Source organism: Chelmon rostratus, chromosome 19 (assembly GCF_017976325.1).
Source record: "Chelmon rostratus isolate fCheRos1 chromosome 19, fCheRos1.pri, whole genome shotgun sequence".
NCBI classification, from domain to species: domain Eukaryota; kingdom Metazoa; phylum Chordata; class Actinopteri; order Chaetodontiformes; family Chaetodontidae; genus Chelmon; species Chelmon rostratus.
Genome location: NC_055676.1, coordinates 14,435,667 through 15,012,382, shown reverse-complemented (window position 1 = coordinate 15,012,382; position 576,716 = coordinate 14,435,667). Strand labels below are relative to the sequence as shown.

The 576,716-nt window shown below is 41.8% G+C and overlaps 6 protein-coding genes across 11 annotated transcripts; 2 read left to right on the top strand and 4 right to left on the bottom strand.

The window, feature by feature from the left end:
- Positions 1 to 60,754: 60,754 nt before the first annotated feature.
- On the top strand, positions 60,755 to 61,703 carry LOC121622739 (myosin light chain 4-like). Its single transcript, XM_041959690.1, has one exon. It carries the CDS (start codon positions 60,825 to 60,827, stop codon positions 61,431 to 61,433), a length of 609 nt encoding a protein of 202 aa, XP_041815624.1. The 5' UTR covers positions 60,755 to 60,824; the 3' UTR covers positions 61,434 to 61,703.
- A 73,171-nt stretch (positions 61,704 to 134,874) lies between these two features.
- On the top strand, positions 134,875 to 398,654 carry LOC121623033 (astrotactin-2-like). The gene is made up of 23 exons (XM_041960153.1): positions 134,875 to 135,295; positions 177,256 to 177,443; positions 205,961 to 206,381; positions 228,474 to 228,626; positions 254,810 to 254,917; positions 257,791 to 257,937; positions 264,407 to 264,574; positions 277,876 to 277,960; positions 278,834 to 278,908; positions 281,972 to 282,109; positions 296,886 to 297,036; positions 309,578 to 309,744; positions 311,805 to 311,993; positions 336,392 to 336,516; positions 337,619 to 337,723; positions 337,951 to 338,130; positions 352,285 to 352,607; positions 360,388 to 360,521; positions 362,844 to 362,992; positions 383,727 to 383,868; positions 394,318 to 394,418; positions 395,115 to 395,298; positions 398,417 to 398,654. The coding sequence occupies exons 1-23, from the start codon at positions 134,875 to 134,877 to the stop codon at positions 398,652 to 398,654; spliced, it is 4,092 nt and encodes a 1,363-aa protein (XP_041816087.1).
- Positions 339,857 to 347,302, bottom strand: trim32 (tripartite motif containing 32). The gene is made up of 2 exons (XM_041960154.1): positions 347,257 to 347,302; positions 339,857 to 346,323 (listed from the first exon to the last, which is right to left on the bottom strand). Exon 2 carries the CDS (start codon positions 346,309 to 346,311, stop codon positions 344,254 to 344,256), a length of 2,058 nt encoding a protein of 685 aa, XP_041816088.1. The 5' UTR covers positions 346,312 to 346,323; positions 347,257 to 347,302; the 3' UTR covers positions 339,857 to 344,253.
- A 6,356-nt stretch (positions 398,655 to 405,010) lies between the features above and the next one.
- Positions 405,011 to 497,288, bottom strand: pappaa (pregnancy-associated plasma protein A, pappalysin 1a). 2 transcript variants are annotated; one of them, XM_041960053.1, is made up of 22 exons: positions 496,124 to 497,288; positions 489,254 to 490,358; positions 480,652 to 480,797; positions 480,065 to 480,358; positions 479,542 to 479,734; positions 479,174 to 479,295; positions 471,123 to 471,624; positions 461,849 to 461,977; positions 461,564 to 461,655; positions 458,649 to 458,845; positions 443,375 to 443,485; positions 442,741 to 442,876; positions 442,266 to 442,479; positions 438,821 to 438,995; positions 431,057 to 431,240; positions 430,468 to 430,669; positions 430,084 to 430,318; positions 429,239 to 429,386; positions 428,796 to 428,911; positions 424,569 to 424,640; positions 423,395 to 423,493; positions 405,011 to 410,407 (listed from the first exon to the last, which is right to left on the bottom strand). In XM_041960053.1, the coding sequence occupies exons 1-22, from the start codon at positions 496,512 to 496,514 to the stop codon at positions 410,303 to 410,305; spliced, it is 4,968 nt and encodes a 1,655-aa protein (XP_041815987.1). In that variant the 5' UTR covers positions 496,515 to 497,288; the 3' UTR covers positions 405,011 to 410,302. The 2 variants fall into 2 exon arrangements, with proteins under 2 accessions (XP_041815987.1, XP_041815988.1); XM_041960054.1 differs by having other exon boundaries at positions 430,114 to 430,318.
- A 14,170-nt stretch (positions 497,289 to 511,458) lies between these two features.
- znf618 (zinc finger protein 618) lies at positions 511,459 to 550,480 on the bottom strand. Of its 5 annotated transcripts, XM_041959792.1 has the most exons (14): positions 550,142 to 550,480; positions 540,020 to 540,359; positions 538,806 to 538,883; positions 538,476 to 538,520; positions 532,245 to 532,334; positions 531,063 to 531,143; positions 530,068 to 530,157; positions 529,813 to 529,902; positions 528,413 to 528,490; positions 521,410 to 521,454; positions 520,566 to 520,643; positions 519,503 to 519,679; positions 518,036 to 519,135; positions 511,459 to 517,609 (listed from the first exon to the last, which is right to left on the bottom strand). In XM_041959792.1, exons 2-14 carry the CDS (start codon positions 540,330 to 540,332, stop codon positions 517,061 to 517,063), a joined length of 2,814 nt encoding a protein of 937 aa, XP_041815726.1. In that variant the 5' UTR covers positions 540,333 to 540,359; positions 550,142 to 550,480; the 3' UTR covers positions 511,459 to 517,060. The 5 variants fall into 5 exon arrangements, with proteins under 5 accessions (XP_041815726.1, XP_041815723.1, XP_041815724.1 ...); XM_041959789.1 differs by lacking the exon at positions 550,142 to 550,480 and having other exon boundaries at positions 540,020 to 540,647; XM_041959790.1 differs by lacking the exon at positions 550,142 to 550,480 and having other exon boundaries at positions 540,074 to 540,647.
- On the bottom strand, positions 525,656 to 527,187 carry LOC121622798. Its single transcript, XM_041959794.1, has 2 exons — positions 526,701 to 527,187; positions 525,656 to 525,916 (listed from the first exon to the last, which is right to left on the bottom strand). Exons 1-2 carry the CDS (start codon positions 527,159 to 527,161, stop codon positions 525,733 to 525,735), a joined length of 645 nt encoding a protein of 214 aa, XP_041815728.1. The 5' UTR covers positions 527,162 to 527,187; the 3' UTR covers positions 525,656 to 525,732.
- Positions 550,481 to 576,716: the final 26,236 nt, after the last annotated feature.

The window sequence follows — 576,716 nt, the reverse complement described above, 5'->3', positions numbered from 1 at the left end:
AAGAGAAGAACATACTGGGATTGATTTAAAATGTGCATGTAATGCGTGTAATGCACGTTTTCTCTCAAGATTTATTCAAGGAATCCAACTTCCACGAACATTTGTTGAACCTCTAAGAGAAACATAATTCAACATGGATGAATCTGTGCCATTAGTAATGTATAATTTAGCCCCAAATGATTAAAAAGGCCAAGAACCAGTGAAATAGGTTCCTACAATCTTGGACTGATAAAAAATCCGATAAAGAACCATTGCAAACCTCCTTTCTCAGTCCCACTCTGAAGAAGACGGGCAATTACATGTAAGGATCGCCCTTTGAAGGTTGCCCTTTGAGGATCGTATCTTTTAGTTTGGCATCAATCTTTGGAATTAGTACGGACCTTCCACAGGATGTTAACGCAATAGGCTGTAGATATCACCCACACAGCTTCAAAGAGACTTAAGATTTCTTGATAATTTTTTCATCTTCTCTTGATAGCTGCTTAGCTCAGGTACTCTGAAATTATGTGAATGCATTGTGCACAAAGATAATACACTGACTGACATAAGTGATAACTGATAAGATATAGTCTAAAGCATTTACCACTTTGTGTTTTCCTGAAAGAAAAAAAAAAACACAGCTGCTGCTTTCCTGAGCACGCTCTATCCCTTCAGATTTACTGTATCTAGATTTTAAAGCATGGGCCCCGCAGCAGCCAAGGCTTCAGCTGAAGCCCATCCTCCATGTAATTTTGTTTCGGCCTGCCACAGGCCACAACATAATTTGACATAACAGAGTCTTACCTCTTCCCCGGTCTGAGAAATATTGTGACCTTTCATTTTAAAGCCCAGATGAATCCAGTTCATCACCATAGCTTAGGGATTTGGTAGGGGGTGGAGTGGATTGGTTTGAGATAAGTCTGCAGGAAGCACTCTTCTTAATGCTGGCACTGGAGCGATGTTTGAAAGTGCTCGAAAGAGAAGACCCTTTCCCTCAATTAGATTAATTCAGAAACCTGTGGCTTTAACCTCTGCTGGAACACAATTTGTGTAATTTCTCTCTGATTTTAGATGTCTAAAGCAATCTCACGAGTGCCTACAGAGTCCTGGCTCTTTATGATCTTCGCCTTGTGCAGCGTTTCCACTTTCATCCATCCTTCATGCATATACGGGACATACCTGTTTGTCTGTTTGTGTAAAGCGATATATATGTAGAAAGCATGCTGTCTAACATGCTCTTAATTGTTGTGAAAAGGTCAACATGGGTTTAAATTATTTTATCTTTACGGAAAGACTACTGCACAGCCTAACTATTTTACATGGCATACAATATTTGTAATAATTAAGACATAGATTCCAACTGTGATTTTTGTAGGAAATGCTACAAAAGTCAGAAAGCACACAGGGAACCACCTTCCATAATGACCCAATCCAAAGCTTCATTGATACTCAACAAAGTAGACTGTCTGTTTTGATAAATATATGCTGCAATGTAATGATTTTGAGCCGAAGTAAAGAACAAAAAAAGCTTAGTTTAACTTTGTAATAATTGTGTAGCACTCACAGGCTTTGTGCAGAAATAATTACATTTAGATCGATTTGACATTAAGAGCAGGTGAAAATGGTTCAAGACATTGTCTAATTATCGCAGTGTCTCACTTATGTTGGCAAGCGTGATGAACAAGGCTGACACGGACCTGTGTCCCAACAATGATCCAGATGACACCGGGAAAATCTGCTTTATTCATTAATGCTGTTGTTGGCTTGCAAGCTACATACATCTGACAGAAATAAAATCAATTACAGCCCTGAAACAGCTTCATTTAATTGCCTAAAAGCTTTACTTCAGTGAATGAGAATTGCAAACACGTGGTGAGGTAAAGATCGGCCAGGAACATTGTTCCTGCCTGATCTGCAGCACTCTACTAAGTCCCTGCTATTCAGCATTTGGTGAACTTCTCTCTCTCTGCAAACGAAACTCCCAAGATGTATTCCCTCTGCAGCTCTTCACCTCCGCACTGAAGGTGCTTTGTGAATAGCATTTCTAAGAATTTAGCTGAAATATCCAATGCAAAGAAAATGTCACCATTTTAAGAATGTCCTTAAAATTCACACAGGGCAAACCCTGCATAGACTGAGTGGCCAGACACAAACTCAAAGTATTTTAAGTTGGCCAAGTGAAACCTAGAGCTTGTGTGCAAGTGAAAATGGTGCAAGTGTGTAGCATACTTGCTGTATTGTTGTCTGGTTTTACAAGGCCAGTGTTTATAAAAGGAACTTAAGATTTCAGGTGTGGAATAAAGACTACCAAAAAAAAAAAAAAGAAAAGAAAAGAAATGTGTAGAACAGGCAGAATCAAGATCTATTCATGCCCTGTTACTGTATACCATGACCATGAAGAAACCAGCAGGTGGATAATGAGTAATACTGGGGCGTGACATGCATAAGTAACGGCAGCAGGAAATGAGCAGTGAGTTTGACGTCTTAAATTAGCCACCCTATTGGTGATGACAGCATGCACGCTCAGCAGATCCTGGATGCATCATCATGAGGTTGACAAGGGATATGTTTTTAGTCAGATCCTCTCATGGTTTTAGCGTACCTGAGACCAGATGTGGCCCCAGGGAGGAACAGGCCTGCTGGGCATTTTTATTAGCCTGGTATGGAAGATGACAGCGTTGTAAATATTCATAGGTGCATATCCGGGTCCTGTGTTGAGAAGGCACTGCCTTCCAAAAAAAAAATCACAAATCATGGTTTTAAGCCTTGTCAGTAGCAACGTAGGAAGCATGAGGAGCGACATGGCTCATTTGCCTGAGAAAATGGATTGGAATAATTACTGAGATATGTGGCAGATAAACTCATTGGTGCCTAACTTTAATCTCTCCTCACTAATGGCCTTGGCCATGGCATCAATATATGGATAATGATTTCTTATGCTTTTTTTGTCGCTACAGTATTTTACTGTTAAATAAACATTCACTTTTTAAACTGACCTTATTTGACTTTGATGACACTGTGACTCTCCCCATTGTCTCAGCTACTGCATTCTATAAACAGATAGTGGCTTAAATAGGATTTTCTCCCCGGGTGCAGGAGCAATAATCCACTTTGTAACGTTACCTAACATGACAGGCAAATTTCCCAATTTCCCTTAAGTGGTGGGGAGTCAACACTTTGCTTAGGTTTCAAATCTGAGCACACACACATATTTGTAAAGTCCAAAAATGACAGTAGGAGCGGCTCAGTGGTGGCAGCTGGTTTTTATCTTCAAATGTTTCCCATTTTTCCGCTCTTTGTCCCAAATTTGGTATGTCCATTAGGTCAGAAATATTTTTTTTTTCTTCTTCTTCTCTTAACAACTGCCCAGCAATCTGTAGTATCCCGGAGTGGTCCCCAGATGCAACCCTACAGTGGATGGACAGACATGGCACACAAGAAAGGCAGAGGAAAAACATGTAATCAGTCATAAAAGCTTAAGGCCGGGAAGGCAACAGCACTATCACGCCATTCATCTCTTGCTCTTTCATTCCTTCTATCTTTCATGCCTCTTTCTGTCCCTGATTCCACCCCTCCCTCCATCCATTTCTGTCTCACACCAATCTTTCCTTCCTCGCTGTTTCCCTCCATCCATCAGTCTTTCGCTCCATCTTTTCACTCTAGCTTTAATCCCATTTTTCCATCCATCCACTCCTCCGTTTCCCCATTTCTTCCCTCCGACTTCACAAGAAAAATTATTATTTAAAAAGATGCAAAGTATATTGACTTAATTTATGTGTGTAGGCTAGTTGACTAGCATGCAGGTGTTTCTCTAATGTCCTTTCCCAAAGCAGTGGCTATAAATTTATGTAGCTGCTGACAACTATAGTCTAGGAAATTGCATCACTGTAAAAATTTCAATTTTAGAACAATGTGATATTAATCAAAAAGATACATTTTTCAGCATCATACAGTACAAATAGGAAAAAAAAAACCTTGTGTTGTTACATAATTTATGAATTCTATAATTTGTGTAGTCAGACTCTAGACACTGTTTTTTTTCCATAACAAAGCCTTGCGTTGTCAGGCACAAATAAGATTCAAGATTCAAGATTCAAGATTCAAGAGTCTTTATTGTCATTGCACATGTCAATGAAATTTTCATTGCAACCCCCATGTTAGATGGTAAGAAAGATAAGGCTAGAAAGAGTGAATAAAATTAAGATAACTACAATAAAATAAAATAAACCAACATGCAATAAAAAAAAATATTCGTGAAGCAATTAAAAATATAACAGAATGAAAATATACTTAGGCAATAAAATATACTAAACAATAAACAATAAAATATGGAAGTGAAATGTGCAAACAGAATAAAATATACAAGCAGAATAAAATATAAAATATACACAGTGAAATGTTCCGACAGAATAAAATATGCCAATGAAACTGAAATGTGCTGATATACTAAAATGTATATAATTATAGTATATGTGTGTACATAAAAGTCAAGTACACAGAAGGTGCAGGTGGAGGTAGAGGTGTAGGTGTAGGTGTAAAGTGCGGTGTGCAGTGTTCACAGTTCACACAGTCTCTCACTGCAGTGAGGGGCTGCTGGGGGTGACAGCTCTAACAGCTCTGGGGAAGAAGCTGTCCCTCAGTCTGTTAGTGGTGGTGCGGATGTTCCTGTACCGCTTTCCTGATGGAAGCGGTACAAACAGTCTGTGGCCCGGGTGGCTGGGGTCCGTGGCGATGGATCTCGCCCTCTTTCTGACCCGACCTTCATATATAGAGTCTAGGTCAGGGAGGGGGCAGCCCACGATGCCCTGTGCAGTTTTAACCACCCGTGCCAGTTGTTTCCTCTCCTGTGCCGTGCAGCTGCCATACCACACTGTCACACTGAGGCAGAGGATGCTTTCAATTGTGGCCCTGTAGAAGTTAACGAGCAACCGAGAGGAGAGTCCAGCCCGTTTCAGCTTCCTGAGGAAGAAGAGCCTTTGTTGTGCCTTCTTCACCAGGCGGGAGGTGTTCATGGACCAGGAGAGGTCAGATGCGATGTGGAGGCCCAGGAACCTGATGTTGTCCACACGCTCCACCACTTCTCCGTCCATGAGGAGGGGGGCGTGATCCGTCTTCCTGGACCTCCTGAAGTCCACAATGACCTCCTTGGTTTTTCCTGTGTTCAGCACCAGGTTGTTGGCTGAACACCACTGGGTGAGCTGGTGTATCTCCTCTCTGTAGTGGGTCTCGTTGTTATCTGAGATGAGACCCACTACTGTAGTGTCGTCCGCAAACTTCACGACTGTGTTGGTGGGGTGGATGGCAGCACAGTCGTGAGTAAACAGGGTGAAGAGGGCTGGGCTGAGCACACAACCCTGTGGCGTGCCCGTGCTGAGGACCAGAGGGGATGATGTGATGTTCCCTATTCTCACCACCTGAGGCCTGTTGGTGAGAAAGTCTCTGATCCAGTGGCACAGAGACGCAGGCAGACCCACCGTGTGTAGCTTCAGCGCCAGCTTGTCTGGGATGACGGTGTTAAAAGCTGAGCTAAAGTCTACAAATAGCATCCTGACGTAGGTGTTGGGCTGCTGCAGGTGGGTCAGGGCTGTGTGCAGGGTGATGGAGACAGCATCCTCTGTGGACCGATTCCCTCTGTAAGCAAACTGAAGGCTGTCTAGGTCCGAGGGGATGAAGTCTCTGATGTACCTGAGAATAATCCGCTCAAAGCACTTCATGATTACCGGGGTCAGTGCAACAGGCCGGTAGTCATTCAGGCAGGTGATGGATGTCTTCTTCGGTACCGGAATGATGGTGGAGGACTTGAGGCACTCAGGAACCGTGGACAGCTGCAGGGACAGGTTGAAAATGTCCAGGAACACTCCTGCTAGCTGGTCAGCGCATGTCCTCAAAGTCTTGCCTGACACCTTATCCGGTCCTGCAGCTCTGCGGGTGTTGATCCTCCTCAGGGTGGATGACACCTGGTGCTGCTGCAGGACGAGGGGCTGGTGCTGCTCCTCCAGCCGGGGTAGGTGTGTGACTTCTCTGCTGCCTGATGTGTCGAAGCGGGCAAAGAAGCTGTTCAAGGTGTCAGGCAGGGCGGGGTCGTGGCTGGTGAGCTGTGTGTTCGGCTTGTAGTCCGTTATGGTTCTGATGCCTCTCCACATGCTCTGTGGGTTGTTGTTCTTGAAGTGATCTTCAATTTTGTTTTTGTACTGGAGCTTGGCCTGCTTGATTCCTTTCTTCAGCTCTGCTCGAGCCCTAAGAATGAGAAGCGCAGGTAATGGTGAGTGTGATGACTGAACCGACCAGAAGAAAGCTATAATTCTTTATCAATTTTAAATATTAAATTCAGTTTATGAACTGGCGTGCAAAACAATACTTCTCCTGACACACTGCAATACCTTTATGGTCAGTGAAATTGAAGAGTAGTAATATCTCCACAAATGTGAGATATTATGTGAGAGCCTCTGTCTTTCTTTCTGTTTGACATGCTCTGAACACTGCCGGCTATAAAGCTTGTTATGAGTGTTTTGTTCGTCTTGCTTTTCCAAGCTTTCTGTCTGAATTTAATTTAATTTTGATTCAACTTCCATTTATATTGTATTATATTCGATAATGAAGCGTTGGCATTTCAGATGTTTAGAAGTCTTAAACATTACAAGTGCTTTTCCCCAGGTTCCTGAAAATTTGGTCAAAACGAGGAACAAAAACCATAAAATACTGAGGGAGGAAGGTGTAATCCATGTGTAGATAGCAAGGCAGCTACATCTGCAGCTTCAAAAAATAATGGCCCTGGGAAAATCACTGTAGTTTCACCTGCGGAACAGTTTAATCACATTTTTCATATGATAGGGTAAGTATTAGAGGGAGAGTGGAGAGAGGAAAATGTCTCAAGGACAAAAGCATGATGCATGCTTTGCAGTGTGATCAGTGCAGATAGGACCTATCTCCTGGATATCTTTTATTGCTTTTATATTTGCTCCTGTCCTTGGGTTCTTCATGAATTGGAATTTGTTTCCTTGAAGTGCATTTCTCCCTGCACACCGAAAAATAAGCACATTCAAATGCCAGGCAGGATACTTATCTTTACAGGCTTTTGAGGTAGACCAAGGCTGCAGTGGGTTACCAGGAAAATCTTTTGTTAAAGAAAGGGGTTTTAAATTATGACTATTCACATTTACATGCCAACTATGACGTAAAATGTAATCTTATTTTCATAAGAAGGTGTATCTTTTATTTAAATGTAAAACAGGCACCTGCCACGTATCCTGATTATACTATAAGGTTATTTGCATTGTTTGGACCTACTGTAGATGGAATTAAAAAACAGAAATCCAAAAAAAAAAAGCAAATCAAACTGAAGGGACAGTGAGAAAGACTAGGCTTCTCTGCTGTCACAGGTGTTTAAGATCCCTTAAATCTTTAGGTGATACATTTGTGATCAAATTGCAGCTCTTTACCGCCGCCAGGGGAAAGTTAGGAAGGTTACACCCGTTTTGACATACAAAAGGAAAATGGTCAACAAGGTTTGGTACAGTACTATGTATTCCTATATGTGGCATCAAGTGTTATCCTCTACCCAAACAATTACTTGGATAAGTGCACCCAGTTACTGTTTTGATGATCACACCTACAGTTTTAAAAATTGTCATAGTTCCAAATTTCTTGGCAAACTGATCCCAGCTTGGGACTAAACTGCCAGTGTGAAACCTCCCTTGATCAAACGTCACTTTTTCTTCTTATTCAAGAAAAGCAGTCTGATTTGAATTGTTCAGATCTCTATAGAAATAGAAACAATCTAACGTCTTTATGAGTCAACTGATCAACAGGACCGGTCAAAAAACATCTGAAATATATTTTTAACAATTCAGTTGTTGCTCTATGAGCCACCTGTCCATATTAAATGCAATCAGCCACATTTTGAATGGTTAGTCATCCAGCCACCAACCTATGATTTCACATAATTGATAGACTGGAAATAAGGCACGTGCAACTACATGTGTATGGTCCAAAATTAACTCAGACTTAAGTTTTTGCAAAAGAACAAATGCAGCAGAAAAAACAAAACAAAACGGTGTTTGGTTTTCGCGGGCCATCAAGCGATAACGGACAGGCAATGTGCTTATTCGGATATTTGAGCAGCCGAATGAATTACCAAGGTGAAGGTGCTCTGGCTCACACCAGCTGCCTCACTCAGGTTGTATGAGAGTGAGCTGATAGCAAGGAAGCCATGGGGTGCCGTCGCTTTTACCGTGACAGGGAGCGTGCAGGGACCTAATGGTTTGCCCCCTCTGTCAGCTGCAACCACCCAGCAGACCTCACTGAGGAGTGCTCAGGAGGTGTGCAGCTTTGTCGTTTATTCCTTCTGCGACAGCTTGATGAATGGATATCTGTGTGAGTGGATAAATTCTTTGCCCCTATAGATTTGTGGCCTCGGCCTGTTGTGGCCAGTTTCCATGTTCCCTGCAAATTGTTTCAATAAATAATCATTCAAATATGTCAGGAGACAATGAATAAAACATGCCTTCCCATGCTCACGGTCGCATTTTCTCCATTATAGGCAGTGGTTGTATGAGATCAGAATGTGCCCATGTCTCATGTTTTTTCAATTAACACCGGTGGGTAGGTGTGAACTTACTTGGCAACAAATCAGTGTATCTGTGAAAAGAAATGTTTATAGAGGTGTTAGAGTGTCCTTCAATGCTGTTCTCTCTTTCATGATGTAGCAGCAGTGCAGACATACAGATATTATTATGTACAGATATTTTACCACTGACACATGTGCGGAATTAATGAAAAATGTTCAAATCCTTTTCTGTGCGTGCTTTAGAGATTTTAATTAGCTACCAGATTATACCCTTAAGGGCTGGGCTTTAATGTACAGTTGCTGGTCAAAGCAGTTGAAGACACAGATACAGTATATACTGTATATATATTTTTACAATAAAGTTGTTAAGTGCTTTCTTTTTTCAGCTGATTTAAAGAAAGAAGTTGTGCAGAATGCATTCATTAATCCTTACATGAGTCATTTCTGACATGAGAAGAGACCAGGCTTTCACAACAGCATCACAGGTACACTCAATGCATCCAGTGTTGAGTGTACATCCAAATATCTATTCAAATGGACACATTTACAAAATAGCATTCACCAGAGTCACATAATTACAAATGTCCCTCCAAAATAAGAAATTAATTCAGCAGGAATTTGAACGATTTCCGTGATTGTTCTGAAATCAGATGCATTTACAGTGTCAGCAACATCTACCACTGCACTGGCTGATCAAGGTCAGTATGGTGCTTCTTTCACTGCTGGATACATCACATCCATCTCCTCTGCTTCATACCAGAAATGAGCTCTTGCTGCATACATTCCATTACAATATTACACCACATTTAGTAGAGAGCTTTGGTTATTTCCTCTCATGGTGACAAAAACAATTTCCCTCTCAGGTCTTAATGAGGATTGCTGAGCCTTTCATATTATGGTTCCACGTAGGTTATCGCATCTTGGCCTGTGTGATGTTGATGAGAGGCAAGCATCTGCATTCATGAAATTAAGGTCTTAAAGTCACTTCAACAGAATGCACGACAGTTAGCAATTCTTCTGATGATTTACAGGGTCTATTTCCTGGCAAGTGCATGGTTTATAGCTTAATTCATGCTCGTAACTCAACAGCCACATCATTATATGCTTTGTAACATAGTCCTTACACAATGTGAAGTAGAGTAAAAGAGAATAAGCGCAAATGATCAGGACAAAGAGGGAAGTGAAAAGAGAGTAGGAGTGTTAACGGGGATGAACAGGAAGGTGAGAAACAATAGAACAATGGAGAAACCCTTTACCAGTGGGATGCAAATAGCGGCCCATGGGCCAAATGTAGCTCCTGAAAAAATACTCTCAACCAACGAAAACTGCAGTATGTAACTCCCAATAAACAGGACATTGAAACTACAAAAATGATTAATGATTTTTGTTTCAAACACATATTTAAAGAGGGAAAAAAAGGACAAACAATAACAAGAGTATTTTCATACAACCATAAATTGAACACAGCACTCTTTATAGAGTGAAAGTGTGAAGAGTGATAATCCATCAATTGCATTTCGTGTCTCATTGCAATACAAAGCATACACTTAGGTCTGTGAGTTACAGCTGGCACTATTAGTCAATTAATCATTTAGTCAATCGACAGAAAAAAAATCTGTAAATGTTATGATGATCAAAAAGTCATCTCCTCAAATGTGATGACTCATATTAAACTGAATGTCTTTGTGATCTGGACTGTTGTCCAGAGAAAACAAGACATCTGAAGTCTGTTGGACTGTTGGGAAATTATAGATAAAGCTTATCTTAGCTAATGGGAAAATGATATCTGAAGTTTTATGTCTCTGCTTTATTAGTAAACAAATACAATTCTCAAAGAGACAGCATATACGCCTCCATCTCCACCACACCTGCAAAAAATATGGTGATACCCTATTGAACAGTGCTTAAAAAAAACTGCCCTACAGTTCATCCTAGTTGCTGACTCCTGTCCCTTACTTTCCAAATTTATTTCCCCATGTGATAAATAGTGTATCACAAAAAAAAAAAGAAAATCTTTCTCCATTAATAAATGCAGGCTTAACCAGAGGACAGTAACCCTCCATTATACCTTTGATATAATGCCAGTGGAGTGAAATGAAGCATGCAACAACACCAGCATGCTGTAACTTTGTTAACTTCTTACTGTTCCTGTACAGCTAGAAGAAATGTTTATCCAAGGTACAACCAAAGTAAATTCAAACCTGTTCATGAACCAGTTGGAGCACATGTATGGTTTTGATCTCTAATAGTCACTGCAAGTGCCTCTGGCATTGAGTAAGTTTGAACACACTGAATAAAAAATGGATAACAGTATGTCTAGGCATTCTCCAAAACAAGACCACTTATTATATTTTCTAGATAAATATCTATATTTCTATACAGACAATCTATATTCAGGCCCTCTGTATATATATTTTGGGTATCTATTCTTATATTTAGGCTTTATATATCTTTATATGGAGACCATATACTATATTTATCATTTCAAACCCTATATAACATCCATATTTGCACTGAATTCCTTGACTTAGCTGTACCCCCCCTGTAATTACCCCCTGGAGCAGCAAATCCTCATTTTCAAAATTTCATAGGCTATAGGAAGCACCAGTCATCTGCCCCATCAGTTGCAATTGGTTCGATCTTTACACAAAAGAACAGAATGAGGCACTTTATCTCAATGCGGACTCTCGTTGGCTCTTGTCAGCTGTATCGATGAAATGGAAGCTCCTAATCGGTCAAGTGAGGTGTCGATCGAAAGGTCAAAGGTCGGCGGCCCTCTTGACACCAGCATTTCAGATATGGCTGCATGCTTACTGAAGTTCTTATGGAGAAACTGTGAAAGATTAGCATGTTACCTGATAATTTGAACTGATTGTTGAAGTGTTTTGAACTAAATATGTTACTGGATTGTAACAAGACCTTTTTTGTCAAAATGTCATCGATTCTTGGATTACTATCAGATGTAGTCTGCGAGGTGCCTCAATTTTAGTTTGTTTGTTCATGTAGTTGATTGTGCCTGCTGTTGGGATTGTTTCTTGAAATGGTTTGCATCAATTGATTCACGAGAGTCTTGGCTTTCCAATGACATATGGCGTGAGCAGAAACTTGAAAGCAGAGTTTGTGTCAATAGACGGGCAGACCATTTGTTGCATGAGTGAAGAAGAAACTGTGAATTTAATAAGTTCATACAATAAGAACCTGGCAACACTGAGCCTTACAGGAAGTATGATTTTTATGGGGAACTTACTTACACTTACAGCAGGGCTATAATTTCGTGACGCAGGTCACAGTTAAGTAGGTTATTTTACCTAAGTAATTAAGGTTCTCTTCAGTTACATTTGGAAGCGCCTAAATGTAACAATGTCAAAAAAAAAAAAAGATGATTGAAGCCACACGGTCATGAACAGCCATGATTTTTCTTGAACACATCATGTTGTTGGTTGCAACTAGCTTGCATATTATGCTCCACTAAAATTAGAGGCCGCGGATGGAGAATACCTGCTGGCTGTAAAGAGAGTTAATCAACTGAAAGGGAAGGCCTTCATACATACATACATACAAGCTGCTGTGGATGACATATGCTGCAAGATTCACATAATCTATTCTCTGCCTTCCAGCATTGTTGCTGTAATCAGATTAAACCTGTATTTGTTATGGGCATTTAAATGTGTCTGCTGGTTGAAGAATGTGTATTGAAAGTAAGACAGACAAGCAAGACCAACATAAAAGGGTCTCTATGATTGTTGACAGGTTTATGTTGGTGTGCTTTCATCAATTATATAGAGGAAAATATCACAGAACAAGGATGTGGCAAAAAGAGGTGACTCTTGGCCTAAAAATCAGTCACTTCATTTTTCAGACATCTCACAGACCAACAGAAACCATGTGGTTTCTTAATTTCTTTATTTCCACTCTAATGAGACCTCATTTCCCCATGAGACATTGTTACGATGCATTGTCGCTATCCATTCCACTCTTTTTTCGCCATTCCAGACACTGCTATAAAACTGTTTTCAGGAACATCACCATCAGATGTCATAGCTGTCCTCGGGAGAAAGTGCAACAGTGCGAGCTATTCAAAGACAGGTCAAGAAAATGGTCAAGATTCCCAGAAGGCAGTTGCTGATGACAACAACCAGTTGACAGATGGAGAGGGACCCAGTAACTTAAACCCAGATTGATGTGACAGGGGCCGCCATTAAGGCACTGACCAGCTGACAGACTGTGTCATACAGACAGACGGACATGGGCAGACGAGCGCGAGGGGCACCAGCCAGAAAGACAAACGGTCTGATGGATAGGGAGGATGGCAGACAGACAGACAGATGCAGCAGCTATAGGCAAATTATGCATGAAACCTTGATTCATCGTGATATGGACTGTGTAAAAATGATGCACCAGACGTGAAGAAAAATTCCACTTCTTTCTAATGATGCAGCCATAAAACTGCGTGTTAATATTTCAGCCAGTATATGCATAATAGCTATAAGATGTATTGGGACAAGCAGATACAGAATATTTGTAACATATAAATATAAAATGTTTCGTCTTGAAGGTTTTTGATATTTCCCAAATGTTCCTGCATGTATTGATTTCGTCAAGCAAAATTTAGTAGCCTGCATACATCAATAAGAGATGGCCAACCAGCACATGCAGAGGTTTTCACTCCTCTTTTTCCTTTAGAGTCCAGCTGAAATTAAAGAGCATATTTTTCTCAGCTACTGCAGACAATCTGCTCTGTGAATGACTTGTCCTGTGTTCTTCTTTGAGACAAAATCAAAAACCTAAAAAGGGGGAAATTATGTTTTATGTATTATGGATTCATGATGATGACCATGGATACCATTAGTTCCACATCTGGATAGATGTAGACCTTGTTTGGATACGGCCAGGGAAGTCTTGCATAAAGCAGGAAAGTCGGTGTTCTATCATGGGCAGAGCATAAGGTCACACTGAGCCAGACAGCAGCCTGCTACACAACATAAGAGCCACAGATTTTCAACAGCCACATTAACTGCTAGTCGTCTTCGTATCTAACTTCCAAACATGAACAGGCATCTTGACCTGCACCTTAGCTTGTTGAACGAGCAACCAAACAAACATTCACCGGGCTCAGTGTGTCAGTTTGCAGGCTAGATAGCCAATTAGCTGCTCAGCTGCAGCACATTAAACAGCATGTAAACATACCTGCAAACGTCACTTAGGCCCAGTTAGATGCTGGTGTTGTCCTTACTTGTGCATACCACTAACAACCCGCTGTCTGCCCATGACATCTAGGCAAAAAAAGTTTGTTTGCTCTGTGCATCGTTCACTATGACTAGCTATTTAAAACAGACACAGGCACGCCACCCCCAGCCAGCTAAGACGAAAAGAAGCATTTCTGATATTTCCCCAAAGACCTTTATTCTATCCTTTAATAACAATAATAGGAAAAGCATTAACAATGCATTTAAAGAACATCTTAACATTATTTGTGACTACAAAAAGGGATTTGTGTGATTTCAGTGGGACTTTAATGTGGCACAGTACACAAAATAAGCAACAAGAAAAGAAAGTGTTTTTATCAGTCGCACTAACTGAAGTAAATTTCCCTGTAGGCCAAAACCTCAGAGTATGGCTGGAGCCATCAGTTAAAAGTGTGTCTTCAACATTTTTTATCTCTGACATCTGTATTTAGTGCCGTCTGCATGTGTTCAATCACCCATGTCACCCAGTACTGAGTATGAACTGGGTGTTTGCCCAATTGTTTTTTTAATAAAAATCCTGCAGCATTTTATGATTTTTTTAAAGAAAGAAAAATGAGTAAAAGGCTCTTTGGAGTTCTTTCTTGGCTTCACAGAGAGCTTGGACTGGGTTGGGAACTATTGTTGTGGATGTTTCATGCGATATTGACAAAAACGTATAACCTTGACTTAACATTGTGTTTTACTGTGATTTGCGACTCATAAAGCCGACTGAAGGTATACGTATTTCAACACTCAAAGCAGCTGTGATCAATATTTTTTGATTCACAATGGATTGCATGACCACCTGTATGTGAAATGGGTCACTTGTGGTGACAAGCCCACAGAGAATTATCCTGCAACTCTGCAGTTCTGGAGCTGATTGTGTTGGTTTATGGGCAGCATCAAAGCGTCACTCTTTTGGTTCGCTGCTCTCATTAGTGATGTTTTCAGCTGCAGCATGCAGCTGTTTTCAGTGAAAAAGCTCTGTGCAAAAACATTGTAGGCTACAACAAAGGGAAACTACAAAGCCAGATATCTGGTGATATCTCCACTAGGAGTTGGTGGAGACCAAAAGCAGAGCTAAAATGGGAGTGGTAATTACATTACCAGGTGGCCAAAAACTCTCTGCTCCAAATGAATGCAAATTTTGTGACGCATTGACAGGCTTTTTGGTAACCCGTTAGCCATATGGACTTGACATGGTACTGGCTGTATGCAAATTGTTAAAGGGGAGCTGAATGGAGCCATGTATGAGGACATTCTTGATAAGAATCTGCAGCCATCCATCCAGAAGATGAGGATGAGAGACTGGTGAACCTTCCAGCAGGACAGTGATCCAAAAGATACAGCAAAGTTGGTGCAAGAGGAAGGAGAGTTGCTGGATTTACCAGTGGGCCCCACAGAATCTTCAAGTCTTCAAATCTTTAAAGGCTGAATGTGAAGAAGGGGCCAAAATCCCACCTGAACACTGTGAGAGATAAGTTTCTTTGTACAAGAGTAATTGCAAACAAAGGCTTCTCCACCAATAGTTTGCTGTGTCATTCCATTTTATTGCACATAGCTTTTTTTATTGGTTTGAATTTTAGGATTTCTATATTTGTGTTATCTCGGTTGTTGATTACTTATTTCCCCCACTGCACTGTGTATGCGTGCGTGCGTGCGTACGAGCACGTCTGGTGTGTGTACATGCCAGTAAAGGTTGTTCAAAAAACACTGAAAATGACACACTGTATTTCTGCACGCTGAAATCAAGCAGTCCATCCAGTAGTATCACACTTTCGTATGTGGTACATTTTACAAATTTCACAGTGGCTGATTCAAAGAAAATGCAGTCCTCCACACAACCTCCCACAACGGTTCCGCCATGTTATTTCCGTAACAACTTTCCAACTACACCCTCTGTTCGAATGGGGATGGTGTGGACTGTATCACAAGGGCTGAAACTGGAAAGTGAACAATGTGAACAGTTTCAAATATACTTCTATACTCAATTCCTGCTGTGTGTTTTGTACTCAATATAAATATCTATGTGTGAACTGAAAGTATAGTTCATATGCGTGTGACCTATACCTAAAACCCCTTTTTTCATAGCTGCAGGTCAGTATGCTATAATGGTGAATCTAGGCATCTGATTGGGTAAAAGTTGTGACACTATGAAGTCGTCAGTTTATGCCCTCCCCATTGTTATGGAAACAAAATGGCAAGCTGTCAGTTGTGTGAATGAATAATGACAGTGAGTGTATGACATGATGATAAGGGTTTGCTTTGATACTGCAGTGAGAGGCAAACAGATATCGTTGGCATAGACTGAAAACTTCATCAGACGAATTTAACAAAAATCAAGTAAACAGCCCTCAACCAATCCGCATTTTTTCCCACATTATTTATAGAATCGTCTTTGTGCTGTTTGGGTTTCTGGAAATATCAAAATGTGAAATAACAATGAAACTGACAGGCGTGTTTTGCTTTGTGAATTGGACATGTGCCTGTTGTGCTGCTGTTTTGATTTTTCTGCTTTGTCAAGCATTTTAACACTCTTGGCGTCATTGAACACTGCAATAAAAAGCAAATACTTAAGAGATGACCAACCAATCTCAAAAATGACATAACTTCTGTACTTCAGTTAGTTTGGACAATTCCAGAGCTGCACAATAACTCCTTGCATGGTGGTACATCTAAGGGCCTCAACTTTTAAGAAGCTTTTTTTTAACCGGCTGGAGTTATAATCACCAATTCCTTTGTGTGACCTTGAATGTCACCTTCTGGTACCCTGAGTAGAGCACATCAAAGAAACTTCAAGCACCATATCTGGCCCTCTAGAAAAAGCTGAAAAAATGGTGCAACCTCAGGCATTACTCTTCGAAGTAGTAATCTCCTGTGGTTAAAGGTAGCTTAAAATATAAAAGGACAGTATTCAGAGACTAAATGAGAAGGAGAAGCAGTCATCCCTCTATCTCTCTATTCACCAAATCAGTTATCACCTACTATTTTCTCGACTTTCTCCTCCACAACCCCAGCCTGTCCTCACCAGAAAAACATGCATATAGGTCGTGTGTGCAAGTAGGTTATTACGACCCATATTTACTTTATTGTTAGACCGCGACCTCTCGTGGGCGTAGTAATTATGACGGGTGCAAAGGAGGAAGTCAGGTGATTTAGTAGGTAAAGCAAGAAAGTCCACATGGAGGAGGCGGGGTGGGTGAGTGGGTCAGTCAAACACAGGAGTTTCACCCAGGAGACCGCCAGTCAGTGTCCTGTGTGACACTGAAAGTCAGCATTTATTTTCACTTACGGAAGAACTTAGGTTGCGTAAAAAAATATGTAACAATAATGTTTTTAACCCAAAGCACGATCTTTTACTTAACCTAGTTTGGGTGTCTAAACCTAAGCAAACTGATTCAATTCAATTCAACTGATTCATGTTATCCATGTGAGCAATTGACCAGTCGGTCGTTTAAGGCTGAGGATGTGGTGACATAGCAGTTAATGTTTTCATTGTACGTAGATTAAGACCTTAGCTTAATCCACAGATGTTGTTCTCCCTGCCTGTGCAGAGCCTATACTTGTCTACTCTGCTTTAGAAATGAGCACTGGTTTGACTTGTCACAATCTGTGATGCCGTGTCAGATGGAGCGAGAGGATCGACTTTGACCTGGGTCCATGGGAACATGGCAGTTATTTATGGCACCGAAATAAAAAAAAAAAAATTCTTTCAAACATAAAAGCGAATATTCTGAAAGACCTCATCTTGGTTCCATCTAACTATGAAAACATGAATAAATTATTCACATTACAAAGTAGTTTGGCTCTAACATCTTAATCACAGTATGTGGCTCTTTCCCATTTCCTTCACTGTTGCAGATAACTGTGCATGTTCAGGGCCTGGGATCATTATAATTAAATGATCTTGATTTAAGGCAACACATTACGTGCTGGGGACTGGTTAATGTTTGAGGTTGTATCATCATGTAAGGGTCATCCCATCCTCCCTGGGGATGCTGTGAATGGTGTTGGAGTTAATGATTTCCCAGGGGACCATATCAATCCATGCCTTTTTCAAGCATCACTTGAATTTAGTCATCCAATTAAAGAGCTTCTGATTACAAAGTGTATTATGCTCTCAGAAATATGTTTCCCACACCGACAACGCAAATTTTGGATAAAATGTTCATTGCTTGTTTGTCATTGCCTTGGGAAACTTGGGAACTAAAGGTTGTCTTGAGAGACTGACTTTTTGAAGTCTCTAAAGTTTGAACCAATGAGAATTAGAGCAGCACTCGAGTGAAAGGCTAACAGGTGACCTCAGATTTGCTGCCTGCGGAACACTACTGTGAGGCAGCTGCATTTCTAAAAGGCAGCAAACTGCCTTACCTTTACCCAAAATGTGTCCGTCTGTGGTGTCAAACACATTCAGACAGTTCGGTGACATGATTATCAGTCAAAGATGGCTTGTGTCATCACCATGTTTTGTTAATAAAAAAGGACAATGGCTTAGTCTATTGACAAGGCAACAGGACACACAGTTGATGACAGAATGACACTTCACATAAGGCCCTTGCATTGCATATTTAATTTTTTGTTCATGTTCAAATGGTCGTTTAGAATTCAAGCTAAAAGTCACAGCTGTTGTAGTTAGCGTGCTTTAGTGATTATTCAATATACACGACCGTTTGCAGATTGCACTCGAGTCATTTTCCCCCCACACAGATGTTTTCAATTATTTTTCAGATTTGATCTCTCCTCTGGGTTGCCAGCTCAAACCTTTTTTTGAGCTGACATCTCCCTCGCAAAGTTTTGTCACACCTGTGGGGGCAGAACAATTTGACCCCTTTCTTTTGTGGAAGGGTGTGCTCCATTTGACCCTTCCAGTACTCTGCTTTTTAAAGCAGCAGTGACAGGGCCAAACTGTAAAACAGGGCGCCAGCAGCGGGTGTTACTTGGAAAGTTTATCAGCTGATGATCAAACAGTGGCAGAGTGTCGAAATGCTCCTTAGAGAGAATATAAAGCTATGTTTTCATCAGAAGCTCTATATGACTTTGATGAGTGCCCCGCCTATTTCCACACCCCTAACCCCACCTCCAACTTCTTTTCCCTCCCCTCCGCCTGTCTGTTTGAACAATGAAAACGCTTACGATGAATACAGATGGGAGGCATTAAATAGAGATCTGTTTGAGTGTCTTACAAAATTACTCTGAGACATACAGTAGTCGCACGCCACAGCCGATACCCCGATTACACAGAGGAAGGAGAGGGAGTTGTGATCAACTACATGAAGGTGCAGACGAGAAAAAAGAGAATGAAATGGGTTTAAATGAAGGAGCTGAACTGAGAGAGCAAGCACATCAGATAGGGCACACAGAGGGATAGAGTTCCAGAGAAAGACTGAAACAAGATTAAATTAAGGAGAGGAAAATTGGCAGCAAGGCAAAAGAAAAAAAAAAAGCAGGGAGTGTGAACGAGAAGATAGAAGAAGAGGAAGAGGCGAATATGAGTGTGATAAGAAGACATGTGTTTAATAATAGCAAAATCAGACCGTTTCGAAACCCCTGATGAGAATCCAGATTCAACTTCCTTTTGAGGTAACAGGACGTGAGAATTTGAAAATGTGATAGACCAAATATGATAGGACTTATGTGAGCAGAGGATATATTGTCAGTTGACTTAAGAGGTAAAAACTTGAGAGACAGCATCTTTATAGAGCTGTGTGACAGCTCAGGTGATTTGCTGGAGCTTCAGCAGCTTTTTCAACCGATGCGGTCCAATTTACAGATACGCAGATGAGTATTGATAGAGCCACGGCATTAAAACAATTAATGGCTGCACAGAAAAAGCCATCTCATCTTACCTCAGAACTGAACCAGCAACAAGAAGCACAGAAAGCACTGAAATCACCAGACCAACAAGTATTTGATGATAGAATGAGAAATTCTGGAATTGAAAGGTTTACTGCTTGGCGAGAAAACGGCAAACATGCTCCTACAATGCCAGTCAGAAATAAAGGAAGGAGAAGGCAAAATTTTATAAGACGTTTAAAGGAATATTAAACAGCAGTTTACAAAAACGGCACAAGACACAAGGTTAAGCATAAAATATTAGACTCCAAAAGCTTGAGTCAGTGGATCGGGGAGGATCAGTTTCTACCTCGTCACATTAAAGACATACATGCTGGATGTGATGAAACACCTCATCAAGTTTCATGTAATTTCTCACAGCAGCAGACTATCACAGCAGAAACATTTAAAGGTCAAAGAAAAGAAGAAAAAGATTTTTAACCACCTAGAAACTATGGGAGAAGACGTAAACAAAACATTTGTTTTATAGCAGTAAGGAAATAAGTGACAGAAGAGGCAGACAAGGCATGTGTTTAAGAACATGGATGCATGCTGCGCAAAGCACACAAGTAATAAGTGGACAGAAAGGGGGTTTTAAGATGTCCTGTGAAAATTATTTAGCTCCTTTGAGACACTGAGAAACGGCAGCAAAAGCTTAGTCGCCTAACTAGTTTTCAGCCTTGACCTTGGGACTGCCAGAAGTCCCTGTTGTAAGGACACGCAAAGAATTTGAAAATAGATAATGGGAAAGCCGGGAAGTAGGCAGGTCATTTTTCCAGAAACACGGTGATATTTCTGGCATGCAGGGCGATTCTTTCTGGTCTGGTAGGTATAGGTCATTTCGAAAAAGCGGTATTGCAATTCTGTGCCGCGAAGCTGCAAGTTCAGGCACAATGGCACATTGCGACATGAGGTGACACCACACCACAACATACTGATTGAGTTCAACATCTGTCTCTCGTCCCTGAAACAGGTAAATAAGACGAAGTCACACAGAGAAATATTGAACTACTTCCTGCAAGGTGGAATTTCCTGAGGTGGAGCAACCTCTGAGTTCAAAGTGTCTCTGACAATATATTTTGGTCACATAGTGGTCCTTGTTTTATTCTCTCAGAATGTTCTTCCCATCCAGTGTTCTATTGGATTGCATCCCAGTGGGTCCACTGTGTCCACTCTGGATACATTTGACAAAAAGTACAGCTTTATGACCATTTAATCTGTATTTATAGTCTTGAACTCCATTTGCGTCCGTGATTAAAAGGATGAACTTCTGTTTCTTCAGGAAAACTCTGTTGGATAACATATTGTGTGAGTGATGGTTGTAGTTATAATTGTAGATGATTGACACTTTAAAGGGAGATTTTGCTTTTCCTTCCACTGCCTCAATTTGATCTATGTCTTCGCCCGCTGCATGCCAGATTACCAACACTCCACAAAGAACACAATCAGTCACATTTTATGACTCAAAAGTCACGAGTGGGGCAGAAAGCAATGCCCCAGATGTGCGTGGTCAGTGCCCAATTACTGAAGTCAAAACAGAAAGATCTTCATTTGAAATGCGACCTGACCAGTGGCGATACAGAAATCACAGGGATGAGGGATGAGGAGATAATAGGGCAATTGCCAGGCTTACAAGCGCTTGAGTCCGTCGTCCAAGCTGCCGTTGAATCATTCCACTGCAGGTCAGATCCTGGGGGCATCCACTTAATCAGTAATCAAGATACAAAGCGCAGGTTGGGTCACATAGAGTTGAAAGCACTTGTCAAATTATCCAGAGAGTATTGATCCAGTATTGATCCACCCACACTCACCCCAGATGGGTGTGTGGGCGCTGTCCCTGGTGCTGAACGGCATTAGAACATCTTGTCTAGGCTGCAGCTCCCCGACATGTTGTCTCATCTTTTCCCAGGCAGTGTGAAACTGCCGGAGAAGGGAAGAGACAGATGACAGGTGATGATGAGACAGATAGTTTGAAAGAGGAGTGAAGAAGAGAATCTGTGTCAAACACGAACAGCCATCCCTGAACGGAGGAGAGGGCCTGCAGCAGCACTTATCACCTACTTACTATGGCATCCTGAAATCTCTTCCTGAGCAGCTTCACACCAGTTCACACTTAAGTTCATGTGATGATGACTTCCATGCCTGCCATGTGACCTTGATAAGTCCCATGTGAGAGCAGCAGCCTGGATTTCACCTGAATGAGTGAACAGGTCTAAATGCCTGTGAACTCCCAGCAGGTTTTAGAACTCTTTGACTTAGCACTTATAAATGATGAGCTGTGTGCTCCATAATTAAAATGATCGCAAGTTTAAAAAAAAATTGAATGCGAACTATCTCCCTAGGTTGACTTCTTTGAGTCCATTTGAGTAAATGTGCTTACAGACAGCGAGTGCTTGCCGTCTGTCGACATTGATGTTCTGTGTTTTGAATCAGCAGGGTGCACCTCTGCTGCCGCAGCTCCCGGCTACCAGCCTGTGCACCACAGTCTGCTGCTATCCACCCAGTATAATCTCATCATGCAGCTAAACAGAGTAGAGCGGACGGTAGCTTAACATAGAGGAAATGATTAGCATAATGACACGAGTAATATTACTATCAACGGTGTTTATGGTCCCGGACCTGATAATCGCACTTTGAAGCTGATGCTGCGCCAATACGGTTTCTTTTCATTGATCTGTCTGTTCTCTGATAGTGAAGATGTGTTTCATGTAGGGAACGCAGATACCAGTAAATTCAGTCCCTTGGCAGCACGGTACCCGCAGTGTTTCCACTGAAAACAATGGAAGCGGCGACAGCCCCAGCCACCACCCCCTCACCCCCCACCCCCAGCTTCTGAAAGCATTGTACGTGCATTGGAAACTCAATTATACGGAAAGGCTGCCATGGAGTAGAAAGGGCGCCACTGAAAGTAACAGTCCAGTCACTGTGAACCGAAGACCCCCTCCTTATCATTCCTTATCAGTCTGTAGCACTGTAGCATCTCACATCTCACCGCCATGTGAAACAACAATGGAATGGATTAACAAGCAGTGTCATCTGTCTCAGTAGACAGCTGAAACAACAGAAAGAAACCACTGCATTTCCGTAAAGATACACTTGAAATGGTAAAATCAAACATGTAGTGAAGCAGAATATGAATAAAGTGAATAAACTTGAGAGAAAGAAATGCATTGGTCCCTGATCACGGATTGTGCTAACATTAGCAATATACTGACCTCTCTGGAAGTATTGCAGGAGTCTTAAGAAGTTGGAGGGTGTTGCTAGTGTGTTTTTTTATTTATTTATTTTTCATTTTGCCTTAATTTGACAGCAGGGAGCAATAGGAAACATGTGGGGAGAAAGTGGGACGAATGTCCCTTCCTGGACCTGAACCACACTGAAGGATAGTGACGCGCCTAGATGCTGGGACTCCAGGACGCAACTATGTTTACCCACAGATGGCACGAGACACACTTTTTCTGTTTCGCTTAAGGGCTGTTAAGTTCCTTAATCCAAATGCAGAAGGGTGGGGAACATGTGACCGACACAGCTTGCTGTCTCTGTTGATTCTTTTGTGTCACACACTCGTGGCTGGCAGGCGCACAATGCGATGTGTCAAAGGATAAAGGAAGGGCTTTGAAAATCAAATGTTCGGAGTGAATGTTCACACTGCCATATCAATATTAAAAATGTATCATTGTGTCTGAGACAACTCTTAAGTCTACGAGAGACAAGCTGCAAATCAAGTCTGACATGAAAAGTTGCCATCTCTGGCAGTCGACGGTACAGCTGTATTGGGCTTGATGAAAATGCATGGATCAAGGTCTTACCCTTAAGTAACACTGACATGCAGTAGTTCCTGTTGCTACTGCAGCATATTGAGTGAAGCCTTATGCACACATACTAAGGCATCCAGTATTGTGCAGACAGACAGTAGTGGTAGTAAATTAGGTGTACCAGGCAGTAGCAGTTGTGGGCGGACGGTCCATAGATTTCCATAGCATAGCAAACAGCACCAGATGGTGATGATGTGACGGGCTACCGAGTCACATGCAGCTTTTCCTTATGCCCTCTTGTTCACCTTGCTATCACGCAGCTTTTCCATAGAAGGCAGCTGACAAGAACAAGCATTCACCCATTCAGCAGTGAAGAGCGGTTTTAGTGAAAGGAAAGTCAGGCAGTAATGTAATGTATAGGGCCCTGATCGCAGCAGCTGCATTTTTAAGAAGGAGAGGGCAACTTTATCTAGTTCAGTCAGAGACATTTATGTCAAGGAATTGGCCATTTATAGCAAATGGTTATACGGTTAGATTTGTTAGAAGAGGCTCTGCTCGTAAGGGAACTCTCAGAAACCAAGCAGCAAACATGGTTCTGCAAGTAGAGCCCATCCCCCTTATAAACACATACATGTGATCTTAGCTGAATTATCAGTACCAAACATTTAGCACATATATCCGGGGTTGGGATGTTGGAGGGAGCACATGGCGTTACCAGAGTGCATCATGTTTCAGGCTCACGTGTTTGCCTTGTACAACTACAAAAATAAGATGGGGCATTACTAGTTAGCTGGTCGTCAAGCAGCTGAAGAATGAGCCAGTGATTGTGAAGCATGAATGCAACAGCTAATGCATTCATTCATGTCCTTCGCTAGTCTTCCTTGTCTTGTGTATTTAGTCAGTGGTTGTCTACAAAACCACCTACTGTACAAGCTGTACGTACTGATATGGCCAAAATGTTGCATGTAGAATGCAGTATGCAAACAAAAGCACAATCTGCAGTATGCCAAAAGCATCTCGATGCTGTACTGATCTACTGATCATCTATCCTACTGTTTCCCACAATGGGAAGTGCTGCAGCGGCCGTAACAACCAGCCACAATTTTCATATTCTGTTTCATTAAATTTAATTCTGAGAATTTTTGAGGCAAGATATCAGTTTTAGAATTTGAAGATTTAGACTATTGTCAGTTTTATGAAAACTGATGACAAATTAAACAAGTCCTCCAATGTTTTTCAGACTTGAGAAGCTCCAAGCTCCATTAGCGCCTGCTGGGGTAGCTACCCAGCCAGTCAGCCAGTCACACTCGCAGACCCCACTTGCCCCACAGTCACACAGCAGACTTCAGCAACAATGGCTGAGGAAAGCCAGACCCACAACTACAAGACGCTTTTAATATTTGTACTGTTCTTATTCTGTTATTTGTCATGTCAAATTTTTCATGTACCTTATTGAACTTATGCAGCTATTGCCAAGGGTGAACTGTTCACAGCATGACCAAACCAACATGGCCATTAATGCAAACAAAAAGACCATCAATTATCAAGTTTTATGGAAAGGCACCTGATTTCATTGAAACAAAGACAAAAAGGGTAATTTTATGCTTCCAAAGCGACAGAAATCCCAGAAGGACCAGCTCTACTTTTTACACTTTTTTTACATTTGCAGTGAGGTAATGCAGCAAAATGCAGGTGGAGCTGGTTCCTTCCAATGGTCAGATAGGTGTAGCACATACTGTAGTAGGCAGTTCTGAATACAGCCAGTGTGTTTTCCCCTTTTCAGTTGTCTGGGCATCTGCATTCATGGCCAGAGTTTGCTGTGTGTGAGTGTTCTGCTTTTGGGTCCAGCTGAACTACCGAAACTTAAGAACAACTTTGTTTCGAACAATGCTCTATAAGTAAAGTTTATCATTGTTACTATTATTAATCAGCTAATGCACATGCGTCTTCAGAGCCCTGCTTAAACTAAGGCTATGCTCCATTTATTTTCACTTTCAAGAATAAATGCTAACTGCTAAAGTAATGTGTCACTTAGGGAAGTGGCTCGTAGGTTTGATCATGACTTATGCTGATAAATGGCAACATTTACAGAAAACTGCTTAGAAAATAGTATGAGTAAAACTTTTCACTTCAAGAGATCTACGTCTTCCACAATCCAGCACAAATTTATTCAATGGTGAGGGATGGTGACTGTGGGTTCTCCTGTTCTAAATGCATGGATGCTTTCTTGAATCTGACATAGCTTTGTCTTTCCTTCACCTAATTTAGCTCTGAGCCACAGATTGGTCCCCAGAAGACAAGGCACATTCAACCGACAGTTTTCAACTTATGTTCAACTGTATCTGCATACGTCTACTCTTTGCTGTGTTTCTTGATATGAGGAGACACTTTTTAGCATTTTTCTCAGACAATATGGTCCTCTTGCAGTGGGAACAACTCAGAATACTTTGGCGATTAAGGAAGTAAACAGAGAAATGATGCTGCTAATCAAGGGAGTTTCACATTTGTATTTCTAGTGTGGTGTACTGCAAGTGTCTGTTCACTAACAAAGACCACACCATTTAGAAATGGATTTAGAATAGTTTAATCCATGTTATGGATGGAGGAGAGCCGAGATGATGGAGGAATGTATAAGTGTTCGGAGGGAGAAAGATGGGATGAGGGGATGAAGGGTGAGGGACGGAGAGATGTGCGGAGGAAGGTTGAGGGATGGTGGGAGGAGGGTAGAGGCATGAGGGAGTAAGGAAAAGAAGGGTGAGGGGATTGGGGGAGAAATCCAGGTTATGGATGGATGGATAGATGGATGGAGGATTGAAATGAAACTGAGACAAAGGGTGAGGGAAACAATCAGGTGACATTGAATACCTTTGTGGGGAAATGGGATGCATTCAAGGCGTGCTCTTTGTTCCTGAACCTAGTCATAAAACCTCATTAAATGTGAAAATATTTTCATTACCTGATATTCACCTGGGTGTTTCTTACTATTATGGATCTTTTAAACTCTCATTTGCACTTTTTGTCACAATAAACCCGTATAAATTCATGGGTTATTATTATTTATTTCCATTTTTAATATAAACCAAAGATAATTAGTCCTACTTACTGGTTAGCATCTGGCCTAGTAAAGACCAATAAAATGAGATGTCCATAAAAGTCATTTCCAGTCTGATTTACCGCTCTTTTGGATAGTTGCCTTGGCAATAGGTAGTGACATGGTCTGTGCTAAAAGTCCCCGTTGGGGCAGTATAAAGGGTGTGTCTAAAATGCGCACATGCACTCTGAGGCAAGACTATCACCACACCATCTGTAGTCACTCCACAGGAACATAACCAGCACCATTTATTGCACATATGATTACTGGTTGGCATACTTTTTTTTTCTTTTACAAGCCATCTGCTCAGTAGAGGTGAGAAGGGATTTGTGAAATGGAATATGGTAGCATATTGAATCTTTGCTTTAACACATAAATGCCCATTCTTAGCACTTGGCTGTATTTTCATTGTGTGAGGTAAACCCGTTAATTCTAGGGCTGTTGTTAGTTTATATGATGAACAATGGTATATCTGTTGTCTGAGAGAAATAATAGCTGGCTGAATCAAAACAGGAGTTCTCTGTGACAAGCTGCGACATCCTGTGCAACACAGCCCTCAACCTCGCAATATTTAGATCACATATTGCACATGTTTGTTCACAAACAAGCTGGCTCTTTGAGGTAAATGATTGGAGCTGGCTCATGAATCTGATGGGCCTTGTTTTCGTGTGTGTGTTTGTTTTTGAGCCCATGCGCCCACAACGTGTGACTCATTTGGTAACAAAGCTTTGGAGTCAATTCGAATAAGACCGGAAGAGTGTCTGTCTCCCTCTGGTGTGTCTTTGTGTGTGTTTATAAAGCTGAGAATGAGTGTCTGACCAGTGTGCTACTTTATAGAGGAGAGGTCTATGTGGCCTTAACACTTAATGAAGAGTGGTTATAGTTTTGTGTTTTTTATCGTCAACATTTTCATCCTAACAATAAACAAATCACACACTTTTTGGAAAAAAAAGATGTATGACTTAAACATTAGCTGTTCTGAGCACATTTTCTGTGAATACTTTAATATCTTGCTGCAGTGGGCTTTATTAAAATTAAACTGCAATACATTTCTCTCAAAAAATTTGTGACTTAATTAAACACCCGTTTTATTTAGCCCAAATAACTTTGTTGTGTACCGTTGTAGTCTCAGTATTAAAATGCTTTTTATGATAATCATTTGATGTGAACTTTTCAGTGTTTGACTTTAATGGTTGCTGTGCAATTGCATTGGGTTATAAAAGGCCATACTGCTATTCCATGCATCTAATGCCTGAATGTTGCGGAGTCCCATTAACAGTTATGTTTATTTGAAATATGCAAAACATATGACAAAATTGCTGTTTTAGTAGAAAAAGGTGCAGTAGTAGTGTAGTGCAAATATAATCAGTCCAGTCTCCCTATAATTTTCTGCAAATATACTGCATGAGTCTGCAGTACATGATTTATATCCAGTGCATTTAGTGTTTTGTTTACACATTGATCTCGAGTAATTTACATTAGCACAACAGGTTAATCCTCCTTAGTCAATGACAATGACTTTGCCTTTAACATTGCTCTACTGATGAGGATTCAATATACTAATGATGTCAGCATAAATATAATATATATGAATTTATAATGGCCATATTCCGTTATCAACTTGTTCTTAATTGTCTCCTAGTGTGACACAGGTTTTAATTTACTATGTTTGAAAATGAGCCTGCAAAATTGTCTTACTCCAATCAGGTAGCATCGTTATGGATGAATTGTAGGGCCACAAGAACTCAGGTGCTGTAAGAGTTACAGTAATCCAAACGCAGGATTACTTGAATTCAGAGTACAGCAAGCAGGATTATATTGTGTCTGCAATGTGAGCCCAGCAGAACTGTTTGTGCTCACTTCGACTGCCGCCACAGAAACTGTTCTTTGCACTTATGATTAAAAGAAGTCTGAGAAGGCAAAAATGCAGGCAAAAATGTGCACCAGAATTCACTGTGCTGCTGATCTGCATAAACATAAAATCAGCTGTGCCACTCTGCCCAACTCTCAAACAGGTTCATTTGGCAGAAGCAGAGCACTTTGGGCCAAAGATCAATGACTGACTTTGTAGCTGTCTCATTAGGCTTGAGGTGTTATGTCCTGGGTGAAGTGAGGGGCTATGCTGTCAACTGATCACCACCTGGTAATGATTTGCATCAGATGGTGGAGAAGGTAGTGTGTGTTACCGTATGTGCAGTGCGGAAAACGTTTCTGTCCAAAATTATTTCAACTTTCACCTCTGAGCAAACTTTCTCCGTTTGTCGGCAGAGGTTGGGGACATTTGAACAATGTTCAAAGCCTGCGGCATGGACCCCAGCAGTGAGGGATGCTGTCAAGCTGCAGAAGGAGGCCATCCAAGCCTGGTTGGCAATGTTTAGCTCCAGACTGAGAGGATGGGTTTCCATAGGCCCAAAAGCCTGCGTAGGCCAAAAGGCTGCTGTGGTTGAAGAAGTAAATGGGTGTGTTTGAAGAGGCTATGGAGGATGACTTTTAAATGGTTTGAATCTGAAATGCAATTAGAAACTCACTTGCAGAAATGCTAGGTTCTTATATCATTGTATCAACATTAAACTGTACCATACCACAGAAATGCAACATATATCATCATTGTATTATTAGGATAATAGTTGAATCTCTTGTTTTAGGCTGTTTTGTCTGCTAACTCAAGGCTTAAAAGGGAATCAATATCGTGATTCGGAGGGGGGGCTTAATTTGCTCCCATCGTAATCTCACATGCTGCTTGGCTGCATTCAGGGAGTACACACAAGCACAAAGCCCCTAATGCCAAGTGCAATCGTGTGTCGTTTGGCGCAAATAAATGGTTCTAAATCCTTTGACGTGTCTGACTGGAACTGTGTGTGTTCAGGCGGTACACTGAAGTCATGCACACCATTAGCTGATAAGTACTTGCCGACTCTTACAATCACCGGCCACATTCAAACAAGTCAGTAAGACAGCCTTAATAATCTAACAAGCTTACACTCTCACTCTCACTCTTCTGATCATTGATCCTGCCTCTATGTCTACCAGTTTTATTGCTTACTCCTGCTGTAGTGTATGTGCTGATTTCTCCCTCCTCTACGTCCTGTTCAACTGTCTTATTACCATACTTGTGATGGCATCTCCTGCCTTGTGCATTATGTATATCCCACATCTCTGTGATATATACCCTCTGGGTTCTCTTCTGTATATTCCTTGTTGTTTTAATGTGCTCCCTGAGAAGCTCATACGCGGCTTGGATTCATTTATGGGGCGCCGAGAAAGGCAGAACCTTTAGTGTTTGAATATGGGCGTCACACTGGCTCAATGGTTAGAACTCCAGCCCCGCAGCAAGGGGGTCCTGGATTGGTGTCTGAAGGCTGGCTGGGACATTTGTATGTGAAGTTGGAAGTTGGTTTGTTGTTCCTGTGTCTGTTGGTTTCCTCAGGATAATCAGGTTTTTCTCTACAGCCCAAATAAAACATGCATTTGGAAGGTGAATTTGAAACTTTGAATATACTGTATAGTTGGCGTAAATCAATAAATATAGAGGTGTGTGTGCATGCGTGCATGCATGCGTGCATATTATTATTTCAGCACGTGGTTTAACTTCTGGCTTAATAAATTAAAAAAATAACGACAGACTGTGAAAAAAAAAAAACATTAGCTAAAAAACATTAGCTACAGAGGTGATATCTGACCGTGTTACCCTATCTTTCAATCTGCCACATCTGCTCCACCAACTGATGGGTTAATGAGGGGCATGCATGTCCTGTCCTATTTCCTGCAATCAGCTCACTCAGACATTTTGACAGGAGGCAATTATGGACGAAAAATACTGAGGAGGCTGCAAAATTGCTTAGACACACACACACAGATATATCTATTCAGAGGGTCAAAGCTGCATTGGGGATAAGGCTCGGTGCACCTGATTGGCATACACTTTGGAATTAAGCTTGACATGCGAGCGCTCTGCATCATTTAAACCCCAACCTCAATCACTTTTACACACACTGCACCCGCTATAGTTTGCAGATGATTTGAGGTCATGAACAGAGAGGCAATTCATATATTTCTTTAAGGAATTTTGCGGTGAGCATTCAGTCGAGTACAAGCAGAATGATTGCAACTATCAAAAAGTGAAAACCCTCTTTAGATACAGTCGACCTTGCACATGGTCCCCTATTTTAGATCATTTGGGTCCTTATCTGTGTTTCTTTTTATCCTGGAAAATCACTTAACCGGATGCACAGTAAACAGTTTGAAACAGGAGCAGGCTTGCGTACAGCACTGTAGCTGTGATGCTGTGTGAGAGAAAATAGAACGCGGCTGAGATTACCTGCTTCTGACTTGGGTGGAGGTTGGGGTCATTAAAACAGCCTGCCTGTGCATCTCCATCTTGTTGAGTGATTGAGTGATAAGGCAGTCACAAATGATGCAGGCCAGTCATATATCAACCAAATACTTCATATAACCCCTCCACACCCCTGCATCACCCCAAGGTGATATTGAGTAGAGCCTGATAGAGAAGGGCAAGAGAAATATGTCTACATGCAGCATGCTAAAATCATACTTTAATCAATCTAATACATATCAGAAGCTATAGCTGGACACTTGTGGGGCTTGTTGGTGAGAAGAATGAGACTAGAGCATTATTGGATTAGCGGTTGCCAGAAATTGCGTAAACTGTGGCATTTTCCTCGCCTTAGTATGCTTCACTCAGTGCCCATTACATGCACAAGAAATTTCTTTTGGTATTTTTAGTAACAATCAGATACTGCTTATAATTACAACCATCCTCCCTGTGGAAAGTTTGCTAATCAAGGTATAAGACACTTTTAAATAAAGGGCTTAAGAAACACATTAAAAAGTCCCAGACTAATTCACAGATGCCTGGTTTCTGACAAGAAGCTGATTTAAACCCGTGAAGTGTCTCCTAATCTGCCCTTCCACCTTGGGCAATCTGTCATGATTGACAGTGTGTGTTCAGTGGTAACAACACAAACATTCAATCTGACTGCTGAGGCCCCACAAGGCATTTAATTTCTCTCCAATGAGACAGCTAGGGAGTAAACCCGGTGATTACAGGTATAGCACTGGTTAAAGTTCAGCTTGGCAGGATACTGCTCTCTGGTGATTCAGGCGCATTAACATCCCAGACACTCAAGATGATTTGCATGCATTGTCAGCCCTTTTAAAACATCACACAAAGCACTTGAACAGCTTGGTGCAACGGGGGCCAGGAGGCCTCAGACCTCCCTGCTGTCAAAGATTTGTACACTCACAACCTTAATCGTGGTGTTGGTGGTGGTGAGGTTACATCTTATCTGAGGAGAATGACTAGAGGTAATTTGTTTTGTTTTATCTCATTGAATAGCCTTAGTGGGCATTAGTTAAAGGAATTGTGTAATGTCCTAACTTAAAGGCTCCAAATGTGTCATCTTTGCATGTAATTACCCTGAAATAAATCACTGTTTTCTTCTTTATATATTTTGCAATTTGAGTATATGAAAGTAATCTAGTAATAACTAAAATGTAAATAGTTTTGATTTAATCATAGATCATTTAACTTTTATTGTCAAAATACAATAGGTAGCATCCCTCCAAACCTGGCTCATTTGTTGAGATTACCTGGCAAACGAAACAGTACATTGCCAAGTAATTTTGAAAGAGCATTGAGGACAAGCAGGGCTGGAGCTCGCACCTTTGTTACACTGTCAGCCATTCACAGGAATGAATGTAGCTGCAGCACTTTAAAAACCAATGTCTCAAGGCGCTTCACAATTGCACATAACAATAAAAAAACAGCCATGTCCAACTGCAAAAAAAAAAAAATGTTGTTACGAGAGGGAAAGGAAGATCATGCCATAATCCATTCCAATTGCCTTGTTAGCCCTTTGTTAATGCTGGAACAGCTATGAATCTTCAACCCTTTCAGCAAAATAACCAGGCGCCCTGTCCGTTATGAATTTCATCAAAGAGGGTCAAAATCTTTGTAAGTTGGGAGGCATTTAATCACCACTTTTGCTTTGAGATTTTTGAATGTTAGCTGCCCTCCTGTTCCCTGTTCCTGTTGGCATTGGTTGCCTCGTTTTGTTAAGTTTAGAAGAGAGTTTCAAGTCCCTTGTTTGACACACACACACAATAGCTCACTCTGCACTGCAATCCAGAACAGAATCCAATGAAAATAAACAGTCCAGCGAAACTCACTGCAGCATGGTGTCCTTCTATTGGCAACAACTTCTGCCTCCCATCAGTAAAGTCTTCTAACCCCTGCTAGTGCTGTGGTAGTATATATAACCATCTGCCAGAGAGGTTTCAACCGTTTGTCTGTAAATATCTAAAAAAAACAACAACAAAAAACATGTTAACGGATTTTGATGAGATTTGGCGGAATTGAGCCATGAACCAAGGAACAAGTGATTCATTAAATTAGTTGTGTTTTGATAACACAAAATGTTTATGGAATTTTAATCATCCTCATAATATGAATCTGTATCAAACACACTGATAGGCAGTCATGCTAATATCTGATGGCCACCATGATTCTTTGGCAATGCTTAAATTCTTTTAATTATTAATCATCTTGTTCTAGTGCCAGCTAAAATGTCAACAACAATTAAGGTAAACAACATGTCATAGAAATAAATAACTTTTGCTCATGTACGCTTACCCTCAATACTATTTGGAAAAGAGTGATTTGTAGGAACTATTAAGTTGTGAAAACGATTTAGCAGTATTTTCAAAAATGGGGGAAAAGAAATGTTTTGCAGTTGGAAATTGATGTGGCCTCTAAGTTTCCACACCTCAAGGCTCTGGAGTTACGAGCCAAAACATAGTGTTGACCATATGGTAGCGGTATATGATGCAGATCCCCATTAAAAACAAATAATGTGTTTCTTTGCCTCACTTAACATCCTATTCTGTTGGAATGGAGATATCCTGCTAACAAACAAATAAACCTGACTAAGAAGCTACTTTGCAGAGGTGAACACATGCTCCCTATCCCACCTGTTGTGTCCAGCCACATTTGTCACATCTGAACAGGCCAGTTTTGCCCGCTGTCGTCAGGATGCTTTTTTTCTCGGTTATTGTTTTTACAAGTTTGGTTTTTTTTGCATCCTGCAGGATCTCCTTATTCCTGATAGAAGTGGCAAATGCACTGCGCTGTACTTCTGCTCAGATCATGCACCCAGCATAGTTGCTGGTGGGGCTACTGGCCCTTGCTGAGCTTTTCAATATGTATCTGTACGTGATGTCTTGGTTTTCTCTGTGTGACACAACCTTTCCAATTCTATGCCACTCCCTTGACTGGTCTTTCAGCAGTATCCTGTCTATATTCCTTTTCAGAAGGGAGTTACATGGTAGACGTGTCCATTAATTGTTTCATTCTGATGGCTGTATTAACTTTGACCTTGTCAAGGTTAACTTCATAGAAACCATGCTACTATGTACAGTCTTCCCCTCTTTGTCTTTCTATAAGCACCTACTGTTCTGAGAAGTGCTACATAAACGTTGTTTGTTGAAGAAGTAGCCCGTCATTTTTCCCAGTGCACGCCAACTGACCAATAGGAGTTACTGCTATAGTTAAAGCATGATGCACATGCTGGAGTGCTCAACAGAGAAGACTGTTTTTGTGTTTTTTCTTGTGTCTTCGTTAGGAACAGGCTATACATATTAGCTTGACCTGGCTTTACCCAGTTATCCTAGATGAGGCACAAGTTTAATTCATGCTGTCTGTGCGTCCGTCCTGCATTGTTCTGCTCATCTTGTTTGCTTCACTGAATATGTCTGCAAGATAGCCAAATTAAGCAAGCCACTCCTAATCCATCAAGACATCTGCTTGATCAGGCTTCTTGTCACACAGAATGAAAACTCCTTCCTCGGACAAAATGAACATGTCAGCGTTAGATGAAGGGACAACTTCACCTCTCCGCGCAGGGCCGGTGAGCGATGGTCAGTGCCCACTCGACAAAGACTGAGAGCAAAGTAGAGCTTGAGATTCTGGTGCTGATAAAATTAACTGCATTCAGACCAAAACTTGACAATGGCTATGTCCTTGAATCAGGAGAATCTTTTTTACAGAAAGCAATGAATAAGATGCCATGTTCATGTGTACAGTTGTACAATATGTGATATGCTCAAGGCTCCATCTTTGACATTCAGTGCTAATGTGGCTTTTGTGGCACCTCTTTGTGGCTCTTGGATATTTGACAAGATGTCACGATGTTCACTCATTTGAAGACAGCATTTCAGTGATGAAATTTTTTGTTATAATTGCACAAGATGAAAACTGTGCTGGTTAAATAGCCCTAAATCCACTATGGTCATCTTTATATCACTTGCTATCAGATTGTTGTTGACGAGCAGTTGTTGTATCATTTTATCTTACATGCTTACCTCCTAGTTGCATCAGTTTCAGCCAGCCCGGCACACCCTCCTGTGGGTGAAGCTTATCTTTCAGAGCATGAGTCACAGCAGTCTGGCTAGCACAAGTCAAGTTTCTGGAAGATTCTGTGGTGATTGCATTCACATACAGTGATGATGTGTGTTGTCCCTCCCACGTCATTACTTTTAGCACCGTATGTTTCTGTGTTGGAATCATTGGATATATTTCTTTTTGGACCAAAAAGTAAATCAGACGTTTGAATGTAGCTCTACTCAAGTATATAATAATTTTAGATCATAAGGAGAAATGATGTTAATGTGGTCAGTCACAGTTGTGACATAATCCTGCAGTTGCATGCATTTACAATGTTTCATCGCTCTGTAGTTTCATGATACATAATTTTTCTGTTGTGTACAGATTATTCTAATTCCAAAGCAACACTATTTTACCTGCATTTCACAGTAGACAGAAAAATCTATCATTGTCACAAACTGAAAATGATTAAATTTGAGACCAACCCCGACCCTTGCTTCTGCTTGTGTGTGGAGAGAGACTGAGGGTGTGGGCAGGGCTGGATATCCAAGCTCAGTCTGTCCATCTGCAGCCCTCTTTTGGCATGGATGCACAGCTCAGCTCTCAGGCTCAGACAGCGCAACCCTGTGTCCCAGAAATTCTCTTTGTATATCACTAAATTGTCTTCATAATCGCTTCGTGGTGACAGCGTAATTGCATCATGGATTATGTTCGGACGAGATGTTTCTTCGATTGAATGAGACACTACATTTACGTACCCCGCTGGTGTCAGAGGAAGGTGGTTGAGGTGGATAGTGGACGTCCAAGTGCAGGACTGGGATGCCAGAATCCAGGGTTCACATCCAGACTCCTGCCTGTGGTTAGGCAACAAGATTGACTTCAGTTAAATGTTAATAAAAAAAATCTTATGTGTCACGTCACTGCTGACTCTTTCTGTATTGAAACAGACCATGATCTTTCTCTAACCTTTACCAAGTGCTGCCAGTGCTGAAAGTTGAAGCTTTAGTCACTATAAGTAGATAGTGTAAGATTGCCCTTTTTGGGAGAAAACAAATGAAATACATTGTCATTGAACATTTCACTGATATGGTCAGCATCAATGACTGACTCGCAGGGTATTTTATAATTAACAACATTTCTTCATTATGTTGGTAGAAAATGTAACTCGGTTCGCATTATGTTTCTCTCAAATTGCATTTGCTGTTGCAAATTAATTGAACATAAACATAATTACTAGGAGGCAGGCAGTTTGAACACTGCGACAAAAACTGGTGCATTCGGACATTTTTGCCTGATAGAGTGGCTGAGCGATGAACAATGTTTCAGGTAATGCATGATTTTGTCATGTAGATATGGATGGCATGAGTTAAAGGATAAAGTATACTACCAGAAAATCCCGAATAAGACAGGATAAGTAGCAATTAAACTGTGGTGCCGTAGGTTTGAGAATTCTCAACTGCCCCGCAGATATCCATTTTGTCCAGAGCAATCATCTTAACTTGACTAATTAAAGTTCGATTTTCAGTCACACAATCCAAAACCACCACCCAGTAAAAAGTTGAGGTCAGCCCTAGGAATGCTCTGCCCAGGAGACAAGGGTCGTGCCCCATGTGAAGCCAGAAGTGAACATTTACTTATTCGCGAAGTTTACTTAATATATCTAACTAACCTACTTATTTTAGCCCAGACCATGATCTAGGAAAAGATGGCGAAGGTATTACACCTGGTATATAGTATGATTAGGGATGTGTTTTGTTTAGATATTAAATGCTTTGCTTCTTACATCTTATATTTCTCTTATGAAGCAGCAGTGAAATCGAATTAACTTGTAGTATACCATCAGTAAGATAAACAGTAAATGGTGGCAGCACCAAATCTTGATTGTATAAAAGGAAGAATTTGGGCAGAAAGATATTTGTTTTCAACATGTACATACACAGCTTAACAGACAAAACGATCTGGGAACGTTTGCAGACACCTTTATAAAACTGGATAGGATCAAAATTGTCTAGCTGAAGTGTTATGATGACAGTATTATGCAAATTTGCCACCAGTTGGAACAACAGTAAACCACAGTGAAAGCAGAGCAGCAGGGGAAGGTGGCAACAGTCGAACTTGTTCCGGACACAAATAAACAACCCCAGTATAAATTGACCTGTACGTTGGACAGTCTCTGCAAGTTTGAAGTGCTTTACGGGTAGCTGTTTTCAGGGTCTGGTGGCTCCCAGAGCGAGGAGCCGGGGTCAGTCTGCCTTTCATAACAGGCTCCTCTCATCCTCTTTAAAAGCAGTGCTCTCCCACCATGACGTACTGACAGTTTGGTAATGGAACAGAGAGTTCAGAGCAGCTTCTCTTGAGAAGAATCTAATATTTTCACTTTTTTGGACGTGCAGAGTCGCAAGCTGGAAGATACAGCAGTCCAAATGTGATTCACGCCGCCCGCAGATTTTAATTCAGACTTCACATGTGAAAGTTTAGAGAGATCAAAATGTGTTCAGTGCATGATGTTGTGAAATTTTACTTAGAATTAGAATGAAAAATGCACAATAACCACATGTTACTACGGTTAGAGACCACTGATGGAACACTTACTGTACCTATACCTTCAGACGGTGTTCACATAATGTTAATCAACTGAAAAGGAAGGGTGAGAGAGCATGCAAGACATTATGTTGTCAACATTTACCTTTTTTCTGCTCTCTCACCATAATTTAAATAAAAATATGAAGTAGTATAAAGTAGAATATGTAAGAATTTAATTTTCGTAGCTAAATGGCAAAATGATAAATTTACGTTATGTATTCCATTGTTTTCCAATCTGCCGCCTATGCTGTTAAGGTTTGGTCAGGTTTAGCAACAACAACTATTAGGTTAAGTAGACAGGACTTATCAGCCAGACAGTGTCATTTGGTTAAAGTGCTGCAGAACTTGTTCACATAACAAGGTCCTCATTTCCATCATTATTCATTTATCTAGAAAATCATTTTATGCATTTAAATAAAAGCCGCATGCTGTGTTTTTTTCTGGCGGTGACTGGCTCAATTTAAGCGCAGAAAATAGCACAAAAGGCTAATGAGCTTTTAGACTGGCTCCAAGATGGTGGGTGGTGGTCAGTGCAAAACACGGTCAGCCGTGACACGAAAGACACTGGATTGCCAGTGACGGAAAAAGTGTGCTTTGAACAGTGCACTGTTAGATAGAGCCTTTTTATATCTGTGCTCTTTGATATTCAGTCTTTACTACCATTCAGATATGACTATAGTCTGATTCCATTATGATAATAAAAATCAACAGCATGTATACAGCAAAACATAATGCGCACTGTGTGTTGCGTTTGTGAATAAGGTGTAATGTGATAATTATATTCCTCTGTTTCCAAAGGGTTTTGGGACAATACACCAAATTGGCATCCAGTGTATCACAATAGCATGAATTAGGCATGCTGCTTTCACTTGATTATTTCATCATTCTAAGGGCAGTCAGATAAAGTAGTAGAACATGGTTTTTGTCACAGTTACAGAAAATAAAGTTCAGCTTCATACACAGTGAAACACTTGTAAAGAGTGGAGACTGGAGCACGGGTCCCGATGGCAGGGGACAAATATACCACCCACCTCTCCAACCACTTCATTTGCAAACTACTGCCTGTTCCCTTTTTAACATTATCATGTCATGTCACTTTTTGTGCGTACAGTAAAGAGCATTTTCGCAGTCTTAGAATTACAGGAGACCAGGCTTTGTCAAACGAAAATAGATGTGGGAGCTCTGAAAATGCCAGATCTGTTCTAGGCTTAAGGGAAGAGAGTAATCAATTCAGTTGTGCCGGTTGCTTGGTAACTGAGGTCACGCTTGGACATTTTCATAGGTTATATATCTGTTCACAATGATGTCCCTGAGCAGTACACTAGCTAAGCTACTTCACCAGTTAAATCTGTCTATCCTTGTGCACACATCAACAAAAAGCATTTCAGTATTACTATCTCCCTACAGAGAATCAGAAGCTGCAAGTGGAACAGCTACGTGAGCTGCATGGCAGGCTCGTATTTTACCTTCAGGCACTGGCTGTCAACATCTCGACCACAGAATTACAAATGACAGAGCCGTTCCTAGAATCTCGACCGTTTCTGCACACCAGAAGATGGTGGCCAAACGATGCTGGGGAGCGCTGTGTGCTGGAAGTCATGAGTTGAAATGGATTTGGGATGTAATGTTTGATATTTCTATTTTCTTTCTGTCTGTCTTTCCTCCAATGTGCAATAGAAATCACTCATTCTTCCCACTATCAAATTAATATTTCCTCTGTGGCAGCTGTTGTGAATGATAGAGTTGTATTTGGTTCGTCTTTGCAAACCAGTGACATCGATTTTGCACTGAGACATTGTGAGATACACTGTGAGATATTGATACATGATGACAGTATATGCCAACAGCTACCTCTTGGAAGGCAGAATTATCCTCAAACACTCCTTCCAGCCTTTGTTGTTTTTTGTAAACACTTAACATACACTTTACACGTGAGCATTGTGCCTTTAAATAGAGTGTTAATATCGATTTCCTTTGGGAATGGCGCTCTAAATTTTACCTTGTGTCTCACGTAAACAGGTGACGGCCCGTTAGAGTGTATGAAACTCAGTGTTCTCCACATTGGGATGTAATTGGGTCGGTGAGGGGGAGAATGATAAGCCCAATTATATGTTTTCAGTTGTTATCCAAAGTTTTTCTTGAAGGGAAAAGGAACAAAAAAGTCACCACCACATGATAGGATGCTTAGCTGCATACAACCTGTCTTTGTATGTGTGTGTGTGTGTGTGTGTGTGTGTGTGTGTGTGTGTGTGTGTGTGTGTGTGTCTGCATCTGCAGTATAAAGTGTATAACGAACCAGCTATAAAATCCTTTGTCAGCTTGTCTCAGCTTATCCTGTTCACACTGTTTTCATGTAGTTTGCACTGCCAGAGTCTGGCCTCAGACTGTAGGTCGTAAAGAATCTTAATATATCATGGGGAGCTAACAGCTTCATAAGAGTTCCTGCACATTTTCAGCTGTGAGGCAATGGTTATCAGTCATAATACTGACTAGATTAACTTGCACTGTTGTAAATCTGCTCAAATTAACGTGAATTATCTTCTGATCATCAGCAGAGACTCTTAAAGGGAAATTGCACTGATTTTATACACCAATGTTTTGTTTACAGGTCTTTGAGAGTACTACTACATATGTGAAAAAAGTTGTGTAAACCTCCCCCTGGAGCTGCATGAGGTCAGATAAGCTTTTAATGAAAGGTGAATTCAAGAGGCAGTACAACGGCACGCAAAGTCAATTGAGAGATGTGATAACTGATTAGATGCAATAATGCATCCGAATAAGTTCGAAATGTTTCAGCTTGAAACAAAAACATGGGCTTTATTGCTCCAGGGCTTTATGAATCAACTTCATGAACCTACAGAGATCAGAGAATGAAGGATAGAGACGGAAGGAATCAGAGAGAACTGAAGTTCCTGGTGAGTTCTGAGGTCAGTCGGGGGCTGAGCTGAAACACAGGGACACTCCTTTTGACCTCATGTGGCCTTTCCTGTTTTTTTTTCCCTTTGTTCCATTTCCAGTTTGTCTCTGTCTCTGCTTGCTGTTGCCTGCTACAATAAATCCAAGTAAAACATGGCCCTGATTGCTTCACACAGCCTGCTGTACATTTCTCACAGCTGGAAACACCCATCCACATCTCCGAGGAGGTGGTATGACCTGACACAACCACATCCACCGCAGGTATCCAATTTAAAAGACCATCTTTGGTTTCATTGGGTGTTTGCTAGCCTACAGATAGCTTGCTCAGGAGCTGTTTTTTTTTTCCTCTCTGATACAAACCTGTCAGTCAGTACGATGATGCAGTTTATTAACTAAATTACTAAACCAGATGATTTCTGCTTTGTTGATCTGCAATCTGAATAATCGACATGAATTCAAGCAGTTTTCCCCAACTATGTAATATCCATTTTATTTAAATAGAAATTGATATAATTAGCTTGTTACATGACAATAAGCCCATGTCATGCAAACCTGGGCTGTGTGGTGTAATAGTGTAGTTACCCAAATGAGTCTCCACTGTGCACTTTGTGTTTTTTGCAAACAAATATATTATTAACACACTGGAAAAACAAACATGGACTGCACAAATGGGTTCTGTGGTCAAATCAGCATGAATGTCACAAAACCAAAATTTACTTCTCTTTCTGTCTGAACACACCTTTCAAAAGAAGTGGACACACAGCTGCTGTTCTGCAGTCCGTTCCTTGTCTCTGCTTTCACATCAGCCACGTATGTACACACGCCGTAGGAGTTGTAACTCTCAGAAATTTGTGCGGTCTGAATTCTCATTTCCAGAGACAGACTCTGGAGCGAGACCTGCAGCAAACTGTTGCTGTAGCTGCGCAATTATAACCAGTGAGAAATAAAGGTGAAATGTCGAGTGAATGAAAAAAAAAATGGTGGACAGGCGTAGGCAGCTGAGACGTGCACTTCTGCAGCAAGGTGAAGGTGAAAAGGCTGGCTATACAAAGAAGAGATGTCTGTGTTGTAAAAAATTCAACAAATACCATATTGCATTTATTAACACAATGGTACATAAACATTACCCAAAGACTGCACTGAGCTTCGCAGCCAGGCTTGATTGAGAAGAATGCAGCATACACAGTAACTGCTGACAGGACCTATGAGCCAATAACCACAAACAGCTCAAGGTCGTGTGGGTGAAGTCGCAAACCTTTGGGACACGCCACTTGATTAAATAAGGAGAAAGCCGTCCTTCTGGGCTGTCACAGCATCTGATAAGCTCCACTAATCAAATGCTTTAGATTACAGATGGTTGAGGTCGGGGTTAAGGCCGGGGTACACTTGAAACAACATAGCTCGCGCGCCGTGTCATCTGACCAAGGCAAAAGTGTCACGACGCGAGGTGAAAAATCTGCCATCACGCCTGCTTTCTCACCTCCTCGCACTGCGCCAGTGGCTGCATGAGGTGCTTGACGGATTGGTGGTTTTGGAAAGTTACAAAAATGCAGAAAGGTGTCAGGGGAGGAGGTTTCAGATGCTGTGCAACTACTGGACAAGCACTTTCTGTAAAGCACACTGGTCCTGTAGGCGCCTGCTCATCCTCATGGAGGCAGGATTTCTGTGTAGCCTCAGAAGAACCTCTGTCTGAGAAATTCACCTCAGGGTGTGAAAATCCCATGCCAGGCTCATCCCATATTAATTTCTTTTTTTAATGTTAATGTATTCCAGGGCATAGAAGCTTTGTACCTTTGCTTTTTGTGCTTGTAAGTATTGGTTTCACTTAATATTTCGTTATGAAAAAAACAACTCGCAGAAAAAATAAAAGCACAACCATTCGCTACAAAATTCTGTGTACTACCAGCTGTCATGTTGCACAGCTTCAGCATGATGGCACCATATGTAGAGAAAAATGGCAGCAGAGTGCAAAATGTATGTGCTTCATCATCTGTTCACAGTATCACTACATTATTAAAACATGAACAGGAAAATTGCCATATGTGCACAGCGTTTGGACTGAATTAATTTTTGTGGAGTTTTCTGGAAGTTTAAAGAAAATAAATGTGAGAATAAAACTTGTCAACAAGTGAAGTTGTTATCATTTCCAATAGGGTAACGTTACCCAGGCAAACTCCCTTGGAATACACTGGTTGAAAGGTGCTATAATTAAATTGGGTTCATTTACAAGGTGAATCACAGGTTTTGTGCTGCTGTAGTAAAGTAACACCTCTAACACTGCCTATGTTTTTCAAAGGATATTACCACAAGATTGCATTGTGACAGATTAAATATGTCTCACTCCTGCAGGGGGTAAAACATAATTTTTTTTTAATCGGATGCTAGTCACTGGGCCAACGTCATTCACGGCTATGGGCCTGAGGATCAAAATATTTTTCCTCGATTAATCATGCCTCAAAGCAAACTTTTACTAAAATGCATTCCATATTCTCTAGAATACATTTAAAACAAAGCTGTCACAATATGAATTATTGCATCATATCTGCCTGATTTCATATCAGTAGAAATATTCAACTACTATGCATGGAAGTTGGGAACCTCATGCTCAACCCAGCTCATTAACACAAAGCACCACAGGCAGCAGTGAGTCAGAGGATAAATCGGTTCTGAAAGAAGACACACACACTGAATAACTATTGTGAAAAAGTTAGTTTTACTGGGGTAAATGTTCAGTTTTTAGGCAATGGCATTTGACATAGAGAAATATGGATTTAGCTGTCATATGTTTTTGAGGGGATGCTTTGAAGCTGAATTTGGGATTACTGTTTGTGGTCATCTAAAGCAAACATTGCAAAATGTGTTCTCTTAAAACTAATATAGCTTGTTCATTATTGTGTCCATCTCTAAGGTAAAGTGAGGAGAAATAACATCACACAGGTGACACTAGATTTTCTTGTTAATTTTGCTTTGCTTTGATTATGAACATTTAGATTAACAGTTTGATTTATTTGCCATAGTGTTGTTTTGCTAGAGTTCGCGTTTCCTTGAATCTCTGCAACGGAGGTGGTGAGTGCAACGATGGCACAACCCACAGATTTGCCATGGTCACATTTATGGGAAACACGCCACTTTGAAATATAACAGAATTTTCCCTTAATGCCTTGTTAATGAAACAATAGTTTTCCAAATCACCCCAAGACACACATTAAATTAAGTGAAATTAAATATTCAAAGTCTAACTTTGTGTTGCAAAAATGTGTTGACTGCAGCTGAAGGCGCCTCCGCATTGCCATCACTCAGCTAAGGCATTAGATTAATGCTGATTGGAATAAAAATAGTAAGAAGTAGGTCCACTTTCCAGCTTCTTTGCTTGATCTAGCTTGCTCGGACTTAAAGCCATGTGCTAAAGGCTGGAGCATTGTTATGTCACATTACTTGGGACCCATTTCAAAAATCAGTATACGCATCAGCAGCAGGAAAGCCTGCCAATCAGCCATTCTCTAAGCTCAAAATTATGTATTAATTGTCATGATTTACCCCCAAGGAGCAAATCAGCCTATAATCATGTGCAGCCAGTTGTTGCAACGTGAGATGGTGCCCCCTGCTTATTCATTTTTCTCGTAATCGTTTCCTGTAATTTTTGTGTTTGCGTCAGAGACACTGGTGATGACACACTGAGCACTTCACAACAACATGAATGGAAGCTGCCTGAAAGCCGCAGATGGACAGCGCATGTGCCTCGTGCAGCTGCAGAAGCAATGTGTTGCACATGGCCGTGCCAAAGCAGTGTGGATTTCTTCTCCTCCACCAAAGTCATGCTGCAATCTGTGAACGATAGACTAGAGCTGTGAAAACCATGTTACTGTGAGCTCAGTGATAGAAGTCAACCTCTTCCGTCGTGCATCTCACTGGTCCACCACCTACATTTTGTTCCTGCAATTTGCTCTTTCGCTCTCTTCTTCCTCGCCGTCTTCACGCATGGAGATATTGTGACAAATGTCTGGATCACATTGCCAGGAGCTAATTGCATCATGCCGTCGCAGGCATGGAGGCTGCTAAATTGTGATTTTTAAAAAAACCCAAATGTTCTCAGCCCTGCGACTGCACCAGTAAGTCTGAAAACACAAACAGTTGTTAACAGTGAAAGTTCTGCCATCTCTGCTGTCTCCACATCGTGGCCTAGTTGTGAACAGGAAAGTGCGGGTCTCATGAACAGAGCCCCAGTATTATTCCAGGCTGCTGATTTGAAGCTGTCACAGGTTGTCAGTTAGAGACAACCTAAATGTTGTCCCTGTCGTATGAATGACAGGAAAAGAATTATTATGTGAAACTATCATGCGTGACTAACTGTGCTATGTCTTTCTGTCATACCGTCCAGCATCTTAGAAACATCTGTGGAACACTCGTCAACCTTCTCCGCCTTCTGCGCCACAGCAAGAGACCTTCAAAGCCTTCCACAGTGCTCGTAAGGAGCGGAAACTGCCTTGGGAAGTTGAAAACAAGGATCAGGGTGAGTTCTTCTCAATCAGAGTGACTTCCACTTCACCTTTTCGCTGTGTGTTCCAGTCGCTTGCTGTGCTCTGCACAATCTGTGAGAAAAGTCACTCGACCCTGAGCAAAAACAAAAGCAGCAGAAACTTTAGAGACATTACAGCACGCAGGAAGTACATCCTCGATAGAATTCATGGCCAACAACTTATCCAGCACAAAGAAGAAGTGTAAACATTGTCCTGAGTGCATTGCACAAATCAAATGTCAAAGTTTAACAAATATGTAATGCATGTCTATAAAAAAGTACTTTCTGGCAAGGCTTTTTGCACAATGCTGGGGATGTCTACTTTCTTCTCCATGTGAGAAGGAAGATCAGCTGCAATGTGCAAAACAGTTGCTGATATGAAAAAAAAAGGATATTAAACTGGTGATGTTTTGATGTTTTTTTTAGCTGCTTACTGTTATGTTAGTTATAAGATAAGATAAGATAAAACTTTATTTATCCCCAGTAGGGGAAATGTGGGCATTGCAGCAGCATGTGAAAGTAGTGGGAAGAAAAAAATAGCAGCAGAGGTAGAGAACATTCGAAAAAAAAACAAAATACAAAATAAAAAGACTTTATATATATATATATATATATATATATGTACACATTACACAAGCAAATTGAATTTGACTATATAAAACATAAATAAAATATGTAGAAAAAAATATAAAAAAATATGTAATGTAATGTAAGTGTGTATTGCCCCAGTAGCTGTGGAAAAAAAAGAAAAAAAATGTAAGATGCCTTCAGATTAAAATTAACAATAAATAGTGTTACTACATTTGCTATTATCTAGCTAAGCATCACACACCACATCAGCTGTCCTGATAAAGGACAGGACATAACATTACAAATAAAAAAACAGTCTTTTTCAATTTATATATATATATATATATATATATATATATATATATATATATATATATATATATATATATATATATATATATATATATATATATGAACAAGCTCACACAATGTTGTTTACAAGACCACTTAAAAAATCAGACAAGTGCCTGGTCAGATGCAATCATTTTATTAGTGTTCATGTAAACACTTCAGTTACATTGTGTAAAACAAAAAAGAATCCAGGAAAAAGAAAACAACGTATGCATCACGCATTATGTAACTATTGCAGCCTGTCCTCTGAGCTGGATGGTGCTAGCCTATCAGTCTATCAATAGCCTTTGTGAAATTCATATTTTGTGTGAGTGTGCAACATCTGCACTCTTTATAATGTCTGCGTTCTAGAGTCTATTATCGCTTTTAAAAATCTCAGCACACTCCAATTCATATTCTTTTTATGTAATATGGCAAATATATTTGAACTTGAACTCGATAATAAAGGCTGCTGTCACAGTTCTCCTGCCAAACTATTTCATCCAGGCATATTATTAAAAATATTTACAGTGGGTGCTTGGCCCTGGTGCTTATTTACGGAAATAAATTCCAGAGTGCTCTAAATGCTGTCAGCGCTGCTGAGCTGTGCAGGTATTTCACGCTAACCATGTGGGCCACAAAGCCTATGGGAGGGAATGTTTGGTGTGTGCGCTGTTATGTATCCATAAAACTGTAGGTGGCGGAGGGGGGCGTTTGTGTGTTTTGCAGCAGGGCACAGCATGGCCATATTCTGTTAATGGCACTGACTGTTACTGTGGGAGTCCGCAGCAGAATCTTAAAATTACCAGAGCTGCTGAAGGTGCCATAGGAGCCAAACCCACCAGTTTTATAGTTTTCTCTGGAGACACTAAACTTTTTATCCCCAGGGATCATAAAGTAAGCTCCCAAACCAAATACTGTGGAGTGTCCTCGCCCCACATTAAACAAACTGCATTATTTTACACAGAAGGTGTGGATTCCAGACCTTGCCAAAGACTGGGACGAATCTCCTGTCGGGAAACACCTGTTCACATTTTCCTGGGTTTCTCTGAAGAATTTATTAAATTATGTGCTGCCTTCCAGTCAGTGTGAGACCAGGGTTGAGTACAACTTATACTTTCCCGCGGTCCTCCCTGTCAATCTTAATGGTTATTGTACAAATTTGACACCCCGGGGGCCGTAGCCGGGTTCTGCCGTACAAGATTTCCCCACAGCTAGGCAAGACTGCCAAACAAACCTCATCAGGTATCCTCAGAAGCATATAAAAACATCTCCCAGGGGTTCTAAAGGAAGGTGTCATGACACTTTTATCACATGTATTTTGTGCTTTATATATGGAGGAAAGGAAACTCTGGAGGAAATAACAGTCTTTTTGATGTTTCAAGTACCTTGTATCATGGCAGAGTGGAGAAAAAGGGGAAAAGAATGGAAAGTATTGGAAAACAGCGTGTGACCTGTAAATACAGTGACCGGGTAGTTAGACTATTCTGTATATTAAAGACCCTGTTTGTGAGCATCCTCCTTTTGAGGAAAGAGTCATTATTTGCCCCTTCATACAAGATGCCTTTTCCACACATATATCCACTATTGCTGCGTTTCAGTATTTCAGTAGCAGTCGTTCCACTTCCCCACAGCTCTTGGTATTACGGAACATCACATGTCACACGGATGCCACTTAGACACGGGGGGAGGGCTGGGGGATTTAAATGGGATGCTCTTGCCCTTGTTGTCACGATTGATCGTCAGCCAGTTGTGTGTGCAGAGCTTTTTTGTTCCTTGCAGGTACTTCACAATAACTACCAGTGGTGTTCAATGAGGAGCTCAGTCTCTTCCCCTGACCCTTAAATACCACAATAACATGAGCAATCACTATTGCGTGACCCACTAGCAGAACTATATTCATAATTCAGTAACATGGGTAGTTCTAAATGCAAATAATTGGAAATTGTAATGTTGTAGTCTTAAATACTGTAACTCAGCCACTCGATGCCACAGTGGAAATGACAAGAAACTGCAATGCAGTGTGGGTGATATGCACCTCTGGAGTGACCGTCGTTGATGACTCGCTCCTTCAGCCCTCCGAGAGTCGATCGCACCAAGTTCACTTTAGTTTTTCAGACAAATGGAATGACACTTATGATGGAGGCGGAGATTCCCTCGAGGGCAAGTGCCGAGGGGAAGTCAACGAGGGCATGTTGAACGACTAATGAAACGCAGCCTGTGTCTTTCATGGAGCAGGATCACATCTCCTGTTACACCCACTTTAATTTATCACCGAATGATATGAATGAGAGGGATTCTAGGTCGATCCATGTGTGAGTTTTTACATGTATTCATTATTCTTCCATGGTGATTTCTACACTCACGTCTTGTCCTCACCTGCTAATTAGGTTGAACTGATTTCAATTAGGTAAGAGGGCAGAGAACCTGTCCACTAACAATGCAAAGCACTGTGATTAAAGACACTGAAGTGAGCCAAGACACATTTTTTAACAAGTGGACTGAAAAAAAGCGTTCTAACCTCAGCAAGGGTTGCACCAACTGTACATTCACAGAAGAATTGTTAACTATATGATGTAAGGACATGATCGCGATTCTTTCTCCTACGTAATCACAGCACACATCCATGGCAGACATTAGTTGGTATCCAGCCATGCTACCTAGGCAAGTGTAATATCCCAGCGGGCCTCTGTATTTCTCATCATCACCTCTGTCCTTACTGAAGCACTCATTACAATTTGATGCAGTGCCCCCAGCTGTTACTTGTGCATACCATTTAGATCAATAAAAATCTCACGCTTTAAGCGAATGATGTAGCATGAGCACCTGCCAAAAATGAAAGGCCCTGTCAGCACCGTGCATATCTGTTTATCTGATTTGTTTTCTTTCGCCTTGCCCTTTTTTCTGTCTTATATATCTTCTCATGTACTAAATTCTAAAGTGTCTTCGAGGCCGTGGCATGAAAACAGAGTGGGCATCCAAGAAGCCATTTGTTTAACCTCTGCCACATTTGATCTCTGTAGTATATATAAAATGGATCCAATGGTAAGCAAACAACTAAAAGCTCTACCTTTAATCCATTCATGTTTCTTGAGTGGATGAGACTCTAAAAGGTTTTGTAAGGTACCTCATAATTCTTCATGTATAACTGAAAATATGTGCCTAACACCACCTGAAAAGAGTGCACTCACCATCACTTAGTGAAGGGAAAATGTGGTGATTGCCTGTGATATGTAGCAAATTGTCTCCAGGTCTGGTGGTGCTTGTTTTACTGGGACATGCAAACATCCGCGTCCTGCAACCATAGTGACTTTATTCCACTTAGTTTTAGCAATCCCCAGCTCCTACTACCCACATGTCAAAGTGTCCTTGGGCAAGACGCTGAACCCCAAATTGCTCCCGACTGGTCAGGCCAGCACCTTGTGCGGCATGTGTGTGAATGGGCGAACAAGAGGCGAATGTGAATGTAAAGCGCTATGGATGAAAGCAAAATATAAATGCAGCCATTACACCATTCACAGGAGAAGCAATCGCAAAACTGCAACATATCACAAAGAGCTCAAAAACTTTGCACTTTATGCACTTTAAGCAGTTTAGAAATTTAAACCCAAGCCATTTGGTTTGAGTTTTCGAGCTTTTGTAATAGATTTCTTGGTTTGCCTTTAATGTTTATCGCACAAATGTTTCAGGGGTTGTCGTTCCAAGCGGCTTTGCTGCATCACAAGTGTCAGTCTGAAAGTGACGTGTGTTATGAGAGAGCTACACGCATTCACAGTACCACCACCTAAATCAGGCATGTCAAACTGATTCCACAAAGGGCCGTGTGGCTGCAGGTTTTCTTTCCAACCAAGGATGAGCACACCAGGCCAACCAATCAAAATCAAGGGATCACTTTGTTATCAGCTGAAGACTGAGATCAGCTGATTAATTGATTCCAGCCTGGTGTGCTCCTCCTTAGTTGGAACGAAAACCTGCAGCCACACGGCCCTTTATGGAATCAGTTTGACATGCCTGACCTAAATGTTGAAACAAAAAACGATTTCCCCCTGTGATCATCTCTAAATTGAGGGCAGGTGACTTTCTGGCAAGTTAATTAAGCAAATACTGGGAGCTGGTTAGCTAATGTAAATAAGTGACATAAAAATATCCATCCCACAGTAGCTGTGTCTAGAGGCTTGCTGTTTACATGGATGAAGATGACCCATCAACATAACCTTTACTACCTGCAGCGGTAACTAGCTGTTAGCAAACAACACAGTGACGCTAACACACTGACCGCAGGACTCGGATAAATTCATTTAAAACCCAGTGCTGCTGTAAATTGAATTGTGTAGCAATGCTTTTGTTTCTGCAAGGCAGGCCTTAGTGGAGGCAGTGCTTTTTGTAGCTGAATGTGAGTTGCCTTTCATTTACCTTTTTTTTATTATAAACAAGACAACTTGCTTCAAAATGCATCCACTCCATTTCCTTAAGAATGACATTTGTCCTCCACAGTTCATGATCCTACTCTAACCTGAGTGTGCATAGAATGCATGCACGTATTTTCGGTTGTGAAGTCTGATTTCGTGTATTTGTTTTCAGCATGAATTCTATAAGTCTCTATTAAAGTATGCCATGCAGCACAAGCATGTACCCTGGGCAAAACAGGTCACTTCTGTAAGAGGCTGGAGCACAAATGACTCTTGAATGCATGTGTCTTTCAAAAAGCATGCACTGTTGCCAATGCGATCTTGGAGCACAGGAAATGTAGACAAGGAAGCACGTTAATTTTTAATTATTGGGATTCTGGCCTGATGTGACACTGGCAGATTAACCAGCTATCCAAATTTGATGCTACATCCCAACAGAAGACATTGCAATTCTTTGGCACAGATGAAGCAATTCATTTAAGTCTTAGATAATTAAAGTGTTTTATCTTTGTGACATTTATAATGTCCATCTCCTTCTTGGGAAAGGGCAGGAGGACTGATTAGTTTCCATTAAATTTATAGCTTGAAATCCTCAAAGATAGAGTAGGCATGAAAGATTGAATTAAAAAAATATATCATCAGCAAAAAGGAAAACGCTCTTCCTATATTTCCTGAGTAAAGTCTGACTTGGTAAATCATCTGCGCATTTGCATCTGCAAAGATGGAAAGTATGAATGTATCAACTGTCTACGTTCCAAAGCTTATGGCAAAAAATGTAAGCGGTTGTGCAGAGGCACAGGGCATTAGTATAGAATCTAATTATTGTAAAAAAAAAAAAAAAAAAAAAAAAAAGCCCCACTATTTTCTCTATGGTAAAGAGAATGCACTACTACAAGATACCTGAGTGTGTTCATACTCTGACTTCCAAGACTTTACTTTAGTCAGCTGAAGAACAGAGCCTTTTTAATGAAATACCAAATCCATGTTGTCCTTTTAAGATTTGTTTTACAGATATGACAACGTGTTAGTAAATGCAGTGGTGTTGGACACTTGGACGGCTGGGGCCGCCAGCACTTAAACACACAATCCCGCAGAGACACATAACAGCCAGTTGTGCCTCTTCTTCCAGTCTGAACAATTTAACAAGTACATGGGGAATACAGATGTAGGTTTTTGTATGACATCCTCTGCTGAGAGCTAATGGCAGTGTTCTTCTGCTAGTGCAGCAGCAGCAGTGTAACTCCACAACACACACAACACCCCATGGGTCGCAGCCGCAGTCACACGAGTGCTGCCTCGGCATGCCTCTTGCACAGTAAACATTTGAAGAATGTCAGTGAGTATGATCTGGTGACCACTATTTGGAAGAAATCTCACATTTTGCACTCATAAATTGCATGTGTCATAAATGTTAGATTTTGCGTTCTCTTTGTGTCTTCGGGTCTGTCCTCTGGGTGCTCTGGTTTCCTCCCACGGTAAAAATGCATCTTACGTTATTTGGAAACGCTAAATTGCAAACAGGAGTGGAGGTCAGTGTTTGTTTGTCTCTGGGTGTTAGCCCTGTAATAGAGAGGAAACATTTCCAGACGGGCTGCACGGTGGCTCGGTGGTTAGCAGCGTCGCCTCACAGCTAGAAGATCCCCGGTTCAATCCTGCCTGGGGTCTTTTTGTGTGGAGTTTGCATGTTCTCCCTGTGCAGCGTGGGTTCTCACCGGGTTCTCCGGCTTCCTCCCACAGTCCAAAAAACATGCTTAGGTTAATTGATAACTCTAAATTGTCCATAGGTGTGAATGAGCGTGTGGTTGTTTGTCTGTATATGTAGCCCTGTGGTAGGCTGGCGACCTGCCCAGGGTGTCCCCTGCCTTCGCCCGAGAGACGGCTGGGATAGCTGGGATAGGCTCCAGCCCCCCCCCCCGTGACCCTGCAAAGGATTCAGCGGTGTATAGATAATGGATGGATGGACATTTCCAGACTACCTTTTTGTCTTGTACATGCTGTATAGGCCCAGTCCCCCACGATGCTGCATAGTGTAGGATAAGCCATTTGGAAAATGAAGCAGTATTAGAAAATTGCTGAATGTTGATGCAGTATGATCAGATACACAAGCCTTTGTTCAACAAACCAAAGATAAAAAAAACAAAAACAAAAACTATTATCTCACTTTCCAAAGAGTGATAGAGGCAGAGACAGATAAATGCAATATTTCCTCTGAATACAACAAAGCTGTTTTTTTCTTCACTGTTTTGTCATTTATTGCATTTATTTATCAGCCCATGTCTTGGTCTTAACGGGCAATTACTTACACATACTTTAAGATCCCATGTGTAGTGTTTCTACATCTGCTGCAGAAAGGGAGGATCTTGTTGTAATAGCTAATTGAACAGCATCAAGTTTCAGAAGCTTTACTTGTTTCCTCACTAGAATCAGCCACAGTCTGCTAAGTATTCTTGCCAGTACAAAAGCATGAATATCCTCCATCCTGCTCTATTGTCACATCTGCAGCTGGGGAGAGTCACCGGCCTTGTTGGACGAAGCCCCAGATTTGTCAAAGACCAGCCTACGTATGTGATCGCTTCTTCTGTTGCCCAGAAACTGACCTTGTCTCGTTGAGCGTGCCGCACCAGACGCTGTGGTTTGAGGTAGAACCAGCCCTTCCGACAGTCAATGAAGAGTGTAGACTTTGACTTTCCATATGTTTTGGCTAAGAGAGAGTTGATGAAAAAAAAGTTGGTGCATCCTATTTATCCATTTATATTTTACCTATTTAGCTCTCTTGTTGCAGCTGTTTATAACCCGTGTTTAATATTCTTTGTCCCATTTCAGATTTCATATTTATCCTATTCATTATTAATTTAATCTTTATTTAATCAGGCAGTCTCATTGTACCGTGGTCGACAAGGGTAAACATGCTGCAGCGGCCCAAAACATTTCCATTATGAGAAACGTGCTGCAGCTTCAGACACAATGCCAATTCAAAAACACATACAAAAATCCAACACTAATACATCAGCGGCAATGCGCTGCGAATGAAAAACATGCTGCAGAGAGCCAAAACAAATACATTAACAGCAAACATGCTGCAAGTACAGAAAGAAAAACAAGTCTAAAACACACAAACTCTGAAAGCATGCAACAGAAAAACGCTTCATATCCAGTCTATGAGATTGTGGTGTGTTTGCTGGTGTTGTGTTTGTTTTGGATTTTTGTACGTGTTTTTTTAATTGGGCATCACTTCTGAAGCTGCTCTGAAGCTCGCAGCACATTTCATTAGCACATTATTGAGATTAAGATCTATTTTCCAAGAGAGGCCTGAGAACAAGAAGCACAAGAACACAATCTGCAAACAGAAACAACACAGTTACACAATAAACAAGGAAGTAATAAATACAGTTACAAGAATCATAAAAAAACATCTTTGTCCCCGAGGTGGATGTAGGACTCAAGGGGATGCAGGTTTCTACCTCAAACCAGTTCTGCCCACATTAGGGTATACAAAAGGGTTAGGGTTAGGGTCAGCACTATTTAAAATTGTAATGGCAGGAATGGCAGGAGAGGTGGAGAATATCTTGTACTTGGTCTTTTCTACATTTAAAACCAGTCTGTGATTAAGAACGGATCACTGAAAAGCCTCAAAGGCAGACTGAGAAGGAGTCAGGGGCTCCATTGTGGTGGAGTCTGGGATGTATAGAATAGCATCATCAGCAAAAAAATGGACACTGAAGTATTGATTAGGAAAAATTAGATTTATGTATAATGGAAACTGTAATGGACCAAGGATAGGGCCCTGTGGAAACCCATATCTGATGGTAAGAGGGCTTAGCTGTTCCATTCATATCTAGACCTATAGGCTGTAGTTTGTGGAGTATTGTATGATTGACGGTATCACATGCTTTTGGGAGGTCAATAAAGAGGGCAGCACAAAATTGTTTTTTTATCCAGGGATTGAAACTGCAGCTGTTGTTGTGCTGTGACCCCAGCGAAAACCGGATTACTGTGGCTGTAGCATGTTTAGTGAGTCAATAAAGGTTTGTAGTGTAAATTGACACATGCTTCTAGGACTTAGTTGTTGTGTATTTAATGTACACAATCAGACTCCTGTTTTCCATTTATCATGGCAGCCAGTATCATTATTTTAATTATAAATAATCGGTGACTGAAAAAAGACTCTGATCTGATTTTCTGCATTGGAGTTTACAAGGCATTACTTCATTACAAGGCGTGGTTGCTTGAATGAAATTAAAATTAGCATCATAGCAGCATATTGTATCTCAATACGTTCACTTACTGTACCCCCACCCCACCCCACCCCACCCCTTTTTTTTTTTTTAATATTTCCACATAGTAGTTCCAAATTAAATAAACAAAGAACCAGTTTGAGCTACTACTTATTTAATTTGATGCTCATAAGATGGCAGTGAGGGAACGTGTCCTAGTGTCCACAAGACAACATCAAAACTTCATTTGCAAATCAAGAGCAACATATTAGCTTCAATGAAATTAGAATAACAAATTGAGCAATCTGACACTGACAAGTGCTGAATTCAGCAACACAGACCACTGAAATGTGGCGTTCGTTATTAAATAACAGCTCTCTGCAGAAAATGTACTGCCATGAAGGTTATCTCAATGCTGATCCACCTTAACAGGGGAGTGGAATATAGACTGAACAAATCCAGATATAATTGCCACAGCATCTATGCATCATGTCAATATTTCACTAACTAGTTGCTGGAAATGCTTTTTTGAGCAGTGTTTTTATTTGCATAGCATGTGTATTATGGATAAGGCTGGCTCTTGCAAATATCTTATGGCTCAATGCAAATGTGTATTCTGCATGAAAATACATTCTGGTTTGTATAATGGCTACGAAGTCTTTTCTGTTTTGCCAGAATGCATTACTTGTGAATACAGACACAGTTTACTTTGTGGAGAGGGATAGATGGACTACAGGAGATGCAAAAAAGTTAAAGTTTAGAGTCCATGTTTCTGTGACAGATAGTGAAAGCAATCCAAAGACATGTTTGGTCCACTTTTGCCAGGATTAAGGGTCTGAATTAAACATACAAGCATTCCAGCTGAGAAAAGCACCTGGTAAGCTTCGAGGAAAACATCTCATAAGCCTGTGTGCTGCTGGGATAAACAGGTACAAGCCATTCAGAGACACGCTCCAAACACGGCATCAGAGGCACATCGGAAATAGACCAGTCCAGCTGAGCAGGAGAGGATTCTGCCACGAAGCCAAGTACTCTGGAGAGAATATGGGGGGTTATGAATAGCCTGGAAACTTCCCTAATCTCCCCGTCAGAATTCCAAGCCAAGCTTGTGAGAAGGAGGCATAGTGCTCATTCCTGAGGGGGATGTGCACTGTGATCCCCCAGCTATTGTTTGGAGCAGACATCGGTTCCTTATCTGACAAGAAACAAATATAGACTATAAAGCTGATAGAGTGTGTTGGAGCACATTGAAATTTTGCAAGTTCATTTTAGCATTATGTCATCACACACTGTCATGGTGTGTTGGCATAAGAGGCTGTTAAATTGTTAACACAGCTACAAAGAAATGCAGTAAGACGCTAGTACAATTTTTAAAAGCAAAACATCATCAAACTACAACATTTTTAAGTTACTTTGTTATTACATTTAAATTCTGGGGGTCTAATTTAGGTCACTTCTCTAATTCCAACAAAGGGCATTTTCAGATTTCTGTGCTGTTCTTTAGCCTGTCTAATGGCCCTGAATATAACTCCACCTGATTTTTTAACTGAGCTGGTGGATCTGATGGGCCTCTCAAAGGAAACAAGATCCGCTGATTGTCTGAATCACATATGATAATCCGACCCTGAGCGTGAAATGTGCTCTTCTCTGATTCAAGGTTCACTAGGTTAAGTCAGTGCTATTGTTATGAGTGCTGACATTCAATGCTTGGCTTCACTGATGGCTTACCTTTTTTTTTTAATGACAAAGGTCGCCTCTATATATAACTGTCTGCATGAAAGGCACAAAATTCAGTGTGCTTGAGGGCTTTATTGAGAGACATACATGCGTTGTCTGTTTTTCATCTATAAAAAGAGCATTTGCAAATTCCATTTAGTCAAAAGTACATTTTTTTTAATCATGTAAATATTTTAAATTTCTCACCTACAATGTAATTTAGTCCAAATGCAATTCTTGGCCAATACTATTTTGAATGTAATATAAAACATAGGGCTGAGTATCACAAATTGACTCCCCTCATTTCATACACAGCACCTCTTTATCATGTTGTAAACTTATTGTGTTTTGATTAATTTCAAATTGCTTGCTTTGCTTCAGTAGAGTGTGAAATGCACTTTCCCTTTTGTAGTTTTTCAATTTCTATCATTGTGAGCAGGGGGGAAGAGTATGGGGCAGGCAAGGCGAATGAACACATGGATGTCTGGTGTAATTAAGAAACTGAAGTATTAGAACAGGCAGTGCCTTCACCAGCTATAATTCATCAAACATGGTCTTAATTAAATTGTTTACACAGATGTCTGCAAGCTGGTTCCTGCAACAGTCATTCCATTATAACAACGCAATATTATTACTGGACACACATAAGAAAAGTTTTGCGTGGCTGTTCACTGCGCTCTATAGGGCGGCGTAAAATAGAGGAATTGATTCCTTTTTGAGATTAGCCAATTCAAACAAGTGCTGTATCTCTCGGAAGTTGCTTATTTGGAGTGGCAGCAGTGGGGCTGGACATTAATGTTCAGGCATTAAATACCTCACTGTCAACACATAATTGAATCCTGATGAGTAACTGTTATACTGTGTATTTATAGCTGTTTTCAACATTTTAATTCCATGAATTCACAGTATTTTTAGCAAGACTTAAATGTTTTAGCACAGTAGCTGGCTTTTGGTATGGAGCCACAGATTTATTTGATTTGATTTTTCAAGGATGAATAAAGTTTAGTTTTTTTTCTCACACACAGACAAGAATCAATAATGAGAATCAATCATTTTAGTGTTCTGTTCATTATATGAGTTGAGTGAAATAATTCCATATAAAACAAGTCAGTGGGGCTCCAGAGGGAAGAAAGGACTCAGGTCTGTTTCCCCTTTTAGCCAGTTAACAAAACACTGAATCTTTAACGTCTGAGTCACACCCTGTCAGGGCCATAGGAGGAATGTAACCGCTGTCTCAAACGCTCTCTTTTATTAGCCCACAGCAGACCAGTGGTCTGCCTGCCCTCATTCCCAGTGTTATCTCAGGGATTAAGGGCTTGCTGTCTTTGACCACCCTCTCTCCGCCTGGTTACACAGATATAAACAAACACTCTGAAGACCTCCACAAAAACACAGGCATGCAAGCAGACACTCACCCACACATAAATTACCCGAAGGAGTTAGAGGGAAATGACTGACTATATGGAAGGATTTAGTGGATATGGTTTTCTGCCCTCCAAATCGTATAGATTTGTTTTTCTCTCGCGCTCAAAGATATCTCAGAACAGCTATTGTGAGTTAGACTATTGGCGATATTGTGGGAGAAAAAAAGAAGAAGCTGACCAACTCAACTCAACTTCATTGCTTTAGTTTACAAGCTGTAAACTGGGTCGATGAAAGTGTCTTTCATAGGCTAGAAACCCAAATCAATGGGCTAAAAGAGGCTAAAAAACTCCATCAAGCTTGTAGGTTAATAATTTTCTGTGGGTTCATCACCATGGGTAGTCTCTTTTATATTAAACATAGTTATTTGAGTCATTGTAAATGTAGAAATATATTGATTCTTTTTTATTCTTTAAAAATAAGCATAAGCCAGAATAGAGAACACCTACAAACCTATTCAGGTTACCATAGCATCAATTGATCTGTATTCAGTAAAGAAATACAACATATGCCACATCATAGAGAGACCACGCAGTGAATATGTTTACATGTACTCTAATAATGGGCATGTGAGTCATATCCTGGGTTTTAATCATATCTCCCTAGACTTGATTGTAGTGTCATCCAGTGCCTGCTTTCTGTGCAACTGTGTTATCAGCTCCTTGACATACCCATGAGTTTCTGTTCTATCTGCAGTGACTGCATCTTCAATATAATTTGAAAGAACGCGATTGGGTTTATGCCTGCCTGGACACCTGGACGTAACAATGTAATACTGCCATGCACTGTCACTCCTGGATTTTTGCTTTTTCATGTTGCTGCCAGCTGTGGAACACAGGAATGACGGTCTGAGATTAAACAGCTCCGTTCAACATGTGCAGACAGCTGACGGCTCTTTAAAGATCGTACGGACCAATGAAATTATGACTTGTTTGACTTCACATGCTGAAAAGCAGCAATTGACTGGCTCAGTCGCTGCAAGAGCAGAGTGCCGATTGAAGCCTTGTTTGAAGGAAGTTTGACGGAAAGCAGGAACAATAGCAAGTCTGTCCCTCCGCGACCTATCTCGCCAGCGTCACATCTGTGTGCACCTGAGTGACAGCCTGACAAAGCTTCTTCTCCAGAGTTTTGCTCAGATGCTCAAGCCACAAAACTGACTGCAATGGTTTGTTTCTCTGTGACACCATCGTTTGATGTCATGTTACTCACTGGTCCATTCAACATGGGGTTTACCTTTGCTGAAATTCAAAGACGTCGGCCAACAGCCACCGTAACTCTGAATGTGAGAGGATTAAATTGCTCTTAGCAGAAGGTACTATCATGAACGCAGGTGTGATTGATATATATGGGTTCATTTGAGCGTTTTGGTGGGCGAAATGACGGTAATCATTACCAGTAAGTAACCCATCCAAGTGAAGAGGATAGCAAATGAGGTAAGAGATTGAACCATTTTGCCATTTATTTTTATTCCGTAATGGCCACGAGGGAAATACCTTGAATCTTACATATGTGGCATTTCAGTATAGATATTCCATTTGGCCTCTCTTGCAGGTCTCAGTCTTTGTTTCTGTCAGGCACAAATGTGCACATTCCCACATGCACACCAAAAGACGACAAATTAGCTGTCAGTTTTTACTAGCCATGTGACCTCAAAAGCAAAGAGAAAGGAGATAATGATCTCAGGGTAAGGACAACTATACAGACATACACCCACACACACACTCACACATGCACACACACACACACACGTCTGCACACTTAAACTACACTGTCCAAGGACTCTTGATTGACGTATCAAGAGGGGCTGGCACGAAGACAGAGAAGGGTAAATGCGATTATCGCATGGCGGGCTTTAGCTGTCTTAAAGTGAGTTGATAAACTGTGATGCATGCATAAAATTAAAGTTGCCGTGTGATTAAAATTGTGGCACCGAACTGCACATCCCATATATACCCTCCCATAAATGAAATGAATGTTTTGTTGGTTCATTTATCATTCACTGAAGGGTATTACAGAGCAGTCATCTACATAAAGCCAAGTGACATATTACGTATTTATAAACTAGACACATAATGGAATTGCCTCGCTTGCTTTCACCTTGCAACCGTGCAAGATATACTATACTGTATACAGAGTTGAGCATGGGAATATGCAGACAATGGACACATTCAAACCACATAAGATGCTGCCAGTCAAACAGTTGAATACCCAGTATTTTTGTTAAAGCACTAAATAATCAAGTAAGCATATTAAAATGGCATTTTTAAAAATCTCTCTCTATATATATGGATATATATCTATCTGCATATTTGGAAAATGTCTTGATCGCTCTAATCAGGCACCTGCAGCAGACAACAGGCTGTATTACAATTGATACTGGCACTGAATGTATTTTTAACATTTATGGGCTTAACTGGTTGACCTTTCCAGTACATCAGCCTTTAATAAAGCATTAATTAAGAGTCCCTTTCGGATCTGTGAGAGCTTGCCAGGTTCCTAAATATGGCGGAGCTTAGCCACTCAGTGACAGGCTGGAAAATGCAAGCGATCATTTATCTGGGAAATGAGAAATTGCCAAAATCCCCAAACGTATCATTGAGTGCTGATACCATCCAGACACATCTCTCATTGAAAAAAGGTTTGGCAGACCTTCTGTCTCTTAAAAAACTATAAAGCTGTTGCATAAATTCTAAGGCAGGTTTAATATATTTCCCTCAAGCCCTATCACCTTATTTTCTCAAAAGGGATGCCCTCCTCTTATTATAAGAATAATACATCACAGCAAGTCCCAAAGCGTACCGATCCATCCAGAGACCTCTTACATAAAATAATTAACTATTTGTGAAATTGCCTCAACAATGTTGTGAAAAAAAAGCATTGTTCCAGAAAGCAGTGATTCCCAGACTTTCAGCAGTTACCGAGCAAAGCTATTTTGGTCCCTCTCCCTCATGGGCTCATATACCGGCTGTACTCTGATCCCTTTGTCCATCAGAGAGACAGAGCATTTTCAGCCTAATGCAACTGGACCCTCGCTAATGACAGCAAATAGCCCTGTCGGCCAGATGACAGCAGCTGAGAACAATACTTAATGTTGACATCACTTGCTATGGGAATCTATTTCAGGTTTCTTCCTTTTATAGGTGTGCTGTTGGAAATTGCTATCTTGCTCCCCAGACACAGCATATATAAAAGCTTTGGAAGAAGAGGTGACCCTCTGTGCTTGGGAATCACTTCGAATCCCCTCAGACTTCTGCTTGTTTCTCGACAAGTACCGGCTCACCTTTGAATCCCTTAACAACATGGCACCGAAGAAGATTGAACCAAAGAAACCTGAGCCCAAAAAGCCAGAGCCAAAGAAAGATGCGGCTCCAGCTGCTAAGCCAGCTCCTCCTCCAGAGCCACTGCCTGAGCCACCCAAGGAGCCCGCGTTTGATCCCAAAAGCATCACTCTTGAGTACAGCGCTGACCAGATCGAGGAGTTCAAGGAGGCCTTCACCTTGTTCGACCGCACACCGACTGGAGAAATGAAGATCACGTACGCCCAGTGCGGAGACGTGATGCGAGCTCTGGGCCAGAACCCCACCAACGCAGATGTGCTCAAAGTGCTCGGGAAACCCCGGCCAGAGGACATGAGCACTAAGATGGTGGACTTTGAGACCTTCTTGCCAATGCTGCAACACATCTCCCGTGCAAAAGATCAAGGCAACTTTGAGGATTTTGTGGAGGGGCTCAGGGTTTTTGACAAGGAAGGCAATGGCACCATCATGGGAGCGGAGCTGCGTCATGTGCTGGCAACGCTGGGAGAGAGGATGACAGAAGACGAGGTGGACAGACTGATGGCTGGACAGGAGGATGCCAATGGCTGTATCAACTATGCCTCCTTTGTAAAGCATATTCTGTCTGGGTGAAAGGGACTTTTAACCATAAAGACTTCATTTTACCTCTGTTTCCTCCACTCTCTGGATTCATGCTTTGTCAATTTAGAGGTGAGCATGTCACTTAGCGTGTGACATTATTTCGCTGACAAAAGCAGTTAACGTTCAGTGAAAGAACGAGGGCTCCGAGACCTGTGATTAGTTCTTTTTTAATAAGCACGCAAACAAGCAATATAATGGAATGCCAGTTAGATAAGGATATGGACATCATAAAGAAAATTCCATTAATAAAGGAAACATGATTACAAACTGCCTCACAAATGTCATTTCAGTATACCAAAGTTTAAATTTGAAGAGAAAATGATTCATGCAGGATTGCTCATAAAAGTGCTCTTTTTATGTCCATTCAACTTTTCGCATCAACAGTGTTAATGTGATTAGGGAGCAGTATTGTTGGGACGAGAAAAAAAAAAAAAAAATAGGATTTGGCTCCGCCTGAAAATAGAACAGATCGGATTCTATTCTACTTTACACAAAGAGCGTGTGAATGAGCGTGCTTGTCATTGTGCTTGAGGGGCAGCTGCTGTGGATCAAGATATACTCCCACATTGTGGCCGCACACACGTGCACACACATGCATGCACACAGACATCCACTTCCTTTTGACAATTACAAGACAGGTGCTCCAAGGACGGGCCCTCATCTCTGCTGCAGCCGCTGACAGAACAATTTGTGCTGCCTTTTAAAAGCAAACATTTTATGCTATTTTGTATAGCTTCTGGTGAGCGGTGTTAAAAATTTTTATCAGGTCTCCAAAGTTTTTTTTTTCATTATTTAGCTGCTCTTCCACAAGTCCTCAATTATAAGAATGTGATCACCTCAAATTGCTTTTTATCACTGCAGCAGATCAGTACATCAACTTATCCATGTCTCATTAACTTTATTAGCGGTGGTTAAGAACACTCCCAAACATCGGCATCCTCCACATGACAGGAGAAGCTTTTACAGGTACAGTAAACAAATTTTGGACCACTAGGGGGCGAGGGGGGATTAGATTGCTACTTGTTCAGTTTCATAAGTCAAGTGGGCTGTTTGGCTTGCCATCATTTTGCAGTGAGTGTCACATTTGGCCCGTGCGAGTTCATTGAATGAATATGGTTGACCATGGTTTGTGGAAGGGTTTGGTAAGAGCTGCTGGAACTCAACCACACGGACCAGCGAGCTGAAAGCGGTTGAAAGATGGAGAGAGAAAAAAAGATGTGGGCGAGGTTTTCATTCACAGCGGCGTTGACAGTACTGGAAAGCCACATCATGAGAAATTACTTTTTCAATGTCAACATTAGACACACAGCTGTAAGAAAAAAAAGTACAAGGTTATTTGAAGTAGTTTGGAATTTGAAATATAAAAGCAGCTCTGGTACAGCGTGTTCCTTTCTGCAAGTCGTATTTCACAGTTCAGACAATTCTTAACAATATTCAGACCTTTCTGTGGTGTAATGCTGTACCATTCGATACAACTCTATCATGCAATAGTTCCATTTTATGCTTATAATGGAGGGATGAACAGTGAACACAGGCTTGGTAGTCTAATTTGGATGACTCATGTCAGCTGTTCTAGCTCCCCTTTTGGAATCACATTTGTTGATTGTCGAAACTGGCATTTTGACAACTAAACATTTAGCTTAAAACTGTTATTTTTTAAATAGTGTATGGATGCAAAGTGGGAGGGAAAATTAGTTTCTTTTTTAGCAGTGTACAGGGACGCCATGATACGAACCCTTACTGGTCTTATAATTGCAGGAGAAAATTGCATATGCACTCAGATGTTGAGAAACACAAGAAGGAAATGAAATTATTAGATGCTAAAAACAAACAAACAACAAAAATATCCAAGACATCTGGTACATCAATTTGGAACAGTGCATCATCCCATTAGTTGTATAAGCAGTAAAATGGCCTCTGTGCTCTTCTGTGCTTTGAAAAGGTTTTGCCTTGTTAAAAGTTTACCTCGGACACCGAGGACCTGAAGTTAATGAAAAATAAGGCCAACCAAAAACAAATGACAGGCAAATGTAAAATCAACTAATATGCTCTAGGTTCTGGGATAAATATAATTTATAATCCTCCATGAATTCTTAAATCAGACCATCTGTAACCTAGCCAACACAGACAAACGTAACAAAAACATATACAATACAAAACTACAGCCCTGTGGCTGAAAAAAAAAAAAAAACACTGAAAAGATGTACAACCTGAAATTTTGCCAAGTTCACAGTGGACTGTAGAAGCACACAGTTCATAAAACCAACTGGAATTCCATCAATAGCAGATTTATTCTCTGATAACTGCCACAACAATAAACCATGAGTCCATGTTTCATGGCTCAGTCTCCCAAACACTGCATCACTATTTGCTCCTGTGTAATCATAATTAACCTTGCTGCCTAATTTTGTCTTAGCCACGGAGAGAGCAGAACTGAATTATGTCAATTATTTTAGCATTTTGAGTAGTTAATACTTGATACTGGCCACTTGCATGGATTTTATCTAATATTTTAATGCACTTGGCATTGCCAGCGTGCTGCTCCAGTATGTTCCACTTTTCAGTGCTTGGCAACCTATTAATTTCGCTTTTTGCAGTCCGGTTTGAGGACGGGACTGTCAAAATTCAGCACTTTCGACAAGTCCAGTCGTTGTAGGGTTGTACCAATTTGAGGGAGGAATCAGTCATTTATTCCCCTCCTGTAGGTTACCGTTGGTTGACATGTTACTTGCGTGCGTTTGAATGTGAAGACAGCTTGTGACTGTGAGTGCGATCGCCTGTCAGCTCAGCCTGCAGCAAGGCTCAACATTGTCAGCACACACACCAACCACAAACAGTACAGGCCCACCAGTGCCTGGTACCTGGCGATTCCCACTCTTCAACACACAGAAGTGTCAAACTGTCATTTGGATGTACACAAAACATATAAAGTGCACTCAGTGGAGTGCAAATCTCCGCCAGACGTGCAAATCAGGACAGGAACAATTTCGAAACCATGGTGATGTAAATGCACTGGCTGCGTGCAGGCTTGCGTCTCAGATTGCTTCTCACAGCCATAACCACATCCTAAACCATTCATTTACACTAAGTCTAGTTTTTTTTTGACAATACTTGCATAAATGGAAAGTTGATGCCCACTACAAAGTCACTGACTCAATATATTTATCTCCATTTTGCAAACTAGAGAGCAGCACACTCTGATGCATATTGTAATCCCACAGATTCTCAGCATCCCCGTTTGATTATCACCAATAATAGACTTAATCTGCACTCATCATTTTTTGGTCATCGACCAAAGCCTATTTGTTGGTCCTCTTGATTTTTATAATTCCTCCCGCCTGCTCTCTCAAACTTTATCGGAGCTTATAGGATAATGAGGGGGAAACAGTGTTCAGTGTGAGATCATCGTCTAGCGGTCAAAATAATTAAGGCCAACTTGCTCGGCTCAGAGGAAGCTGCTGCCCAACACACACACACACCACTTTTGCACCAAGTTTGCGGAAAGCTCAAACCATGTAACGTTTGTTAAAATATTGAAATAATGTGCATGTGCAGTGTAAATTTATGAACGACTGACTGTCAATCATACAGTATGCATCGGTGTAGATGGGAAAAAACAGATCAGGATATATACTCACACACATTAAAGGAGAACTGCGGCCCTAATGTGTGCGAGAGATATTTGGCTAGTTTCTCGGGAACATATGACTTATGAGTTTTTTTTACTATGACCATTAATACACAAGAAAATATTTTGTTTAACGAAATATTTTTTAGAAAGTGAGGTATGTAGTTGGTGACATTACTTTTTACTATTCATTGTAAAATAGTATCATCAATACCTTACACATGCACTGTATATATTATGTATATGCATAACATATGCAACCTATGTATATGTGGTTTTACATTTACATGAAACTGCTAAAGTAATTTGTCTCCCTCTGCGCACCAGAGGAAATTGGTTTTGCACTGGTGACGGTTAATGAGGACCAAATGAAAAGCAGCTATTTTATGCATCCTATGTATACAATGTATGTAATGTAATGCGTGCAATAAAAGCCTTACTGTTAAGTACTGATTATGCATTCTGCAACTGCAGGACTGAATTGCAGTCACTGTGGGAAGCTTAGCTTAGGTTAGTTTATCATTTAGGTTAAGAATGGTTAATTTATGCAACTTTTGAGGGCTCAGGTTTAGATAGTGATACGTAGACTAAATGCCAGCCATTAAGATTGTCATGACACCATGACGCTAAAGTCAACTATCAACCATTTTCCCAATGGATTAACAACTGAATTAGAAATTGATATAGCACTTTAAATGCACTGTGCTTACAGGCTATTTTTGGCATACTGTAGAAGGAGTAGAAAGATGCAGCTAAATAGGCAGAAGTGGCACTTAGTCTATGCAGCTGTCAAGCACATGCAAAGGAGGTGCTTAGTGCACTGGGCATCCAGCTCCATACCCGGTTGAGAGGCAGCCAGTAATTTAGACCCATCGTGATTAATCAGCAGCTGTTAGCTTCAAAGTCCTTTGTCAACTATGTGGGGCCCTAGGCTGCGAGAATCCACCAGCTTGTGTACATAAGTTTTCATTTTAGTTGTGCCGAGCATTTTCCATACAAAGGGTGGACTAAATGTTTATTGAGTGTGTCAAAGACGCGACGCTTCTACTTTTCATAGCCATGATTTCTCCCGTTGCTGGTGTTTTAGAGGACATTGTATTAAAATGTCAGATATACAAACTGCTCACCACATGGCTCTAGCAGCCCAGGTGGCAGCATAAAACACCACAGTGCACACACACTCGCACAGAAGTATCAAGTGGCATTTCTCATTTAAAGTGGCAATTTGTGAGATCCTCATATTTCGCCAAGGGTAACATGCAGGGTTCGGTGCCAGCCAGTTATTGCTGTGGCAATCTTTCACTGTACCTTATTTTAGGTGTCAAACTGTGTAATGAGTATTGAGTTGTCTCTTGCCATGAATTTTAATTTTCTGTACTGGTCTTGTCATTGTTGTTGAAATGCATCGCATTCCTTTGTGAGAAAGGATTTCTCAAGAGCTGTAGGTTGTCACTTGGACAATCATTAATAATAGCAAATGATAAAAAGAGATATTTTTCTGTTTGTCTCCTGCAGTATTCGTGGAATGTGCACAGTTCCAGTGAAGATTTCTAATGTCCAGTTTAACACTGTTTAGCTCAGCAGTTACAAATTACCATGAGAGTAATGACAAAGACAAATGGCAACATTGATTATAAAACAACCGTGAGTCAAAGAAGGTGTGCCAAGGTCAAGATCAGCCAGAATCATTTGTTAGCAGCCTGTCATTTTTCACAGGGGAGCAACAAATTCACCACTCTCTATTAAGAATAGATGAACTCATTTAATTTACCAGGGAGTCTGACTGGATTTTGAATCACAAGAGCAGGTCTAATTTATGGATCAGGCATATTGTGTTAGCAAAAATCCTTTCTATATGATGAAAAGGAGTCATCTCCATCCTAAGCTACAAATCCCATCAACTCTTTACCATTGTCCTATGCATGATGAGATTGCTAACTTTGCTCAGCAGGTGAGGATCACTTCAACAGACATTCATACCAGCCACAGCTTGATTACATGAGACATAATATCTACCTTTGAGATCTACTTGAACCGACTGTCTCAGCTCTTCATTTTCAGGTCACACCGATGATTTGCAGTCTTCTCTTAGCTGGCACTGAATGGATAAAAGCATTACTCATATCTATGTCTTCACATGCAAAGAAATAATCAATAAACAGTTTTTGGATGGGAGCACCATCAACAAATTCCCTTGAGATAGCTTTCAAAAATAGCGACAAATAGAAAAAAATAGTGCGACAAAGGCAAATTTATGAAACTTTGTTCGCCATTACCACGAAAATCATCTGCTCCTGAATTACTGATACTGTCATTGTGATGCACAACACCACCAAGCTTGTTAGCGCTAATGATATTAACGTGCATGTGTCCTGTTGACTGATGACAGTTCAGTAATCCCACTGATGCTGTGCTTAAAAGAAATTACAGCTAAGATATGTCATGCACCATTTCTTTGTTTTAGCCTAATTTTTACACGAGTGTTCTCTCCTGGAGCTTTTGAGCTTTTAAAACGAAACAATTAGGTGGATTAATCAAACATCTGGTATTCTCCTGGGGCAAGTGCATGCACAATCGAGGTGTTAAGCACATCAGTTAGAACATTTTATAAGTATTTGTTGCAATTTTTCATTTTTAAATCACGTTATGCACCCAAAATGTCAGGATCACAACTTGAAAAACAATGCAAAAGTAAGCACAAACTGGAAGGAACTTTTATGCGGGCGTCTAGTTTTCTTTTGATTTGTTTTAGATTCATACAAAGCACATTGTTTGAATGATTCCAGAATGAGAATGGGTAACACAGATGATTCACAATGTCAATACAGTCTGTGGCTCGTTGATAAGCCTTTTGTGCAGTGTCCTTTATAGCATATTGCAGGCAAAGCAAAGCCTCTATAATAAACTGTCTCTATCCTCACAGCTGCTTTCATTACTGTTCATTCAACACATACTGTGTCCAGGGATCAATACTCCTTCACCTTGTGCAGCGCAGAAGCCAGATTAGATGCAGCTCCAAGGGCAATAATGAGGAGTGCTTGATCTCGCCTCTCACAAACATGTGTCTATAGTATTTAAACTGATCTGTCTGAGAGAAATCAAGGCCAGGTGCTTTCGAGTTCTAACATTGTTTGTGATATTTGCATACAGAGACAATTTCTCACAAAGCAATCACTTTAAGCAATTACTCCTAAATGTGATATGATATATGATAGGTTTCTAGATGATTGGATAAACCCATTAGAATTCTATCTGGCAATTGAGTGAAAACTAGGTATCCTCTGAGAGTGCTGTAGGATTCCTTTTTATGCAGTTTAAATGAAAATTAACGGTGAAGATAAAAAATATAAGATTGTTGAAAAGCAGAATGTAGCATCTCAGGATGCAACAATCGTGGTCAGGTGACATAGTATGAAGAGCAACGAAGTCAGCAGAGGATGGACAGGTCAAGCACAGGACCATCACCCAGGAAACCACACTCCGAGTCCAGAATGAAACCAAGACTCAACGCTGACTTGGTTTAACTTACGTAACTACACTTATTTTAACTCAAACCCTGATCTTTCTATAAACCTAACCAACTAGTTTTGTTGCCTAAACTTAAACAAGCTGCAACCAGATCTCACGTTAACCTCATTTAGTATTGTTAATGTGATCTAACAGGAGGACAAGACTTTGTCCCAAAAGACAGCTGTTCGGGTCCCGTGTGAAACCAAAAGTCAACGCTGACTCAGTTTATGTATGAAACTGAACTCAGATAACTACACTGACACGACACTTACTTAACTTAGGCCTTTATTGGTTCATTCTCACCAACCTGTAGGTAGCAGCCCACCACCATTTATTACTTACTATTCACATAATATATCTTAAAACTGAAAACACAACATCCAAGTGGTGTAATATAGTTAATATGGAGATTCTTGTTAGTTTCAAAGAACGCTACAGGCTACACAAGGACATGGCAAGACTACAATGTCTCTCTAATGCCTCATAGGTAAACCAAGGCCCAGAACAGAGCTACCACTAAGCTGTGTCTCACCTTTATAAAAAAAAAAAAAAAAAAAAAAAAATCCTTCATTTGACATTTATTATTCTGGCTGGCCTATAGATAAAAATAATTTCTTAGTGAGGACAATGTTTTTCTGCCAGTTTCACGCCTGCCCATGGGGAAGGTGAGCCCTTGCCTAAACCTCCAGAGATGTCTCCTTTGCCACCCTCAGCAGCACGGGGCTATTATTTTTCTGTTGTCTGTGCTCCTGGACAAGGAGTCAACCTGGCAGTCACGCTGGAACTTAATACCTCAGCAACTCCTATCAATAGAAAACAAGTAAAACACAAGTCTGACTTGCAGGTCCGAAGTTCTCTTTTCAAAATAATTTTGTTTTACTGTTTAATCCTTTTCACTCTTTTGTTTGTTTTTTGAATGCGTAATTTATACTGTTATTCGCTGGAATCCTGCAGAGAGACAGAGCAGACTGACAGAGGGTTGGACCACCTGTTATAAAAATCCCTGGTTGGATTCTCTTGTTATCAGCATCTTAACAATTGGATGCAGCGTGGAAAGACAGTGAAATAACAGCCAACTCTTTTCTTTCTTTTTTTGTTGAAAATGCTGTAGAATAATTGGTCTAACACATACAGAAGAAAGTTTTAACATTCACACCAAACTAACTTCAGATATCACATCATACAGCACCAATACTGAGGTCAATTGAAGTAGCCTGCAAAAGTCTCAACTGTACATGCCTGAGAACAATTTCTTCAGTTTATTGGTATAAAATGTTAATGTTGTCACCTATCACCTTGAAGTTAATTATGAAGCTCATGCACTTTCAGAAAGTATTATGTATTGTGAACAAGTACAAAAAGCTGAATTTTGCCTCTCCAGAGATGCATAAATGTGGATTTGATAGAGTATGAAGATTTTGTGCATAAAAAAACAAAACAGGCTTTAGGCTTAAGCTATGTTTGCCAAACTAAAGGCTGTGGATAGAAATGTTATCAAGGTGAGTTGAGTCATTCTGGAGACAGCCTGCTAGCCGCCTGTTCTGTGTGTGCACAGGACAAGGGGAAGGGGAGGGGAGGTGGAGGGGGACGGTAAATCTGGCATGCTAAAGTCATGCAGCCGCATGGCGAATAAGATGGCAATATCAACAATCGCTCTCTAGAATGTCTTAGCCCACCTTTAATCCGCTGCCTGTTGGCAAGTCACGGTGATTGTACATAACCATGTTGGATTTCATTTAATTGTAAGGGTTCTACCAAAACAGTTTTTCTCCCTTTGCATGTGGGTGTGCATAAATCAACGAAGATATCAGTCAAATCCCTTTGAAAAGATGTTCATGTCTCTGTGTTGCGGCTGCGTCGAAAGACAGTCCCCTGCTAAAATAACAACTTCGTCTACAAAGTAGCACTTCTCAGCATGTACACACAGAAAAGTGCACATTGCAGCCATGTGCCCTTAACATCCATGTCAATCACAGGGAATTAAGTCATTTGGCTGTGCGTTGTATTGATGTTTTGCAGTTCGAGAGGGGAACACTTAATGTAAATCTATGGCCTCAGGTCTAATCCTAATTGAGTGTTCTCGACAGTGTTTTCCTTATTTTTTGCCGTAACTGAGAAACCATTGTAGGGATTACAGACACAGCCCCTGGCCAAAACATCTAAGTAGCACTAAGAGGAAACACTTTCTTACATTTCTCATTAAATATTGCAAATTTACTTTGCTTCGAACCTGCTGCTTTAAATTCCATAGTGAAACTGATCACTTTCTTGTTTTTTTTTTTTTTTTTCCCTCTCTGGCTTTCCTTTTTGCCCCTTACAGGTGTAAATTATCAGTCTACAATTGACACTCCTGACCCCAACAGCCACTCACTGAACCTGTGTCAGACAGTTTAAGAAAATGTTTTAAAGCAAGGGAAGACATAACAAAGTCATTATTTCAGGGAAGAAAATTAATTAATCCACTGAAGTTGTTAGGCTTCATTACAGCAAAGGGGACGCTGATATTTCCCCCCTCCCTTTCCACGTGGAATTAATTTCTTTTAATCAGTAAGCTTTCTGCAAAATGCATTAAATATCAGCATCAGCCATAGCCACAAGGGATTCAAAAAAACTTCCAACTGTTAAGTTCCTTTACCCAAACACTGACGACGTATGTGATGAAGTGATTTAGCTGAGAAATCGCCCCTGAACATATTTGCTGTGGGTTGATACACTCGGTGGATTAAGTGAGAAGTGAATGACAGCAGCTGTTGCAGAGACAGAGTGGACAGATGACAGATGTCCCCCAAGCTAAAAACCACCTCACTCACACCTTAATGCATTTGCTCGGCTTAACCACCTCGCATTTCTTCAAAGTTTGAGAAAATCGGTTTGCACAATCATGGCCCATGACAACGCTGGTGCTTGCTAAGGTCGCTGCTGCACTCAATCTGTATGGAAGCCCACTTTCCACTCAGAGGTGCACAGAGCCACATAACAGAGCTCTTTTATTGTTGATGGTTGATGGTGGTATCATGTGTAATGTTACATGAGACTAGCAAACCACACAGCACAGCAAAAAATCGACAAAAATGCATTAAATTTGAATGTATCCCAAAGCAGTTTACGTGAACTGTAGGTCTGTTAAGTCGGCTTCACATACGAACAGGTGTACTGCAAATTGCTGTGGCAACTCTTTTAATGTTGTGAAAGACTCGAACAAATCAAGCGCACAGCAATGCATCATCAACTGCTAGTGAGCAGATTTCTGTACACGAGTTCAAAAGTTGTCAGAACATTTCAAAGAGTGCAATGGCAAAATTTACAGCTCCTCCTCATCAGGTTTTCAGTGGATATTTGAAATGAGAGTGCAAGAACTGTGTGGAGAAATAAATTAACGCTGTCAAAAAACCTTAAATATAAGCAGGCTATAGAATCTTGATCGTTATGAGGAGTGGCGATGTCAGTCCGATGTCCGATGAGGAAACAATAACGGTACTAGGTCAGATTGGTCTCAACTCTGTTTCCACTACAATCAAAATATCTCACAAAGGAGCTGCATCAGTACTCATCTAAAGTATCTAAGATTTGAAAGAGAAAGTATTCACCAGTTGGCAATTTGCAATTTTACTGAAATTGTCTGTCTTTGCTCTGTCATTACTGCACAGGAAGTGTTCCAATGACAAAAAATAAATTATACCAATTCTGAAATAACACAAGCAAAGCTTTGTGATTCTACTGTAGGTCAGCCGTGTATATTTCATTTTCTGAGACGGATAAAGTCTCCTGAATGTCAAAGCATTGTTATTCAGATTCAGTCATTTCAAGTGCGAAGATAAGTGAAGCTGGCGTGGTGACCTGCTCACAGTGCTGCTGAAACTATCGATAATAGTAGAGTCTCATGTCCTTCCATTTAGTGTGAAGAGCTCTAATGCACAGCCCACATAATGGGAACCATACTTTGTCTTTAATGGTTTAGCGGTGTGACAGCATGTTATTTTCTGATAACTGAGGATGTCTGTGTCTGTCAGTGTAGTTCTGTGTGAGCTTTCAGCAGATCAGAGTAGAAAATGGGAGGCTACAAGTACATTGTTTGCTGTGCTATGTCTGATTGGATATGGATAGACTAGGGCAGTGAGGAGACAAAAGGCATACAGGGGCCAGTGAAGCCATGGTTGGTTCGTGATATAGAGCTTACTGTGCAAAAATCAACCACGGATTTTATGTGCGGGGCAGAGTAAAGGGCTAATAGTACTGCCAGCTAACCAGAGGATGGGGTTACTGTAGCTTGCAGAACTGACTAGCACCACCAACTATTGTTCCTTCAGTAAAGGCTAGATGTTGTGCAATTCTTCAAAGGCTGCAAACAATGGGCCCACCCCATTCTTTACCTGTCCCCCACAAGTGATGAGGAGTGCCTTATTTATCTTCATGACAATGACAAAGACCTCTTTTAAGTAGCAGCCAGCGTTATTAATGTTGACACTCACAGATCGTATTATTTCATTTATATTAATGCATCGAGTCAGAAGCATCGTAGCGAATTTCAAAAAGATCCTTTGACTAAAAACTTTGTCCTAGTTAGCTGCCACATGGCAGACAACTTTTGCGGTTTGCTGTTATGTAGATAGAATCAAAATTTAGACTTACAATGGCCCATCACATGATTTAGGTCCCACCTTTTAAATGATTCCTACAGCCATTCAGAGGTGGACAGCATGCGGATGCACCTCCAAGCAGCTGGAATACAGTCAGCTGTTGTGCACATGAAATTTGCTGGCTGACTCAGGCTTCTGCGCGGTGTTCAGTTTATGTGGTGTGTCGTCAGGGGTTTTTGGAGATTGCAACATTCTAGGGAGACATTGGATATACACATTTCACTTTCAGTGTGTACTGCCTGGGTCCACTATGTCCATGAAAAATCATTTTTTTTCTTGCTGGATCAACCATTTCCCAGCAATTGTCTCTCCAGATTCCGAAACAATGGGCTATAGAACTGCCACAGTTTGATTATCTAATCTAATCTAATATATATACTGTATATTCATACAGTGTGATAAAAGGCAGAGCTAGAAATGAAACATTCAGGAGTTTTTTTTAATAATGTGTAATAATTTCACAACCATGTTGAGACTGAAAGAAACTATTGTTTTGTTGCATTAACTAATTTATTAGCAATTGCATGCAGCAGATAAATGTATTGGTGTAAAGTATATTTTCCTCTGAAATGCTGTGCAGGAGAAGTACTGTATAAAGCTGCACACAATGAAAAGACTCGTGTGTAATAGTGCATGATTAAATGTGCTTAGTTACCTTCCATTGACACACACTCGCATATGACATTTGCATGTATCACACAAATATCACAGAGGAATAATTTGACATTTGCTTTTATGCCGAGACGTTGATGAGAAGATCACTCTCGCAAAGAGTTCCTTGTCGTCACTGCTCCAAGGAATATTCCAGCCCCATTCTTGCACAGTTTTTGTGCAGTTGAAAAAACTAAGGAGTTAATAAGTGAGTTTTCGATTGTAGGTAGGTGGACTTTATTTCCTTTGGACAGAGCCACACTGGCTGTTTCTCCTTACCTCCAGTCTGTATGCTAAGTACAGCTAACTGCCTTCTGGTTGTAGCTTCATGTTTAACAGACAGGCATCAGAGTGATCTGAAACTGAGCAAGAAAGCAAATAAGTACTTGTACTTCCCAAAGTACCAAACATTTACTTTAACACAAATAACATGAATGTCTGCATGATATTAGTTTCCTCTCAGGAAAAGTTGTGCCCTTAATGTAAAACTGTCAGTATTTTTAGGCTAATATTTTTCTCAGGCTTGTTTTCAAGGTATAACTTCAGCTACAGTCAGAGCCTGTTGGTCATATTTCAAGCAACACTAAATGCAGCAAGGAGAAATATGCATAAACCTATTGGTTCCTGACCTAACCCCCTTAGTGTATTATTTGGTGGTGTTAATAATTATTCATGCAAAACAAGGCGATTTATGTTAATCATCATTAGAATGAACATAATATAAACCTTGCATGAAGCTTGAACTTTGCTGTAGCCTCAAGGAATAATGCTAAATCTTGCTAAGTTGTGATCTGTCTCCTGAGAACAGCCTCATGGAAGTGATATTTGACAATTGTAAACAAATGAAATTTGTGAAAAAGTAATTTGGCACTTTCAGAGTCATTCTATCAAGATGAGATGGATTCTATATTCTGTTAGCATTCAGAGGCTGCTGGAGCGAGCCTTCCGTAATAGACCAGCAAAGTTAGATATGGTAATAAAGTCAATGATCACTCAAAGTTTAAAAGCAAAGCTCACAAATAGCTGTCACTCACTTGGTGTGACATTTCGGAAGGATTTGTCAGGAGATTACGGCCATCTTTCTTCCGTTCTGCTCTGAGATAGGCCAGTTTCTCCATGCTGTTGACTGTGGTTGTTAATTCAATGTGTTCTAGATGAAAAAAAAAGAAGTTTTTATATATTTTTCTGTCATGTGTCGTGTGAAAATGGAAATTGTTCAGATGGGTATTCCAGGGAATAACATATCTTGGTATTAAAACCCAGTCACTCCATCAAAGTTGGGAGAGAGCTGCTTTTTTTAAAAAGGGATAAGAGGAGCAGGCACCGGTCTCACACACCCACTGATATGCACTTCCTGTATTCTAATTCCAAGCCATTACCACGTGCACCTGTGAGTTCGCTGCATGCCCCCAGCCGAGACCAGACCAAAAATCTGCCCTTCCATACAGGCTACGCCCTCTAATGAATTCATTAGGCTCCAACATTGTTGAACACTGTAAGAGCAGTACACTAAAAAGCAGCAGGTGATCCTCTCCCTGCTTGCTGCATCTACGTGGGGCCTCAGCATGCCGCAAACAATCTCCAGGAGCTCCCCGGGCTCCTGGAGTGCAGAACGCTCCCCCATAGGATATAAATAAATGCTGTATATTATGCATATAGTAATATGCAGTGATGTGCTGGTTATGCACAATTTAGGTTTTTACTAAAAAAGTGACTAGATAGCCTACACCTGTTCTAGTCATGGGAGACTCAGAAAAATCATTCAACAGAATGAAAGAAATTAATTGGTAAAATGCATTATATATGAATTGTATGAATGTTTAAAACTGAGGGTTTAATAATTTATGATAACGTGAAACAGTAATTCATTCTCAACGAATCAGTTCATCTCCCTTGCCTGCAGGTACACAGAGTTTGACAACTGTCCATCACCTGGATCCTATTAGTCCCAGTACTGGCAAAATATGTACCCACCTGTGCAAGGCGGAAAGAAATGACAGCCAATTCTGTCTGACCTTGTATTAAACTAAGGCCTTCCAATTTAACTGAGGATAACCTTAGTTTTTGACATTGCCTGTCAATTGCATACCCTAAATATGCCCCAATTAGCTGCACAATGGTTGTCACTGTCCTTGGCAAGATGGTTAGGGCAAAGAAAAGCCTTAAAGGGTAAATACTTTTACTTTACTTCGTAGCTTACTTCAGGCTATGTTGACTCTGCTAACCAGCTTGAAAGGCATGATCAGGGGACAGCATTGCGATAACAAAGAAACATAAAGGGAGGTAACGCGAATGGTCAGACAGTCAATTTGTATTTCCTTTCTTGTCGTAATGCCCGTAGAAGCAGACACAACACACACACACACACACACACAAATACTGCCTTGACAGTTCTGACAACCATCATGGTATCTATTAGAAAAAAAAATGCTGCAATGCATGTTTGAGAATGCATAAAAGAGAGATTGGCTCTAGATTCCCACTGGCTTTACCTTTCCACATCTCAGATCAATATTGTCTATCTGGTGAAAGCTTTTGATAAATGGGGAGCCAGTGCAGTCCCCCCCCCCCCCCCCCCCCCCCCCCCCACTAACTGTGGCTCTTGCTCTTTTATCAAAACAAAACGTGATTTTTTTTTTTTTTTTTTCAAGTATAGCCAACCTTTTCAAAAGAACGTCTTCAGTAATTGCAGTGAAAATTAGGAGAGCCAATGGTAATGGTGTCTTATGAAATTCAGCAAAGAAATCCAAAGTGAGTCAAATTTGACACTAACAGCAGTGTTTACTGTGATCTCTTAATTACCACATCAAGGCGGATGACTCTGCGTTCAGGCCTGGTGATGGTGTTCTCAACGCAGACTCCAGACAAAATGCCTCCAACATTTACGGGGCGCGGTGCAGGCCTCTCAAAATAGAGCACGGAGCTGTGCTAATTGCATTGAATAAATAAGTAACATCTTATTGATTTTAAATATTTTGTGTGTGCAGGAGTATTGAATGTAGAGTCTCGCAGGCTCTAAAGCAATAAAACACACAGAATATTGAATGATGGAAGAGGGGCTTCACTAAGTGTTGTATCTTCAGAGTCAATGAACAATGTTAATCAAATAGATTGTAAAATACAGGTAGAGACAAATGGAATAAATATGAAAGAATGTTATCGTACATTATTTATTGCAATAATATTCCGGGCGGTTAATCAAACAGAATATATAAGCATGTAGTATATGTTATGTGGTACATACAGTTGTTAGCTGTGAGTAGGGACAACTCACTTGACTGCAGGCCAGCATATCACGCGGCAGCATGCCTAATGCAAGAGGCAAGTGATGACCAAAGATGCAAATGATACAACGGGATTTTTGCAAAGTAGCCTAATGCAACTAAACTATGAAGAAGAACTTTGCTCTTGACGCCCCCGCGTGCAGCACAGGTGTGGAGGTGGACAGCAGCGCTGAAAAACACAATGTAGGCCTCGGTCCACAGGCGCAAGCCTTGCATGCTGCAGGGAATTTGACTCAACACTGAAACAGGCGGGGAAGAGAATATTGGCTCCGACGGTGTGCGTTTCTTTTACACAGCAACAGAAATATCAGTTGCAAGATGTTTCTTTGGTTTTAAAAAGTAGAAATTGATTATACAATCACGGAACAGATTTATTAGAGGATGGGCCCCACCAGCTTCCTCCTCGTCTAGAGAGAATATTTGATTGTTTGCTGGTATTAGCTTGGGACGTACCGCTTCAGGCTGCTCACTCGTCTGTACCTTGTACCATGCATTAAAATTGTATAACATTCATCAGAAATCTGTCAGAACGTATAGTTTTTAGCCCTGCTCAATATTCTGAGCACGCTGTAAATTGAGCAGCTTCACATATTGTGAGACACCAGCAGAATTCCATTTTTCTCTCTGCCCTCCTTCTTTAAATTAAACAGAATAACAGATAGGAGCATGCAGGCATAGAATCGCACTTAACATGGTCTCATCCAACACAAAAAGAGAGTGCTGGAAATAACTGAAATGTTTCTTTGCAGGTTAGCGTTTGGAAAACACAGCCAACAGGCTACCGAACAGTGCTGCACTGTATTGTGACTACAGACGCAACCCGGTTGGAACGTAACCATATGTTGCTCTTTCTGCCACTGAATCTGCAGCCACGCAATCTGACAGTGTCAGAAGAAAATCTGACGCAGGTATCAACATGTTTACCGCACCGGCTGTACTGGTTTGCCGATGCCAGTCACACAGTGCTTCAACTCCCTCAGCACTGTTGGCTGTTGAGAGAGCAGAAGTGTTAATCCTGTTGATTGAACAAACTGTAGCTTTCGAGCCAGACGAAGAGTCGGGGAAAGCTGCGAGTCCTCACACTTATTAGACTCTTGTGATGAGAGGGTGCTTCGCTGAACAGTTTCAAACTGCTCCAAATGCAGTGAAGCCATAAGATTGTCTAATGTTTCTCTTGAATTCAAATGTCATGAAAAAAGAGAAGACAAATCTGAGAATCTTGGTGAGTGGGGCCTTCTGTTTCAGAAAGAGCCAATTCCAAAAACTGGATCAATTTCATTTCAAAACCAATTTGTAGCGCAAGAGAGTTTAGGGGGGGATGAGTGTGCAGACACAGCGCTGAACAAAGTAAAGAAAAAAGTGAGAGGAATGCATTATGGTCCAGTTGACAGATACAATGCATGCCTATATGGACACAAACACACACACACACACACACACACACACACACACACAGATCTAGGGGAAATCATGAATGGAGCTAAAAACCCTTTAATCCATTGACTTGTTCTCTGAGCAGGATCTCTTTCAATGTGCACCTTATCTGTCTTTCGGAGACATATCTAACTACCTCCCTATTACTCTCCCATTATACACTGCCACTCTGTGGCATTTTCACAAAACCTTTGCTTCAGTGAGAGAACACGATGGACCTCAATTGAAAGCATGTTAAAAAGGTCACACATCCAAATAAATGCCAACAATGCCAAAGAATTTCCCCTTATATAAACACTCAAGCAAAACAGAGGCTTGCTGCACACACAGGGAGAGCCCAGTCTAGTTGAAAGGACTTGATGTAATGTGAGCTTGGCCTTTAATTAAATAGCACAGGATTGATTTTTTTTTGGCCACAGCTGAGTGGAAGTTTAGAAGAAACTCAGCTTCATTATGACATGGCATCGTGTCCCATGTGATTATATGGCTTTTAGAGGGTAATTAAAAGTACTACAGTATCTTCAAAGTTCAAAGGTTTTGTTAGAAAAGGCTGATTACTGCTTGCTTTTCTTAGAATGTGTCAACCACTGCCAGTTTCCAAACACATATTTTCTAGAATTTACTCGATTGTCAGTGAGGAATATAGAGCACAGCCTGCAATAGTGATAAACAGCAGTTATGCTGTTGAGAGTAAAGGCTGTGCATTTGACTTCAACCCCTAGCTGACAGCCGAACTTGCTGGGAATGTATTCAGTGTGACTTTTGCCAAGGTTATAGAGACATTTATCAGTGCTGAGTTCCTGCTAAACACAGGAGAAGAGGAAGAAGAATGAGGGCACTTTCCTAAAGCACAGGGCACTGGCTGAGCTTTGCATCTTATAAGCCGAGTACTGTGTTAGTGGGGAGACAATCATAGGCAGCAATGTTTGATTCATCTGGTTTTCCAAATTCATTCACTTACTTGAACTCATTGCAGTGCATCTCTGTTAAAAAATCAACCAGGGACATGTATCTCCCTCCAGGATTATTGGCTGGTTTGAATGATTTGTGTAAGAAAATCAATAAGACAAGTAATTCTGTTCATTTAATTCATTTTTTTTTCCCACTTATTATTTTTCAGGGTCACAGATAACTGAAGCCGATTGGAGAGAGGTCACAAAATAACATGTGAACTATTGAGTATTTACCGCCATGCATGTCTTTGGGGAGGTAGTGGGAGTTCTTGATGTAAACTAAAGCAAACACTGCATGGCTGTGGCTTGAACCGCTGTACCTCATGTTATCAGGCAATTCTAATTATGAGCCACTGAGATTGCACACTGAGATGAGACTATTTTAATGAATGCATTTCATACCACTACATTCAACATTAATCCAGAGCACACATGTAAATATTGTCAGGCATTGTCATGCACTTGAAATTGCCAAACATGTACTGCAGCCGCCTCTTTTTACCACCCATACCCAGTATGAGGTGCAGACCAAGTAAATGAAGCATGCAATGCAGCATTTTTGGAATCAAAACTATGTGGCTGGTTGAAACCAGGAATTAATTTGGATAAAGTCCTGTTGGTTCCCCCGAAATTTTAACATCCATAATGGTGCATTTTGTCAAGATAATGAAAAAGTAAATGGTGTGGGGTAATAAATGAATTTGTTAAATGAAATGGAAAATGAAAGGTTGATGTAGTACGAGCCTTTTTGCATTTTTATTGTATTCTGCGCCACCATGCTCAACCCCCAAATCAGTGTCACACAGGCGGACCAGGCAGTAGAGAACAAGGTAAACCTCAATCAGTGGCCTCAGCCTAAATACAAAACATCTCATGACAGGAACAGCAGATGCAGTTTCTCTTCTTGGTGAGAATAACAGAGCATTTTTGGATAGAGCATGTCAGTCATAGCAGTCAGCAATGCTGGAAATGTGTCTAATGTCTTCCTGCAAGATCATGGCAGTGTTAATTTAACTATTATGTCACTGTAATATCATGTATTTTATGCATAAATTCAGGTGTTAAGCATTCAAATTATTTTTAGAATTATTTCTAAAATTCTGCAAGAACTTGTAAAATATTTCTTATTGAATCAAATGTAATTCCTTTCTTCTCTCTTCCTTTCTTTGAGGTAGGTCACAATGGATATATAACAGTTACATTAAAAGTTGACAGACACTATACATTATACATACTAGCTTTTATGAATACAAGTATTTGGTATTTTGAATATCTGAGGTTAAAAAAGCAAAGGCTGCTCAGATTAAGATTCAGTCTTTTGTATTAAATGAAGTGTGTGTACTTTCAAATGGAGAAAGATGCTTTTTCACAAGGAACTGTGAGCACAGCTCCAAAGTTAATCAAATATTTTCTTTTAAAAGCACACAGGGATGCAAATCTTATTTGATTCTTTTTTTTTTTATTTTTTAATTGATGTTAATTTCTTCCCAGGGTGCCAAACAATAAAAGCACCTTCTATTTAAATGCAGCTCCCCAGCAACCCAAGCTTCTGTATCATGAGACGAAAAGCTCTCTGGAGCCTCTGTGGAAAAAAAAAAAAAAAAAAACCCTCAAGCTCCAGAGGTACAGCACAACACAGACAGATCTTCATCCCACACTCTGGGCAACAGCTTGGCTTGAGTGATTAACTGCATTGCTGATCTCCTTGGTCTGCCTCATATTAGAGGAAAGTAATAAATGCTCATGCCTCTAGGTATTTCAGAGAACTGTACAAGGCAAGACAGGACCAAATTGCTTACAAAGGGAAACAGAAGCTTCGTAATTCTGTGAAGGACTGTGTGGTCACTTACAATGACGGGTTTATCGATGACCATCAGCAGGTTCAAATTCCAGACTTTCAAAATTTTCTCCTTTTAACACAGTGTGTGTCTTTTGTTGAACCCTAATGCGGTGATGACAATGACATCACACTCTTTCCCATGAGTATAGAAGGTTAGACACTGCAGGGGACACCAGCAATGCTGGACAATATGTGCCCAGTTGAAAAGTCTTCATGTCATCATTATTAGCCTTGGCTTGGTGACAATATAAGTGGCAATATAAGTGACTTCCGTTTTACTTATGTTTTTCTAAACCAATGTCTGGGATGCTAGCTCTGCAATCTTTTGGTGAGCAATGCACTCATCAAAGGTGCTTTGGTCCACAACACAGACTCATTGCTTTGGCCAACTGAGTTTAGTATAAAAGCCTGGGCATAGCCTACCACAACTTCCTCAAGTATACTGCATGTCTTCTTACATTGATAAGTTACTGCTGCATGGTATTTGATGTCCTTCACCAGAGGAAGAAGCTGAGGGCAGTGGATACTGCAGCACATAGACTGTCACTTCACTGACTGGTGGAAACTTACTAATCTAGCCACAGCATAGTTATGAACTATCTCTAAGGAACTATTGTTGCATGTCAGGCCTATCTTGTACTGTACGTATAGAATGGCTGGTCAATCAGCATGGTACAACACTCTCATGATAAACAGTTTGACCAAGATGACACAAAATATCTGATGTGTCCTCTCTGACACTTGGAGCTTGGAGACAAATATTCACGGCCATGGAGCCCTGCACAACCACCTAAATTGATTCATGTTGTTCTTCAACTTACTGCAAAGCAGAAATATGATCCAGAAATGTGACACAAGCATTCCTATAAAAGGTGTGCATGTCAAAAATCTGCTCGTAATATCTTGGCATTTAGATTCGGTACCCAAATACACAACCTTCACACAGTAAAAAATATATACCTGGATATACCTGGTCTGACCACTGAGTGGATAATCTCAAGGTGATAATTGGTATACCCTGAGCTGTCTTGCTGTCCTGTGTGACCAATATGCACACAAACACTTGACTGGCCATACTGAGGTGCCAAATAACTAAATTAGATATTTGTTATTTGCATGAGAAAAACCTTCCCTGCGGGTCATTTTTGTTGGTTTTGACAGTGATTTGTTCTGGGTTGGTACATTGTAACATTGTTTTTATGCAGATAACACACACTTGTACCTCTCTTACATTAGATTGTTTTAACAGACCATCTTACTACACTGAATGGAGTGTATACATTAGAAGAGCATTTTTTGTGCTGTATTACAGTCACATTTTACATTTACATGTTTATGTGTAAATGAAGAAATATGTGAGTATAGTTTATTTAGTTCGATAGCTCATATCAACGCAAGAAAACTTTATTGTATTGTAGTTTTCTTTTCAGCTAGGGGTTGAAGTATAGAGTCAGATGTCAGAGTTTTTGGAGTATGTTGCCTTGAAGGCACAATGTTGAATGAACGTTTATTTGAATAGGCTTTTATTTTGTTAATTGTTTGTTATGCTTAAAGAGTTCACAAAGATCACTTCCTGTTAGTCATGTGAGGAAGTCAGGTCAATCTGTCCCCATGCCTTTCTACATCCACTCTGGAAATGTATTTGACCGTTTGGATTTTAAAAATCTTTTATTTACGCTTATTTACACTGGGAAAAACAGTTTCCCAACATAATGGTGATTGCATGTGTTCTGTTTTACAGCTTTCACTTTGTCTGTGTAAGATGGTGTAAAGAGACAGAGAAACGAGACAGTAAATGGCAAGTAAAGCTGACTATGAATCAAGACAAGAGTTTAGCTAGTTGGATAGCTGCAGCTCCTATAAGTATGTACAATGTAGGGTACAAATAAAAAATAGCTAAATAAAATTAGAACATAATACAATAAGATCACTAAACCCCACATGTTACAAACCCCCCACTCCACCCTGTGTGTGAGCTTGAAGGGTCTATAAAATGGCAATCTGTCTGTCTTGTCTGGCTGCTCTCTGTCTGAGTGCTCTCTATCCCTTTATTCATTCTCCAGCGGCCCTGTTGCAAGTTTGTCCTCACTCCCTGCTCCCCAACCTCTCGGCTCTCTCTCTAATGTTCCTCTCTTGCTCTTCTCGCTCCGATGGTCTCCTCTCCCTCTTCTGCTCTCTCCACTCCATTTCCTGGAGCTACACCAGCCAGTCTGGCTCTTCATGCTTCATAACTAGTGTGTCCTCCTCTTCACAATCTGCCTGTCTCTTGCCCTGTGCTTGTGGTGGAGGAGAAACCGCTGCTGCGTCCTTGGGGGAGTCACACTGGGCCAGAGGATTAATGTGATGTTTAGGTCTAAGCGTATCGTCCATCATCCTGTACCACTTCCAGGATGCAGCAGTAGTTTCTCTTCCCTCTGTTGCCCATCCCTGTGGGTGGGTCCTTAAGCTTCTATAAAGAAATAAAAAGACATTCTATTATTTTAAGGTACTGTAAAATGTCTTGAGCTGTCAGAAAACGGCATTGCTTTTATTTTTCTTGGAGATGTCTCTGCTCTCCTTTTAACATTTGGTTTGAGTTTTCCCTCCAGGTTTTGATTTAGTTCATGCTGTATAAATATATGGTCAATTAAAATCAGAGGTGATGTGCTTGCGACCCCTTTAAAGTGATTCAAACCTACAAATCCTTTGTGATACATTTTAATATCTAGCCTGTTCTATGAGCAGTCTAGTTACCGTTAGCTGTTACAGCTGTGTAGAAGCAGAGGCCTGTTTCACAAAAGAGATGTCGCAAATCATCGTCTTATCTCGCAACCTGCAGATAAATGTGAGTCCCACACGTTCAAAATTAACAGGGAGTAAATTATCTCATGCTGATAATCACAGTTCGCATGACACTGTTTAGATGCTTTACATGCAGTCATTTGCTAAAAGAAAAACTGCTTGTGCCAAGGTGATCATTTGTGCTTCCATTTTTTCCTACAGCACAATTACGCTATGTGTACGTTATGGACTTATGTTGTTTAAAGCCACATCACAGACTAAAGACTAAACACTTTTTTTGGTCAGCATGTGTGGTTCTTCTTTCGTGTCCTTGCAGCCTACAATCAGACTCGCTAAGGGGGCCACACCAAAGCTATTATCTTCAGTTTATCAGAAAATAATGTGACAGGAAATCCCCGTCTGTTTGTGAGAAAGAAAAGGAATGAAAAATGACCAAAAATATTTTAGAATATCCTCATTTTATGGCGTCACTAGGGATTGCACTTTCAACAATGAATTTGTTTTGTCAAGAAAACGTATATTCTCTCTGTGTTTCTCTATTTTGTCGAGAAAGCTGACCTTTTGTTTTTCAACTCTGAAGTTCAGCCAAGTCAATTCCTCAGCATCTTGGCATAATTCTGGGGCCCTGTGATTTCCATGATGCAGAAAACATGGACAAATCTGAGAATTTGATAATAAATTCAGCATTTACAGCAACAGTAACATTTCATTTCTGAATGCGTTCTAGGTCCTCGTTAAGCATTGTAAATGAGAAGCCTTGCTCGAACATCAGAGATTTCATAGGGCCCTATAGTTCTTCCTAGGTGTGTAAATGCGGATAGGTGGTTAGGTGAGGACGTGTAGCAACACAGCCCCAGTTCAGGCGAAAAACGTTGCATCATCATAATCTGAAAGTTACTAGCTGTCAAATAAATTGTAATAAAAAGCATGTTTTCTTCAGAGTGTTTGTGGAGTTCAAGTAACAGAAAAGGGAAAGATTTGAGTAAGGTAAAATTACCTCAAAAGTATATTTTAGTACAGTACTTGAGTAAATTGCTAAGTTACTTTTCAATTATCCACTGTGACATTCATGTCAGGGAGGAAGACGTTAAAAAAAAAGGGAGATGATAAGCATCATAGCTGGACCACAACTTCAAAACCTGTTCCCCTTCACGTCAAAAACAGGAGCGCTGCAGATTCCAAGCCACACTAGTCCATGGGCTGTATTAATTATTGGGCAAATTCTCATAAATGTAGCTGCTGGAGAATCAGTGAGTTGACAGGGAGTGCATGACACATCGCAGACAGCGGAACAGTGTCATCTGACTCCAAGGGCACTGTCCCTTTACCCTCTCACAGTGTGCGCGCTGGCTGCTGCGATGAAAGGTGAAGTGACAGCTCTGTGATGTACAGTCATCTGTTAACATAATTCACCGGCCCTTTGTCACCAATGTGACTTCTTTGTCTTGTCTTTAAGATTGTGTATTGCTAAAGCGAGTGAGTGATGAAAGAGGTGAGTCAACAAACATGTGGGTAGATATGTGAGGACGGCACAAAAAGATTCATGCAAATAAAGCTTGGCATTGGTAGATTGGTAGAAGATTGATGTTGGTAGTTTGTCGATACATCAGAGTGCTAAAATGTTTGTATGATGCTCACATGGTGCAACATAGTCGACAGGGTATTCCACAGAAAACACTTCATTATAGGATGACGCTTCTGTTGAGGTTCTTCATATACCGCTGTGCTAATTTGCATTTAATAGGTTTTGGCGGTAGTGACTATACATTTGGCGCTCTACATTCATGCTAGCAGAGAGCCAGTGGTATCACAAACATATGCAGTTTCATTTAATTTCATTTATCTGCTTGTGTGATTTCATTGAACCCAATGAACCAGCTAGCCTTGGGATAGCTGGCGTATATGACGTTGTATTTACGCAGATGACGTTGCATTGTGTGATCACAGAAACCCATTTTAGCATGAAATTGTACCTTCAGCTCTGCCCTCTGAGACCAGCTCTGACCTCCGTGACCCCCTCCTACCAGATACGCACATGCGAAAGACTGTTTTTGTGGCAGACGCCAAACAGGTGTCCAAAGGTGTTTCCTTATATTAACCGAGCACACTGTAACATCAATCCTCAAATCATTGACTAGATATTACAGTTAAAAAAGAGAGAGAACTAATGCTGACATGAACAACATGAACATTTAAATACAGCAATCAAAGACAACAACTTATTTTTATTTACCTGTGTGAATTGATCTCTCTGCTACATGAAGCTATGGGAGAAGGAAATCACTATGCTACATCGTTGCATCCAGGGTGTCTTTATGGGCTGCTTCACACAACATCAAGCTTGTAATTGATGCATACAGGCTTTTGAATAATAATTGCACATTCGAATGAAATTAAAGTAGATGGTATTTTATAGGGGACTGCTCCATGCTTTGCAGTCAAGGCGTTTTTGGACAGTGACACATTCGTAATTGTATTGTCTTGCGGCCACACAAACGCACACATCCATCCATTCTCTAAACTGTTTATCCTGCTCAGGCTCACAGGGGGCTGGAGCCTTTCCCAACACACATCGGGTGAGAGACAGGGTACACCCTTGACAGGTCGCCGGTCTGTCACAGGGCTGACACGTGTAAACAGACAAACACAAGAACACTTGTGGCCAAATTAGTCACCAAATTGCTCCACTTGCGTGCCCTTGGACTCTGGGAGGAAACCAGGGCATCCAGAAGAAACCCATGCACAACAGAAAGGGCTCCGCTTAGAAAGGACTCAATTTTCCAACCGAGGATTTTCTTCTCTGCCCAAATGCAGTCATCATAAATAAGATATCTGAGCTCTGCCTTGAGCTCTGCCAAAACCACTTGGTTCGGTTGAGGTTTAATAAGTATGATACTGGTACGTTTGTACATGTTGAAACTTAGGTACGTTATGCAAGTTAAAATGAGCCAACGCAGACTCTCAGTTTCACACCGGACCAAACAGTGGTCTCCTGAATTAAAGTCCTATGTTTGTGTGCCCCCTTCCATCCACCCCACCTACCTCCACAAGACTTTCTTGCCCTGTACACGACTTCACCTGACTAAAGGTCGCCGTCTAACAAAAGCATAAATATGGGCTGTAATAACCTACCAGATGACCTACACAGCCATTTTTCTGGTGAGCTGCATGAAAAATTAGCAGCAGCGTCATTAGTTGTATTCCCTTTCTGGATTTTTTTTTTTTTTTAACATACATCTGCGTTACCACTACTGCATGTTATATTCAGCAGACCTAGGTTACAGTTACATTGGAAGATAAAAACTAATATAGAATAGAACAGAATAGATAGAATTTGTCTGAGAATCACTGCATGAAAATACTTTTGACCCAAATCTGCAGTATGTACGGTAAGTGTCCAGTATGACATTTTGGTGTGGCACCATATTTAAGATGTGTTCAAATGTGTGCTATGTATGTATGTCTGTCTGGCATAAGAGTGTGTACACACAGACACACACAAACACACAATTTTTCAACACCTTAACTTTTGCATGAATAACACCTAGCTCTTCTCGCAGGAGCCCATCTGGTAGCTTGGAAGCTAAGTGACCCTCTCAATATGGAACAGGTCAGCACTTTTGTGATCACTGTCATTAATTCTTCCATCACTAATTTGAAGTCTTTTTATCATCTGAAGCAAAACATAAAGATTGGGAGGATGACAGGAGCAAACGAGAGTAAAGGGGAATAGGGAATAAAAGTAGAATATTACAAAAAGGTTAAATAAGAGAGGAAAGGGCTGTGAGGAAACACAAATAAAAAAAAGACTGACAAAGAGCTTGAAAACAACTACTTTAGTGGTTGGGTGTGGTGTGTGAACTATGAAGAAATGAATGGCACTATGCGCCATGTTCATAAGTGCAGAGTGACAGAGCTAATTATAGCCAACAGGATGTTCTTCTGTTCAAAGGAAGAAGACAAAGCCAAGCAAAGGAAGAAAATACTCAGCAGGTGGAAACAGCTGTTCAGAATCCCTGGGGGACAGCAGTATATTCGTTAGCACGCGTGACTCTTCTCATTAGCTGGTATTTTTTTTTCCAAAAGAAATGTAACACTGTGTCCTTGTCGCTTGTAAGGTTTTACAACTTCAATGATTTTAGCTTTCCCTGCAACTGCACCTCTGCTCACATAAACTTTATTTTCCTCAAAGCAGTTCCACCCACCTCGAATACCCTCCCATACCGCATCACTACTTCAGTGTAGCTGTTATTTTTTTCACCATGTGGCATGCACTCCTGTCACTGAGCACATGCCAGCAGTTAAAAAGGGTCAAGCATCTGCCAAAAAATTCAAGGTGATGACATCCAAATGATTCCAACTTTTTTTTTTTTTAAAGAATTACATGTCCACATGTCCCATAAAAAATATGATTTAATGGGGAGAGCAGTTACTGAAAGGTGCTCAAAGGTATTGTTTGACAATTCATGCAGCATTATTAGACAATAACTGCATTGACTTTCGTGCTGAGTGTATGGACCTATTTAAGTGTTGGATGAATTTATTCAAAAACGGGTTCAGTAAGTCCACTCATGTCTTGGCGGGGAGCATTTTAATGAGTAAATGACATATACGTGTGTTGGCAGATGTTTTGTGTTCAAAGTTCAATTTAAGGCCAGCAAAAGTGTGAGCAGAGAGAGAAAGACCTCAATGCACCCTCCAGTGATGGATCCATGAAGAGCAGGAGGGGGGATGCTGGAGGGATCACAGCAAAGCAACAAAGAAAGTTGGAGCGGAGAGTGAGCAGAGCATGTGACAGATTAAATAGGTCGCTCAATTGTTTGTGGAAAAAGCGCAAGCTCAGCTGATGTATCACCTCGTCTGGGACTAGGACCCAGCAGTAGTTATCCAAACAAAAGACTTTGCTTCATTTGTGCCTGTCAGACCCTTTATTGAGTAGGCACAGTTGTATCCGAAGAAGTGTAAATTTAGATTTCATTTTACCGTCAATGCTCCGTCTCTTATTGCATACTAAAAAGGTCAGCAAAAGAATGTCACGAGGTGAGATCAGTGCAATTTATCAAAACCAGATCATCAAGTCCAACCTTTCTCCTACAAACAATCAGAGATGGTTTCATTAGGATGGGAGAAATGTAATTTCCATCATTTTATAAATGAATAAATTGAATCTTGAACATTGACCTGTGAACATATGCAACTATCTAAAACAAAATATTTAAAATACAGTGAAACAACAGCGGCTGAATTCCAGTTAGTTCTGAATTGTGAGCTAAGGAAAGCTTGGCAGCGTGCTGATTGTTTTATGTTCGCTAAACCATGCTAGTCATGTTGGCAAGCTAAACTGGTGTGGCAACCCTGTTTAAACCCACATTAAAATCCTATGACTGGACGTAAAATAGAAATATAAGAAAATTAAAGTATAATAAACTTCTAAAAATCTGACGTGTTACTATAGTTTATGTTACCTGGCAGTATATTGGTGATGCTCAACAAATTAATGCATCAGTAATTATAATCCAATAAATACGGACATCTGGTCAGGACCCCTTGGTTTCACTTTTTAAGGCCCTTGCATAATTTTATAACATGCAGGGCTCCGCAGTCAAGTTAGCAATGATAAATATACAACGTTTGGTGGTGTCTGTTCCAATCTAGCCTGATTTTGCCACAATTTTATTGTGGCTAACTAATTACCAGTGTTATGGCTGGCAGTCTGTCCTGTGTAGATTGACATGCTAAACGACCTGTCATGCTGGGATGCCCCACGGCACCCCGATGAAAAGTCCGGGAAACATCTAGTGTTACATCTCCCACGACATGTTCCTGAGCAGTCAGGTGCTCTCTCTATAGCACAGTCAGGTAACCATGGTGAAAAGTCAGGTGTGACAGCGAAAGAGAGGAAAAGTTTGTTGAGCTGTGGCAACAGTATCTCTTCCTATTTGACTTTTCCTCCAAGAAGTACCATGACCGAGTCAAAAAAGACAAATGTCGACGAGAAATAGTGGAAGCACTTCATCAGCCGGGTGCGTAGCTGGCTATGGTGTCATAACATTATCACGTACTAATTGCCAGAGTATGCTTATCATTACTAATTCCAGATCTAATGTTAAAGTAGTAAAGTAAAGCCTGCTCCTTGTAGAATAAAAAACTATGGAAGTTAAATTACTATATGTAAATCTCATTGTACGTGTTCTAATTGTTATCTAGATGCTACATAATGACCAAATTGGCTGAGATACACCCCCTCTTGCAGTAGCTTTCAATGTTATAGCACATCCACAGCCATTTTTCTTTTCTTTTTTTGGTACACAAGACCGCCAGCATCACACACAACGCTTCTGTTAGCTTCATTGACAGTTGCTTCGCCCGCCTCCCCGATGACATCTGAACTTGTGTATGATCATGAAATAAGACATCCTGTGATTGGTCTGGGTTATACAACAATAATAAACGTGCAAAATGTTTGACCTCTTTAGGTTTATGTACCAAAACTACTTGGTTAGGTTTAGAAAAAGACAACAGTTTGGCTTAGAATATGTGTTGAACGTACATGCATGCATTAGAGGCCTACTGTAACATAATGAAAGTGCAGAATTGCAGAAATGTTCAAACATATTACCATAGAGAGTGATTCCAAAGAAGATGTAATAGACTATTCCCTGGTAGGATTGTGTGCCAGTTAATTACACTGTATGGGAAAAAAATTTCTAACTCCAGGTCTCCACCCCCCATCAATTGATTTTTCTTTCGTTCTATTGCACCGAGCAGAAATGCCCACTCCATCTCAATTGTCAGAGGCAGCAGGATCCACTTACAGGTTCTTCTCAGGTAATTGCAATGCAAATGAGGTTCTCCAAAGACAAATTAGCCACCCTGAAATAGAGGCCAAGTCCTCAGTTGGCTGTCTGTCTAGAGGCTAGTCCAATGGAAGGTAAAAAAGCCCCCACTTTGATTAACAAAACATTACTGAGAAATCCTGATGATCTGCATGCGAGACAGCTTTGATTTGTATCTGGCTGTTGAGAAACACCAGTGGTCTGTGCTCGCCGGGCGAAATGACTTCCTGCAAAGTATGGTCAAGGCAATGCTCGGTTTCACGTGTGAGGAGAATAATAATAACCATCAAGATTAACCCTCTGGAACCCTCAGAGGTCTGTCAGCAACCTTTAAGGTAATTTGCCAAGATTTGATGAGTAGAAAGTGTACTCACATTAATTACTGGAATAATACAACATTTGTGCAACACATGGTACAAAAATTTCCTTCAGAAAAAGTTCTGTTTTATCTTATCTTGTAATTGACTGTTCTGATCAGGATGCCAAGCTTCAAAACAAGTAGACACCACATGCTTTGCACTTCCAAGAGGTTTCTGTTGGCTTTCCCCTGTGCATTCTGCAATGTACACTGGTCTTGCATCCAGCTGCAGTCAGTGACAAGCTCAGCCCCAAGAACTGAAATCTCCCAGTGAGTTTCATATATTGAAGGTGACACAAATACTCAAAGAATCACATTTAATCTCTTTTGAGATTTCTTCCACCCCACCCGGATAAAAACATTTTTTTTGTGCATTATTTTGTTGCACGGCTAAATATTTCAAAGAGCAGGTTAAGTGTTGATGTGAAAATATATTCCTCTTTGAGAGCAGCATCAGTAACAATGTGCGTCCACTCAGCCCGGGAAACAAGTAGTCTGATTCAGTCTGTTAACATTAGAGTCATGTAGGGTCTCCAACTGGGATAACACAGAGTGAAATCATTCATGTTAATTTGTGCATACACAAGGTGCAACTGTGTGAGTAGCCATGCATTTTAATGAAGCTGACACTGAACTCTTGGGTGGCAGTGTGTTCAAGTGTGGAAAATATGTCGGTTTGAGCGTCTTTGGCACTAAAGCCTTACTTGGCCCTGTGAAGGGGACACAATTTGTAGAGCACGTCCGTAGAGAATTAATGCGTTCCTTATTGCATCTCAATTTAATACTGCAGTGATTAATGAAGTCCTAATTAGCCATAACTTACTCCTACATTTTGCCTTTGTGTTATGCATATCTTTCAAAAATTAATCAATACTGATTATTCATATAATCCTGTCCCTCTAGGAAACTGTACAATAGCATATGATACACCAGATTGCTTATAGTTTCCTTTTGGAATTTTCAAAGTAGCATCTCATTTTGTTCCACAGATGTTCACTGAAACAAGATTTCATGAACAGGGACTCTGCTTGGAGGGGCCTCGATGGAAATACCATGGGAGTTTTAAACCTTTGACTTCTGACTACCTCATGAAAGGCTGATGTTGCTTTATCTGACGTTTTGCAGCAGTGGTCCACAGAGTCGTCCCGATTTCTTTAGCTCATTAACACTAAACAGCCAAAGTATGAGGCAATTAATGAAAGGTCACGCCTGTCAGCTCCGAGAACCTCCCACAGTACGTATGGCGCCACGCCAGAAACTTCAGGAAAAAATCGATGAGACAGGGTCCCCCAGGATACGCCGGTGACAAAAAGGATTACATACTGTATTCAAAAGACGATCAAAAATTCACAGTTGGGGTCACAGGCCCAAAAAGGTTGAGAAACCATGGCTGAGAAGGACAGGACTCAGATAAAGCTGTAGCTTTAGTTTTAACATTCATACACAGTAGACATACCTGTATAATTGTAATAATTCTATCATTGAATGAATAAACGCTGTTATAGCTTAAAAATTTGACATTTTTGTGAGCTGGATTCACATTTTGCAAGTTGTTTTATGTGCCACCATCGGTGGCATAACATACTGTAACCTACGAAACAGCAACAATATGTAACTAAATGACAAAACATGCACTTTGCAACTGCCACTCAGACAATACATGGAAGCATTTTATGATCTGATGCCCCATCGGCAGGACGACTTCATTTTTCTTTGCCTTCCAGAATCAGTACACATCACTGTTGCAGAAAAAAAATGTTTTCTGATCTTACACAAACACAACTTAGTTGGAGTTAGAAAAAAATTACTACTTTGTAAATGTTAGGGGGCCTTTGTCCTACATTGTTGAAATAATAACCACTTGGTTAGAGTTAGGGGTTGCACTAATGATTAAATGATTAAATGACACTGATTGTTAGGTGGAAATTAGAAGCAAACAGTACTACAAGTTATAGTTCTATATTTTGTTGACCTATTCAGCTGCATCGACCTCCTTCTCCCTCTGTGGATTCTGTGGCTCTATAGCCAAGTTTACATCTAAATGGAGTGTGACTTTCAACCAACTTCCCAGCAAATCGGGAAAAGAAACAAAGCAAATCAGTGCATGTTTTCATCAACTACCATTATGCGCATATTAGGAGTTGGTTCATCAAGATAAACAGTTGGTGGCAGTAATTCTCCAGACGGGTGCCATGAGACGACATTAAAAGAGCACCAGGCAAACTTTAAATGGTGGAGAACGGTGTAGAAAACACCAGGAAAATGTGGCATTTATGTTTGTTTCATGTATTAATCAGGCTTTTTATGTGCACATTGAAAATGTGCATGTAAGCAGGTGGCTGGGAACGCAATTAACAACAACGTCATATTCATTCCTCCTCTGCTCCCGGCGGACGAGCGTCGTAATTCCTGCAGCATAAACATATGTCGTTATTCGGCAATCGTTGAAAAAGACAAGTGAATTCTCTATTTAAGTCAGTAACACAGGGAGGACAAATTGTAAGTCAAACAAAAATCTTGAGTGGGGATAACATCACCAAGTTTGAAGTAGCAAAGGCGGAAGTTGTGGTTTAAGTCGACAACAGCATTTGCATCTTGATCAGAAGATTCCAGCATATTCCGAGATGCCCATCTATGACCTGTTCAAAGTGACCCGAGATGCGTGAACAGGATCATTAATCAGACTCGGCATCAGCCCACACGTTTCCCATGGAATCCTCCACGAATGCGATTTCTGTCTGAGCTGGTCAGGAGGTCTTTTTTTGTTTGTGATGATAATGCCCCCCACTTGGCCGGTGAAAATGCTGAAACACACTTGTTAGTTGCATCATGCCTTCAAGTTTTATCCAAACTCCAGCAGTTTTTCGTGAGGCCGATATATTCTCCCCCTCCCCAAATCATTGAAGAGAACAATTATGTTGCTGTGTTGTTGTTTTTCTTTACAGCCATTCTGATGCAATAAAAGCAGCGCTGGTTCTATAATGTTGTGGTAACATTCATGAAAGCATGTTCAGCGTCATTAATTATTTGCCTTTTAGACTCACGGTGGATTGATTTCGCTGGAACACAATTGGATTATGCTGCACAAGCTGTTGAAAGTAATTTTCCAGCCCTCCATTACAGTCCCTATATGGTCTAAGCAACTTTAGTTGTTTTGGACAAGGCTGACACAGAGCTGCACACACTTACCTTCTTTTTTATTATGCGGAGACACAGACTTTGCTATTGTTTCAGCCTCCAATACACGGCTTTCCTTTAACAGTCACAATATTTCTATTCACATCACCTCAAAATTCAGATTTTTGGAAATAAGCAACAGCCCTGCCCATAATAACAGTATTATTCTGCAGATTATTCTCTGTCCTTTAATTCACCCTGTAGGAATGTGGATATTGCACATGCACATCTGAACAGCGAGAAGGTGCTTGTAACTAAAAAGATTTTCAATTTGAAAGACTTATGCATTTCAGAGGAAAGTTATGTGCTGCAGCCTGCAAACACAGAATGATTCATTCGGTTCACAAGGTTCATTGTGGAGTACTTGCAGATGGCCGTAGAAAATAAATGAGATTTTCAAAGTGTGTGTAGGTGGAATATTTCTGTGTAGATGCGCTGTGCCATAGACACAATTATATGTCTAACCCCTGACAGCAGGTTGAGAGACAGAGATAGCAATAGTGTTTGCATATATCATATTCTACTCTGACATGTAGTGTGTGTGTCACTGAATAAGCGTGTATGTGGTTACAGTAGAGCAACCCAGAACCGTTATGTTTTTTATAAGCATGGCCAGAACGGCAGCAAGACAAAATGTAAAGTTTGACATGCTTCAATAATCTAGCACATAGTGGTGCAACAGCAACACACACGGAAAGACACACTGTTTGTGTTGGCATTGATTGTTGCCCATTAGGCCCGAGGATGCACCGGCTCTGTTGAGCAGCTAATTACGGTGGATGCCATCCAAGACGAACCCGAGTGCATCCCTGGGCTCAAATGCAGTGTTTGTGCAGTAATATCCCTTGATAGAACAAAAAAAACTACAGGCAAATAATAGTGATAATAAATTACAGTACTGATAAAAGTGATGACGCTTTAATGCCAAGCTCTATTAGATGTTTTCGCCTCTAACAATCACGAGATTGACAACACTGTGCTGATTAATTAGTCATGTCAAATATTATATTTACCAAATGCAGAAGGTACATTTATTTCTGCTCGTGATTTTGAGGCTTCTTCTTCAATTAGTCAAGATTTCTCAGGAAAAAAGTGAAGCGATGGTCTTCCTCTGTGAATCTGTCAGCCAGCAACTTCCTTCTGGAGTGGTTTGTATGAAAGTTTTCAAATTATTAAAGACATGATTATATATATATATATAAACACACTTGATCCCTCATGTAATAGCAAGTCAGTAATATCAGCTTTGCCTCATTCAGCGTTAGCTTCCACAGCTAATGGCTTTCATGCTTCACTGTCAAAGAAGCTGGGAAAATTTGACCATTGCCGGTGACCATCGGAGGTCCACAGGGATTAACCACCTGTGAGGGTGTGACTTTACAGAAAGAGGATAACAGCCAGTCACGGACAAGTGGCTCTTGCTGTAGGCAGTTTTAGCAGGGCAGAAATAAGTGATTTTATCAGCCGGGCTGTCGGGAGGAGGGGTTTTGTATCGCAGGCATTCTGGGACAGTTTTTTTGACGGATGTGCCACAGTAGCACAACATTGAGCATCTGCTCTATTGATTTATCACTGCCCTGTTAACTATGGATATGTTGTGTAATCACTGTTTTATTTTATCACAAATGGAATAAAATAGACGTATTCTTACATAAAGATGCATAATGTTTAATGAAAGTGAGCAGATCTCTTCGGTAAATTAAAGGTAGCTGCGAGAGTTGCTGAATGCTGAATGCATTTGCTAGCTTGTATGTTTGGACAGCCATGTTTTCTGTTTGGTTGGTTTTTTTTTTTAGCCTGCAGTAAATGCATCATTTGAAGCTATTTTTTCCTCTCTAATCAGCACATTGCTACCTTTAGTGGCGCATTGCGGAAATGCCGTTGTCCTGTTTATTTTGACAGCGAGAACTCAGGGGGGTGACATTAACATTTCACTCATTTACCTCTGTATGAATTGTTTTTCGCTGTATTGTGCATGCCACAGTGTCGCGGTTGTTGTAACATAAATTAAATCAGCCAGTATCCATTAAATTGCATTTTTCAATATACTATTCAGATGTGAGCTCAAATTCATGTATGTGTCTTGTTTTTTTCCATGCATGTGTGTGTTAGGTTAATGAGAAAAATAACCTGCAAAGAGAGTTATCTCCAACTCTCATCTGAATATATTTAATTGCCTCTCTGGTTATTAAAAATGTGTTTTCAGACTGTATGATTTATAGTCAGATGGTGGGGTAGGAAATGGTAAATTCATTGCCGTGTGTTGCACCAGCTAAGGCACCACCTGCTCAACAGCATGTCCAAGGGGAATCACTGCAATCTATTACAAGCTCTCTCTAGAGCACAGCTTGTTTTGTCGCTCCATGCCCAGTGGGTAATTTGGAACCCAGCCCACTGTTTTCTAAAACATCCAGGACACTTATACAACAAAATATTTCAAATGCAGAATCAGACTCATTTTATTCATTAAGTAGAGTATAGGGGAAGAATGTGCTTTGCGAGACATAAAGCGTGCATCTCGGCAACACTGGATTATGGTGGAGAAACACATAAATCAGTACCTAATGTGCAGTAAGTAATTATGGTGATAGTTTGCTGTAGGAAGGCTAAACTCAGAACAGTTCAGAAAAACTGCCAAATCAAGGGAGACTGCTTTCTCAGCATCAAAACAATACATAACAGCAGAGGTAGGCAATACTGGCACCATGGTGGCCCACCTCGTGTCGGCCTACAGCAACATATGCAAGGGCTACTGGTCTAATCCCCTCCACTCACAGTCCTTTTCAACATAGTCGCCCCATATGTGTGTGTTTAATGCTGAATAGTGAACTTTACGTGCAAACTTAATTTTATCAACACAGCGGTCAATGCTCAATTAACTTTGAACTCTTAAGGCAAGGATTGGAACCGTGGAATTTATTTACGTATAAGAGCTCTGCTCTTGCTTTGAGTTGCATTGCCCAACTTTCAGTAAATAAGCATATCGCCGAGAGTGCTCGAGTCAGCAGAAAGCCAGAGAGAACCAAGTGCTAATACACAAGTGGAGGCTCAGAATTCAAAAGCTGGCTGGTGAGATAAATGCAATTTTTTGGTGTTATTTTTGTGATTTTAATGCTGTATGTTGTAGTAATCATTTATTAATTTATTTTACTGTGGAATTTTATTTTTGGCGATGCTGTGTGTGATTTGCCGTCTCTACAACCAAGGACACCGGTGGTAGTGTGATATCTGTTTATCTGTTTACTGCGTTCGGTTCTCAGAAGGCACTTTTTCCCACTCATCCGACATTTCCTACCCCGGTTATGTTTATGAGAATGTATTTCATACACAATACAAGTCCATACAAACCTTCGCTGTGCCGGCAAGGACAAACTATTGACTATTCACTTCCAGAAGTGTCTTACTGTACTTCAGCTAGTCTCAGTATTCTTCTTCCACACATATTTTGTGACCCTGCTGCCACCTACACTACAATTAACATACTAAGAATGCAGCTCATTACAAGCAAATTGTCATCACTTATTGTTTTTTTAAAAAATGCGACTTTGTGCTGGTGCTCACTGAGTGGAGGAATGTAGTGAACGCAGCAGACCAGCAGGTGTTGATGTTACTTCAGAAATGTCTGCCGGAGACATCCAAGTGTGCAAATAGACAAAAAAAAAAAAGAAGAAGTAAAATAGAAAACAGAGCTCTCCCCCCTCTCTCTCCATCTGTATTCTTTGCCCGCTTGTCAGACGCTGATGCTTCTTTCCTGGACTGATGGATCTCTGTGTGTCAGAACAGCAGTAGAGAGTTGCCACTGTCAGTTTGACCAGTTGCTTTCCTCATGTGGAATGACTGAGCACCCCTGTTGTTGTGCCACTTTATTGGATGAGTATACCAAAAGCCAAACTATCCCATTTTGTGCCGACAAATTAATTGAAACATATAAGGAAACAGGTGAGACTAGATTGAGTCTTGCTGTACATTTGTTTCTCCTCATCAAGCTCATTTGTCCTCGTGTAAGTGTTACACCTTTATCTCAGTTACAAAGGCCATCATTATTCATCCTCCGCAGTGCTCATCATCTTTATCCAGCTGTTGTTCTGGCTTTGATATTTGTTTGCACATGACATCCATTATTCAATCGCATCATTAGGCAGTAAGGTGAAACTGACAACTATCATCACATGCAGCATCTCGGGAGAGGGGGAAAGTTGCATTGCCGCAGTGTTTATAGGACAAGTATATGCGCACATTAGAGCCGAGTGGCGTTGGGGCATCGGCGCAGTTCTTAGCCTCATAAATGAAAGTGCCCTTTAAGCATAAATAGGCAATGCGTTTTGTCACGCCACATTGCCTCACTCTGCCTGCTCTCCTCTAACGCAGACAACTTTCTACTGTTGTTATCATCATGCACCAGCATGCTGAGTGTGCGTCTTGCATGTATGCGTGAGTAGCATCTGTGATTTTAGTCATGGGTACCTGAAGAGGTATTTCCAAGGCCGGAGTTTAGGTTTGCAGCTGCTGTCGTGACATATGTTTGTGGAGCACGAGACTCCAAATGTGGGCAACAGGTTGGTGCAGGGTTGGAGCTCTGATGTGCTGAGCCGCTGGCAGCCTGCACAGCTGCGAGTGATCCAGTGAGACGCTCGCAAGACGGCAAAAGTGGTCCCAAATAAACCCTAAGCTACGATTAGTGTTCAGCGCCCTTTCCGCCCAATCGTCACATCGTGGTTGAAACCACGCGGCCCGCGTTCCTTCAGCAGCTGAGCAGGCCTTTACTTAAACAGACACTCCAGCGCTAAAGGCACGCTGTGGGTCAGCGCTGAAGCTTTCACCATAGCTGCAGGTTGTGCCCGAGCAGCCAGATTAATTATTTTGATTCGGTTGTGATGTTGAAAATATTATGTCCACTCTGTGAGTTAACTTTGGACGGACTGCAGAGTGCTTTCACCTGGAAAGCAAAATGGGAAAAAAAAAAAATCTTGTGATGCATCACTTTTGTGTCTGTCTCGGAGAAATAAAGACAGCTGAATACCTTTCCTTGAGAGGTTTTTCATGGTATGCAGCTCAGGCTGGTTTTTTTTTGTTTTTTTTTTTGTCTGTTTGCTTGTTTTGTTTTGTTCGAAAAGGAACAGAGTTATATCCAACAGTTGCCAGCAGCTGGCCAGATTCCACCAAAAAGTGATTGTGCATCTCTTGGTTAGAATCCAGCAAAAGCGCCTGTACCCGTGTTGATGAGAAGTTGTCGAAAAGTAGGATTTGTTGGTAAAGTTACTACTGTACTCACAGCGGGAGACTTTATTGTTTCTTCTAGGATTTCTACTTTTTACTGAAGAGCTATGTGTCTCGCTACAGCAGATGCACTCTGTTCCCCTCAGCCAGCTGGACAGCTCTTACAGCAAAATGAACAACATGATAGCAGTCAGGTAGAAATCTTGTTTTCAGACATGTCTTGTTGACATAAGTGATTCCAGAGATCTTCGGATATTGCAGGGAGATCTTCACAACAGACACAGTAAGCTTACTGAAGCATGCCATTGTAATTTTAAGAAAATGACTTGAATACTACTGTTATCTCTGCTTAAGACCAGTAATATCGATTAACCCAGTCTAATCTTAATGCAGTTTTAATCTAGATAATCTAAAATGTTGCCACTTCCATGCTATAAGAATGATTTAGTCTAGAGTTTGATTTTGTAACATAAAACATCTGTTGGGTAATATTTCCCTCGATGCCTGTTAACTTAAGTCCTCTTCACAGAAATGGAATATTGTCACAGCAGAAAGTCTAAAACATTCATTTTTAGGCTTAAGTAAGCATAAATAGTTTACCTTACGCCTTATCTTCTGCAGAAAAAAAAGAAAGAAAGAACCTGTGTTGTCATAAAAGTGTGTGAAATAGAGAAAAAACAATCAGAGAGCCAAATACTGACAAATTAAATATTAAAACCTGGATTATGAGTGAAGAAATACTTTATAATGAATGCAGGTGCTTCCATACAGGCCATGATTTTTGCAGTCAAGAGATTTTAACTCTAATTTAGACCAAAGTGTTAGACAGCAACCCATCCTCATCAAACCACCAAATAAAGGAATCTCATGGAGTTTTTTAGATTTTCTATGCCAAAGAGCATCATAGCTGTTCTGATTCTTGACTACACCCACGATCTGATCACCAGCGGCAACAGTGGAAGAGCAAAAAAATGGATGTAGTTTATTGTGGCAAAGTGTTGGTCTGTCAGTGCACTTCAGTGGGAACGCCTCCATTGGCTTTTCCTCCAGCGCCACCATGCCTCTGACATTCGTGTATTTTGGAGGAATACCTCAAATAACGATCAGGACAATTGCTGTGGAATTTTGTGCAGACAATCATAGTTTGTATGTGTTTATGTATCCTCGTGACTTAAGTGAACCAGATTTTTTCCTCCACCGTCGCTATGAGGTTGGTGATTGCGGTTTGGTGGGAAATATCTCGATGAAATTTGGCACACTAATTAACGTGGCCCTCAGGATGAATTTTAACTACTTCAGTGATGTCTGAGCTTTTATATCATAAGGTCAAAATTTTAATTGGTGCAGTACTTTTTTCAAATTGTGCTCAACCCATTCTCACTCCAAACTCGGTTTGGTCAGGACCTTTGGTCAGGACCCCTTGGAGTCACTTTTTAAGCCACTCCTTCAATGTGCACGGCAGTCCAATAGACTTCTATAGACTGCACAGTTGGTTGTTGGTGCCTAAACCTCATCAAGCAGTTTTAGTGCGTAAACCTTGCCAAGTAGATGTGGTGCATAAACTTAATTAAAGTGCAGCCATTTCAAAATATTAACCACACGCATATTGAAAATGCCACTAAAGTGACACCCCGTGCCTTAAAAAGTGATGTTTGGCAACTTGGAAATCGGCATGCTTTGTTCATACCCTCCACATCTTTGCTACGGGAGTCAGGGTTTTGTTTGAGAGCGTGCCAAACTAGCCAGTAGGTCACCGTTATGCAAATGTGCAAATAATAAATCAAAAAGTGATGGAAGAAAAGGTTGGATTACAAACAAGCTTTTTCAGGCAGTTTAGGAGAGGTGTTTCCTGCAGGAGCCAGTGAACTCCCTTTTGGTTTTGTAACTTTGCAGAACATGCACCAGAAAGCTATGAAACACACTAAGGGAAAGAGGAAAGGAAGCCAAAGAGCAGATATAACTTCTTTAATAATGGGAATCTGCATTGCAGTTCAACATTTGTCTCCAAAATGTAGTGGAGCAGAAATAGAAAGTTGCATAAAATGGAAATTGTCAAGTACGAGTACCTCAAAATTGCTCAAGTACTGTGCTTGAGCAAACGTATTAGTTGCATTATACCACTGTCAGTCTTGTTTTTATCATATTTTCAAAATGTGCTTATATTGACACGACTGAACTTTGTTTATAATACCTCATTGCCTCGTTGCTTGTTACCCTCTCAAATCTGCCACGTCTCAAATCCTATTCTACTCTTACCATGCATACAATGTACCAAATTAAGTATATTAGTATAAATGGAATGATGTTTTAGCATGAGTAGAACATAAGGACTCTTGTGGCTTTGAACTCCACGGTCTTCTCTTATTTGCGTTATGCTGAGAGCCTGCAGCTCCACGCTTCAGCTTGTCGTGCATGTACATGAACAGCTACAACTAAACTGAGCCTAGATTACCAAGAAGTGTGGTCTGGTACCAGCAACCTCCCTCGCTATCATGTTGCATGTCTACGAAACAAGACATGGTAACCACAAGGGACTTATTCAACAGGGTCTGTCCAACACCTTTTCCCGCTGCTGTATGTAACACTTAATTAACTTGCCTCCAATTCCTATTACCTTATGACTACTGTACCAACATATCTCCTCTTAGAAAGATTAACTGTGAAGAAAGAGTGAGAAGTAAATTACGAATGTCCTCGAGCTTGTCTTCGAAGAATGCGAGCTGTCATCCGACACATGACTTCTTTTTATCAAGGTAGCTTACTCCCTTCATTCTTTTGATGTGTGTCATACACGCTGTAATTGATTCCACTCACTCCTGTCATGCTTTTGCCTACAATTTGCACTGCAATATGCCACCCTGAACTTTTTGAACCCATAGCATAATGGAAAAGCTGTAGGGCCTGTGAAGCGTGAATTATCACCTGGTCTTGCACAAAACGCTGCTGGCACAAGAACACAGGCGCTCAGTGTGTCTTCCGCAGTAAGAGAATTACATTTCTGATGAAGTTACAGAGAGGTGTTATTGTTAGTCGACTGTGTGAGCTCCAGACGCGTTGACTCATTAGATAATTTTTCCTGAAGTCTTAAGGGTGTCTCTCTAATTCTCCCCGTTTCCCACCATAAAAATGTAAGACCGAAATGGAAGCAAGACTCATTCGCTTCTCAGAGGGAAAATAATTATAATAATAAATGGGTTTGTACATAAGTTCAGCTCCAAGCTTTGGACTCAATAAAAATATAGTAATGGAAATTGGAACTTACTTCATCTGTTTAAAACTTAGAGAATATCAAATGTTCTCATGTGCGGAGCTGTTACTAATTAATCCATCTCATTTCCCTCCTTTAAACGGAGGCATATGAGCCCCGATGGAAGCAATAGGGTGTGTTTTCTGTCTACCAGTTACATCTAGTGCCATTTATTATCCATTAAAGCGCCAGCGTTTTGTTTGTGCTGATGCTGCCTTTCACGAACACAAAACTTCTTGACGGGAAAAAAAAAAAAAAAAAAAAAAAATTGCTGCCATGAAAAGTCTTTGAAATACACGGCGCTTATATAAATAAATTTGGTTGTGTTTATTCTGTCAGTCTCCTGATTACTTGGATTCAGTGATATTTTCGAGATGAAACAAGTCACAAATTTGGCTTGACAAGCAGGGAGGCATTATGTATGAGAAGAAAATGTGTTCATATTATGTTTTCTCTTCCGCTTTACATAAGTGAGGGCTCCCACCCAAACAAGTATTTGGAGGACGGTGGTGAAAAACATCTTTCTTGTAACTTACGTTTCGACGTGTCAAATATGACAGTGGACTTTTTAGTTTTCATTACTTTTAACATTTTAATTTAGCAAGCTGCAGCGTTCAATATGAATATGCAACAATGCCTTTGATGCAGATGGCTATATCAAACCGCAGTGCCTTCTGTCACACTGGTGTCATTCTGACTGTTGATCAAGAATGTAAAAACCCACACTGGCGTCTATTTCAATTTCTAAAAGACTTCGGTAGATTCAACATCACCATGCGAAATGTTTGGAATTGTATATATGTGTGACCCCTTCAGACCTCCCCCCAGGAAGCACTCACAGAAAGAAAGAAACAAAAAAACTCGACATGAGCACAACAGGCACGTGCGCGCGTACACGCACAGCTTAAACAACCTAATGCAAATATTAACCCAGAAACAAGTACAGCCTAGAGGAGGGTAGAGACGAAAGATAAAACAAAGTGACTGTGTTCTTTGCACTAATAGTATACACTGTAACCCAAAATGTTTTTCAAAGTCAGCTTGGGGCTAAAAAGTCATTTGTTTAATGGTTTCTGCCCAGCAGGACGCCAACAGTCTATTTTTAAAAAGTGATACTGATAGGAGGGCCACACCTTCAGAACACCCGGTGCCCTGCGCCGTCGTGTATCCCCGAACGGCCTCGGCAAAAGTGCATCTGCTCACTTTCAACGCGTGGCTCTTCGATAAGGTCGTTAAAACGGGATGACTTTCTGGAGCGTTGCACGGTGACTAGGTGAGAACAATGCAAGAGGCCGAGGGGGAGGAGGGTGAAAGAGAATGCAGAACAGGAGGTGAGGAGGACGAAGAAAGAGGCTGAGAGAAAGAGACACCTTAGCCCACTGTATATCACTTAAATCGAAGGCCACTGCGCCTTTCCTCGCCCCTTTCATCCCTTTGTCCGTGCACTGCCGCTGCTGCTTCTCTGTGGTCACGGAACCTTTTCACTCTGACTCTCTCAGCGAGGTGCAGGAGCGCTTCCGTCAGAGGAGATGTGACTGCGGGGATCTGAGTAGACCTCTGCTACCACCTAGAGGTCCCAGCAATGGTGGCTTCCCATCCCATCACTCCCCGCTGTCAGAAAACCCCAATCACTGTCAAGCAATTGTATAGATTGAGACTTGAGGGTCACCGATTTGAAAGATGTCGCAGGCCACCGTGTTGGACAAAAATAACCCGTTAACATCATGCTTTTTTCTTTTTTTTTAGTATAAACACAGTCTGTTACATTTAGGAAATGCAACATTTGACCACATATCTTTAAAATCTCTACTTTTCTAGCATCATTTGAAAAACAAACTTGTCCTAAGATGTGGCTCTGCTTTTTTCTGCCTCGTCCATCAAAGCCACCCGGGTGAGACAGAAAGTGAGGAGGCTTCAGACAGATAAGGTTTCAAAGCAGCCAGCCAGGAGAGCTTTTTTTGCGCCACCTCCACTAGCTTCACATTAGGAAAAAATAAATAAATCATTGACAACGTTGGCCCCCTTAAATTTGCATAACAGTCCCAGACAGCCAAGTATATAATGTAACTACTTCACAATGCTCATTCTGCATGCTGAGAATCGCTTTCTTTGATTGGCCCGCGCTTTAAAAGTACCAGGCTTCTGCTGCTCGGGGAGAAGCTCACAGCGACGCAGGGGGGACACCAGCTTGGTTGGAGTTTGTCTGATAGCGAGGAAACGTTTTCAGCATGGTGCAGAATAACAGGAGGACAAGCCGAGCACCATCACCTTACACACCTCAGACTCAGCTCCGGGTTTTCTGACGACTGCTCTACTGTAGAACACATTGTAGATGTAATGGAGAGTGGACAAGATTGCAAAGTGTTAAAAAAAAAAAGAAAAGAAAAGAAAAGAAAAGGTTGGGTCTGTTCCGGGGCTGAATGTAGACACCCTGGAGGCAGTAGCAGAGGATAGCGCAGGGACTACACTCAATTCCATCTTGGATATCACCTCTCTCTCCCTCTATAATGATCTGATGCTGCTTTGAGCAACTTGGGCCCCACCTCACCTCTTGGAAAGGTGCAAAATGGAGTGTTTTAGTCACTCTTTTGTGCTGACAGCCGTCACAGCGTACAGCACTTCCTTCCCCCAAAATTGGCCCAGCCTCAGCAAGTCAGGATGCTGGCGAAGCAGGACTCCCGGATTGTCACACTCCTTTCACATATATCAGCTACTCACTAATCCATGGCAGATTTATGTACATTGTTCAGACATGTAGCTTTTTTACGTCAACACATCCATTTTAAAGCAGATATTAATGCACAGGCACGCTGTCATTTTGCACACACAATGCATATAATATGACAACCCAAGGGCACAAATAGCAATGTGTCTGGACAGGCAGGGCCAAGTTCTATTTTCATATGAATGTACATTTTCATTATTCATGTCTTCACAAACCTGCAACCTGTTTTTATTTGCACCTCTTACAGGGAAAATGACAAAGTGTGTAACAAGAAACACAAACACAATTCATCCCTAAGATGTGTATGAATTCTGGGAGACCAGAATTCATTTCGGCGCGTATTGTGTTTCCTCTTTGCAGTGTCTAAATTGTTTTGCAGGAGAGCCGAGGCTTTTCTGACAAGAACCCTGCAAGCGATGTCAGGCAATCCTGCGTGACGTTCAAATAGCGGGTACATGTGCTGCACGACAGCTGAATGTACACCGTTTGCATTGGATGACATTCCCAAAACTACCTTTTTGCAAGAGTTTAACAAGGTCAAACGTTCATTCGTCTCATAGCTGAGGCAACAGCACATTTTAGTGGAAGTTTACAATGTAAACAAATGTGTGCTCTCTCCTTAGAGTCCGCCAAGGCTTACGTCTAATTGAAGATGTCAACACAAATCATGCTAGATAAACCTTTAAAATAATTACAGAGAGCTTCAGAGCCTCTAAGCCCTTTAGATTCAGAGACAGGAATCAGAGCTGACCACTGGCATCGGGGATTTAGAGACCCTCAATTCACAGGGCTGGAAACAAACGTAGCGTAAGAACAAAGCCCTGTACACACAGCGTAGTCTGTCCTTTGAAATATGTGTATTGGGTCATACATTTAAATCCCATACTTTATTATTCTGACTTTATTGAAATGCACGGTCACACACATGCTCACATGCAAAAAGCTTATAGGCTGATTTACCAGTCTACACACACACACACACACACACACACACGCAGTGGTAGCTGTTTTTCTGGCATCTGGGAGATGTGGCTCCCATGGCTCAAATAATGTCACAGAATAGTGTGTAATCTTTAGAACAGCTGTGGCTGGAGATAAAACCTTAATCAGGTGAAGGGAGCCCGGTAATATAATAACCCGAAGCTAGAGAGTCGCCAAAGATGCACCGATAGACACAAAAGAGCACCGCTTGATAATCTTAGTTCAGGAGCTTACTTAACCTCCGTCACCATCCAGAACTGGATAGACATGACTGGAGGACTTAATGAAAAAACCGCTCATGTTGGTAAGTGTTCAAAGATGCTATGAAAAGATAGAAAGACGGGGCAGGAAAGAACAGTCAGGATGAATCCGCTTTAATGGCACACATTTGAATTCTTTACAATCACAAACATGATTGCGGCGGTGCTGGAGGTGCGCTGTCTTCACCGGGTGTAGTTAGTCAGTTAGATAGCAGGAGGCTTGAACTGACGCATGTAGCATGTTCCACTGACTTTAATGAGAATGGGAATTACATGGCTCTATAAAAACAAAAGAAATATTAAGTACAACTCCAATTCCAAAAAAACATTGCAAAGCATAAACCACTTGGAAAATCGGTTAACGAGAGAGAAAGCAAGTCTGAATTAACTGGAAGGGGAGAAGGGTGACATAATGGTTCGTTTATGTATTCAATTGGACTCATGCAGCATCGAGTGGGGGGGGGGAGTTTACTGTTTTTCAGTGACAGTTTTCAAGGAGGTTAAATTCACCTTGCCCTGGGTTTTTTTTAAAGCTAAACCAAAAGGTCTGCAAGCTGAATGCAAAGGCAAGTTTATCTTGCTTAACCGAGCAAGTAAGTAGGTTGGATGACCTTCCACATAGCCCGGATAAAATTAGAACCTGGCAGCATTGTTTTTATAGGCTTTCCAAAGCCTGGAAGAGAAGCTGGAGACAGGCTAGATTCAAAACTGTTGTGGTGTCATGAGGACATGTTCTCTGACCCTCTTTTCAGCCTCGGCACATATCACTTCCCTTTCTCATGGAGCTCAGCTCTAGTCTCCACGTATATGAGTATTTATTATACTTTTCCTCCTTCATTCTCAAAATAAAATCACGTCCTCACAAGCACTATTTCAAAAAAAACAACAGCCGGTGATAAAGCCCAAACCTTTAGCCATGCTGGCCAATCAGAAGCCAGAAAAAAAAAAGAAACGTTGGCAGCGGGCTACCTGTAATTAGAGGTCTGACCAGATCTCATCCGAAACCGGTGAAGTTGGCGGCAGGGTCTGTGTTGTGGGAGTGTTGGGTTATGTAACAGTAACAGAGCATTCTGACGCCTCTGCTCCTCAATATATATATATATATATATATATATATATATATATATATATATATGTAAAGATGTAAAAAGCCCTGTGAGCACTAGCACATTGCACAAAACATCGTGCACACCCTGTCGTCACAAGCCAAAAACACCATTTTCCCTGTCAACGCTGCAAACAGAGTTTCTGAATGTTTTCATCCCGGAAAACTGAAAGGTCAGTTTCTAGTGACCGAAAACTGCAAAGGCCAAAACGCACAGAAAAAGCTGCCTTCTAAAAATAATAATAATAATAATGTGTACCAGCCGAGGCATCAGGCATCCTTATTTTGTTCCAACTACCTGACTTCCACACCCAGGATCACACCTGCTCCTAATTCTCTCATCAGCTCCCTGTATATAATCCTACCTGTAGCCATTGTTCCTTGTCAGATCCCCAGCGTCACATTTCTGCATGTTCTCGCCATTCTGCCTACCTAAAAATTCTTGCTTCCCTGTTCCTGACCCAGTTTTCTTGTTACTCATGTTTAGACCTGCTGAATGTCCCTAACCTGTCCTCCCCCAGCGCACTTGTTTGCTATGACGATGGCTTTCGCGTTGGTGTATCTGAGTGTCTGTGCCTTCATCCTTGCCTTTTATGAACTATTGTAACTAGTTTTGACTTTAGTCAAAAACTGGCTCATTCAAAAGGGTTCTTTACATAAATATACAAACTCGATCATACATAACATATGAAGCCTTAGGCCTTCATGGACATCATCATAACTTCACATCAAATAGCACAGCCAGACTGAAAAACAAAAGAGGCTCATCCATCCCGACTCAAGCCTCAATGCTGAGAGTACAGACATAATTGCTAGTCAGATCTCGCTTTTGTAAGAGCTGGGTTTGATTCATTTTAGATATATGTGTTTTAGATTTCCTTTCGATGATGCAGTCCTCCGGACTCATCTACAATGAACAAGATGAATGAGCAGTTAGAAGTTCATTTTATTGCTCGTCTTAGTTCAGCTTCACATTTCAAAAAGACACATGGCTGCTGATGAAAAGGCTCGCTGATTGAACCTGTCGTGTCTGTGTCACAAGAGACTCTCTATCCATTTGGCCACTTTGACATACTGTTTTCAGTCTTCGCTTCATGTTTTGCTGACTTAAAAAGGACTTTGTGTGCTGTATGGCCACAGTCTTCACTTCACTTTCAGAAGTGTAGCCTAAGTGCTTAAGAATAGGGAGGCTTGCAGGTGTGTGGTGTGTGTGCATGCAGTAAACTGTAAAATAGCTTAAGAACAATATGAATGCTTCAGAGGTTTTCTGTAGACATAAAATACACTAACACGATCACCAATGAAAGGACCAAAGCTAACAATAATAATAATTTATTAATAGTTGATAGATTTTAGCTAACCAGTTATTACCTCATCTTTTTAATCAACACCATTTTAATGTGGGTTGTTAATTTTTAACCCCAAAAGTGTCATTCACATGTGCCTGATAAATCATGTAGCTTTTTGATTCCTTTTGATTCATACCTTTAATACCTGTAGTCCTCATACAGAGTAGGGATATGATGTGCATTACATCTGAAGCTTCTGATTTGATGCATGTGCTGCGTGTAAGTCTGCACAAACAGGACGTGTACATTGAATAATAAGTTAACTCAGTTGATTAGTTTAAGCATGCAGGCATTTCCACCTGTCTAACCCATCTACTCCACCGGCCACAGCTCTACGATGTCGCACCTGCAACGCAGTTTGGTTTCGTCCTCCACACAGCGTCATGCCACACCAGAGGTGCTCAACTAGAGATGTCCAAGGGCCAGAATTTTCTAACTAGACACAGTGGGGGCGGGACATTCAAGAAAATAAACTAAAAAATTGGCCTAATTGGCCTATTATTGATCAATATTGTCTCTTTCTCACAAAATTATTTTTGTCAGCCTATATCAGTGTGAACAGACTCCAAAAGAATCATGGAAAATCCATGACAATAAATAAATACTGAGCTAGAACATTCTCTCAGACCCCACAGTTCAACTACCACAGACCGAGTCCTGATCTCAACAAAAAGCACCTCCTCAGGATCTCAGGAAGCAAGCAAATAGAGGCTCAATACGACACCTGGCCAACAAAAATAAGCCCAAGTAACGCCTCTTGCGTCTAATGGACGAACTTAGCGATTCTCCAACAACTCCGGAGTTCCGTCTCATACCGGCCCTGCACTGCTGTCAGCTTCAGGGAACGGCCAGCCTGGGAGCCGAGCGGTTTGATGCCGGGTTCATGGAGCAGAGATGATGGAGTTGTAGAATAATATGATTCTGTAGAACCAGTGAACTGTGAATTATAAATGAAACAGACTTTCTGGTTTGTTGCCAGGGGTTGGCAAGCTAACATTAATTGATGATCACTCTCAGGACGGACTGGGCCTCTTCCACTGGTGAGTCAAGTTAGATGCACTCATTTTCTGAATTCATTAACAATCCGGGGGCCCGGATGGGAGGCTTTGGTGAGCCGTATGTGGACTGCGGGCCGGTAGTTGACGGTCACTGTGATGAGCGATTGGGAGTCTGCACAGGGTGTTTTATTTTGCAGTAAATGCTGTGGCTGTGTCCTGTGCAGCTTGAGGCGGCCTCCATCAAAAATAGACTTGGTGCGTATTTTAAGAACAGAGAGGCGCTTCTGGGAAGCTTCCAAAACGTGCTGCGGCACAACTGGCAATGCACAAGCATTGTCAAGACTGGCCCCAATCAGTTCTGCCATGCCCTGGAACCAGTCCCTCAGCAGGGGTTCTCCTCAAATATGCAAAGCTGACCTGAGGGCACGGACACAGAGAGATAGACACTTGCATTACTGTCGATAGATATCCAAGATATGTTGGTTTTTTTATCTCTATGACCTCCCTCTGTGTAGGTCAAGGACAATTTTGCTTTAGTAGCTTCCATGACAAAATCATAGAGGAGTTGACGAGTTCAGACTCATTCATTCAGGGTTTTATGTTGTTGAGCAGTAAGACCAAAACAGAAACTCATATCGTGATGCTGGCCTGTGATGAGGCCGATCAGTATTGGACCACACTCCTCAAGTAATGTCAGGCTTTAACAGTCTTTCCTACTCTATATACATAATCCCACCCAGCACTTTCCAATAAGTTCCCCACTTGGAAACTTATTCTGAAAGCTAAATATCGATAATCATGATTTTTAATCAACATTCAATAAACCTTTAAACAGTAGGAAGAATATAGAGCCTGATGTACTAACAGAAAGACTGTAAATAAGTAAAGCCTTCACAGCAGCCAGATTATCTTTTAATCCCCGTCCAGGGAAAAAAAAAAAAATAAAAATCTCTCAGAAGAAATCAGCTGTTGCGCATCTCTATCTGCATAGAAACAAATTTGAAATTGAGCACTTTGGTCATGCATTATACAGCCAGGCAGGAACTAAAAAAACAGCGTGATAAGAGATTGCACGATCATTTAGATGAAAAATACAGAAAAAGACACAAGCGGTAAACCTCTGATAGCAATCCATCTCTAAAATTGATCACTTTACAGATGAGAAGCCTCCCAGTTAAACTTCAGTAGACAGGCTGAATACTTTGTCCACAATCCAGCTCACTCTACACTGACAACAATCTTGCCTCATATTTGGATGAGGGGGGATCCAGCAGACAGAGTTCAGAGGGGCAAACCACAAATGCAGCACAGACACCATGCTCGAATGGATCAAGAAGAAGTCAAAATAATAGATACATATTTCTTTCGTCTGAGTGGGTTCTCACCCTGTACACAGCCAAAAATATCCTTTGTTCCTTCACTGCCTCTAAGATGTGAGACAGTTGACTTCTCGAACAAATACTGTAACGCTGAACATCTCTCTATAGTACAATGGTTGGGTATTTCGCTCTGTTATTGTGAATACCAATACCCAAAGGATGTTTGTCCTTGAAAAAGTTTTTCAGCAATAAATACGCAAAAAAACAGAGTTTGAGGTAAATAAAGCGAGATAAATATTTGCGTCTGACATTCATTTGAATGCCGCTGTTTCTAATCGGGCCATTGTCACCCCTGTCTTTTGATTTCCGTGGAGAGAGCTGCAGATGTAGGCTCAGCGAAAATGGGACCCCGTGTCTGCAGGTTGGGTGAAATCAGTGCTTTCATTTATTTGCCAATAATGACCAGAATGAGTGTCTATAAACTGCGACAGATACGGTTCCTTCAGGGCTTTGCCAACATGCTCTGATGATATTAGGTCCAGCCTTTGCCAAGGATCAAACAGTGACCCACCAGTTCATCAAATACTCCGAGCTGGACATTCATAAAACATGCTTTCCCCAGCTAGCTCTTGGCACAGGCTCAGATGTAATAAATCACATACTGTATATTTTATAACCTAACTGGTCCAGGGTTGTATCGAGGGCTGTATTAAGACAGTTGCCTTAGATACTGAAGATAAGATCTGCTGCATGTTTAATCATGAATTTTAATTCTGTATTACTGACCATCACCGCACCACCCCTTTCATATGAATTTAACATCCAGCTAACATCCAACCTTCAAGCTTAAAGCAAAAATAATCTAATTCCAAGAAAACGAGTGAGATCAAAAGATACGTTGACGTGCATTGATTTGAAGTCTATGTCTTCAAATTTTGTACATTTTCTCATAATATTCCCATAGATTATAAAAGTTTACTCCCCTACCATAGTAACGACCCCCTTATCTTTCAAACGGTGCATACATGCACACACACCCACACACGCACAACTTCCACAAATGAACCATTTTCCCTTTTACAGCCTTCTTGTTATCGCCAGTAAACTGCCCCCTTGTTATTGCCTTCATGTATTTCCAATTATTTTATATGTGAAAGAGGGCAAAGGGACAAATGGAGTGGAGACGGGAGAGAGAGAGCAAGAGTGTAGCAAGCCAAGACGCTTTGTAATGCCATGGGCAGGTTATAAGGAAGATAAATAGCGTGACACCTTAATGGAGCCATACAGTTATCCTTTATGAATAAAGTGAGATTGCTTCATAAAAGGTACTGTCCATGATTAATGATAGAACTGAACCACTTGCATCGATCCTGGACATAAAAGGACTCTCCAGTATTTACAGCTGTTAATGTTATAACAAATGGCATTATAAAAGTTGGACGTACAGTGAGTCCAATAAAATGCTCTGGACTTGGCAATTACACGGAGCCTCTGGTGGCCGTCGCTGTGTTCTTCGAGTCTTTTGGTGGGGAGATGAGGATGATAGCACAGAAACACTGGAAGAGAGGCTGCAACAGAGTTCTGTCAGTATATTTAAATTTACCAGCAAAATGTATGATTTCGTTGTAATGTAGTTTAGTGTTTTGTGGCATCTGCGCTAGAAGGCTGCAACATGAATAAAACCAGCAAGAAGAGGCAGTTAGTGGAAATAATGACACACAGATGCACGAGTTCTGACCACACTTGTGCGAATGTTTTCTCTCTGCCACAGATCGTCTGATTGAACTGAATTCAGAGGTGCTGCGTGGACGTGCACTGTGGCAATAATGACTTAAACAGATGCAACTGTCTCTCTGCCTGCATTCCTACTGAGGAAGCTGGCAATTTCCAAGGTTTGAAAGCCAGAACCTCAAAAGTCATGCCATGTTGGCAGCTGCACCAAGATATGCATTACAAAAAAATATGCCCTCTTTGAGGCAATTACTCACAGACATATTAGTAATCATAAGGAAAAAGCTCTCACTCAATTAGATACATTTGGACAATGGTGTCTCTAGAAATTGTGTACATCTGCTGTTAGAAATCAACAATCGCAGCTAAAACCATGCAGCTGGAAGAATGAATAAACAGCAGCTATGACATAACGTTAGGAGAGCGAGAGTTGATCAAATTAAACACTGAGTAATTGTTTTGTTTGGGTTCGTGTGGACGCATTGTGAGAGTCGTCTGATACTAATCAGCTGACGTCGCGCGCAACTCCACAAGGGCTAATCCGAGCCTCAGTGCTGATGAGGCGCGCATTAAGGGAAGCCCGAGGCAGCGATGAAGAATGAAGCGTGCTCGCTCGCACCGGCTTCCATCCTGAAGAAGCTCCAAACGGGCGGACTTCACCTGCATGCATTTTGCAGGGATATCGATGAGGTTCAAGCTAGCATCTGCACCCACAAGGGTCCTGTTCCTCGGGTCTTACGATGCCTTTGGTGTTACTTTTGCTGTTTGGTATTTTCTCACATGCATGTTGAGACAAATTATGATCTCGCTGCTCATGGTGTTTGGGCTGCTAGCTATTAGATGTCTTATCCTGGCTAGCAGAGATCCTATGTCACTCATTTTTTCAGGCATTATATTGAATCACTAAACCACTACATCAGTTTACTTTACATTTGTTGTTAACCTCTGAGGACAAACCACAAGTTAGAATATGTTTTTTTTCTGGCGGTCCAGTATGTGAGAGTGATGATGGACTCTGTTTGTTCCAAGATCTGAGGGACACGTGTTCTCTGCTTGGTGCCTTTATCTTCAGTTACATACAGTGCTGAACAAATACAGAGTTCCTTTGAACTATCAGCTATGTTCTCACCCGCTGGCCCTTACACTCAATGGCACCCCAAGAAATTTTTCATAGGGGTGAACAGATGGGGCCACTGAAAATCCCAAAAAACCAAATGCATGAACTGCATCCAGCAATTCTATTATACTGTTATAGTAGATATACTACTAAAGTTATGTCAGTATGAGAGTTAAGAGGTCGCATTCTGATATATTTTGGTTTCTTATTTCACAGTTAGTGTTACTAATTATCTGATGTGCACAGACTCTCTCAGTACTGGCATAGTTAACGTTTTGAGTTCAACAACAATCCTGCAGGGGGTTGGGGGGCAGTGATTGTATAAGGTTGGCTGTAGCCCCCTGTGGCCACCCCTTGGTGGTGCCATTGCTTATGCCCCTTCAAACCAAATGAAATGGGTTCATTCCATCAACTCCACCAAGCCGCCTTCTCAGATTACTAGGGCTCTGACTAGAATAAGAAAAAAGAGTGTGATTATCAGAGGTGTGAGTCTGATTGGAATTGGTGTTAAGTCTGGGACGATGTACAGTGTTCTCCTCATTCAGGTTCTTTCACACCATCCATGTGGGCTATTTTATATGGATGACTTGGCACTCACGCGTGGTTAACCGCCTTCACAGCAGCCCCATAAACTGTAAAGAGCATGAATGTCTGAGAGGATGATTAAGCTTAGGCTTGGGTTTTAAATTTATAACCTGCTGGTGTCTTTGTAAGTTACTAGAGCCAGAAAATCCTAATTTAGGCAGCAATGCGGGGCCTTTGCGTAACCAAAGTGGGACATGCAAGTGGAGAAACTGCTATCTGAATAGTTTCCACAGTGGCTACAACATACAGCCATGGTGGTGGCAACTTGATAGACCACCTTCAAAGCCCTCGACTGTCACTGGTTTGAGTAAAAAAAAAAAACAACATCTTATAGGGTGAATATGAGAATAAATGTGTCGTTGAGACATACTTTTTTGCAATGTGTCTGCCTCTTGTGATAATGACCAGTGAGGGGAGATGTGGATCAGATCAATGCTCTTTTGGATGGCCTGTTGAACCTGGATCAATAGCTGCTAGTTGAGTGAGGACTTGTCCTCTGATTGGGTGTTTCTCACTGTCAGACACTTGCTCATAAGCTACAGTCACTCTTTCAGCTATCCACCCCCGCACTAAACACACACACACACACATAAATACACTTCCCTCTCTGTCTGAGGCTCTCTCTTCAGGCTAAATAGTTTGCTGGCAGTCCCTGGTGCAGAAAGGTTAAGTCATCATGCCATTTGACAGAGATGGAAAGGGTTATTATCTGACGCTGCTCTGAATTCATGCTGTGTGAGACAAAGGTGCGTTTGGATCAATACACATATAAGTGCCGTGGCTGAGACACTGAGCCTGGTCTAGTACATCATACGTACTGATATAAATCTGACTCACTATGAAGAGGTCATAGAAGAAGACACACTTATGGTCATTTGTTTTTTGGACTCACAATCTTGCGTCGCTTTCAAAATGCAGTTGGACCTGTTTGAATTGATTGAAAGGGAAACGTTTAAAAATGTAATTGAGCAAAATAGCTTTAGGGTTTTACATGAGGTTTATAAAAAGGAAGTGAAACCCTACTTGTGCTGTAGATTATTTTTCAAGGGTTTCAAGTTTCCAATTTTTACGCCGCGCCCTGAACGGCACTCAGTAACAACACACTCATGCTTGTGTCCAATTATGTTTTCAAAATGAAATTATCTATCATTGCAAAACCACTGACATTTTGTCCCTCACTTGCAAGCAATTCCAATAAAAAGATACTGCAAATTTAATTGGCTAATGGAGTTGCCAGTGAGAGCGAGAGGAAAGGCAATAATTGCATCTGAATTGCAGATTCTTTCTACTAAATCCTAAGCTTCTGAGGCATAGGAAGGAACAAACATCAGCATTTCACCCTGTGAAGAAGAAAAAAAAACAGCAAGGACAGCAAGATGGCTGACTGCTGCTAGACAATAAACAGCTGACACTATAGGTTGCCATGCACTGATGTACTCTCCCACTGCTGTGTCTTGTGAGGTAAATCTCTAACAGAAATGACTGTTCTCTCTAAAAAAAAGGAAGGAGAAGAAGAAGAAAATCATGCATCATGCCAGCATCCAAAAAAGTGAGGGAGGTTAAACTAAATGATATCAGGCCAGTGGCTTCTAACAGCTTGCGAAGACCTTTGCATACCCTGTAATTTGCATTTCTGCCACGGAGATGATGCCTCACCTTTGCATGGGGTCTGTGAACACCTGGAGAGAGCCAGTGGTGTCATCAGGATTCTGTTTTTTTTACTATCGCAGGGATTTTAACGCGGTGCAACCTCATAAATCTGAACGTCAACCCTCTGTTTGTTTTTTTACTTACAGGGAACGTGGCTTTAGATCAGCTCTCCAGCAGCTCAGAGACGCGCTCATGCTGTTGTCAGCTCGCTTGTTTGCCCTGCATACATGAGGTGCAAAACACAATCAGGAAATGAGCCACATCCTCCAGTGAAATGGCACTTGTCAGTTGCACTTTCAGGCTGTGATGAAAGGAGAGAAATCAGATCATTTTCAGACCTTGCCTTCAGTCGAAGAAAGCTGGTGGTTAATTTCTGAGGAGGGATGAAGAATGCATCGCAGATTACACCAACAGAACAAAACAATGGGTCCGCAACCATGCTAGCAGCTCTGCGAGGCTGGACTTAGGCTCAGCGATGCTTTAAGCTAAATGCTATCAGCTTGCTAACATGCTAACAGTGACAGTGCTTACCTACATACTGATGTTTGCCAAATATACTGCTGACCAGGTCTGTCGTCTTACTTTAGCATGTTAGCATGCTAACGTCCGCTAAACAAAGTAGCTAAGGCTCATGGGAATATCACTGACTGCAGGTATTTGCAGTTTAACCCTGTGAGGCCCACTGTTGCAAAATCAGTTTTAGCTTTAGTAGCAAAAGCATCGACAATGTAAAATGGAAAGGAATCAAGATTACATGTCCTGTAGAAAGTAAGGACTCTCTATGTCTACAACGAGATACTTTTAATAGTTTATCATAGTCTCCTTGTTGTTGTTTGGCTTTTTTCAATATGTCTGGATAGTCAGATCTCCAGCTCACAGTTAATATTTCAACACAGTGGCAGTTTAGGCTGTTCAGTAAAAAGCTTATACTTTCCAAAATGTCCAGAGAGGGCCAAGCAGTCTGTGGTAAAATTCTGAAATAATCAAGTCATCACTCCTTGACTTGACTATTGCAGTGATGCTGAATTTACCAACTAAAGTGCTTGGTTTACTCTGGTCTGGAACACAGCACTGGCACTGGATGTAAATCATGCATGCCAGTGGTGGCCAATATGAACTTAATTACAGGTATACTGGACTGGATATGAAGGCAGTCCTTGAAACATTTGGACAGCATAAAAATATGGAGCGCTGATTTTTCAACCACATTTTTCTTTCCTAATTTATCTATAATTGAGACCCACAATAATGAAAACACAATACATTTGGTGGCCTCATTTCAGACTCTTTATTGAACCTCACAAATCCCTTCTGCAAAATCCTCTTCACCATGACCTATTGTGAGTGTCTCTGTGTGCTCTGAGCTCTTGCTCGTTGCCTCTCCCTGCCCTCAACCCCATGCACACACTCTCTGCAACCTGAACCTCATATTCAACCTTTTTGGTATTCCAAGGACAACACTCTTTGGACACAATCTCCTACCAAGACAGCGCTTGATTCGAGCTGGACTGTATTGATCTTTCACTTCTGCCGGCATGAAAAACTACTTCTGTGTCCAGCACCTTTGGTTACGTGGCGCCATTTATAGAATTCCATTCCCTATTGAGACCTTGTCTTTCACCCTGTTGGAGTCCTGTGTTGATTCATCTGTGAGTTTAATATGGGATTTCTGTCACCTGTTGAGCTTCCGCCAAGCCAGTAAAAAGCCCAGTCAATGTTCTGTTATGTCCTGTTACACTCTGCTTGTGAATCGTGTATGAAAACCATGAAATAGCATCATATGGGTCGCTGATAGACTTTTGTGACCTTCACTCAAGAGGCCTGACCAATGTGCTCTATCATCAAGCACAAGACCTTTGATACAGAAAAGACTGGAGTGAGGAAGAGTTCTGCACAAATCTAACGCTGAGTTTATCACAAAAAGCCTGTGGAACATAGGATGTGTCTCAACCACCTTGAAGCGCCACGTTGACTTCTGAAACAGGTTCATACCACAGGGAACACACTAATCCTCAAACTACAACCGAAAGCTGTATTACTGACATCATTGCAACATCAATCACCACACTTAGGAATAAAAAGTTATTTCAGTCACGCACATCAGCGGGCTTTTAACAAGGAAAAGCGTATTGTTCTGTAGCCACTCAGACAGAGCATTGATGTGCAAATCATCGTGCACAAACTCTCTTGGCTGAATACAGAAGAAGTCCACTTTGCATTAAGTAAATACATAAATACAGTGGAAACAGGGACGTTCCACTGAGGGACGAACATGCTATGGTCCAGTATTCCCTTATTCTTTTCAAAGAAATTCAGTACTGGCCAGGGAGACACAACTTCAAAAGAGAGTCACTCCCCACTGAACCTATCTCTTGACTCTTTGATTGTTAGCTATTCCAGCCGTGTATGAGGTATTGTAGAGGCTATATAAAAAAAAAAAGTATGACCTCATGTTTTATTCATGGCTTCCTCACTTTCATAAGATAAGGGGTGTCATTGTTGCACCAGCACAAAGTTAGCAGAGCTTTTGTGTGAATGTTTCACCTTGAGCTTTTGTGAGCTATTGCACTGTTCTAATTTCAAATTCATGTTGATCTTGGTGGAGTCGTTGGTGTGCTGCTGTGGTGAAAGCAGGCAAAAAAGGCAGTTTGTGATTGCAGTGCCTCTGTTCTCTTAGGATGCGGTTTTGTACACCTGCAGCAGCATACGTGTATCTTGCATTGAATACATGCACACACACACCTATGCATGTACACATGCGTACATGCACAAATAGCGAAAAGAAACATGTTGCCGCGCTCAAGCCTCCAATAGATTTGTTATAGATGGAATTTCTAGTGAGGTCAGGTGAAACACAGGAAAGGGCTCCCTGGAACGCGTCGCGTGGTATTTTGTGGTGCTGTACCTGAGCCCGATAGCTTGTGCTGATATATTTGGTCTGACATTTACGATAGCCTCACTGTATTCCCTAATTATTGAACAATTTCAGCATAAAATCCGGTTTAGCGGTTTAAATGAAGCTGCCTGAAGTCATTTGGCTCTGGCCAAGACTTATCTCCTCTGGTGGTTTTATTCATTTGTTTTGCTATATTTTCTTCTTTTGCCATCCTTCATACTGTATATGCTCCATAGATTTTCCAGCACTGGAGTCTCAGAGTGATCAGTTTAATCACGGAACAACATTGCCCCCTGTTGGTTGCACATGAGAAAACCTTTAAAATCCTCACTGATGGAGCCATAATATGTATGCTGAGACCACACTTACCCACTTTGTAGTCACACACTTTTCCTTTTTTTTTTTTTTTTTTTTGTTACAGCTGATTACTGACCTTGTCTACATACTTATTATAATACTGGCATCACATTAATACCCTTGCATCTTTAGCAAGTACAAAACAGGCACAATTACACAGTCACCAAGTAGTAACTCCAGCGCCCAGGTGGGTGAGTGTAGGTAAATAATCGGGGTTAACAAGTGGGCAGGCACCTCCTTTCACTGATATTTCAGTGAATTACACACAATACACCTCAAGAAGGCTTAACAGGAGGCTACAATTTCACGGCCATGGACATGTATAGTATATACAATTACTGCAGGAGGCTGGCTCTCCCTTACTGTTGATTGCCATCATTGTATGTGATCTTTTACAATCATCGAAAATCGTGACAAACGATGAACATTTTGATAAAGGATTTGATCCTCTCTGGGAGTAATTTACTGTCTCTCTCTGTGTGAGCAGAGTGTGAGGGGTCGAGCAGCATTTCAGCAGGATTTTGGCTGAACCGTGTTCTTTTGTTATGATTTTTGTGATTCTGTCTTCTGGTTTTTGAAATTTGTTCTTGTCAGATTTTTTTTCCTGTTTTGGTTTTGTTTGTGTTTGTTTTCGTTCATTAGTTTTTGCTCTTTGTTCAGTCCCTTTCTCTCCCAAATTTGATTGGCAAGGCATGTGCTAGCAGTTGTTGCTGCATTGCTCTGAGGAGTGTGTAAACGATCAGGTGCCTCCTCTACCGCACACATGAATTCAGCAGCTGCTACCTCACCCAACAACAGGGACATAGAGTGTGAAGGTTCACACTTTCCTATTGATCACACCCACACACACACACACTGCCTTGATCATTGATTGGTAGGAGTTGCTATTGCAGCAACAAGGGCATGATCCCTTTCCTTCCCCTTTCCACAGAAAACATATGATTTCAGATGCACCTCTGACAGGTGAATGCGCATCAGGGCTGAGAGACGAGCATGTGACACATGAGATGTGTGCTTGGTTTTTATTGTGTAGAGATGTGACAATCCCCCCTCACATGCTGCACTGCCCGAAGGCAGCGGTAGACACAATTTAACCAGCGTGTTGATGTTGCAGTAACAATCTGGAATGATTGTATTTCCTATATGGACCACGTCAGACAAGAGGAAGCTGCCAAGCGTTTTCCTGCTTGCTTTAAGCCTGTCCATTCTCTTAGTTTGTGAGGTGGTTTTGTGATGTCCTCCAGCCCCCATAATTCAGTGGACTGCAGCTTTACTTAACTCCCCACAGATAGTTTGTAGTTTTCACTTGAATATGCACCTCCAACATTCACTCCAGGGTTAGGGCTTCAATAAAGCAAAATCCTCAGCATAGGACATGTGTTTTTAGCCTGGAGAAGAACACTACACAGAGCTTGGCATTGTTCTTAATTCAACTTGTTTCTCCGTTTAGCAAGTGGACGACTCGACTTCTCATCGCCATAGCTCGCCACGTCAGTGTGCTCCTTACTCTTAAAATAATGGATGATCGGAATTCTTTGAGGCTGTATGAAACACCCCTGTTTTTTTCTGCTTGACGTGGATGCCAAGGAAGTATCTCGCTCCATATTTCAGTGCGCTCATCGTTAGCTTCCATCCTGGAGCCACATGTCAGAGAGAAGCCTTTTCTTCGACTCGGGTTTGGTTTCTATGTAAGTGGCGGAACATCGAAGTAGCCGCTTAACATCTGTTGGTTTTTTGACGTCTCTCACCACATGTTGTTCATCCGGTCAAATGTGTTGACAAGAAGGGCCTGTAGATGAGACCAGTGGCTCTATAACACCGAACTAACTAAGCCGCTGCCTGATACACAAAGAGGTGTTTTAAAGCAACTTCACATCATGCATTTCCGATTTTTGTCATGAATCTGCATGCTAGTGTGTAGGAGAGTAAACTAGCGTACTATGTTCTTTATATAATTTAACTCCTTTATTTAGTGCTTCTGTATTTTAGGTCACCTTTAAAATCAGTGTGGCAAAAGGGTGCCTAGAATACAACACTTTTCTAAGATATTGCTGAAGGGGTTAAGCAAAAGATGCTGCTGCTGTGTAGTGTAACACACCCTCGTTGATGACATTTGGCATTTCCACAGAAGATAAAATGGAAGGCAAAATTAAATTTGCAAATGCACAGTGCTCAGAATAAATATTGACTGTCTATGCCAGGGTTCTTTCCCACTGCCTCTTTCCATGCAATATTAAAACAAACACCGGTGTATATGCAGCGGGAAAGCCTGTGCATGTCTTTGCCCATATTACAAACACTCCGTGTATCTTTTAACCCTGTGCATGCTGTCAATTTGTGATGTCAAGTGTGATGCACAATATATTATTATTATAACAGTGGCCCAAACTAAAGTGTAGTTTTTCTCCTATTCTGTATTGTAGTTCTAGCCTATTTGCAGACTCAACCTTTGTTCAGAAACAGGGAGACATGCACTGCTCTGCCAGACCACTACCAACATCTTCATTAAATGTGATTTATTGGGGTTTGGATGCAAATTGTGCTCAAGAAAACATTAAAGTCATGCAGATTTAGCTTGAACTCACAGTGTTGCTCTTATTTGGAAAATCAATCAGACTTTTTATTATAGTTATTTTTCAAACACTTGCTTTTAATAAGCACACGGTATGAGGAAGTGTAAGTTATAATGACGCTGGACAAAGGCTTCACTGTTCTATTTCGTGGTATTTTTATTCATGTATACAAAACAGTTTTTGTACTGTTTATTAATCAAATCTGATATCCTAGTCGGAGTTTGTTCTTGACTGTTAAACGGGTTTGTAGCAACCTTGTATGTTTTGCATCTCAAGTGTCTTTCTCTGTATGACTGCCGCCGTGTCTGAGAGCGCACATTTGTAATGCAGATGTTGCCTTGTTTATTCTGTGTGTAAAATAAGCTCATGAAAAGAGGATGAACATCCAGCCTCTGGCCAAACTATTACTTATTGCTCAATCATCGGCTCAAAGTCCAACAGAAAGAAAGGGAAAATAAACTCGCAATTATGCACAAATTAAACTGGCAATATTATCATGTGAAAACAAGCGAAACGTGGCGCAGTGGGAGTGAGAGAGCAGCGTCTTGACATCTTAAAAATCACAATTATGCTTCTGAGTGTGCCTGCGAATAGATTGGTCTAAGTCATCCTTAACCATAATAAATAATCCTTACCAGTCTGTATAAGCTAAGGCTTAACGTTGAAATGTATTACTGAAATAGGGATATTCTCCTCTACTTCCACCTTCTACAACAGCTACTATATCTGATCCTGTTCCACTGAGGCTGTGATCCAAAAAAAAAAAAAAACTTCCAGGAACATATTTAGTCACAGCATTAATTATCAGTTGCTCTAATTGCGTTCTGTGTCCATCTAATTAGTTCGAAGGCATGGATTTTTCAGCAGGCAGTGTGTGGGAGGGTCATGTCAGGAACTGCAAATTAGGTCTAGGGTCTCGCTGATGAGCCGGGGGCATTGGAGTAGATACCAGAGAGTACACCATGACCAGATGAAAGAGATACGATGCTCTAATAATCTCCTCTGCAACATTAGCAACCCAGGTCCTTCCCCTCTTCCTCTTTTTGAAATCCTGTACCGTGCGTCGTCTCTGTGTCAGGTCAAGAGTACCAGTTACATAAGATGATCTGGACACTGAAGATAAGCGCTGCGACGACGTATTGTTAATCGCTGAACTCAGAGGATGTGCTTCTGCGGCTGGATAACAGTTTTAACCGGTGACACTTTCCCTCTTTTTGGAACATTTGGAGTAGAAAAGCTAACTGATATGAAAGGCTGGCGATTGAACGTGAAGCTGCATTCTGTTTATATAACCAGCAGTGGTTTGCTGTTTGCACACGCTGTTGAAATGGAAAATTTTCCTGACATTGACTGTAAAGTTAATAAACCCAAACTTTCTTTGAATACTAAAGATGTACTCATTGTGCAATTACAAGATTTAAAAAAAAGGTTCATGCTATTTTTTCCTCCTTTTGCTGTGGACACTTATATAAAATCCACCCCTGATTGGGATTCAGTCATACTAACACAAGTGGATTTTAGCTTTTGAGGATAAAAGATGTTGAACAATGGCGATAACACAGCAACAGACTGTGCAGTAGAATACAAATTAATTACATAAAAGCGAGACTTAAAGCGATGATTTAAACTGAATCTTAATAAAAGGAAGTTCTTCGGCGTGGTTGTTCCACACTTGGAGAGACCTGATAACAAATTACGTTTGGCCTTTGTCAAGACCGAGGGACTGACGGTATGGCTGTGTTAAAGGATTTTAAATTAAGCCCACAAATGTGTGCTGGGGACACATTTACTGCTCTGTGGCCCAGTTTGTCATATGCAAATAAAATTGGGATCGGATTAGATTTAAATTTCAGTTTCTCCATACATCGCCGACGCTGGCCCACCTTTCATCCAGAAAACCAGCCCTATAATGAGAGTCTTAAAATCTGCTGGAGGCCAGTGCAGGGGAGCAGGAATTGATCTTTTATAGTCTCTGTTCTAGTTTGGAGTCTTTTTTCATCTTTGTGCAGAAACATACTGTTACACAGGGCTGCAGTTTTCAGCTGGGGAAACAAGAGAGATGTTTGTGAGAGAAGCTTAATGCAAGCATACGTTCAGAAGCAGTTATCAGCTAACTTAAACACTCATTTGGCTTGATTTCTTTTAAAATGAGGATGTGGTCAAACTACTGTGCATTCCTGTATTTGAGATAAAATATATCAAGTCATCGAAGAGGCTCAGCAAACATAATGGCAAAATATGGAATAAATTGATGTCCAACACGTCAGCCAGACACTTTTTATTAGTCTGATTGTTAATGCTTCACATTTTCACAAGCACAGTGAATTTCATCAGCACTGTAATGCACAGAAATGATGTGACTAAAGGAAATGGAAGCACATGGATACAGAGGCAGCTAAGCTCAGTTGATAACAATGTAGAAATTACCCAGAGCAACATTCAAAATTCGTTCTAACGATTCATTTTTTAAACTGGAACTTTAACAGCAATATTAAATTGCCAGTACTTCAAACAACAGACTTTAATTTCCTCCGCACTGTGCCCGTTCTTTGCTTTGCAGAGTTACTCCGTGCATGAGCACCGATGCAACCAGGCTTTGTTTTGACTTAAAACTAATTTATTGGTTGAGGATGTACAAAAAGAGATTTAAGTTCTCTCTAAACTCTCAGGACAACTTTCTGCAGTCAAGTCCAAGTGCAACAGCTTAAATGCTGTAATAAAACATGCCTGGGGGTGGGAGGAATATATCGCACTGCTCTTAATGCTGGTGACAGATGGATTGGGGGGGGACGGAGGAGGGAGCGCTAAAAGTAATGGCAGGGAGCAAGGCCAGAGTAATGAGAGTAAGACCGTACTTCTGACCTTGCCTGACTGTCCCGCCTACACCGTCCGTCAGCAGCGGGACTAACGGATGGGTGAGTCAGTGGGCCAGCATCGTGGACGGTAAGCCGGGGTGACAGCTGACCTGGCAGCTCTCAATGGGAATGATGGAGGAGGGTGTTAGCAAGGGGTGGGGTCATCCAGAGGTAGATTTCGGAATACTCGGAGTCTGTCAGAGAGCCACAGACCTGTCAGCGAGGTGGGACGTGGCCCTGAATGACAACGGTCCGCGGCTCCAGTGTAGCAGAGAAGTCAGATAGCTCCACTGCAGCAGGCATGAAGTACCAGTGGGCTCGGGCTGGGACTGGTCTCTCGCTGCCGTCACAGGAAAAAAAAAAAAAGAAAAAATGTTGGCAGTTTAAGCAAAAGGTTAAGACAGAAAGTTAGGAAGTGCCAACAACCCACCTATTTGCATAACACATGTCTATGTAAATGCATGGTTCCAGAAATATAGCATGCAAGTACTGTTTGCTGCCCACGACTGCAACAGCACCCACACCAGATAGATAGATAGATAGATAGATAGATACCAAAGAGATCTGAACGTATCACTCAATTTTTATCTAATTAAAATTAAAACTTTCCTTTTTATGTGACAAAACGTTCAAACTTAAACTTCTAAAGAGCTGATTGGGCCACATCGTCACTTAAGCCAGTGTCATGTCACTGTTTGTATGGTCTTTTTTGCTCTTTTACCTCAGTTAGAGAGCTGCCTGCTATGCTACTGTGAAATAAATAGCAACTTCTTACGTCCTCTGTGGAGGACGAGAACAAAAACACGGACGTGTTGGTGAGCAAAATGCTGATGCTGCTGGAAAAAAAAAAACTCACTAACCTAATTTTCCCTGAGATGTTCACTCAGTGAAGGGAAGCCGCGGTTTAAACTGAAACACTTATAATTACATCCCAACATGCTTATCTTTGTTGGTTTCATAAAATGTGCCGGTGCTGATGGAAGCCATTTTGAAGACCCATGAAATTTATCAAGGTCCAGCCCCCACATGCGTTACATCACTCTGCAAATTAGGGGAACAGATTTGAAGTTTCTGTACTTTGAACTAAAAGGACTTATCAGTAGCCTGCTTGTACACATTTGCTGGAATGTGTGCTCAGCACCCACTAAACCGATTTGTTAGGTGGCGTTGGCTGTCTGCGTTGTGTGTTTAGCGGGAGTGTGCGGTTGTGTGTTTGTCCTCCAGGTGTAACCCAGTTTCTAATTGAGGAGCTCTTTGTTTACACCTGCAGAACTGGGGCAGTCTCCAGATAACTTAAACTAATCAATTAACAAAGATAGCTCAGGAAAGCGCTGGCAGTACAGCACAGCTCTCAGGACTGTTTCTTTCCAAGCCAACTCACGGTGAACGAGCTGCGAGAACCTGTTGTACGAAGAGCTGCCTGATTTCATGACACATTATTTTTTTAGGCTTAGCAGCATGGCTAAAAAAAAATACCGGTCTCCTTGTCAGTCGGTCCGCCGCTTTGGTCCAGACTGAAATATCCTCGCTAATATCAAATGGATTGCCGTGACATTTATGGTTCCCAGTGGATGAATCCCGCTGATGTTTGTAATCCCCTGACTTTGCGATTCGCACCACCGTGAGGTTCATGTCTGCATATTTTGTGAAAATAAATTTGGTACAAATTTCTATGATGCAAAGATGAATCATAATGACTTTGCTCATCTCCGGACTTTTCCTCTAATACCACTTGCCCCGAGATGTGGTGCACACATGTCCTCTTAATCACTGATCCCTAAGGAGTTCTTCTAGCGTGATCATCAGCTCGAAATTTCAATTGGTCCAGTACTCCGGTTTATGACCAAAGATGAGAAAAACTAATGATATTTTATCATTCTGAGCTGTACTTTGTGCATAGTGCTGCCTAGCAACTGCATTAATTGTAAATAAAGGAAACCTGCTCAGAATCAGGATGTCATCAGAGTATTATGAGTGCATGAGTAGTAAGATTGCACTCAATGCACTTGCATCGGAAAAAAGGCATGAGCAGTACCGAGGCGCCATCTGCGGCCCAATCTTGGACCAACCATTGTGAGCACATGTGCATTCAGCTCAGTGTAGAGCAGCTAGCGTGGCTGTAGACTTGTAGTCTCATTTGTATTTGGATTTTAAAAGAACCTGCTTCAAAACCTTTGAGGTGGTGTGTTTAAACTGCATTAACTTATCACTTTTTCAACTGTGTCTCAGAAGTGAAATATAAAGTTCAGTCACACCAGCTTCTCATATTCATATATGAAATTTTGTCCCTCCCACATTAGAATAAATATATCCCAGACTCACAATATTTGAGTTATTCCCTCGGCACCCAGGGCATCTCAAACCCACTGCAGCCTTTTAACCTGTATCTGTTAAAGCTGTAGCTGTTCTACAAAAAAAAAAATTAAAAATTAAGCTGATTGTGCCTCACACCCACTCACGCATCTCCATGTACTGACTGCTCTGCCCATCCGAAGTCTTCCACAGCTGGCCTTTGCACAGGCCCACTTTATAAAGATTTGGAGCTCACCGCATGATATTTTTTTAGCAATGGATGAGGGAGCAGAAAGCAATATTTGTTTTATTTTCAAACCTAAATTTGCTCCACTTGTCTAGGGATTTAGGCTATTACCTTTGGATAGGACGTGTTTAAAAAAAAAAAAAAAATACCGCCAAGTCTGGTGTTCAAAGACATCTAACTCCAAGGATAGAGCAGAAGACAGGCTTTTCAATCATGTGCCGACATCAAACAACACTCTTCCAGTCTTGCTGATGGAAGCAGGGAGGGAATAGGTCAGGTCCTTCGCTCATTATGCCTCAGAAACCCGTTTAACCAGCTCTGTCTAGGTACAGTGGATGTTAGCTTGTTGTCTATCAAATTCAATTTCGAGGGAGGCAGAGGCTACCACGGCGCTCAGGTCGAAGCAATTTCCTGAGTGATAAATCTCAAATAACCACCCGCAGCTCTCCGTCAGCTAACAACAATGCAGTTTTCCCTTCCATACCCTTGTTTAAGTTGCAACTTGCAGCTCTCCACCACCTCACCTGAACATCAATCAATCCTATCTGATGTCTTGTTACCATTGGCCCATTTGAAGACAGACAGTGTTCAATGAAATCCATCAGCAAAAGAGGTTATGTCTGCAAAACTATGGCGTGCGCTCTGCGGGCCCACACCGGATCCCCCCACAGTGTCAGCACTTTCACCAGAAGCTTGTCAGATCTGCCCTTTAGGCTAATCTTTGTAGCCAACTATTCTATCAAGAAATCATTATGACAGACTGGCTAAAATGTCAAATTAACGCAGGAGGGGAAAGGGGGAAAGCTGTCCAAATGCAAATTCCTGCAGGGGAGGTGGATGTGGCAGTGACTTGGACTGGCCCGCTTTGATGTCGGCTCTTCAAAGTGTGGATGAAACACTGGAGCCACGGCGTTTAAGCGGGGAGTCCGTAGGGGTCACCTGCGGGATAAATATGATGGCTTTGGGTGTTACCTATTAAAAAAGCAAAGACTGTAAACACACACACACACACACACACAAAACTTTAGATTTGACAGTTTAAAGAATAGGAAGTGGTCTACATGGTGAAAACATAATTTCTGCTAAAAAGTGGTCCATCTGTCATAAAATACTTGGAACATGCTCAACTGCTGTAACAAAAATTCTCCATGCCTTTTATATGAGGAAGCGATAAAGTTACTAAAGGTTGAAAATGGAGATCAATGGATCATTGAATTTGGATGCATCGTCTGAAAGGAACCTCATAATGGTGATTCTGGGGAGAGTGCTCTGCATCCATAGCGCACACAAAGAAATGGTAGCCGTTTGTGTGTTGCACAAACAATTTGGCCTTGGCTGTGTGATGTCTGGAATGAAAGACAAAAATACAGTATTTGAATTGCATTGAATTTGTACTGTGTGTCTTTTCAGTTGAGTTCGGTTTCGGCAGATGAACCGACAGAGGCTGGGTTCGAATGTTTCAGAGTCTGCGGGCGAACACAGGCGGGGCTCGTCTCATTTGTCTTCATTCATTGTGTCTTTGTTTATCCTGGTCTCCAACTTTCATCTTTTCCTCGCGTCTCGTTTCCTCCAGCTTAAAAATGCATACAAGAGATGCGAAGGAAGGCCGGGAAGAAAGCGGAACAGGGGAAGCATGTCTGCCCCCAGAGCGTCGTGAGCAAAGTTGGTGACTTATAAGGGTTGCGTAGCTGGGTCAGCTGGGGAAAAGTGCTCTGTGGCATCTTATAAATACTGTTGTACAGTTATTTTTAGATTTACCTCAGTATGACTTAGTACAATAAGAAAAAGCCACCTCATGTTGTCACTTAGAAGATTCATGATAGCGCACTGTGTAGGAAACCAGGACTGATTTTAGACATATTTGGTTTGCAGACACACACACACACACACACACACACACACACACATAAACACACTGAGAGAAAGAGAGAGAGAGACAGAGGGTGTTTCAATACCCACACCTGCGGTACCGCATTTGCAAGTTAAATGGTGACTCGTGGGCCATGTTTTCACTGATGGCAATTGTGTTGTGGGTTTAAAAGACACACTGGGACTCACTTAGTTAATGAGGTATCCCCGTCGCTCCGGCAAACTTTGGCTCAGTTGTTCGAGCTCAGGCGCTTTTATTTTTCATTTGATCTCATTTTCTTTTCACAAAAACAGTAAAGTAAATGGGAGCAGCAAATGCAGCAACAACTCGACGATGAAGAGAAAATGAAAAACAAAAAAAAACAAGAAACAGAAACACCTATTCAGGGCAGCTGAAGGAGTAATGCGGTAATAGGAGTAATAAAGTAAGCTATAACCCCATTTGAGGTTCTGCCAAGACTTCATAGTGTTTATACAGTACATGAAAAAAATGGCTGTGTAATTGCTCCTGGCTTCCCAGAGCAGTGAACACAGGGATCAATATCAAAATTAAAAATTCTGAGGCGGGATAAATATGCCTTTTTAGTTGTGCATTGCATCTGTGAGCAGTTCATACATTCAGAAGAGGAGTCATTTGTCATTCATTATTGCTTTTTTAAAAATGACTCCGAAAAAGTCATGTATTTCCTGCCAATATTGTTTAATATTTTTGTGCATATTTGGAAGACCTGACATCAGAGCGGCGATTACATTCACACAAATGCAACGTGTCAAGGAACCCGATGACTTTATTTGCGACTGCCTCAGCTAATATGTCCATTACCACTACCGGGAGACCACAAGGAATTATGGGATACACTTCTGAATCAAATAGGTCTGACAAGTGTGCATCAAGTGGGAGGGTGGGTGTATCGGCTTCTGGCCTTTTTTTCCATCTCACGCTCAGGAGAATGCATTTGCTTTTGACTGATTGCTAAAAACATAACAACACATGCTGAAATGAGCACGCACAACATTTTTAAGGAACAAAAGCTGTGCTGCACACTTGGAACTACTCCAGAAGTACTCAGTGAGTATGTTGTGAGATTTGGCAATTTGTAAAACCCTTATAGCAACTTTATTTCTAAAAAAAATATGGCAGAGATGGGCAGGCATTAGCTACTGTCTTCGAAAAAGGGTTAGTAAATATGCAGTCTGCTCCCTGTGGCTGAGGCTAAGCTGTCTTCACTTACTTGGAGAGAGAAGGCGTGTTTATACATTAAAACTATGGTTTTCAAGTCACTCTGTTGCATATTACCAATGGGCTGCTCTCATGACCCAGGAAAAGCAGGCTTGCTGAGTCTTTTTCAGAAGTAACACGTGTGTGCCTGCTTACCAGGTAACATGTGAGTGCGCATTTAAGTGCTCCAGACTGCAGGCGTGGGTTCTGGGACAGACCCTGTGACTGAACGCTTCAGCACTGTGGAGGAAACGGTGAGACAGAGTGTGTTTGAATATTTCAGCACCACGGAGAGAGACAGAGAGAACGGCTGGCGCTGTGTCCCTTTTCCATATTAATTCAAGTGTGAGTGAGCAGTATGTTCACACCGGAAAAGTGACAGATAATAAGTACACAGTACAGACAGTGACAGTGACAGTACAACCCTCGACTATGGACTGCGCAAAGATAATGCAGCAGATTTGCTGTATTATTCCTAACTTGTCAAACAGAAATATACAGCATAACACAGTTTAAATTATTATTCTCAACTGGGTTTAATTCTTGTATTGTACTTTTGAACTTAGCATTTTAATGTCTAACACTCTCGCTTCACTGCACTCTATCACCGTTCCTGTGGACATTGTATGTTTGGCGACTAAAGCGATTCTGATTCTGATAATAAGTCTACTGAGCGATGTCAGCGTGCATACAAACTTTGTATGATATATGTGTGCTCTGTGTAAATGATGGCGTTGGGAAAACAAGTTGCTCATAGGGGTGAGACAGCTTCAGGAGGATCTTGGTAAGCTGTCAACAAAGTACTGAATCTTTGGTAAAACAGTGACCATGATTGATGTCTTTTGGTGCACGTCTTTTATCCTTTCGTGTTTGCAGAATACTAAAGAAGGCTACATTCATTTCTGTGGTACCAATTGCAAAAGCATAATATGAAAATCAGTAGATAGCTACTTCATACTGTGCAGCACTTGTATGTCGTGTGGAACCAGGACACAGTTTAAGTGTAAATGTTTCAGCATCTTGGACAGAGCGCAGGCACACAGGTCATCTCTCACGCCCTCAGAGGCCAAACGCAGTAACGGCAGGAAGAACGATTGAGGCAAACAAATATCAGATTTATTCTAAAGTTTCAGTGATCCAGAAAATAAAGTAACATTAAGTAGGTTGGTGGATGTAGGTGGATGCAACACTGAGGCTTCGGAACAGCTTGCCTACTTACATAGGTTTATCAAATACTGAGGTATTGATTGAAGAATAACTTTAGTTAACTCTTTATTTTTTGAACATGTGCTGTTCTTTATTAAAACTGTACACGTACAGCTTATTTATGTCAATAAATTCAGTTTTTCTGTAGTTTGTACAGTGCAACTGCTGCATTTCTTTGTAGAGAAGCTTGTGATTTTGCTGTGGAAATCTCCTCTCTTTAATTTCTGGTGCACTCATCAGAGGTGATATATTTCAGGGAGGGATGACTGCACTTTACTTTGAACTTGCTCCTTTGTGGTGAAACTGCACATTCAGTTGAAGCAGTAGACTTAACATGGCTTTCATATTTGAAAAGATTGTTGGAATAGTGAATAAGTTGACAGTAGGTGTATGGATGAATGAATATCCTGCACTGAGCACTTGCTGCTGAGTCTTTTAGGACATGATAAGTTGAAGACACGGCCTCATTTACTGACTGCTCATGCATCTGTGTTTTTGTAGTTTGTTATTAGTCACTGTAAAAAGTGCGCTAAACATTAATCCTTGTGTTTTACTGATGAATTATGGACAGCGCCTCAGGCTGTCCACTGAACCTATTGACTCAAACTGGTATAAAGAAAACAAACATACAACCCCGATACCAAGGGTGTGTAAAACCTAAATAAAACACAATGTGTGATCTTTTTAATCCTTTTTGAAATATACTCAATTGAAAACAGCACAAAGACAATACATTCAATGATTTACCTCATCGGCTTCATTGATTTTTGTAAAAATATGCTTATTCTGAACTGGATGCCAGCAAGTTTCAAACAAGTTGGCACAGGAGCAACTAAAGACTGGGAAATCTGAGGAAAGAACCAAAAACACCTGTTTGGATCATTCCACAGGTAAACAGGTTGATTGGTAACAGGTGATAGTATCATGATTGGGTATGAAAGGAGCATCCTGGAAAGGCTCAGTCGTTCACAAGCAAGGGTGGAGCGAGGTTCACCACTTTGTGAACACATGATTGGATAAAGGATGTTCATACAAGGCCTTTTGTTTTCATTTACATTTTACACGTCTCAACTTCTGTGGAATCTGCGTTTGTTGTAGGTCACTTAAGTATTTCATGTGCTTTTCAAATATTTAATAAATACTGAGGTAGACTTTGGAGTCAACATGGGCGAGGAGTCCTTGAAGTGCTTGGAGAAAAAAAAAAGAAATATAAACATCTCCAGTCATCTGGAAAACCATCTGTATGAAATTTAATCAAAAGCACCACAACTGGTACCAAATGGACCTTGAGGCTGGAATGTTTTGTTTACTGTTGTTTCCAAGGTCATGAAAGAACTTCAAACCTCACACACATATATGTCTGGAAAACCTGGCTACCAGCAGTGGAAGAAGTACTAATACCATCCTGTGTATACTCCACTACAAGTTAAAAGTGCAAAAGTGTGTGTTTTCAGCCAAATTTACTTACAGTATCATTAGTAAAAGTACTCATTCTGCAGTAAAATGCTCTCTGTCAGTGCTTTACTATCATATCTGATGTTTCTGAATTCATGTAACTGCTGCATTAATGTGCATGTTGCATTTTACTGCTCTAGATGTTTAAGGTTGTGCAAATTTGAAGTACTTTATAGGCTGTTGGGTAGTTTTATCTACATCAATGCATCATATTCTATAAGATCATCATTTGTTTGTAGCATCACTGTCCTGTGAGGTCCAAGTGTCTCAGAGATGTTAACTTCTCATGAGCTCAGAAAAAACAGCCTGTTTTCAGCTTTGTGAAAATGCATTTTCCTGCTCATCAAAGAGGGTTCTTAAGTAGTTTATTTAGTTTCAGAAGTAAGAAAATGTTCTCAACCCAAAAAGCAATACTCAATATAATAAATTCTAATTTAAAATCACCGATTCCCAAAATGTGGTTTTCATTGGACAGGAAGGGCTCTGAAAATGTGTAATCTAGCAAAGCTGTCAGATAAATGTAGTGTAAAGCTGCATAAAGTGGAAATATTCAAGTTCAAGCACTTATAAATTGTACTTTAGATTATGTACAGAACATTTTTATACATACTACATTCTATCACTGGTGGACTGCATTCCCCCCTCCCCCATACACAAATCAGTTTATTAATTTCATTATTTGTTTGTTTTTGACACTCTAAGTTCTACCTGAGTCACAATTTCATTTTAAAAAAAGTAGCAAAAAGCCCAAAGTGTGACTGAAGACATCTGAACTCTTACATATTTTTTTATTTTTTATTTTGTTCTTGGACAAACAAACAACGCCACGCGACAGAAAAGCCTCCACGGTGACTCACTGCCGCCTGTCTTTGAGAGCGCACGTGCTTGTCCGTGTTTAAGTGATCTGTTATCCCACGGCGGGAGCACAGATGGGCGCGCGCGAGGAGCCGAGAGATGTCATTCTCACTACACCTGTGCTGCCGCCTCCTGGACGGACGCGACTCCTTTGCAGCGACTGAAGCCCGCTATAAGTGAACGGACGGCTTATGAGCCCCACTCAAAGCGGAGAGAACCACACACGAGGAGCGGGATGGCGAGAATGCTGCCGCTGCACCTCCGCGTCCTTCTCGTGGGGCTCCTGCTGACCGAAACCCGGCCAGTCCGCGCGAACCGAGCGGCGACATCGGCCGACGAGGAGAGGGACAAAGAGGGCGACGCGGAGACGCCATGTGAGGTGAAAACCGTCACCGTCTCGACCCTGCCCGTACTCCGGGAGAACGAGTTCAGCTTCACCGGCGGAGCCTCGGGGAACGTGGCCGTTGGAGGAGGAGGAGGAGGAGGAGGGGGTGCTGCTGCTGGAGCAGGTGGCGTTGGTGGAGGAGGAACTGGAGGAGGAGGAGCAGGAGGAGGGGGGGAATCCCGACTCCTGTTATTCGTTAGAACCGACCTACCTGGACGAATTTCCGTAATGGATGATCTTGACAACACAGCTCTCCCCTACTTCACTCTCGGTAAGAACTGCTTTGGTCGTGTGCTCCCCCTCCGCGGTGGTAACCAGTCAGCTGCACATTTGCGCGCATGCATAGGAGCCATACGTACCGGTGTCTTCACCCCGGGCTACATGCCCAAATCATGCGTGCACCCTGGCGCTTGAGCACCTGTCCTGTTTCCATCACCTTGTTTGGATTCCTAACGTGTTCAGGCCAGCATCATAATCCAGGTGTATTCAGAATCTCTGATTTCCCCATGCCTTGTTTTTACTGAGACGCTGCTGCGCCTGTATGGAATACAAACTACCATAAAGTACCACTCATGTTGTAGGCGACTCTGTTTCCTCCTCCCAACCTCTCCCTCTTGCTCTGTTTCTGTCTGGCTTCCCTATTTTGTGCTTAAATATGATTATGACTTGAAATTTCATGCATCCTCTGAGCATGGTGCCCCAATCAAGGAATGCAATTTGGCCCTGCGAATGTGCATGAAATTGCTTATTTTATTCTCACTTGAGCACCTAATTCGCGGCGCGCATGCATTGCTGGTGGTGGGGGCTGAACTGAACGCCGGGCTGTCAACATGCGGCCACGGTAGGTTTTCAGGGGACCCACAGTGCACGTCCGCCTTTTTTTTCCCCCCTGCGTGTTTCGTCACAGATGAGGGCGTGAGTCGAAACGGCGCAGCCCTCGTCCTGAGCAGGTCATCTGAAGTTCTCGGTGAAAGGCGCCGGGGTTAGGCTGGTCTTGGGAGTCGCATCACTGATCGGGTGATCATAGTGGACTTGATGGCGGGGAAGTATTTGCTTCTTAAGAGGAGCAGACTATGCATGAAGGGAACTCGCTTACCTTGTGGTCCCCACTTTTGTCACTCGTGTCACATGAAAGAAACATGTTTTAATACTTGCCCGCTGTTCATTGCAAGACGTGCAGAGCGTGTGTGGCGCACGGTTTGTGAAATGCAATAAGCCAGGCAAGATGGGCAGTAATTGCAGTGTGTTGTATGTTTTCCAGCTCCAATCTGTTCAGGGCAGCTGGATTGGCTCAGTATGATAGAAAACCTGTGATATGGCAAATACAAAGATGCAAGTCTCAGTGGTGGTCAGTGATATGGGTACTGAGAGAATCCATGTCTCATTACTACAGTTTTTCACACTGTGGCTTGCTATTTTCTTTCTCCCCCCCCCCCCTCTCTCTTCCTCTGGCCTCAGTTTCAGTCTCTGTAGGAGGAGTGCCGACTAAACTGGCTGCGCGAAGCAAAGGCGGCCAGGCAGGCTGAGGGCTGGAGCATTAAGCTAGTAAATCACTTTCTATTCTCATTAAGGACAGCCGTTGACTGGTGAGAAAGGCCTCTCTGTCCTCCCAGTCAGCCAGCTAGCAAATTTGCTGCTTCACCCTTCCAGTGCATGGCTGCACGCCGTGGAGGGAGGAAGAGAAAAAGGGGGCTTTAATAGTTTTAATGCGAGCACGCTCGCCAACGCCACCGGGCGCATTGTGATGCGAAATAACCACTCGCAAGTTGTTGCGTCCACAGTAAATCGCGATGTTTTCACTATGAATGAGTAGGGGTGAATGCCATTAAGAAAAAACACCAGTGGTGTGTGTTTCTTTTGGAAATAATAGTCTGCTGATGTTTTCATTTCATTAAAAAAAAGTGTGAGAGTCTAAAACGAACAAAATGCTAGTTTTTCGTGGAAAGCTGGCCGTGTTGGGCATGTCATGACAGGACCACACCACAGGGTGACAGCTAGTGGGAATGTGAAAACCCTATATTATTATTCTTAAGATCCTGGCGCCGCTCCAAAACAACATTTTGGTGTCATCTGTGTTTTCTTTGCATTCGGTTTTCGACACAGTCGGTCATCTTGACAGTTTCTCCCTTGAAGGAGGCATCAGCGGGGTCCTGCTTGTGAAATGAAACGCACCTGACGCCATAACAATACACAGCGTTGTTGATTTAGAGCAAAGTGAAAGAAATTGAATTTCATAGACAGTGAATTTTTATGACCGGAACGGCGTTTGTAGCATCCATTCTGCCTCATCTTTTGCTCGCTCCTATTAAAGTTCGGAATTCCGACTCTCCAGGATGCTTCAAAAGCCTCACCGAGGCCTTTTTTTTGTGTTCCTTTTTCCATTTAATACCCACTAAACATCACGTAGGACGCTATAGTGTGCAGACCACATTGGGCTGAGGCAACCACCCACCAACACTCTACGCTGTTCTTTTAATGTCTGCTGTTTCGGAAGCTCACAGAAAGCTGTTAACATCAGCGCCTGTGACAGAACAGACTAACAGCAAGAACAACACAGTGAGTGCTGCCCCCAATAATGTAATCTGAGCTAAAGACGAGAAAATTGTTGCTAATAACGTAAACTCGTGGTGAAATAATTCAAGTCTGGAGCGAGCTGAAAATTGTGTTTTCTCACTGGTTCAGAGAAGAAACATTGGACTTGGTGTCTCATTACACTGGAAGCACCTGCTTGCTCTTTTTTTTCCCTTCGCTCGGTGAAGGACATTTTGACCTCCCGTGCTTAAAATACCATAATTGGCTTTTTTTTTTTTTATTTTAGAAACACATTAACAGGCTTCTTCTTCTCACACATGCTCGCTGTTTTGCTTTAGCGTGTGCTGCCAACGCCTCGTCGGCCTTCGTTCCCCGTCGGCTGCACCTGACTGACGTGCAAACGGGCAAACCATGTGTTACATCGCACTTTCTCGCAGCAGCTCACTTTCGCTTGCCTTTTTTTGTTTTCTTTCAAAAAACCACAGATATCGCCTTGTTAGCCAAATGCCAGCCAAACGCATAACGAGCACGGCCTTGTGTCTGTTTTTCCGATACTGTCAGATGTCCGATTGGTTTGTCGAACCGGCGTCAGAGGTTAGGGAAGGGGGAGAGAGGAGAGCGAGTCCCCTTCCCACTGTGGCCTGCCTGCACAGCTTTGATTTATTACCTCAAGTGTCATGGAGAATGGATGAGCAGAAAGGCCAGTGCAGAAGAATTGCACAGGGCTTTTTCCCCTCCCCCCTCTCTTTCTTGTTTTGTGCTATTAACCCTTTCTCGATGTGTTCAAAACATAATAAAGCAAACAGCCAGAGAAATCAGTGTATTCATTCAGCACTCAGCCTTTTTAGGTGCCTATCCTTGACAAAATAAAGTGGATTTGCTCATATTCTAGTTAACATGTTGTAAAAAAAAAAGGTTTTGCATTTTAAGCCTCACTCAGTTTAGGTGTTTAACTTTCCAGCTTCGTGGCTTCTCTTTCACGGCATCATACTCTGCTGTTGCACCATCATTTCAGTGCTGGTGACGATTTCTTTTTAATGCAGTTTTGGTGTGATGGGGGCGCAACTTTATAGCACCGAACTTCAGAATTCTGGCTAGAGAATGTCTGTGCCGCTACACTTTGTCACACAGGAGAATGTTCTTTGCTCGTTTTAACTGATGCTGTGGGACTGGGTGGAAATCGATACGTTTAGCAACATGGCTGACTCGGTAAACACCTCGTTAGGAGTTCACCTTTCAGAGAACCTTCAGGCACCGAACACAGGATCGCAAACATGCAAGTGTCTCGCTGTCCTTTATCGCGTATGTCCATCGTGGACTAAATCTTTACACTTTTCATTTTCCACCGCACCTTTTTGCGCGCATCTTATCGACCTTGGGCGCGTCAACCAGCCTCTCCCTCTCTCTCCGCCTCCCCTTTCTGCCTCGCTGTATCTCTCTGAGCAGGAGTTACAGCAAACCCTGCTCGCTTGGAGATGGGAGATTAAAAGCAACAGTGGTAAAGTGAAAAAAGGCATGCCTGCACCGGAGCGCTCTGTTCCCTGTGGCACAGAACATGTGCACACCGCACCACATCTTTTGTCTGGGGTTGAGCTTAGCACTGCAGGACAAGCAATGGAGAAGGGGAAAAGGTCAAGAGGACAGATGGGAGTTGTTACATGTGTGGAGCTCGGATGGAGGTGTGAGCTTTCAAAAGGACTTTTAGCACAGTGCTTAATTTAGCGCCATTTTGAATGGAGTGTGGAATAAGATAAACAAGCTCATCCAACTGATATACTGAGGGTGTTAAGAGATCATGGGGAATAGGCTCCATGGTGGAGCTTGTTTTATACCTTTTGTACACACAGTTTTCTAGCACAAGCACAAGAAAGAGAATCTAATGTGCAACATTATTCTTGTTAGTTGTGTATACAGTATATACATGCCAACCCAGCATAACCTTTTTCAAAATCAGATGCTGCTGAGGTTTGATGATTATTGAGATACGACTACTGATGATGGGTTACACTTGCATGTGTGAAGGATTGATGACTGTGAGTGTTAAACACAGCCACAGCTTTGTGTAGCAGTTGTGTGCGAGGGTGGCACCTCTGACGTTGTTGAATGGAGCAAAGCAACACGAGATATGTGAGAAGTTAGAGGGAGACAAAAACAACATAAAGTGTCTCAGTAGGTGTGGGACCATAATGAGCCACTAAGTCTGTGGAAGTCTACTTGAGCGATGTTCACCATTCTTCCAAAGGACGTCTCCTCGTTCAGTGTTTTGATGGCGGTTACAGAGGCCGCTGTCAAACACGTTGGTCCAAGATCTCCCGTACTTGTTAAAATTGAGTTGTCATGCTAATGGCATACGATTCTCATTATTTTCATGCTCATCAGTTACACCAATAAAGAAGCATCTGCACTCATTTATTCAGGGTTTCCTTTCAGTTTTTTGGCAGGCACTGAAATTGCTGTTTTAGAAGGTTTTAGAAGCACTTCCACAACCACTTGCAGCTAACTCTAGAAGTGGCTTGTGCACACAGTTTTATAGCGACTAAGATCTATAAAACAAAACCATAGATTCGCCCATCTTCAAAAGTTGGGGCAAGGAGCTCAGGTACACTTTTGGCTTTTCTACATCTACAATTTAAGTCTGCATAGATTTGTATCCATTTGGCCCTTGTTGTCATCAGTATCATACTGGCGTTTGCTTGCAGCATCATGTTTGATTGTAATCTGAAAACTAAATCTGGTTTTGTTTGTTAGTGAGTGCAGCACAGTCGCCAGAGTGCAATCATGGCATTGTACGTTTCTGCAAACAAAGAAATGCGGTAAATTTGTACAAATCCATGGTTTGCAGAAATACAAGACGACTACCAAAACATGATCTTTCCCCAACCCAAAGGAAGCATTTTTTGTACCTAAACCCAACGAGACCTTAATGAAAGTGTTGTCAGAATGTAAGAATGGAAATTCAAAAGTAAAGAAATGCAAAGTTTGAATGTAAAAAGCGTAACGTGTCACGCTTGGCAGAAACATAATGTGCCTGCATGTGTTCTGGCCATTAGGTTGGTGTGTGCATGTATAGAGAAACACACGTTTTTCTTATGTAAGACACTGCTTTTCCGTAAGCAAACAACAGATTGCGAGAATGTATCACCTCACTTTACGGGAAGCTCATCTGACAGGCCGAGAGTGACGAATCACGCTCATTTGGCTTAATGGTTACAGTCTAAGTGATGGCTTGGATTGAATGATGAATGACTCGTGGTCAGTGACCTGTGCTTGTCACTCTCCTTTGCAGGAGCTGTATTTTGTAATGCTTTGTTTTTTTGCCAGTGCCTCCAGTGTTGCTCTGCGAGTGGTGGACAGCTTTTATCTCAACATAATCATTTGATCATTACCGTTGCTGAGAGGCACATTGCAGTCATCTCTGACGGACCGAAGAAAGCAGTTTATGTAAATACCCCTAATGAATGCACAAGATCAGTTTTTCTCGCCTTTGTTCTCTGATTTATGCAAAGCAACAACATGCACAATTGTTCCTACATTTTTTCCTTTTTTTTTTAATTAATTGGCAACGAAGATCAAAGATAATGTTTGGCAAGTGAGGGAGAGGCAAAATTCAATAGCTCTCTGCTTGGGTTTGTTTTTGTTTGTCATATATTGTATGTTTAAAATGAGTCAGCTTAGATGCAATCGTCTGGGGGGATTTACTGTAGCATAAAGAAACGGGTGGATACTGATAAAGTGTCGACGCTTCCTTATACATAAATATGAGGTGTGGGCTCTGTTTACTTATGTATCGGACAAATTAGATTGTCTGCTTATACGTGTCATTTCTGAAGCTCTATGAAATATAATGGCTGAATCTGATATTTAGAAAAATCTGAGTCGAGGATGCTGCTCGGAGAACACATCTGTACACAACTACTGTTACCAACCTGACGGCCATTTCAGCCATTAGCATTTCAACGCTGGGCCTCCGCCATGGCTTTGAAAGCTTTCATAGGCTCAATAACAAGCCCGGGGACTCTCACCGCGACTTTCCGTCTCTTCTCGTGTAAACGCAAGCCGGCAGCTCGCATTTATTGAGAGGTGAGACTAAAGAATTCAAGGCGGCCGAAGCGTTTTCATGACTCTGTCTGGCTGTAAGAGTTTGATTGTGGCATTCTGCCTCTTTGATGAGTTCTTTCACAGCGCCGCCATATAATGCCGCCCATCCACCTCGTTATCTTTAACTTCCATCCTGAGTTTCTTTGAGCATTGTTCTAAGTGGGTGTACCTCCGTAAGTAATGCTTCGGCTAGTATCGAAGAGCAGCCTGGATGGTGTATCTAACAAGAGAGCATCTTGAAAAACGGATCCCCAAAAGATCCCCAAACTTCCTGCTTGTATACTGTACAGGGGCTTTCTAGCCCTGTGCACTGAATACATAATGTGACACTGATTTATAAAAGCAATTCCATTTAGTTGCTCTTTTTGCTCTTTGGGCTCCTCTGGTGTATCCCCACCACACAAGCGAAGGCCCCATCTGACAAAAACTGTGTAATGTATTTGCTCTCTTAGTAAAATACTTTATATAACGCGAGCTAGACATTTGGGGTGCAGGGAGTTTTGGGTGAAACCATCAACTTGCGCAAAGTGTCCTGAAAACCGAGCGTGATATGCAGACATGTTGAATGTGTTGAAACGTGCGTACAGCCCACTGAGGTCATCACCTTGGGAGAGTAAAGGCTTTGGTTAACTGCAGGAGGAGCACATGTAACCTTTCAAACAACATTTGATTGAGTAAATGACAGAACACAGAAGGATAGATTTCCATGAAATGTTAATTGGATGAAGACACAGCTCTGAATCCAGCCTTGAAAAAGGTGAAATCAAGGTTGTTCATGTAAACAGATTAACAATGAGGCATCAATATGTGCCACGAGAACAACTCGTAATTTGGACTTAACAGATAATTACTGAGCTTGCTTCAAAAGGATGAATAAACTACATTCTTAGTGTTCTGTTACGTGATTTAATTGGTTTTATTAAGTCCAGGGTGAGTCCACCAATCTGAGTTGAATATTTTTTTCCTCTGTGTCTGTCAGAATGTGATATTTTTCTCTTCTGGTATTTTCCACTGCAAATTATTGGGCAGATCGATGCAGATTCGTACTGGCCTGATGTTTAATTCTTAGAATCGACCCTCACGTAAAATTATTGATACAAAATGTTTTGTGTTGCAAAAAATTGTTTCATGTTTAATTAAAATAAGTTTGCATTTGGGGCTAAAATTGAAAACACGCAGGCGGAGAGAACAGCCTCACAGTGATTGTAGCTGCCGTCCTGAATGAACATGAGGCATTTACTGGGGTTAATTAGTTTAACTCAGATTTTCAGACATAATGTTAGTTCCTTACTTCCTTGGCGTCTGCTTTTTCAAATTTTCAGTTAAAACATTTCCCCTTCCTGTGCACGCAGGTGGACTTAAAAAGAGAACGGCGCCACTAACTGCTTTGATAAATAACTTTAGCTCGGTCTGGCTGAAGCCGAGAAAAAGGCTCAGATACCAGACAGAGTAATTTTGTGCTCGGAATGGACGCTGTTTGCTCCCCGAGGCGGTGTGTGCTCGCATTTTTGGATTTCGGCTTGGAAGCTGCAGCGTGCCTCCAAAGTGTGAAGTCCGTCCTCGTGTGAGAGCTATCAGGGTGCTCAAGAGCATGCGGCATTTCCTTTACCTGGCCAGTGCTCTTACTGGTGTGCAAGTTGGAGCTTATCTTGCGAGAGTCGTAATGGAAATGCAGCATACCTACCTACTGATACTCAGCCAGTCGGCGGCAGGCTGCTCTGAGCCAACACTGTGTTGACACGCAAGAAAAGCAGCTTGTGATGAATGTGGTGCTGCTCACATCTTATGGAATCCTCGATGAAGCTGCTGTAATTTTTTTTTCTGTCCGTTTATGGATGCGCTAACTTTTTAGCGATTTTTGTGCCATTTTCATGCATAATTAATTAGTGCAAATCAAAGGATCAGTCAGTCATCAGTACAAGCAATTTATTTTCAAAGTCCCTTTTCTCTGTGGTATTCACTTCTTGCCAATAACAGAAATGGCAACAAAGACCAGTTCAGTCTGTCTGGATTAAAAAGGAATAATGTGAAATCGAAAACAGCGCATTGCCAAAAATAGGCTGTAAAGTGCTTTACTCCATTTAGCAGCCTCATTTGTCCATTTTTTACCCCCCTCTCCAGTTTTAGCAGTGCTTTATATTGAATTATCATAGTTTTTCCAATTACAAATCATTCTTTTGGGTGGGTGATTTTGATGTCACAAACTTTCCTGTTCGCTAAAGGAAATTGAATTGCTTCAAATTATATTTATGCTTTGAGCAAGTGCATGGGTGGGTCCATCAAATTGCAATCTGCAAAACGCTGCCGCGCTGCTCTGCCATAATTAAGGCCGGTGAGGAATAAAGACGAAGTGAGAGTCAGCGTCAAACTGTCAGTGAAATGTACGGTTTGCCCAGAACCTGGCTCACTGGAATTCACTTGCAGCCCCCTCTCTGTCTTCAAACAGACCAAACAGCCTGTAAATGTCCTCCTACTGGCTGGCAGGTTAGGATTTCAGATCATAGGCAGGATGAAAGGACGGTTTCACTCTGTTTGGGCTCCAGTTGCTCTCGCTCCCTCTTGTCCTTGCTTCTTTCATGCGCGCTCTATATTGTTCACCAACCCCTGCTTTTATTCCAAACTTGTCATACTTTTTTTCTGCTAACGGGAGACTGTGCTCTTATGTTCCAAGAGTTTTAGGATTCAATGTCATTTTTTTTGTGCAAAACAATTTCTTCTCTATTTGTCTTTTTTATTTACCTGCAGTCATAGCGTATATGCAGGAGCGTGGCTTGTGATTATCATACCTGTATTGCGTGTATCAGTTCATCATCACCAAGGCAATGCAGTTAAATAGTCTCGACTAACCTAGTTAATGGAATTATTGAAATCACATAAGGGTCTTATTTTGCAAACATGACAAGCAGTGTGTGTGCTTGAAAGAGGAAAAAGGAGAGTCATTGTTCATATAAGCTGGTCACAATGATGTTTAAGACCCATAAAATTTGATTCTCACCAGAATTTGCTCTGCACCTTGGAAACGTGCCAGCTCTGTACAGCTCACTGCCGTCATATCCCCGTGGTTCCTACAAAAGATTTTAAACCTTTTATCTATGCTGGTGTGTTTGTACCTATTTGCATTCCCTCCAAGCAGTACAATCTCTGAGATTTCCTTTCAGATAAAGAATGTTCACCATTAATCTCCCCTCGACTGATGGTTTCCATCCCATTTTTTTTTTTTTTATGCTCCATCATGCACATCTGTCCAAGTTCATGGTGGAGTTTGCTTTTATCTGCACAGGGACACGTGTTCTAAGTCTTCTTTTTCCAGTTGTCGGTCTGGATAATATCAGCCCATTGATTTCCCACAAAACATAGACATTTTCTCTACTCTGAGGAGTCAATAAAATGTGCCCATACACTGTGTATGACCTCAGGTAGTGTAGATTAAGCTATGATGAACCGTTGTTGGTTTGTTAGATGGTGGCGGCTTTGGGCAGGTTTTTGCAAAGTTGTTTGAGAGCCACAAAGAGGATACAGCATACAGCAATTAATAATTGTTTTGTTAGCAAAGCTGTCTGTAATTACATCTGTTTGAAATTCGTTTTTCGTCATCAGTGTTTTCAATTCTTAAGTGTTGCTATTATGCATCTGCAGGGCCGATGAAGGCATTTTGTGCAGTCATTATAGATATTGAAGGATGGGTGCCTGGAAGGTTTTTCAGCTGATAAAGTGCAAAATGTTTTCACGTCATTATTATTAGTATTATTGTCAAACTCTGCGCTGTCTATTTTATTTTTTGAGTAAGTCAGATTTAATCATTGCTTTCATACAGCATCAGTGAAACTGAATAGAGGTGTTCTCAGCACAACTAGGCACAGCTGATAAGCCTCAGGGGAAAGTGGGCATTTGGCTTTGCACATTGTATGCTTATCCAGAGGAAGCTCATTGGCATGTCACGGCCGTATCCACCTCGCCTCCATTCACAGGCGCAGCACACAGTGTGCATTTTTTTTTTTCAGGTATTTTGTCTGGCTCTGGATTAGCTCTGATCTAACAGCAATTACCCTTGGAAGTGTAACACGGCATAGCATGCTCTCCCGAGGTCACTGCTATGTGATGTGTCTTCAGACTGGTTAAGAGCATTGTCAAGGTGAGCAATGGGCACTCGTGGATTTGCAGCCCTTTATTTTGTGGCGGGCTTTTGGTTGTTTTTGTGTAGGATCTTAATACGCATTTAAGGGATTGTCCATCATTGTCATTTAAGTGCTAGAAGTGGACTGTTTGTAGAGCTGTACAAATCAGAGCTGATTTGATTAAGAGTCTACACTAATACCATTTAAGTAATGCAGCCATGCATAGACCCAATGGTGATAAAACAAGTGTTGGTTGCTCCCACAAATAGACATATCCTCCACCCATCTGTTTCGCGGGATTACACCTTCAGAGGGAGAATGAAAAACACATGTAGCATGTCTTTTTTAATGTTAACGTCACCTCTCCTAAATAAATCACACATCAAGCAAACAGGGAGAAAAACAGTGAGGACTGTAGCGGAGGCAGCATGGTAGCTGCAGTACAAAGGAAGGAAGATGAATGTGTGGGTCTTCCTCTGGAGGAAGGGGGGTTTTTTTAATGCCACTATGTTCTGGTGCTGAGAAAACAGTGTCTAGCAAACAGATAACATTGGTGTATATGTGACAGATGCACATTTTCCTTTCAGAGCTGTATTTTATAGTCTTAACAATTCAACAAAAAAGATAAACTCCACATTGAACGATAATGAAAATTATCAGGAGTTGCAGTCCCGGTCCCTTGGTTGGCATTAAGAAACCAACATCTTCCATTTTCCTTTTTTTTTTTTTTTTTTTTATTATTATTGAAAAAGTGCTGTAGGGTGATGCTGTGTGACTACCGGCTCTTAGCGGAATATGTCCTCACATCTCTGCTTGTACAAGATCCCCAAAGGCAGCAACATATCTGTGTGTGATGGTCAGGACTCTGATTCGCCTCTGATATCCGCTGCCAGAGGGTGACGGCGACACTACTAATGTGACACTGCTTTGCTGTCGCTGTGTTCTCTGTCTCCATTCCTGCTTCAAGCTTTGAAATCACAACTTTGAAGACTACCTCTGCTGGCAGCGGGGGTTAAATGGTGCATTTATTTTTCCGGTACGAACTTATGTACAAGGTTATTGTTCACAAGACAATTTCCCAGTTCCAGTTCAATACAGGAAACAATACAGGAAAATTGACAATTTACAGTATCATCAAGCAACATGATTTAATTTACATAAAAATAGCAAAAATAATGAAAATTAAATGAAGGAAAATGGGAGAAAGGCTTGATTAAAGTAAGCTGTGCATGCGATGTGCTTATTGCGCTTGGCAGGAAAGACCTCAACAGCACCTCTCAGTTGTTTTAGATATTATAAATGAAAGAAGTGTTTTGTCACTATCATCATAAAATGCATCCTCAGGACTTTTAGCTGCTTCTTAGGCTACTATGCACAACTTCCTGGAAGGACATACAAGTATAACCGAGGGATCTTGTAACTTAATGGGAATCTGTAATTATTGTAATTCATGCCCTGGCCTATGATCACTGACTCGAACCAGTTACTGTAATTTGTAGCAGACGGCGGAGCACGTCATTGTGGCGTGGCCCATCTCAATCATCCAGCACGCAGTAACATGTAATTACTGATTGGATGAAACCTATAATTTATTTACACGATCTGCGTAGTTCACATGAGGCATGTTGTTTATAGTGGAAATTCCATAGAAATGTGCAATTTTATATAAACACACTGTTCTTGGGCTTCGCAAATGTGTTTGCAGTGTGGACCATTCATACCTGTTCATTCATTCCATTAAATGTGTGGGTTCCTCTACTGCCAACACAAATATACTGAATTCAAAACAAACCACATTTCGTCTCATTTCCAAAATCATTCTCAAGATTGCCTCTAACTGTAGTTCCGGATTATTTAATGAAGATATATGGACATTTTGGTATAAGGAAACTAGACAGATCATCCTATATTTCTGTGTGCGCGGTGTGCCTTCCACCCATTAGACCAACGCTGTGATCACTGTTCCGTAACATGACCGCAATCAGGACAAATGCACTATTAACTCTGTAATGAGACAGCTCAACAAACAGAATTAATGGGTCCAATCAAAATGGCACTCTCCAGCAATCAGCACTTAGTTAGGCTGTAACTATGGCAGTCAGAATCGGGGAGAATACTCTGCCTGAGTGGAACCGAAGAGACAAATATGTAGATTGATTTTTTTTTTTTTCAGTTGTTTTAACCTCCAGGCCACTTTACAACACATATAGTAAAACTAAGACTTGTATAGTTTTAAATTCTTCAGCAAATTCTGTCAAGGAGTCAAAAGAAAATTGTTTTCAGTCATGAAAAGTTGGCCTAAAACCTGCAAGAATATGTCAAAGATTTGGAAAACAGTGGTAATCTGCTGCGTGGTTTGATGAATCTCAGTCATGCACAGTTTTATCAGGAGAACTTAATTATAAAAGAGCCCTTTTTGCAGGTTTTCAGCCTGAACCCTTTAGTTCTAATGTTGGGCGGCCTTAAATAATAAAATAATGGCATTGTATTCAGTGTTATCAAGAGCTCGCCCCTGCTCTGCTCTTTAGAAAATATTTTTCAGTGTGTGATCCCACGCTTTAGCAACGTTCTCACCTCGCTTGTGTTTGTAGTGACGTACTGTAATGCATGTTTTAGTGTTCTGTCTCTATTTGCCCTGGTGTTGGCTTGGAAATCTCTTGAATTTGAAATTAAAAGTAGCACATCTCATCGTGAAACGTGCTGATGCTGATGTACACGCGTGTAATCTCCAGGTTGAAATTAGTCATCAGGATCCACACTGTCCCACGAGGGCTGAATCAAGGGCAACTGGAGATACCTGAAAATGTTTCGCCTCCCATCCTCCCATCCAATCGGCTTCTTCAGCTCAAACTGACTGGTGGTTAGTCCCAGGTATTTAACCTCTGTGTGGTAGTTAGGACGGTCATTGATATCACACGGGTCGTTAGTGCTGGCTGTGTAATAGCAGTCGTTAGACTCACCGGAGTCACCTGAGGCCAGGTGTCGACGACAGTCGTTGACTGCGATCAGTTGTTAAATCAAGGCAAGGGATGATCCACGCTAAACTTCTGTCTGTCAGCATTTCTGTAATAAAGATATAAAATTTATGTCACAGCTCAAGGATTGAGCCAACAATTTTTATGAATATGAAAAAGTTTGATTAGTATTAACATTTATCATATTTAATTTATTTAACCTTTAACATGAACGTTAGGTCAATCATAGTGAATTACTATAAATCTACAGTTAAGGTGAAAATAGTTGGTAATAAAACATTTTCATCACTTTCAACCCTTCATATTATTTATGTCATATTACGCTGTGTGTTATTTGGTATTTGTATCTGCACTTGCCTTGTTGCATTGTGTCAAAGCCAGACAATTCAACATTAATAAAGTCTTCGACAACCCAATGATGGATTTATTCCTTAGCTCTTTCACCATTACATCCACTGATCTAATGGGATTTTCCAGACTGACTATTATGATGAAGTAGGCAAATGATTGTCAGGATGTTGCCACTCATCAGTCATATTAATTGCATTTATATGTCATTATTGCAGCCTCCTAATGGATGATAGCTGCTTGCAGGCTGGCTCTCTTCTTCTTAACCTAATTGAGTTTGAGCCAATGTTTTTCTCTCCCAGTGCAAACTGCAACTTGAGCGCCGTCTTTTCTGGCGCCTCCATAAAAACCGTTGCTCCCTTTGACTACTTAATGATATTTGTCAGTAGATTTGAACAGGCTTCTTAGTTTCCAACCTATTGATCCAGTGACTGTTAAAGGTTACATGGCTTAAGAAAGTCAACATCTAATATACAGGGATAAAAACAAACATATTTTTAGCGTATTGATTGTTTTTTTTTTTTTTCACTGCAGTGATGCCTCGCAGACTAAACAAGGAAGCAGCGGGCTTGGTCTTTGCTTGATTTAAGTCATTTTCAGTTATAGTGAGCTACCACACACATCCAGGGGTGTAATGATGAATTGATGAGAACGTCACAGTGAAGAATTTGAAGCATTCTTTAGAGATCAACAGAAATTACTGCAAGACAGACTGAGAGACGATGTGAATGCGAAAATGAATTAAATCTAAGAAGTTATGCAGTAAATTGTGAAACGATACAACATAGTATTAGTGTCTTCTCATCAAGCCTTTGCAGTAAATTCTATTATCTGAGTCTTGAACTCTATTTCAAGGTTATTAATCGTCATATAGTGCTCACCGTAGTCTAATTTTAATCACTCAGTGTGCCATTGAGCCTTTCAAAATGGCTGGTTCATGGTTAGGTTGCCGGTGTGGCACTCAGCCTGCGTGACTGGCAGAGGCCGTTTGATTAGTCGTGAGGCCATATCCCAGCTAAGGTCAGACGGGTTCCTAATGATGTGTTGTGTGGTTTTATGGACTCTTCCCATGAGTACTGGATAGGCTACTGTAATAAGCTGTCACTGAGGCAGAATCACCCATTAGAAGGCGCTTGTGAATTTCCATATATTCCCCAGGCTTAGAGGTGAAAGTGCCGAAAATCACGCCACGATCCTGACATTTCACGGCAGCTTGTTTGGCTGGCAAACAATTAACCCCTTCAAGTCAAATGAGCCCGTGAAAATGGACTGGAAATATCTTCGATGCATGGTCAGGGGTGCTGTATTGTTGTTAAACCACAAATTACAAGTTAATTTAAACACAAGATACTTGTGGATACATGGCTGGTTGACAGTCTATCAACAAATCTGTTTATTAATGTCTTTGATCTGTTTAGCTATTTCTCATCCGTGTTGACTCGCTCAACACAAACAATGAATTTAGCGACAATCATGTGTTGCTCAATAGCGCAATGCCTGCTTCCTGTGCTATTTTAGTAGGCAAAATAGAGCGATGGCAGTTTACTGTAGAAAGACATTTCAATATTCACAGCCATCACTAGATATTGTATATACTTGCTCTGAGTTGACATGATCGTAAATCAAATTTAACATTTGTATAATCCACAATAAAATCCACCAAAATGAGGGAAGCATTTATCAGGGGGCTGGAATGAAGTTATGCTCCTGCCATTTCCAAGGCTTACAAGGCTTTGAGGACAATAAAACCTAGATTACAATATGTTGACACTGAATGAACGCGCGTGCCAGTTTTAAAACAGAAGTCGTAATATTGAAGAGGTACCTGATTGCGAGGATTTAGTTACCTGAGACTTCATGTTGCTGTCATTTCTGATCCACATTTTCCGGTGAAAACAAAAGGCTGCGGTCCCTGTTTGTTTGTGGTGGTATGCGTGTAATTACTCTTTATCTGCCTCATGGTGTTTATCTCCATATGACAAAACAGATCTTGTTGTCATTTTCTCAGTCCCGGTACACCGGTCTGCTACTTTTAAGTGAGTCTTTGTTGTCATGACTACATTGCTATCAGCCTGAGGCACATGGCATTGAGAGCTGATTTTGGGGGTTACAGAATTTCCATAGATAGATGTGATACCTTCAAAGAGGGATTTCGAATTCATCTCCAGATAAAATGGTGGGACTGCATGCAGGTGATACAAATGAGTTAACAAGAGGATGATTTCTGCATGGCTGTAGTTATATATAATGAATAAACCTGGCCTTTGATGACTTCTGGGTTTGTTTTTTCAGTGATTTTAGTATTGCTGTAGAATCCAAATCCAATGTGTTGCATTGTTCATTGGCTGTTATGTCTATCTCAGGCATTGCTAATTGCATGTACTTTTATGTATTCTCCCTCTTATGTTCACATGTATGCAAATAGGAAAAAAGTATCTATTGTTAGTCTGTGTTATTTCTAAATATGAGCCTGCTTTTGGTTCCAAGTAACTAACAGGGACTGCCAAGCTCCTACATCTACATTTGTAATGCCAGGTTTTGTGTATGAAACAGCTTTTCCTTTACACTCTACACGGCTCAGGGGCTGCTGCATAATTTAGTGGTCTGGAGTGGTGACCTCATCCAAGCTGTGACAAGGAGCATTTATTATACTCTTAGTTTTTTTCATATTTGTGTAGCCTTTGGGAGCCTAAGACTTTGTTCCTGAACAATCTGCATTTTCAAAAAGATGATTGATGACATCCAACAAAGACTTAGAAAAAAATGTGTCTGCATGGGTCCTTTTGCCCCCCCCCCCCCAGAGATTTAAATGCCTCCCGGAGGAGCATTTTCTGCATATAGTGTGTTAATTCAACTCAAGGTTTTTAAAAGATCCTTCGAGGACTTTGGTGGAACAATTGAAGGTTGAAAACAATTTCTGGCTTCTTTTCAAATGGCCAAACAAAAGGAAGAAGCCATGGCTACATAATGTTAGAAAGCCCATTTAGCACTTCTAATCGGCACTGGCGACACGAGACCCACATTTTTTCAGCAGTGGACTGTTCTGCCAACACATTTCATTTCAGCTCTGCTAAGCCGTCCTGTCTCAACCCATTTAAGCACAGGACTTGTTTCAGCACTGGAGAGCTCCTTCACTGTGCGGCTCTACTCTCAGGCTATGTCTTGCAGGCCCTGAAAACGGCAGTTGCAAAGCCACTCTTAAAAAAGAATAATCTGGACAACTGAACAATTACAGACCTACATCAAACCTCCTGTTTTTAAGAAAAAACTGAAAAGGCTGTTTTTGAACAGCTTAACACACTCTTGGCTCTACAACAATAGCTCTGACAGTTTTCAGTCGGGACTTCGACTGTGACACCGAGACGACTCTTATTAAGGCCTTTAATGACATTCATTAACACACGTACAGTGGAAGAGTGTCAGTCTTGGTATGTTTAGATCTCAGTGCTGCAACTGGGTTGGACTCTCTAACACAGTCTAAACTGGTTTGAATCCTATTTGAAGGAGAGGGACTACTTTGTTTTGATTGATAATCATGCATCCAATGATACAAAAATGGCACATGGAGTTCCCCAAGCCTCCATTCTCGGGCCTCTTCTGTTCAACAGGTGCATGCTGCCAGTAGCACAGATCAAGGAAAACAACTTTATATTTGGCTATAATTATATAGAAGACACACAGATTTACAGTATGTGTAATGATAAGAGCACTGAGTAAGTGCATTCAACAAATCAGTGACTGGATGTGCCAAAATTGCCTCCACTCCAACACAAATAAAGCAGAAATAAGTGCCTTTGTACCAAAGGAAGAATGATTAAAAGTCTGTGCTTACATCCAAAGACCACAAACCAGGCCAGAAGTCTTGGTAATCATGGACTAAGACCTAAATGTTAACATCCACATGAAGATAATTACAAAATCAGCCTACTATCACCTTAAGAATTTATCAAGAATTAAAGGAGCTGCAGTGCGCTGCTGCCAGAGCTCTGCTCCAACCCTCAGCTATTTTTAATCATGGCTTAAAACTTTTCTGTTTCCTGCTGCGGGACTGTTTATTCATAGCTTGCCTTGTAATTTTGATTCTACTGTTTGCTTTATCTTAACGTGTTTTAGCTTATTTTTGTCTTCTGTTTCATTGTGTTTCTTGTATACATTTTCTTGAAGCCTTTATGCCTTTATGTAAAGCACTTTGAATTCCCCTGTTTTTGAAAGGTGCTATACAAATAAACTTGCCTTGCATTGCCTTGCCTTGATAAGTAGGGAACAGAAATGCTCAAAGTCAGCACTTCTGACTTAACAGCTCATGTTTCACTTTGCAATAACGCCACAATATGATTAGCAGGAGAAACGGACAAAACCCAAGAAGAATTGACTGAGAATGGAATTTTTCCTCTCAGATTATACGAGGCCATGCAGCTGATTTTATGAGTTTCACATTGATATCTAGAAAGAGAGTGCTTTAAAAGACTGTAATATGGGTTATGTTGTATGGATCTTTTACAGATTGAGTTAACCATGCATAGGCTGGTTCCCCTAAACCATAAAAACATGGCTCTCACTTACTCTTAGGGGTATTTAGTGTTTTGTTTTTTGTTTTTTTTTTGTTCTTTGTTGTCCAGATCTTTCCTGTCCTCACAACAAAGGAAAGAAAATGGTTTCTTTGGAGCTAGCAAAGAAATTGTTGTAATGAAAACCATTGACATTGGAGTCTGTGAATTATCCTGTGTTATTCCTCAAATGTTCTTTCTCAATGCTTTGAGCAGAACAAATTAATTACTTCACCTCATTTGTTTTTTTTTGGTGGCAGCACAAGTTTCAGTGGCAGTTTCTCTGCTTAGAAGCAAAACTATTGTCATGGCTCAATAACACGGAGCGAGTAAATATGTTTTTGTGATTAGGTGAAGTGACCCTTTAAGCCATTACAGCTCAGAGGATTTTTTGCCTGTGCTCAGGTTTATTTAAAACCTTGGCTTCTTTGTCCTTCCCATCATGAAATTAGGCCATGGACTATTTACTATGTCATGTTTTTAGTATATGTATCTCTTTCTCACACACATGGCTTTTTTGAGTTTAGGGAGACATGGCTGGGAGCGGCAGGGTAGACATTGATTATCTGTTTGTCTGACAGTGTGTTGCAAATACATTTGATCATTGATTTTGTTGAATTAGTCCTGTGTAATTCCTGTTTGTTTTTTTTGTTTTTTTTTTTGCTACTGCTTTTCACACTTTCCAATATATGTGACACAGCTAATGCAGTGGATGTAGCCCCTGTCCCAAAGGTGGAGTGGTCTCATGTTATCGACGGTGTCATTGCTCAAAAGACAGATTATCTAATGACTGAGACCTTCATCATGTGGAGCATCTGAAAACACTGAGCATCTATTAACGCTAATGCATATTTAATCTTTCTTTTTTTTTTTTTTAATCTCTCAGCCCACTCTGTGCAGCCTAGCAGTGCCTGTGATGATTCTGCAATAACTTGGCACATTAACAGCAGGAAATATTATGATTCCTTAATTGTAGATATGTTTTTTTAGAGATTTGTTTGGGGATTTGTGTGTGAAAACCATTGCAGCTTGAGGATCCTATACTGTATATCTGATGTTTTTGGTGTTCAGTAGATTGCACACAGTTCTACATCATGAAATCTTTTGCAACTCCCAGCGTATCTTAGGGCTTTGGAAACTGTATGTCCTAGAAGGAGTATGCATAATACATTGAACTAGATCACAGACTGTTTGTGGACCTGACTTGACATTCATTACCTAGAGTCTTATCAAGAAGGCAGTTTACTATGTGTGCATTCCTGTATGTATCTCCGTCTTAGATTAAAGACTGTTTAATTCTAAGGGCTAGATCTGATTTTTAACCTTGTTTGGTTTTAAAAACAAGGCCTGTTTGATAATCCAGGAACTGATCACTGTTGATGCAGGTGGCATCGAATCCATCACAGTATCAAAGGTTCAGTTTTTTATCAGGCAAAAATGCTGCAGGGGAAAACATGGTGTTGGGGAACTTATATGCAGTCCTTTTAAGATATCAACCGAGTGAAAATGTTTACTTTTCGATGTGGAGGGATCTTGTAGGCGGGAACATGGAGTGCAGAGCAGAAGGAGAGGGACGCAGCCAAAAAATCACTGGAGCCAAAGTGAGGATAATCCAAGTGGTCAACATCCGCTTAAGTCGACTGCTTGGAGCTTGAAAAAAAAAATGAAGCAACACGCTGTTTTTCCATGCATTTTCAAATCAGCATTACTCGTACACTATAAATGCTCTAACTAATTAAAAAGGTTGTTAACTATGTCTAAACATATTTTTCACCACTGCAAATACTAAAAGCACATTTATCTCACCCTGAGCTACATTTCCAAAGGCGTGCCTCGGGGGCATTTGTCATAGAGATGGAGTAATAAATCTATGTTATTGACATGCTTAAGACTGCGTGTGTTTTATGTCCGCGGACACCTGGGGCTCGTCACATAAAGCAGTTACCTGGGTTACTTTGCTGAGTTAAAGCACGAACCCCCTCAAATCCGGACGCTGGATTGATGTTTCGGATTTCACACTCTGCACTTACTCTAACTCAGTGATCCTGCTGCGTGAGGCCTCCGTTTGTTGGCATGAAAACAGCTGCATGTGCGAGTATTTATACATGGATTTATTCTGTGTGCTTGTGGCTTCTGATCTCTGTGCCTCTTCCCTCTCAGTGAGTGCATCTTAACGCTGTCTGCTGTCTAAAGGAAACAGAGCTGATGGCTAATGACATCTGACAGAGGCTGTCTGTTATGGTCATGTGATACCGTCTCAAAGCAGCGGAGGCCCGCTTAAGAGATGTGGTCTGGCCATGAATCCATGTGTGAAAACAGAAGACTGGCCTCTATACAAAGAGGCTGATTCTTAATTCATCAGGTTGAGTGATAGGGATGGGTGCTATGACAGTGATTAGTTAATTAATCAATAAGCCGATTGAAAGAATAAATTATTATAGCCATTTTTCTCACAAATATGTTCAAACATTAGCAGGTTTTGGCTTGTGGATTGTTGTAAGGATTTGCTGATTTTCTTTCTTATATATGACAGTAAATAAAGAGTCTTTGGGTTTTGGACTGTTGGTTGGACAAAAGAAGCAATCTAAAGATGTCAATTTGAAGTTTTGGGAAATTGTGGCGAGCATTTTCCACATTTTTTTGACATTCTACAGACTAAATGATCGATTAGTCGTGACAATAATCAGCTAGGGTATCTATCTCTTTAACATTAACACAACATTGGTTTTGTTGCACCATCGTGGGCAATAACCCTGCAGTATGAAATGATATATACAGAGATATGACATCACCTCTAACATTAAATACAGTAGAAGTTTGCTTGTGAGAAGGTAACACTTGTGCATTTCTGTGGGCTCTCGAGAGGAAGAAGCGAGCGGTGCTGTGTTTGCTGTTTCTACTTCAAATAATTACCTTGTCTCAAATGCTGGACATAACAACCACTGTATGTCTGTATCAGTCGTCAGCTATTCAACAGCTCCTCTCATATGAAAGTTGCAGGAAATGGAACAGATTTTTAATCTTAGCATGTGAGATACCAGTGTGTTTGTATATGAGGAAAGAGAGGCAGAATGCTTACATCTTAAAGAGACGATGTATGACACAATCTCAGGTCCCGTGATTATACGTCTTGGACCATGCAAGCAAAATCTATCAATCAAGCCATGTCATCACATTGAATCACTGTGCTTCATCGGATACATACGGCTATACAAAAACACTTGCATGGGCACATGCGGCATTTCATCCACCCATCAATCACATACGCCTACATCTCTTCATCTGAAACTGCTTTGGCTCAGATACGAATCAATGTACCAGTCAAGTGAATCCAGGTGAGATAGAAATCCTCTTACAGACCTCTGATCACAATCAAACCGCACAGAGGCGGGTTTACCTTGGCTTCAAAAACACAGGGCCGAGGCACAATGGGGGACAACCGTTGAAGGGAAAGCAGAGGAGATTACATCTCAGACACTGCAGGCTGCTCCGTGGGAGGTGCTGGTGGTGCTCAGGAAAGAACACATGGGGTTGAATTCAGAGAACTAACACAGACTGACAGAGGCTAGTATGTGGTCTAGGTTAGATGAGTGGTGCTAGTGATCCGCCATGAGTGTGATTGCCTGAGTGATGCGACATGTGGTGCATAAGGCTTGTTTGTGTGGGTGTAAGAAAACTGATTTTCAAGCACAGAAAGCCAAATTGATTATATATATATATACATATATATATCGCTCCCTGGGAGACTTATTTGGACACATTCTGGCAAATTTGAATGGATACTGTTGCATACAAGATTTCACCCAAGATATTAAGCCATCAGATGTGATTTTGTGCAATGAGGAACTCAGCAAGAGAGCACACCGGGGTAACATTTTTGATGTGATCGCTACATGAAGGGTTATTAATGTCTCCTTTCCCATCTTTTGGTTGTGTTTGAATTTACTTGTACATAAACGCACTGGAGTCTTACATCCTGCGGTGTTCTGTGCTACAGAGTAAGGGCACAGTACATGTTGTTTTGATTAGTATGTTGCTGCAAGAAAGAATTACAATACGTCATAACAAAACACAAAACTAGGTAGGTATCTGAAAAATGCAAGTCATCATGCTTAATCCCAAGTATGGCTCGTTTTCATAGCCTAGATCTAGGCCTGTCTAAGATGCAGCCTATACCTTATAAAGAGACTGCATGTTGTATCTCTGTACTGCTTTTACGTCCGTGCCAGACCACTTATCTACCTTGGCTGGTGGGGCCTGCTGTCTGCTGGAGGCCTCTCCAGGAGACTGTTGGCCATAGAAAATAATTGATATCATGCTGCAATAGCAGGCCAAAGTAGGATGATAAAGACATTGGAGCCCAGACAAAGAATTGGCACCTTTATGAGATTTCCGATTGCGGCTGAGTGACTCGCTGCTGTCGGACAGTTATTCTTAGCCACTCCTTTCCTCACCTTTTCTCCTCAGGAAACAGGCGCACACGTCAGCACAGGATGATATTTGCAATTTTTTCAATATGTTACAAGTAGGTTGGCACCTTGTAACGGCAATTATGAAATGTAGTGCTGCTGACTGGGTGATTCAGCCTCTCGCCTTTTGAGAAATGCTTCTCGAAGTGGGTGAGGGACAGGTGAAATGAGAGAGGTGTGGCCTTGTGATTTGAAATTGTCACTACCTACAGTTATACCCTGATGTATATGGACATTGGTAATGGCACTTCGCCTCCACTGCATATGCACATTTTGCGTTGTATGCACATCTCACAGTGAGAGAACATTTACACGCACTTACATTTTTGAGGACCCGTGGAGAATATCCGAAAGATTTCCTAAGCTACCCATTTTACATTCTCATTCATTCACCGCCAGTCGGTGTTGAATTGCCTTCATACGTCTCCACGCCTGGTGCTCAGTTCTTTAGGTGAAAGTGTCATTGTAAGTCAGCACATTTAATATGAAATGTCTGTCCAGTGCAGTCTGCAGGCAGGCTGTCTGTCTGTGTCAGCAGGGCTTTTTAAGTGCTTAATTATCAGAAAGACATGTACTTTTCTCCTTTCTGGGAAATGGAGCAAGCTGTCAAAGATTTTTGGTCTCATGTGCTTGTCCATGTGACAGCCCCGGTGGTGTGTATGGGGTAAAAGTATAACCTGTCGAATTGTTAACTTACTGTAAAAGGTAAACTGTGTGTAGTTAGGTGGGTGAGCGGTATGAGAAGTGCGTGCTTTCACACAGATAAAAGTGATCAGTAAGAAATGCCAAGAAATACAGTCTTATGTCAACACTAAATCTGAAACATCCTATGTCTTTTGTTTTGCTCCGGAGATGGCCAGGACAGCTGGTTGCTTTGTGAATCCAATATTCTAGAGTGAAATACCCCTGTAACAGTTCAATTTATTGCCGTGAAATTTGGCTCCACATTTATTGTATCCAAGAGATTAATTCTGTTGTTTTGGTAACATTTTTTTCTTTTTTTTTTGTCTGAGGATTAGTTTTTAATTTTCTTATGATTCAGATATCCCATAAAAAGACCAGAACTACCAATAAAAGTATCCTAATAGCGAGTATAAGTAGAGCTAGCACGACAAGCTGCTAATGTCCTAAAATGATCATTTTTGTACAGAGTATAAAGCATGTGGTTTTTACTCTGGATCCCAACCAGGCCAAATTATACCTATACTGTTTGCCGCCCTAATGGTGCAGGTGTACTGCAAGAGTAGATTTTATTTTCAGAGCTTCACAGTGTGCTAGTGTGACATTTAAAATATGTTTCCAATCAAGTCATTTTTTTCTTGTACTATCAAACCAAATCAGGTAGCCTGCTACAAAACATGGCACCGAAATATGGCTGTAATGCATTATAAACACCTCAGATGCAATAGATTTTAAACTGCCTGTACAATTTAAAAGGGAAAAAAAGTGGAAAGCAACCATAATAATTTGGGATTGTTGGCCTGTTAGCTCTATTTGTTTTTATAGAGGCTCACTGGCATAAGTGCCATGGTGAATTATGATCGATACAAGTGATGACCGGCTGATTGCAGCAGCGACCAAGGGGCGAAGACGTTGAAGCTATAAAGGAGGAGTTGACATCAAATGACTGTAAGATTGTGAAGCATCACTTTCCTTCGGCTCCAAAAAAAAAGCTCAATGAAAAGATATTAATTCATCTTTCTTTACAATACCAATTATTTACAACAGCCGTAATGAGGGGGGTTGGCATGGGACAAGAATAATACTTGATTCATTGCCTGCAGTTAATGTGTGATAGATATTGTCTCAGTTCCTCTTGCAGAACAGATGTCAGTTTGAATATTCATAGTTGCATAGACTGCCAAGTGGACCTCCTTTCACTGTACTTGTTGCATGAACTTTTCATGATGTTCCTGTCACTTTCTATCAGCCATGCCACTGAAGTCTCCATGGTCCTCTGCAGCTTTTCCTAATCTTCTTTTACTTTTCATTTCCATTGTCAGTGGCGTCAGTATCCGGTGCTGGAAGCTTATACAGTACTGAGTAATATTGGAACTGGGTTCATATGCTGACGATAAGCCTCTTACGCTAATAAAGTATACCATGCCAAGTTGACTCCGATTCCCCACTTATTTATTTATCTAGAAAGGAAGGAAAAACAAAAAAGGGAATTAGGTGGGATTAAGGTCTTTAGAGTTTTTTTTTTTTAATTCATTTCACAAGAAGGTGGACAGACTACTGAGGACAGAAGGGATGGTTGGAAACCACCTACATTTGGATTATTTATTATATATTAATATATTTTGGTAGTGTTATTGAATATTAGTAGCATTTCGTAATTACCAGTTTCAATGTTTAAATTTCTATGTAATTACACTGTGAATTCGCTCAGTTAAGTCATGGTTTGAGGGTTTTAGATATTCTGCTGTATATTACTAAAACTAAAATTGATGGTATTTGAACCAAGTTTTAGAGGAAAATGCTGCTCTTACATAGTTTTTGTTCTCTGCAGTACTTGATCTTCATTGGAGAACTCGAGAACTTCATGTTTCAGCTAATTTGCAACAAATACAGCTGAGGTTGAGAGTGTAATTAGTTATTCCTAAACTAGAGTACTAGACAAAGAGAACTTTTGAACAGATGATGGCTCTCGATGTGTTAAGAGTTTTCCATGTTCTTAAATATATCTTGAGGGGGACATGAATGTCCACATGTCAGGACAGTCCAATACACAGACATTTTACTCAAAAACCACAGGTGTAAACCTCATGGTGGCACTAGAGGAAAAGTCATTAGGATTCATCCTCTGGAGACTGTGAATGTCTGTACATCCTGACAGACACACTGACATTACCATCCCTAATTTCACATGACTATTTTTTGCATCAGTGTTCATCACTGGTCAGATTTTGCAACTCAGTCCCCTCAGATGAAGTGGGCTCAAATTTCTGCCAACACGGTTCCATCACAGCTGTGTTTGGTTTGTTTTCTCCTGTCCTTTGCCGGTGAATACTTGCTTTTTTATATGATTTTAAAATAGAAAACTATACAATTCTGTGATTTTGAATCCAATTGTTGTTTGTCCGACTACCTGACCTACCTTTGTGAAAATGGCAATCAAAGTTATTATGGTATCTGAATCAGGCCAGCTGAGTAAGGTGGCAATCATTTCCAATTTCCTCATTATTCTGTAACAGTGGGACATATTTGGGCTGAATTGGTGTTTCTGAGTCATGCAAGTTAGAGTATCGGTGAATATTTGTGTCCAGAACTTGCACATTTTTAAAAACACGGGGTTGCCCTTGCAGTTTCAAATTCAGCTTGTTGAGTCATGAATATAATCAAAGAATATACTGAAAAGGAGAGAATGAGCTCCTCAATTGGTACACCCTGGTAAGCACTCGGCTTTGTGACAGTGGATCTCTTTATGCAACATTAAGGACATGTGTTCCAGCTCCATGGCCATGTGCAGTTCATTGAAAATGGCTTTGGAGACCCTGTTGATTGTCATTCATGAGCCTGCTAACTCCTTTGAATTTTTAATCAAGTTTGGAAGATACAGTTGCCGACAATATCTATATCTATCTATCTATCTATCTCTCTCTCTCTATATATATATATATATATATATATAGTGTTGTCAGCATTTCATTTTTAATTACATCATAACTAGGAACTAGGAATACAATAAATGTATTCAACCACCTCAAGCAGAAGCACCGGGTCAGGAGCAAGAAAATCCCATGAGGAGAGCTCAACAGCATGTCTGTCTGTGCATGGAAATTATGGTATTCTTGGTTGAGGTGAGAGGTTGATGGAGATTCGGCAAGTGAATCAATTTGTTTAATTTAATGGCAAATTGTTGATTGGCGAGATGGGACGGTGACTGACGTGAAATCAGATGCAACATCCGCCACTTAGACTTCCACATCATTGCTTTTTGCCATGCTGCATAAAGCAATGCTACTTACCGTGCTTGTACTAAATGTTGGCCTTTGACCTAAGTCATGTAATATTACGATCATCCAGAATGAATATTATTACAAGGGATACTGGGCTGGTAATGTCTGACTCAGAATTAATTTATTTGAAACAGTGCCGGACCTTTTCCCTGAGGCTCCACATAAACCCAAAGGACGTGACCTAATACTTGTATGGTCTAGTCCCAGTTTTTTTTTGTGCTCTTTGTATCAGGCTCTCTGCCTGGTGGTTATAGGGCCCAGAATAATGGCATTACTAGTCTACAAGGAATTAATACAGCTAACATTAGCAGGCTGTTCATCTGGCTTTGCTCCCCTTCCTGATCATAGTTATCCTTGTCTTGTAGATAGCTGATATTAGTTGAGAGAAAAGTGATTTTCAAACTGTAAAGAATAGCCCTTAGAAATTAACATGTGGAATCTCAAGACTCAGGAAATCATCAGGTTTTGGTGGCAATTGCTGAACCAGAAACATCGCTACAGTGGAATATGTGTTAACAAAATAAGGTAAATACCAAACAATTAGAGTTATACATTAATATAAGTCAGTTTCCCCGTGTCACTGTCTCACGATTAACAAAGTACTTGACTTATGATCGTGTACATCCACAGTCACCCGCTTATTGTGTCACAGGTCAAGAAGCCAGTTAAAGTGAACACGTTGGACACAGCTGGGGCATGACGCCTTACAGTGCACCACTGATTTATATCCAGTGACAGGGGACCCAACTCAGCATGCCAATGGCATTACCATCATTAATCAGGCGAGACACTGCCATGCCCACATGAAATTAATTAACTCTTAAAAATCAGCACTGGCCCATTATTTATAGTGGGTAATTTATCGCAGGATTGTGCAGGTCTTGCCGTACCACATAAGCTCACACTGACAGATCAAAAGGGATATTCATGTGTTAGGAGAGAAAGAAAGAAGAGGACAGTTGAGGCTGAGGAAAGATAAAAAAAAAAAAAAAAAAAAAAAACGTGCTTTCAGAGACAGCCAGTTCCAGTATGGTGTCTTCCACTGATTTTAATTAGTGTAGGAATTTTCAGCTTTGAATAATTGACAGTGCTCCAGATGAACAGTTTTAGCAGCTTAGAACACACTCCTAAACATCTGTCCATGACAGGGATGAGTGCCGAACACAGGACCTTATGAAATGGCATCACTTCTTCTAAAATAGAAAAGAGGTAGCTCTACTTGCTGTATATCCCCATATCCCTGACTCCGTAATAGTCAATACAACGCAGTCGATCAGATTTGTTTGCCAGATTCTATTTTCAAATCATTTGCACAATTTTATTCCTGTTCAGATGTTTCCTTTTTGGAGGGAACTGCTCCTGTTTCAAGGACTTGAAAAAGGGTTTAGCATAATGTTCTGGAGTGGCTAGCCACAGTCAGCGCCAGTCTTGGGCATATTGTGCGCCCAGCTAAATCCAGTGGTTAAGTCTCTCTGGAACCACATGTAACCTCCATTCGCCAAGGGCTGAATTCTGCCAGCTTTTTTCCTTTCTCCTACCATTTCCTTGCTTCAAACTACCCTACGGTGTCAGTGCAATTATAAAAGAATAAATAGCAATGTGCTTTTCACTTTTCCTTTGATTGTAGAGTGCTAATATATTTCAGTATGTGTTTTCTAAGTCAGCAAATGATAAACAAATGCTTGCCCCTTGAGCGTAGTGGGCATTCTCTCCACTAAAAGAACAAAAGTGTATAAGTATTTTATCACGTTAAGTACGTCTTTGTCAGGGTAATTTTGAACCATGGCAAGAATATTAAAGTTTGTTCATAAAACTGCTTTATTGAATACCTTTACTGCATATGCACGTTAAAAATGCAGTGCCAGTTGAGCACACACATGTGTGGGAGGAATTCTGTGGTGACAAGCTTGGGTCATGGAAAGGTTTTCAATACAGTGCAATGATGTATGAATTCTGTCTGTTTTTGGCATACCACAGTAGTGCCAACCATGAACATGGCACTTAGTTGACAAATGAAAAGTAGAAATGACTGGAGAGATGGAAAAAAGGGCAGCTGGGGCAGTGAATTGTTAGGCCAAACTATATTTTCTTAGAAAAGGAAACACACACTGAGCTGCACACTGTCAACAAACACACCCCTGGTGGAGTAAGGAGGGGATAAAAAGGATGAGCATACTGGTCACAAACAGCCAACACATTCAAGGTTAACACAGTAATGGACAAGTAAATGTTAGATACCTCAAAATTTGGCAACACAGCACTTTAGGTGTTGTAACGAGAGAGACTGAGAAGGAGCCTGAAACCTTTCAGTACTTCAAGAAGACATCTGAAAAGAAATGAATCAAGTGACTGCAAGAATCCTGATGGCAGCACAGGCTGTCCCCTGTAACCAAGGGAGACATGGAATGGAGACAAAGGTTTATGAAATGTACCAGTGAAAAGTTGTACAATAGTGGCAGAGCTGAAAACAATTCTCATGGTTCTAGTGCTGTGAAGGGCAGAACGGTAATCGCTTCAGGTTCAGTAAACATTTTTCTTCGGTTGCAGAGTTGTGAAGACCTGGAAAGCTCTAAACAGATAGAGCTAGATAGATAGATATGACACATCTATGATAGTACCGTGAAGTGAGATTTGGTACATACATGACAACATTGTGATTAATTGTCCAAACCAGAAGTGGCATTTTACCTGAACCTTCTTTCACCTGTATTTCTGTCAGAGGAACTATCATTGAATACATGATGTTACAGAATATAAACAGAAGAATTGCCCATTAAATCCAGACTCACCTTTTTAAAAAGTTTATAGAGTGCTGATTTTTGTGTATTGTGCATATTAGATCTGTAATGGTCTCCCTGTCTGGCAGACTAGCCTTGTTTAAAAAGCCTCATTAAAATATGCACTATCATAATGACCTTGCTGGTACAGGCTGCGGCGCGAGGAAGTAGTACCTCATGATCCACCTCCTTATTGAGGCTGATTAAGACCTTCATGTATGTCACCACCAAGTCTGTGCCAGGCAGAAGATGGATCCTGCCAGCAGCTGGCAAGGTGTCAAGCTAGATCAGTTCCTGTTAAAAAGACAAGAATAGCAGACTGATTTCCCTTTACCTTTGCAAAGTTTTCTGTGCCAGTACTATGACAAAATTCATTACGGAGCTAAAGAACAGCCTGAGGGACACTGCAGCGATCCAAGGCTTATGCCAAGACCCGAATGGATGGTTGAGACCTGTCAACGTGTTCGAACTTTGTTGAGATTGCCAACATGCCTTTGTGCCATCACCTGATCCTCGACGAGGTGCGACTTCAAGAACCTGGAGAAAGAGGTTACATATATGACGATGATGCTGCCATGTACAACAGGAACAACCCAAAAACACAGAGAGAAGAAAATAAGAGAAGACAAGGAGGAAATCAAGAACAGAAGAACTAACAGAGCCAACACAGTCAAAACTTTGCTGCAGGAAACTTGATGGCATACGCAATTAGTAGAGCAGGACTTGTTTTCTAATCCTGAAGCTATTTCAGGGAGAGATTTAATGAGCATTAAGTCCAGCAAGAGAATGATAATACTATAGAAAGGAGCTTGAACCAAGTGGAAGCTGGCTGTGGACAGAAACATCTGATGCGCCGACTCCTGACAGGCATGACCCATCATGCATCAAGTCCTTGATTTTCTCCCTGTCCTCAACCCCATGCTGGGAAATGGAGGAGTCCCTCATGGATTCCTGCTATAAATTCATCCTTGAGCAGTGTGTTTTCAGTTGGGCGCACTGAACACATCATGGTCTGCTGTTACAAGGCCATCGCTATTGGTGAAGGCCATCACCGCTGGCCCTGGAATTAGGTCCCAATCAAGTCTGTGGCAGCAACCATCCGGCAAGTGAGATCATTGTGACCAAGATGGTACAGCTCATAAAGCAGACTGCCAGCATCATCTGATATGTTAAACCAGTACCTATAACAACCATTAAGCTTCAGTCAAACTTTCTGATTCTGATTGATTCCTTACCACACGGGTATCTTAAAGAGACAAACTCTGCAACAGCAACAATCAAACCTCAAAGGGAAAATTGTTTTGGCCTCAAAGCCATGATAAATATACAATCTCCTGCTTGTTTTTTTTTTTTTTTTATTATTATTATTTAAATGGCTCAGGTCGAGTGCAATACAATTGAAGCAACCAGTAATACGTTAAGTAAGTTAAGTAAGCCTGTTGTGGTACACTGTTCTATATGACCTCCATCCAACTGTCATCAAAGGAAAAAAAAATCTGTGTCCTCGCCACAAAAATCAGCATCAGAAGTTTTCAAAGGAGCATATAATCAAGCCTGATGCATTTTAGAAACAAGTCCTGTGGACTGATGAAGTGAAATACAGCTTTTTGACTACAATGGGCAAAGGTTTGGAGAACAAAGGGTGCAGAATTTCATGAAAAGAACAGCTCTCCTACTGTCATGGTGGATTGATCATTCTTTGGGCCTGTGTTGTCACTGGAAGAGGAAAGAATGGATTCAATTTGACAGCAGCAAATTCTGGAAGCAAACATCAGACCGTGCTAATGAGAAGAGGATGGCTTCTACAGCAGGATAATGATCCTAAGCAAAATCTCAAAATCCATAATGGACGACCTCAAGAGGCGCAAGCTGAGGGTTTTGTCATGGCCCTTACAGTCCCCCGACCTAAACATCATAGTAAATCTGTGGATAGTCTTCAAAAGTGCAGTGCATGCAAGACGGCCCAAGAATCTCACAGAACTAGAAGCCTTTTGCAAGAAAGAATGTGTCACTCAGCATGCAGGGTACCCCAATTGTTTCAGGCCCCTTTTTCTTTCATATTTGAAAGTGTAAAATATGGAATTCACATTGTAAGCTCCAGTAAAATATTAAAGGAATATGTCATCTTTAACTTCATGGCTTTTAGAAATCAAGTCATCTTTTACTCACTTAGCTATTCACAGTGACAGGACCCTTTATCCTGCTAAATTTGAAAATTGAGATCACACAATTTTTGTGCCACAGATGGTTGTTTGCGGCAGACTAAGGAAGTATCCCCCAGATTTAACAGGCAGATTTCACAAAAAGAAAACAACGCTGGTTCTCACTGAGCTACAGCGAGGCACCTCAACTTGCAATGTATTGATGCCATCAGCCTTATTTGTTAGTTGTTTTGCAGATGCACTGTGTATTTTTACTTTCATTGGAACAAGGTTGACATGAATGCTCTAATGCAGTTTAAAATCACTGTGTCAATACACTGTACCCTTCTTATTTGACCGAGGTCTCGAATGAAGAGGCCAAAACAAAGGATTAGTAAATCTTAATGTGTACTATTACACCATAAGCCTCCCACTTTGGCACTGGCAGGCAACCCCATTGGTGGACAAGCGTTACATTAGAGTAAGAGAGAGTTAGAGAGATGTGAAATCAGAATAGGTCTTGTTAATGGGATTGTAGTGTTTTAGAAGAAGCCTATGCACTCAGCAGATAAGGGGACTGTTTATCCTGTTAATGTGTCACTTTAAATACATTAGGAGTGGGAGGGCTCCTGATTTTTTTTTTTTTTTTTTTTTGGCACTCTGCCTCTCTAATCCTGAAGAGCGCAAGGGACAAAGCATTTATAGATCCTCACATAAATTACCCTTTAACTGGTTTTTAGTGGGTTAATGAGAGAAAATTATATTTTGACTTAATTGCACAGTTAAATCTGCAAGGGGGTATTTTTTCAAATATCGATTTAAATTATTCAAAATTGAATTGACCTTGAGCAGGCACACATACAGACATACAGTGCGTAGGCACACACGCACACACACAGACAGGCACACACACAGACACATAAACAATGACTCACACAACAGACTGAATTCACTGCTAATGAGAGATAATCCAGGTCCCACTGTGCCACACTGGGACCAATGGCATGCAGCTATTTGTTTATTCTATTTACATTGTCAGAGCAGGTTCCCAGTGGTCTGTTAGTCCCACTATCAAACAAGTGCTATCCTGCAAATCATTGCTTACTCTGCACATGTCTTTGTTGTTGGAAAATATGTAAGATGGTGTTTGGCAGTGTTTGTGGATAGCTACGGTATGTTGTGATTTTTTTTTTTTAGTAGTTATAATACTATAACTACTAAAAAAAATAATTTATATTGTTTTTCTGTTTCTGCAAAGGCACGATATATTATATGGCTGACTTTCACTTAACTTCTGGGATGTTTATTTTGGGGAAAAAAAGGATGAAATATTCCCTTTCTTTAAGGCACTCACTGCGACTGCCTAATACTGTTACTGCCACACCTTGGTTGTGTGTTCTGAAGTCATAAGTCACCTTCTCCTTCATGCTGGGAGGCTCACTGGCGGCGTCTCTGAAAATATGATTGGTTTTCTCTAGGAGGTGGTCAGTGTGCAGTCCAACAGCTGCCGCTGTGATTGAGCACGGTAGGAGCTAGCATGGGTGTGGACATCAGTGATAAGGCCTGAGTGGCACAAGCAGGGCCCCTCGTTAGCAGGAGATGCTTCAGAGGACCCCACTAAGAACTCAGAGGACGGAGTTGTTCTCACGGTCTCAAATCCATTTCTCCTGCTGCACTGATGTTAACTTGAATGACTGTGTTCTTTGTCACACATCGTATGCAGAGCAACAATCGTATGCATTAAGAATGCACTGCATCCGTCTCTTTAAATACTTCTAGGACAGTCTGTCAGATAGCAGGCCCATGAAGTTACTCCTATTATACCAGGCATATTTATTCATCACAAAAAATCTTTTTGTACAAATTTCCATTCATGAACTGCTGTAATTCCGTGGATGGTAATATTATAAGTGGTGGGAGTGTGAGCCCTACTTACACATTTCATCTTGAGAAATGTCAGGTGTAAAAATGTATGAAGTGGGATCTGCAGTGAGGAACATGTAGGGAAGTGAGGTGAAAAGCAGGTCATCTAGAGAAACAGGTGTTGAGTCAACAGAATTGGATCCTACGGTGCTGATTGAGCTGCAAGGTACAGCGACAGCAGTCTACAGCACTTGGAGGTCTGAATGGAGGAGCAAAATACTGACAGTGTTTTCTTTTCTTTGCTTGTTTTTGCTAATTTTACAAACTGAATGTCCAACAGAAATCCCATTACTCTAACTCTTATAAAGATAATTAAGATAAAGAGCTTAAAATCACCTTCAATGCTGCCATTCCTCATACTATTTAAAACCAGACATGAAAGACCACAGAAAAAAGAGCTAAATTGGAGAAAGAACCATATTTTTTTCCAAAGTGTGCCACTGCTCATTAGATTTTTGGTTTTGCAGACAGGTATTGAGTATAAATAATATAATCTTTTATCGTGTTTAGAACCTTTTAGGTGTTTTGTACCATTTCTAAATTGGAAATGGTAACTCAACTTTATAATAACCATGGTGCTCCATTCCTGTCGTTGAAAACTGTAATCCAAAATCCCTAAATTTGCACCAGAATGTGGAGCTAACCTTCACGAAGGAGTGTAGTCGTACAGCAAAATGTAATCACCCAGTAATTTTGTGCAAGGGCATAAGTTGGTTTCAGATGAATAACCTTTTACTGCAATGCAGTTTTCATGTCCCCTGTCATAGTCATTGTGCCCTAGAATCCGCCAATGCCAGCATGTCCTAATGCAACCTGAAAAAAGTCTAAAATGCAAGATTTTTCACAGTATGTTAATTCAGTTATGGCTCACTGATGGTAAGAACATTGACCAAGTTATGCGATAATGGAGCTGATCATTTCAACACAAACACACACACACTCATGCGTGATAACCCATTGTGTGTCAGGCCAGTGCAGATAACATTCTTACATTTCCTGAAAAAGAAAAAGAAATAAAAAGTGATGCATTTTTAATTGTGTTCATTTTCATTGGTCTCTTTGTAAATGCCAGCTATTTCATTAGTGTTTGTAATGAGACATGGTGGCATTTAGTTGCATGGGTGTTAAAATGGAAAGGAGAAACCTGCATGCCTTCCAGTTCATCCAGTATTTGCCTAAATATTCCATAGCTCCTATCAGGTCATTATAAATGGCAATGGAACAATTAGCATTTCAGAAATGGGAGGATATGGCATCAAGACCATTTAGTAGCTAATGAAGGATGCATTTTTTTCAGCCTGTTTGTTTTGCCTCTAATGAATGCTTCCTGTCGACATTCAGCAGCACTGTGAAGTTCAAAAGTGAAAACATGTAGAATTTGCCATTGTCACCGCTGACAGAGATGTTTTTGAGGCAGAATTTGAATGTCTAGGAGGTATGCTAATATTCTTGAACACTTTTGATGAGTGTCAGCCTGATAAATCCCATTCCCCACTCTGTCTGTTCCTCTCTGTCTGCTTGTCTCTTGCTCTTTCACATATACTCACACCTCTCCTTTTCTGTCCTTGCTTTCATTTTGGGCCGAGACTTTTGGATCCCATGAATCCGTCCTTATTCTCTCATATGAATTATTGAATATTCATTTGCCTATTGTGTTGTCACAAGACAACCACACTGAAGGCAGCCTGAGCAACGAGATGTGGGGCGCAGTCAGTGGAAGACGGACGCGTCATGCCACGTATGTAATGACAGGCAGCAAAGTGCCTTTAGGGTGCCAGCTTTCATCATAGTAAATGTTGATGACACAGGCTTGTTGCCAAGCTGACAAACTGTCATGGAGCTGTCAAGCTTGCACAATCACTGACTTGCACTGCTATGATCACCTTTAAACTGATGAATGCCAACCTTTTGGGAACATGTGTTGTTGCTTGGGCGGGCAGGCGACTGTGTATATATGTGTATGCATATGTTTGTCAGCTCCTACACAGTGTATTCTAATGCAGGACTACTGTTTTGAACTTGTTGTCTGTCAGACTGTTTGAGGCAGTGCAACCTTGACGGTGATCATTATCAACACATGGCCCAATGGTGCCCAATTGGCCTCATGATATTAAATATATTGTTTATAAAAATCAGATTATAAAAGTAACACTGTCTTGCCTAGTTAGTGTTGTAGCTCAAGGGACAGTCCACTTTGAACAACGTTTCAGTAAGGTGAATATCTCCAAATACAGACTGCCATCTCCATTGCTGGAAATAAGAGCATTGGGGATTGAACTGAAGATGTATTCAGGTAATACCTTTTGGTGATGGTCCATTGACACAGAATTAGATTTTGACTGTGTGGGCCGGTAGACTTTTTGAGACATTCTATTCAAATGAGTTCCAGCTGTGATTTAGAAAATATACCCACAGCCCGGTAAAATTACCATGGGTACCGTCATAGTGTTGAAGGAATTTTTCCATTGTTCGTGATCAGTGGAGCAGCTCCAGATGACATCATTACCAGTCTTTTCCATCTTGTTCAGCTCAAGAAATCCTGACTAATTCAAATGTCAGAATGGCAAATGTTTATTCAGCTTTAGGGTGGATTTCACTTTTAACAAGCAAGTCAGCCTTATACAGTAAATTAGGTGTGAGATGAAGGGAATTGATTGTTGAAGTTTGTCGTTGTCACTCCACCAACATTTTGTTTGCATAATCACTGTGGCTCATTACTGCCCTCTGTGGGTTAAAAAAAAAAAAAAAAAAAAAACATCTGCCCCTGCCGAATGATCTGGTAATTTGTGAGATCTGCAGTTGATGTAGGTATTTTCCCCCAGTTGACCCAATGGACAGCGAAGAGCCCTTAATGACCTTAATTGAAAATTTCAACAAGCTCTAAGATTCTCTTTTGCAAGAGGAAAGACCTCCTGATGAGAAATATATGACTGTATATATAACGGCAAAGCAATAGGAGCAAGTTAAACAGTGACAGACGTTGAAATCTACTGATCTGTACAACGTTTCCTTAAAGCCTACGTTAACTGATTATTTTGGCATCTTGTGGCCAGGGCGAACAAGCTGTAAACAAAACAGTGAAATAATATCACCCTGTAAAGTCAATATGGTGAACGTGTTACCAGACAGTGGCTTTTTTATGCATGAAGCAGATGCAGAATAACAGTAGCATTCATTAGGAGTTGTGTTTGGGTCAACCCGATGAACGTACTGTCGAGGGTTTGTGGCTAATTTGTGCAGTGTTTGGTGCTGGGCAGGTAGGGTGTAGTTGGTCTTTAGGGCTTGCTTGCTGAAAACAGCTGCCCAAGTTTTGTATGCTGATCGCAACTCACTTTGTTAACACATGCTCATGTTTATTGGTGTTTCAGTGAGAAGTGCGACAGTTTTTCAGGCTCACGGATCAACGGTTTGCTAATCATGGTTTAATTTCAGCGTGCAACATGTAGCTGTTAACATTAGTAAGGGTTAGGGTTAGGGGTTAGTAATTCAGGTTTGATAGAGGTGGCATTTTTTAAAATAGAGTAGTTTGTTATGATTTATCCTTTGAAGCCACCAACAGATGTATTGTATGCTACTCTTCTGATGTACCCCTGCACATCATTGAATTTCACTGATTAAATCCTGAACTGATGCATACTGGTGCAAATGAGTAAAACTGTCATTTGTGTTTTTCCAGCCTGAATTTAAAACGCAAGTTTTCAGGGTTAGGGCCGTCTCCGCTGTGTGGTGGCGCTGGTCGCTGTGTGTGTTCCGTGGTTGTGGGCAACCTCATCTCATCGAATATCCAACTCTAAGAGACTGTGCTAAGTGGAAATCACTCTTGCTGGAGGCAGAATCTCAAAAATGTGAGAACTCCAGTTTGAACTCAAAATTGAACTCAACACTTCTAGCCAAACCTTGCAAATGATGAAGAAAAGATGAAAGCTCTTTAACGACATACAGATAAAAGAAAGGGGCCAAGAGAAACACAAGAAGACACAGAGTGAGCACTTATATGATCACCAGCTGATTACCGAGCAATGCTGGATAACATTACAGCAAGCTGTACAACCTTTACAAACTGAGTCTTGTCTCAAATTGACCTTAAGGCAAAGCTAACTGTAATGGAAATAGAGAACAGTGACAAATGGCTAAAAGTTGGCTAAAATACTTGTGAAACTACGTTGAACTATTCACTGAATCAATAAAGAAAGCTTTTACCATCAGCCAGCGAAGAACAACAAGAAGTCTTAAAAGTGTGCGCAGTATCCAGCATGAATTCCTACAGTTTATTGTCTGGGTTTGAACTGGTACATGTACAGTTGCTTTCAAGGTCCATAATGATAGCTTACAACCTGCATATGTAGCATTACTGCTTGTCTTCCTGCCTTACAACGATTTTCGAAAGCATGCATTTTTAGTTCATACAGCAGTTCATTTAGTTTTTTTTCTTGATGGAATGAAAATAAAACTTGCACGTACTGAAAATGAACCGCAGTTGTGACCAGCCAGCGATGGCTTTGAAAACCTGCAATACTTGTTTTTCCTGCTAAACAGCAACCTTTTTAATGCAAGAAACAGGGAAATGCATACAACTCTTTGCCCGACATCTGTTTCCTAAAAGCTCATCATTGCAGTGTTCTTCAGCAGATGAAATGTATCACTGAGAATATTTTTTTTTGAAAATGGTTGCTGCTAAGAGCTTTACTATCGCTCCACAATTACATCACTCCGGGAAAACAAATGCACAGTTTCGTCGATGACATCTTTCTGAAGAAATCATTGACTGCTTCCAAGGGACAAAAATGAATTTAAAACCACTTTACTGGTACACTGCATGTCATGAATGCTTTGAAAAATGCTCAGCAGTAATGTAAAGAATACACTATTTATTTGTAGTTATGGGCCCAAACAATGCATTGTCTCTTATGGATGATTCTGCAAAACCTGGTCTCCCTCTTTTTGTTATTTGTGCAGTTTTGAATAATATGACAGTTATGTCTTTTTCCCAGCCGTCTGCTGGAGCTTTATGGCCACAATGTGGAAAACCCAAAAGAAAAACACGAGTTCTTCAAATTAGCTACTCTGTAAAGATCCAAGCATCGTGATGTGTCACCACATCTCAGTGATCGATAGAATTAATGGAGACATTTTTCCTGCATCTATGAAATGTTCACCATGGCATGCCTTCGGGTTGTCCTTGGACTCAGTTTGGGAGACAGTGTATTGCTGACACCCTTGCTGGGAGCATACTGGCTTTAGTCACTCACGTACAGTGCACACATGCACACACAGTCGTGCACACATACACATTAATAATGTTCCTCCTAATGAATTACAAGCAGACCTTGAGGCCATACACCTATATCCCAGTAACGTCTGGCTTGGTGCCCAACGACAAGCCTCATAGCTCAAAAGACAAGGACACACGCACGTACACACACACATGCACAATCCTTTTGTCTTTAAATAGCATGCCTACTGAGCTTTCTCATCTACATAACAATTGTACAAAGGTAGGTAACAGCCCTAGAAACTCTATTACTGTCCATCCATCCTGCATGTGATTGCTTCTATTACTGCAAGAGCTGCTTTTCAGTTTTTCAAATGAAAATCACTTTTAATTTAGATCAAACTAAGTGTCAGTGTTGTGCAGAGTTATTTAAAGCTGTCTGAAATGCACATAAAGCACGTGAGCAAAGTTCCGGGGCAAATATGACAGGGGCCTGATAAGCTCGGTTTAAAACAGCAGCAGATGGCAGGAGGCACCTCACTGTTGGCCCAGCAGACAAAGCTTTATCTCTCGTCAAGGTGAAAGGTCAAGCGCTGTGTCTTCAGCATGCAGATTAAACATAAAGAGTTGAATAGCCAGCAGTTATGGCATTTAAGAATTTCACACCCCACAAAATTTTATCATAAGCTGTAGTCAGCAAAAGAATAGAGCACCTCACTGTTGCTGCACAAGAGGGAGGTTGTTTAAAGTGTACTTCCACAGGGTGTATTAGAAGGATTTAAGATTATGGGAACACTGTCGACAGTTAAGAATTATGTGTCTGCAACTTTGGTTCATGATTAATCAGTTATTCAAGAAAAAAAAAAAAGCATTTGGTGGTTTTGCAAATGTGAGCATTTATTGCCTCAGTTTTATATCAGTCGTGAATGTAATATCCTTGACTTTTGGTCTCTGACAAACAAGCAATCTGCAGACGTTTGAACGGACTGGAGTTGGTGCTGGAGAATATATTAACTTCACCTTTAACTCTGGTTTGGCCTCCACCGACTCCTGAAGGGATTGTCGCTAATTTGCCCAGTGTTTGGCGCTGGCCAGGTAGAGCATCGTCGCTTTTTGGAGCTTACTGGGTGAAAACAGCTGCCCTCTGCGAAAAGAAACAGCCAACAGGAGGATGGCAGTTGCGTCAGATCTGCTCAGCGCGCCGAAATGTCGCATGCTGATCAATACCTGCACCGAGGAAAGCAAACAAACACCCGGTTTGCTCACTTTGTCAACACATGTTTATCATTGGTTCAGTGAACAGTGCAGCAGTTTCTCAGGCTCACTGATCAACTGATTAACGCTTTGCAAATCAGGATTGTCTGTGTTAAATTTCTTTTGCCACTTGCAGCTGCTAACATGAGTAAGTGTGAATCAGGCTTGATAGAGGTGCCGGATTGCGTTTGTAAAATACAGCATTTTGTTATGATTCATCTGTTAAAGCCCCAAACAGATGTGTGCTACTCTTCTGACGTTCCCCTGCAGCTGATTGAATTTCACTGACTGAATCCTGCATTGATGCGTGCTGGTGCTTAGGAGTAAAACTTTTGACATTTGCTGCTTTTGCAATTTCTTATCAGTTGTAATGTAATATCTTTGACTTTTTGGACTGTCTGTCAGACAAACAGGCAACCTGCAGACGCCTGGATGGACTTGAGTTGGTGCTGGTGATTTTTCACCATTTTCTGACATTTTGTGGCCTAGATAATTAAGTAATTATTAAATAATGATAACAGTCAGCTTAAGTAGGAAAGTGCTTAAGTAAAGCATAAGAAAAAAACATGTTAATTGCCGTCTACATACCTTACCTTACCTCACCTTACCTACTAGTTAATAGACCGTATTAGTTCTGTCATTTTCTGAGAGGTTGTCTGTTCTGCATGCTCCCTCTCTGCACCTGAGCAGCCATGGCACAATTGAGCACAGCCATCCCATAACCCTCCCATGCCGTCCATGTCCTCTGACCCAGAGTCAGTGGGTTAATAACCAACTGCACCGAAAGCCATTTGTCATTTTCTACCTGCCGCTGATAGGCGATGTCAGCAGATGTCTATGCCCTTGTCACCCAGCCACATGACAAATACTGTATCAAGCCTCGCAATCTGAGGCTCCCTGAGGCTCCTCAGTACTCCTCTACTGAACAACCACTCCCACTTGGTAGCATTAGATTCTTGCGCTGTGATCCATATCGAGATAAACTGGTGATCCCCCTGCTCTTTTTCATCTCCTTTTTCCATTGCCCCATAAACTGTATTTGGGTCTGTTGTCTCTGTCTCTCTTTTTTTATTTTGCACATTTTCCTCTCTCCTTTGCTTTAGCATGTTCCCAGCTTTCCTTTGATGTTTGATACTTAATGCCAGTGCTGGCCCGGAGCTAATGGTTTTATATTGGCAGAAAATGTGGGACGATTTTTGCAGATAAGAAGGGGACATTGAATGGAGAGACAGCATTTCTACAACTGCTTCGGACGTGTGAATTTAATCGAGCTTCGTAATCCATTGTCTTCCCGTTTGTAGAGTTTTTGTGTCTGTGTTTCTTGCCTGACAAAAATGAGGAGTGTAAACAAATGGATATTAACAGGAGTAAGTCTTTCCCATCTGTGACTCATTTTGTCTATAATTGAAGCGGCGTATTGATTGTGATGGCTGAAACTTTCGTGACGCTTGCCACTTATTAATTTCGAATTTAGACAAATCTCTGACTAATACCGTGGGGGGAAAAGTTGTCATCATAAAGATTTCATCAAAGCAGCTAAGCAATGCAATAGCTTGACAGTAATTCTTACCAAGCCAACTGTGCAGATGTAAAAATTATGACAGCCTAAGAAGTCTGTCCAGCTATTCAAGAGTTCAGGGTTTCTAGTTGCAGCACTGTGTTGATGTGCGCTGAGGCAGAGCACTGCACTAGAATACTGATGCACACTAATACTTGAACTGTGGCTTATTCTTCACAGGCCGTTTTCATTTTATTTTCTTTTAATTTTCACATAATAAGGTGAGGACTTCTTACACAATGTAAATGTCACTTTCTAATGAATTTAATGTTGATCTCACAAGCCAATTCCCTCTCTCCTCTCTCTTCCCTTCTCTTCAGAGATGTCGGGTACGGGAGAAGATATTTCTCAGGTGCACTGGAAGCAACAGTGGTTGGAAAACGGGACACTGTACTTCCATGTGTCCATGACTGAGTCTGAGCTTCAGGCCCAGACAACACAGCCCACAGCCCGGGAGCCTGCTCATGTCCTACATGAGCACATGCATCTGCTGCACATCTCAGTTATGGTAAGTTGTGAACAACGAAGAAATGTGGTTGCATACATAGAGTCAGGTATGAATGCATTTGTGGCACGGCAAATGCATGCAGAAATAGGCCTTTGTAAACGGTTAAATGTGACCGTCTCTATGTGATCTTCCACAATGTCACGCGTGGCTCGTGGTTGCAGACGTTTGGGCCTTCTGAAGATCCTTTTCACGGAATGTCATAACTACAGTTTGACAATCAATATATACGGTCTTATAGTGTCACAACTAGATAGTTTGGGACTTTTTAACCAGTATAAGGAAAGATCTTCCCATTTGATGGTTGTCATATTAATGTTTTGTGGCATTTTTTGGCCTCTTTGATCCCTCAATATTAGCCAGCAGCATTAGTCCAGCATTGCTCCGACCTCAATAGCTGCAAAACATGTTAACACAATGCCAGGTTCAACAGGCCAACCCACAAAATAAACAGTAAAACAACATAAAACACTGCAAAACTTACAGCTTCCAAGTCTGAAGTCAGGTCACAGACAGCTGGAACAGGGTATTGATCGAGCTTGAACCGTTACCAGCCGGCAGAGTAAAATGCACACGCACGTTCCACTTTTAAAGCCACTGCGGGGACATTTCTGCCACGTTTCTATCAAAACTAAACTTCATCCACTTCTGTCCCGTGGGGCCGAGGGCAGATGTAGCCATTTGTGCTGCTCTGTGCAGCCAGTAGCAGCAGTTTAGCTCTGAGCTTTGTCGTGGCCCTCTTCGAGAAAGCAGTCAGAAGTTAAATGATTAGCGCACAGTAATAATTTTCCAGTTGCTGTGGGGACGTTTCCATTAAAATATAAAATGAATCCACTGGGTGTTGACACTCTCAGAAGGTTGGAGTAGACGAAGACTCTTGCGTCGGTTCTTGCAGCCAACAACAGAGAAACTGGCTGGCTTTGCTCTTACATCCACACCCCAGTATAGCAGACAGTGGGGTAGATTCACAAGGTTTCGGTGGGCGGTGCGGTCACCTAGCTGGAGGTGGTGCTGCGTTACATAGCGATGCGAAAAATAGCAGAAGAAAAGGTTGGACTACGAACGAGGCATTCGAGGCCGTTCAGGAGCAGTGTTTTCTGTAGGAGACAATAACTCCCTTTGGCGTCGCGTTCGGGCTTTGTAACTTTGCATTTCTCCTTGCACAAAAATTCTAAATAATACGCTAAAGGCATAATATGGCCTCTTTAAGGCTGTTTCGCAGGAAGCATTGGAGTTGGTGGTGTGGAAAGAGTAATGACTTTGTAGACAAGAAGTCTGTGAAGGTTAAGATCTTCAAATGTCAAACCAGCCCGGCGAAGGCAGAGCTACAGCCTCCACAGTGATGTAGCTCTGTATATCACAGTAGTTCTTGCTGATGGGATGGCGTTCGGCTGTGAGAGACTGTTGACTTTTTTAAAGCGTGCAGTCATCAGTAGGAGAGTTTTCTTTACATCCAAGCTTGTGTTCTTGCAGTGTGTGTATCAGTAGTGCTTACATTGCCGTACTACAGCTTCATGACTGTGGTACATAGGATTTTGCTGTTGCTTTAAATCTGCTGAGACTCAAGTTTTCTATTAACTTACACATGTTCACAGGCTACAATAGAGCTGATAACTGATTCTCCGTGTTCATCACCTTATGTGCTTTACCTGACCGACGCCGGGCTTTTCATGCAGCCCTCTCCTCTCCCAGTCTCTGCCTCCGTCACGTCACCCCTTCACTTTCCCCCCTCCCCCGAAGTCCAACTTTTCAGGCTTCAGGTCGCGTGCTTTGCACCTATTTCGCGGCTGGCTCTTTCTGCCTCGGCTCCCCTTGCACATCCCACCAACTTCTCTATTTCTGTCCCTCCCCTGGTCTCTCCGTGCAGCATCTCCACGCTCCATCCGCCTCCGCGTTCTCTCGAATCCTCTCACCTCTCCTGCTCACAGCCCCACCTTCTCCTTCCTCGCTCTCAGAAAACACTTCTGGTGACACTTTATTTGAAGGGATGTGCACAACACCGTCATGACTATGCCCTAGAATCTGACATAATCATGAATTAAACATTATGACTGAATATGACCCTTGTGTGTGACTGTCATTTTGTTTGTCACTTTCAGCGCAAAATTGACACTGAAACTGGAAATTTGTTATTACAACTTGACATGAACTATAGTTTAATAATGCTGCAGTTTTTGTGCATTTGTCCTTTAGTTCAACACTTGTGTACGCTGTAATCACACCGTTAGACAAAATTTGATTCTAAACACTGTCATGGAAGCATTTGACAGCTAAATAGCATTTAAACCTGCCAAGAAATGTTTATGACAGGCCATGTCCCTCGTGTCAAGTTGTCGAGACGGAGAATCTCTGGATAGGCATCAACTTTGCACTAAAAGTGACAAATGAAAGATAATGCTAATAGTTCTAAACACCTCATGACCGTCCTTTTAATGCTCTCATATGTCTGTGAATATGAGCATGGTAAAGGTACAAATTATGGGTTTGGGAGAAGAAGTATGCTTTAAATGTCGATGTTTTATTTATATGAGCGCATTAACTGTTACGACAATATAATTTCCAATGGCAATGAGGTTTTTTAGATAGGCCTTTTTCACAGCAGGCGTTTGGATGATGTTACATCGTAGCACAGGCGTTACGAATAACATTAATAATGGCTCTGTTCTGTTGGACTGTCCCAGTAAGCCATGACAGTGTGACAATGAGACAACATGCACAAAACCAGGATCTGGACACCAAAACAGCTAAATGGTATTCCAGCTGTCATTAATTATATTATTTACACATGCTTTGTTTACAGTGTTACTCTGCATATCACTTTTGCCTGTGACCTTCAGTTGGATTTGCAAATAGTTTGTGCATATTTCTCTCAGATGAAAAGTAAAGTGAAAATTCACAACTTGCTAACAGTGGCTCACACCTTTCTGGCCTCCTCCGTATGCTCGATTATTGAGTTCTCTGCGCTCCTCCTTTAGTAACAAGGCTGTTTTAGCTACAACTGGTCTAAAACGCAGCGCAAAGCCTACAAAGTAAAAACGAAGTAAAACTGAAACCTTGTATATCTTCTCCATATAAAACGAATCAATTATTCTGTTACATGTTTCTAAGCCTTCCATTTCAAGGTTTCTCCACCGGCCTAATGTGGAGCTTTACATTAAAAGTATATCTGACCATCATCAATGGTGACCCGTCCAGAGTGTAGCCTGGCTCTCACCCAGTACCCAGTGGATGTCGAGATAAGCCCAAGCCTCTTGCTCACAGATAGCAGAACAGACCATTAGAGAAGACTGATGTTTCTTTTGTTGTGTTTGCAATTGGATTAATTAATTATGATATTATAATTATTATAATGATTAATGAATATTGCTCTCCTCTTCCTCCCAGTCTTGGTTGCCTCTCACTGTCCTCTGCTCTACATTCTCTCATACATCTTTATAATTAGACGCTGCTGTTTCCTTAATCCTCTCATCTTCAACCCACATCCTTGATTAAGGAACGCCCCGGCTTCTTTTTGTGCCTGTTTGCTCCTTAGCAGCATTAGTAGTGAAACACTACAAAAGCAAACTTTCCGGTGAACGACCCAAAGGCATTTCTTTTCCTGTATGTGCATGGTAGGTTCAAGATGTGACCATCCGTGTATTACATTTAATTCTTAATGCTGAACCTTCCTCGTATGTTGTACACAGGATATGTGCAAGAGGAGAGTTTGTAGTGGTATTGTATGATGTTTATTAACTAGGTGAAATTCTATTTGTACACACATCCAGCATATACAGAGAAACATAAACATTTGGAGTTTTGGGTAACCTGACAGACATTATTAAGCCATTATTTGTGTTGACGTGACTAATGAAGGCATCAGTTTTTGAAACTGGTCCAGTATTGAGCGAGAGTGCTGCAGCCATCAGATGAGAAATGTGCTGCAGCGTAATCCCGCCGTGCATTTACACACCGTCAATTTCCGTCCTCTAAAAGTACTTGTTTTTTTGCCACTGAAAGGCTCATATTTTTATTCTAAGTGTGTGACATTATGGACAGGATCCCTTCACAGACTGACTTTTTTGTTAAAGAGTAAGATCCTGTTTGTTCAAGCAGAAACAGCTGCTGTATCACTCATGCCAAGGCCACCAGACTCCATTTACAGAAACAGTCATTTTACCATTGTGAAACGCACGCCATTCACACAAACAAACAAAAAACACAACACCAACTCTGGTTTAGTCGGAATAAACTCTTAATTCACCGGATCGGGAGAGGAGCAACGGAGAGGGCGGACATCAGAGAAGCAGCGAGGAAACAGGACGTAGAGCCGGACGTTTTCACATCTAACACAGAAATTGTTTTCACCGGACAGGCTTATATATGTTGAACTTCAACAGATTTGTCGTGTTGGTGGATAGTATTCATGGGTTCATTACTGCCAGCATCCACTTTAACTTGCAAGTACTCATGTGATCCATTGTTAGATTAAAAAATATTGATTATAGCTGCTGTAAACATAGTTTTACATGCTCATGCCTGCCATGTCTTTGCAAAAGTTGCATTCTTGCATTTGTGGGGAATGCACCTTGGGGTTTGGCTTCTGTGTAACACATAGATGTAAGTGTGTAAAATGCAAAGGCGGAGGGGAGGCGTAGCGTGGTAGTCAGAGCAGGGCAGAAGGTGTGGGGGTTTGGCCTCGTGGCCCTAAGGTGTCTCCTGGCTCTTTGAGTGAACATCACAATGTCTGATGCTGTCAGTTCTGGCCCGGGCTGAAGTGTGAGCACTCTATTCTTCTGGCATTGAGCTGTCAGTTTCTCACTCACTCAAGCAATCGTTTTCCCAGCTCTCTCTGCTTTTTCGCCGTCCTTCCCCCAAACTGTCTCACCGTCATGTGACGGATGGCAGCCGACAGAGACAGGTATCAGCTTTAACACAGGTTAAAATGACGATTGACTGACTTCGCGATCAGATTTGGTTTACAGTAACTGACTCGCGCTAATAACTCATTTCACAGAATTTTGTTTGTTATTGCAAGAATTTATTATTCTTACAGTATTTTGGAAATATTTTTCAAACTCTTACTCAAACAGTGGTCACTGGCTGTTATTTTCAATTAGTTTTCAATTACTTACAAACACCACAATCTCTCCAAATCACTATTATTATTAATAAATCACATGATATTCTCTATTATTCTCAATATTTAACTGCTAGATATATTCATGACTGAAATGTCATGGCAATACCACAAACTACAATTAGACACTGTGATGGTAGAGTGACAATATTTAAATGTCTAAATTTGGACTGAATCCACTGCACACCATTGTTCATACATGATCATACATACACAAACCTTACATTACAAAGCATTATATTCTCATGATCCTTTATCCGAACACTTTCCTGACATATCTGTTTTTATCTCAGCCAGTAAATGAGTTCAGTTAACGACTGATGTGTAATTTATGCACCTCCATAAATTGCCTTTGAGAGAATAAAAAGACCTGTGAAAGTGTGGGTTGTTGCGTTAGTTCATCTCGGCTGAGACTCTTACTGCCTGTCACATGCCGTTTAATTGTCTGATTATGAGTTATGTTGAAGAGTAAGTTGTGACACTTAAAAGCAAGGCATGTTATGTTACATGGAAAGATTATATTTAGCAACGCTAATGAGGATGGCGCTTCATTTGATGATTTATGGACTTTGCGCTGGCTATCATACAGTGCATTTATCTGCATGTTTAATGTGTACTAGCCAAGATACTGTTACATAGAACTACAGCTGTCTGTCTTGGTTTCAGACCTCCTTCGTATCTGACAGGATACTATTATTTTAAGTTTTGTTGGATTTTGGCATTTCAGCATGTTCTGCTCCCTGCCTTGAGGCTTTTATCTAAAAAGGTTTGATTTGCATTGTGTCATCAAAATGAGCACACACACACTTAAACAACTGTTGCAAGTGTTTTATTTGTTAGGGTGGCTGTTTGTCAAACTGCTTTTAGTCTTTGCTCTGCTTTTTTTTTTTTTTTGTAGCTCTGAAGGATGCTTCAGCAGGAGCTGAACTGTGATTGTAAATCATTGGAAGGGTAGTATTCTATATGTCAGTATCAGCTAAAGTGCGTCATTGCGATTCACTGCTGTCTGTCACTGTCTTAACTGCAGCCTCAGACGCTGTGTTGATAAGTAAAATCTACTACTCGTGCTACTTGTTTTTCGTCATCATACATTTGTAAAAATGGCGACGTTAGAGGTGGTGTTATGGGAAATATGAAAGACACACACACACACACTCACACTGAGTAATAAATCTGTTAACACCATCGGAGGCAAGGATGATTGATAGAATTTAAACCATTTCAGAAAGAACTTTCACAGCTCCGCAGAAAGATAATGAGAAAAAAAAAATAATGTGATTCATGGAATTATTAACATCTAACACCAGACAGTTTGCCTCCGGAAAGGAGTCACACCCGTGGTTTGATCAGACCCCCGAGATGTACTGAAGCAGCTCTTAAACAAAGCCCCCATCCCACAGCTAAGACAGATCACAGAGAAAAAGCAATTTTCTCCACTCAGTGCAACCTCTACACCAGAAACCATCCATGATGCACAATGCATGATGCAATACAGAAAGTTTTTTTGGGGAAAAAGAATTATAGGTGAGATATAATTGCATCCCCTTCTCATCAGGACTGGGAATGATATAATGCAGAGGGAATTTGAATGTGGAGTTCAGAGGAAACAGCAATCAGTCATTTTGTGTGGAGCACCGCAGAGGATTTTTCAAAGAAATGGCATGTTTGAGTTCACACGGAGGACAGGTAGTATTTTACCAAAATGAGATGCAATAAAGGCTGGCACTTCAGAGCCTTTCATACGCCACGTTACAGAACATAATCATCTGTTCCCTGAGATCTGGGCCGCTGTAGGACAACACAAAATGAAAATTAGACATGTTTCATTGACTACGTGGACATTATGTTGAAAATTCCAGTTAGCCAACCAACCAAAACAAAATAAATGACTGAAAACTAAAATGAATAGGAAACATTTCACTTTTGAATTCCGTCTGACTCATTTCTTGTAATTGAGCGTACGCCTGGGGTCGATTTAACATTCCCAAGCTCCCACAATGTGAAGGGAGGACTACTATTCTTATCTCTGTCCTGATAGATATGCATGAAGATACAGTGTACCCTACACGGTTGAAATGGCGTCCTTATAATTAAGCAGTCACCGGTGATATATGATCATCAGTGCGGTGGGTCATCGAGGCATTTGAGGCAGTCGTGGCTCCTGTGGAATCAGGGCCTACAGAAATTAATTTTCGGCACAGGCGGCCATAATGCTGCTGTGTTTGAAGCCATTTTCAATTATCACATTAAAGTCCTAGTGAGTTACATTTTAATTGCTCAAAGCTTTAATTGTTTCCGTCACCTTTTGGTTCGCGTTTGGTGCACGTTAAAAATCAGCACTAATTAAAATTACTGGTAGCTAAAGAGACTGACAGGATGCTTCTCGAGTTCTGAATTATTAGAAGTGTGATTTGCTGCAGGAGCTAATTGTTCCTCTGTACCATTAATGAAACTTCTTTACATCATCGCTGCTCGCTTTGATACTCGCACATCTCACAGAAGTGGTATCTCAAGTCCCGGGCTCATTATGCTCATTTGCCAGCTTTTCAGCATATATACCACAACAAAAGTAGTTGTAATAGCTCTTATCAAAGTATTTAACAAATACTGAGACAAATTTATATGTCTGTTGCCCTTCTTTTCCTGACAAAATACTGCAGGATATACCGACATGACACTTTTTAAAGCAACTGTTGAGCACTTCCTGTCCTCCCTCATCCTCCATCCCCTCGTCCAACCCGTAGACTGTTTAAAACACGTGATGTGGGGTTTCTGAAGAGCCATTGTGAGGCTGAATGGGGAAATCAGCCATACAGACCAAGACTGTTTTTTGTACAAGGCCGTAAACATGTTTATATCTGCTGTAAAGTTGTGTTTTTTAATATGGGGGTCTATGGGGACTGACTTTTGGAGCCAGCCAGTGGATGTTTTTTTTTTTTCTTTTTTGCCAACTTGGTCAGAGCACAAAAAGCTGTAAACACAACATTCACATATTATCACCTGATGAAGCTGTTATGTCAGCAAACGTTGCCAATTTTTACATCCAGAAGAAACAGAGAAGCATTAACGTTGATTTGGAAGCATGCAGCCTGAAGAATATGTCTGATATTTGTGCTCCTTTGTGCATATTTGTACTCTGAGATCATTACAGGGAAATACATCAGTAACATTTCAGTGGGCAGTCTGAAATGACAAGTGTGAGCTGGAAGCAAATGTCCGGGACCTACGCTTATGTCTCATTTGGATTCTAAGGGATGTCTGTGTTTCGTTTGAGTAGTTTGAATTTGAAAGTGTTAGTGTTTGTCCGTTCGCCGTTAGAACTGTAACTGGCACCGGAAAGTGTTGGTGACCATTCTCATGTCAAGTGGACAGCATCCAAGAAAAGAAATCACGCCATGTTAGCCTTCTGATTACATTTTTGCTTTGAGCGTACGCGACATGCGCTGCATAAAATGAATGTATAGCATTTGTAGTGTTCTCAAAGTTGCAGCATGATCAAAATGATTTTACTAGTGATCACCTAATTACAGTGATATTTATTGGGATTGGCATTTGTTGGGGTTTTTTTGCGTCTTCAGCAGGCTAACCTTACCATGTTACTCTGAGATTCTACTCTACTCTGAGTTCCTTCCTTTGAATCTAGTTTATTCTGCGATACCAAAACACATCTAAAAAATACATTTTTTAGTTTATTAAACATATAATTGTCCACCTCAAAGAAGTATCATTAATTTGGCTAATGTGAAGTATTGTACCCTGCTCAGACATGGAGGCCTGGTTTTCTTACTTTTCTTTTACTTTACTGCTGACTATGATGACAAGCTGCTCCATTAATCAGTTAAATGAGATATTAAAGCAAAAAGTGAAAGTAAAGTCAAATATATTAAATATTTCTATTTTTTCTCCTTAGTCCTTACACTCAAATATACAACAAAAACAAATACATTTAAACATTCGCTTGTTCAACCTTTATGTTAACTCTGAAATGCTTTGAGGAACAGATCTCATTTACAATGTAAAAAAAAAACAGGACCCAGACACCAAGAAACATGAATATGAAGCTGAGCTGAAAACACCATAAAACATAAAAGTAATTAAAAACCAAATCAGTGAAACAGTAAATCCCGCAGCAGTTCAAGTTTAAAGCAATAAACGGATGTAAAAAGAAACACGCATTGCCCTATAATTTAACTTTTTTGTTACTGTTGTAGATTTAATTTTTTTTTAATTTTCTCGCCCATGTTGATTATTTGAATGATATTTTTACATGAATCTTCTATGGCATGTCTGAGGCATTTTCACTGCAACAACTGAATCGCTCTGGTTGCTTTGCGGTGAAGGAAACCTGTGGTTTACCAGCTGACCCAGACTTAAAGTGATGATGTGCCTCAAGTCTAAAACACATCGCCTCTGCGGCGCAGCAGCATGTCATATGACACTTATCATCTGACGCCCCTGGCACACATCAGCCGTGCTTCGGCGTGTCTTCATGTAAAACATGCTCCCGAGTTCAGGACTCTATTTCGTGTCATTTCACTTCATTCCCTCACCTGAAGAGAACAATCTCTCCAGAGGATGTCTTTTTAAAATATCATCTTTATAAAGTCTCGACTGGGTTATAAATGTCTGGATTATTAGGTTTTTTCTTATTCCGCAGCAAGCTCCAGCTTGTCGACTGTGACAGCTGAAAGTCTGTAGAGATAGACATCCCATCATTGGACCCAAAAAGATGTCAAGTTACAGTAGCGAGGACGAGCCAAATCGAGGGAGTGTGTCTGAAAAAATGCTGCTCCTCCGTAGCATCCACAGTGTTGGCAGATGAAAATAGAACAGCATTCTGTCTCAGACCCTCATGCGTGCATTGCTATCAGTAAAAAAAATAATAATCGGGCCCTCTGTTTTCACCTCTTATTCGACAATGGTGTCTTTCGGGCTTTGTGTCTCACAATGTCACAAGCACAGTAAAAGTTTAGGAAGTTTTAAGGCAGACTGACCGTCAAACACAGCGCCATGGCCCAGCCAGAATATACTTGTTCAATGAATTCATCGCGAGGAACCATTTTGAATTAAACACAATGGTTTGAAAAGGATTTATGAATTTAATATTTATTTTTTTCTAAATGGACTTTTCCCAAGTCAAATTCAGTTTTCTCCATTCAATTACAGGTTTCATGAGCATAAGGGCCTTTTTTCCTCCGTGGCTGCCAACAGTCGACTAACACACTTCACTTAGCTAACAACCAGACGGCTGGCTGGGGGCCTCGCTCGTCGTTTCAGACAGTGACTGAGTCTAGTCTCCCCAGTCAGCGAGAGGCTTACAAGAAATGTATTATTTGCGAGTATTGGGCTCGGAAGATTGAGCATATTGGCATTTAACCAATATGGCACCGTAGCCTGGCAGACATGTAGCTGTCAGAATCAGCTTCGGCTATTTTACAGCTGCAGGCTGCCAAGACGAGTGCACAGCACTTTTCCAAAGTTCACTTTACACTGACGAGACATTTTAATCTGTGACAAGCCAACAATATCCAGGGCCTTCAGCTTTCCCCCCGAAGCTCTCCTACTAACCCACTGACTGCTGCCACAGGGAGCGGCCCTGAGCTCCCGCCGATGATGAATCTGTTGCCTTCTGTCCAGAGGGCTTATTTGTTAGTGTAAGGGGATTCCCCAGTGTTCTCCATACCCTTCCTGACAACGGAGGTCTTCTGAAAGTCGACCCGTATGCACTCATTTCACACATGAGCCTCCTCTGCTGCGACTGCAGTCTTTCAACCTCCGGAAGGTCTCTCCTCAGGTTGGAGTGAGGGGTCGCATGAGAATAAATAACTTCACAAAGATCAAAAGTGATCTACAACTACTGATGAATAACATTTGCTCATGTTAAAGGTCATTGAGACCGTTTTTTTCCTCTTCACAACAAACAGAATGAATATACTGAATGCCTCTGAGCATGCAGATGCAGGAAATTCCAGTATAAGCCTCAACTCCATGTTCAACTCCAAGCTAATACTTGTAGTGTATCCAAAAATCCATTGAAGTTAGCAAAGAAGTCTTGGTATAGATGACCAGTTTAGACGATGACTGCCATGACGGTCAGTGTGTAACAGCTCTTGATGATGGCCTCGAGCAGTTCTACCTGCTTCCATGATGTCTCCTTGCATGATGTTCATTATAGCCAATCCATGACGGGCGCATCTATGTTTAGGAACAATGCACCTCGTGCGTACTTAACACAGAGGTTATCCCTCCCAATAATACCCCTCCAGGCACCTGAGTCACTAATGTGGCCATTTATGTTTTCTAGCACTGCTATAGATTTATAAGAGGGATCCTCGTCTAGCGGCTCGCCTGTGCGATGCACTTCAGCTTCCCATGATGTGCTCACTTGAACGAAAACAGTTGGTGTTCTCGCCTTCCTGCAACATGCGTTCACATTGGGCTGACCCTCTCATCCACTGGGACTCTCTAAATGTGCCTAGTTGCAGGAGTGGGCCTCGGCGTCCCTATTCTGGGCGAAGTTCCTTTTGGTTCTTGGTGGAAGTCAAAGGGGTGTTTTTGAAAGACCGCTCGTCCTCTCGCAGGAAACTCTTTTACCTTGTGTGTCCCTTTAAAGTTGAGCACCTCGCAGCTAGAACAAAGAATCAAATGTCAGAAGAACGCCGATGACATGATTTATTTCCTTTTCTGGGTTGCTTCTTTGTTTACTGGCCTGGTTAATTCAGCGCTGGCACCTACTACCCCCATCAACAATATGTATGTACAGTATATATAGGGGAAAAACTAGAAACTACATGTAAGTGTACAGATTTAAATTGAGTCTCTCCTACTGAAACTCCTGCCTGCAGGATGAACAGAAAGGGACGTTGGCCGCTGCTGTGTCAGACAAACACATGTTACACTGCTACAACACTGCACCTTTCCATTTGTCCATAAAGTCAATGAATGACCCGCCCCAACGGCTTGCTAATTGTTCTTAACCAGAGCCATTAGTGCGATGACATAGTGTTGGGGATGGTATTGTTGATGCAATTAGGAAACTAGGAACATGGTGCTACATAATGTTCTCCTTATTAACTTCATGTCTGCTGCACAGCTCAGTCAGTAACCAGTGTCCATCTTCGGATTTATCATAATCTGCCGAATTATGTGAAGTCAGATATCTATCAGATATCAAATATCTGAATATCAGCCAAGAATACGTGCTGTTTTTCTCAGGAAATTCTAATTATGCTAACAAGGGAGAAGATTCTGCTAATCAGCGTTCTGTAGTAAGCTGTGATTTGTTTTAGTTTTAATCATAAATGAATAATGTTTTTTTTTTTTTTTAATCCAGCTGTACTGGAACATGTGGTTGATGGAGGTATCTCCCCCTCAAGTGTAAAATGTCTGATTTCCTTTCATTAGTCCACAAACAGGACCTGAGCCTGGCTACATATGCCACTATTCACTATGATCTGAACAGCGAGCGACACCGTACGTGCATGTGTATACAGTAGATCAAGGTGTTCTTTATGTGTTCTCCTCGGGCCTGGCTCTGGCTCTTACTTGTATCCATGGGGGAGAGAATGGTACAAGCAGCTCTTCATGGAAGCTTCCTGGCATGGTTCCCGCAATGTTCTCATTCATTCTGCCGCTCTGTTCGCAGGTTCCAGCAGCACACTAAACACATGGTCAGGTGCTGTGGTGCTGCTTCGAGGACCGGGCCACTGTCACGATGGCTCGGAGCCAGGCTTTGGTTGTGACATGGGTGTACCAGAGAAAAGACTCTGTCTTTTGAAATATTCTGTATATCTTCACATGTACGACATTTTATTATTCAGTTTCTCTGTCAGAAATGTGCCAGTGCTAGTTCTTTTGGTGGTTATTTGTCTATGTTTTGGTGACAATCCAGTGTCATGGAACTGGTCTGTTACTCAACATGCACAAACACGCAGGCTGCATATTCCCCACTAGGGGAGCTGTTCGGACATGGTAGGCAGATGCAGGCATGTTGATGCCGCGTCCTATTTGCGAAGAGTGTAATAGCTGCTCTGCTTGTAACACTTCAGTGTCTAGCACGAGGATGGTGGGATGGATGGAGGGCTCAAACAAACACACGGCTTTCAGGCAGGAGACGAGAGTGAAACCAAAAGTCAGCCATCACGCACACACACACATTTTCATTTTATCTTTATACTTCCACAGTTATTCCCTGCAATTATTACAAGCAATCCAGGAACAGTGTTGGCCATGTTACTTTCAAAATGTACCAACACACGTTACATGATATATCAATTGCAACAATATCAACGAAATCGTATTAGTAATTGGTTAAAATTACATTGTAACCAAAACTCCAGCGGGTTACACGTGCAATGCCTTACCCTCAATACTGATCAGGAAAACATAATGCTTTGTCATGCACTTGATCAGATCTACTGTTTCAGGTCTTCTGATCCTCCTAGTTTCAAAGCAGCTATAAACAGAAGACCAGAAACAGTGGTTCTAATCATTGTTCAGTGGTGGCACAAACTGTTTAATTAGCAGCAGCTACTATATTCCACCCCGGTAATTACGTATTGTATGGCAGGTCAAAACCGCTGCTGCTCTTTTCTTGCCTATAGGTGGCACAGGTGGAACTTCAGGGCCAGAACTTGAGGCTGGAACCTGCAACTTTGGCTCTGCTGTTGGATATTATAGGACTGGTTTCACATGAGTGACACAGGATCCTTGTTTGCTGTGAGAGTGCACATTCGGCTGTTATAGATTCAGCTGCTGTGCCTGTGTTGTTTGGCTTTTTGTGGAACATTTTGTATGATTATTCACATGAGTGTGCCTGCGCCAGATTACGTGCAGCCGCACATGTGGGCGTGCATGCTTGGGTGCAGGCCTCTCCCTTTCCGCATGATTATGGGGGATCACTCACCTCTTTTAGAGTTTTAATGGTCCTGTTGTAGCCATCCATCCGTTTTCTGAACTGCTTATTGTGTGCGCGGTCGCAGGGGGCTGGAGCCCACGCCAGCAACAACTGGGCGAGAGGCGGACAACACCCTAGGCCGGTCACCTGTCATTCACAGAGCTGATACACACAGACAAACACAAAAGACATTCACAATCCAGGCTACCAAACCATTTTGCTCATGTCTTTATAGGTATTGGGAGGTCATGCAGCCAGGAGAAACAGAACGTCCACACAGAATGGCCTCAGCTGGTTGGCAGATTCAAACCCAGGACTTTCTTCGGTTGAATTGTACTTAGATCGAATTCACTGGTTAAAAACAAAGGATTACTGTAATAGAACAGCTCATAGCCAGCTTAAGCATTCATAAGAGCAACATAATGCTGTATATGACGGCAACTTTCACCATATGTACAGCTGCATAAAAGAAAGTTCTTGCTCTGTATGTATGTTTGTATACTACACTACTTAAGAGCACTTAGATCCTGTTTATATAGTTCTATTAACAACTATTCTTTTAAGCACCTGCTGTGTTTGGAGAAAATTCCCTTACATAAATGTGTACAGACATACTGATGTTTCACCACACATGCAATCTGGCTGTCCTTCTTTCACAAAAGGAACGTGCATGCTTGAAAACACAAGCCGTCGTAATGGAGTGCTCGTCTGGGCAAGTGTCATGCCCAAAGCAGGTTAATTCGCTCCAGACTTTTAGTTGCTGTGCAAGTGAAAGAGGGATGATACTATTAATAGAGACAAAATTCAGGTAGAAATGGCAGCATTCCCCCATCTTTGTTATTTTCCCTTTTTCTTCTGCCCATTCACTCCCCTTCTCTCTGTTCTGTTGCCTGGGTAACAGTTACTGATGGAGACCAGGAGTTCGGGGAACAAAAGAAAAAGTCTGGTGCTGAGGGGAGAGGATTATTGAATAACTGTGTTCATGCATGCGCTTTTGACTGCTTGTGTGTGCATGTGTAGGTGCTTGCAAGCCGTCATTGGGGAGAGCAGATGTGCACACATGCCTGATGGGTGGTGCGAGTGTGTCGAAAGGATATAGACTGTTTAGAAAATTTTAACTATGTCGCCTAAGAATTTTACATGTCCGCTTAAAAACATGGCGTAATCAATGCATTATTCAGGGAGAATGAAAATGAACCGCTTCAGAGAAACTGTAGATTTGAGCACCATTAAGCGGAACAATTAGAAATGTGCTCTCTGTTGCAAACATGTGCAAACTGCAAACCTGTCTCCATCCCGGTAATTTACTGAAAAAGCAATCTCACATTTAAACACACGCAATTAGTCTGATGAACCTGCACTTCTCCTCCATACTCCATATCTATCTATGCATGCTCACAGCTCAACTCTTTTGTAGCTGCAGACTGGAAACAAGCAGCGTAGTTATTTAGCTCCCCCTGTCATGGGAGTTAACGTCATCTATATTTCCTCCCATATTTCTTATTTTCACGTGCTATTTGTTTGGACTTCTGTCAGAGTTGACACTGTGCAAGCGTTTATTCAGGTAGACATTAACATTTTGAAACAAGCGGACACTCCAGCAAATGAGTATGTTCAATTGAGATGCTTCTTTATGTGTTGATGCATCACTTCATGGATGCTTACTGCTGGGAATCAGACTGTCCCCGGTGTATTATCTCATTAACCTCCATGAACTTGAAAGATAACAACGCCAAGCTCTGCCATACTAACTACCTTAAGTGGCTTTTTTTCCCCCCCTGATCTCCACATCTGCTTCTATATCTCATTATTGATTCATCCCAATCCTTGCTATTCTTTTAATAGCCCCTTGAAAGACCGTGATTAAAGTCTTGGGGAAATTTCCCATTAATGTATATTTGAACTGCTTGTTTTCCCTCCCCTTAGTGCTAATGACAGCAGATGTGTTTTGCTAGCAGCCATTAATGACTCAAGCACCAATTGGGAACATCTGTGCTATTCGAATTGGCCTTGGAAGTGTTATTCAGACCTGTGTTATCTATAAGCATTTTCAAAGCAATCTAAATCCATTACATGTTGTTACTGCAGCAGTGTGTGCTTCTCTTTCTTTCCCCCTCCCCTCAAGCCTGATTGAAAGACAAACAAAAAAAAACACGATCCCTGCAGACTCCTGTCTTTTAACCCCGGGGTTTGGTGAAAATAAGTGTCAATAGGAACACTCTATGCTGTACATAACATGAAATATGTGTTGTGGAGCTGCCACTGAAGAGAGGAGACATTGCTGTGATATGAAGAGCATGGGAGAGACCAGGGACAGGGGCCTTTGAGGGGGGGCAGGCAGGCGAAAGTGAGTTTTTGATTGCATCTGGCACCAATGGACAAAGACTACCTTTGCCTTCAGCTGCCGGCGCTCGCTGACAGGTCTACTCTCACAAGCTGTTGCAGTAACACTTGGCCGACAGCTGCAGATACAAATAAAGGCCTCACTTCAAGCTAAACGACAGGGAATATAACAAGGGCTGAGGCCCCAGCTGCCTGTGATGGAGGTACACGGGCACAAGCACACACTAACACATAAAAACACCTATAATCACACATAGCTCCGATGCACCCGCCGGCTTTCAAGGCAAGGATATTTTTTTCCTCTAGCATAGAGCTAAGTCATTCATTTCCCATTTTTAGTCTTATGTTTAGTCTGTCTTCTGTTAAATACCACACAATTGCTCCTGACGGCACAGCAAAAAGAACAATCTAAGTAATTCTTGCAAGCCTTGAAAAACGTTTTTTTTTTTTTTCCAAATATGGCCCTCCAAGCAAAATTGGAAAACAAAATGACTTTGCATGTGTGTCCACTGTTATTTTCCCTCTTGCCGCTCTTTACAAGGATGCACCATTGTCCACACGCTGATGCCTATAGCTTTACAAAAGCAAAAATCCATTCCCTGCCCCTTTCACTCCTCAGCTCTTCCTTTTTCTCAATCAAAGTCACCCCAAGGGCCTCATTGTCCGGGCCCTCTTATTGCCTTGTTATCAACAGCTGTAGCAAGCCTGTATTGGCCCCTTGTGACACCACTGCAAATATTGGCATTACGTTTCTAATCACATTTCTTTCTCAGAAATGCCACGCGAGGCGGGCATGTGTGCTTACAGTTGGCTTACACCATCTCAATGTGACGATATCATTTATCTCTTCTAAAAGCGAATGAAAGAGCCGTAATGTACTGTGGGTGGGTGGGGTGGTGTTATGCTGTGAGGGCATTGCAGTCTCTTCTTTTCCAGCAGTACTAATTTGCCACAGTAATGAGCAAGCAGCGGTGCATGGTCATCAGGCAATTATATTTGGTTTCCATGCAAACAGTGAGCATCATGGGATGTCATTATACTGAGAAATATACCCAGGCTCCATTACAATGGTGGGGGGAAGAAAAAAAACAAATGCTTGCTATTATCTAAATGCGCACCCTTTTTCTCCATGTGTGTGATTTTTGAAATGCAAAGTGTCTTTCCTCAAGGGATGACCTCAGGGGTAGCGAACAGATGCATTAAGTCATCTATTTTTATTTTCCCCACTTTTCAGTTGCCAATTTTTTATTTAATTTCATTTTTTTATCTGTTTTTTTTTCTAAAATTTATGAAGAATAATTACATCAATTAAAACCCATGGATGGGTTCCATAAGGTCGGCTCTGTAACTGCTCTGTTTGTATTGTTCAAAAAATACCTTGAACATCTTGAACCGTATGCACTTAGAAACTCTAAATAGTGAAAACAAAGATAGCTGTTTTTATTCATAAGGTAAGCCAAAACAAATTTACGTATGATTATACTTTGAAATACCCACTGGATGGTATAATGGAAAATGTTAAACTGAATGCCCTCGTAAATTTGAGTAAATACTGATTTTCAGCCATGCTGCCCATCGCTGCATGAGACATAATGCAGAGGTTCCATTTCCTCTATTATTCAACAGAACCAATTTAATTGTTGTTATGCTCTCTCTCTCTGCTATATAAGAGTAACATGTCAATATGAAGCATACACTAGAGAGGCCAATGCTGGCGAATACCATTCTTTAACAATCAGTGCAAATTATTTTTGATTGGGAATATGTTCCTGACTTAAACAAATAGCCTGCAGTTGTGCCATTCAATTATAGTAAATGTAACAGTGGCAACCAGCTTGCAAGACAAGACATGCGAATAGTGCTGGGTGTTTATAATATGTTGTAACATACAGACAATAGGAAGGCAACATGCAAGTAAGTACTGAAGTGTTGAAATCAATAAAAGTGCATGTAGTATTTGCATTTTATAAAGGTTTGCAATTGCACTGTGTGTGTACGCTAAACAATTTTTTACTTTCTGTGTTGTGTGGTTAAGGCAAACTTTGCTTACAGTACATTACCTTTTAAAAAATGACTTTGCTCTGCAAGTGTTGCATATGTATCAAGAACCTCCCTCTGCTGAGATGTCATTTATCTCTGTAATCTACGGTGCGGTCTGCAGACTTCATCCTTCTACAGGGACCCTGTGCTTGGAGACCCTGGAACACACTTGTTCGGCTGGCTGAGAGGAGAAAGTGGTGGGTGTAGGGCAATGGGTAATGCTCGAAAAAGCCAGGGAGAGAGGTATTGGGTGGGCGGGAGCACCACGCTAGCAAATCAGCCCTAATTCTCTGTTATAATTCACAAGGCCAGGGCTCAAGACAGCACTATCTGCCCTCAAATCTTTTCCCTGTGTGGGATAGAGCACCGTGGCATGTAAAAGGGGAGGATAGAGAGGTGGAGTAATGAAGGGATAGGACTCAAGGCGATTGAAAAGGGGATGGGGAGTGGATGATGGAAACATGTATTAGTTCCCATGGCGAGACGGGCGAAATGGAAAGGTCGACCTGGTGCTTTCCAGTTAAGCTGTGGGAGATTTTCATTCAGTTTTCAATCACAGTGTAATCAGATTTTATGATTAGGTACGGGCTTTTGGTCAGTGTGATTTCTCTAGTGATTTACATAGCCGGGGCTGTGGACTTCTTAAATTATTTTCAGTTACTTCAGAATACATTATTTCACTTGCATCAAAAAACTTTACCTTGCCAGTTTTTTTGATTTTTGCATAGGCATACATTACATATCTCAATAACTGAACAAAACCTGTATTAATAAGAATGCAAAAGCCATCCACACACTCAGTCTACAGTATTGTAGGGGGGATGACCACTGATCCTGGTTTAGTGTGTTTGTAGATATTGTTGTTCATCCAAATTGCTAGTAAGACACACTCAGACGCACAGGGTAAGAGAGTGATTGGATGAATGAATGAGACATGTTTTCTATGTAAATTAAAACAGAACGACTTAACATTTATGTGAAAGAACTCGCATTTTGCCGTTGCGAATGCCAGATCATGTGACGATAATATCAGCCCGACTGCTCTGCGTCAGTGTTTTGTGTCTGAGACCAGCATTTATTTCTGCATGCGCCCAGGTAATGGACAGGTTTCTCTGAAGCGAATCAGCCGAGTGGAAACATTAACCAGAGAGCCAAGTCCTGTCGTTCACGCTGCGACTTGTAGTTGGACAGGGAGAATGGAGAGCAGATGCCAGGGCACATGCCACTTTAACTTCCTGCTGGGAGAGAGTGATTGGAGAAACAGATACAACTCAGAGGTAGAGGTGGGGTAAGAAAGAGTGGGAGGTTGACAAATAAAAGACGGTGACAGGAAAGAAAAAGTTGCAGAGAGGTAAAATAATGCTCCTCCTTCTTAGAGGTCTTTGCTTGATGCACACTGGCGTGAACACAGAAACAGAGGCTTTTTATATGAAGGCAGCCCATTTCTATGACTGTGTGCACGCCGGGCCTTGTGTGCATTTGCATGTGCTAGCATTGGCCTGCAGTGGTGCACATCGGCTGCTACTTTTGTTTCAGTTCGACTGTTTGCGTCCATGTAGCTATTTACTCTAAAGATTGGTCGTCCACTCTTGCCTTGGAGCAGGAGGTGGATGGTTACTAGGGTTCAGCGACCCGTAGCCTCCGCTGTGCACAGATGGTGGCTAAACCACAGAGCATGTGTTGGATGTGTTGGCTCCGAGTCGTGTTGTTTCACTGCATAAGAAGCTTATTAGGATCATAAGGGAGTCGCAGTGCAAAGCACACATAAAAGTCCAGTTTTTCCTCATCTTGATGCACCACAGGAGCTATTGAACCAAGAGTGAAGAGTGGATCAATAGAATTGATCATCAAACTTCCTAGCTGTTAAAGGGTTTGATGTGTTTTTTTGGTTTGATTGAGTAATGCTTTTATCAATTAAGTATATGCAATTTGTGGATTTGCTTCTTTATGACCAGCTTCCTCTCTGGCACTGTCACCGGAAAGTGTGAAAAGAAGAAAGAAAGAAGTAGTAGAGAGGTGGCAGGTTCAAGAACACGATGTTACAACAATAACATATTGATACTGTGGTTGAAAATATAACCACCATGGCTTCACACAATCTTGAGAGATATTATTTATTTTAGATAATTTGTAATGAATAGACAAACCACCATTTTATACTTCACAACAAAAGAGGAAATAAGACCTCCTCATTCCTTCTTACTGGGGAAATGAACTGAATACACACTATTTCATCATGGTTCTGCATAACTAGATACATAATATTGCAGTTATCACATAATCTTTAATACAGAATGATTGTATTTACATTTTTATTAATTTCATGCCATCACATTTGTTTTAAATACAAAATGTAGCAAAGCATCTGCCTCGACATCTGCTATTGTAGGCTCCTTGTTTTTACTCTGAATGGGCCAAAGAGAGGTGACACATCTGAGACATCCATGGTGACAGTGCTATTTCTGTCGCCAACAGAAGAAATGCCATCAGAATGAGAGTCACATTGCACAGATTAGATGCAACAGCATAAATGTGCAGAAGGAATATCACAGCAAAACACCTACACAAACACACTCAAGATGCTGCTACATCTTTGCAAGATGATGCTAAAGTGAAAGCGGACCGTGCATCTTGCAAGACAACCCAACCAGTTAAAACCCCAGCTCCAATCTAGTGACTTTTCATAAGAGCGTAGGGTCATTTATGACAAACAATGTAATAGATTATGTAAAAAAAGAGTATCATAGTGTATAAAAAAAAGTTCTATAAAAACAGTTCAATACTGAACAGGAAATTGCACTGGAAATTGCTTATGCAAAGGTTGTATTATAACATTCAAGCAGACTGACAGCTGAAATTTAACACAGAATGATTTACACCAGCATTGTGTGGCTTATTTTGAAGCTACTTGCATGTTGCTACTTCTTTCATTAACGCACGCTTGCACCATCTACAATTAATCAGTGATTAAATATCTTTAATTCACATTCACTTCTATCAAGCGTAGTGATCAAGTCTAATGAGGTTTTGCTTTGGCTTTCTCAACCTCTTGACGCTCACCAGGGACGATCTATTGTATCACCATATTCAAGTGGCCGTGTAAACTGTCAGAGTCATTCTGTACGTCTTCATTATGACCCTGAGGATTAAAAGCTGAAAAATATTTTTTTTCTGCTGTGCCTATAGAGATGTTTGCATGTTGGTGTGTTGGCCTTGATGAGAATGTCTTTCAATTATTATTCCAGTTATTTCAAAGTCGTTGAAATGAAAAGTACATTTTCAAGTTCATTTTCAGGGCAATCCTGTGTCTCGGGGTTAATTGTTTACTTATCTCTTGTTATAGGCTTAATATGGGCCAATTATTGTTATTATTTTTGGGAGTTTTACACAATTTCTCTCTTTGCCTGTAATCTTGAACTTGGAGGATGTTACGTAATCTGGGGTGGCTGGCTAACTCCACCCAACATTTAAAATATCTTTTAACCGTTAGCTAGTGAGTAGCTAGGAGGGCATTATCTTAAAGGTGCAGTAAGTAAGAATTTGCTGCCTGTCAAATTCATACTCCAGACAAGTAGGGGGCAGCATAACACCAGAGTAATCAATAATTGTTGCTTACTGTAACTGCTGTTAGCTAGTTAGCTTAGTTAGTTAGAGGTCAGACTTCATGCTGCAGTGACTCACTATTGCCTCTGAGGCACAAAGTGGAATTAGGAGACAGGATGAGCCGAGGCTACCTGATTAGCATGCTAACTTCAGTAGATATCTCTGCAACACAATATGTAGATGTCTTTGATATAACGTCACAACTGCTACTTCTTCACACTTTGTTGATATGTTGGTTAATTTTTGATTGTTTTAAACTAAAATTCTTACATATTGCTCCTTTAATACTGTAGGAGATTATTGATATTACCCTTATCAGCCACCCCCTGATGCAACAGTGGTGAAGGTATCACTCCCCAGGTCCGTATCACACTTTATTCACTCTTGCAACCAAACGTTGCTCTCATATTTCATTTTCATTTTAAATAACAAGATGTTGTTTGAATGTTTGAAGTTGTGTTGCTAAAACTGTCAGGAATGTGGTGTTAATTCCTTGGTAATTACATTGCATTTTTGTCTAAGCTAGCCATCTAAACAAGTCCTGTTCATTTCTTTCACAGAGTGATGGATATTTTAGTGCGATGTGTTTTGAATGTGGGAGAAATCAATATTACTAGAATGTATAATGCTCTTATTTGCTAATGTATGGTATTGATTTTTTTCTCTCTCAGCCCAAAAATTCCTTCAGAAGGTTTTATTTCTATGCAGAACTTAATGAAACCCAGTAAACACTAGAATAATGTAAAGCAGTACAATAAACATGCCCCAGTGGGACCTTGATGTAGTATTTTTAAAAACTGCCTTATGAATTTCATAGCTTTATCCAGAGCTTCAGTTTCATTTAAAGGTTGTACACTCAGCTCATATCATTCTCACTATCAGTGGTTGCAAAGCACAAACCTGCCGCTGTCCTTCTACTTTTGCAGTTTTAAGATGACTGTCATGAATAAACGGGGGTAATAGTTTAATCTGAGGAATTTGCTGGTATTATGTCAGTTGAGAAAAGGTTAGCTAAAAAGTGTTGAATAATTCACTGCTGGCGAATTCGACAATCTATAAAAGAGTATAAAAACTAAGTGCGATGCAATGAAATGCAAAGATAAAATATAGCAAGGACCCTGGCAGGGAATGATGAAGGCAACACACATTCATATACAGGCGCCTACTGTACGACTGCAGAAAGTTCACTGTCTGCTAACAAAGTGCAGATTTTGAGCACTAAAAGTCTGCATGGCAATTTCATTGTATGTGTGTGTGTGTGTGTGTTTGTGAGAATTATTGCGTGCCTCCACCCTTCCGACTGTCTAATTACTTGCTAATGTCATCATTGCTACAGGGTTGCCCCATGTTTCGTTCTTCTTATTTCTTTTCCAAAATAAGTCCACAAATACCCTCACCAGCTTCTTTTTGTTTTATTAAGGGGGTTAGACAAAATAATGTAAACACTGAGTGAAAAAAGACTTGAACTTTAAAGCAACTAAATAGTCATTCAGAAAACTGCTCATAAATCAGCTATCTTACAGCAGACCAATTAGTGTTTATCAAGCCCCTTGAAACTGTACATGTCTGGCATGCGCTTGTCGATTAGTGCCAATTTGTGACTGCTGTTTCTCTATATGATGAGATAATTGCGGAAGGAGAGCACAGAGGGAGAGTGATGCAAGACAAAGATGCTGCATGAGGTGAACGGGATGGTTGGATCCTGGTGTTCTGAAAACAGCTGTGAATGATTCTAGTTTGACTCGCCCACCAGCGCGGTCAGCATGTTCAAATTCACACTCTCTCTCCAAAATCAGTCTTTATCAAATCCGAACAGACAGATGTTGAGATACTTTTTGATTGAGTGTGACTTTCACTGTCCGGAGAGCTTGTCTTCGATGTCCATTGTGAATACGTCCATAAATAGTTGAAAAAATATGCTTCTGACAACTTCAGAACTGGCCTGAGAATTCAAGCGTTTTTACAAACAGGAACTGCTAATCGCTAACTTGGCTCACTTTTAATCGTGCCAATTTGCCAAAGTGTAAAAAATTATGCACCTAAAGAAATCCTGTTCATTTCTTTCACAGAGTGATGGATATTTTAGTGCAATGTGTTTTGAATGTGGGAGAAATCAATATTACTAGAATGTATTATGCTCGTATTTGCTAATGTATGGTATTGATTTTTTTTCCTCTCTCAGCCCAAAAATTCCTTCAGAAGGTTTTATTTCTATGCAGAACTTTATGAAACCCAGTAAACACTAGAATAATGTAAAGCAGTACAATAAACATGCCCCAGTGGGAACGCGATGTTGTGTTTTTAAAAACTTTTTTTTTTTTTTTTCCTTATACCTTATGACTTTCATAGCTTTATCCAGAGCTTCAGATTCATTCGGAGGTCGTACACTCAGCTTATATCATTCTCACTATCGGTGGCAGCTTTTATTTGAACTGACAAAAAATCACAAACCTGCTGCTCTTCTTCTTTTTGCTGTTTTAAGATGACTGTCATGACTAAACCGGGGTAATAGTTTAATCTAAGGAATTTGCTGGTATTATGTCGGTTGAGAAAAGGTTAGTGAAGGGTTGAATAATTCTGTGCTGGTGTTTGTAGCCAAATTCTACACTCAATCTATAAAAGAATGAGGATTAAAAAGTAAGTGAGAAGGGATGAAATGCAAAGATGAAATGTAGCAAGGAGCCTGGCAGGCAGTGATGAAAGGCAACTTGATCCACAGCACAGAGGAAAAAAGGGGGATGGGAGGGTAGGAAATGAAAGGGGGGGAAAGCGGGGACAAACGGAAGAAGACAGGAAATTTACAGAGGAAGGCTAATGGGAGAAGGGTGCGGAGAGACAAGAACGAAAGACCAGAGTAAAAAACAAACATGCAAGGTGATTCAGATGGGAAATGGGAGCATGATTGGGGAAAAAAGGAATGCAAACTAAGGAAAATAATCAGAGACTGAAGTAAACCCATACTACAGAAAGAAGTGAAATTATGGGGCTTCCATCCACTCTCCTCCCCGTGAAGTCACTTAGGACTAAAGCAGCAGGGATTTGTAGGGTCTGAAGATGAACAGAAAACCCATTTTCCCTCATGGCTACATCTGCCACTGTGAATTTATATGGCTGTTGTACTGAAGAGTGGAGGACAGATGTGATCAAACATGAAGGGGAATGGAGACTGAGAGACACAGAGTAATCGAGAGGGAGAGAGAACAAAAAAAAAAAAAAGGATGGGAAGTGCGGAGGGAAACATTGGGAGATGATACGGGAGAGGAAATTTGAGAGAATCTTAAGGGTGCTGACCTGACAGAGACAGAGTCACATTAACAGAGCAATGAAAAGCCAAAAGCCAAAAGCCGACACGTGGTGTAGCTTTTTAGTAGGTGTTTTTGCACTTTGTAAAGCTTTTAGACTGTCTGTACTGTAACACTACTGATGTACCAAGTCTGCTGCATTGAAATTTAAATCTAAGGAGGCTAATTGAGGTTTTAAATGTCAAATGTGACTTACTTGAGTGGTGTGTAATTATAAAAGGTGCAATTACTTTAAATTTCCATGACAAATGGACAATTCTTTTTCCTTTTTTTTTTCTTTTGCCTTCCATTGACAATCAATTGATGTGTTACAGCAGTGTTGAGATGAATAAAGCCATCACTGAGCTGCAGAAAATATTTCTGTCTTATGTTTTAGGCTGCCAAAAGGAAGATAATTTTAAACTGAGACTTCAACCTGCAATTTTACATCACCATTTTTCACTTGTGCTGCAGAGCCATACAGTGTCACTCCATTATCACCCTGCGGCTAAAATGAAACATAAGCCTTCATAAGTTTTTTGCTATTCTTCAGCGGGAATTAATGTAGAAGTGCAGGCTAAGGGGAGTTTGTGGGACTGCATCTCTGCAAAGCTGCCACCCTATTGGAGATTAATGAACAAGTTTGTCCCTGGTACTAGTCCTCTCTGAACTGCCTCTCCTCTCAGCATAGTTTGATTTATGGACACCCAGCAGTGCATGAGTTATAATTTCAAAGGGGTTTGTTTTTCCTCATGAAGATGGAATTTTAAATGTTGTGATGAATGACCCCTTGTGGATTTTATTTATTACACTTTTGAGATTTAGTGTGTTTATGTGTTGGTATGTGTGAGTGTGCACGCATGTTCCCTGCGTTCATGGTCCAGTGGCTGAAGTTTTATGCGCATATGCATACATGTGTCATTTTGTGAATATCGCCACTTCCCGGAATGTGTGCTCGCAAAAGCGCTGCCGCTGCAGTTTCTGCCTGACATCGCGAATGTATCACCTTTAGGTTTACATGTCTTGCTGAATCAAATGGTACGTCTCACCTATTGGATGTCATTGTGAAAAATCAAAGAATAAGTCATGCCCTCCCTTTCTTTCCACCGTTCCGTCCGTGCATATGGATTTACTTTATCATCCAGCCACAGCATGTATGGCAGGGTGTTTGATGTGTCTGTGATGGTGAGATACTGGATGAACCGTGAAGAAATGTGATGCTCCTTGGTGAATTTGCTGGACCATAGTAAATGCTTAGGGAAGAAAGGGAGGGCAAAGCAGGCTAACAACCCTGAGGCATTGGTGTGTGTGTGTGTGTGTGTGTGTGTGTGTGTGTGTGTGTGTGTGTGTGTGTGTGTTTATGTATGCGTGTGTGTGTGTCACTCAGGATGGTCCAAATCCAGCACTGCTACAAAGACAAGAAATCCTGCATGACTGCTGTGTATATGTGCAGGAGAGACAATGAATATATGGAATTAACTCATTAACACAATATAATGCAATCCCGACTAGCTGCTGTGCAGTGAAGTAATCATTTGTGAATCTTGTGGTGTCAGATGATTGTTGAGAAGTGCTGATTCAACTCTTGTAGTCTAGGATGCTGTTGTCTCCTGTATGTCTCTATACAGGCGCCTACTGTACGACTGCAGAAAGTTCACCATTTGCTAACCAACTGCACAATTTCATTGTGTGTGTGTGTGTGTGTGTGTGTGTGTGTGTGTGTGTGAGAATTATTGCGTGCCTCCACCCTTCCGACTGTCTAATTACTTGCTAATGTCATCATTGCTACAGGGTTGCCCCGTGTTTCGTTCTTCTTCTCTCTTTTCCTAAATAAGTCCACAAATACCCTCACCAGCTTCCTTTGTCTTATTAAGGGGGTTAGACAAAATAATGTAAACACTGAGTGAAAACAGACTTGAACTTTCAAGCGACTAAATTGTCATTCAGAAAACTGCTCATAAATCAGCTATCTTACAGCAGACCAATTAGTGTTTATCAAGCCCCTTGACACTGTACATGTCTGGCATGCGCTTGTCGATTGGTGTCAATTTGTGACTGCTGTTTCTCTATATGATGAGATAATTGAGGAAGGAGAGCACGGAGGGAGAGTGATGCAAGGCAAAGATGCTGCAGGAGGTGAAAGGGATGGATGGATCTTGATGCTGAAAACAGCTGTGAATGATTCTAATTCTCCAAATCAGTCTTCATCAAATCTGAACGCACAGGGTGTGCGATTTACAGTGTTTATCTTCGATGTCCACTGTTTTTACATTTTAAGTCCTGAAGTAGTTGAGTGATAGTTGTTTGTACATTCATGGATGCATTGCAGACAGGAACTGCTAATAGCTAACTTGGCTCACTTTTCATTTAGCCATTTTGCCGAAATGTAAACACATTTAGACCAAGAAAAATGGGTCCCAAGCTGCAGCCTGAAGCTAACTCACTCAATCCATGGCAATGTTTTACTTCCTGTTTACATCTCCCAAAGCCGCAAATAATGGGAGCTGTTGTTTCAAAACTTAATGCATGATAATTCCTTTAAACAAGGCAAAGAATAATAATCATGTTAACTTTTTCATGGTGCAGTATCAATGTACTTTTTGACTGCACTAAGGTCTAGCTTGTAACATCAACATGGTACGTATAGCTTTGAAACATCAACGCTCTCCTCTATCCATTCATTTCCATACATTTACGGACTAATGGAAACCTGTGGACCTACCTCAATAGTCAAGAGTCAATAATTTAAAATTCTGCTGGGGCCTCATCGAGCATATTGGTAGACGTTTCAGGTCGAGTTGGAGCCCGCATTGTCAAAATCCCCGTTATGATGATGAGCCTGCGACTTCATTATTTTCGAAACGGTTCCCTTTTTACATGTTAATTAAATTTTCTGTATTTGTTGCTGGTTCACCTGTCTGTAGTTTGGGAACAAATAATTTAGCCTCTTTCAGGCCCTGTTAGCTGCGTCACGCTGCTTTCAGAACTCACATATTGAAGTACTGATTACCAGGCCTCTTCAGTAGCTGGCAAATTGTGATAATTGGCATTCAACCTAATATAACTGGCACTGGAGAAGTGATTGTAATTGTTATTGTTAGAGGTGAAGTCCTCTTTCTATTATGTGCTTGCATTGTTGTGTACCACGTGAAATATCAGCATTACCAATTAAGTGTGAACAACCGAATGGGCCCTTTCCTCATATTCCCATTCTCTCTTTTCTCTTGCTTTGATCCAGGGAGGCCTCATCGCCCTCCTCCTCCTGATCCTCCTCTTCACCCTCGTTCTGTATACGCGCCACCGATGGTGCAAGCGTCGCCGCATCCCCCAGAAGAGCGCCAGCACGGAGGCCACGCACGAGATCCACTACATCCCCTCTGTTCTGCTGGGACCCCAGGGCCGCGACAGCTACCGGGGCTCTCGAGGCACACACCAGCACGGGAGCTCTGTCATAGGTATGCCCATCCGCGAGACCCCGATCCTCGATGATTACGACTGCGACGAGGAGGACCCAGGCGGTCACTCGCTTAACTCCACGCCCAACCAGCTCCACACCAAGCTCAGCGATGGGAAGGTCCAGGAGGACTATGGAGTTAACATCGGGCACACAGACATGATGTGCAAGGATAACGAGATCAAGCATAATTTTGAGAAACGAGGTAAGTTCATTGTCTAAATACATTTCCCTTAAAAAGCAATTTAGTACAAAGGAAATATGATCTCTGTGTGCATACAATGGATGTTGCTCATCTGATAGCGGTGAGATTATCAGCACGGTGCTGGGTTTGTCTCTGTCATTCAGCTCTGAGCAGCATACACTTGCTGTCATAGAAAAATCTGTTGTGCTCAGTGGTAGTTGTCCTGCTTTCGCAAGCATGATTTGTACATCCGTGGAGGCTCTCAGTGCCAGCTCCCCAGATGGACCAGCCTGGACAGTTCACTTTGGCTCCGGCCAGCCCACCCGTGTTCTCGATCGCACAGCATGCGCTGCTTACATTTTGTCAAAAATAGGCAGTTTTGTATGACTCACGTCATCGCTTCGTGCTGGCAGTGAGATACAGAAAGAGTTATTATTATTATTATTATTAAGCATGAACCATATTTTCTGCTGAAGCCACACCAACAGTGAAACCTCAGTCTTTTACACCCACTGCCCCCTCACGGTTAAAGCAGCCAGTGACTCTGTGTGTGGAGCAGTAATGCAGTGTCATGTGATTTAATGTAATGTGTAAAGGTCGAGTGACAGAGAGAGTCAGTCTGGTCGATTAGATGCTGAGGTTTGTCAGCGGGTGGCCTGTTGACCCTTGCTAAACATAGCCAGGGGTCTGCACTTGAAGCGAGGACAAAAAGTCTATCTCACCAGAAGTGAAACTTTAAAACTGTCTGCTGCGCAGATCTCCGAACCAGTTCTGGAGCCACCGATGTTTAAATCTCAGTCTGTGTAGCATTTGTTGATATAATATCCTGTTGAACTCCTCTGCAAAGTTGGACCTGAATAATTGAAGGGTGCTGACTGAGTTGGAGGGTGCCCTGGTTATTCATGTCATGCTGAATTATGCATGGCTGAAGTTGGAAATTCCCTCTTGCTCCCATAGTACTTATCACTCTACATAACCATATTTACACAAGCTGTTTGCAGCCGACTGTGTACATTACTTGCTTAAGATAGGCTGGAAAAAAAAAGGACGAACCACTGATAATATTTAAGTTTGAAGTTATTAGAACATTATTCCATTTGGTTCTCAGTACATAGCTGATCTGTGTTTGAGATAGTGGAACAAGTCTTTACTTGCAGCTCAGCACCAGAGGAAACTGATTGTGTTTGAAGTTTATTAGCGTTATCCAGCCATTTGAATGGAGGCTGAAAATGGATAATATGATAAGAATGTGTTACGTTTCATGTTTAAACAAATCTTAAGTTAACATTCAGTAGCCCCACAGCCCCCAGCTGTAGCTGATAATGACTCTAAAATTCCAAACTTAAGGTACGGTTATATCACGTTCACCTTGTGATCACCATGTGTCTCTCTTTCTAATATGAATTTCTGATTTTCTCACTCAAACATGCAAATGGATTCACCGCAGGGGCACGAAACATGAGCAATTACTACAATTCATGCAATGACCTGCCTTATTTACACCAATCTTAGAGGTGAATTATCTTCTCAGCAAAAATGTAAGTGTTAGAAAGCAAAAAAAAAGAGAGACATCCTTTTATCTGTCTTCCCTTCGAGTGTAATTAGGACATACTTATATTTATCTGTCCCATGCTGTTTTGTCCGTTGACCAGCTCCTTCATCCTTTATGTAACACAAACACTCCAGTTGCATTCAATGTCCTCAGCCTAGTGTTCAAACACAGTTTCAGATAAAGCAGCCCTTGTTTAAAAAAATAAACGTTCAAAGAACATTATGTAACGAGGAGAATGGACGGGGGTTCATTTCTGCTCTGTTCCCATGTGGACAGGCAGAATTTGGGATTTATTACTGTCTGTCGGGATAATCACCAAATAATGCCAATAACAACAGAGAACAAAAAGCTGTCCGTAAATGGCCCTACAGAGGAGAGCCACAAACACATGCATCAACCACGTAATTACCAACAGTGAATGGACCACTAAATGTACTTTTACTAATACTGAGGCACATATAAAGATGAATCTAGAGTGACACCATGTGTGACATTAAACAGATTAAGGTTATGATTTGGTAATTTATCTCTAATGTGGAAGTGGGAGGAATGGTGAATTTCATCTGTGCTGCACATTATGCTTCAAAGCCTTGATTAAAAAAAAAATTAAAAGTAATATAGTTTTGATCCATATTGAGTTTATTCAGTCTGCTGAACATACATGCAAAGTTAAATGTAATTTAAGATCTAACACATGAAACATTTGTGAAATGTTATTCATGCCAAACTAACCTGAGCCACTGAATGCGTCACAGAGTTACTGTAGCAACATGCAGTGGCGTAGTTGTTGTTGTCGTTGTTGTTGTGTGGTTTCTACGAGTTTCAAGGAATTCTGATCCTGGATGAAATGCCATCTGTGCTGCACTCTTCACAAGGGAGCTGAAAGGCTCAATCTGAGCTCCAGCTCTATTTCTTCACATTACAGCTACTCATTTTAAAGTCAGATTTTCTTTAATGTGGGCAACATGAAGTCCAGCGCGGCGTGTTACATCTGGGACCAGATGTACGGTCGGTTTTTCCCACGCAGAAGCTGGTGTTTATGAAGGGAGAATGCGCCGACCTCACTTGTGCTTCACACCGCAGGTACACGCGTGGTGAAGTGATGAAATATAAGGTGAGCGATATAACCGTTTGCCAGTTTCACTGATTGTGTTATCATGTTTGCAGTCTGCACAGCGTTCGGTAAAATGTCACTCAGAGGCACATTTAGAACTTAATTGTAAATAATTTATGAGTGATGAATTTAATTCCCTTTTATTTACATTGGAGCCTTTGCCTCCCTGATAATCATCTTCCTGAGTTGTGAAGCACTTTGTAAAAGTCTGTTTCAACATGAGCTCTATAGATTAACTATTGATCACGCTTCTGATGTTTCGTAATGACGACTGAGATATTACCACGACAATGGTGATGAATCAGTGGTATGGACACTTCTTTGCCGTTCTCCACATTGACGGGTCTAATGAGTGCTGGGGCGGACGTATATTTTCTAGCTGTGAATGTGTACAGCCCAGGACTCTCACTCTTTATACAGTATAAGTGAATAATTTATGTGACCACTTCAGTCCTTGACACATCCTTCTATCAGTCTCATAAACAATCTGGCATTTTCCAAAAGATAGCACACAAACCATTTCATTTGATGCCTCTGCGTCTGTACTCTGCATAAAGCAATGACATTTGAATACAGGGGCGATTAACTCCTGTCCCACCTGTTCCGTGCTGCTCGGCGAAAGTCTCCAAATACCAGTCATCCTTTATCTGTCTGTCCTTGCTGACAGATAACCCCATTCAACTGAACTCAATAGTATTATCCCCAGGGATTATGGCTATGCCTCACAGGGTTGTGCATGGCATTGGCTTTTGTTACGCAGACAACCAAACAAACGAGGCCTGTCAATTTCATTATTCAGCGAGATTCCCACGGCTTTGGGAATGTATCGGGCAGCATGGACATTGTAAATCAGGAGGAGAAAAACCTTAGCGGCGTGCTGAAAATCTTGTTCTAGGAGCAGCGCTCAGGGAGCAGTTATCACCATCAGACTGCCATCATCACACATACTGAGCCTCTCCTTCTCACTTTGCAATATAAAACAGCAAGCTGCATCCTCCGCTGCTAACCTTCATGTGCAGCCTGCGTTATTAGAAGGGCAGATCATACATATCATATGCTTGGAGTCATCCAGTTCAAATGCAGCTCTAAGATGCGGCTGTAGTTATGTAGTTAAGTCTCAAGAGCTCTTTGGAGAGGTCTTGAGGTCTTTATACATTTATCTTGTACATTCTGCTACCCATTCACAGGCCTGTGCACCAAGCACCGTGTCCTACGTCCTCACAAGCAACTATTCAAATATTACACAAAAGAAATCAGTAATCTTGCATGTTCACGCCTCTAACTCGTCACATACGGGCGCTCGGTCAGTGGACCTACGCTTCTAAGGCCTTCTGAATGCCCCTCTAGCCTCAGATTTGCACATGCAGGGCTCAGAGGTCAAGTTAGCAATAATAACGATTCAGCCGTACCTGGTGCGTAATAATCGTTTCTTATCTAGTTGAACTGCTCAGGTTTATTGGAGGTAATACTTTTGCAATGTATAGTTTATAACTGAAAAAATACAAATAATAATCCAGTAAATGCTGTGGATGTTTTATCTAAATCTTATTGTTCAAAAAAACCTAGCAGCCTGAAAATGTTTGTCATCATTGCTGAAGAATTGAGGACAAGTAAATAACCACTTCTTTCCTCCAGTATTGATGCATTTTGATAAAGATTGATTCTGTGCATATATAGGATAATGAAAAAGAAGGACAATCGCAGCTGCAGCTCAGAGCCTGTTTTCAGCTCGGCTGTATGTAACAGAATTTGATTCATCTCACAGAGGCCATTGGTGCTCTGTCGTTGTCACGTTGCTTGTCCTTTGCCCTGTGCTGTGAAAGCTGTTTCAGGTAAGAAAAAAGAGTGAACACGGAGTACGGCGAGTTCAGGTCGTCACCGCTTCCAATAATCGAGTCAAGAGGTAATTCTGTATTCTCTTTTGTCCTGAAGTCGTAAAACCTTTTGTAAATGAATCCTTGCAGGCCTTGAGGAATTTATCCTCGCTTTTATCTTATCAAATTGAGATTACTGTAATAGTCACCGGAGACCATGCTCCTGTGTTCAGATAGCACAAAATGCAGCTTCTAGCTTAAACACTCCCAAAAAAACGGGACCGTGTTGCTACTAATTTGGTGCCTTGTCAGCCACAGCAGGCTAAATCACAAATGCACAATTCAAAACTCAAATCTTAACAGTTGTCATTGTTCTTGCTGTGATTGACGCTCAAGATTTGTTTCGTCCATATGTTCCACAGTCTCCAGAATCTCCCAGTTGAGCACAGATTTGATGCATAAAACTGAACTTCATTTATAACTGCATTACAATTGACATAAAGTTCACTGAAAACAGATGTTTGACATCGACCAAAAATGTCAGAAATGCAAGTTTTGTTTTGTTTTTTTTTTCATTCAGAAAGCTGAAGTTGCTCCCGACACCACAGAGGCAGCCGCACTGGCCGGGACCAGCGCTAATGGCAGAAGGGGATATACAGCTAATGCTGCTAATGCATTGTTCTGGATGGTCGACAACATCCCGCCTCTGGGATGAAATGGCCCCAGGCCTCGGGCTCAGTGTGTCTGTCTGGCGGACAAAAGGCACAGAGACTGTGTTGCGGTTCATCGCTGTCAAGTGTAAAAGCATGAATGATGTCTTCTCGGCTGCCATTCTTCCGTCCGGTGCTGGCTGCACCATGTGACTAGTTTACAGATTAGATATTAATCGTTCATTCTATTTGATTAATTTTTGCAAATTCTGCACTGGAACTGAACGGCTAGACTTCGTGTTAAGGAGTTCACATGAATACAGAGAGAGAAAATAGTGTTATTTAGCTCATAGCTCAGGCCAGCATAATACCAGTCCGTACAGTTCAACAACTCCGCCAGTACAGTGCTGCACGTCTCATCAACCCTGCGAACACACACTCTGAGGCGAGGTAAGCAGCACAATCATTAGCTACTCGCGTTCATCTGCGACGACTGACAATCATGCTTTCTGGTCTCTTGCTGATATTAATGTTTCTCACTTATTTATCAGAAGTGATAGAGACAGCAGAACTCAAGGTCACATTACCCTCCGATTGAATGAACTAACTGAAGGAACAAACTTACAGTGGAGCTCTATGCAGTAGCTTGGGATATACTGCAGTCTGTTGCACTTTTACTCACGTTATAAACATGCAAGTAGGGGTTTGGTGATGTGGCCAAAAATGATATCTCATTAATTCAGGGTAATCCTGGACAAAATATTGAAATCGATCACTGTTGAGCTCCCCTTGCAGGATTTTTTCTCCCTCTCCTCGCACTCACCCTGGTGCTTCTCCCTTTTTGTTGTGACAGTTTTCTCACACTTCTTACAACTCGCTGATGTCTGTTGTACATCTGATCTTTTGTAAGCAAACCGCTTCCACACCAGTCGCCCTTTTTCGAAGCAGCTCCTCTGATATGGAGCCGGTAGCAATGTCCCATTCGCTTTCAGCCGCGCTTGTTGTTGCTGTTGCAAACGGCACGATGACGTTATGTCAACAAGTCAGAATAGCATAACAATTTTCTTTTATCGTATTGAAACTTAAGCTGACATCATTGAGAATGATGATGATGCCCTCGAATGCAAGCATGTGCAACCTGGTGCTTTTAGATCGCGATAGATTGGTGAACATTCTGAAATGATGGACTCATATATATTCTTACATTCTGCAGAGGTCAAATACAATGCAGGTAAACACATGTTTTATTGTGCGAAAATGAGATGATCAGAGCTTTACGTGATAACTTGAGCTCTTACTGTTTTAATGCGTTGAATTAACTCATTAAAGGATAACTTTCGTTTTTTACAACCTGGACTTTATTTGTAGCATTGATTACGACCATTCAGACACCCCGACAACTTTGGTGGCATTTGGAGTCGTTTTGAAGAAATTAGCCCCAGTGGAGCGGCGCGTATATCCGTATAATGCGAGTAATTGGGGCCCCCGTGCGTAGCCTCTATAAACGCATAATCTGCGGCGAAACTCGTTCATATTCCAATATTTTGTTATGATATGCTGGTGCTATTCCCCTCTGAGCCCGTGGTGGCATGTTATCAACATCCAGTGTCTCTAGACAACTACTTCTGACGTGGATGACGTCATTTCCGAGCGCCGCGCGCTGCGAGCAGCCAGCCACAACGCGGTGGTCGGCTAGTTTAGCTGTAGTTCGCGACTGTTATTTTTCACAAAATGGATGAATATTTTTCCGACTCTGAGGTGGTGGACGATGACTTTGTTTACGATGGACGTCCTTACCGTTTTGAGCCAGAGTACACGGACGAGGAGCTCGTTGAAAGGAGGACGCGGAGGCAGAGAGAGGAACAGCTGGCCAAACAACAACAAACGGCTGCGCGTCCACGAGTAGATGGTAACTGGTGGTGTTCTTGTAGACAATGTTCATCGATGACAACAGAGGAGGAATGCCTCTGTTGCTCAGAGTGGGACTTGCGGCCAGGAGATACGCGTCTGGATGTGTCAATAAATGTCTGTATCACAACACTGGAGGATTTCCGCGCAATGATAAACTTCTGTCAAACAAAACCAAGGCAAATAAACAATCTATACGTGTGTAAGCTACTTACTCAATCGGAAGTTGCCCATTTGGTCCTGCAGGCTTTGGCTGGGTCTTCCAGTTCACTTTAGGGACTCGAAAAAACGTCTCCACCACAGCCCAGTTTATCATTGCGTGGAAATCCTCCAGTGTTGTGATACAGACATTTATTGACACATCCTCCTCTGTTGTCATCGATGAACATTGTCCACAAGAACACCACCAGTTACCGTCTACTCGTGGACGCGCAGCCGTTTGTTGTATTTTGGCCAGCTGTTCCTCGCAGATAACTCGCATTATACGGATATACGCGCCGCTCCTCTGGGGCTAATTTCTTCAAAATGACTCCAAATGCCGCCAAAGTTGTCGGGGTGTCTAAATGGTCGTAATTAATGCTACAAATAAAGTCCAGGTTGTAAAAAACGAAAGTTATCCTTTAACGGGTCCAACTAATGACAACGTTATTGCATCATTGTGATTCATCTTCTGAAGCATCAGGGTCGTTGCGTTACGCTAATACAAATTTTATTTAACTTTTTCATCTACATGCACACTAGTGTTGATAATGTAAAAAGCTCGGCCAGTAAATTGAAGTTTCTGCTATAGTTAAGCATTTTAGTATCCCAAAAGGCTTTCCTGTTGTGCCTCTTATTCCTTCCACTGAAATGATGATGTTGTTTGCAAAGACTGCTGAAAGCAATTACTGGGTATTTATTTTACATTGCAAACACAGATAAAGCCGTGGGCACCACATGCAACCCACTGAGAATCTGCTGAAAGATACATAGATTGTGCAACTTTGAGGAAGCAAACGTGTAACTAAATATTGCGTAGAAATAGACAAAAGAGAGGCGAGCAGTTTGACAAAGATCCCCGGCTAGTGCAGTGGATTTTTACATTTCTTCCACTCCTGTGTCGCCACTCGACACGAGCTGAGCAAAAAAGACACGTTTCCCTCCCGACTCCAAGAACTACAGTGAATCTGCATGTTGTTTGTTTCTTTTTTATCCGTTTTTTTTTTTCAGTCTAAAACATCTAAAGCAGAGCAATGTTGTAGCCAGCGAGTGGTAATCCTGGTTTGTTTTTCCATGACCCATGACCTTGCTCACGCAAGAACGAAGACCACGGCAGGGATGACTCACCAGGTTAACTAGCTCGATGTAGTTCTGCAATCATATCCGTGAGGAAAGCCTGGCCAAAAAAAAAAAAAAAAAACTAGACTTCTCTAGATTTCTAATGGTAATAATCTCTATTGTGTGTGCCTAAACTATTTCATCATGGAAGGTTTACTCACAAGAGAAATTAAGCATCATCCAAGAAAAAAAAAAAAAGAGATTGTTTCATCACCCACAAGACCACTGTCATTACCAAGCTTATCAAGTGTTTACTGAGCTCTAATTGAACTCAAGACTGGAGAGTAATAATCCAGTGTCAAGCTTCAGATCGCTAATGTGACATCATTGATGAGAAATGGCTGCCAGCTTGGCACACTTAAGCTAGCTCAGGGTAATGTTTTGATTAATACTGAATCAGGCTTGTCATCCTTCCCCATGATAAATAGATGGGAGTTAATTACAAAGACTCCCCATTCTTCCTTTTGCTCCGTCTACAGAAAGCATTAAGGTTGTGTGATGTCAGTGAGGGGCAATTTAGTGGGATGGATAAGATGATTTAAAGAGAGACAGTCGCGGCATACGTACGAGTGCGTGTAAACATCGCTGCACGATCAAGATCGAGCATGTAGGCCGTATGCAAAAATTATTTTTCTAAGGCCTTGAATGTGGACTGAATTGGCATCATGAAATTGTCTCTCTTGCTCACTCCAGTGCGAAAACAGCCAGTGTCAGTTTCATCAGTCATGCTTTCTGCAATCTCAAGCACATTATGTTTGTCAGGAAGTTCTAAAGGGGCGCAAAATGAGCAGACCCCTCGATGCAGAGCATAGCAGCTGATGACGTACAGCAGAAAAGACGGAGACAAAAAAAGGGAGGAAAAAAGAGCTGGCCCAGGTAAAGTAACTCACTGAGACATGAAGCCTCAGTCATCTGATCCAACACGAAGCCAGAGACACACACACAAACAACAAAAAACAAGACATGATAGTAGGAACGGGTTTATAAGCAACAGCGCCAAGCCAGATCAATATATGTGGGTCGATGGCATGCCAACTCATGAGCCATCTTTATGAGGCCGCTCTGAACTGCGGTGTGGGCTGCTCACCCACATGTATTGGTCAATACATCCCTCAGTGTTTCAGTGCTCCCAGTGTTTCAAAGGCTCTTAGTTCATTAAAGTTATCACGCTACTTATTCAGGCTGTTCACATAGCCAGTGTCTTTGAAGGCTTGAATGCAGTTAATTTGGGGAAGAAAACAGAAAAGGCAGAGAGGCACTAGTCCATAAAAATGAACTAATGGGCATCACAACTTGATGCTCGGACCCTTCAATAATTTATAGTGTCTGTCTGTAATCAGAAGTAAAACAAAATGGGGAAAAAACAATGTTTTTTGTATTTACAGTTGATATTAATATCAAGTTATGCCCCCATAAATATAAGATAATTAAAATGTTACACATTGGTATGCTGTATAAGTTTCTTATATGTAAAAACATGGGCCACTGTTCATGCCGCCATACAAATGAATATCCCTCCATTTTTAGAGAGTTGTTCAGGAGAGAATCCAAAATTGCAGTTGCCCCCCTCAGCCTGCCTTCGGTCAACATGCAATTGTAGGAAAATACTGTTGCTTGCAGCGTATTAAATTAACTGGATTGTTTCTGGGCGTGATGAATTATCTTGGTGTGTGATAAATTGGCACCCTATCATAATTATATTTGCATAATGTCTTTTCTGCTTCATTTCCACTCTTACATTTGCCGGAAATTCCCCACTAATGCTGCGGCAACATCTGGAAATAATTAATATTTTTTTGCTGTCTTTGGAATATGTCAAAAATTAAGCGTAGATTCACCATGGAGACATTCGTCAGTGTCTCATTGCACAATCGCTGCAAAACGCTCAGAAGTGTCCTAAAGTGTCATCAATAATCACAAAAGGAGAATCACAATCGGACAGCGATGAAGAAGTATCCAAAGTTAATGATAATGTGACATGTAAATAATAAATGTTCAAATGTGACAGAAAAGCTGTCATTTTTGAACAGAAGCCCTACAACAAATGAGTATTTTGCACTTATATCCTGCATCACTTTGGTCTGTTGGAGTCGTCTTGAAGTTTCGTAAAATCCAAAATCCAGAAACAAGTGCGTATGCCTTTTAGATACCATTCCAATAACACACTGCACAAATATCATAATAATATATATACCGAAAGTCTGACTGATGGCACCTGCAGTACGTTTGAAAATGTCCAATGTGCATTTGGAAATGATAATAATCAGTGTCCCTGGGTTACCTTGTCCCCTCTGAAAGCGGAGAGCATACTGGCCACACACCCACACACACTCACTCACTCACTCACACACACACACACACACACACATGCACACACAGACTAGTACATACAGTTTCAGTAATTTTATCCCAGAAACTGCGTAGAAATGGACTGTTAGTTTATGTGCCAGGGCCACTCCTTCATTTGGCTTCTGTCGCCTGGATCTAATAGCCAGTATTGCTAAGCATTCGAGCATTAGCCGAAAACAAAACATATGTCAGCTGGAAAAAAATGAAATTGCACACTGGGTGATGATGAATGCTTCACTTGTCTTAATGCGGTGTCAGGTCCAGAGACATAAAGGATGCCTCCCTGAAAGCCCCTGCCGACAGAATGGAGACAGGTGCCACTGAAGGTGCTTCAGTGGATTGCTTTCAGTCACGAAGCAACCCCACTTGTCTGCTGAGTCCAGTCTGGTCACCTTGGCAAAGATTTTCAAGAACTCCACACATCTGCTCATAGAGGGAGGCAGAAGACAGGCGGAGGAGGTTACAGTCCACGAGCAGATATACAGTGTTTGGAAATTGCTACACTATGAATGATGTGGACCCCTGCCCTTTTAGAGTGGTAAGGGCTAAGCAATTAGCTGCAGTCATGCTCAGAGTTTTTCAGTCAGGTATAGGAAAAAATATATCCTTCCTGACCAGAATCCTGTGGTTTGAGTTGTACAGATGTAGAGCGTTCTAATGAAACACTGAACAAATTTGCTTCGGAAACCGGCACGAAATGGGATAAATACCTGCCGTTTTTGCTACTTGCATCCGAAGGGGTTCCCCAGACTTCTGCTGGATCTGTGCCATTTGTGCTGACCATATTAGGTCACAGGCCCTCTGAATGAGCGCCGTGAAATGTGTAAGGAAGGTGACTCACCTGTGAGTACGATGATTTTCATAGTCTTTCATGACTCACCGAGGAATCTGAAAACACTCCCGGTGCCGATCACGGGCAAGCAGCTCATGGAAAAAAAAAAAAAAAAAACCTGCTGAAGTCCTGGCCCGGGTTCTGTGTCTCCTCAAAGAGGAGGCATAGCCGGGAGCCCGGTGAGCAAGTCTCATCACTTTTGGCAGTGTCTGGCAAAAGAAAAGGCGAAATGGCCGGGCTGAACCAGTCTAGCAGAAGGTTGTCAAATCTACAAGCCAGAGCGTCAGTAACCTTTTGCAACATGCTGAAGGGATGGCACCCAGGTTCAGTTTCAGAGCTTCTTAATATTTGACAGGTTGTAGAGCTTATTAAGAGATTTTCCGAGATATGAAACCAGCCATCACTGCTCCGCTGCTCCACTGCTGCATCGTTGACCATGAAGACCTGAAACGTGGTCAGCGGTGCGTCCTCGGAAGGGTTGACTGTAGTCAAAGGATGTCTGCTGCGCCGCATACTTAAAAAGGTAGAAATGTGTGTCGGGAGAGTCTCCGCACGCATCCCACTTTGCATGTAATCTCGGCTCCCAGAACCATTTAAGATTGCACCGGACCACTTACAAAGCCACTTAACTCACACGCAGATTTAAGGTATCTGATTGAATAAATAATGCCTCGTGCAAATGTCGTCCACGGTTTGTTTTCTTTTTAGTTCTCCATTGTGGAAAAGTTGCGTTGAAAATGATAAAAAAAAATTGTTTGTCCGGTTACTGATCTGCTTGTTTTTGAGCAGAATGTGACTCACAGGCTTTACGGCAGGTGTTTGCAGGTGTTTCCTGCCAGGAATAGATCGCACGTCACTGTGCCATTGTTACTTATTAAAAATTTACACGCAGAATAATTCATCCACGCGTTTCTTTGAGTCGCGGTCTTCCACGCTATCACAACAGATACATTTAGAAATATTAGCAGAAGTTGGATCTTGTTTTTAAATCTTGCAACCAGAGCTCATTTGTGATTGTCAGTCAGGAGCTTCAGCCTGTCAGGAGCAGCTGGAGGTCAGAGCTTGGCCTGCAATGTTCAGCAGGCGCAGCATGGGGAGACACATTCATATTTTATTCTGGCCCGTGGCAAGAGCCGAGCTATAGATAGCACTTTATTCTTGCTCCTCGGCAAACAGCAGAGGCCTTAAATATACAAGTGGAGGCAAAAGCAAGCAGAAAGGAAAAGTGTCTGACTAAAGATGGGACATTACATGCTTTCCAGTGGCTGGGAATGATGAGGCATGAGACAGTAGATGTTCAGATCCTACAGAGAAAAGAGAGGGAGGGGGCTTTTTTTATATAAAAGCGGGCACGAGGATGGATCACTTTAAGCACACATGATATTTGCTGTATTGTGATGAGCGGTAAGCAACACTGACAGAAGGTACATTTCCAAATACTCATTCCCCTTTTTTTGTGTTTAACTAGAAGACGATCTTCTACGTCTAATGAAAAAGCAACTATTCTAGATGTCCACTGTGACAGATTTTCAATAATTTATCATTTAGACATGGAAGCTGAGAACCATGAGATTCATCTTATATGATTATATGCAGAGAAACCATACTATTGAACCCTATCCACGAGTAAATAACAGCACTGTTTGTCTCTTTTTCCCTCGTATTTGTGTCTTTTCCCCGCTATCTTAATACTTCCATTACCTTTGACTGATTAGTTTATTATGTTCCCCTCTCTCACTGACTCCGTCTTATTTTATTGTTTCTCCCTCTTACTATATATTGACTCCCATCCTTGCTCTTTTCATTCTGTCTTCACTTTCTTCTCTCCATTACTATTCGCCTGTCCATCTTTTCATATTTTCAGCTTACGCTTCTTTCCCCTTTTGCTCTTTATCCCTCTTATCTGCATCTCATTCCCATCATCGTCTCCTTTCTCTTGCCTTGGCATCCATTGTTTACCCGTCTCGTCCTCGCACTGCTCTGGCTCTCTTTCTCTTTTCTCCATTCATATCTGGATCCCTTGTCTTCCCAGACACCGGATCCCTTGTCTTCTCTGGCACTTTTGTCTTTTTCTTTGTATCTGTCTAACCTCTTACTCTCTTCTCATGTACCTGTCACACTTCCCGAAGCAGTGCTGTCAAAGCTTTCCTAGAGAAGCAGACTGGACTGCTCTTATTGAAACAATGGCGAATTTAATAAATCACTGAGGGAATCAGAGCTGGGGTGAACCCCCCATTTCCTCTCCATTGATCTCCTCTGCACTCATTTGCTCCCCAAGCCGTGAACAGGAGGAGAAAAAAACAAGGGAAAAGAGATATGTGTGATATGTTTGTGTGTGTGTGTTGGCATGTTTTGGAGGTAGAGGCTAAAAAAAAGAAAAGACGTGAGAAAGGGGATGATAAAAGAAAATATAATAAAAAATCGAAATCTGCAGGAATTTAATTTCTTGGGCTCTCTTTTTTCTTTTCCTCCCGCAGATTTGCTCCAAATTAAAACAGCAGGGGTTTATAGGGTCCAGAGATCTACAGAAATGCTCCCATCATTTTTTTCCCCCCTTGTGGCTACATCTGCTTGCGTGAATATGAATGCTGTTGCGCTGCCAGGCGGGATGGCTTAGAGTAGGAAAAGTCCATAACTGACTCCCAGTCATCAAAACAAGCATGTGGAAGATGTGGCATTCAAATGGCGATATGTGCACAAGTGATATTAGAGTTTGGGTGAGCATTTGTCATTTTATTTACTTTACTCTCTGTCTTCTTGGCTTTAATAATGCGTGCATAATGTTAAACTGCATATTTGCCAAGAGCTTTGACTGATGCGCTGCACGTCACAATGGGACACAGCATTTGTCTGGAACAAAATAGGTGACTGATGCATAATGGAAGCTGCGTACAGGCAAATACGGACTGGATTCTGCTGCTACCATGCATATGCGTGGATTGAGAACACGCTAATTCATCTTCCGAGCTGCAACTGCAAGCTGTATCACCACCTGCCTCGGGGCACAGGGCATCGTTGAAGAGCCTGGAAATGTTGCCGTGTGTCTCGCTGGCTTTCAGCACAAAGGAGCTTTCTTCTTGAACCTAAGAGAAATAAGGGTCAAGCACTATTTATGGACGGAGTCACGGCCGAAGGTTTCAGTTTCTGACAGGCAGTAATTCCCACAGGCTGTATCAGCGATTTGGTGGAAGCTGGTCCGTCTTGTTCGTTTGGCTTTTTGGTGCAGCTGCTTCCTTCTTCTCCTTCGGTGTATTTTTTTGCTGACAGAACAACTGTTGCCCTTCCGGTGCTGAGTATCATTTTTCTGTAAAGGTACGGGCATCAGATACAGGCATCACTGAATCAGACTTTGTCCTGAGGCCCAGCAGTATATTTTTAGAAACCTCTGCTTCTGCAAATCGGTGCCGTACCGGTGAATCCTCCTATGGGAAATATGTATTTGTTCATCCCTCCAGCTGCTCCCTCCTCTGTTGATTGTGATCATTTCTATCATGTCACCCACATGTATTATTACTGCTGTTATTGTACTAGTAGACATTGTAGTAGCAACTGTTGTAGTAGCAATAGTGCTGTCAGTAAGTATTACTGACAAATCAGATTTATTTGATGATGGCACACAGTATACTGTAAATATGGCAACCGAAGCTATTTAATGCCACCTCCGTTTTCTTGTTCCAGCCTGTATGCTATTTCTTTTCATTACTAGGTAAATGTGTTTCACCAGTCAAACTAAAATGACGATGTCAAGCACATGTCAGCTTTGTCATAATTAGATGGGTCTCTCACCTGAGGGAGAGATGAATGTCGGCATTTTACAATACACAAATAATTAAAGAGATAGTCATCTAATACCTCAGTGACGATGATATGGGAAGTCTTTTTCGAAAACAGAGTCAGGCGGCGCCTCTGTTCAGTTATTTAGCTGAAATTATTCCATTGCCCCTCATAGGGTCGGTGGTTCGATCCACAGCTGCTCTGGCCTGCATGCTGAAGTGCCCTTGGGCTAGAAGCTGAACCCCAAATGGCTCCAAATGGCTGTCGGATCAGTGTGTGAATGTGCTTTGAGTGACTGGTAGACTAGAAATGTGCGATGCAAATGCAGTCCTTTTTGCAATTTTACCATAAATGAATAGCTGGTCAAAATGCTAATTCGGATTAGCCATTAAGAAGCATCAACTTATATTTTGAGTGTTGAAAGTTGTCACCGAGTTTGGTTTCTCAAACACAAGTAACAAATTTTCTTCACATTTCTTTTTGTTTGTGCACACGTGCATACCTATAATAGCCCACTCCTGATGTTTTCTGTGTTTTGCCAGGCCACTGAGGCTTTCCTGTCACCTTAGTCAACCCTTAATAAGAAGACTGAGTACCTGTCTATCAGAAAGCAGATGGCAGCACATTTTACCTCTCTGGCTCTGTTTGAGTGCATTGCTCACCAATGAGGTCCCGGGGGAGGCCAGAGTATGAGAGATGCAGAAAAACGGAGGAGGATGGAAAAGCAAATAGGTTGTATTATCTTTGGAGTGGGCACTTCAGCAGCATCTTGTTTGGATGTTCAGCGTGCGAGGTGTGAATGTTGGACACGAAGGTATACATAGAATGTAATTTTCTTCTTTGAGGATGTTATCGAGCTTTAAATTAGACACTGTTTACACTGACAGTCGTTTGGTTTGATTGCCATTTTCATGCTCTGGTAAAGTCCATGAAAAGATGATCACGCGGGGCTTGGACTCCACTTTATGTGAACTCCTGCGCTTACCATGCAGCTTTGAAAGCAACATGCTCCGGGTGCAGGAAGAAGGGAAGAAAAGCTGGATGGGAGTTAAGAAATGCGTAAACATTAGCATTCACAAAAACACATGCACATACGCACTTTCACAAAAGCCGGCATATGCAAGCACAAGCGGGCAGCCGGACAAACCCAGAAAACTGAGGAGGGTTATCTTCTCTTGCTGGGCACCGTGAGACCACCAGGAGTAAGTTGACTGAGGCAGCATTCTGTTGACATCCTCTGCTTATGAGACACTGTTAACACACACTCAGCACTGATAAGGGAGTGGCTGCAGATAAGGGAGATGAAAAGGAGAAAATAAAGGCACCAGAGCTTTAGCTGACATTGAACTCAAAATGAGAACCCAGCGTGGACTTGGGGTCTGGGGAAAAACAAATGTCAGAATAAAATATCTTAGTAGCTGCCTCCGATAGGGGTGAGAAATGAAGAGGAACAGGAAAACAGAGAGAGACCTACAGGAGAAAGAATGCTACAAAAAATGGACACCTATTTTGTGTCTACTCATCACTGATGCCAATACCAAGATGACGTCTTGTTGGTGATTAAGTCAAATGATTGTTTGCATTTTGGCCAAAAGCGCATGCATCAGGTTTGCAGGAGCACATTTCTGTCATGATGTTTCAGTGTTTTCAGATGGTTGAGCTTGAGGACGTGTGTGTGAGCGGAGAGGACGAGGACAAAAGCAAACATCAGCGAAAGGGGCCGTGACAACCTGCGGGGACAAATTCCATTTTTTTTTTCAAGGAGACTGTGACTCCAGGCGCTCCAGTCTGACCCAGCTTTTCTTCCTTCCTCGAAATTGAACAAAGAAAGAGAGATAAATAGAGTTCTAGGAGACCATGAAATATGTATGCGAGCAGTTAACCTCAAACATGCTGTCATGCACTCTCCTCAGTCGTGGCAGGTCAGAGCTTAAGTGCCAGCCCTTCTTGTTTGTTTGCTAACCCCAAGTGCCGGAATTAGCCTCGCGCTACCATAAACGCCCACAGGGAATGGAGCTCACTTAACCATTTTTGAGTGCCTTTGTTGACTCCACACTCCCCTTTCAAGGATGCAGTTTTAGCCTGGTGTATTGACACTACAGGTGAAGTGAAGGGATTCAGCACACACACACACACACAGAGAGAGAGAGAACTGGATGTGTTGTTGTTCCAGTTTAAGTCAAGTTTTGTCGTTTTATCTTTTCACTTTTTGACGTCCTTACTGGCTCCAAGTGGATATTCCAATAATGTGTCGATGAAATTAAACTGTATATTTGAAATGGCAGCATAATGGCATCCCAGTGTTCTTACAATAGAACACATTATAGGCATTGTAACAAAAAAATCAACAAAATGAGCCACGTGATACAAATGTGATTTCTCATCCTTGGGACAATTGCACTATATTGATGCACGTGAAGAGGGGAGGAGAGGGAGCTTTTCCCTACTACTAAGCATGCAATACAAGAGAAAACTTATTGAGTCGTTGTTTAGCTTCTCTTGTCCGAAAAAATATGCATAGCTCCGCGCTCACTGGACAGGAACAAATGTAATTCAAGTCAAAATATGTAGGATATTATCTGGGGCGACCCAACACTGTATTTTCTTTGAATTTCACCACATTTGTTTCCAGTACCAGGAGTCACATGAGCATTTATGTCCTGCAAAGCAGTCATTTCTAAATATTTAACTAGTAGTTGTTTACATTTCTTAAACCAGGATAATTTAAAATGTGTCCATTCCCTTGCCTCCTTTGTTTATGCTGTTTTACTGCTTTTACATGAGGCACTGGACTGTAGTCCATGTCCAGTGACGTGTGTGTAAGGTTGTGTGTACACCAATGAGGAGCGAGCGACTGCCTCTGCATCACTGCTCACCATCCTACGCGCTCAAGTGCGACTTACAGTCGTGTGAAAAACTAACTTGGGCTTGGGTTGGTTTGAACAAAGTGGTGAGGACGGGAAATCCTTTGCAAGTTGATGCCAGAAAATGTAGGGAAGCGTGTTTCAGTGTCTGAGTCGTGTGTTCAAAAGCATTCCTTCAGTACAAGGCAGATCCCACTCCCAGCCAAGGGTTGCTGTACATGCACTTAAGTTTACAACACTATTGCCAGAAGCAACAGCTACCGTAGCTGCTCCAGCATGAAAGCAAGTATGCCACCTGGAAAAAAAAGATTTCTATCAGTTGAAACAGTTTTGTTCATCCTTTATTGTGCTCTTAATGGGAAATACAATTGATTTTAGCATGATGGCTCTGTTCAAAGCGGTTTCTCTGCCCAGCAGGAATGCCGTCTCCTATTAAGCAGGGCTAAGATATGGGAAAAGTAGCTAAGAGAGCCAGACATCAGGCATCTGCACATATGACAGCACAGTGCAACCACGACCCCCCCAAAAAAGACAAACCAGAATGTGATCATTTGCTAATCCTTTTTGAAAACACCACAAACAAAATATATTTTATGTTTTGCCTCGTCAACTTCATTATTTTTTATAAATATCTGCTTATTCTGACTATGATGCAGCAACACGTTTCAAACAAGTTGGGACAGGAACAACTAAAGACTGGGAAAGTTGCGGAACGCTCCAAAAACACCTGTTTGGATCATTCCACAGGTAAACAGGCTCATTAGTAACAGGTGATAGTATCATGATTGGGTATGAAAGGAGCATCCTGGAAAGGCTCAGTTGCTCAAAACACATGATTGTAAAGGAGATTACTGCAAAAACAAAAACCAAAAAGTAAAACAAGTTTGCAATTCACCATAGGCTGCTGGATAGTACATTAATCAGTTATCAACAATATAAGCCTGAAGCAGCAAGCAGTGAGCAGCAGTAGTATCTTAAATTGAGCGTGATTGATGTCCTGCAGCTTACAGTGAATTTCAAGCCAGTAGCCACTAGCAGTGATATGGGGTATCAGCAACACTGACAAATGCACACAAAGCACACTAATACAAAGTAAATAACTTTCTTGTTTTCACCTAGCAATATTAAATAATATACTTTTCTATCTGCAGATATCTAAGTTGTTGTAATTCATAGAAAATAGTTTAGAACCATTTTGCCAGGATTGTGGTGCTAGAAAAGTTTTTAATATTTTGCCATATTAGCAAACTGTGCAACAGGAAATTAAGATGGAAACATGGAAAACGATGGTCATTAGGTCACCTAAATCAGATTGGTAGATGGCGACGTGTTCTGTGTGAATGCAAATTGTTTCACCATAGCTGACCTATACCACGTGTACCCATCTCTTATGAACACATACGGTATGTGTGATCTTGCCCTCAACACCTACTCAGACTTGCATTTATCATCCCAAGCTGCTGGTGTTTTCACCGCACTACATACGGTACATTTGTGGCTGTGAGTCGATGCTCGCTTGCTCAATAAACCATGTGGTTCAACTGCTTGAGTGTGCTTGACTTCCATTAAGCATTTTGGCTGCCTTCTGGGCATCTTAGATGAATTCATGTAGAGATAACATAGTGATTCAAAATTTTAACACACTGTCATAATGGAAATATCTCCACAAAGTAGATATCCAGCCCTCTGGCTGTACAGAAGTTGAGATACCTTGGAAAAATCAAACATTGTTTCACTTCATAACTCCCTCTTCAGTCATGTATGAATGGGTGTTTTGAACACTTCTGGCCAGGCCGGGCTCCTATTCAACAATCCATACAGTCGATATGATATTGTGTCTAAATAGTAAGCTCTCTCAATATTGACTAAAAGGCTTGTGTATTATATGTTTTGTTATGATAATAATGCTAAACTTTATTTGTATAGCACCTTTCATACAGGAATTGCAGGTGCATTACAAGAAAGAAATCATGCACATGCAAGTGAGTGCAAAGAAAAGACAGAATGGACAAAAAGCCATGAAAATGAATAAATGTAAAAGAAGATGGAGAAAAAAATCCACTTATAATGATAACAAGGAGGAATATAAAAATAAAGACAATGCATAAAACCACACAAAAGTATATCAAAAACTAGGTCGAAATGGAGTAAAACAAGCATGAAATCACAGCATAAAGTAATAAATCATGGGTAAAAATAGATGTAGGATGTATAAAATCAAGTTCAATACAACATTTTTCAAAGAAGTACAGCAGTGCTTAAGCGCGAGGTGAAGCACAAAAGTTTCGGACCTGTTACAGGAAGTCATAGCTGGTGAAGTGAAGTGAAGAGTAGCTCTGCAGCAGGGAGCTCTGCTGCAGTAACATTGGAGGAGGCTGACTAACTTAACACCCAAACAAAGGAGCTAAATCATATTACAGCTGACGCCTTTTGAGGATTTCACTCCCTCACTCGAAGTGCTTCCAGTGTTAGGAGACATGGACACTAACATAATCAGACAGGGGGAAGCTAGATGTTTGCTTTTAACATGCGATAACACCAAATAGCGTGAACAATTGTTGTTCTTTGTTTTCTTCTCATGCCCTTTTGTTGAAGGTGTGTTCAGGGACCAAACGGCTTTAGAGTCTTTTACTGACCTCGCAAAGTGTTATAAAAACTTTGCTAACTTGCTAACCTGAGGGCATGAGCCAACATCTGTCTCCCAAATGAGGTCATGGCCACTTTGCATCATCTCTTGCGTCTGGTTACAGGGGGGGGGGGCAATTACCAAAAAACACGAGCTGTTTAACCACAAGTGTGTCAAAACAAATGTGTATCATTGCGAGGACAATATTTGCTCTGTGGCTGCGACGCCGGCCTTACCGTCAGCTTTGTGTTCACGATGTGAAAAAACAATGTGAATACCTCAATTCACTTCACTTTCACCCTCGTCCTCTTCATCCCCCTCTTCCCCCGCTCTTGCGCGCTCATTGGCATTCATGATGAGCTTCCACAGGGAGCAACACATCACCATTATTCATGGAAAGAGTACACCTCAGAGCCAGACTGACAGATCAAAAGATGTTGATGATAGGTGGGGGCAGTGGTGGTTGGGGTGATAAATGGTCCCATCTTTGGAGATGGCTATACTTCTGTAAGTTTGGAGACAGACACCTTTTTTCTTTCTTTTTTTACAGTATTTCAAATGGAAGTTTGTTGAGGGCTATTTGCAGATATTATGCATACAGTGCACACAAATTGGTACTCCTTAAATGGATAGAGGGTGTCACTATCTTGCTTAAACTGAACAAATGCTTATTTAAAGTAATACATATAGAATAAGGCAGTCTTTGAGCAAATGGCTATAGATTGATGTGTTTCTGATCAAAATGATAATAATCTCATAAACTCATAATTAGTCTCTTTGGTGGCATAAATGAGCCAGAACATGTCTAGACAGGTCATAGGAATATCCTCTCCTTTCTCTTTGTAATTTCTGTTGTAAGAAAAGGGAAGCAGACTCCTCTGTCAGCTATCCCCATCTCTCCCCCCAGCCAGTTGTTTTGGAGTCATTCATCAGGAAGAGTGAGACTGAGCCATCAGGGGGAAGCGTTGGCAGGATCCCTGTAGAGATGAAGCAATATTGAATTGATGGAATCATTTAAAGGCCAGAAAAAATGGAATAGAAGAAATAACACTGCGCTGCTTTTTTTTACAGTGTCTAAATGGGACAGCCTAGTGGCTCATGATGCATATCGTTCTCTAATCTCCTATCTTTCCCACAAATAAGAAGAAAGAAAAAAAAAAGCAAGCTATTTTGGGGTGTTTGCCTTTATGCATCTGTGGATGTATTTGTATTTTTTACTAAATCTTGTGTGTCTGTCAGTATTTGCACAATGATTTTCATCTTAAAGCCTTATGACATGCCTGCCATTTTCACTTTGGATCTGTCTTTCATAGCCATTGAACCAAACACGGAGTCAGTGGAGGACTTGATGCAGAGGTTCCAGGACAGTTTCCGTGTTCCCAACACGCCGACAGACATGTCTCACTACCAGCATGTCGTGCACAGCTCATCGACAGGCCGCCGGAGGGTCCCCAGCCACACCAGAGGTAGGACAAAAAGTCATTCAAAAAAGTTTACGTTTTTTGTTGGCAGGATGTCACAGACCTCGCACAAGATGATTCATAATATTGGCATGTTCTCTTTCCATTTTTGTATGTGTACTGGGCAATGTTTGCAGACTTTTGGAGCTTCTGTGGCACTAGCTTCATGGTGTTGGGGATATTTGCCTGAAGAAGCACTGTTTAATAGATGCATACATCTATGGCCAGTGTACAACAAGCCTGGGGTCACGTGTTTAGACGTCCATTTTCTTTCCTAGCAGCCATTAACCATTATTTGGAAGCCTATTAGGATGTCAAATCATGTTCTGAGTTGGTTTTTAAAAAACAACAAACTACATATTCTTTACATTGCTGCCAAATATTGACCAGAGAAAAGAGTTGTTGATTGTTAATGCATCAAACTGTCCAGGTGGCTTCAATTTATTATGATTTTTCATTTAGGTGTGACAGATAATCAGCATCTGTGGGCAATTTAGATGTTCCATCTGGCTTGACCTGCTTGATTCTGTAACGAGGGAGGGAACACACACAAACCCGGCAAAAAATAAGAAAACCCCACACCGAGATTGGGATTTATGACCTCTAGATGACTGTGTCAACTACTGAGGCACCGTGCCTCCCTGGAGAACGCCAGACTGCCTCGAAGACAATGTTCCACAGTTCATTTCACAATTAATTTCCTCCAAGTGTTTATGATTCAACATTCCGTATCCCATTTGTGAAACACATTAATATGTAGATTTTTTGGTCTTACATCACGGAGCTGATGTAGACACCAGGTATAGTGTTTGGGTGTGACACATGAGGAATGCCGTAGAAAGCGACTTTAGTCAGAGGTGGAGTCATGATTCGCGCATGATCACATCTACATTACATATTCATCATTCAGGTTCACATCTTGCATGGAGACCACAAACCCCTGCATCTCGCCCACTGTATAGGCTTGCATTTATCTGCCTGGGGTGAGCGCATAAATAAGCATCACTTAAATTCAAAACCTCTTGAAGAGAATCATTTGGCTTGTTCAGAACAGAAAGGCTGCTGTTTGCCGTGGCTGTATACAGTTCTAACCTTTGCAGTTTAGTGCTCGCGTGTGTTATAATAATTGCTGTCGGCTTTCTCTGTTGGCTTTCTGTTTCATTAAAGATCAAACGGCAGCGCAATTTCACATCCGTGGGAAAATGTGCAACGTGCATATGTGTGTGTGTGTGTGTGTGCAGCCCTGAGATGTGACGCGAGCCTCTGCCACAGCAATGAATTCGGCTCGTTAGAGGGAATATTCTCGATAATTTTAATCAGACATGTTGTAAAAAAAATGCGATCCATGTCATTGGTCATACTGTTATGACTACTTAGACATTAACATTGAAAATTTTGACATTAACCATGATGAGTTCACCTACCCTTGACAGAATAACATATTATCCTCTTGATCACTGTCACCTACAGTTGATGCAAAATACAACACGGGACAATTTTTCATACAGCGCCTTCTTATTTATGTTGGGATTATTAATCATTCCAGTCACACAGCCAGTGGCTGAGAGAGTTTATATTCCTGGCTCTCTAGAACACTTCAGCCCGGCTTGTGCTTCTCTTATTTGCTGTTGAGGATTTAACTCAGTAATATTAAAGACTGTCTTGTGTCAACCCTCCCAGCAAATCGTGCCTCTAAAATTAAATCCATGCAGGTCAAGCTCCTCAAAACTCTGTGAAGGACACTGCTGAGAGGTGTCCTCTCTGAGGTCAGTGGTAAAAGAGTTGCCTTTGCGTGCCTATAATTAGAGGTGAAAATGTGTCCTCATTGCAAAAGCCTAGGCCAGCACTACAAACATGATAATGGGACAAACACTTAAACTGAGGAGGAAACTCTCTTAGTTGGATTGAGGTTAAAGGAGACATTTAATTGGTCAGACGCAGGAGGTTAGTGTTGCACAAATGAAATGAATGCATTGCCAAATTCCTTGAGAAGCGCACCCAGGCAACAGCCAAGAGGAAAGTGGATTAGGGTTGGGCGGATGCTTTTCTTTTCCATATTGGTGCTTGGTAGACCTTACTATGCTTTGCAATAGCTTTGTTTCTTATGCATTTTGTCTTCGCCCCTTCGTCTCTGGTGGCTGAAAAGTAGATCAGGATACGGTTGCAAGCGGCTCCAAATTGTTTCCTTCACCGACACATTATTTTGGAAGTGTAAGTAATGCATAACTTTGGCGAAATGAGCTGAGGGCCTCACTAAAAACAACATGGCCCAGTTGTACTTGATATCACGGGGGATGCGTGCTGTGTGGATCTAACCAAGCAACACGGGCAGCTGCAGTTGAAGATGCCGTGTGTGTAGTTTACCAGAAGTGACAAGAAGTGCACAGGCTGAGATGCTGGGATTAATGTCGGTGATGTACAGGACACACAGGTGGTCCTAAAAGTGATTGTTCCTAAAAGCAGCTTCAGGCTGAGATGCTTTTAAGTAATATTTAATATCTATGAGCGGGAATCATTACTATATACGATATCTTTGGGGGATGGACACTGGGCCCCGCATCGAAGGACTGGACATGTGTGTCCCAGAAATTCACTCTTAAAAGTCACGCTTTAATGCATTATGCAGCAGATCCTGCATCCAGGCCTGTGTGTGTGTGTCCTCACTGCCACCATCTTGCAGAGGTGTAATGACCCATTCGAATAGTAGAAAATGCCAGACTTTTGTGCTGCATTTTCGGACGAAAGAAACAACAAAACTAAGCGACAGGGAATAACATTTCACAGGTGAGAAGGTGTTTTAGAATATTTTACTTTCATGAACACGTTGAAGTTGACAGATCACAGTAAGTTATCTTTATTGTAGACCAACAAGGTTACGTGACTATCCTGAAGCTAACTTATGTCAGAAAAGAATGAAAATATGAACATATTTCAGGGCTGAAAACCGTAGCGCAGTGAGCCTCACGCAATTAACACTTTAACACGACCATTTCCTCATGCACTGAGAAAGATATTTATAACTGATAACAACATGGCACGGATGGAAGACGCTGACGAGTTATTCAGGCCATCAGGGGCAAAGTGAGAAATGTACAGAAAATGGTTGATATGATATTTAAATGTATTCCCATGCATGCTGTGATCTCATTCAGCGGCTCCTCTGGTATCAGTGGCTCTCACTCGCCTCTCAGGAAGGAGAGAGAGGGAGTTGCTATGGCAACGGGGACGCTCTGTGCCTCTGTCGCTCTGAAACTTTCCCGATAGCAGGTGTATAGGTTTGTATGGTGCAAAATCATGACTGTAATTGCACCTTGATGCTTAAGTCCACTAATATTAATTATGCAGCGTTGCCAACACGCCCTCATCTCTCTTACATCGATTTCTCAAATCTCACGCCAAACAAGATGGTTGGAATTGAACCCGGGCTGCTGGGATAAAGGCTGATGGGGCGTCCGGAAACATGCACTTTTAATCTGAAACCGATACTGGGAGTGGCGGCAAAGCTGAGTTAGAGGCCGTTCATGTTCTGGAGGACACCAGAAGGGACCTGCTTTCTGAGCAGCCGTATCCACTAATCTGTGGATGTTTTTTTTTTTACTTCCTTATCCTTTTCCTGTTGGGTGAGCGCCGACACAAAACTTGATTTAGAGCACTTGAGACCAGGGAGGTGTGAGCTAAAACATACTTATTAACAGCATCAACAATATTACCAAAATTTGGGACATTTACATCCAATGCTCCAATCAAAAAAAAAAAAAAAAAAAACAACTTTAGTTTAATTAATTCAAGCTTATACTGGTCATTCCATTTATTTTTGGCTAAAGGCCCGTGGTTTTATTCCCACTGACGCTAATAATCATGTAGATGGTGAGCTGTGGCATGCCATTTCATTCTGAGTGTCTGCCTTTGACTGGATTCTCCAGACATTGACAGCACAGACGATGGGATTCTAGGTGACAGTTAATGAGTTAATGTTGCCATAAGTGATTTTATTTCAGCCATAGATGTTCACTAATAATGAAATTCACTGCATTCTGGGGAGCTCGTTCCAACCCCATGCCATGAAGGGATACAATTATGCTTCTATCATCAATTTTTACTGTGATTGTTAGCCAATGATGGAAGCTTTCATTTTCACTGTCATCATCAGTTAGCGACAATTCAAACAGTGTAAGTCTATGTAGGTCAGTTTTGAGTAAGTTAACACCTAGACCAGGGTTTCTCAAAGTCCAGACCTTGAAAGGCAAGTTAATCTGGAACCAGCCCGTATCGTCACCTGGCGGTCCACGGATCACATCCAGCCCGCCACATTCCCATCCGGCCTGCAGAATATTAATGAATTCAGAAAATACGTGAGTCTGTGCTCACTCACCAGCAGAAAAGGTCCAGTCCGTCCTGAGAGTGATGGTGGATCAGCTTGACAACCTCTGGCGATGAGCCAAAAGTCCAAAATAGGCACAGAGAATCACAAAGCTTGTCTATTAGATGCAAAGAGGCGACACTTGGGTTTATTTTCATTGGCCCCTCTCTGGGTTGAAGGAGGTTAACGAACTGAAAGGTGTCTCTTCAGGACTGTCATCTACCTCAAAAAACAAACATGATACAGTAGAAATCATCATAGTAACATGATCACCGTCTATATTGCAAATATCAGACCACTCAGACTTAATTTGTCTCCATGCCATTCAACTGGCATATTTCACTATGACAATAACATGTCGCCTAAATGGCCCTGAATAAGAGAATTGCCATCTTCTAAGAGGAAGGTAAATGATGGTCTCACAGAAAACAAGAATAACTGTGTTGAATTTGCATTTATAAAATGTATTCTATCCTTTTCTATCAAAATATGTATTAGCTTGAAATTGTGAGTGACCTACATTTTCAAACGCCTCCGGACTTCTTGGCTCAAGCATCTCAATATCAGTGTCATCACCGGAGCTGTCTGGTGTGGATGTCAGGGCCCTTTTTATTGGCAGGCTTGAGATTCTGCATGGGGTTGGCTCTTCTTGCCTGGGGGAGCCTTGCTTCCTTTGTCTAAGAAAATATGTACACAAAGATGAAACACAGAGTAAGCTCTTCTTGATGCACAGCATGTCCTGTTAAATGAGGCTCTCATGGTTGATAGTTCGGATTTAATTTACGTCTTCTCTATTGTATCCTGTAGCCTGACAGCATGTGAAGGCGAACGTTAGCTGTTGTCTAATTTTAACCCCTTAACGCCTATTGTTGCGAATTTGCATCATACCGCTTTAATCCACATTGCAGCCGAATCGCGCATGCATTCCTCTAATGCCGGTTTGTGCATATTCAACACACACCTAGGAACCTTTTGCAAGCACTGGTTTCTCGTCGGACCGGTCAAAGTGGAAGAACCCCTGTTCTAATTGTTGTTACAATGTAATGGTTGTGAGCCAATTTTGTGGCTGTTTTGAGATAAATGAATTTTGAATACACAAAAAGGATGTTTTTACTTCATTTAAGCATTTAAAAAAGTGGACATATACTGTTTGTTTGAACCCTATTCTAGTTGGTGAATCTACCTAAATGTATATCTATTGTATGTGCTACAGAAAAATTCACAAATTCCTCTTAATGTAGGATCAATTTGAATGCAAAAACACAAAGAATTATTTTTTAAATATAATTCTAAATAAATCCAGGCATCAAGGGGTTAACTTAAGATAGTGGGTTATCAAATCTCTACATTGTCCAGTTGCTGATCAGTTGAGAAGCAGTGAAATGATCTGTCAGATTGTCAGATGGCGTGGAACGCGCTTTGATAACAGCGTGACGTCAGAGGTAAATGGCCGTCATGTGAATACGGGATACAGATCAGGAACAAACAGAAGCGCCCGGCCGCCATCAGGTCGTTCCTTTACTTCCGCCGTAACCCGGATTGTGAAGAAGCCCTTCACCTCCTGCGTTGGCAGCAGATCACAGTATTGTCTTTCTCAAAGAACCTTTATTGCTTTGCATTCAGCGTGAAAATAAAGGGCTGCTTTTCTCTAACTGTTTCCAAGCGATGTGTGACAAAGTAGAGGTGAAGCTTGTGAGCTGAGGCTCCGCTTTGTCAACACACGTCCTTTTCAAAGTGGAGAGGTGAGTGATTCGGTTTGTGGCCTCTGCCTCTCCTGTGTGGACCTTGTATGTTCTCCGTGTGTAGTTGTGGGTTTGCTCTGAGTGCTCCGGTTTACCCCTACATTAAAAGGACATGCAGCTCAATTGGAAACTCTGAATTATCTTAACCTCAGCATTTAATCTGCAGTTGATGTTTATTAAATAGAATTAATTGTTGTGCGTCTCTTTTGTCACCATTTACCATGAAAGTTAAAATAAGAATGTCAGAATTAGGCCTTTCCATGGTCACATAAAAGGAAATACAAAGTTACAGGAAAGCATTCGTTTTTTGTGGAAGCAATCATGAACTAAATTACCTTAGTAGTAAAGAAAATTAGTTATTTTTAATGAGGTGACTATTACTATTTTTCAGTAACTAACACAACACTGGAAATGGATATGGGAAGTAGAGCGAGGAACAAGATATTCACATGCCAATATTGATAGGCAGACAGAGGAAAGCTTCAGAATAAGACGTCTGACTGGGAGGACCAGCAGTTGGTAAGGATATGATGTGTAAGGGGGTCTGCATCCAGCAGCCCACACAATCATTTCCAGAAAATGCACTTTTCTTTCCTTGAAGCCTGGGAGATGGGGGAGAAAGCGCTCCACTAATGGCCAATCTGTGAGCCTGGGGGGCTGTCTGAATTGGAGATTTTCACAAATCTGCGTAGGAGTGGGAGGAAGAGCAAATAAAGGTGCTGTATAGAAGCACATCACACTCGTGCTTGGCTGCCTGTAGTTTACAAGCCCAAGTATTTTAGTTAGCTTGATTCACATTTACATTCATGGGAAAACACAGCTGAATATCCACTGAGCTGAGAAAACCATAATAGCAGTTTTTGTCTGCTCAGCTAAACCCTGCAGCTGTTCATCTCCTCTTCTACTGGTGTCCACAAACCTGCATGAAATTTTGCTTTGTAGCAACATTCATCACTTCCCTGTCAGCATGTATTGCCCTACTTTCCTATAAGCGCCATCTTATACCTGAACTCTCAGAAAACGTTATTTCATGCACAGATCCTCTAGTTGGAATCGCTGCCTTCACTCTCCAGTTTTCCCATCAGAGCAGCCACTCTCAGGATATTTCCATAAGCATGACCAGGAAGATTAATTAATTAAAATTGCTTTCAGCATGCATATTATGTCAGATACTGTTATGCATGTTGATAGCAACTTTAAGTAATTATTGAGAGGATTTTAATTCTGCCTCTCCTTCAATCCCATATTGCATCCCATGACGCCTGTTGACCAGTTACCCATTTACACTTGTCTCTGTGTCGTGGGCAGAAAATATAGCTGTATGATAATAATAATAAAAAAAAAAGTCAAAGCCAAGCCAAGAAGCATGAGGGACAAATTGAAATTTCACAGCTTAGACCACCTTTGGAAGTGCATGGTTATCTATACGGGATGCATTGTGGCCGACGCAGAAGTGTGAAAAGCTGCAGTTCCTCAAATGGCCACTTGAGGCAAGCTCCAAAAGTGACTCATTACAATCATTAAAATGCCAAACTTTACAGCAGAAATAAAAAAAAAAACAAAATCCCCACTCATGAAGTTTAATAGGATTGATTTTTTTTTTTTTGTAAAACTTACTTGTTTAAATTACATTAAGGTTTAAAATTATGCATGATTGTGGGCGTGGCTGCTTTGAGTGACAGCTGGGCCACTAGATTTCAGCAACCAGGCTTCGATCAGCCCGCCTGAACTTCACCCATGCTTCAATCTTTGTTGCATTAGCTGGGAGTTAGGTGAAGTCAGTCACTGCCAAGATGTGTTTGTGTTATTACAAAGCTAGTTGGCAGGTTTTTAGCACGTTATCCACAAACATAAGGCTACTAGTGCAACTACTACAAAGCTGCATGTTCCACTTATCTAAACAATCTTTTGTTACCACCATCTTGATTAAAGCGTGTTCAACCCAGATTAGCATTGGAAAATCAAGACAGACACGTACCTGCCTCATAGAGTCATACATGTGGCTAGAGTAAATGTAATTGACTGTATACATTTGATATGAGGTGCATGGAATGATTTGTAGAGGTGGAGCCAGTTACCCCGTTGTCCCTTTCTTGCTTCAGAGAAGTTGTTGCATTCTTCTGTCAAAGAATATGAGCCAGTCATTTTCTCATGCCGTGTGAAGTTTGGAGAGTGGTTGGTTTTCATGTTTTGTTCTTTGTGGAATATTCCATTACAGTGAGATGCACTCAGAAGCCCTTTCTTTTGTAGTCCGACAGCCCCCTGGACATGCTTTTTTCCTGCTGCTTCTAATGATCTGAAATTGACATGCTGTGCGCTGCTGTCGGCGTAGCACTTCATCTTAAACTTTAATACGTCTCCGATTCCTTGTTCGGTGGTTTGATTTGACCTCTGGCCGCGACTTTATTTCCCCCATCGACTTCTATGTGGCATTACAGGCGCTGAGAGCGGCAGTTTATGTTGATTGTCCGGAGATGTACAACATGCTCTCCTCCCTCCCCAGGCCTGTGAGTGGAAGACTTTGCCGCGGTGCCGATCTCTCCCACACGTTATGCTCGGTGTGAGGGGCAGAGCGTTGGTCATTTATGGCCCGCAGTGGACAGAGTTCTTCCTGCTCAATGTACTGTACACATCAAAGAGTGTTGTGGGCAGTAAGAGGCTATTTTCGTGTGTTATGTTGTCAAGCCGCACTCACGCCTGGAGTTTGCAAGACATTTTTGCGTTTTTCTCTCACCTAAAATTGCCACCTTAAACCACCAGAAAGGAGCCAATCAGGTTTGACAATGGAAACATCTTTGTGAACAATGTCCCGTGTTCAGAAGGACTTTATATGTGGATGTTTCATGCATGCATACACCCGCATGTCATGTTTTGCCATATAGTACCTGCTCTACCCTCAAACATGGATGCAAAATATGCATTTCACAATATTCTGTGAAAAGCCTATACTGAGCCTGCATAGAAGGCGACGCCTGTGTTTGTAGAACAAATGTAACTGTCACTGCAGCCAGCCAAGTCTCAACGCACTGTGATTTTGTCAAGTATTAAGATTTGTCCTTAAAAAAAAGTTAACTCCCTTATTTGCATGCACCTCTGCACATGCTATTCCCTGCTGCGGTGTTAATGCATTTCCATGTGCCGGCTGGAAGCTGTGGTAGTGTTTTGATGTGTCACAACGAATACTTTGGCTCATTACGATGAGGATAACCTTATGGTTATTATCCAGCCTTTCTCCTGTTTAATTGATGCTTTGAAGTAGCACATGAAAGTAGTTCTGTGCTGTCTTTTGTGTGTGTGTGTGTGTGTGTGTGTGTGAGAGAGAGAGAGAGAGAGCAAGAGAAAGTGTGTGTGTGTGTACATTCCACAGTGCTTGAATTCACTCCGTGCTCAGCTTCACTTTCAGCAGTCCTCAATCTTCGCTGCTGACAAAACACAGTGATTACAGCTGTGGGTCCGCAGCCCTAGGGTTTCTCCACAACAGGCCATACAGCTGATCTACTGCCAAGCCAGAGCTGTGTGTGACTGGTTTTTGTATGCGTTTTGTGTGTGGAAGACCTAGAGAGACAGAAACAAAAAGACAGAGATGGATCGCACACGTCTGTTGATCAGTTTGAACCAATTTTCACCCAGATTTGTAGGCAACCTTTTGTTGTTTGATTCCAAAAAGTCACTGATCACCACAGTAAATGAGGTCCTTTTGTGATGAGGGCAGCTCAGAAAATGCTTATGTTTTCTATTATTGACTTTTAAATCAGATTTTCAGCAGTTTTTAACCAAAATAGTTACCAAGAAATATTTAAATAAAATGAAACGTAAAGTATTTAAGCGGTCATAAATTAACTTTGGGGGTAAATTTCATTATGTGAGTTAGATACACACCACACCATTAACTTGACATATTACTCCATGTAGCAGACATGCTCAAGTGTACAGTTGACTCGTAAAACAGTAACTCCACCCATCCTAATTATAAAAAGCATAACCGAATGATACTTTCAAGTCTGATATTCCCATTCAGTAATCCTAAATGAAATTAAAATCAATATCACCAGGATATACTGTGGCTTTTCTCGAATCCCAAATATTGATCCTGCTCTGTGGACCATCTCACTGCTCATAAAAATGACGTAATGCTTGCCCTCTGTTTCTCCTCGTTGAAGCCAGTAGATCCCAGGTTCAAATCCCTGCCACGGCTTCTTGCAAATGATTTCTGGCCATGTGCACCCAAGAAGAGGAGGGGCTGCTTAACAGGGTGCGCACGCTCAAGTCGAACTTGGGCTGGCCGGACCCCAAGTTTGTGAGCATGCCCGTCAGTTTCCATAACCAAAATATATAGGCTTGATGCCTGTGTGGAAAGGCTGTCTGTTGTACTTAAAGGACCAGTGTGTTGGATTTAGTGCCATCTAGCAGCAAGACTGCAAATTGCAACCAACTGAATACCCCTCGTCTCATGCTTTTTCCAAATGTGTAGGAGAATAAAGGGTGGCTGCAAAACCCGCAAAAATGTGAAAGGTGCTCTCTTGAACCAGGTTTGTCCATACTGGGCTACTGTATCAAAATATCCATGAAGGAAGGCCCACCCTGTCTGTCTAGATATAATGAGCTCATTCTAAGGTACCAAAAAACACAATGAGTCTTATTTTCCGGTGATTACACACTAATGAAAACATACTTATGAATATTATATTCCATTTCTGCTGCATTGTGCCAACAGGTGCCCCTAAATCTTCCACAGCGAGCTGTCTTCATGCTGTGTTCAAGGAACACGGTCGAGGTTCAGTGGAGAGTGCAGTGATTTTGCCCAGCTAATGGCGAGGAACAATATTTATTAGTTTATTCAGAGAAGTGCGGCAGGGGTTGAGCATGCTGCTAGTGTTGACACATGGAAGGAACGCAGAGCAAACAGCTATGCGAGGGGTTATCCTCTGTCACAGCCAGCCATTCCTCTCCTGTCTGGCTGAGAGGCGCTTCGGAGGCAGCCAGTGAAGTGATCCTTTGGTTCTTAATGCCTAGAGGATATTTTGATGATGTTGGGCCGGCCTTGAGCTGAGGCAGGTTAAATTCCAGATGGGTTTTATTTCTGTATACACACTCTACTGTCCTTTGCTCATTTTCTGCCAAATCTGTCTCATAGAAATGTTTAATTACAGCTAACTTGCAACTGCAGAGACATTTTAAAGGAAATGTAATGACACCTAGGTTACATGTTGTATTGACACAAGGAGATGCTGTTAATTAACGCATCTGGTAAGCAGCGAAAAACTTGATACTGAATGTATCATTTAAAACATATTGAATCTGTTTTCCACCATAATGTCTGATCTTTTACTTCAATGGCTTCTCATAGTGACTACTGCATTAATGAATCTTTTTATGGTTGTGTTTAGGCACTTGTAGCACCTAGTTAAGGTCAGAGAAAGCCCTTGGTCCCTAGATCATGGTCTCGGTTTAAGCCAGAAAAACTCCACATTACATTGATTCAGAAAATACAGCGTGATTATCAACATGTAATCAAAATCACAATCTTTCCCTCACGTTAACCAAAGGGTTTTTTTTTTTTTTTTTTTTTATGCTGCACCCCAACCCCCTCCTTGTGATTGTGGTGCAGTATGTATAAATTTAGCCCTTCATCCATTCAAAAAACAACATCCCCTGTGAATATAATCTAGAAGTACCTTTGTCAGCAGGGTGTAAATAAGTAAACAATTCAGTAATATATAAAAAAAAAATTGAGAGACAGGATTGTTTTCTGCACGTTTTGTCGATCGTTTCATTGCTGGCAACGCACTCATAGTGATCCCAACTGTTTTGATTGTACGTGTGAATGCCCCTCATATATCAGATGCAGTTCACGTTCAAGCCCGTTTTAAAACAGCCACGTTTTTAAGCGTTTGAATTTGCCAGTAGCAAATTCAGAATTGTTCTCCGCAGCCCACCTTTGAGTATAATCTGTTGATACCATTACTTAGTTCTTTCTACCCTCTCTGATACTTTGGCTCAAAGAGTCTGGGGAGATTCTTTGAAGTTGCCTACAGCGGTAGCATTGATATTCAGGAGGCCGATGATTTTGGGGCGTGAGCATCTTCTTTATTATATGTATTTGTGTTGTGTTTGTTGAGAGGAGAAAAAGGTATGAGGCTTTCATTGTTATAATGTTTTACTAGAGTACGCTCAACCGGGGAACAAATGACACATCACATGCTTAGAATGTAGTAACAAAAATGACCTTAACTTCAAAACAATGCTAAGTTGACTGATGGATAGATGCCTGTGAAAGTTATTTCCATCAGTATGCTAATTTTATGTGCGGCTCAATAATGCTGCTCTCATTTGAGTGACACCAGTGGAATAAAAAACACACATTCGCACGCGCTTTCTAAATGGAGTCATTTTTTATTTGCAGCTTAGGCTTTTAGACCTCCTTTAGGAGGAAAGTCAGTTGTAGCTCCGGCTCTAACATTAGGGAGGGTTTTACATGTTAGTTTCAGCTATAATTGTTCATAATTCCAGTTTAACCTTTCACATTTTTGCATCTTAGAAGGATTTAAAAAAAAAACTGCAGCTGAACTCAACATACTTAAAGGTCTTTTTCACATTATTTCCCCTTTTTGGATTATTAGAATCACATTTGTTATGAGAAAGACCTTTGGCTGTTTATCACTCAAAAGATATCAATAATGTCGCCAAAGGGATCTTTTCTGCTGCTGGATGTATTGACAATACCGCCCTAGTCTCAGCCTTCCTGCAGTGGCTGCCTTTTCTTTTTAGGATTGCTTCTAAGATCTTGTTGTATCAGGCCACAGCATGAATTATCCGTTGCTAGAGCTACATTACTCTGACCTTTTAACTCCCTGTGAGGCAGACAATTCCAGAATGTCCTAAAGCAAGATCTGCTATCTTATCCACCGTCTACAATGTGAAGTAAAGTAACTGAGAAGCCTGAAGATGAGATGTTTTAGAGCTATAATGTATATACTCTACAAACTATAAAATCAAGCCTCACCTCGAGTTATGAATATGACCTTCCAGTTTCCTCCCTTTCATCACTGCCGTGTTGCAGAGTCAGCGTAGCTGGCTGAGAGCACCAGACTGTGCGTATGTTGTCTTCACGGCCATGCTGGGTGCTGGATCGCTCTGCAGTGACTGAAAGGCTGTGAGGCTCAAACTCAAATAGATGAAAAGACAAACAGGTTAACCAGCACTGTCAGAAATGAAAAAAAAAAGAGATACAAATGCCACTCATACGAATGTCACTGATTCATCAAAATACAAAAATAAAAAAAAGAGAGAGAGAAATGGTGCAAACAAGGCCATCCGTTTTTTTGTTTTTTTTTCATGCTCCATTTTGGATAGCTGCGGTGGCAAGACAACACTGTTTTGGGTGACAGCTGTCATCCCATGCCACCCTCCACGGCTTTACCACTGCACAAGCTGGCTGATGAAAGGTGAGAAAACAACATACAGCCGGGCGCCAAGGGCCACTGCATCTAAAATTACCCTTAACAGCCTGTCACACCTTCTCAGCAATCACATGTCTAAAATCCCCGAGTGGTACCCGCGCGCTTTACCATTTGCTTATTAGCTCCAAATTGGCGGGCCTGCTCTCGATGCAGGAGAGACACAATAAAAAAATATTGAGGGGAGTGCACAAACACTGAGCCCACTTGAGTACAAGAGCCAAGTCGTGCCTTATTAAGCCTCCCACCTTTTCAAGTCCTTTCTCTTCCATATAACAGGTAGCAACTCATAAATTTAGGTTGTAAAATGTGTCGGCAGGGCTTATATTGTGATGCCCTCTGTAATAACTTTTCAGCGTGCCGAGGTTGTTTATGTATAATAGGATCGTGTGTGCGTGCGTGTGTGTGCGCATGTGTGTGTGTGCAGGGCTTTTAAAAAATACAATGTGCAATGGCAGAGTAAAAGAGTATTGATTAGGAGTATTTTAGATAGGCAAACAGAGCAGTGGGAAACTGAGAGATGAGTAAGAGACAATTAGAGACAAGGAGAGCTAGACCACCGTGACCTGTGGGCATCCTGTACCAATATGCAGTTTCTGCTGAAAAACAGACAGCCTGGGACAGACACAAAGCAGGTTCTGCATCCTGGATTTCTGCCTATCTGTCTGATTTCCTGGTTTACAGTGTTTGAATCCCTTTGCCCGGTGCAGCGTGGCCAGATGGAACACCTCAGGCCTCCAGCTTGTGCTTGTGTCCTGCTCCCAGTTTCACCAGAGTAGAGCCCTAATTCTCACTTCACTCTAACATACATCAAACCCACAAGTGGAATTAATCCAGTGGTTCTTAATAACCGGCATCTAAGTAGTAATTCAGCATTTAAGTGGATACAGTCAAGTTGCAAGCTTGTAATCACATCTGCCCACATACATTTTTGATATATTTTTCAACAAATACAGCTCAATGAATATGAATTCTCAAATTTGCTCTTGCTGCCTCTCAGATGCTGTCTTGTGCATTATAAATGGCAAATTTACATACTCTCACTTTTGTATGAATGTAGATGTCAGTTTGCATTGAGTTTGAGTTGGAAATATTTAGCCTGCTGGTGTCAGAAAGCCTGACTGCTGAATGCAGCTGTGCCTTAATGTGATTACTAGTTGCTGAGCCATGCGGGGACTGCTGTTGCTGTCAGCTTAATTTACTCACAAACACATTGTCACAGACATATGTACCCAGCCACACATACAGCACGAGTATGCACATACAAAAGCATATACGGCGTACAGTATACAGACACGGGCTGACATTTAGCTGTAAGCGTAGCAGCCAGAAGTCGAGGCAGTTCGTCTTGTCGTCGAGTCATAAAAATCGCTGAGGTCACACTGAAGTCCCGAGAGCCGTCAGTCACATGCACACATACAGTATGCATATAGCAAATGAGAGTACAGAGTCATGCTCATACAGTATTTATGAGCACAAGAGCATCCTAACTCACATGCCAGCTGTCAACATACAGTTACATTCCGGCAGATTCAAAATATGACATCTGCGTTTTCCTCCCATATGATTGTTTATTCAGACAAAGACGGACATATCACCTTTACCTCTGAAAGGTATTTCCTGTCACAAGTGTCACACATCTTTATTGATTCACATATCTGTGTAATTCAGCAACTTCTAGAAAAGCTGCACATAAACCTTGTCATGTCTAAAAGCTGAGAAATATTGTTTGGCAGGTGGGAATGAAGTCTGTCCATTGGGCTGAATTCAGAAAGGCTCTGTAAAATGCAACTCATGCTCCTGATTTGCTCTATATACATAATACATAATGAGTCATAAGGCTGCCATTAAAATTGGCAATGCAGGTTCACCCATGTGTGTCAACGAACATCTGCCCAGCAACACCCAGGAAGTGTTTCTGAGGAGCACTGTGTGTCCTGGCAGCTCAGCTCATTGGGCTCTGTTCTTGAGTGAACTTCTATGTACAATTTATTGTTCAATCCATAAACTATTAATTTCAGCCTTCTTTGTACTGTCATGCACTCCATCATTCCTGCAGAGTTACCAGCTACACATTCTCCCAGCACATAATTCTCCTACTGTGTATATAATTCCTGTATTTATCTTTGCCTTTATACTTGCCTGTATATCAGTTTACCCTGAATATAATAACTGAATGATGTCTGTGTGCACTGGTTGGCACTGCATGAAGGTAGGCTCTGACAGCTGGAATTTGCAAGATTTCTTTATTTCTTTCTTTATCATAATTCTGCGTCCTGACCAGTAAATTTGGTACTGACTATTTGTTTTATGCTGGTTCACAACCATGCATGTTTTCCATCTTTCCCTGCTATATACACAGGTGGTTAGCTGAATCAGGTGTATTCAGCCAGTCAAGAGCTTGAAGGCAGCAACTCTTGGTCAGCTAAAAAAATTCTACTTCAGCCAGTCAGTTGTGGCCGGAGCAAAGTAACTGATCTAGTACACCCGCCCTTATGCCCCCTAGATGAGACGATGGTGAGATTTTTTTTAATATGAACTGTCAGTAAAAGCCAAATAATTCTGTCTTTGTAACTCAGTTGCCTTGTTTCATTCAGATGGAGAAACAATGAATGAGAAAACCAACAAGTTTTATTGTTCTGCACTGTCAGCTGTAATAATATTTTCCAAATATGCTTTGACATGTGTATTATATTGCACAGACAGTCTCCTAGCCTGTGTTTGAGCTCATTCACAGCATAATGTAAAGCTGCTACTAATGATTTTAAACATTAAAGAATATGTTCCTTATTTTTCAGTGAATTGATTAATTGTCCACACAATCACAATTTCTCACAGGAGGACAAGAAGACATATTTAGATCACTGTATTTTTTTCCAACCATCAGTCCAAAACCAAAAGATTAAAAATGAACTAAGAAAACCTGAAAATATTTGCAGTTGCGAAGCTGGAACCAGTTTAACTTTTACAATTTTGCTTTAAAAAGTCTTTATAATTCATCTATGACAATGTCAATCTGCTAATGCGTTCACTGAGTAATATTTCAGATGTGCTGCGAAGGTGAAATTATATGATGCCATGAAGTTGCAGCAATGAATATTTCTACAACATGTTTGCTAAAAGAACACTGCCATAAGTTAATGTGAAAGAAAAGGTATTAGTATTTTTTTCTTTTTCTTTTTCAAGGTCATGATCTGGGTCTTTTTGGATGTAGGTCCTGGGGTTATATATATTCAGTATGTCTTCACGAGTGACTATGAGAACAGGAAGTCGTCTGCATAGAATAGACTTTTCACTTGTCTCTGCTCGACAGCCCCTTAAATAACCCTTTAAACTGTTTATTGCCACGATGATAGGTCCATTACTTCCACTCATTATTACCTGGCTAGTCTTGGATATTAGTTAAGGCAGAGTTTCACCAAATGCAAGGATGGTTGTCCTGTCAGTCCTGGAAGCCGCTTTTTTTTATGCCACACCAATATGCTCTCTAGTGTCAACACGACGGAAATGTGAAGACAGTAAATCAAGAAACAAGTATTTATAGTCAAAACTTAGTATAAAAATAATGGTAATGTGACGAGTATTGGAGTTTAATGCGTTCTCGCTCCCTCAATCTTACTCCATAATTTTTAAGAGTAGATAAGGTCCATTAGGTTTGCTGGTGTGAGCTGTTTTTTTTTGGGGTTTTTTTTGTGCTGGTGTAAAATACAGTATATCATAGTGCTACCAGAGTCTGATGTACTCTCCTCCTATGCAGAAGTTGATTAGCTTTTACTAGTCGGATTGAACTCATCACCTCACCTCCCTGCTTCCTCATAACCATTAATCATTCTCATTACAGGAAGGATTGGAAAAGAAGTCTACTCCTCTCTCTCTGCTGTATGAGTGTGTTCTTCCCCTGTATAGCAGTCAACAGCAACTCGTCACACTCTCTCTCTCTCTTTCTTTCTCCTTCAAACCATTTTTAACAGCAAATCACATCAGCCTTGCTTCGGTATGTAATTGTGACATCTCATTCTCCTTTTGCCTGCAAAGCTTTTGTTTGTAGCTGTTGTCTTCCTTTCCTTTTCTCTGTTCTCGTCTTATTTTTATTCATGCGCTCCCTCTAACGTTTACCGTCTACTTCCTCTGCGGAGGCATTTCTCCATTAATCAGCTCATACATTAACATATTAATAATCATCCATCCATTAGCTATACCCGCTTATCTTCTGCAGGGTCAGTGAGTGAAAATATGAGCACACTAAAAGATAAATGGATTTTAGGAATGATGTCAAGTGATCACTAATTAAAAACTCTCTTTAAATGATTTTCAAGAAGCTTAAGAAGCTTTCTTTGGTTGACTTTACTATTATTATTATTATCTAAAAATATACAATATACATGCACACTGATTTGCTTATTCTTCGATTGTCTGCAAAGCATAATTCAAACAGTAAAAGGTTGCGCTCTACAATCATATATAGTATGTTTATTTTGTATTTCCTCATAATTTTTCATGTTTTGCATTCGGATTTAAATGACAAGTGCCTTTTTCTCCACATTACGGCACAACAAAAACTGGATCTAATCCTTTCTGTGACTAACTGATATGCCTTCCTTTTTGTCTGCATTTGGAATTTGTATCCTGCACGAAACTATGAGGCGAGGTGGGATTTCATAGGCTGAGAGCGGGTGCGTTTTTGCTCAGAGAAGCATGCTGTTGTTGGAAGAATGTTAATGATGACAGCAGGTGCCATTGCCTTATCAAAATGAGGAAGTCAATACAGGTGGCTGGGAGGAGACTGTATGAATAATATATCGTTTTCAGAAAGTATTGCACCATTCCAAAGTGTTGACTGAATGTGATTTAAAAGTAATTACAGCACATTTTATGTCTATTTTGGGAGTAAAATTGATGAGTCGTTGCAGGCGCCGTTTTGTAACAAAGCATATAGAGGGACAGCAGATTGACAGATGAAAACGTGAACAAGACCTAGAGGACTTCAAGACTGTGGTGGGGACTGTGAAAGTGGGATGGGTGTGCCCAGTAATTGAAATTTGTAGTAGGAGCAGTTTAAGACTGAGTGTTTTGGGACTTGTTGTTTTTCTGGGACACAGTTTTGAAGGTAGGGAGAACAAAAAGCAAGCTCGAGACGAAAGAAAATGGACTGAAAGCGGAAGAAACACAGCGAAGAGGGAGGAAAAGCAGTGAAATTGAAAAGACCCAGGGCCAAAGACTTTTGCACCTTGTTTCAGACGTATTCTTGTGTGTGTTATTCATCAAACCTGTGCCCTCGCCTGGAAGCACAATTCACCCGTCATCTGGATCTCACACACACGTCTGTCAACACAGCTTTTGTGTGATCAGTGAAACGTCACTCTATCCTTTATGCATACGTATTTGAGGGATGATCACCCAAATGGCAGAAATATATACTGTGAGAGTTGTTGACAATCTCTGCAACCACTGAAAAAGAGCAGTTTTGCAAACGCCTATTAAAGGAAAGTTTTAATGGGGCTAAGAAAGGTGTAAGTTGCCAGCTTTCTGTTCAAAACAGCAGCAGACAAAAGGTGAACACGTCACCAAAAGTGTGCACAGGAGCTGCACTGACGCAAGAGGGCACAGAGAGATGTGGCTGCGGAGTTATTAAACTCGAAATTGATTTTGATGCTCACTGAGCTGCTAATGCACCGTGGCAATCGCTCTCCTTTGATAATTCACACTCGTGTGTTGGTGGCTGCTTCTTCTCGCGTCCTTTTTTTTTTGTCATTCCATCTCTTTTGTCGTTAGTTAAGAAGTTCGTGCATTTATTCCAGCTGCAGCGACTTTGCAAACCTTTTATGCATTGAAATTGTTTCCACGCTTTGAAACTGCAGCGTGAGTGTTTTTGAATATCTGTCTCCATTAATGAGTAATTCTGTTTCAGCATCGCTACAGTACGATCACTCCTGGAGAGCAGATAGAAGGCAGTCTGAATCTCTGATTGTATAATTAGCTCATGCCTTCGTAAATCAGATGCTAATCTGACATAGGTTGCGAGTGCAAATTTAATGACAGGCTAATTTGCGCTGTGCTTTCATGTGTGTAGCTCTGGTCGAGAGCGTAATAGTACATGACCTGCGTGCATCCACGCTGTGTGTATTACAGTAGTGCGCTTCTATTTTGGTGGCAACCTTTTTGTGCTTCAGACCTTCAGAGAAGAGGATGTTTTCGCAGAGCGAGGACATTTTGGCCAGTCCTCATTTCATCAAGGGGCTGTTTAAGGTTATAGAGTTGATTAACACGGCCAGAAGTACAGTAAGTCTTTTGTGTTGTTTGCAAAGTGGAAATGTAATCCGTGCATGTGTTTAATCACAGCTAGACTACAGGGATGATACTGCAGGACATCCTTGCCACTTTTCAGCAGCTACAGGTTTATGACAGATTTTTATTGAGAACTTTCACAGCCTTTCAATGCCCCCAGTTACATCTCAGACATGTCAGTCCCCTATAAACTCGAGTGCAGTCTCAGATAATCGAGCAGGGCCCTTCCTGGAAAACATCCCTTGTTCCTCAAGGTGATCAGGTTAATAAGACTGTAAAACCATGAAGCTTAAGCTTACAAAAACAACCTAAGCTCCACACCTGCCAGAACTTTTTTTTGCTGTTATATTTCCTTCTCATTTCTGATTTTTTTCTCCACATCCAGTATTTAAAGATTCTCGTAATGATGCCTTTTACCTTTTAACCCTGCTGTTTTATTTCACGTTTTAAAGCACTTAAAGCACACCTTTTAACGCTGTAGAGTGCTATACAAAGATTATCACCGTCTTACAAGAGTATGATATGTGTGCCCTCAACCTCTGCTGTGCGTGTCCTTTAACACAATTAAATACATCACCTCAACTTGCATTATGACTAAACTTTTAGAAGTAATAATATAGAAACAGATTTTTTTTTTTTTTCCAGCCTGGTTCTTTAAGATCACTCAGGTATTGATTTACAGAAAGAGAATTTTTAATTACTTTCACAGTGTGAGACTTTTTCTTTTAATCAAAAAGCACTCATCCCCCCTCCCAAAGCCGCTCCAGGTCCAAATCAAATGTGAAGACCGCATGAAATGCCTTGATGGTTCTTCCAAGTGTTTATTTCAGGTTGCATTCAAAGCCGAGATGTACATAGCTGGAATTTTCAGATAAGACCTGAAGTGCTCTCTGTACCTGGACTGCAAACAGAAACATCTCTTCCTGATTCCAGGCCCTGAGAGAGATGTTTGACCTTTTGAGCTGCAGAAAATACATCCATTGCAATGACGGACATCAGGTTAAAAAAGTCAAATGAAACTACACTTACAACGGTGGACAGAAGGTCAATGAATTCAGTGGATATAGAAGTCAATGAAATGTAGTTTGGCATCTTATGTTGAGATTGATTTTTCCGCACAGATTTTCAGGAACAGCTCCTCCGTGAGAGAATACAGACAAAATAATGTTACTGTGTTTCAATAAATGAAGCCTGTTCTTTATGGGATGTTTAAATAAACACCTTTTTTTTTTTTTTTAACAGTGTGAACGATCACTTTCAGGCTGATCTGCAAAGCTGCCATCGTGCCGCCCCTTGTTCCTGTCCCCCTTCCTCAGTCTGTTTTTGTCTCCATCCGCCACCTCTCTGGGCATGTTCTGACACGATGCATAAATTCAGAACCAATTTTACACCGCATTGCCTTGGCTTCACTTCTCCGAGCTCCGCCAGGCTCTCGCACTCCGGATCCAACTCCACTCTCAACGCGTTTAAGTGCACCAGACCAAAAGAACGACTACAGCTCTCTGTCCGCGCTTTTTACACGGCTTTAATAGAACTTTTAATCATATCTAAAATCTTTATGGAGCAGGCAGATTTTCATGAGTTATGACATAGTGTTTATGAAGTGAGTAAAAGAGGGAAATTGTACCTGCATCGCTCTGCATTTGCCCAGGAATTATGGCTGTGCCCAGTGAACAAGGGAGAGGAAATATGTTGCTCTCTGACAATGGTTGACAATGAGCAACACTACTTTTAATAAGGGAGGTACAATTCAGCAGAAAAGAACAGATTTCATGAATACGAGCAGGCTAACGGAGTGTCCATCGTGTATCCCCTCAGGATTCCTAAGCCTTCCTGTACTTTTTTTTTTGTTATTCATCTGTTTGCCTCTGTGTGAGCACACCAGCTTAGAGACATTTCTAAAAGTGGGTGGTGTTCATTTACTTTTGACCCCTGAAACTCAGCCACGTCTTCGTATTCTCCTGTGTGCAATATTGTAAGTAATAAGTCTCGCCTTAGTAAGAAATCATTTTTCTCCCATGTACCACTGCTCCAGACCACAGCAGCCTGGCTTCACTCGGAGAAAAACAATCCTTGCCTTCTGTATTAGTTTTTATGACTTTAGGTTTTACTTTTGCCTTCATCTGTCATTTGATGTTGATGTATTTCACTAATTTTGCTTTGAGAGATTGTAGGAAAACATTAGGTGACTGAGCTCTCCTTCAAGCTCGTTTTCACACAATGCTATGAACCTGAGTCGTTTGTTTGAATGCTGTTAATCTGCCATCCATCCTCCATCCATAATCCATCCTTTCATCCATCCATCCATCCATCCTTAATCCATCCATCCATGAATTCACCCATTCATCCATCCATCCATCCATCCTCCCCTCCTCCATTATCCATCCCTTCCTACATCAATCGATCTATCCATTAATCCATCCATCCTTCCATCCATCCATTAATACATGCATTAATCCATCCATGCAATAATACATCCATCCTTCCATCCTTCCATCCATCCATCCATCCATCCATCCTCCCCTCCTCCATCATCCATCCCTTCCTACATCAATCAATCTATCCATTAATCCATCCATCCCTCCATCCATCCATTAATACATGCATTAATCCATCCATGCAATAATACATCCATCCTTCCATCCATCCATCCGTCCATCGATGCATTAATCCATTCACTAAATTATCCATCCATTAATCCATCCACTCCTCCCTTCATCCATCCATCCATGCATTAATCCATCCATTAATCCATCCATCTATTTTCAGAAAGAACCCTATGTCTTGCCTTATGTGTGTAACTTTTCCCCCCTAATGTGTACAATCTGCGACTAGTCTTTCAAGTATTTTGTGACAAGCTTCGGTTCGGAAGGGCTATGAAAAACTAGGCGGGGGTTGTTAAAGCTATTTGTCCATCTGACAGGCAGTTCTGATGCGCTGGCCCCTTTACTCACTTCAAGACAAGTCAAGTGTGCCGTACTGAAGACTGACTCCTAAGCAATCACATAATCACTTGTGTGCTCTGAGCAGGAATAGTCAGTCAGAGGATCCTGGATTTACCCTGTGTCTGCTATATTGTTTATTCTTTAAAAAGCTATCCTTCCATTTTACTCAGTGGTATTTTTTAAGTAAGAATCTTTGTTTTATTTGTCCTAATATCTCCACTAACAATTAACATTTGAAATTCTGTTGCTGGGTAAAAGGTACATTAAAGACAAACATTATAGGAGATTTAAGCAGGCTTCCACATTGACAAGTGCAAACAATGAAGATGTGTGGATGAGTGATTGCAAACAAAAATCAATGTAAGCTTTGTTTGCGTTGTTTGTACCCTTGATAAATGCAGAAAAGCAAATGTTCAAATCAAGTGCGAATAATAGGCTAAAATGACCTTATTCTCAATCATGCTAAACAATAATGTTTGTAGTCTAAAGCTTGTGAGTAGAAATGAAGGATTTTTACTTTGTTTTTTGCCCAAGTTTTACTTTTAGCAGATATTTGATAAACACAGGCCCAAATCTGACTTTGCAAGAAGAAATTCATTACCATATGTGGCTAAAGGGAGTCCAAACAATTATTTTACCCTTGGTACCCCCCTTCTTCTCAGTTGCAGTGTATTTTTATAATAATGTGCCATGAAAGACAAAATTACTAAGATCTTTGCAACTGACAGCACTTAGAAGTGTAGCCAGGCCCTGTAATCATCCCTGTGGGATTTAAGCTTTTGCCTCTCACGGAGGAGTCGATGTTTGAGCCATTATCACCTGTCCTCATCATAAGGATCACTTTTTTTTTGATGTGCCGACCCTATTGTGCATTTTCATTTTCTGTGCCTCCTTGTTTTAGTTTGCCGTCAGCGGGTGAGGCATTTCAGATGCTCCTTCATAGCCAAGAGAAAAACATTGATTTTCTTTCTGTCCATTTCCCCACCTTCCACTACGAGAGATTAGAAGTGTAATCACTGTGATCCTGTGGATTATTCAAGCAAAACATATGTACAACCATGAGGAAATTAGATTGATGTTATTAGCATTTCTTCAGGGCATGATCAAAATGAGCATTAAAACGATGCTGAAAATGTGTTATGTAATTTACAGTTATAATATACACAATTACAGTCTTATTCTCTAGTGGACCTTTTATATCAGGTGTAGAATGTGGTTCTAAGCTGTCCACATAGGTTCTTTTAGATTAGTTATTTATTCATCAGGGAAGAACAATTTGCAAATTTTTTGCAATTATCACTTCATGGCACCCCCTGTGCATTTAGCAGGTATGTGTGTTTTGATGTTGCAGTTGCAGGGCAGGACAAACAAAGGTTGTTAGCTCTCACGGCCTCGCTCTTGCTATCAGCCTGACTTAAACACAGACATGCACGCACAGGAACATGTGCATGTGGCGAAGTGAGCTCCAGAGACGACGTAACAATGGACGAATAGCCCACAGTGGCAGATCAGGCAAGGAGGTGGACGTGAGGGTGAAAAGGACAGGAAAATCTCATCAGTAGGAGTTGCATATGACCACATTGTGTGTTTTTTTATTGTTTCAGGACTACGCATGGACATTACAAATGAGTCAGCAAAGTAGAGTCACTACTGTCAGGGGGAGTTTGAGAATGAGACCCGAACCTAGAATACAGACAAGAAGGCAGATGAAAGTTAACAGGTTTATTGAAATGTTACGGCTGGTGGAGATCGGGTGAGGAGATGGGATGACTGGTAGTGGCGGAGGGAAGAGGAGGGATGGAGAATGGCTTGGCGGTGTGGCTGGTGAAGGTAGGAAGAGCGGGTTAGCAGGCAGGCAGAGACTCTGGAGCACAGGAGACAAAGGTTTTATTCAGACTGAAGGCAAATGTGCTCTGTTATTTGCAAGCGATCAGATTGAATTTGTGTTTCCAGGCATCACCAACCGACCTGCATGACTTGGCGTGATAACAATGTAGTTGCAAGTTACTACGTGCGCTGGTGACACGGCTTTCAAATGCAGAAGCATGAGAAATGGAGATCCATCATCTCGCCATCCAAACAAGAGAGCTGTCAAGTCTCCATCCAACCCATTCTCACTCCCAACTCGTCACATATTGGTCGCACTTTAGTTGGGTTTAGCCACCAAAACTACTTGGTTAGATTTAGGAAAAGATCGTGGTTTGCCTTAATGGGCTGTCTATACAAGCCTATTGGACTACCCTGCAATTTCAAGATGGAACACCCTCCCACACACACACACACACACACACACACACACACACACACACACATATACAAATGTACACAGAGGGACATGGAAGACACAGTATGATTGGACAACACAGGAAAACACAAGGGAGAGACGGAGGCACAGCTGTGGCCATGACAACTACTCATTCCCCTTCCCCTAGCTATAACATAATTTTTATAAGTTTGATACAAGAGTCAGTTTTCACTAAATGTCCAATATACAGGCTAAAATAGCAGAATAGCCACGTCAATTAATAATGTATTTCAATGCAGCAGTGTCATCAGCATATCAGTGGAAACTGATCGTGTGTTTATATGTAATGAACACATCGAAACAGTAAAAGTACGAAAGCAAGTACAAGTACTGTCAAGTACCTAGAATAGACCCCAGGAGAACACCAGAGAAAACTTCAGAAAGTTAAGAATAATTACAGTCAGAGAACGTAATGACAACCTAAAAATGGTTGATGGATTTAAATAATTGCAATCAACGGTTTCACTTCAGTTTGATTCGATTTAGTAAGTAACAGTAAACATCTGTAATATACTGGTTCATACCTCTATCTAAGATTTCAAGTTAAAACTTTAATTCAGGCGACAGATATTTTCAGTTCTTAGAAAATGATACTTGTACATAATGACACCTGAACATATACGTTTGTCTTTGCCATCTGAAGTGGATACTGTATTTTCCTAAGATTTAAATGCATCAGCAAAATTGAACTAGCAACAATAAACTAATGGTGACACAAAAACAAATATTTGTATTCTTAAGCGACTGAGAAGACTTTGACTTTGAACAGAATTTGAATTAAACTGAACTTTAGTTGAAATTGAATCCCCTTTGTGCTTTTGTTGTACCATATGGCCACGACTAACCTAAATCACTGTCATACACTCATATTCGTACAGATCTCACACATTTAATAAGACGTTTCTCTGCTGTGGGTTCTGTCTAATTGAGTTTTCAAGTATTGATTCCTTGAAAAACTTGCTGGTTAACAGTTGCCATCTGTTTTTTTTTTTTTTTTCTTCAGCATAATTGTATCCTCAAGTACTATAACTATTGATTGATTGATTTCTCTTGGATTTCTTTCCACTTTTTTTCCTCTTATCTTCTCACTGCCAGCAACTGGAGGTGTGTTTGGTCCTCAAGGGGAATCAGGGTCAGAGCCTGAAGATGACAGCCAGATGAAGTTTTACACAGAGCAGCACAGAGGACGAAGGCGCAGCAAGGGTGAGAGGGAATGCAGGTGTATTTCTTTGTATATTGTTATAGATGTGTTACATTTTAAACACATTAACTCTCACAGGTGGGGACCCTCTTTTCTATGGCATACTGCTGAGAAGGCAGTAAAGTAAAACAAGGAGTAAGACACAATAAAACATTTTAAAAACAAATGAATTCTGACCTTATGCTGGTTGAATATGAGGCAGAATAATGTAAGGGCAACCTCAAGCTGAGTGAAATGAGGCTGGACATTTCTGGAATTTTCAGCATAGCTGGAAGTAGGGAGGAGCCGTGCACATTCCCGGTGGGGTTTTAAGTGCCGTTCCAGGGCACAGCTCAGTGACGCTCCAAGCAGATACAGTATGTGAGCTGATGTAAATGGAGGCTCAGTGATGAGCAGAGCTGAGTCAAATTACTTTGATGGGAAGCATGATTTTAACTTCCCTTACCACACGGTGATATGCGATAGTGAGGACTGTATGTGGATGTTGCATTTGTGTGTGTGTGTGTGTGTGTGTGTGTGAGAAAGAGAGAGAGCGAGTGACCTGGAGAAAGTGAAACGCAGAGAATTATTCTATGTGTGTCCCCTTTGGTGTCCATGTAGTGTTTGAAAAATAATGGAAATGTGTGTTCCTATTATATATTATATTATAACAATAATAATAAAAGCCACAAGTGGAAACTAATTTGTTGCACAGAAATGTTTATCAGGCAGCTTTTTTCCTCAATTCCTCAATTCCTCAGTTGCACAATGTTGAATTATTCTAGACCATTCAAATAGCAATATTATATGCACTAAGGACAGTGTCATGGCAAACTTAAGGATTTAACACAGTAAAGATGAATGTGCGATGTTGTGGAGGAGATATGCACAGGTAGGAATAAAGCAACGAAGGCAAAACACTGGTAATAGTAGTTGTAGTAATAGCAGAGTGTATTTTCTCTGAGAAATATCCTTGCTTTCACATGTATTAAACGAGGCTGGTTTATGATTCATCAATCATCAGCACTCAGCACTTAAATCTGCCTCTGCAGCTCCAGGCTGGCAGAAAAATGCTTCAGGAGCCGTGACGTTTTTGGGAAGCAGGAGTTACGACCTGGGAACCAAAACTTTTAACCTGGTTCCCAAGGTTGAAATGTTCCAGATAGCCGCATCACTTAAAACTGTTATATGTGTGATAGTTAAATGCTATGACTTTATTTTGAGTTCAAGAAATCTCTATTTTTAATGAAATCAGCACTCCAGAGAATCTAAACAAGATAAGTGGCTTGTAAAATAAATGAATGGATGGATGGATGCCTTTTGGGCACTGACATTGAGCCTGGAAAAATAGTAGTTATTCAAGTTTATCTCATAGTTTAAATGCAACCTTTTATGGAATGGAGGTAACGATTTTTAACCCAGTTTTATGAAAACAGTCAGCGCTCTTAAATTGCCTTTATAGGCTTTATAGGATTCATTTAGTTCTGAATTGCATTCATACAAGTGTAGTTTGCTGAGAAATTTTGATCACGGAAAATTGTTGATTGTTCACACAATGAAAGGATCCATGTCCAAACTGTCAGCTCTCACTTGGATTTTATTAGAAAAGCCCATTGGCTCACAACAGGGAAAGACATAAAACTCATGGCCGTGATCTGTGTTAAAGTAACAGCTCGTGTAAAAGTTGTGCTTTTTCTAAAAGCTGGCCGGAGGGAAAAGAAGGAATGTTAAGTTAACAAGTTTGCCTCGTTGCCTTGCATGCACTTACGTATTTGTCTCCACGTCCGTCGTTAGTGTTTCTGTGTGTGTACGAGCGGATGGACAAGGTGTTTGTGGCCATAAAGTTAAGTGTTTGCCACCGTGAGTGCGCATGCTTTCGTCTACTCAGTAGGCTTTTATAGTAATTGAGGGACCCTTTCACGAGCCCGGTGACACCACCAGCACCCCAAAGGGATTAGCCGCTCTGCCACTTTGGCTTCAGACAGCTGTTGTTCCTGTCCCTTCATCGCGGCATGCGAGCCAGTGCGGGTGGATGTCCTAACTTTGTGTCCCTGATTTTGCCCTTCAGCAGCGACTCACTGCTTCCCTGCTGAATGCACATCACTTCACCAGCACAAGATTTGCTGCTCCCCCAGCTCAGGAAACAAGAACAGACCTTCTATTATTATTGACTGTTGCAACAAACCTGCGTAGTGCTTGGTACACACTGGCCAGCTCTCTTCCTAGAAACTATTCACACATTTTCTAGTACCCAGGGTATATTTCTGAGAGCTTCAATGAGACCAATGCAGTTAAAATCTAGTTTGAACAGTGTCGCCAGACCAGCGCTGTTTCTGCCTTATCTCTATCACATCCCAGTAAGCCTCCTTTTAATGTGCCGAATTCTCTTCCATGATAAATATCCGTAGGCAGAGGTTAAACGGCTAATTTCATTCTTTATATCCTGGCTTGGAATTGGAGCCCTGATAGAGCCAAAGGGCAACCAAAACAACCAATCTATAACCCTGTCAGTGGCAATAAGATCATATATCACCTCTGCAAATGATTCTGGGCTGTTCTGCAGGAGCTTGGGTATTCTAAGTCGTCCTTCAGTTACACAGGCCAAATTTGAAACTGGGTTAAATTCGTAAATCAGGAGCACAATTAAATGCATTTTCATGGATTGAGGGGGGCTTACAGGCTATGCTTTCAACAAGGTATTGTGCTAAAGTGGATGATTTAGTTTGAGGTTTGCCCTATGTGTCTTTGTGGATTATGTTCCTGTGTGCAAAAGTAGGAACCTGTCACTTTTTCTAAAGGATGTGCAAATGCAGTTATCTGTTTGACACCCTGATCGAAACAAAAGTGCTTCTGTCAAGGCGTTCACCTTTACCTTCTTCTCTTTCTCTACCTCCAGGCCACCCACACAGTCCGCTAAATAAGGTCACCCTGACGCTGATCACCATCAGCACATGTGTCATTGCCATTGTCTATGCTACGCAGGATTCCTGCCCTCTCACTGTCAAGGTTACCCTCCATGTGCCTGAGCATTTTGTCGCGGATGGTAAGTGCAACACATTCGTTCAAGATTAATTTCTGTATTGAGAGTGTAAAAGTTCTTTGGTTTTGGCTCATTGACACTGCAACAGTAGTAACAATAAAACCAACAATAAGGGCATTAAAATGGTGCTTAAAAGTACAATAAAATACAAGTATGGTACTATGAATAATAAAAAATAAAAACAATGTGCAGCCATTAGACTTGGCAAAATAAACTAAGTTGGTGAACTTGCTTTTCTTTGTTGCACTGTTTTGTTTTTCCACTCTTATTTTAATTTAAAGCACAAGATGTGAAAAACCCAGCAGCTCTCACGTTTCTCTCTCACGATGAATCGGACCTTGGAGAGGAAGGCTGTGAAAGCAGTGATACACCCATAGCAACTGCAGATTTCACTCATTTCAGCTGATGCACCTCCTGTTGCATAACTGCGGCGATGTTGCAGCAGCGCACACCTGAGCCCTGGGCGATGCTGAGTTTTTGTGAGCTGAAACAGGAGATTTGTAGAGCATGTTATCATAATTGCCACCATCCATAATGATACTCGTTTCTTATGTATTTATTTTTTCACCAGCCATAATTGGATACAGTTTTCCTTCAAGTAACATTCTACAGCGATGACTGTTAGTAGGCGCACGCTGTTATTGAGTGGTGAAAAGTATTCTGTAATTTGTATAGTTTTTGTCGTTAGGAGGAACACCTAATGGAGCGGGAACAGCTCTGCATGCTTCCTCCGTTTCTCTTTACAAATGGCTCGCAGTGAAATCTCCACCCCCTCAGCCGTGATTTGTGGTTTTCAATTTCAGCCCTATGCTTTCAGTGTCAACGGCCCCTCTCCGCGACTGATAAAGTACAAAAGACGCACATTCATACAACACCAAGTAAATCATGCGCGAGAACAGAAAGATGAGCAAAAATCAGGACAATAAAGCCCACACACTGAAAGCTCCCAATGGGGAAAAAAAAAAGTAAAAATGATTACCACCGCAAACAACTGCATGACATTTTGAGGCATCAGATTGGCAAAGAGGAATGCGCTCAAAACATGATTGTTTTTCTTTGTTCCTGCATTGGAAGCATTCAGTGTGCAGACTTTATTCCATGCTTGCATGCTCCAATCCATAGATTGGATGATACTAACTACTCTATGGTTTGCACTTCCACAGTTTCCATGGCGCATATGCTCTATTCAGCAATGCCTCCAAGGTTAATTCCTGTTTTATTTGTGCCATATACACTAACATGCTATATGTGCCAAAGTTTTTTTTTTTTCTTTCATAAAATTTAGTTTTTAAAGCTGTTTTCCATTCATTCACATGGGGACGGTATACAAATAATTAGCCAAATAAGTGTAAAGTCAGGATAAGTAAGTACGTAGGCACGGGTGCTCAGGGAACTGCTTCAAGAGTCGTCCCACTGAGTCTGTTTTCAGTTCCTTGTTGGCTGTGGGATAATTGCACACTGGGTCCGTGTATTGGCAGCATACCACAGTATCAACCTCACTGGGAGGTAAGAGAGGCCAACGCGGAAAATGTTCAAGGAGTCTGGTGAAGTAAGAGCGAGTGAGGAGCTGAGGCAATTTAACTAATGATTGCCATATCTCTGAAAGCTCTGCATTCGCATGTCGATCAGGTGCTCTTGCCACCGGGGCCTCATTTCTAGTCCGCCCACACACCCACAGTTTGCGTGCACCTGTACACAAAACAGGAATGGAACAGTACACAAAACTTCACTTTCTCCAGTGTGCTACGTGTGAGATGAAGACCTGCAAAATATCATGTAAGCCAATGCCCTGAAAAAGACATAAGCTTTTAATGCCTTGTTTCTGCTTTGCTCTGGATGAATTGTTGTAGGAGCCAAAATGTATGGGTTCTTTATGAGTGTGATATATTTTTTGTCCACTGGGTGGCGCGTGATAATTAACCTTCCGCCAGGTATATAGGTAGGAACTATCTGTTGTTGGTCAGGCGTCCTACCCGGAAGGGCAAAGGGTTTTGACCGCTACGCTACACCGCTACACTGCTACGCTACGGCAAAGCTAAGCGCTATGTTGGCTCACTGCTATTGATTTTGGCTTGTGACTACGGTGCTTAACCTGATGTTGGACTCGTGAAATAAATGGATCACCCTTGACTCAAAAACTACAGTCCTTTTATTTCAGATCACAGTAAGTCAACAGTGTAGTTAGCAAATAGCCTCAGGTAACTACTAGCGCGTCAGCCTGGCCACAACCCGCGTCAGTGACGCCTCAGTAGTTCCGTATCAAAACAGAACTCCTTTAATAATTGTATTGTCAGGTGTTGATACGTTTTCCTCCAACCAATCAAATCAGATATCACTTTTCACGCAGTTTCATTGGATATCACGTGAGCCATTGAAGAGAAGTAGTGGCATTCGCCGACTGTCTCGCACTTCCCCTTGTGTGAGAAATTCAGGAGTGGTCCAGACTTGTCTTATGATTCATGTAGAGATGTGGTGCCTTTCTCCACAGGGCGAAAAACACCAACTTGACTTCAGAATTATAATGCCATAATCTGAATAAATTTGGAGTTTAAATACGATGCAGAAAAATCCTCTCGCTCTGCATTCAGCTGCCTCGGGGTGTGCGCACAGGGCTCTGTCCAGGATCATCCTCTGTTAAAACACTTGACAGCTTAACATCACCTACTGCAGGCTGTAATATTCTCTCGTCTAGTATCCCCGTAACTGTCACATCCTCTTGACCACGTCTCATATTAGTCAAAGGGCTAGTTTGCTTTTAAAAGATGTTTTTTAGCATCTACCATCTAACTGCCTCACAGTACAGTTAATAGCTGTACTATTGCTTACGAATGCTTTTATTAAACTTGCCCACAAATACTTGTCTACAATTTTAGGGTTGTCGGTTGTTGTAGTAATGATGAAATGTGGTGTGTCTCATATGAGCAAGACTCATAGAAAGAAGTAAGAGAGGTTTAGGAGAACAATATGAAATGAAAACCCTTTTTAATATACATAACGCTCAGTTCGCTAGTTTGTCCTTAATGCACTGCAGTCCATTGCAAGATATCTCTACAGACGCTGGCTGCCGTGCTGTGAAATTTAATACGACTACGTGTGGTCCCTGAATGAGAATGGTAACTGATTGATTTTGGTGACCCCCTGACCTTTGCTCGACATTACTAACAAGGCAGAATTTCCACTTACGCACAACAGTTTTCTTAAGTTCGGATGCGCCTTGAGCTGACCTCTGACCCGAAGCTCAAGTCCTAACTTTTGCATAAGATATTTGAAAACAAATGGCCGGACTTCAATGGGATTTTACATGGATGTCCACGATCACCAGAGAATGAGTTATTTAAATTTGGATGACCCCGTGGCCTTTCCCTCAGTGGCCTTTCCCTCAGGCAAACTTCGTTTCCTAGCCTCCCCTACAGACACATAAGTGTCTAAGAACAGGAGAATCATCTTTACATTCTGTGTCATACAGTATTTTTTTTTTTGAACATGAACAGTGCACCCTGAAGCAGCTGTGAGCAGGGATTTTGACTTTTAGTTTTGTCGATCTCTGCAAACTTGTGCATCCTAGAATTGGCCTCAGAAAAACAGACACCTGAGGCTGAGCAGATGTGATATAAAAGGCGACTTAAGCCATTGGTCTGGCAGGCGCACAGTCGGCAGCAGGCAGTCAGAGCAAACAAGCAAACAAAATCCAACAGATAAACAAACAAAGCAAATCTAAACCGGCAAATACGAGTTGGGTCAGGACAGGAGCAGGCAGGCAGGGGAAAAAGGACTACAATGCGGCAGTGTGGCGACAAGGCAGCACATATGAGCCGTCACACAAGACATGTGAGCTGCCCTCTATGAACTTCTCCCTATATGCCAGGGAAATGATGAGCGATAGGAGGCAGAGGTGCAGTCAAGTGATGAAGTCAGGTATCAGTGTGAGCAGTAAACTCAGTAGGTGTGACTAGTAGACAGGTGAGACGTGACAGGAGGGGCTAACAAAGTGGGAGGAAGAACTGGAGACAGAGGATGCAGAGCAGCAGGACTGTTTAATCAACGTCATGATAAACTCCATGCTGAAGCAAACACGGGCGGAACGAAAGATAGCTTTCAGAGGTTAATAAGATTAACACGCATGCCATGAACCTTTTATTATGTAGTAATTCTGAAGATTATTTTAGCACTCCAAAGTGTGAAGTGAATCATTGGATATATATTTTTTATGTCTTTAATATAAAGTCTAGGAAGCAGAGATTTGCATTACATGACATAAAAGACATTGAGAGGGTGGTTATATACAACTTTATTAAAATTACCTTTCAAAGGTGGTAATAACATTTTGCAAATAGACAAATGTATAATTTATGAGGTCATAATGAGAAAAAATCTGTGATGTATGTGTCTAATCATGTATCTCAGATGTGAGGATAAGAGACAACCCAATAATGTACATTATAGAGGAGTACAAAAAACAACAAGAACAAAAGCATAAAGAATGAAAAAATAAAATAAATTAATACATATTATAGCATAAATGCAAGGCTACAGTCGTTGTAGAAAAACAGCTGCTGGGTTTGCACAGTTTCTTTAAATGTCACTGTTGCCATGACAGAGATGCACGGTGCTCTCTGTTCCGCCTCAGCTCCCGAAACAGTTGAAAGGGGATTCATCGAACAAAATAATTTTCCCCCAGTCCCCTGCACTCAATGCACACGATGCACAGAGAAACTGCCGGCAATCAGCCATGTTCCCACTGCTCAGGAGGGGTTTCTACGAAACCAACCCATAATCTAACAATTGCCTCCTCACTGTGTGAGTTGAGGCCATTAGATTTCTCCACTCTCTCAGCAAATGAGGGCTACTGGCAGTTCTGTTCACTAAATTGCAGTGCTGTGCAGGAGGAAATGGCCTTGTTATGCTCACCTTTGGTCAGTCTGACCCGGGCAATGCTTTTAGGGATCCTCTCTGCAGAATTATGTGTGCATTTCAGCCTTTTTGGCATTTTGGTTGGTACCGGTATGGCATAATTCCTTTTTAAGAGCAGCCACAGCAGTCCTTGTTGCTAAGGGATTGGGCATTATTTCCTCATTTTAATTATAAATGATAGATCCAATTTATGACTGTTGGAAGAAAACAAGTTGTCTTTTCTTTTTTTTTCATATTAGGCACAATAAAAACAAGAGCTTGTTCATATATAAACCCATACAGACCCATATACAGAAGACAGACCATTCAAAAGACTTCATTATGTGAAGTAGATGCAGTTCCGCTTCGCCTGACTCCATGCTGTAGGTACAGGAGAATGATGGCTACAATCAATGCGATATTTACTGGGAAACAACACAGCAGGCCTATTATTGGTCGTCACGCTGTAGAATAGAGGCTCCTGTCAAGTTTCCTATGTAGCCGGAAAATAAAACTTTAACATAGGAGTGTATTTTTAAGGCTCTGAGTGGCTGTCCCGGTGCAACACGCTCCCGTCGAATAAAAAGGAGCAGCTGGTGACTTAATGTGTGTAGGTGGAGGCGCATGGAAGTGTATTCGATGAGGACTCTGCAACAGCTAAAATTTTAAGAGGTACAAAAACAAAGAGAGGATAGATGAGGTTTGGGATGTTGTTGCGTTGCGTGTTGGACTGTGTGTGGAAAGTGTTCTTTGTTGGGCCGTTCTTCTCTGTGTTGTGTATTTTACTGCAGGGCGTTGGCCTTGTAGCTTTCCCTGTGACTCAGATTTGATTGCTGTGCTTTGCAAGCTTTTCCATCCGCATTAATCCCGTGTTTAGGAAAAACAGCCTGGAGACCGCCATCGCAGGGTTTTCGTTAACGTAAAGCAGAATAAATGTGCCAACCCTTTTTTAATTTCATGATTGTGAACTTCACGTCCTCGCCTTGTTTTCTAAATACGCTTTAAATTCACTGACACAGAGCTGCATGTAGGCTGCAGATGAATCTGCAAGTTTACCTTCCACTACGCAGCAGCATACACACAATACAGCTGTGTAAGAACCGTACTGCTCACCAGAGAGTTGGAGCACAATCTCCTCACAGCTCCCTTTGGAAGTAAAAGTCATTGGCATCAATTAGGGATAATCTTGTTCAGTGATCTGAGTTTAACGATTGGCCTGGGAGCAGTAAGAAAGAAAGGTAAGTCAGCGTCAATGAGCATAGCCTTTACTGATGGACTCGTGGAACTCTTTTAGCCCCTCTACTGCAATTACCAAGGAAATCCCATCAATACACACATTATAGGTCTTAATTTTCTCATTTAAATTCAGCCTGGTCAGGAGGGGAATTAAAATTACAGTGAGAACAAAAGAATTAGCCACTTTCCAGCTGATTTTGCAATAGAGCCAGCAAAGAGGCTTTTAAAACCACCAAACAATCAACCTTTTTTCTACCTTTATGTTGTTTTTTTCTTCTTCTTCTTCTTTTTTTTTTTAAACAAGCAAAACACTTTCATCCTGTGTTTTCTTTTTTTTTGTTTTCAGGAAGTAGTTTCGTGGTGAGCATGGGCAGCTTCCTGGATGTTTCTAATTGGCTGAACCCAGCCAAGCTTACCCTCTACTATCAAACCAATTCATCCACACAGTGGGTCCAGGACTACTGCGGCCAGAGGGCCACGGAGCCCTGCGAGCAGATTTGCGATCAGGACACAGGTTAGTCGATACACACACATGCACACACACGTGCACACATGCATGCACACACTCGGGTCTAGCAAATAATATAATTTCACAACATTTCATGTAATGTTTTCATCTATTTTGTCCAATAACTGGCAGGGAGATATCAAGATCTCAAAGCCACACGCTCATGTCTCCCATACTGTTTGACAGAACACCATTATAAAGGTCATAAAAGCTCCAAATATCATTAAAGAAAAAATATTGTCAACTATAGGTATGAATTATACAGGACCATTCATAGAGAATGGCTTAATGTCGTCTACAAAAAGCTAAGCTTCATAATTAGCGATTAAATATGTTAGATGAAACTGCAAAATCATGACATTGAGCCAATTCAAAAAAAATCTTTCCACTAGTTATCGTTTAAGAACGTAGTTCAAGGCATATTTCAAGTCATGTTGAATGTGTTGAAATTAGAAGAAAACCTCTTTCAAGGTGCGATAATTGCAAGGACTGCACTGAGGAGGAAAGAAGGACAGCTCTTTTTGCTTCAGGGTTACCTTCATGAATGTCTTTGGAAAAAAAAGCCATTGGAGGAGCCTGATGGAACTGCTTTATATACATCTGAGGCATAAGATCAAGTGAAATGGCACGGATGTAGTGATAAAATGCGATGGCGTTAAATATTGATGCAATGTCAAGCTGTACTGGAACCATTAATACTTGCATGGCTTTGGGTTCATGGAGTTATTACCAGCAGCCACAGAGCTTAATTCAGTGTAAGAAAAATTTAATGAATTATTCTTCGGTATTTGAATAGAACAAATAAATTAGTTTTTACTTTAAGCCTTTCGATATTACTTCAAGTGATGCTGACCAGTATGAGATGAAGCGCAAAGCCGAATCTATCATATGTTCTCTTTCTTTAAGGTTTTATATACTGTATGTAGAAATACCCCAATTCCCCCTCTAAATTTCTTATACACATGCAATTTTGTCTTTAATTTAGAAAAAAAGAAAAAAAATCATTATTTTCAACAAAAAAAAGCTGCTTTATCATATTTGACACACATTTTCGACATATTACAACAAAATAAGGAACACAATTTTTGGTCATTGTATGCTCCTTCAATCACCCAATTGTTCATCTTAGAAAACTGCGAAAATACAAATTCTGGCACAGCTTTGCAGACAGTAGCAACATGTCTTAGTAAGTCACAGTGAGTCGCAATGCAACAAGGGGGCTGCCATCATGGTAATGATAATGAGGGCCTTCTACTTCCTGCATTACACTGATATCCCATTAGTTAACATGTGCAAAATTATATATAACAGAGTTGTCAGGTAATTATTGAGCTTTTTAATGATGTAGAGGTCTTGTTAATGGGCTCCAATTCAACTCTAACTTCCCTCTGATCCTGCCGCCATCTAATACAAGTAAGTGGGTGTACAAAAAGGGCACAGAAGACTGCCTGAAACCAATAAAACAATGGTACTCATGAGTGATTGGCTGAGTTGCCAGTCAAGAGACCACACAGGTGTTTCTCACACAGAGACTCTCAGCAACTCTCTTCCACTCTTTAAAGAAATAAACTCTTGATTTAGCTCTAATGTTAACCATCACCAGTTCCACTGGAGCAGTCTGATGGCCGCAGCATAACCAAAAAGAAGCAGTCAACAGCAAGATGTCATGGAAAGCTGGACTGTTCATGTGCACCACTGCATATTGCCATTGCTGCAACTACCACAATAGCAGCAGGCCTTCTAGCATTGAACAGAAAAGCAGAATATGAGGTAAACACAACACTTTTATTTGTATTGGTTTGTGAAAAAAGAGGAACGAATGAGGCATTATTGTTGAATTAAAAACCAAAGTCTAACGGTTGTTTTGTTCTGTGGAGGAGCTTTCTGCTTAGTGGGAGAAAAAAATACCCTTGGATGAAGTAGCCAAGCTGAGCTTTTAGATGGAGTGTGTTTACTTTTATTATTCAATTGGTGAGTAAATGTAACAGCCTTCTATAGCTGGAGTCCAAGCTTAGTGCAGCGAGCTAGCAAACAACATTGTTGGTGTGCAAGCACAAGCCCTCAGAGCCTGTTGCCTCATCCAGGTAAATAATCACGTGCCTCGACAGCAGTATGTACACAATCAGCTCATACAATTTTGCTCCTATTTGTGCTGACATTAAAACTGTGGCAACAAAAGCCGAGTGTGCGGTGCTATGATATTTATCTTCCTGTGAGTGGCGGGGCTCCCCTGTGTATTTTGTGCCCAACAAGATAAAGTCTAAGCTCATTAGAATGGATTACATCTGTAATGTATGTGAAATTTATGTCACCCTGGTCAAGGGCGTGTTGAGGGCTGATGCATAATGTATTAGAGCTCCAGACACTCAACTCAGTCGGTATACATGGAGATGCCAAACATGCGTGCGGACACGTGCTACGCTATCAGCCACTGCGCGTTTACGCATTGTGAGGCCGGTAATGGTCGTAATTCAGTAGTGGAGCCGTTTACTCATCCAGACCCCAGCACATTCAGCATTCTCACTTTATTAGTGCCTCTGTCTCCTGGTCTCTCTCGATTTATTTCTCCTTTCATGTGTCCTTTTCAGCAGCGGGAAAAGTATGCTGTATCTTCTCAGGGCAACCGCGTCCATCCAGCAGCAAAATTAAAGGTGTTCTTCAAAAAGGCTTTCTGTTCCCATCACTGTCCTCTTCCATGCATTATAGCACCCATACAATAGCACTCCAGAGAGAGAGCGACACACACAACTGTGCTGTTCTTGACGACAGCACACCTGAGACGAACTCTTTCATCCAGGCACATTTATTGTGCTTCCAGAGTGAACCGCTGGTTAAAGGGTAAATCACATAGGGAAGAAAAGTGCACCTGCGCCTGCCGATGTGCAATGAGACTTTCGAGCGCGCTGCAATCCTGGCCACAACAATAAGGAATGTCAGAGTGGGTATTTTACCCAGTGACAAGTGATGGGAAAACACCTGCTTAGTTAAGTCTTGTTTAAACATGAAAAACACAAAAAAAAGACTCAGCTGAGACTATGTCCAGTACGTGTGGCCTGATGGGATGGCTTGCTGTTCGACTACTGCCAGTTGTGTTGACACACGCACACTTTTGTGAAATGTCCGGTTCACCATTGTAAAAATGGTGAGAACACGGATATGCTTGTGAAAGCTTATGCACATGCTGGTGCCAGAAAGTAATCATCACACTCTGTCCAGTTGTTTAGGAGGGTAGAGGTTTTAAAAAAAATGTTGCATAGTCAGCCAAATTTTAGCTTTTTTTTTGTGTGTGTACATTTTTTGCCACTTAAATTGAGGTTTGAATAAAAAAAACAGCACTAAAAAACATGCAAAAATACAAATATAGCATATCTCATACGCCTGAGTGCTGCAGCACTTTCCTCCTTCTCGTGGGTTTGCATCATCCTAATAAAAGCTGGCCTTGGACAGGTTTTTGCACAGAGATCCTAACTTAAAGTTCTTTTGTTGCACACAAGAAAAATGCCAGTCAGGAAATACAGAAGACCTACTGCTGCTCATTTTTCAGACAACTGAAGGAGTTAAATGGCATCTACGCATGTAGGCAGTGTCTTTTTTTAAATGACCACTGGGGCACTGCACAGAGTGGCGTTAACAAATTGTTTTTATTGTGAATTCAATCAATTAAACATGGCCACATTTCAAGGGGAGACGTACTGTTTTAAAATCCACACACTTAGAGATGTGGACCATTTGCATCCATCACTTTTCCCCAGTCATGTACACAAACACACCAGCAGTCTCGCTGCTTCATTCTGTTTCTTTGTGCCCTTTGATCGCAAGCAATCCGCACATCATCTCCATCACACGCCTCCATCCTGCTTCAGTTTCACGCTGGTTGACTGTCGCTGTTAACTACCAGTCATCGTGCCTGGATAATCAATCCTCTCCGCCTTCACCTTCACTCCCGGCTTAACTGCTGCTGTGGAGGTTATTGGATGAGTGGCATGATGCAGCTGTTCCCGTGCCCGAGAGATGCTTGGGACTTTAATTAGACTTGGGCCGTGAGCCGTCATGGTAACAACTAACAGTGCAATAACAGCCTGATACTGAGAATTTAAATAGGTTGAAAATACAATGCACTCATAAATGTAACATTTATATATACACAGTTTGTGAGTATAACTGGAGTTATTACATTGTTAGTCAACCCATCCTATAGTTATACACCCCAATAAGGAGGAATAGTTTGCTGCTAGCACCTTTCCATCTATCATCATAACTAACCTCATAAAGACCTGTGAACCTCCTTAGCTGCTTTTGTTTTCCTCACTTGAAATTATATCTCCCCGGCTCCTCCAGCCTCACCTAATTGGAACTGAAACTGCTGAAGTGTTACCGTAAAGCATTGCTTTTCCTTCCGTTCATGCATACAGCACTTGAATGTGGACAAACACACACACACACACACCCCTATGAGAAAAACATTTATGTTGAATCTACCAAGCCATTCTGCCCAAGGTCTTTGTATAACAAGGGTATAGTTGCATAAAGACAACAATAACTCTTTTCTGTGCCTTATACCATGAACTTTGAAATGTGAAAACCATCCCCGCCGCCGCAGGGAAACCAGAAACCGTTATAATGAAACGCATCATTTGTAACATGAGGTCGGTTATGCAAGTGGACGAGCGAAGAGGAGTGATGTGCGGTCTCCAGTGACTGCCACCGGAACCGTTTTACATTTTTAATTTAGAACAGAAGGATGGTTAAAGTGAGAGAGCAAAGAAAAGAGGTGGAGAATGAGGACACAGTGGCGACATAATAGTGACAAATTGTATTGGCAGTCTAATATCGGTGTTTGTGCTGGATAGCACTATCCCCATGTGTGGTGTCAGGTTGTGTGTGTGGAAACCTGGCTGGGATGTGACAGGGAAGGGACTGGGCGAGCACAGTTAGATAATTGTTGCCATCAAATGGCCATTTCCGATCACAGGTGATTAGCTCTAAATTAGGCCGACAACATGTCCTAATCAGTCAACCATAACTTTTGGCACCACTGAATAGGCTTTATGCATGGCGTCCACAACTTCGGTCGAGTGTACAGCTCTATGCGAGCAATATTAGTCACACTCCAGCTATAAAAGTGACATTTGTGCTTTGTTGAGCCCTCACCTCAAAACGTCTGAGAATAGTCTTATTACGAAGTTTAGCGGACAGCAGCACAAGCCACCACTGCTGAGTCTGACTGTGCGCAGCTTGTGTTCAGTTCAGCTCTGTTCATGCTTCCCAAAGAAGTGCACACGAGGTGGGTGCTTAATATCTGATTGGGCAACCTTAATTAACCGCACAGGAGACTGCGGCCGACATGTTCATAGTACGGACCTGAATGTGCCGCCGACTCCAGCCGGACGCACTTTGATGTCTGAAAAATGGGGCTGTCCGGGTGCTTTTTCAGTGCTTTGGCAAAGGAAAGAGCAACCAAATACAGACAGAGATGACAAAGATCATGGCAGCTCTGCCACTACTGAGTCTACTTGATCTTGCTCTGGGTGAAACTAAAGATTTCTGTGCAGAGATGGCAAGGTTACAGAAAAAAAAAGATGGAGGGAATGGCCTCCCAGCTAGCAAGAAATATCCTCCTCTGCAATGTGACTGCAGTTCTGTCAATGGGATTAAATACGGGCCAACTTTATGGTTCACATTCTGTATTGAAGGCAGTACAGCAGGTCGTTAGCGGCTCTAGGTCTGCAGCGTGTCAGCATGCTGTTAGGAATCCAAGCATTCAGCTCCACCTGCTTTGTTATGCCTGTGATTCACACCCACCTCCTCGAAACCTTCCCCTCACCTTGATTTCTTAAACGAGTTGGTTTGAAATAAATGATTAGGCCACTAGTTGTGTGTGTGTGTGTGTGTGTGTGTGTGTATATGTGTGTGAGCTGGGGCAGCCAAACCAAACAGTGACCTACATCTATCTATATGTAACCATAGAGAAAGGTAATGTGCAAGTCTTCAAAGGATCTTTGGAAAACACAGAAAAGTCAAGCGAACCAGTAACAGGGATTTTTCAAACACTACCTGACTTGAAAATAGTCCCATTATTGGATGTTTATGGTGCATCTCCAAGCGAACATGGAACCTGAGAGGAAACTTAAACAGTGTTGCCCACAATGAACGTGATTGGCCACACATCCTGTTTATTTTCTTCGTGTTCCCTTACCGTTGTGTGGGAGGTTAACTTAGAGCTCCTTATATTCATATAGCAACAACAGAGCAGGGGGAAGCAGCGCTATCATTTCAATTTCAGACGCCTCCATCACCATACAGTTTTCCTCCTCTACAAAAAATATATATATATTGGCAATTTTTCCCGCTGGGGCAGGGAGAACAAATGTGTAAATGGGACTCTTGTAAATGGACGAGCCATTGAAGCACTGAGACACATCCTTTCAAGCTAAAGAAAAGACGGATGTAAGGACAGCCCTGAGTTGAGTCTAATTGCTGTGAGCTGGGACTGCAAAGTATAGAGGAAAAACATTTTATGGTAAAATGCTATAATGAGCATTGTCTACACAAAGCACCCACATTTTTAAGCCATTTAAGTCAGGGAGACAATCATTTTGCCTAATAGAGGACCACTAAAAACTAATGTTTGATGTTACTTTGTGCCTCTGATGTCTGGGAATGGCTACTGGGGCCTTAGGTATTTACACTCCAACAATTTAGGGGGAAAACAACATTAAAGCAGCTGCAATTGATATATTTATAATAACAATGTGAAAGGGGTAACTCTAATTGTGACCCTATAGAGAATTATCACCTGAATCTGCAGCTCCCCTCGGCTTTATGGAGCTTTATAGCGGGTTTCAGCTCATTGCTTAGCTCTCTTCACTGTTTTGGTCCTCACCCCTCTCACGGCGTTCTTTTCGGCCGCAGCAACCAGCTGTTTCTAGCGAGAAAACTCACTGTTCAGTAGCTGCTGAGCACCAAACAGCAGACAGACACAGTTAGAGACTAGCTGGTGAACATGGAGGAGCATCTTAGCAGAGGAAGTTTTGCGAGAGACCAAAAGCAGAGCTAAGAGAGAGTGAACGTTAGAGTTACTCCATCAGGTGAACGGAAACGTGACTCCAAAAGAATGATGTCGTGGCTCCTTAACTTCCGGATGTGCAAATAAGAAACTGCTCGCTAAGAGTTCACCCAGTCAACTTACAAAGTGATGATATGTCGACTTTGTGATTGAAACTTCTTTCTGCTGCCCCCAAGTGGCCCAAAAATCAGCTGCTGCAGGTTTACAGCTCAGCATCGTAGCTCTAGCAACATTGTACTGATAATACTCAGTTTTGACTCACTGTCTTTATTAAAAAAACACAATTTACAGTTAATGTTTGCCATTATGGATCCCACAGTGGGTGGCAAAATGCTTATCCTCAACTACTTAACACAGCGAAAATCTTAATTTCTTAATCAAATGTAAAGAAACAATTCTTTAAAAAAAAAAAAAAAAAAAAAAGACAGCTAAAAATGTCTAATTAAATTTAACCATCCAGTTAGAGAGAGAGCCTCTGGCCAGAACTTTAGGAAGATTTATCATTACACTTGTTAATACTTGTTTAAATGTGTTAAAATCCAAATAAAACAACACTGAATTTAATCACAAAATCAGATGAGCTCACAGTTAAATGACTCATGCATGACTGAACTCATTTCTTTGGCATCGCAGCTCTTCAGTTACTGGTGCGTGGAGAGGTATTTTGGGATTTGGGAGCTATTTGAGAGATATTTATATATATATATATATTAAAAAAAGAAGATGACACCTCTGTTTTTGGATGTTAAACACATCACACTGGTCCATGATAAGGATGGCTTCCCATCAACTTGCTTGTGGCGTAGTCAGCTGTGAGATACCTGCAGACAGCGGGGCTTACTGCATTTGGGTGTTTAATTTCAGTTAACGGTGTGTGTCTTAGACCAACTCATCAAACTGAATCACCAGTCGACATATTCTTAAGTTCAATTTTTCAGAGTTGCACAGTCCTTTTAATGCGCCCATCTCCAGATCTCCAGTCCCGTCTTCGTGAGTGCTGTTTGGCGTGTGCCTGTTGATCCTCTCCGCCAGGTTTCCTGCTTCGCTAACACGGTTTCCTTGCCTACATGCTGAAGCAGTTACCCTCTCCTTCCTTCATGAATTCCCCTCAGGTGCTACACTTTGGCATCTTGTTGCTTCTTCAATCTCCTGTTCTCGGTTAGTTGGCATGTGCTGTATTTTGGGAATGAAGGGGGAGCTTCCTCATGGGTAATGACACCGTCAGACGTAGGAGGTGGATGCCGTTGCGAGAGAATGCTGTCAGCCAGTATTTTATCGGAGATAGAGTCCAGAAGTGGTTTATCAGGTGAGATATGGGGAGTGCAGGTTAGTGGTTTGAAGCCAGCATGGGATGCTGTAGTGTTCACCTGGGTTTGGAACACAGTGTAGTGTAGTGTACCTATTTACACTGACGTTCCTAAATACACCTGTTAGAGTAGCACCATGTTTGGACGTCACTAACACAATTGCATCCACAGGTCCCAGCTTCACCTCATTATTTCTCCTCTGATGTCATTAATAAACAGTTTCTAGCAATCAAACATTAAACATATATAAATATCTAAATATGTCTATCTGTTGCCGGGGGAAATGCTCTAAAACTTGAGTAGGATGGCCATTCAAATGAATGTAAAAACCTCGGAGGCTGCACAGCATCCAGCTTGACATCATTGCATAGGCCGACTTTCTCTCCGCAACCCCGTAACTCTGATTGACTTCCCCGATGAAAACATTCAATTTGCTCTTGCAATCCGCCTAAAACAAACAACTGATTTATTAAGGCGAAGTGAGGCGATCAGAGTGGCTTGCAAAGCAGAGTTAAGTGCTGAGATTTGATGAAGATTAGCCGGAGCGGAAAAGAAAACGAAATGCTGCGATGCCGAAATACAAATTCTCCTCAATTACAGAATGAGATTCTCAGACGTGTGAAGTGCAGCTCTACCTTAGAAAAAACATATCTGGGCGTCCTTTACTCACCATCATCATCGTAAGAAGTATTTTTAATTGGAGCCAATATTTGCAAGTGGCCTCAATATTTTAAAAATAGTATGATAGAAAAGCACACATAAAAGAAAATATAGCATATGGAAAATAAATAGGTCAATGAGCCGCCGCATCAGAAACCGGTCCAAACTCGTAACATGGCAGATGGAAGGCGCTGATACGGCTGGCACCTCACTAGTTAACTCCCGCCAAATGCACACTGTAAAGGTAAAAGGAGTGCAGTCACCGTAGAGCACTAGAAGTTCAAGTTTAATGACCACACAATCACAATCCTCCCATCCCCCTCCTTATGTTGTGTTTTCACTGCCGGCTGGATCTGTTAGAGAAGCGCTTCTTTACAATCTAACTCAGCACAGCCCCTCCTCTTCACACGTTCGTATGGTACGCTCACCTTTTGTCTGCTGTCGTCGGGTTTTCTGAAGAGCAGCTCCAGTCGCTTTAAAGTTTCTCCTCCCTTCCTGCCTGCACTATGTCTGAACCAGGTCTTTAGAGATGGAGAAAGTGCCGCACAAGGCTGATTCTTGCAAGTTACGTAAAGGTTAGTGAATCCAGCCAAATTTGCAATCAGCCAGCCGCATCTCTTCCCGTTAATTGCTTGATCCTCCCTTAAACACATTTGCATAAAGAAAAGAGCCGCATTTCACTGATTACTCGCAAGGTGTGTCTCAGATTACAGGCAAACTGTGCTTGCGGGCTGATCTGAAACAAGGTGGAAGAGACTTGGTAAATGTGTCCCTCTGCAGCCTCCAGGCCTGCACACATATGGCTGTACAATGGGCGTAACTCTGACTGTGCAGCTAGACTGCTTTATGTACTAAGAGCTATATATCTAACTCAATTATCCACACTTAATCAGAGTGTGATTACTCATTTCTGCCATTGAACATATTTGCCAGTCTTAATTACAGTATGTGAACACTCCTTTCAGGTGATAAAGGCACTCTGATATAGTGAATAAGAGGCTGGTTGTATTTCTCAAAGTTGCACTGGGCTGTTAATATTGGGAGATAGGATTGTACATTTCCAAAAAAAAAAAATTAAAATAAAAAAAAATGGATGTTGACCTTTTGACACCACTGCAACATCACAGGAGCCAATAAGAGACTAGCAGCGCTACTAGAGCCAAGCTGGAACAGGAGGGGACAGGGTTGCCTTTTGCTTGTGATCAAAGCTAAAATGAAAGCTTCCAGTTCACAGCGTTTCCAGTTTCCACCCATTCCTTTCCAAAACGACTGCCGGCACAGACTTTGTCTTTCCTGCCGTTAAATCAGGACCCAATATCTCTCATTCAAAACACTTTGAAGCAAAGATGCAAATCAAAGCTAAATATAACATCAGTATTTTTGGTAAGATGCGCTAATCACTGGTGCGCGCTCAAGCATCAACTGGTTCAGTTGTTAACAGTGTTATCAGTTTTCATCCGAATGAGCTCGGAAACATTGGATCGACCGAATTTGAATCAGAATTCACTCCTATACAAGCTCTTCCACTTTTGTTGTGGTATCCATGAAGAATCTGGACATGAAACAACATTGGATCTGCTGGCAGAAATGATCAACTTCACCTTTGACCATGAAAGCGAAGGCTCTGCTTTGATGCGTCATTACCCTGAACTACATCACCTTGGATTAGCCCTCGGCCAGAAGGAATAGGCTTAAACTGGCATATGTTTCCAGTTGTTTTCTTTAAGCTGAATAAGGTAAAAGAAACCTTTAAATCTGCATTCAGATACATCTTATACTGTATAAAATAATCTAGGACACCCAAAAAAGTGTCCAAATATAAACAGGTGTTTGGAGCATCAGGGGAATGAATTGCATGAGGAAATTGAAGTGTAGCATTCAGCTCTGTTAGCTGCCCATTCAGCAGAGAATCAGTAGCAATGCCGGTATCGATTAGCTTTTTGTGTATGAATCCCTAAAACAAAAAAAAAAAAAAAAAAAAAAAAAGAAGAAGAAGAATGTCGGCCATGTCCTATTAGATGTTTCTTCTTGAACTGAGCACAAGCGGAGTGTAACAGTTGTCAGCAGCTGGCACAGTCTTGTCAGCGGTGCTCCTGGCTGCAGCCTGCATCTCTCCTCTCCAATCAATCAGCGGCGCAGTCGGGCATTTTCACCTGCAAATCAGAGTTTGCTATGTAAATCTTTCCACTTGCATGGAAGAAAAAAAAAAAAATCTCAAGTTGGGGTACTATTGTTAGCGTAACCACTAACACTGCTAATGAAAATGCCAGTTCTGGTCTCTGGCACACCGAAAAGGGAAAGAAAGGTGCAAAAAAAAAAAAAAGAAAAAGAAGCAGGGCTTATTGCAATTTCCTCCCTTCCTCTCCAGCACGTAGCTGGTAGCATGTCACCTGACTGCACATGAAGAAGAAGAATTAAAATAGCTAGATATAATGAGGTTAAATGTGTATGTATCGAGTAGCAGTGAGAGGGTGTGTGTGTGTTTTTGCAATGTGAACGGGATGCACATTTGTGTGGCCGCGAGTGTGAAAACAAAGGTCTGAGCAAGAAACACGACAGCATCAGTCGTCAACTTGCAGCCATGGAAAAGAAGGAAGTAGTGCCACGTTGTCACGGAGCGAGACCCTGCAGAGGGGAGGACAGCTGGGGGGGGTCTTTTATTTTGAACTTTTCTTGACGATTACTTGCGTCTACGATTTAAAGTGCAGCCATCTCAAAAGCTCTCGCTCTTCATTTAGTAAGGCCACATGAAATGGCCGCAAGCAAATAAAAACATTTGCTGCTTCTTCTCTCTGACTGACGCCTGGCGGTGCATCACTCCATGAGTGCGTCTTAAATTATTAAGCACAAGGTGATAAAATGTGACTGGTGTTGCCTGGGTGGCCATTACACATTTTTCCAGTGTTATGCCTCCATATAGGTCAACAGAAAGCAGTCAGTGGCATTTATTTTAGGAACACTGCTAATAGAAAAGTTGCTAAAGCTATCAGTGACCTCAGATTTCTCGAATGCATCCAGTCATAAATGGCATTCTGCTTGCAGCCTGTTCTAAATATTTTATTTACCGTACATGACACCATAAAGGGAATCTGCTTTCATGAAACTGATAGAATTAGCCCACATAAAATAAACCAAATACATGTCCACTCATTTGTTTAATACCTAACAGCACAGCAGAGCAACATACTGATTCTTTTACAGTGTTCAACGATAATTTTTACAAATTAAGCAAAACAGAAAACTCAAATGGTGCTTAACCACTTTCATCTTTAGCTGTAGCATTTTTATCAGCGTGTGTTGTTACACACTGGGCCTATAGATATAAGAGTAAGATCCAGCTTGCTTTTAAAACGTCCTGCAGTTGATTCAGTGGATAAGTGCCGCACTTACATCTGTGTACACCATCTAAGGTAGAAGTACACATTTTCCACAATAACATGCCAGGCACTGTTGATGACCAGGCAGCGGATGTATTGTGACATCGCTGTCCATTCACCTGCATGTTACATTACATAAAGCCATCGCCTTTTGAAATCTTAATAGCGAGCTGGCGATTCAGCTCCACCGGTAGCCAGGAAAGGTGCATAATTGGCGGCCTCTTTCCCCAAAACAAAGCCGCTGTGCTGCCTTCTGAATGCCTCCGCTCGTTCTGCAGTGGGAGCTGCCCAGTCAAGAGCGGAGATCTTGTACCGAGATACAAAACTCTCAAGGACAAAAATACCTCAGTGAGAATGATAGACTTCTGGTGATAACTGGGAGTAAACAGAACCCCAGTCAATTTTTGTCAGATTCTAGCCAAAGGCATCTTGTGTGGCAATCTTTATGTCACTGCTTTCTCATTTGAGGGCTGACTGACCTTGGAGCTGTGTTGTTAAGCCTTTGCACAGGACAAAATGTATGCAGTCGTAATGTTTAAAGCATTATCTAACGGGTTCTTGACTTAGCCAATGGCGCTTATGTGTTCTGGGAGAAAAATCAATAGTGGAGACATGCAGCTTCATCCATGTCGGCTTGAAGACGAACAATCAAAGAGAATAATTGCTATTAAGTTTCGTGAAATATTTCAGGAAATAGCTCAGCTAATGGCACGGGTGTCATTGCAAATGCACTCGGTTTTGTTCGCTGGAGGGAATTAGCTGGAAAATTGGCAACTGCTTATTTGATAAATCTCTAATGAATGAGCAGGGCAGGGTCACTTACATGGTAATTTATTCAGCTGCTGAGGATAAATAAATATCTGCCACTGTGCCCCCTTCTTGTTCTCTCCGTCGCAGGAGAATGCAGCTGTCATGAGGGTTACTCCCCCGATCCTGTCCATAAACACCTCTGTGTTCGCAGCGACTGGGGTCGAAATGAAGGGTAAGTCCTGTCTGCTCTATCCGCTCATATCTGAAAACTCACTTGTACTTAAATGACCTCACAGCTGGCTTCGCAGTCCCTTCTCCCAACTGCATTAACGCACAGTATTCACTTTACATAAAGTAAAGGTGAATTGTTCGCTGTGATGGATTAGCTAGTTTCAAGTCTCTGCAAGTTGATCCTCAGAGTATTAAAATGAATGGAAAGCAAGGCAGAGAATCAATCTAATAAGTCACTGTATGCCTTCAAAAATGGCCACCAGGAATGTAAAATATAAGCAATTTGTAGTTAATGGGCTAAAACATGCAAATGCACCTATGTGGTCCTTTAACTCGAGGAAATAGACTTAAGAGGTAGTCAGAAGTACAGGTAGGAGGGAGAGATGGGAGGGATGTTATAGAGTGTAATGAAACAAAACAGCAGGGGAAGGTCAGAGAGTGAAAGAGACAGCATGAAAAAGGAAAGACAAATAGAAGAAATTGACATTATCGGGAAAGAAAAGTAAGTCGAATTAGCCTTCTCGCTGACTCTGACCTTGTTTGATGATTAGCTGGCCTGCCCAAGCTTTGGTTCAATTAAAAGGTCCCACATTGTTATTCAGCTCCACCTGTCATATGCTGGATTCGGTCCAGGCGTAGATCAAATTTCCCTCCGCAGTTTTGTCGGAGTAACAGCTGCTAACACAAGGAGCAGAACAGTAATAGTTCTGTGTCTTCTTTTAGGAACAAAAATAACGTTATCCTAGATTTTTGCTCAGGTTGCAACACCTTTAATGTAACTTTGTTATGAAATGTGTACATGACATTATTTTGAACTAGATATATTTTTTTTCATGTATCCCTCTCTTTGATTTCCCTCCTCTCTGCCCTCAAGTCCCTGGCCGTACGCTAACCTGGAGAAAGGCTATGACCTAGTTACAGGAGAGCAGGCCCCAGAGAGGATCTTCAGGTGAGTCCTTCACTTCTGGTGCGTCTCCAGAGTGCATGACTTCTGCCGGCCATCTGTGACTACGTGGGCGTGGGTGGTGTTCTTGGCGTGTGTGTGTGTGTGTGCATGTGTGACGGAGCGTGCAGACGAGCAGCCGGCAGGTACGCATAGACACAGCTGGACGGACACACAGACGCACCCCGTGCTGGCGTCGAGTCTTACCCACGGGCTCTTGTGTGGAGAAACAGCCCAAGGGGCAGTCCTGGACGGGCTCCTTTCAGATGCTTTTACTGCCATTTTTGCTACACTTCTCATTCTTGATGGGCTCAATGTGTCTGACATTTTTCAAGAAGTGCAAGGCTCAAAGGACCCTCACCCACCTGTCCTTTTTAAAAGGTTCCATAATATGATCCTAGTTGTATGTTATTTCAAAGTTGTATTTTATCTTGCTTGGTTGTGAACAAAATTATCCGAAGTATTCCCCACTTGTTTTGCTCAAGTTAATGCATTTAGTTTAGTCGCCTGTCAGTGTCCCCTTTACCACCTCTAACTTCTGAGGAAAAGACCTGAAACATCAGGTGATGCATCAGAGAGTGAGGAAGGAAGTTGGCGTCCTGAATAAAACTTTAATACATTAATACCAAGTTAGTGAACATTTGTGGGGCACGTCAGATTTTCACTGGCAATGCTGGTTGTTTAAGACAAAAGACAACAACTCCAATGATCCCACGCTACCTCAGGACATCGGACTGCTTCTTCTGTTGTCACCTTTTTGCAGCAGAAATGACATACTGTGTGTTTAAATAGTGCAGATCAAGTTACCTGGGAAAGTAAATTTCCTTGTAACTCCAAACACCGATAACAACAATTATAATTATCTGTAAATATGTACAGTGCCCTTTTTGTATATACCTTGTATATAACCTTTCAAAGGTTATTGTTGTTATTTTCTTCATTCAGGTTTATATAGCTGTATAACTTAAGCGAGGTAGAGGACAGGCTTCATGCTCACTGACGCTCCAGTATGTAGGTAGGAAGAGGTCTTTGTCGGAGCGATCTCGCTCCTCTTCCCGCTGACCTTGCAGCGTTAGCTTCTCAGCGGGAGTCCACTCTAAGAAATGAGGTGCTAAGTCCGCAGTCTTTGTTGCACACAAAAAGAACCACATGCAACCTTTCAGCTGTTCACTGCCGGCTAAAAGTACTACTCGAACGGCGCCGGTAAACACACACAAAGGCAACAACCAAATCTAGTGCTCGGTCGAGGCGCTGTGTCGGTTCAGAGTTTGAAAGATGGAATGACAACTGGGCGCACACACAGACACACTGCAGAGCGCGGGTACTTTCGGCCGTGTGCGCACTCATACAGATCGCAGACAAAGTGAGAAAAGATTCAGCAGCCAAGTAGAAACCCTTGCTGGGTTACTGTTGGGAGGTTTCTATATCAGTGCCCTGTAGGGGAGGGTAGGAGAAAAGAGTGCATTGCTCTTCAGCTGGACAGTGTTAGAGTCAGGCCTGTGGCGGTGAAAAAGAGGAGCTTAATCGTAGCAGGGATTGGTTTCGCGGATGGGGGGCTTTGTGGGAAACCAGTGCTGCCTCTCACTTTTTTTTCCCTGGTGCTCGGGAAAATGAGAAAATAATCGTCCTGTGATCTGAAGGCGTGTGGCTCACATAAAGAATAGCTGGATGAGAGTGCGGTGATTAAACGCGATGATTAAATTGTTACTTTGGTGCGTCAAATTCGGTCTGAATTGTCAGATAGTGATGGGAGGTCAGAGTGAGTTCAATGGATTCGGATTCTGTGATCCTAATTAATTTACTGGCAGCAGCAGTTTTTAATGCTGAGGTTTGGCAGCCCAGAAAACAGGGTGTTCCACTCACATAAAGGCATGTTTGACAGGTTGGATGTCAGCAATATTTGACATACATGATGTTGCAAAGGCTTTATTTATTTATTTATTTTTTTGCAGATCTTCTATGTGGGAGTCAATAGACAGATTTTGATTGAATGCAATGCCAAGATTTTAGACAAAGCCAGTCGAGCTCGGCTTCTAGGAATTTGCGGCTTTGTCGCCCACCTGCTCAGATGCATTTAAAGCATGTGATGCAAAGCACAGCCATGTTCTGCGCTATTCGTGAGACCTCACCAGGTGTTTTTATTCCCAAGCGACGAGTCTAGGCCCGCTGCAGGGCATCCTACTGAGAATATTAATCTTCGCTCCAGGGGAGCATCCCTGGCAAAACCAAATGGTTTTGTGAACCAGTTTGAACAATGGTCATCAGCACACACGTTCTAAAGCATTGAACTACAGTGCTCATTACATTTGAAGATAAGATAAATTGTTTTGTATTTTTTAATTAGTAATAAAAAAAAAAAAACGGGCCACCACAGCTATACTAATGTATTTCTCCAGGTCCAATTCTGTTTCCAAGTGTGCCATAGACATACCACATGCGAATACCAATTAAATTAGTTGCCACACAGGATTGCCATCATTATTTACTAGGCTCAACAGCTTTCCTCGACTCTAACATATTTCTTTAGATGCAGTCTTTGTAGCTAATAAAATTACTGGCTATTTTTTTTTTTTCCTTTTCAATGTGGTTCTACTTTTGTTACAGCGTGTTCTCGAAATTAAAAAAAACGCCCGTAGCTCAATGTGAACTTTCTTGAATCTTGAATATCACATAAGAAGTAGAATTGCGAGGCATATTTTTAGGTGAAAACTCAGAATGTTCCAGTCTCTGATCAATTTGTGTCCCAGACTCTCTCTAAATCAATATTACCTCACCTTATCTGGACTTTCTCATTACCCCGAATGCAAGAAATGAATACGAGGAAGACCACACTGCCCATTATACGTATTAACCTCAATATATAGAATTATGCAATATGCCAGCAGTAAAAGCTTTTGCTCTCTGTCAGGCCTTCACCACCCATGTGCTGACTCTGTACACTCTTCATTGTGCTCATTCCTGCAGTAGTATCAGTGCATGCATACATGCAGCGTATGCGTGTTATTACGAGCTGTTATAATCTGATGGTAGCTTGACTGACATTTATGTCTTTCGGTTGTGCCAACACAGATCGTTCTACAGTTTGGGCCAAGGACTGTGGCTGCCAGTCAGCAAGAGCTTTGTGGTGCCACCAGTGGAACTGTCAATCAACCCCATCGCCAGCTGCAAGACGGACGTGTTGGTGACTGAAGATCCAGGGGAGGTCAGGTCAGTCTGACTCAGCTCAGAGCTCTGTAGCTGTGCTCGAAGAGAAACGATGCCTAATAGTCTCTCTGCTCTCTGTTCCATATACAGTGGCATGCAAAAGAGGTCAACATTTCTTCTAATGTGAATAGCTAAGTGAATAGAAGACAAACTGATCTCCAAAAAGCTGAAAACTTAAAGATGAAACATCCTCTTCAACACATCAAGTTAAGATTAGTGCATTATATTTGTTTTGTACAAAGAGCACTATGCAAAACTTTGGTTTCTCCCAATAGATTTGAGCTCTCAGATAATTTTTTAACAAGGTCTCTGACCTTAATGAGCTTTGTAAAGCTATGGCTCGTTCACAATCATTGTTTGCAAAGGCCGGGTGATGCAAATTTCAAAGCTGTATAAATACTGCGACTCCTCAAACCTTGTCCCAACAATCAGCAGCCACGGGCTCCTCTAAGCAGCTGCCTAGCGCTTTGAAAATTGAAATAATTGGTGCCCACAAAGATGTAGAAGGCTACAACAAGAAAGCAAAGTGTTTTCAGCCATTTCCTCGGTTCAAAATGCAATTAAGAAATGGCCGTTAACAAGAATGGTGGATGTCAAGTTGAGGTCTGAAAATCCAAGAAAACTTTCTGAGAGATCTGCTCCTAGGGTTGCTAGAAAGACAAATCAAATTCCCAGTTTGACTGAAAAACACCTTCATAAAGTTTTAGCCGACTCTGGACTGGTGGTACAGTTCTGCATGACCTTCATGGAAGAGTCATCAGAAGAAAACCTGTCCTGCATCCTCACCACAAAATTCAGCATCCGAAGTTTGCAAAGGAACATCTGAACAAGGCTGGTGCATGTTGGAAACAAGTTCTGTGGACTGATGATGATGTTAAAATAGAACTTTTTGGCCACAATGAGCAAAGGTATGTTTGGAAAAAAGAAGGGTGCAGAATTTCCTGAAAAGAACACCTCTCCAACTGTCGAGCATGGGGGCAGATCGATCATGCTATGGGCTTGTGTTGCAGCCAGCGGCACAGGCAACATTTCACTGCTAGAGGGAAGAATGGATTAAATTAAATAGCAGCATATTCGGGAAGCAAACATCACACCATCTGTAAAAAAGTGAAAATGAAAAGAGGATGGCTTCCACAACAGGCTAATGATCCTAAACACACATCAAAATCCATAATGGACGACCTCAAGAGGCGCAAGCTGGAGGTTTTTGCAGTGGCCTTCACAGTCCGTGTCACTGTCAGAGCAGTGCATGCTAAACGAAACTGTAAAAAACAAAAACAAAAGAAACAAAAAAAATTATTAGAGAAATTTGTCATCTTTTACTCGCTTAACTATACACAGTAACAGAAATGTTGACCAAGGGTACCCAGATGTGCGTGCATGCACCTGTAAACTTAACGTCCCATAAATACCGTAAAACCAGTGTTCATGGAATTCTTAATGAAGCTCCTTTTTAATGTGTGTAAGCCTAAATAAACGGTGTATTCACTTCAATTATGAGCTGTTTCCATGACACTAACATTCGTGTTGATGCTGCTTTTCTGACATCAGCACATAACTTCATTATATATGACATTCCCACATGACTATCAGGTATATAGGAATGTCATAGCGCTGGCTCATTATTTTTTGTCAGAGCTGCCGTCTTACTGTTTGTCTGTATATCTGGCTGTCGTCACTATACAGCCATATGCTTCTTCCTGGCAACTGTAATTTTGATTTATTTGCAGTGAAAAATGCAGGTTAGCATTAGATGAGCATACTGTATGTACATGGAAAAAAGGTTTAAGCTTGAGAAGTTATCACAAACATAAAGCTTCCTTTGCTTTAAAGAATTACTAGAACAGTGTAAACAAATGCAATAAAAGGCAAAACACCCATTAAGCATTTAATCAGGTCATTAAATCTTCAGAAGATCTCAGATTTAGAGGATTGAAGTGACAAAAAAAAGCGGAATAACAAAAACGTAACTTTGGGCAATGCAAATAGGCATCTAACAGACAAATCCAAACAGGAAAGTAGTGTCAACAAGGTTACGGATTTGGCAGTCCTGCACTGAAATAACAAAATATTGGCAACATAAGACTTCCATCCAGCCAGCCAAGTATAGGCTCTGGCATGCATCAGCGCAGCTCAACATCAAAAAACATGTCAGAGCTGCAGATGAAGGCAATCACCCATCTATGGAATCCAGCTGACACCTGCCTGGAAAGTGACATTTGATGTGAACAGCCTAATTGTCTGCCACCACTGCATAAAACATGTTGCAAGTTTATTGTCATATAATATAAAGGAAAGAATAAGAATTGTGATTCAGGAGCACAAGCCATTATTTTACCTCATCACCACACTAAGTTTGCGACATGTTTCAGCTTTAATCATCAGCACACATGGTAGCACACAATGCAAATTTATAAATACTGATGCAGTGATGCATTTTTTAAACACAACACTGGTTTGGAGAAGATTCTTCACTGACGCACTGCTTGGATACCCGAGGCTGTGCAGTACACACTGCGGTACAACCAGCCACATCTGGAACCATTAGAGGGACCTTTGAGAAATGTCATTGTGCAAAAATGCATGCACTTAATCACACTGAAATTTCATTCAAAACATACATTTGTCACCGATCAAATAATAATCAAATGTTTTTTTTCGGATGACAAAATATCGCATTCTCAAGACTCCATTAAATTGAGAGTCGACATTTAAAAAATTTGGACTCAACAGTAATAAAGCAAAAACAAAAACATCACTTTCCACCAGCGGTGCATCTCTGCAACCTGAATTACATGAAACACTAAAGGTGCATGATAAATGCAGCACACAAACAAAGTGAACTCTCACAGATGGTGCTGTAAACAAGGACTTGTTTATCCAAAGATGAATTTCCCAAAAAATGCTTTGGGCTTTTGCACCACCCTCAAAAGCCACCACTAAACACATTGTATTTTCTGTCCAATCAGATGCCTCTGTAATCTTTGCATGGTAAGAAGGTTGTCTTGTCTTCATATGGAACGTGAATCTAATTCTCAGAATGAAAAGGTCAGATTTCAAGGAGCCCCGGCGCCGAAAGCTTTCCAGCTTGCAAATGCTAAATGACTGAGTGAACGGTAAGGTGACGGAGGCAATGAAGACTTTGCTTGTGAAGAAACATCATCCTTGCAAGGTTTTTTTTCTGGTCAAGTGTCTGTTGAATTTGGTTGACTTTTATGTCAACAGGGAAAATATTTGAGGTCATGGGTACTCGACCGTCTTTATGAAAGGTCCACACATGAATTAACATAAATCGAAAGTCTGTTACAAACTCCTGTCCCTGTTATCATATTTGCTTTTATGTTTTGACTTTTTCAACCTCGGTGGCTTGACTCAGTGCCTTGAGCACGGCAGTCAGACCGGTGGGCACATTTAGGAGAATAATACACTTTCTCTCCTCCTCTCTCTCCTCTCCTCTGAATTCTCTGTCGCCCAGTTTCCCTTTGCTCTGCAAAGCATGTGATAATGACACCTTGCTGCTTGCAATTGCAATAACTCTCTCACACCACTGACTATGTGCGAAGGTACACACAGGAACGGGCGAGCGAGCACACACGAAAACTTGTTCAGGACTTTGAGATGCCCCGTTTCAGGTATTTCTGCCTTAATGGGTAAGATGGCTAATGAAAAAGACCCTGACATGCACACATGAAGAGTGCCCAGACTGAGGGTACTTTAGCAGTGATTACAACTGATCCCTGCTGATTGGAATCACACTTAACATATCTGAGGGGGGTTTTATGCCCTGACAAAGTACATTGGTAAGTACCTGTTGCATGATTGGAGCAGCGCAAACGTCAGCGCCCACATTGACCCAACAGGAGACAATCATAACAGAGGATGTTGATGATGTAGCTAATAGCATAAGGCTCAACAATGATCACTGATGGCTCTCACACTGTAAACAACGTTTTAACTCTGTAGAAAGCGTCTCATCACCCCAGCAGGTTGTGAGCTGCACTACAACAACACATTTATGCAAAACATGCTCACTTTATCTGACTGATGGATTTCTAAGAATCTTCTCTGCACCCAATACTCTTGGGTGTTTTTGATACCGAAATTTCAATGAACTAATTTGTAATTCAGAAAGCCTAAATCGCACTAATCTGTGTCTAACGTGCATCGTATAAATTGTTGTTGCAAATTGCTGTTTCTCCACTACTGCAAAAAAAAAAAAAAAAAATCCAAACTTTTAACAGGTTTTATGAAATTGCCTCAGGAGCAAAAAACTCCCAAGGCAATTGAACACATCTGCTAATCATAGTTAAACGGGGTTTCTGCACGCCTCACCATTAATTAGAAAAGGTATGTCACTTACTTTGAAAAAGGGTTGTGATCAGCGACGGTGAGCTAAAAAAAGAGGACCTGTTTGCGAGCTACAACAGTTTCTAGCTATGCATCTGCTATAATCGGAACGTGTATGACTGAAAATCCTGAAAGATCTCCATTTAGCTTTGAGGTAAAGCAGTCATTTCATAGCAATTACTTCTTTTGTGCATTTTCCTTTTCCTTTTTTCTTTTTTCTTTTTTCTTTTGACTTTGACAAAATTGCCGCCATTTTTGCATGATGAATAGGCCTCGCAGGGTTACAGCACAACTGCAGGTGCAAAGTGAGCACTTCAGTAGAGAGCAAGAACTGAGCTTTGTTTACTTTGCGGCGGAGAAGCTCCATTTGGTTGTTGAGCCGTTCACCAGTGGAAGGACGAGCCTTCGTGGAAGTAGCGAGCGCGTCTGCTGTTACTACCTGAAATTATACCAGCGTTCTTCCTGTTTTTTTTTTTACAATGCGCTTGTTCTGCCTCAGCGTACAAGCTCCATTTAGAGACTGGCATGATAGTGTTGTTAGCTACAAGTGAGATATCTGACACTTTATGGCAACATGACATCTTACATATAACTGTTGTAACAGATAGAAACAAAGGCATCTTTCTTGTACAACAATGTGAGATGAACTGCTGAAAGATTAAACAACTTTACACCAGGAAATAAATAAGACGTTTGAAAACGGGAAGGAAGAAATACATCATACAACTGATTAATACCCAACTTCAATTGGAATAAGTTAATGTTCTGCATTTGGTTAATGATTAGCTCCTGTAACATAGGAGTATCTGTCAGATTGTCATGAATAATGCAGACGACTCATTATCCAAAGCATTTTTGTGGAACCGAATCCTCTGGGACCTTGTGGAGTGTCTGGCTGATGCACTTTCCCAAAGTGTTTATGCAGACATTGATGTAGTCAGTCAGTCATGATCGACATGTTGATGCGGGAGGTGGTGAGATGCACCGTAGCTGTGGCGTTTGAAAGCGTGCACCCCCGTTTCACTTGTGCCCATCGGCTGAGTGACAGAACCAAATGAAATTCTAGTTGAAAAAATGTGAGCGTCCTGATGTCGTCACCCGACGTCACATCGTTCAGGCTTCTTTAATCAGCCTTTTAAATCGTCTTGTTTTAGAATTACACACTCATTATGTTAAGATTTTTTTTTTCCATTATCAAATGAGTGGCCATTACAACATTTCATCAAAATCACACACACACACACGCACACACACACACACTCTCTCTCTCTCTCACACACACACACAAAAAGATATATTTTCCACTTTCCTGATGTTGTATCTAGCCATAGTTCAGTTCACTTTAACTGCAAAAGGCACTTAGATGGAACTTTCCGCACACATGTTTGTGGTGCTAAAAGCACTGAAAGATTACCTTGGGTTGGTCTCGTGACAGATCCACAGACCTTGCTTGGAGGTTTCGATGAGAACTATTTTATACTGGAATTGTTTTCGCTTCTTTTGTTTGTGAGTGTTTTATAAAAGAGGGTAAAGGGGTGGCCCGCCTGATCTCCTCCGGCAAAATCATTCCAGGGTGACGGGGCCCTGAGGATGGCCCGGAGGTAGAGAGAGGCCGCCCGGTAAACGGTTCGATCCCCGGCGCCGGCAGCCATCAGCTCAGTCCGGCTATGAGCTGACGACCGGTATCACATCTATCGGTGCTCACCTAAGTGCCCTAGAGCAAGGCTGAACCCCTGTGCTCTGACCTCCCTGATGAAAGACACAGGAGGGCCAAATAATATACATAAGTGTAACTAGGAGAGATATGAAGGACACACTGAAATTGCCTTGTGTAAATTGAGGGGGAGTGTTGCCTCAGATAAGCAGAGTGAAGGCCAGCCCTGACCACAGGTAATCATGTTTTTTTCTGGGTACGCTTTCATTTCCTGAAAGAAAATGAATTATGTTTTCGGATACAATATTTAAAATGCAGCAACATTTGCGGCGTCCGTCCAGATTGGCTTAACCGGTGCATGCACATTTCAGTGCCGTGCTGCACGGGGGTGAGTGTGCAGAGCTGATTTGAGGGTAAGACCTATGTGAAATAGAACGTGCCACCCTTATTTCTCTCCCACTACATACTGTATGTTCTCGATATTATCCTTTTGATACACAGTATTAACCTGCTTGACTTAAAGGTTACCAAAAACCACTTGTTCAACCATTTACCTATAAAAAAATGATTAAAATGCTGCTGTAATTTAGAGCACAAGCGATTCTAAAGCCATCACCCTATATCTAAAAGATTTGGTCCCTTTATTCCCATTATATGTAGACCCAAATGACTTTACCTGTTTGGTCTGTGACATTTAGATTCAAGAGTCTTTATTGTCATTGCGCATGTCAATGAAATTTTCATTGCAACCCCCATTTAAAGCCATGCACTGTCCATACTGCACCAGAAGCCATACTGAAATACAGGAAACATAAATGGGATAAAAAGGGTCATAAAAATAAAAGCAGAGCCTCTGCTTTTGCAGTGTTCAGCAGTTTGTTTGTTTTTTTTATTATTATTTTTATTGCTTGTATGAAAGAGATTATTTACTAATTGAGACATTCAGTACATTCTGCACACACCACATTTATACTCACTCCCTATCCATTAATCAGTTTATCTGTCTGATTGTCCGCATTTCTTTGGGAGGTAAATGCGAGGCCGTAAAGCCCACCGCCGACACACAAGTGCACTCATGTCTGTGAATTCGCCTGCAGTAGACGCTTGCCTTGGCAGTACCTTTTGTTCAAAGTAAACATTCACCCACTTTATGAGATTTTCATTTCAGCGGCAGGACTCTGTACAGAATGCAAAGCATGAAATATGTTTTGCTGTGTTCAGTGTTTGGTCTGCTTAACTGATCGATAACTGCATCAGTGTTGGAATTCAGGCCGAGCCTTTTCTAGGAGCCATTGTATATGCTGCACCTCCAAGCCATTATTATAATGCCCGATTTAAGCACTCCTTGCATTTTTACTATAAAAAAAGCGACTCTTTTCCTGCTCACAGCTGTAGAGTGGAGAGCTTTGTTATCTGTTTAGTCCCAAACATTTATTTTGTCAAATTGTCCTTTTCCCAGAATCAGTTCTCTGACTCACTGCCCCACTTGCAATGATTGAAATTTAATCTTTCCTAATATTAGTCTTGGTTTTCTGCTGCTTGTTGTTGAAGTCAATGTATCAACAAACACCTCACGAATATCACAATATACATTAATTCAGGCGGTCGGAACTGCGCTTGAAAACTAGCAATTCTGTCAATAAGGAGCTGTTAACCCTGAGTAACAGCTGGCGCGCTGGTGATTAATGACCTCACTCACCGAGATCAAGTGAACCATCACAATGTGCCGTTGCCAGTAATCCAATGCAACTGCAAGAACTTGACACCCGGAAAAAATTAAGCGCATAAATCCCCCTCCCATTACTCCAAATCTCCATCGGAATGTTTTACAACTCCACACTCAAACCAAAAGAATTGATGTATCAATCTTTATTTTATCACTTAGCTTTACCTGCTCTTCTCGCCCGCTAGATTTTTCCTCTGTGATTACAGCAAGCTTAAAGAAAATGCACTCTATTCAATGACAAAAGTGCTTGATGAGAGTCAGCATATTTGTGGGAAGCTGGAACAAGAGCATTAATCAAGTGCTGGGGCAGACCAATAACGGGCTCTGTAATCATGCTGGAGCAGCGCTCTAACTTTGGGCTGCGCCGCCTGGTCATTCATCATCTGGGAAAGCAAGAGGCAGAGAGGGAGATTAATAACAAGTACATTAGTCAGTGTTTAGATGCAACCAACGTGCTTCTGGGTCAAGCAACAGAGTCACAGTGCCAAAAGAGATGATCTTGATTAGCTAATGATTTTGAAAAAGAAAAAAAACACTCTCACACCATTGTTGATTTTGGTAACAAATAATTCCTGATCTCCAACAGAGTAAAATGTGTTTAAATGTCTTTGTAGAGTGATGCATGGGATGCTTTACTCTTCTGTACACCTGCATGAATCAGTTTTCAGGCTCCTGTTCATTAAAGGGTGAGAGAGAAACGTTGCTGCAAACTTTCCGCGCTCTGTGTCTTGATATGTTGTGCAACATTTGAGAAACAAACTTACCAGCGGCCTTACTGAGAGTGTTCTTCGGCATTTGTTTTCCCAATTTCCCCCCTTCCGGACTGTCTTGCAACAGGCGTCTTGGAATTGATTGTTTTTTTCATGTTCGACTCGCTATTCCCTCTATCCAGAAAGAGAGCCGGTTAGCATGCACCTCACAGCTGAGGCAACCCATTATTTTTGTCTGCCTCACCTTCCCCACCCTCTGTTTTCCTCTGAATTAAGGAGTCATTTGTCAATGCTTTGAGTGCCTGCCAGAAAGAACTGATGCACAGAATGCCATGTGTTGCCTGTCTAATTCAGAAAAATTGAGTTGCCGAATAAAGAGTAGAAGAATAAGACATGGGAGACCGAGAGAATGGGAGAGACAGCGAGTGAACTTTTTTAGATTTTTGTACAGCACAAGAACAGCGCAATCTTCCTTTGTGGCAGTGCTGAGCAAGGGTGCGACCCGGAGGCAGTGACTGAACAATAGCGAGGAGGTTTTAAGATCGCCATGAGTCTCAGTTGCAACCTGATCCACTTTGTGTAAGAAGATCGCCATAGTGAAGGTCATCCCAAACCAACAAGTGCTGGAGAAGAGTGAATAAAGCCCTTCAACAGCAGGCCCACACTGACTTTTCCAGCACCCCTAACCAGAAGTCCCAGATAATGAAGCAAACATCATGCAAATTTAAGCGCTGTCTTGTTACTTGAGGCACATAAACCCATAGCTATACTTTCCCAGCACTGCTTTTAAATCGCAGAATGTGTAGTCAGGCTAAAAGTACCATCACTTTGACCCCAGCAATCTACTTATTAGTACATATTGTGTTATGTATGCTACACATTTAGAATTTAATAATACACATAAGTATACGGTAATCTAAAGCATGCTGACGCTTCCTGCACATGGTGGATTGTAGAGAGTGCACCCCAGCTGTTTATTAATACCCTAGCCGCCCCCTTAATTCAGAGTGCTCTCCGGCAGGGGGTATTTGATCTAGCAAAAGGGGATCAGTTTGAAAAAGGGCAAGTCTTCACAGAGTCGTGTTAAAAGCAGATGCCGTGGAGATTATCCTCAGGAATACTCTCAGTTTTTGCTCCAAGATTAAGCACGGTATACTGACAAATCAATCCAAGTAGATAATGAGGCCAGTCAGCAAGAGTGTCCTGATTATCTGTGACTCATCGCTTCACAACACTCTAGATCCTTATTAGCTGTTCAAACTAGGTGTCCCTAAAGTCAGGCGCAATTCAGAAATTGCAGGCATGGATTCGGTGCCCCAAACATAAAGCTTTCTAAGATATTTTTATCCCTCATCAACATTCAACATAAATCCGCACACTTTGTTAATAAAACAACGATTCAGCTTCTGTTGTGTTCAGCTCCCGTGTGTCAAATTCAGGCGTGTAGTTTATGTAGCTATGGGATTTCCGTGTGACTTGGGCCGCTGTGCGTGACGCCTTACCAGCCATTGTTGCCTCGCAACATGACATAAGCGTACATGCGCAAACAACAGTAATAGTTTTTCTCTCTGCATTACCCAGCCACATGATGGTGACCCTCTCATCCACCGGGAGAAAATCCAACTGTGCAGCGGCCAGCCACTGATTTGTCAGTAGTCCCACAGCTGCCTGGCAGGTCTCGCCATGGACAATGCCTGAGTAGGAGAGAGTCTCCCGTCTATCAAGGAGTTTGGTCCCAGAGCCAAAGCTGTGCATAGAGGTGAGCCCAACTGCATTTTGTTGGTACCTCTCAACTCCACGCACCAAATCAGGCACCGTCCCCAAAGACTGATTGAGTTCCATGTTCTAGGGGCAGGGTTTCATTGCTGAGGTCCTTGGCTCTGGAACTGTTTACGAGCTTGTTTGTCCCAAGCAGATAATGAAGTGGTCACTGCTTGTCTTGGGTCCTTGAGTTTTTTGGTTCGGACAAAGGCGGTGCTCCTTTCAGTATCCTGTGGGATGTGCTTTGGCAGCGTCAGGTGCCAGAGTCCTTGTTGTGGCCCATTGAGTTACGACACACCGAGGAGACGTGTTTCCCTTTTTGTCATTAAGTCAAGCACAGTGAATGTGGGCATCAGAGTCTGACGGGCGGGCGGCAGCTGTGTGATTTTCGTCAAGGCACAGCTGAGGTTTTGACACTGTACAGTTCGTTCATGAAGAATTTCCACTGTGTTCGGATGATCTTTGCCCTTTGGCTTCATTGGTCTGTGATCTCTGATGTACATCAGAGAGTTTGCAGCTGAGTGTGACAATGTGACACATCAACATCTTCAAGTCTCAGGCCAATTGGTCGTACACCTGAGTATTAGTTCTAACCACAAGAATTAGACTGAGAATATAAACAGCTGGGTTCTCCACAAGGTGGCTGGCCTCACTCTGCATGGTAGGGTCAATCAAAGAAGACCCAGGTTTTAGGCGCCTACTCCTCCACACTAACAGTTGAGGTGGTTCAGGAATAGAATATATTAAGATTGAGGTCGTCTAAACAAACAAAAGCTGGATCTTTAAACTTCACTTCACTTCTTCGTCAGCTTTCCTGGGAAAACTTTTTGATTCTCGAAGTGGAGGTGGACAACGTTCCTACAGAAAAGGATCTAGACAGTAATCTAGACCGTACTGGACTTCTCTCACACCAACTGCCCAGGAGACTTTGGGCTAATCCATTTTGTTTCTGTTAACTGAATAAAGGCATGTGTAATTATTGTAGCTGAACGACTTAATTCTGACCTATGCCTCATGAGAAGATCTTACTAAAAAAAAATGATCGATTTCATGCATGTCCTAGTGGTGATTCTACAATTTAATTCTACAAACTATCAAAGTAAATATGGAACACCACACGACGAGTGTGAACTTTGTTGCACTTTTGGGGCACTCTCATTTAATGTATTTGGAGAGTTCAGTTCACATATCCTGTGGCTATCCTTGAAATGCTAACCCAAACAAAGCTGAATAAATACAATTAAATACAGGAATCTGAGATATTCTCCAGTGACTGTGGCTGGTTGACCGAAAGGTTAATTTCACACCCTGTGTACAAATACTGTTTATTTGGCCTTAAGAAAGACATGCTTCTTCCAAAATGCTTGACTGCGGCAGAGCTGCTGATGTGGCCGGCAAAACATTAAACTGTAATATACTGCCAGAAAAAAAAAGTTTGTTTGGAGGGTTGCATTAGTGCATTGATCTGGAGTACTGGGAATTACTGGGTGACATCAATACTACTAATGCATAATGGGTCTGCCATAACCACATCAACAGCTTCTATTAGAGGCCATAAAACATTTCTTAATTCAATGCAAACAAAAGGTGACATTTTAATTATCTTAAAATGTTTTAGTCTGATCGTGTTGTTTAAACAAAGGGTCTGGTATCTAAAATGATTAAAATAATGTAATTGTAACTGCTGTTGTCATGTCATGCTCTGTCTTGGTGGTGAACAGACTAAAACTATTCTGAAATACAGTTTTTCCTGTTGAGTTGATGTCATTCATATCTAGATTTGCATGAATTCCCAAAACAGATGGACCGTAGGAATAGCTAAATAGATCGCCAATAATAGCACAAAGCGCATTAGGGCTACCATATACATAGATCACAACAAACAAACTAAACAGACTGACTCCATTAATCAAATAGAAGAAAATCCACCATTTGGACTGTGTGACTTTCTGGGCTCTTTTGCTTGATATCGGGGGGGTTTGATAATCAGAGTGTCTGACAGTGACTGATTTGCCGTTAGCACAGCAATGTGTCAGGAAAAGTTTGATTCTGCAAAGGGGACAGTTCCAGTGTGCTGTCAGCGTGGTAATACTTCACTGCTCGCACAGGCAAGACGTGCCAATTATGGGCCGGTGTGCCATAAATCTAACATGAAAACCAAATATTTAAAATGAAGAATCCTTCGCTCAAAACAACGTGAGGTGCCGCAGCGCATTCCGAATGCTGATCACACATGGTCAGACACTATGAAAATGAAAAGGATACTGTTTTGTAATTGAAAAGGTTGGTAGTCGGTGTTTGCCCACATCTTCCTGCAATACATCCCTGCTTGTATTAATAAGATATGAATTTTGAAGGTATTTTTTTGTCAATGCTGTGCACAGAGCATTCCTGCCTTTTTGATGAATTTTAATGTTTTGCCTTTCATCTTTGCCTGAAGCCAATGACAAGGTCACAATGTACAATTCTTTTCACAATTCTTTTAACAGTGAATACTGAGTCAATAAGAGTTCCCTTTGCTGTCTGTGCTCGCTGAGGAAACTTTGCAGGATAAATAACTTTGTGATGGTTTATATCCGGTTTGACAAGAGGTTACTTGGGGACGTTTTTAATCAAATTAACTGCAACATCAATATGTATATTGTTGGTTCAGTGGCCCTATTTTCAGCTTCTTCTTTGAAATGACATTGTCACGTAAGCACCCCGAGTACACAAAGACAAAGACGCACGCAAACAGCGACAGTGACGGTACTCCAGAACCCTCCTTGCTCAGCAGGGCATCTGTCTTCCCATCATTCGAGATCTTGTTGCTGTTTGTAGAGTCGAGTCGCCCTCGCAGCACAGTGTGCTCCCTGTGGCCCAGACAGTGCTTTTGTTTCTTTGCAAAGAGAAACACTGGGGTTGCTTACCCCTTCGTTCAGTCTGACAGTGGGCACGCAGAGCTCAGTGTACGGGTATGGCTGAGCATGCTGAAGTGAACGCAGCGGCTGAGGTACACAGCATTGGTCAAGATGACATTTCTCAGGAGAAAGCACCAAAATCCAGCATTGAGAAATTATGGAGTCCTCCTTTGTTTATAATGATTGAGGATGATGATGAGACACACACACACACACACACACTTGTGCTTCTGTCCTTATGAGGACGCTCATTGACATGATGTATTCCCATGCACCTAACCCTAACCACAACCATCACGATGAAATGCCTAACCCTAACCTTGACCTAAACCTAATTCTAACCTGACCCTTAGAATCAAGTCTAAATCCTGAAACAGCCCTATGATGTACGTACACACACACACACACACATAAACACACACATATACACACATGCTAACTCCATGCCTATCAGACTCAGTTGTTTGTGTTTAATGCTGATTAGCAAATGTTTCACTCAAATCTAAGAGGATGAACATGATAACATTACCTGCCACATGTTGTCATCGTCATTGTGAGCAACTTAGCACGCTGATTTTAGCGTTTACCTGAAAGTGGCGCTGTGCCGAAGCACAGCCTCACAGAGCTGCTAGCAAGCCTGTGGTCTTTTAATGAATCCAGTTCTAACTTCTGTATAAACGAACAATACATTTGATTTGAATAAAGTTTCATCATTATGCAGATCTAATACAATACTGAGTTCCACTCTGTCCAAAACAAAAATTAAACGCATTAATTTAATACAGTTAAATTAATTAGAAATAAAGAAATGAGGAATGCATTAATTTTGCTATCTACCTTTCATTGCCTCTGTTTCTCTTTGAGTGTTGGTGCAGGCGTTTGTCTGTGCTTTTCCTTTGTTGTTCTTCTGCCAGCTAGGGCGGGCCTGGATGCCTCGGCCTTGGATTAGTCATGAGAGTTTATGGATGGAGATTACTGATTTTCTAGCCTCTCCACCAACACACTGTGACAAACATGTCCAATTAATGCCAATGAGCTGATTAGTCCCAGACGTGACCCACTGTGGACCTACATGAACCCCTGCATACGTCATTCCCCTGAAACCTTTGAAACAGTCGTTTTAAAGAGCGCCTTTTCCTGCTACAGCGCAACATAAGCCCTAGGGTACATCCAGTCTAAACTGCTTTTGGATTGGGTTTATTAACGTTTGCCTTTGCACTATCAGTCACAAAATAAAGCTCACAGAGGAAACCTGTCATATCAAGAAACAAAAACCTTTCTGTATCCAATAACAGGTCTGCTATTGTTAGTGCTCATTTTCGAAATTTGCATTTCATTAATATTCTAGGCATTAAAGTGCCTTTCATACCCTTTTATAAAAAAAAAAAAACAAGTTGCAAATATTAGAAGTAGTCATTAATTGCAGGTGGAAGGGTAAAAGCCACCAAACCACTGCAATTTTGTCACATTATGTACAAGCATGAATAGCATGTTAATTGCACTAGAAACAGTAAGGTTATGAGAGGCTGCTTTCCAGGTGGTGAGGGATAATGTTCAGCTGCTCAAGCGTTCTTTTTCACGAGTCATTACTTGTACTGTCATGTCCTTATTTACACTGAGGAAACATATGCAAAGGCATGTGTGTTTTTCTTCATTTTAACATTGTTTTCCTCCACACCAGGGAAGAGGCCATGATGTCCACTTATTTTGAGACAGTGGAGGACCTGCTGGCATCGTTTGGGCCCGTCCGTGACTGCTCCAAGGACAATGGCGGCTGCAAGAAGAACTTCAAGTGTGTGTCTGACAGACAGTTGGACTCATCTGGCTGCATGGTAAGTGTGTTGAATCCACCTGTGATAATAAAGGGCAGTGCTTTATTCAAATGTTTAATGTTTACCATTTAATGATTGATTGGTTCAGAGGTATAATATCTATAATGAAGTTGGATTCATTGCCATTGGCAGTAAGGGTGTGTGTGTGTGTGTGTGTGTGTGTGTGTGTGTGTGTGTGTGTGTGTGTGTGTGTGTGTGTGTCTGTGAGACAGATGTGCTTGCCAGTGATAGACCTTCTGATGAAAGGCCTAGTGGTTACACTTATCATCCACCCTGTCAGCTGAATTGACGCTGAGCTGTAGCTAACTAGCTAATCAGAGCGCAGAGAGTGCTGACTAGAGCCCAGTAGCAACGCTGCATTCGAACCTTGAGTCTTGCTAAACACACAGGAGCTGCAGATGCATGCTGTCTGGGCACGCTAGCATTCACGCCTGTCGCACAAGTGTGCGCCTTAAATTCCCCATAGGTTTCAGGCACTATGGGAGACTCTTGGGAGTGGCAATGGGACTATAAGTCGGTCAAAAAGCAACACATAAATCGCGACATAACTGTGCTGCTCAGTAGCTCTTGCAGGACTTTGCAGCTGAAAGACTGAGCGTTGAAGTGATACGAGATATATATATTTTAAAGTCTGCATAATAATCCCTTTTCACTTCTTTCCCAGGATAATACAGCTCATTAAAGTTGTATGCCATCTGCTATATAGCACTGTGTTTGAGAAATTTCCAAGCAATCTATAATATTTTATGTGCAGTTTACAGCCATAATTAGTGCGCTTTGGTGTTACTGCATGCTCTTTAGTGCATATGTGGATACTGTGGAGCCCATGGTTTGAAGCAGTAATGACTCACACTGTTGTAGTGCGTGCCCCTTTATTCACCATACAAAGACTTAACCTGTGCTTTCGTGTGGTTAAAGTACATGTGAGTATACTGTAAGTACTTTGCCAACTTACATTTAGGGAATACACAGAAATTGCCTTTTGAAAAAGATAAAAATATGAGGTGTTTGAATTCGATGGCTATGACAGGGATGTTTTTAACTATATAACATGGATCAATAGGATCTGGTAAAGTGACAACAACAGCAAAGTAGCAGTAGTGCCACTAAAATACTTTGTAATATGCTTCTTTGCCCATTTGAATACTCCTATTATGTGTGGAAAACGTAGATATGTAGAAAATGAAAAGGTATTATTATATATGAAGATTTATTTACGTCCTTTTGTCATTCATAAACCCGTGCTTGATTTTAGATGCAACGTTGTAAACTGCAGTGCAGAAGAGATTTTCTCCTGGCATATTTACAAGTACAGGGTGACTGGAAACTTCCAGTGCCAGGCTTTTGACAGCACGGGGCGGGCCTGGGTTGTAAAGTAATTAAATTGATGAGCCATCTCAATTGCTGGAGGATGGTTTGGCGAGTCATTAAGAGCTTGGACGGGGCTATAAATCGACCGGTCCTTTCGTTGTTTGTGTCGACCAAAGACAAACACTGATACAGCAATTTTCTTGTTTTTCTTTCTTTGTCCTTATCTTACTGGAAGTGGAGAAAGGATTTCCTCCGTTCTAACAGAAATCCGTGTTTACTGTTGTCGAGAAAACCCACTCAGCAAATCTGGTCGTAGCTTTTGGTACGTGCTCATCACACAACTGGCAGACATTGATCACAAATAAGGAATACTATACCTGACTCAGTGATGATATTTACTCTGAATGATAGACTCAACAGAATAAACTAAATATTTTAGCAGTGCTTGCAACATCTTCAGCAAGACCCTTTTTAATCTTTTTTATATATAGATGAAGTAAGTCTGCGCCCTGCCACTCATCCCCCATGATTTACCTCCTGCTGCGTTACCATGACGACTACTCCATATTAATAAACCTGAGTCATATTCCCCATCATTCATCAGAACCAAGACAATTTCCACCCATGAGATGTTTAGTATCCTGTGGCTGTTTGTTTATGTCTAAGATACATTTTTCGTGAACATATATATTTTTAACTTTCTTTTGTGCCAAACGTGTTGACAGCATTATGTTTGTCATTAGGTTGCTGATGATGTAATAATATGTTGTGATAACCCCAGGTCTCTTCAGCTGTGCCACCCGAGCACCTGCATTATGGATAATTTCTAAAAAAATATGCACGGACGGCGATGGTGCACTGTGTCGCTCGTTCCTGCGCAGCAAGAGTAAATGTGGCCTCCAGTGGATGCAAGTGCTTCACGCATCTCAGACCTCTTTTATGTTTGTTTTGTGACATTTTAAAGGCTTAAGTTTATCTCCTGCAAGAATTGTTTACAGAAGTGGCATTATTTAATTATCTCTACATGCAACATTGAAATGTGTAAAGGCGTTTATGATATTCACAGTTTTCACATTGGCTTTTTGTGCCAACATCTAAAATGCGTGTTGTGCTTAATTTAACCAATTTTATAGTGTGTTTGCATTTATTAAACTAAAATCTTTCACATGGGGGCTTTGCTATATTACCATACATACAGATACAGTCATTTCTTATGCACATACGTTAATGTGTAAAATAACTGATATCTGTAAAATAATTTACAGTGGTGTCTGTAGCAGTGGTTCTAACCATGTTTTATGTATTTTCTAGCTGGTAGGCGCTTTTTGCATCCTATACAGTGCTGGAGAAAATTGAACAGGCAGTTCCCTATACTGAGATGAATCCCTATTAGACCCAGAGGTGGAAGGTAGTAGACAGTGGAGAGAGTGTGTCTAAAATATGAATGAGTAAGTGCTAATAAGCCTTTGGATTGTTTGTCAAACTCTATCCCACATCAAGCCCCTGGACATACCGTGGCATATTTTATTAACAGGTTTTCACACACATGCATAAGCAAATACACGACCACAATATGTTTTCTATCTCCCACAGCTGACCATCAGCGGAAGCAGAACCATATTAAAGACCTGACGGGATTCAGCACCTTAAAAGAAAGAAAAGAAAGGACAGGGAAATAAAGAGGACGCATACGCGCTCGTGTCCTATTCAAGCCTCTTCTCCCTTTGGACCTCACCTACGTGCGTAGTCGGCTCGGAAGGATTTAGCTTCGACTCACATTTTCAGAAAGCATAAGCGCTGTGTGAAATATTTCTGCAAATGATTCCGAACAGTCTCACGCCTCCGTGTGCAGCTGATTAATAACACAGACAAAGCCTTCTAGTCCTCAGATTAACTCGGAGGATCACAGACACAGTGGCATTTTTCTTTCCCGGCTCTTCTGGGTTGGTGTTATTTTAACCACCCTTGTCAGAGTGGGTGCTAACACAGAGCGGCGACATGCCACACAGGGGGGCTTAAAATCCATTATCAGAGTCAGTCCCTCAAGGCTGTCTGCTGCTCTTAAGACAGTTGAAATGCATTTGCAAAGAATTAAATTAGTCAGAGCCGGTGCTGAAGTTTTCAAGGCATTGCTCGTTCCATTTTTTCGCCCGCGTTCCCTCTCTGCTGCTGCTCAGCCGGAGAGGATGACAGGTGGTTTATTCTCGTGCTCGCTAACCTCAGCTTATAACAACAGCTGCTCTAAGTGCAGGTTAGTGATTTTAGACAGGTAATGTTTCCTTCCTTTCCTTCCTTCCTTTTTCATCACTTGCCTCATCAAACACCGGCCGTGTTATACGTTACAGTGTACAATGCGCTGGGTAAAGCTGTATATCGCTCTGCTGTTCACATAACAGCCTGCACTGCTGCTTCTGTGATCATACCTGCCTTTTTTTTGCACTGTGGCAAATGGACAGCGGTGATGGAAATGTTTCAGAGCTAATGGTCGCTTAAAGAAGGACGAGCAAAGCAGCAAATACAAGTTGCACTAGTAGACTCAAATCTCATATTCAGATGGTATTAAAAGCAAAAGTTATACAGTCTGACGTAATAACTATGTGCTGTGACATGATGAAAGGTAATGAGGCGTAGAGCAGAGCATTACTGTAGGCTAGATCCTTGTAGATCATGCACAATAAAGTATATATTTACATATATATACGACTTAAATGCTAGACATTATAGGAACATGATGTGTATCTCAACTAACCCAGCAGGAAGTTCAACTTGCCAGTGACTATAGTTACTACTCCACAGTAAATCTTTCTGCTGCAAATCTTTCTTCATAAAAAAGATGCCTGAAACTGGAGTTTAAGATGTACCGACTCTTCGTGCACTGGAAGAGGACGAGAAACTCTATGAAGCCGCAGCAGGTCGTCTGCGCTGTCTGCCATGTTGAATGCGAAAACTGGAAAAACAGAAATTCAAAGGCCCCTTTTAATTAGGTTTCAGCACAATGGCAGAGAAGTGAAGGGAACTTCGCTGAGCAGGTGTGGGCCGTGCAAACAGCAACAATCTAGCATTTACCCGCTGGTGCGGAATGAATGGTCAAATTCTCGTTGAACCTGTGGTCAATGTGCCGTGTCATCCACTGTGTTTGTGTGAGAAGGGGGTAATACTGATGCACTCGGTGAACTCTCCTGAGGCTGCTTGGTGAAGTTCAAAACTCTGTAAACATGGATTTTCCTGGTAGCTTGCCATTTTTAAGTTTAAGCTTGACAACTGCAGCACACTGTGGTTTCTGTGCTTTTAGGAAACGGTGTAATGTTTTTCTTTATGGCACGTTGTTGTGTCCTGCTATAGTATCTGTCTTCCTAATGGAAGTACTCAGAGGCTGAGCAGATGGTAGGATATTAGTGGCATATCTTTCATCAGTTGATGTCCCTTTTGGGACATCTCTGGTAAAGTTGTTTGTATGCAGCGTTGGCAAAGATGTATTCTTTAACTTCAACTACCATCCCAAGGTTTAATTTTGGCCCGTCATACTCCTGTAGTTTATAACAGTTGAGAGGAGACAGATACTGTTGTCTCCAATCCCATTTTAAGGCGCTTGTATACTCTCCCAGTATGCAAGAGTTTATTAAAATGTGTGGCACACTCCAAAAGTCAGGAATTAAATGATGAGTTGTCAGTGTGGAGCCAGATTTCCGCTTGGTTGCCTCTGGTTTGCATAAAGAGTCAGCAGGGAGGAAAAAATGGCAACTCCACTCGAACAAAAGTTTTGTGCAAACCCTCGTCCCCCTAATCGCTCTGCCCACCATCCACTGTATGTCCCCGCAGTCCCGTGTTCCTGACAACTGAGCATCATGACTCCCACTGCTCCGCTGCACAGCACAGCTCAGTTTACCTCATTACCATTGGATTTCAGTGCTTTATGATTTAAAGCAAATTGCAATAATTCTTTCATCCTTACAGTCTGGCACTGTTGGTTAAATGCCGGATCAAGTGTGTCATTTAGTGCACCGCAGAGATCCAAATAACGCAGCTGCAGCGGAGGACTGGAGCTCAGATCTGTGTACAATGAAGTACAGTTCAGCAAGACCTCAAAGGGGAAATATAAGCAAGTATTTGCATCACAGTGAAATTAAAACATTGTCTAAACTAAGTCACTGACTACCCAACAGCTGCAGCATGCATGCATCAGAATCTGCTCATTTAAGGGAGCACATGCAGTTTTTCACATAAGTTTTGAGTTGGAATTCAGTCAATTCAACCTGGCTTTGTTCCAAACCCGAGTAAACAACGAATGTGTTAAGAAAGAGTATTAAATCATCCCCAACTTTCAGGTTAGATACCCAACAAAATTTCCTCTGCCTTCTAGTAATTTAATAAACATAGGTGAACTGGGTTTTGACAGGAACTACAGATGATATCTGTTTTTCTTTGTGGCAAGATTGAGTGATGAAGGGGAGCAAAAAATGTTTATTGCTCACATGTAACAGTAAAGTGTATTACTCCTGGTTTTGTATTGGAATCTGAAAGACGGTGCATATATCTCTCTGTATATGTCTCTGCCTGAGAGGCTCATTTCAGAAATCCTTGGACTCTCTCTCTCTCTCTCTCTGAATGAATGGAAACGATCCAATCAAAACAAACTGCTTTTACTCAATATCCCTTATTTTCCTTCCTGACATGAAGAGATATAACTAATCATTAACAGATAGGGTCTCCATGGTCTTCATTATGTGCTCAGCAAAGAACTGCAGCTCCTAAATGCCTTCGGCCGTCAAGCTGGGCTCATAGCTGCGTACTCTGGTGGAGTAGCAGGACAAAGCCATCCTTCACCTTCATCTGCTGAATTGAAAGCTAAACAAAGGTGATGGAGCAGTAGAGACAATGTGGCCTTAAATGCATCCTGTCTCCATAGAGTAGGATGGACTTGAGTGGATTTGCTGAACGCGTAAATGCAGATTTGATTCTCCAGGTGCAGTGATGTAAAGCTCAAGACTGAATTCATCCTGCTGGAGAGCGAAGCCCATGTGACATAGATGAAGGACATCTGTTTTTATCCATCCATGCATATAGACTGTATTTGTACGTTGCAAACCATTAGCATGCAAAAGAAAAGAGGATCAAAATAAAGAATCCGGAGCTAAATCTTTTAAATAGCAACGTCTATTTTCTGCCTTTGGGCAACACCATTCCCCATCGCTAAAGAGATAACTGTGAAGATGAAGTATGAATTCACAGGAATATGAGGAACAAACAGCTGGGTGGAGATTTCTCATTTCTCATCTGGGACTGTATCGCACCCTCGCAAGTTTTCTGTTTTCCCTTTTTTTTTTTTTTTTTTTTTTTCTCTTGGAGCGATGAAACTGTTGTGCCTAATTTAACCCATTTAAGCAGCAGTGGAGCTGCAGCGCATCCATCCCTGCCACCTCTAAACCAGATTAGGTTGTCAAATATGCTTGTAGAGTGTTTGGGTCCCCCCCCCATTACCTGTCAGTGTTGTTTAGAGCTGGCTGTGCCGTTTCAAAATACTGTCTTTGGCATGTGTTGTTTCGTAGAGACTCGGCACACACATTCCCTATATTGTCTCCTAATGATCCATCTTTTTACAACTGAAAAGATCCTCTCTTGCCTTTTGCTTTTTGCGGCATTTCCCCAGCCGTGCTCTGTTGTTAACTCTAAAGGTCGCAGTGGGACTGTTTATAAATCCTTGATCGCTGACTGTTCCCACTTTTCTTGCTATCTCTTCTAACTCTGAAACATGTGATGTACGAACATCTGGCATATTAATTCTGACAAGATCATTAAGAGACAGAGTTCTCAATAGATTATGCTCAGTTCCTGATTAAAGCTGAGGGCGCTAATGGCTAATTAGGAAAACGAATGGCAGCCATTCAGAATGTGGGAACTTTAATTTGTGAGGTGATCTATGTACATAATATGTAGGGAGATATGTGTGCATCCATCATACGTACTTAAGTTTTTTCATTTGTCTTTTTTCTTGCTTACCTTGTATATTTAATTCCCTCAAGCACAGTATATAGAGGAGTGAAATACCATCACTCTGGTACTTAATGGTGTCATAAAAGTCTCATTTGCAATTGCCCCCAGACAATACACACATAGTCAACCCTTGGTGTTGTACGCTGCTGTCATACAGTGTGCCCACACTCAGGGATGCAGCAGACAGACAGGTGCAAAAGAGAGAAGATGATATGTGAACATCCAGTTAATCAAATTTAATCTACTAGTTCAACCTATTAATTATATCTGATTGAACTTGTAAATTTTTAAGCACAAACGCGCATCCACGCTTGTGTGCAATGCGCCCTCTTCGCTGCTTCTTTGAAATGTTTGATACATTCGATGATAAGTAATTACTCAGCTGTCAGACTGAAATGTTTTTTCATGTATTTTCAATTAGTGATTAGCTGTCGAGCCGGCAGTTCGAGTAACAGCACAGCAGTCAGTAAAGTTCTGCGCGCCGTGAACACGTGTTGAGCTGTAGGGCTCCAGCTCTCATTGTGCCGCCGTGGCAGAGTCCCCTGACTGAAAGCATTCATCTGAAATGCAAATCCCCCCCCCCCTCCCTAGCCCTCATGTCTTTGGAGAGTTGTCCGAGCAGAAAGAGCAAGTAGCTAGCGGGCAGCGCTAATGGCTAACCTTAAGTCCTTTAATTCAACCGTGGAGTGCTGCATGACAATTCTGAATTACAGACACCTATTCCCACAGCTCTGCCTCGGCGTGATGAATGGCCCCACTCTCATTCTGCTGAGGAAGTAAGCATTACATTCATGAGATACAGTAAATGGATCTGATACCGGACAGCTTTTCCACTGAAGGCTGAACATATGGGGCTTTGTCCAGGACACACGTGTGAACAATGCGCATGGTTCATTGTACATTTATCTCTTTCAGTGTTTGGCAGAGGTTCTCCGAAGAGATCAGAAATGCTATTGCTCAATTTGTTTTGCAGGATTTGAAAATATCTACAGCCCAGAGTGAGCTGACGCAAGCATGTATCAGGATTCATTCATACCCCTTGTGTGAAACCTGCATTTATTCAATCTTATATATAGTGATCTTAACACAGTGACAGAAGCCTGCACTTATGAGACCGCTAGCGGGACTGAAATCTCATAACTAAGGCAAAAGAATACCTTGATTGCAGTTAGCTGATTCAATACTGGTGGTGGATTGTGAATCATGCTGTTGATCATCAAACTAACGACTCATGATGACATCAAGGAGCCCTGTGACATGAGTGTATTAAATAAAGAGAAAAACCTTGAGGTGAAAATTAAAGCCGGGCATGAGTGTGAGCGTCTTCAAAATGTCAGCAGGCGTCATTTGATAAGCTTAAGGTGGCGTCCTCAGCTCCTCTAGCTCTCCTCTCTCTGGTTTGTCCCTCGGCTGCGTTAAAATCTTGTGCTTAGTGATTTTCGCAAAAAGCCTTGATAACCTGAGAGAGCGGCTGCTGCTCTGAGGGCTTTAAGACTTTGGATGTTGCACATTTGCCAGTGGTGTGCATTCCAGTTTGGAGATTTTATTGCTGATGAGATGTTACCAAAGAAAAAAAAAAAAAGATACTTGGATGCATGGAGAGTGCAGACCTCTGCCAAGACCAATAGTGTTTTATGATATGCAAATGCATATGTCTGGACATGGCTGTGCCCAGCCCTACCTGAAAGCCTCATCTTCTCAGCTGTGCATTTCTTATGAACTTGACTGGAAATAATTCAGATGCTTAACATATATTTGCAAAAAGCGGAAAAAAACTCTTCGTAACAACTGCTTTCTGTATGAAGTTTGAGCAGCTACATGTGCAGGCTACCCTCCTGGTAACTTTACTGCCACGTTAACAAAAGTGAAGAATAATTTGTGTGTCCGCCCCCGTCATTCGTATCCACTCCAAGATTTAGTGGGTTCTTCCTTGGCCCATGCCCTTCCACCAAGTTTTATGAAAACTGGGCCTGGAGTTTTTCTGTATTCCTGATTACAGACAGACAAACAGTGGAACCAAATCAAAACCACGACCTTGGTGGAGGTAAAACTGGAGAAAGCATAACAAAGAATGCTCAACACAAGTTTTAAGCACCCAGCAACAGATTTTATCATTTGAGTGGCAGAACAGCTTTGTCATTACATTTTTCCCCTTAGCTGCTGTAGCTTTAAAGGTCTTGAATGAAAAGGCTTTCTGTTTTTACAACTAAAAACATTCAGGCAAGCATCCCTATTTCCTTTGTCCATGTAGTAATTTTCATGCTTTTCCAAACATCTCTCACGTCGCTGAGCTCCGTCTCAATCCTCTCGTTGGATCTCAGGTTGGCTTGGTTTATTCCTGACTTGATCCCCCCCCCCCAATTTCCCTGTCCTGCATTATACCTTTATTAAAACACACCAAATGAGGTCTTTAATTGCTTTTGTGACCCGAGCTTTATTAAAAAGGAAAATTTTAATTTGTTTACTGCTGATCTCGGGGACCTGGCAGAACAAGATGTATTGACGTTCGAGATCAGCTAGTTGGGTTTTGTGAAAGAAGGATTTTAACACCGTCCAGTGAAAACGGCGCTGACGGGCAGGAGCGCAATTTTTGACATTTTGACCTCTGGGCGCCGTCTTTGTGAAAGAGGAAAACAACATTGTCATCGAGTGGAGGTCCCACTATGAAGCCTTTATTTTGGTGATATGTGACATGTGTGATAAACCTATTAATCACTCACTGTAGTTCACAGTAAAATGCTGGGAGACATGATGAGATGGACCGCAGATATTGACAGTCTGCACATATAGAGTCAGCAGCAGGTTCAGTGTTTGCTTTGGGGGTATCTCTACCATATATACTGTATATAGTGATAAATGACTGTGGGAGATAAAAGGGAGATGCTCAATACCTCCATGTGCAGGAGGCGGAGAAGTACACCTACAGTTACTGCACATTACTGAACTGACAAGAACATACAGCACCTCCCTACCTGATGGTCTTACTCAGTCCAGTGAATAGCTGCAAATGAATGAGTCTTTGCCTATTGTATATCAGCCAGTTAATTAGCTTTTGTTCATAGCAAGACACAGCCTTCCCTATAATTGGCATACGTGAAGGTATTTGACCACTGACAGCGACCTAAAGCTATTTCTCACACAGAAAATAATGAGTGGTAACCCACTGGTTTAGCAGACTTTAAGCAATGGTGGTCTGACTTTATTTTTCTATATTACAAGTTCGCTATGCGTCATCATACCGCACACAGGCACACACAGAACATAAGGAATCGCAGATGAGTCAGAGTAGCCGTCAGTGAAAGTGGGAAACAGTGCTCCACAAACTGTGAACTAACCTCGCGAGTCTCTTCCAGTCTTCATTTTAAACCAACAGAACCGCCACAGCCGTGCTCACCAAGAGGAAATTACAGCAGCACTCGCCGCTCCGAGAAAAGCGATGTGTTGCTTGGTTGATGTCTGGGTGTGTTAATTGGTTGTTGGACTCCGGCCCCAGCAGGCGAAACCCATCAAATATTCAAAGATGAGCATTTTTCCAGAATGACAATAAACTGCTCACAGTATCAATAACTGTGGACGGTGTGCATCCATCTCTCCCCTTCATGTGAATAGTAAAAAAAAGTGCTGTTTTCTAGCATCTGTCTCACCTAGCAGGATATAATATATAACATGACAATCACAGCAAAGACACTGCACCAACCTCGAGACTCAGATGCTCCTACGAGGGGAGGAATGTGCTTCAGTAGCACAAGCTTCTACTCTTAAACATCTTCTAGGTATGATTCTTTGACACCACGGCCTCTAATTTGGTGGTGGTAAACTGGACGAGCCTTGTCAATGTCATCACTTGTGCTTTATTTAATATAGTTGATGTTATTATCATCATTGTTTATTAATTACATGTTTATTGTCTTGTTGCCAGCATCTCTAGCCCTGCAGGACACTCTTGTTCAACATAAAATCACTGTTGAATAACTACATATTTATCATTACTTGATATGATAAAATGAAGAAAAAAATAACATAAAAATGCTAAAATGATATAAGGTATGCACATAATACTAAATAAAAAATTAGAGCAATGAAATATTTGTTACATATTAATATTGAATTCTATATGTCATGATATGAACTGATGAACTAGTTGATCTTGACAGTACTTGTCAATAGTGGTTCCCATCAGCGTTCTGCCTGCCTCTAACACATTAGCTGAGCCGGCAGAAAAGTTTGTCAAGTGTAACCTCTTTGGTTTATTTGCTTAACCATCTTTTGTTTGCATCTGTAATGCATAATGCAGCCCAAATCATGAACAGTAGGCCATTAAGTGTACAAGTTATTAATGGTAAGTAAAATTATTTTTTAATGGAGCCCAGCTTTGTTATAAAATCCATCTGCCGCTGTTGCATTCGTGCTTAATTACTATTTCTTATGCTGGAGGAAATATGATTCATTAAAAGAAAAACACTTCATAAATTAAATGCTGGACTCTAAATCATCCAATCTGAAGTTATTGGACCCAGCGCTCCCCTTTAGATGTGTGTAGTCAGGTGGATGTGATTTGTTTTGCGTGGAGGGTGGCGGGGATCGCTGCAAAACTGATGATGAACCAGAACAGCGTTTCCCTGTGATAAAAGCTTGTGATATCAGCTGCTTACTCCTGGGTCAAAGCGTGCATTATTTTTAATTGACCCAACCTTCGCCACTCTCTTCACCAACGCTGATAAGGTTCATCGCCTCCAATGTCATTTCAAAGTCCTGAGTATGAGAGGAGAGCACTCCCACGCTTCGCTGGTTAAAACTTTACTGCAGACACAATGTTTTGGTCCTCAGATCTTCATCAGGTGAACCTCCCACACGCCTCTCTGCAAGAAACTGGAGGTGTGCGTGTGCTTTTGCAGTTAAAGCCCTGAGTATGAAATTGATGGCTCTGCTCCTGTTTGATTGCATTAAGAGTTACACGTTTTCTGTTTCCTGTCAAGTAAGATAATTGCCATCTTTCATTCTTCTTTCAAGTCTCTCTCACCTTTTTCAAAATCCCACCGCCCGCTTCCTCCTCTCTCATCTTTCCCATATTGCTCTCTTAGCCTCCTCAGAACCGACTGGTCCTGATTAAAATGCACATGCTGACCTATGTTCCTTCCTCTCTTCTTCTCTCCCCCTAATTTATGCCTTCCTCCACACCCTCTCTCCACATTCCTCTCCCACCGCCTCCCCTTCTTGCTCTGCCTCTCCTTTCTTGCAGTGTCCTGAGGGGCTGAGGCCAATGAAGGATGGCTCAGGTTGCTATGACTACTCCAGGGGCATTGACTGCACGGATGGCTTCAATGGAGGCTGTGAACAGCTGTGTCTCCAGCAGCTCGTGCCCCTCGAAGATGACCCCAGTTCCAGCAACGTGCTCATGTTTTGCGGGTGAGAATAACTAAGAGTAAAAAATGGAAAGGTGTCCGCAGGCTGGAAGTAAAGCCTCCTCGTGAAATAAGCTTCATGAATCATATTTCAATCAAGAAATTTTTCCTCATGCGAATATCTGGGATGAAACACATTTGTGCAAGATTACATTTAAAAAGAAAATTGTTTTAATATACACATGTTTAAATACAGTTTAAATAATTAAATAGCATTGGTATTGGTATTTTTTTTCATGCAGGTGTGTGTTGGATCAAATCTGTTTTTACTTCCTGCACATCATTCTGTGATACATTCAATCCATCAATGCCCTTTTCCTCACCCCACGTGTGTTCCACTGAGCTGGTACACTGCATGTGGACAGAGGAGGTTTTTTGAGATCTAGATTGTGTCATGTGGCATAGTAATCTGCAGTTTTACAAAAGGGGCCTAATGTGTGGCAAGAATGTTCCACACCGTTACGCCAAGTGAGTGAGAATCCCAAGGTTGGCAGGAATGGGGGAGGGAAAAGGTGTTGGCTGGTGCAGGTACTGTACAGACTCAGGTTCAGGTTTTAGGTCTCAGAAGCTGGAAAACAAAGGCATGAAACAACACTGAAGATCTGGAGCAGGTGGAGATGGGCTGGTGTAAATACTGTGAGGGGTAAGGGAGAAGGAAGAGGTAAGCAGGTGGATATAGGAGTCGAGTGACTGGGACTGGTGGAAAAGTCTGAGAGCATGTGGTGGATGGATAATTGCAAGTCTGGAGTGTTCCAAGGAAATGCATGGGCCTGGGGGAAGTGAAGTGTCTGGAGACAGGGACAGAGGGGCAAAGTGAGTGAAATAAAAACAGCTGAGGCGGCTGTCATGACAGAGGGAATTTCACCTCAAGGGGTTGGCCAATTTGGAGATACTGATTTAGTAACTTTGATCATGCCTCGTTGAAAGTTGTTTAGTTCATATGCCGTTGTGAGCCCAGTGATGAACTATGAATACTCCTATATGCAGCTCCAGACAGTGTTTCTGGAAAGTGGGAACTTAGCAGAGGGAGCAGACTGACAGGTGAAGCATAGCCTCAGTCTCCTTGACATGTGTCAGGTCCACGATGTGGAGTGACATATTTTTCCCCCAGAGCATGAGACTCCCTTACATGATGGGTGAGAGGGCCAATAGTAACATGCAATTTGCAGCAAAATCCTCTAAAGCACAATTTACTTGATCGGTCAGGTGTGGGGGTGCAAACATGCAATGACTAGCACAAGAATACTGCATAGTGACATAGTTGGCCTTGTTCTGTGGCTGAGCAAACCGTTGCTTCATAGAAAGGGAAGTGGCTTTGCCTTCATGCCACACCGCTCCACCAGGTTTGCTGCATTTTCAGTGCTGCCAACAACGGCAGAGCCCTCCTTCCCGCTGAGCTGCTGAGACCCGATCGGCTGCTTGAGCCTAAAACCTCAGCGCCAGCCAGCCTCTTCTGTAAGGGAGCGCGCTGCAGATAAATGAAGTAGATAGGATAATTGTGACTGATTGCACGGTCTGCTGAATTCTGCCCCGTTGGAAGCTGCTTCCAGCAGAGCTTGTGTCCACAATCTCTACAATGACAATGGCAAGTGCACAGCTTTGCCAATGTAAAAGACATTTTGGCCAATGCTACAACAATCAGAGCCAGATTGTTTAAGAAAATAATGATTATATAGGACCACGTTGTGTACATACTTTTGTACTGCTATATATTCTGACTTGTGGTTGCATGTAGCTGAGTGGGTGGTGTCCTTAGTTCGGCAGTAAGTCTACAGATGGCAGGAATGTCAAAGAAAAGGGCTGAGATTTTGGCTTTGTCTGTTTTTGCATTGGTAATTTGTCAATTAAAGTAATAAAGTAGGACCATCTGGTGTGGGTTTGGTTGGGTCATCATCTCATTGTGTTGTGCATTATCAACCTGCAACATTTTATGCCGCAGTGCCTCTCTGTCTTCTAATGTTCTCGCCGACAACTATACATCTGTATCATTTCACCTCAGTAGTAACAAGGTCCACAAACGTTACATATTTTACATTATATTGACTGCTTTTCCCTCCTCTGCAGGTGTGTGCAGGAGTACAAACTAGCAGGGGACGGGCGCTCCTGCCTCCTGCAGTCAGACAACTGTGAGGGGCCAAAATGCCCACGGCAAGATGTCCACTTCAATGACACCCTGTTTGGTGAGATGCTGCATGGATACAACAACAAAACCCAGCAAGTCAACTTGGGACAGATATTCCAAATGACCTTCCGGTAACTAGTGTACATGCACACTATTTTACACTTACACAGATGCACGCTCATCATCAGAATTGCATATAGAAATTATAAGAATAGAAGTATTTTCTTATTGTTAGTGGTTATGTAGTATATTGTCTTTGCTTTTTCTCTAATCCTATTTAGCATCTGGTCATATAAATCATTTTTCTGTCTATTCTTCTGTCTTTCCACATTATTTTACTATTTCCATCCGCTATTGTAGGGTGCACTAACAATCTTTGCTTTAGACGTTCACACCTTACATTTTTCTGCGTCTCCAAAGACACATCAAGAGTAGCGGTCGTCTTTTATCGGTTTCGGGTTGCAGGAGCGATAGAAGGGCTTGAGATCTCAGCGGAGCAGCTCTGAGAACCAGCAGGGTTTGCTGTCTGGGTGCTGCATCTGTGTTTGCACAGATGTGTATGTGTGTGTGTTTTTGTGTGTGCGTGTGTGAGAGAGAGAGAGAGAGAGGGAGGGAGAGAGAGAAAGGGATGGTTTGAGTGAGGATTGAGACTTATCCCATGGCAGTTCTCCCTAAACTGTCAGCCCTCCGAAAACCTGGCTCACTCTGATAAGTCACATGCTATTTGCGGTGAAATGCTCCTGTAATCACAGAGAGATGATGAGGGCCTATCTATGCACAAATACAGTACACATAGAAGAACACGCTCAGCCTATATCCTGCTTTCTCTGTGTCAGACTTTTATTTACTCGCACACACACGTTCTATACATCGACACAGTTTTTCTAGTAGCCATGAAATGCTTTTCATCCGCGCTGCCCTGTGGGTCACGGTAGCTGTGCTTGGCTAAACACAGCCACATGATCTGTCTTCTGGTGGTTCTCAGGGTCAGGCCTTTGTAAAGTGCTGTTTATTGTTATGAATTGGGATTTCTGCAGTAAACTTGGCAAACTGGATACGACATTCATGGGAACAGAGAACAAGTTAAGTCTTTTTCTTCTCACATATTTGTGTCCCTGGTCATTAATTCATTTGAGAACCGGGCTGATTTTACCGAAATGTATTTCTTTGGGTGAGATCAAATTACATAGCAGAGAAACAGTCGAATTTGCAAGTAGGTTTATTATGACCCATATTCATGGTTGTTGTTGTTAGGCTGCGACCTGGCCATAGTGACAGGAGCAAAGGAGGAAGTCAGGTGACGTAGCACAAAGAGCAAGAAAAAGTCAGATTATGGAGGAAGGTGGGGTGGATGGATGGGCCAAAAACCACAGGACTGTGTCACAGTGGAGACCGATGTTCGTGTCTTGTGTGAAACTGTGAGTAACTTGACGTTATGTACTAATTTGTGTAAACTGTAACCTATGTAACAGTAACATCTTTTCATCATTTTTAATCCAAACTGTTTGTGACTATTTCACGTTAACTTTGGATGATGAAGGTCCAGTAAATATATTGATGGTAGTCTAGAACGGTCGTTCTGGCAGCCACTGTCAGGTGACCTTTTCAGCCGTCGAGCATGTGGACCTGTCCTAGGAAGGCCGTAGGTAAGTGTTTTCTACAGTGGTTTTCTTTCCAATTCAAAGGAGCCACAAAGAAAGAAAATCTTCTCTCAGAAATGTACTATTATTCAGGGACTGCAATTTCACATACTTTGTGGAAGCCGTCAGCATTCAACATTAGCAATCAACAGAAAAGTGTCTGAAAAAGGCACCTCTGCCTTTATATTAGCTTATTCATAATAGAAACATTTTGCAGATTAAGTTGTTCTAAATGACAAATGAATTGTGTCGTCATCTGTCCTTAAAGATGCCTTGCTGATGCCCTCAACTACCCAAGTAGTCTGACTGCAGCATGTATGTATGTACGACTAGAGCGAGTTATTGCTTAAAGAATGCTAATAAACATACATTATACTCAAACTGTAGAATAAAATATTATTTCCATAAGAAGCATTCATGCATTAAAGAGATGTCAACCATTCAACAGAGCATCCAGCACCAGGCAGAAAAGGTTATATTGTTTTACGTCTCTGACTTGTCTTTGCATGGGTGTGTATTGAGGAACCACCATAAAGTGGGACATGTTGGAGCCATGGCTGAAATAAAGAACTCTAGTACTTAGAGAAGGATTACTAACTTCGATCACCTGAAGGGCTACGAGCTGAAGGGGGCTGAAAATCCATTTTAGGAGTATTTGTTGGAATGGCTGACACGTCTGCAGCCTTATATGGACTAAGAGCCCCATGTTCCCAAAGCTAAACCAGTTGGGGACTACCTTTAAATACACCAAACATGGCACAGTTTGACAGATAAAACAAAGGCACAGCATGAGGATTTTAAAATCAGGGGAAGCAGACAGTCTTGATCCATTTGCCCCGGAGCAGCGGGGAGCACAGTGGGTCTCCTGCCTCCAGACTGCAGCTCTACACGCTGGGTTACATCAAACTATGGCCAGCAAAGGGATTTGCTCTCGAGCCAGGGCTCCGGTGGGGCTATGCACACGACAGGTTTAAACTAGTCAAATACCTTGGCAGCCCAGAGACACACTAGACAAGCAATGAAAGATCTGAGTAGCTTTATATGGGGCAAAAGCACATAAAGTACATGGCGCGCTAGGGGAAAAAAGATCCTAAATTGAACTGAGCTGCTTATTCACAGACATGTTTTGGCTCCTGCTGTTTTTAACACTTTGGAAGAAAAGTTACCCAGAAAAACTCTGAATACGTTGGCCTGTGAAGCAGGAGAAAAAGCCACAAGTGCATTAACTTTTCCATTTCCAGCATTTCAGTGATAGTCCCACTTCCGTCCAGCCAAGAACCGCTCACCGAGGTCTCAGTCCAGACCCTGAAGAACGCACTTTCTTTCTGCTCCCATCTCCTCTCTGCCGGCTTCCCTCTCCTTCTGCTGCGAGACTCACTTCAAATCATGCACATGTTAATGATAACTAATGCTGATTACTGACCAGACGCTGCTGATATCTTTCACTCTGCGACAGACGTGCGTCGCAGCTGCAAAGATCTAGTCCAGTGGTTGGCTTTGTCCTGGATCACCTATCTAAGAGAACACATCAGCGTGCTGTGACCCCGCAAAGCAAATCCTCGTTAACTAATTAACAAGATTTCACAGCATTTACTTTGAGAGAGGTTTGTAAAAGTGGAGTCTACCTAGAGTACAATCTCAAGGTAACTGCAGTCAAATGCACTTGATAAATTTCTTATCAAACAGCTTATCTACAGCTCCCCTCCACCCTTTCTGTGGCTTTGTACTTTCATTCTGAGAAAGATACCTTGCATATGTTTTTTTTCTTCTCCTTCTTTGTGCACTCACACGTCTGCTGTGAGATTTCCGCAAAAAACAGACCAACTGAATCTCCTCTTCCTCGCCTCGACCCTCATTTTTGCTACACCTGTTCAATTTGCACCTGCCTCCTGGAAGCTGGGAAAAAATTTCCATGCTAATTGCGAGATGCGTTCCGAGACGCACTTACCATGTTCCCCGCAGTTACAGGCACACTTCACTGATTACATGCAGATGACAGGCGAAGCGCGCCGTCAGGCTGATGTGCCTCTTTGGATAAACAACACACGTGTCTTTAGGTGCAGAGTGCGTCTGCAGCAAATCGCTAAAAAGCATTTATGCTAACCGACCTACTGCACAGAGTTCAGCAGCTGTTGGAGAGGATCTGAATCCATGATTGAACTGAGTGCCAAATTAGCTTTGTTTATTGTTTACTTTTAGGCATCGTGAACAGTTTGCATCATCATTTTGTTTCCATCTTTGCAGCGCTGGTGTAATCAAATATATTTTTCATGTGACATTTTGAAAATCACATTTTTCTTGAGCTATTCATCATTCTAAGTCAAACCAGACAAGCTAAGCACACAGGAGTAGACTCCCCCTGCCTCTAATTAAACATGTGTATTTCTGCATGTCATCTCACCAAAGTGCTCATTCTGCTTATCAAATCATCTGTGTCTTTTGTCAAATGACTCGCTCGCATAAGATTCTACTTGACGCTCGCCACGTACGCTGTACATATTGATGGCCATATGTTGCAGTTTTTGTCCTGCTCATTTTCCCAACGTTCCTATGCCGATGCAAGCCTCATCCCGCAGCTCCGTTTCTCTCACCTCCACCCTCCACTGATTCCCTCACACCAACCAGTTGCATCAGCAGCTCAACGTGACATATCACATGATTGAGACGAATTGTGTGATTTGACAGGTAGTGCTTTAATATGAAACGCTGCGTGTGATTTTCACATTTTGTTTTTAAATTGATCTCACGATGTTCAGCCTCACAAGATAAGACATGAGGAAGTTTGCAGACTGCTGTCATGCAATTACAGAATAACACATTGTCATGCAGGCATGCATTTGTGTAATAGAACTGCATGTGTTAAACATGAGAATTATTGTGATCACACCCATACAGATAATGTAAATGTAGTTCTCATTTTCAAATGGATAAAACTGTTATTTCATTGAACTGACAGCAGATGCGGGCTAATTACAAACCTCTGCATGTTTTCTTTTCCTCTTAGATATTTAAAAGCACACCAGCCTCTCCATCTGACTTTCAAATCAGTGTGAAGGAAAACACTTGTTTTCTGGCACATTCCAGTCCTTTACAATCCATGTTCGGTGTGGTCCTTTTATTTTCCTGTATGTACAGTTACCACATCTGGCCTCTCACGGAGGCATGAAGACACACACATGCACACAGACCAAATGTCAATAGGTGGAGAGTAGAGGATGCGGATGTGTAAAAGGCGGTGAGGCAGCGATAAAAGGCCATTCATCAGTCCTAAAGAGTACATTTTTGGCCCCGTCACATGAATCACCACATCTATATGACACACACACTCAGTAGTATGCACACATACAGCACTGAAGGCGCTATATGAGGATGTAAATTGAAACCAGGCGGCGTTCAGTGGTGGTCATTCACTGGAGAGAGACAAATGAACAGACACATATGCACGTAAAGCATATTGATGCGCCGATGCACCGAGCAGCACAAAGTTGAACTGTTACTTAGGAATAAATTATTAAAAAACAAGGGTAGGGGGCCTGATCCAAAAGGGACCCGAGAACAAAATCACCACATGATGAGAGCTGATAGCGAGTCCACTTGAATCCACTTGGATACTGGACAAGCTGAGACCATCCGCAACAGAACAGAACCTGACCCGGACCTCACAATTGATAATGATGATAACTGTATTCCTATCTAATATAAATATATTACTATTAACTGTCATGCCAAAATGAGAAACAAGCAATGTTATTATTCAAATGCAAATGGCAAGCACATTTGTGTATTGTAAATTTAAAAGTTGCCCTGGATTAATATTTTATCACACGCTTCACCCTGAGGATCCTGTTCAAATCGCGCTCATGTGTTCGGCCTTGAACAGCCACTCCGTCATGAGTGTTTCTCATCCCTCCAAACAGTTGCCCTGCAAGAATGCTCCGCCGTCAGCCGCTGTTTAAAGTTCGGGTTGGGAGAAATGGGGGGCAGTGGTTTGGAAGAAGAAGAAAAAGAAGCTTCACCTGCTCTGTGAAGGTGATGCTGCCACCCTTGTCACTATGATGCTGTAAGACGCTTTTCACTAAAAGGAAAAAAAATCAAATAAAAAATATGGCGAAGAAGAAAAGAGACAAAACCGCTTTTGATAGGCACACTCCTCATCGCCACTCACCTCTCAAACTAAGACGACACCACAGCATGAATAATTTGTGAATCTGGCAGCCCACAAGGCTCGCAGCCATAAACACAGCCACATTTCCATGTTCCTCTGTAATTTTCAGTAATTATCTCCTTGGTGCGCACACGGTAGCTTCTGCTGGGTAGTTGAGTCAACAAACATTATAAGGCAATTTCTACCCACATAATGAGTAGCCATGAGACAGTGAGCCAGACTGCTAAGGTGAAGGGTTAAGCTGCTCAAGGTTGATGAGAAGCCTCGTGATTCTCTACCTAAAGTAAGTGCTCCTTGTTTTTTTAAGGTCTGCAGAGGTCCTGTGTGTTGAGTGTGGGGCGGCAAATTTATGATGAGGTGAAGAGATGAGGGCGTATCTGTGCTTCTGGGTAGTTTTGTCTCAAAAAAGTTAAATTTAGCACTTTGCAAAGATTTACACGTTAGGTACATACACGCATTGTCTGTAGTGTCTGCACACGTTTGGTTGCTTTTAATGGATTATACTGTATAAGTCAATGCCAGATAGGCCAACACTTTCTCACTCCCAGCACGTCACATACGGACGCTTGGTCAGGACCTCGTGTCGTCACCTTTTAAGGCACTGGGTATGCCTTTAGCATCATTTTTTCCGCATGTCTATAGATGGCCCATTCTCACTCCCAGCGTGTTAAATGATGTAGAAGCCTTGCAAGTTGAAAAATGAAACTGAACGGGAACCCATTGCTTTAAAAAAAATGACGCTGCGGGGTCCTGACCAAGTCTCGTTTGTGACAAATTGGGGTGAGAATGTGTTGATCTGGCTTGTTGATACATCAAGTTGCTGCTATTCTAGCCTGAAACACTGAAAACTGGGACGTTTGCTAATTCACTGCAGTGGTTATAGTTTATAGGGTAAAGTTTAAAGGGCCACTCCATCATTTTTATGCATTATGGTGAGTTTACTAATACTACCCAACCTATTAAAACAGCAGAACATTTTTGCACTCGGGAGTGTCTCTAGAGGGATTTTTCTGGTGCTGAAAAAAACCCTTAATGATGCCATCAGTATGTTCTGAGACTTGGAGTCCATACATTTTTCACAGAAAGCCTGCATTGCAGACTTGAGTACTGGCATTTTAAAGATGTGGTTGTTTACTCGGTTGGGAGCATGTATTGAAAAGATGCTATCAAGTTGCATTATGGGAAGTGCAGAAGCCTGTTAATTCATCTGTAAATGTACCCAGAGTGTGTTGTGAAAAGGGATGCTTGGATGGAGCAGACCACATCTGGAGGTGGTTGGATCTTAGCCAGGTGTAAATACAATCTATACAGTATGGCCACATCCCAGATAGTATCTTCCCATTTTCTACAGCCAGCCTCAGAAGAGGCTACAGACAACCCTTTCAAAGTGAAAAGCAGTAGAGCCTGAACGGCTACCACACAAGAAAGCTTATTAACACCAAAATGTAAATGAATGGATGTCTTGTCTAGAAATGCATCCAGATGCAGATTGTATGTTCATGCCGGATATCAGCAATGGTCTAAAAGTCGTCTTATCTCAGTCTCTGCTGTGGTGATATTCTTTTTTTTTTTTTTTTTTGTCTGGCTCTTGGGAGTTTTTGTCCAATTTTATTCTTTATTTCGATTCCCATCAGCTTCCATAAAGTGTTTGCTTGTCTCTAACTGTATTACGTACTTGAAGTGTAATGCAAAATTGCTTTAATAGGCTATTTTCGATCCAGTCTGGTGCGTTTTTATGTCTTCTGTATGTTTTTTTTTTTTTTTCTTACATCAGCACAGTTTCTGACACTCGCTGTAAAAATGTCTTGATTTCCTTGGATGCTTACTTCTTCAGTTGGTTTAATATTTTTGGAAAACGCAACCCTCGCCTGTTACTCCATGCACCTGCAAGCTTTGTGGCACTTTGTGTCAGGAGGAATGTGGAACAGAGCGTTGAGGCTTCTGTTTGATCTACCGTGGGTTGGATCGTACCTCATTTTTACATTGCTTCAGACAGAAGCGTCTGCCAAATGAATAAATACAAATGTAAAATGGTCAAGTCTTGACTGTTTGATGAACTAATTTACAGACTTAGTGTTCACTTATGTTAACAGCAAAATTTAACAAAAAAAAAAAAAAAAAAGCATGTCTTTTCTTCACATACTGCAGCAGCGGCCCTGCAGGAAAGTTTGGCTCCTGTTCACAAATTGACTCCCAAGCAGAATTTAGCAAATAAAAGGGACGTGTAAGAGAAGATTGTTAAAGCCTGGTGATTCCTCCGTCTTTGTGACTTAGTAGACATAAGGTGAGCACGTTTTGGGGATTGCGGAGGCTTTGCATGTGTGCGCTCAGATGTTGGAGTGGGTTTGTGTTTACCTTTGTGTGGGTTTGTTTTTTGCTGGTGTGAGTCAGTGCACATGCATATGTGAGCGTGATCATTCCTGAGGCAGTCACACGCTGCTCAATAACTCACATGGCAAGGCAGGACCTAATAGACCCTAGCCTAATATCAGCTAATGTCAGAGAGGCTTATAGCCGGCTACCTGCTGTCTGACTGGAGAGAGTGCACAAGAAAAAGAGAGAGGCGGCAAGAGAGGTGGGATTGGTGGATGGAGCGATAAGGTTGGGGAGAGAAAACGAATAGGAAAGTAAATGGAAAGAGAAAAGACTAAATCAAAAGAGCAATGCCGAGCAAAATTTAGAGCGTGAGACACTGGGAAAGAATAGTGTGAGAGAAATGCAAAAGAGGAAAAAAACAGATAGCAGCGGTGCACCAAATGTGACTTCTTAAGCATGCTGGACTGTGAGGCAGCAGTCCCACAGATGTGGTTAAACCATGCAGGGCGGTAAATGTATGCAAGGCACATGCAGCTCGAAGAGCAGCTTCAGGTAGAGTCTGCACATCAAAACGCCTTTCAAGATTCAAGATTCAAGATTCAAGAGTCTTTATTGTCATTGCACATGTCAATGAAATTTTCATTGCAACCCCCATGTTAGATGGTAAGAAAGATAAGACTAGAAAGAGTGAATAAAATTAAGATAACTACAATAAAATAAAATAAACCAACATGCAATAAAAAAAAAATTCGTGAAGCAATTAAAAATATAACAGAATGAAAATATACTTAGGCAATAAAATATACTAAACAATAAACAATAAAATATGGAAGTGAAATGTGCAAACAGAATAAAATATACAAGCAGAATAAAATATAAAATATACACAGTGAAATGTTCTGACAGAATAAAATATGCCAATGAAACTGAAATGTGCTGATATACTAAAATGTATATAATTATAGTATATGTGTGTACATAAAAGTCAAGTACACAGAAGGTGCAGGTGGAGGTAGAGGTGTAGGTGTAGGTGTAAAGTGCGGTGTGCAGTGTTCACAGTTCACACAGTCTCTCACTGCAGTGAGGGGCTGCTGGGGGTGATAGCTCTAACAGCTCTGGGGAAGAAGCTGTCCCTCAGTCTGTTAGTGGTGGTGCGGATGTTCCTGTACCGCTTTCCTGATGGAAGAGGTACAAACAGTCTGTGGCCCGGGTGGCTGGGGTCCGTGGCGATGGATCTCGCCCTCTTTCTGACCCGACCTTCATATATAGAGTCTAGGTCAGGGAGGGGGCAGCCCACGATGCCCTGTGCAGTTTTAACCACCCGTGCCAGTTGTTTCCTCTCCTGTGCCGTGCAGCTGCCATACCACACTGTCACACTGAGGCAGAGGATGCTTTCAATTGTGGCCCTGTAGAAGTTAACGAGCAACCGAGAGGAGAGTCCAGCCCGTTTCAGCTTCCTGAGGAAGAAGAGCCTTTGTTGTGCCTTCTTCACCAGGCGGGAGGTGTTCATGGACCAGGAGAGGTCAGATGTGATGTGGAGGCCCAGGAACCTGATGTTGTCCACACGCTCCACCACTTCTCCGTCCATGAGGAGGGGGGCGTGATCTGTCTTCCTGGACCTCCTGAAGTCCACAATGACCTCCTTGGTTTTCCCTGTGTTCAGCACCAGGTTGTTGGCTGAACACCACTGGGTGAGCTGGTGTATCTCCTCTCTGTAGTGGGTCTCGTTGTTATCTGAGATGAGACCCACTACTGTAGTGTCGTCCGCAAACTTCACGACTGTGTTGGTGGGGTGGATGGCAGCACAGTCGTGAGTAAACAGGGTGAAGAGGGCTGGGCTGAGCACACAACCCTGTGGCGTGCCCGTGCTGAGGACCAGAGGGGATGATGTGATGTTCCCTATTCTCACCACCTGAGGCCTGTTGGTGAGAAAGTCTCTGATCCAGTGGCACAGAGACGCAGGCAGACCCACCGTGTGTAGCTTCAGCGCCAGCTTGTCTGGGATGACGGTGTTAAAAGCTGAGCTAAAGTCTACAAATAGCATCCTGACGTAGGTGTTGGGCTGCTGCAGGTGGGTCAGGGCTGTGTGCAGGGTGATGGAGACAGCATCCTCTGTGGACCGATTCCCTCTGTAAGCAAACTGAAGGCTGTCTAGGTCCGAGGGGATGAAGTCTCTGATGTACCTGAGAATAATCCGCTCAAAGCACTTCATGATTACCGGGGTCAGAGCAACAGGCCGGTAGTCATTCAGGCAGGTGATGGATGTCTTCTTCGGTACCGGAATGATGGTGGAGGACTTGAGGCACTCAGGAACCGTGGACAGCTGCAGGGACAGGTTGAAAATGTCCAGGAACACTCCTGCTAGCTGGTCAGCGCATGTCCTCAAAGTCTTGCCTGACACCTTATCCGGTCCTGCAGCTCTGCGGGTGTTGATCCTCCTCAGGGTGGATGACACCTGGTGCTGCTGCAGGACAAGGGGCTGGTGCTGCTCCTCCAGCCGGGGTAGGTGTGTGACTTCTCTGCTGCCTGATGTGTCGAAGCGGGCAAAGAAGCTGTTCAAGGTGTCAGGCAGGGCGGGGTCGTGGCTGGTGAGCTGAGTGTTCGGCTTGTAGTCCGTTATGGTTCTGATGCCTCTCCACATGCTCTGTGGGTTGTTGTTCTTGAAGTGATCTTCAATTTTGTTTTTGTACTGGAGCTTGGCCTGCTTGATTCCTTTCTTCAGCTCTGCTCGAGCCCTGCTATAAGCCAGCCTGTCTCCAGATCTGTAGGCAGTATCCCGGGCTTTCAGCAGGGACCGCACTGTGCTGTCCAGCCATGGTTTCTGGTTGGGAAACACTGTGATGGTCTTAACAGGGAGGACAGCATCAGTGCAGAACTGAACATAAGACAATACAGATGATGTGTACTCCTCAAGGTCTGCCTCTTCTCTGAACACAGTCCAGTCTGTCAGTTCGAAGCAGTCCTGAAGTGCAGAGGAGGCCTCCTCAGTCCATATCTGTACTGTCCTGGTGGTCGGCTTTGTTCTGCAGGCCAGAGGCTTGTAGGCAGGAATGAGTTTCACGGAGATGTGGTCTGACATGCCCAGGTGTGGAGCTGCTACAGCCTTGTAAGCAGCAGGGATGTTGCAGTAAACTTGATCCAAAATGTTACTGTCTCTGGTAGGAAACTTTATGTACTTATGAAATTTGGGAAACACCGCCTTCAGTTCAACGTGATTAAAGTCCCCCGCCACAATCACGGCCGCCTCCGGGTTGTCGTTCATCTGCCCGCTGATCAGGCAGTACAGCTCCTCTAATGCTAACTTAGCATTAGCCCGCGGTGGGATGTAAGCGGCCACAATAACAATAGACGAGAGTTCTCTAACCAGCTTGAACGGTCGGCATTTCACCACCAGGTATTCCAAATCAGGAGAGCAGAACGTGCTGACGGTGCGTGTGGCTGTACACCAGGCATTGTGTACATACAGCGCCAAGCCTCCGCCTCTGCTCTTACCTGAAGCTGCAGTCCTGTCCGCCCGGAACAGAGAGCGCCCCGCTATCTCCACCGCTGCGTCCGGGATGTTGTCGTCCAGCCAGGTCTCTGTGACAACGGTAACACAGCTGTCCATCCGGCGAGAGACTATCCTTAGACGGACCTCGTCGATTTTGTTGGTGAGAGACCTGGCGTTGGTGAGGAAGAGACTGGGGAGAGCCGGTCTGTGAGGGCTAGCTTGTAGCCTAGCACGCACGCCGGCTCTCTTGCCCCGCTTTTGTTTACGGTGCCTCCTCCGTCTCCTTGGCAGCAGTGGGGGGATGGTGGTGGGCTCTGGGGTCCGTAGCAGCTCCGGTGGAATAAAGTCCAGTTTAGGGCGTGTGTGAAGTCCGAACTGTACTCCAAAGTTCCACAGTTCAGACCTGCTGTACTGTGTCAGAGCTTCCAGAAGAGAAGTAAAAGTGGAAACGAGTAAAAACAAACAAACAAAAACGTAAACACGGGAGCTACGAGCCGCTGCGTCTGCACGCGCCGCCATCTTGGAAGGCGTCTTTCGCGTCTTTATGTAACATCAAATGACAATGTTTCAATCCATGATGGTTCTTTGTAAAGTCAAATACCCTCACTGTATATATTGATAACAGGTATTTGCCTGATGTGGATCAGCTGCTGTCTATTTACATTTCCTGAAAAACAAGTCCTTATTGGTTTTCATTACAAATACAAGCGATACCGGATCCATAGCCAGTCAACCAAAGTCAGTAAGAGTGTCTTCCTTTTGGAGATCATAGGGGCTCCTGAGCAGTTTGGTACTTACTGTCATAAATAGTGATTTTAGGAGACAGCATGGAGGTAAATCCTGGTCTCTTTATAGTCTATTTTAATTAACATTTTATGATCATTTGAAATTTACTATGTAGCACATCCCTAAAGAAATACGATTTCTGGACGTTTTGATAACAAGATTAGACAAAGATCCGGCGTCTGAGCTGTATAAGAAGACAACAGATGCCCTCGTTTACATGCAAACTCATTCTATCACACATAAAAAAAAGCTTTGCCTATCAGTCAGGAAGCAGAATTGGTTTCTCGCCATGTAGGTTTTCACATCAAAGGAATTTGCCGCGGTGGCTTGGTCACAACAGGCGTAGTAAGAGACAATAAAAATAAGCCACAATGTAAATTATCTGTTTAAAAGTGAGAGGAGCTGTGCAGCGTTTGAAAGGAAGAGGAGGGATTGTGCGAAAAACACATGAAGGGGTATGCAAACGTTGAGAGAGCAAAGAATACGTTGCACAGTAAGAATATGTGCAATAAAGATTTAGGTTAATGTAATGCGACCTGTTAAATTCAGAGACCTTAGGTGAATGTAACATGCAGGCTTTTGAGGAATGGATCACTGTTCCCCCTTCAGCGAATCATTGCCATTTGATGAACCAAATTTTATTGTTCTGGAACTTCCTGCAGACAAATAAAAAATAGATCCCCGTAAGGTAAACGGCGGTCAAATCAGCTGGACGGTCGTCGTGAAAGGCCATTACAGGAGAGGGTTCTAGCTGTTCTGCGCCTCATCGAGAGCAGAGCTGTTGTCTGAAGTGTTTTCTAAGCCGCTGCTGTGTCTGTTTCATCCGTGGCAGCGTTTGCCACCTGTAGCGCTGGAGTGGTTCTCACGTCTCGTCCTTTTCAACTAAAGGGCTAATTCATCATTAAAATGAAAGTGTGTTTTTATTGATTAAACAGCCTCTTCATTTAGAGACTTTGCAATTACCAAGAAAATTTGACAGCGTACTCAATTTACCCCGTGCGTGTTTTTGTGCAAATCACTCACAAGCCGCTCTCCGAAACCTTTACCTTATGAAGTTTCTAAATTTCTATTTCACATAAATTATGCTTCGGGAGCAACTAGAGACAAGGACAATGATTTTGTATGCCTTTAATTAGCGAGGCTGGTGATGCTGTTGTGCACTCGTGCTAGGCTGATGAAATCACTTGCGTGTGCAGCAGCCAGTGAATCAATAGTAGACTGGAGGGTGAAAAATGAGAATATGCAGCGTAAAGCATTGAACCCTCAGCCTCAGAATGTGATGGAGTTGCCTCACGGGGGGGGCAGCTAACAATGCCGGCCCTCCAGTGGCTTCAGCTGCCTCCCATTTTCACTGAAGGAAAACCGGCATGGAGTCATTTGCAGGCCGGGGCTAAATCCTGAATTAGCGGCTAGATGTTTTTTGTATTGATTAATGAACTACCGCCACAGCAGTGAACTGCAGGGTGGCAGCGCTTGTAATTTCGCATCCCCTCCGGACTCCTATCTGTCTTAACTCTTCTCCCTCCTCATCCTTCTCTCCCTATCACTCTGCCCTGCTTCCCCGAGACTGTTTCCTTATGCTGTGAATTTGCCATTCATAAATTATTCATAAATATCAATTCGTAAATAGATGGCAGCTCCAAGCCATTTTCAGTTTTATTCAACTGTAAGAAGTTGAGCCACATTGAGTATTGGCCCACACTCACCTCCGCAAGGCCATGCTATAAAGCAGTTAATTACCACTTCTGTGATGTGATTTCCGGAGCCTGCCTTTCAAGACGGCGCTGCAAAAAAAAAAAAGAAAAAACACCTCGGCTTCAGTTAGTCATATCAGGTTGACGGACGGAATACCAGATAACATAATAACATTTAATCACGCCTTCATGTCAGTCATATCACTCCGTAATTACAGTGTAAAATAAAGGAATACAAAGACTGCCTCGCTGTCTTGGCCCATTACTGACGATCAAATACAAGGCGATAGCACTGAGGGAGATTTTTGATGAGACTCTTAAACGTCCTTTGTGCATCTTTTCTGTATCTAGATGGCAGAAAATACTTGATAGAAGTGGTCTTTCTCTCGGAAGATGAAGGGCGTTAGCGTAAGTGGTGGATGCACAAGCATGTATACAAAGACAGGCTTTTGCTTAAGCAAACCCACGCAAATGAATGTGTGTGCGTCAAGGTCTCCCATCAAAGTTTCTGAGCTGGTTCGTCCTTAATGCTTGTTTCAGTGGGCGAAGACTCCCCGCTGCGGATATCTCAGTCCACAATCACCATCCTGGCAGGGTAAAATTTGAAGAGACAGTTTATTCTATTGTCTTTATCAAAAAAGATGAGAAATAAATTGTCTTCTGGCTGCCTGTTAAGTTGTCTTTTTTGTCGGAATAGAAGATGGTCAAACTGCTCTCCCTGTTGATCGTTGCGCCAAGTAAGGAAAGATAACCTCCCATTTGTCCTCTATCAAATTCTCGGAAGTGCGGCTCCGCTTTCAGGGTGATGACATGAGAGTTTTTGACTGCCGGTCGGGTTCAGCGTGACACTGTGCTGTCTGTGCGCGAGCGAGCAAGAGAGGACAGGGAGAGGCGGAAGTTTGTTAGGACTGATCGACACAAATGGGGGTGGAATAATAAAAAGTAGGAAAGCAGTGGCTGTAATCAGCTCCACAACCAGCCGGCCTGCATGCCCCCTCACTCTGCATTACCGAGCTTCATCTCTATGGTAATGCTCCCAGCCACCGGAGTTCATTTCCAGAATTTCCTAAGGCAGGCCAACACAGATATCAATGCACAAAAGAAAAAAAAAAAATTCTTGATGCACGCTCACATTGTGTTTCACGGGAATAAAAGTGAGGTTGAGTGGTTTGTGTGTGTGTGTGTGTGTGAGTGTGAGTGTCTAAAGGGAGCGAGAGCGCCAAAAACAATGAGTAATGTAATGATATACAACAAGAAACACTTGTAACACTTTTTATATCGTCCTACTCAACACGTCTCTGTTTCCCTGCACCGAGGCATATTTTTAAATCCTAGTATTTAAAACTTTTCTGGCTGGATTAGATTATTTGTGAAACATAAAATGGATCTGGCAGGCCACCACATTATTGACCACCGGTTTTGATCCTGCCACTTACACATGAGTCAACCGTCGACTGTGCAAGCTTGCTTGCGGATGCGAACGTGCACGCGCGCAATCACTCGTGTACACAAACGGCAACTCCGCGGCGTGCTCTCCATCACGGGCTGTTTCATTGACAGCATTGCCTCACGAGCCTAATCAATACTGACCATGAAAAGTCACCAGATCTCCTCCTCTCAGCGGAGTCATTCATCAACTGAGCCGTGGCTGCAGCTATGATAAGAGACTGTAACACGAGTCTCAAGGTAAACATCTCTGATTGTTTTATTACACCGCGAATTAGCCTGTTTTCGGATGTTGTCCTTTAATAACTATTTAATCCATCATGTGGGCGCTGTGGCCCTGGGTGACACCGGTGTGCTTTATCTTTGCTATGACTCATCCAACAGGCCCCACTCCTGCACCAAGCGTTTATTCAAATAACAGATATTACAGCTATTAAGCATATTACATGCAATCGGACCGGCTACACACCCCAGCACTCATAAATCTTTGATTGCGCGGTCCAACAAATTGGTGGGAGGCTCTCAAGGGCAAGTGTGGCAACACTTTCAAAGCAGTGGTAGGGAAACGACCGGGGGAGAGCTGGCTGGATTGATCAGGAAAGTGACAGCACACATTAAATGTTTAATTCAGAGATTATGTGATGTAGTATATAATTCAGATGTATTCATTTCATTATGAATGTCAATGTCTTACACTTGAAATGTACTCCCTCTCCCTTTTATTACTAAGGAGTCGGTTCACCCGGATTGCACGCAGTTTTTCATGGGGACTACTTTTTCGGTCCACCAAAAGCAGGTTATGGGGATTACTGCATCCGAAGTAATCCGGGTGTTATTTTGGGAAAGGCATGAAATTGATTTAACCTCGTTGGTGTTGGGTCTCAGAGACAGATGTCCAAGAACCTGGGCTGAAAAATTACAAAATGTATGCATGGGGAAGAAACCACTAGAAGTACAGTAAGTAAGAAATCATGTTTGTTGGTCAACCGCCCCTTTAAATAATTGAGTAATATGAAGTGTGCCGTAACAGCTGGCTGTAAAATTTAGGCAAAATTTTGAGATACTGACATTTTTGCGCAGCCTGTGGATTTCACACTGCCAGCTGGCCTTCGCATGACGCAGAATAACAATAACTTTGGATTCAAACTTAAGTGAACGTTCTCGGCTCTGCTTTCAGTTTGACTGTGCCGTTGCCATTTTTGCATATTATGTGTATTTTGTGGTAGAGACAACTGTTCTGAACAAGGCCCTTTTTTTCTCTATTGTCTCTGCTGCCTTTTGTTGCACGCTTCTCTTTCAAATGCAGGGTAATTATCCCAGTTAGGGATGAATCCAAACCGTGCGGCATCCATAGAAATTACAAACAAGCTGTGTCACGTTGGATGTCAAATTTTCTGTTGGTTGTTTTTGCATGTGCGTGGAAGGAGAGGATTTGGAGGAGCTCGCGGAGGCGCAGATGAATGCTCACCACATGACCATAACTGGTGTTATCCACTTGCAGCTGTGCGATGGTATATTGTAAAAACCCTTGGTAGAGCAGTGAGGGTTTTTTAACATCTTGAAAGATGAAGCAAGAGATGGAGCATTGTACATGCTTTTCTCAGCATCCTTTTCATTTTATTTTCAAGGTGAAGGCAAATCAAGGAGCCAGCCTTTGCCAGCATCATGTCACACTTTCTTTCTTTTTTTCCTTATACTTTTAGTCGCATGTCAAACGCAGGCACAAGATCTGATCGAGTGCTCCACTATGAAGTTTTTGACCATAAAAGATTGCTCAGAAAAGTGTTTCTTTTTGTCAAGTCAGAAAGACAGTATCTCCCTCTATATTTCTAGCAAAAGTACTTTCTTCCACCCTCCTGGTCTTCATGCATCCATTCTGACACCCTGACTTACCCAGAATGCAGCAGCCCCGCTTCTCCTGAGCCTCTGCAAATTCCTCAAAATAACCCCCCTCCCATCTGCACTACACTGGCACCCAGTGGCTGCTCGCACGCAGCTCAAAACACTTGTGTTAGCCCACGAGGCTACCGAGGGCGCCGCACCCCCGTATCTTCAGATCATGATTCAACCCTACAGTCTCGCACTCAGCTTCTGCTTCACTGTCCCTCCCTTCTCTGTGGTAAACTGCCCACCGCTCTGCCCTGTCCTGACTTTTCAACCCTGCCTCGGGTTGCACTCCTCTCCCCCTCTGGAGTGCCAGTAGAGAGGTAATCTTTCCACCTGAGTCACAACTGCAATCACTTCCTATCTACCAGATTCTCAGAACTACCTCTTCGGCGTCCAGCTCCACCTCTGAACTCTGAGCTCTCAGCCTCGCTCGCATTCTGCCTCTCTCTCTCACAAACACACGTAATAATTACACATTTGTCCTTACTACTGCTGGGCAATTATGTCATTATATGTGCACCTGTTTATTAACTCAGTGCAACAGCCGAAGGATCAGCGTTTCTTGCAGTTAATGTTGTAGAGTTTTCTGACACTCTGGACCTTCCAACTCACGCTTCTTTATATGATGTGTGTGCAGTCCCATGCCAAAAAATATATATAGATATGCATGTATAGATAGATATATAGAGAGAGAAAAAACAAGACAACCCTCCACCTAAAGTGCAGTAATGTGAGCACACAGAAACACTGACGTTCCAGTAGCAGTCCTTTGGCACAGAGAAAGAGCAGCCTCTAGTGGTGATGATTGTGATTGTGCTTTTTCTTCCTTTTCCTCCCCTTCAGTTATTTATCCATGATTACAGAAGGTGCACACTCTTTGATTCGACACGCACTCCCCAAATCACAACTTATGCACTTCCATGTCATTCTATAAGTGGTCGTTTAAGTGTGGCTGGATGCACTTCAGTGCCGGATCATACAGTATGACAGGATTGAGTAAACGGAGCATGACTATTGAGAGGTAACAGGTTGCCATCAAAATTTAGATATAGAAATATATCTGGCCTTCAGCTCCAGCAATCCAGTAATTGTCAACTCATATCTGCTATAATTCATTTAAATGATTAGCAAGAGTGTTTTGTTTCATATAAAACCAAATCATTCTGGTTGCTCAAATCTAAGCTCTGTACTCAGTGGTTCTTTGTTGATATATTTTAATGGGCCCTGACAGTCGTTCCTGTCATTTGCAAAAAGACCTTGCTTCCGATCTTAATTGTTGAGATATGGCGTTATGCAGACTCGTCACAGCACAGCTTACTGTTTAATGCAGTTATCTACTCTAAATGGTTTACTTGAAACACTTATATTATCACCAAACCGTCTCCCGTAAGGGTCTATTACGTTTCCAAGAGCCACCTCACCTTGTTCGGCTTTGACTTAAGAAGGTTACACGTGCTCAATTAGCAGCTGAGCCAGAACAGAGACTCTAATAATCAGAATATAGCCTTTGTAAGCTCGGCACCAAGGATTTGTATGTATATTCAATACTCATTAACTCAGGGGATTTAGGGAGTCTTTGTTAGTGCTTGCATCAGTCTGCAAAGGCAGCTTCTAAATGAACGTCCTGCATGGCTTCCAGTTCGCTGAAACTGTTCAGTTCCCTTGTTGTTCAAACCCAGGATGCTCAGTCATCTCCGGAAACTACAGATGCACATATAATTCATTTTCCAAACTGATGGGCTGGCTGTCCCGCAGTCGCTTCTGAAATGGAATTTCTGAGGGCCAGACTGTGCTATGCAAACCTACGACAAGCCCACAATTAGTTGCTGGTAGTTGATATAATTTGGCCCCTAAATGATCTGCTGCTTTCCGCTTAATGTTTAGCCAAAAGCTTATTACTGGTATGTTTGGCATCTGGTATGTGTGTTAGCCTCCTGTTTGGTGGATGAGTCTGAGTTTTTAAATAAAGGGACAATCTGACAGAAAAAAATAAATAAATAAGGGAGCCCAGTGGTGCTATGTGATTTTCCAATAAAAGCCACTCTTGAAAAGGCACCATTAGCCTGCATTGTTGTTGAGACGAGCCTCGAAGTTGTGGATAATGAACTGGGATGTTGTGAAATGTCGGCGCAGTTAAGATGTGGCGAGAATGGTTTAATGTGTCTGATCAGCGCCGCGATGTGAGGACGAGGCTCCTACACGGACGGAGCAGCGAAAGAACCAATTACCTGACACAATGTTTAGATAAGTACCACTCAATATCAGTTACACAGTCACAAACTCAGATAAATCTACTCACACAAACATACGCGCCAACACCTGTTCTCACAAAAGTGACTTGTAGCCTTCATGCCCATTATAAATTCAGATACGCACTCGAACGCACGCAGAGAGGCACAAAAACTTCCTTTTTTTTTCTAAATTGACTTGTAGATAGCTCTCATCTGTGCCTATCACTGGATTGCCTGTGATTCGGAGGAGGAGAGAGCAGGTGTAGCTGGGAGAGTGAATAAGAGATTGAAGGAATAAAGGTTGCAGAGGGAAAACCAGACAGGATTATCTCTGGGGACTGGGCTGAGCAAACAGCGAACAATTATTACACTCTATAGGAGAAACACTGACATTGATGCCTGGCTGTGAAGTATGGAAAAAAAAAAAAAAAAAAAAAGAAAGAAAAAAATATTTGCATGTGAGGCTTGAGCTTCGGTATGCTCAAACAACCAGCTGAATCTTTACTGTGTTCGAATCGAAATGGTGCACGCAGAGGGCAGGAAAGAGGCAGAGAAGAAGAAGTGAGAGCTTCACTGTGTATGCATGAACTGGTCTTGAATATTTGTATTCGTCCCGCCAGATACAATTTGTAAAGCTCGTGTTTTGGAGATTCTCATTCAAATGGCAAGAGTTGGCCACTTGTAGACTCAAGAAGGACGGGAGGCCTGTTTGGCCAGGACGGAGCTCAGTGTCCTGCCCTTAATGAACACACATGGGTGCTGAATGAAACATGAGTAAATACACGAGTTCCCCGGCAAGCCCAGACTCACATGTGGTAAGTCTGTGTGGGAGGCTGTGTGTGAGCTTGGTGAATAAAATAATGGGCTGGGTACCTGGAAAAAGTATAGATTAGACCGGGAGCGGGTCTTAATATAGAACTAATCCTGGTTTAAATGTTTGTTTTGTTCTCAATTTGGCAAAAGGGGGCCTTGATGCAGTTTCTGTTAATAAATTTCAGCCGCTTGCGTGAGTCCTCATTAGTGGCAGTACATACGTACAGCTCAAAGGAGGAGTCAGATCAGAAGAAATGATGGAGGCAGAGGAATAGAATTTTCATGGACATGAAAACACATGTTTAATATCTCTTTAAGAGACATAAGACAGCGCGTGGCTAAAGGGGCCATCTCAAGGCAGACATTTTTACATGTCATATTAGGAAAAGAACAGGTCTAATTAATATTATTCTAAGGGATGCAGCCCTGCCGGCTCACTGTCACACCGCCGTGCCTTATAGGGACGCCGGACCAGAGCGGAGCTATCATAAAAGGAATAGTTTGACACTCTGGGAAATGTGCTCCTTTGCATTCTCACAGAGAGTCAGATGAGAGGGTTGATGCCACTCTCAGGTCTGTAGGGTAAATATGGAGCTACAGACTGCAGCTGGTTAGCTCTGCTTAGCATAAAGACTGATAACAGGAGGAAACAGCTAGCCTGGCTATGTGCAACAGTAGCAAAATAAACCATTCTTTTGCCAGGTTTGCCACACATTAGATTTAAGCTTGTTAGGCATTTTTTTCGCGTCAAGGTGAGATAAATCCCATGTTGCATACCATTTGTGTAAGTGGAAAATGATCTTTCTTGGACATCTTGCTCACCACATTGGGATGTTTGCGTCGTTGCGGCGCAGATGAATGTCTCCTCTAACGAGCTGTCCGCAGGATAGATGCTTTGCGCCGACTTCCTGCCACACACGAGCATGCATACGCAGAAACAAACACAGTCCGAGGAACTGTGGTCTCACCAAAACCACGTAAACAGAAATCTTGCTGCTTCACCGCTTAACCTCTGCAGAAAGGGACAGGTGCCACAAGAATATACGATTGCCTTCGATGTTTTCTTTTTTCTTTTCCCCCCCTCAAGGGTAGAAGTAGAAGGACAAGGTTAAGGACAGTTAAAGATTTTACGTGCAGTCAGGGACTGCGAACACCTGAGGTACTGGTCTTTACAATTTTTTCATTCTGCAAACGGAGTCAGTTTGCAGTTTCGTTTGTGAGCGGCTCTGCAGTGCGCGATGATATGCTGCACATCACCCCCGTTTTTAACCCCAGAATGTGAAGAGGTGCTGCGAGCAGAAATGGCAGCGTGTCAAGGGCAGTCCACATCTAGAAATCCATAAAGCTACATTTCGTCCTGGTCCAAACACCTCCAAAGGTTCTCGGAGACTCAGCGTGAAGCTGCCTGATTTAATTTAGCAATCAATATGTTTTCTGTGAGCATAAGCCAGGGTAATCTTTTTACAGCACCTCTCCTCTCCCTCTCTCCTCTCATCCTCTGCCCTTGAGTCAATCCTTCCACCCCTCCATTGTAACACTAAGGCCGTGATTGCGTCTAACAGGCTTTTGTGGTTAGAGGAAGCAAAGAGAGAGACAGAAAGACAGGAACAGGATGAAAAATTGATATCAAGTAAAGTGAAGCTGCCCCCCTCTTCCCCCTCCCCTCCAGTCTCTGTGGCACAAGGTCTGCGCTCTGAGACTTGGTCCCATAAAAGTGGATTATGGGAATTGCTGCTGCTTGCCATGCTCTCCGAATGCAGCAAGACAACCCATCTTTTTGACAGGAAATGAACTGCAGCTGCTTCGGTTCAACCAGAACTGTCTATCCGCCGAGTGGAGCTGCACATACACTGCGGCTGCTGTTATTTATTTGGCGAGGCTGGAAACCATGTTTAGAGTTAATATTCCGACGTATCAGCAGCCTATACATTTATGGCTGTTTTTTTTTTTTGTGGTTGCCTCTCAGCGTAGCGCTGTGTTTGGGTCTTCTTCTTCTTCTACCCTTCCCTCCCGCATCTCACACTTCTCTCATTACCATCCCTTCTTGTCTCCAGCAGAGAGACATTACGGGGTGTCTGTCTTATTCTTGGCTACAGCTCTCCAGTCTGCCCTTAAACTGCGGGGTACAACTGGTTTCTTTACTGGGCTGCTGAGCATCGCGCACAAACCAACATGTTTTCGAGCCTTTTTGTGAGCCACGAGCTTAGCACCTTCATTCTTACCTCTGCGAGGCAGAGCGAGATGAAATTTGTCAGAGCGTTAAGTATTATCATAGAAAAACATGCCAGACAAAAGAACAGTGAAATCTCCAAATCCCTGTCTCTGAATGATTCAGGAGGCCAGCAGCTGGACGGGGCACCGAAACATGTCGGGATTGTAGATGTTTATTGTGAACTGTTGTTGTTGAGTTGTTTTCATGGAGTTCACAATCTGTAGCTGCGCCCCCTGACTGTTAAATCTGTTTGGTAACGCTGCGTGGTTTGGTAACCTCACAGTAAAGTCAAAGGCCTGCATCACCTGACTCATACAGACAGCAATGAAAATCATGGGAGGTCATCAACATGCCGGCTATTTTTCAACAAACCATAATCAGACAGGCCCAAAAAAAATCCTCTCAGACCCTACTCATGTTCTCCACCCTGAGCAGCAGCTCCTCCCCGCAGGCAAATGGTACAGGGCTCCCCTATGCAGGTCCTCTTTGTCAATCACTGTTATATATTGTTGTATGTCCAGTGGGCGATTTGAAGGGGGGGAGTGAGGACGCCATCGCCCTTGTTGACCCGCCAGCCTCCCTCTACATCCCCTAGTGCGGGGGCTGAGGTTGTTTAGTTGAGCTGCCTGACTCACCGACCCTTTGTCTGACTGAGGTTTGTACAAGTTGAATCTCTGGCCCTGACCGTGGCTCTGAAACAGCAGTAGCCTAACTGCGCCATGTATTGATAAATCCATGATGCTGAAGTAGCAGACAGATTTGTAATTGCATCATCTTCTCTCACTCCTGCCCTTCACTGAGTTTGGTCTTGGATCTAAAATATTCCGTAAACTATGTAATATAAATACTCAATTCTGTATTAGATTGCAGTCTATATACTCTAGAGAGTGACACCTTCATGGTCAAAGTGACAAGTGGAAGTGGAAGAGCGAGATGATCATAGAGACACACTGCTGCCTGTAGTGTTCCCATAATATTCCTGTTATTGTAGGTGGTAACATGCCATGTCTTCATGTACTAAAATATGCAGTGGTGGAATGTAAGGACATATACTTGAGTATTTTATTTGTACCAATTTGATGTACTTACTTAGTTGGGTATTTGCTGCTTTTACATTAATGATTCAGTAATAATAATCCAATGATATAATATATGACATTTTAATAGTCACAGATGACAGTTTTCTGCATTGAGTAATTTTACATTAGATACTTAAAATACATACAGTATTATCCAGGCTGGAGTACTCTCACTACGTTTCCTGTTTACAGCTAATTAAAAATGCTGCTTCGCGGTTATCAACAAGGTCCAAGAAACGAGACCACATTGTCTTTACACTAGCTCCCCGTTCATTTCAGCAGGAACTTCAAAACCCATTAGAAATCCCTCCGTGGTCTCGGCCCCACATATATCTCAGAACCCTTTACAGCATCACCAGACCACGCAGATCCTCCCACTGCGGCACGTGGGCTGAAAAAGGCCGGGGACAGGGCTTTTTCTGCAGCGGCTCCTGCAGGACACCATCAGGCAGACTGAGTCTATCAATGTTTAGAAGACGCACCTCTGGGTTTTAATGGTGTTTGAGCAGTTTTTTATTCTTATGTGATTTCTTGGGTTTTAAGGTATATTTGAACCTGATTCTTGTTTAATCTGGTTTTACCTCCATAACATCTATTGTGCACCAATCTGTCTTTACGCTCATATGTGTACACATGTATATTCTTCTTTGTGAAGCAGCAATATTTTTTCACAGTGTCGTATTAGTACTTAAGTAATGTGAATACTTCCTCCACCACTGATGAGGAACTTCACTCTTCTTTTTTTCTTTCTTTCTTTCTCTCTCTCTCAGGGACAACAACTTCATTAAAGACTTTCCGCAGCTAGCTGATGGTCTCATGGTCATCCCCTTACCGGTAGAGGAACAGTGCCGAGGGGTGTTGTCTGAGCCGCTTCCCAACCTGCAGCTCCTCACAGGTGAGGGTGTCTGACTTTGGGGATGTGGCCTTTCCTTCATGTCTGTCTCTCCTGCTGACAGTAATGGACAAGTAGACTGGATTCATTACATTTTTCAGTGGCATCTCTATTATCTCTCTGTGATGCATTCATAGTCAGGGGTGAAATGACTGACTACTGCTCTCTGCAGAAGAAGAAAACATAGCACCCATGTTCATATTCAACAAGAACACGTCTGTGTCTCAGTCCTGAGACCGTTTTAACATTTGTCCAGACCTGAGAGAAGCGACAACATGATTTATATAAAGACCAGTGCTGTTAAAACCCAAACCCCATCTCAAAATACTATCATAAACACAAAGTATTATGTTAATACATGCCCACTCACATACACGCGTGCTAAACTCTAACACCTGACCCCCCGTTTCATCCTTTTATCCTTTTCTTGACTGTTCCAGCCCATTTTGTGGAGGACAGAGTCACTTAGACACTTGGCTTGAAACCTCCACCTCTGCTCCCTAATCCCTCCATTAGCTAAATTGGCATTTGGTCCACATTGACCCCTGAGACTTTTACTTTGGTTCTGCTTTCACCAGAATTGGAGACACACACACACACACACGCACTGAAACTCAATTGCAGTTTTTCAACATGCATGAATGTGTCAGGTGGAAAACGCTTTCCAGACGCACAGGATCAAGGTTCCCATAAGCGGTTCCCCCCCCCCCCCCCCTTTGCTCTTCCCTTTTGTGGCTTTAGTTCTAAACTGCTGTGAAAGTTTGATAATTGAATTGCAGAGAAAGGCGAGATTGCTCCCGCTTCTAATGTCAGCAATCCAATTGGAGTTCAAGTAGCACTATATATCTGCCATTGATCCATGAGCAGCTGGGATATGGCCTTTGATAATAAATGATGTGAAGGCAATAATGTATAACAGTGGATCTGCAATAAACTGTTCAAATGAAATAATGGATTTTATTGACTTATTCATTCATTTGTGAATTTCAGCCGCTCTTTAAGTCTGAGTCTGAGTTTGGTAATTTCTTTTAAATTGTTATATCTGCTGTGCTTCGTTTATCTTTCTTAATTTGTATCCTCATTCCCTTCTTTTTGTCGTCCTTAGGGGATGCCCAGTTCAGCGAGGCAGTGGGCTACCCTATGGTTCAGCAGTGGAGAGTGCGCAGCAATCTGTACAAAGTCAAGCTCAGCTCCATCACTTTATCTACAGGTCGGTGTGTGAGGAGTTGATCTCTTCACATCACAAAGCACCACACGCATCAATTTAACTCTAATCAGTGCCCAAGGAATTATTAAGTTGCTTTTCCTGTACTTACCCGTCTGTGCCCTTGATAGATGTTTTGACATTAATTCTACTACACGTCTAAGCCTAATCCTAATATCCAACCGATCCCTATACAAAATCACCATTCTTCCATCTCCTTCCTGCCCTGATAGGCTTTTCTAAGGTACTGAAGACGCTGTCGGCGGAGAGCACACGTGAGGAGCTGCTGGCTTTCCTCCAGCAATATGGCAGCCACTACGTGTCCGAGGCCCTGTACGGCTCCGAGCTCAGCTGCAGCATCTACTTCCCCAGCAAGAAGGCCCAGCAGCAGCTCTGGCTGCAGTATCAGAAAGGTGAGCGTGCTGACTGACAGACAGGAAGGAGGGAGGGAAGGCCCAAAATGATGAATTCTAGAGGGATAAATTGGAGACGCCGTTCCTCACATATTGATTTTTTTTGAGGGGGAAAATCTGTCAAAGGCAAAGAGATTTAGGTAACAAATCATTTTAAATTTTAACAAGTCCGTGTGGAGGAGAGTGAGCCATGTTTTGAGAAAGGGTAAAATAGTGGTAACTTTTGGGCTGATGGGGCTTCTCTCAAATAAATCCGAGCAACCTGGAACACATACACAGTGAACAGAAGCAGAGAAAGATGGAGGTGGGGGCTACGCTTTGACTATTAACTAAACTGGGTTATGTTTAAAGACTTCATCCTTCCTTAATTCACCTCCTGGTTAAAAGGCAGCACAGTTGCCTGAAATGGCTTGACTTTTCAGCAGACCACGCCAATAAGATGCAGATTTATAATGGTTTAATGCATGAGGATGAGGAGGGCATAGATGAGAAGAATAATATATTAGGATGAGGGTCAAGGGATGAAGGGAAGGTGGGGTGTAGGGAAGGAGGGATTCGGGGAGGGAGGGGTGAATGGATGAGGGTTGAGGAATGAAGGAATAGGGGATGAGGAGCTAGGGATGGAGGGATGAAGGAGCATGGAGCCAGCATGGAGTCAGGATGGAACCAGGGGAACTGAGACTCTCATTTTGCAATCCTGTCAATTCATGGTGGAAAAAAGTGCCGATTGATTGGTACCTGGGCTTCATCATAAACTATTACATTATTACTTGCTCTCACCTGTTTCAGATTTCATTTCAATGAGATGCTGCAGCATTCACCTGGACTGAAACATGTCAGTAAAAACACATGATCAAGTGTTTGACTGCAACAAAACATACATCTTACTGCCCATTGTCTATCCAGGCTGTAAACAACAAGCTGTGAAATAAAGTACATAGAACTTGATAGAAACTAGGACAGTACAATTCAAACAATGTTGGAAAGCAACTGAGTACATTTACTCAAGTACAGCTTTGAGCTACTGATACTTTCCTTGTTTATCTTTCCTTTTCTTTTCCTTGTTTTTTGCATTTTATTGATGCTCTACATTTCAGAGCGTATTATACGTTGTGGTTTTACGACACTACATTTGCCAACTTTAGCGGCTAGTTGCTTTATTGTATTAAAAGTAGCATATGATCATATTAAAAAAGATTCTATAACACTGTTATAGATTTAACTACCCAGCAACCCAAATGGTTGAAATGAGATCGGTCTCAATACACTACATTAAAATGCTCTCATGATAACATCAATACAATGAGAAGTCTGTAATGACAGAGACCATCCTACCGTGTGAGTACTCTTATTTTTGATGCTTTATAATACATATGTACGTCAACTTTAGCGAGTTTGACTTTAATCTGTAACCAAGTACATTATTTCTACTTCCACTGAAGGATCTGAATACTCTCAAGACATGAGAAGGTTATAAAGCTTCTTGCTTTTGAAAATTACACTCATCGAGGGTTTCAAAAGCAGTCATACCCACTGCATAGATAAGAATATCTTTACATGGGATGCTACAGCCAGCCAATTATGGTGATAGAGGCGGTTTGCTTTTACTAGGCAGGGGCCACACAGGAAATTGAAAACTGTATAAATACGCAGATTTGATAATAGCAAACACAAATGTTTGAATGGTATAAAGAAACACTGCTACTGACAGTTTGTTTCATAAATGTTTATTGCACTCGGATAATCAACAATACAAACATGAATTTGACTACACAGAGATGTCTGAAATGTGTTCAACACATTGTAAAATTCACAGCCTGTAAAGAACGAAACGCTTTAAACACATGGGGGTTTGGTTCATGGACATCCTGCGGTATTACGATCCAACGGTGCAAATGGATCAGCTCTGAAGAAGTACGCAAGGACATAACTTCTTTCCACTGACACGTAATTAAACATATTCAGGTGATGTGAGACACTCTGATGCTCAGCACACTGACACAAGGACACTTGATCTTTGTAGCATTTTATGCATTTTTCTGTCACTGTTTAAGTTTTAATTTAAGTTTGTGGTAATGACTACTTCTAGTGACCACTTGACTAAAGTGTAAGCACTGAGAGAAGAAAAGTTTCGATGGTAAGGTCGACATGCAGCTTGAATTAAAATCTATGAGTTTAGATATAACGTGGCCTACCAGTAAAACAAATACATCATGTAAAATGAAAAAAAAAGCACAAAGATATGACTGACAGACTTCACCTGATACTTAAAATTCAGTACTATTTTTTTTTCTTATCGCTTTGCTTATGTAGAAATATTAAAAACACACACTGTTTATGATACAGCTCGATTCTCAGACACATATATTTTGTATGTTGCTGTTTAATAGGGCTCCAGGTGCAGAGTTAAGGTCAGCTTTGTGAAATTGTTTCTTTTAAGGCTCAAACTGAGTCAGTACGTGATATGCTCTCATGAGCAAACCTGGACTGGAAGATACATATGGCCTCAGAGCAGGCATATTTGCTATTTTCGACTTTATAGACACAGAATATGTTACATACAATATTGATGGGTGGTTTTCAATGATTAACTTGATCCCCCATGTTTAGGCCACTAAATATTTTGATTAAAGGTGTCTTTTATTGTTATTTTACCTGAAGGCATCATCTTTCTAATGCTTCGTATGGACTCAAAAATTCAACAGATTTACATGATAAAACAATACATGCGATTATAGATTTATTTAAAGTTGACTAACACTAGCACCAACTAGCAAAACACTGTATATGGCTGTTGTCTTTACCATATCTACCAACACTCGAGAACTCAGGCTGCAAGTTGTCCAGTGCTGAATAAAAACCTGAGGGAGACAAAGCAACAAGGAGGCGAGATCCCAGTGTAACAAAGCCAGGCTTGGTGCGTGATGCTGGAGTTTTCACTCATCGTTATCCTAGCGGCGTTAGTCTGAACACTCCTGCCACTGATCCCTACAAATACTGTGCCGCCACAAGCCAGGCGTGAGGAAATAAAGGCATGGAACAAGTTCTCTGGAATAAACGTCAAGTTTGTAAACATTATTCAAGGTGTAGATGTCTGCTGAAGCCTTATGCTTAATGTGGTCTAGGTGCCGGAGCTATTTAGTACTGGCTGTGCTGGCATAGCAACCAAACGTAATTTAAAGATGACTGTATGATGTGGGAATAGAAAGAAGACAGCCTTGAAATTTAATTCCAAGTTGCAAAGGTCATGTGGGACCTTCGAACTTTGCTTCTCTGTTCGTAATGGACCCACTTCTGTCTGAGATCTTAGACTAAAATTAGGAGCTACAGTGTGATCATCAGTAAAACTGCTCAAAGCTAACGCTAATGCTGCAGCAAGCAGAAGGCGATGTGGAAGCTTGAACTTGTAGTGAGATGTACAGTATGACCAAGCAGAGCATCTGGAAAAAGGATCTGGAGCAGGTGAATTTTAATCTTGCCGACGGCTACCTCAACCTGCCCCCTAGTGACACAAGTGAGGCTGTGGCTGGGAAGTCACAAGGAGGAGGCTGAATGAAAGGACATACAGAGAGAAGCGGGTCTGTATATCAGACAGTAGATGCCCTTTAAGCTGACACTGCTGCAAGATGTCACAACAGGATACTCAGGTTGTGTTTGATGTACACAGGCTAGTTAGGCAGGCAGTATTAATAAGTACTGGAAAAAATCCTAATAATAATAATAGTGAACCTGAATAAATTAAACCTAATTTAACCTAATTCTGATTGCATTAACTCTTTTACCCTCAAAGAAGTGTTGACAAAAATACATTTAACACATGAGGGTGTCTACTTTTTTTTTTTTTTTTTTTTACTATTATAGGCCTACACAAAAGATGTAAACCCACAAGACTCGAGCAAATGACATATCACCGCTGCTCTCTTTCCTGTAGGTAATTTCATATTCTACACTTAATGTTCCCTGAATGTTACTGAATGCAATTCCATGAATGCTGATTCCTGGTTAGTTGCCATGAGCCAACTGCACAGTAAACTTTAAAGCTGCCAGCTGCATTCAGCAACATCGCTGTTAGTCTGTGCTACTAAAACCTAACACGAGGAAACAGTGGCGTGTCAATAATAAAGTGCTTCACAGGCCAAAAGCCTTGGTATGCTTTATTTCATATGTAAATACATGTTTGTTTTCGGCTCTGCTTCCTCCCATTTTAATTCCGCAGAGCTGAGCCAAATCAGTGAAAGCCATGCAACACACAGTCAGGGTGAAGGGTGGATAAAGCAGTCAATAATAGAGGAAGGAAAATCATCTGCACTTTGTGCCTGCATTAGCTTTTACATCAATGGCTTCTTTCACTTATTTTAATGTGACACCTTGTGCCAGTATTCTCAGACGGGAAAGTGTTGCCATGTCTGTTTTAATGCTGTGATCCGTTACGATAATGGGGTGAGAGGCAGCTTAAGTAGCCGATTTTTAATTTGAGGTATTAAAATAAAATCCAGTGTGCTTAAAACCGAACCAAACTGACTAAAATGCTCATTTACAGTTTTTTTCCCAATTGTTTAAACACGCTCCCTGAAACCACAGCTCAGTTTCTCAAAACTCTAAACACACAACTGAAAAGAGTTATCCATTTTGTCAAAAACTCCACAAATCTCCAGCAAAATGATACACCGCACTCAAAACAATAGTCTCTCTTCTAAAAGCGATACGCGCACTGCTATCATACGAATATCTCTTACAGAGCAGCAATTAAACTCTGGTGCGAATAATTTCAAACACTATCATCAAAATAGCATAGATTGTGTCCTGTACAAGCACAAGCTTTGAATCAAAGAAGTATGTCACCACCTCTTGCAGATCATCTGTCTGCTGTGTGGGCTGCACAGATTTCATTAATGCAGGACAGAGCAACATTATACATTTAGAAACCATCAAGTTACATTACTGCAATTACTGATGAGAGCATAGAAGACTAATGAAGTGGTTACTTGTGTACCTATTCACATCTCTTAATGCCTGGATAACTGAGGCTACTGTGAAGCAGTCCAAATTCTACTGGACTCAGTGCCCAGCTTCGATCATTTGGCTCATGTTCCTCCTCCTCCTCTAGCTCTCACTCTTCCTCTGTTCTCCATGCTGCTACTTTTTTTTCCTCAGCACACTAGAGGTCACCTGAGGCCTCTTTTACAACCCCGATTCCAAAATAGCTGGGACTCTGCTCAAAACGTAGATTAAAACCAGAATGCAATCATTTGCAAACAAACTGTGTTTAGGGACAACAGTTTTACAAAGTGTTCCTGTTTGTTCCTGCAGTAATATCCGTTATACAATCATGTGATCACAAAGTGGTGAACCTCTCGCCATCCTCGCTTGTGAACGACTGAGCCTTTCCAGGATGCTCCTTTGTTACAAATCAACCCTTTTTACCTGTGGAATATTCCAAACAGGTGTTTTTGAATCCCAGTCTTTTGTTGCTCCTGTCCCAACTTGTTTGAAACATGTTGCTGCATTAAATTCAGAATAAGCAAGAAAAATCAATGAAGTTGATGACGAAAATCATTAAATATATTGTCTTTGCTCTATTATAATAACTGAATATGTCAAAACTCTTCCTGACAAAATGATCCCCCTCTGTTTCATTCATGTGTTACACAGCATCCCATCCTTTTTGGAACTGGGGTTGTATGCTCTGACACGATCGAAGCGTTTTGCAAATTGAGGTGAATAGGTGAGATGTGAGCGAGACCAGCTGTTAAGTAACTCGCAGTGTTTTCCAGGCGCACAAAGTGTGCTAAATGATGCGATTTGTGCTTAGACTTTTGCAAATATCTAATTTAAAATTAAAAATTTGAATGAAAACAATGAGATTGTGCTTAGAGTTTAGCAGTCTGGAGTCTTGTTGATACATGAGCTTCAGGTTTTCAGAATTGTGTGCATAGTTCCATTTTATTGTGTGTATACAATTGGGAAAAACTGTAATAACCCAATGAAAGCTGGAGTGAGAATTGTTTGGACTGCAGCCAAACTACAGTGACAGATAACAGCGTGTTTCTGCCTTCATCAAACTTCCACAAACACCTACCAACACACAACTACTAAACCTCTTAGGTGGACTGGATTGTTCCTCTAGGACGTGGAGGAGTGCCTCCTCTGGATGTAAGTGTAGACTTTGACACAGTGGTCCCAGCAATCCAGCACCAGTAGCTGTCCTTTCTGGGTGGTGGCCACTCCTACAGGGCAGGTCAGCCCTTCCTGGATGAGAATTTTGAATCCACCCTCTTTGGGGAACTGGAGGATTTCTTTCCTGCCACTGTCCGTTACCAGCAAATCCCCATTGGCATCCACACACATGCCAGTGATACAGCGGAAGTCCTCTGTCTCTGAGAAGAAGTGGCTGAGCTGCTTGCCTAGCTGGCCATCGCTATCCACTGAGCCAATAGAGAAGCCACCTTCCAGGTGGGGTTCATTGTGGCGTTTCTCAAAGTTCAGGGCCAGGCCCTGGGTGAAATAGACTGTTCCAGCTGCATCACAAGTCACAAACTTTGGCCGCACAGCAGAGCACAGTCGGTTGTAGCTGACCACACCTACATTGCGGTCCACTGCTAGACACCACAGCTTGCCACCTTCCACATCTGACACCACAAACTGACCTGATGGCATGGCAGTAATACCCCAGGGTTTAATCAGTTGGTTCTTATGGCAGGCCACACACTGTCCATCCATAGTGTAGACTTTAACTGAGTTATCGTAGTTGTCAGTGACTCCTATCAGGCCTTGAGAGGTGACGGCGATGGATAAGGGGATAAGGTTAGGCAGGTCAGCCCCAAGGAAGCTCAGGACAAAGTTGTCGATGCTGCTGGCATTGCGGCGGATTTCACGCTGGAAACCTTTGCGATTGAAGATCTGGATGCGGTAGTTGCCACGGTCAGCCACCAGGACCTCGCCGTGTGATGTTACACAGATGCTGACTGGTAAATTGAACATGCCAGGTAGACTTCCCTTGCAGCCCATCTTCTTTACAAACTGGCAAGCCGGGGGCCCTGCACTTGCAGCAGCTCCTCCAGGTGATCCCCCACCTGCATCCATGGACTTTGACTTAAAGCTGCCAGGTGAACCACATACAGCCTCCTCTACAGCTGCAACCATGTCAATGTCTCTGTAAATATCCACCGGGGCCCCCGCTGCACCACCCGTAGCCCCTACTGCCCCAGCTACACTCTCTACATCACCCTCAAGTGCAATCTCCAACTCCTCATCGTCTGTACTGACAGTATAAGTATTTGTGGTCACTTGGCCAACTTCTACAGGTTTAGAGTGCTCTGTTCTGACCAGCTCTGGCTCTTGCAGCTGAAACATGGTTGGCAAGCTGCTCCTTAGATCCAGCTCTTCATCATCATCATCACAACCTCCGCCATCATCCTTTAGCAAAGCGATATCGCTCTGCCTCACCAGCATTGTCAGATAATCACAGCGTGACACCACTTTTACCTCTGCAATACTGAGGAGATATGTCTGCTCCTCGAGGACCTGCCCGTTTAGCTTTTCCACTTCTGCCATGGAAGCTGTGAATGTCCTTCGGGATCGCTTGAGCTCCTCTTGAAGACGTAGCTCAGCTTTAGCATAGTCCTGCTGCACTGCCTGGTATTTTAGTCTCAAGGACTTGTTAATGTTTTCAATAGCTGTCTTTTTCTTCTGAATTTCACCCATAACATCACGCAGAGCAGTCAGCTTGCCACCCAGTTCTTTACGACGCTGTTCAGCAGCCACCCTAATCGGCTGGACTGAATGGCCTTGATGCAGGTGGCCCTCTCCTTTGCATAGCTCACAGAGGACTGTGGCGCAATCATGGCAGTACTGTCGAGGTAGGCGGCTGCAGCAGGATTTGCACATTAGGCCAGCAGCAGCAGCACTGCAGGATGTAGTACAATCTAGGATCTTGAGCACAGTGAGATTATCGGCCAGCTGGGAGATACTACTCATACGGGAGACCTTGCTACAGAAGGGGCAGCGCACACCATTGATAGTATTAGCCAACAGCTTCTCTAGACACTGCCGGCACACCGTGTGACCACACTGCAGGAGTTTGGGTCTCATTTGTTCCTGGTTGTAGGTCTCCAGGCAGATTGGGCATTCAAGAACCTCCCTCATTAGATCTGGGTCCAGCGGGGAAGATGCTGCCGCCATTATGGTCCTTTCCTTGAGTGCGAAAAGCAAAAAAGGAATTATGTTTTGTAACATTTCACCATTCTGTGTGAAACCATAATATCATTAGCACCAGTGAGGAGATAACTATGTAAGTATCATGTATCAAGTTGTGATGCCTTACAGTTGTGTTGTGTATTATATTGGATGCACTAGTCAGAAAATCGACACTCAAATTCTTATCTCATAGTCTGACCCTCATCTCATGCACTGTGACTGTGTGACAGTAAATTATGCAGTGCTACCCACTGCCACAAACCTAAATGTTACTAAGCCATTTTGCAGCTCATTTGCAAGGTGAATTAACAAATATGTGGCCAGCTGTAACTCGCACAGCGAGCTAGCTCTTCTGTTTCAGAGTAGCTAGTTGCAGCAGTGTAACCTTAACTGACATAAACATGAGACGAACGTTGCTTAGGAAACCATTCACTCACAACAACTACCTAGTTAACAAAGGGCAACGCTATAACTAGTTACAACCGACTGCATCCTCATGCTAGCAACAAGCTACCACGATGAGGCAGTGACAGGTAAGCTAGCTAATTGGGGAATTGTTTTTTATCTGGGAGCTCATTGGAACACGTAAGGTAATGTTCGTACCACGCAATGATGTCAAGCAGTGTGATAAGAAAGCTAACTAGGTTATATCTCACTGAAGGCACCATGGTGCTCTTTTCATGCTTAAAAATAGCCTGACCTTGCAAACGACACCGACAGACGATTTACACTGCGAATTCACTCATTTTAGATAAGTAAATCGGAGGCCTCTCGACAAAAACAACAAACGTTAACGCTGCCTGCTGACACAACGCAACAATTACATTCATCATCTTCGCGGGACCGCTTCTGATGAACGTGCATTCAAGAATAAGAAAAGCGGCTCGTCGTAATGTTCGTCTTTTTGACATTTGTGCCTGATAGCATTACCTTGTCCTCAGTATTAGCTGGTTGGAAGTACAGCGGTTGTGATGGGCGTGCTGTGTTTCGGCTACTGCAGCTGCTAGTCAAGAGACTGCAGTGTTGACGACGTCACGCACGCAGAGCCGGGGCGTTACGCAATACGCACAGTCTGACGGCTCTTCTGATTGGCTGCTTTGGTGGCTCGTACAAGGGCACGCAGGGGTCCTGGTGATACACATTCACGGTCCTAATGCAGTTTATGGGGATTTATTGATATTTCACTTCCAGCAGCTGGAAGTATTTTACTGTCATTTGCTTTGTTCTTCACACTCTCATAGTCAAACAGTACAGGGTGCGAATGAGTTTTTAAGGCAAAGTGCATTGTATTGATTTTCCATGCACTGCACAACTATAAATACTTAAAATTTAAAACTTGTTTTACACTAATGAATATATTGTAACTTGCAACAGTGATCCTCTTAGTGTTCAGTAAAAATATCTGCATTGTATTGTACTGTATTCTTGTCGTCTGTCCCTGAAAGAATAAACGTGTAAGACCACTGAACTTCAGTTAACAAGTAAACATACCTGTAACTGAGGAAATAAGTCTCACAGAGAGAACCTGAAGTATTGCCCACAGGTTATTATTGTATGTTAGAAACATCCAGATGTGGTGACATGTAAGCCAGTAATGATAGAAAGAAACCACTAGATGTCAGACTTAGTCTTAGAAGATGCCCATGCAGCGCCTGTGCACACAGAATGAATTAGGACCTTCTAAGAAACAGTTTTTCTGTGGCAAATCACTTTTAAAACAAACAAGAGCAGAAATGTGGAAAAACAATTTAGATGATTGTTTAACATACATTAAAAAAGACAAATAATATTGTATTTAGACAGTAGAATAACTGCTGTTCAAATATTTTCTATAGCAAAGTATGAGGCACATTATACATATTAAAATGTGTCTCTCTTGCTCTACCAATATTGTGTTAGAACTGTGTAAAGTGAATAGGTGTTATGTCCTTTACAGGTACTGTAAATAACAAAGGCCAGTTAAAATCAGAGGACTGTGGTCCATGTAGCTGTTTTGATAAAGCAAAAAACAACATTGCCGACAGCATATACATCCAACAACATCTGTATGAAACTGCTATGGAAGATATCTGACACCTTTGCTGTTGTTGCCTGGGCAACATAGCCCTGGCCAGAGGGGAAGTGTCCCTGATGAGTAATTATACTGCAACCAGTCTACAAAGACATTTTAATTAACAATGGCAGTGTAAGATCAATGGCTCGAAAATGCTCTCCATTTATCTCCTTGCTGTGTTTGATGACAGGCAAGTGTTGCATAAGCATCACATTCATTCCACACAGCAAACAGATGTCATAGCTTATAAAAAGACAAAATGACGGGCCATTCCTTTAACTGCGCCAAAATACATGTGGTCCGGTTTAGTTTGTCCTTGCGAAGGGTGTAGCCGTTGGACAAACGTCACTGACACTGTACATTTCACAAACACAAATAAACAGACACTCAGACAAAGTACTTTAGTGATCCCAGGTGGAAACGATATGGTGCAGTCGTTTGCTACCAGCCTCAAAGCAACATTTACAGTTAAGACAGCTGAAGAAGTTGTAAAAGTCCAAAAGTAAAGAAAAGATGGGGCAAAGTAGAAGTAGCAATACCACAGTGCAGTAACACTCTGTTACAAGTAAAAGGCATGCATTTGAAATTCTAAAAAGCAGTAACATCAATATATGCTTAAAGCACCAAAAGTAAGGGCACATTTTGCTGAATAGCCCTTTTCAGAACATTTTATATGATATAATTGGATTATGATCACTGATATGTTCATGTGTACACCACATTAATGCTTCAGCTGGTAAATGTGTGGCTCTTTTTTTAATCTATTTCTATGTATTTTATATCTCACACTTTATATACTGCTGTGTAGCTTGTGAATTCCCCCTTGAGGATCAATAAAGTCTGATTTACATAATATAGTCATAATTTATTTGTTAATCATGCTTTGTAATCTGAATCTGGAAAGTAACTACTAATTAAAGTTATCAAATAAATTTAGTGGAGTAAAAAGCTCAATATTTGCATCTGAATTTTAATGGAGTAGAAGTATTAAGTTGCAGAAAATGGAAATACAAGTACCTGAAAATCGTACTTGAGTAAATGTGCTCTGTTACTTTCCACGATTGCATGTGCACCATTAATGTCAGCTGGCCCTGACTACGGCATTACCGTGGCCGTGTTTGATTGTCTCCACCAGAGCTCTCTGGTGCCAAACCGATCATAAAACGCATTTGTGTACATAGACGTAAACAACTGTAAGCCAGGATGAAATGAGCTAAAGGGGGTGAGAGGGAACACGACTGGTTACCCACAGCCAACCTGAGCTGCTGGGATTTAATGTGAGAGCCCATTTCGACAGCTCTTCTCTCTGTCTGTGCTGCCTCAAGAAATGCATATAATTGGGCTCTAGGGCCACCCTTTGAGCCTGTTTACATACTGTTGCACATGACGTTACCGCCTAACCTTTCAACTGCTTGCCAGCGTTTTGCAGATGTACACAGGGAGTAAACCACAAAGACATACATAAAATAAAGAGAGGTATGTCCAGACTCAGTTCTCTCTTGCACACAAACATGCACAGCGGGGTCATAGCTGCAACTGAGGACACCGGGGTCGTGTCCTTAGTGCTTTCACTGGGAATCTGGAAGTTTCAGCTGTTTTTAAAGCTGATATCAATATATTTTACAACCCAGACTCCAAAAAAGTTGGGACACTGTGTAAAACACAAATAAAAACATAATACAATCATTTGCAAACAAACTGTGTTTACCGGCAACGGTTTTACGAAGTATTCCCGAGCCCATGCAGTCATATCCTTTTGAGGATGTCCCTTTTGTACACAGTCATGATACTATCACCTGTTACCAATGAACCTGTTTACCTGTGGAATGTTCCACACAGATGGTTTTTGAGCTCTTCCCAGTCTTTTGTTGCTCTGGTCCCAACTTGTTTAAAATGCATTGCTGGCATCGAATTAAATGAATAAGCAGATATTTACAAAAATTTGACGAGGTGAATCATTAAATATATTGTATTTGTACTGTTTTCAATTGAGTATATGTCAAAAAGCAGTAGCAAGTTATCACATGTTGCTTTATTTACGTTTTACACAGCGTTTTTGGGATTGGAAATATACTCATGATCCAGATCATCCCTCAAAAATTGTGTACAGCATTTTGGCATTTGTAACATTTTTTTCTCTAGCAGTGATTTGTCTCTAGAGTTTGTTAGCCTGCTAGCCTGTTAGCTATGTATACACTTACTCCACCTGCACATTGTCTTCTTTAATTGTATTTTTAATTTGCTTATGAAATGAAATGAGCAGGACTTTCTGTCCACATGTTAATCAGTGTTAAGGGAATTTGCCTAACTTTTATTAGGCTTTTTAATGATACAACACAACACAGACAGTTTTGCATGCTCATGCCAGCAGCACATCAGAAAACCAAACTTTTTGCAGCTTTGATGAAGGCCTTTCGGTCTCTATTACCTGGTTCGAATGTGAATACTCACTTGAGATATGTTGTAATTAGCACAAGCGAATTTCCCCCTGCAAATAATATTACTTAAACCTGTCCTTGAAAACGTCCCCACCTGCATGATGTTTGTCTCTGAGCCGTTAAACACCTCCCATGTGTCAGCGTGCGTTTGTGTCTGAGAAGCGAATGGCTGAACGCCGTTTTCGTGTCCTCGGTTAACTTACAGCACTGGAGTCAGGAGTGAAATTGCACAAGTAAACAAATTAAGGCTTGTTTCCTTCTCTCATACAAACACATACGCTGTTTGAGTTCATGCAATGTGTGTTGTCCTTTCACTGCTGCCACAATAGTTTGAAGGATGTTGGAGTTCACTGTCATTAAAACTGTTAACGGGAAATAAGCCATTTAGAATATTAACCTTAATTGGTCCCAATTACCCCACCTTAAATGATGTTTAGGGTTTTTCCTGTCTACCTTTGAGTTTAGGCTTTCACTTGTTTTTTTGGTCTGTGTGTGTTTATGTGCACGTATGTAATGCTGCTTGCACTGGTAATCTCATCGATGCATCCATGATTGGGGTTGTGTGAGCGGAACTTAAACATGTGCACATTCTTGTTGTTTTAATACATTTATTCTCATGTATGGAACTGAGGCTTTGGACAAAAAATTTTAGCACTCTGCATGGAGTGTAGGTCAATACTCCGACAACTAACATGCAAGTATAATACGTATTCAGTGTTTAAACATAGGGTTTCTCCATATTTTGTAGCACTGACTGATGATTCATCTCAAAGCTACATCATAAGCCGGTAACTCACTCACTCACTCACTCACTAGCAAGGATCCCTTATCGCTCATTTGGAAAATTCATGTGTGTGTCCTCCTTCCTTGTAAAGCAAATAGACACAACGAGCACATCTTGATGGCAACAGATGGTGGATCTGCTTCACTGTGACATGTGGCCTGATGTGTCCTCCAGGTGAAACACCCAAGTAGCATTCCCTCCTGTCTCTGCCCCTCCCCGGCTTCTGTCGCTGCCTCGTCTTTCTGCATGGTGTGTTGTTTTCTCGCCGAATCCCCCCAACTCCAGTGAGAACATCAAATAGTGGTAATTGAAGCTCAGGAGAGGAAGCCAGTGACACCCCTCCTCCCTCCCATTCATCCTTTGTCTATGAGAGCTGATGACGGTACAGGGTTAGTTGTTGTTTTTTCTGCTTTTCCTGGGCAGCAAGTAAAAGTAAACCCAGATGCGGATGCTCTTCGTAAGTGAGTGACTGTGACTGTGAAGGGATCATGAATATATTGTTTCATAAAGATGAGAGATTTAGGAAGAAGGGGTTGTTTTTACAATTAGAAAACAATACATATGGAAGTGAGGGAGATGGTTTCTCTCCCTCTTCCTGAAATGAATGTAAATATTTATTGTTGTAAACTTCATTTACCTCCCCTCCCATCCATTATCCATACCTATCTTGCCTACCCCTCCAGAGGCAACAGACCAGAGTGTTGGTGGAGGTGGGCGGCGTGAGCTGAAGTCGGTCCCCTTCATCAGCTACCTGTCGGCACTGCAGAAGAGCCAGCTGTTGACTGACGACATGGTAAATGGCGTCGAGATCCGCTGCGAGGAGAAGGGCAGCTGTCCATCTGGCTGCCACCTGTGCCATCACCAGGCCGTGATGGGGGGAGTGTCAGGGAGAGGCCGCACCGGTAACAGCAGGAGCGGAGAGCAGCCTTCCCCCATCCCTGTGCTGCTGGAAGTCAGCCGTGTGGTGCCCCTCTACAGCCTGGTCCAAGACAACGTCACCAAAGAGGTGAGAAAGCAGCATGGGGGTAGGAAGTGCGTGTGTGTGTGTGTGAGAGAGAGAGAGCGAGAGAGAGAGAGCGAGACAAAGAGAATGAGCTCGATTGATGTGATGCATCAACATACCCACTGGAGTTGGAAGAAAAAGGCCAAAATAAGAAAAGAAGAAGACTTTTATTTTAGTGCTAAGTTTATGGTAAAATCAAAAGCATTTTTGAATGAGGGGAATGAAAATGTGCAAAATGTTACTGATGGTGTGGTTGAAGCCTGGATTTCTTTTCAATTCTGACATATTGCGAATCATTAATTATATGACTGTAAACTTATTGTTTGCTTTGTCAACGTCCTGTTTACAATTTTGCATAAAAGTTGGAACGTAATTGTTAATTATTAAGGTTAATTGTAATTGTGGGGCAAATTAACACATAGTGCTGCCCATGTGCAAGCTCTTCTGAAAATGTAAGAGCCATCTGTCTGTTATTCAGGATATTTTACTTACATGCAATCTCATACCATGCAGTGGTGGCGTTATCCCATTGTCCTCTGAAGTGTTCAGCCGATGCAGTTGTGTCAAATCACCTCTAGGTGGCATTAGTTGGTTAACTTTGACCACTGGAAATGAGCACTGTAATACAGAGGGCATAAAAAAGATGACATCATGGTTTTCTCCTCTTGTGGGAAAGTCGATGTGAATATGTGTGAGATATATGTGTGTGTGTGTGTCTGAACAAGCACACACAGCTGAATGTAATATCGTCTTAATGGCCGCGTGTTGTGTTTATGATTCATCCTGTATGAAAAGTCTTGGGGTCTTTGTGCAGTGAAAGTTAATCATATCGGATTTCTTTTCCATAAGGTAATTTAGGAGGGGGCTCTGGCTTCACTTGACATTTAGTTTACCCTTTCTACTCTGTTCAGGCTTCATCTTGACATTGTCTTGCTACCTAATATCCGGTACATGTCTTCTCTTTGCGTGTGCGAACCAACACAGAGCTGTTTGCAGGTGACTCACGCCCAACACACACGCATGCACGCGCCACGGGGAGCAGACTGGTTCACGCTCCCCCCAATCAAGCATCTAATTACCTTACCTTCTGAAATTACTGCAGGCGACAACAATACCGGAGGCAAAAAAGACAAACACGCACACACATAAATATATATGCACTCACAAACTCTCTCTCTCTCACACACACACACACACACACACAACAAAGACCCCTGTACGTGCCGCCCATAACAAGCACCACAGCCCCAAAGAAAAGAAGGCACAATCAATAGCAGACGATCCCTAGTGGGCCTCATCGATAGCTAAACGTGAGGAAGAGCAAAATGTCTCTTTCCCCTCTCTTTCCAAACACCTCGCTATCCATCCTTCTCTCTCCCCCTACCCAACCCGTGGTCTTCTGGGGATGTGGAGAGTGAGATGTATGAGGAGGAGGAGAAGGGGTAGACTGCAGTGGATCGCTCTGGCAAGCCCTTCTGAGGTAGCTTGAGGCAGGATTATTAGCTTCTTATTGATGTCATCGACCTCTTGGGAGGGAGGGGAGTCCATCACTCCGCTCCTCTTTTTCCTCACCGTCTCCTCTCCTCCTGGCCGCAGCCGCTGCTGCTAGCCTGAAAGGCGCATACATATATTGCATTAGAGACGAGCGACACGACAACCTGCCCCTCCACACATACAGTTCTCTCTCTATGTCTTTGTGTGTGTGTGTGTGTGTGTGTCTTTCTCACACATGCTTTAGCCTGAGATCTTTCTACTTGGCCGGGTCTATCGGGAAAGACAGATGCCATGTTGCAAAAGCTTTCTCAGAGATGAGTTTCTTTAAAAAAAAAAAAAATAAGGAAAAAAGGAAGCAATCAGAATAGAGGGTTAGTCATCCCACTTATGATTAGGTGGATTGAGGCCATATCTGTATGTGCATGCGTATTTGTATGCATGTGTCTGTGTATGCCCACTATCGTGTTTACATAGACCTGTCACTCTCTCTCTGGCTCCCCTCCTCCCTCCTTTCTGGGCTACCTGCGTCTTTCAGTGGCCTCTCCCTGCCCGTTTGACAGCACATGTCGTGTCCCTTTCACGCAAATCTCCTCATTATTAAGCCAGAGGGGGATTTTGTTACAAAGTGAAATTACCCCTTCCTTGAAAAGACCCCCACCGGCACTGAAAGCCAACAGAATTAAACGGTAGAAATAGTACACTGGTGCATCTCCCTGCTTCTTAGCTTGCTCTGTGTGGCTCTGTGAAAGAGGGGGAGTAAAGTATTTCTTTGTACATGTGCCCAGTACTGACATCACCAGTGACTAGTTAAGGATTTGGGGAAAATAATACCTGGAAGACTGGTATTGGATAGTTACCTGAGTTCTTCCCAAAACATGTTTTCTCTATTTGCTGTACCCAATAGAAAACATATTGTCTCACTTATCTGTCCATGCTGGTAGTTTTGAAGTGTCCACATTTTAAGATTTCTGTGCTTTCTCTATTTGCCTCCACCCTAATACAATGAAGGTGGATAGAAATTAGTTTGCAGTGCTCGCAGCCTTGAGAAGCGATGTTTAAAACATCTCCTTCGAGAAACAATGCCCCCTCTGGATTATGCACAGGCCTCACTGTCCAACTGTTGCTATAGGGACTATTTCATCAGCAGGAAGACGTTCCAGAGGAAATTGCTTACAGTGAGGTGTGTGGATGCTGAAGAGTAATGGGGGCGCCTTTTTCCAGAAAAGCTGCGTTGCTGTTGAGGTTTTTTCGGTGTAATGTTTCACCACAAACAGAATTAGATTAATAAGATAAAATAAAATAATGTTCACCTCTGTTATAGTTTTATCCCAGATAAAACCAGAACTATCTGCATGGCTAGATAGTGGAGACGTGTGAGATTTGGCTGAACTGTCTCTTTGAAGTACTGACTAACACATGTATATTTTTAAGTCATTATTTTTGTTTGGCTTATCATCCAACTTGCAATACAAACAGATTTCCACCTGTGGAAACCTGTGTATATAAAACTTGCTTATACATTCATCAGCTGCATATGTCTGATTTTGTGCATACTTCACTGTCTTTACTCCACTGTACGAAACGTAATGATTTTGTTTTGCATGTGGAAGGAAAGGCTTGAGGTTTACTCCCCCTTGGTATTCTCAAGTTGCTCTGTTGTCGGGCTTGGCTTGCTTTAAACCTGTTCTTGACTAGAATTGGACTGGAACCGGTCTTGGAATTGGCTTAGACTCGACTAAGGTGGTCTTGCTTACAGGCCTGGTGTGCGCACGCAAACACACACACGCACACAGATACTCCCCTTAGCACATTAGCACAATTCAACAAAAACACATAAAGCAACATACCCTGAATGTTGCTGCCAACTTCAGCAATAGTCTGCCACACAGCTCAGTCCAGCAGCTGTCATTATCTAATGCACACACCAAAGAAAAAATCAAGTTCTGATCCCGGGAACAACACTTCAGTACCAAGGAGAGCGCACGCTCCTATAGAACATTAAACAGACTCATAGAAACTCTGTACAGTTACAGCTGCAGCTACACCGGTTACCAGTTTATTCAGCTAACCTACCTAAAACTGATGCAGTCTAATACAACGGCCGTGATAGAAATCCTACCTTGAGGTGCTGATTCAGGTGTTGATTGATAGCTGTGATTGATTATACAGAGAGGTGTTTCTGTTATTTAGCCTACCCTCGTTGATATAATTAAGGTGGACAAAAAAATCGAAACGCGTGCCAGTCTAACACGGTACAAATGAACAGCACCACAACCTGCATCATCCGACTTTCAGCACGACATGACCATTATAAATTGATTTTATTATAAATTTTATTGCAGGGCTGCTGTATTAGAGTGCGGTAGTTTTAGGTGTTCCTAGTAAACTGACAAATGAGTGTATGTTCTCGTCAGCCTTTGGTCCATAAAGCATTAATTGCATCAGCTGTAGTACAGACTTGTCCTTTATGCCACGGACAACAGTTCAACAGTTCATCAACATCCAAATTGACCACACTGAAACTAAATCACAAAGAAGGACCTAACCGCCCTCTAAAGATGAATGTTCAAAGGCAGCATCTGTAATTATTCCATGAATCATATAGAGGGTAATGTCCAGCAGTCTTTCTTGTTAGTCTCCACTGAAATTTTCAAGTTTAGTCAAATTTTATTTGTTTTCATTTTCTTTTATACCGCTTCTCTGTTGGCTTTTTTATTGCTGGCTTTCTGTGTTGTGTAACACGTAATAAGAGAGCAGACCAACAAATAAGTCAATTTATGTTGCTGGAAAGGTTAGATTATCTGAGAGCACTGTCAGATTGAGTTGGCACACCTAAAAACCAATACCTGCTGTTTGAGGGTTCTCCAGTGACATGGCAACCCCCCATCAACCTCTGGGTGAACCAACCCTCCAGCTGCCCCCAGTGTCCAATTTCCTGGAAGTACTACCTCTGACAAGGTTCCTAGAACCAGCCCATTGGTTCCTTTGTTAACACCATTATCCCTGAATGATTGGAAAGGATACATAAATGCATTCGAGTCTGTGTGTGTGCACACACACGCACACACACAGACGTACACACTTAGGTCACTATTGATGGTGTCCTGTGTGTGCTGACTTAGAGTCTTTACCACCACTGCTGATCATCTTATAAATCAATACTGTGGGCCAGCTGGCCAGTGTTTTCGTGTATTAGCCTCTGAAGACGGACAGTAATATGGTCGGCTTAGACTAGACAAACAGATTAATACATTAAAGAGGTCACAATGGCCTCCCTTGCCTTCTTGTAAGTCACGACAGGCTTCTACGAAAGTGAAAGGTCCAAATAGTATTTTGGTGCCAGTGTGTCTGCAGGGCCTAAATGATGTCAAGGCTTGGAATTTGCGGCCGGAGTTGTTGCTGATGCTCAGTGGCCTTGCCGTTCGCCGATCTCGTCTTCTGTTGGAAGCTGGGGGTGATTACATTTCAGCTCAATTGGTTCAGTATCGATAAAGGTCGATAGAGATGAATTGTGGCATATTTGTGAAACGGTAGAAGCGGGTGTTATTGTAACCACAGGGGCATCACCAGTTCCTGGAAGCAGATCTGTCATGACTGCACAAAAACTGTCTCACACTGTTACAGTCAAGGCTCTGATAGGGCCGTCTTTGTCAAAACACTTGCTTTTCTAATACGAAGCATGATGGAGGAGGTTTTTTCTCACCCTTATGTGGCCAACACAGAATATGTATGGATCTATAGCGTTCTGGGAAATGCATGATCTGTGGTTAATCAATACAGTATAGGGTATCCTCTACCTTACTTATCTAGTAACTGCATTGAGCACAGAAGTACTCTCCCCTGGGCCTTTCACCGTGTCTGTTCATCTCACTAAAGGATTTACCGTACTGACCCGAGCCTTTCTCTTTAACTTGCACCAGGACAGGACCAGGACATATTGCTGTGTTCCTCGCCACACACTTGACATATTATCACTTTACACGTATTAGCTAACAATCACTTTTTCTTGCGTTTCTCCAAATCCTCATCTCTGTTTTACCTCCTGTGCCCCCGCCACCCACCCACCCAACCCCCATCTCATTCTCTAAACCACAATTAGATTCCCTGTTTACCCAGTGGAGACTGGCTTGCATTACTCTTCAAACATCAACACGGCGGTAATCGCTTTGTCTATTTTTCACATGTGCAGCCATGCAATCAAGCGCACAGACCCATATGGGGTTTTTCTAGGAATTTGGTGGTGGTGAACGCATGGCGGTCCTGTGGTCTTTCTCTCTTTTGCCCCTAGCAGCGGAGGTCATTTCTCATTTCTCATATTTGTCTAGTCTGTGTGCGTGCATAGACCTTGAGTCCAGGTTTTTCTTGTTGCCTTTGTCTGTGGCCTGCTTCCCATTGGCATGAGGTGGCAAGACCCCTGCTGCTGTTGTTTTCTGGCAGCAGTTAGCCACATGGGTTCAGGCAAAGGGGGGAGAAATGTAATTACCTTTTTCCCCTTTTTGGTTTTCCAGGGGGTTATTATATGGCCATGGATTACAGTGTTGCCTACCCCCTATAATAACCGCTCATTCAGCATGCTCATTTAGAGGGCCTTGTATTGGAGGTTAAATAATGGGAAAGCCTTGACTGCTGAAGGATCCTGATCCTGTCCCACAGTCAGGTGGGCAATGCTTTGAGACTTGACACTCTCTTTTTTTACACCTTTGTTTCTTTGTTCACCTTGATGCTTTTTCATTGTCTTCTGTCCACTGATCCCTCCAGCCTCAATTTCTCTTTTTTTAAGTTTTGTTACTCCTCTTCTCATTTAGCTCACTTTTACTCTCAAGATCCTTTGCCCTGAGTGAAGGCAAGTGGTATTGGAAGAAGTCAGTTCCCATGAAGTCTGTCGAGCCTCCTTTACAGCTAACAATGCAGTGTTGTGGAAATGCTAACATCAGCTTCTGAGTGCATACCCTGACTCTTTTTTTGGCCAAGCCGTCCGTCTCTCTGGTCAGGACTATGCCCAAAGCCATCTCAGATGTCACTTTCACTAATCAACACGCTGCAGAAATCCTCCCTGGCATTTCTCCAATGAAATGAAACAACCGACTGTGGAAATCAATCTTTAATTGGAGTGCGCGTTTGTGCGTGCATGTTTCGCATGTGCCCGTGCGTGCACCCTGCACGTGTGCAGTTGTCTTAAAGACGTGTGTGGTCTCATCAGTTTCTCTGCTTTCGGATAAGTGAATGTCATGGTGTATTGGAACAAAGGAGTGGCTTCTCTTTGCTTTTTGTTGGATGCCTGGTACCCAGTGATAATGTTTCCGCATGGTTCCAGTGTCCTATTTTTGTGACCATGATCAAGTACATCTCCAAAGTTGTCTGCATGAGGCAGCACTGCCAACCAGTTAGAGCACATAAATAACTGAGTGCTCCATTGATCCATAGTGTGACAGGGGGAGCCAGAGTGCTTGCGAACTCTGTTGAACTCACTCTCTATCATGCCTGTGGCTTTAGGGAAAGCCCTGACATTATACTTTATTGCTCTGACGGTTATATTGGCATTTTGCTGCCTTTTAGAGGATGACTGAGCTTCTGCCTTTGATTTTTCTTTCGCCTGTTAATGAAGCAGCACAAGGAGATGTTAGGAGATGATGTCATCTCCTAACATCCTCACCCCCCCATCCCCCTTCACAGATAGACCGACAGCACCACCGACAGACGCACACACGCACACACGCACACACACACACACACACACACACAAACATACACTTAGAGTGGAGGAGACGGGGAGTGTCACAGCCTTCACACCTCTATCATAAAAGTCACAGTGCATCTATGATATCGCAGCGTAAGCTTGTCGATGTTAGTGAGATGTTCCTGCCTTCCGGTAATTGGGAACGGTGGGTATGAAAAGGTCACTCTGTGTGTGGGTGTGTGCATGTGTACCTGTACTTCTGTCTTCGTGAGAACCCGTTGTGTGTTCTAGACCTTCAGGGAGGGGACATTTCCGCAAAGTGAGGACATTTTGGCCAGTCCTCGCGTCGTCAAAGGGCTATTAAGTTAAGGCTGAGGTTGATATGCTAATGTTGAGGGTTATTTTTAGTGGATGGGAAAAAGAAAATTAATATAGTCAATGAAGAGTCATCATATGGACAGAAGTACAAGGGTGTGTGCTCGTGTGTGTTCTGGGATGTGGAGGGCACCGATGGAAAAAGTGGGCTGAGATGGGGGTGGGGTAAGCATAGATGGACAGGAAGCGCATGTTCCAAGAGATAATTGCATTTCTCTCACCTGTTACCCTTTACAGGCCTTCAAGAGCGCCACAATGAGCTCATACTGGTGTGCTGGAAAGGGCGATGTCATTGATAACTGGTGTCGCTGTGACCTGAGTGCCTTCAGCAAAGACGGCCTGCCTAACTGCAGCCCCCTCAGGCAGCCAATGTAAGTGTGAGGTGACACCACGACACCTAGGAATTCATGCACAAGAGAGATTTCATGGATGCATGCACCGATGCGCCACGGGCGCGCTCACATATGCACGTGGACATGCACACACATATACACGCACCTGTCTCTGCTGACTCCTGGGGCACTTAAAAAAGTTGTAGACACAAGCACAGTCCCCAAAGTTCTAATAGCTGTCAGTCGGCCCTTACACCCTTCTGAAAAGAACATGCTCTCATTCAAGGTGTCCTAATAATATCTCCAAGGCTTTTGTGAGTCATCCGCCTCAGCTATTGTTGCCCTGAGAACTTTTAGGATAAAGATAAGGCGGCAATGAAAGCAATTAGTTAAAGAATGAAAATAAATTATGCTTATTAGTATATCATATTCCACAATGAATGAAGGGCAACTTTTATTGGCACCACTCTGGCATAACAATAAAAGCTTAATTAACAAGGATGAAATATAGTGTGGCAGCAAGGGAGGACTCTGGGGTCCAAGTCTTAATGACATTTGCAACCAGTGTGATCCTTTTTCGCATTCCTCAGCTATAAACAGATTTAGTTTTGTCTATTTCTTGTTTTAAAAATTTCACGAATGCAACAAGATTTATGCTGGGACAAATTTGACAGAGATGCGAGCCGATTTGTCCAAATTGCAGATGCTGGACCTATTCAGTTTGAAATCTCTACTTTTGTCTGCATTCAAACAACACCGAAGACGAAAGAGTTGATCCTGTTTCGCCTTGTCATCCTTTGATGATGATGATGATGATGTCATTGCCCAACAACAAGGTGACGTTAACACAAATCTTACTTACAAGGTTAGATGGCGGTGGCGTTGTAATTTGGACAAGTGTGGCCCATCAATTGGACTCACTCCAGCAGACAGATGGATATAGTGAATGTGTATTATTTAAAACAGCTTCAAGCTTTAAGATGCATGTTTAGGATGGATAACTAAATTTGAGAGACCACACTGAACTGCTCACATTACATCTTAATTACAGTATAGTCGTAGCACTAGAATCCTCTGAGAGCGTGAGTATTTGAGACTTCCTCTGGATGAGCTGGCTGTCTTATGCCACACATGAATGGCATGAGAATAAATTGCTGATTCAGCTTCTTGTGGCTTTAAGATATTAATGGACCAAATACATGAAATTCTGATCTGTCAGTTCGGGGTGTTTGTGACACTGAGAAAAAATCTGTTCCTCGTTTTACAGCTGTTCCTGTTGTAATGATGGGATGGGAAGGATCTTTGTGGGTCAGTGTGCATCACACTATCTTCCAATGCTGACTGCGGCCACTATGTCAAAATCGCCTCACCGCCCAGCAGCATTTCCTGGGGGCTTCAGTGCAAACTTTTACAATACATACTGTTTCAGGGGTCAAGAATGAACATTGAACCTCGGCAACATGGACAAGAAGTTCTTGCAGCGCTCAATTAAAATTGGAAAATTTGAACATCTACAATTCCACAAAAGCTGGAATAAAAACGCAATCTGCTGATAAAGATCATGTGATGTGAGCAAAAACAGAACCAGCGCCAGGACAGCTACTAAATGGACCTTATGATGAGATTGGTCTGAACTCCTCAGAGATACTTTACCAGAAACACTGGGACAAACGCATTGATACGTGAGACTTAGATTATGCTGCGTAAGTATTGCACAAGTAGTTTGAAACGCTTATGGTGGTTTTGGTATTGTTTTGTTTGCGGATTGTGGTTGTGGAATTGGAGAGGAAGAGTTTTGGTCAGGCTTACCCTGGACCCATGCCTGCTGGCACTGAAAGGGGCCAGTGAAGAGCCGCTGCAGCAGCCAAACTCCAACTCTGGCCAGTGACGGAGTGTAACGCCAGCAAAAACCTGCAGTACTTATCATTGTTGTCTATGAGGATGAAACGGCGCTGCGTGCCTTTTATGAAGAGGCATAACCTACCTCTCTTAGCCAGTGTCACAGACACAGCTGGAGGGCAGGAAATATGGAAATGTTGCTCTTTTATCTCTTTTGAGGGATTAAAGAGGAAAAACTGCACAAGGAACACTGCTGGAGAACAGGTGGCATCGGAATGCTGTTTTGTTCAAAGCAGCTGTTTGCCATCTTGTTGTCCAATATATGCAGAGGGGTGACAGACACAACAATGACTGCATGCACCCAGTATTTTAGGCACTGGGCACACACATACGCACACACACAGTTTAATTTGAATTTCCAAATGAGTGTAACAAACAGTTGTGGAAGCCTTTTGATCACATTGTTGATCTTTATCTCATTTCCACATCTTAAACCTTATCTTGTCTATGTTGATCCATTAGTTTGCGCCTAGCCCCTTACCTGGAGCCCTCAAGCACAATGGTGGCCCTGGAGTGGATGGATGTGGAGCCTCTGATTGGCTGCAAAGTTTCTGACTACATCATCCAGCATAAACGAGTGGAGGATCCCTCGGAGGCAGAGGTTTACACAGGTAGGAAAGCCAAATTCCAAACCTGAGTTGATTTGCTATTTGTAACTGTATAGATTTAAACACTACGGCGTGGTGAAGTGAGCTTGTATGTTAACAGACATTATTTTTATTATGTGTTTTATCCTCCATGCCACAACCAGGTCAGGATCAGACTTTCTGATTACTGTGTTTTGCCTGTAGAAATATTATTTATTATCTTAACCGAACCTGTTACTTAATGTCGGTCTTTATCGTTTCAGCAATACAAACATACACATAGTAGAAGTACTGAGAAAGGGAATATTTTTTGTATTTTTATCATTGTTGATGGTTTCTTTAGCTCTTGTGGGCGACGGTGGTTTGCACTGCTGGTCCAGAGCTCATAGGGGTTTCCCTTGACTGTGCACACACCTGGATTAGAGCCTCTAAAGAGAGGGAATAAATAGGTAATCTTCTATGCATAAAGTCACAGAGGTCAATAACTTTGTATTGGGACATTTCAGATCGGATCTTGCTGGGGAATCAACGATGAGCCGTGCTGGACTCAGATCTAAGTTCTCTTTTGGCCTTGTCTAACCTAGTTTGCCTTTTCTCCTCACAATAGCATACTTTCAAGATGGTAATGAGAAGATGAAGATGGAAATAACAATGAGAGCAGAAAGGAGAGCTCAGTGCTGTCAGTGGGTAATACAAGAATGAAGAGCCTGATGAGTTGATAAAAGGAGTTAAAGTACAAATTGGAGGGAATGAGGTTAAAGTTTTGGTCTGGATACAGAACAGAAGGAGGAGCTCAGACTGAGAATGAGAGAAGATGACGTAGGGCAATTTATCAATCGCCATAAACGGTGCTGACCATTGTGCCGCGGGGCTTGGGAAGTGGTCATGGTTGTGACGAGGGGCTGGGGTGAGTCAGAGGAAGGGTGATAGGAAGGAATTTAATAATATTGGAGAAATGAGGTGGTCTGGAAGAAGCTGGCTTTAGTCATTGGGAAGTATGGACAGGCCATCCATCACCCCTGGGAGGAGTGCTGATGAAGCATGGGCACCAGCGAGCGAAGAGAGGGTACAGACAGCTAGACACAGGCATGCTGGCAGAGGTGAGGTAGAAAGGGGCAGATGGTGTGGGTGACTCACTCCGCTATGTGCCAGTCACCGCTATAAATCATGTTGTAACAGACAGTATAATTCAGATTAGAAGCCATTGTCTTCGTCTTTTTGTCTTCCCTCAATGCCTGTCGTTCTTAAACTGTTAGTCACGTCTGTCTTGTTTACTCTCAACTTCGCGTCTGGACAACATTAAAGTAGAATTCTGAGTAAACAAAAAAAGCTAACTTAGTTGAGTGCGCTGATTATGTGCGTGTGGTATATGACCCCCGTGGATCGGAGAAGGCAGTGTCGAGTGGCAGGAACCTCTGGCAGACTGTAGGCCCTCCTTCAGTGGAAACATCATGTATTTTGAGCCGTATAGGTACGCGTCTGCGTGGCTCCCACTTCCACTGCAAACACTGAAAACGAGCTACACAAAACCTTCTTTGTTCTCCAAAACTGGGGGGGATCAAGATCGCTGATACAAACTTGGAAGGCATTGCAGGGGTCGATTTATGAAATAATAGGGGCCTCTTAAAATGATGAGATCCTGTTCTCTGGACTCAGCAAATAAAAGCCATAGCATTTAAGAAGTGTCATTTTCTCGCACTTACTGACTTATTTTGGAATTATTGGATTTGTACTCCCTGTACCCACTGCTGGCCTCTTATATAAGGATCATCTTTGAGGCATCTAAAAAAATGGAAGTCTGTATAATAAAACTGGTGGATAAGTAAGTCCGGCTTAGCCTTGCGACCTGCTCACCTTGTGGATACAAAGGAACAAACTCATTTTAATGCTGTCAGCCGCATTTTTTTTTTCTCAGGAGTGCTCCTCTTGACTTTGCGCACAGACACACACACACACACACACACACACACACACACCCATATACACATTTCCCTGTGGGAGCTGCCAGTGAAACCAGTCTTCTACCGTTGGCCACTGAGCAGCTCTAATGGAGCAGTTTGGGGATAAATACTTGGATAAATACTTTGCTCGAGGGCATCTTGGTGGTTTTCTGGAAAGCAAGTGTTTCTCCTTCATTTTCCCTGTTCATATTTTCCAAGACTGTGTGATGATTTCAACCAGTGAGCCTGCAGTCAAGCCTTCTTCTCCAAGATCTGAGGGTGGGTACACACTAAAGGATTATTCGGCTGATTTACAATAAACCGTATTTGACAATTCGGACAATCGTAGGGAAAACTCCTGATCCAAAGCTTAGTCTGGGCTGATATTTGGCAACATAGAGCAGTGTGAGGTGTTCAGTTTCACTTTAAAGTGTTAACGATATAGAATAGTATGGAAAACAAGACGTTATAGTTACATATGTTATTAAGTGCAAGTGAAAGGGAAAGACGGCGCTCCTCGCTGTTTCACCACAGTTTTATGGGATCAAATTGCACCATTTCAACAACCCAGTCTGAACAGCTTAATGTCAGATAAGGGGGCAGCTGATCACAATTGCACCTAAACTGAGTTGGTAGTCTGGTCTAGGAAGAAAGAAGAAAATATCAAATTAAAAAAAAATCCCAGAAAATAAGAAAGAAATTGCAAAAAAAAAAAAATTGGGCAAGCGGTGTCAAAATAGATGCCCGATGACAAAAGAGTGCAGTTATGTGGACCATGCCTTTGAAATCAGGAGGCGGGTGAGACACTGATAAACGCGGCGGAGCGGAGAGGGACGGGGCTTCGGCCGCCGCCGACATCGTCAGTCGTAAGGGCAGCACCTGCGTCCAGCGGATGGGGTTCAGCCGGCGCCGGCATCCACAGAAGCTGAGGCTGCATCCACATCCACTGCCAAGTCGAAACACTGCTTCGGGCTGGTGTCTGAGAGAGAGGAAAAATAAACAGACAGCCACACACAGACACTGTGCCATGCTAAGCATGAGTCACACACTCAGAGCACACACATTCAGCCATGTGCACACTCATACAGATGGCAGACAGAGAGCGAGCGTGGAGATGCAGACACTTGGATGCAGCTCGCACTGGGTTCCCAAAGCCATGTTTCTATGTCAGTGCTGTCTAGACTATGGGAGAAGGTACTGTATCCCTCCTGAGATAGATATTATTAAGGTCAATCATTTGAGAATGAGAATAAATAGGTCTTGATTTTTTGGCTTGAAGGTTTCCGCAGATTTGACTCCTCTAATTGCAAGAGGGGCTTGATTCCAGAGATTCATCTCACTGGGAAAACACTGTGTGAAATCCTGCTGTTACTGTGTTACAGCGCTATTCAAGCAGCCTAATTGAAAACGGATTCCAGGTAAACTTCAACTGGTGGCATGCTGTCAGTTAAAGTTCTGTCCACATATTTTAAATTACCCTTTTTTCAGGTGTTATGTGAAAATGTGTGATCAAAAAGCCTAGCTCAGTAAGTTTAGCCCTATGTCTTTAAGTTAGTGCTTGTCTCCTTGCTCGTTCCAGTGATGTGGACCTTTAGAACTCCCCAGCACACCAGCCGAGTTAGAATCATTCACAAATTTCATCACCTGTGTGTGGATATGCGACGATAAGTAGTTTATTTTTTTTAAAACCTCCAAATCCCCCATCATTACCCCAGTTATCGCTGCAGATGAGGGGTTGTATCTGTTTTGGAATGCAGCAAGTTTTTCCACTTGTGGGGTGACGGTTTTATCCATGTTAATAAGCTGATTCAAATGATGTCATATGTCACCCTTTTGGCTCCGCTTTTTCATCCCTAACAGCTTCCTGCGTGAATGGATGCAATCATGGAGCCCTTGAAAATCTTGACAGTGAATGGTATCTTCTTCTAAGCTAATATCCATAAATGTTGCTAATGTGACTCCCTCTCGCTTGATGTAGATTCTAAAAACGATATTACCCCTCTGCTCATAATATAGCATGGGGCTGCGCATTTTCTTGCAGTGGGCATCAGTGCCGAGTGGAAAACACACGTCAGAGTTTGAGTGTGTTGTTTGGAGGTGTCTTCTTTAGTTAGAAACCCTCCATCATTATGGTGGGTGGTCTAAGGATCAACCATGTCAGCTCTCTGACTGTTTCTAATGCTGCAGAGGCCTCTCCCTGCAATTTGTCAATTTCAGGCTCAGCGTACTGTGGCTTACGTCTGACTTGTAACACAAATGCATCATTATTCATTCATTCATTACATCAGAATCATATTTTCTGCAGTCATAAGTCCTGACTGATGGTAGTTGGCTATAAACACAGAAAAGGACATTATGGCCGTGTAGAGCAGGACCGTTTGCAGAGGTTTTCAATCTGCGTCTTCACCTTGATTCAAGAAAATAAGGACATAAAGATAAAAGCAGGGAACAAAATAAATTGAGATAATGAGCAGGAGTTAATGCATTAGGCTATCATCATGCTCTTTTTTCAACTTGCGTCGTCTTTGTCACTTTTTTTGCATATCAAGGAAGGCTCTAGAGGCTCTAGATGTTTTGTAGCATCACTCTGTTCCTTTCACATCTGCACAAACCATCAAGAACAAGGTCCCTGTCTCCGGCTCCTTCAGATCCCCTCACTTATCAGTGCTGTTTAGAGAAAAGTCATATTTTCTTGAAGGCTCCTCCCTGGTCTCTCACAAATCTTTCCCCTGGGGTCAACAGTGACTGGAAGATAGACTTGCTGCTTTGATGTGCAAGGAGAGCAGCTGAGCCCTTAGTTCATATATCTTGTTGTTTATATGGACATGATGCTCCACCGGCAGCCCTCAGTATTCTCACCACCACCCAGATCTGGACCCATATATGCATGGTTGTAAAGCGTGAGAGAGAACCAAGCACTAAGAATGTACAACACCTCAAACATTCCCAATTATTTTCCTTTTTAACAGACGGTTATCACCTGTGGGCACCTTTTTTTTAACCTACTGCCATTTCATTTATTCATTTATATATTTTCAGTAAAATTGAAGCTATAGTTCGACCTGACAGGAGACCAACAAAGAATTCCTTCTGGTTGGTGTTCTTTCCCACGGCTACTTCAAGGATAGTAACACCTACAGTGCATGCACAGAATCACCAGGCTCCAGTATATTGTTAACTTATGTGAGACACTTGTGTGTAGTACTTGCGTCCTATCTCATGCACTCTGATACGCACCAGAGCTGATCTTAGTGCTCACATTAGCAGTTAATCACAAGAGGTTGTCTGCTTGCTGGCACTTAAACCACATGTATTGTAAAGCCAAGGTTTCCTTTTCCAAGAATGTGAGCAGAAAGGCACCAGATGAACTTTGTTATCCTCTGAAAACTGCATGAGCTGTACCATTGCTGGAACCCCCGAGCTCACGCTGTCATAGATTTCTTAAATAACGTGAGAACGTAGCTGTAGGACAAAGGGATGCTGCCAGCCACTTCTGCTGATCTCTGTGAGACCCCACACTCATTCTCCATTTGTCAGTGCAAAAGGCCCATTGGGAATCAGACACACAACTCAACTTAATAACTGCAAAGGGGTCTTAAGGTATCGCCCAGTAAGACAGCCCACCACCATGACAAACCACACACACCCAGATCAGGTCCATGGAGAGTCTGCGATCATCTCTGCGCAGCACAATCGACCCATCCTTGCAGCAAAGTTGAAGGTGAGGGCACTGTGGCATTAAACGCTCTCCTGAATAGATACAACAAAACCATTAAAAGAGAGTGCAATGAAGCCGTCAGCTGGTTTGGAGAAGTTAGTGCCGTGGGATCCCTGCCCAGGAACGTGCAGCTGCATAGTGCAGACAAAGATGCAGCCATGCAAACTGTCTTCAAAAAAATACCATTTTGGAGGGGGCTTAAATGGATGGAAGACAGTCCTGCTTGAGATACGATCACAAGCCAATTTGCTTTGATAGGTGGTTCCCAAGAACTCTGTCGCCGTAGCAGACAAACACCTGCCGTTAGCTTACCGAGGCCGTGTGCTCAACATAGCATGTCAGCATGTGCACAGCAAGTGACGCAGGAAGTCGCGAACAAGCGAAACGGGGGCTTCTACCAACGCATCAGCGGAGGCCATCCGATTCAGATCATCCATCCTCTCTTTGTCACGAAAACGAACAGCGAGGATGAGGGTACTGCAGACACCGTAGTTGCTGCCAAGAGCCGGGTCCTGTGGCTTAGCACAGAAGAAGTCCGAGCACTGCTAGTGCCAGATGTACAGATGGAGCAGACAGAGAGGGATCACCTGTTCCTACAAGGCCAGAAAGGCAAGAGGGGCACTGACTCACTGAGATGAAGCGTAGGTGAAGATGAGGTCATCCCAGATTGCAGTTAATAGCCTCAACAGGGTTTATTCAAGTGCTGAAAAAAAGCAGATGTGAGTGAGCTTTAATGGCCATACAGAGTCTCCAAACATGATCACTCATCCCGATCGGCTGGGAAATTCAAATGTAAATTTTGGTGCCCTGCTGCAGAGGAGAGTAATTAAGTTTGTAGACCCTGTTAAAGGGCACTGACTGTGTGAAACAGAAGTATAACTGAAGGAGACCCTGATCATCAGTGGCATTTTAATTCCTTAGCAAAACATTTACCTCTTTTCCCTCCCTGTCTGCTTACGCTTCATGTTTCGAGATATGGAGCGAAAGTCAAATGAAACCCTGCTGGTGGCATTTCTGCCTGCAGATACGCTTCAGCCGAGTGACCAACGCTATCGGTAAAAGCATCGTATTCCTGAAATCCTACCCGTGAACAATCCTTAATTGTGTGTTGTCTGATTCGCAGGCAGCTGCATCCATAGAATTATGGAAATATTAGTGGGCCAATTTGGGAAGCTTTTCAAAACATGTACTTTAAAAGGTTTTTGGTTGTTCTAATGACTGCATTCTGCTCACAAAGGTAATATGTATATCAAATAATAGGTCAAAACAGTTTATTAATGTTGTGTTGGCCCACACCTACATGGAGTTTCATGTGTTGCTACGACTATGTGCCGCACTGTCCCTCCTTTTCTGTGTTTAGGAGTTCTGTGTATTATACTGCACCTTATCTTTTAGACTACCCTTAGGGACCCTTGTTTAATTTATTTTACGAGCCACCTCTCCTCCTCTGATTTCAGTCACATCAGCGGCGGGATGTGAGTGATCCACCTCACCGGGCCTCGCACAGGCCTCTAGATGGCACACCAAGGCAGAGACAGCGCTCACAGAGACGCCAGTCAGGAAGGCAGTGCTCATGTGTTAGTGTGGGGCTCAGCATTCCTCCACAGCAATAGGTCAGACCAGCTGTGATATGTAAGAAGATATCGAGGATCACAGGCGACATTAAGACATTTGATAAGAGCATTAAAGTGGACAAATGCTACAAAATCACAAGGGTTAGCTTTAATACGTGCATCAGCCTAAAATAAGTGTCAAAGCAACAAAGAAGTGGTAACTGTGAGTTCTGTAAATGATGATGCACATTTACGGCATGTTCTTGCAACCTGTAGTCAAATTACAAAAACAACCCTCTAGAGGCCGGCATTTGCCAATAACAAGGCACTCACTTGGTTTTATTTAAATTGAAGTCATCTACGGTACAACAGCCAGGTGATCACCCTCTACCATTAAAGCATCTGCTTTGAAATGAGCGAAAACCTGTTACAATGGCTGGAACTGCACCTTGTTTTGCAAAAGGATGCAAGAGTGTATTTTGACCGCATGGGAATAATTAGTGGCTTACCTCCACTATAATGTCAGACATCCTTCAGCTCTGTTTCCTGTCTATCTCACCGGGAGTTCCCAGAAAAAAAGAAAGAAAAAAAGGAAGGTGCCAAAAATGTGAGGAAATTTGTTGAATAAAAGGCTTAACCAGAAGTGTCCCCTATTGGCTGAATGCAGAAGGCTTCTGGGTTCCACTGTCACATTTTTTACAATCCCTCCATTGTCTCCTCAGCTGCTAATTTGGGTGTCTTGTCCTTAAATCACAGTTGTGCTGAGGTGACACTTTTTTTGTGAATGCGCTCATCAGCGTAGCACTGTGCTTCCCACAACCCTCGCACAAATGCACACACTTAGCGCTAATTAAAAACCTGTGAGTCTCTCCGTGTTGCGTCACAGCTGTACGACACCTGATTCTGTGGCACGAAGAGCAGGCGAAGGCAGGGCGGAGCGGCAGAGCTATGGGGACCGGCAGGAACGAGGGAGTGAGGGGAGGATTGGATGAAAACGCGGAAAGGCGCGGCGAAATGAGAGGAACAGGGAGAAGGTGGGCAGAAGAGGAAAAAGAGGAGAGGAAGGAGAGATGGCGATATAGAGGAGTGGAAGTGGGGCGCAGACAGCAGCAGCGCTGAGGGTTACACAGCAATGATGTCACCTCATGCTGGCACTGTCGGACTGAGAAACAGATTAGCCGTTTGATCTTTGCCCTTATTTTAGTTCCAGTTTCCTCCTCCCAGCTCACGCAGCCAGCTTATTGGGATACATGACATGTGGATCTTCCTCTACTTTACCCTCCTCTCCTGTCACATACCTCATACCTCTCTACTCTCCTCATATCCCCCTTTCTTCAGCGATCAGGGTCAGCGGCATCCCCCTCCCCAGTTTATGTAACAGCTCCATTATTGGTCGAGACCAAGAATGCCCCCCAATGCGTCGATAAGCCCTCATTCAAAGAGATTGAATTATATGGAGATAAACGGTGTCCTTGAGCATGGGTGCAGATAACAGATTGGAGTGACACAGCTGACTCTCTTTGTTTTGTTAATTAAAGATGACCTCATCGCTAAAAATGGACGCTGTGCACCTCCTCGTCACGAGCCTCGCCATCAGCAGATTGCAGATTGCAGGCAGGGGGCCAAGGGCTTTCTGCATTCCCTTTCCCTTTTTGCTTCCTTTCCCATTTTGCCTCTTCACACACACATTGTTAGCCCTTCTCTCTCTCTCTCCGCCACACAGTCTAGACTTTCCTGGTTTGATTTTTTATTTTTTTTTGTCAGCCCATCTCTCTCAATAACCATAACGCTCCCTCAGTGTCCCTTAAGTGGATACGGACACTGAATGTGTGTTCATGGAACCTCTAACTCATATGAATGGATCTGGGCTGGAATTATAATTAAGACATGATAAGGATGCTGCCCCTCAGTGCCTTCCTTTTCATTCATCAGCGTGTGTTGTGGGGTATTTTGTCAGAAAGATACTAATGAGAGCTTGACATGTTATAAAGCAATGGCGCGACTCATGGTGGTCTGGACTTGAACTTTGTTGAATTTGGTGCTGGCTAAAAATCAATTTAAAATGCATTTGAGCATTAAATTGGGATTGATTAGTCTCACTTTGCAATTCAGGGCGTTGGAAGGACTTAACGAGGTAGAAATAAATATTTACTCGTGATGGAATTTCTCTCTGCATTAATGAACAGGAAAGGACCCACACTCCTGCGTCGATTTATTTGAAGCAATTATAATTATTGCCTGGACACATTTTGCTGCTGATACAGTGTGTGTGCTCCTTGTTGGGTGCTAGAAATTAGAGTTTTTTGTTGTGTTGTTGAGTAAAATCGAATTATATTGGTTTTATGATTCTATGGCTATAGGGAGCTTCACATGGAGCCATACAACTGGGATTTCAAAAGATAACCACTGTTCTATTTTGCATAAGCTTTGCCACTTTATGAGAGAGGGCAAATAACTATATGCTAGCCAGTAAACTAAGACAGTTAGTGGGCACAAGCTGGTCTCAGTGTAAGAGACAAGCAACAATTGCTCACCATACACAAGTCTATTCCTCAGAGCCAGCTGAAGCCACCACAGCCCACCAGTCTTGTGGTACAGCAGGTGGAGGATCGCAGTGCACATCAACCAGTCAATAGAGTGCAGCATCACAGTAAGACACAAGCCAACAGCCTGTCAACACCCACAGGTCTATTCTTAGTGCTAAGTACAGACCCAGGGGGAGACAGAGCCTCAGTAAAAGGAGCCGGGGGCAGTAAAAACAGACCACACACGGGTCACATCAAAATGGTAGACATGGACCCAGGGTGCCATTAGTCCGTGACGAACCGCCACACCTGACCCAATTTCTTGCTATGCAGAAAGGGCAGGGGCAGCCCGTGGTCAAACAGCATGTCATTCTCAGGTTGTTAGAGCCAGCGAGCCCCACAGTTCTGGAGAGAAACCAAGGAAGGTCTGACACAAAACAGTGCGGCCAACAGGCAGGGTTTGACCATGCTGCTGCTGAATATCTACAGCAGCAGAAGCAAGATGGGGCTGTTGAATGCGGATTATTTGATTTGACTTGACGAGGAAAAAAATGAAGCCTTATTTGCATGACACAACTTTTAGTGTGACTATGAGTTAGGAACTGCATATTTGTTGTTTGATTAAGTGTGACCTCATTTAACCTTATGCCTGTAACATCATCAGTCCACAGAGCTGCAGAAATGTCAGTATACTGTGTATGATTGACAGGTTGACAGTGAAGTCAAACATCAAATGTATCCTAAAGGATGGTCAAATAATTAATGAATCAATTTCTACCATTACATCATTCTTTCAGACCCATATGTTACTTTAGCTTTTAATATCACATCTTATCTTTGATTATAACATGCCCTGGATGAAAACTCATTTATTATTAGCTGGAGGGGAAGTTGATTAATTTCAGATAACTGTAAGGCTCTGACATAATACTCTTATTACTCTTGCAAATTAACGCGTTATCAAGATGTAAGAGTTCTACCGAAGTGTCCATTGCATGACTTACTGCTCAACAACAACATGCAGTCTCATCAGTCAATACAGTTAGTAAATGTTCAGTAAAAAATGTGTTTGTTGACGAAATTAGTCAAAGAGACATCTTATAGGTGGCTGTGCAGGTGCAGTTTTTATTCACTTTAGGAAAGTTACATTATGATTGTAGAACGCATGCATCAGTTCTTGTAATTTGCATTGGCTAGAGTGAAATGACACATGGTTGCCAATTTGTTGGGGAAAATTCAGAGGGACAGTTTTAAAACACTGCCAGGGTTCAGATTTTAATTTTCACTAGGGACATCTATAAATCCTTTTGTGTTTTTTATATATATTTTTGGATTTACATTTGTCTTATACACTATAGGACCCAGATTGCTGTCAAATGCCTAACTTGATCGATGTTAATGTTGCCTCATGCAGAATTCAAAACGATATACGGCATCATGGCGTGTTAATTGATGGATTGAGGCCAGGGATTGTTCTCGTGCCATTAGCATTGCCCTAGGAATGGCAATGTTGATTGTTGGTGTTGTTGGTTCGTCCGCCACTTTGGTTCACTCTGAAATATCTCACTTTTGGATGGATTGCCAAGATATCTTGTATAGACATTCGTGGCCCCCAGAGGATGAAGTCCCCTGACTTCGTTGATTCCCTGACCTTTCCTGTAGCACCACCAGCAGGACAAATTTCTCACTAATCCAGCATTTACTAGATTGATTGGCAATCGACACCTAGTCCTGATGACTTTGATGATCCCCTGACATTTCCTCTTTGGCTACCATGATGCTGAAATGTAAATGATATGTCTGGGCAAATAATCGATTGATTGCTATGACGTTTTGTACAAATACATACGTTTAGCACTGATCAGCAAATGTTAGTTGAGTACGTTGACATACCAATTTTAGCATTAAGCTCAAAGTATGACTGTGCCTTTAGGGAGCAGCTAACAGGGCTATAGACTCCTAGTCTTGTTCAAGTATACTTGTGGGTCACATAATCAGAGAACAAGTAGAGATGCTGTCTTGCTCTGTTGTTATGCTGATGATATGCTGCTCTACCTGTCAAATGTATATTGTATATGTATATTTTTATACTCAAATATTGTAGCTAGTGTTGATCTGTAGATGGTATGCTAAAATAAGAAAGCAAGTTTTAAATTTAGCAATCTGAGCTTTTGACTGTATAGCTCCTTCACTTTGGAGTGAGTGGAAGAGCAGTATCATGTTATAAAACTTGTCTGAAAGCTTTGACTTTATTCTGTTTGCATCCCGTTTTGAAATTTATTTCTTTTGATATTTATTCATCTATTGATTTATAACAACCAGTAAGATAATTGCAACCCTACCCCATGCAGATGCAGCTCCTTGCTGTGAGGTGAAAAGGAGCTGCTGGCCATAGCAATGCGCGTCAGAGACGATACAGTGCACTCTCAAGTCCACACCTTGACCAGCACAGGGAATCTCCTAGACCTGATACAGAGTTTTGGTTACACAACACTGTCATGACACAAGGAGAGTTCAAATTGAGGTTATGTGCACAAAAGGGCAACGCAGAACACAGTTTAACACATGATTCTGCATCAGAGTACATGCACATAATTCCATTCCAGTCTATTTCAGCCTTCTCTCTCAAAGCATGAAAAAAAAACAGTTTTCATGAATAAATGATGTATCTTTCTGCCAGCACAATGCCTCAGCAGGGTTGTCCAAAGGAATGTCCCTCTACCTGATTAGAGAAACTTGGACAATTATGTGCAACTCAACCTGCTTGGAGAAATCTATTTCCCACAGTGCTTTGTTCCTGCTTCTAAATATCTACCTCGGATGCCATTAGTTAATCCCCACAACTCAATTGCACCCCCCCCACCCCTCCACCCACCCACACATAGGCACACTTAAATGTGTGACTTGTTTTTTCTTCTTTTTTTTTCACCTTGAATTTCCTGCCATAGGTGGTGTTAGGTCCCATGTGACAGTTTGTGTATACCTGTATAATGTCTACTGTGCGTGTGTGTGTGAGAGAGAGTGGGAGAGAGAGGAAGGGAGGAAGGTGACGTTGCGTAGGCTCAGTGTTGGGAGTGGAGGGTTGAGTGCTGACAGTTTAACAGATGAGGCCCATAGCAGGTTTGGCAGCCCACAGGAAATATAAAGCCTGTGATTTGTTTGTTAACATAAAGCTTGTGTTTTGTTTGTTTAAAAAGAGTCCACTGTGCAATTGCCTGTACTGATACTAGGTTGACATATAAAGAGAGACACAGCAAAACAGAAGGGAGAGAGGGGGTAGTTTGAGGACAAACAGGAATGCAATTTGGGAACGAGAATGAGAGATGAACAGAAAAAACGCAAACATAGACCAGCACACATTGTAGTTTATGTTCACATATACATACAGTGCTTGATCATTTGATTTGAATGTATTGTTACAAGATGTCAACATTCGACTACCGCCTCTGGTCATGAAATTGAAGAAATTAGTGGGTCGCAATCGCATGTCCAGGTTTGTGCTAGCGATTTGGCTTGAGGAGCAATTTCAGGAAACCAGCAACCTGTGAGATTTGCATCATTGGGTGACATTGCACCATATGCTGCCATTGTGTGCAGTAAAGCCTGCAGCCACAGGAAACAAGAAAATGGTCATACAGAAAATACTTCCAAAGCTCTTAACACCTCTTTCTTTGCGCTTGTGAACACAACAGCATTTCACTGTTTGTTCCCAAGACATATGATATCAGATCAGACTTTTTTAATGAAAGTGAAATAAATTTGAGCTAGTGTGCTGGAAATTTAAAGCACAAACATGCCTTGAAATAGTCTATATTTTATCAACCAACTAACATTTTGCAGTACAGTCCAGACATTTTTTTTTTTACCTTTGATTATCTACTGGTAAACATTTTACAATATGAACTTGTGGCTAAGAAAGTGAATGAACAGTGCCTTACCACAGTGTTTTTTCTTCTGCCACTTTCCCTCAAATTTTCTCTTTGAGCAGGAAAAAAAAGGCCTAATGTGTGAACCCACTGACCTTGAGGATTTACACGTACACTCTCTCTCTAACTCGCTCACACACATACACACACACACACACACACACACACACACACACACAGACACACACACACACACTCGCACAGCTAATGGCTGAGGCAATTACACTGTGCCTGAATTCACTAGTGTAATTGTAATGATATGTGAGGGATAACAGAGTAGTAAATCTGGCCTCCAACCACAGACAAAATGCCACCGTGCACACACCTGTCTCCATACCCAGCCACAGAGGGACAAATAAGGTGAACATGTGTTGTGCTTGGGTGTCTGTCTGCCTGCATGTAAGTGTGTATGCAGTGAATTGTGAATTGTGTGCATGCACATTGTGTAGTCATGGTTTATAATCCCACTCTTGGGTTTCCAGTTTTCTACTGTTGCAGCATTTTGTTCACTCTTTGTTATTACCCATTGCCCGCCTACAGCTACTATTCACCCCATGCTACCCACAGAAGAAGGATCTCTCTTTGAATTTTCCCATCCCGCGACCACCCCCTCACCCCTTTTCTGCCTTTTGTTATGTGCCAATGTTTTTCGAGAGGGGTTTTCCTTGTCTTCTTGGAGAATTTGTGTGAGTCTGGGTCAGGAACTGTTGCTGTTGTGGGCCGGCAAAGCCCTTTGAGACATTGTATATGACATCGGTCTGTACGAATAAACTTGACTTGACTTTGCAACTACATGATAGTTACGAGGCCTGTGTGGTGTTTGAATCGGAGCGGTTCTCTTTGTACGCTGTCCATCAGCCCGTCTCGTCATGTTCCCATGATTTGCTATTATTTGTTCCCCTCTCTGCTTACTAAAAAGGTCACCTGGCATTTGCCATGAGGTTTTAATCGCCATGTAAGCTGGAGAACACGCAAAATGGCTTTTACCGTAATAGAATTTCGAGGGCCTTAATTTTTGCCAGCTGTGTGCTGTTTTGGCTTTGGTATTGACAGAAATGTTGATGGACCACAGGCCTACCCATGAGAAACCCCTCAGAAGGGTAGAACCATAAATGCTGCTTCTGGGTGGGTTTAAATATCCCATTCTGCATTTAGTGGATTTGATTTTGAGTATTATTAACTAATTCTAGATTGGTATGCAAGCACTTAAAAGCTACCACCTTGGAGGTAGTACATGACTGAAGGTTATGTACCATGCAGAAATTAGCAAACTTTCACAGAGATAGCCGTGCATGTGTGCCAATGGCTTGTAAAAACAGTTCCAGTTCAGCAGTTGAGTCATACCATCATTTTGCATGTGCGAACACTCCACATTCGATTCATCACCTCGTGTCATTTCCTCAGCCCAGTCTCCACTCCCTCTGCTGCACACACACACACACACTCACACACACGCACACACACACCACCCGTCTTCCTCACCTCTCCTCCCCTGTGATACTGAATGGAAGCAAGTATTATCTTCTTCTTCTGTATTCTCTCAAACAGAAGGCTGTAGTGAGCAGGAGGGGCAAGGTGTTAATAAAGGGATTATGCTAAAGCATACCAGGGCACCAAATCAAAGGCATATGTTTCGAGGCAGTGAGTGATAAATTATTAACACTGGGAAGCACGAAAAGCAATATTTATTAGAAAGTCCATTGTGTTGTAGCATATTGGCTTCGTCAGGGTTTGTGAGAACATGTGCTGCTGATTCATAGACTGTTGTTATGCAACAAGTGTTGCTGGAATTTCCTCTTTCACTACTTTGAATCAAGACGTGGCTTGATTAGAAGAGATATAGAGTGAGACCGCTGCCATATGTTCAAAGCTTCAAGCCAAGTTTTCAAAGATTAACAGTTCGAACCTTGAGAATGAATTTGGACTCGTGCTAAATGTTCCGCAGGCGGAAGATCAGACACAAAAAGTCTGTCTTTCAGTTTGACTGACCTCTCCTTGACTAAAAATGAATGCTCGTAAATAATGTTTGCTTTGCTTGGTAATGGTTACATGCACTGGACAGTATTTCTAGATGCCTTTCACCACTCTCATGGTTCCAGCACTGTCTGTCAGTGCCCTTATGTGGGATCAGCTTGCAGCTTCAGGTGGTGTCACCTTGTATTTCATGACTCTTAAATCGGTGGGGAGAGAGGGCAGTGCCATTGATTTAACTATTTCTTTGCCCTCTGGTGAAATTAAGATTACTTATGCTGCATTTCACATTGAAACTGCTCTAATTTGCTTATACATAATATAACTGTGCAATTCCTAATGACATTTTATGTAAATGTCATTAGGACATACAATAATTATGTAATTCAGTGCTTAATTTTGTATTACTTACAATCATTTGCTTTTTGCAAACTGACGTTTACACAGAAAAGGCCAATATCAGCCCCTTTACTGTGTGCAAATGATGGTACACAGTGTACCCCTGCTAAGCCTGCATACTGGTCTTATATTTATGTAATTGTATAACAGTTTATAGCTTTCAGATGGCTCTGATTTAAGATGGTTTGACCCATGGAATGTGTGGGCAGAGTTTGCTAGGTACGGGTATATGATTGTTAAAAGAACTAAAACATACACTGTGTTCTCCTGCTGAGTCCTTAAATTGATAATTATATAGTAAGCCACTCAAGAGCCACCGACGACCAGACCGAAGACATTTGTCTTTTGTTTAGTCTTCCAGATGGATCAAAGTTACTTAAGCACTTCCTCGTGCCGTCAGTGGTATATTTAACACTGTACATGTAATGTCCAATTATGACACGTTGCCTCATGTCACTGAGCTAAGCACATGCTGCCCCTCTCTATTACGCCTATGGGAGTAATCTTCAACATTGTCAGTACAAATGCATATTGTTAAGCCAAGTTTCTAAGTAGTGGTTTAGGACCCAGACTGTGAAAGAACAGTGCTGCAAGTTAGCCACAGTACAAACACTATGATCAACGCGTTTGATGACTGCATATTAGGTGCATTGTGACACTCGTAAATTAGAAATAATTTACGCATTCATCACAAATTTCTCACAAACTGTTTTTTTCTGTGTTTTTGTTTTTTGAATGCTAGGGGGCACTTTAGAAAGATGCAAATAAAGCCTCGTTAATTGCAGTTGTTATTGCACATCACCCCTGAAATCATGCAAAGACCAGGTACAGGTCCAATAAGGTCCTGCAAATAGTAAGGAAGAAATGCCAAAACGATCTGATGTGAAAACATTTGAATACTGTTTCACTTTGAGCTAGTCCTACATGCAAAAAAGCAGCAGCAGAGCTCAGCTGGCCATTTAATATCCCCTTACCTCCTGTCCTTGTCCAGTTCTTTTTTTCCTTTTTTTTTTGGTTTGTTTTTGTCGAGCGTCTTCCAGGAGACGTGTGCACTGTCCTTTCGCTATGCGTCCATTGTTTATGGGCTCATTTTTCAACAGGACTGTAAAAGAAGAAAAACAAGCAAACTTGTGACTCAGCAATGATCAATATCTAGTCTAAATGACAGAGAGAATAAAGGGTAGCCACTGGTGAACACACACTTTATGCTACATGTGTATGCTGTTCAATTTTTGTAAGTCAGGAGTACGTTATAATCACATACATCAAGTCACCCCTACTAAATAACTCACACGTTGTTGCTTCTGAACTGTACTGTAGTCACGCATCAAGTCCTTGATTTATTCTGACTGTCAAAACATCCATTGACATCATCATTCCTCTCCACGACCACATCCAAAATCATAAAACATCAGAGCACTCACCGTCCTTTTTTCTTTCCTCTCTCGTGGTTTGCCTCTTTCTCCCTTGATTTTTTTCCTCGTTCCTCCCCTCATTTTACTCCACGCTGTATTTGGAGCTGTCTCTTTCTACTTTTAGCCTTTGTGAAATAGAAAAAATCTGGTGTTCGGTCGGCATTCCTCACGTAGTTGCTTGCAATAAAAGGTGGGGGAATGGACTTGAAAAGTAATGAACGCAGGCTGAATCAGGTCAACAGTCAGTCTTACATAGATCATACCAATTATTTCTGCAAAAGATGAAATGGTCTACTTGGGATAAATTAGTGTTCCACCAATTTCTGGTGTGTTCACATACTTAACCCACTAAATACACTAACTACAAGAAAAGCAAGAGAACGGAACACCGGACAGTAACATACATAGCAAAAATGTTTAATCAGCAGAGCTAGTCCATGCATAGTTCCAGCTACAAGCTATAAGTTTAAGTTTTCAGCTTAGTGGAGCCATACTGAGTGCCAGGAGCATCCAGACAAATGAAATGCTTGAGTGCACAGCTTCTGAACGGTAAAATCTGATGGGGAACATTATCCAATATCATCTTTGCAGTAAAACTGCCATTCACCTTCAACACAGTTCATTTAAGGTATTTCATTTTTCATGTGGCCTTTTTAGATAATTCAGTCTCGATAATTAGGTGATGCTAGAGGACAGCCTTGTCAAAAACAGCCAGAAATCGGAAACGGCTGTTCAAAGTTTTGTATGATCATCTGTTTGTAGATGATCGTGCACTATCATATCGGAACAGATGCTTACAAATGTCACTGAATCACAGAAGCATTACCCTGACCACAAAGCTAAGGGTGTGTCAGGCAACTGTACTCTCCATGCTGCTGTGTGCTGCGAGGCTTGGACCACCTACATTTTTATGCAGTTCAAATGGCAAGATTTGTGATACTGATGTCTGCACCTGTGCTGGCAGGTACAGTATCCATGCCATGCTTGGAAAACTGGCTGAAACATAAACCACATGTTTCTCTACGGCGAACTAAGGGGAAAAGTCCAGGCGTCAGCTCACTGCTGCAGTTTAAACATGGGCATACAAAGTGCAAGGCATTAACACTGGAGACCAGGTTTCACATCCAGAGCTCTGTGTATGGTTAGGCTCCTAAAACACTTTGGTTAAGGTTAGGGTAAGATTGTGGTCCTGCCTTGTGCTTTAAGCTATCATTGACTTTTTCCATATTTAACCAATACCACAATCTTACCCTAATCTTAATCAAGTGCTTTGAGTTGCCTCAACATAACCATAAAAACATCATCATGTTTCAACACAAACAAATGAACTATGTTGTTAAATGTTATGTTCAGATATGGTCAGTATGAACATTTTGCAACGTTGCAGATACGTTCAATAATACGTTCAATGTTCCCTCATTATGTAGTTAAAAACATTACTGAAGCAGCATTTTGTTGCTCCCAAAGTGTATTTGCTGTTGCTAGTTGGCAGTGAATACATATATGTAATTTCTAGGAGATAGGGTTGTACATAGAAGCCACAGTATATGCAATCATGAATTAGCCAGTTGCAAGCTTGTAAATCTTCATCATCACGCCTGTTAATAGCTAACACAAAGCAGATGGCACCACTGAAAGGCAGACTTATTTAGATTAATAAAAACTAGTACACATTGCAAGTAAACATTTAGAGAGCAGCCAAATAAAGTGCAGATCTGTTCCATAAATAATAATGGGGAAAAAAATGAAATGATGGAAAGTGTTTAAATCCCAGGACTGGACTGGAAGAGTGGAATGGCTCCATTGTTCAAGTTTAAGTTTATTAAGTTTAACAATATGGACTTTGTTAATGTGTTACATTGTTACATGTTGTAACATGTTACATGTGTAACTGACATTTGTACTGAAAATGATCATTATGTAAAACGTCTGGCTTCTTCCTTTCCTGCTGACAAACGCAGATCACCGGTCTATTTAATTTTCACTCTGAGTAACAATTTATCCAAAGATTATCAAAACATACAGTATATAAACACATATGCATGCAGGTGGTCTTTAAGTTTAAAGTTAGGTTGAAAAATGAAATATGAAAGTTTGGGATGATGTAAGTTGTTCAAGGTAAAAGGTAACAAATGGGAATTCCAGCCTGAAATGTACAGGTCAAACACACTCCTTCATCAACATCCACAGGAGTCTGGGCCAACAATTTTACAAAAACATTAAAATTGCAAATTTCTGCATGCTGATATTGATACCAACAATTTCTTTTGCAGCCCTAAGCAGGGTTTTTACAACAGAATAAATGAATCCAGTTTCAAATGCATGTCTTAAAAGGTAAACCCTTCAAAAGAGCAACCCTGCAACAGTGCAGGAATGTGTTTGGGGGAAACCTCCTATACACAGAGCTCTTTCTGTGAAAAGGTCAAATCATTCATTCGTGCAGTTCTTTTTCCTCTCTTCTGCAACCTTTTCTTACCATCCCCTTGTGCCCTACCAGCCAGACTTACTCCCTGTGTTTATAAGTTGGCCCATGTATCATAAGCTAAAACTAAGCTGCCCTTTACCTCGTGTAGAAATAGTTGGAAATCCAACTGTTTGAGAGCTTTTAAACTATTTTGACAGCTCCCTCTTTTTTCCATCACCCCCATGAGCACTGGAAACTGGCGTCTAGTATGTGTGTGTCTAAATGAACAAGTGTGCGTCGCTCGCCTTTCCCGTAAGCTGACATGAAAGATATTTCACAACTTGTGAAGTAGTGTTTTGTGAGACGCCGGGGTGCTCAGTGAGATATCACTGTAACAGTACCATGTGCCCATAAAGGAAAGCAATCCTGTTTTCTTACAGTTCTATAATGTAGTGTGTATTGGGTCGCTGCCAGTAAAAAGTTATATTTAATTTAGCCTCGGTCTCAGTGCTGGTGATATGTGTCCCACTGGACCGGTCAGAGGTGAAACTCACAACAGCAGAGTCAAATGGCACAATCATTGATAAGGACAGAGCTGCTTTCCTAAATGTAAAAATTCATTCATGACTAAGTTCATGTTGTGCACCGTTGTTTTTCCTGTGTTGAAACATGTGGTGGAACCAAAACATGTGGCATTGTTTTTGTTTAACTAAGAACAATAGATGAAAGATAATGTTGAAAGATAAGTTTGCCTTTTTTCCTTCTTTTTTGGCAAAAAGGATCATAGCTGGTAATTCAGAACAAATAACATTTCCAAAGTGACCTTTATGTAAGATTTTTTTTAGTTTCTTTCTCACTGTATTTCATCCTTCCTTCCTTCCCTCCTTTAATTTCACCTCTCTACCAGGTGAGGTTCTGAGCTTGATGGATGATCTGTTCTCTGGTCTGGGCTCATCTTGTGTTGTTGCCGGGAGAAGGACTGGAGACCATCCTCACCCTGTGCTATATTCAGTGGTCTTCAAGTGCCTGGAACCCGACAGTCTCTACAAGTAAGTCTGCCGATGCCCTTTGCCATGTTTTCCAGGTCAACTGAGTAAATGATTTATTGTGCCTGTATATTTCTTTACCACATACACAAACACGAGGCCCGAATTGGGTCCTGTTGTAGTTGCAGTTGTAGTTTCAAGGATCCTGCACCAGTTTATGAAGTATGGAAAGTCCCTTATTATTTCCAGATCTCGATGGGTGTAAAAAATACATAGAAAATGGAAATCTGTTTCGTGTGTTGATGAAACTATATACAATATAATAAAAGCAGGAATAGAATTGCTGTTTGATCACAGTGGGGAGTTTGTGTGCCCTCCTGTGACCCTTTGAGCCGTGTTATGGAGCTCCCAGTATGATCTACCAAGGCACATTGGTTCCAGGTGAGGTGAGGGGCTAGACTAAGGCTTTCAAATGTCAATATAGTCAACATCTTTAAAAAAAAGAGCATCTTCGCACGGATTAGGGAAACCAGGGCCCCATCCTGGAGCCAGGAATACTTTCAGATAAATGCTCGGTGGCCAGACGTGTCCCCATGGGGTCTAATCAGCCTCAGCCGAAAGAAAGAGCGTGGGACCACCACTATGTGGTCCTCCACTGATAATGTTAGATGCAGGGCTCTGGTGCATTGCCGGTCTCACAGTTGGTGGTTAAGGTGTGCCGACCCCTGGCTACAAAAATTTGATCTTTGGAAATGGAAAATCACCTTTCTGCTCTGAAAGCAAATGCTGGCCATCTAGTACTAAATAGTTATATACTAAATAGTGTAATTTGGGTCACCTCTATGCGCAGAGTAGGAGGGGTAGCGGTCGGGTCTGAACTCCTTCTTTCAACATGAGAGGCACCTGATGGGCGCGGAGGTACTCAAGAGCCCATTTTCCATGGACAACAAGAAAGTCGCCTCAATCCAACTCTGTGCTATAGCAAGGAAGACACCCTGTTAAGCCTAGCACTGAACAGCAGATAGGAGTATAGAGCGTTCATGGAGTCTCTGGGTGCGTAATAGAGCAGGACACACCCTGTACCCAATTAACTATATAAAATGTGGGTCCAAACCCATATAGGTCCCAGCTCGGGTCTTGGGTCTTTTGGTTTGGGTGGACCAGTGACGACCTCAGGGGACTTCCTTAGTCAGTGGCCAGGTTTTAGGAAGCCTGAAGTACTCCAGCTTCTGTCGTCCCGGAAGCAAATGTGTGGAAGGGGTTTGTCAACCTAACCGAGACTGTTCTCAGCAGAAGAGAACTGCTGACCTTGACTTTGAGGACTCCTGAACCCGACTGACACCACTGCTGTGTAGTAGGCAGGGTTGGAGGATTCAGAGGAAGCCTCACCCACGTCTTTGGTGAAGGTAGGCAAAAAGGCCCGCAGTGGCATGATGCCGGAGGTAGTTGAGAATTCCCCTGAAATTCTAAAGGCTCAAATCTGTTTTGGTAGTCTTGGTTGATACACAACATCAGTGTCATGTGGAAGTCAAAGAATATGTCTATGAACTGGAAGAAGAGGGTGGTGGTTCGCATTTTGGTTGAAAAAGGGGACTGGAGGGTGTGATCAGCCATCAGACAAAGAAACAAGTGAGTAGTTATTGATTGAAGTCATGATCAAAGTGTGGGATCTTTTTTCATCTCATGGGAGAGCAAAACTATTTCTAAGCATTTCCTATTCAAACTAGACAGTAATCAGCGATTGCATTACTTTACCGAGGCTGCACAATCCCGTCCCGACCCACCTTCAGTATTCTGTGACATTGCTCCTGGTCTTAGCCTGCATTGTATTGCAACCCAATTGACTTGATCCTCTTTCTGACCACATTTTTATGAGTACAATGTCTCCCATTGCCATATAAAGACCTTTCATTAAACATTATGTTGTGGCCATGTTTGCATCTTTCCCAAACAACAATGGCTGAGGAAATATCAGCAATACCACATCCTCCCCTGGGTGTCTACAATTCCCACTGCAAATGTTATTTTGTTTCGGGGGGTGAATTTTGTTACCTACTCCTGAACGACAGCTGGGTTGAGTTAACTAAGAGAAGCATACTTAGTCTCAACGTGGTGGGAGTGGTGGATGCTTCCGTTCTTTTATGTTCTCTTTGGTCAGAGGAGAACGTGGTTTTAGTGAACACAGAAGGATCCCTGTTAAGAGGCAGTATTTGGTAAACTCAAAGAACAAACTGACCACTCTTTGAAGAGTCTTGGGGGGCATTTAGCTACCAGACAGATCTTGCCTAAGGTAATTAAAAGCGTTCATAGCCACCACCCTAACATATCACGCATTTACAACACTAAGTAAAACTGTGACAGTGTGAGAAATGGGCCGCCGTGTCCATCTGCTGTTGCCAGTTGTGGATTTTATAGCGAGTGGGATTATCCCATCAGTCATTAGAGTTGGTCATATGAGTAACACGTCCTGGCAACTGCATGGTGGAGTGGTGCTGTACTGGACTGCATTAAATTGAAACCTGTAGGCACAAAAAGCACCATACAACACTGTGCAGTCCAATAAAACAGCAGCACAAACTACAACCTCAAAAATGACCATAGAGCTAACTGAACGTGTCTCAGTGCCAGCAACAATTTAAAGAAATATTTTCATTAATTACTGGACTGTTTATATAATTGCTAGAGATCAGGGGCCACTATTTTTCTGTTCAGTAAATTAATGTTAAGCTATTTAGAGGGGAATTTCGGTCTAGGAATATATCTGTCTTCCAATTGAGCAGAGAATTTTTTTCCTGTTTTTCCCAGTGGGCATTGCTGTGGTGTTCATATCCTAGGAGCAGCATTTGCTTCCCTCTACGTCTTGAAGCAAAATTGCAAGAGCAGCAATAATGGGTGAACCAGACAGGACCCAGATGTTGTGGCTGACATTGGACACATGAAACACAATGTCTTCTCAGCTTTTGACTGTCTTCTCAGGTTTTGTTAAGTGTCTTCTGTTTACAATGCTCTTGCTATTTGGTGGCCTCGGTTTGTTTTGGGAACTGCATCGTTGCCCCTCTCAAAGACGCAGGCAGGATTTATAGCTATGGGAAACCTGATCTACAGTCATGTTTTCCCCAGTACAAGTCAAGGTTACAGAAGATAAATAACTTGAAGGTTACCGCAGTTTAATCTGGCTTTTCTAATGGGAGTCCAGATGCCAGCATGGTTAGGGGTGATTCCATTAAATTCAAATAACCAAGGTGAAGTACAAATAATAGAACCATGCCTCACGGTTGTATGCCTCCACCAACCAGTCAAGTTACATTTACATCCATATCTGTCCATACTCATATAATAGCCGTCGTGAAGATTTTGACAGAATGTAGTAAAAGATATTAAGTGTATTTTTGGTGTATTGGAAGTTACCACGGCTGTCGATGGCATGGGGGCATAGAAGCAAATCGGCATAACTCTGGTTGCTATGACGACATACGCAGTATGAGATAAACCATTAAAGGAAATAGAAAATCTGACCCTTATAAAGTATAATTGAGTCAGAGGAGCTTTAATCACCTGACATGAAAAAATATAGCAGAGCATACCCGCTACATTTAAGCTAACAAGCGGCCTAAATTAAAGTTTATTAATTTGGGTCAAACACGAACAGAGCGGGGATACAGGTGAGAGGAGAAAGCTACATCACATGCATTGCAAGGCCTTTATATTGCGGTTTATGTGGGTGTGTGTGTGTGATTTCACCAGAGGGAAGGTGATGGATGGATTCATGTAGCAATAAGCTATTTAACATTAATGTCTCCCAACGACTGAGCTATAACAGTAAAATATAGGGCATGTGGTTTTTTAAATTAGTCCAACATTAACATCGGAGTATGCAGTCACTGGTTGTCAGTTTCACATAAAAAAGGTAGCACCAGGGGAAGCAGAGTTTTCCATGTTTGGAAAGATTTCCCTGTCTGTGACGCAACAATTCACAACTGTTCAGAATTAAGCATTCAAAGAAGCAAATAAAGATGATAAAATGAATCCAATAACAGAGCCAGGAAGCAGTCATTGATGAAATTTCTGGAGGCTGATGGCCATGTCAGCAACACAGTTACCACCGATTTAGCAAAAATTTCACAATTTTGAGTTCCCTAGAAGCTTTGACAGTGGATGAAGAATAGTGGGAGAATAACTGTTAGTTTAATCGGCAGAAGTCAGGCTTCGACTAACAAAAACCTGCAACAAGAGCCTAATTTCCAACTGTGTAGCAGTGTTATCTTTGTTTAGGCATTCTCCACCGTGTTATTTTGTCTGATAAGAGCAGAATTTACGTCGGAATTACGTCCGAGGGCACATCTGTTTGCAGCCAACTCCACTTGTCTTAATCAAGAGCCTGATAAGACCTTTACTGGTATTGGTGTTACACTTGATCATTACCAAGGCTGCAATGGCCCTCATGTTCCCCTTTCAAACTAAAATGCTGTTTGCTCTCTGAAAAGTTACAGACACATTTCAGAAGCTCATTTTTTTTTAGAAAATAAGTGTTAAAAGCAGCATGTGCTGTTCTCATCGGGCTATCAGACTTTTATGCACCACAAACCTCAAAGTGAGCGCTGGGTTTGTGCATCCAGACAGGTCAGTCGTCAAATTGGTTGCTTCAGTTATTGATGTTGACTAAAGTTTCAACATCCCTGAGGGGCAATTTGGCTTAAAGACAACGGTCAATGAATAATGAATACAGAAAAGTACAGCAATGAAGAAAAACAACAAAGCTTACACACGAGTACACAAGTGCTCTGTTGTCAGACCATTTGGAGGAAGCAGCTAGAAGAAATCAGAAACTACCTGCTGCCTTCACAGTAAACAACAAGCCAAATTGCATTTAGTTTAAAAGGCCAATAGCTGCTGTAATAAAAGCTGCTGTCATATTATAGGTGTGCATTAGATTGAGCTTGTGCTCCTTCCTGTTTTTAATGATAGTTAAACAGACAGACCCTGAATCTTTCCTGATCTGTCTCAGCTCCAGCTGCCCTGCATCCTCCTGATTGCTCCTCAGCTGCTCCTAATTGCTCTAGACTTCTTAAGTCAGAGTCTCAAGACACCTAGGCTGTCTGAATTCCTCCTGACTTCATTCTTTATTTCTTTTTTATTTTACCTCCCACATCTTTTTCCTCTTTGTCATTTGTGTGCCATCAGCTTTTTACAAGTCAGAATTCGACCAAATCCTTGCTGTCTTTCTCTGTATGTTTTAATATTAGTGTTCATCAGTCTCAAACAGGACACATACAGTATCAGTCTTCAGCTGTACCAGCAAACAATTTTCCTCATCCTAAACTCTAAGAATGACTGAAGACATGATTGCACAAATGCATGCACATGCACATAATACCTTTTTTTAAGGTGGTAGTTTGGGTGAGGTGGTAGTTATTCAACAAATCCTCATCATAAATGAAGGCCTTGACTACACGTATACAGACATTAGAATATTTTCACACAACCTTCATTGTATAAAACACCACTTAAGACGGCGTTGTAAAAAAATCTCTTTTTTAGTGATCTAAAATTGCATTTACATGTTAATGAGAGGCCCAAATGCAGAGGACAACGTCCGTTTTGCAATCTGTCCGTATGCATGTGTTCAAGGCTGAGGTCAATTGACTGTGTTGCAGGTCCTCGGCCAAAAACCAGATCAGGGATGCTGTGGCTGCATTATATTATATGTCTCAAATACTACGTGACCAAGATGCCTTTAGATGACCACTTTCTGAACTGTTGCCCCCATCACCATGGAGACTTTTAGGCAACTACATTTACTTTGTTTGGGTTAGAGAATGATTGTGACCATGGCAATTTAATAATGGTTAAAGGGTTGGTTCAGTTTTCCTGTGCCAGTATTTTGACATCAAACTCTGAGGTTTTTGCTGCTACTCAATACAGTACAACTGAAGTGATGGAACATTATAATATACCCGTACCCGAGACCTGTAAGCTTGGAGAACTTCAAACCAGTCCCTGATTGAAAGAAAACAAACAGGAACAGCTTTATATGACAGAAAAGAAGCAGTCATGGCCTCACATTCTTCACTTCTAGTTCAACCAACACGATGATCTCCCCTTGATTTTGTCAGATGCCATTCAATGTGTTGTCGCAGCGATGCTCATTTCAACCTTCTAGAAATAGCTCAGCTTCCAGAAATATCCGGTCCCTACGCTTAAAACTGTTGAATGGCTTTTAATGGGGTGTTGTCATCGTCACATTCATTTGGACGGCAAGTCTTACTGATCCGCAAGTGAGATCATTCAGAGCTGAGATAGCTCTACTAATTTACAATGAAAGGCAAAGCAGTTTTATTTAGGGATGTTGCACCAGTGTAATGCCACTTAGATCTGGGGATTTCAAAGTCATGAGATACTGTAAGCTGCCATAAATTTTTCAGGCAGTGAGAAACGATTCAATGTGGCCTTGATTGATTTGTGGACTGGCTCAACTGATGTGTGTCCAAACGCAGACGTCATGGAAAAGGCATCCCCTACTGCCCTGGCTTCTCTCAGCATGCCAAAAATACTGCCCTAATTGATCCTCTCTCACTCGCACTTTCTCTCATGCCTCCTCTCTCGCTCTGTCTGTCTCCGAGCTCTCTGTCTTGTCGTCTCTTGTTCAGCCGTCTCTGGGCTGTCTCATTAAATTAGAGGACAATGGTTACTTTAATGGCAACATTGTTAATTTACACAAACATTAATCTGCCATTTGTCCACTTCATTGTTTTGCTGAGCTTTCAAAACTGTGGCACACGGACAAAACCAAGCCTCTTCCAATGGAGCCATGTGCAGCCAGGCAGCCTTGGAATAGATATGAGAGAGAGGAATTAGAGAAAGAGGGATAGACAGAGCTGAGCTATATGCAAGCAATGTAGATAGAAAAATGGAGACAAAGGAAAGTGTATCTGTGTGTGTGGGTGGGTGGGTGGCCGGGATGGTTGTGTGTGCCTTGCCAATTCTGTTACTTGATGTTTTGACATTCTCATGGCAGGCCAGACCGTTGCTGGTTCCTTTGTTCTCCCAGGCGATCTTTATCATCACTTAGTGCCTTTACTGAGCTTAGACACCACACACTATCCATCAAGCCCCCTTTACTGACACTATCTCTATGAATGAGATCCTAACAGTGTGAAGGACCCCCGGCCAGGGTTCCTTTGCATGACTGTGATCAAAAAGTTGCACAGTTTCGCATACATTCGCAGTAAAATGTCAGATTTCCTTGCATAAATGTGCATGCTGTGCCTCTTATACCCAAATAAAATGCAGATCTACCAAAGTTGACTCTCAGAGAGGCTCAATCTCCTGGCAGAAACAGCTTTATTACAGTACATAACAATCTTGTAATTGCTGTAGGGGCTGTGTAAGGGGAAACAGTACCTGTCATTGATGCCAACCACTTAAACAGCCTAAAACGGCAATAAAAGGCTGGCATGCTCTCATCCTGGGTCCCAAACAAAACTTTTAACAAATTGCCTTGATAAAACTCCCGCCTCGCCGTCCTCCTGCTCCCCTCCCCTCTCCTACCTCATTGTATCCATCTGCACGTTATGTGGCCACATAATTTAAACAGTGTGACTGTTACATGCCGGCATTGTTTTGCTGGGCAGAGGAGCCAGCGAGGCCCGTGCGTCTTTTGTGAGGTTCTTGGGGAATACCGCATCCACCCTGCTGAATAACAAGACCAGACAAACTATGTGAGCAATGTCCAAACAGGTCATGTTACAAACAAAACAATCATTTGACAGCATTGGGACAGCTCTCAAAAGACATTACTTGAAAAAAATGCAAATCGGTTTCGGAAGAAAAGCAACTTTTGTAAAAACAATAATATCCTAATTTCTTTATTTTCATGTATTTCTAACAGTGTTTAGCATTGGAATGCCATCTCAGTTGTTCATTTTGTCTCACTGTGTTTTGTGGTTTCCTTTTTGTCATTCTGTTGTTTTTACAGTGGTAACTCTGTGGAAATACTGCTGAAAGCTTACAGTTTTTCATAACTAGTTACAAACATTTCTCAATGCTAAATTCACTTTTTCAAAACTTCCCCTGCAGTAAGAAAAACAGTACATGTGGACCAAAGGATTTTTTTTCACTCAAAAAACGTATTCTGCATTATTTATAGCGTACCTCATTTATCTGTTACGTTTAACAAGCTTGAAACAAAAAAGTTAAATATTAAGTGACCAGGGCAACACTGTTTACATTGTGCAGCCAGCTACCTATTTAACATAGACCATGCACACCTGCACAGCTGTTTTCAGGTTTTCTGATTGGACTTCTGCCCAGGCTGAAGTTGGTTGGAGGTCAACATACAGACATGTAACACAAAGGTGTACTGCCCTAACAGGTGAAACAAAGCTAATAGGGCAGTCAGAGAGATGCCAGTCAACGCAGCCTGTACATGCCCACGCAGCCCTGAGAAGAGGTCTAATTAGCCAAAATAATTCAAAATCAACTGTGTGCATTTACCATGGGTGTGCAGGCCATCTAATATTTTGTTCTGGGTGTTGTAATTATTCACAAACTGCATGATCTCATTATCCGTATTACTGTGGCATTTAAAAAAGTTGAAGTCATATATTTTCCTTTTTGTAGAATGTGCACTTTAGCTAGTTTTTAGATTTGGCTAGCACAGTCTAAGCCTCATCCAATTTCCTTAGTGTTATGTCTGCCTTTCAAGAAGAGTTTTTTTTTTTTGGAAATACTCTTTCAGTTTACTTTTTGCCAGAGAGTGAGATGAGAAGATTGATACCGTTCTCATTTGTGTCTGTAATGTGAGCTACAGCCAGAAGCTGGTTAGCTCATCTTAGCACAAGCTGACAGCTGGCCAGGCTCCGTCCAAAGGTAGCAAAATCTGCCTAGCAGCGTCTCTAAAGCTCACTCATTTACATGTTATGTTTTGTTTGTTCAGACCATACAAAGAGGTGCAAAAACAACAATTAGCCATTTTACAGGTATAGTAACTTCCTGGACTCTTTGTTCGTTTCCTGGCAATGGCGTAGGCTAGCTGTTTCCATCGGTTTCCAGTCTTTGTGGTAAGCTAAGCCAACTGGCTGCTTCATATTTACCGTATAGACAAAAGAGTGGTATCAATCCTCTCACTAAGTTTTCACCAAAAAGCGAGAAAGTGTATTCTCAAAATGTTGAACTTGTGATTTAAGGCCTATGCCCATACTCTACAGGTTGCTACAGGGCTTTTCACAGCAGCCATTTTGACGCATTTTTGTTTGAAATGCGCAGGTGTTTCATCACCGATGGCTCCGTTATATTCAAGTGTAAAGACAACAGTTAGCCAGCATGTGCAACACCAGGAACCTGAGAACGAAGCAGCTAAATGAGATTAAATTCATTATTGATTTTATTATTCACACCTGTGCTTTGCCTACTGAGACATGTCAAAACGTCTTCCGTGAAAAATGACTGTACAGCCGCTTGTATCTTAAAATAGAGGAAAAGGTTAGCAATATGAAACATCAAAGCTAACATTACTCCAGAACACTCTTTTAATGGATATGTCTGTTTATAAGTCATGTGTAATTCAGGCCAGTCAGGGACAAGTAAAAGCAGCCTGTGTGTTTTCTTTGGTGTGGTTTTTGTGGTTGCCATGGTCACAAGGAGAACCGCAAGCTAAAAGTTCACCCATCATCGATGAGAGCGGCAGCCGCCCTCTCTCTCTCCTCACCACTGCAAGGATATTGATGTCTTAATCTGTGCCACCCTTGATCCTTTTTTAGATTCAGTATGACCACTTCCTCCTTGTGCTTCTTCTTATTCAGAAGTACACAGATTGGCATTTTGAAAAGGACATGTAAAGGTCATTTGTTCTCTATTCCGAGCTGTGTGGCCCTACATTACTTGAGATGCGTTACATTTTCCCAGTGTTGTCTCATCTCCTATTGCAATGTCTTGAACTGTTCGCTGTTGTATCGTATCAGGGTACCGAGTGGTCCGGAAGTCTGTCGTGGAACCCAAAAAATTCTGATGTTTGACATTTTCAGAGAGAGGAACTTTTGTCCTTATAGAGCGCTTGGAGTCAAGCCAGATGGCCCTTTACTCCTCTCTCCTCTGCCATTATGGTACTGGCTGCACTCATTTTCAGATATAATTAAATCCCATAAACCTTGGCTCGGCTCACAAGACATTTTCTGAAAAAGTACGTGATGTCAGCATATGGTTATATATTATCAATATATAAATAAATATCATATAATCTCTTCTAGCAAACCACTAGCAAACCACCATCTCATCAAGTACATTACCGTGCAAACCTATAAGAATTACACTATTTACATTTATCTGTAGCAAAAAAAACCAAGATGCTGCTGTAGCTAAAGTCAGGGTTACGAAATCACAGCCATTTGAAAGGCAGCATGTCCAAAGTCTTGTCATGCCAATCATTTGTGCAGAGTTTTATGTTATATGGTCTTGGGATGTCAGTCCAAATAACGAACATGCTTCTGTTGCTTTTTTTTTTCTTCTCACTTTCAGGTTTACTCTCCATGCAGTGGATAGCCGAGGCAGCCACTCTGACTCAAGCTTCGTCTCAGTACGGACATCTTGCCCAATGGTGGATGACAGCCGAGCTGAAGGTACTCTCACCTCTGATTTTTTGCCACCATCCCTTTTTTTTCCACCTCTTTTACTTCCATCCTTTTGCACATCTGCATCAAATGGTTACTTATCCACAGTTTTCATCCATCACTATGATTTTTACCCCTTCTAAACACAACCATGTACTTTTTTTTGCCATTCATCGAACTCTAAATGATACACTTTTTTCCAATTATGTAAAAATGTAAATATACCAGTCACCAATTAGCATCAGGTTTTGTCTAAAATCCAAAAAGTTGGGACAAAACATGACGGGATGGAGGTCAGGATCCACGTACTGTTCTCTTTGATCACAGCTCTTAATGACTCTAACAATGTGCACATGCTTGATTACAGGTTATGGTTATTAAAGCAAGCTGTGGCAAAATGTAAAGGGGCACTCCACCAATTTCACTTGTCAAATTCAATTTCCGAATCGTGGGGAGTTTGCCAGGCTGCAGAGTCTGACAAAAGACCACGTTAAGTTGCATCATAGGAAGTGTAGGATCTGGTGTATTTGAAGATTGACTTGTATTAGGGACTAAAAACTGGGGCATCTCAGCCTCTGCTGCATTCATCATGACCCTCTTACTGAAGTGCACTAAACCTCATAAAACTCAAACTCATGTTAAATCCCTTCTTCCCCCCTCGCTATCTCTGCGTCTCTCTTCCGTCTGTCTCACGCCTCCTCGCAGAGATCGCAGACAAGGTGTACAACTTGTACAATGGCTACACCAGCGGCAAGGAGCAGCAGATGGCCTACAACACGCTGATGGAGATCCCTCCTCCGCTGCTATACAGAGTCCAGCACCACTACAATTCCCACTATGAGAAGTTTGGAGACTTCGTCTGGCGTAGCGAGGACGAGCTTGGCCCCAGGTGAGAAGACAGAAGCAGTTTTCTCATGCAGGCTTAAAGACACCTCGCATACTTCCAATTGTTGTATAACTGTTTTCATGTATCACAGTTATTTTCTTGTCCAGCAGTGCCCTTATTTTTTTTTCCAGTCTGCCGCTATTTATCCAAGTGTCCTTGTCATCTTGTTTGATGACGTTGTTTCGGATCAATTACAGTCATCTTGAGGTTTCTTACATAAGCCAAAGCTGTCTGAAATGGTGCTGCCAGATTCAGACCATTAAGCCATTTTTCATGGCATTGTCTGCACCCCCCTCTAAGCGGGAGCACCATTGCACAATGCTTCCCCCCCCCCCCCCCCCCCCCCCCCCCCCCTACACCTATTTTCTCCCCGTTTCCAAAGCACTTCTGCTGGAAGCAAGTGGGCAAAGGCACCGTGAAACCTCTGGGGTTAGAGCGGCTCCTCGCATTACCATGGTGATGCCAAAACAGTGTTTGACAGCCAAGCCAAACACTAAATTTGATAGTCAGCTAACACTAACTCGACTTCCAACTCCATTTCCTCTTCTCTCTCATAAAAAAAAAAAAAAAAGTTACTCCGCGTCGTCCACAACATGCCACCCCGACATCCCCTCACACATGACCCTCCTAGCAGGGACGCCCTCATTGGTAGTCCGCCGTGAGAGCAGACGCAGAGACGTTACGACAGCGTGGAGACAAACGGAAGCTTGCTCACTAACAAAACTGCGAGGGAGGAAGTATAAACACCGCTTTAAAAAGGAGGGGAAAAAAAATTCAGAACATTCGTGTGTGCAAGTCTGACAAGGCAGCGGGTCCAGCGCTGATGATAGCAAGACGAGAATTTCAGTTACAGCACAGTGTTTTGGTTTGTCCACCCCCACTGCCTGGAAGCACTCCTTTCAACCCATAAATAATATAATAATAGTGGAATAACTTTGGTCTGTAAGAAGATTATGCTTGTCTGTGATTGGTGAAGGGGGGTGGGAGGCACGGGTTGGCCATTGAGACTTAGTTTGGGGACTGGGGTGGTCGGATGGTGTGTTTGTGTGTGGGCAGCTGTGTCGGTGGGGGGGTGGATAAGCGAACACGGATTATTTACTGCCTGAAGTTGGCAGGGTTGAGCCTTGTTGGGGTAATTTACAAGCAGGCTCTATTGGTGGTGCCTTTTAAAGGGTAACAGAATGGCCAAGTGAAACGTAAGCACAGTCAGCACTGCCCCCGGAGCCGAGGATTCCAGCAGCCCCCAAACGTCCACCAGCATTGTTGCAGCTGAACACTAGCTCCTTTCATAATTGTATTGTTCTCTGAACACGCTGTGATACATGGTTACTGCTTTTTCTCTCGCTGTAAACACAGCTATTATCTTGTGCTGCAGTGTACTTTTTCTATTTCCACACATCGGTCTGGTTGATTTGATGTTTTCAGTTCTGGGCTGCTCTCTCTTGAAGCTGTGTCGTAATCAATTACTTCGGATTCAGATGCTTAAATCGCATGAAGCCAAATATTTAACTTAGCAGTTCCCTTAGTTGCCACATGCGAAGTTATGCAGAAATAAACATTTTAAATGTCTTTTTTTTTTTTTTTTTTTTGCTTTTAGTAGTTTCTTTGTTTGTCCTCATGAATGACATTTAATGTGTTTAATTTATTCTTCGCTAATGTGCTTGCAAGCCTCCCTTGATTATGTGTTTGGTATTCTGTTGTTTCAGACGTAAGAATTTAAGGGAAATGAGAAAATGCCCCCCCCCCCTTTTCAGCAAATAAGTGAAAAGGATGTCTGTACTCCTTGCTTAACTAAAGACAGATGTTGATGCTGAGCAGACACTGCTTTTCAAAACAAATGGAATTTTGCCCTTCTCCGCGTGTGTTTTCCTCATTTTAGTGTCCATATGTGCTGTGCAACCTTGAGTGCTTATGCTGTTGGACTATTCTGTAGGTGCATTTCTGTTTTGCAAGTATAGAATATGTGTGTGTGTGTGTGTGTGTGTGTGTGTGTCTTGTGAGGCATCTTTTCTAAATTAAAGGTGACCTGACATATGGCTCCTTCGTGTCGTAAACAGCAGCTCCAGACTCTGGACCCGGAGACAAAATTCTTAGTTTCGCTCTAGACAGCTGCCTCTGGTGTAGCGTTCAGCAGAATCAGTGTCCGAGAGCTCGAAATGCAATCTCATGTGGGGGTTTTGACCCAGACTGGCAGTCCCGTCGGAGTGACAGGAGAGACACAGTTGCAATTCTTTGAAATCTGGTAACATTTAATGCCGCGCTTTCGTGCAGACACAAGGCCGGTGGAGGTGGAAATAAAGGCTCAGTGCCATGGTTTTCTTTTTTTCTTTTAAATGTATTTGTTGTCTTTGTGGCACCAAGTGAACCCCATTGCGCCGGGGCGGGTGGAGCGGCGCACCTGAGGTGGTGTTTATGCAGATCAGGTGCCACAGTGAATTTCGAGGCTCCTTCTTTGCTATGAGTTATTTTTCTATCCATTCAAAACATGTCTAATCTAAAACAGAAAAAGCAATTTTGGTTGCTTTTTTTTGGCAGCAGCACACACTGTAAGAGCTGGTGTGCATGTGTGTGTTCCATCTCTGCAAAGTTTTATAAAGTACCTTTATGATTTCATGATTGTCATGACTGATGTCAATGTGTAATATTAATGTACAGTATCATCTAGTACATATTAGAAAGCTATAAGGCAGGTTTTTTTTACATGCTTGAGCCATAGCTTTCACCAGTATTTTCATTCACAGCTGCCTGTGGGTTGTATGAAAGACTTGCTTTTGAGTTCTTGAAATCCCTGTAGACATTCATCAACAGACTAACATATGTCATCAATCTGCTGTGTCTAATTTTTAGGATGTACTGTGTCCAGTAACACGGCTCCAAAAGAGTGTACCTTAAATTAATCACTGAATGAGTCATCTTGCTCTCAGCCTTTCTGAGATTGCACAAGGGCTGCGCTTGTGTCCATGGTCACCAAAACTGCCAAAATGATTTCATGTGTGCCTGCGCCCTGAAATTTGTGCTTTCATTTGCACTTTTATCTGTTTTTCCATCTGCACGTCTCAATTCTGGATGTCGGGGTAAATGCAAGGGGGATTAATTCAATTATGTTTGTGTCCCTCGACAGAAAAGCCAATCTGATTCTACACAGGGTGGAGAAGATCAGCCACTACTGCCGGTCCCTCCTACGCAGCACCCACATCCAGAGCCGCACCGACACCATGGCGTACATCTACTGCCGGAGCGAAGAGGGCCGACCTCCCAGTAACACGTGGCACGGCTCTTTACATGAAAGCCGCACCACCTGCATGGAAAAGCTCATTTCTGTACAGCGTAACACATACAGCAACACCAAACTCCGATGAGACAGGGGTCTGGAGACGGGCGTTGCTCTTTTTTTTCCCCCCTGCAAAATGACATCAGTGACCGATGTCCCTCGTCACCCACCCTGCAGCAGGTGTCTCTCAAGTGACCGGTGGCTTTTGAAAACCGGGAGAGCCTGAAAAAAACCTCAGAATTCACTGGACATTGTGTTAAAGCTACCGAAAAACATATTTTTGTGTGGCCTACTTTTATTAGAAGAGAGAAGATGGGGGGGGGGGGAGAAAAAAAAAAACTGGAGCAAACATATTTCTCAACTGCAAAATGCCAGTGATTGCACATATCAACAAGAAACTGCAGTGTGAACATGTAAAATATCATTCAGCCAAGAGAAAAACTGGTTGGCTTAAATACTTTGAATGTAATATTGTAGTTCCTTTTCGGTGCTTCAAAGCTTACCTGGAACACTTTAAAGAGAGAAAAAAAAGGAAAAATCAATAGCATAACGTATTTGCCTTTACTACTTTCATTTGAAAGGAGAACCCGAAATGTGTTAAAGCCATTTGAAAATCACCTCCTTGTTTTTGAATTCACTTTAATTAAAAAACTAAAGCTCTTCTTCATGACTTTAAAATGAATAAGAGAAACTATGTAGTTAGTCTTGTATTCCATTTGGTAGATTCAAGTTGAAATAGAAAGGCTTTGTGTGGTAACAGATTTGACAAATAGGCCGCTACCAGCCTGTTGAAATTATGCAAAGACAGAATGGTCGGCATTCAAACATCATATTCGTTCATAGACTTGAAAGATTTCACTGCTGAAATCCGGGAATCCTTTTATCATCATCTCATTCTTATATGACAGCATCCAAAATAAAAACTGAAAATTAGCTAATTTCAAAGACGTTTTCTCAGACCAGACCCTCGCACGGTGGATTATGCACCCAAGTCAAAAACATAGGATAATTTAGCCACGCTGAAGTCTCGAAAGTAAATGCTTTACGTACTTTTTAGGGTTTTATATGTGACTTAACCGAACAACAGTGCTGATGCTCAAGAAAATAAGAAATCAGATGCTGCAGCTAGATTTAATGATTTCAGCAGGACCTGGTAACACGCTTGCAACCTAAAGATAAATTACTACTTGTCGGCAGAATGTGACCTTTGCCATCATGGCATCAGTTGGCAAGATCTGCAAATTAAAAATAGGTCTGCTGTAATAGACAGATAAGTGGTGCAAGTATTAGACGTGACATTACAGTGTCACATGAGTGATCTTTGAAAAGTTTCTCCCTCACGGCAGAATTTGATGTTTGCTCGTAGAAAATATGGCAGGATAATAATTTTGAGGAACGTTTTCAGGCGTCCAAACAGTTTGCGTTGGAACGCCAGTAAACACGTGAGGGACTGTCCACTGAATTGCGAAGAATCAGCGATGTTGATCCTCTTATTCTTCAGTCCAGTGTCATATCTTTGAAGCCATGGATATTGTTTTAATGAAGATAAACAATGCCTTTTTTTCAATACTTTCATCTCATGTTATATGAATTGTAATAATAAATTATTATATTGTAAATTTTAAATTGTAAAAAAGAAATATGTATTATTATGTGGCTTTGATTGTCTTTTTCTGAAGAATGTGAAATATTAAAAATGTATATAAAACCAGACGAGTTTTCTTTCATCCCTGCGGTGGAATAACTTGATTTAAAAATGAACCTTGAACAGCTGTGAAGCATTTATTTAAACCTATTTTAACATTACAACTGGCGTGCATTTACTAATGATTTTCTGTGAAGCTTTCCCAGTTTTCATGAATATTAGTAGTTATTTTCCACCTGGTAGTTATTTTCTTGTCCAGACAGGAGAAGTTGCTCATTCAACATTCAGTTCTGGTCAGAGAGGTTGCTGTACGAGGTTGAAAAGTCCATTTTAAGTGAGCGTTTTTTTTACAGCGGTCACAGTTTATAGGTGGAAAAAATGCCATTGAATCAACATTGTGTTAGAGTAATGTTCAAAATGGAAATAATAATGCTTAATCTAATCAAATTTCATCAATTATTCTCTCATTAGCCTCATGCCAACTGACAACTTTCCTGCCAAAAACTTTCAAATGAAATAATGGCTGGGGAACGCATTTTTGGGGCTTGTTTTTAATAATGCATTTCTTTACTGTGATCCATGCAACTCTGTAGGTTTTAGATGGCTAAAAGAATACAAAATGATTTTTATAATAGCTTTAACCACCCTGAGGAGAAGGAGGTAAGCTATTGTCTTTTAATTAAGGAAATACTACATAATGTGGAATGCATCTAAACAGAGCAGGTAGTTCTTTTGCAACTTCCTGGTCATTTGAAGCAGTGACGCTGTCCATTATCTAAACGTACTATGGTCTTACGTGCTGCTCCAAAATGTTGCAAGCTAATGTTAGCGTTAGGCTACTGATTAGCACATCTGATGTCGAAATAAAATGTAATTTTCACCAAACTGGCATCAGCAAATACCAGACTTCCGGCTTCCAAAAGCCAATAATGGAAGGTTGCAGGTCTATGCTGCGTGATTTATTGAAAACTGATACGTTTGCTGGATTACCTGCAAACCTCAAACTCAAACTTAACCTCAGTTAGCTGTACCAAGTTTTACCTTTGCTGGTTGCGGTCAAATGCTGAGAGTTTCATACATAAAGCGCACCTGACTGAGTTAATAATGATAAGATAAATGAGCTTTTAAGTGACAATATTGCATTGTGGATAGCTGCTTAAAATGTTCTTGTTCGCCCTCAATGAAAAGTAATTTTATTATTATTTTTTTTAATTTCAATTTTGTATTTTCACAGGCATCCCAGAATCCGTCCACTTCCAGCCGACTTTCACACCTATGGTCCCCAACAACCTGCATGAAGTGGTATGTCATGGGGGTGACTGGGCCCCATGCTCAGACACCTTTTTTACCCACTGGCTGCAGTCAGGAGATACTCGGGAGAAAGCTCTACTCTTTCAGCCATGAAGTCAGTGTTCGGCTCTGTTTTTGAGGCCATGATTATTGGGATTTTTGAATGGGACTTTTGTTGTTACAGTACCAATACAACAACTGCAGTGCATGTGGAAACAGACAGATTTTAAGTCAATCCAACCAACCACTCTCCCTGAAATCTGCCAAGGTTGGAGTTTCACAGTTTATTGAATTAGTGCAAAATAATGTTTTTTGTCTTTTTTAATTAACTTTTTTCTTTGCTTCTTAACTTATCTGAAAATCTATATTTACCTTATGGTCCTTAAAAAGTTGTGCCCTCATCTGCAGTGCGACACAAAAAGATATCACCTTTCAGCAGTTCAAAGAGACCCAGAGAAGGACAACTTCAACAAACACAATATAAGTATAGTTGAGATATTGTGTTTCACTCGCTGTTTAACTTGCCAGACATGCTGTGATATTATATTTCACTTTATGGTTTTAGTATGTATTCCAAGGCATTTCCCATTTTGTTGGTAAATATTTTGTAGATTTTAATTGAGCCTACTTTCATTTACTTGTTGGAAATGTTTATGAGTCGGCTAATTTCATTTCCCCAAATGAAAACAAAACTTTTCTTGAACTGTATTTACATGCTGAGAACATTATCATGTTACATAAATGTCCTATGAAAAAGATACGTCATTAAAAGGTCGGTTTCCGGTAGTTGATTAGTGTAAGAGTGTCTCAATAACAAAATCAACTAAACTCTCTTTCAAAGAGTGACTCAATCAGGTCTTTTCAACACACTAACACTCACAGTGCCTGAATAACTGTCACGGCGTGTTAGTTAATATCCCGTTTGATACCCTGTTACTCGATACTCCCAAACATCCACGTTTAATCTTGACTGCTCGTCATGTGGCGTGTTTACGTCATATCGGAAGAAACCGAGGAATGGGATGTTGTTGCCACACTTTGAAAGTGTTAACACATGTTGGAACACCCACATCCAAAACCAATTGTGTTCATGACTTCAAAATCAATAAACTGCTGAGCATATTTTTCACTTTTCACAAATGTTAAAACATTTGTTCATCAAACATCAAAACAAATGGTCCAATAGCTGAAACGTGTGATTCATGTTAACTTTCTGTGGTAACGCATCTATAGCTGTTGATGATTGGAGGAAAATACTGAAGCTTGCTAAATCTTACCATACTTCATAGTTTCTCTATAGTGGTCCCTTTGCTCTATTTTGTCAACCCGGTTTTTTCATGTTATATCTACTTTGTTTGATTCTGTGTGCAAAAAAATCCCACAAAATAAAATGCTTAAAATACTGTATGCATTGATGTTTTTCAGTTTTCCAAGTTAGCCATGCTAGCAGCTCTGGGGATTGCAGTGTTGGTCTGTCTGTTGGGGTGTTGGAGCCAAACATCCAGGCTCCAACATGCTAACTGAGCACCAACATGAGATTGACGTTTGATTTCTGTCCTGTAACTTTTTTTGGGTTGTTCATGCAAAACATCCCCATCAGCTGCAACTATTTTGTTCAGTACTAATCAGAAAATGTTAGCATGCTAACACACTACTTTCAGATGGTAAACATAGCAAAAACTGCCTGCTAAATATCAGCATGCATTGTAATGTTATTGCATGGTAGCATGCTGCAATTAGCATTTACCGAGCTCAAAGCACTGTTGTGCTTCAGTACGGCCTCACGGAGGCGCTAGCATGGCTGCATGACTCGTAGGCTAATTCAGAATGGTTAATCCTACTAAAAATGTCTGGTACCAGACATGCCTAATGGGAAAATAGCATATAGGTGTGTCTCATTGCTCACAAACTACTGCGTTAAGAGCTTTTGGGTTTAATAGTTTGAGTTGAATGCTGTTCACAGAGCAGCTCAGGTCATCAGTGCCAACATGCAGCAGCACAGAGAATAAAGTGCTGTTGACTACAGGGATCTGCCTTGTTAAGAGCACAAAAATTATCTGAGATGCAGTTGATCAGCTGATGTGGTGCACATGTGTCCTGCCTGAACTGACACAGACCTCAGTGGAGGAAAGCCCCTGGGGTGCAAACCACCACGTAGAAGTTACACAATATTTGGATGGGAATTAGTTAGAGCTGAGTGAAATAAAATGGTGAAATGAGACTCGGATGAAAATAACTATAATCAGATTTAAACTTTGCAATTGTAGAATGCAGCGCATTGCTGCTATTTCCCAAGTTTTGCCCAATTTACCACATGATTCAGCTGAAAAATATTTACATTGAGCTGGAAAAGGGGGGCGGGGGGAATCAGTCACTGAACTAACAGACAGCTATCCCCTATGAATTACTCTAATTTATATCATTAACTGAAGGTGGCTATGCCTCTCTGCATGTGAGCTGCTGGGAAGCATTTTCTTTTTCCATCTCCCTCAACAAACTACTCCTTTAAGCTCAGATCCAGTTTCTTTCCAGTCATGCAACATTAACTGCACTTTAAAAATCAGTAGCTTGATGTTCATTCTCACAAATTAGGCCATTAACGTCACTGGTGTGCCAGGAACAGCACTCACATTTTGATGCCAATGTATCAATGGAGGCTTAAAGAATTAGTTCCTCTTTTATAGCAACCTCAGCCCTTTTTTTTTTTTCACTATGGATATTTGGTACCTCGAGGACTTCCAGAAGAGTTCAAAACCTGGACACAGTTTTGCAGAATGTTTCAAGCAATGGTGAAAAAAAATAGGTGAAAAAACTGACCACACTCCTCCAGCTTATGTTCACTTTAACCAGTGTTTTATTTCTACACAATAAATGACAGCAAAATGAACATGATACTCATTTTTATGACTCTTCCTTATGAAAATATAGTACACATCAGACATGTTTTGCCATGTACCAGAGCACCAAAAATATATATAATTGCAACTGTGAAAACAGAGAGAAACATCAACTGAAACATAAAAGTCCAATCTGTTGTATATGTGCCTGAAAAAGTGCATACTGTGTAAGAACCAAAGAGAGAGGAGGCCATCAGAAGGAGGGAGGGACTACTGAGTCTGATGGCTACCTTTACAGTGTTGGTGAAATTCTCAGCAAACACAAAGGCATTGGGATAAGACTCAACAATATACAGTATGGAGTGAGGAAAGGAAAAAAAAAAAAGAAAAGAAAAGAAAGAAAGCCGTTGGTTGGTGCCAGTCAGTCAACTCAGACAAATTTGAAATGAACTTCTCGATGCATAACAAAGATCGGTCAAGTGTGACGACGAGGATCAATTTCAACTCCTAAGACCCAGAAATGACCGTTGTGATTTTATTCATCTTGACAACAAATAAATAATTTATGACTCAATGGATAAATTCATGGTTTAGACAACTGACAACAGTGCTTGTACTAAGCCATTCTGAACAAATAAATGCTGACAGCGAGTGGTGTGGTAAAGCATCACAGGTCTTTTTTTTTGTTTGTTTTTTTCTTGTTTTTTTTCTGTCTTGCAGGTGATACTTTGACACAATGCACAACATATTCACGGTTCATCTCTTTGTATAATAGTTATGATAAAAATCAATCCAAGAGCTACTCCCAGACAGTTAGTACATGGTTTGCAAATACAATCATCATATAATATTATTTACATCTTAAAATATATTTGTTGAGCAATCGGGTACGAAACATCGCAGTAATACCACTAGATATCCATATAATATGTAAATACACTTTTTTTTGTACTTCCCACTTAGAAAAAAGGACAATTTACCTTTTTTTTTATTTATTGAGGGATTAGGAAACAGACATAAGTGGACCATTCTATAACCAGAGGCCTGTGAGAGGTACTTCATGTGTTACAATACACAAAGAAAATGTCTTACAACAAGATGGCACATCAGTATTTTTCTTCACAATGATCTGAGCAAAAATATTAGGGCTTCAGACACTCTTTCTTCCACTCCCCACCGCTTTGTAATGAGTTAGACACTACAAAGTTTCTGCCATTTTTAGACAAGCAATGCAACAACCAGGTGTTAAATTAGAAACAAAGGCGCGACTGTTGGTGGAAAATGTGGAGAGGTATCAAAGCCTGTCAAAAACGACTGCTATACAAATCATATTATGTGATAAGCATAGGCTTTAGGTGAGGAGAGCTGTGTTCCTTCAGCCTGACTTCAAAAGGCTCCGTAAGCTGGGCAAACATCCTCTCTCATTTTCACAGGGCCAGTTTGACCCTGGCAGCCCTGCGCAGGCATACCTGACAGTGACAGATGAGGCAGTGTGTCGAGGAGTGGGGAGGCGGAGGCGGGAGGGGGTGGTGGGAGTCCCAGAGAGGGACGGCCGCCACCCCCAGGAGAAACTCTGACTCATTGGCCTCGGCTTGTTGCCAGTCGGCGCTGGCCACCCCTGGCCCAGGGGCAGCCTCTGTGAGTACACATTTTCACACCTGGACAAATAGCGAGACAGGCCAGGAAAAGCAGCCCACCCATCCCTACCTCTCTCCCTGCCCACCTTCTACTTTTCCCCCGTCCAAGAACACTCTATCTGGGGCACCATCGGCTGCCTCCTGACCTCCACGCCTTCTTTTCCTTCATTTTTGATCCCTCTCTTTGCCACTTGCCCATTTTCTCCTGCCCTCCACTGGCTGTGTACATATAAACTTTGTGCCTTACACTGGTCTCTCAAACATTATTTGCTGTATTATAGATTTATGCACTCAAGCGATATATACTTGGTTTTCTTTTCATGACTCCTTGTACGTATGGCTAATGTGTGCATTTAAAAAAAAATAAGCAGAGAAAGAAAAAAAAACAACTTTACATTCTGGTTTAAAGGGGTGGGGGGGGGGGTACACTGCACTCAGTAACATTTGTACATGTGGTGAATCCTCATTGGATGTGAGCAGTGTCCATCTACACTTAATGACCAATGAGACGAGTTCTTGTGTGGTCGTGGGCCTGGAGCGTACGGCGTGTCTGATCAACACTCGACGGCACCGATCACAACAGAGCGCGACGACAGAGACAAAATGACAGCTTTGACTCACAACCGATAATGTTTTTGTTTATAAGAACAATGTAAAAAATAACTTACATGGACATTAAATATAACTTAAAAAAGTATAACACTCTCAATAAATAGTTCTACTATTTACACCATTGTTATGAGACGCAAAAATGTCACTAAAATACCAAAAATATAGAAGCAGCAAACATTACAGGCATGAGGTACAGCAAGGGATCCTGTGGTGACTACAGTAGAGAGGTGATGTCCTCATCCAATGCGTAATCTTATACTTCCTTCCATGAATATCTTTGTTAGCTATGGCTTATGGGTACCTTCTCCAATATTAAGAATATGACTTTTTTTTTCAAGTTGACGTGCAGTCACATTCTGTAGCCTTCCTGCTAAATCAGCTGTTTTGGTATCCATACGTTGATGATACGAGCAATTGCCTTGGAGGATATTTCTAAGTTAGTCAAAGTATGTGGAAGCAACGACAGATTGTGTTTATAGAATGAAGGGAAGGATCCAAAGACAGTTTTCGGATCCGTCCATTCAAACGGCTAGAATGGCTTTCCAGTGACCTCGATGGCAGATGATGAACCACAGTACTGCATGTCGTTGGCATAGTGTAGTGATTGCAGGTCAGTCTCTCCCCACTGGTAACAGTTCTATGTAAAGCAGCAGTATCTGGAGTACTAATATTACATATATTTGATAATATCAACATAATACAAGTCTTTTTTTTGTTGTTTTTTTGTTTAACCAGGACTATATATTTTTTCATACAAAGTGTTAAATGCAGTCTTTGAAGGTGAAGTAGCCTTTACAACATCCTTACAAAGTTTCATATTTCATAAAAGTTACAAAGTCTCTCAAGATTCCCTTTTTAATGGGAATTCCTTCATTTAAGCTCTTCCTTCCCCTTTGACATCTCTTGGTTTCCCTGCCAAAATTTACACCTTAACCTAAGATGATGTATTACACACACACACACACCAGGGTAGAACCTTAAATGTGTGACCATATATTTCTAAACATAATGTCTTGACGTGTGTCCTGTTTTGGGGGGATTTGGGTCCTGTGTGGATGATGGATGTATGGACATATGGTTCATAGCGACAATACCTCCCTACATCATTGATAACATCAAATGCCAAGTCAGTTTAGGTTGGAGAGGAATATCTACGGCCAGATACAAATGCAAAACGAATGACAGGAAAGCTAATAGCAACACAGGGAGTCAAAACGACCGAATATCATACAGTTTGTTTCAGATCACCATTCTGACAATAGCAGCTTCTAAACATTTTTGAAAGATATACTTTTTCTTCTTACATGGAAACTAAAAAGTGCAGTAACTGAGGTCAATAATACAAACACTGATTAAATATGACATTTGTAAAAATGAAATACATGAAAATGAAAACAAAAAAAACCTTAAAACATTTTTCCACGCTCCTGTCCATCAAGAACATATAGTAATATTTACATGATATTTCGGATTTTTTTTCTTTGTATTTGATGGAAAATAATACCTTCTCACTTTCTCTGCATGTTGTGGTATTGTCTTAGTTCTTCACTAACATTGGTTTTTAAAATGACTTGAAACTGGTCTTACTTTGCCACAGCTTGTTGTGTACGATTTATGAGAATGATCTGGAATGCTATAGCAGCCTAATATGAGTCAGAGGGACTGTGCCATTGGCCCAAATGAAATGAAAAGGCATAATCATGCTGATTGTAACCACGACTATGGTTGCAGCCAAACAAGAGCAGCGAAATTTGGACCAATATGCCAAGCAGCCTTCATTATCAAACGTGCATGAGAAAAACAAAACAAAAACTACTGTATATGTGTCTGGAATGAAGAGTAACAAAATACAAAGCTATTGTAGCAGCCATTTATCTAAAGAAGTTAATTGGTGGGGACGGACACTCAAGTTCACAATACTGAAAAGTGCTGATCAGAACAACCAAGTGCACTTTTTTACTGCAGAGACAAACACAACGTTTAAATTAATTACTCAAACACAAGACCCAGCAGAGAATCTTCAGGACCTTTGATCATGTTGCGACTGCAAATGCTGTGTTGACATATACATCCAAATGTCTTCTTTCATGTACAACGCTGTCGCCTGCAGAGCTACAGCTGAGAGTCCAATACTACTCGGAGGGGAGAGAATGAGAAATATGTGTGTGTGTGTGTGTCAGATGTGGTCGTCTCCCATCTATACCCATTCTCACAACGAGCCATGGCCTATATCCATCCCTTTATTTCTGTAATCTTGTGTGACTGTGCTATGCAGAACTGTGCGTTAAAAAAAAAAAAAAGCCACAGACTCCTGACAAGCATTGACTACATTCTGGACAGGGCTGGGATCATTTTATTTCCAGTTTAAACACTTTGAACTAGCACTGAGCTTGAGGTATCAAAGTTCTTATCAAGCGCCATGAGGGAGGAGTTCAAACTGAAACTGAAATCACCCCAACCCGAAGTGAGGTGTTATTGATGACATTCTTTAAGTCGTGGTCAATGGATGTAGTATTTTTCTTGGGCAGTCGGGTTAAACTGGGATGAAAAGTGAGGTTCTGGGGTTTTCTTTAAAGTTCTTAGTGCATTTCATACGTGGTGCTGTCAACATGTATTCTCTGCAAGTATTATGGACTAACATGCAAGTGTGAATGAATGCTATAAAGAGGTACTGTAAGCAGCAAGGCAGACAAAGCTGTCTAACCCTATTAGATATAGTGACGTGGAGATGGCAAGTAGCAGCAAACACAGTAGCAGAAGCCATACTAAAAACGCTTTAATTATGCATTCAGGATTTTGCTCTAAGTATAAAATTGTCTTAGGAAATTGTGTCTGTGGTTGGTCAACAATTAGCTGACGTTTCGCTTGTGTGTGTTTGTGCATTTCATTTTGGCTTTTGTGTTGAATCTGTGGCTTGAAACTTAACGATATGGCTGTCTCATTCCCCACCAAGCTAGGAATAACCTCTATAGCCTCTGATGTGCCTATGAAGAAACACACATTACTGAAAAGGACATAGAGATACAGAATGTCTGACCAGTTTGAAACCAGGAATGATATAAGCACAAACTTCTAGCCCCTCCAAGAAAGGTGTTTAACATGCCTTCAAAGTGTCTGAGGATTATTTTTAACATTTGTCTTGATTTCCTTCATACTTGCAAAACACAGAGCCAACATCAACACAATCCCCCACTTGCACATTTTGATTTACCTTTGGTTCAATCATGTGATTGTAGAGCAAGGTCACTAAAATAGACACTGAAGCCAGCACAAAACTGAACAAAAGGCATGCTACCTAGGCTTGGTTATGTTTTTGTTTGGTTTTTTTTCTTTTTTTTTGTTCATTTGTTTTCTTATTCTTTCAAAAAACAAAATGTCTGTTTTATGTAATTTTTTTTCTCCTTGCTATATGTGTTTTTTTTTTTTTAATGATGATATTGCAGGGTTACTTTCCTTTTAGCTGAGAAGAATGAAGTTTTCTGTGGAGTCTCATGAGTCCCAGCCTCTATTCTAGATCTTTCCGTGATGTGGAGGCGGAGGCATTTCAGCTGGTCGGGGTTGCAATATGGATGGAGAGGTATGCCTGTTAAGCAGCATGTGCAGGAAATTGGAGGCCGAGAGGAGGATGAAGGAGGGGTCTGCCTCGGCCACTCTGGCTGTGTTGTGTTGGAGCAAGGGTCCTGGGACGTTGAACAGAGGTCCCTGCTCAGGTTGGTCACCCCAGGGAATGGACATGCTCGTCCTTTCTGTTCTCTATAGCATTGGGATCCCGACAGGAGCACTCATCCCGTATGTCGCAAGACATGGGGAATGGAATCACCTGGGTAGGAGAAGAAAACACATATATTCATAAAGGGTAATGGCCTCTACAACCCAGTGCCGCACTGACTCAAACCCACAGCAATGATTTCAAATTCCAGTCAAGATTCCAAGATTCGCACTAGAATTACCGCGTCGCGGTTGTACGCCTCCGCCAACCAGTCAGGTTGTATTTACATCCATGTCTGTCCAGACTCATATAATATATGTAGTGAAGACTTTGAAGGAATTTAATAAAAGGTATTAAGTGTACTGTTTGGCGAAATGGAAGTTATCATTATATTGACATGTATGATTCCAGTGAATAATTTCCAATGAGAACATGCTGTCTTCACTCGGAGACTATTTCTACAGAGGAGCACAGAGGACTGATCAGGAGGAGGAGCGTCATCACATGGCGCAGCAACAATCACCTGAGGCTCAATATCAGCAAAACCAGTTAACTTGAGCAAAACCAATGCTTCAAATATGGATGAAGCTTCACGCATCTATCTATCTATCTATCTATACAATCTGCACAGTTTCAAGGTGGGCGCCCAAGATTAATGCCACCAATTCAGCATCGTACCAAACATGAAATATGGTCACAATGTCCCCCTCTGTTCCTGAGTTATTGTGTTTAATAATGTTCTCTTTTTGCAGAACATTATGATGTAATGGTGAAGCCGACCTTTGACTTTTTGGATATAAAATGTTATCGCTTCATCATTTTATCCTATGAGACATTTGTGTGAAATGCATCATAATCAGCATGTGAATTCTTGAGTTATGGCCAGAAATGAATTTTGTGTGGTCACGGCGACCTTCGAGCACCAACATGCAATCAGTTTATCCTTCAAATCCAAGCGGACGTTTGAGGCAAATTTGAAGAAATTCCCTCAAGGCGTTCCTGAGATATTATGTTCATGAGAACGGGACGGACAACCTGAAACATAATGCCTCTGGCCACGGCTGTCACCAGCGCCGAGGCATAACAACACAAGATATGTCATGCTGAATTCCAGGGAGAGATATAAAAATATGTTGTTGGTCAATGCCCCAAAGAAAGATATAAGTTTTCTGATCTTATCCCACTATCAATAGGACAACGTTGTTATTTCAAGAATGAAACAGTTTTCTGATCTTGCTGTGGTTAAGGTTTGGCTATGTTTAAGCACAAAAACAACTTAGGGCTGAGGAAGCGTCATGGTACGGGTTAAAATGACTACTTTGCTAATGTTGTCATGGTTACAATAACAACTGGTTAAGGTTACAACCCCGATTCCAAAAAAGTTGGGATGCTGTGTAAAACATAACTTGCTAATCCTTTTTGACATGTACTCAATTAAAAACAGTACAAAGACAATATTATTTAATGTTTCGCCTCATCCACTTCAGAGAAAGGAGGAGAAGAAGAAGAAAAAGAAGCTGGACGATCGGATCTCAATGTGGACACTGGAGATATATTGATACCAGGTGTAAATGTAATCGGGTTAAATCTTACCTAGATACAATCTGGATACGAGACGCATTTTAATTCAAGGGGTAAAGGGGTTGTTTGATGTAATGGTGCCACCATTAAAAAACTGCCGTAGCAAGTAGATGACAAGAAGAAAGGTAAAGACTGAAGATGAGTAAAAGTTAACACCATGACCACGACATTCCACCGATTTTGTTCAATCCTCTACATGGCTGCAACCCCATGAGGTGCGTTCAGGAGCAGAGCGTTTTGCCCACCTGGTCTTGTCGACTTGCACAGATTTATCTGATTTGGTCATTCTTCCTTGATATTTGAGCTTCTATCTGGGGTTAGTGGGCTTCATCTTTTTTTTGCTGGTTTTAATTGTGTTTATTGATGATGTGCAATCAGGAGTCCTCACGGGATGTTTTATTTAAAAAAATTCCTGTCTCGCTTGACCTGTTCTGTGCAGACTGATACATTATCCATCAAAAATAGACACATATTCTCCACGGAGCAGAGCGGAGACGTGCTTCTGGGACGCCTCTGAAATGGAGATGGAACGCGCCCGGTGGAATTGCACGAATTAGCTGGATTTGCTGGGATCAGCTCCGTCGGACGCGTCACGGACAGAACGTGGACATTACGCGCCCGATGGAATTTGGGGGTACGAGGTGTCTTATCTATGAGGCAAACCACTCGACAACTTGTCTTAATGGAACCATGTGATCAAAATTAGATACAAAATATATAAATTCTTTCTTTTCATCTCATTAACATCTTATCTTGCTGTTTTACTTTTTTTTATTATTATATAATATTCACCCAGCTTTGCCCATCTGTCTCTTTGTCAGATGAACCCACACTCCCCCACACAAGCTATCGCACTCATTTCTCTCCCGTCTTCGCTGATGTAGACCAGATTCTTGCAAATATCAAACAGGTTTGAAATTCAGTTGGCGTGGTTCTCATTAGAACATTTGGTACACAAACTCAGTGTACAAAGTGTACCCGAACTCTGAGCTAAACTGTCCACAGTGTTGCTGCCTCAGTGGCTCAGTCCTGTTCAATCAATTTAATGCGACAGAGGGTTTTCAGAAAATAATGGACACCTGGCAGCCAATGACAAGCGACAATCTTGCCATGTTAAAACATGTGATACTGTAATGCAGCATAATTTTTTTTTTTCTTAAGACCATAAGACTGCTTAAAGTCCTGATGCATTTGGTGCATTTGGTGTTCACAGAAGACCAATAGCATAACAGAATCTGTTAATATCAGATAGTCTGATGTCAAAGTGAAATCCTGTAGGTGAAAATAGAACCGGAAGATCAGTGGCCATTGCCCCTGGCGTTTGACGTCACCGAATAACGTTGGCAATGCGTCACCGGCACCAGCTGCTACTGCCTTGTCTGTTTGCCTCTCGGGGGGCCGGCTTCAGCTGTTTGGGTACACAAAATGTGTCCCCCTTCTCCAGGCCAAACAAGGAACACATGTGGTCCAAGTCATGGAAGGCAGGCAGCAAACCAAGGGCATGTCTGCATTTGTGTCCCGGTGGCTTATCAGATCAATGTGTGGGGGCCGGTGGCCGGTGTCGCTTTTTCTTGTTAGGGCTGAGTGGCATTGCCGTTTTTGCACAATGGATCCATGTATACAATAAAATATAACAACAATACTGGGGCCTGTAACCAACATAGATGCTCAGTTGACAGCACGCCTCATGCCAGAGACAGCTATTAGTTCAATGCTATTAGTCTAGCTGCTGTGGGAGGCATCGTTTCCAGGGGAGGGTCACAGTGCTGTTATCTGAATATGGAGTAGCTGCTGTATAATTGCTCAGCCTACTACTGTAATGCCATCAAACAAATTGCATCATGAGCTAATACTATCTAAGAGGGTAAGTCAGGTAATTACTAAATGCATTAGCAAAGAATGAGAAAGACATTAGAATTTCCCATCCACCAAAAGATGCATTCATAACAACTGCATCCATTACATTAAACAACATCAGCGTCAAAGTTTGAGACTTTGAAGCTTCCTGAGTCAGGAAGTCAAAGTCCCCAACTGGCTAAACATGTAAATCCAAATTGATCTTGTCAGGCTAAATATTAATGGAAATCTCACTGACGTTGTGACACATTGCTTACCACTAAGACTAATTGTTTTAGTCATTTATTCATTTATTTTTTGAAACAATTTCTTAAAAGGCGCAGATCCCTGTAACCTAGAGTAACCTTCCCGTGTGCCCGAAGGATGCTGTGTTTCCCACTGCAAGAGCAGAGCTCCTCAGCTCAGAAAATCTTTCAATCATAGAAAGTGAAGAGAAAAATTGGGCACGATGAGCTTCCGATTCGGAAAAACAGGCTCTCTCATTACATTTCTAAAAAAAATTTAAAAATCGGATTTTGTGGGGTTTTAAAAGGCTAAAAAGAAATAATGAGCCCATCTTACAACCATCTTTTAGTTTAGCAAAAAGTGCAGAAAACAAGTTAGTCTCACGTTTTGCAGTGTAAAGTTAGAGTGGGAACTGTTATAGTTGCTGGTAAATGCAACACACAGGAAACACCACCAACGGTTTGTGAGAGTCAGTGATTTGTAGACAGCAAGTCTGGGGAATGACATGGGGGAGCACGCTAGTCACTGAGGAGCAGTGACGCAGGCTGCCCTTTGAAATGGAGTATAAAGTAAGTTGTTTGTGTGTGTGTGTGTCTGTGTGTGTGTGTCTGTGTGTGTGTTTGGTGGGTGGGGGGGGTGTTCCAGGTGGGCAGTGCCCAGAAAACGAGGCCTGCATGTGACGACTTTACAAGCCCTGGGCCGGACACACTTCAGAAACAGCTGTCAACCGCATGAGCAGTTTCCTCTGTGGCATTCTGAAGCAAAGACACGGGGCTCCTCGCTCCCACCTGACTCTTTCTCGCTTTAATTACACTATCTCTGTTCCACACTTTCACTTTGTGTCCTTTAGAGTCTCTTCCTTACTTTCCTTTGCTTTATTACTCCTCTCCCTTGCAGCACACATCCCCTCTAACCCCTCCCACTCCCCTTCTATACCTCACTTCCCCTCCAAGGCCACTTCTGTTTATCTCTCTATCTAGAAAATGATGGTGGGTGGCAAATTTGACATGGTTTCCTTTGACCTTGACCTCAAGGGTGGCTGGGCCAGCTGCCACATCTGGCCCTGACTTGAGGTTCTCGCAGGGTGGCTGGGAAATGGGACTGGCTGGCCTTGTGGGCCTGGGGGCCCTCATGCTGCCCCATGTCCCAGGGCTGGCTGGGGGAGGACACCCACTAACAGCAACATGAAAGCCCTTCTGAAGAACGCAGACCTTGTCAGAGCCCCATCCTTCCATCTCAGGAACAGGTCAAAATAACACAGAGTTCCTCTCATTTCTGTGTGTGCAGTCTGTGCGTGTCAGCCCGCGCTTAAAGGGAAGAAGGTGTGCAAGGGGCACAGGACTGGGGAGGGGGGAACTGGCTGATTTAGGGAGGCATAACACGCTGTTTATGAGCAAGTAGCAGTTGCTGTTAGAGTGAGTTATAACTTGCAAGATTTTTGTCTGTCTTCAAAATATATTAAGAAACATTTCAGGGAATACGTTGCAACTTATATAAATATACCTATGTATATCCATCAAAAAGTTAATAATCTTTGTGCACTAGCGTAAGGGAACAAACAACAAAACAATGCACTGCAAAGCAAATTGAAACATATAGAGACTCAAACAGCAAACTGCCCTTTGACCAATTGTGCAACCAACAGTCTCAAGATTCCAAACAACCTTGCATGACAGCTTTGCCGCTTGGCGCATTACATTCAATCAGCTAATATATCAGTTACTGTAACCATTAAGCCAAGTGTGACGGAAGTCTTTGAGCAAAGAATGTTTACTATATATGCAAAACTTGAACAAATGTCTAACTGAGAGAGGCAGAAAGAGTGAGAAGAGAAAGCTTTGGAAGGAGAACGAGCAAAGTAAGAGCAAAAGAACACATACAGTGACTGAGTTTAACAAAATAAGTGGAAGCACTTGGCATCAGCAAACAGCCAAAACTCCTAAAACCCCCGATGTGGAACTACCTTTGCTCAGCTGTGTAGAAAAGCCCTGCTCCTCCCTCCACATTATCCTTCCTTCCCCCTCCCACTAAGATGCCTTTTGGAATAAAGGCAGCCATGGCACGCTGCTGCTTATTTAACGATTTGCCATAAACATTGCATTGCAGTGGTTTGACAAAAAGAGAGGGAGTAAGAAGGTATGAAAGCGACTCTTAATGCCATGACCAAGAAATCCCCCTTCTGTATATACAGGCGCCTGCTCCTATGTGTGCCTCGGCCCCTTCCTCCCCTTTAACTGCCCTGGCAGAGCCTTGGCAGCGGTGAAATAAAGTCACCTTAGCTGCCCTCAGACATTTAAAAAATAAAGAGCTGTTGACGGCATGTGCTTTTGGCATCCAGTTATGTGAAGATTTGATTTAGAACATGTTAAGGCAGAAAATTAGGGGGGGTGGACTATTACACAGCATTCTGTGTGTCTACATCTATCTGTAATAGCTAAAACTGATTTGTGTGGATTGTGCAGAAATAGGTACCAACCAAAAAGCTGAAGAAGAAAATGAAATTGGAGATGTCATTTTTGTGGTCTTTGTCTACGTGAGTCACCAACAGAGGCAGAGGGGTTAAGTGGTCGGCTGTGGCTATGGTGGGACCATCAGCTCAGACGCAAAATATTGAGCATACTTGTACCAGACCAAGAGTTGTAAACATGAGTAAGGGGCTTCGGACAGAGGGGGGGTGGGGGGGTGCTCAGCACTTACCCAAGACCCTACCACCAACACAGACAGCAAACCCTACAGGCGCGTTGTTTTAGAGAGGCCAAGCCATATAACTATATAATCGCTGCCCTCTGCATACTGCTTCCAGCATCCAAGAAAGGAATTCCTTCCACACTACGGGGGAGTGGGGGGGACCTACAAAAAGGGTCTTGCACAGGCAACCCTCAGAAAGGCACACTCCATACCCTTGCCTCCTCTCCTCCCTGCCTCTCCAAATCCAGCCAACAGCTTGCAACTATTAAGGGGAGATCCTGTGGCGACCTTACGTGCAGCCAGTCCTTGCACCTTCAAAGCTCCTGGGGTGGAATAATACACAGCAAGTCATCCAGAACTCCTTAATACACAAATCTCTACCCAAATAAAGGACGAGAGAAGCATGTGCTGGGAAGGGGAGGAAAAAGTAAATGAGAAGCTGAGTTCCATTGCTTTTCACAATACTGCTCCCCCCCGCCCCCCCTCCTCTCTCAGTTATTCAGCTCTTATCAGAATGAATCTCAGAGTTGACAAGAAGAAAAGAGAAGAGGTTAAGCAGAGGAATCTGGAAAGCTTTAATAATTGCTAACAACCCGAGTCCTACAGTAGCATTTAAGCTTGTTTTGAAAGAGACGAAATTGCCCAATTGTTGTATCTGGAAAAAATTGTATTGCATTCCAAAAATTATGAATTTTCATGTTGGACCATTGAATCATTTTAGATTTGGGAGGCACGGCGTTTGATGTTGGGAAACACAATAATAAACAATCATGCAGCTGCCGTAAAGAAGTCACATAAGCATCTTCTGCTAAGGAGGGGCGAGCAGATGTTTTCACCAGTGTGCAGTATCTCCTCCATCATTGGACTGAAGACGCAGCACTGGTAAGAACATTTGGTTTAAGGTCACGGAGTAAACAAGCGAGACAGACGAGGGCTTTTTTAACCTTTGGACTCTTTGAACGGAATAAAAGGACAAAAAGATATATGATTCTGGAAGACGGGGGAGAATGAAAGTCTGTTGTAAAATTTTATTTTGTCTTGTCTTTTCTCTTTGCCTAATTACCAAAGACACCTAGGTGTGTGTGTGTGTGGTTGTATGAAAGGGGTCATATCATTGTTCTAATGTGCTGTGTCACAACACACTGGGGACACCAACACTGAGCTAGACACCCACTGAGTCACCTGACCTCTTGTGCATAACAACCGACGGCTGGTGTGTCTGTTCATGTGCTGTGTGTGTGTGTGAGAGAGAGAGACTGTGTGTGGACATCTGAAAGTGAATGAGTCGGAAAAAGACTGAATGAGAGTGAATGAGAGGGGATTTTAATTGGTCTTTCATTACTCTTATACACCGTGGTTAGCCACTATGTTCAATGTCGCAAAAAGTAGAACACCTGTAGTTCTGTTACTGTTACTTACACTCAGTTGCCAGTTTCTTTGACAGATCGAGCCAAAGTAATGCAGTCTAATAGAGCAGTCCTGCAATAAATCCACCCTTCATGAAGTTCAGAATGTTCAGTTTCATGCTCATGTTCATAGAGACGGACGTTTCTATTATTTTATCCACTCAATTTACATCAGTGAGGGTCGCTAAATAGCAGAAGCGGTCTCTGTATAATGAAATACCAAGTCTGTGGCACAAAGCCCATTCGCTGCTGCTGAAAATGTAAATTTTTATAAACAAAGACGTGGTTTAATAGACATTTGGTGCTCGGGTCAGTATTCATTAGTATTATACTGTATTTAGCTAGTAAGATAAGGTTTTTTGGGAACAGTGATAATGTTGATTGTATTGTAATGCGGTATCAGACTTTTGTTAGCAGGATCAATTCATTCATATCAACAATAAAATATATCCACGTTACCGTGAAACTTTGCTCTCGCTATCATTTAAAGACACTTTACTGTTTCAGTGCATGTATTTTTCCATCAGAGGGAGCAGGCCAAGCATCAAACACCTCATATTTTTAGGTGTTTTCAGGTGTCGTTGAGATAACTGAATTTATTATGTGCACTCTATGTATTTATTTTTTTGTTTATTTGCTTTAGTTGAGCAGATCTAATAAATACACAGTACACAATAAAACATTTGTCTGTGTGTTAAATAAACGCCAGGATAATTCGTCATTGACATCAAATGACCACCGCTGTAACACAGACAAAAGAATCCGTAACAACAAAATCTGCACTCAGGAACAATTAAACAACTCGGGACAAAGTCTACACTTGTGGTCTGGAGAAGAACTTCGATTTCCCGCTAAAGAGGAAAAAGAAAAAAACTGCCTGTCTTTGTCGCCCAGCAAGTGTGTTATTCAGCAGCTCAGAGGAGAGAAACCGTCATAAATGAGTTACAGATTCCTTTTGTCATATTGTGTCATTTTGTTTTGTTTTTTGAGGTTTTTATGCAACTCCGTCCTTGGTCGCCTGCCCCACATGTGTTCAGTTTGGGGAAAATCAGAATCAGGTGCAAAATACCCTGTTTCTGTTTTGACTGAGTTGATCAAATAGGGATGACTATGAGGACAAGCTTTGCCCAAGAGTAATAAACAACTGAATCCAAATGCCTAACTAAATGCAAGTACCAAAACGATAATAAATACAGAGGAAATTTAAACGTGGACGAAAAAATATCAAAGCAATAAAACATCAAAATGAAGTTGTCAGGAAGGTTGTTTGGTCGCTAATTTAAATCTAACGTTCAGGTTAATTTGACTTTCATGCAAATACGGTATGTTTATATTGGCCAAGCCATTAAGCAACATGTGTATGTGAGCAAGCAACATCAATTAGGCAACGGGCTCACAAACTAACAAGCAAAAGGCATTATATCAAACATCTGGCTTTCCTCTGTTTCAATATCAGTTTCACATATCAGCTTCATTCCTTGGTGTTTCCTTTTTGTTTCTCACCCACAGTAACCTTTCTCGCCCCTTTCTCCTGGCAGCCGATAAATCAAATTAAGATTGGCTATTTCAGAGCAATTTTTCATATCTTTTCGTATAGTTTCCAGGGGACCCGCTAGTGGAAACCACCAGACAGACTTTTTTCCTCGCACATTGCCAGGGGAAAAATGCATTCAAGCAGTATTTGGACAAGCAGCCTGGAGTTTCTCAGCCCAGGTAATCCACTTACTGTATCATATCGTAGCGGCCCACAGAAATGACAATGTTTCAGTGCTTGGAACAGAACTGCTGTTGCCCCAGTTTGTCTTTCTGATGTGACAGAAATTAGGACCAAGTAGGTCATTTGATCCTCCATTTGCCTGTAATTATTTCAGCACACTGGTAACACCTGATTTGCAGACACTACTGCTGACCATCGGCATGTAGCATCCTTGGCTTGGAAATACAGCAGCAGTACACCTGGGCCACATTCCTCCATCAGGATCAAAGTTCAACTGGAATCACATTCAGTCATCATTTCATACAGTCAAAGAATACGTTTTTTTTAATCCTTTGTAAAAGTTTTGTTCTCGTGAAAAAGAAGATAAAAAAATCTAATCCACTGGAGGGGTGTGTCTGTGTTTGATTGACAGCTGCTGGCAGGCTCAGTCCCAGCAGGGGAAGGGGACGGAAATTAAACAAACCCTCACTGTAACTCACAAGCCATGGGCAGACTGTTTTGTGTAAGCAGTGGTATTGAGGTGTAAGGAGCACAGCAGTATATAAACAGAGCAAAGTGATATTTGCAGGTACATTTGTTGTTTAATGTGCTGCAGCTGAGCAGCTAATTACCTATCGAGCCTGCAAGCTGATGTCAGCAGTGCTCTTTTCTCAGATGACTGTTTGTTTGGTCGCACATTCAACAAGTTATGAAACGCTTTGATTGGCTGCATGGACACAAGTTCTCCATCTAAATGGAGGGAGAACCACTGAAATTTGTCTTTTGTTTTGGGAAACACACCAAAATGTCAAAGCCATGAAGGAATTTCATTTTTAGACTATAAATTGCTTGCTTGCTTTCTTGCATAAGACGTTAAGAGGAACTTGGCCATGCCCCCCTATGATATATAACATGGCAAATCCAAACTCTAACAAGACCCATGGCCTTCTCTCCTCACACCCAGCTCAACCTCTTGTTGCTGCAGTAATTCGATGGAGCCTATCCTCCCGTTGGGGTCTGTCAGTAAAAGTGAGTTATGCAAGTTCTGGCTGAGCCCCTGCACTGGACTGGGGCCAGAAGATGTAGAGATGAGATAGCGTCAATCAACAGCACTGAAACCACTTCAGGAGTGAGGTCACTTCCCAGCGGGCTGCTCACCGCTGCTATTGAACTTAAGATACTATACCTTACATCTGATACCGAAGCTATGGATGAAGGACAAAAACAAACTTTCCAGCGGGTTATGTATGTTCACAGCCACGTAGCCACACTTCAAACATTGCAATCAAATGCATGAAGAGCTTAAACCTGATTTGCCCAGAACTAACTTTGCCTGACATCAAGTTTTAACCGCAAAACTCTCAGTGATTTAACCCTAACCCTCACCCTAACCCATAATTTACTCGAACTGCAAATTACCAGACACATGGTGATTGACTGATTGAGATGAAGCTTCGTGCAGGAGTAACATCGTCTTTTTTTTGTGTTGTACATATTTCTAACACCCGCTGGCCAGGAACAATGCTCAGTGTAGCTGAAACTGCATATGGTGCTTAAAATTTTTGGTGCAGATTTAGTGATTAGAAGCTTTACAACAGTAAAGTAATTTTAATCTTTTTTAATCCTGTATGAATACATTGCACAAAACGCAGAGATGGGTGTTGCTGAGGATTTTGAGGTTTTTGTGGAAATGTTAGAGACGTTCCTTTTTGTCTCAGGTGGCTAGAGTGGCAGTGTTACATCGTAGAGAATGCGCTGTTAGCCTACATGTCATGGGCAGACAGCGTGGTGTTAATGATACTGAAGAGGAAGAACCACAAATGCATACCCGGAACCACGTGACATTTGCAGGTACCTTTACATACTGTTTAAGATGCTGCAGCTAAGCAATTAATTTTTCCTGCAAAACTGACATTAGCAATGCACTTTTCCCCTGGTAAATGTGTGTATGGTCACTTGTTATATAAGCTAAGGAGCAGGTCAAGATGAGTATTCATGTTTGTAAGTTAGAGGAGAAAGAGGCTTTAGCAGGAAAGCTGATGTGGGTCCTGCCTGGTTTCATGTTGTTACGCTGACATTACTGTTTTCTGCAAGATTTGCACGGCTGTATCACAATTAGATCTACTACATTGACAGATACCTAACAGTATTCTGGGGGTGCCTTCATGACTACAAAAATCTGGTTTCAGATTTTTTTTCTCAAAGGATACACAAGACAAATGATTTACAGAGTGTTTATGTGTGATGTAGCAGACCAAAAAAAAAATCTATTTAATTTAACAGGACTTTAAGCCTTTTATACATGTGTGGGGTAATGTTGTTATAAGACCTCTTTTCTAAGGCACTAGAAGGTACTTTTGGGTGCTTCTCACTGATATTGAACCTTTGGGGAAACAATGTGGATGTGACCATTTAAAAATGACGCAGCAGAGCTGTTTGAAAATAATAAACATCAAAGCAGCTGGAAAAATGCTGTTACCCAGGAAAGAAACATGATTATTTATGTCCTCATGAAAATGCCCCCAAAACGTGCATGAAAGACCGCGTGCAGGTGGACCGGAAGCGATCATGGGAACTTTGATCGTGTGAAGATGGCGAGATGCCCCTTGTATGTCCTTTTTCCCAAAAAGGGAAATGAAGAGGCTCTCCAGTCAAACACACTGACACAGCCAGTGAGACACGTAGACTGCAATATAAATCCAGCCAGACATACAGATGGATATGCCAGGAGTACAACTAAAGTCCCTCGCCAGATTCACAGAAACAGGCCGGGCCAGAGAAGCAGATGCTGCAGCACAGAAGCTACAATACACTTCCAATAAGATCCCTTGCCAGCAGCTGGCTGGAAATAGCCAGACAAAGTACCTCCCTGAATTAAGAGAGTTACTACTACAAAGATGACCAAACTTTTTGTCATGCGCAGCTTAATGTTAAAATACAACACAGATTGAGTGCTGACAGAACAAAAAAAAAAAAAAAAAAAAGAGAGAGAGAGAGCGAGAGAGAGGTTGTATTAATCAGAAGAGGAACAAGTGAATTATAACCCAAATTCTTACAGCCATGATTTTAACTCTCTGTAACAGCTAAACTGAAAATGACTATCCACGTTTTGAGTAGTAGGTAAGTACAGTCATGCAGAAACAAATATAGACGTTTTACACATTAGGAAACTGAATACCACAGAAAAACAAAGACTATTGATGAAGTCTGAAAACTCCCACTCTCTTGGATGCAGAATCAGTAATCTGTCTACCAGTAATCCAAGGTTGGACACAAGGCAAAGGAAGGAAGAATCTGTTTAGAGATGTTCCAAGAGGTGAAATACAGCAGTCTTCAACAGTGTATTCAGTTGTGGTTTCGATTATACTTACCTTGCGTTGATAGAAATTATCATTTATAAATGTCAAAGCTTGATAATGGCAGCATGCAACCTCCACTGGATGCATGGCGGCGAGGAAGTAAAGAAGTGGGTTAGGCACCGGGAAAAGAGGAACGTTCACATGTGGGAGGTGGCCTAAACTATGTGTGACTCCAGAGCTGGGGGGACAAACACTGACTCTGGATCCGTGTGACCAGGACCCAACCTAGCATCATCTCTTTGTCTGAATCGAGAGGTTTATTCTGACGTACAAACATGCCACTAACCTTCTTGGTCTTGACAGTGGATTGGCAGCAGTCTCCTCCGTCGTAGTTACAGAAGGCTCTGTTGTTGATCGAATCACAGTAGTTGTCCCCCATGAATGGCTACACCAGAGAGATACAAAAGTGCCACATTTAAATTGGTTGATAATGGCTAAAAGGTAGATTAACAAAGAAGCCTTTTGCTCCACTGGTGGTTCCCTCTAGAGCATTTCAGGGCCCTCTAGAGGTCTGTGGATAAATTTGCTGATGAACCTGATACATTAAATTTCCCTCATCTTTCAATGTGACTTTTTAAGCCCTTAGTGGGCCTGACCTGTAAATCAAACTAAGGACACCATAAACTATTCACTGCACGAAACACTCCAATAAGGTGATTTATTGGGCTGGCCCCACCCTCTCCACTTGGGTTACCAATCAGGTTATCCAATTGGCCCAAACTGAGTAGATGATATCATTCTTCCATGAAGCGAAGTGGAATTCTTTCATATGTGAATGCACCAATTTCAGGGGAAAGGTTTAGCATGTGATCGATAACACTGTTGTATGATTGTAAGCGGTAATAAATCAGTACTTACATCAGATCACAGCAAGTTAGTAAGTGTTACATTAATTAGTCTGGTTCCAGATACCCATGTAGCAACTTTGAACTGGCTGGCAAATACCTTAAGGTTTCTGCAACCAGAAAAAACTACAACATAGACAATTAGTTGTCTAAAAATATTAGTGTATTTCTAATGTCACCCCAGCATCTACTAGCCTTTCAAAAAAAAAACAAAAAAACAAAATCCTATTACAAATTAAAATATTCTGACCAGAGAGTCAGTCTTCACCAACAGTGCAGGTTGGTCTGAGTGTTTTTCTCCAGACAATGGACTGGCACAATCCAACTCCATTGGCCAAACACAGCAAATAAAATTTTATGCAACTACATGTGGAGGTTATTAAGCCTGAGATCCATTTGTTTGAAAGCAACATGTTATTTCTTTGTGCAAAGACATTGTGTGTGTTTTATGTTGTTTTCATGCTTATAATACATCAGGCAAATTTCTCTGCTTTGCACGCTGCTTTGTTTGAGATCAAGGAACGTGGAAGAATTACAGTATTAATGTCTCATATGATAGATGAGACTATTACTCCACAAATACAGACAAAAATAAAAATCAGGTTGAGCCCTTACCTCACATCCTTTGATGCAGTGGAGCAATTCTGGGTGTGGATACCATTTCAGTCCCATTGTACAGACTATACTCTGAAAGATAAGACAAAGGTTGGTTGAGGTTAGAACAACTGGTGCTTTCAGTGGTTTGATGGTTTGTGTTGTTTCCCTGACGTGCAGCTTTTGAACAGCTTTGCCAAGACTGTGCTCTTTCTACCTGCATTTCTAATCCTGACTAAAGTCACTGGGACGGACACACACACACACACACACACACACACACAGTGAAACATAGGAGTTATCAAAAGGGCTCATGTGCGACACATGGAGGCTTTCAGTGTGAATCCTTCTTTGATTTACACTGACCCTTTTCCACCTCAGAACAAAGCTGAATAAGTTGATTTTGACGAGATAGAGCTTGATAAAAAATGTGTTTTTTCATAACTAAGTCGTGGCCCCAGGAGGACAAAGAGCTGAGAGAGAGAGGTAAAGAGCACCATGTTCTCAAATATCTTTGCAGAATGTGTGGAATCCCATCCTGCTCTCCCACTGTGCTCTTCATTGAAATGCAACAGGAAACATTTGTGCTCGGGGAGGTGGGCAGCACTGTGCATAGAATGTGTACCTGCATGGGCAAGTGCAGGTATACTGCAGGTACATGAGACTGCATATGTTCACATGACTCTGCATAAGCATGCAGGCCCTGTGCTGTGTGTGTGTCCAGACAGTGTGTGTGTTAGGAGTAGGGGCAGTTGTATATTTGAGTCTACTCGAGCCAGCAGGTGGAGAAGGGTTTTGATTACAGCATGAGTGTGACCCCAGACTTGGACAGTAGTGTGCATGATCAAAAGTGCCATCCACAGCAAAGGACTGGCTGACCTCAGAATGGTCCATTTCTCAGACCCCCTGTGTCCAAATATCTCACAAAGTTGACGTGCTTTTCTTTTGCTGCTGCGAACTAAGGTATTTTTCATTTCAGTGCTGTCAGCAAATCAATGCAAAAAAAAAAAAGAAAGATGGGGGGTAGAAGGTGGCGAGAAAGAACAACATAGCATCGGAGGACAACTGAGAGCTGCAGGAGTAACTGTTCTACTACAGCAGAGGAGAGTGTCTGTGGTGTGTTAACGCATGTGTGCTCCGTGTATGCTAAGATGGTTAGTCCCTGTATGGTGGAAGATTAAGCACTTTATTTTTTTTGTCTTAGAGGTGAAACTTCGCAACTTCTGTACTTTTATTCTCTTTTTCCCATGGTCTGCTATGATGATGTCATGCAGAAACTCCTTCTCTTCCCCTCTCTCTCATTTCCTCTCTCTCTCACTCTTTTTTTCTCCCTCTCTCAGCAAGGCCGTAAATCATGATAATCCATGATCGTGGCCTGGCCTCACCCCTCACTACGTATAGGATCCTCACCCTGTGAAGGCTCCCCGGGGCGCTGATACCACATAAAAATAGATCCCTATCTCAGCGCCACCACAGACGAGGTCATGTCATGTAGAAAATGACTAATTCCACAGCAAGCCCGACAGGGTAATTTTGCTGATAAAGGGGGAGGAGGGTGCTGGGGGCGCAGAATCGTTAGAGATAGAGGGACAGGAAAGAGAAGAGGAGGTGGAGGTAGGGAAGCAGGAGAGAATTCTAAGTGGGTCACACTAAGAACCGAAATACAACTAGTTTAAAGGCAATAAATCAACATCACTTAATAAGGTGGGAAACATTAACCTCTAACTCAGCAAAGTAGAACTAGAAAGTGGATTTGGGGACATGAATTCTCTTTTAGATACTGTATGAAGAATCCCATCCAAGAGGGGAGTTTAGAAGTATGGTATGATGTCCACTCCTACTTACTACACTCCTACTGTTACTACGACCGCTAGCCATTGTTATGATTGATGTCTTTTTCCACCACAGCAGCTTCCTCCTGTTCTTGTTTCTTAATACCATTTCATGACAGCCCTGTGCATTTCTTCTATCTTATATCTCAACCATGTGCGTCTGCTCTGCTTAGCCGTTGGATATCTATTTCATTTGCTGTTGCATCTATGCTTCTGCTGCTAGAATCAAATTGGCAGTACTCTCAAGGTGAACCATAAAGCTTTTTTTGCACATTTTTTGCTGGTAAATTACAGGAATAACATTTCAGGCAAGATATTTTCACCATTCACACATGTGCAGCTACATTCAGGAACATTTCCACCTTGCACCTTTTCACACATACCATGGCAATGCCGGAGCAAGAGACAGCAGATGGCGGTAATGCAGCACCTATGGATGCCAACTGCTATAAAACTCAACAGAAGAAGAAGGTGGGGCATGGCCGCATGCACGTGCATTTAATGTTCAACAACTTTGTGAGACAAGTGATGTTGTTTTGTGAGCTTCATGAATCAAACAGACGCATTTGACACACTAAAAGGAACATTAAAAAATTTGGAAGTCGCAGATTAAGATACCCCATCAGCGGAGTCTCGTGATTGGTTAGCCCGAGCGTCTTTCGTCTGCGTTTTCCCTGAAATGTTATTAGGTGGGATGAGGTGGGATATTGGTGGAACAGACCGCCCTGAATATCGATCGCTGCTCCGATTCACTCATGACCCCGTGCAGGAAATGTCGCTGAGCATTTAAGGATCAGACTGCATGTTTGAAAGAGGCTTTTGACAGTGTAGTGTAGTGTAACTGCAAACGTGAAGGTCCTAAACATTTCTGTCTGCTCATCATCAGGATGTTCTGCAATCATTTTGCCTACAAAAAGGTGTAGTTTATGTGTGGTGCTTATGTCTGTACATGTTTGGGATTAAACTGACTGTCCTTGAAACGGACAGTCCTTGCATTATATATCTACACAGAAACTCTGCAATCAATCTATTTGGCATCTATCAGTTGGCAGATAGCGGTAGAGGACATACCATGGCACATGCTAAAGGGCATACTTCCACCACTCTTCCTTCTCAAACCTCCTAATTCATCCCAACACCCTCACCTCTCTGACTTCTCTTATGCTATCCACCGCCCCCAACAGCACAGCCTCTGGTCTCAGATTACTACCGAGCACAAATCATATCAATTACACAAATCCATGAAAAACAGATCATTTCATGTCCACGTGGCCCAAGCCACCCCTCTCTCCCAGCATCCACCACAAAAAGCTGCTGACTCAGTGTGACTCTGAAACAAAAACAAAAAGAGTTGTAGGAAAAATAATACAGTGAGAAATACAATGTGTTCCTTTACTCGGCTTCTCTTCTCTCCTGCTCTAGTTTCAAATCTTGATGCTATTTAGTGGTATCTCTCTCGGACTCTGCAGCTAAAAGGGCATTAAGCTGACAAAAACAAATTGCACATCATTGACATTAATCAAGTTAAATGGGGAGAGTAAAATTAGAAGAGTAGGTGCAGTCTAGTACTTTTTACCTACTACACACACATACACACACACACTCATATACAGACAGGCTACCACTGCCTCCTGACCCCACCCACAAGAGTCCATAAAAATCCCAAATGACACCATGGGGGGTGGGGTGCCACTCATGTGCGAGTGGCACTCCCACGGGGACAAGGTGTACAGTTCTGTGTGTAATGACCTCCCCGACTATAACCTCTAACCTCTGTATTTTGCTATCTGCCAGTTTAAGCAAACAGTCCTTAATCAGTGCAGTCGGTAGCTGTGAAGTATATCTAAATCAAATGAGATCATTAATCAGTGAGCGTCATAGGTTTATTTCAGAAAATTACAGTGATTACTGATGACTGGCCATTTGCTAAGGTTTTACAAATTGGCCACAGTGGTAGTGGGGGGCCCCGTGCCTCACAAGAATTCTGCAGGGTTTTCTTGCTTTGTTTTGTTTCTTCGCTGCAGGTTATTTCTGGTGAAGATATGGACGGGAAATTGAATGAAACAAATGTCACATTAATTTCCAAAGACGCTTTGTTTGCTTTTTATTTCACCAAGAAGGCAGCTGAAATGTCATATGGAAGGAGAGGGATGCAAGGGGGCAGCAGCGTGTTTTCACACTTGCAATCAAAAACAAAATAAAAACATCTGAATTGTTGCCGTGCTTCTAAGGCAAGCGTTTGCACGGCATCGGGTGCAAGAGGCAGGCACAAGCTGGCATTTTGCATTGTCGGTAATAGGGCCAGGATGTCGACGCTATGCGTGAAATTCCTTACAGGAGAGTTGCGGATCACAGAACTTTGTGAAGTGCGTCTGTCAGAGCTGTGTGGTGGACACAAACACACGCACAAACTTACCTTGACTTTGTGCGGGTTCCTCCAGTGCTCTTTAAGCACACTTTCTACTGTCATGTTGCTAGGGAGGATCACCACGTCGTTGTTACTCTCTCTGCACGTCAGCTCGCACTCCTCACCTGTGTGTGTGTGTGTGAGCAAGACAGGAGCAGAAAAACAAAAACCAATAAAAGTACAGCATGCTCAAACCACACCTGGATCAAAGACAAAATGACATATCCTTACCCCTCCCCTCATTTGATATATTATGATATTGTGTGTTACTCAAAGTGCAAGGCCACGTAATTAAGAACAAATTAAAATGATTATAAACAGCACAAACTGAAAATGAAGAATAACAGCACACTTTCCAAAAGCTGTGAGTAATAAGAACAATGAAAGATGATGTCAGCAGTAAGAAAACTGAATTGCTTTTCAACCAAAATAGCAAACATGTGCATACAGACCTATGCCGTGTCCTCGCTTGCATGAGTACTGTAGGCTGTAATGGAGGTTTTGAGGTAAAGAACACTGGCCTTTGCTGTGTGGGCATAGGCGGAATGACCCCGTCCAGTTTCCATCCTTCCTACAGCGGATCACGTTGGACCCAGCGCCCTGAAAATAACACACATATTGACGAACAAGCCGTCATACACACACATTGACACGCAAACACGAGCAGGCCAAGGACAGTGAGATGGCATCCAGTTGCAAAGGGGGAAATACAATCCAATTTTTATCAGGCATCCAACCCACAACGCCTGAGAGGCAGAACAGATTAAAAGGTGTATACATTTCAAAAGTCTGTGGCAGCAGGACTATTCTGAAAATCAATAGCAATCTAATTAGCATGGCGTCAAATTGAGTAGGGCTAAGGGAGACGGGGAGAGAGACAGGCAGTGAGAGGCATTCAAACAGTCAGGGCAGTGTCAGAAGTATCAGATAAAAGATGGTGAGAATAGTGACTGTATTTGGAAGAGTATGCTTTTTTTAATTCATTCTGCATTTTGTCATCAGTTGTCGTAGGTATATGTTATTAGGTAAGAGTGTGCTTACAGCAATGAATCTGTTGTAGACTGAAATTGCACTGTGAAGGGTTCTGGGGGCTAAACATCCAACCAATACAAATGCTTCTAATGGACATTACGGTATTCATTTGGATTATATAATTCACTACACTTCTATGCCACCGATAAACAGTAAGGATGCAAAGAGGGGAGGAAAGAGAGAATGTCTACTCTTAGCACACGTGACAAAAAGAAGAACATATAGGTAAAGCAAGAATAGAAAGAGAGGAAAGAGATGGACAGACCTGCTTGCATGGAGCGTGCAGCAGCCTCACCGTATGGGCAGAGCCTCCTGTGGCGGCGAAAGCAGTATTACCGGCAGGGTCAGAGCAGTTGAGTCTGCAGATGCTGTCGAAGCGGAAGCCGTCGGTACAGTGATAGGAGCCATGGAAGATGGGAGGCGGGGGATCACAAGTCACCGGCTCGCATGCCCCCTCGAGCCAGCTGCCATCTTCGGTGCACTGGCGCTTGAATGCACGCCTAAAGGGAAAGGAAGCGTAACATTTAGACTTGGCTTTTGTGTAACTTAGGCGAGATTTATATATGGCTGAAATACAGCTTTAAGTGGAACTGATTCCAGGGCTTTCAAATGGCCCTGAAGAAGAGCCAAACCGTGTCTATTTCTTTACCTCTTGGGTTTGTTGGTGACATGATAGCCTGGCTTGCACTTGTACTTGCAGAGCGTGCCCACTTTGAGGCCTGTCTCGTTGCAGCGCTTGGTCTGCAGCACAGCACTGGGTACAGGTGGAGGGGCTGGGCAGCGAAGCTCACAAAGAGCCTCCGGGAAGGACCACAGACCATCCTCTAGGCAGGTAAGAGTATTGTTTGTGCCTGAGGAGGAAAAGCGGGAAAGAATGAAGAAAGAAAAATCAGTGCAGGTCGGTGAATTTGAGATAAAAGGAGATCAAAAGAGCACAAAGAAATGGAAATGGATGAAAATGTGTAGATTGAAGAACTGAATGTGAAATATGCAGTTGCTGAATGATCAATGAAAAAGAGTCACGAGGACAATTATGATGTTTCATAATGTAGAATTTATGATATCTCTCGTGTTAGTATTAAAAAAGTTGAAAAACAATTAAAGTGCATCAAACACCATTTATTACTGGAAGCATAAACATGTAAAATCAAAGACAAAATCATATAATTCATCTGTTTGATGACCCTAAAAATATGAATCTGTACATGCATGTGTGCACGGTCCACTGGGCATCTCACCTACGAGCTGCGCAGGTTCTCGACACTGAAAAGTGCTCTTCTTGCCGTAGGTGGTGCCCTCGGGGAAGTTGAAATGGGCAGGATGAACATGGTATTTGTCTGGCAGACCGCAGTCCACGGGCTCACATGACACCTGTTTGTTCCACTTCCCATTTGCACAGGTTATGGTCACTGAAGAGTCCGACTGGAAAATCAGACAAGATATCAAGTGAGTGTCAATACAGTCAGCTTTATGTATACGTATGCATTGACACAAGCAGTTATTTGTGCATTGATATGACAAATTGGTATCCCGCACACACCCTATAAATGTTTACCTCACTAAAAATGACTACAGCGATTCAGCACTTGCGCTCTGATCAGTGTGTAACCTAACAAAGCTTGATCAGGCTTAGTTTACTGTATGTCAGTAAGCCTCACAGGCTACCCAGCAGCTCAAGTAACTGCTGATAGCATTTGTAAGGTCAAGTCATGCCACTCAGACAACTGATATCCAACAACTGCACAATCAGCCCTAACACAAAACAGATTGACTTTGGTGGAAGTGTGACAACTTCTGAGAAACACACTTGCACTCACAGAAAGAGAGAGAGAGAGAATCTGGACTACCAAATGGAACTGTGGATTTATCCTTTTTTCTGAGTTTCTGTTGATTGTGATACTCAGAAATAACATCACTGACAAGTTGATATTTTTGACATATGACTTTCACACCCCAAATTCCTATTCAGGAAATGCCATGCAATCAGTCAATTTCACTGTTACAGCGAGTTGGAAACAAAGGAAATGGAGGAAAAAGTTGAGAAATTGATTTTGCACAAACATAGCAAAATAAAGCAGACCAGCTTTGCAGGCAAATTAGTACCATGAGTTCATTTTTTTTTAGCTAATGGCATCATGGCACAGTGACTGACAGTGGCCGACTACGCAGTTGCCTGTCGACAGAGAGGAAAACCTGCTTTTCCAGTGCTTCTTTCTGTGCAAACTTCTCAGAATCAAGGCAGACTGCCTCACATTTTCAAGCCTACAGAGTGCATCCTGTGCGATTGGGCTCTTACATGTTGTTGGAATGTGGGAGGAAACTGGAGAACCCAGAGGAAATCCACACATGGGGAGAACATGAAAAATCTGCAAGAAACGGACTGAGGCCAGGAGTCAAACCCAACAGTGGTAACACCACTCTACTATGACAAACAAAGACAAGCTCAAGTCTTACAGCATGATATAAGACCTAGTATAATAGATTAACATCCCTTCCATTCCCATTATGGACCTATCGTAGAGTATAGCCCTTGATTTGAAACAGCAGCCATGCAGGTTACTGCTGAGGGAGCTATGACCTAGGAAGGTCTGACTGAGAGTTGACACATGTCTTGCATTAATTGTGTGTGTGTGTGTGTGTGTGTGTGTGAGAACTCATGTTTATACACCCTGCACACATATCAACGTGTAACCATTCCTAACCCAGAGTGACGAGAAGACATTGAGGAGAATAAAGCATTAAGGACCCAGCATTTGCCACTATATGTATATGTGTATGAGTTCCTGCAAACAGTGATGGCAACCAGTTTCAAAAACATTACACTTCAAAATGTTTTCCTCTCCTCCCTCAACTCTTTTTTATTTTCCAGCAGAAAAACGTCCTGATCGCAGGTCGCCTGATCGCCTTTCCTATTAGAAAATAGCTCTGATTCTTGTAAATTACTTGGCTTGTGGTATATTTGTATAAAGATGAGACCAAAATAGGGAGACACTGCATCATCCAAACCTCAGCTGCTTTCATCCTCTTCCATTAAAGAGCACCATGTAACGCACCAAGAATGCTTAAATTGATAGCGATGCCAAGAAATCTCACAGCAAAGCTGTGAGAGTTCAATTATTTTGACTTTTCCTTCTCAGAACAAAAAAAAAAAAGGGGGGGGGGGGGACCTGTGTTTTACTGTGAGTTACATTCTACCCCTGTTTTGGTTAACTTTAATTGCATACATCTTTTTTTAAGAGTGGCTAAAATTTAAGGCCACACAAGCTGGACTCAGTTAGCATTACATATCTATTGCTTCATAACCTTCCCTCTCTTCCCGTGTATTTCCATCTTTCATCTTGTTCCCATTATATGATACTGCATAACAGTATCAGGTTCCCTCAAAATAAATAAGCTCCTTTCATATTTGGATATCCAACAAAGTAACATATGCATCACATGTGAGTGCCTGCTGAAAAATAACTGGGTGTAGAGTTGAATGAGTCAGCCATGATGGGAGGCTGTGAGCAAAGTCTGCGTAGAAGGGACGTGGAAGGATCCATTTAGTGTTAATGTGCCGATTGTAAATATGTGTGCAAAAGGAATGTTAAGTAAGTTTGGGAAATTGTGTATGTGCGTGTTAAGTTACAAGTTTTGCCCTAAAATGTGTGTGTAAAACCGTGGTCAAGTATGCACATGCAAACACACGCGTTTACATTTATGTACATGTGCCATGAGCTGTTTTCGCATTTAATCAAGCATGTATCCTCAAGTGTGTGAGTGCATATAGGGTTGTGGGCCTGTGTGTGTACTGTGTGTGTAAATGTGTGGGAATTTTCCTTCCTTTAAAAAATTTACAGCTGACTCTTTCTCTTCCAGAAGCGATTTTAACAACCTTTGGCTACTCTGCCTAATTCAAGCCAGACAGACTAACAGACAAATGAACCGACAGACTGACAGCCTCTTCCTTCGGCTCAGGGGTTTGCCTTTTCTCAGATGGCACACAAACACACAAGCACAAAAAAAAAGTCTAGTAATAACACACAGTTGCACATTGATAGGCAGAGTTATTATAGTATTGCTTAGTAGTGGAATTAAGTGTAATTTATTATTGTCTAGTCCTCATGGAAAAGCCCTTATGAAACAGTTTTGGAGAAAATAATCAGCTTTACTTAGAAGCAGAGAGGTTTTATTTGCCTGGAAGCAGACATGCTTCTAAGTACATAAAATTCTGGGAGGGTTAGTGTTTTTTAAATGATAACCACGTTAGTGGATTTCAAACTAACTTGTGTTTCAAACCGCCTTGTGAGGGCTTTGATTCTGAGTAGAAGAATTTTGAGTTTGCATTATGGAAAACGCATAATTTTGCTCAAAAAGAGAGCAACTCTTTTCAAGTTGTGGACAGAGCTGAAGGTTACACATGCTTTCTATCAACAGACAGGGAGCACATGGATGGGCTCTACAGGTATGACCTCTTTTCATACACTGGAATTAGTATTCACATGTTCATCCAATCGATAAGAGCCCTGCTAATCACCTGGTAGCAGCCACACAACTGTCAAATCTAAACTCAGCATCCACTAAGTCAGCAACTTGATGACTGAAATGTTGCTAAATTCTGATTGGTGCATGGACACCATGTTTTTCCACTCGAAGTCGGTGACAAGTACACAAACACATACGGGAACTTCAAATAACACCAAAGACCCCATCATTCATAATGAGAAGGCACAATACGTAACATTTCTGGGTTAAAATGTCGTCGACTAGACCTATGTTTTGTATTTTGTTGAGTTGAGTGTTTACATTATCCCAAAGTGTTTCCAACAATGTTCAAACAGAAAAAAATCCATAAAAAATGTAATGGTGCGTCTCATTTGGTAGCCTGCTAACTGCATCCTATCCCCTTTACGCCCCTTGCTGCCATAACTTCTGAGGGTTTTTACTATTATTTATATTGCTCACTTGTGATGAAGCACGATTGTTCATTGCCATTTGCTCTGGCTTCTGTCGCCGAAGCTGTCCCCGTGAAGGGCAAATGTGCCGGAGAACCCGATACCCCGAGAACATTATTGGACAAGCAGAGAGGTTAAACGAGGGTAAATATTGTTGTCACACTTTGTTTGAGAGACCCTTCGCAGCAGAAATTACATTTTGTGCATTTAACAATACCAAGGCAGAGAACACTAACAATCTTGTTGGCGGTCTACTAGTGCACACCTGCTGATCTACTGCACATACACTAAGATGAAGGGATGTGAGTCCAGGATAAGGCCTCTAAGTGTAGTTAGGTTATACATTATCCATTACAATGTTGATATTTGTCCTCTGCATTCGACCCATCCTTACTAGCTCGACTCCAGCTCTCAAGCCAGTGCCTTGATAGAGGTCACAGGGAAGGAGCATTTCAAATAGAGTGCCTTACATGCATATGTAAGGAGAAAACTGGAGCACCCACAGGAACACCTCGCATGAGAACATCCACACCAAGGTTGAAATGAGGACTGGATTCAGTGTTTCAAGATGGTGCCCAATCATTCCAATCAATGTTGCTCACTGGGCAAAAGTGCTGAAAAACATCTTCAGATGTCCATATTTGGCCGCCCATAAAACATGCACATAAAAGTCTTTCTTTGGCTGAGCTGGCTGACTGCCCACTCATATTAATATGCCGAAAATAATATGTTGATATGGCTCTTAACAGGCTTTAAATTTACCGTATATCAGATAAAATGACTCAAATTATACCAGGGGTTACTTCTAAATGTGTTTAAAATTTTTGTTAACACTCTGATGAGACCTTGATGAGGAAGAAGTGGATCGGTGTGTAGTAGCAGTTTGATGGGCTTGTTCTATGTTCTGTGGCGGACAGTGGGAAAGCATAAATGGCCTGTTAAGGGAAAAGTCTACGTGAAATAAAGCAGGCCTTTTCAGTGCCAGCAGTCAGTGTTCCTTAACCACTTCAAAGAGGGAGACAGATAGGGAAAACAGACAGCAATAAAACACACATATACAAATCAAGCAAGTGAGGGAAACTGAGTTTTTCTGAAGATAGCATTATCTAAGAAGGTGCTGTTCCCAGAACCACTTTGACATCGCTGAAACAAGAATGTAACTGGCTAATGAAAGGAGACAAAATTTGCACTTTTCAACCTTAATGTGGAGGTGTGTGTGTGGGCGTGTGTGTTTTTGTAAGCATTTGATAAGGAAAATCTGAGGAAAAGTTGTTTTCTATTTCATTTTGTTGCATTTCTGTTGTTTAACAGTCTTCTCAGCTGTCATCTGGGGGGAGATGTGGGGCAGATGTAGCCTGTGAATCAGGCCAGATTGATTTATTACTGGCCCTTTGACTAATTCCTATAACTACTTGACATAAAGCACATTTCCTTTTCTACTTTTGATCTCAAATGGATGTGCTCAGTGTTTTTCCTTTTTTCCAAATCTCTATTGCCTTATTTGTCCTGCAGTCGTACATTTTAGTCAGTCACAGCTGTGCCGCTGTTGCAGTCAAAGAAACAACATACATACTATCCCCCGCTGGATTCTACAGCTAGCAGCGCAACCTGCTTCAAAATGCAGCCTCCGCTCCAAACAAAGAGAAGCACAAGTCGAAAATGATGGTTTAGAGTGATTGGACAAAAAAACCCAACTGTAGTTTATGCTGAATGGTGCCCATGTGTGAGACTGCCTCTGCGTTCCAACTTACAAAGGCTTTCGGGAGGAGACTTCTGCTGCCCCTGGAGGGACGCGCAACTGGTGAAATCATTTCCCAGAGAATTGTTTCACTCTTTGAGGATAAAAGAATGGACTTGAAATGGATCAACAAGCTAGTAATAGAAGGCACTCCTGCTATGGCAGACAGGGTGAGTTAAAAGAGGATTGGATTCTGTTATGGTAATTATAAACATCATTCATCTGCACATCCAGTTTGCAGCATCAGTGTTTTTTTTTACCAGCTGAGCACAATGTTTTACTTGTCCTTGCTGACATTACATGGCTGAACTTAAAATGAAGTCGGAGCTTCAGGAGATCACGTCGGCGCGTAGATTTTTGTCTGCCTGCTGAACAATACCCAAAGAATGGCACAGCCCAAGAAAGGTGTTGTTTTTTTGCAATTCACAATGCTACAATCTAACATCTTTACAAAATGAGCACTACGTGATGTTTCGCACAGTTCAGTCCACAGAGCAAACACGTGATTTTACAGTCACATCTGAAAACATTTAACATCTCACTATCTAATGAGGAAAATGACATAGTCTGGACTATACAAGATAAATGTCTGATTCTGCTGAGCATTATCTATCAAAATTAACTGCAAAATGCTAATTTTCTATCAAACCAACAAAACATACCAGATGTCTTTTTGTGAAGTGAATGGATGCCAAAAGTTATTCATAAATATGAGGTCCTCTAAATACCTTTGAACTGTCAGTCATCATTTGTGGCAAACCTTTCAAGTCCAAAAAATGATATTTGGCACAGCCCTACTTTCCTTTCCATTGTCTCCTGTCCCCCACGTTCTCTGTACTTCCCTGCCTCTCCCTCTCTGAAAAGCATAATTTATCACTAAATGAATTGACATTGATGAATAGCCACATAGTGCCCTGTCAATCAAAATCTAATGCAATTAGAAGTCTGCGCCGACTCAATGGAGAACAATTCTGATGGTGTTTGTACATCCAGTATGTATGGATGTGGATGTAAATCTGCTTCCGTGCATGTAAGCACATGCTTGTGCTTATTTCTCTGTGCAGTTACAGTGTACAGTGTGCACATGTGTGAATAAGGCAAATCGGAGGAAGACAGAAGGACAGCTGAATGACTTTGCGGTTCTAGAGTTGCAGATCCCAGCAACGGCCATGTGAAAGATGGGATAGAGAACACATTGTTAACGTCAGAATACTGACCACGTACCAAAAAAAAAAGTAATTACTTCCCCATCTCCTTTACTCTTACTGTTAAACTCTTCTCTCTGCCTCTTTTCGTAAATGTTCCTGCCCGTTACTGCCATGCACCCATACACACCCACACATGCAGTTCCAGACTGAAATACACATAAAAACAAAATTTACCTTGTTCTCTGAACCTCCTGTCTCTCTGAGGGAGCATTAATAGATTGTCTTGCAGACTGCTTTACAGAGCCGTGGAGAAGGATAAAGTGTTTATATGGCCTTTACAGCAGCTTGGCCCCAATCCAAAAGGTTTACAATGCTGTGTCAACTACTCTGTTTGTTTGTTTACTTGTAGCGAGCATGCATCGGTGTGTCTGCCGTATCTGTCCGCGTCTGCGTCCTATTTATGCAAGGAGATTGTCTGTACTTTACTGTATGCGTGTTAGTATCTACATGGCGGCATTTCATGAGTGCTGCTGTGCGAGAGTGGCAGCAAATCTCTGCCCTTTAACGGAGACTTCAATGTGTGCAAAAAATGAGCAGGGATGGAGCGAGTGAGGGAGAGGGAGCAGACACTATGCGATGATGTCATCGTCCCGGTGGAGTAGCAATACAAAGTGACTGTTTGAGGTGATGGTGCAGCGTGCTCAGCAAGAGACTAAACACTATTATGTCTGTGCTTGTACAGAGAAGTGTAGTGTGTGCGTGCATGTATATCTGTGTGTGTGTGTGTGTGTGTGTACATATATGTGTGCCAAGCCAGCAGGAGGAGGAGACTGGGGCGTCTCCACTCCTCAGTGCAGCACTCATCTACCTGGATGTTCATGATGTCATTCTCCCTGGAGGCTTGTCGTGCCAAGCCTAGTTTTTGCAGGTGACAAAATAAATGCAGAGATAGAGAGCAGAGCAGAGCAGAGGGAGAGGCGCCTTCTCTCTCATGGCCATTTGCGTACTTGAGTTTGCATCAGTGCATCTTCACAAATTCATGTTTGCACGCATGTTCCCATATGCTGCGGAGATGCTTTTGCACGTAAGTGTTCGCACGTGCATCCGTGTGCCTCGCTGCGCACTGAGCTCCTCGACTGCCTGTGTGTGTGTTTAAACACGTGTGTAGCCGTGTGTGTTTACCTGGCTCTTGATGATGTCATCATCCTGGTGGATTTGCAGGACGTATCCAGAGTTGCAGGAGATGGTGCAGCGGTCTCCATTGTAGAAGTGGCGGCCAGGGCTACTGCACTTGAGCTCTGCATTGCGGATTAAGGGTTCCTGGCAGTCAATGGCTTCGCACGAATAATGTACACAACTACGAGTGAGCGTGTGTGTGGAGGGGGGTGGTGGGGGGGGTGGTAAAAGAAAGAGAGAAGGAGAGAGACAGAGAGAGAGAATGAAACTAAAATCACATTTAAAGTTACAACCAACATAAATTTAATGTACAATATAACACTGCAGACACTCTAGCATGGAAGCAGTCACACGTTTGCTCGCAAACAGAAACGCTACTCACTGACTTTACCACATCCATCCATCAATGACTGCTTAACATATCAAATCAATAAACCACATGGAGAAAAGATTGCCATATTTGTTATGCGTATGAAAGGGGTGTCTGTGTGCGCACATGCACACCAGAGTGTACTTTGTGAATTAAGAGTGACAGGATATATTACGTGTCGGCCACAATGGCAGAGTTTGGTCACAGCTCTGTGTTGGTAGCCTGATGAAGAAGGCATTTAATGCCGTTGGAATGCTTGGATGCCCAAGGCACCTTTTTTACAACAGCCCACATTCGACAGTATAGGGTTCCCTTATTAAGGTGACGGAGAGAGAGAGAGAGGATGTAAGAAAATACAGGTCTGGAGAAACATTGTTAAACTCTCTGCTGCAAGAATGGAATCTCCATATTGCTCTTTTCATCCATTTGTTTTCCCGCTTCTGTCACAGACATAATATTTGACTTTTCTCTGCTTTTTTCTCTCAAATTACTAAAAATCCAAACCCTCTATGCATCTGAAGTATATTATTCCTTACGTCCTGCATTTTCTGCCTCTAGAAAACTCATAAAAACCTGGTGTTAAAAGAAAGTAAAAGTGAAACCAAATTAGCTTTTGGTGAAATTCTAAGCTTGTGATTAAAATGCTTATGTTGAAAAGATGTTAAGATGAGCAGGTAAAGGTGTTTATGTTTGTTGCTGAGGTTCATAATGCACAAGAGTTGCAGTCCCTCATGTCCAGGCTTTTGAGGACAAACTAGGGAAGCCTTGAAGCCTCCTGTGGACACTTTGGCTTAGAACAAAATCTCTTTGTGGTTTTCTTCTAGTCACTCTGGAATTTCTGACATAAATTACAATTAACTACCTGGAAAACTATCGTCCTCCCCTGCAAGTACAGTGTACAGCACAATAGAGTGGCATGTGCAACAAAAAGAAGAGAGCTAACGGAACAAAAAAAGAGGCAACGTGCATAGAAGCTGAGAAAAAACATTAAGGCGAGAAAGCAAAAAACTGAGAGAAAAGGGAAAACATACATGTGCATGCATTTGCGGACAAGCATGGAACATAAAACTGAGTCATGTTAATAGCTCCTGTTGTTAACAACTCAGGGAAAAAGGGATGTGGTGTTTTGTGGAGGCATAAGTATTACGGGAAATGTGCTGCTCAGCCCAGGAGAATGAGAGAGTGAAAGCGGGAGCAGGAGGCACAGAAAGGGGAGAATTAAGGCGAAGGAGATGGCAAACAGTTAGAGGGAAAGGAGGATGACATGAAAGTGAAGGATGAGAAGACAGCATGGGATAACATATGATGAAAAGGAGGAGGTGGGGAGACATGGAAAAGCAGGGAGAGGGAGAGGGAATGGGAATAAGGAGAAGGTGAAGACAGAGTGAGGTAAAAATGGAGAGGCAAGAAATTTGGAAAGTGGGCTATAGACAACAGAATGCAGATGACGAATTGGCGTCGATTAAGGAGAAGAAACAGATCAACAGCATGAAAAGACAAAGGGGCTGAGGCAGGATTCTCTACTGATGTTGCAAGGACAAACAGGGAAATAATAACCAATATTATAACATTCGGTTTGTGGCGTGTTCAAGTCAAAACTTGTCTGGTTGACTCGCCATCACAAAAACATTAGTTTTCTAGAGCCGTTGGAGAGCAGATGAAGTAGGGGGGAATATGAAAGAGAGGGAAGTCAGTGAGAACTCTGGGAGAAAGCAACGAGTCTGTCTGTGTGCGGTAACACACAATTTCCTGGCTGATGCAGATACACAGCAGTTTTAATCTGTTTAGGTGCTCTTGGATGTCTCACTGGCACACAACAAAAGCCACAAACAGCCCTATCTCTCTGCACAGACCCCCCGACCAGCCATTCTTTGTGTATTGTGGTGTTTATTAGTGCATTTCTTGTTGAAAGGGTTGTGGGAGCATCATCAGTATGAATTGTCTCATGCATGACAGTGGTGTGGAAATTGGTAAATTGTGACTCCATGTGCATGTGCGGTCTGTTTGTGAGGCGTGAGCAATGACTTGACATCATATGGTTAAAATTAAAGGTGCTGGAGACTCAAAAAATGTAAATTTGCAGCTAAATAGGTGTTAATTGTTTTTTGGCGGTCTTGCCAACCGCTCTTAGAAATGTTTTCAATAACTGTCATGGGCTTCTTACTTAAATTGGATCATCTTTATTTCCTGGTTCAGTATCTGGGTTTCCAGCTGTTACGAATCATTTCGTCACACACAGAAAAATGTCCAAATATGGAATACTGCTCAGCCGTGGGCAGCACCTCTGACGCCTGATTGACAGGTCAGTTATTTAATTAACTAGTTAGTGTTGAGAAAAACGGCAACTGACAGCCTTAATGTAGTGCGGAACAATGCAAAACCTAATACAGGAGAAACATGTCCGTTTGGCAGGACTTTGGAAAGAAAAAGAATATTTGCATGCAGTGTGCACTTCGGCCGAACTCAACACAAAACAAACCGGGGTGGTAAACAAGATTTAGTGCTGGAGGCAGCGCGGCGGCTCTGTTGTTAGAAATTTGCGGCGCTCAGCAACAGGTCCAAATTAATTGTAAATTTCCAGTGATATTATATTTGTTACCTAGAAAGTTTTATTGTTATAGCTGTTGCTTTGGGCAGATGTCAAACATTAAACAGCTTGTTGGCAACATTAATTAACGCATGCCTCTCCCTCGCTCTGGCTCGCACACACAAACAGCTCTCAGCATCTGCTATCTGCTCTCCTTGTGCATGAATGGTATCCTTGACTTGCATTTCGTCAAGGTCTTACCATCCTGGTATATCAACTTTCGTGAAAAGAGTCAGGATAAACTATGGTAGTTTTTAATTACATCATATGTACACCTATATAAATACTTGGAAAAGCATGAATCCAACTCAAGGTTCCTGTACCTTTAAGGGGAAAGATAGTGCAAGTTGTGTGTGTGTGCATGTGTGGCTGCATTCTTGTGTAGATGCAGATAATCTTAGGATTTCATATGCATGTCTTTGGTTTTGATGTGTGTGTAGCATATGTAGGCCTCATGTTCACCAGTCTCCTGTTTCCCTATTTCCCGGCCTCACCTCTGGCCCGTGGGGTTGTAGATCTCATTGCTCTGGCAACCGCTTATCGTGATGGGGTCGAAGGACTGGAAGGAGCGCAGGCCTACGCCGGAGATGGCCACGAGGTGAGAGGCAAACATGACCAGGATAGCCTTGGTGTGGTAGAAGGCCACTGACAGGTCGTGGCTCACTGGGATCACCAAAGGGTTGGTGCGACAGCTGAGACGCCACTCACCTGCGGAGAGGATGTTAAGGATGGAGAAGACAAAACACAGTGTATTGAGATTGAGATGGAGAGCACAGAAGGAATCAAAAAGGATAAATCGTGCTCTGGTGTTGAAAGAGTGTCGACAGACGGATGAGAGTGACCTGCATTTCAGGGGGTTTGTGTGATGTCTGCTCAACTTTAGTTAGTTACAGTAGGTAAACTAGTTTAATGCTCAGCTTTCCACTTAGCAATCTGGAACCGACGGTTAATCAAGAAGACAGTTCTCACCTAGACTGTGGATGCCCTCCTTGGTGTCCACCAGCTGAACAGTGATGTTACACTGAGTCTGGTCGATGTATGTCGTCCCATCAGCAGCGAGATGGATAATCACTGCTGCTGCCACCATGGGATGAGAAAAGTAGGCCTGAATAAAGGAAAACAATAGTTTTAAAGTCAAGTACAAATTCTCAGTTACTGGAATCTACTGCCTCCTCTCCGATGGCCGAGTTGAACGTGTTATTTCCCCATTTGAATCATGCATCATGCGCCATTTGTGTTGTCATGTAATTCTTCAGTGATAGCATGGTGTCATAATGAGCCCCAGTACAGAATGGAATGGACTGAGGACAGGGAAGTCCACAGTGAAAGGTAGAGAGGTGTCCACGATCTCGTCTCATTCATTATCTTATCATATTGTCACACTTGCACAGTATTATTGTTGGGCATTGCACTAAATATGAATGACTACAAACTGCCTGTAAAATCAGGCTTCCTACAGAATGACCAGAAAACCATGGGTTAATATAGATAATATAGCTATAGAAACAGAGATATACACCAATGCATAAAGCATTATTATTTGTTAGTGATGTCTTTCAGTCATCATAGAAATGTTGCATCATTCTTCTCAGATAGGTCTTACCTTAAGCCAGTAGTTAGGATATCCCCAGGTTGACTTATGGGCATCACGGCAGGGGAACCATGCATACTGGGACACTCCATCTGATAGATCAAACACCTTGGACTGACATGTCTAAGGAAAAATAAGAGAAATAAAAAGAAATAGGGTCATTTTGTAGGTCCAAATATTTTGTTGTGTAATCCATGTAAAGAAGTAGAACTAAATGTTGGATAAAATAAGAAACAGATTTCTGTCAAAAAATAAAAATAAAAAATCTGTCTGTGATGTGGCATCTTTTGGGTTTTTCTTGTTTGTTTCTGCTTTTTTTTTTCATTGGTTTTATTTTGTTTTTGCTTTTTTGAACGGCAAACACGGAATTCCTGTTCCCCCACAGTGTTTATGAGGGTTTCCTCCTTTCAGTCGAGAACATGTGGTGCAGCCTAGCCTCATACAAGTTGCACACCGCATGGATAACACCTGCTGAAGAAAGATGCATTACGCTCGTGATGACGCTGAGTAATGTCACCAATATATTTCAGTACCATGAACTTGTAAAGATGAAATTGGTTGCTGTTGTCAGTTATGGTCTCTGAAAAGCTTGCTCATTTGCTCAACTTGTTTCTCATCACAATACACCAGACCCAAAAGTCAGGAAGAGTAAGGCTAAAATAAAATGAAAATGAGTACTAGCTGAGAAGCTTACTAACTTTTTATTTTACACCTACTGGAAAAAGCCTCAGTTTGGTCGCTGTCTATTCCTCAAAGGCTGTGACCCCTGTTTTTCCACAACTGTCAGCTGTTTGTCTGCAGCCTGGGCTGACGTGCAGCTGACGTCCATTCTGTGCAGCACTGTTTGTTTGTGTCTTGTCAACAAACCCGGCACCTTGTCATGCGTTGCACGCCCCACATCCCTCTCCACTACCTCTGTGTCCGATTCTGCCTCAAACTAGTCTGTGTGGGTTTTTTTTTTCTTTTTAAACGCTGTCATGCCACACCTGCCCACTAGAAGCCCTCAGAGAGTTTTTATGATTCCGTGCAGCACCTGGATTAGCCTGTTCCACAGCTGTACCACATTTGGCATACATGGGAGTTTCCCCAGAGCCGTACTCACCTGCTGCATGGATTTACATCTCCTAATGATAATTAAAATGTGTCTATCTGGTAAAAGACTAACTAAATTATGTTTTTATGAACGATTGTTGTTCTGTTCTTACAAAGTACAGATACACAAAAAATACATGCAGGGTGATCTAAGAATCTGTTCCCTTTAGATGCAGCTTTTCTTTCTTTTTTGTGGATATGATTAAAAGAAAATCTACATTTTTTTACACCTTTGCATTGTAGAAATAAGGATGATTGACATTTTACTGAAGTACTGTACTTTGAAAGCTCAATTCGAAAGTGGAATTTAAACTAAATTTGTGGGACTTTGCCTCTGATAAACTATTATTCACATCTGACCAGAGATCTGTCTCACCAGAGAAGAAGGTGGAGGTTTGTGACTTATGGTGACTGAGATGACAGTGAAAACACTACCGATAAAAAAAAATAGAAGCTCTGACTGCACTTAAAGTTATTGCTAAGTGTACCGGTTCGGCATGTTTAAATAGGAGGCATGTTGTGTTGCTGCCGTTTGAGTCAGTTCCACCAGGACAATTCTAGTACGAGCAAAGCTTCAGGACGAGGCATCTGGAGAAGGTCGAGGCCTTTTTCCATTTTTGGTGACTGGTCTGTTACGCCTCCCGTGTGCCTGTACATAGAATATTCAAGCCAAAACAGCTCGACCTTTTACTTAACCACTCCGTCATCCTGTCACGAGTAGCGTTAATGTCAGGGCAGAGCTTTAAAAAGCACCAGGAATTCAGTAGCTGGTATCCAGTTATCGTAAATTCTACGATGGCAAAGTCACCTCGTTACTGTGGCTTTGCTGACACACAAAAGATCAAAGGACCCCCTTTAGGATTTGTGTCCCACACATTATCACCTCAGCTACGCCAGGATGATGTTCATCAAGGTGCGGTGAGGAACATGGACAGGCAGGATGTGGAGAAAACAGGTCTGAGATGATGCGAACAGGCATGATTAAAGAGAAGGAAAAGGGGCAGACAGACAGAAAAAGTGATAGATGGACACATCGCTCAAAGGCTGTTGAGCAATAGATAACACAGACAAAGGGGAGAGAGGGCACACGCCCAAGGACGGTGAGTTTCGCCCGCTGCCCTGAGCTAGTGAAATGAGACACCAGTAACATGAGAGTTTTGCTAGAGAGGCTTCTGTAAGATCCTGCCACCGTGGAAAACTGGCCAGACCAGCTATCTGTCTATACATCTGTCCCCTGGATCTGTTGACGTGACCTTTCTGCTCAGAGCTGAACTGGCAAAAATGAGAAATGCAGGTGACAAAAACACCTGAGATCAGTCGCCGTGAGACTTGAGTGCAGCGGCGTAGACCTTCATTCTGTGTTCATCAGAAAACATTTGCTAAATGTTAATGAAATAAGTACATTAACTAAATTGAAGGGCTATTTTACTCTGGCAAGTGAAGGGCTTCCCACAGTCCAACAGTGCCTCCCAGCCCAATTCCAATTTTGGTCTGGGCTTGACCCACAAAAACCCCACAACACTCTGAGTAACTCTCCATGGCTGTATGACTTAACTAAGCATAGAATTTAAAGGGACAGTAGGCTCTAATCAACTGGAGTCAAGAGGAGCTGGTTTTCCATTGCTACCCCAGATAGGGCAGGTGACAAAAGCTTTTTCCACGTGCAAACTAATGACTTACTCATGTAAACACAGATGGCACTAGCTACACCTTCCTCCACACTCCTCCTCCTTTCATCTCTTCCTCCTCCTCAAGGCAGACAAACACTGCTTGACAAGCCCCCCCTCCCCTTAAAGCCTCACGCCAGTAGGATGCATTTCACAAGTCTCCTGTGGCACATCACACTTCCTCTAACCTCCTCCCAATGCATTGGCAAGAGTCAAAGCGCTCTAGATAGATATTTCATTGATTTGATTTCGTCATTAAGAAGGTGAGGGTGGAGAGGCAACTTTAGTTCCAGACATTAGAATTTTATCCATTCATCCATTCATCAATGACAAGGATACCTACTTATCCTTGTCAGGGACGCAAAGGACTGGGCCTGTCCCAGCACACACTGGGTGTGTCGTCACAATTATTTTACACCTTTGGGCAAATTAGAGTCCCAGATTAGCCTAACCAACATGCCTTGGACAAGAGGAGGAAAATGAAGGAACATACAAACTCCAGAGGGCTCAGCCGACCAGCTCTGGTTTCCAGCCCGGGACACTGCACCATGGTGCCACCGCTGTCAAATTTTATGTTCTGTAAAATATTTAAACTCTGCACATCTTTCGCAGTTTTAGTATTTCCTTATTGAAGCTCAATCTGAAACAGAAGTGTTGATAAACCACATTGCCATTTTTCGGTCAAGAATGCGCCCAGAAACTGTTGACGGTGGATGTTTCACACAATATGGTCGGCATCCAGGAACCAAAAACAGCGCTGCCCCTCTCATCTTATAATCTTTTGATTTTATTAAAGCACAATGTCGCAGTCTGTAAGCAAACCACTTTTCTCTCCTTTCATGCCAGTTCTGTTCTCGCTTGACAACAGCTCTTTATGTTGGCAGCTGAAGTCCATTTTGAGATGTGTAAACTTTGTCCTTTTCAAAGAAAATCAACAAATATGACCTTGGTGCCCACGTTTGCGTGATGTGCTGTCTGACACGCTGCTATCTCAGTTGTCAACATTAATCTGCAGGCTCAGGTCAATGGGCTTAAACATCGAGCCTTTGTAAGAATGGCAAACTTAACAAACTTCCTTATTAGAACTTCAGAAATGCCTCTTCTACATGCAGCAGTGACTGACGTTTGCTTTTGCATAAAAATTCAAATTCAACTTCCTCAACAACACCAGAGTAGAATCAAGTGTTTAACCTTTAAGCACGCCACTTAGTTTTGGACTTTGTAATCAAGTTAATTCGCTTTCCTTCATGTTCAAGCAAACAAACTTGTGAATGGCTCTTTTCCTCATTGGGGTTGCTGTTATTGAGATATTGAAGAAGCCACTGTAAATGGACTTACAGTACAATTACATAGTTAATTGAACAAAGTACTTTTCTTTGACAAGGTGTGCTTAACGATCTGCAACCTTAGAAAAGGCTTTTACAGTGGAAAAACATGCTAAACGTTGAGGAACATTATGATATATACAGTATATATATGTATATATGATAATTCAGACTGCAGGAGATAATGTAAAACAATTCCTGTGTCTCATTTATACTATGATCAGGTGTTAATTAAGGACTGAGATAAATGCATTCTCAACAGTGAGTCCCCAAGGATGTTAAAAGGCACATGCATTGATTGATGCAGAGCAGAGAGGGATGGGAGCCCAGAAGCATTTATAGCACTCACTTTATCATAGATTAAGTAACATAACCCGATAATTTTACTCAGAATTTGCAAGTATTCAACATGTGGCTACAATTATCAATATGCAAAAACTACTTCAACAAATGTAGCAACTGAGGCAGCAGCATAATCACCGTTACAGTAACATCTGCACAAAACATTCCAGTATTGTTCCAGAACTAATTCTAGCATAGTGCATGTACCTGTTATTGAAAAATAAAGTCGGCCTCTCTCTATGTCTTTGGCGTGCCTTTTTTCCGGGCCCCTTTTCATAATTTGTCTCAGACACAGTACGATTTTTAAAATAAACTTTTATGGCTAATACATCAGCTGAATCCAATGAGATCAAATAAAAAACAGATGCGATTTCCTCTATCGTGGACACACTGCAAGCCCTGATGAATCAGCCCGCCCCTAATATCAGGAATATTAAATCACTGAAAAACATTTGGAGGAAAAAGTCATTGGTGTCAAATATATTATTTACTGTATTTTCGAAAGATGTGGTTTCAGAGCCTCCCCTATTGTGCACACAAAGATTTACTATGATAAGGAAGACAACAAAACGTTTGCATGTGCTTGTGTTTGGACATATGTGGTGCAACACCAACATAATCATGACAATAAATACCTTATCTACGTGTTTTCAAAGATCTAAAAAGCGTTGGATAACAACAATATTAACGGCCCCGACAGAGGAGCGAAGCAGAGGTCATAAACAACACTAAGAGACAAACCCTCAAAAGAAAACATGCACATTAAATTGCCACTCATGCAGGCTCTGGCTTTAAATGAATCATACTGGTGAGGGAAAAACAAAATATGGAAATTAAGTAAAGAAACAGCACATATGCATCTAAACTAAGAGCTGTTTTTGTTTGCCCCCCTTCAATCTGCTATGCCTATAAAATATGCCACCTGCCAGCAGACCTTCAAATGGATTGCTTGATTACAACTACAATATCACAGCAGGAAGTGTTGACAAAAGACAGTCAAAAGCAGTCTCTCAGCTGGAAGAAGTAAGGGGAAGATATGACAGATCTGTTGATTGTGAGGCAAAACTGGATGATTAAAACTGTTACAAATGACAGGAAAAGCTAATGTTGTAAAGCTCATCATGTGTAATACCTGTTTTAAAGGGGTTTGCCTCTAAGTGGAAGCCATTACTGTTAAATTATTACTTCTGATAGCTTCTAATAGCCCACTCATTCCCAAACACATGATTTCCTTGCACTGATTTGTACTAAGGAAATAATCATAACCAAATTCCAGGTAAATAAGTTAAATGTCGAGATGTCTACTTGGAACAAAACAACTTCTCGCCTTCTTCGGAAAACAGTCACAGCAACAGATGAGTTCAACTTTTTAACTCAAAAATACACACACACACAAAATCGCACACAGCTACACACATGGTCTTAATTTGTACCAGCTGGCTAGTCAGACTGGCAGACAACAGCCAATCCCTGGTCTGTAGACACAAACTGGTGTTTGTAAATCACCACTTCAGATAAAAGGAGAGCTAAGCGTCTTGAGCCAAGGGGAAACCAGAAGAGATAAAGGTGAGGAGAGAGAGAGTGCAACTGTCAGCCTCATTACCTTGGAAATATGTCTGTACTGTAAAAACGTTCATTAAGAGCATAAAGGAAAACATAAAGTCAGAGCAGGGGGGAACAGAGAGTGGCGCTGTAAGTAAAGACAGAGTAATGACAATAATAATGGCTCTAATAAGCATAATGTACCTCAACCGCAGCCTTTCCCCTTGTGATGGAGATTTGGCGCCAGGGCGAAGTTAGATCACCTCTACAGAGGGATGCCTGCACATTGCACACATCCGCGTACAAACACGTGCACAGACTCGAAGACAAACATGCACGTACGCTACAGCCACTTAGGCTCCAACACTGATGTTGAAGCCTCCAGACTGTCAAAACGTCATGTCTCGGATTCAAATCGATAAAGCGAACAGACATGTGCAAACATGGGCCATATGTTCTTGGAAGATTATTGAGGCCCTCAGACGTTTAGGGGGCCCCAGAAAGGTCCTCCCTGCGCCCCCAAAAGACAAGAGGAAGACGGCGGAGCATGAGGAAGATCTTAGCTCAACTCAGGACATTTCTGACACGCTGTTCTCAGGTGTCTTTATGTGGAACACAAAGAAGAGAGATGCCATTTTTCAGAATGGCATGCCCTCTCATTATAAAGCCATGCCCCCATACCTAATGGGGTCAAAAGTTGAACAAGTTACTGTAATACATTAACTAGCAAATATTCCTGCACCAGTGTCTTGACAAATCACTTACAGTACAGATATATAAACTCGGTCTGTGTCAAGGTGCTGCAGCAGTTTCATGGAAATCAGATTTTGTTGTCATCTGGTGAATCAGAATGAATGAATCAGAGGCTCATACGCAAGTATGAGGCTTTGGTTCTGTACTGCTGAGATGTGAAGTGATGATCATGAGAACGTATCGCATCTACGCATCCAGACAGACAGGAGGACGCCATCATGACAACATAATGTCTCACATCCTATGTAACATGTGGAAGGAAAAAAAAATCGCTGGTAGATATTATCAGTGGATTGGCTTGTAAGAGCATTTCTGTTGTTGGGACTGTTAGAATTTATCTTTGTCAACCAGCTTTCCCACAATCCCCCTTTTCTACACCAATTTACAAGTGTTTCCCAGAATGATTCCAGCCCCATCATCTTAAGTCTCAGTGTGTCACATGTGCATTCTTTTTGCCTTCATCCATCACTCAATTTAGCAGTAAATACGCATTATCACTACCACAACTAAGCTGTTCATTCATTTTGCATGATCCATCAACTTCGACATCCGCTGACTCAGTGTGAGCTCTGGTGCACCAGGAGTTGATAGAAGAGGATACCTGCAGGGTTTATCATTTGTTTCAGATCCTGCTCTGCAAGGAGGACGTTTTTTTTTTTTTTTTTTTTTTTTATGGATTTGTACTGTTGGACACATGCAAATTAAGCAGACAATTCCTAAAGGAATATTTATCCCGCTGCTGCACCACCTGAAGCATGTTTATTTCCATTAAATATATATTTCTTCTTCTGCTTTTCTCTCCATTGCTGCCTCTCTCTTTGACAAAGGCATACATGTACGGATTTGAAGGCCAAGCATGGGAAGCAGGAGTGAGCATCTGTGAGGCATTTGTGGAGAGAAAGAGCAACAGAGAGAAACTAGTATGAGTTTCCAAGCACCATCCCATGGTTTACTGGAATGCTGGTGAGCGCCTGGTGTGTGAGGTAATGTCCTGTCACCCAGCCCCACCCATACCCACTGAGGCTCACCGTCTCATTGGTCCTGGGCTCATGATGGGCCACTTGCATGGCCTACTGAGAATGGGGCTGTAAAAGTTAGTGAGTGCGTGCAATTATGCAGTTTACCTATCCCAGTCTCATCAGGGCAGACACGACTGGGTGGTAGGGAACAAGGACCACAAACCAATATATAGGGATTGGTGAGCGTACAATGCCAGCCAGATGAAAACAGATGGGTCTGCGGAGAATATAAATGTCCCTCAGTCAGTGGCCCCCTATGCTCAATAAAACAAGGCCAATACCCTGCATATTAACAGCTTGAAAATGTTATGGGGGGGTCATCAGTGCCATGAAAAAAAACACACCAGTCACAATGAGGTTTCCACATGGCAGAACCACAACAATAATTGAAACGGGAAAAGTAAAAGGGAAAAAAGAACGCCATCCCAGAGGTTTCTTTTTAATGTTACCACACGCTTATGTCACTGGCACCGTGCCTGACGAGGGCCGTGTGGTTTGGGGGAATGTTGGTGAAAGAGCTGGTGCCAGAGAAACTGGCCTTGCCGCGCTGCTGAAAGCAACAGCTCGGCTACTGTATGAGCTTTTGTTTTTGTGGGCATGTTCCGTGTGTTTCGGCTTGCGCGACGGTAGGTGCGAGTTTGGCTGTGCGTTTGTTTGCATGCATATGTAGAGGGAAATGTGTTTAAATGTGTATGCACGCTCTGCAGTAGCCTATATACAGCGTGCATGTATCCCACACTTGAGTACACAAACACACGCTGCTTGAGTTTTTGGGACCTGGGACAAAACTGGGACAGTTGTTGTTTCCTTGTTTTAAGTTGCTTCTTTTACAGTGCCTCTCTTTTCCCTCTGAAGCATTGCTTATCTAAAAGATGAATGTGGTAGGTGTTATTTAATTCAGACCTCATGCACGTATGTTTGTTTTACATCCGAAGATGGGTTAACTTTATATATAGGCAATTTCTTGCAGCGTGAGAGGACTAAAATGTTATCCCTTCTGTTGCTTATGTATAATTAAGGGGAGTGTTCTCCAGGGGTGCCCAGAGGTTGCGTCAGAGATTGCCTGGGCAGCAGCCCTCTCTGGAGAAATCACTTGGCTTGCTGTTTGATCTTAAAGTTTGAATGCACACGCACACTCTCCTCTAACACAAACTCATCTACACACATGCACGCCAAGGTCTACACACGTTCATGGATACACGTGCGCACACACACACACGCAGGTTAGTTGCTAGGGCCAGTTCTCCAGTCCAATCCCCCTAGAGCAAGTTGAGCTGGCTCACCATATTCCATGGTGTGGTAGTGGGGGAACATTATGTTCTGCTCCACAAAGACAGCAGTAGTACATTTCAGTCCCCTATGGACCTGCCCTATAATCCTGCATGGAGTCGGCACTGTGAGAGTGTGTGTGTGTGTGTGTGTGTGTGTGTGTGTGTGTGCGTGTGTGCCTGTGAGTCTCTATCTGACTGTGTACCTGTGTGTAAGGAGAAGCTGTAGCCACCTTACTGTATTCACAGGTAGTCCTGCATTGGAGGTCTCCTACAACATTTTGTAATGGGTCTGACACTGAACGAGGGAACAGAAAGGTTCAAAAAACGAAAACAATATTACTGGTAAACCTGGCTAGAACGTTTTTGGCAGTTAAACCATCTTTGTGATCATTAATGTGTCTCAACTTTATTAACTTCATACATTCTCTGGTGTCCATATGGTATTTTGATTGGATCAAACTGCTCATTTGAGGACATTCTAATGTGGGAATGGCCAATAAGAGCGGTTTTGGACCATTTTCTACTTTCACAATCATTTTTATTCAATGATGTATTTTCTTTTGAATGCAGTAAGGCTGTCGGTCAAACTAATTTCCAGAATGTTTTACCTCCAATTACAACCACTAACCCCATCTGTTCATCCGTCTGTCATTTGTATTTCTGACTCCTTACATTACTTCATTGTCATTTCAGCCACCATATAATGTACAGTATCCTTATATGTCATTTACTTTTGCCTTTTTTTTTTTTTTTTTTTTTTTGTTACAGCACGTGATTGCTGTGTGAACGCTCTCTCAGTCTGCATGTTATTCTTTTACTCTTTCTTGCTTTCACTCCCGGCGGTTTCCTCTTGAAACTACCCTTTCTGTATCATGCAAGCACAAGAAATATTACTAGTGCGCTGCCATTATAGCTTCTACCTCAACGGTGTACATAACTCTACAAGTCAGTGCTGGGACTTACACTCGATGACCCAAAAATGAATGTGTGTCATTCTTCCAAAAATCTAGCACACATTTACATTGTGTAAAGGTAGACTGCAGGCTACTGAGCTATTGTGTACAAAAGGGCAGTATGTATTTATGTCTCTATGCACCATTTATTCTAATGTTGCTGAACCCTCCCTCAGCAGTGGTTTGAATGTGAGAGCATTCACCCATCCTTCTCCTTGGCTTTGCCCTGGTGCATGAAGATTCAGAAGTTATGAAAAAAAAGTTCAGCTCTCATGCACAAATGCTGCATATTGAGCTTTTCATTCACCATGACATTTAATGGATGTGTATCTCTGGATCCCTCGGTGTCTATGTTTCACAGTAGAAATATATTTTTGTGTGTGCCCCTCACACACACACAAGTACGTAGCACTTGAGATTTCGTGCAGATACGCGATCTCTCTTTCTCCTCAAGTGCCTTCTTGTGCTGTTGTTGCTTTCTTGCATCCGCAAAGATCCCTATCGCTGCTGCCCGCCTCTCGCTCTCGCTCAGACACAAAGACACACACACACAGAATCAAGACTGTCTTTAGACATCAAACGGAACTGTAACACAAATCCAATGCAGGACTTGTTTACTAGATCAGAAGGAAATGATGTACAACCCGTTCCCCCTACCCACAACACACTCATTTAGAGCAAAAAACACTCACAAACACACAGAGCTTGGTTACACTTTAGCATTGTCCTGTATCAGGATCACATCTGCAGCCCAACTCTACCAAAGAGCTGTGAGCCATGAACTTGGAAACATGATTAAATGAAACCACAACGGATGAAGTGAGCTATTACTGTAACAAGGAAGGACAATAAGCTGTTGGTTGCTGATAAAACTATGACAACTACAACTAGCCTCGTTTTCACAAGCAGTCCTTTTACATTATTATTATGGTACAAAGGCAAAGTTTGGGAAAGCCGTTAAATTTCTCTACCTACAGTTTTGAGGTGATGCAATGTGAACATTAAGTTTTACAGTGATCAATATGTTTCTAATCTTTCTAATCTTTCTTATTATCTGTTTCTAACATGGGGGTTGCAATGGAAATTTCATTGACATGTAATGCTCAATGACAATAAAGACTCTTGAATCTTGAATGTTGCTTTGAGTGATATCCAAAATATATCTTCAACACAAACAGAATACAAGTGGACAATTTAAAATTTTCACATTAAAAAACAAAATACTTTGCTGTCCGATCTGATGCCCCTATCTGCAGGATGATTCCTTTTTAAGTGCCTCCCAAAACCATTACGAAAATAAAACCATTTCCTGATCTGGTTTAGGAACAACAGATACTGGTTAGGGAAAGATCCTGGTCATGTTGAAAGAAAGACATGTTGTTTCTATTCGGAGACTTAAGCAAAGCTTTTGAGAGAATGATGCTCATCCCTTCAGTACGGATCCAGGATTTGGCGAAGCCAGGGAGCATTGAAGCTGTTTCAGTGGCTTGTGGTGGCCCTACACCTTACTAAGACACTTAATGTTGGTTTTCTTTCTGCACTCCCTTTGCACTTCTAACCTATTCCTGGGCCTGGCCGCCTCTCGCTCTTCAGTCGTCTTTTTCTCTGCACAAAACCACTAGAAGGACAATAATGACACACATTGTGGGATGGATGCTCGTGGTTAACCAGACACTCCAGCAGAGAACTTTACTGTAATTTTGGCTCTGTGCCCTGGTAATGACATTGTCGCTGGCATGTGGTTGGCTTAGATCAAAGGGTTACTTTATGTGCCAAGCCCTCAACAAGAAATGACAGCTGCCCCCTCTGTATCTCTATTATTGATCCTATCATGCACAAGAATCTTGCTGTACTCATTTAACAACACGGCCGTTGTAACTTCACTTACTGTAAGTCTGGTACACAAGGAGTGGGTGAATGACAAAGAGAAAATGAGTGTGTTTTGACCACATTGTGAATGCTATGTAACCCAAGAGCCGTTCCAACAGCCGCCGAGCTTCCGACAAGGTCACTGTTAAGCTTATTTATGCATGGTCACTCCACGCTCCCAAGAGTTGTTTTTTGAGAAACGAGAGTATGTTGCAACATGCCTTGCATCTATACCTCAGTTATACTTCAAGAAGAAGGAGAGAGAAATTATTCAAGTGATCAAGCAGAGTCATTGCACAATTAACCTGCAGATTCAATGTATCCACTTTATTCATGAATGCGTCATACAAATTACACTATTGTGCAACTTTTTCTGACAGCCTTGAGGTAGCAAGTAATTCAATGGCAATGAACCATCCAGTAATGTAGTATGAAAGTCATTAACATGATCTTGTCACCATCTACAAAAGGAAAGCATTTCTCTAATGTCTATTACTGAGGAAGTAGGTGTCAAGCTTTTCCAACAATTCAGTTCTCCTGAAATGACCCAAGAAACCTCCTGAAAACTGGTCGACATCCTTGCAAACTTCCCCGATGGTATGCAGACTACGTTTATTCACAACAATCACCGATCTGCTACCCAACGAAGGCATACTTCTCTTCCTTATAACAATGTCCAACTATGTTCCAACACTTGAGTCAACTCAGGGTGCTGGAAGTTCTCACCAGAGCTGAGGTTTGTACCATATGCAAGCTGCAAATATGGTGACTTTGTGAGCTGAGTTCATACTCATTAGTGCGAGAAGTTATGTGTTCAGTGTCGTCTCCCTTGAATACAGAAAATGAGCCCTGCAGCCCAGCAGCAGTTACCATTTCTCAGTCCTCACCATTTTAATACTGATGACCGATCATCTCAAAGGTGCTGAGCAATTAAGTACCCCTGCAGCTTTCTGACATCCAACTCCCATATTGCTCAAGGACAATATGTGACTTTGAGTGAGCAAAGCCACAATGCGTTTTGGCTGTCTATGTTTCTAAGAAAAATTAATTTCTCAACCAAAATCAACAGTATACCATCATAAGTAACTATGCAGATCTAAGGCTTGGGCTTTGGTCCTCATGGTTGCTATCACATAAAATATTTATAGGTCTTTTGCATCCCTTTCCACCAAGAAATCTTCAAAGTCACCCAGGAAGATCAAACCCCTGATGCAAACAATCACCTACAAACTGAGAAAACTAGAACAAAGCATCCAAGGAATGTGATCCAGATGCCTGAAAAATTCTTCTTCAATGGGCACTCTTTGGCTGATTCCTGGTTGGCATTAAGACCTATTGTTGGCAAAAACAGCAATTAAAATACCAGCTGCAAGACATCACCAAAAGCTCCTTCAAAATACGTAACATCTTCAATAACTTTCTCTTGCTACTGATCTGCCATTCTGGTATTTTATGTGTTTTCTAAAGTGGCCACATTTAAACTGGAGCCATGAACGGCAGGCCTACTGCCTGGTCTTCATCTCCAAATCCAACCCTCACATACCTCATCTGTGGCATGAGCCTCCAGGACAGTCACCATTGCCACATGCATGCAATTGCAGAATTGCTTGGGCGCAATGCCTGAACGAGAATCTCAGCTCAGTTGTTTGGGCCTCGTTATCTTATCTTTGCAAACAAGTGTGCGCGATCGTGTGGGGGTTTTATGTGGGTATTTGTTGTTTGTGTGCACGCGTATGCTCGAAACTGCAAGGACACGGTGTAATCGAAGTTCAGTTGGAGTTGAAGGGATGGCATTTGATGCTGCTGTAGTGCATGTTACTGGAGTGGCAACACAAATGCCAGTGATAACATGAACATTTAGTATGTTCGGTGAGAGGAACGGGCTTTGAGGACACAATTTTTGTTGTAACAGTGCACCTACAAGCACACGATTTAGTGGATGGATGACAAAGGGTGTGAGAACTTACAGAGGGTGAAATGAAGGGATGGGGAGGCAGAGAGATGGTGACAAGACAGTTGTGTTTTGTTAACCTGTGTTTGCATATTTTCCACACGTGCACATGCACTTGTGTGTCCACATAGAGTATACAGTCAGTGGCCTTGTAATGAGGTGATCTCACCACATACGACCCTTGGGAAACAGCGTGTTCTCCATAGTAAAAGTGCTTTTTGTATGAACAATGTGTCCTTCACAGCAGAAAGCCTTTCTTTATGGCTGTATGGACATATTCCACTGGTGTCTCATTCCTCTAAGAGAACAAACCATCTGCAATGTTGTTGGCTGGAACACGCTCCCTTTTTCGCTCAGACAGAAGCGGTGCCATATAAATACCAAATGCATCAAATGGCGTCGGTTAATCTCCTACCTTTGTTTTTTTCGTAAAATCCTTGCCAAAGTGTTCTTGAGCAAGGCACCTGACCACAGCTGCTCAAGAGCTCCTAGTTCACTGGCCTTGTAAAATGCGTCATCAGCAGTGAGAACAAGCTTTACAGCCAACATCACACACTTCCAACATCACACACATGCCTCTGAAGAGCGAGTACTGTCCATGTCGAGGTGTGAAGCCCAGAAATTTTAACACTAAGTCTCTCCTTTGTAGGGTTGTGAGCACTTATCAATGGATATTGATGTCACTCAAAGCAAATTAGTATGTTTGTTTTAACAAATACTCTGAAAGCTATGAAGGAACTGGACAGTAGTGAATTGAATAATAAATAGAGCACTAAAGGAGATAGTATACTTCAACAACATGCCTTAGCTTTGACTGTCCACATTGGGGCGAGGGAATTAGATAGGATTGTGTCTAATGCACTTCTCTGTGTCCGAAGCATTGTGTGTGCGTACATGTACAGATGCCTCACCCTAATGTTTTGGGTAATCAGTCCCTTTCTGCGTTGCAACAGCAACAGATCAATGCATCCACCGGGCTTTGTTGGAATCAATGGCTTCTTCTTTCGTCTTCGGTAAGCATTACTTTAATGAGAGCAGCAAACTTCTGCACCCACCCTGGGAGACATCTAATTAAATGTGCCAATCTCTGAAATTACTTAACTGGCATAAAAGCAAAAAAAGTTGCTTTGCAAGTGTCTTGCAGAAATTGAGGCTTCATTATCGTCAATGTGTAAAGTGATTTATGGTTGAGAAAGCAATAGCACCACGTCATCGGAGAATCAAAGACCGCACCCCAGACTGCGGCTGTTTGTAGTGACCAATCATGATCTATATTTGTTGATTGACTGGTTGTTTGACTCCATGTCATTGTACGGAGAATTTTAATGCTTGTTAACCACTGAATCGATAGATCACATTGAATTGTTTGGCTCTTTTGTCAGAGATCAACTCTAATGTGTAGTAACCGCACATATAAAAGCATCGTCTTAACAAAAATGCATCACAAATTCCATAACATACACATACATACTGTATGCAGGACAGATTGTGCATGGCCTTACCTTAGTGACAGCAGGGTATCCAGCAGCCACCTCACCAGAGCAGTAGGGCTTCTCCTCATGGGACACTTCAACACTGGAGGCCCACTGGTCAAGGAAACCATTGGGGGTGTAGAGGCCACAGTCTCTCACGCCCGTCTCTCGCTCGAAGTCCTCACACACCCCATCGCCATCATAGTAGTAACACATGCTTGGCTCCTCTGCAGGTCAACAGACAACGGAAAGAAGTTGCAATTTCAAATAAATCATTCTGTGTGTTTTACCTGTACACAAATGACTTTTTTCAGTAAAGTGAGGATTAGATACAGCGAAAATATCAGTGGCTCATATTCTACATCACCCCACTTTGTGTCTATGATGTGTTTTACACACTTTTTAACCTTTACTTCTCACTCCCCCTTCTCTCATCTTTTTTTATACAACATGTATACCCCCTTATCCAGTGGGATACCATTTCTAACCTTATCTCTCTCTATTATTTTGGACGGCAAAGAGGGAGAGGACCAGATAAAGAAGGGCTAAAAGGTGCATGGAAAAAGGAGGATAAATGCTGAGTGCTTGAGGATCTGCAAACAGAGATGTGGGAATATGTTAACATCAGGAAGAAAGAAACAAAAAGAAAGAATGAAAGGGAGAGAGCGATAAAATGAGAGCGGGAGAGACAAACACAGAGAGAGAAGAAAGAGAGGAAGAGGGTAGTGGGGGGGACCAAGAGTCAAGAGTTAAAGAAAGATGCAACCGTAATTTTAACAGACGTCCCACCCGGAGTTAAGGTCTGGAACTGGAAGCTTATGGAGTGGAGGAGAGGGGAGCAGAGCAAGGAGGTTGCATGGGCCTCATTGCTCTCAGCTCTCAGCTAAAGCAGTGTCAGCCGGTGGGGTTCCAGTTAGGGGGAAAGGCGGCATTCTGTGCCAAGTTGGCTGGGGCCTCCTCCTCGAAATTCCAGCCCTCTCCAGCACAGCCAAAAACTCAAGTCAGTTCTGTGCTCTGGCAATGGTGAAACGTGGGGCTACTGAGGGGGCATACGGAATACGCTCCCGCCACTCACTCAGCGGGAACAGAGGCGAAAGGAAGAAGGGAAGGAGCAAGGCTGAGACAAGGGGAAGCTCAAACAGTGGCAAGTGAAAGCTGCAGAAGTAATAGGTAGAGCGTGAGCGAAGGAGAGAAGAGGAGAGAAAGGGATGGAAAAGGGGAAAGAGTATTGCTACAGTATTTGAATTTGGACAGGGATAGAATAAACAGATAATGGAAAAAGCGGAAAGGTGATTGAGTTTTGCAAGAGCAAAAAGAAAGCGAGCCGTACAGTTGGAAGAACAAAGTGAGTGATGAGATAAACAAAGATGGATAGAGAGAGAGAAAATAGAGGCACACAGGCTGTCAAAACAAACTTTAACTGTATTTCTTGTTTTGTTTTTTTGTTGACATGTCAGCATGTCGTATCTGACCTTCCAAAACCATCACCTTTGTGACAGCGGGAAAATGTGAATGTGGCTCAATCGAGATTGCGTTTCATTTGTTTTTATCTACACCTGTGTTGACTGTGGCTCTGGGCCCTGTCGGGACAAGGCCGCCGGGATTGTAACGCCAGGTGGGGTCATGTAAAAAGAACTTGTCGATTTCGTCAATTCCAGATATAATTCGGCCCAATCGTGTGAATAGCCTATTAAAGCTCATCCAGACTGTAGCACCCTGGCCCTGTTGTATACTTAGTGTCAATTCTCTATCCAACTCTCTCTTTCACTATCCAACACACTGACAAGCAAGCACTCTCTCACACAGAAGGTCCCATCATTATAGTGTCAGATTTCTGTGCAAAACTACAACTATGTCAGACACTGTTGGACACACACACACACACACACACACACACACACACACACACACACACACGTGCGCTTACGCACACCCCTGAGCACTGCAGTTGGTGGAAAAACAGCACAGCCAATGCAGTCATCCAGCAATCTGACAGGGATTAAGTGGCCACTTCACAGAGGCTCACACATGTGTGTGCATGCATGCATGTCCTGTACATGCACAAACACACACACACACACAATCACAACAGGAGGGCAAAATGAATGTCAGACAGCATGAGAACTGTACAGGAAACCATCCATCTATTCACAAAGAAAAAACTACATAGGGGATGCCAGTCACTCAACTATGTAAAATAAGATGACTCACCCTTTTGAAAAATAATGATTTCCAGATTATTTTTTTTTTTTTTTTCCAGGAGGTCAAAGTGATTACAATATCTAATGCCATTTTTACTCTTTTGGGAAGGGCATGATAAAAGCCCAGATGGCAGTTCATTCACAAAGTTATCTGAGAGGCTCATCAACAACTTTGCAGCCTTTGAATTTTGTGGACGGAGTGTGAACCAAATGCAAACAGACAACAATATAATGGCACAAAAGAACACATAGGAAATGTTATATATGAAACAGGTGGTCACATTTTAACATGACAAATGTTAAGGCATGTACATGTTTATTGTCTACTTTATATTTTTATTATTACCTTATTGTTCAGGGTTTTTTTGTCCTTGACGAACTGTTGCTGAACTATTACATGCACACATCAAACTTGAGAAAAAGTGCTGGAGACAGTATGTAATATAATCTTCTTGTTTTTCCTTTTCTTTTTTTTTTCTCGCCTCTAATTAGTTGTATCTTCTATTCTACTCTTTCCAAACTGTGTTAGCCCCGGATACATTTACTACACAAGCAACACCTCGCTACATGTCAATCAGCTTAGGATATGTATTATAATGACATCCCTACATGCTTGAGAAGTCAGGGGTTAAATACCTTGATAAAAGGTGCACTAAAGGTAAATTAACTTCCTCTATTTCCAGTATTTTCCTCCAGAGAAATAAACCAGTGAGCAAGCCTATTATAACATAACATATGACTTACCAATGCAGTTGAAGAAGGACTCTTTCTTGCACTGACTGGAGCAGCCATCCCCATTCATAGAGTTCATATCATCACATTCCTCGCCTTTGGAACTAAAAGAGCAGGAGGCTTTACTCAGAAAACATTCACACAAACACACACACTGCCAAACTAATAAATATGGAAACAAATTGTGAGTAAAGTTTTTTTTTTCTCTCTCTGAAAATGCTTCATTGCCCATCTGTTTGCATGCATTTTACCATGTTATGTATTTTAATCTGGTGAGTGTCGCCTGTTGCCTGTTACCTCTGGATGCGTCCATCCCCGCAGTAGTGCGCCCCGAGTTCATGCACCAGAGGTGGGGAGGGCTCACTCTCACTCCGGCCAGAGATGGTTTGGACCTGGTAGGTGTACACGATATGTGGCAACACATCCCTGCACAGAGAGAGGCAAAAATCACAAAAAGTTCACATATTTTGGGATAATGTGAAGCCTTGAAGAAATGTTTGCTGAAGAATCACGTATAAGGAGAGTACCATTAGCCAACACAAATAAAAACATCTGTCTCAGCACACGCTTTATCACATCTACCTATCCAGTCACACGCTGATATGGCTGCGTTTACTTGCTTTGGGTCCAGCTTTGTTTTGTTTCCTTATCATAGTGATTCAAGGTACCATCATGATGAACACACAATCGACAGGAGAAATATTGGGGGACTACTCACTTTGCCGGTGTAAGTCGCCATGATGGTTTCTTGAGTCACCATGATAAGGAAGTCTGAAATAAAAGTCTGAAAGGAAAAAAAAAACATAAATGAGAAAACCAAAACCATAAACAAACAAAAAAAATCAAAGCCATAAATGAGAAACCAAAGCCATAAGCAAAGCAACAAAACAAAACCAGAGGAAAGAAAACTGTACATGAGAAACAACAGATGTGCAAGTGAGGGTGCTGTCATGACATCAGTTGTCCTGTTTTTATTTATTTTTTTCTCTGATCTGTTGTTTGCCTTTACATGTCACTCGCATTATCATCAGGTTTAATCGTTTCTGTTGGATTTTCACATGGCCAGGCTTACTGCTTCCTGTAAGCCACTGATCAAGTGAAAGACACACATCATGGGTCTCTTCAGACTCTTAGAAATTTTCTGCATTAATTGATCAGAGTAAGAAGAAACATGTAAAGGCAAACAAAGAACTTGAGTTCATGTATTTGTCTATTTTGACTATTATAGCCAATAAAAACAGGATAACTGATTTCCATATTAGCACTCTCATTTGCAGCTGCATTGTTTACAGTTTTCTTTCCGTTTGGAATTTTTTTTTTTTTTTTTCATTTTGCTTATAGTTTTGGTTTCTCATTTCTAGTTTTGATTTGTCGCTTATGGTCATGGTTTCTCCTTCATGGTTTTCTTTTGTGGCTTTCAGAGTTTTTGACCCTATATTGTGGGTAAGTGTGTGTGTGTGTGTGTGTGTGTGTGTGTGTGAGCATGTGTGTAAATAAGACTGAAGACCAAGGTTAAGTATGTAAGTTTGTGAATTGTACACTATATGATTTGCCTGTTGCCTGAAGATAGTCGAGCACACACACAGTTTCCATGTATTGTCACGTATTAGTGTAGATGCAGTTTCATTTGTTTGAATGGCAGGTTTGTGTGACGCTTGTCATGCTGGAAAAATATACTCTGAGTTATAGACTGCACAATAAAAACTGCTCTAAAAACAAGGAAGCAAATAATTATTGACGATGAAGTTCAAGAAATTATTGTATAATCTAACTTAATTTAATTAAAAATAGAATATGGAATTAAAGATATCGAAAATAAAAAGCATGCAGTGTAAGAGTTCAAAAAAATCCCTGCAGTTTCAGTTTTTGTACACGTGACTATGACGGCACGATGGAGAAAATGAGTGAGTGTAATGCATGCTATATTCCTTCTATGTTATTCAGTGCATAAGGGGATAGGAATGCATAATTGTTGTGTATAATCATGGCTAGTAATCATTAAGTACATGGCAAAAACTAGGTATATGGATGAAGAACAGCATCAGTAAATGAGGATAAATAGGACCGATAGGTTAGCCATAGATCATTTCATGTGGACCATCAAGTACCATAGACAAAATTATGGAATTCCCTCTTGCTGTAAATGCAGTGACAAGCATGCAGGGATACTGTGCTGCTCAGACGAGTACCAGGGCATATGTGGATTCATATGCCCATTACACAAAGCAGCTCACATACATGCACGCACAGACACATGCTGGCACACACATAAACAATATCTTTGTTATTAGTAACACAATGCCAGCCAACTGCAGGCTTTTAGCTTAAACAAGAGCGCATAGGCATGAACCACTATTCCCAATGCTTCCATAAAATCTCCAGTGTGAGCGCAATGGAACACCAGTAGCAAACATTGCTTCGTCTGGTACCGCGTAGGTTTCACCCAAGGCCAAAGCCAAAGTCAGCAATCAAACCAAGAAAGTGTTCGAGTGATGTGGGCGGGAAGCTATAATCTTTGAACAGCTCTAAGTCAAACAATTTTAGTGAAAATGGGTGAAAAAGAGGGTGACTAATCACAAGGTTGGTGGTTCAATCCCTGGCTCCTCCTGTCCACATGTCGAAAGTCTCCATGGGCAAGACACCTAATCCCAGGTTCCTTGCATGGCAGCTCCATTGCCACCAATGTGTGAATGGGTAAATGTGAGGCAAACTGCAAAGGGCATTGTCCGTAAAATTAGAAAAGCACTATATAAGAGCAGTCCAAGAATACCAGAATGTTCTTAAAGACATGTTTCATGAAAGAGGCAGGTATTTTACGCATGTACAAAGATATCATTGACACAAATACATTGCACTGCAGTAGAGGTGTACAAGTGCTGTAGGTGTTAATGTGTTTGCTTGTATGTATGCATGCTTTCGTGAGTCATGTTAAAATAAACAGACAAGAAAGATTTACAACAGGAAAGACCGTTTCCGTCATGACATTTCTGACTATGGTTTGTGACTTTTGTCTTTTCCCCCTCATCTTCATTTCTCCAGTTCTCCTGCGTGTTTGTTCATCACATTCCCAGCAGACGAAAGCAGACCAAGGTCAAGTTAGCTGTGTTGTCCCAATTATAAAAGATGATGGACCTAAAGATCAAGTAACCAAACGAATTTCCCCACAGCAAAATGTGTGCCTAGGATGAGATATTTATGTTGGCTTTATTATTATCAACACAGAATGTTTGACCTGACAGACTCTCTTTTATATTACAGTATGTCCTGTTCTGCAATGCTGGCCCATGCTGGTGCAACTCCATGCTACGCTCAAACATGCCCCCTCTAATTGAATTAGTTTAGCCCCTGGAAAAGTCAAGCTGTGGGAGACTTTATCTTTGAGGAGAGCAAATACACAGAATAGACGGAAAGAAGAGAGAAAAAGATACTGCGTTGCAGCAAGGCAGCACATGAACTTCCTTTTGTGGGTAATGAGAAATTCTGGCTATCATATTGTAGGTAATCCAATGCACAAAAATGTAATTGCACTGCTTGATCAGGCCACAGTGAGAGGCAAGAACAAGGAGACAAGTTGCTAGATCCGACTGAGGAGGAGGTAAAGGAGGAGGAGAACACGAAAATACATTGAGAAAATAATCAAAAGAAAGAAGAGATAAGAAGAAGGGAGCAGTAAATGGTGGCTTCTAAAATTGGATCTAGAGAAGTTTTATATATAGGGCAGGGGGACTTCTGTGGAAAATATGATGAGGTAACAGTCATTTATTCCGCATTATGCAAGCTTTATTCCATCAATCTTCCCACGGGTAGTTAGAATCAAGACAGTGCTCTCCCAATAGCTTCGAGTCAGCCGATGTTGAGTAACCCATGCTCCGATGTGGAGACAAAAGACACCTGCAAAATGAAAGCAGTGTTCGCATGTTTACGTTTCCCAGACAAGAAATGTCTTGTAGTCCTGGGATTAATGATGGTCCTCATGCAACAGCAAAGGTGGACGTAGAGTAATGTTAGTGTCGCGCCACAAAAAAAGTCATGGGGAACAAGTCGAGGTGCATGACTGAGCGCACAACCACGGTCTCTTAGACCACAGTCTGTGGTTTGCGTCCACAGTCACTGTTGATTTTCCTTTGCAAGCCTATCTAGGCTAAGAACTGCAAACCAGTCAGACCGACCCCACAACTTTCTCCTTTAAAAAGCTGTTAAAACCTCAGGTCTCGACCGAGCAGGTTTAGAAGTGTTTCCACAAAAGTCCTGTTACTCAAAAGTCCCTTCCTTACCTTTCAGGCTCATTGATGTAACTCTAAACAGCAATCGATGAACTCTACTGGACCTAATGCCATCCTAAAATATTTCCCAAGACTAAACTACGCACTCAGATGCCTCATTTTGCAACATGGGCAGCTCCCCTCACCCTAACAAAGTACCTACAGGCCTTGATTCTGCACATGAAGGCTTTGTGGACTTTCTTTGTGGTCCCAGTTATAATGTTTAGTTCTGCAGCACAGCAAGCCTCTGAGAATGCCACGTAGGTACACACCTTTTCTAGGTAAAGGGCTCCACCTGGACATGAAGAAATTTCTCCAATCTAATTGTTTAGGTCTTAATTGAAGGGTTCTGTAGTCCTCTGGTCTGATTATGGAAGATCAGCGAACCACTTTGCCCAGTGTAGGCCTTTGTGCTTCACAGGGACAGCAATCATCAGCTTAATTGTCTTTTTGTTTGTTATGGTTTAAAAGGTCATGTCACTGTAGATGTCAAGGTTATTTCAGATGTACTATACAAATCAAAGGATATATCCATGATCTACTCCACCAGTGCTGTTTCTACATCTTGTGATGGACTAAGAGTTAAAGTATGCTGCTAAGCAACATGTGTTCCCTGGGTGTCACAATGCGCCTTTTGGTTCTGTAGGTTAAATATTGCTACTCCTCATAGCGTGATAACAACTGTTTAAACATGGCTCTCACCCTGTTCCCAATTAGGTGCACGCTTGATTCCTCCTGACCTCACCACTAATAGCCATGCTGTGTTAGGCAGGGAAGAATGAAACAGAACACGTGGTGCAGATGTAACACAGTTCTATGAGCTCTCCATCCCTTAGAACTTGGTGAGTGGGCTATATAAGAACAACATTTAGAATGACAGGGGCATTAATAAACAGCAATTTTGTGAAAGACTTTGTGGCCAGCATCATGTCTAGGTCTCACTTGATGTGGTATAATCATTTGACACGTGTGTGTATGTGGTGGATAATACCCAGTGATAGACATGACTTCTGGCGGCCATCCAGACATCACTAAACCACACTTTCATCTGTAACCGATTAGATATGATGTGTAACTGGTGTAACTGATCTCATGTGCAACTCGTGCTGCAGAGGACTCCAGTCGCAGAAAAGGTGTCACGTGAGAATATTTCATCGTTGGTGCCTCTTTGTGCATCCAGACATTCTTCTCAAGACCCCTGTAGGAAAAGAGGTTTTATCTTGGCTCGCGCTCAAAGCGAGGCACAAGGCTCTGTAATATGCCTTTCAAAGGTGTTTTGATAGCACCAGGTGATTACACATGGAAGCATGTGCTAATGTATGTACCTGCTACTGAGCACAAGAAGCGTGTTGGTGTGTGTCACCGTATTCATCTGTGTGTGTGTTCCTGCCTTCACTTATGTGTGCACTGGGCTTATGTGTGTGCATGCATATGGATGTGTTTCCGTTCTGTAGCTGCTTGTTGTTCTTGGCTGAGAGATCCCAGATGAGAAAAGCAGATAAATTTAAGGAAGTTGAGAAAATATCTCAGATTGAGCCTGCAAGAACAACAAACAGGGCAATACTCCTTTTGTCAGTGTGGCAGCTGACATGCATTTGAGGTTTTACTAGCATTCAATTTACACCTACAGTATGTCTAACAAAATAGTGCTGCAAGTTTAGACCTACAAGAGGTGCTAACAGAGACAGAAGATTATTCTGATGGCAGATGCATTCATTTATAAGGTGTCTCAGTTGCTTTTGCATAAACAGCTGCGTTTTCATGATGTTCCCTGACCACTTACCTGAATCTTGTTTACTCGCATCCTGTGTATGCCTTAACACAAATGCTGCAAAGTTTGTTGTTAATATTGCATTAGACTGCCAAAAAGTCTGTAATCACCAGTGCAGCCTGTTCACAAGAAAACCCACTTTGTTCTTGACTATCCACACTAACAAACCTGTCAACCCACTTTTGACATTCAATTTGATTAGCCCAGATGTATTCCTATATAATTTGTCTGCTTCCTATTCTGAAATACAGAGTGCTGGAGAAATTCTGGTGAGTGCACCAGACATGCCATGACTCCCTATGAGGACAACACTATTCACTCTGTCTGCAACTCATGAATGGTTCATATTAGGAGGATTACGCAAGGCCAACATCCTATAGGGACGGGGGGTTGGGGGTGAAGGCGGTCGACCTGATATGAAAAGGAGAAATTGTTGAGTAGTAAAATGAGTGCATGATGAGAGGGAATGAAAATTTATGGGGAAATAGAAAGTGTGGCCAGAACCTTTATAGTCTGAAATATTGTGAATAACACTAAAAGTTATTCTACTAATATTAAATTCAAAATAATTGCAGTTTAAATTGGAAATACATTCTTGTCATTATTTGATATTGCCAATGAAGCAATACTGTTTCAGGGAATTCCTACAATTTTTTGTGTACAATTGCACAATCAGTTCTATACTGAAGGCAATGGTATGCTCAAAAAGAACTACTTTCTATGATGTGTTGTCCAACCACACTGGAAGGCAAAAGTGTTTGTAGCTGTTCCAAACGACCAGTCATTTTCAGATATTCTCTCCTGGAAGGCATTCGTAGTGATGCACTCATTTTTACACATCAAATCAGACAAAGCTGTGTAAAGAACAACAACAGGAAAGCTCTGAAGAAGAGTTCAAACCTTGCTTACTCTCTCACAGCAACACACCTGGCCAGTCATAGAGTGAAGTGAACATCAGCTTGTCAGTTTCAGAAAGTTACAGAAATTGGAGGACACGGCAGTGTCGGGGTATTCTAAAGCCTTTTCTGGTACACACAGAGGGTACTCACAATGACGACTGCTGGAGCGCAGAGCAATTTTTCACAATTAGCCAGAAAGTGTACAGCACAAAAAAACACAAACAAGCAGACCTTTTAAAAGGTGAAACCTGAGGTAGACTGAGTTCTCAGGCAGCAGCAGACATGTCAGCAGAGTAGCTTAGGGACGGATGGGGGTTGTAATGGGGAAGAGCTGTGCACAACCAGGGTAGAGTCAGTTTACGGAGAGGGGTGATTATAAAGGGGGTGTGGGGTAATAGTGATGCTGGGGGGAGCTGCCCTCTCTTTTGGCTGGGAGGTCTCTTCACATCAGCTCTGAGATTTGACTGAATGACAGCTCTGAAGGCCACGTCAGGAAGAGGATTAGCCCATGGGCTGGGGTAGCTCAGAGGGATGGGGTCAAACAAGCCCAATCCTCCTACCCTCTCTCTTCATACTTTCTCGGCCCCCTAATGTTCTTCTCTATCACCTATTGGCCCCCTTGAGCCTAGCAATGATTTACCCCCAACTGGTCCAACCTTCCACACAAGCGTCTCCACTTCACCCATCTTACTCCCCACCATAATTTACTCTGTCACCCTGACCTCGCAGCCCCTAGCCATTCCAAACAAACCACCACCCATGGATGAAGCCAAAGGAGCCAAGATGTCAGTTGTCCTCTTGCTCAGTTTGCCCTAACTCAGGTGAAGGCCAGTGGCCTGACAGTGGGAGGTCAGTCACCCCCTCATCAAGACCTCCACCACTCTATCCAACCCCATGGCGCTGCTTACTGTGTGGTCAACAAAAGCATTTCAGCAGCTGGCCTGAGGCATCAAACAGAGCACTTTACATTGGATTTGTGGCATGCCAAAACATCTAAGTGAACTTTGGTCTTTACTCCACCATGTCAAAGGCTATGTTTGTTCTTTGTTAGAATTATTTGTTTGTTGAAGAATACCACAGCAGTACTACGCACTAGAACCTGTTTGCATTTCACTTATTTGGTGTGAGTAGATCTATGACATGCAAACAGACTCCAGAGCATAGTTATACACTGACATATTGCTTCCCCTGCATCAGCAATCATAAGTAAGGTAAAGAGGCTAATGACCATGCATTGATCAGTAGCCAAGAGTGACTCAAACCATTGTGAAAAAAGTGCAAACTATCTATTATCATAAACTATCTACTATAAGTAACAATTTAGCATTTTTTTCTCTAATTGTTTTAACCTTCTCATTATGTTTTTAGAGTCTATATTTTTTTAGAGTCTATATTTTTTTTAAATTCTTTGTTATATACAAAAGAGAACAACATATATTTGCTGTTGTTTTTACACTTACTATTCATTTGAATGAGTTGAAACATTTTGATGGCTGGAACACACATACTTACTTGCTACAAAATTCTGACCATCTTACAGAGACAAGATCCCATATGCTCTCACAACAGAAAATAGTCAGCCAGTGCCACTGACCACTACCACTGGAATGCAACCACAGCTAGTGAAATACACCACAGCAGCGAAACTACCTACAGTACATCAATAATCACTGAAGTGTGCCAAAACCCCCAAATAAATACGTCCCTACTGCAGACAGCTTTCCACAGACACTGCAGTTCAACCAGGAAGTAGTGTACGGATATGGAACTTAGGTATCATCACTCTATCTTGCATAACATGCATACTCACCCTTTCGCCTCTTATCAAGCACTTTCCTTCTCATGTGAACCACGCTGACAGCACGATAGTGAGATGGCATAACACGCAGCAGTGCCATGTATAGCACAATCTTCATCGAGTCAGCACATTCCATGAAAACAAAGCACTAAACTCTCACCACAGTGTGCAGATAATACCTTTAACAAGCCATCTGTTTGCCTTTGCTTCATGGAACAGGGGAAAAAACAAATGTGGGCAACGATTGACCTGTGACTTAGGAAACAAATGTTGGGCTGCAGATTTGAAACTGCAGAAGCAGTGGTGACTTGCTAGTGCTCCTGGGGGTACTGAAAAGGATATCTGGTAATACAATAACGTATTTTTGCGGATAGTTTCCACAGATAAATAAACTCCTTCTGACTGGTAAACTTTTTAAAAGCACTTTGTAACATTGTTAAGAAAAGTGCATAGAAAAAAATGTTTTTTCATTATTATTGTTATTTGTATTACTTCTAATTTTATCACACTGAGGCAGGAAGCTAAATGATAATCAGATAATTCTCAACTTATAAAAGAAAATACTCAAATAAAACAAATGTGTTTTTTTTTTGTTTGTTTGTTTGTTTTTTTGCCAAACTAAAGCATGCCCAATATGTTGCACCACCGCCAGAAGAAAAGGTCGGTCTTTCTCACATCGTGACAAAAAAACAAGCTTGTCTTCAATATGCTTTGCATGCTATGATTTGGGGTTTTCTAAACTCTGTCAGGGACAACATACTAAGTGTTATGCAGGTTGATGACACAGCCAGTCAGTGATGACTGATGAGTACAAAAAAATTCCACCTACCAGGTAACTCACCTATCTGTATATCGGCGAGTAGGTTCATTCAACATCAGACCGTGGGGTGCGTGGGTAAAGGGCGGTTGGCGGAACAGACGGTAGCGTAGTGGTTGGCAATGCCTACAAAGCGCGCAGTCTGGCTTGGATGCCAAAAGGGTGGCATCAATCTCTAGGTGTTGTTCCATAGTGAAAAACTGTACCCCATACACCTCTTCCTCTATGTCCAGCTTCAAGGTCAGTGGGGTGTCACAGAAGACGTTACTGGGGCCCAGTGAAATGTTGTTCCCGCTGACAGTCAGTAGCAAGATGTTGTGGATAGCTGGCAGTGCTGTTTCCTCAGGGCTAAAGAAGGTGACCCACACAGTCAGGGAGTCTGGTATCAGCGGGTAGGGGAACTCTAGCTGAAGCATGCAGCCCTGGAGGGGGCATTCAGATAAGCCGACAACACCTTGCTCGATCCTTGAATTGGGGCTCCAGGTGCGCACACTTGGTTCACAAGCCTGCTCCACATCTGGAGGGCCTGTGGGATAAAATTGCAAAAAGAGGCACAGCGTCACAGACACACAACATGCAGACTGCAGAGATATCTCAAATAATTCACGGATACAACAAATTAAATATGCATCAGACACAATAAGCAAAAGCCGCCTCGCCATTTCCTGCACTAACATAACGAATGATTGTTAAAATGCATGAACAGGTGCAATGATGAATACCAAATATTTTAAGCCACAGGTCCTTGAATTCCTCAAAGGATGCAGAAAAGGACACAGGTAAAACAGTAATTTCAAACTAAATTATAAAGGTAATAACATTTTTATGAGAACTCAAAAATGAAGACTTTGCATGAGTGATCTTTTCAGTGTAACTTCACTCCTTGCAACATCAAGGTAGAGGTGAAACTGAGAGTTCATTGTGAGTCCATCTGCAGAGGAAAGGCAGAGCTGAGGTGTGTACCTTCTGAGAGGGGCCTGTGCAGGGTTCTCACTTCAGCACAGTCATTACAACCTCTAACAGTCACACTCCAGCCATATTTGGAGTCCACACACAGCTAACTCGCATTATCCCAAGTGACGTACACTAACATTCATCAAGCACTTTTAGAAGCCAGCAAGCAGCAGACACTATGTTCTCCCTCGATTTCCTTTTGTGCATTTCCAAGCTGGCAACCAACGAAGCCATTTGCTAACCTCATTTCTGGGCACCGTGCAAAATTCCAGTGTTTAATCAAGTGAGGACTGAATACGGTTTCCAAGCCACATTATCTCAACACATTTATTATTGTACTGTAAGTGTGTGTGTGGCCAGAGTGGAGGTGAATTAAAGAAAAAGAGAAGGAGAGACAGAAAGAGAGAGAGAGAGGGAGGGAGAAAGAGGGGGGAGTCTGGGAGAGAATTAACTAAGATACTCCAAGAGCTTGGCTTTGCTCGGCTCATGTAGTCCTGGCTTTCTGGGTACAGTTTCATTGAGTTTGCAAGGGAAGGAGCTGTAGCCACTGAAAATATTTTGTAATGTCAGCTGTTATGATGGGCCCTACTCCTGGTCTGGCGCTGTTGCTAATGTGGTTGGAGATTTAAGAGGAGACAGAATAGGGGTGTCATCCACTGTGTAACCTAAGGCAATGTAAACTGTATTTCAAAGTTGCAAAGATGTATCTATGATTGGCAGTACAATCTGTGCACGCAAAGGGTTGGAAATCCAACATCAAAACCACAATGACTTACATTTAATTATCGGCTTAATTGTAGACAGAGCAGCTACCTGCAACAGGTCATCAAAATTCACGATGAAAAGATAAATATTACGTTTAAAATCAGGGTCTCAGTCCTCAAAACGTCACAGCAGAATACAGCCCTCTTGAAAAAAAAAAGAAAAAAAAAAGCCTACAGCCACATAAACAGCCCAACTCAGCCCAAAGTGTTTGACCTATAATTCCCTTAGAGCAGGGAGAGGGGGGCCTCAAGGTGACTCAACCAACCTAAGCTTTGAATATGAGCCATTCATTCTCTGTTGATGAGCGGATCCCATCTGGGCATTAGTCTATCGACAAAAACATCCATTCTGGGGGAAATGAGTGAAATACATTAGGCATCTCTGCAGTGTAACTGGGACTAGGTTCAACATAAGCCAATGTTTCTGCACCCTCAAAGCTCTGCACTCTCCCATGAACATGAGTACAGATCTGGACAAATGTGACTGAAATGGACAGAGCTGCATCTCATGGGAATTTTGGGGGATCAGTCAGTTGGTAGACTTCATGGAAAGGAAGCTTGCAGCTGCCTCCAGAGTACAACGATTACAGCTAATTTGTGGAAAATCAGGTGGACAATGGATCTATGTCTCCTGATTGTTAGACATTAAATAGTAGACATTAAGAATAAAACTTATTCAATTCGAAAAATAAAGATTTTTCTCATTTGAAAAGTTTTCCGTTCTGATAATGACCGCAGAATAGATGGTAATGGTTGTGTATGGCAAGTCTTATTGAGCCAAAGCAGTGCAATTTCGCATGTGGCCGAATTAGCGCACAACCCAGCACTGTTCCTGGTGGTTTGGGTCATGGCACTGAGACCAAAAACAGGCCAGTGATTTTAAAAATGCGAGTGTCTGTGTCAGTGGGGGGTACGTTGTCTCAGATACCAATGAAAAGATGAAATACAACCCAGAAAGTCTAGCCTGAGGAGAAGATCCATGGGTTTGAAGGCTTATCAGACTGGCCGTTGATTGATAATACAATGAGAAGTAGTGGTGACAATCGTTTATCCTTAATTGTGATGGTCACTAGGTAGTAAACAGTGGAAACACAATGCTCACATTAGAGATTAATCTACAACGACTGTGCGCTTGCACAGTATGACTTGCCAATGTAGCACCTGCTCAATGACGTTCAATCGTGTTCCGGCAAAAGTTGAGCCTGGCTCACCTTTTTTTGCCAAACAGCCTGTCACTTTTTGCTGGGGCCCTCTATTGTTGGCACCGCTGCTGCGTCAACAGAGTCGTCTCATTCAAATGAACGAGGGAGACTCATTATTTCATTCAGCACTAAGATCGGTCCAAATGCAGCCTTATCCTTCAAGCCTTTTTTCTTTTAAGCCTTTTTTCTTTGAACATATTGCTCGGTAATGATGCCATTTCGTCATATTCAACTTTAGTGGGGTGGTGGCGGACATGGGCAGAGTTACAACGGAGCTATAAGGAGGAAAGGAAACTACATATTTTTTAGGGTGAACACCTTCTAACATTAAAATCTAGGACTGAATTGACAACGATATACTCAAATCAACACCCAAACAACAACTATCTCTTTATCAAGTCATCTGATAATTAATTTTTTTCTGCACAGGTAAAGAAAAAACACTTTTGAAGCGAGGATGATCAACGTTTGGTACAATTTGCAGAAACCAGCTAAAGAATGACCAGCTGGTGGACTATAACAGGATAGATGCTGGTGTCTGCCCGCTATCCAGCCTTAATCCTGCTCAGGAGAATCATCCTGATCCACAAAAGGTCTAGGGAGCCGGATGAATAAACAGACAGGGATATGTCCGGGCATGCACGCTTTATGCTTTCTAAGAAGTGTCTGGCTCTGGCTCTCACTATCGATGACTCACTGTCACACACTGTTACACACTTCCTCACTCAGAAGGCAGACATCAACCCCCTCCAAGCCTTTTGCCCTGTCACACACACAAACAGAGAGACACTTCACAGACACACTTTATGAAGGCAATAGACACTCTACGGCTTGGGAACCAATGTCACATCGAGTTAGGTTCAGGGTATTTTAGAGGTTAATCCGTCATAGCTGTTGGCAACTGGTGGTTTTTTTAAGCATATAGAGCAGTTGACACAATTGCTACTTTTGGGGGTACATGTCACTATAGATTTTTTTGAGTGATATATGTTAAATGAAAAAATCATAGTAGCAAGTAATGACTAGCAGAGGGTGGTACAGGAACCAAAATTTGGAGAAAGATGTTTCCTAAAACAAACTTTTTTTTGCTTTCAACAACAAGTCTACCATTAGAAACTAAATATTACGACCATGTTATGGTGTAAATGTTGTAATAAAGTAAATACTCACTCAGCTGCATCAGACATGAGAACATTTCCTCAAACATGGCTAGTGTTGATCTTGGCATGTAAAAGGATAATGCTCTTTCTTTAGTAATGGCTTGGTTTCGTTGTGGCTAGTTACGTGAGCAATGAGCAACACGTTAAACACAGTGTATCCTAACAAGATGTTGAGGTCAAAATGAAGAGATAGAACGTGAGCACATAACATAGCATTGTTACAGACTCTCAACAACTGTTATGCAGGATATGAGAAGAAAGCAGCAAATTAATGGAACTCTGGATTCAGCAAAACATTTCCTGCAACCAGGGAGTCCAATTCGGACTGTTAAAACCAATGGAGTCTTGACTGCCTATGCACGAAAGTGCAAAGCATGTTCTTTTTTGTTCATACTGGTTTGTTTTGTAGACCTGGACCATGACATAAATTGAGCCCTCTGTTCTTAAATAATGTCAGGCAGACGAACTCTGTGTGGCATCGCATAAACCAGCAAGGTCTGACACATATTTCTTCTGGACATCTAATAATGTCTTGGACCAATGCATACGGACACACACATGAAAACATTTTGTACATGCCGTGTATTGCAAATGCATATGAAGAGCATTATTTCGTGAGTGCACCTCCATGTGCACATCCAGTACGAAATAGCAGCAACGTGTGTTCGCTTGGAGCTGCACACACACGCGCACATTCCCGCACACATACGTATGATGGCGAACATACACATCCTGGACCTTTCACTTCCACTCATGTGCACTGCTGTTTTCAATCATCTCAGGATCCTCCCTTGTGAATGTCACTAACCACATGCAATTCTCCTAACTATCTAGGGTGGTTTCCACCCCACCCAACCTCTCTTACCCCCTCCCTGAATCCATATCCATGTGTGTTTTTGCCTTTTATTTTTCATTCTTGCTTTTTTTTCCCTCCAGCTATATTTCTCCGGCGTATAGAGGACTAAAGATTTATGAGATGTACTCTGGCTCTCTCTGACCGCACCAGTGTTTCCCAGTCAAGTGGTGTGAGGGTACAGCCAACACGTCCTTAGATAACAGGTGTCATGTGTATAGATGAACGCTGATGCACAGTCACACAAATTCATACGTGAGCACACTTATCTTCTAATATAAGGATGTTATGCCAATAATTAATATGCTAATACTTGGGTTTATGATATTGTAGCGTGAGTACTTTGTCAGAATGTCTATTGGAAGTTAGTAACTGCTGGACACATATGCATGATCACAGCAGGAAACGGCAGCTGTGGTATCCACTGAGAAGCTGGCCCAAGCAAAGTTAACAGGGAATGGGGAGCTGCCACAAACAGGGACCCCTTCCAAGAGGGAAAATAGAGTACAGTTTACACACACAGCATGTTAGACAAGCCCAGACTTGCCTCTGGTACACACACTATAGCCAGTGTGAAGGCAAGGTTCAGTGACTTTAGAATCTATAGAGCATCCACTCTCTCTCTCTCTCTCTCACACACACACACACGAATGTGCAAACAAACATTCAGACAAAGCATTACAATCTGGGACAGAGACACAAATAGGACTGCAAATTCAATTGTTTGGCATATTATTGTCGTTACTATTATTATTAGTGTTGTGGGTTTTTTTTAAAGCAGATGATTCCGATCGATGGTTTCCACATGAAAGCACAAATTGCTTCCATTCAGTATATGAATCATTGGTCTACATACAAGGATTTTTGATTTATTGATGACTGATTAGTCATCAACTTGCTCCTTTTGCTGTGAGTCCAGGGCAGAGCAAAAAAACATTGATTAATTGATTAAAATACGCTTGATGCTGTTCATGCAAAGTTTGGCGCAAGCATGTCAAAACTTAACATTAACAAAGTTAAGATAAATGTATCTGTATTTTTAACACCTTATCACACTCATCAGCCAAAAGATATTGGTTTTATTAAAAGTACACTTTTTGGTAGTGTTTTATATGGGGGTCTGTCCCTATTAGAAACATACATCCTTGGTCATCAGAGAGTTATCTAGCAAGGGCATATATGGCAATGAGCAGATGACACCATGACCCACATTACACATCTTATTTGTTCTTTGGTATTGACACAGTATGTATGGTTTTGTATAGTTTATAGATGGTGCTAACGGCTTATTATTATTTATTTGTTTATGTTGATATTCATTGTGGAGTGTTTAGCTGGAATTAAAAAATACTAACTTTGCTTCATGTAACAGAGACTACAGATACATACAGATGTATGATTACGCATAAAACTACAGGTGTACCACACCAATATAACATTCCCAAATAACAAAGCAATCACCTACATGAAAATGCACTTTAATGCTGCCTGACAGAATTAGCTGTTGTGATGTGTGGAGGTAGATGGTTCCAGAGTTTCAGGGTCAAAACAGCCTTTTCAGTTTTTTAGATTTAAAGGTGGAGTAATGGATGGATAATGGGTCTTTGTCGGACTACATGACCTCACAGCACTCTAAAGGGTCCCCATCTCAGGTATGAATGCTGATGGTAGACTGTCCTATTCATAACATTCATAAAATATATGCCATAGCTGCTGGTAGTGAGTAAAAAGCTGAATGGAGAGAACATCTAAAAACTGGAACAAGTTCTTTTTACTAACAAAAAAATGATCACATCTTTAACAAATTTACATTTTGTCGTCTCAGAGAGAACAAACATTAATCAGTGAATTTAGCTGTTTGGTGCTTTTCAGAAGTTTTAGCTGAATAACAAGCTAGCTAAGTTAGCCCAGTACCCCAGTTTTAAACAGCATTGCTCTCACCTTTGCAGGTTCCCTCTGTGTGTTTTTTAGTTTGTCATGTTAAGAAGCAGTTTTATCATTTGTACCATTGTAGATTGGCAGGCATAAACTTGCTAGCCTAGCAACATTAAGGCTACAAACAACCCATAATGCAACACGCTCTTAAAGCAACAGGCTCACTCAGAGACAGAGCCGGTACTGGCTTTCTCCTTCTAAAGAGAACATCTGCTGTTGTGCATAACTTTGTCAAAAACTTGACTTGATTCAGGCTTCTACATTACTATACAGATCTCCACACAGTTATTTACAAGTACATAATCAGTGACTGCACACAACTTTGTAAGACGTGGTGTCTAATGTAACTGATATTAATTTAAAAAAAAAACACCTTAAAATGTTTATTAGAAAGTGCCAACTATGGGAGAGCAGCATGCACACAAAGATGCACATAGTTACATGGATAATATCTGGAGTAGGATTGGTGCTGCCACTGCCAGAACCACAGAGTAATCAGAGGTGCACAGATGGGACAACAACTATTTTTCTCGTTTAAATACCTCATCTCTCATGCCTGTACCTGTACAGCTGTTCGAATATAATATAATATGGTTTCACTAGCAGGGCAAAAATAGAAAAAAAGAGAAAAGGCTGCATATTTTTTTCCCTAAAATCCTGCTTATTTCAGCAGTTATTGTGCTCAAATGCCCCTAAACAGAAATTTAAAAAAGGGGGAATTACAGCTAAGACATGAGCTTTAACCTTGGTTTTGGCCTGAGCCCTCATATGGGAATTGTGGTACTATACATCCATTGGGAAGCGACCTCCTTGATCCTTCCATGTTGTCCCACGGCCCAAGTGTCATGAATCCAGTGAGTCATTTGCATGTTTTGAGGTTGAGTCAGTCACCAAAATGTTTTGCATGTTGGTGTGTTGACTCAGAAAATCAACTGAAGTCAAACCTCAAATCATGCTATCATACTGTAAACTGTGTATAAAAGGTGGACGTGGCTTTGCTTTTATATAAAATTTGCTTTAAGTAAAAACAGCTCATTAGAATCAAGAAACTGACAAAAGACTGCGATTCACTGCAGCGTGAAGGATGAGGAAGGAAACATATTTACATTCTTGAGCCACGAAAAGTAAACCAGCAACCACCTTACAATGAGTTGAGTGCCATGAAACCTAACAACAAGTGAGTGCAGTATGTAGTATTGTACCGTACCTTCAGCCTCACGTGGGGACCAATGTCCAGAAGGGGCACACGGCCGTGGGGATGAAGAATTGGAGGCATACTGCAGTAGAACTCTCCCCTCAGTGCATTTATCACACACTGATCCCACTTCTCTAGGAAACCAACAGACAGGCACAGCAACCAACTTAGATGCAGGCCAAATACACGTAATTTATACAGTATAAAAACATACAGTAATGAAAATAACATAAAAATTTAATGCAAAGTTTTGGCCAGAAAACAAATCATTTAACTACATCATATTAACTGGAACAGCAGTCAATAATGTAATTAATCTCTATCAACTTTATTACCATACACACCCGCATCTGATTGGCAACCTATGTAGCTCATTTCACCTGTCGTAAAAGTGTCCAGAAATCGGTGGAAACCATTCCAGGGTGATGGAATTATGATGCTGCTCAACCACTTGGGGTGCCATTGGCACTGGAGGAGGTTTGGAGGCGGGTTGCCAGGTCTGGTAGATGAGGTCTAGGTAGCAGTGCATCCGAGCCACCTGGTTCAGAGTGAAGGAATCTGTGCAGGCATCGTCTGCAGGGAACAGAGGAAGTTGGTGTGAGGAGTGCGGACTGGATTTTGGATTAATCAGTGACAGGAAAAGGAAGTAGTAAATCATTCGACATGCCTAGAATAAAATGAACCACCAGTGTGTGTTTAGCAGTATCTTTCCATTTAACTATGACAATAGAAAATGTTTAACTTTTGCACAAAAGGGGCAACATGAAAGGATGTGCCCCCCGCTATGTTTTTCCCATGAAATGTAGCTGCTAAATTCCAAACCTGTCTCAGTATGCACAAACACTCAACAGACCCCTCTGTAGGTATAACTGTATGGTTTTGCACAGGTAAGCAGCATCTAACCTGCATAACTCATGTAGTTGTTAAACGGCGTGTGCGTGAAATGCCGACAGCCACAGGTTTCGTTGCCAGGCTCGGGATCCTGGCAGCCTTTGTATTTTGGTGTGGGGTTGGTGTCCGCACACAGATCTCCAGTCTCCATTGAGGGCTCAGTCTCCAAACACGCATCATTGCACGATTCGATCTCTGATATGCCTCGGAACACGTGGTAAAGCCCAAGACTGTGACCGATCTCATGGACCATGGTGTCAGTGTGACCAAATGTTCCGTAGAAGGAAGGGTTCAGCACAATTCCACCTGAGAAAACGCAGGAGAAGGCAAACTGCAGTGTGCACCCAACACAAAAGCTTACTTCTTGTGTAGAGTAAAGAATTCCTGCAAGTGTAGTAAGATTCAAACAATGCATTATTAATGGGCCTCCTCAGCTTCATTATCACCTTCCTCCCTCTTAGAGCTGTGATGAAGACAGAAACTGCTTGAGGCTTGAACTGTAATTACTCAAAATCAACAATCTGGGCTGCCAAAGACGGGACGTGTGCATGTGAGTGTGCGTGCATGCATGTATGTATGTGTGTTTATTTGTCTTCTACCCAAATGTGTGAGGGCCTCCTTGTCCCAGGGCCAAGTGGCAACCCCCGCCAGATCTTCATCAGAAGAATTGGCAAAGAAGACATTCAGGTGAGTCGAGCCATCCAAATGCAGAATCTCTTTCAGCTCTTTCACATCCAAATAGGCTCTGGAAAATGAAAAAAAAAAAAAAAACAAGGGAAAAATAGAGTATTTCACATTAAGTTAATAGCTCCGCAGCGAGGATAGTCTCTTCCAAGAGAATGCAGATTTCGCCATGGCAAATTTTTACAAATAACAACAGCGTTCCAGGCCAGAAAGAGTTTATGTGGTGTTATCTTTCATGAAAACAGAGCTCAGAATTAGGTCCCTGTTGAATTTAAATATTTCAGAAAATAGCATTGGCTATTGCAATGGCCCTTCAACCAACAGAATGAAGGTTGAATGGGAATACTTGACCCTGCGAGTTTGGAGCCAGTTGCCGTTTTAACCAACATGCCCAAATAAATAAAGACTTTCAACATACAAACGAACCGCAAACCACCTTGTAGTTCGATAATTCCACAACAATCTAAGGTTTAGTTTATTTTGACACAAAACAACACTCGCCCGCTTGGATGCGACCAACAGATTTTTGGTAATTTTGTGTCTGGAAGGTTGGGACTAGTGATTGTGCACCTGCAGCGCGGTAAGAAACGGTTAAAGGTTAAAGACCTGTGAATCGGACTGGTATCAGTTTCAACCAAATAATTTCTTCTCATTACATTCAATGTCATTGCAGTCCCTGCTCACTTACACTTGTGTGTGTAAGGGAGATTGCAGGCCATGTTTTGATGTTGTTGTCTAGGAAGTGCAGAAGGCAAATAAACAGTACAATACCCCAAATATGCAGCTATGGGCGTAAAGTGCTTTTAGTTGAATTGTCGCTTGTGGAGACACGAAACGCCAAGCCGCAGTGTTTTTATGTGCATGATGATGTCGGATGTTTTCTGTTGGGAGACAGTGAATCATGTTACAAACCAGTACAATAAAACATCTTTCCCCATTATTTTGTCTGTTTTTGACGATCCCCTCGTGTGTGCTTCTTCCTCATTTCAGCGTACAGCGAGAGATGTCATGGCGAGCCGCAGAAGTACCAAACAGGTGCTGCTGGGAATAAATCCACGGTTCCAGTGAGACTAAAAATAACCTGGGGGTTTTGGACATTTTAATATTGTGACATTGCTTAATGTTTCTTTCATGGTTGTACAGGCTGAACTACACTTTTTTATTTGAATGGACTCATGAGTCATATAAACCATGAGTTACTCCTGCTTGGCTGTCTTATGCTCATATGATATGAGATATTACATATTCAAATCTTCACAGTAGCCTTAAATATACTGAATAGTGTATTATACTTTATATGACAAGGTGCTAGCACGCATGAAATATGTGTCCCTGCAGCAGCACTAATTCTGCATTTTCCTTTATTTAGGCTGCACCTATAGCACAAAATGTGTCGAAACATTCTTTTCTAGTAACATTTCAGATCAGCCTGACTCATCCAAGCCAGCCTGAGACACCAATTAATCGCTCCGATATTCTGATGTCTCCTTGTCCATGACATAATGTTTTGTCTTGGCCCCGGGAACACTAACGGCAGCACTAACGACTGCAATCGTTCAACACGATGAGATATCGTTCCAGCAGTGAAACTGTCATTCATTTTATGAACACATCAAACAAGTTTTTCTCTATGAGCCTGGCTGGTGGTCCTGGCAAGCTGCATCAACCAGCTCAGTCATCTCTTGGAAGAGTCAATAATCTGTTGCATATGCTGAAGTGATAGTTTATTCCTTTCCTTTGGCTTCGGAAGGCTTTGGAAATAGACACGCAATGGATACGAAAACAGGAGTTTATCAGAAACAAAACATGACATTGGCCCTAATATCACAAATTAGATCCTCTTCGGATGTTTTGACCTAGTTTGCTTGACCCACTTGCCCGCCTTATATTTTGTACTTTTATTTTGTAAGAGCTCAGATCTTAAGATTAAGTGCAATAGCACGCAGGTGAAAACAACATGCCTTCACAGCACCTGGCCCCGCGCAGCAGGGAGAGTTTCTTCCCAGCGAGAGTACAGAGTACACTCTTGGCGCTCTTTTTTTGCTTAAATGAGTGCTGGGTTTTAAAATAAGACGCTGTAATCTCTCTCTGGAACAAATAACCTTTGTGGTGTTGGCACTCTTTTGTGAATGGTGCCCTGTGTCTTGCCATGTACACATCCCTGGGTCAGGAAGAGTCGTGTTTTGCCTGCGCCGACATAAAAATGGACCTTGATGAAAGAGTTCAGGCCAAGGTGATGTGGGGTGCTCAGGCCTGAATATAAATAGTGAGAGGGTGACTGATGGATGAAAGCATGAATCATGTGGGTGGTAAACAAGTTGATGAATAACATGATTGTACGAATGAGATAAGTCAGTGACAATGCTTTGTCAAATAAAAGAGACTGGTCATAGGTGCTATGTTACAAGGTCGAGTTTGACTCATGCCGCATAATCTCATATTTTTGTTTACATGAACTCTATATCTGTTTTGATGTCAAAGGCGCAGTGTTTCAAATGTATCTGTTTCACATATCTTAAACACAAAAGATCCGGCCTGGAAACGTTTTTGGTCATTTCAGTCAACCTTTTGCTCAAGTTCATCATTTTGTGAAAGTAAATGTCATGCTTTGTTTTTTTTTTAAAGTGCACATCACATTTGTCCCACTTAAGTGAAGTCAGGCAAACATAAGGATAAAAGCAAAAATTTCAAAGAGTCATACCTTTGTGAAGTGTGCTATTAATATTTACTCTCCCACTCAACAGCTGGCTCTGAATAAAGTGTATTTACAAAGTTAAAAGGTGGTGTACTGTTCCACTGGACAAAGACACTTGATTTGATTTCCTTTGCATACAAGCTAAAGCGGTGAGATTGTCACAGGCAGTTTTGCCTGCACTGGTACATTTTCACTACTGTGCCTACTGTCATTTAGCAACTTTCTGAAAAAGTGCATTCAGTGAGACTCACTGACATGCAGCACAGTTCACGGGTAATGGTCTGGTGATAATAGCAGCTCAAAGTATAAGGGCTTAAATTTGACATCTACAGAGTTCAGCTAAATCATAGTGGACTATTTGGCTGCCAAAAGTAGTGCAGCGCTTTACAGGCCTGCCTTTATTCAATGTATGAAAGAAATTTCAATTGCTGGTTCTGTTATTTTTATTAGATCATTTATTCTTTTTGATCATTAGACCGTTTTATTTGCTCTTGAGACTCAAAAGTCGACCTGAAGAATATTTTTTATATGTGTAGCATTTTTTCGAAACATTAAAAAAAGCCCTTAAAACGTGTTCAGCTGCGCCAATATGCTCTCTTTCCTTTTTTGGTTAATAGTTCTATGTTGGGAAAGCAAATGTCTGCATAAAATATTAAAAGTTGAGTGTAAAACCAAGCTGTCTCATAGCGTATGTTCACTGTAGCCTAAAGGAAGCAATTTAAAAGTCAGTAACACTGGTGTCTGGCAGTGTTCTGGAAGAAGTTACACCAGTGAGATAATTCTCCCACTGCGACAAGCCTGCTAAGGTTACCACCAATGCACACTTCATATGCAGCTACACGAAATGTTTCATAACATCTCTACAACCTCTGGACAAGTCTCTTCGCCTCAAATCTCAAGTTGGATAAGGAGCAGCTTAGTGAAGATGCAGTGTTCCCTCAAAACAGACGTTTTGAATAAAGGGTTCAGTGTAGCAAATGCTTTCTTCAAGCCTGTGCTGGGTGCACTCACTGGGGCCAGGTCTAAGGAGAGAGCGCGAGAGAACAACTGATATTAGGTCCCTCTTCCTAATAATTTCAGGAATTTCATTATTTCCTTAGAAAATATTTGTCCAGAGTTTTTGGACATGCGTGAGGGGGGGAGAAAGGGTCAGAGGGGTTTGATGCTGAAATGATTGAGTCAGCAGTGAGTAAGAGCAGCGAATCTACTGTAGGGTCAAACCCTAGCTAATCTGAGTTCAATTATTCTAACGCCCTTGGCCATGTTACAAAAACGCAATGTGCATCGCATGCTGGGTCGATGCACGGGGGAACTTTCAGAGCAAAGGCAGGCAGTTGTAGTATAATCAATTGGGAGGGGAAAAGTCTCTTTGTGTGTCTGCATGTGCATATGTGTGTGTGCATGTTTTTGATTTCACACTGTCTAAAGACCACGTTGGTTGGGATTTGGTGGAGGTTTTGGTTAGCAGCCACTGTAGGAAGTCGCTACCCAATGACTTCTTTGTGAGGGTGGTGTTTGTCATCAGTTTGGGCCTTTCAGACACTTTCTGTCCATCCACATCTTACTCAAACCTCCTCGCCAGTAACCCTTTACCCTGCTTTACCCCGCTTTACCCCGCCCCCCGTGTTCTCTCTCCCTCCCCCCTTCACACACCCCTCAACTATTTCCCCATCCCATAGCCGCTGTTCCCCTCTCTTGCCTCTCATCATACATTTTTGCAGCCGAGATGAGCCACTTGGGAAAGACAGGATTTTCCATGCATTTAACCACACCACTTTTCAGACATGTCCTGGGAAAAAAAAGAAGAAAAAAAAAAACGCTCAGAAAGAGAATGAGAGCGAGAAAAATTGCAGGAGGGAGGGAGAGAAAGGTAAGGTGAGTGCAAAAAGGCAGAGCTTCGCTAAATCCGAACATCGCCGCAGGGCATCTGTTGTAGGGAGATCGAGGGGTGCGCGAGGCAGCTCGAACTGCCGTGTTAATGCTTTTATATCTGATACATATTAAATGGGGGATTATGACTTCATCCATTTACACCCATATATAATTCATTTAAGCCCGTAAATTTGCCTTGTATACATATGTCAGGGGCAGCATAGTGTGAAGGCTGGGTTGAGCTGGCATGGCAATGATGGTCTCTTGGCCAAGAACACTTTTAAACTTGGAGGGGGCCCTCAGCTCCCCTGTCATCAAGTCGGTCAACACCACAGCCCCTAAACCCATCATTCATCTCCGCCTTTATTACTATACTTGCGCTCTCCTCTTTAACCTTCCAACTCTGATTATTTCTCCCCTTCCAGAGGAGACACATGCACAGGAACTGTGTCAACGCTCGGATTCCAGAACGTATGGATCAGGCGATGGGACGGCGAAAACACTCCCCAGCTCTCCCAGTTTCTTAATGAAGTTGGAGTGCTTAAATGAATGCCGTGGTGAACGTACTCAATCCTGGCAGAAGAATTGTAAATCTCTTCATCACTGCCTTCCTTGACTTCTGAACCACAATGACCTTGCCGAGGCATTCTCTACTGAATTCCCTGGTGTGTCATATTTTCAAGAGACCACCCACAGTGTCTGGCAACAAATTATCCCATCATAACCAGATGGAGCTGCCCTACCTGCCTAGCAGCTCATGTAAGGCCCTTCTTACTCCACCTCGCGCTCAGTCCACTAGTTAAGCAGAAAGACTTCCATCAGCCCCCATGAGAGCACAGGTGAAACCCCGACAACAGGTGCTTTTATAAGTGTGCTGTGGCTTTAAAGGGGAAGTGCAAAGTCCTGGTATTTACGCCCAAGCACTCCATTATGTTTTATGGGACGGGGGCTTAAGGTTTAGATGACCAACTGTAAAACACCCAAGTCAAGGGCCCTGGGGATTGGCTCCTCGCTCTGAGCTAGAATACAGCAGGGAGAGGGAGCGAGGGCAAGAGAAAGAACGGTCCATCCATTAACCTGCCACAGTGAGCGGTATTGACTCAGGAAGGGGAGAGAGACAGAGGCCAAGGGAAAACAGATGACCTATAATAGCCCCTGATAAAGCCAGGCCAGAACTCCATTTCCCCAAAACATATTGACGCCTAAAAATGAAGAGGGCCCAATAGCCACCTTGCAAAGTTTGTGCATCCATCTTGCTTTAGTTTGGGAGGTGTTTCCAGAAAAAGCATTTTAATTTCAGGTGCTAACAAAAACCCTCTGACTCTGATGAGTTCTGGCATTGTGGGATTGATCTTCCATCCAGTTGCCTGGATAACGCATTCATCTTTCATTGACAGTCAAACACACACACATCAGCTCCTCAAACAACTTATTCAGAGTGCCATTTGCTTTCCGCCTTTCTGCACACATAATGTAAATTCACAGTGTATAAATTACAGCCGCAAATTCAGATGTCCCGAGCTCCAGACATAAGAATGTTCAGCCTGACAATGCATGCTGTCAGATAACATCGAATACCACCAAAACCATAAGAAGTGTCAAAAACCAAGGGCTGTGAAAACAATGCAAAATATTTCTCTCAGCCAAATGTGGAGGGAGGGAAAGAGGGGGGATTATTATCGATGGTATTTTCAGAAGAGAGACTGTTGCAGGACCACAGAGCTGCCTGTGTCCTGTGTTAGCCAGATTTTTGAAAACACTACATCTAAGTGGTAACAGGCGCAAACGCTGCAAAAATAAATGCAGGACCTCACAACCATTGTTCCCCTGCATACGCAGTGCATTGTTCATCCAGAATTCCATAATTAAGGAGGAATGTCAAACTGTTTGTAGTGCAGCTCTCTGCAAGTCTCTCCAGACATACCATAATCAAAGCAAAATAAGCAGCCACTTGAGGAGATTATATCTATTTTTTTTTTTTTTTTTTTTTTTTAGGCTGAGAATTCTCTTGTCCTCGTTCTGTCTGTCTGTCTCTCTCCCTTGCTGGTAACCCTTTCATAAGCCCATCCTTCAAACGCCCGCAGGGAGGTTTTAACATTGCAACGGCAAGCGTTTTGCCAATGGCCGGTGTCTAAATGAAGTAGTTTGCCTGCCACTTGATGAATGAGCTTCTAATGATGACTAAGCTGGAAGGGATGCGGTGGGAATTGAGGGACGGAAGTAACGGCAAACCCACCTGCTCTTCCCCTCTGGTGTTGTCAATTAGACGTCATTATGGAGCTATTCAGCGGTCATTTTAAACAACAGGACAGTGCCAAACAGACAATGCTTCCAGCTCAACTGTGATTGAAAACAGTCTGGTTGCCTTAATTCATGCTATCAGAAAGACCCAAACAATCCCACACACAAGACCCGCTAGTTTTTCTCCCTTTAACTGGTCCTCACATGGCCATGGAAATATTGCCAAACATCTGAATTTCGGTCATTTTTGTCTTCTTTCCTGGTGTAGCCATAACGACCCCCTGCGCTGTCCACAAAAATGTCTTAGTCTACCGTGTTGAGTTTCAGTGCACCAAGAAACAAACAATCCTGCTATTGGAGGTCTGGCACAGACCTCATTACAGCAAATTCCTGAGATTTATTTTCTTTGCCAGCTTTTACTCATCATCGGCAAGCCACAATGAGATTACCACAAAAACAAAAAATTGCATGCATCTGCAAAGGCCTCTGTATTCTCCTTAAGTAGCTGCATGAAACCACATCTCTTGCTTGATGTACAGCGCACCTACGAGAATCTCTACCACTCGTCCTCTACCTCGCTTTTCCTGGAAAATACTGTCAGGCACCCACGTTTAAGGACCCATACCTGCCTTCCCAGGAAACATGTCTCTCAGCAGTTTGCTGGAGAGAGCGGTATGTCTTTGAAATAATTTCCATTGCTACAAGCAAAAGCCATGGCGAACTCTCTCTTCTGACCTCTAATTGCCCTTACGCTCTGTTTAGACTGTCACTCTTTCCAAACCAACTCCCTTCTCCAATCAAGCAAGCTTAATTAGGACCACTGGGTATAGGAGAGTAGAGGAAGGTGGGGAGAGTTGTTGAAAAATTGATACAAAAATGAGCGGTCTGGCCTGCGCATTTGCTACCAGGAAAGTCATTCGGTTGCGTTTGTTTTGCCCCGCTTAAGTGTGGAACACTGATTGAACCAGGCCAAGGCTAGATTGGACTAGCTGCTCCCGGAGGATTTCCCAGGCCACACAGGCTGGGGGTTATGTTACACTCAGCCTCAGCCCAAATGGTCAGGAAGCAGTAGGACTAGACATCAAAACCTCTCTTCGGGGACACATGTATGGAAGGATTTGTTGTTTGATTTACTCTTGGCATGTGAGGCTATGGTGTGGAGTTGGCTTACCAAAATTATTCAATCATGTCAACCAAAAAATGTATCAAATTAAGCAAAGAATGCTGTGGTTGGTTAAAGCTTTTTTGGTGATCTTAAAGGCAGAATGGGTAGGATTTGTCGGTTGTGGTTTGTAAACACAGCACTCAAAGTTCGCCCCTCCTCCCCGGCTCGTAGCTTCCTCTTGGACGTGTGCTTGCGATCTGGCACCTGGTCGCTACTTTTTTGGAGAGTCCCGCCCTCGCACCCTGCGCGCTGTTATTGGCTGGGGGGCCACACACCCACTGCCCAAAGGCTGACGCCCAGAAACGCCCCGAACGCAGCAAAATAAGAAAATACATGCAGAGGGCAGGATCTCTGCAGACACAGACGCCGCCGCACACTTGTAGTCGCTCACAAATGATGATTGAGGTGACTTTTGGACGAGTCTATATAGTCTTTTTTAGGAAATTTTGACTAGTTCTGCCTGTAGGTGTATATTAAACACCTTAAGAGGATTACCAGTGCTGAAAACATGATAACATGCAGAATGTGAAGAAAGGGATCTTACTTGTGTGGAGAAGAGCGGTTGAAGCATGTCTTGGTCACATCCGTCACATTGGGGTTACAGCAGTCGCCAAGATCATAGAAGAAGTTCTCCCAGTTACATTCAGGGTCACATATACCGTTCCCCTGCTTGTGCTCAGGGCAGCGGCTTCGATGGCCAGATATGCAGTCACCTGCATCGAACCCTGTCAGCGGATGGTTGCATTCTGGATCGCACGCATCATCGCCGACCTTGCTGATATCACAGTTAGCGAGAATTAACCGATTGCGAAGGGAGGAATTGGTTACGTTGTGAATGCTGAGCTCCCAGGTGATGTTGTAGGGGCTGAAGGCGTCATTTAGCTGCTGGTGCTGCAGGCTGATCTGGTGGTCCGACACGGTCGGCCTCATCCGTGCATCGTCCCAAACGTTTATGACACGATATCGTACTTTCTTGGGCCGACGGAAGGTCCAGAGGTGGTTGTAGTTTTTGATGACCTCAACGTTGTCGCACACAGTTTGACCACAACTTGGAGGCTCTAGCGTTGTGTCCAGTAATCCCTCAGAATTCCCAACTCCGCCACCGCCCAGAAACCCTAATCGTCCACCTCCTCCCTGCTCAGGCTGAGGAAAGCTACCATCTTTTACAGTCAGCCACTTCCGGCCTGGGTGCTCAAAATTCTCACGAATGACCAGCTGAGGTAGATCTTGGGGGTCTTCGTGGCCCTGCATGTCCCTGATAATCTGCCTCTGCCCTCGGGCCTGCCTCCATAGACCCACCCTTTCCACTGCCCCCCTGTAATTGTGATTCAGTGCATTCCCCCCAATCATCAGCACTTTGCACTTTTTGGTCAAATGACTGAAGACGTCGCCCGACTGCTCCCGACTGACACCCACTTGGGCGCCGTTGACAAAGAGCTTCATGTACACGCCATCGTACGTGACTGCCACATGTGCCCACTGGTTGGGGACGTAGCGAGTGTTGGAGTGGATGGAGGTCACTTTGTGGGCACGGTCAGTTTTAAGGGAGAAGAAGAAGCGGGGGTCACGGTTCCCATGCTCACTAACCGCCTGGATGCCAAGCAGCCAGCCTCGGTCACTGGAGGCGTAGAAACATTTGTCGTATAGTCCTGAAGAAAGAATGAAAAAAGGTGAATTAATACATGCCATTAATTCCAGGTGTGAACGTGGGTGTGAACATGAAAGGTTAACAGCAGTAATACAAAACATTGCTCCTCAGTCACCTGTAAGAGAGCCGACACATTACTGCCACTGTCACATCTTCTCTTTTCAATTCTAGACATTTTTGAGATCTACTCAAGCCCCATGCATACAATCCTTAATGCTGATTTTCATTCAGTATCTATCGGTCAATATGTCAGTTAGATTTCAGTGTATACATTTTGAACACTATAGATCACTCTGGAATGTTGGTATGTTGAGATTAGGTAGCATTTTTTTTTCCTTTTTGATATCCAAGTGTGTGTTGTCCTGGAAATTGGGTTGAAGTGCATGTTTAGCAAAGGGAGACCCCATGGAAATCTCTCTGTATAGGCTTTTCGTGAACACTGAGCGCATTTAAAGCTGTTCGTGTAAAATGTCCCTCGCCAGTGGGGTAGCCAGAAAAGGCTAGTTTTCTGCTAAAGCCTTGTTTTTGTAGAGGCACCAAAACACCCTTTTCCTGTTTCACTTGGACCGTGTGTGTCAGCTTCAGCATGGTAATGTGTTTTCACTTCTTAGGGGATCTCTGAATGTTAACGGTTTGTTTGTTTAGCGCTTGTTGAGGTACGTGTGTGCAGGCACACAAGTTCATGAATGTGCGTGCGTGTACGTGTTTGTCAGAGCATGTTTGTGACGATGTGCGTGCGTCCATGCGGTCTGGTCAAAGCGTGCAAAGATTCCAAAGCACCTTGACATGCCTCGCAAGGTCCATTCTCAGCATGTGACAGTCTGTGTTCGCAGGTGATTCTGAGGAGAGGGCAGGAATCCGTTCTTGTCACAAGACTACATTCCTGGGATTTGCTGTCAGTGTGGCGCTTCTAACTACGAGCTTTCTGGCAATTATGTCTATCCGCAAAGAGACACTCAATCTGTAACCTGCACACTCAGCCCCATTTATGTGTGGAGTGTCCTTTAAAGCTGCTCCTGGGATCTGTGCATTACATGCCTGTAAACACCCTCCATATTTGCCTCTGCTGCCTTTACTATGGTCTGAAATTATAAGCTGATTATCATAGTGTTGATCACATCTTTTCCTCAATGTACTTGTCCACTCAGATGTCTTTGTTCCACATCGATTAGGCTACCTGAGCCTGCAATAAGTGGCTGGCTAATGGTGATTGCGCGGACGTCTTGCTAACTTTGACCTGTCTTTAATTAGATGCACACTCCAGTATGCATTCATTAACTCAGTATTTCAAGGGACTAATGTTCAAAGAGTGAGGGCTGGGTTCAGCGTCAAGGTCAGTCCTTTGGTGGATGACGTTTTCAGGCTTTCCACTACACTGGAAGGAAAAAGCCTTCCATCTGTCAACTAGTGCACTCAAGGCTAAAAGGTGTGCTAAAATGCTCGTAGGGTTCCTAGTGTAAACAGCTGTCATAATTCTGCCATGCTCAATTAATCTAACACACTACACTTTTCCAGACCCTGCACTGCGCCTCCTCTGGCTCACACAAATACACCTACACACACAAGTGCACATACTTATGCAGACATGCATATATACATGCTCATGGACAAACACACACACTCCCATACGTGCAGACTAACTGAAACGCTGGAGTGCACATTTGTGTCCTCTCGGAAAAACATGCGCGCACGCACGGAGGGATTTGCATGTGCACTCGCCACGGTAGAGAGCGGTTCCTGTCAGGTTCAAAGGCAACCTTCCTCGCACTTGCCATTTGTCTTCTTCCAAGAAAAACACACTCAGGAAAAAAGAATAAGTTAAAAAAAAAAAACACACACACACATACACACACAAAGAAAAATGTCACAAGGGCTTGATAAAAAGCAGGGAGGAAGGGAACAATGAAGACTCCGTTTACTTTTGAGCTGTTCTGGCTCTGAAAGGTCAAAGAAAGGCACTTTTCATAGTCATACTAAAGTGACCGCCGCAGCAATCTCCCCGAGGAGACAATGGAAAATTCCATTCATATTTTAAAAACAAACTCGACGGACATAACAAGGATATTGATTATAAAAATGTCATCACAGCACTTAAAAACACTTGACTTTAAACATTTGACTTGACTGTCAAGTTCCGCACTGAATGAATTCAACTCAGTGGCGGTTTTAGTGAGTCGTACATGATCTATCCACAGTTGCACTTCAGCATGTGCTTGAATGTCAGATGACATAAATTGGCACCACTTTTTTATTTTTTCCCCTGCGCTTTAACTTATACTACTCCTACCTATACTGTGACACTGTCATCACAGAAAGCCTCCCCACTGCATGTGAACACATTAATTGGGATTTGGGGTATTCAGCTAGACTTTGCTCTGTCATATCCCGACTACGATAATGATTCAAGCTAATAGGAAGACTGTGAAGATGTTTCTAGTTGAGGAAATGAGCGATGGCGGTGAGTGTTACACTCGGTGCTTCAAACTCCAACCACTTGCCAGGTAATTAGTCAGGATCTCAAGATTATTCATCTTCCTCTAAGTATCCCAGTTACTTTTGACATTAATGAAACAGGAAGCGGATGCAGTTTTTAACCGTCGGTGAAAAAAGGACTTGTTTTTGAACAAACTTTTGTGCGCATCATCATCACTCCAGAAGACAGCACCAAAATATATCTGTTATCGGCGCAATTATCTGCCTGCGTCTGCAAATAATTGTCCCTGCCAGGTCATGGAAGAAAGCCTCCGTGCCTCTTGTGATTTATTTTCCTCTTCCTTTGATGCGGGACAGCCCAACATGACCCGGATACAAGGGCTAATAGGGCACAACAAAGTTTGCATAACATTTGGACACAGAACTTGATGTTCTGATTGTGCAGTTGTGTGTGTGTGTGTTTGTGAGCATGGACGGGTGGGTGTGTGCACGTGCGTGTGTGTGTGTGTGTGTGTGTATAAACTCTTAAAGCATTTCAAATGCCTTCAAACCTGGGATCAATTCTGACCACATGTAACTGTCACACTCGGGAAATGACAGCACAGGAAGCGCTTTTTCTCCCTACAAGTTTTGTGCTTCAGTTTAAAGGGCACAAGACAATCCACACTTGTATTTGATGACGGGTTTGATCAGTCATTTGTGGTGTACAAAGTAATAACTATTGATCCCTGAACACTTTTTTTTCCCACCCAAAGGTGGTCCTGCTCTACCTCGCCAAGGAATTCTTATAAAAAAACCGATTAACTCCACTTGAACAACTCAAGTCATACTGTCAAATTAGAGTGAACAGATGCAACTTTAATAGTCTGCAATTTGAAGTTTCCCCTTTATATCTCTCAACCATTGTTGCTAAATGAAGATATTACATGTAAGTTCTAAGAACTGTGTGTGGATGTGTGGATGTGTGTGTGTGTGTGTGTGTGTGTGTGTGTGTGTGTGTGTGCGTGCGTGCGTGCGTGCGTGCGTGCGTGCGTGCGTGCGTGCGCAAGACACAAACAAATCATCAGAGCTGGCCAAGGATGCAAAAGTACCAAAAGTACCAGACCGCTCTAGAGCTTCCAGTTTTCACTTTTCAAGCAGACACTGTGCTCACAGTGCGATGATTTCCCACCTACTGCACAGAAAACAACCACATACAGTAAGTCAACATGTGGCAAAACGATAAATTGAAATGTGGGAGAAAGAAAAGCAAAGAACAAATGAAAAAGAAAGAGAAGGGAGAAAGAGAAACGGCGGTGGTCAAAACAACACAGTTTCAAAAAAAAAAAAAAAAACAGCTGCCACTGCAAACAACACTGTGCCGGGATCAAAACAAGGGGATGGAGCATTTTTAGAGGCGGTGGGATTTTTGAGGCCTGAATTGGATTTAAAAGATTAGGCTTTATTGAATTTGTTTGGTCATCATATTTGTGCTCTTTTGGTCCCACTGATGTGAGCACGATGGGAGTCAATCTTAAAAATGAACACACAAGATTATGCATGAGTAGTAATCTCTAGCAGGCGGAAGCTAGTGCAAGATGGGAAGGGGGGGGGGGCAACAACAACACCTGTGATCCACATCTGCAAAGGCTCTAATGTTAATTTTCTATCAAGATTGAGTCCGAGGGGAGTTTATTCGACCCTGCAGTCACTGTGGTGGCCGTGGTTTGTGTTGTTGTACAGGACTGCATCATACTGTACAGATGTTCCTGTTATTGTGTCCATCCTTCGTAAATCTAAGAGTCACTCAGGTCACAGCAGACCCTCTCACCCCCCTCTCCCTCAGTTTGAGACTCTGACAAGGGATTGGTTTTGCAGAGCACATCCCTGCCAACTGGCTAGCACTACCTAAAAGTGTACTGTATCTCACTACACACACACAGACACACACACATAAATGATTATTTATGTTTGTGGTGGTAGTGGGGGGGCTGGGGGTTGTTTTGAGGGATCCAGACAGACAGAAGAAAAAGGAGCATGTCAATTTACTCATATGGTTTCGTACAATCACCAAATGTGTAGACTGGCATACAGGAGGCTGAGGAGTTCAGTTCAGTTCAGTTCGATTCAAAGGCAGCCATCTGCGCAAGCACTGTGGCAGGCGAGGAGTTGTGCGTGCAACGCTCCCTATCGGCAAGGAAAAGCAACAAAAAAAAAAAAAAACCCAACAACTGTCCTATTCTGTAATGCACAAAAGCGCTGTTGGTCATAAACAGGTGATGCAGAACGGTTTAAACACCTTTCTGGTGGCCCTTTACGCACGGCCGCAGAGCCGGCAAGTCGAAAAGGAGCGCGCACAACAAGTGACAGCCGCGAAGCGCAAAGCTTTCCTCCGACGACGGCGATTTGCACAAGTGTCTGGTGTCTTCCTCTGCGCAGCCAGCGGACGGGGATGCATCATCACCATCCGACTGTGCCTTAAATTAGAAACTCGCCGAACAGCCCGCGATTTCGCGCAGCGGTCTCCGTCTTGGAGAGACCGTGCACGACAACACCGGCCAAAGCGCACAGCACAAACACAAGCAGGACATTTTAGGGGCAGGAAGGGAAACCCTGGATCTCTCGGTCCTGTCCTGTAACTACGGTAGCCAATCCAAAGGTGTCGTTTTTTTTTTTTTTTTTTGTTTTGTTTTGTTTTTGGAGGGGAGGGGGGGGCAATCAAGCTTTGCGGCTGGAGCTGTGTGCTTTGAGCGCCTTACGCATACAACGCATCTCTCCCGCTTTTGTGCCTAACGTGACGTGCTCGCTCACAAAGTTTTGCCCATTACATCATAGTTTTAAAATAGCCAAGTCGGTTGAGAGAAATTACATTTTACGCACAGTGACATCAGCTGCCGGTCAAATAATGCGGTAGCTTATATCTGCTGCCCGTACTCCTCAATTAGATTTTATGATCGCAGCCCGCACAAATCAGCATTCCAAAGTGGAAAACCGAGAGGAAAATTATTATTATTTTTTTTGCGGTGAAATAAAATCATATTGCAGCGATGTTTCTCTCTGTAAGGTGGCCAACTTAAATGTGATCAAAATCTTCAGTGACCCTATGCTTGCACTACCTAAAATATCCGCTATACTTTTCAGAGCATTACATCATTGTCTAGTCTGATAGATGAACTCATTTTCAACTCGCTGAAACTGCATGTTGCTTTGTTAGATTAGACTACACGACACTGGGATAATATACTGCACATATGCACGTCTACTTCTCATTTTGCAATTTTAACTCGCGTCGGAGTTTCACTAAAAGAAGGAGTTGGGTTTACGACTGGATGGAGGATGTGTAGACTATCCTACCTGCAATCACTGTGGGTGATCGTTGACCTCCCTCCGGTTTGATCCACATCTCCAGAGTGAAATTTCCTCGGGGTATCTCCACGCCGGGCTTCAGCCGTAGCTGGTCTCCCCTGCCGGTAAAATAGACAGCTTTCCCCCGGTCTGGAGAGTTTTCCTCCGCCTGAGAGGAGCGCCGACGCTGGCGAAGCACCCGCCGCTCCAAGCCGGGCAAAGACCGTTTGCCCCGGGGCAGACGTGTGGCACAAGCCCCTGGGATGGTGGCTTTCGCCTCCCTAATGCGCACCAACTCCCTCTTGGATCTCCCCTTTCGCCGGACTGTCCCGCACTCTGATCCAAAACACAAGATGAGAATCACCAGGCAAGACACCCAGGGAGATGTCCAAAGTTTCATTTTTCGGGAGAGGAAATGGCAAAAAAAATATTTAAAATAAGAGAAAAAAAAATAAAAGAAACAACGGGATAACTAGAAAAAAATGTATGTCCACAATGTTCTCCTCTTTGGAATCCTCTCGAGTTTTTCCCTCTGTCTTTTTTTACAGCGGTAGAATGTCAAAGCGTAGAAACTGTCTAAATAAACCCATAAAGCTATGCTGTTTTTCCCTCTTTATAATGCTAAGCCACGACCCCCTCTCTTAAGCAAAACTACTCTGGAGACATTCAGGGGACACAGGAATATTTGATTCATGTATGTGTTCCACGGTGCCTTTTCAATGGGTCCCATTTAGCCAAAGGGATGACTAATAAGTAATCAATCAAGAGGGGGGTCCGGCCGATGCCCCCCTCATCCCCTTTGGACGGTAGGAGTTACTCGCAGAAATCCACAGTTGTCCGCCAAGCTCTTGTCACACCTTTTTGTTGTTTCCTTATCCTACCCGTAAAACAGCATAAGAAATGGCACATATTAGATTCCAAAGAAAAGTGACAACAAACCGACCTCTCATATTTATTACAGGAAACAAAGAGGCAAATAGTGATCAAAAATGGCATCCAAACTTCCCTCTGCCTGTGTGCCTGTACAAAAGTTGCAATGCACTATAATATCAGCTAAGGCGAATGAGAGGAAGAGGGGCAGAGAGCTGCAGAAGTAAGCATCGCGGTCCTCATTGATTGCCTGGAGCAGATACACTTGGAGGAGTCGGGGCTCGTCGTCCGCTTTAGAGGCAGTTTCCCCTCTCAAGTCTTTTTACGAACAACTCATGTTGGGCTGTGTTGTTTCTTTTCTTTTTTCTTTCTTTCTTTTTTTTCAAAGTGGGAAGTCACACAGGTAGGCAACTCTCAGTCACGGTAATTCTCTCCATGGCACATAGTGATAGGATGGTGTTTACGGAGTTTGAAAGGCGTATATGTATCCCTCTAGCGGTTACAATTTAAACAATCCGACACTTCAAGCAAGTCCACGGCACAGGACAATGAGCAAGCACTGTGAGAACAGGGGGGGATTCTTACAGCCCGTGTTGCTCTTTGTTGAAATCCATCCTGAAAGCTGTGCTTTAAAATTTATTTCATTTTCAGACTCTTAGATTATGGCACCGGCACTCCTATAGATAAACATTCAAACTGTGCAGCTGCAACATTTTAAACCTACTGCAGAATCAACTATATATATTGTGCCAAATGTGATTTAGAGGTCAAAGCTTTTATTTTGGAATGATAAAAAAAATAACATTTGCAATCCATAGAAATCAATATATACTGTGTGTGTTTTATAAACTACCATAAGGCGACTCAGACTTTTGGAAAGTCTTTGGTATTCTGGAAAGGTAGACCCAGCTGTCCCGTCAAAGTCATGTTTCCCATTAATGTCTTTTCAAAATAAAGTAAGCAGTAGATCACAGAGGTAATGGGAGAACAATGACTAAGCCACAGCACTTCTTGTCCCGTCTTTACTTCACTTAATTTGATGGATCGCGTGTCCTCTCTGCTTTCCCTTTTTCGAACGCCATAGTTTGTTTTTTAATCACAAAATGGCAATAAGTGCACTTACGTGTGCATCTTCTGCACGATATTTATTTTCTTAATCTGCTCAGCTCACTTAACTCCCATTTAAAGTTTATTCCAATTTACCATAACCCACACAGTGATTGTTACGGGGGATCTGACGAAGAAAAATGTGAGGGATTTGCAAGTTTCAGGTTGACTCACACATCCTAATGTTTACTGACCCGTCACTTGAGATGGATGCGAGTTTCTAAACCACACTCTGGACTCATGGCTCGTGAGCCTGTGGGACCAGTGACGAAGCCTTCGTGAGCCTCGGCCGCTGAGTGAAGTGAAAACTATCCTCTGGTCGGTAGTGCTGTTGCTCAGAGAATATTTTGACGCCGAGGAGACCTTTAATGGCTTTCCATAGAAACCGTCAGCAGGAATGTCAGCGTTTCCTCTCTGTTCTCCCACGGTTGTTTGTTGTAAATGTGTGTTTAGACGGCCAAAACTTGCCACCTACCATAAAGGGGAGAGAGAACAAACATTAAATATTTGCTTTCTCTTTCATATGGCGTTGCGACTTCGGGCCACATATTTCCTTTTGTGTCTCGAGCGGGGGGATATGACATATTGAAAGGTGTTTGACCTTGAAAGTAGCTGGGAGCGGAGTTTCACATGAACCACACATTTCAATCCTGTCAAAGGAGAGAGTGGATAACTCTGTGTGTCCACAACGTCACATTACAGGCTGTTAACACACAATTTCCTTTCAGACTTGGTTGTGTGGCAACACTTCCATCTCTTTGGAGGAGTTTTTCTGTGGGTCCTTGTCTCAAAGATCACTGATTTAGCTGAGATGATTGCTTTTGAGGCACACTTTGTGCTAAAATGCATGCTTCCTTTTCCCGATTGACCTATATTTTTTGTCCAACCAGTGAGGGTCACAGACTTGCATGTGATTTAGTGTTACAATGTACTGCAAGTGGCTCTTCACAAAACGTACGTGATATCAGAAGTTAACACTGAAGGAAAGTGGAAATGCAAACCCACTAAGGTGCCAAAGTATCATGACAGAAGGTGAAAGACTTCTCCAGTCCTGTAATTACATTCTTCACCTAAGAACAGACTGTCACTGTCTCTCTGTAAAGGAACATGAGTGCTGAAGATAGAAGAGATGACCTAATGTCTTACAGTCAGCATCCGTTCAGATTGGTACACTATGTACAGACTGAAGGCAGGGGGGGGGTGAAAAAACCCTCTGAAACATGCTCACATAAAGGTCATTCACCATCCCTCCGTTATGCAAGGAGATTGAGTTGAACTGTTTTAATATAGTCTTGCACCCACCACCCAACCCCTCAGGGCACGGACCAATCGACCTGCAGAGTTCAAACCGTGTGCCTCCCCGGCTCTGCCATTTGCCAGTGAGAGAGCGTCACAATATCTCTCCTTTTCAAAACACCCGGATTCCCAGTTATTCCTGGATTTGATGGCCAGGAAGACAACATCCCATCTTAACCCAATGACCTGTGACGGAGCCCCCGTGCAATGCTGCAAATCCCACTGCAAATCTGAGTCGGTGCGTAAAGCAGAGCTCGCTGCATCGCCCTCAGAGGGGCACGGGGCTGAGATCAGTCAGGGGTCGGCGGTGAATAAAATGCCGCCGGACGAGCGCAAACCTCTGACACTGTCCAATCGGGACAAAAAGAAACTCCCAATTATTTGAGCGGGATTATATGAGCTTTTCGTCGTGCAGTCGTCTCTAATGTCCAAACCCACATCTACCCTAACATGTAAAATAAAAGCCATGTGGCGTGAACTGATCTTTGCCCATGTTTACTATTGACACAGTAAACTGCAGCTAAGTGGAATATAAAGAGTTGTAGCAGTAAATGACACTGTTAGGATTATCCACATTCATTATCTGGATGCATGCAAACATTTTTGGGGCTTTTTCTCTCTCTCTATCTCTGTCTGTCTTGCCACTCACTCCTGACCCAGAGAGATTACATCTGTGCTGTTTAAAAGTAACAGCTCGGTAATTTGAGTCAAATTTGAGCTGGTTTTATGGACACAGAGCTCAGTCGGTCAATTCAAAAAGCTTTGAGACATTTTAAGGGAAGAAACTGCATCTAACAGCATCTAGATCACGAGCATCCTCAAAGTTTATCTGGGGCTCCTCTCTGCACTATGGTGATGCAGGCAGCCATCGCGGCGTCCCTATCACTTCTGTTTAGAGAAAAGTGGTTGCGGTGTTGTACAATAATCCCACCACGTCATCCGAGCGACTGTGGAGCAGTGCGAGCGGAATAGGAAAAAAACATTGTCCTATAATCCATTAATGCACCCAGCTTAATCTGTGACTGTGGCTGTTCTAAAGTGCAAACCTAAATGCTTTCGCCTTATTTTGTGTGTGTGTGTGTGTGTGCGTGCGTGTGTGTGAGGGTGATCTGGAGAGTAAAGTGATACACGCTCGAGTGTCAACAATGTTAACACGTTAAAGAATAATGCAGATTAGGTTGACAGTAAATATGGGGGAATTCTGAATGGTTGGGAGACGTGAGAGGAAAATAAGAGCAGTGATTTCATAACGGCGGCTATAACCTTGGCTCTTTCTGAATAAAATGCCGTTACAGAATACCCATTAAAGCCCTTAAGAGTATAATCCCGCGCTACCTACGAACTCATACCAGGTCGAATTGTCAGTGGTTCCATGAAAACTGTCATGCAGGCAGTTTCTGGCAGAAAGAAAAAAAAAAAGGACGAACGAACGAAAGCGCTTCTCGATGTGTGCTGACGTAGCTGGAGGTGTTGTTTGTGACTTTTAGCCAGAATACCGCAAAGATTACAGAAAATGTATACATTGGCGCAAATCGGGTTTAATCTTTCCTAATGCTTATGACAGCTGTCATTTATATGCGCTTAGCATGGAAAGGCAGCCAGTTCAGCCGGACAGTGCCGTGATATACGTGAACACGGGGGGAAACAGAGGCCGCTATTGTGCCCCGGCTCGAGATATCAAAACACAATCCGAGCACTGCCTGAGCGCTACGTGAGAGAGTAGTCAGATTACTGTCTGCTGCGATGCATGAAATCAATAAAACGTCATTTTTTATTGATGGTGCCGATCATTCCGTCTGAACGCGTGTGAGTCAGTGAAGTCGACTGTTTGATTTGCATGAATTCATCGCAGCAGATAGCAGCAAGTCGGATAGCAGATCCTCGTGGATCGCAGGGAAGCGGGAGAAGTTAACTCAAAGCACATGCTTGTGTCCTACATTAATCATCTCTCCTAAGTGCATTTGTATCACCGCGCTATGATATATTACATTCCAGCCTCTTTCTTTTCTATATGTCATCCCTATCCCACCCCCCCTAACTTCTTCCCTTATCCAAGTGCTACATCATTTATTAGTCATAGCTTCCAGCTGTAGAGCAACAGCAAGTAAGAGGATGTGACTACGTTGTATCTCTGCCTCTAGCTGTTCTCACCGCAGAGGATCCTGTCTTTGTATACCCCAGTCAGGCTACATCTGTCAGCTTATCTGCGCCTTCAAGGCACATTTCCTCTGTCAAATTGCAAATGTTTCTCAGTGCAAAAGCCAGTTTTCTCCCGGTTGCTGGCAAAACACGATTTTGGTGATCTGCAACAGACCGAACCCTGATATAACTGGTTATATCCAACCTTAACCTTAGTTAACTTTTGGCATCTTGCAGCGTAAAATATGCGCTTTGTTGAGTAAATGGCCGTCAGCAGCCCCCGATTCGATTGTGTAACAGCTCATGAAGGCGAACCAAGGCAACATGTATCATTCCATGCAAAGTGTCCCGTCAGACCCACTGAGACCGAGGAACAAGGATGCGATTGAAATTGCAGCTTATTTCTCCAAAGTTTTCTGTCCACGCTGCATTTTGCATCATTGTCTAAATGTCTGCTGTCCACAGTGTAATGCCAAAAAATGTCAGTTATTTTCTTCTTCATTGTATTTTTGTTGAATATTGGTTGACAAACAATGGCATGATACTTTACCACCAGCCTCTGGTAAGCTGTGTGGTTGCATGGGTAGATTTGTTTGACAAACTCCGCTGCTGATGTGCTTCGCTTAGCCTGATCTGCTGCAGCTTCTTTAGTGATTGTGAACGCATCTCGACTTTTCCTGTAGTCAGATCACCGGGTAGTATGAAGTTAAAAATGTATAAGATGCTGTGGAAAGGTGGTATCTTTCTGTTTCTGGCAAACGGAAGCACATCGGCCATGTCGGTCCCATCCTTGCTGCAATGCAAGACTGGCATATTCAAATTTATCCGCTTTGGAGAGCCAACACACACACAAATGTACCCAAACAATACGTTAATCAAACTTATCCACAATTTTTAAATCAGAAACCTCTGGAATCACAGTGCTTAGCTGTCTCTACCTCAGCTTTGACACACAATGAGACAATTCAGTCTACTGAGTAAGATGCACAAGTCCACTGCCTCTCCAGTGGAAGCATGGCTAAATAATATAGACCATTCAGGACTATAATGTAACACAAAACTGCTTCTTTTCATGCCAAACTTCCTGCACTGTTCAGTCTCTTTGAGCATATCGCTTACTTTAAAAAGTAAAAAAAGATAGTTTAACAGGAGCACGGGGTGTTTAACTCCCAAAGTAAGAAGCTAAATATTTCAGTGGGGCACTTCAGGAAGTACAGAACCAAGCTGAGCATCACATCACTGTCTACATATGTAAATGTGCACGAGGAGCGTGTTCCTCATCATCTTCACATCCTGGATTTTAGCCTCTGTTGTGAGCTGTGCGGTAAACAATAACCCATTATGGGTCCCCAACGGCACCCAAGGCTTGCCCTTGGTTTAACTCTACCGCTTGTGGGGAAGAATTATATGTGCAGGGGAGCGGAGTACGGCAGAGTCAGCACACCACCGCTTGCCACCACCACTGCCCCTCCGTCTAGACGTTAGAGCACGTCCATATGGAGATGGTTAAAAAGCTCATTAGCCGGCCTACTTGAAATACAGTTGCAGTGACGCTTGTCCATAAAAACACAAAGTAGAGTGGTTTCTGCAGTGGTATTAACCAGGTTGAAGCATCAAGCCCCCAGGACTGACAACAATTTGGCTCGGGCCTCCGGTTCACCAAACGATGACTGAAACTGCATGCTTTCCAAGAAAGGAATAAGGAAAGAAATTATTTCTTGGAAGAGTTCTAGACCTTCTTGCTTGAGGTAGTATGATCCATCTGGGTGAGGAAGAGTGGAAAAATGTCTGGTAAGGTGAATGGGATATGGCCCATTGGAAGAAAAATGGCTTGGTCTTATTAAAAACATTTAGGGTGACCAAAGGACTGCTGTAGGGCAAGGAAAGATTTGAAGAGAGTGCTAAGACCAGATTCATGCAACAGCCCTTCCCAGTTTGTCACTACTGAATTTTCAGCTTTACATGCACTCACTGAACTCACTGAACTGAAGCTCAAACCCTCCTTCCCTCTTTGCATAAAATAGATTATTGTGTAGGCTTTCGGATTGTAAAATACACCCATAAAAATGATTATTTTGGTAGAGCGTATCTGACCCCATTTGACGTTTGGAGAGCTGTAGATTAAAGCACCTCTGATAAACTCGCTGTACTCTACCTGCCCAGTGCCAAACGACAGCCAGACAATGTTAGCGACTCTCTTGTGAATTTAGTGGAGGATTTAACAAATTATGAGGCAGATTTTCCCCCCGGGAGCTGGTGGAGAGGAAAACGGAGCTAAAAGAAAGCGGGAACATTGCACTCCACAATCAGACTTCAAATGAATGCTGGTGTTGCTCTGCGTCTGCTCGGCTTGTTAATAAGTTTATAAGTCTGCCAACCTTATGTGAAAAAATGTTGATGTGTCTGCTCCCAAACAAAACAACAAAATAAATCAATTTAGGTTTAACCGAATGTCTTTAAAAAGATACAGAAAAGTCAGCAATTTTGCTGCTATTTCATTAAATACACTTGTAATAACTTTACTTTTTGGACACCAAGTCTAATGGCATTAATGGGGTATGTGAAATCCAGAGTTAAAGGACCCGTGTGCAGTGGGTGGGGATTGGAGACACATGGAGGACTGAGTAAATACACGTAGCATACGCAGCGTCACAGATATGCGCCCGGTGAAAATCCACTAGTGGCAACTAGTGGTGAGGTTGCAAACAAGTAAATATCCCTTGCTTAAACCCCCCAAGTGGCTAGGAGAACCTACACTGACCTCAAAACTCACATAAAAAAGACAGAAGGTTCTCCCTAAAGCCAGTGTTTGGTTTGTCCGTTCTGGGCTGCTGTAGAAACATGACGGTGGGACTCTGTGGAAGAGGACTGGCTTGTTAAGTAACATATCCTGCTATGTGCATTGGTTTACCCCGATATTCTTACCCTGATAGTCTTACTCTAACCCTAACCATTTTGCAACTAGAGCCCCCTAAATCGTACTCACTGATCCTTTAATGGTCACAAGCATGGTCTCAAAAAGGCTAGAAAAAAAAAAAAAGATTTTGATTTCCTATCTTAAATAAGAGATGATTTTCAGCGATCAAAAAGCTTAATCAAATTACTGCGTACCCTGACTGCATAAGGCTGCACAGAGGCCGTTAAAGGATGAATCAAGTTTGACAGCGGTGACCACAGAGCAGCAGCAACACAGTTAAGCACTAAGGAGAGAAAACCTCAAACAGCACAGATGAAAGATACAGATAACAACTGTCGCTGCAGTTTAACTGGTTTCAGGCTGAAGGTAATGCTGCTGTGGCGCTCGCCTCAGCACAATTTGTTCCATCCAAACAAAACACCTGCAGCATGGAGGTCAGGAGGTCTCAACGTGGCGCACGGAGACCATTTTTAAATACAGCAACAAACAAAAGGGAATCATCGCAGACACCACCTGATGTCCCGCTGTTCAATCTGCAATTTTAAATACAGGAACTAGTTATGAATAATCACTACATGCTACTGACCTGAATGACTAAAACTAAGTCAGGCTGTCAGAAGTTGGACGAGCCCCACACAAGTGCGACAAAGTCAACACTCTCTCAAGTGTCCTTTTGAGCACATATCAAAGCTTCACACCTATTAAAGTTTTGCTTTTATTACTGCAACCGAGCTTCATTGCTCAACATCTTTGACGTGGCAGGTCATGTTTACGCTCACCGGAACGATCAAAAAGAAACTAGGTGCTGAGCGCTCACAGGGAGTCGCAGAGTGGCGCCGGCGTCACGGCCCTGCGGCGCCCCGTACGCACGTATGAGCGTGCACACTCGCCGTTAATGTGTGTGAGTGGGTTTGAGTGGACCACACATGGTTGGTGGCCGTGTGTCCAACCTGCAGGCACAACTGGAAACAGAACCGGAACCGGAACCGGTTTACTTTACATTTTTTAGCTTGAACGTGCGAATCAGAACGAAAGAAGTGAATCCTCTGCGGGTAGAGCTTTAAAGTCATACGTCTCAGACTATTTAAGGAGGAAAAAGGCAGGAATGTCCAGAATGCGGTTGGTACACAACACGAACAAAGAGCACATATACCTTATACTCTTTGGGCTTGTCGTAAATAATCGAAGTGGTTTGTGGAGAACGTAAACAAGGCTGTGGTTTTTGTAGACGCGTTGTGTTGCGTAAGATGTAATGTATATTTCACCCTGGGCTGGGAGAGGAAACATAATGCGTTTAGTGAGATGGTGAAGTCAGTAAGCAGAAAAACACATGCTGCAGCGTAAGTAAACAATGCATAATGCTACGCTGAGATGAGCAAACAATGGGCACGTGCTGATTTGCAGTCAACAATGCAATGCCGCACCTTAATGTGTCTGGGCCAAACAATGCAGAAGCCGATTATGCAAATTGGGGTTATCGAGGGCACTGCAATGTAACAATGGCACCAAGTTGATTGAGCCGGGCTGTGTGTGTGTGTGCGTGACCGGCCCCTTGGGTTTCTTTTTTTTTCCCCCCACAGATGCCCTTTCCAAAAACCCCCTATGCCATGGTCTCTGTTCTGAGGCCTCATTATAGGCGCTGCTGTCAATCAGAAGGTCAAGGGTCGCGGCAGAGGATCAGCTTGATCAATACCCCCCCGGCCTGATCAATCAACTTGTCTTTCGGCTTCCACCAATAAGATGCCAGCTTCCATCAGCACAAAGGAGCGAGAGGAACAAGAATGCCAGAAAGAATTAGGAGGAGTAAGAAAAGGGAGAATGTAAACACGCCTGCCTCGCTGAACAGATCCCAGAAGCTTCTTCTTCTTTTTTTTTTTTCTTCCAGTTTAAAATGACATTGTCAAGGACTAGGCCATTGATGAGTGGTGTGCGTCATCATGATGCACCTGTAATGCCCTTGGGTCCCTCTGTGTTTGCTCTAGATCTGAGACACCTTGTGGGAGATTTAGATATGTGGCTGCATAGTGAGCCCTTCCTTATGGCAATAAAGCGCACGCATGCACGCACACACGCACACACGCACACTTTGTCTTCTTTAGAGGTAGCAATAATTTTAAAAAAAGGCTAATATTTGCAGAACACATTCATCTCTAATCCTTACAGAGGAAAACCCCTGCTTTCTGCAAAATAACTCAAACAATTAAGCTTTACGATTACAAAAGCATACTTCCATTTAATTATAAATCACCTCATTTCATAAATCCAGATTACCAGACACAAGCAGCCTCTCCTCATTTCCTTTTAGCAGTCGCAGAGTTAAGAAAATTGAAATGATCCATTAGCTTTGATTATCAAACAGGCTTAATAAATGGGTCATTTTTCAGTATCCTCTCAAATTAAAATTGCCCAGTGTGTATTTTCAATTGAGTGTCTGCTTCTCTGCCAAGGAATTATTCTCCCGAAGGAATCATTCCAGCCACCAAGTAGTTACAAATCATGGAAATGAGATGATGGAATATAGAATAGAAAGGCACTCGATGCTAAATCATTAAAATGTACTTTCTTTACCTCAGCTCCAGAGCGACGCCTCACATGACATTAGCTGGCGGAGAGCCAAGCATAAAGAGCGAGCCGGCCCGGGCTGTCCTGTGGCAAAAGATAATTCTTTTAAAACTCGGGGCAATATCCTAACAACACGCTCATGACATGCAGCAATAAAACAGATTTAAAAGGTTTGTAATACAATTTGAATGCTCTAAAATTAGACAGGACAGTATACTTAAATGATGATCCTCTGACTGCCAGACGGAGGAAGTCGCTCACAAAACTAGCTGCTTTCACCTCGCTCCCGCGTAGGTCGCGTAGCACGAAGGCCTCAGTTACAATTTAGTGGGAGAAAACGAAACTGTGAATTAATCAAGCATCCCCCAGCTTAAAAAAAGAACAAACTAAAACAGATGGAGGAATTAAATCTCCTTCCATATTTTCATTCCCCCCTTTTTTTCAACTTTTTTTTTTTACCTGATACAAACACAAAGAAGTGACAGACACAATTCATCAAATCACGAACTGTAAAATCCTGCCAGCTGAACCGATGCAGGCGTTAAAGGGACAGGAAATATGCTTCTTCGCTTTCTTGCTGAGGGTTAGATGAGGAAAATGATGCCGCTCTCATGTCTGCATGCTGAATATGGAGCCGGATGCAGGAGATAGTTATATTAGCTTAGCTTAGCACAAAGAATGAAAGCAGGGGGACGCAGCTAGCCTAGCTAAGTTATGAGATATGTGGCAACTTCCTGGACTCGGCTGAGAAATAGTCCACCCCAAGACCCTCTGTCGCACTATTTTCATATCCATCATATTCATATTTATCATCTTTTCATCCAGCTTTCGACAAGGGAGTGAATAAGCTTGTTTCCCAACATGTTCAAATATTCCATGAGGAAAACTTTTTCACAGATCTGACTTCCTCAAGTCTGCAACTCATGGCTCAGAGGAGGGAACTCCTTTATTATTAAAGTCATCAAGCAAGATACAAATATTGCAAAGTCAGAGCTGCGATCGCCGAGTTTGTTGTCGTTTTAACAGTTACATGCAGTGGAGGACAGATCGCTAAAACGGGGAGAGGATGAAAAAAAAAAAAAGCGGGTCACGAACTGGATTGAAATTCACCATGTAACAAGTACATGGTATATGTTTTAGCTTAGTGAGCTGTCAACACGGCCCGCGGGACTGCGTCTGACGACTCATTTGCAGGGAAAGGGGTTTGAAAGGTGCAGCAGGAGGTGAAGTGATCGAGCGGCTGAAAACGGCGCCGCAAAGAGGGCCCCGGCAAACAGAAAGAACAGATTGTATAATAAGCCAAGACGGAGGAGCTGATGACTTTCAACTTCTGACATTTTGTGAGAATTTCCCAGCCAAACAACACAATTTTATTGGTGTGTGTGCAATGTTACTTGTCAAGCCTGAGGTTCTCTTGGTGGAAATTAATTGTAGAATACAGAAATTATGTCAATGAAAAAAGAAAAAGTTAACAAAAGGCAGAGTCAAGTCGGGAACATAACCACTGATACGCCCTGGCAATAACAATGGTTATAAATACCAGCGTCAGCAATCCTGAATATGGCAGTTTAACAAAAGGGCAATTACGTCTTTGCACAAAACAAATAGGCCTGTTTCACTAAACCCTAAAATACATGGGCTTCATTGTGAGGGTCTAAAAATTCAGGTTGGATATTTGTCCTCCTCTTGTCATTGTCTTCAGCTGTCTGAAATTGCACGGCGAGGCTGGATGTGCTCCCCAGATCATGACAACGATTAATAAATAATAACGGTGAGATCAAGGGGACATCACTGATGGGCTATTTATATCCACAGAGCAAATTTAACCTTGACCTCCTTTTTCACAGTGACCGCGCTCGCCTTTCTCAAGCCAAGAGTCAAACATCACATTTTCACACTTTAGCATCATCTCGTAAGTCTGACGTAGAAATACTCAAATGGCGCTCTGCCTGCTGTAATAGGCAGCGAAGTTCCTCATCGCACACTGTGTGCTCTTTGGCTCAGGGAGGACGTCGCCAGCACCTGTGTGCCGGCACATGTGAGGAGTGCAAAAACACCTGGACACTCATCACGCGTGCCGGTGGAGGTGTCATCGCTTCATCCCGCATCATACGTGGCTCTGGGTAGAACCAGGCGAAACTCAGAGGCGCATGAGAAGTCAGAAGCTCAGCCTTTCTGGCCTAATCTGAGTCGGTGTATGATGTGCGTGCATGAGTATATATGCGCAGGTGTGCAGAGGGAGCAGAGCAGGCAGGCGAACAGACAGGCACTGGGTGCCTGTGAGGTCAGGGGCTAGGTGGAGTGTTAGCGGGAACGACACCTGACAGCAACTGGGTGGATGCGCCCTGGCAGTTCTGTACATTCATGTCACTACTGATAAGAGTCAGCACCTGCTGAGCAGGAGGAACTACAGCGCCGGTGCCACCGGGTCCTCCATACAGGACAGGGAGAGGAGGATGAGAACACTTCCTTCCGCCTGTCCTTCCCTCTGTCCCTCCAATGCTCACTGAGCAGACAAGTCGGGACAGCTGTGATGGCCATTGGTTGGGCAGGGGTGAAGGTGCCAACCTTGTCAATGCCAGAGGTGGGAGCAAAGCTGCATGGCACCGCCTGATTTGGGCTTGGAAAGTGAAACCTGGATGCCTCTCTTTTGGTTGTGTAACAGCCAAGGGCAAGGCGAAGTCTACAGAACTTTCTCTGTTACTGTAAATGTAGCTGGACGGCTACATGTGTCTTACTGGGTGCAGAAGTTTTGGGTTTTTTTTGTTTGTTTTTTAATGGCTCAGCATGAAAGAGCTAACAAACATTAACAATGATTAAAAAAAAAAAAACAGGAAGTGCAGTAGCAGAGATGGTGAACATGAAGTTGACTCATTGCTATCAACTGTGTCTGTTTTTCTCCTGTTAGGATTTCTTCAGACGCTCTGGATTCCTCTCACTGTCCAGAAACCCAACAAATCCTCCAGATGACCTGATACTCATCCCCCTCCCCTCATTGTGGAACTGGAGCTAGACTCCCGTTTCTATGTATGTGGATACGCTGTATCGCCCCGTACACACGACCGCAGAGACTAAAAATACAGCCAAAATAGTTTGGGATTATTTGATGGGCTTCCGACTGTCTCGGCCTAACCTGGGTTGCCTGGAGTTTGGCAGGACGGCAAAAGCTAAACCTGTGCAGTGGAACGTGACCTGGAATTAACCAAAGTTTGATTTTTGTTCATAAATAGTGTGGATTGCATTATATCATGTGGGTGATGTTTTTATTGTGGCCACTCAGTAGCTGATAACAAGCCAGATACTGCCACCTAGTGTTCACATGATGACACAGAGAGGGAACCCCCTTTATATTCAGCTGTATTTCACACTACTAATGCAGTCAAAGCCCAAATGCATTATTTTAAAACTTGAACGATGACACACAGCGAAGAAAAACAACTCATATTCTCTGCTTAAAGGACTGCACACCAGCCCCACATGCTCTTCTTTACTTTTCTTTGAGAAAGAGCTGATCTGCAACTTTTCCTTAACCCAGAACCAAACGGAAGCAATTGTCCAGTGGGCGGGTTGTTTTTCCCCACATTTGGCTTCCCTAAATGACCGGCTCGCAAGCACTTGGTGCTGTGAGCAAAAACGTAGCATGTCACTGTAGTAATAGCTTGTGGAAAAACGTCACCTTCAGCAGCGGGGTGTGGAGGAAGGGAGGAGGTCGTATTGAGTGTGTGTGCATGTGGTGGTTGAGGGGGTTGGCGGGGCAGGCAAACTTGGACGCATGTGCTGCAAATTAGGCTTTTAGGTAGGCAGTCCTTGTGCTGGGAGCAGCCGAGGGGACAAGAGCGCGGGTGTTTCTGCATGGCTGCAGACCGCTGCACCTCGGGGGCTGGCTGACCCGGGTGCCAGAGGAGGGAGAAAGACAGCAGGCTGTGATGAACACTTGCTCGCTCTTTCCCCTCTTTCGGTCTCACTCCCTCGCTCTTTTGCCCTATCCGCCGCCCCTGGGGAACCCTTGCACGCACCTCTAAGCAGCCTCTGTATATTCACTCCCCATGTGCGAGTCTTCAATCGCCCTGCCCTCGAATAGGGCCTCTTTCCCCTCTACATGTGTTTGAGGCCCTCCGTCTCTCCCTCTCAGCCACTGTGGAAAGCTCTGCTTCATTTCTCTCTGGGTGGGAGTCCTCATTCATACCGAAAATAAGCAACCAGCCGTGTTTTCTCAGGTTCTCCTGATTCATAAATACAGAAGCAGGATTTCTGAACGTCTCACTTCCCCTCTTGACTGTGAAAGAAACTTGTTTCATGTGTAATGCAGGCCAGTGGAGTTTTTAGTTTCAGTCTAACCCCTAAATACACTTCTACTGGGATAAAACTGGACTTTAAGGCATTAAAATACTGCAGGTCCACACATCCACAGGCGGCTATCATTCCTCCAGCTGCACATACGCCACAGTTTGACAAATTTGGAGTTTATTCACACATCACATACTACAGTGGGTAATGTATTCAAGAAACATTGAACAGCGCTGCCACATGTAACACAGGAAAAAAAACAAAACAAAACAGAACAAAAGAAGACACTGAACCCTTTCTTTGCCATTATATAAAAATAGTGTTGCTACAAAAGTATAAATTAGGCTTACTAATAAGACAACTCAGATCTGAAGCTACACAGGAATCTGCTGCCAAAGTGCGATAAAAAAGAAGAGAATCAAACACATTTTTTTTGCAATTTAGCAGAGTATAAAAGGAAGTAATGCCTGTAAAATAGGAGGAAAGCAACACTAATTTCTTAACCTGAATTGATAATACAGACTATAATCCATAGTTAAACAGAACAAATCTCCATGTTAGCATTCTTATACCATATTGTACAATTAATATCTGAATAAGTTAAAATCCTGAAACAAAATAAAACTTACAGCTGATTTCAATTTTCTAGTAACAGTATCTAAGTTGAGTTTTCTATTATATCAAAACCTTTTGAAATGCTACTGTAGAAAATAGAGGTATAATGTTATTGGTGTTCCCTACTTGTATCTCTGAAATGAAGGCTCCCCCTTGTGGCGTAAAAACAGCAGTTCTCTTGTATATACATAATACATCCTCTGAAAATGGATGATGTCAACCCACCAACACCAACCCATGATCAGTATCGCTACACCCACCTCGAAAGGTTCAAATTCAGCCCGGGTTGCTTATCTGACTCTTGATAGTGTCTTAAGGTAAGGTCTACTCATAAGCCAGTGTTTGTCATCAGATGCAAGTGAATCATGTCGACTCTAACTTTATATATCAGTACTCTTATTAAAAGCATGCATATCTTAGATATAATTCTTATTTAATCAACAAAAAGAACGCTATTTCTAAGTAAAATCAAGTTGACATCATTATGTCAACAATGGCATTTTGTCCCAGAGCATATTCTATTTAAAATACTTATTTAAAAACTGTAAGAAAAATCCCTTCATCAGTTCAATCGAGGATCACTGCTAAAACCGCAAACCAATATACAGTATTTTGACTACATCTTTGACCAAAGCTAAATAGTTGCATGAACTGCTGATTTCCAATTTTCTTTTTTAATTACAACATTACCTTCCGAGTACTGAGGTAAAACATTGGATTGGTTCTTAGAAAATTAAATTTAAAATATAATTTACAGCAATTTCTTTTCTTCATTTGTTTTTTTTTACCAAAATATAAATGTGTGACATAAATCAGTTTGAAAACAGCAGTACACATATATTGATTTCAGATATTATCATGATGAAAAAAATGTACGTCTTGGTTACATTGAATCAAGTCATTCTCCAAAAAGCTTTAGAGGAAAAACGGATAAACATTGAAGAGGGTGAATAACCAAATCAAATCAAACGTAGTAAGAATTACTTTTAAGAACCTTGAAAACATGACATTTTTGAGAAATCATAATATTGTGACTTGACACCCCTGAAAATCCTAGTTGATAACTTCTCACCTGGCTGCAGTGACCTACAGGTGAACTCCAAGACCACATGACATCACTGCTGGGTGTGGTTACAGGTGCAACCAGAGAGGGCAGCAGAACAGTGCTTTTCAGCCTAGTGTTAAGTTATTCTTTAGGGGGAAAAAAAGCATTTACGAAATAATAAATCAAAGCTGTTACTGGAGGTAAAGGAGTCTATTGAAAAAAAAAAACATCTTACAACAGTTTGCAGTGTAGAGCCATTCGCCTGTGACTGCCTGACACACCTGAAGCATTTGACATTTTATGGATTTCTATTAAAAGTTGACAAAGCTGACATAACTGCTGTCACGTAGACTGAGGCCTTGACCATACATACACGGATATTCTTTTAAAAACGGACAGTTCGGTCCACACGACCTTCAAAATATCTCCACACAGATGAGAACAAACAATTCCAAACACTCAAACAAGCAAGCCAGGCCTGTAGGTGGCAATAAAGTCGACATCAACCAAATACCAGAGAAGAGCTGTCTGAGCATGAGCATTGAGTAGTTTGGTGATAGTTGCTTAAAAACACAAACAATACGGACTAATTATTTGTAGCTGTTTAACACCTTTCTGGCACACGGCCTGACAGTGTCAACCAAATGTAAACTAGCCAGTAGTCCACCATTGTTGTTGTTTCATTACAAAAAAATACAAATACACCTTTTAAAATGATATCCCTTATAGTGACCTAAAACGGTGTGAACAAGACACCCTAATGCAGAAATGTTTGTTCTGCAAAATATCCGTATACGTGTGGTCAAGGTCTGAACATTCTAGTGAGACCCTGATCTGGTCTTGGCTTTACACTGTAGACCTGATGCCCTATAATTTCCTATTTGCAGTGTACTGACTTCCTACTTCCTGTGTCCTTGCAACCTGAAAGGTACAGTCACAGTTAGCCTCGCGTTTGACGACGCCGCCCGCACAAAAAGGACGCCAAATACGTAATCAGTTAATGTTGACCAGAGCGATCACTGACTGTAAACTGTGTAAGGGGGGCGCTGCAGCAGTTTTCAGTCTCTTATTGTGATATTGTACAAATTAAAGTGGTGCCACAGGGCTAGAACTGTGACTTCTACATTTCCAAGTACACTTCATCAGTGTTCCTATTGGCCGTTTGTGCACATCAAAGTTGAACAAAAGGTGAACTCTGACGGATGGAGATCACAAACAGGAAATGGATGCTTGAATATGTCCCAACGTGCTTCAGTTGAAACGAACGGGAGACTGAGGGACTTGGGCAGAAGTGTAATGTGACCGTACCTTAAGTTACACTGGGGCCTAAAGCTGGGAAACATGACAAAAAGAGATATTTTTTTGCTGTCAATCGTGCATTTTCAGTCATTCCTATTAGTGTTAATATTGGAATACAGAGGTGATGATGTGAAACCTCAAAAACAGCATCCTGGCCAAGCAGGTGGAGACATTCCCTGTTCATTCATGTGGAGCATTTTACCGTACTGCACCCTTGAGGATCAAAAGACCACACACATTATGATAGAAAAATAATCTAAATGGTCTCCCACCATAACATCAGTGTTGATATATCTTCTTGCTCTGGTATGACCCCCAGTGAAGACCAGCTAATACGATTTCTAATCACCCATCGACTCTTTTAATAAGTTTATATAGTGGATACTTGTGCTTGGGTGTGTTATTGTTTAAATAATTCCTGACCTTTTTAATAAAGAAAGAGATTACTCCAAAAGCATGCATTTTCAATAAGTTCAACCTTTTTTCAAACTGGGGAACTTTGGAATAAAGCACTTGTCAAATACCACATTTGACCACTAGAGGGCACTGTTTCCAACCACCAGCCATAAGTCAAAAAATTAAAAATAAATAAATAAGCAACTACAAGCTTTAGAAAATATGATGAAAAGAAGGCCATTAAACAGCAATAAAAAGGCATGATGTTGGTTTGGACTGTAGGATTTAAGGTGGTCGCATGAAAGAGACTTAAGGCCCAAAAACAGAGATGACAAACTAGTACTTGACTAATTAGTACCACAGGCAACAAACAAATTTACAGTATAACTTCCATTCATCCAAGTCAGTTTAGGAGGTATCAGCTTGAGTAAATGTATACTAGAATCCATAAAAAAATAAATAAATTGACTTCATTAGTATGCATGTGTTGACTTTAGTGAATGTACTGGCAGAATTCGCATCATCCTGAAAAAAACAAACCCTCAGTGATCCGTGTTCTTCGTTTGTTGCGAGTGGCACTAACTGTATTTGGGGTGGAACGTTTCACAAAAGTCTCGGTTCAGTACATACCTCGGCATTGAGGTCACAGTTTGGTGTGTTTTCGGTACAGTGAGGAAAAAAGTGGCGGTGCCTGCGTGGGTGCACTCATTCCTGAGAAAATCCCGTTGATTTCACAAACAGAAAATAATTTACCATTTATGATTTACTGTAGGAGCGTCGTGAGAACAGTCGTTTTCAGCAGATACAGTTGGAAACTCTGCCCTACGATAAAGCTTATTGCTTTAAAAATGGAAACCTGTAGCTTACATACGGAAGACAATGTTTATATTAGAATGATAAATGAGGAAAGAAGAATAAATAAATAGCTTTCCTATGAACGAGTCTCGACTAAATAAGCGTTAAAAACACATACACACACATACGCACAGTGGGTAACCACACAAGGACTTAAGCAATTATGAACTAAACCCTTGCCTACGAGCTTACCAAACTGATGGCTAATAACGTAACTGCTGTTTATCTGAGAGCAACTACAGTCGACTGTAGGTGTCTCTTTTCACAGAGCGGACTGGTGTGACATTCCTGAATCACCAGCCCTGGAAACTGCAAAATGGCCTCTAGACGTCATTATCGTTAAGATGCTGACATACAAGCTGGGTTGTACTGCTGAGTATTAAAGGATAATGTAAGAATCATTTATCCAGCATGATATTTGATTTCCTGTTGGTGCAGCCCAGCTACGGTACAGCTTTAGTAATATAGTAATATGATGCTGTCCTCTGTGGGGGAAAAAAAAAATTACAAAAACTCAACCAAAAGCTTGATTTTATTCAAGTTAACTTCATGATACTGGCCCTTCTGTGCAAATCTAGCCATTTGACTTGCATATCTAGCAGCATAAGACCTCTTGAGTTAATCTTCGGAAGAAAACGAACCATTGGATGACCCTTTTTCTCCTTTTTACAGTTTGGAACAAACAAAAAGGGACGCATCATATTGTTATTAATGTTCCAACAGCTGCTTTTTACCCTTTTGGATGAATAATGCACACAGCGCACTGCATGCAAATGTTCCACAGCTACATTTTAGGCCACTTAAGCAACCGTCAAATTAGCCGCAATGATTTTGCTCTCAATTGCCTGAGCATCTCCCGTGGCTGAATATGCTGAAAAATATAATTTTCAGTGATGCGGGATCGGAAATTATAAACCAGGTACACTTAATTGTCAGAGGTGCAATGGCAGTGAGGATTCACCACTTGAATCTCTTGTCACAAACCGATGGAAAGGACCATTCTCCGACACACTGTACATGCTACAGCACCTAACTGCTATATATCTCTTGGACATCTTTGATATCCAGTAGGCTTGTTTTCAAAAGGTCTGTGACACCGGTTTCAAGCAGTGAAAGCTGACTTTACCTGAAAATGTTGCCGTCCAGTGAGAATAACAGCATTGTAGCCTTTTAGCAGTTTAGTCATTAGGCTGGAGTAATTCAAATCACTGGCTGTGATAAGAGTGAAACTCATCCTGCTTACATGTGCATCCCATACCGAGGGTGGCGTACCAAACAGGACAATCTTTTGAGAGTTACCGTTCCACCCCTACATTTTGTCCACAGTACTTTACGACAGTCCTTTCTCTGTATAAAACATGTAATAAGCCATATTTGTTTATGGGTGTTTGCAACCTGTACAATGTGAGTTTCCTGTAAATATCTGTCTTGAGGAGTATTTAATGTCCATACACATTTAAGTTTACAGTTGGTCTAGACCTACAGTATATAAATAATAGTCTTAAGTCATTGGTTGGAGGTGAAGGTTTGGTTGGTTAGGGTTGGTTGGGTTTCTCTCCTAGCCCATATTGGAGCGAAGGAAAATGAGTTTGTTCATCTCCTCAGTGGTTACCTGCTGCCTCCTCTTCATAGCCAGGCTCTGCTCACACACAGTCACGCACTCGCTCCGTATGCCCACAGCAGGCACGGCGAGGAGCCACAGCGCCAGGCGGGCAAGCCTGGGGAACTTCTCACCCACTGCTGAGCTCCAGTACTGGAAGAGGTCGGGCGTGCCTTGCAGGAGAGGCTCGGCCAGGTACTGAAAAATCTCCTGCCTGACTTGGCTCTGGCTGTCATCATTACCTGACATTGTGCAAGACGAGGAGGTCCCCCTTGAGGTGCCGCCATTGTTTCCCCCTCCCTCTATGCGGCTTATTTTAGGGGTTGGTGGGCCGTCAGTATCCCGCTCTTCGCCACCTGAACCTCCGCCACCTGTCATACCTCCATCCCTGGTGTCAGCAGCCATTTCGCATGCACGGGAGATTATGTCTTCATGCTGGTAGGCCGGCACTGAACGCAGCTTGAGCTGTGGGTCCAGGACCATGGCTACCTGGTGGGCTCGTTCAACCTAGAAACATGAACATTTCAATGACTGTCAGTCCCTCCTTAAACCAATTACTCATATGCATTCCTCATGTGTCAAGGCTCTCTATATGAGGGCTGAGTACTGAATCAAAGTACCTTTCTGGCACCAATTGAACTGACTGTCATGCATTGAATTGTTGGAATTAAATGTTGGGTCAGATCTGTAATCCTGTGAACTCAAGTAGTTCCTGGTTTAAATGTAAAGATTGCTAGCTAGACTATTCTATTCTGGCAAAGTTCTCAAACAGCTCTTTTGACAACAGTTCTGAAACTCTGGCATTGAATTAGCATTGGTATTGGTAGATTTTCAACAATACCAAGCCCTACTCTTAGATTTCAGTAATTTAAGAGGAATCTTATCATTCTGACAGCAAGAAGAAACGTCATGTAAGTAATACCACTTCAATACCTTAAAGTTTTCCTTCAGTGCTTCCAGGAAGTAGTGACAGAGTTTGCTAGCCGTGCCAGTTCCAGCCTCTCCAGCTTTGGACGTGAAAAACTTCTCCAACCGTAGGTAGACGGGCAGCACCTGCTGTAAGGTTGGTCTCCTCTGGCTGCTCAGCTCTAGAGCTGCCAGACGCAGCGGTGCCAGCAGACAAGCCAGCGTCCCCAGCAGATGCTTGTTGAGACCCTGGAGGAGTGGAGCTGTAGCCTTACTGCGTCCATAAGCCTCGCAAATCTGTTCAAAGTGAGCATGGACCTGCAGGAGAGCTTCAGCCATTCGATCCCAGCAAGGAGGGGTGGGGCATTGTGCAGGGCTGCTCTGTGTACCCTCCTCGGTTGTGCTTGCAGATGTGTTGGTGCACTGGTCCTCGCGAAGGGCCAGCGTGGACGAGGAGGCGATATCTCGGCATGTTGAGAGAAGCTCAGCCAACTCGTGAAGACCTCGAGCCTGGAGGCTGCGCTTCCCGAGAACAGCCTGGACGACCGCGCCGAGTGAACACCCCGCGCATCGCAGGCATATCCTGCCCCGGCCACCGCCGCCAAGTGGCGACCCCGCAAATCCTGCCGCCCAAACCCGGGGCTCCGAGACATACACGGTGCGAATGTCTGACATCACAAACTCAGACAGCACATTCTGCACCCAGTGGTGCACCTGCTCGGGCCCTTCCCTCAGCTCAGCCTCCCTCACGCCGAGCACGTAGCGCCTCAGTCTCGAGCCCTCCACCTGATAGGCTGTTAGAACGTAACAGGCATCCGGGCCTGCTGTCTGGGAGTGGCAGGTGACAGCGATGCCAAGTGAAGCATTGGAGCCGAGAGCACACGTGACTTTGACTTTGACTTGGTTGTACATGCGGGGCAGCTGGCGCAGTGCCAAGGCACTCATGTTGCCAAGGGCATCGCGGGTGGAGTAGGCACCATGACGAGCACCCGTATCCACGAGGGTCTGTGCCAACTTCAGGAAGTCCTTGCTGTTGAGCACATTCAGCATGCTCAGATCTGAACACATTACCCGTAAGAGGCGGTCAGCCACCTGCTGTCGCTCCTTCTCAGGTAGTCCGTTATTCTCTGCCAGCACAGGCAGCAGATGGATGGATAAGAAGACAGAGCAAAACATGAAAGATAATTAGTGTTCGTGTTTTTTTTTAATTTGACATATTGGCAGAAGGCACACTGTATCTTAGAAGCGAAAAGGAAACACAGACTCACAGAGAGTGATAAAGACATTGTAATATCTTGGGAACAAACCTGTTTTTGGTTTCACTTTGAATTTAGGGGAAATTTTAGAGGCTATACTTGAGGCTTTTAGAGGCTATTTTGATTATTTCCTCATCAACAGTTTTAACAATAATGTATTTAAAGATGCAAGGGGTGTACTAACCTTTCCACGGGCTCTTAAATACAGTGACTGACTGAGGTTGACGGCAGTACTTACGGCTGAGAGTGTGGTTTCTCTGGGAGATACTTTGAGGCTGGATTTGTAGTTTAACTGAGGAATGGGCCTGGGCCTGAACCTGAGCCTGAGCCTGAGAACCCCTCCACAGCTGCTCTTGAGGACCGGCGGCTGAGGAGGTTTTGGGAGAATCCCCTTTGGTGTGGTTCTCGTTGTCCGCTGAGGAGATACAGAGGTGGAACATCAGGAGGAGGCGACGACATCGCATGGTTTTAATGGAGAAGGTGTATGTTAAGTGTTTCCAGTGGAGAAAAATGTAAAGAATAAGACTATGAGACAAAAAAAAAAAAAAAAACTACATCACTTGGCCTGACTGATTCTGTCGTTAACAAAGCGCGTTCTCAAAACAAGCCGTGCAAGTTTACAAAAAGAATTTTCTCAGTCATAACAGCAGCCACAAATCTTGCAGGGCATGTCAGTAAATGAAGTCAGTCTCACAGCAAACGCCAAACAGGCAAAAATCCATCACAAATTATCAACTAGTGTAAATATATTTTGTTTTCATAGGTGAAGCCTGGGTAACAGTATTTTTAGACTGTCCAGATGATCACGGTTTACATCTAACTGCATGTGATGATTCATGTATAGGAGGGCAAACAAACTGCACTTAGGTCATTCATCAAGTAAAAATACCAAACATTAGGGGGTTACAACTTCTCAAATATGGGATTTGCTTGCTAGCCTTGTTCTCATAACACTGTAGAATTCATATTTTTGATGGCAGTACATTTTTTTGTCATGACTTCTAAGCTGCGGTTGCTCGAGATTGGAATTGGTCTTTATGATGCACTAAAGCTGTTACAACAAAACATAAAAAAACGTATCCAGCAGTCTCAGAACCAGATCTGCAACAACCCTCGTTACAACAATATGCTCCTTGTTAATTCTTGTGTGCAAGAATTGAATGCCTACACCTCAATAAACAATTAGGAAACTACGTGTGATGATACAGACTTTCACATGCATTGCAGCCACTGAGGGTGTGTTAACATTCTGCATTTGCTTCCCTGTTGAGCTTAACATGCATTCGTAGTCGTGGACTCACCAGCATGGGACTGCATGTGCTCCAGCAGGTTGTTGTAGAACTGGAACTGGATGCCACAGGCACCACAAGTGTAGGGTTCTAAAAAATCACAAGGCCCAGAAGAGCGTTGACTCTTTGTCGGAGGAGAAAATGAATACACTGTGCATTTGTCCAGCTACTAGCCTCCATTATATCTGATCTATACTGGATCAGCAGCTCTGACTTCCACCAATGTTGCTGCCTTTTCTCATTTTTGCAGCCCAGAGTGACATATCTGAAAATCTGTCATGCAGTTTTTTTTTTGTGTTACTTTGCCAATAATTACAGCATTGTTTAAAGGCTGTGTGTTGGGGGGGTCCTAGTGGCTCAGGGGGTTTTAAGTCGCTGACCATGTAATCACAAAGAATCTGACTCTGACCAGAGGCCTTTGTTGCATGTCGCTCCACCTCTCTACCTCTTCTCCTCATTTTCTGTCTGTTTCTACTATATCCGATGCTATAAGATCAAAACACATCTTGAAACAAAAGCATGCTGTCATCAAAAATATCTAACGGCTCTCCCACCTAAAGAAATCCTTGCAACAGTATGAGTCAGCTTAGCTGTCAGTCATTACAAGAAACGACTATATCTGGACACAATGCAGATGTACAATGAGACTGATGTTACCAATCCTGTTCAAACATTCCCTGGAGATAATGAAGCTAAATGCAGAAAATCTGTATAATCACAATGGATTATAGGGAAACTATTTGCACCAAACAATGACAGATTAACAAAAATCGAAGCAGACCAGAAAAACGGTGAAATGAGGAGAAGGCGGCATGCATACTTTCTGTTCTGAGCAGGAAGGTGGGGTTGGACTTACTCTGGGTTGTAGAGAAGGAGGTGGCCACCAGAGGGCTCGGAGTTCCTGTGGAGGATGAAGGATAGGGAGGGAGTTAAAACTACAGACACACTGGGCCTTTGCATGTCGCCCTTTTCCCTTGTTTATTCAGTCAGAGCCGTTACTGTTTAACGCTGTCTTCAAAGGCATGTGATCAGAGCATTTATTGTATATTTCTATCATTTGGTTGCGGACATTTTGAGACCTCACAGACATTTTGATCAGAGGCTGATGGTGATATAAACTGGATTAAAATCAATTTAAATACTGTATTCAGTACAGGCAAATATTGGTTGATTTCAGGCTCAGGCAAGTCCAAGAAACAGCTCTTATGAAACCACAAGCAGACTGATGTACAAGTGTCAGATGGTTAAAACAAGACGGGAGATAATCACACTATTCAAACATTATTTACAACCCTGATTCCAAAAAGGTTGGAACGCTTTGTAAAACAGAAATAAAACAGAACCTGAGAATTTTCTAATCCTTTTTGACATATAACATTGTTATTATTTAATGTTTGACCTCACCATCTTCACTGATTTTTGTAAATATATCTTTTTATTCTGAATTTGATGCAGTAACACGTTTCAAACAAGTTAGGACAGGAGCAACTAAAGACTGGGAAAGATGTGGAACGCTCCAAAAACACCTGTTTGGAAAATTCCACAGGTAAACAGGTTATTGGTAACTCCTGACAGTATCACGACTGAGGTTCACCACTTTGTGTCTGTCCAGACTCATTAATATATGTAGTGAAGACTTTGAAGGAATGTATCAAAAATTACTGTTTGTTGGCAAAATGCAAGTTATCATTATACTGACATGTATGATTACAGTTACTGCATATATATTTCTAAATCAGACACATTCTTATAACTACATGTTCACTCATTTTCTCTAATACACACTCTCGAGTTGTAGAAATTGTGTACTAGAGAAAAGGAGACACATTCTGTATCTGCCATTTAGGAGCTGATAGCAAATTCTCTGGTGTAACGTCATTGTGTGCACTCTGCAGCAACAACACACGACGCTCTCTCCAGCAGTTGCTGTCACCATGACAACAATGTCAACCACGGGGAAATTAACCACATTAAAACCGCATTCATCTGGGGACAGGATCACTGCCGCCACACTGAATCTGCAACGTCACTGACTGCTTACTGATCAATACAAAATGTATTTCAAAATAGTAAATGTTGCACTTCATAATGTGTTGTAGCATGTTCATTAAGAGAGTTATGGCAGAGGGCCCCTACTACATGTGTCCAAGGGCCAGAATTTTAACTTTCTGATAAAAATAGGTTATTTTTATGAGCTTATATCAGTGTGAACAGACATGAAACAACATGGAAAATCCACAATGATGATTAGATCCTGTGAGATATTTGTGTGCAATTTTGTCACAATTATCCTATGAATTCTTGAATTATGGCCAGTTTAGTGTTTTGTGAGGTCACAGTGACCTTTGACTTTGGCCACCAAACTCAAGGCGCTCCAGAGACATCGAGTTCACATGAATTAGACGGATAACACGATGCCTCTGGTCACGGCTAGTGCCGGCGTGGAGGCTTGAAAACTGCCTGGGAAAACAGTTCAAACAGTTCAAAAATATTTCTCAACACACAATTTGGAAGGAATTTAGGGACGGCAACATCTAGAGCAGGCATGTCAAACTGATTCCATAACGGGCCGTGTGGCTGCAGGTTTTCGTTCCAACCAAGGCTGATCTCAGTCTTCAGCTGATAACTACTTGATTCCTTGATGCTGATTGGTTGGCTTGCTGTGTTCCTCCTTGGTTGAAATGAAAACCTGCAGCCACACGGCCCTTTATGGAATCAGTTTGACATGCCTGATCTAGAGTCCATAATATCATTATTTAATATTCATTCATTCATTCATTTATCAATCCATAATATCATTGACCTTCAATCAGTTATCAGAGCAAAGTTCAAAAGCCAGGATCTGTGATGGTATGGGGGTGTGTTAGTGACCATGACATGGGTAAATATAATCTAGTGACCATGATCTGGGTAGCTCTAATCTGTGAATGCAACATTAAAGTACATACAGGTTTTGAAGCAACATATGCATGAAGCCAATGGAGACCCCGATCTGTTGAGCAACTAAAGTTGTTCATCAGGCAAAAACGGGAAGAATTTCACTTTCACAACTCAAACAACTCATGTCCTCAGTTCCCAAACACGTACTGAGTGTTGTTAAAAGAAAAGGTGATGTAACACAGTGGTAAAAATGCCTTTGCCCCAGATTTTTGAAACATGTTGCAAGCATCAAATTCAGAATGAGTGTATATTTCCAAAAGTTCCAACATTAAAGGGATAGTTCGGCATTTTACACATTAATCTGTATGGCATCAACATCTACAGTCTCGTGCTCTCACACTGACTTCGCCCCCAAAGTGTCCTCTGAGCCGAGATCTGGCCAGTTGTGGTCAGTGCGAAAGTAGTTCCGGTAGGTTTCCTGGGGCCAGAGAAGGCACACGTTTTTCCTCTCAAAACAGCACTCATTCGAATCAGTGATTTATTTGCATAACAAAAGACGTCAACCACAAAACGTCACACCTCGTAATCGTTTGGGTCTAACTTTATCCCAATTGCGATCAATGCGCGCTGTCAGTGCTAACCGTTGTGTGTGAGCAAACTGATCTCTCGTCAGTGTACGATGGTGTTTACAGAGTGCAGACGACGCAACGCAAACGAGCTAGTTTTAGAGCTAGGAGAAGGAGAGAGAGAAGAAGTCCACCGGCTATTCTTTATTTGGAAAAACGAGATAGAGACATGGTGCGCACTTGTGCCTATCCAGGCTGTACCAACAAAGATGAGAGTGGGTCTCCTCAAACATTCCACCGATTCCCTTTGACGAATGTAGCTTTGAGGAGACTTTGGCTACTTTTCTCTGGGCTTGAACGTGGAGCTCACCCAACTACCGAAGATGAGAAAGCTTCGCGTGTGCAGTGACCACTTCAGCGAGGACGACTTCCAGAAGGACAGACAAAGAGACGTATTTTGAAGAGCACTGCTGTACCTGCACCCCAGGTAAACAAAATTGTACCACATATTTTCTATAGCATCCGTGTATAGTCTTCTGGTGATGCACCGCGGGCTATGCGAGTGCAAGCACTGAGATATATTCTATCTCAGTGAGTGAAACATATTCATCTATCGGTGTCATGTCACCAATGATGTTTCACATACATAATATGTTGGCTACACTGTTATTACAATGGTCAGAAACTAATTACTACGTGGAATGTGCATGGTTTCTATGCGTGTACGAGAAGTCCATGACGGCGTTGGCTAGCATAATGAAGATAAAGCTACCCTTGTCAGATTCTAGACTGGAGAAATAACGGCAGCACCCAGCATATGTTTGAGCTAAAAATTCCACAGATTTTATTTTCAGATTGTCACATTTTAAAATTTGGTAGGCTACTAGAAGAATTTCTGACATTGGGACAAATGATGCACCCTGCCCGTGTAATTTGGAAATCCGTCCAAAAAAATGACATGAGAACTCGAAGCAGGCACTTTCTGAAATCAGACTGTAGTCTAGCTGCTAGACATTGCCTGCTAACAGATAATGTTTCTTGATTACTTATCTGAGTAAAAAGTAGACCAAGACCATTTTGAAAACTCTATATAACTGTTTTTTTTTCCCCAGGAAATGTAAAAAATGTTATACAAATGAATTACATCTTAGTTTGCCTTTCTATTTTAGAGATACCTATTTGTAAGCTCATAAATGAGAATTCGCACAGCATCACAGGACACACATTACCATATTGAGTTTCATATATAATGATCATACACCATCCTATCTTGTGTGTCCCCCCCCCCCCCCCATTTCCTTTTTCCTAGGACAAGAGAGATATAATGTCTTCCATTCACGGCAGTCAAATCAGTGGGTTGCAAGAAGACTGTATGAGCCAACAACACAGGAGTTCCCGAAAGATTTGGTGGAGAAGGTCATCCAACGACGGCTTGACACCAATGTGAAGCTCGGAGACCCAGCTTTCCACATACATCCTCCAGTCATCATACCAGCCAACATTGCCCCAACACCAAAGCCAAACAAGGCTGAATTGGTTTCAGCACACAAATCACGCTTTCATGAGACACCTGCCACTGAGAAAGATGACTGAGACTGTATATACATATATTGTCATAGAAGTGTGTTTATTTACATTGTTTATTTACATTTGTGTCTTTACATTTGTTTTGTATTTTTAGGAAATTGCACGTCAAAAAGAAATTCACAGTAAAGCTTTTGATTTTTAAAATTCTAAAACAATTGCAGTGCATCATTTGACTCTTTGAAACCAGCATATTGTCCACTTGGTGATGGATATGTTCTTCTTATTAGCGCCACCACGCAGGAGGGAAGAACTCTTCTGTTGCCAGGACCAAGCGTCTGTCCTTTCAGAGCCCATTCCATTATGATGCGATAGGCGACCAGCCTGTACTGTCTGAAATGCAAACAGAAAATAAGTTTATGCACATTAGATATATGAAGTGTGTCAACATTGAGTAAACTGCATAGTTATTATGGTTGTATATAAACACATTTTGTTTAATTGACAACACAGCAGTTTGTCAGGAAGGTATCTTTATTTATGCACCAGCATTTCAGGCTACTGTGAAATAGGTATCCTTATGTGTTTTTATACAGAGAGAAAATGTCCTTTATGAGTACACTTTGGGCCACGGCGACATAACCCTTAGAGCTCTCTTGACATAATATGCATAAGGTAGGCCTTGCTTTATGATTGAAGGGCATTCATGAGTAGGCTGATATTGAGACACAGTGATGCTCAGAAGTAAATTTTGCTTCAAGTATGATGATGAAATGAACATAAATTACTTTAGGGATGCACTACATTATGTATTTATATTCATAAGTGCCACCCATGACATGGTATGTATAAAACTATAATTAGATTCATTCAATGTTGGATGTGATGACTGTAGGTCGCACTAGCCTACTGCATGGCTCAGACTAATACAATATAACGCCATAGAAGCAAGCAGCTTTGTAAAAAGTAGAAGTTATCTTACTATTTTATTGACAACACCCATACTATCACGTTGTTACAACTACAATACCAAGCTGCTGGTGTTGTAAAAACATTTGTAAGAGTACTTCTACTTACATACATACAACTCGGTGTAGGCTACAATTGAGCACTTGTAGGCCTACTGTAGGGTATAAGGCAATAGCATCAAAATAACAGCATGTAGACAAAAACTCACTCTGCAGACAACTGGCCATCGGGTCCAGCAGGTTTGGGGCGCTTTTTCCAGTTTATTTTCGGGATGTGGAAAAAAGTCTCGAGGACACCAGCATTCAGGATTGCAGGCAAGTCGTTGTTATTGGCGATGCAGACAGCTGCTGATGCGCCAGCCTCCTCGTCAATGGAAAGGTCCTGCATGCGAGGCATTACGAGGTCCCATTCATGGCAACAGTAGCACTCAACCTCGGTCTGCATAACTTCGCACTTGTTGCACGTACACCACCTTGTATCAGTCACTCGAGGTCTCGCAGCTGCGGCCCCGATTTCACGTTCCACATCTCTGCTCGCCATCTCTCTCTCTCTCTCTGCCCGTTCTACCTCCATCTGATAGAGTTCTGCATCCGTATATTCGGGTTCATACAGATATCCTTCTGGTTGTGTGCTGAAATCATATTCTTCGTCGCTGCTGTAGTCAGACATGGTGTAACTAGCTTTCCAAACGCTAAACTGTGAATGAAACACCTGGGTTAGCTACCTGTCACGTATAGTGGCGCCTGCGCGCATTGATCGCAATTGGGATAAAGTTAGACCCAAACGATTACGAGGTGTGACGTTTTGTGGTTGACGTCTTTTGTTATGCAAATAAATCACTGATTCGAATGAGTGCTGTTTTGAGAGGAAAAACGTGTGCCTTCTCTGGCCCCAGGAAACCTACCGGAACTACTTTCGCACTGACCACAACTGGCCAGATCTCGGCTCAGAGGACACTTTGGGGGCGAAGTCAGTGTGAGAGCACGAGACTGTAGATGTTGATGCCATACAGATTAATGTGTAAAATGCCGAACTATCCCTTTAAATACATCGCATTGTGCTTTTATCGACATTTTACACAGCATCCCAAATTTCTTGGAATCAGGATTGTTGCAAGAACCACGTAACAGTTATCATGAAACACTTGGGGGGGTATGACAATCAATTTTGCCTTTTTAGGACGCATCAACAGGCTCTGTTAACCATGGATCATCAACAGAGAGGAGCACACATCAACTTTTAGCAGTTAAGTGAAGCACTGATGTCTGTATTAGCCAGCTTTGACTTAAAGCCCCTGGAAACTTTTAAAAGTCTTAAAGTTGAAATCTTTAATATAAAAAGTAAAATTCCTGACTGTATAAGCAAAAAAGATTCTGAAAAAAATAGTTTCAGGTATATTTTTATTCAGGTGGGTGTGGTTTGACCAGGTTTAATAAGCAAACTACACACCATCATTAGATTCTGATTCAAATATTACCGATTGATGCACAGGGAAAAAAAAAAAAATCACTTTTTCCCAACTTAGCTCAAACCACTTTAAACCACTGAGCAAAGCACAGACAAAACAGCTGATTGAGGTATATGTTTTTAGGGCTGTTATTAAGTCTATTTTTGGGTAAATGCCATGATGCGGTAGCTGTTACCAGAGCCAAAGGTGAGCCGACATGGCACTCAACAAGGTCTCCATTGTCATGATCAGAGTATAGAGTAGAATAATAATAACAGAGCTCTTAGACTCGAGTTTTATATAGTAACAATTGATGCAAGGTAGGTCACACACACCTCTTTACATCCTCAACCCCCCCGCATCTCAATTTTCAGCCCAGGCGACTGAAAATACTTTTCACCGTTCGAGCAGAAATGATACATTTCCACACAAATACACACACATCCACATCAAATAAGTGACTCAGCTCTCACCGCTTGAATTCTGCGAGCTGTTTGTGTCAACCAGACTAGACTGAATTGCACTTTCCAGTTTCCGCCTGAATGGACTGTCTGTAAGCAAAAGCACAGGAGAAACAATGAGTGGCATGCCCGTGCTAAATAACGTGGATAACATTCTTAATTCTCAAGCTGTGAAGCCACACAGCAGCTAAGATGGAGCAAAGTCAATGACATGCAATTTCTTCATCTTAATTTCAGTTTGCAGCATGCAAATCAATCGCGCTAACAGCCTTGACAAAAAGATCCAAATGTTCATATTACATTTAAATATGGGTTTAATTCCTCGTCTTCATTCCATCTTTTTGACCCACTTTTAAGATGTGAGTGTGTGCCATGCTTTAAATAGTTCTTTATGGCAGAGCGCTTCTTAGCAGAAAGACGAGGGGGTCATGTACCGCAAGATTTGGTACCGGTTGGGAGAAAAATCAAGGATTTATGACAGCTGGGCGAACGTTTTGGTGAAGCAATGTAGCAGAGTAACATTACCTAAAGCTGACAATGCACCGAATGAAACCTGTTAAAATAACAGCCTAAAATACAAATCTTTGTTTTGGATTTGACTTATTTTGAAAGTATGCACTGACTTTGTGAATCTATCTGGGGAAAAAAAGACGACAGCTTCAGTGAGACTAACATTTGGTAAGAAATTGGAGAATCTGCAAGGTCTAAATAAAATGTAATGTTTTTAATCAGAACCTTAATGTGTTTAGGTGCTGGAGGCAATAAAAAAAAAAAAAAAAGATTCATACACAAAGTATCGTCGCTTTAACTGTGCAATTAACCATTCACCAAAGGTTAATAGTTTCCAGCAGGGTTGCCACAAATACAGTGGCAAGGTGACCCAGAACCTTACATTCAATCTCTTAAGGGGTCTCTTATATCCTGTTTCCACCGGCTCAGTGTAACACACTTCAGCCACAGCGAGGCATGCTCTTATGAATTTCTACCACGCCCTCAGAGCGGGGTTGTGATATTAACGTGACGGTCCCTGCCCTCAGACCCAGCCATGTGAATATCATAGTTCAACCTACTGGCTGCCATTTTTTTAAAAAAGACATCATTTAACAGTACAGCCAAGAGGCGTTTGGTTTCTGATCATGTTCACCTGGTTGTTTTCCTTTTCTATTTACATCAATCTCTGCTCAATTTTGACCTGCCTCATTTCCAACAATACCACAACTTGTTGACACCCTCAGCCAATTACATTTGAGTTTGAGGATTTTTTATGATTATATTACAATTAGTATAGTCCGGAAACAGAAACAAAAATGTGTGTGTGTTGAGGTTTTGAGGCATGCAAATTCTGCTTAGCATTATACAATCAATCAACAAAACAACTGATTAGGATTGAAATAAAAAAAAGAGATGCTTACTTTTTATCTTACCGGCTTGGCTGTGGCCAAATTTACTCATATCCATGCTACCACATTCCTGCACCCGTGTTGCTTTCAAATCATAGGAGCCTACATCGAGACAGATTCTCAGAGTTAATTGGAGCTCAATTTAAAGAGAACATTGAAGAGGTTTTATTTGTACAAGCAAACAGAATCACTAAAACAGGGATCATATATTGTAAGAATTGGAAACCCTACGCATGGAGGCTTTCAGCAGAAAATGACCGGGCTCACCCATCGGTGTGTGAAGAGCAACATGCTCCTGGTATGGGTTGAAATACTTGTACTGCTTCCCACAGAACTCACAAACATAGCTCCCAGTTTCTGCAGACAAGAAAACACACAATCAGGTCTTTGTTGTCACTGGTAAAACCTGTATGCACCAATTAAGATCCAGCTTGTTGGATTAGATGTGTTTGATTAAAATAAAAAGGGGCAATCTTTTTTTTTTCTCATTTCACGAGGGAGAAGCAGAAAGCAAGAGGTTGTAACAGAGTGGAGAAGAGGAAGGAGATGGTGATTCTGATCTGATCGTATCTGCTCCCGACTCATAATTCCCAACTGAGAGTTTACGTTTAGCAATACCTCGTTATTAGGGAGCATAAAAACACAGGTGGTCTCCTTGCATAGTGTGTGCAGGTTCACGCTATCACCCCACTAAGTAGGAGTCATTAGTGCAGTGACAAATGCAGGCTTCCCACCTGCGAACACTGCCCATTGTGTTTGAAGGGACACCCGCTGCCGTCGGTTGAGCCCACGGTCTCTGCGGAGGTGGGCGAGTGCTTTTTCCCCTGCGAAGGAGGACTTTTGGACTCATGTTCTGAAACCTTTCCAGTGCGGAGTTAGCTTATATGCTTAGTGTTACTTTTCTAACGTGGAACATGACCATGACTTGATCTATTGCACACTGTGTCCAATGTACTGAACTGGACACAGGTGGACTTAAAGCTGTCAAGCTATACGCATGTTAACAACAAGATAAAGGATTTTGGGATGCACCTTAAAATCAATTTGGAATATTAATGCCAAGTCAGAAAATATGTCTCAACTCAGATTTCTGACGTTCCCCATTAAATAATCGTAATATAACATGAAACAAATTAAATCAAATGACTTTGAAACAGTGTTATAATTTGCTGCTTAAGCTGTTTGTATATTACATTTGGTAATCTGATTCGGCCACGGTATGGCTGTGGAACTAACTGAAAAAAGTATATCAAACATCTTACTTGGTCCAATTTTCTGGTAGGGTTCAACTGGCTCCTCCTCTTTAAGGCCATCAACAGGTAACACTACCTGTTCATACGGATCTGAGGGGAAGAAATGGGAAATTATTACAATTACATTATAATTTGTCAGATGTTATTTTACACCTGCACACATGCTGTATTCTCTGTATGTCTGGATTCCACCGGGCACGGCGGCCTCGCCTTCCATCTGCGACAGGGTTTTGCTCTGTTCTAAGCATGACCGATTTTGTTGAGTTGCTCGAATCTGCAGATTTTTTCTTGATTTTTGTGCTTCTATAATGGATAAGTAGGCTATGTAGTTAAGCTAGGTACGATCAGGAATGGGAGTGGGAGGATCAGGGTGTTTTGAAGTCTGACAGGATGCTCTATGCCGTTTCTGAGTCCAGCTTCCTGTCCAGGCTGATCTGCTCTGTGCAGCCTGACTCCTGTAGAAAAATTGTCTGGCCACGAATTTGCAGCAGAGCAGAGCGGAGATCCACTTCTGGAGCACTTCTGAAACATGCTGCGACACTTCCGCTTGTCTCGAACTGCTGCGATCAGCTCCAGCAGCCACGTCGCAACAAAGCCGTTATGCTTTCTTTTAATGGTATATTTTAACACAATCACAGAATGGGTATTGAAGCTAAAGCCAAAAAAATCATATCCTTTGATGCACGTGACTAGCACCCATTAACGTTTTGTACACATCATATGAAAAATTAAGCTCACCTTTTAATTTACAGCACTTTCAACTACAGCATCCATGTTTCTTTTGCACTTATGGTGGAAAGCGTCAAAGTCATTCACTGTTTACTTCTTACCTGTGACTTTAGGTGGAGTGATACTCTGGGGTATCTAAAGATTTATTTACCTCCACTCATGTGACAACTAGGCTGTCTGAAATACAGACTACCTGTGTCAGACTATAAAATGAGCACAGGCCTGACTAATAATAGCGTTTTTAGTCTTTTTTTCTCTTTTTTAAGAAAAAAGGCTCCTCGTTTTCCTGATCTACTCCTCATTGCCGCATCAGTTTTGTTGCTGCTGCAGGAACTAGAGATTCTGCAGTGAGAGGACAGCGTGAAATGGGAAGTTCACTTATAAATGGCTTTCCAGTTCAAGTCTTGGGGGTTTCAAAGAAAAAATAATTGTCATGCAAATTGTCCAAAAACTCCTAGTTACCATCAACTGCATGCAGGTCACGGTGCTCCTGGAAGCAGCTGTAGTATTTGTACTTCTTGCCACAGATGTCACAGGAGTAACGGAAGCTACCTGCAGATGGACAGATGGGGAGAGAGCGGTACCGTTTATACACTGCTCAAAAATCTAAAACAAGACATTTCTCATCATCTAAGACTGTTTCTATTAACACAAAAGGCTTATGTCTCAAATTTAGAGCAGAATTTTTTTGAATCTGTGTCAGCGAACCCTTCTTTACCAAGATAGTCCATCGACCTGACCGGTGTTGCATATTAAGGTGCTGATTAAACAACGTGGTTATGGCACAGGTGTGATTTGAGCTGGTCACAATAAAAGGCCACTCTAAAACTTGCTGTTTCATCTGGGGAAAAAAAGACATGCATTTTGCAGCGAGTGCCTGGGTGTGACCACCATTAGCCTCATGCAGTGCAACAGATCTCCTTCACATAGAGCTGATCAGGTTGTTGATTGAGTAATGCTCGTCCACTACTCTTCAATAACTGTGCAAAGTTGCTGGATATTCACATCGATCCAGAGCGTCCCAAACATGCTCAGTGGGTGACATTTCTGGTGGTGTGCACGCCATGAAAGAACTGGAATGTTTTCAGCTTCCAGGACTGTGAACAGATCAACATGATGATGATGCAACATGAGGTGATGGCAGTGGCTGAATGGCACAACAATTGGCCTCAGGATCTCATCATTTTATCTCTGTGTATTCAAATTCCCATCAATAAAATGCACCTGTGTTCATTGTCTGTAGTTTAGAGAGAGCGTTTCTCCAAAACCATCAATGGTGTGCATATGCACACTCCAGTGGGTTATGACGCCAACCTGCAATCAGACTGAGAGCCCGGTGAGGACGCCGGGCATGCAGATGAGCTTCCCCAAGACGGTGTCAGAAAGTTTCTGCAGAAATTCTTTGGTTGTGCAAACCAACTGTTGAATCAGCTGTCTGGGTGGCTGGCAGAGACGATCCTGCAGGTGAAAAAGCTGGATGTGGACACCCTGGTCTGGCGTGGTCACACATGGTCTGTGGTTGGATGTACTGCCAAATTCTCAGAAACATGAGAGACGGCTTATGACAGCAGAATTCAGAGGCAGCAGCTCTGGCGGATATTTCTGCAGTCAGCACAACAAAACTTGCGCATCTGTGGCAGTGTGCTGTGTGACGAAACTGCACCATTTAGAGTGGCCTTTTATTTGGACCAGCCCAAAGCACACCTGTTCAGTATTCATGCTGTTTAATCAGCATCTAGATATGCCACACCTGCCAGGTGGATGGATTATCTTGGCAAAGGAGAAGTGCTCACTAACACGGATTCAAACAAATTTGTGAACAACACTTGAGAGAAGAAGGCTGTCTGCGTATGGAAGCAAATAAGGGCCATTAATATTTGAAGCTTGCGAAATGGTGTTCACAAATACTGTCTCAGCCTGCAGTTGTATATCATCTTTTGTGAGCATGTGAAAAAAAAATTGTATGCTTGAATCTGAAAGTGTGAATTTGTTTAAAAAAAAAACCTTTGTGCACAAAGGGTCAAAATTTGTGCTTGTAACTCATAGCTAGTAGCGTGTATACTTCAGTGTCACATACACAGATAGGACATTTGTGTGTCCAACTCTCAGACTTTGTGAAACCTCACTCTTCAAAATATCCCTGCACAAAATTTTAACACCACATCCACAAAATATTTACACAGCTAGAAAGTTTTTGTACACGTGCAGAGTACATCTGTGTGCAAAAAACCTTTTCACACATGCAGAAGATATTTCTACAGCTGCAAAACTTAATTACACATCCACAAACTTTTTTTTTTTCTTTTACAAATTCACACAATCAGATACGTTCATATAATGTTTTCACATGCACAAAAAAGGAGATAAACGACTGCAGGCTGAAAAAATTATTTGTGAACACCATTTCACAGGCTCAAAATATTAATGACCCATATCTGCATTCATATCTGTGCGCAAAGAAAGAGTCTTTTGTTCAGTTTTTGGGACTGACACACAGGCAGACGGTCATTGGTTATCACTGGCACTGACAACCAGTATTTTGGGGATGACTGAATACAAAACTGCAAACTGGGTACATAATAACCTACCAGTAATTAAATAATAACAAAACCTTGCTTTGGTGCAGAGTTTACAGTGCACCTTGTACCCCAAGGTGGCTCAATGTAAGTATTTCATTGTGCAACAGAAAGAGGAGCAGAGTTCTGTTTTTAGCCACACTGCATTACAAAAATGAAGAAACGAACGAACAAATTGAGATTAAAATACAAAGGAAAAGATTTGATTGCATTGAGACAGTAACACAGAGGGAGGCTAAATGACATTAGATAAACAAGACAAATAGGCAGATCCCCGGGGAAAAGTGGGGGAAAAGTTAATAGAATTTGATTAGTTTTGTAAAGAAATATCTCCACATAAACAAAGCTTAAAAAAATGTATGCAAAATAAATTGTGAATGTGAATTAGTTTAATGCTGCATTTAACATTTGAATTCAATTCAGAGTGTTTTGAAGAATAATATTGAGTTCTTAAAAATTAAGCAGGAAATTGTTTTTGCACTGTACATTTACTGCACCGACTGAATTTGAACTGGAATACTGAATTGACGAGTGTGACGCTGATACTGCTTCTCTCTTAAGTTTATTAACTTTGGCAGCCATTTCTTTCCAGGTCTGGAGATAGCTGAGAGTGAAAGTACAAAGGATGCGGATTAATGGCTCTGTTCTTGCTAACGGTGTTGCAGTGGGAAGCTTTGAGCAGCCAGGTGGCTGTTGACAAGACTACCTGAAGTGCCTCTTGGCACACCGCAGTGAAACCCTGTCTGAAGGCAATCTGTTGCATAAACAGCATGACACAGAGCAACTGCTGCAACAAAGTCAATTCTAAACTCCTTTTGTCCAACTGGTTCAGGTTTAGTCTTCTCTCTATAATAACATGTCTGACTGATGTTGCCCCAGCAGCGGGCCCCTCACCTTACACACCCATGTGACAAATGTTTTCTCATTTAGCAGCAGAGCGACAACTTCCACATTTTCTTCACTCTATTCTGACTTAATTCATTCAGCTGCATAAAAATAATCTGCTCTGATTTTATAACTCGCGTTAAAAAACGCTTTCATGATCTGTGTCGATGTTTTAAAAAGATAACGTTTGTCAAAATGTCTTTCCAGTATTCTGGAGAGAGAAAAAAAGGCTGTCCTCCAAATGTGATGCAGGGGGGGCAGAGAAAAGCCAACATAGTTGATTTAAAACAACCGGTTTCTTGACTTCACTGCAAAACGGTCTATGCAATTTATGCTTAATTGGCAGCAAGGAAGAACAGTTACATAAGCAGTTATTAGGGTGCCTGACTGTAATTGCATTTATAACACCTCAAGGCTCCAATACCATACATATTCCATAATTTCCCAACCAATTAACACGATTAAAACTATTTTCCACAAATGTGTGGGTTCCTGGCATTTGTCAGTGTAATTAAAGCTCATGCAACATAATTGCTCCAAGCATAGGTGAGGACACATTCGGAGTAAATCGATATAACTGTAACATCATAGATAACTGGTTATGGAAGCGTGATCCTTGCAGGTCGTCTCTTAACTGTGACGCTTCTGTGCACCGGCGATTACACACAAACACTTCCAAAGAAAGCAGTTAAAAGACAAGCCCAATCTGCAATCAGACTACTAGCCTTTATTTTAAAGTGGCTTTAAAAAATAAATAAATAAATGAGCCAAAAGCACAAGACTGGACAAGCTTAAACGCCCTCTGTCTGAATGTTTCAGTAATCGTTCAACCAATTGAAGGTTATATCCTGCCCACTGGTTTTGATGGATGATGATGAAATATTTCAGAAAGCAAGCCTGGAAATATCCTGCCATTATTCAAAAGAAAAGGCAAACTGGCATTTCTTTTCACTTGATGAGCACTAAAAGCCATGACACAGTTCACATTCAAATGCCAAAATACAGTTTGCATTTTTATTTCAAGTTAAAGTTGCACGCTGTCTGCCAGTTTCACAAAGCTGAAAACGCAAAATCCACTTTCTATTTGATTTCGCAATCAATGGAACAGGGTTTTATTTTGAAATGCATTGATGAGTTTTCATTTTCATTCTGAGTTTTCATTTTGACTGTGTGTGTGTGTGTGTTTCATTACGACCTCTCACGCTGTGCTCTCGGGTATTTTTAGTCTCAGCCTAACTTTCAGTTTGATTCAAAAGAGATATTCTGAGATGTTTAAGAAATACAGAGGCAGGATTTAAGAATCCCTCGTATAATTGCACCGTGTGAATTTGACCACGCAGTCGACGCAGCGGGGTCACTAACGAAAGGCTCGAGCAAAAAAAAAAAGAAAAGAAAGAAAGAAAAAAAGAAAAAAATCATCCTGGAAAGAAGTTGAGCTAACTCAACTTTCTCCCTCATCTGGCAAGGCGCTTCACTGGTCAATCAAATCCGTGAAAGCACACATTCCCTGTGTATCACAACATTTTTATTTTTTTTTTTTTACAAATAAAAAGTAATCTCAGTGTGGTAACTTTCTAGAGTTGCAAAATCCTGTCTCATAGCATAAACATTATGAAACTCTGCAGTGTTTTGCCATCTAATGATTTAAATAGATCCACAATCTATTAGTCAAACTAGACTTCCTAGACCGCATCTTATTGTCTCACCGGTACCTGAGGCAACACACCCCCACCGACGCCTGCAGGGCTGTTTTTGGTCTTGGTGCCCACTTAGTCGGAACTAGAGAAAGTTTGTTCTAGCTGGGCTCCCAAAATACCCTCTTCAACTCAAAGAACTCCTCCACAACAGTGCAGCCTGTGTTGTCTTTGGCTTTTCAAAATTTTCCAATGCCCACACTCCTTCACCGGACAGATAACATACAGACCGCACTGACTGGGAACTCCAGGCTTATTATTGGGTGGCCTGACTTAACTTTCCTTTGCTGGTTTCAAAGTGCAGGTGGATTTCAACGACCCGGAGAAAGCTGCGACAGTAAACAATCATTAAGACCAAGTGTGGTGTTCAGCAGGCTGCAGGCAAGTTTATAATAATGCCATATCTTCACTTTGCTGCCCTAAACCTGAGCTTTAAACTTCTTTTGATCACTGACACGTAGAACCAAGGTTACTCTTCCGAAGGCAATCACTCCATTTATTTATCTATATCAACTTAACTGTTACTAGAACAGGTTATAATTGGCCTCAGTTTGTTTTATCTTTACTTGCTGCCACTTTCTTTTGGGGCCACTTGGGCTGCTCATACAGGCAAGTTGTATTTAAAATACACTTACAAATTGGCATGCCAGTCATTATCAAGCATAAAGTCTAAATACGCGGCATCGACCGAAGATGCTTTACAGGATGTTCCATCCTCTTAAGAATTTAATCTATTTTTTTTTAGCCTCTCTGGCCTACTTATTAACACTGTCACAGACCTTTTAGTAACACTGTGTTTGTATTCCTCATACAGCTACAAAAAAAAGTGACTGTTGTTCTGTCTGCAGATGAGTGCCCTTTCTTTTTTCGCTGCCATGTTGATAGTGCTGCCTTTAAGCGATGTGCACATTCATGTAATGACTGCTGAGAGTGTGTGTAGGAAGCTTTATAAATAACTCAAGTACTACACTGAGGTAGGATATATTTTTAGTCCTAATCAAACTTTCTCCAAGATTCCTTGGAGTGATTTTAGGATGCCTGATAAATGCAGGCTCTGGCAACTGATATACAAAGCAATTAGAGGAGCAACATCTCCATAAATGCATACTTTTAGAAGTAGTTAAAGCTTTACCCCAGTTAAGTTAGAGGAACTGGTTTTGCAAGACAATGAGGTTCCAGTATGTGACTTATTTGGCTGTGAGGACACGGTCTTAAATTGGTTCTGGTGAGATCACCGAGTTAAACTTTATCTAAGCTAATTGCATCAGCAAAATATCACTGTGATAATCTGAGCATTGTGTCCTCATATGACAGGACTGTGCCAGAAATGCTGAGTTTAAGTTCAACCTTAATATCAGGGCTGGTCACACAGAGACAAAAGCATCTGCAGTGATAGCAGCTTTGTGAAGGTATAAACAGGTAGCTGGTAAAAGCAACATAACGTCTGTTAAATGAGCTAAGTATGAAATAAGCAGCTTGAGCCGGCATGCTGATGAACTCGAATGTGCTCGCTGGATGATTGTGCAAAGCGTACTCACTGTTGGGTGTCGGGGGTAGACCGTCTCCAACCATGCTCTCTGATTCTAGAAGGGAAAAGTAAGCGTCAGCCTCAGAGAAATGTGCGAGTGTCAATGCGTGCTCACATCTGCTCACGGTTCCCAACTCACACTAAAACAATTCAGAGGCCAAAAAAAAAAAATCTAATGAATTAAACACAACTCCTGGCCAAAAAAGGACAAGCATGACTCACGGAGAGGAAGTGAATCATTTTAGGACCATAGAGTCAAGAGAGGGAGAACACAGCGAGCAGTCGGTTATTATTTCCTTTTTCATAAAAACCACACACGCACATGAAAAAAGTGTCTTACCTCTGTGTGCCCTCACGTGTGTCTGAAAGCAGTTATAATACTTGTACTTCTTCCCACAAACCCCACATACATAGGAACCTGCATGAGAATTCAAATCGGTGTTAGAAAAACAGTGACAGTACCTGCATATAGCATATCTGATCACAACTAGTGTGCATATTCATCTCCTAATGACTTCTATGAGTATAACCAAACAATCATCTGTTAATGTTATATGTAAATGTCACTTTCCACGCAGTGTTCACGTTACATTAAATATTTTCTGCATCTTGCATTTCTGAGATCTTTTCTCAGCTTTTGGTGCCTATAATGGAAGAATTATTCCAAATCTGACTGGCTGATTCAAATAACATGAGCGCCAGGCGCCAAGCCTCCATTTCCGAGCCCCTCTTTACTGTGCTCCAGTGTGAGCTGTCAAAAATGTTAAATTGTGCTCCATTGAAATTGCACAACCTTGACATGAATGTCCTCAGGTACAACTTGATAATCCTACTGTGATCAAATGCTTGTTGATTGGACACACCTAGCTAAAACCAAGGCAGTCTAGGCTATATATGTACTTTGAGTGGTGGTCATGTTGAAGGCTGCTGTTGAATTCTGCTGCGTTACATTAAGAGATCTAATATTTTTCCACCTCATTTATATAAATGAGGACACACGAAACATTAGAAACATTATAACCTTGCACTGCATTTGTTTTAGCTAGGTGTGTACCTAATAAACTGGCAATTTAATGCACATACATTTAAGCCTTTGTGCGAATGATTTACCCAAATTACAAAGAATCGTATTTTCCTCATTTATCCCTAATGGTACACCTCTAGCCATGCAGATAGTCTTATTATTTATTTATTTATTATTTACCCAGGCTTGAGATATCTGACTTCAAGATTTCAGCTGTTGCCCAAATATTAAACCCTGCATAAAATGGAAGTAAATGGAATATCAACAGTGCTCACAGGATTGGAAAATTACATTTAAAAAATTCAACAGCGACAAGATGCTTCTCATAGGGGCCATTTCTTCTGTAAAAAGCAGTTCCAATAAATACTGCTAACAGCGAGGTGTGTGGATTATCCAGAGTAACCAGGACATTCGTCTGTGAGGATTTTTTTAAAAATGCTTTGCAGCCTGTTCATGTTGTTTTATCAGTCAGGAAGCAAGATCCAGTATCGACATCGTATATTATATGTATTTCATGTATATTCACACACCTATGCATGAGTCTGTGCTCTTCGTTGGAGGAGGAGTACCAAGGGCAAACATACCCTCGGTCTGAGCTCTACGGGATCCACCTCCACTTGCCCCTCCATCATTTCCCCCAATGACAACACAGATCTCAGCAGGGTTGGCATCACCCACTTTCCCGTTACTCGTCTCCGAGGTCCCAGGCTCTTTCTTTATTGTGACAGGTGGTGGGCTAGTACTCTTGGATTTGGGGGCTGAGGTTGGTGAGGGGCCATCTGTGGCTGCACTCCCACCGTCCGCCTGCTCCTTCCCAGGATTGGGTACCTCTTGTGCACTCATGACTCCACCTCCTCTGAGCCTGTGCTTCTGTACCAGGGGAATAAACAACAGAGGGACAGACAAAGACTTTACTTCACTGTCATATACGAACATAGTCCTCATTCAGCCACAACTTCTTGTCCAACACATAGCATCAGCTTTGATTTATACCCACCTAGGTACCCAAGAGCAAGCCTGCGTCTGACTGAAAGTCTAGTAAAACCCAATCCAGACATTCCACCCCTCTTTTTTCTAAGTACACAAGAGATGCACAAGATCCACCACCAGTAATACATCTGTGACGGTGTAAATATAAAAACAGAAAGGAAAACAGACAAAAATTTCTTGTTTGCCACGACAAACAGAGTGGCTCAGCTGCTCGTGAGTGACCTTTGATGGCATACATTCCACAGCTTTGTGACACCCAAATGCTCTAATTTCAGAAATATCCAAATTACACAACTTGCCACTTCAGCACAGGGCTATAAAAGGCCTCGTCAAGAGAATGTGCTCAAAATGCAACCAAGCAAAACAGAGTTATGCCAGGATGACTGATATTATGGAAAGAGGGAAAATTGGTCTTCTAATAATAGCTCACCAATACAGCAACAAGAAGCCTTTTCATAGCCCAAATACACCTTTCTTTGGATATGACACACGACCAGAAGCCTCAGCAAACAGGCCCTTGAATTGGATAATGTTGTGACACAGCATTGAAGGCTTTCACTTCAAATTGCTTACCTTCATCTTTAGATAAATAGAAAGTACTGTCGGCTCCGACCCGCAGTATGTGCTGCACTTCACGGGCCCGAAGGTTGTGCAAGTTCTGTTTTCTTGATTTCCAAATACCTTCTGCAACAAGCTCGAACATGAATTTTCAAAGTTTAAGGTAGATTTAATGCACAACTGTAGATTATGTGTGCCATAAAACTCAACGGCACATTTCATTAGAATTCAGTCAATTCTCAAGTCTTCTAATGAACAAAACTGTTGGATAGAGGAATTTGACCCCCCGGTGGCGCTATAGGCTCACCGTGACCAGGATTCTAGTCTAGGTTTTCCATTATGGTAATTTTTTCCATTTTAGTTTCATTAAACAGCCTTTCCTTTTCAGCTTTTTTCATTGCCCATTTTAATGCCAAGTGCTTTTAAAGCATTTCTTTTTTGTGTATTTCCCACGTTAAGGCATTTCCATTTCACAGTGTCTGGTTTCACCAGTGGCATAAGGTGTACAGCAACTGCGTGCACCTGTGTAATTTCACCCACACCGTCCATGGACTGCAAGTGTGAGCAGAAATCAGCCTACAAGCTGTGTTTTATGTTCGCAGGTGATCAATGAGACCGTGTTGTGCATTTTAATACCACTGAATAAAATAAATAAGGTTGTTGAAAAGAGAAACAGAAATGAACCGGACAGCTGCTCAATGATACCAGCTGACTCATAAGCCAGGTTAATATAGCTTTGACAAGAGGCTCAATACTACAAGCCACAGATCTTTCTAAACTTACGCATGTGTAATGCATGTGTCTGCATGTAAAGCCTTTGTGTCAAAGGCTTTGTTCAGTGGAGTCTTTGAGAAGCCCTTTAAGCACTGTTGTTAGCAGATTAGATCCACACAATGGAAGTAGTTAAGTGAAGAGATGCTGATGCTTATAGGCTTTGGTGATCAAACTTTAAAAAAAACTCACCTGAATGTAGCCAACAGTAGAAGATAAAAAGCACAAAAGCCCCCCCAACACACACACTCAGTGGCCACTTTATTAGGCACACCTGCACAATCTCACGCACACTGAATACAACAGCTGTGCCATAAGTTCTAGCTTTACCAAGTGTATAATATTCAGTGTTTATTTTAGGAAAAATGGAAATTCAATTATACGTTTAACACTGAGGTCATATTTAAGGTGGTGGACTACATTATATTGATAAGTCTTTCTTAATTCCTTTTTAGACAGACAGCATGATAAAGATATGCTGGCTACTTTACAGCTTTGTTTTAATGCCACGATTAGTTGTTAAATGGAATCGTGGATTGAAAGAAAAAGCAACCGTTTTGAAGTAATTTCTCTAGCAAACATGCCAAATATTTGATTAATATATCTTCAACGTACGACTGAAGTGCCGGCTTGCCGCATTTCGAGAGTCACTGGCGACGGACGTATTCAGTTGTTCGGGCATGAGGACATGTTGGACACATGAGTGCAGCTATCACACTAAAATGAAGAGTTCACTTTAGGATTGCTACAGTCAAGAGAATTACGAGCCACGTTTTAAACCTCATTTGAATGCAAGAACTTGGACAGAAATATTTTAGGTCACCAGAGTCAGCGGTCTACGCAGCAGTGCCAAATTTTACATCCCAGTGACATCATAAACTACATGGTCAGCCCCCAGTTTTCTAGCCTCAGGACTGAACTGCCTTGGGTACAAGTGAATTCTTGTAATGGTTGGCATTCTCCTTTCAGTGCCTTGCTCGAGGACACCTCAAATGCTGCTGCTCAGGGAACACCCGTTTTCATATTTGGAGCTGTGGAGCTCAGGCAGGAACATACCTGCAATAAAAACTAACCTTTACCAATATTCGTCTCTAAAAATATCTCTAGAAACTGAACAACTGGTGGTATACGGTCCACAATGCTACATCAGTGTAATTCCACATGTCCATACTGTTATGTTACTTTCTGTAAAAAATTAGATTAATTCAAACAGCCTCGCCGCACCATTTACGCCACTGTGCAAACAAAAATGATGTCCACAAAAATAAATAGCACCTGGGAATGAAAGGGATTTGATTGTAACATGTTCTGACTCACGGAAAAAGAAATGATGTAATTGCAGAGAAACTACGGGAATTCATTTTTTGGCCAAAATAAGCTGCTCCAGTGTGGCAGTAGTTTAGGTTCAGCCTTGAGCCAGCTCCTCTCCGGCCTGTGTTCCCTTCTTACTGGACCTACAGAGTCTGGACTGAAAAGCCTAACTACAGTATCTGGATTGTACTGTTTTACAGCAATTTAAAAGAACTGGCAATGTTTTTATAATCTCCCTCTTGCTGTGAAAAGTGTGTTTCTGTGCAAATTTAACAGTGTGTCATGAAAAATACAGTAAAGCCAGGCGTCTCTGCCTCAGCCTTTTTTAAACCGTAGCCTAAGGGAAGCAATTTCAAAGTCGACAACACCAGTATTTGGCGGTGTTCTGGCAGAACTTCCACTGGTATGAAAATTTTCTACCGTGACAAGTCTAATCCCCCACGCATACAAAAAGCCATGTGTCATCATTGTTCTTTTATGAATGATCGAGTAAAGGGCTTCTGTCAGCTTAAATTCCAGCCAAAACAAATGAAGACAGCACAAACACAGTGACTCTTATCTTTGATGCATTTACCATTTCTTCATGAATTATTAACAATAAAGGGGGTGCAAGGATCATGTCATGCTGTGGGACTGAAAACATTTGTTCTTCAAAGAGGTTGAGCAAAGGTCATGTTGGAGGCTTTTTTTAAGGCCGGTACTAATCACCAGTTTAACATCATTAAGATCAGCTAATTCGATACTGATCGGTGATTGGTTCCTAATCTTTAACTTGCTTTGTTTTTGTTTTCTCCAACACAAGAAACCATGTGAAAGTGACTGCTAAGCGCCACCATAACCACTACTGAAACATACTAATATATGCCTCTGTAGTATTACTCGCTTTTAAAAACTGATTGATTTCATCAGTGGTAATATTCAAGAATTCAATATAGGAATTTTGAAGTACTTGTACTTTAGTTGTGTATATTCATTTTGTTATGATTATCTGAAAATGACAAAAGTTACATTTAAAATGCAAAAGCTTAAATAGAAATGCTCAAACTGAAAACTTAAGTTGTAAAGGGAAATTGAACATAATGGTAATGGAGATAACAAGGAAACATCAAATACGAAACTCAAAATGGGAAATGGAAAAGCTTAAATGGAAATAATGTTTTTTTTTGCATTTGTACTTTACTGTTTGGCATTTGCAATTTAAATTGCATCTTTTCCAATTTTCCATTTGACATTTTAAATTTTATCTTTTTCCTTGTCGATTCTGCATTTGCCATTTCATATTTGACATTTGGCTTCTCGAGCTGTAAATAACTGTGGAGGTGTGACCCGAAGGCTGGAGGGAGGGTGTGAAACAGGTGGTTTCATCCAGTAGATTTTGTGTAGCAGAACTTTGTTTTTTCTTCTTTCCTCTCTCATTAATCATCTCACGATTTATCTTCTGACGAGGGACGTCGATGGTTAAGCATTAATCGGTTAAGCACAGAGAACATCTTTGACCGGTTATGTGAATCGGCCCACGGGTAAATTTGCATATACACAAACAGTGTGATGCATGCTGATCTGAGGCCATCGCCCAGTTGGTGGTGCAGCATATCAATCTGTACGATTGAGGCCAATCGGTGCGTTAGAGAATGAGGGATTCAAAGAGCTAGTTCGGTACCTCGAGCAAGAGAACATTACATTATCGAGAGCTTCTGTAACTAAACAAAAAACACTTGGATGAGCTGAAGTCAAGCTAGCCACCCAGCGCTGGCTACATCACAACTACAGGGTTTAGGGTTAGCCCTAACCCATCATCTGGTACTTCTCGTTGTTGTGCTGTCGATCATCAAAAGCTAAATTAACCAAAACAACCATCACTACTGCATAACACTATTTCATTGTATAAAGTTGATAAACTAGCTTCCACCTCAACCAGCTGCAACAGTAAAGTGCTGCTTACACATTGTTGCATCAGTATTAACAATCTAATAATGTCACATTAACTAATATCAGTCATAGGGGACATTTTACTGTTTTTACTTTCAATACTTCTATTTTGCAGGTCATATTATGCTGGTAAAATATTTTACTTTCACTTAAGCATGGGATTTCAGTACTTCTCCCATTATTGTTCAATGCATTCAGCAACTGTCTCTTCCTAATATTTGAAATGTCTGCTTTTGTTTAGTGAAAGAACAGGAAACTCTGCGAGCGCCGTTTACTCATAACATGCTAACAAACGTCCCCAGTGTTCACAGAGCGCTACCAGCTTATTGTGCAGCTGCCAGGAGAGGGCTGGTGGACTGGAGTCCCACATAGACTCGCTCCCTCAGTGGACAACAAGGCCACCTCAAGCCTGTGGGTGGTTAGAGAAGACCGTAAGATGCCTGCGTGAGAAGCAGATCGAGCGGCCATGACGGATCGAGCAGGGAAATCAATGCTGGAGTGACAATTCTATGCTTCACCTAATTTATGATTTTTTTTTTTTTTTTTTTGGTTTTTGGATCAGCAGCTTTTAAGACCGCCAGTAGAGTAATTGTAATTTGTAATGGATATCGGCTGATATTGACCCTGATTGATCAGTGTGCCTCTACTGTGGGAGAAACAAAGCAATGCATCTCATCGCCTTCTTAAACAAAAATGAACTGACTTTTATCATGTGTAATCAAATGAAATCCCTTAGTCACCCATGTAATATTTCCTGTGCAACATTCTGAATGCGTTCCCTGAATACATGAAATGCCTGTTGCGGTCTGTTTTCTTCTAATTAAAGTCAAAATGCAAAATTAGCCATCTGGCCTTCTGTTCTTTCATAGTCTGAGCCTTCTGATATACTGCAACCTACAGCACCATGCAGAATGGAAATCTAAACCAGATGTACATTTGCTTGATTCTTTTGTTCCTTACAAATAAAGCACAACCTAAACCAACTAAAACGAAAGGTCAATGGAGATCAATATTACCTCGAGACCAGGAAATATCACTAAATTCAATTATCAAGTGCTATTTGCATATTAAGGATCTAAAGATAGTACAGTGTCCCAGGAATTTAAGAAGTGGGAGGAGGCATTGTGATTTATGTCTATTTATCAAACCCTTTGTGATTTAGCCTAGCTGTGGTTTAAAATGTCAATGCATGCATATTAACAACAATAGATTATATCACTGTACTAAAGGAATCTAGGGTTACAGAATAAGGAGGTTAAGCATACAAGAAAAACATCTCTAGGACATACCTCTGTGCAGAATTCAGAGCTTAGTTGAGGTACTTAAAATAATTGGCCTATATTTGGGCAGTGCTGTATCCGCCTCTGCACAATAATGAAGTAAATCAATCACTGCTTGGTCAAAGCAAAAAAATCATAATCTCATGCTTCTCTAGACTTTCTTACTTTGTCTTGTACCTTGCATTGCCCAGAAAAATCACTGTGCTCTGCATGTTAAGTGGACTGGAGTGTGATTCCAAATATAAAATACAAATTTGTTTAAGGCTCATGAAAATGTTTCCACTCTGGAGGGATTAAAAATAGGAATCAGCTAAAATGGGGGATGGAGGGGGGGGGTCACTTCAATCACTGCTTTCACTGCATGTTTGTAAAATCCAGAGCAGAGTCAGGGATGAGGAGCAGGGGTTGACCAAAACCTGTTTCACACTAAATGCTTTGCTTTCCCTGTTTCTTTAATCAAATGCACATTTTCCTGTCCTCTGTAATAAATGTCTTCCAAGATGGTGTATGACCAATGATTTCAAAAAGCAATAATGCAGAGAAATGGATAACCCCCCCTACACACACACACAGACACACACACACAGACACACACACACACACACACAGACACACACACACACACACACACACAGACACACACAGGATGCTCTGGAAAAAGAAACTGTGTCGTCTAGTAAAATTCCATCAGCATACACTCAAAACCCCCATAAAAACCTTTTCAATCTATATGTTAATGCCACGAATTAAAATTTAATAACAAGAGATATTGAAAAGCAGACTTGAATTATACAAAAATAAATCCTGAAAGATCAGGCCCCTAAAATTAGAAATTCAGTGCGGCATCCGGTCTGCTGCTAAACCCTTGTAGGCTGGCAGATTAAATTTTTGATGAAAATCAAAATTGCACTGCACACTGACGCAGGCGCAGCAAACCTGGCACTATTGTGATTTATGGATTCATTAAACCCGCGGGAGTTTCACCCCTCCCCTTTTCACTCAAAGAAATGAGATTTGCTTTGCTGAAAATTTGTATTTTCAGAAAAGCTACTCAGGCTCTCGTCTACCTTCAGAAAATGGTCAAGGAAAAAAAGAGCTTCTGTGTACATAACCACTGCACGTAAACAGGCCTAATTTTCATTGCTGCAGCAATTGAAGGTCCTCATGCATAATTCATGAAACCAATAAGGTTCATTTTTAAAAAGGAAGAGGCAGGAAAAATATGTGCAGAATGCACAGAATTTTTTTTTTAATGCAGCAGCCCCAACCCTGAAAAGCCATTCCCTGGAGACTAATTTAAGTGAAGCCATTTTCAGACATTTTCAACATGCTATAAAGGAAAGAGAGGACATAAGATGCTCCCTGTGTTTAAAAAGGATGCGTGTTTGTTCAGACACATCTAAGCACAAATCATGAATGTGTAATTGTGCATTGAACAAAAAAGAACTGGCGTGACATCAAAGCCAGAAACTGGTTGTGCAAGATCACTTACCCTTTAAATGGAAAACAAAACCTCTGTACTGACGAGGGCTGAACAATTAATCGAAATATTATCAAGATCTCAACATGGCCAAGTGCCACATCCAGATCTCAGGGCTGCAATTTTTTGATAAAGGTAAAATGTGTCACAACATACCATTATAAATGAAGCATTGTGGCGCTACAGAGACGCCCTGGCCTACAAATAATGTTCTCCAGACGTAAGGGAACACGCTTGTTTAGTACAGAACCAAGCAAAGATCACATCTTCATCAATTTAATATTCCTTTAAGTGAAAATTAAATGCTAAATCAACAATTCCCACACAAATCTAGAGTCATATCGCAATCACAAAACCTGTCAAATAGGATTTTTTCAGCCCTGCCAATAAGTTAATGGCAACAAGAGCAGCATCTATGTTTCAAACTGTAAGCCACGGGCAGTGATATGATCTCTCACAATCTTGTGCTTATCAGTGCCCGAGGGAGAGGAGTTTCACCTCTCTGTCCAAACTATTCGTTCCAAATAACCACAGTGAAACAAAGCTTTTGTTCATTAAAGCACAGACAGAGCAGCATTCCTCTAACCTTACTTAAAGTTAGAACACTCCCAGAATACACTTCCCATTAACCACATCAGGGTTTAAGGTGTTTTTCATTTCAACACTGCAGCATTACTCCTGAGAGCTTTATAACTTATTACTTAGTCCTTCAGGTATTCTGCACATAAACATTCCCATCACTCACCGACTGATCCAGCCCTATTAAACTCATGACACTGGTTGCCTCTGCTCACTTCTGCACTTTAACTGAAACTCCTGCATTTTGATTAGATTTTTTTTTCCAAGCAAAAGGTCAGAATTTACACCCAGATTTTGCATACCAACCATACAATTTCCACCAGCTCTTTGAATTCACACAGATTTGAAGGTCAGCATTAAAATTACCCACAGCAAAATGGCCTCCGCAGTTTCCCTTACATTAAAATAAAAGCAAGCCACGCAAGATGGGAAACTGTTTGGCGTCTGCAGGATTAATATAAACAGTACAGGCACTGGTTGTGATTGTTTTTCCTGCCCTCAGATTATGCTGACATGGTCTTTCTTCTTCCAGTGCTGTTCAGCTCACTTTGGACAGCTATTTTCTGCTCACACATTTCCAATCTCTGGAAATAAAAGTTCAAATTGTTCCATGTTTATCAAGCAGGAAATTATATCTGCTTGCGCCCAGCAAAAACACAAATACACATTCATGCATAAACAAGCAGGAAGATTACAGTTACTGTGCATGTTAGGCTGGAAATATTCAGGGTGGGTTTAGCAGATTTTGGTTTTTCTTCCTTCACCTCCCAGGCACATTCAAAGAATCTCAAATGACAAACTGCCTTTAATAAATGCTTTCACCTTCAAGTCCAGAATATCCACCATGAATAAAACCAAAGCAGGGAACAGAGCTGCTTAATTAACTTGCACAGGGCTTTGAACGCCGTTTTTAAAAGGTCATTTTGCATTAATTAGCATGAAAAGCACAAGATACTTTTCATTTTCATTAGTGGCCATCGTTTGCAGATTACCCGTCTATTAATTTCAAGAGCGCGAGGACATCCGGCCCCATTCGCGGCGACTAACATTCGTTTAATAAGAAAACAAGTCTCCAAAACTAGTCTCATTATAATTTTTTTTCTAATTTCTCAAAATGACCGCCTACAGGTGGCGCCAATGACGCCCAGATTTAAAATCCTCTATCTTCCTAAAAATAAAAAATCCCAAATGTATTTTGGTGTGTCCACACCTCGGTGGCCGTCCTCGGCTGCCTGCGGCGAGCACCAAGCCGTCAAATGCGACCAAAAGTACCGTTCACGGCGTGGGAGTTTCGGGGGAAAGGCAACTCCGGAGCTCTGCTCAAATTTGCTGGAAAATTCACAAAACATGGCTGCAGGAGGTTTTTGTGTTTCAGATTGTTCCTCCCCTCGTCGTCCTTCATGTTGCCACTATCGCCTGGTCCCCTTGCTCTATCGGCGCACACAGTGTTTTCACCTAGGTGGTGTATATATGAACAAGGTGCACAGACGACTAGTCAGCACTAACAGTTACACGGAAACTTCATTACGAAAATTCATCCCAAAAAAAAAAAAAAAAAACATCAACAGATTAGGTCTATTTCGGCTGGCTTCAAAGCCTGCACCTGGTTTTAGTGGCAGCCAGTAGCGCACGAACACTGCCAGCTCTCGTTCGTTTCATGAGTAGACAGGACAGAAACTTAACATCCGCCAGCCAAATTTCTAAATTTTAGGATTTGTGAATCAGAAAAAAGCAAACACAGCGGTGTGACATACCTCCAAGAACGATGCAGCTCATGCGAAACAGGCTCGCGCTCCAGAAAGCTTCCCTCTGCGGCCAGAGGCGACTGCACAACTGCTTCCTCAGAAATTGTGAATTACTTATGAGAAATTCCAAATGTTACAAATTTTCGCCACAGCCTTTCTTCCCAACCGCGACGCGCCGCGTTACATTTTAGAAAGAGTAATGGCGTAATGAGTCGTGAATTTGCCGAGGTTTTACTCAGTCCGTGCAAGCTCGCCGTTTTCTGCCCTGCACGGGGGATTTGCGTTGCGGTTCCTCATGGAAATTTCGTCCGCCATATACAAGGGCAGATTCCGAAATTGCAGCGCCGGCCTGTATATTAGCCTACATGAAAAAAAAGAAAGAAAAAGGAAAAAAGTCTGGGAAGAAGACGGGGAAAAGGGTTGGCCGACTATAAAGTTACACGGGGAAAAAACAGACTGGAAATTACGCAGAGGGGGGAAAAAAATTCTCATGTGAAGTGGGAACAAAATAACAGGCTCTTACTTTAGCTCTGCTCTATTCAGACATGAAGTTATTTTATTCAGATAACACTTTATGATTGGGTTAATGTTTAAGCTTATTTAACTGATGGATAATTTCTGTGTAAAACTATTACAGACTCTTGGTCAGATAAGGGTCTTGTGTTTCACAGTTGCTTTCCAAATGTTTTCATTGTTGCTCATTTTAATGGAAAGGAACGTAGCAACCCTGTGTTGAATACCAGCTGTTCAAATCTTTCAGCAAAGTTTTGCCACAAAGAGGGACAAGTTCACTAAATGCAGCGATGTTAGTGCCGTTTACTGCATCAGTCTCCGCACACACTGTGTTTTAAGGTGACTTGTCAAGAGAAAGGTTTTGATTGGCCAACAAATTTTGATTTCAAAACCTTACTCTGAGAATTAGCAATCGTTTTTTTCATTCGAAATAGTTTAGTTTTTGTTTCTAGCAAAAGTTTTTTTGTGGCAAGATGCTAAAAGAAGCACCTTTGACCTGTCAAACAACTATTTTTAGTAATATAACTATATATTTATTGTGCAGGTATAGACTGTAAACGTGGGATGAATTGATTCAACAATAATATGAACATACCATAATCAGAACGATAATAATAAAATAATATATTATGCAGTATTATAACAGCTCATGTGATAAATATAGCAACAGTTTCCATGAGCAGAAACAGCAATATAATAAATAGTGAAGCCACTGAGGCTAGTTTGTCTGTTTTTTACCCTTTTACTCTCCACCGAAGTGTTATTCATTCATTAATTTATCTGAATGAAAACCCTCTGCAAACCTCTCATAAGGGAAGTGCAGTCATCTGAAGAATTCATGGAGTAATTAATTACTAAATTAATTATTAAATCAGTCATTTATGTGTCCGGTTGACCGATCAATTAATTTGCAGTTAGTTAGTTAGTTGGTGAGAAGGTAATTAAGGATTATTGGCCTACTTATTAGAAAGAAGGCCACAATAAGTTAAAGCCACAATAAGTGACACTTAAATCTTTGAGGTGCAAAATAAAAGCAATAAATCTACAAATGTGCAATACATTAATTCAGTATTATTTCATCTCTTACGATCAACCATACTGCGAGTAGGTATTTATTCATAAATGTTGTTTTTTTTTATTTTTGCAATTCTATATTAAATCACAGTGATTATACCGATTTTTACACTCATGACATCATCAGTTGTGTTATGTAGTTAGTATTTTTGGAAAGCTTTGACATTCATTACAGAAAAAAGCCTCTTTAATGTCAAAGAGAAAACAAACGTATATAACAACATACATATACTTATATAACAATGCTAAATAGCTGTTTGCATAAGTATTTGACAGATGAGACAACTACATCCGTCTCCACCTGTTGTTTTTAGAAGTGACATAAGTGACCCCGATCTGGCATATCAATTTAAAGTCAGTTTCCTGGTGTAACTGCAAACCTGTCTCCTTGAAAATGGACTATCCCCACGAGAAGGGCTCTGAGGGAGGCCAGAGGATACACAAGACACTCTCAAACAAAGTCTGATGAGATCAAAAAATATGTCTCCACATCAGCAGAAACACAACATCCTTTCTATGAATCTTATGAGAGTGGAGGGGTCAACTGAATGAAGCAAAATACAGAGAAATCCAGGATGTTTTTTTTTTTTGTTTTTTTTTTAATCAAGACAACCGCCGATGGCAACTCCAAATATGAAGCTACACATGAATGGCTGAAAAAAAAAAGTGTCTCTGCTGAATTACTTCAAAGATGTGAATATCTCTGCAATCAATCAATTTGTGTATTATTTTTGTACTAAAATTAATTTGTAGTTTTCACTTTCACACTATTTATTGTTTTCTTTTCCTGTTAACACTGTTGAAAATCCTCATTACCCCTGGTCAGTCAGTGATATGGCTCTTGCTCTGTATTAAGTATGAGAATTAATTTTTCGACCCCATGGGTGTAGCATTATTATCATTATTTTTTTTACCTTTAATATCAAATTAAGATGGGACACTCTTTCTTCTTTTGTTTTCAATATGCAGATTATTGCATACAACTAAAGTAGGGCATAAAGATATGATGGCCATTTGGAAAGGCTTCCACAATTGCCTGCTTTTCAAGAATCCCTAAAACATGATGTTATTGTCTGTTTTGCAATTGCAAAGAAATTAGATCACTGATACTTTTGTGAATCATTCCTCATATTTACAATATACTGTAGACACATACTAATGACATCATTCATCCTGTCTTCTAGACAAGTCTTAAACAGTCAAACAGGGAGGACGAAATACTTAACTTCCATTAATATTTAGAAAGTGCAGATTCATTTTCATATGTACTTTCCTCTCGTTATCTGGATGGTATCGTTTTGCTTGTTATTTCAATCCCAGGTGTTCTTGGAAATTAGTAATTGGTGCTGATTCATTACATATCACATGCAATGAAATGCTTATTATCTGCACTCAGTGTCAATCTTTTATTTACACTCTTACACCAGATGAATCCTGCTCCCTCTCTCTTGATGCATTTATCATTTAAATCCAGCAGAGGGCACCAACACACCAGTAAATAGTCCCTTCCTTTGCTCCCATGGTGACCAGTCAGTATGCTGCATCTGTACATTAGAACCTGCTCACATTTTACTCTCTGTCTCCCTCTGCCGTTTGGACTTTGCAATGGTCTAACCCAGTTCATCCATTCAGTTACTGCTTCTGAAGTATTCTTTCGCCTCCTCAGAATAATTTGTTGTCTGGGGCTCGACATGTAACAGTAAAAGCTATCCACTCTCCAGTTGAGGCCTTGACTCACTCAAGGATAGTGATGTGTTCAGGCATTTCTTCATGCAAGAAAGTTCATCATTCATTCAAGTCTTGTGGTGATATTTAGCTGTTGGGCAAATAGCATCTATTTGCTCTCCCCTTCCTGCAGCTAGGAGAGCACAGATTTTTCAGGTAAAGCTTAATCCCTTCTTGACAGCATCACTTTATTGACCGGTTAACCTCATAGGTATGCAGCAAGGAGTTTGAGTCGTGGAGGCAGGATAACACCTTTGAGGGGTTTTTAATGCCACTGGACTGAAAGAATTCAAATTCTTCATGCTGGATGATTCAGGCTTTCAGGCTGTTAATTTGTTTATTTTCTCCTACAAAAGCAATCAGTGATTTACAGAGTGATAAAGCAGATGAAAATGAGTTACAGCATGTATACACACAGAATGAATGATAGAAGAGGCATTACAGTTATCTATTGTACTGGTGACAAAGACTACGATAAGTGTTTCCACGTCTGATTCAGCTGATTGTGATTTAAGACAAAAAACAATGAAATTCTGAGGTATCCCTGAGATGACAGGAGGCTATTTTGGTGATGCTGATATATGAATAAAAGCTGAGATCAGTATTAATTATTACTCCCAGGATGCTTTGCTTGTGGACAGGAAGTTGCTGTCGGATAGCTGTGACGCTCGTGATACTCTCAGCTGTGTCTTAAATCACTTCACGTTGCTTTAAGAGGTTTTCTACTTATTCCACAGTGATATCAAGAAAGACACTCCGTTCTGAGGAAGACGAGAGTCCAAGACTGAAGGATAATTCAGGAAGTGATGAATGGGTGACAGTTCTTCACAGCAGCTGAGAACAAATTGAATCCACTGACTCATGCCAGGGAAGGAGTTTCTCACTCCTGCTGAAACATTTGGCAGCTCAGAAATATGGGATAAAACCATAGTAACCATAGTGTCCTTCATATAACAAAACACACTCTCTTTCTTCTCATATTTCAGAACTCAAGGTTGGGCTGACCTCCTCTCGACCTACTTTTAAAAAAAAAAAAATCAGAATTATTCCTTCAAGTGGCAGAAGAGCCAACAGGTGAGTGGAGCTGACAACAAGGATGCTATTTTTTCCTCCGTGACCTACTTGGGCGTCAGAGCCGCCAGACCTTTGCTGCATGCTCGAGAGCTTGACATAAATTAGGAGCCAGTTTCCCCACACTGATGTTTCTGTGATGTAGGTCTTCCAAAATTTGACAAAAAAATAACCTGGACAAAGAGATCAAAAACTTAGAGAAAATGTGCTTTTGTGCCAGGAAAGAAGTGCAGAAATTCTCTGTGTGTCTGAAGTTGATTATATTCGAAGTGCTCTACATTCACTTTTGCATGCTTTGAGCTGTTACTGTCCACAATCAAACACTTGTGATTTCGATTACAATATATTCTCTTCATCTTAAGATACTTGAGGCTACATTCATTTAAAGCTCTGTGTGACTCTTAAAGTGAGACTGTGCAGCTTTTGAAAGGAAAAACTCATTCAGTCTTATGCTTACAAATGAAAAGTTCTTTTCATAAGCAATAAAATGCACCCTTATTGAATTCAATACACGTAGCTGTTTTGCTGCTACAGCCTTACTTGGAGTGGTATGACCAGCAGCTTAGGATGGCTAAAGTTAGCAAACTTAGAAATAAATAGACATTGCCTTGTATCTGACAATGCTGAGCCACTTTTATGACTTTATGACTCTTGCTTACTTATGCAGCTGTTACAATACGTTTTAGCATATCACAGATACACATTTCAGTGGTTTTATTTTGAACTAGAATAGGAAGTAAGCACACCATACCTCATTCGAAATTAAAGGAAACTCATCCTGTCATATTGAGACTGCTGGCTTCAGTTGCTCCAGTTCAACAAATGTTACATAGTCTCACTTGAAGCGCATATAATGGCTGAAACTGATCCACAAACTCCCATTCTGGCCATGGGAGGACTGTGTTTCAGTATTTTAGAGCGACCTGAAATGGCCTTAATGCATTAGTAATACACTAAGACATAAGATCTTGGTAAATATATGTGCAATGCACATGTCAACATAAACAAAGAGGTGCAAGGTGTGCATCAATTCATTTTTTTTATTTCAGTAGAGGTGGTTCAGTGGTTGAATTCTTTCCTTTCATGCAGGAGTGGCACAGTTTCAGATCCGTACTAATTAAATCATTTCAACCACAGTTACATGTTTACAGTTTAGTCATAGTAGGAACAGCAGAGGTGTTACTGAAAGCATTAATGTACCCCAGTGAGCCATGACAGTGTGGCAGTGAGACCTCCTTTAAAACCATGACCCTGAAACCAAAGCAGCTAAATACATTTTTTATTTCATCATTTACACCTGTGCTTTTTCCTGATGTGTCAAAAATGTCTTCCAGGAAAGATCAAAATATCCATGGCAACATGTAACAGGCAGGAGAAGACCTTGAGGACTGAAGTGGTTTTAATGGAAGCCTCGGTATGGAAGTGCTGCTTACCTCTTCTGCATTAATTTACACACAAACCGCACCTGGGGAGGCCTGGACGCACAGTAGGGACAGTGTTTAACGCTATTGACGTCCACTGACAACAGCAGACACATGTGCAAACACATTTGCTGATGTTAGGGAGTGTTGACATTCATGCACAAACACAACAGATGGCCTCATTTAAGGTGAAGCACCGAACGATGACAGTGTCGACGTAGACAACAGTTATAGAGCGCTAGCCTGATCGGTAAACAGAATGATACAATCTCTGACCAATCTCTGTTGTCCAAGTTCCGCTGTTACCAAACATGTATTGTTGATGCAAGAAAACAGTAGTTGCAGGCTGACCACAGTCAAGGAACAGCAGGTAGGAATCCTGGCTGTTGTCCGTTACGTTGCCACCGGTAATTGCAGGTTTTTGTCAAAGGCCAATCAAAGGCCTCTGGTATCCGTGAGCAGCGTGTTATTTAGGATCGGGGAAGTTGTTCAATGCTGATCCCGAACCAAAAACAGAATATGTTTGTTTGTCTAAGGTGCCTGATTTAAAAACAAGATGGGGATGACTTTAGACTTAATATACAGCATTTAAAGGTACGTAGATGTTTTGGAAACATACTTGTTTGCAGCGAGTCAGACTGATCAGAGGATCGACGTGATCATTTGCAAAAAAAAAAAAAACATTCTTAAAATGGATAAACAAACAGCAGTTTGACTGATATTCTTTTGACAATAAAAAATAAGTAAGAAAAATGTGAGATATCTTACCAAAACAACCCAACATCAGTTTGGTTGATATTCCCTCAAGTCCACAATTTAAAGACAGAATTTAGCAAAATAGATCAAAACAGAGATATATTTCACTCAACTATGACCAATATACAGACGTATATTGTAAATTAGTGTCAATGAAAAAATACACCAAAATATAATCTTAACTAAAGGTCAACTCACCTGGTTTTTCCAGAACTTTCAACTGCGTCTCACGTTCTTCATCGGTGACTTGAGTTTGCTCAGTTGCGAACAAGACGTCACGTCCATCTGATCATAACAGGAAGACGGAAAGCGAAACGGTTTGCCTAGTACAACTCCAAAGCTATCTTGTATCCACGTTAGATCATGTTCACATCACACATGTCCCACTATGCTTTTTTTAGCGAATGGACAACATCCAAAATTTGTTATAGATTATATAAAAATAAACATCACACATATTTTACACTCTCACATGCACGCTGTATACTTTCAACTTGCACTTTTGACTTTTTATCTGATTGTGCTAGTTTCTCCCTCGCTCCAATTATACCCTTCCCATTGACATTTAACACAGGATCAAAGAACCGTGCATGAAAGTGTAAGTGTCACTTTCAACCTGTTTCACTCTAACAAAAACAGATTCCACAATGTCTGAGTAGTGCTTTGCCTATTTTGAGACAAGCGCTCATTTTCCACTTTTCAACCTCAGCCTGCAGGTAATCAAAGGCTTCTGGCTGTTTTGTTCCTGGCATGATTGCAAACCATGACAAGAGCACATAGCAGAAAAAAAAAGAGACCATAATTGCTTTAACACCATCTCTGCACTTACATTGTGAGCACCTGACCAAGGAAAGAGAAGTGAGTAATGTAATTGTAGTTATGACAGGGTAGTATGAACTGACTGAACATCCTATGCTTTCAAATGCATGAGAAGTCAAAGAAGAAGCTAAGAATAAAACGTGCAATGATTGTGCAGTAAACCTCTGCCGCCCACAACGGCAAAATGTACCTGATTACAGCAGTGCCCTTTCCAAGGCTAATTATAGTAATCCACTTTCTGCACATGGATGTTGTTTTTATGCTTGGTCACTGTAGAGTCGAGGCCAGAGCCTAAAATAATCATCAAGGCTGAAAATATCAGAGGCTGCATGCAGTGTATTTTTATTTTTCACTGAACTTGCCCAAAGCGGAAATCATCAAAAAGATCATTTTAAGAGTGATCATATGGATAAAAAAATGATGCTAAAATGCTCACAGTGACAATGCTAACAAGCTGATGCTCAGCAGGTGTAATGTTTACCCTGTTTGCCATCTTAGATTAGCTTTTTAGCACGCTAACATTTGCTATTTATCACTAGACACAAAGAACAAGTGAGTCTGAAGGAAATGTCATTAGTTTTGCAGGCATGTGGTAATACACCAAAGTATTTTACAAGTTAAAAGTTTAACCTGATGGTGGCGTTGGAAACACATACAAATCATTCTGAGGGGGACTCGAGTGTTTGAACCAAATTTCATGATCCAGTCAATAGCTGCCACATGGTGGCGCTAGAAGTAAAAGCCATAAAAGTCATTAGGGGCATCCTATGGGAACCATGAATGTCGGCACATAACTAAAATGAATGGAAATTCATCCAGCAGTTGCGTAATGCCTAGCGTGGCTAAAGGAGGAAGCCGAACCAATATGGTTTAGAAATATACAGAAATGTTTTGCATATTAATTTGTGTGTTCCCATTTTCTATTAGTCACACTGACACTGCTTTGTATTTTAGTTTTGTGTGTTGCCGTTGAAGTAAAAAAAAAACTATTTGTAGAGCTCAAAAAAAGTGCAGTTCACACTGAGGCCAAGGTTAACAGCTCATTCCATTCATGTCTCCTCCAATTAGCAGTAAAACTTTATATAACCTCCACCGAAAACCTCTTCTTCACGGAGAAAGCCAGTGAACTCAAAACAGCCTTTTAACCGCCGAGTAGCACTAAGCATTCATTAGTCTACTTTTGGATATAATTATTTGTGCTGTTGTCTGCCCAGTCGGCTCTAGTGGATAATTATTTCTCATTTCTGAGGAACTTAATTTGAAACTACCATCAGCGAACAATGTCAGGAAATACCTTAAATTTACATGCAATATTTGTCATTTTCTTCTCTCTCATGTCTCCTCTTTCTGGCAGCGAACAGCCAGAAATTTTTTGCATGTTATCACAGTGAGGAATATGATACCACGAAGAAGTCGGGAGGTTTGATGAAGGTTAGATCAGTTATGAGGTTTTGTCTTGTTTGTAATTTTGCACTTGTGTTATGTCAAACGTTCCATCACTTTGTCACTTGGACATAGTTTGTATTAATTTTCTTTTTTGTACCAACAGGGGAAACAGGTGCACATTTGCTCGAAGCTTTAATTTTCAAACATTTATTTGAGAATCTAAGAGCTAAAGCCACAAGACATACAAAAAAAGCTTATTTTAACTTTAGGGTACTGGCATGGTATTATTTACTGCCATCTGAACAAAAGCATTATTGCTCACATTTAGCCAAACAAGCTTTATGTTTTGTTCCCAGCAAACACCATGTGCTCGTTCTTGGCCACCATGTAACGCTTTTTGCTACACTTGACAGTCCCTTATCACAAAAGTGGTCCCATCAGTCAGTATCTGCGACTCACTGTGAGTTCAAACTTCTAAATATGAAGCCAGGTCATCATGCTCCATCCTTTATCTGTCTCTATAATCCCTATTTTATCGTCTGTGTCAGAGTCATTCTTTGGCCAGTTTGCTGTCCTCAAGAACTCATACATCCTAGTAGTAAAACCCTGCTTTTTGTCCCTCAGGTGAAAGGTAAAAATGCATGATTATACTCTCCAGACAAACAGGTTTGATCACTGCTGGTGATTTGAAGTTGAAAGAGGTTCTCTAAGACATAAACACTACAGTTCTGACCTATCGTGTACACTGATGTACACTTTGCTCCGAACACTGCTGCCTCGTTCTCGAGGGTCACTCAGAAAACACACTGATAGATAAATGGAGTGTATTGAAAACAGTGACAATGACCTAAATGCACCATCTGCTGTAACTTAGTGGAGAACAAAACCAGGAAGAGAGCCAAGTTAGAGCGACATCTGATTACAAGGCACCCCAAGTATGAGGGAAAACAAAATGATTTTTCCATCTGCAGAGGAAGGACTGCGCCTGCCAGAAATTACAGATGGTGACAAAATATCACAAAAAGCACAGATGGCTTCATCTCAAGTTGAGGACAAACACAACTGTACAATAAATGACCCTCAGTTTAAATGTTTATAAGTGAAACGCGATTCAAGTTGAAGTGTATTTGTGAACCGTGTCAAACGTACGTCGTCTCAAGAGTATGCAAATATAAAACGTGTCAGTTTCGCCAAAGTACCACCAGTACTTAGAAAAGTCCACGTGAGCACAATCGGTGATTGTTTTTGCCAAGTCTGGCACCATGTGGTACGGTCATCGTCTCAAAGCAGACCTTTGCCCTGACCCAGAACAGGGGTTGTGACAGTTGACATGAGACAGGCTGTCTGACCTCCGACTGGACAGACAGAGGAAACACACACACACACACACACACACACACACACACACACACACACATGCACACACAGCAATAGAAAGAAGAGAGAAAACTGCTTACTTGATATACAATTAAAAAACGCTTTTGTGGCAGAATACATTTATTGGTTAAACATGGATTAGCTTGTACGGTTTATTTATAACTTGATTATATCACATTCCAGGTTATTGGTTACGAGCTTAGCTTTATTGCTCTTGTATATGAAAATGTAACTTTCCAGAGGTTACAGTTTATCAGAGGGTAATGGGAATTTAATGGTGTTGACTGTGGTGTATGTGTGGAAAAGGCATATGAATAGCTTCCTTAAAGCCCCTGACAACTGGGTTTCAAATCTGTCAAATGATTTCTCGAGTTTTCTCAAAGTTAAAGAACAAAAAGACATCTTTAACTCTCATCTTTAACGTTCAGCTAATCTGCTTCATCAGGACTGTGCAGGCACTAATTGACAAGAGTTGCTTGTCAGTGACCAGATCCAGATTCAAATGTTGCTAAATCCTGATTGGTTGATGGACGCATGTCACCTTTTTCTTCCCACCCACTTCTAACCAGTGAGACAAAGCACAAAGAAAAACAAAAAGAACCTGATGTGCAAGAACCAAAATTGGTACACATTTGGAAGAAAATATGTCTATGTAGGCTCCATCACTGACAGTATGTGGTTGATTGAGAAAATGGTTTTCAGGGCCTTTAAGGTCCTGTATCCGGTGTGACGCAGTGTTGGCAGCCACTCAAGCATGTTCGGAGGCAAAGAAAAAACATCTGCAGCGTCAAGTCTGACGACATTAGGTAGGCACAGCTGACGGTAACTTTGTCTTTTTGACTGTATACCTTGATCTCTATGGTGCATTGGTTTGTGCTAAAATGTGATGTACGGTAAAGATCAGTCTTGTGCTTTATCTTGGAAAACAGTCAGTTTGCATCCAGGTGAGGGAAGAGAAGCTTCCCCAAGTACAAATGTTCTGGTAATTCAGGGTCACATTCACAAATGAGGTCAAGATGCGTCGTGAGATTGACTGCAGGTTAGATTCATTGGCTGCACTAATGCAGACAGGATAAAGATGATGAAGAGAGAGCTCAGATGAAGCCAAAAAATGGACATTCTGCAACCTCAGCCAGCTTTGATTAGAACTGATTACATCCCAGGGTGGCAGCCATGATTGGTCACAGTTGAGGTTTCTTAAGATCAAGCTTGATGGCCATCACTGTCAAGCACAGGCTCAAGTTTTAGTTTCTAATCAAATACAAGCCAGTTATGTAACTGTAACAGTATGCATATAGGTCAAGAGGAACCCCTAACATAAATTACTGGATTAATAAATTAGGAAAGCAAGACTTCTCAAGGTATTCGTAAATTACATTTATCCATTAGGAATGTGCTCCTCTGAGACTCAAATATGGAGATACGTGTGTGTGTGTTGGCTTGACCTGAGCACTGACATCATATAAATGAACAGACTATAAATGGAACCTCATTAGTGGGCTGTTATAATAGAGACAGGGCATCTCAAGGACCCCAGGGGCTTTAAATTCTGCCAGTGATGCAACAGTAAGAGACATCTTTGGCTCCTCCACAAAGGAGTTCATGTCTGAGTTCTCGCCTGATATCACCTTAGAACAGTTTACACTGTATTTTGCAGAGCACTTTGGTTCCTTATTATTTCTAGATCTGAGAACAAGTTCTGTTCTGGTTTGCCTGTTGACCTTGCACAGCAGGATTAGGACAAACATGTTAGCCAACATATTAGCATTCATTTCGATTCATATTCCTGTTCCTCTGATGGACGCAAGCCCAATATTCACTCTGCTTTAAGTTCTGTTTTGCTCTCCACTAGCTCTTCAGGAAAAAATCCAACTTTTTACCAGCTAAATGGTCCGGCACTTTCACCAGCTAGTCGCTAACTCTGTCCGTTGTTTGGTGCTAGTAACGTAGCGTACAGCGGGTTTTGTCAGAGCTTTTTCACTGAAAACACCTGCAGCTGATAACAAGGTCGACAAGAGCGCTGAAAACAAAAAAAAAGCTGTGAAATTTAACCCTGGAAAGCTAAAACGATTAGATGAAAGCATCAAAATGAGCTAACTCTGTAAGTTACTCACCAATATCTAGCTAAAGTTTGCTAGTTTTGGCTAACGTTAGCCACCATAAGCTACATGGTCAAACCAGACTAGTGGTGTAAAATAATTAAATTTAGTCATGCCTAAGCTTTTAGGTACTTGTACTTACCAGAGTATTCCCACTATACCTTACATTTATACTCCATTACAAACACTATACTGTGCTACATTTAGCTGACAGCTATACTCTGTTTATTACTTTGCAGAATAGCATTTTACACAGAAAACATTTGATCATCTTCTTGAAAACATACAGATTAAACTACCCAGCAGTATGCACAGTAAAGCCATTAAAACTGCTGCTTACGTGTCAATGCATCAGTGATAATAATCCGATATTGTAATATATATTATTGTACAGGGTATGATTACTTTTGATATTTGATTACATTTTGCTGTTACCATTTCATACAAAGCGTTGCGTTCACTTGCAAAGGAGTGTTTTTATAGTGTGGTATTTGAATGCTTCATCCAGTACTGTACCACAGTAAGTACGTAGAGCTGCAGTCTAAGCTATTAGACTAGTTCTAGGTTGTATACTCATGTCTCCTTATCCATCAGTTTCATATTCTGCACCTCTATGGCTCCTTGTCACAGGTTAGGTAATGTTTGTCCCTTCAGCTCTTTGAGGCCACCGTTCTTATACGTGAAGAGCCTTTTTTTGTTTTCCATATTCTTGACCCTCTGTGTAATCTGCACTCAGGATCCTCTTGTGCAGCTTGGTATTGTCTCCTTTGTCGCGAGCGCGGCGTGACAAGCAACCAAAGATAAATGTAGCTGCAGGGAGACCAAAAAGAACTGCTTAATTAATCTTAATTTATAAGTAGGTGGAGGACATTTTACAGCTCTAGCTCTGGCCTGTAAAGAAAAAACATGGAGGTTTTTTTTTCTGCACTTGCCTTTTGCTTCATTCCTCTATTTTGAGCGTGTTCTCCCTCTTGCTCTCCTTTCTGAGCATTACCTTTATGTTGTCCTCTGTCCTCTTCGACGTCTGTCACATCAGAAAGACGTAAAAGTTTCCACTCCCCCCCGTTCCTCCACCCTCTCCCTCCCTCTGTCTGTCTTTCTCTCTTGTGAATGAAGAGTGAGTGAGTGAGATTGAGAATGGGACTCTGCAGCCTGTTACAAAACACTGCAGCACTTGTTATTCATAGTGCTGCCCCACTTTCATGGCTACCTGTATGTGCATGTATACACACACACCTACACTGAATGGATTGATTCACAAATCGAATGCTGATAGTCGTCCAAAATGAGTGATTCACATACGTAGGTTTCAACTGATAAATATATCCATCTGTACAGTTCGCAGCAGCCAGCGCTCATGCTGATTCGGGGTGATTACATCAAACAGCGAGTTTCTGATGTTGTGTTCCACCACAGTCCATTTTCCATGTGAGCTGCTTCACATACTATTATTTACTGGCTAAGGTGGATTACTGGTCCTCTTTCAAGTCGTGATTGCTCCCACATAAAGCAGCTCCAGAGCTGCACAGCCTAGGTGCTGATTATTAAACTCACTTGAACTCTCCTGCTCACAGTAAGGACAAAGAATGAGTGTGCTCCCGATGCTGAATTGGCTTTGATGCCGGTTCCTCTTGCATTCAGAATAAAAGTTTTATTTATGCATAGAAAGAGTGAGAGTTCCATTAATCACAGACTCAAAATTTACTCATTGCACTTGTAATTGTACCATTTTTTCGTGCCGCTTTTTTAAGCAGTGAACATAGCACGCTGAGTGGGAGTATAGCATAAATTCAAAAAAGCACAGATCCAAACTCGAGATATAAGCAAGACGAGGAAGAGAGACAGAACCATTATATCAACGACTTCAACGAACAAGGCTGGAGCTCGTGTGCGTGGATGCAGCTGTCTAAATTTAATCCTCTTGAATACTAATTCAGGGCCACATGTGCAAATGCTACGCACATGCAAACCTTGATGAGACAGGTCCACGAAATGACCAGCCCAGTGCTGCGGTGCACTCGTGCTGTTGTCAGCCACGTATTTCTGTTCTGCCCTGCCCTCCCTTCCTGCCTGTTGGGGACAGAGGCAGTCCATTTTCTGTCTTTGCGTGCATGAGAGCTACTCAAGCACATGCTCTAATTGTGTGAAATTATATAATTGACCTACAGGTACGACAGACTTGAAGAGCAGGGGAATAGGCTGTTCTTTTATTTTGTTCCGCCAGTGGTTTCCATGCAGAGTAAAAGCCTGGTCCTCTTTCACCTAACTATAACTGAAAGAAATGTGAACACAAATTTCAAGCTCAGTGTACTCTTTGATGTCGCAAAAAATAAATATTCTCTCAGCTATGGGAAAATGTAAAAGCAAATCCACTTACTTGTGCAATTCACACTAAACTTAGCGTTGGCACGCTGGTGATTTCCTTAACAAAGATTTGCCCTTTAATCTAAAAAAACAACATAACGACAAGCGGTATGATTTTCTGCCTGCATACTCGTGAGGATTAATGTGATGTCATTCATTTTTTTGCTTTGTTTTCATGCACGCAGCTAAAAATAGACACCGAATAACTTTAATGGATGAGTCCTCCTCCTGTGACGTTGAGAGCTACAAATCCAGCTGTGCATACAGTCACGAACACACGAACACACACACACATGTGAATGTGCACTTTTGTTTGTGCATTAAATCATAATGCTCAGCTGATGATGCCAGTGTTGAGGATTATGCTAAACCAAACGTGAGCTCTAATCTGGATGAGTTTCCGACAGCTTCTATCTCATTTTTGAGGCTCGAGCGGGAATGGAGCTCTATGGTGACCTAGATGCTTTATACCAGGCTTCCAGCAACGGTTTTACTTGTGAATGAGTGAGATCCAGTAAAGAGTATTTTTAGATTTGACTCCTCGGTGTCTCTCGGTCTAATGCTTTGCCATTTAGCTTCGCCTGTGCCTCCCAATTTTCTTCCACAGGTCAGGGAGCATTTATCCTTTTCCCAAAAGACTTTCTGTTTGAACACACCTTTACTGTTGACTAAAACTTTACAAAAATGTCCACTGATTGTTTTCAGACCAGAAAAGCATCTGGCACTACTAAAAGTAGACAGAGCATATGACTAAAAGAGAGTCCATGCAACTAAACCTCATCAGACACTAAAATGAACACTGGTGAGAGCAGACAACTGTATCATGGTGGCCTTCACAACCAGGCTTCTTTTTTTCTTAAAGGTAACAGACAACCAATTGCTGTGGGAAGTCTTAAGTGCATATTTCAGACCTGGAAATCATGGCAGAAAACCTCAAGTGGCGAGACAGTCAGGACTGCATCCTCAAAAAGCACCAGAATTAGACTTTTTTCTGGGAAAATTGTATCTTTTGACCTCAGGACCGTCTGCCTCTGGGGGTGGATATGCTGAGTTATCCACCATAACAAGACAAAACCTGCTATATGTTTGTGTCATTCCTCCTCAGAGACAAGAGAGTCAGGAGTGGCGTCATTCTGAAAGCCACCGTGTTTGGTCACGCTCTCTTGGAGCATTTACAGTAGGGGAGTAATACTGTACAATGAAATGTTTTACCTTCATCCAGCTGCGTTTTTGTCTTTCATTCGCAATCCCTCTTTAAACAGCTGCTGAAGCCAGTTAGTCACAGTGCGACGTAAAGCATGCGTCATCCCTGCTGAGCAGATAGAGTTATGGGCACGAGCTTGGCATAATTCAGACGTGGCATCTTTGCGTTGAACTTCGCAAAACTCAAAAATAAATCACGCTTCACCTCATTCTCTTCCTGCGTTGATTCATTCATTTCTAGCTCTGTCAGTGAATTTAATGCCTGTTTACATTACGCCCATGGGCTCATCCACACCACGCGTATACTCATCCTTTGTTTGTCAGTGGGAGTTGGTTTAAGTGGCACACTCAGACGATCCTCGTCAGAAAGGAAAAGAATCCAGCTTATACGCTGAAATTTAACACATGTATGTGAAGAGTTTGTCAGGAAACAAAAGCTAATAAACATCAGATGTGCTCCTGATGATGGTTTTACAGATGAAACTTCCGCAGCACCTCTGTTCTTCTAGGTGAGACTTGGGACTAAGGGTAAAAACTGAGAAATTAGATGATTTAATATTTCAGGAATAACTGAGGGATGAGAGTTCAACAGAGGGCTGTTTAGAAATAATAGGCCTGTGTGAGGAGTAAAGGGTGAGGTGGCCTTCCGGGTAGAGCATCCGCTATAATTTCATTAGTTATTTTTAGTCTCAGACAGTTCAACAGATTGTGTTTTATCATCCGTCCCATGCTGAGTCGGAGAAGGAAGATTGCCAGTTACAATATTATCACAGGCTATTGGCATTTCGAGGGGATGAAAATAAAATACCTAAAAGCTTTGACTGGAAAGCCACATTCAGAGTAACAGGTTGTGTAACTGAAAACAAATTGAAAACATTCGAACCGTCGCTTCTCAGAGCCTGTCGGTGCTGAACCTGCACCCTCGGAAAAGCTTTGACTGATGTGCGTTTTTTAGGCATTTAAGGAAAGTAAAAGGATATTAGAGAACAATCTCTTATTTGAAGTCGTCTCAGATATCAGACGTTACCTTTCTTAGACATGTTGTATACTGCAAGGTTTTGTGCCACTAAAAAGGTCTTGATATCCCATCTATTCATTTCACAAATATTTCCCAAAACTCCCTGTAATCCCCTCTTCATCTACTGCAGATACGTCATGCCAAAAAAATAGAAGTTGGCTGTATTAAATACATTTGATTTTGGTCCCCCATATTCTTACGTAAATCTATAGAAATTAATTAATTACATTTAAATGAATGACAGTAAAATGATGATGAATGATGATTTCCTGATCCAACAACAAATAGTGTCACCATGTTGCCTCTCTCTTGTACAATGACTGATGCCTTATTACAGCACAATGTTAAGTCTGCTGACTTGTGTTACACCCCAGCCATTTGTCAAGCCGGTAGGGAGTAGATTGAGGGATTATGTTGCCAGTGCTTGGTTCCTGTTTTCTAATTTTACATCAGAAAAAGGGAGATGAGGAGTTTCCTGACTGCGTCCTGAGGGATCAAGCCCGGGTTGCTAAGAAACTAATGGAAAGTCAGGGGCTGAAGGAAAGACAGGAGTGAGTCACTGACCAGGCAGAAATGAGTGTATGAGAGACAGAAAATGAAAATGGGAAATTGTGAAAAATTTCTAACTCTGCATCACTATGGAGAAAATAATGAGCATAATATTGCATATTACTCCTTTTGGTTTGTTATTTCACGCACACGTCTGTTTGCATGTGTGTGCATGTGCCGCATATCACCCAGACCATCCTTTCACTGGCTGCTTCTGATGGACACAAGTTTATTGATCATTGCCCCCTGCAAAAATGGCAAGAGGAATTTAAATTCTTCCTTCAAACACCCTGAGACATGACATGGAATACCTCAGCAACAGTGATTATGTTTATCATGATGTTAATACTGAAGCAAAGCCCTCAGGAACTTTACTTTAATGATTTTTATTCTACTTTCTTATAGCAACACAAAGCTTGTTACTGCGCATCCACATCTTAATAATGTGTCACAGAATAGAGAAATAAGAAGGATGAGTACATCAGCAGCATTTATTACACATCACTTGGCCCTTCCGGTGCTATTAATGCCCTATTGACGCCACTATGATGAGGCTGGTTTCATGCGCGGGTTAACTACTTCATGGACAGAAACTAGTGCTGAGCAGCAACAATGCATTGAAAAGCTAGGGTGTAATGACTCATACTATCAAGAGACCCGGGTGCAAAGATCATACAAAAAAGTCCAAAAATTCCAACCATCACCTGAAGGAAGAAGCAAAACAGAAGCATGAGCCAGGCACAAACCAAAAACATCAGGTAGAGCCAAAAACACTAACAAGCAGGGTTAACAAAGGCTGGCACTCCAGTCTGCTGGAAGACTCTGGAAGGCTATAAATACTGGGGAACTGATGGGAGGATTGAGAACAGGTGGTATTTAAAACTGGCGGGAAACAGAATAAAGACAGGAAGCAAACATACAAAAATGCATTAGGATGCTACGACAAAATAAAGCAGAAAATGCAGTTAACAAGAGTCTATGCACAACATCACATAGACACATACACTTTTTTTAATCAAGTATACATCACATGTATACTTGATTAAAAAAAGTAAAAAAGTAAAAATTCCAACAATTACCTTATTTTGGCTTTAGTAATGATAATAATTTAAATCAATCAATCAATCAGCAGTTCTTATCAAGCAGCAGTATTGTCTGGATCCTGATGATTTTTTAAGAGGTTTTCTCAGTGCAAACTTATAAAAGTTCAACATTTTGTGACATATGCTTATTCGGTTTCTTGTCAAGACTTAGATGAGAAAATTGACACACACTCATCCTGGGATGATAAATATGAAGCTACAGCAAGCGGCCAGTTAGCTTAGCTTAGCATAAAGAATAGAAACAGGGGGAAACAGCTGGCCTGTCCAAAGGTTAAAAAAGCTGAATGGTAAAAATGAGAAGTTGTTTTACTATAGTTATAACTTTGAAACAACAGAAAACAAACACTATTAAAATTCACATGCATGATGATAATATTATGACTTTAAAAGCAGCAGAATATATTTCTGTCATTGAGCTGCTCATGCTTCAACTGTACATATTAACAAGTTGTTAGTGCTGTTTGTGTTAAAGGAAAATATGAGTCATTCCTCTCATCTCTCGCATGCATTGTGCATCACAACCTCATTTGTCACCTCACCTTAAGCCTGATGAACCTTTGCTCGAGTGTTTATTTCTGTAGCTTCTGTCCGGAGTTGATAAATTTAGGTCCCACATTCAAAACCTGGCAGTAGGAGCTGACATCAACCATTGTGGTGTTAGGTAATGCATCTGTAGGCGAGGGGAGGACATGTGTTCCTGTTAGGTTTGGCATGATTAAGTGAATCTGCAACGAGGTCTTTCCTTGACATTTGCAATAAAAGAGAGCGAGAGAGGGTGTGTGTGTGTGTGTGTGTGTGTGTTGCAGAGCTGCTTTTGGAAACAACCATTTATGTATCTTTCTCTGAATACATTAGTACCACAAATATAAAACTGTTTTACCCAATGACACACAGAAAGATAATTATTAAGGATAATTCTTCCAAAAATAGACTCGCAAGTACACGTATACAGGTGCATACATGCACAAACAGGATAAAAATATTCTTACTGCCAAAAATGTAAAAAGGGTTGAAACCGCTGCCTTTTCCATAATGTGACGGGGCCGTGACAGCTTGATTTATGTGCATATATGCACAGGCTCCTAATGAGGCATTTCAGCAAACAAGCAAGCACTGTGCCATTTGCTAAACAGCTTCACTGTGCAGTTACTACAGAAGTCACTGAAAGAAAGTTCTATTCCAGAGGCCACAAACATGTAAAAAGCAGTCATGGTGCCACAGACACACACACCGTTTTTCTGGAGGTGAATCTGATTCACCTGAAGATATCAGCTGATGTCAAACTCTCTAGCACACCACGCCGCATGCTGAAGATGCCTTCAGCTCCTTGTCAGAATGTAAATGGCTTTCCTCACTCGATGTCTGGAAAGGGTGCTGACAGACTGCGAGCGCTTTTACACGATCCAGACCTTCGCTCGTGCTTCAAGAAATCAAAAGCGCCCCTGCTGTTTTTAAGAGGCTCACAGAAAAGACTGCGGGAGACCTGACGCTGCTGCGAAACCTTGTATACCTGCAATTTTTCGAACCACCGCTTAAGAATGCAGGACACAGCGTCTGAGACAAGAATAGATCCAAAGGAAGTGAAAGCAGTCACACAGTGGAAAAAGCTCATTTGTCATTGCTATGGTTTTTACTAGGCTTTTGTGGCTACTATTGTAGATTCAAAGCCAGTTATTCTGCCATTGTCCAACCACCAACCAAATAAACTTTTTTAGAGTCCATTTTTAACAGTGAAGAGGTGTTTATTAAAGACGAGAACAACCTCAAAGCAGCAGAGCTGCTAGGAGACCAAAACTGCATATTTTCCAAAAAATCACCCACGATCTCACCCATCCACATGTGGCCGCCTCTGCTGATGTAACCAAAGTGAGTACACAGTATAGATTTCAGCCCGAAGGAGCAGTAATCAACAAAAGATTCTCAAAGAGGCTGAAAAATAAACAATTCTGACAAGCTGTATCCCGTGATCAGCTGGAATTTCTGAATCTTTTGTGAATTAATTCCAGGATCGCTGAACGGCAATCCTTCCTCGTATGTCTGATATTGACAGTGCTGAATGCCACATGGCCAGAGATGGCTGGCAGGCCTCACTGCACATGACTTTGTTATTCAGTGACATCTGCAACACACTCAAGCGCACTTGTCATCTTGGAGGCAGAGAAAAGTTCTTCTGTAAACACAGCCCTGTGGCAGCAGGTAAGAGCTGGTGGGTCATTAAGTTTTTATCAGATTAAAAGTGTGTTGCCAACACACCTGGAGGCAGCGTGTGCAGGGAAAAAGCAGCTCTCCTTCCTGCAGACATGTCTACTGGGAAGGTTACTGACGTAGTTATGGATACATTTTGTTTACTGAATCACACAACAAGCAGCTGGACGTTCCTAAACAGCCTCATTTTCCGTCGCAATGGAGTCTCTTCTGCTTTTTGCTTTCCCGTCCATAACTACAATACAACCACTGCGGTAATGAGATTAGTGAGTGAGGACTCTCCGCCTGTCTGAAATAGCACCAAAGCAGCTGCTTCTGTTTCTGGATGGGGCTTCCACTGATGGGACAACTTAAAGCAGATACTGAAGCTCTTATTTGGCTCAACTTGAAGTCATGATGTGAACAACCCACTGCACGTTATTAATAGATCACATAGCTGCTATGCACCATTTTATTTATGCGGCTGATTTTGATTCATGGATATGTGGAGATAACTTCTTATCTAAAACCAATCAGCCGAATACACATGTTAACTATGGAAAAAGAGTTGGCCCATCTCTAATTTGTACAATATAAACATTGCATAATGTGTGTGTATGTTGTATTATGTCCTGCCTCAACCTTGCATTCGGAAGATCTGCTTTATACCTTACGCTGCCCTTCCTGTTTCACACCCAACCCCTCCTTTCCTGGTCTATTTTTACATCAAGCATACAATCCATTTTTATCCGCCAGCCTATAAATGCACCATTAAAGAATTAGTTGTCTGCAATCACAGGATGTGGCGAAAAGCCAACAGCGAACAGCTGTTGACGTGTCGGCCTCTCATCCTATATGACAGAGCCACTCCTCAACCAAGCCCCCGCCCGCACCCCACCCCGTGTGATGAGACCGACAGGAAGAGGAGAGGAAACTAGTCATTCACTTGTCAGACAGTTAACCTGCCCCAACAAATCCATAACTGCTCCCACTGGGTGTTAACATCCAGAGGTTGTACCTCTGCTTTCTCTGTTTTGTTTCTTACAGACACGTAGGTGCCACATGGAAATACTTGCTAACATGTTCACCATAAAAAAACTTACAAGGGTGATAAAGTATTTCAAGGGCTGTTGCTGTGAGTGTGTTTTGGAGTCAGCCCTCTGAGTCAGAAATTACTTAATGCAGCTATAAGTTGTGGCCGAGCTCCTGCTCTGTGTTTTTCCATCCTCATGCCATGCTTAAACATATGGTATGAACCTATAATGTCTATTCAGTGGATTCTTCTAGGAAATAGTCTTCTAGGAAAAGTATGGATGAATTCAACTGTTGAGTAAGAGTGCTTTAGCTGATCTAAACAAAAAGGCACATGCAGTGTTTTCATTGTGTACATGTGGCATTTAAATGCAAAATGTAGAAACGTTTTCATTTGACCATTTATCCAAAAAAAAAAAAATCATCCTAATACGTGCCTGAACAGTAACAGTAACAACTACTTTTGTGCATGTATGAATGGGAGCAACTAGATAATCACAGCAGAGAAAAAATAATTGTTGGCAAGAGTGTTTACATTATTCAAGCATCCCATCATGAATCCATGTCTCCTGTCTCTGAACATTACCTGCTCACCACTGACAAAGATAGCAACGATAGCTGGTGAGCATAGTTGAGCATTTAGCAGCTAAAGAGCCCAATATTTCCGTAAGGAGGTGGTGGAGACCAAAAACAGAGGTAAAATGAGAGTAAGTGTTGCTCTTATATCCGTGATGTGTTCAACAACACTACTCTACATTAATGGTAATGGTATCGTGTATTTACTGGATGTGTACAGCTTGCTTACAGGTACATTAACTTAAAGGCAATGCTTGAGTTGACACATTAAAGTTACGTGTTCGAGTACTCATATTAGTTTTTGCTCTAACGTCAGTCATCAGTGTTGCAATTTAAGTAACTGAAGTATTTAGTTACACTTCAAATAAGCAATCCATTACTGTTAACATTATACCACATTTTCTCTTCTTTTTGCTGCCAGATGCATCACACTGTTTGTAACTTCTTGTGTCAGAGCACATGTGTGGTTCAGCTAGTGACGTGGTGGGGAGGACAGCATTTACGTCATGGAATCGCAAAGGGGTTGTCATTTCTGGTAATGCAGATTGTTTTCTAACAAGCTATCTTTCCCAGCCGGTGACACTGTAATGTAACAAGTTACTTCCTAATGATACTTATCTTATAATCGAACAAGTTATGTCAGTGTTGTGTTCACAGCTAGTTTGTGCTGCCTCAAAATCTTATTGCAAGTTATATTTCTCCATAAACTATGCTTTTTCAAAGCTAAGTGATGCACTTTAATATGTTAGTTTGCCCACAAACACATAATTTGTATGTCCTTCACTATAAGTTATGTAACTTAAAGATGACATTATATAGTTTAATGTTTTTATTATCATGTATATGTGGAACTACTTATTCTGATACATAACATCAACATAAATTTAAAACCACATCTTCACTATTATTATTATTATTATTATTATTAATATTGAAAAATGCCACATAAATGCAGTGCACTTACTCGAGGCCCAGCTTTCTTTTTCCTGCATTAACTTGCACAGGCTTGGCTGATACATAAATCCTCGGGGAGATCCAGTTTGCAGATGTATGACTCACTGCCAAGACGGAAACCGCTGAAAACCCCTTTAGCTCATCCAACGCCATCAGTCACCACATTCTTAGTGATGGAAGATAAACGTTATACAACCGAGTTCAGATTGATGCTCGCTGCCCAAATATTTCTCTCTCTGCAGAGGAGGTTTTTGTATTAGTGGACGAGATCTTTGCCAAATGTATCTCACATGCATCTTTCCTTGTAACTCCTGCACGCAGAACTAATAATTATTTTGTTTTCTTTCCCACCAGCCCGACCAGAAGATTTTGCTGCTTTCCAAAGCCGCTAGTTTTGTTTGTCGGTAAGGAGGAACAAAAATACCACACGTGTACAGCTCAGACTCTTAAAGCAGAACATTGTCTTATCATTGTAATTGCATACAGGCTCAGTTGCACATCTTTCTCTGCTTGCCCTTTGTTACACCTCTACGGACCTTAAGCTAAAAACATCCGCATATTGCAAAACGTATTGCTATTTCTTCCTACAGCTGACACACACTCTATTTTTCTTTGAGCAGACAAAACACGTAAAGATCAACACAGAAAGAACAGACAAAAAGACAAGTCAAGAAGTTGAGAGCAAGAGAAGCTGAAAGACTGTCTGGTTAGTGTTAAATTGTTGCATAACCAAATGACTCTGACAGAGAAAGGGAAAATGGATAAATCATTCAGCCGTGGCAGACACCTGTAGATGCAGCTCAGTACACCTAATCCATGTGTAAACCATGTATTGATTAGTGCATGTTGGCTACGGGACATGAAAGAGTTGTGAGTGTGTATGTATCTCGGCAAAGGCAGCAAGTTAATGTTTGTGTGTTTGTGTGCGAGCAGCCACGTCGGTTTCCGCAGCACTAATGCCGTCCATCTCCCGTGCAGTGCCTCTGAATAATGAATTGCTGACACCAAAACAGCTGAAATTGCACTTTTTAGAACATGAGAGCGTTTGGGATGCCAGAATGTATCAAGAGTGCCTTTTAAACCCATTGTGTGTTATAGTAATGTACTGGGGAACAAGGAAATTACTGTTTTTTCATTACTCTGCAAAATGAAAACATGTTTCAGACCACTAAAGATGGGTTTTTTCGAATACTTTTTTGCTTGAGACGGTCTAGAAAAAGGCCTCAAGATGGCTTTGATTCTTTGAATGGCAGATAAAAAATTGTGTACATGAAGTTGTGCTTCTAATGCAGGCTTGCTTTTTTTTTAAATGGAGCGATTATTTTGGTGCAGTGACTCTGATCAAAGTGCTGCCCACGTAGAGAGCCTTCTCCTATTGGGCAGAAACAAAACCTTCGTGGGTGAAAAGCAAGCAGAGTTGAGTGTAAGACTGTTGTCTGTGCACAACACATTGCACTAGATGGTTGTTATGCCCCGGTCTAGGGGAACCTTTGACAAATGATGATGAGGTGCTCCCCCAGTCTTCCCACTTTAAGAAAGCCAGCAACAACAAGGCAAGTTCAAATAATTGGAGCAGTTTTATTGGCTTCAGAGGGAGAAATAACAAACAAAAACACTCTAGATAGCCCTAACTTACCTAACCAAAAGTAAAGGGAAATAAATGACAAGTGATAAACCTACACTCTATAAATGAGGAAGCAGGAGAAAACTGGGTTAAATCAAAAGGCTTCTCCCTCCTACTACTGCTCACTTTTGCTACTTAAAAGAATTTAACAGAGTTTGACAATCACCATGATTCACACTAAACCCCGCTACAACCGGATTGTATGATGCTGCCGTTCACAATGATGGCATGGCATTTCCTGGTGGCAGTCCTCTGGCTGTTCAAATAGTGCAGGGGGTCCGCCCCTTGACCAATCAGGCGAGGCAATCAGACCACATAAGGGACACACCCGTTCCTCGTTCACACATCCATGAGGACACACACACACACACACACACACCTTGGTGAGAGGAGAAAACTGAAACAAACAGACAAGACTAAAATATGAACCACAGGGTCATAACATGGTTTTGCTAGATGGCTCAAAGCTGCTCCAATACACATTTTTATACGAGCAACAGACCAGAAGAACACATGTGATGTGAAAGGGGTCGCCGGTATGACGCATACCTACAGTGAATTATCACCCTGTTTATTCCCATCTGGGTTTTCACATCTTTTGGCCAATTGTTTTTGTTTTCCATGAAAGATCCTTTGACAGACCCACTGAACACTGCGTGACCAGTGTCAAACAGCCGGCAGACAAAGGCACCGAGTATAGTAGAGCATTTAGCAGCTTAAGAGACAGACATTTTTATCAGGAGTTGGGGAGGCCAGTAACACGACTTCAGTGCCTGAATGTATAAATGTGAAACTGCCTGCAGTTAATGACTGCGGTGGTCCTGCTTGAAGCCTACTGCTACTGATAAATTATTATTATCCACATGTGATTCAATTATTATTATTATTATTATTATTATTATTATTGTTGTTGTTGTTATTATTAGCCATGTGTCAATTATGGCCGCCCACCAACAGCCAGGTTTTGATGGAGTCTTTCCTCGCCACTGATGGCAAGTGCTTTCTGATGGACGAAGAAATGGGTCTCTGTAAGTCAAGGAGCATGGCCTCGCCCTGCTCTGTATGAAAAAGCACTGTTAGATAACTCTTTAATATATCACTTTAAAATTAAAATTGAATTAAATTGAATTAAATTGAATGAAGTTCTATAGAGCAACAAACAAATAGAACGAATGTTAATGACGGACAGGTCAGGGAAGTGTGGTGGATGATTCAAAATAACTTTGGCTCGCTGTTGTTTGAAACCTTTGCAATTCTCTCACGTCTTTGCGCTCGACTTGGTGACTGCAATGTTATTATTGCTGATGTGAATGATGGCCAGACTAGAAAAATAGGACCCAAGCTGCAATAAATACATGCATGGTGCATCATAAATATGAGAGATAAGGTCAGTCAGATTAGAAATAAGTGATGAGTGTGAAGGCTGAAATGGTACATGAAGTGTTTCCAGTGCACAAACAGACCTCTCCAAAGAGAATATGTGTCTTTGGGGGAGTCGGCCGGTGATCAGCTCATCTGAGTTGCTGAGATGACTTCATATAAAGCCTAAATCTACACTCTGAGCTCCATTTAAGGGCAGCTATTTTACATGAGCTGTGTCTGGACTTTTGCAAGCCACAACAACAGGCCATCTCTGTTCAAGTTTCCTTCTCGACACTTTCCACTATACTGTTTATTTTCTTTTATATTAAATCAGCAGCTAAATATACTCGAGTAATTCCATGTCTTACAGCTTC

Coding starts and splice junctions, on each gene's coding strand:
- trim32 (XM_041960154.1), bottom strand. CDS start 346,311: ATGGCGGCAGCATCTTCCCCGCTGGACCCAGATCTAATGAGGGAGGTT.
- LOC121623033 (XM_041960153.1), top strand. CDS start 134,875: ATGGCGAGAATGCTGCCGCTGCACCTCCGCGTCCTTCTCGTGGGGCTC. Junction 264,575..277,875: donor GATTTGCGATCAGGACACAG/GTTAGTCGATAC, acceptor TCTCCGTCGCAG/GAGAATGCAGCTGTCATGAG. Junction 395,299..398,416: donor GAGGACGAGCTTGGCCCCAG/GTGAGAAGACAG, acceptor GTCCCTCGACAG/AAAAGCCAATCTGATTCTAC.
- LOC121622798 (XM_041959794.1), bottom strand. CDS start 527,161: ATGTCTGACTACAGCAGCGACGAAGAATATGATTTCAGCACACAACCA. Junction 525,917..526,700: donor GATGGCCAGTTGTCTGCAGA/GTGAGTTTTTGT, acceptor TTTGCATTTCAG/ACAGTACAGGCTGGTCGCCT.
- pappaa (XM_041960053.1), bottom strand. CDS start 496,514: ATGAAACTTTGGACATCTCCCTGGGTGTCTTGCCTGGTGATTCTCATC. Junction 490,359..496,123: donor ATCACCCACAGTGATTGCAG/GTAGGATAGTCT, acceptor TTCTTTCTTCAG/GACTATACGACAAATGTTTC. Junction 428,912..429,238: donor CAAGCGAGGACACGGCATAG/GTCTGTATGCAC, acceptor ACACACACACAG/GTGAGGAGTGCGAGCTGACG.
- znf618 (XM_041959789.1), bottom strand. CDS start 540,434: ATGAGGACTATGTTCGTATATGACAGTGAAGTAAAGTCTTTGTCTGTC. Junction 528,491..529,812: donor CCAAGCCGGTAAGATAAAAA/GTAAGCATCTCT, acceptor TTTTGCTTACAG/ACAGTCCATTCAGGCGGAAA. Junction 520,644..521,409: donor CTCCTTCTCTACAACCCAGA/GTAAGTCCAACC, acceptor GTGATTTTTTAG/AACCCTACACTTGTGGTGCC.
- LOC121622739 (XM_041959690.1), top strand. CDS start 60,825: ATGGCACCGAAGAAGATTGAACCAAAGAAACCTGAGCCCAAAAAGCCA.